This window comes from Neoarius graeffei, chromosome 3 (assembly GCF_027579695.1).
Source record: "Neoarius graeffei isolate fNeoGra1 chromosome 3, fNeoGra1.pri, whole genome shotgun sequence".
NCBI lineage: Eukaryota > Metazoa > Chordata > Actinopteri > Siluriformes > Ariidae > Neoarius > Neoarius graeffei.
Genome location: NC_083571.1, coordinates 14296960 through 14873675, shown reverse-complemented (window position 1 = coordinate 14873675; position 576716 = coordinate 14296960). Strand labels below are relative to the sequence as shown.

The following is a 576716-nucleotide window of genomic DNA, read 5'->3' as shown; positions in this document are numbered from 1 at the left end:
GCTGGTACGCTTTAACTAGGTGTAAAGTTTAACAGTATCAGTAGTCATTTCATCCTTTTATTGATCCTTTGGTCACCATTCTCAATAACTATCAATGATCAACAGCTAAGTGAGGCTCTTTAAGCCTTTGTTTTATGGCGTTAACACATATTGTTAACTTGACTGCGGACCTGATTACTTACTGTTTGTCTCTGGTGGGAAGAGGAGCACATGGCTCAGTGTGTTATATAAGCAGGCAAATGATGGATGTAATTGCAGGAAGAGTGTTTATTTACAAACAGGCAGACAAACAGTTCCAAAATGTCAGACAAAGGCAGGGTCGTGAAATGGACAGTGGTCATGTGAGGCAGAGACTAAAATGAAATGTCCAAATACACAAAACAAAGTCAAAACCAGAAAGGCAATACACAGATACAAGGCTTGGTAATGTAAGACACTAGGTACAGCATGTATACTTCGCCAAGTCTGTGTGTTTAGAGAGTCCTTATAAGCGCGCGCTGTGATTGCGCTCTTATCCGGAACAGGTACATAGTACCATAATTAGTCCTAATGACACTGTGCGCTTTGAGTACCAACGCACATGAACACAGTGATGCACAGTGATGTTTTTTAAAGACTCCAACTCACTGTCACTAAAGGCGGGGGAACAAGCTTAGTTCGTTATATGTGAAAGTTCGTCGTAAAAAAGTTTGTTATAGCAGGGTTGCACTGTATTTAGTAAATCCAAGATTTATTTTCCATTTTTGTTAAAATACAGTGGAGAAACAACTCCATTATTTCATTATTCCATTCCTTCATTAAAGGAAGGACAAAATGGCTAGACTGTTAAAGAGACAAGTTCTTCATGCACAATTCAGACTAAGCAAGAACAGCAATGATTGAATCAGAGCAGTGTTCAAGTGACAGAGATTTAAATAATTCCTTTCATCACACAAGCCTACAGTAATGTCAGCATAGACAAGACAAGTCCTATTAGACATCACTCAAATAGACTGTCTTCTTTTGGTGTCAAGCTGGTCGAGTTCCTCATCAATCTTCATTTGACCAACAGTGAAAGACAGAGGTGACAACGCAGCTCTATCACAAGCTTCGCCCATGCTGCTTAAAATATCTGAAAGTCTAATTCAATTCATTTGTGTAAGCCCTGAGTGTTGGCACATTTCACTCCAAAACTCCAAAAACAACCCATTCCAAGTACATATGATTTATTTCTGCAACTCAGCTTTTATATTCCTGCATTGCTTCAAGACATATTTTTCACCAAGCACTTCTGTTACTGGCTGCAACTCCAACACCTCAGTATTTCATTATCCATTATCCGTAACCGCTTATCCTGTGCAGGGTTGCAGGCAAGCTGGAGCCTATCCCAGCTGACTATAGGTGAGAGGTAGGGTACACCCTGGGCAAGTCGCCAGATCATCACAGGGCTGACACATAGAGACAAACAACCATTCACACTCACATTCACAACTATGGCCAATGTCAAGCCACCAATTAATCTAACCTGCATGTCTTTGGACTGTGGGGGAAACCGGAGCACCCAGAGGAAACCCATGCAGACATGGGGAGAACATGCAAACTCAACACAGAAAGGCCCCCGTAGGCCACTGGGCTTGGACCCAAAACCTTCTTTGCTGTGAGGCGACAGTGCTAACCACTACACCACCGTGCCGCCACCTCAGTATTTATTTTGTGAAAATAATTGTGTCTAAAAGAGCAGCACCAACACCTGGGCTCGAATGTAGCCTAAACAGATTGTCTCAGCCATCCATTAAATTCAAACAGAAAGGTGTTTTGTTCTTTTTTTTTTTTTTTGCACCGAGCACGAGATGAAAATGTGTTCATGTGATCTGAACTTGAGAAACAAATCTCTGATAGCATATATGCACAAATAGTCCACTCTGGAGGTGGAACACAATGACACTTTATTTGTAAAAGCCACAATGGGCATGGCCTATACCATATGTTTTTTTTTCCTCATGTCTACTTCCTGAAAAAAAAACTGGAAAGAAGAAGCACGGTCATCATGGTGTATAAATTCTAGCTCTGAGATTTCCTCAGTCTCACCTACACTCAAGTATACACTTGGTCTCAATTAGAAATGTTCACAGCAACATTCTGTCCTTTTCTAACAAATCTATTTTCCAAAAATATAAATAAATTAATCACTTAATTTAAACCCCCATGAACCTGACTTGGAAGTTACTAAGGATGCTATTGATGAATGTCATTAAAGAGCAGGCTCACCCTTCCCAGAATCCTGTGTGCCCAGTAGCGAGTCAGTATTTTCTATCCCAGAAATAATCCACAACATTTCAGCAACATCAAAAGCCATAGATCTTAAATTGTAACATGAAATTAAAGTTAGTCTGTCAAAGCATATGCATTTTCAATTCTTTTGACTGATCCGTTCCATTTTAGCATGGTTATTCTGTTGTAACGGACCTGAACCGAGCTTGACTGTCTCACACGCAGCCAGGCACAAAAGGAAAAATAAGGTATAGTTTGTTCAAAGCTTCCAGTTATGACATGTACATAAAGAAAAAGTTTGAGATAGGTTTCGAAGGGATCGTCAACAGTGAAATTGCGGAGGTTTTCCTGCACAGAGAGCTAGCACTGTTAACAGTTATTCAACAGAATCAAGTCATACATTAGCTGACAACCAAAGAGGCGCATGGCATCAAGTAGGCTAGAAGCCATGTACGATAAGATTGAGTGGAATAACTGTTTTATTCTATCCACATTCACTGGATTTTGAGAAACAGAGCATTTTTATTTTTATTTTTTGCAAATTTGATAAATAAAAACTTTATACAAAACATCTACTTAGAATGTAAACAAACCAATGAAATGACAGTAGCAATTTGTGAAAAAATGCTACAGTATAATAATAATAATAATTCTTGAAAAATAAAAAAGGTACATTCTCATCTCATTATCTCTAGCCGCTTTATCCTTCTACAGGGTCGCAGGCAAGCTGGAGCCTATCCCAGCTGACTACGGGCGAAAGGCGGGGTACACCCTGGACAAGTCGCCAGCTCATCACAGGGCTGACACATAGACACAGACAACCATTCACACTCACGGTCAATTTAGAGTCACCAGTTAACCTAACCTGCATGTCTTTGGACTGTGGGGGAAACCGGAGCACCCGGAGGAAACCCACGCAGACACGGGGAGAACACGCAAACTCCACACAGAGAGACCCTCGCCGGCCCCGGGGCTCGAACCCAGGCCCTTCTTGCTGTGAGGCGACAGCGCTAACCACTACACCACCGTGCCGCCCAAGGTACATTCTTACCATCAAATACTTTTATTCCATATTTTGTTGCTTTTTTGTATTTTGGGGGGTTTTGTTTCAAGTAGAGTTTTTATTTCATCCTCGGTTGGTTCAGCAACATGCTCCGCCATTTTGTTTTTCTCTATTCAGGAGCTGATACTCTAGCAGTAGAGTAGCCAATCAGAGCACATGATTGCTCATATCCAGTGAATGTGGATAGAATAATAGTGATTATGTGCTTTCAAAACAAAAACAATTAACTGGATTCTGGGAAGAGTGAGGCCCTTTAATGCATATTAATATAAGGTAGTCATTGTTCGTCCCATGAGTTTCATATCTGACTCCTTGCATTTACATGAAAGTAAAAGCCTCTCATTTACACAACTTTTTTGTTGCACCCTGTGGGTTTCCAATCACACTGCACGCATCTAGTCTCAACCAGATTCCCTGTGAATCTTTCCGGCAAAATTTATTTGATAGTTTGATACAACAATGAATAATGTACCTCCTATTCATATCTTTATTTGTACCTCTTTAAACCATATTATCTATTAATTTCAAATAATATATGCAAGAGATTGTGTAAGGGTTTAGACACCAAGCACAGCTGACAGCTGATCTAACTGATCGTTATCAGTATGTTGATATAAATGGTGATATTTCTAGACGTACCGAGGTAAAGTTTGGTGTTCCACAAGGTTCTGTCTTGGGTCCACTGCTTTTTTCTCTATATATGTTACCTCTGGGCGATATTATTCGTAAACATTGTATTAGTTTCCACTGTTATGCTGATGACACACAGTTGTATGTCTCTGCAAAACCTGATGAGAGACACCAGCTTAATAGAATTGAGGAATGTGTTAAGGACATTAGACACTGGATGCTTATTAATTTCCTTCTGCTTAACTCTGACAAGACTGAAGTACTTGTGCTAGGACCACATACAGCTAGAAGTAAGTTTTCTGATTACACAGTGACTCTGGATGGCCTTTCTGTTTCTTCACGTGCAGCAGTAAAAGACCTCGGAGTGATTATTGACCCCAGTCTTTCATTCGAAACTCACATTGATAACATCACCCGGATAGCTTTCTTTCATCTCAGAAATATTGCAAACATAAGAAATTTAATGTCATTGCATGATGCAGAAAAACTAGTCCATGCTTTCGTTACCTCCAGGTTGGATTATTGTAATGCCTTATTGTCTGGATGTTCCAATAAGTGCATAAACAAGCTCCAGTTAGTTCAAAATGCAGCAGCAAGAGTCCTTACTAGAACTAGAAAATATGACCACATCACGCCTGTCTTATCCACACTGCATTGGCTCCCAATCAAATTTCGTATTGATTATAAAATACTACTATTGACCTTTAAAGCACTAAATGGTCTCGCACCACAGTACCTGAGTGAACTTCTGCTACTCTATGACCCGCCATGCCTACTTAGATCAAAAGATGCAGGCTATCTGCTGGTACCTCGTATAGTGAAGGCTACATCAGGGGGCAGAGCCTTTTCTTACAAAGCCCCACAGTTATGGAACAGCCTTCCAAGTAATATTCGGGAATCAGACACAGTCTCAGCATTTAAGTCTAGGCTGAAAACATATCTGTTTAGTCAAGCCTTTTGTTAATGGTGTTTATGAGGTAAAGGAGTAGATCTGGAGGGTCCTCAGACATAGAGTGTTTTGGTAAACTGGGATGTATGGATGCTGTCAGTCCCCACTCGCTTGCTCACTCAAGTTTGTTGACGGTGTAGTGGCTGGCTGCTTTATGTCCCGGGGCTCCCTCATGCCTGTGTTACCTTCTGGCTCTCTCCTTTTAGTTATGCTGTCATAGTTAGTTGCCGGAGTCCCTGCTTGTACTCGGTGCAATATGTATACTGCTCCTACTTATTCAGGTGACATTGGGCATACCTAACAACCTGTGTTTTCTTTCCCTCCCCCCCACCCCAAATCTGTCCCTCTGAGTTACATGGAGTCAACAGGAAATCTTTTGGTGGAGAGAGTGGAGACCTCGACTGGCTATCGTAGCCTGCAGGGAATTGGCCGTCAGACATTCTGTCGCATGTCCCAGACCCGGTGAAATGTAACTGAATTGTCTTGGCCAGCCCTAAGGGTCCCATCTGCATCTCATCATTGCTGAGGAGTGTGCTCCCATCACCCAATCAAGCATCCAGCCAGAGCAGGGTCATGATATTTTTTACCATATTAACATGCCATTGTTGTGTGTTATGCCTGATGTAAAGACTCTAGTCTCTGCGAGCCTACCACACAGATTTAATACTTGTCATTTTTAGGGCATACCTAACAACCTGTGTTTTCTTTCTCTCTCTCTTCCCCCCCCCCAATCTGTCCCTCTGAGTTACATGTTGATCCTGGGATTGAGATGCTGGCCTCTTCTGCCCCTCGGACCTGCTTGATCCATCCTGGTGCCCTGTGTCTGGTCGGAGTTTTATCGCACCGCTCCTGTGAAGGACGGCCCCATGAGGACAGTTGAGGGTTATACCTGTTAAAACTGTTAATATTATAGTCAGGCTGTCTGTTGTTGCCCAAATGAGGATGGGTTCCCTTTTGAGTCTGGTTCCTCTCGAGGTTTCTTCCTCATGTCGTCTGAGGGAGTTTTTCCTTGCCACCGTCGCCACAGGCTTGCTCATTGGGGATAGATTAGGGATAAAATTAGCTCACATTTTAAGTCGTTCAAATTCTGTAAAGCTGCTTTGCGACAATGTTTATTGTTAAAAGCGCTATACAAATCAACTTGATTTGATTTGATTTCTGACAGACCATTTTCATTCTGTCAGTGAATGCTTCATAAATCTTCCATTTTAAACCCAAAAGAGAACTTGTAACTGTCTGCCATGCTATCACTGGTTCTGAAGGAGAACATTTCATTTCTAAGACCAACCATCCACTTACATGTCCCAAGAGATAAAACTATCCACTGTTTGGATTTTATTAAATGTTATATCTTTTGTCAGTGTGAGGCAGAAATGGTGGAAATCAGCATAGATATGAAAAGATAGATGCCACAATGTATGAAGACGCCATTTTCCAGTATCAACTCAAAACATCTTTTTTCTTTTTAAAATCCAGTACTCTGCAGAAATTTGAATGTAAGAATCACTGAGGCGTCAAAATAAGAGAACAAAAATTCATTTTTCCCCCAAGTGAACGATATGACAATATGTTTGTTTTGTTTTTGTTTTTTTTTGCTTAAGCTAAGGCTTAGAATACTTTTAACATCAGTTTGTCACTAATTTTCCGAATATGCCATTGTATGGAAGAAGATTGGTAGCTTGTGATTCTGTGATTGAGTGCTGATTGATCTACATTAATTTATATTATATCCCTCGTCAAAAAATTCCTGTGCAGGGACTGGCCAAGGACGGCTCGCGTAATATAAAATATTTCTACCATTGATTAAGCAATGTATCTCGTGATGTCAAAAAAAAAAAAATGGATGTAGTGTAAGTCAGTCATGGTATATCCTGGATATACCATGAACTGACATCACAATTTTAAGCTATACAGCCAACTCGAGTCCAGAGGTGATTCTAGAGTCTGTTGTGGCCCCAAGCAAAAATTTCCAGGGGGCCCTTCTGACCAGTGTTCATCACCAATATGTTATAAATAATCTGACACCAACGAAAAATGTATGAAACCAAAGTTTTTTAAATTCCAAATGTGAAAATACAATGGTAAAGAACAATAAAAACAATAAAAAACAAAATAAATAAGCCCTCAGGCCCCGACTCTCGGGGGCCTCTGGGCCAGGGGGCCCCAAGCAGTTGCCTGCCTTGCCTGTTCACAAGCTGTGCATCTGCTCGAGTCACAGCTGTAGCTCCGTGAGCATTTCTATGTGTGGAGATCTATGTATCATGATCATGCCTCACGAGGCAGGCGATAGCACAGTAAAATAAATACATTTTTTAAAAAGGTAAAAAAAAAAAGTCATAGGATGGTACATTGCACATGCGTAGGTCGAAGGTCGCTCCAACGTAAACAACAAACATGGCTGCCTCCAATGAGATTCAATCTCATAGATGAAAGTTAAAAGTTAAGACTTTTAAGTTTGGACTTTTTTGATGAGGGGTATAAATCAAATATACCATGTACTGAGAGGCACTGGTAATTATGTATTTTCTTCAGTGACTGGCATAATACTATTTTCTTTGGGGTTGTTCCCCTCACAAAATAGTACCATGCCAGTCACCTCAGAGGATCCATAATTTCAACTGGAGCCTCTCAGTGCAGGGTTTATTTGATTATTATACCACAGCGTTGCTGAATCCTTGAATCTGATTGGTCAGAAGCTGTTGATTAATTTTCTTTAACAGCTCAGACAGTAGTGATGGCAATCATTTATATATAGGTTTATATAGGTTTATAATGCAAAGCGCATGGAACAGACCTGCATACTCAAGAGAATATGATAATGCATCGACCTGATTTTTGATGGCTTTTGTGACCGTATGAACGACATCCATGTACCACCATAGGGAACCTGATCATAAGTACAAGGCAACATCTCATAAACACTTGACCACTGGACAATGAAATTTGTATCTTTATTTACATAAGATAGATGTGTTTTTATCCAGTACTTATTTTTAATTTGCTTTTTAAATAATAAAATGGGATTATTTACTAACACTGTAGCAGCCCTTAGCATTAAGAACAACAGCAGAGAATCTCTGAAGGGTGCAGATGTGTTTTATTCTTCTTGAGCACAAGTGTAGCATTGAACACCGGACAACAAATACCATACACTGTCCACCGAGCACCATGAAACTAAAGAAAAGAAAACAAAAATAATTAGCATAGCATGGTTGCAAACAAAAACATCATTTTGCAGAGTAATGTTTACAGACTATGCTCTGAAATTTACACACCTCATTCCGTTCAACCAAGGACCAACCAAGTGACCTTGGGTGTGAGAAAGGCACTATATAAATTGAACTGAAGAACCAAACCCCTACAAGTTAGCCAACTGTGCACAATTAGCCTCTGCGCTCAAAGTCTCTTGCTAAACCACAGTTCAACCAGTGCACCAAGCACAAACAAACCACACTCAATAAATGGCACACAAACGTTGCATTGCGCATGAATGGCATATCAGGATGACAGACAGCAAATCTTTATAACATCCCCTGTTAAACCTCTGACAGAGGCACGTGGTGAATATAAACACAGCAGTGAGTGTCTGGAGCATAACAAATATAGCTTCCTGAGCTAACAGCTCTGCCAGGGCATGAATAATGAGTGACAGCTCTAGCTGCCACTTACAAACATTTTACACTCATCGGGAGCTCTGCTTTTAGTCAATGTGTTAAGATATACATTATACATTTTATATATATATATATATATATATATATATATATATATATATATATATATATATATATATATATATTATTAATGCACTATCATTACAGTAACAGCTCGTTCAAAGGGACTTGTACAGCAGATGCTCCACAGAAACACATTAAATACGTGTAACTGATATGGCATCTTTAGTGTGGGTGCTTTGTAACAGTTAGGGGTAAAGCTGTAACTACATTTTCAGACATGGAAATCTTTTCAGGACAGAGGATTTTGTGCTTTGTGGTTTTTCAGTAATATGACAATCTGCATTTTTTTTTTTGTTTTATTAACTTTAGGAGAGAGAGAGAGAGAGAGAGAGAGAGAGAGACCTGGTGAGGGAATGACTGTTGATACCTGCAATAACATAACTAATAACAGGAACTAACATGTTTCATGAAGTTCCCTTAACATTAACTGTAGCTAAAGAATAAATGAATTAAAAGTATGATATGTTCTTTATGTCATGTCATTTGGATAAAATGAGGCCACGTCTAGTCCAGAAGGAACGATCTGGGCCACCTTGCGCAATAAATGTTGCAAGCTATATACACTATATACAAGTTATATATAGAAGCGACAGTGTCTTGCAAAAGTATTCATCCCTTTTGTGTCTCTCCTGTTTTCTCACATTACAAGATGGAATTAAAATAGATTTTTGGAGGGTTAGCACCATTTGATTTACACAACAAGCCTACCACTTTAAAGGTGTAATTTTTTTTTTTATTATTGTGACACAAACAATAATTAAGATGAAAAAAACAGAAATCTGGAGTGTGCATAGGCATTCACCCCCTTTCGTATGAAACCCCTAAATAAGAGCTGGTCCAACCAATTCACTCCATAAGTCACATAATTAGTTGATTAAGCACCATTAAATCCATTATAGCAAAATGGAAAGAAGATGTCACCACTACAAGCCTGACAAGAGAAGGCCACCCACCAAAACTCACAGACCGGGCAAGGAGGAAATTAATCAGAGATGCAACAAAGACACCAAAGATAACACTGAAGAAGCTGCAGAGATCCATAGCAGAGATGGGAGTATCTGCCTATAGGACCACTTTAAGCCATACATTCCACAGAGCGGGGCTTTCTGGAAGAGTGGCCAGAAAAAAAAGCCATTGCTGAAGAAAACATGTTTGGAGTTTGCCCAACAGCATGTGGCAGACTCCCCAAACATATGGAAGAAGATTTTCTGGTCAAATGGGACTAAAATTTATATTTTTGGCCATCACGGGAAATGACGTGTGGCACAAACCCAACACTCTGAGAACACCATTCCTACATTGAAGCATGATGGTGGCAGCATCATGCTGTGGGGATGTTTTTCATCTGCAGGGACAGGAAAGCTGGTCAGGACTGAAGGAAAGATGGATGGCACTAAATACAGGGCAATTCTGGAGGAAAACCTGTTTGAGTCAGCCAGAGGTTGAGACTGGGACGAAGGTTCACGTTCCAGCAGGACAATGACCCTAAACATACTGCTAAACATACTGCTAAAGCTACATTGGAGTGGTTTAAAGGAAAATATTTCAATGTGTTAGAATGGCCTAATCAAAGCCCAGACCTCAATCCAATTGAGAATCTGTGGCATAACTTGAAGATTGCTGTACACCAACGCAACCCATCTAACTTGAAGGAGTTGGAGCAGTTTTGCCTTGAGGAATGGGCAAAAATCCCAGTGGCTAGATGTGCTAAGCTAATAGGACACATACCCCAAGAGACTTGCAGCTGTAATTGCAGCAAAAGGCGGCTCTACAAAGTATTGGCTTTTGGGGGGAAATACCTTTGCATACTCCAGATTTCTGTTTTTTCATCTTAATTATTGTTTGTGTCACAATAAAACAAAATTTTCACTTTTAAAGTGGTAGGCATGTTGTGTAAATCAAATGGTGCTAACCCCCCAAAAATCCATTTTAATTCCAGTTTGTAATGCAACAAAACAGGACAAGCACAAAGGGGGATGAATACTTTTATAAGATGCTGTATATATAGAAGCTATATACACCCTAGGAATACCAACCTATTTGCCAGAAGAATCCAAAACGATGAGGAATTGACCAAGAAGAAGTGATTTTTGTTGAACTGCTCATTAAGGCTTAATTAGTTCATAAGTTCATCAATAATTGTAATTAAGCAAATCGGGGTAGAAGTTATATGCACCCTAGGTACCCCTACCTTCATGCCAGAAAGAATCAAAATCAGTGAAGAGCTGAGGGAGAAGAAGCAATTTGTGTGGAAACTGCTCGTTAGGGCTTAACTATTCCATATCTTCATTATTAAGTGGAATTATGCAAATTTGGATCGAAGCTATATGCACCCTAGGCAGACCTACCTTCCTACCAAAAGGAATAAAAGTCAGTGAAGAATTGAGAGAGAAGACACGATTTCCGTGAAATGTGGATGATGCCAGACAGACAACAGACAACACATGATGGCATAAGCTCATCACCTGTCGACCAAATGAGCTAACAATCAATATGCCAAAGCATATTATTGGTTAAAAAAAAAACTTATCTTTGTGTGTGGCACTTTTTATTTCCAGAGTTTACCCAAAGCAATGTCTGGTGGGTTTTCCCAGACCACCACACATACAGTGGTGCTTGAAAGTTTGTGAACCCTTTAGAATTTTCTATATTTCTGCATAAATATGACCTAAAACATCATCTGATTTTCACACAAGTCCTAAAAGTAGATAAAGAGAACCCAGTTAAACAAATGAGACAAAAATATTATACTTGATCATTTATTTATTGAGGAAAATGATCCAATATTACATATCTGTGAGTGGCAAAAGTGTGTGAACCTTTGCTTTCAGTATCTGGTGTGACCCCCTTGTGCAGCAATAACTGCAGCTAAACGTTTCCGGTAACTGTTGATCAGTCCTGCACACTGGCTTGGAGGAATTTTAGCCCGTTCCTCCATACAGAACAGCTTCAACTCTGGGATGTTGGTGGGTTTCCTCACATGAACTGCTCACTTCAGGTCCTTCCACAACATTTCAATTGGATTAAGGTCAGGACTTTGACTTGGCCATTCCAAAACATTAACTTCATTCTTCTTTAACCATTCTTTGGTAGAATGACTTGTGTGCTTAGGGTCGTTGTCTTGCTGCATGACCCACCTTCTCTTGAGATTCAGTTCATGGATAGACGTCCTGACATTTTCCTTTAGAATTCGCTGGTATAATTCAGAATTCATTGTTCCATCAATGATGGCAAGCTGTCCTGGCCCAGATGCAGCAAAACAGGCCCAAACCATGATACTACCACCACCATGTTTCACAGATGGAATAAGGTTCTAATGTTGGAATGCAGCGTTTTCCTTTCTCCAAACATAATGCTTCTCATTTAAACCAAAAAGTTATATTTTGGTTGCATCTGTCCACAAAACATTTTTCCAATAGCCTTCTGGCTTATCCACATGATCTTTAGCAAACTGCAAATGAGCAGCAATGTTCTTTTGGAGAGCAGTGGCTTTCTCCTTGCAACCCTGCCATGCACACCATTGTTGTTCAGTGTTCTGATGGTGGACTCATGAACATTAAAAGTAGCCAATGTGAGAGAGGCCTTCAGTTGCTTAGAAATTACCCTGGGGTCCTTTGTGACCTCACCGACTATTACACACCTTGCTCTTGCAGTGATATTTGTTGGTCGACCACTCCTGGGGAGGGTAACAATGCTCTCAAATTTCCTCCATTTGTACACAATCTGTCTGCTTGTGGATTGGTGGAGTCCAAACTCTTTAGAGAGGGTTTTGTAACCTTTTCCAGCCTCTGGACCAAGTATAATATTCTTGTCTCATTTGTTTAACTGGGTTCTCTTTATCTACTTTTAGGACTTGTGTGAAAATCTGATGATGTTTTAGGTCATATTTATGCAGAAATATAGAAAATTCTAAAGGGTTCACAAACTTTCAAGCACCACTTCCACAAACATGTGTTGTGAAGATCAGACTTTGTGAGATCCCTGTTCTTTAAATAAACAGGGTGCCCACTCACACCTGATTGCCATCCCATAGATTGAAAACACCTGACTCTAATTTCATCTTCAAATTAACTGCTAATTCTAGAGGTTCACATACTTTTGCCACTCACAGATATGTAATATTGGATCATTTTCCTCAATAAATAAATGACCAAGTATAATATTTTTGTCTCATTTGTTTAACTGGGTTCTCTTTATCTACTTTTAGGACTTGTGTGAAAATCTGATAATGTTTTAGGTCATATTTATGCAGAAATATAGAAAATTCTAAAGGGTTCACAAACTTTCAAGCACCACTGTATCTAGCTAGAGTCAATAAATATAAATGTTGGAAATGTAAGATGAATGAACTCGTTCACACTTTGACAACCTTCTATCATAAATTTTATGTTTTAACATGATGGAATTTTCAGTGTTCTTTCCATCTGTTCATTCCTACAGTTCATTCTCCAACCTTCCCGGGAAGTCTAGGTTTATTTTGGCAGACATTGTTTGGTTTCAAGAACAGCAATTTCCCTGCAGTGTCTCCAGTGTGTATGCTCATGATGAATGCTGGCTTGCTGTTCTTTAGTTTCACACTCCCTCCCTCCAGTTTTTGATCTTGATCTCACTATCTCCCTTCCACTCCATCACAGTGGAGGTCAATGCTGTCCCATACGGACTCTCTGAGCTGAATTCAGATTGGGCAAAATGACATTTTGGAACCACATATGGTTCCATTTATAAACACAACGAGCCCTTAACACTGTGTTCAATCTCAGCAATAAAAAATTAATCATCTCAAGTCTGTCCAAGGACAATGAATTCAACATTGAGTTTTGCTACACGCTTTAGGTGATATAAGATGAGGTCAGGGAATATGGAGATCGCATGCAGATGGAGGCTGAGGCACAATTTCCAATTTTTGTGATGGCTTTCCTGTCAAAGTCTCATGCTGAGTGTGAAGGTCAGCTGTATGAAGAGACACCATGCATATTGTATCTCAAAGGCTGAGTGAACAGCGGCTGATGAGGGAGAGGGAGCAGACGGTGTTATCTCCTGCTCCACAATGGGAAAGTGTTTGTGTGTTTGAGTGTGTGTGACACAGCTACAAGAAGCTATCAAGTGAAAAGAAGAAAAACATTCTCATTTTCCTGTCTATCTCTGAGGTAAAGGGAAGCATATGTGAGCTTAATCTCAGCATTAGATGCTCTGCATGAAGATTAGCTGATACTGATACTGTATAAGCATCAGATGTTTTCAGGCTTCAATTGGTTATTTACACTTTATATCAGAGTAATGTCTGGTCAGAAGGTGTTGATTCATTTCCTACAACAGCATCTCTTAATTTCCCTGAGGGAACCCACCCAAAGGGATCAATAAAGTTTTATCTAATCTAATCTAATAGTGCCAATATCATGTCAAATCACAGTTTTATATTAATTTACTCATTCTAATATGTTATCACTTCATAGTGACAACTTACACAGAGACAATGTATTCTGAAGAAAAAAAATGTGTATGGATGTTAATTTGGTAAAGAAGTCTCCAGTGTTGGCATTTTAACATTTAGAGGTTGAGCGGAAAGTTTTCAGACACAGCAGAGTCTTCAAGATGGACAGCTTTATGTTTTGCAGTTTCACAGCAACATGATGCTATTGGAAAATGATCAGTTTTATTTAAGGGTAGTAACTGTAACTCTGCTTTATGTCAAACTGCATAACACCATCCTGTCATTGATTATTTATCTATACCAGCATGCTTGGTCATGTTTTATTCCTTAATCTAGAAGGGCACTCAGTGGAGTCCATACCTCTACCAAGCCACATAGTATCAACATCAAAATCAACTAACTTGAACCTAGGATAATATTAAAGCTGTACACCAAATTTCATCTAAATCCATTCACTACCTTTTGAGTTACGTTAGGAAAAGGCAAAAAAAAAAAATCCTGGATCCACATACATATCTGCATCCTGAATCCACATCCATAAGCAGATTTGCCCCCAAAATCTGACCAGTTGTTCCGTTGCCCATGGCCCACTGTTCCTCCAAATTTCATCAAAATCCGTTCACTATTTTTTGAGTTACATTGGAAACAGTCAAACAAACAAATGGAGTCAAAAACAGAACTTCCTCAAATGCAGTTAGCGGAGGTCCTATTTTAGGACCTGGGTGAAAGACCTCTTAAGGAACGCTGCATAGTTTAATTCTGCTTTATCAATAAATCTGTCATATGATGTTACTTATACAACCCTGATTCCAAAAAAGTTGGGACAAAGTACAAATTGTAAATAAAAACGGAATGCAATAATTTACAAATCTCAAAAACTGATACTGTATTCACAATAGAACATAGACAACATATCAAATGTCGAAAGTGAGACATTTTGAAATTTCATGCCAAATATTGGCTCATTTGACATTTCATGACAGCAACACATCTCAAAAAAGTTGGGACAGGGGCAATAAGAGGCTGGAAAAGTTAAAGGTACAAAAAAGGAACAGCTGGAGGACCAAATTGCAACTCATTAGGTCAATTGGCAATAGGTCATTAACATGACTGGGTATAAAAAGAGCATCTTGGAGTGGCAGCAGCTCTCAGAAATAAAGATGGGAAGAGGATCACCAATCCCCCTAATTCTGCACCGACAAATCGTGGAGCAATATCAGAAAGGAGTTCAACAGTGTAAAATTGCAAAGAGTTTGAACATATCATCTACAGTGCATAATATCATCAAAAGATTCAGAGAATCTGGAAGAATCTCTGTGCGTAAGGGTCAAGGCCGGAAAACCATACTGGGTGCCCGTGATCTTCGGGCCCTTAGATGGCAGTGCATCACATACAGGCATGCTTCTGTATTGGAAATCACAAAATGGGCTCAGGAATATTTCCAGAGAACATTATCTGTGAACACAATTCACCGTGCCATCCGCCGTTGCCAGCTAAAATTCTATAGTTCAAAGAAGAAGCCGTATCTAAACATGATCCAGAAGCGCAGACGTCTTCTCTGGGCCAAGGCTCATTTAAAATGGACTGTGGCAAAGTGGAAAACTGTTCTGTGGTCAGACGAATCAAAATTTGAAGTTCTTTATGGAAATCAGGGACGCTGTGTCATTCGGACTAAAGAGGAGAAGGACGATCCAAGTTGTTATCAGCACTCAGTTCAGAAGCCTGCATCTCTGATGGTATGGGGTTGCATTAGTGCATGTGGCATGGGCAGCTTACACATCTGAAAAGACACCATCAATGCTGAAAGGTATATCCAGGTTCTAGAGCAACATATGCTCCCATCCAGACGACGTCTCTTTCAGGGAAGACCTTGCATTTTCCAACATGACAATGCCAAACCACATACTGCATCAATTACAGCATCATGGCTGCATAGAAGAAGGGTCCAGGTACTGAACTGGCCAGCCTGCAGTCCAGATCTTTCACCCATAGAAAACATTTGGCGCATCATAAAACGGAAGATATGACAAAAAAGACCTAAGACAGTTGAGCAACTAGAATCCTACATTAGACATGAATGGGTTAACATTCCTATCCCTAAACTTGAGCAACTTGTCTCCTCAGTCCCCAGACGTTTACAGACTGTTGTAAAGAGAAAAGGGGATGTCTCACAGTGGTAAACATGGCCTTGTCTCAACTTTTTTGAGATGTGTTGTTGTCATGAAATTTAAAATCACCTAATTTTTCTCTTTAAATGATATATTTTCTCAGTTTTAACATTTGATATGTCATCTATGTTCTATTCTGAATAAAATATGGAATTTTGAAACTTCCACATCATTGCATTCCGTTTTTATTTACAATTTGTACTTTGTCCCAACTTTTTTGGAATTAGGGTTGTATTTTTAAAAAAAAATACAAAGTTGCCTCATCCTAATACACACTTTTATTAACCACTGGGCCTGTTCTGAGACATGGACCTGCCCACACTGATGTGCTGTAAAACAGTGTTTACTTTAATGCAGTGTAAATTCATTGATGGTTCTTCACAGTGCATGAGCGTCCATACAGAGTGCTATTGCCCTTCCATAGAGGATAAGTATGAACAATGATAAGTGAGTGTGTCGGGAACAGACGGATGGTATGCTATCGTTCCTGAAGTGGCAGTGCTGACAGCCTCGCCACTCAGCACCCTGCTGGATGGAACTGTTTCTGTCAGAGCTGAAGACATCACACATTCCCCCACCAACCTCCCCCCCACACACACACACACACACCACCAATCACCACCACTCCATCCAAACCCATCTTTTTGCCATTCCCACCTTCCTGCATCCTGAACAACAGTCAGTACAGACGGAGCAGCCATCTATTCCAATACTGAAACACAATCACTGCTTGTATATTAAGTCTGGGATCATGAATAAGAATATTCTTAATGTGTGTGTGTGTGTGTGTGTGTGTGTGTGTGTGTGTAGTTTTGTTATATTTAGATTGAGTAGCAGTAGATATGTGGGTAAGTAGGCTGTGGGTGTTGTGTATATAGGGAGTGCATTCCATCAGATTACAGCCGTTCATGAGAGTAAAAACATGATGATGATCTTAAACAGCTGTCAAGAAAATTGGCCCTGCTGTCAGAACAGCGTGTGCACTGAAAATGTGTGTGTGTGTGTGTGTGTGTGTGTGTGTGTGTGTGTGTGTGTGTGTGTGTGTGTGTGTAGGAACATTGTGCATGGTTCACCAACTGATGGATGAGGTTATTAAGAGGCTGTTGACAGTGAGGAACAAGCAGAATTTTCGTTTTGTATAATCTCAGAGCTACTGCGCAGTATGCTGTGTTTGCTCAACAATTAAATCCAGTTTAAAATGACTTTCTGCTTTTTCTGTAAAAGCGTTGTGCAACTTTTACATAAATAGCTCACTTGTGCATATTTGCAAAGACATAAATGTGTATGAGTGATTGATTTGTGCACAGTTAGACTTACTTTTGCTTTCATGTTGCTTTTATTTCCTTTGTTTTTGGTCCTGGTTTCATTTCATGAAATTCATTTTTCATGGTTTTATCACAAGCAAATTACACTGTCTTTTATAGATGGTACTTGCTGCAAGCCACAAGTTTTACAGAACGAGACGACAGGCAACTAATAAGATTCAAAAATCAAATTGGGTGAAACAGCAAACGCTGTTTCAGATATAGTATTAGACTGTCATTTTTACCAGCAGTTTTACTTGGAATGCTTGGTTTTTGTTTTTTGTATTTTTTTTCCCCTAAATTAGCATTCTCATTCTCATCTCATTATCTCTAGCCGCTTTATCCTTCTACAGGGTCGCAGGCAAGCTGGAGCCTATCCCAGCTGACTACGGGCGAAAGGCGGGGTACACCCTGGACAAGTCACCAGGTCATCACAGGGCTGACACATAGACACAGACAACCATTCACACTCACACCTACGGTCAATTTAGAGTCACCAGTTAGCCTAACCTGCATGTCTTTGGACTGTGGGGGAAACCGGAGCACCCGGAGGAAACCCACGCGGACACGGGGAGAACATGCAAACTCCACACAGAAAGGCCCTCGCCGGCCCCGGGGCTCGAACCCAGGACCTTCTTGCTGTAAGGTGACAGCGCTAACCACTACACCACCGTGCCGCCCTAAATTAGTATTACTTCTGGTTATTTTCTACACAGATACTGAGCACGGAGGTTTAGCCATCTTCTCAGTTTGGGAATATACAAGACACAATATATACCAAAAATGGTGCTTATGATTAAAAGAAGGGATGAAAATATTTTTAACAATAAGCAGAATCCATTTAGGTGTCACATAATCAAGTTTATTTAAAGAATTGTAAACAGCAACTTTGCATCCTCAGTACATTCCTGATTCATTCTCATGCCCTACTTCTGTGATTCCTGAAACTGACCTTGTGCCAGAAGCAAGATTCACCTTGTTTCAATATATAATCTCACCTGGATACTGTAGATTGGTACCTAAGTACTGCTGCTGCAGTAATCATAAAGACTGTCTTGTGCTCATCCCAGGACTCTTATTCTATATGTTCATACTGAACACCGTGTTTCTTCCTCATATCTTCTCAGGAAGTTTTTCCTTGCCACTATCACCTCTAGCTTATTCATTAAAGATGCAATGCTCCACATGCATTACCACTTTGCGTAATGAGCTTTACAAATCAAATTTAAATGAATTGAATTGAATTCTGCCTGTAGAACTCTTGGGACCATATTTGGTGATTTGGCTTATTTTTGGTTCTTTTGCTTGGTAAATAGGATGGTTTTATGCCTGTGCCACAAGATGGAGGAGGCAGTATGTTTTCAGGTTGTCCATCTGTCTATCAATCTGTACATCTTAAATTCTGGTTGACATAATAGCTGAAGAATGAATGGTTGAAAATTTTTGTAGGATGTACAGTACCAGTCAAATGTTTGTACACCCCACTCTACTTATTAATAGGGTTTTCGACATTGTAGAACAATACTGAAGACACCAAAACTATGAAATAACAAATGGAACATATCTGGAATTATGTGGTAAACAAAAAAGCATTCAAAAAACAAACATATGTTTCATATTTTAGATTCTTCAAAGTATTCAGTGTTTCCCTGGATGACACTTTGCACACTATTGTCATCTTAACCAGCTTCATGAGGGAGTCACCTGGAATGCCTTTCAATTAACAGGTGTGCCTCATCAAAAGTTAATTAGTGGATTAATTTCTTGCCTTCTTAATGCATTTGAGAGCAAACAGCAAAAAGTAAATAATAAAAATACAGTAAATAGCCCTATTCCACACCACAACTGTAGTTGAAATGAGCAGCTGGGATTTTGAATGGACAACCCCGATTCCAAAAAAGTTGGGACAAAGTACAAATTGTAAATAAAAACGGAATGAAATGATGTGGAAGTTTCAAAATTCCATATTTTATTCAGAATAGAACATAGATGACATATCAAATGTTTAAACTGAGAAAATGTATCATTTAAAGAGAAAAATTAGGTGATTTTAAATTTCATGACAACACATCTCAAAAAAGTTGAGACAAGGCCATGTTTACCACTGTGAGACATCTTAACTTCTGAGAGCCACTGCCACTCCAAGATGCTCTTTTTATACCCAGTCATGTTAATGACCTATTGCCAATTGACCTAATGAGTTGCAATTTGGTCCTCCAGCTGTTCCTTTTTTGTACCTTTAACTTTTCCAGCCTCTTATTGCCCCTGTCCCAACTTTTTTTGAGATGTGTTGCTGTCATGAAATTTCAAATGAGCCAATATTTGGCATGAAATTTCAAAATGTCTCACATTCAACATTTGATATGTTGTCTATGTTCTATTGTGAATACAATATCAGTTTTTGAGATTTGTAAATTATTGCATTCCGTTTTTATTTAAAATTTGTACTTTGTCCCAACGTTTTTGGAATCGGGCTTGTAATCCATACATATTATGTCAAGAACTGCTCAACTAAGTAAAGAGAAACAGCATCCATCATTACTTTAAGGCATGAGGAAGTGCCTTTTAATTAGTAAAAATAAAGAAAAAAATGAATTAGAAGGTGGACCTAAACTTTTGACTCGTACTGTATATGAAATCATCATTGGAAGAGGCAGACTCTCAGGTCAACACCAAAGTCAGCAAGAAACTCTATTTCCAAGAACATACCATGGCATACAAATATGGCCACCACTGTCTACACTCCCCAACAACCACAGGCTGTCACATTCACACTCACCTCATTACTAAATCTCACACACACCTGAAAACAATCACAACCACAGAGCAGTGTTGTTTTTGGCAGCCATTTTTGATTTAGTTCTAGTCTTAGTCTTTTGGACAAAATGCTTATTAGTTTTAGTCACATTTTAGTCAATTCTATCCTTGATAGTTTTGGTCTAGTTTTAGTCGACGAAAACTAAAAGGGTTTTAGTCCAATTTTAGTCATTCAATTTAGTCGAAAAAATAATTACTTTAAAACATTAAATTAGGCCAATACAGAGATAGGAAATTGTAATCGAGGTTGACAGGTTGTGGATAACATACTCTCTACATAAACACTGTCTAGTGTGTATGCTTTCTACATAAACGCTGTCTAGTGTGCATGCTCTCTACATAAACGCTGTCTAGTGTGCATGCTCTCTACATAAATGCTGTCTAGTGTGCATACTCTCTACATAAACACTGTCTAGTATGCATGCTCTCTACAGAAATGCTGTCTAGTGTGCATCCTCTACATAAACGCTGTCTAGTGTGTATGCTCTCTACATAAACGCTGTCTAGTGTGCATGCTCTCTACATAAATGCTGTCTAGTGTGCATACTCTACATAAACGCTGTCTAGTGTGCATACTCTACATAAACGCTGTCTAGCGTGCATGCTCTCTACATAAATGCTGTCGTGTGTATGCTCTCTACATAAACGCCGTCTAGTGTGCATGCTCTCTACATAAACGCTGTCTAGTGTGCATGCTCTACATAAACGCTGTCTAGTCAAGTCAAGTCAAATTTATTGTCAAATATGCTATACATGCTTGACATACAGCACAGATGAAATTTCAGTCCTCTCTGACCCACGGTGCAAACAGGCAATGCAATAAATAAAAATAGAATAATTGAAAAAACAAACAATATAAACAGTATAAACACTCTAGATAAGAACTAGACATAGACGAAACACTCAGACAATATAAACAGTGTAAACACTAGATAAGAACTAGACAAAAACTAAACACTCAAACAGACAATATAAACAGTATAAACACTAGATAAGAATTAGACAGACTAAACACTCAAACAATATAAACAGTATAAACACTCTAGATAAGAACTAGACGTAGACTAAACACTCATATATACATACACACACACATATATATATATATATATATATATATAGGGGCAGCAGGGTGGTGTAGTGGTTAGCGCTGTCGCCTCACAGCAAGAAGGTCCAGGTTCGAGCCCCGTGGCCGGTGAAGGCCTTTCTGTGTGGAGTTTTCATGTTCTCCCCGTGTCCGCGTGGGTTTCCTCCGGGTGCTCCGGTTTCCCCCACAGTCCAAAGACATGCACGTTAGGCTAACTGGTGACTCTAAATTGACCGTAGGTGTGAAAGTGAGTGTGAATGGTTGTCTGTGTCTATGTGTCAGCCCTGTGATGACCTGGCGACTTGTCCAGGGTGTACCCTGCTTTTCGCCCGTAGTCAGCTGGGATAGGCTCCAGCTTGCCTGCGACCCTGTAGAAGGATAAAGCGGCTAGAGATAATGAGATGAGATTATGAGATAGTATGTATACTCTCGACATAAACGCTGTCCAGTGTGCATACTCTCAAACGTAAACGCGATCTAGTGTGCATGCTCTCTACATAAACGCTGTCCAGTGTGCATGCTCTCTACATTAACGCTGTCTAGTGTGCATGCTCTCTACATAAACGCTGTCCAGTGTGCATGCTCTCTACATTAACGCTGTCTAGTGTGCATGCTCTCTACATAAACGCTGTCCAGTGTGCATGCTCTCTACATTAACGCTGTCTAGTGTGCATGCTCTCTACATAAACGCTGTCTAGTGTGCATGTTCTCTACATAAACGCTGTCTAGTGTGCATACTCTCTACATAAACGCTGTCTAGTGTGCATGCTCTCTACATAAACACTGTCTAGTGTGCATGCTCTCTACATAAACGCTGTCTAGTGTGCATGCTCTCTACATAAACGCTATCGTGTGCATGCTCTCTACATAAAACGCTGTCTATTGTGCATGCTCTCTACATAAACGCTGTCTATTGTGTATACTCTCTACATAAACGTTGTCTAGTGTGCATGCTCTCTACATAAACACTGTCTAGTGTGCATGCTCTCTACATAAACGCTGTCTAGTGTGCATGCTCTCTACATAAACGCTGTCTAGTATGTATACTCTCGACATAAACGCTGTCTATTGTGTATACTCTACATAAACGCTGTCTAGTGTGTATACTCTCTACATAAACGCTGTCTAGTGTGCATACTCTCAACATAAACGCTGTCCAGTGTGCATAATCTCTACATAAATGCTGTCTAGTGTGCATGCTCTCTAGATAAACGCTGTCAAGTGTGTATACTCTCTACATAAACGCTGTCTAGTATGCATGCTCTCTACATAAACGCTGTCCAGTGTGCATACTCTCTACATAAACGCTGTCTATTGTGTATACTCTCTACATAAACGCTGTCCAGTGTGCATGCTCTCTACATAAACGCTGTCTAGTGTGCATGCTCTCTACATAAACGCTGTCTAGTGTGCATGCTCTCTACATAAACGCTGTCTAGTGTGCATGCTCTCTACATAAACGCTGTCTAGTGTGCATGCTCTTTACATAAACGCTGTCTAGTGTGCATGCTCTCTACATAAACGCTGTCTAGTGTGCATGCTCTCTACATAAACGCTGTCTAGTGTGCATGCTCTCTACATAAACGCTGTCTAGTGTGCATGCTCTCTACATAAACGCTGTCTAGTGTGCATGCTCTCTACATAAACGCTGTCTAGTGTGCATGCTCTCTACATAAACGCTGTCTAGTGTGTATACTCTCCATAAACGCTGTCTAGTGTGCATACTCTCTACATAAACCCTGTCTATTGTGTATACCCTCTACATAAACACTGTCTAGTGTGCATGCTCTCTACATAAACGCTGTCTAGTATGTATACTCTCCATAAACACTGTCTATTGTGCATACTCTACATAAACGCTGTCTATTGTGTATATTCTACATAAACGCTGTCTAGTGTGCATGCTCTCTACATAAACGCTGTCTAGTGTGCATGCTCTCTACATCAACGCTGTCTAGTGTGTATACTCTCCATAAACGCTGTCTAGTGTGCATACTCTCTACATAAACCCTGTCTATTGTGTATACCCTCTACATAAACGCTGTCTAGTGTGCATGCTCTCTACATAAACGCTGTCTAGTGTGCATGCTCTCTACATAAACGGTCTAGTGTGCATGCTCTCTACATAAACGCTGTCTAGTGTGCATGCTCTCTACATAAACGCTGTCTAGTGTGTATACTCTCCATAAACGCTGTCTAGTGTGCATACTCTCTACATAAACCCTGTCTATTGTGTATACCCTCTACATAAACGCTGTCTAGTGTGCATGCTCTCTACATAAACGCTGTCTAGTGTGCATGCTCTCTACATAAACGGTCTAGTGTGCATGCTCTCTACATAAACGCTGTCTAGTGTGCATGCTCTCTACATAAACGCTGTCTAGTGTGTATACTCCTCTGTTCACAGACTCAAGTTTCTGCCTCCATTTAACATGTCGCAATGCGCTGATAGAGCACAAACATGTCATGATGAACACACAACTAGAAAATGACCACGTTATCCGTTCATGTAAATATGATGGCTAAACGTGCTGCTAACGTTAGAGTAGCCAGGTGTGCTGCTGCTCATTTAGACATGTTAAGGCACAGCAACAGGTCTGAAAAGCTACATTTCCCGCCATATGTTTCACAGTAACTAAAATATGGGTCAATATATGACAAAGCATTCAGTTGCTGTCCCACCAATAATCCCTGTAGGACAAGTTTTACTCATGACATGTTAATTGAATTTAAGTTAGCTTAACCAAGCCAACTTTAGCATGAGGCTAGCGGTCCCATTCATTTTCACCAGGTCACGGTGTTTTGGAAAACTTCATAGGAAATTCATCACAGACCGATTGTTGAGTGACATTAACCAAAGCTAGCAAACGTATACACGATCTGGTAAGGACTTCTTGTAACGTTAACTTACCATCGCAGAAATAGCAGCATGGTGAGCCTTTAGATGCCTCTTGAGGTTGTTCGTATTCTTGCCACGTAGTTTATAGCCACAGCATGTACCTCTGTCTCCCACTACAAGGCATTCCGTTTTATTTTCTGCTGGATTATGTATAAAGTATGTCCATAAATCATCACGTCTTTTCCGCCCACCAAGCCCTTGTGCTGGCGTTGCTGCCGCCATGGTCCATGAACTGTGTGTGGCTGCCCCGGTGTGCACTGTGCCCGGACTTGCCTGGTGGTGGGCGTGACCAAACAAGGACAGGATGCAGGTGCATTGCTGATATTTTCAGCATTTGGCAGACAGATTGCACGCACCGTTGGAGGAAACTCCATGCATTGTGATAGTCCTATAGCCAACCCACTCACATTTTCGTCTCGTCTCGTCAACGAAAACAACAGATACATCTCGTCATATTTTCGTGATCAAAGAGTTATGTTTAGCTCATCACTGTCTCATTTTAGTCATGAAAAAAGGTGTCTTAACGAAATAATTTCGTCATTATCATCGTTAACGAAAACAACACTGCCACAGAGTATATAAGAATCCCATTTTCACATCCACCTTGTGAAGTACATTGTGAACTTGCCAATCCTTTAATGCTGTGTGTGGTTATTCTGCTTTGCTCTGCTCATAGATTGTGGTTTTGAAGTTTGACTTGGTATTGATGTTTCAGATTGGCTGACCTTTCTGGGGTTTTTTTTGGATCATGTCTTTTAAAATATGTTATGGAATTGTTTGCCAACATCTTTAATCAAACCTCAAACTGAATTTGCATACATTTGCATTTTTTTTTCAACCAGTGTAAGTTGAAACAGAGCAAAAGTGATAACAATTAAAAATAAATTAATTAACAGATCAATTTTATTTAGCTATTTCAAACAGATTTATGAGTTTATGATCAAACAAATATTAAATAAACAGTTTTAGTTTTCTTTTTTTTCCTTTACAATCTTGAAATTGCCTTGTTTCATTGGCAGGTTCTTTACTCTTCATAATAATAATAATAATAATAATAATAATTTTATTATTATTATGGTTTCACGGTGGTGTAGTGGTTAGCACCATTGCCTCACAGCAAGAAGGTTCTGGGTTCAAGCCCAGTGGCCAATGGGGACCTTCCTGTGTCGAGTTTGCATGTTCTCCCCGTGTCTGCGTGGGTTTCCTACGGGTGCTCCAGTTTCCCCCACAGTCCAAAGACATGCAGGTTAGGCTAATTGGAGGCTCTAAATAGCCCTAACCCATAACTACATCATCACTTGTTTACCGTAATGCATTATGGGCAATACCTGGGGTCAGCTCCACCGTATTGTTTATTTTCACCTTTGTTAAACACTGCATTGTTCTGTCTAACCGGTTTTAACCATGCCTAAAGTGAATTGCTGTGTGTCTTACACACAACAAAGAGAACACCTAATTTGAGTTTTTATTAGCTGCCAGTTGAGGAGAAGAGAAGAAATAAATGGATAAGTTTAATCCGTAATGAAAACCTTCGAACTGAATTGAAATGGAGAAGTGTTTGTAGCTTACATTTCTCTGATGGGAAAAAGACATACTTAAACTGTGACTCATCAATATTTCCATGGTCTGCGGAATGGCCTTCGGTTATAGATGATTATAACAATCAACACTGTTCATCATCTGAAACTAGCGATATTCCAAAGCCTATAAAACAAAGACGCATTCTTCGGCCTTTGCCTCTGAACATGCCAAAGCAGTCGGCAGCCGAACGAGCCTGTCGGACCGATAAAACTCCCAAACCACCAAGGGTTCTCTTTCAGGTGTGTTTAATGTTCAGTGTACCTCACTAGCGGCATTCATTGAAGAAAATGCATTTATACTGAACATGACACGGCAGATCAGCAGGTTTCCAAAGTTTTTTTTTTTAATGTTTCCTAATATCAAGTTTTATTTAACTAATCACTCATTTATCACTCAGACTGTTATTCACCCATGAATCCCCCACGAGAGCGCTGCTCCGTGCCAATTCCCATTGATATTCAGATAGATTTGTTTTTTCCGATAAAATTTAGCTGGTGCAATACACGTCCTCAGAAATAAGACATTCTGAGATTTGATGATGTTGTTGTAGCACAGTGTGGTAGACTCGGTCTAGACTCTTACCTTCTCACCAAGCTTGATTTGGATTCAGATTTTCCTGCTGTAAACCCTCGACATGTTATCCACCTCTTTAAATCACCAATTTATTTAATGGTATTTTGACAGGATGCTTCTTCACCAAAGTGATTTTCAAGAAGGTCCTGTAAAACTAATTACAATTTACATAAGTAAAGTAAATTACTATTCAGTTGGAACAAGTTAATAAAAAGCTAGAATTATAAAGCAAAAAATATGAAAAACTTGAAGAAAATTAGTAAAAATGTAATAATGTAAAATATAATCATATGCAATAACAAAGTTCAGGAAAATTTAGATTTAAAATCAGAAATCTTGGAGCACAATTTGATATCGTCACTTAGATTGTTCCATTCTTTAATGGCTTGATACGATATTCTTTGTTTTCCCCAGTTAGTTTTAACAGTGGGTAGACAAAACTCATGTCCATGTCTTGAATAATGACCATGTTCATTCAACTTAGTCAACTTAAGATCAGATGACAATAAGTTGTTTTTACATTTAAAGACGTATAGACATTGATGGTAGAGTCTTCGTTGTGTGAGCTCCTCCCAGTTGAGTTCCTTCCGTGCATCAAATGCTGAGGACTGTAGAGAGCGATCCAGGATGATCTTGGTGGCTTTGTTATGCAGGGTTTGAAGAGATTGGATCAGTGTGATGTTGTCTTTATCTCCCCATACAATATCACCATAATCAAAGAGCGGTAGAACTAAACTATTGAAGTACAACAGTCTAGCAAGTTGAGGTAAAAGATGTTTAATTCGCTTCAAAAGACCAAGGCGTTTGTTAATTTTGGAAATCTGTTTTTCAATGTGAGTGGACCAAGACATGTTGCTTGAAAAACAACACCAAGGTACAACCCCGATTCCAAAAAAGTTGGGACAAAGTACAAATTGTAAATAAAAATGGAATGCAATAATTTACAAATCTCAAAAACTGATATTGTATTCACAGTAGAACATAGACAACATATCAAATGTCGAAAGTGAGACATTTTGAAATTCCATGCCAAATATTGGCTCATTTGAAATTTCATGACAGCAACACATCTCAAAAAAGTTGGGACAGGGGCAATAAGAGGCTGGAAAAGTTAAAGGTACAAAAAAGGAACAGCTGGAGGACCAAATTGCAACTCATTAGGTCAATTGGCAATAGGTCATTAACATGACTGGGTATAAAAAGAACATCTTGGAGTGGCAGCGGCTCTCAGAAGTAAAGATGGGAAGAGGATCATCAATCCCCCTAATTCTGCACCGACAAATAGTGGAGCAATATCAGAAAGGAGTTCGACAGTGTAAAATTGCAAAGAGTTTGAACATATCATCATCTACAGTGCATAATATCATCAAAAGATTCAGAGAATCTGGAAGAATCTCTGTGTGTAAGGGTCAAGGCCAGAAAACCATACTGGGTGCCCATGATCTTCGGGCCCTTAGACGGGCACATACGGGCATGCTTCTGTATTGGAAATCATAAAATGGGCTCAGGAATATTTCCAGAGAACATTATCTGTGAACACAATTCACCGTGCCATCTGCCGTTGCCAGCTAAAACTCTATAGTTCAAAGAAGAAGCCATATCTAAACATGAACCAGAAGCGCAGACGTCTTCTCTGGGCCAAGGCTCATTTAAAATGGACTGTGGCAAAGTGGAAAACTGTTCTGTGGTCAGACGAATCAAAATTTGAAGTTCTTTATGGAAATCAGGGACGCCGTGTCATTCGGACTAAAGAGGAGAAGGACGACCCAAGTTGTTATTAGCGCTCAGTTCAGAAGCCTGCATCTCTGATGGTATGGGGTTGCATTAGTGCGTGTGGCATGGGCAGCTTACACATCTGGAAAGACACCATCAATGCTGAAAGGTATATCCAGGTTCTAGAGCAACATATGCTCCCATCCAGACGACGTCTCTTTCAGGGAAGACCTTGCATTTTCCAACATGACAATGCCAAACCACATACTGCATCAATTACAGCATCATGGCTGCGTAGAAGAAGGGTCCGGGTACTGAACTGGCCAGCCTGCAGTCCAGATCTTTCACCCACAGAAAACATTTGGCGCATCATAAAACGGAAGATACGACAAAAAAGACCTAAGACAGTTGAGCAACTAGAATCCTACATTAGACAAGAATGGGTTAACATTCCTATCCCTAAACTTGAGCAACTTGTCTCCTCAGTCCCCAGATGTTTCCAGACTGTTGTAAAGAGAAAAGGGGATGTCTCACAGTGGTAAACATGGCCTTGTCCCAACTTTTTTGAGATATATTGTTGTCATGAAATTTAAAATCACCTAATTTTTCTCTTTAAATGATACATTTTTTCAGTTTAAACATTTGATATGTTCTATGTTCTATTCTGAATAAAATATGGAATTTTGAAACTTCTACATCATTGCATTCCGTTTTTATTTACAATTTGTACTTTGTCTCAACTTTTTTGGAATCGGGGTTGTACTTAAATCCCTCCATACATTCGATCTCCTTCAGATGTACTTGTATGGATATGGAGGAGATGTTGTTAGTTTTCCGTTTGCTTCCAAACAGCATGGCTTTAGTTTTGGATGTATTCAGAGTTAAATGATTGCACTTAAACCAATCACCAACCATCTTGAGATCATCATTAAGCTATCTTCAATATCAGCAACTGAAGAAGAGAAATAGCACAGGACTGTATCATCAGCATATAGAGATGCTTGTGCGTGTTTGCCATGGTCTGTCATTGTCTTCCATGACAGACCATGGCAAAATCACTCCTCTCACATTGCTCTCACTTAAAATTAATCTGACATCTGCTTAACTTAAAATTAATCTGACATCTGCTTATCGCTTAACTACTGACCCCGGCTATCCCCCACAATGCATTGCAGTAAACAAGTGATGATGTAGTTATGCTTGGGGGCTATTGACCATAAGTATGAATGTTTGTCTCTATGTTTCAGCCCTGCGATGACCTGGAGACTTGTCCAGGGTGTACCCCACCTCTCGCCCATAGTCAGCTGGGATAAGATCCACCTTGCCCGTGACCCTGCACAGGATAAGCGGTTACAGATAATGGATAGATGGATAATAATAATAATAATAATAATAATAATAATAATTAATGACTCCCACTACAACACCTTTTCTTTTTTTACCATTTTTATTCAGCCACCTGTAATAGCAACACTTAAATTTAGAACTTTTAAGGGTTCTTCTGTTGTCCATTTGGGGAACTCTTGAGACTCTATTTAGAACACTCCAACAATCTTTTTTCTGTCAGCAGGTACTTCAAGTGAAAGGTAAGAACTCTTAATTATCCAGTGAGCCTTTAAAGAAATGTTGAAGAACCCTTCCAGCATAGACTTGGGAGAAGAACATTGAAGAACCCCACTTATACATGCAGACATTAACCTGAGCTGAAAATCGAACCATGTGTTATAAAATCAGCAGAATTAATAAATGCAGTGATGTTGTGGATACGCAACAGGAAATGATGTAAAGTATCAGTGATTGTATGTACTGTATATTTTGTGTGCTTTCATATCATGAGACAGGACAGTTTGGACTGCTGTTTGGGTACAATGCTATCAGTGAGGTAAATAAACACGACAGCAAGCCCAGTCTCATTACAGATTTTGCAGACGAGCTGCAGGCACCTTGAAGATTTATTTATGGAAATGTCATTTTGTTCAAAAGATTTTGACAGATCATGGTGACTCAAAACCTAAAAATGATAAACATTTCAGTTAGACATGGGCGAGTTGCTGAAATTAGAAATTGATGCGTTAAACACATTACAACACTGTTGGATTCTCCATCTGACTGGTGATTGGGCAGCATGGTGGTGCAGTGGTTTGCACAACAAGCAGGATCGAGGTTCGAATCTGATAGTCGTCCAGGTCTTTCTGTATTGAGTTTACATGTTCACCTCGTGCCGACGTGGGTTTCCTTTGGGTGCTCCAGTTTCCTCTCGCAGTGCAAAGACATGTAGATTACATTACAGACATTTAGCAGACGCTCTTAACCAGAGTGACAAACAACATACCCAGAGCAGCAAGAGGAGCAGTTGGGGGTTAGGTGCCTTGCTCAAGCCATTCCTGCTGGTCCAGGGAACTGAACCAGTGACCTTTTGGTCCCAAAGCTACTTCTGTAATGTTTAGGCCATGGCTTCCCCACTAATTAGGTCAAGTTGCTTCTCTAAATTGCTCATAGAGAAGAAGAAGCCAAGCCAAGAAGCCTTTATTTGTCACACGTACACTTAAGCACAGACTTAAGCACACAGGGAAATTTAATCTGTCCATTTAACCCATCTGAAGCAGTGAACACACACATGCACACACAAGTGAGCAATGAGTACACATACATAACCAGAGCAGTGGGCAGCTATGCTAAAGCACCCGGGGAACAGTTGTAGGTTAAGGCCCTGTCCACACGGCAACGGATTCAGGTGACTCCGATACAATTGCTTATCGTTTAGGCCTGGCGTCCACACAGCACCGGCGTTTTGGGTGCCCAAAACGCAATCTTTTTGAGAACGGGTTCCAGAGTGGAAAGATCTGGCAACGTTGCCGTTGTGAAGTCGTCTGGATGAGTAGAACGGATTTGTTTACAATGACGTCACAACCACATGACTGTGAGAGCTTCACGCCGGGTAGAAGTGTAACGAATATCACCAGGATATCACCAGGAAAAAGCCTTACAGAGCACTAGTGAGAGTGAAACACGAGCTTGGATATTATTATTATTATTATTATTATTATTATTATGTTCAGTGTTAGTTCACAGTAGTAATGCAAAAAGCAGAATAGTGACAGTAATAGTGAAGCAAAAACATGCAATTGTACAAACACTGCAGCTCTACAGCAAAATATTCATTTATGAAATGGTCTGATTCTTAACACCAGTAGTGCCAATGATCTCATTGCGATGCGATGCGAGTTGTCAACAAATCCTATAACTTGGTTCATGAAACGCGCTTACAAAATATTTTCACTGTGAATATTTATTGTGTAATGGTGCAAAGTGAGAGAGAGAGAGAGAGAGAGAGAGAGAGAGAGAGAGAGAGAGAGAGAGACTCTGCCCTAAGGGATATCCCGCCAGCAAAAATAGGGAAAAAAAAGGAGCGATCTCACCTCTTCAGATGTTGGTTTTAGTCCTACAATACATTCCTCAAAAAGGGCGTAGAGGAGCAAATTAATCCATCAACGTGTAGCATTCAATTTATTCCGGACCATTAAAGACGCCGCCTTCCGCGTAGAATCATACGGCATCCTCGCCGCCATATTGGATAGGTCAAAGCGGAGAATAAAGATTCATGCGCTGCCTTTAACTGTACCAACAGGTTTACCGTCCAAACGAGATCACATGGGATTACCTTTCACAGGTGAGAAACAACAAATTAATCCATCAACGTGTAGTATTCAATTTATTCCGGACCATTAAAGACGCCGCCTTCCGCGTAGAATCATACGTCATCCTCACCGCCATATTGGATAGGTCAAAGCGGAGAATAAAGATTAGCTGCGTTTAACTGTACCAACAGGTTTGCCGTCCAAACGAGATCACATGGGATTACCTTTCACAGGTGAGACTGGAAAATACTTTTCATTGTATTTGGTCATTATAATGTAATTTTACGAACAGATTTTCCTGACTTTGTGGCTAATATGAAGTCTCGCGCATAATAGTTTATGCGCATGCGTCCTTACTTCTTCTATTGTTCTGGTGTCTCCGAAGGGACCGTCTTACAGCGCCCCTAGAGGTGTGGTATGTGTATTGCATCGTTTTCAGCAAGCGTTGCGTTGCCATATGGACCTGATATTTTACTGATCGTTGCCCATTTGGACGCGATATATTTTTAAATAACATCTCGTTGCCGTTGTCATGTGGATGTAGCCTAAGTGCCTTGCTCAAGGGCACTTCATCCCAACCTCAGGCCATGGCTGCCCCATGTTAACCTAACTGCATGTCTTTGGACCATGGGGAAAACTGGAGCACCCAGAGGAAACCCATGCAGACATGGGGAGAACATGCGAACTCCACACAGAAAGGACCCCATCAGCCACTGGGCTCGAACCCAGAACCTTCTTGCTGCAAGGTGACAGTGCTGTGTAAATGTGAGTGTAAATAGTTGTGTGAAGATATGAAGTTTATCTTCGAATGGTGAACATATTCACAAGTGAGCAAAGAACTGGTGGTATTTTTTCAACACAAGAAGATAAACTTCATATCTTTGCACCACTATGTTCATTATATTATATGCACACATCCACACACAAAAAAAACGCAAGTTAATCAAAAGAATTTTAATTTTGAACCAGTTCACCATTTTGACAATGTGTATCTAGTCAGCAGGAAAACATTGGGAGTGGCATCATCAGAGTGAAATATCAGGAATTATTATACCGTACAGGACACTTTTTCCATGGGAAAAAAAAAACGTATTCTATTCCCTTCTGGTGGGTTTATTGATAGCATGCAATATTGTTATCATATCGCTTATCCTGTACAACTCCTCTCTGGGGGGGAGGAGGGGTAACAGGAGGACAGAGGATGGGAAGGAGCAGTAGCCTAGCCTAACAATAAGCAATACCGGACAATGTGCAATATAATGTGCAATATAAAGTGCAATATCTCTCCTGCCCTTTCCCACCCTCCTTCTCCCCTCCCCCTTCCTCTCTTCCCCATATCTTATTCTTTTTATATTTGTATATGTAAATACTTAATTTATTTTAATTTATCTAGAAGTTTTCTCTATTTCTTTTCTCTGTTTATCTGTCATGATAATGCTGGAATCTTAATTTCCCTGAGAGAACCCGCCCAAAGGGATCAATAAAGTTTCATCTAATCTAATCTAATCTAATCTAAATCCTTGATGTAATACGCCACTCTCCCCAATGGAGAATGAGCATGCAATATTGTTATAAGATTGCACGCTGTCAAGACAACATGACATCACATTTCGTCCTGCAAGGCTACCAAAACTTCATTACATATTCTTTATGCATATTTACAAGAGGAAAAACAGACTAATGGACATAGAAAAACTGGAAAAGAGACACATCGGAGATGTAAAACTTCCACACTAGTGAGAGACTGACAGTTTGTTCACAAAAATGGCCACCAGGTTTGCTTCATTAAAAGCGGAAGATTGAAAGAGAAAGGCGTACTGAACACCCAAAAGGCTACCAAAACTTCACTGGATATTCTTCACGCATTTAATCTTCTGCATTAAAATATATGGAAAACTAGAAAAGACACACATCGAAGATGTAAAATTTCCACACTCATGAGTGACTGTGACAGTTTGTTCATAAAATGGCTGTGAGGTTTGCTTCATTAAAATCTGAAGATTTAAAGAGACAGATGCACTGAACTTCCAGAAGTCTACAAAAACTTCAATGGATATTCTTCATGGATATTCTCATCTCATCTCATTATCTGTAGCCGCTTTATCCTGTTCCACAGGGTCGCAGGCAAGCTAGAGCCTATCCCAGCTGACTACGGGCGAAAGGCGGGGTACACCCTGGACAAGTCGCCAGGTCATCACAGGGCTGACACATAGACACAGACAACCATTCACACTCACATTCATACCTACAGTCAATTTAGAGTCACCAGTTAACCTAACCTGCATGTCTTTGGACTGTGGGGGAAACCGGAGCACCCGGAGGAAACCCATGCGGACACGGGGAGAACATGCAAACTCCGCACAGAAAGGCCCTCGCTGGCCACGGGGCTCAAACCCGGACCTTCTTGCTGTGAGGCGACAGCGCTAACCACTACACCACCGTGCCGCCGGATATTCTTCATGGATATTTACAAGAGAAAAACATATCAACAGACATCAAAAAGCTGGAATAGAGGGCAATAGTAGAAATATAAAGTTTTACTTGGAGGTGAGGAAAAGTGACTGAGACTTTTACAAGAGGACTTCACTCATGGACTTCACTCAGCAAAGCCCTTTTGTTTTGAACAACTGCAATGCAACAATTAACAATTAAAAAAGTAACTATGAACTTGAACTGTCAACCTGGATATAACTTGTACATAAGTTGGGTTGTTGTTCATGCTTTTTGGACTTGTACCATTTTTATTGTTAGAACATTGACTTTGTACATTGGATTGAAAAAACACATTAAATTACATTTGATCAGCATTCAATATTGGTAAGTTACCCCCATGTTCTTAACTTTTTGTAAAATCTACAATTGCTCCATCAAATGTAGAAGAAGAAGAAGAAGAAGAAGAAGAATGGCTTTTTCTCGTGTGTCACGCTTCCGGGCTCACCCTCTGTCTGCCTCAACCCTCAGGATTCCATTTCCCATAATCCCCCTCACACACCAGATACTACCACGTGCACTGTCAGCCAATCCAGAACCACTTCGTAGGAGTGGTTCACCTGAGTTCTGATCACCATCACCTGTACCTCTTTGTCTGTATTTATATCCCTTTGTCTGCCTTATCCTTTGCACAGTATTGTCTTCACTTCTCGTAAGCCTACTGAGCATTATTATATAAATTGTTTCTCTGTGTATGACCCTTTTTGACTTCCGTTTTTTTCCCATTTTCCCTTGTGTTTTGATTGCCCGTATCTCTTGACTCCCGGTTTTCCGACTATTGCCTGTTTTTTGACCATGATTTGTCTAGCCCCTGTTACTGTTTTGGATTTCTCGGTTTTGACCTGGCTGGCATTTGTACATTGATTTTGGATTGTCCTTCTCTCATTAAAGCCTTGTTTTAATTTTACATCCGCGAGTGTCTAGTTTATCATAGCCATGTTACATCATGGTATATCACTGGGCTGCCAACTCTCATGCAATGAGCGTGAGACACACGCATTTGATTGTCTTCACACGCTCACACGCCATACCTCCAATTTCTCACGCTAGAAAAAATCTAGTTTATCTATCTGATCTAGGCTACCCATTGCGTCACGCCAACCACTTGCGATTGATCAATTACACCTTATGCACGGCTAAACAGGCAGAGAGGTGTTCCCTTCTGTACACACTCCCCTATGGTAGGTGGCGCATCTAATGATGCTGCACTCACCGGAAGTTGGATAATTGCCTACCGTCAATTTAGAGGAAGAGGAGAGAGAAGAAGGTATCCAAGTTGAAGACGGGTGTCTCAGACAGGTTTGTACATATGCACGCCAATGTGTGGTGTTACTGGCGTAATTATGAACTTATATAAAGTTTCTTAATCGTTTTAGCCTATAAGTGTTGTGAGAGTATTTAATGCCATTTCGAGAGCTGTGTACTAGGCATGCTAAATCATTATAGGCCTACTGTCGTGCCACAGCCTCTATCTTCCCCAACAAGCAGCACGGGAGAGCACCTCCTTAGCACACATTTATTAAGGTGCATTTTTAGTTTGTTTACTGTATGTTATCATACTTTATGACTTTATTTGAAGCCATACTGGAAATGTAAAATAAAGCAAGAGATAATATTACAAATGCAAGAAGAGCCATTAGCCACCATACCTATTGTTTATTTACAGGGTATTTATTTTTAATTATTTATGATGTATGTAATTGCTCAGTTAAAGTAAATAAAGCATGGTCACCTGTAATATCAAAGAACTTGAACTTGTGAATAATTTAAAAAAAAAGACAGAAAACAATATACTGAGGAGACAGGGTTTCAAAGAGGACAAGACAGGTAGAGAATATTTGTCAGATAACAGGCCCTGACGAATGCTCTATTACTAATAAGAAACATATATAAGAAATAAATTAATAAGAAATATATTAATATAGCTTATTTAAGTTTGACCAAAATTTTTAAGCCCAACTTTGTGTGCACATTCCCACCTATGGCCAAGTTTCAGCTTTTTGTGTTTCAATACTGTTCAAACTTAATCATTTTAATGTTTCTTGTAGCACATGCACATTTTGCTTACTGTTTAAACATTTTATTTGTTCTTTTGCTGTTGATATTTTTCCCCATGCCAATCTTCTGCTCAACCCAGTGGTGGGGAAAGCCCTTAAATGCATAATGAATAGTCAGTGAGGGACAATCTTATTTTTTGCAACAGTTATTAAAAACTTAACATTTAGTTTCAATTCAGAAGGTGTTTAGGCTGAGCTGATGAAATATTTTCAAACATGAACTTGCCTTTAAATCTGAAACACAGGTCTATAGGGCTACAGGCAGGGCCGTTGACAGCTTTGGCTGGGCCCGGGACAAAATAATCTGAGTGGGCCCCCCCCCCAATAATCTGAGTGCCCCCCCACACACACACACACATACGCGCACACGCACATCGCCACACAGCAACCACCCACACCCAACCCCTCTTTTCACAGTCTCCATTCACTCCAACCCTTAAATAACAGGTATTCCAAGCCCATTATAACAGTCAACCATATTATTTCAACATTTCAACATATTTACAGTTTGAACATTTCCTTAGTCTGCAACTATTCAGGTGCGAAATGCAATGCGTCGGACTTTTGCTGTGGCAAAGTTGTCAATAAGGTCATTGAAGTCCAGCTTCTTTGCAAGTTCGCGCTCTATAGAGAGCATAGCCAGCCCATTGAGCCTCTCCTGTGACATGTTTGAGCGCAGGTAGTTGATAAACCAAAATGATTGTTTACGGGATGGAACTGGGCCTCAATGAGAACGGAGTTATGGCTTTCCCAAAATCTGAACATAGAAGCATCACCACTAGTGATGTGTACAGTGAGTTTTTCAGTGTATTTTTTTGTCATGTTTTTCATAAACGTCCTTTCCGTACTCGATTTAGAATGTTACAAAAAAAAAATTGACACCCTCCCAACCACGTAACATTAGCCTATCTGACCTGGGGGCTGACACGTTTATTACGGATAAACCAAAAGGATTACAACGTTCCCTGGATATAGAACTGGACCGAGAAGATTTCAAAATCTTAACGTGTAAGCAACAACAATAAAACAGAGGTTGTTTTATTCATTTAGGGCTTATTAGGCTACTTTCATTAATTGCGCTTTTCATACAGGCCTATCATTTTTCACTTGAGCAAGGGAATTGTTTGAAGAGTATCCAGTCTAAGCGAAAGTTTAATGTTTTGCAACAGACTAACCTCAAAACACCCCATTTATAGCCCATTCGTTACATTAAACTCTATCTAGCTGGCAGTTTCACATGCCGTCGTATCTACACGGGATGATTTCCAACAAAATAAGGTTTAATTAACAAGAGGCAGCGTTCCACGGGCTTTCAGCTAACCGGAGTCCAGCTCAGCGCAGCTCAGCAAGCGTGCCTAAAACATTTGGATATGATTGCGGGCCAATGTGCTATTCTTTGCTTCATTGAGATATATGCAACACAGTGTTATTAAACCGATATGTTTATGAAATAATTCAATGCCCTGTGCATTTCAGTGTTCACTCAGTGTACCCTGCTATCCCCTACTTTATAATTATGAATGGTGCGTCGCGCGTGCTGGGGTTACATTACGGGGCTGGAAAAAAGTTATCTGTGTCTTACCTGGCTCAGCTCTAAAATATCTATGCAGTGAGCCCCTGAGGCTCTTGGCTTCTTCATCTCTTTTTCTCTTTTCTTTTCTTTGCTCCTGACTTGTGCATGTTGGCAAACGGGCTCGCACGCTTATTGTTGAAGCGTTATGATGGAATAGTGCCGTGTTATTTGGCGCCTTAATCAAAGACCAAACCATTTCTGCATTAGGGGTGGTAGGTGGGTTCTTGAATCTATTTTCGAAGACAATAAAGGCAAAAGAACCAGAAATCATTAATTGAATGCAAATATAGCACATTTTTCTCCCCCAAATCAACACATTTTGAAATTAAACAGAATGATTAATGGCATCTTCATGAGGGACCAGTTCTGGGCCCCCCCTCATGCCTGGGCCCGGGACAAAATACCCGGTTGTCCCCCCCTGTCGACGGCCCTGGCTACAGGAACATTGGCAGTCATCTGTAGTTTTCTAGTGTGGGGTCTTTTAAGCCAAAACTTGGTGCTATTGTTGGCCACAAACTGAAGGCCTGGCAAGTCAGGGTGTGTAAGAATGTAGGTATGGCACAGCAGGCCACTCCAAAAATCCACCAGAATGCAGGAACATCTACTAAATCCAAAATCTCAACCCCCCCCACCCCCCATTGTCCATCTCCAGCTGGACGACCCACAAACAAAACACCAGAATGCAGGGGGACAAGTGAATATCAAACTGAATACAAAATTCCCACTTACTGCATGGTGTGCGGAAAAATTTTGCCGTCGACCCCTCCCCAAAAAAAAATCTCACTCCAAGGAATTTCGAAAAGTTGGCAGCCCTGTATCAAATATATTCTAATAGCTGAATGGAATATATCTGATATACCACTCAAATCCGTCCACTATAATCTAAATATGTCACTCAGAGCCGCAATGTATTTTGTATGAAAAATGCAAGTTTTTCCACACAAGAAAACTTCGAAGCTTCAAGCCAGCATGTCATTTTCTTTATTATACAGACAGATTCACAAACAAAAAGTACCCATCCATCATATGTTGCCACTTATCCTGTTCTACAAGGTTGCAGGCAAGCTGGAGCCTATCCCGGCTGACTATGGGTGAGAAGCAGGGTACACCCTGGACAAGTTACAAGGTTATTGCAGGGCTGACACATAGAGACAAACAACCATTCACACTCATAGCTATGGTCAATTTAGAACCACCAATTAACCTAACCTGCATGTCTTTGGACTGTGGGGAAACCAGAGCGCCTGGAGGAAACCCATGCAGACATGGGGAGAGCATGCAAACACCACACAGAAAGGCCCTCGCTGGCCACTGGACTTGAACCCAGGACCTTCTTGCTGTTTGGCGGCAGTGCTAACCACTACACCACCATGCCACATAGAGTGGTGCTTGAAAGTTTGTGAACCCTTTACAATTTTCTATATTTCTGCATAAATATGACCTAAAACATCAAATTTTCACACAAGTCCTAAAAGTAGATAAAGAGAACACAGTTAAACAAATGAGAAAAAATATTATACTTGGTCATTTATTTTTTGAGGAAAATGATCCAAAATTACATATCTGTGAGTGGCAAAAGTATGTGAACCTTTGCTTTCAGTATCTGGTGTGACCCCCTGGTGCAGCAATAAATGCAACTAAACGTTTCCAGGAACTATTGATCAGTCCTGCACACCAGCTTGGAGGAATTTTAGTCCATTCCTCCATACAGAACAGCTTCAACTCTGGGATGTTGGTGGGTTTCCTCACATGAACTGTTCGCTTCAGGTCCTTCCACGACATTTTGATTGGATTAAGATCAGGACTTTGACTTGGCCATTCCAAAACATTAACTTTATTCTTCTTTAACCATTCTCTGGTAGAATGACTTGTGTGGTTAGGGTCATTGTCTTGCTGCATGACCCTCCTTCTCTTGAGATTCAATTCATGGACAGATGTCCTGACATTTTCCTTTAGAATTCGCTGGTATAATTCAGAATTCATTGTTCCATCAATGATGGCAAGCCATCCTGGCCCAGATGCAGCAAAACAGGCCCAAACCATGATACTACCACCACCATGTTTCACAGATGGGATAAGGTTCTTATGCTAGAATGCAGTGTTTTCCTTTCTCCAAACATAATGCTTCTCATTTAAACCAAAAAGTTCTATTTTGGACTCATCCATTCACAAAACATTTTTCCAATAGCCTTCTGGCTTGTCTACTGACTTCTGGCTTGTCTTTAGCAAACTGCAGATGAGCAGCAATGTTCTTTTTGGAGAGCAGTGGCTTTCTCCTTGCAACCCTACCACGCACACCATTGTTGTTCAGTGTTCTCCTGATGGTGGACTCATGAACATTAACATTAGCCAATGTGAGAGAGGCCTTCAGTTGCTTAGAAGTTACCCTGGGGTCCTTTGTGACCTCACCGACTATTACACGCCTTGCTCTTGGAGTGATCTTTGTTGGTCGACCTCTCCTGGGGAGGGTAACAATGGTCTTGAATTTCTTCCATTTGTACACAATCTGTCTGACTGTGGATTGGTGGAATCCAAACTCTTTAGAGATGGTTTTGTAACCTTTGATGATGAGCCTGATGAGCATCAACAACACTTTTTCTGAGGCCCTCAGAAATCTCCTTTGTTCGTGCCATGATACACTTCCACAAATGTGTGTTGTGAAGATCAGATTTTGATAGATCCCTGTTCTTTAAATAAAACAGGATGCCCACTCACACCTGATTGTCATCCCATTGATTGAAAACACCTGACTAATTTCACCTTCAAATTAACTGCAAATCCTAGATGTTCACATATTGGATCATTTTCCTCAATAAATAAATGACCAAGTATAATATTTTTGTCTCATTTATTTAACTAGGTTCTCTTTTTTCTACTTTTAGGACTTGTGTGAAAATCTGATGATGTTTTAGGTCATATTTATGCAGAAATATAGAAAATTCTAAAGGGTCCACAAACTTTCAAGCACCACTATATTATTTATATATATATATATATATACAGTGGGGCAAAAAAGTATTTAGTCAGCCACCAATTGTGCAAGTTCTCCTACTTAAAAAGATGAGAAAGGCCTGTAATTTTCATCATAGGTACACTTCAACTATGAGAGACAGAATGGGGGGAAAGAATCCAGGAAATCACATTGTAGGATTTTTAATGAATTAATTGGTAAATTCCTCGGTAAAATAAGTATTTGGTCACCTACAAACAAGCAAGATTTCTGGCTCTCACAGACCTGTAACAACTTCTTTAAGAGGCTCCTCTGTCCTCCACTCGTTACCTGTATTAATGGCACCTGTTTGAACTCGTTATCAGTATAAAAGACACCTGTCCACAACCTCAGACAGTCACACTCCAAACTCCACTATGGCCAAGACCAAACAGCTGTCAAAGGACACCAGAAACAAAATTGTAGACCTGCACCAGGCTGGGAAGACTGAATCTGCAATAGGTAAGCAGCTTGGTGTGAAGAAATCAACTGTGGGAGCAATTATTAGAAGATGGAAGACATACAAGACCACTGATAATCTCCCTTGATCTGGGGCTCCACACAAGATCTCACCCCGTGGGGTCAAAATGATCACAAGAACAGTGAGCAAAAATCCCAGAACCACACGGGGGGACCTAGTGAATGACCTGCAGAGAGCTGGGACCAAAGTAACAAAGGCTACCATCAGTAATACACTACGCTGCCAGGGACTCAAATCCTGCAGTGCCAGACGTGTCCCCCTGCTTAAGCCAGTACATGTCCAGGCCCGTCTGAAGTTTGCTAGAGAGCATTTGGATGATCCAGAAGAGGATTGGGAGAATGTCATATGGTCAGATGAAACCAAAATAGAACTTTTTGGTAAAAACTCAGCTTGTCGTGTTTCGAGGAGAAAGAATGCTGAGTTGCATCCAAAGAACACCATACCTACTGTGAAGCATGGGGGTGGAAACATCATGCTTTGGGGCTGTTTTTCTGCAAAGGGACCGGGACGACTGATCCATGTAAGGAAATAATGAATGGGGCCATATATCGTGAGATTTTGAGTGAAAACCTCCTTCCATCAGCAAGGGCATTGAAGATGAAACGTGGCTGGGTCTTTCAGCATGACAATGATCCCAAACACACCGCCCGGGCAACGAAGGAGTGGCTTCGTAAGAATCATTTCAAGGTCCTGGAGTGGCCTAGCCAGTCTCCAGATCTCAACCCCATAGAAAATCTTTGGAGGGAGCTGAAAGTCCGTGTTGCCCAGCGACAGCCCCAAAACATCACTGCTCTAGAGGAGATCTGCATGGAGGAATGGGCCAAAATACCAGCAACAGTGTGTGAAAACCTTGTGAAGACTTACAGAAAACGTTTGACCTCTGTCATTGCCAACAAAGGGTATATAACAAAGTATTGAGATGAACTTTTGTTATTGACCAAATACTTATTTTCCACCATAATTTGCAAATAAATTCTTTAAAAATCAGACAATGTGATTTTCTGGATTTTTTTTTTCTCATTTTGTTTCTCATAGTTGAAGTGTACCTATGATGACAATTACAGGCCTCTCTCATCTTTTTAAGTGGGAGAACTTGCACAATTGGTGACTGACTAAATACTTTTTTGCCCCACTGTATATATATATATATATATATATATGGCATGAACAAAGGAGATTTCTGAGGACCTCAGAAAAAGCGTTGTTGATGCTCATCATGCTGGAAAAGGTTACTGTGGCAGCGGGGGCGTGGTCAAGTGCCGGTCTGTGACAGGAGGGCGGAGTTGGGGAAGGTAAGTGGCAGAATCGCTTCACCTGAGTGTAATTAACCTGTGTTTTGTGTGTGTTCTCCCCAGTAAACCGCGCCCTATTTAAGGAGGGAGAGTGAGAGCGGAGGGGAGCTCGCCGAGAGGAGATTAACGAGTGTGCGTGTGTGTGAATCTCGGAGTGTTGTTTGGTGTGTGCCCGACTGAAAAGTGCAGCAATAAAAGCACGATATTTAATCCTGATCTCTGTCCTGCCGTCTTCTGTGCTCCACCCACACATTAAACCCGCTACAGTGGTGCCGGAACCCGGGACGGTGGAGCACCTGTCCTGCAGCCCCATGGAATCCTCCCCGTTCGCGGACTTGGTCCACGCCCTCACCACGGCTCAGCAGAGCCAGCACCAGGCACTCGTCACGCTCCGGAAGGAGCAGGAGCACCACTTTGAAGCCCTGGTGCTGGCTCAACAGGAAGACCGAGAGGCGTTCCGGCGCCTCCTCGCGTCGGCGGGGTCCACCAGCGCCCCGGCCGCGGGCCCATCTCCCCTCACCTTGACCAAGATGGGCCTGCAGGACGACCCCGAGGCTTTCATCGCGTTGTTCGAGCAGGTCGCCGAAGCCTCGGGGTGGCCGATGGAGCAGCACGCGGCACGCCTCCTCCCCCTCCTGACGGGAGAAGCGCAGTTAGCCGCACTACAGCTCCCCGCCGACCGCCGGCTGGCCTACGCCGACCTTCGCCGGGCTGTCCTCCAGCGCGTGGGGCGAACGCCGGAGCAGCAGCGCCAGTGCTTCCGCGCGCTGCGAATGGAGGAAGTCGGCAGCCCATTCGCGTTCGGCCAGCAGCTCTGGGACGCCTGCTGGCGGTGGCTGAGGGCTGAAGATCGCGACGCCGAGGGAATCATCGACCAGGTGGCGGTGGAACAGTTCATCACCCGCCGGAACCGCGGAGTGGGTCCAGTGCCACCACCCAGCGTCGCTGGATCAGGCCGTGGGACTGGCGGAGGATCATCTGGCAGCTGTCCCGGTGGCAGGACAATGGATGACGTCGTCTTCTCTCTCCTCTTCTCTCTCTCTCTCTCTTCCCCCTCCTCCCGTGTCCCGTCCTCACCACATTCCCCCACCACGGAGGCGGGGGCCGGCTCCACCCCAGCCGGCCCGCCGCACCCGTGGTGCCCTCCCGTTTCTCCCTTCTGTGTCTGTCTGTCCCCCCCCTCAGGTGAGTGACCCTCAAACCACAGCTGCAGAGGAGAGGGCCGGGCCGGTTTGCTGGCGCTGCGGGGAACCAGGCCACCTGCAGCATCAGTGTGCAGCGATGGAGGTGGGGGCAGTGGTGCGGATCCCCGATGCGCCAGAGGCTGCCCTCGATCAGGCCGGAGCGTATCGCATACCGGTAAGTGTACAAGGGGTGACATATCAGGCGTTGGTGGATTCGGGTTGCAATCAGACCTCGATCCGCCAAAGCCTGGTACAAGACGAGGCATTGGGGGGAGCACAAGGGGTGAAGGTGTTGTGTGTGCACGGGGATATTCACAGCTACCCGTTGGTGTCGGTCCACATACATTTCAGAGGGGAAAAATCGATAGTGAAGGCGGCGGTTAATCCTCGCCTTACCCACTCTTTGATCTTGGGGACTGATTGGCCGGGATTTCGGGGGTTGATGGCACGCCTAGTAAAGAGTGGGTCCTGCCGGTTGTCAGGGGAGGGTCCCGGTGTCGCTTTGGCTGGAGCTGTGGTCGCAGAGCTGTCTACGTCATCTCCGCGACAGAGTGAGGAGCCCCCGGACCCTCCTCTTTCTATTGGGGAATCCCTTGCAGATTTCCCACTGGAACAATCGCGAGACGAGACTCTGCGACACGCGTTTGACCAAGTGAGAGTAATCAATGGTCAAACGCTCCAGCCGAACGCCACCCCGTCCTTATACCGAGTGACGCAGGACACTCAGACGAAGGAGCGAGTCACCCAGTTGTTAATTCCAAAGAGACGCCGGGAATTGGTATTCCAGGCGGCTCACTTTAATCCCATGGCGGGACACCTCGGGCAGGATAAGACACTCACCCGGATAATGGCCCGATTCTATTGGCCGGGGATTCGCGGCGACGTCCGTAAGTGGTGTACGGCGTGCCGCGAATGCCAATTAGTAAATCCAGCGGCCATTCCAAAAGCGCCCTTGCGCCCTCTACCATTAATCGAGACCCCGTTTGAAAGAATTGGGATGGATCTCGTCGGGCCATTAGATCGGTCAACACGAGGGTACCGCTTTATATTGGTTCTGGTGGACTATGCAACGTGATACCCGGAAGCGGTGCCTCTCCGCAATATCTCCGCACGTAGTATTGCAGAGGCCCTCTTCCACGTCATCTCCCGGGTTGGAATCCCGAAAGAGATTCTGACTGACCAAGGCACCTCGTTTATGTCATGAACACTGAGCAAACTGTATGGGCTATTGGGTATTAAGCCGATCCGCACCAGCGTGTATCACCCACAGACGGACGGTTTAGTTGAACGGTTCAATCGCACCCTCAAGAATATTATCAAAAAATTCGTAAGTGAGGATGCACGTAACTGGGATAAATGGCTCGAACCCTTGTTGTTTGCAGTGCGAGAGGTCCCCCAAGCCTCCATGGGGTTCTCCCTGTTTGAATTATTGTATGGGTGTAAGCCGCGCGGCATCTTAGATGTACTGCGGGAAAATTGGGAGGAGGGACCTTCACAGAGCAAAAATGAAATTCAGTATGTTATGGATCTGCGCGCAAAACTCCACACGCTCACGCACCTAACTCAGGAGAATCTGCGGCAGGCCCAGGAACGGCAAACCCGCCTGTACAACAAGGGCACGCGCCTTAGAGAGTTCACTCCGGGAGATAAGGTACTCGTCCTGTTGCCCACGTCGAGCTCCAAATTAGTCGCCAAGTGGCAAGGGCCCTTTGAGGTCACACAGCGAGTCGGGGACGTCGACTATGAGGTTAGGTGAACAGACAGGGAGGGGGCGCAACAGATCTACCACCTCAATCTGCTGAAACTCTGGAACAAGGCGGTCCCCGTGGCGTTGGTGTCGGTAGTTCCGGAGAAGGCGGAGCTGGGGCCGGAGGTCCAAAAAGGGTCATTGGCATCTCGCACCTCTCCGGTCCCCTGTGGAGACCACCTCTCCCCGACCCAACTCACGGAGGTCGCCCAGTTGCAGACCGAGTTTTCGGATGTGTTCTCGCCCCTGCCCGTTCGCACCAACCTCATAGAACACCACATAGAGACGCCCCCGGGGGTGGTAGTGCGTAGCCGTCCTTATAGATTACCCGAACACAAAAAAAAGGTGGTTCGGGAAGAACTTCAGGCCATGCTCGAAATGGGCATCGTCGAGGAGTCCCACAGTGACTGGAGCAGCCCAGTGGTCTTGGTTCCCAAGGCCGACGGCTCGGTCCGGTTCTGTGTGGACTATAGAAAAGTCAACGCGGTGTCTAAATTCGACGCGTACTCAATGCCTCGTATTGATGAGCTGCTCGATCAACTAGGCACAGCTCGCTTTTACTCGACACTGGATTTGATGAAGGGATATTGGCAGATCCCCTTGACTCCATTATCCTGGGAAAAAACGGCCTTCTCCACACCGTTCGGCTTACACCAGTTCGTCACACTTCCGTTTGGGCTGTTTGGGGCGCCCGCTACGTTTCAGCGGCTGATGGACCGGGTCCTCCGGCCCCACGCCACCTATGCGGCCGCTTACTTAGATGACATCATCATTTATAGTAATGACTGGCAGCAGCACCTGCAACACCTGAGGGCCGTCCTTAGGTCGCTGAGGCGGGCGGGGCTCACTGCCAACCCGAAGAAGTGTGCGATTGGGCGGGTGGAAGTACGGTATCTGGGCTTCCACTTGGGTAACGGGCAGGTGCGTCCCCAAATTAATAAGACAGCAGTGATTGCGGCCTGCCCGAGGCCCAAGACCAAAAAGGGGGTGAGACAGTTCCTGGGGCTGGCTGGCTATTATCGTAGGTTTATACCTAATTATTCGGACATCACCAGCCCGCTGACTGACCTCACTAAAAAGGGGGCGCCAGATCTGGTCCAGTGGACGGAGCAGTGCCAGCGGGCTTTCTCTGAGGTAAAGGCTGCACTGTGTGGGGGGCCACTTTTGCACTCCCCTGACTTCTCTCTCCCTTTTTTGTTACAGACGGATGCGTCGGACAGAGGGCTGGGGGCCGTTTTGTCCCAGCAGGTGGGGGGAGAGGACCGCCCAGTGTTATACATCAGCCGAAAGCTGTCAGTGCGTGAGGGGCGCTACAGCACCATCGAGAAAGAGTGCCTGGCGATCAAGTGGGCGGTCCTCACCCTCCGTTACTACCTGCTGGGGCGCTCTTTCACCATCTGTTCGGACCACGCGCCCCTCCAGTGGCTCCACCGCATGAAGGATGCCAACGCGCGGATCACCCGTTGGTATCTGGCGCTCCAACCTTTCAACATCAAGGTGGTCCACAGGCCGGGGGCGCAGATGGTCGTGGCGGACTTCCTCTCCCGTCAAGGGGGGGGGAGTCGGCTGCGGGCCGGACGGGCGCCCGGCCTGAGTCGGGCAGTGGGGGTATGTGGCAGCGGGGGCGTGGTCAAGCGCCGGTCTGTGACAGGAGGGCGGAGTTGGGGAAGGTAAGTGGCAGAATTGCTTCACCTGAGTGTAATTAACCTGTGTTTTGTGTGTGTTCTCCCCAGTAAACCGCGCCCTATTTAAGGAGGGAGAGTGAGAGCGGAGGGGAGCTCGCCAAGAGGAGATTAACGAGTGTGCGTGTGTGTGAATCTCGGAGTGTTGCTTGGTGTGTGCCCGACTGAAAAGTGCGGCAATTAAAGCATGATATTTAATCCTGATCTCTGTCCTGCCGTCTTCTGTGCTCCACCCACACGTTAAACCCGCTACAGTTACAAAACCATCTGTAAAGAGTTTGGACTCCACCAATCCACAGTCAGACAGATTGTGTACAAATGGAGGAAACTCAAGACCATTGTTACCCTCCCCAGGAGTGGTCGACCAACAAAGATCACTCCAAAAGCAAGGCGTGTAATAGTCGGCGAAGTCATAAAGGACCCCAGGGTAAGTTCTAAGCAACTGAAGGCCTCTCTCACATTGGCTAATGTTAATGTTCATGAGTCCACCATCAGGAGAACACTGAACAACAGTGGTGTGCATGGCAAGGTTGCAAGGAGAAAGCCACTGCTCTCCAAAAAAAACATTGCTGCTCATCTGCAGTTTGGTAAGGATCACGTGGACAAGCCAGAAGGCTATTGGAAAAATATTTTGTGGACGGATGAGACCAAAATAGAACTTTTTGGTTTAAATGAGAAGCATTATGTTTGGAGAAAGGAAAACACTGCATTCTAGCATAAGAACCGTATCCCATCTGTGAAACATGGTGGTGGTAGTATCATGGTTTGGGCCTGTTTAGCTGCATCTGGGCCAGGATGGCTTGCCATCATTGATGGAACAATGAATTCTGAATTATACCAGCAAATTCTAAAGGAAAATGTCAGGACATCTGTCCATGAACTGAATCTCAAGAGAAGGTGGGTCATGCAGCAAGACAATGACCCTAAGCACACAAGTCGTTCTACCAAAGAATGGTTAAAGGAGAATAAAGTTAATGTTTTGGAATGGCCAATCAAAGTCCTGACCTTAATCCAATGGAAATGTTGTGGAAGGACCTGAAGCGAGCAGTTCATGTGAGGAAACCCACCAACATCCCAGAGTTGAAGCTGTTCTGTACGGAGGAACGGGCTAAAATTCCTCCAAGCCGGTGTGCAGGACTGATCAACAGTTACCGCAAATGTTTAGTTGCAGTTATTGCTGCACAAGGGGGTCACACCAGATACTGAAAGCAAAGGTTCACATAATTTTGCCACTCACAGATATGTAATATTGGATCATTTTCCTCAATAAATAAATGACCAAGTATAATATTCTTGTCTCATTTGTTTAACTGGGTTCTCTTTATCTACTTTTAGGACTTGTGTGAAAATCTGACAATGTTTTAGGTCATATTTATGCAGAAATATAGAAAATTCTAAAGGGTTCACAAACTTTCAAGCACCACTGTAAATGGATTTTTGTGAAGTTATCACCATTTGATTTACACAACATGCCTACCTCTTTAAAGGTGCACATTGTTTTTTTTTATTGTGGCACAAACAATAATTAAGATGAAAAACAGAAATCTGCAGTGTGTATAAGTATTGCCCCCCCAAGTCAATATTTTATAGAGCCACCTTTTGCTACAATTACAGCTGCAAGTCTCTTGGGGTATGTCTCTATTAGCTTAGCACATCTAACCTATTTTTGTCCATTCCTCAAGGCGAAACTGCTCCAACTCCTTCAAGTTAGATGGGTTGTGTTGGTGTACAGCAATCTTCAAGTTCTGCCACAGGTTCTCAGTTGGATTGAGGTCTGGGCTTTGATTAGGCCATTCCAAGACATTTAAATGTTTCCCTTTAAACCATTCCAGTGTAGCTTAAGCAGTATGTTTTGGGTCATTGTCCTGCTGGAACGTGAACCTTCATCCCAGTCTCAAACCTCTGGCTGACTCAAACAGGTTTTCCTCCAGAGTTGCCCTGTATTTAGTGCCATCCATTTTCCTTCAGTCCTGACCAGCTTTCCCTAGAGATGAAAAACATCCCCACAGCATGATGCTGCCACCACTGTGCTTCATTGTAGGGATGGTGTTCTTAGGATGTTGGGTTTGCACCACACATGGCATTTCCCATGATGGCCAAAAAGTTCAATTTTTGTCTCATTTGACCAGAGAATCTTCTTCCATGTGTTTGGAGAGTCTGCCACATGCTGTTGGGCAAACTCCCAATGTGATTTTTTAAGCAATGACTTTTCTGGCCACTATTCCATAAAGCCCCACTCTGTGGAGTGTATGGCTTAAAGTGGTCCTATGGACAGATACTCCCATCTCCACTGTGGATCTTTGCAGCTCCCTCAGCATTATCATTGGTGTCTTTGTTGCATCTCTGATTAATGCCCTCCTTGCCCGGTCTGTGAGTTTTGGTGGGTGGCCTTCTCTTGGTTTGTAGTGTGTGCCATATTCTTTCCATTTTGCTATAATGGATTTAATGGTGCTCTGTGGGATATTCAAAGTTTGGGATATTTTTTATGACCCAACCCTGAGCTATGTTTCTTCACAACTTTGTCTCTGACCTGTTTGGAGTGCTCCTTGGTTTTCACTTTGCTTACTTAGTAGTGTCGTAGAGTCAGGGTCCTTCCAGAACAGGTTGATTTATCCAGACATCATGTGACAGATCATGTGACACTTTGATTGCACACAGGTGGATCTTAATCAACTAATTATGTGACTTATGAAGTGAATTGTTTGGACCAGCTCTTATTTAGGGGTTTCATACCAAAGGGGGTGAATACCTACGCACACTTCAGATTTCTGTTTTTCATCTTAATTATTGTTTGTGTCACAATAAAAAAAACAACAATGTGCACCTTTAAAGTGGTAGCCATGTTGTGTAAGTCAAAAGGTGCTAACCCCCCCCCCTCCAAAATACATTTTAATTCCATCTTATAATGCGATGAAACAGGACAAACACCAAGGGGGATGAATACTTTTGCAAGGCACTGTATGTATGTATATTAATTCTTGTAGTAATGTGGTAATAGTTGAGTGTGGTACATAAAGTTTCCAGAGAAGGAGCACAATGTTTGCACAGCTGATGAAAAGTCCTATTAAAGGTACTTTTAAACTTTGTGTACTTATTACATCCATTATCTATCATGAATTACACTGTCATTACTTCTTGGCACACCCGGATCACCGCACAGGCTTCATATGGCTTCAGCCTAGGGGCCCCCACGCCCCCCGCCTCGCAGGGGGGCCCCCAATTGGTCAAAAGAAAAAAACCCTTCATATTCATTGGCTCAAAATGAATATTTAAATAAACAGACGCTGATTGGGTGAGGCAAATCTGCCTTCCATATATAAACGTTAGACGTCACGCACAACGTCACTCCACAGTTGAACAGTGAACATGTGTGACACAAAATATGAGAGCGGTGCTCAAAAGCGCAAGGCGCAACGGCAAAAAGCCCAACGTGACAAAGCTCTATTGAGCAATATACAAAAACTAACAGGGTTTTTTAAACCTAATGAAACCCAGCTGGCAAGTGCAAGTCATCATGACACTAGCGTAGCAAACGTTATGTTAGCTGCAGCTGCAGCCAGTAGTACTACTAGCTCTGGTGAGGGTGAAGGACCATCCCTTTCAGACCCCATCCCATTTGTGGATGAATGTGCCACTGCCACTTGTTTCACAAACGCACACACACACTCCGATGACATTGACATGCATGATAGTTTCCTTCAAGCATCAACATCAAAGATTTCACATCTAGATCCCCCCTCTGTTTCTGGGACCGCAAGCTCATGCAATGTTAGCTTCTCTGACCAGGCGGCTGCCTGTGACGTGTCTCTGGGATATTCTAGCCATGTTGATGCTAACTTAAATTCGGATCCAGGGTTTTGGGGCGAAATAGATGAACCTACTAGGAAATACTGGATAAAAATGGGACCTGATAAGTGCCGTAACAAAGACGCTGATAATGCAGCATCCGAAAGGATCCACAAGCAGCAGAAGAGGTATTTTCGAAGTCTTTATTCATGAGGAAACTTGGCAATGGCGAACTTGTGCAGAGAGAGTGGCTCCTCTACTCTCCTTCAAAGGGTACAATCTTCTGTTTTGCATGCAAATTATTCGGTACAAACTGTCCGTTGACGTGTGGGTACAGTGATTGGAAAAATGCATACTTGCGCTTGTCTGAGCACGAAGGATCAAAGTGCCACAGAGACGCGATGATGGTTTATCTTAAACGGTGTGCTAATGTTGGATGCATTGACCATGAGCTGAGAAGCCAGTTTGATAGTGAGTGTGCGTACTGGAGAGAGGTTTTGAGGAGAGTGGTTGTGGTGGTCAGACATCTAGCAGAGCAAGGGCTGCCTTTCAGGGGGAATAGTGAAATCTTTGGCAGATTGGATAATGGCAACTTTATGGGAACGCTGGAAGTAATTAGGGAATTCAACCCCTTTCTGAAAATGCATATTGAGAAATATGGCAATGCTGGCAAGGGAGAAACTATATTCTGGTGATGTGGAAGCAGATTTTGTGGAAGAGCTTGTGCAGTTTAGACAGTTTGTTAGTGAAATGCAGAACCAGGGCACCTCTGCTAGACCTCTTCTGCAAGTTTTGAGAACGAGGAACTTGCTGCCGGTGTTCCCAAATGTTGACATTGCCCTACGACTCTTTCTGACTTTGCCTGTGACTAATGCCAGTGGAGAGCGGTCTTTTTCTAAACTGGGATTGGTTAAAAGTAGACTGAGATCCACCATGGGCCAATGCAGATTGAATCACCTGTCTCTAATATCTCTTGAAAGTGACATTCTGCGTTCATTGAATTTTTCAAGTCTAATTGATGACTTTTCTACAAGAAAAGCTAGGAGGACAAACTTTTAAGAATGATACTGGTTGTTGATCATTAGTTTGTTTACTTTGTCTTTATTGCCTTTCATTATAGCCTCTTCATCGTGTATTTGAGAGGTTCAGTTGCCTAAAAGGCCTACAGGCACATTCAATTGACAGTTGCATAAGTTGTGATAAGTTGTTGTCAATCTAAACCTTATAGTTTTTAGTGTTCTGTTTTTGCTGGCCCAGCTGTACAAAGTTTAATAATGAAAAAAAAACTTTAAAATGTAGAAAATAGGCGGCACGGTGGTGTAGTGGTTAGCGCTGTCGCCTCACAGCAAGAAGGTCCGGGTTCGAGCCCCGTGGCCGGCGAGGGCCTTTCTGTGCGGAGTTTGCATGTTCTCCCCGTGTCCGCGTGGGTTTCCTCCGGGTGCTCCGGTTTCCCCCACAGTCCAAAGACATGCAGGTTAGGTTAACTGGTGATTCTAAATTGACCGTAGGTGTGAATGTGAGTGTGAATGGTTGTCTGTGTCTATGTGTCAGCCCTGTGATGACCTGGCGACTTGTCCAGGGTGTATCCCGCCTTTCGCCCGTAGTCAGCTGGGATAGGCTCCAGCTTGCCTGCGACCCTGTAGAACAGGATAAAGCGGCTAGAGATAATGAGATGAGATGAGATGAGATGTAGAAAATAGACAGTTCTTTACAGGTAGATGGGATAAGATGGTGGTGGCCGGGGGGGCTACAGCAACTTGTAGCCTAGGGGCCCCTGGCCATGTTAATCCAGCCCTGCCTCTTGGAGTGGATTTTTAAAATGTGTAATTGTTGATATGATGGTGGGGGGTTATATGTGAGATGTTTATTAAGTATTTATGGAAGGAGTCTGCAGGGTCAGTGCTTTGGAACAGTCAGAGGTAAAACTGTAACTTTAACTTTTACATCACACAAAAATCTTCAGGACAGAGAGCTTTGTGGCTTCACTGTAATATAACAATGAACATCTTTTTTTCCATCTTTTTAACTTCAAAAGAGTATCTAGTACCGGAAGTGATACCAGGAACTAAATTGTCTTGTGGATGTTCAACAGAATTAAATGTGATTATAAATAGATAAAATGTAGGACATCATTGTTTAATAAATTAAATAATGTAATCATTGGCAGATTGTTGAGAGAGGAATCTCATCTCATCTCATTATCTCTAGCCGCTTTATCCTGTCCTACAGGGTTGCAGGCAAGCTGGAGCCTATCCCAGCTGACTACGGGCGAAAGGCGGGGTACACCCTGGACAAGTCGCCAGGTCATCACAGGGCTGACACATAGACACAGAAAACCATTCACACTCACATTCACACCTATGGTCAATTTAGAGTCACCAGTTAACCTAACCTGCATGTCTTTGGACTGTGGGGGAAACCGGAGCACCCGGAGGAAACCCACGCGGACACGGGGAGAACATGCAAACTCCGCACAGAAAGGCCCTCGCCGGCCACGGGGCTCGAACCCGGACCTTCTTGCTGTGAGGCGACAGCGCTAACCACTACACCACCGTGCCGCCCTTGAGAGAGGAATAAAACCCTTAAAACAGGACATGCATATACTGGATAATAATCAACTTTGGTGGAGTGACAGTAACTCTGCCTTGTGTCAGGCTATGTCACACCAGACCACACCATGGTTGATCATTTTCCTAAAACAGCACCCAAGTGTTTTATTCTTGTAGGTTTAAAACATTTTGTGACAGAATCATCAATTACATCATTATTAAAGCCCAACATTAAGAAAGTGTGTTACCTAAATTATAGGTGCAGTATCTTTAGACTCTCCTTTAAATTTGTGTTGACTTTACCTCTCTGAGCTGTAAGATTTGCAGTTGATTTATTTCGCTGATATGCTTTCAAAACCTGACAGACTACTATCCAGTGGATGCCCATGAATGTGACCTGTGCCCTCATATGTGGCCTTTAGAAAGATTATCAACCCATCAGTCAGTGTAAATGTCAATGTGTAAACCTAGATAAGTCTCAACTATGACTGTACACAACCCAGGCTGATCAGTGACTGAGTAGAAGTACAGATGTTCATCATTCAGTGGCATGAGTGATGTCCTTTTTCAGCAGACAGATAAAGCAGATATGACATGACTTTATTGATCCTGTGCTGTCCATCACTGCCTTATTGATTCACACAGACGCACATTTTAATGGAAGTCTGTCAAATATTTTTTTTTTGTTATTGTTAAAATCCAATTTCAAATTTTCCTCTGATGCTTCATGTCCCTGATTAGATTCACCAGGAAAAAAAATCACCTCAGAATCTTCCATTCAAAATGCATTCTTTTTTACCTGCCTGTAAATGTATTCAAATTTTCACTCGGGCCAAATAACCATTTTGGACAAAAATAATGTTACTCAATAATTACATCTGTCTCATCCAATCAGTTAAGTTGACAGCCCTTGTTGAAGGTTAAATCAAAGTTGATTTGTGTCTAAAACAGGCTTGAACTGAAAACAGCCTTTGTTTCAACTTTAGAGATAATACGCTTCAATTATGTTTTTGTTCCATTTTTTTTTTTATTAAACTCACTAGAGTTGCTCTTTAACCCTATGGAAGAATAATTCCATTATCATTTTCATTTCAGACTGTGAGCTGATATAAGAGAAACTTTCACACCTTTAGATTATGTGAACAGCTGAGCGCTGCTGCTATAATTTGATGGAAATGGAAATCATATCTAATGCAATCTTTGGGAAATCTGTTTCACTACTTAATGTGATAAATCACACTGACAGAAAACCACTAAACAGCTACAGGAACTATATATATTCTGCATGTGTACCTCAATCTTATTATGTGGTTATTTATCTCAGAACATATAATTCAGTCAATATTATTTATTTATTCAGTACCTAAAATTAAACTAATAGTATGGGTATGTAGCTTTTGTATGTAAAGCAAATTATACCATCTGTAACTGTATCTCTATTTGGATTTAAATGCAAAGTGGGAGTGGCCTAAACCAGAAAGATTTTTTTTAATTAAATATGAAGCCCAGCACTATGACCTCAGAAATACTGGAAAGTACTTGAAAAGACGTAGACATGCACTTTCAACATGATGTGTTAATTCAGGCTCTGACAGTTCCTCAACCACAGCTACATCCTTCTTCTTTAGTATTCTGCCTGATGGCAGGTCCGGCTCTGACATTCGCCACTGGTTTGCTTTTGCCCAACAGCTCTGTTGAAGGTGGCTGCTGGCAGAGGAGCAGGACACTGATGATATCATTGACCAAGTGGTGCTAGAGCAGTTCATCACTTGGCTGCTGCAAGGAATCGCAGAGTTAATCCAGTGCCACTATCTGGCATCGCTGGAAGAGGTAATTTGGTGGGTGGAAGACCATGTGATAGTGTTTTCAAGGCAGACCAGCTCCATGCCCTTTCTCCCTCTCGACCTTCCCCTGCTTCTCCCCCATCCCTGCATCATGGAAAAGGGGGCCAGTTCCACCAAAACCAGTTCACTGAACCTGTGTTCCTCCCTGTTTTCCCTCATTTTTCTCCTGCCATTCCAATGTCCTCACTAACTCCCTCTCTCTCTACACAGATACAATCATCTGTGCCCACCAGGACCATGGCAAAACCCGGGCAGGTTTTCAGGGGTGGAGGGAAAGCCAAAAAGTTCCAGGATCAGCATTCCCTCATGGAAGCGGGAATACTGATCTGGATTCCTGATGCATCTCAGGCCTCCCTCAATCAAGCAGGAACATGATACAGGTCATTGAGTCTGCAAGGGAGTGCAAATCAGGCCTTGGTGGATTCAGGGTATAACCAGACCATGGTCCATCAAAGCCTGATTCAGTGCAGGGTAATGGGAAATGCACAGCGTCAGGTGTGGACAGCATCAGGAGGCAGGTTAAACCAGCAGGTAATATGTGATCTAAGCAGGCCAGAGCTGTGTGTGTGTGTGTGTGTGTGTGTGTGTGTGTGTGTGTGTGTGTGTGTGTGTGTGTGTGTGTGTGTGTGTGTGTGTGTGCGCACGCGTGTGTATGCACTAAGCTTAAAATAAAATTGCTGAAAAGCGCTAAAAGTGAAAATGAGAAAATAAAATGCACCTTTGCATTTTATTTACCTTTGCCTCCCAGCACCTGATTTCCCATAAACCACGAGGGTGTTACAGAGACATACTAGCAAGGGTGGGAATTGTCAACCACCAAATTTGGAAAATTGGATAAGAAATAATAAACTTAAAATAAGCTCCTCAGACATAAAATTAGTCACATCCACCAATAGCTGAATCATATTAAACAATCAATAAGTTGCACATGTACAAATGTAACACAGAATAAAATTGGACGTTCAGTTTGTTATCCAGAATCAGTTGTCATTTTCCTTCATGTCCAAGCAAGACAATGCGGACACTCCCACATTCAAGGTGACAAATGTAGTGGACATGAGACCAAATCAAACAGTGTGCCTTGTTTGATGAGTATCAGAGTGAATAATCTCACCTGGATACTATAGATTTGTACCTCTGCTGTAATCAGAAATATTTGTCTTGTGCTCATCCCAGGACTCTTATTCGAAATTCAATTAAATTCGAAGAACATAATTTTTCTGTTAGGAACTTCATATGTGAAAAGCATCGTTGTGTATCCAATTCATCTACCCCCACACACATCACATACAACATACCCCACAAAACAATTAACAGTGGGAAATAAAGCTTACAAGGCACAATAAATCACACATAATAATGAGACCGTCAATGATGACATAGCTCACTTTGGCCCCATCTAGTCCAGAAGGAATGATCTAAAGTGGGCCACCTTGCCTTAAATGCAGAAAGGAATTTCACTGTGTTTAAGTGTACATGTGATAAATAAAGTTGTTGTTCTTGCACAATAAATGTTGCAAGCTATATATACTATATACAAGCTATATATTGGGTGGTACCATGGTGTAGTGGTTATCATTGTTGCCTCACAGCAAGAAGGTTCTGGGTTTGAGGCCAGTGACTGACAGGGGCCTGTCAAATCAAGTTTAGTTATAGCGCTTTTAACAATAGACATTGTCGCAAAGCAGCTTTACAGAATTTGAATGACTTTAAACATGAGCTAATTTTATCCCTAATCTATCCCCAATGAGCAAGCCTGTGATGACAGTGGCTAGGAAAAACTCCCTCAGATGACATGAGGAAGAAACCTCGAGAGGAACCAGACTCAAAAGGGAACCCACCCTCATTTGGGTGATAACAGACAACATGATTATAACATTTATATTTTTAATACAGTTTTAACATGAAGTCAGTTTCGTTGATGTTATAACTCTTCCTTGATGGAAACTTGAGTGCAAAACTGTTCACAACAACCGCAGTCCTAAAGTTAGCAAGTCAACTGTAGTCCTCAGCCATAAAAGCATTACTGTAAATGTCCAGAGCATCTTCTAAGTGTGACTTTCAACTGTCCATATGAGGCCGTCCTCCACAGGAGCAATGTGATGAGACTCCAACCAGACATAGGGCACCAGGATGGATCAGGCAGGTCCGAGGAGCAGAAGAGGTCAGCATCTCGATCTCAGGATTGACATGTTACTCAGAGGGACAGACGGGGGAGGGGGGGAGGGAGAGAAAGAGAGAGAAAACACAGGTTGTTAGGTATGCCCAATGTCACCTGAATAAGTAGAAACAGTATACATTTTGCGCTGAGTGCAAGCAGGGATTCCGGCAAAACTAACGATGACAGCATAACTAAAAGGGGAGAGCCAGAAGGTAACACAGGCATGAGGGAGCCCCGGGATATAAAGCAGCAGCCACTACACCGTCAACAAACTCGAGTGAGCAAGCGAGTGGGGGACTGACAGCATCCATCCATCCCAGTTTACCAATACACTCTATGTCTGAGGACCCTCCAGATCTACTCCTTTACCTCATAAACACCATTAACAAAAGGCTTGACTAAACAGATATGTTTTCAGCCTAGACTTAAACACTGAGACTGTGTCTGATTCCCGAACACTACTTGGAAGGCTGTTCCATAACTGTGGGGCTTTGTAAAAAAAGGCTCTGCCCCCTGATGTAGCCTTCACTATACGAGGTACCAGCAGATAGCCTGCACCTTTTGATCTAAGTCCGCGTGACGGGTCATAAAGGACTAGAAGTTGCTCAGGTACTGTGGCGCGAGACCATTTAGTGCTTTAAAGGTCAATAGTAGTATTTTATAATCAATACGAAATTTGATTGGGAGCCAATGCAGTGTGGATAAGACAGGGGTGATGTGGTCACATTTTCTCGTTCTAGTGAGGACTCTTGCTGCTGCATTTTGAACTAATTGGAGCTTGTTTATGCACTTATTGGAACATCCAGACAGTAAGGCATTACAATAATCCAACCTGGAGGTAACAAAAGCATGAACTAGTTTTTCTGCGTCGTGTAGTGACATTAAATTTCTTATCTTAGTAATATTTCTGAGATGAAAGAAAGCTATCCAGGTAATGTTATTGATGTGAGTTTCGAATGAAAGACTGGGGTCAATAATCACCCCGAGGTCTTTTACTGCTGCACGTCAAGAAACAGAAAGGCCATCCAGAGTTACTATGTAATCAGAAAACCTACTTCTAGCTGCATGTGGTCCTAGTACAAGTACTTCAGTCTTGTCAGAGTTAAGCAGAAGGAAGTTAATAAGCATCCAGTGTCTAATGTCCTTTACACATTCCTCAATTCTATTAAGCTGGTGTCTCTCATCTGGTTTTGCAGAAACACACAACTGTGTGTCATCAGCGTAACAGTGGAAACTAATACCATGCTTACGAATAATATCACCCAGAGGTAACATATATAAAGAAAAAAGCAGTGGACCCAAGACAGAACCTTGTGGAACACCAAACTTTACCTCAGTATGTCAAGAAAAATCACCATTTACATCAACATACTGATAGCGATCAGTTAAATAAGAGCTGAGCCAGGAGAGGGCCGTTCCCTTAACTCCCACAACGTTTTCTAGTCTATCCAGAAGAATGGAATGATCAATGGTATCAAATGCTGCACTAAGGTCAAGCAACACAAGCAGTGAGACACAGCCCTGATCAGACGCCAACAGTAGGTCATTTACTACTTTCACCAGTGCTGTCTCAGTGCTATGATGAGGTCTAAATCCTGACTGACACATTTCATGGATGTTATTCCTTTGTAAAAATGAGCATAACTGTTGTGCGACAGCTTTTCAAGGATCTTGGAGATAAAGGGGAGGTTTGTTATTGGCCGATAACTGGACAGCTGACAGGGATCAAGGTCAGGTTTTTTAATCAGGTGTTTGATAACTGCTAGTTTAAAGGATTTGGGTACATAGCCAATCCTAAGAGAAAAATTTATTATTTTTAGAAGCGGTTAAATTACTTCAGGCATTATCTGTTTGAATAGTCATGTAGGTAAGGGATCTAGTACACAAATTGAGGATTTTGAGGCCTTTCTGTGTGGAGTTTGCATGTTCTCCCTGTTTCTGCATGGGTTTCCTCCAGGTGCTCTGGTTTCCCCCACAGTCCAAAGACATACAGGTTAGGTTAACATGGGGCAGCCTTGGGCTGAAGTGTCCTTGAGCAAGGCACCTAACCCTCAACTGCTCCCTGGGCACTGGAGCATAGCTGTCCACTGTGTGTGTGCTCATTGCTCACTTGTGTATGTGCATGCATGTATTCACTGCTTCAGATGGGTCAAATGCAGAAGATGAATTTCACTGTGCTTGAGTGTGAATGTGACAAATAAAGGCTTCTTCTTCTAAGCAATATACACCCTAGAAATATTTGCTATAGCTATATACACCTATTTGCCAGAAAGAATCCAAAAAGGTGAGAAATTGACCAAGAAGAAGCAATTTTTGTTGAACTGCTTATTGAGGCTTAATTAGCCTATAACTTCATTAATAATTGTAATTCTCGTTCTGGGTAGAAGTTATATGCACCCTAGGTACCCCTACCTTCATGCCAGGAAGAATGAAAATCAGTGAAGAATTGAGGGAGAAGGGATGTGTGGAAACTGCTCATTAGGGCTTAATTACTCCATATCTTCATTATTAATTAGAATTATGCAAATTTGGATAGAAGCTATATGCACCCCAGGCAGACCTACCTTCCTGCCAAAAAGAATAAAAATCAGTAAAGAATTGAGAGAGAAGAAGCAATTTTTGTGAAACATGGATGACGCCTGACAACATGTGATGGCTTAAGCTCATCACCTGTTGGCCAGATGAGCTAATAATAAAGCAATAAATAAAGGAATATTTTTTAAAAATTTATATTTCTAAAAAAGTGACCATTTCTAAGTCTAATAGATGGAGGCACAAAACTTGACATGGCTCTCTTAGTCCTGAAAGTAAGTGATCTGTATCTCTAACCTGAAGGTAAAAGACAATATTGACTGTGCAGTGTGTGTGTGTGTGTGTGTGTGTGTGTGTGTGTGTGTGTAATGTCCAAGGCTATTTGTGTTCCTTTTAATTTAGTCCTTCTATTGTAAATGCTGATAAGTGGTTCCTGCTCCAGTCCAATTATTTTACTGTTCAATGTTATGATTTTGTTTTGTGGGGTACAATAAACGTTAGGTAGTAACCCAAACCAGGCTGAAATATTGAAAGTAATTACAGATTCGATAAAACATTTTTAAAAAGCCATCAGGATTGATTGGTGAACCTGAAGTCTGTGGCGTTTCCTCAAGAAAAAGAGGCACTGCTGACACTTAGAAAATATGTTTTCAGTGTTTGGTTGAAAGGTAAGTCTGTGATCAATTGTTGTCCCAAGGTATCTATATAACTCAACGCTATACAGTGGGGCAAAAAAGTATTTAGTCAGTCACCAATTGTGCAAGTTCTCCCACTTAAAAAGATGAGAGAGGCCTGTAATTTTCATCATAGGTATACCTCAACTATGAGAGACAAAATGAGAAAAAAAATCCAGAAAATCACATTGTCTGATTTTTAAAGAATTTATTTGCAAATTATGGTGGAAAATAAGTATTTGGTCAATAACAAAAGTTCATCTCAATACTTTGTTATATACCCTTTGTTGGCAATGACAAAGGTCAAACGTTTTCTGTAAGTCTTCACAAGGTTTTCACACACTGTTGCTGGTATTTTGGCCCATTCCTCCATGCAGATCTCCTCTAGAGCAGTGATGTTTTGGGGCTGTCGCTGGGCAACATGGACTTTCAACTCCCTCCAAAGATTTTCTATGAGGTTGAGATCTGGAGACTGGCTAGGCCACTCCAGGACCTTGAAATGCTTCTTACGAAGCCACTCCTTCGTTGCCCAGGCAGTGTGTTTGGGATCATTGTCATGCTGAAAGACCCAGCCACGTTTCATCTTCAATGCCCTTGCTGATGGAAGGAGGTTTTCACTCAAAATCTCACGATACATGGCCCCATTCATTCTTTCCTTTACACGGATCAGTCGTCCTGGTCCCTTTGCAGAAAAACAGCCCCAAAGCATGATGTTTCCACCCCCATGCTTCACAGTAGGTATGGTGTTCTTTGGATGCAACTCAGCATTCTTTCTCCTCCAAACACGACAAGTTGAGTTTTTACCAAAAAGTTCTATTTTGGTTTCATCTGACCATATGACATTCTCCCAATCCTCTTCTGGATCATCCAAATGCTCTCTAGCAAACTTCAGACGGGCCTGGACATGTACTGGCTTAAGCAGGGGGACATGTTTGGCACTGCAGGATTTGACTCCCTGGTGGCGTAGTGTGTTACTTGATGGTAGCCTTTGTTACTTTGGTCCCAGCTCTCTGCAGGTCATTCACTAGGTCCCCCCGTGTGGTTCTGGGATTTTTGCTCACCATTCTTGTGATCATTTTGACCCCACGGGGTGAGATCTTGTGTGGAGCCCCAGATCAAGGGAGATTATCAGTGGTCTTGTATGTCTTCCATTTTCCAATAATTGCTCCCACAGTTGATTTCTTCACACCAAGCTGCTTACCTATTGCAGATTCAGTCTTCCCAGCCTGGTGCAGGTCTACAATTTTGTTTCTGGTGTCCTTTGACAGCTCTTTGGTTTTGGCCATAGTCAGGGGCGTCAGAAGCATTTTTAATGTGGGGGGGACACATTGGCGGGGGGGTCCTCCCCCAGAAAATTTTTAATTAATTAGATGCCATTTCCTGCATTCTGGTGTATTTTTAACAGGTTGTTAAACACCTAATTTTACCTACAAAAGTCACTTAATTCAATGACTATTTTAGAGACTCAACAATAAGTCCTCATTCAACTAGTCCACATATTCATCAGCCTGTTTTTAAACCCACTGCTACGCCTAAGATAATGAGATGAATGTGACACAATTTATCACCAACAATGACTTTATGGGTGCATTTTACTTTTTATTTTGTGTTTTCTATTTAGTTTTAGATGTAACACAACATGCCACTGGGCCAAGCAATAGTGACACTCAACTGTATGTTTAAAAATAAGAATATTCATAATTTCACACAATGACCGGGCATGACATGGCATCATGCAAACTTCATAACACAAAATCACACTGTGTCAAGCAATGGTGACGCGTAAAAAATAACTTCACACAATGAACAGGTGCAATTTTGTTCACCACCAACAGTGACTTTAGTGGGTGCATGTTACTTTTTTCCGATTTAGCGATACTCATAACAAAAATGGCATGGCATCATGCAGTCTTCATAACACAAAATTACACTGGGTCAAGCAATGACACATAAAAGATAACTTCACACAATGAACAAGTGCAGTTTTGTCAACCTACATGCAATGGTGGTACTACAGTAGCATTTACAGATTAGTATAACAAATAGATTTATAGATATAACTCCTTCTTATATTGGTGCCACCACAATTTCTACCACTTCATAACTTTTATCCCCCTTTCCTTCACAATCCACCTGGAATAACATCCATCTCTCTCCATTACTTTTCTACTATTCCTTCCCCATACACTGATTTCCCATCTTACTTTCCAGAAAACTGCCAAAGACCAGACAAAACAAGTTCTTCAAATCAAACAGGGAATCAATAAATATCATCAGAGCAGACTTGACCTCATTCTTGGCATTACAGTAAGGCAGGCCTACTGGGTTTGAATTAAATGATAGCTAAGGTTAAGCTAGCTGATACATCTCCTAACATTGACTAGACATTTCCATTGGGACAAAAAAAAAACCCTGTCCTGTGGGGAAATTTTGACTGACTTTCCGCTTCTTTGTAAAGAATTTCCTTATGTCCATTGTGTCTGGGGGGGAGCAAATACTACAAACAGTTCATCATCAACCAAGAATACCCCATTTCATTGTTTAGTTGAATATTAATTTAACGTGTCCTAGGGTTAATTTTGAGGGCACATAACAAAAGAATACGGTTTTAGCAAAAGCTAGACATTGTGAGGTTGCAATGTGGCTGACGTCACCTCCTCCACTTTCCAGCAGCTGCACCAACATTTCTCTGCTCGCACGGAGATTCACTTCACTCGCGCGCGGTGAGATATTGTAGGGAATGCCCGGAAAACCCGGAGTGGATTTTCAGTGGTCTGTGTATTCTCTTATCGATCAAGTGGAATGGATTCTTTCACGAAGCAATAGAAACGGCGCTGGGTGAACTAATATTTTATGTTAAATGTGGGGGGGGTCCAAACGAAGAATTATGAAATGTGAGGGGGACACGCCCCCTTCACATTCAATGGTGGCGACGCCCATGGCCATAGTGGAGTTTGGAGTGTGACTGTTTGAGGTTGTGGACAGGTGTCTTTTATACTGATAACAAGTTCAAACAGGTGCCATTAATACAGGTAACGAGTGGAGGACAGAGGAGCCTCTTAAAGAAGAAGTTACAGGTCTGTGAGAGCCAGAAATCTTGCTTGTTTGTAGGTGACCAAATACTTATTTTACTGAGGAATTTACCAATTAATTCATTAAAAATCCTACAATGTGATTTCCTGGATTCTTTCCCCCCATTCTGTATCTCATAGTTGAAGTGTACCTATGATGAAATTTACAGGCCTCTCTCATCTTTTTAAGTGGGAGAACTTGCACAATTGGTGGCTGACTAAATACTTTTTTGCCCCACTGTATATTGGCTGGTTGTTGACTGACAGAGTGGGGATACTGGGAGGTTCTTTACAAAAGTCAACAATCTGCTCATACTGGACATCCTTTCAATGCACTTGTGTTCAGTCTTCCATACCTGTATACTGTAAAAAATTATATTCCCTCTATCCAGATTGATTTCCTTTTGAATCTAGTTCCTCTCAAAGTTACTTTACAATTATATTTGTACATAATGTAGATGTATAAATCTGATATATACACACACTGACATTTATATGAGTCATCACATGTAACTCGATGATTCTTGATGATGGCGTCTCAAAGATTTTCTTTCTCTCTCTCTACTGTTGTCTCTGGCTCATTCAATAAAATGTCTATTGCTAAAAGCACTATACAATTAAAAGTGAATTGAAATTAATGAAGGAGCATTTTGACTGGCTGGCAAAATCACCAGATCTCAATCCTATAGAAAACTTGTGATTATTTGGAACAACAGGAGAAACACCAAAATAGGAACCACGAAGTCAAGCTGAATTGTGCAACCAGGCAGGGGAAGAGTGGGCTTAAATTGACAGGAAGACACTGGTGGCATCCTTACCTGACAGGATTGGTGCTGTAATGAAAGTGATGAGAGGCAGGACCAAATATTAGAAATGGAGGGGGGAAAAAAGTGGGATATTTACTGGAAGCCTTGATGGAATAAATCTTTGCTTTCTTCATAGTACAGATGTGGTTCATGTGTTAGTAGCAGCTTAATCGAACTAACTGAAGATTCTTAAAGAAGAAATAAGATATCAGATATAAGAAGTAACATATTTAAATAATATTGGTTGGCACTGAGTGGTATATCAGATATATTCCATTCAGCTAGCATGATCTTGAACTCGTCTACGACTTGTTCAATATCATACTAGCTAAATGGAATATATCCGATATACCATGAAAAAAAGCCAGCCAATATTATTATTATTATTATTATTATTATTATTATTATTCATACACATTCCTTTTGGGTGTTCGATGCCTCTTTCTCTTTCAGAATTCTCTCAAAATCTTCCATATCCAACAAAGCAAACCTGGCGGCCATGTTTGTTTACAAATTCTCAGTGTCACTCACTCGCTTGAAAGTTTTACATCTCCAATGTATCCCTTTTCCAGTTTTTTGATGTCCATTAGTATGTTTTTCTCTTGTAAATATGCATGAAGAATAACTAATAAAGTTTCATTAGCCTTTCAGGTGTTCAACACGTCTTTCTCTTTCCCGGCGAACAAAGAGATGCTTCTGTGCATGCACAGCAGGAAACTTTCATTGAATATTCGCATCAGCCCCAATGTGTGACATCATGTTGTCTTGACAACCATGCAATATCGTTAACCATATTCAATGCTCATTTTCCATTGGGTTGAGTGACGTAATACAAGTAGGATAAGTGATATGCTCACAATATTGCATGCTATCAAACCCAGTGGCGGATTTAGCAAATTGGGGGCCCCAGGCGAAGGTATGTATGGGGCCCCCCTCATCCGATCCGAAACAAAAAAAAATGTACCGAATGCATGGTGGATAGGCAGGTAAAGCTAATCTATAGGGAAGTAAAGGTTGGAGAGGAGAAAAAAAACATTCCCCTTTAAACCCTGCATACACTTCTTTACTCCAAAATGAAGATGGAAAGCAGAGAACACACAAAGTGTAGCACTACACAAACTAATAGTCATGATGGAACCCAACAGAGAATAAGAGTTCAGATAACATCTGTCTTTGCCAAAATGCCAGGAAAACCAGCACTGTTTATTTTTTTAAAGATCAGAACATTTCAAACATTCTATAAATAAAACTATGTACATGATTGTGTGAGTGAGTGAGTGAGTGAGTGAGTGAGTGAGTGAGTGAGTGAGTGAGTGAGTGAGTGTTTGTGTGTGTGTGTGTGTGTGTGTGTGTGTGTGTGTGTGTGTGTGTGAATGTGTGTGTGAGTGAGTGTGTGTGTGTGTGTGTGTGTGAATGTGTGTGTGTGTGTGTGTGTGTGTGTGTGTGTGTGTGTGTGTGAGTGAGTTAGTGTGTGTGTGTGTGTGTGTGTGTGTGTGTGTGTGTGTGTGTGTGTGTGTGTGTGTGTGTGTGTGTGAGAGAGAGAGAAAGAGAGTGGGTGGGTGGGTGAGTGAGTGAGTGAGTGAGTGAGTGAGTGAGTGAGTGAGTGGAGGTAAGAAGTGTGGACTGAGGAGAGATGAGGTGGCATTTGGCTCTAAGCAACTCCATATCCATGTGAATGTACAACCCCGATTCCAAAAAAGTTGGGACAAAGTACAAATTGTAAATAAAAACGGAATGCAATGATGTGGAAGTTTCAAAATTCCATATTTTATTCAGAATAGAACATAGATGACATATCAAACGTTTAAACTGAGAAAATGTATCATTTAAAGAGAAAAATTAGGTGATTTTAAATTTCATGACAACAACACATTTCAAAAAAGTTGGGACAAGGCCATGTTTACCACTGTGAGACATCCCCTTTTCTCTTTACAACAGTCTGTAAACGTCTGGGGACTGAGGAGACAAGTTGCTCAAGTTTAGGGATAGGAATGTTAACCCATTCTTGTCTAATGTAGGATTCTAGTTGCTCAACTGTCTTAGGTCTTCTTTGTCATATCTTTCATTTTATCATGCACTAAATGTTTTCTAGTGGTGAAAGATCTGGACTGCAGGCTGGCCAGTTCAGTACCGGGACCCTTCTTCTACGCAGCCATGATGCTGTAATTGATGCAGTATGTGGTTTGGCATTGTCATGTTGGAAAATGCAAGGTCTTCCCTGAAAGAGACGTTGTCTGGATGGGAGCATATGTTGCTCTAGAACCTGGATATACCTTTCAGCATTGATGGTGTCTTTCCAGATGTGTAAGCTGCCCATGCCACATGCACTAATGCAACCCCATACCATCAGAGATGCAGGCTTCTGAACTGAGCGCTGATAACAACTTGGGTCGTCCTTCTCCTCTTTAGTCCGAATGACATGGCGTCCCTGATTTCCATAAAGAACTTCAAATTTTGATTTGTCTGACCACAGAACAGTTTTCCACTTTGCCACAGTCCATTTTAAATGAGCCTTGGTCCTGAGAAGACGTCTGCGCTTCTGGATCATGTTTAGATACGGCTTCTTCTTTGAACTATAGAATTTTAGCTGGCAACGGCGGATGGCACGGTGAATTGTGTTCACAGATAATGTTCTCTGGAAATATTCCTGAGCCCATTTTGTGATTTCCAATACAGAAGCATGCCTGTATGTGATGCAGTGCCGTCTAAGGGCCCGAAGATCACGGGCACCCAGTATGGTTTTCCGACCTTGACCCTTACGCACAGAGATTCTTCCAGATTCTCTCAATCTTTTGATGATATTATGCACTGTAGATGATGATATGTTCAAACTCTTTGCAAATTTACACCGTTGAACTCCTTTCTGATATTGCTCCACTATTTGTCGGCGCAGAATTAGGGGGATTGGTGATCCTCTTTCCATCTTTACTTCTGAGAGCCGCTGCCACATCAGGATGCTCTTTTTATACCCAGTCATGTTAATGACCTATTGCCAATTGACCTAATGAGTTGCAATTTGGTCCTCCAGCTATTCCTTTTTTGTACCTTTAACTTTTCCAGCCTCTTATTGCCCCTGTCCCAACTTTTTTGAGATGTGTTGCTGTCATGAAATTTCAAATGAGCCAATATTTGGCATGAAATTTCAAAATGTCTCACTTTCGACATTTGATATGTTCTCTATGTTCTATTGTGAATACAATATCAGTTTTTGAGATTTGTAAATTATTGCATTCCGTTTTTATTTACAATTTGTACTTTGTCCCAACTTTTTTGGAATCGGGATTGTATGTGTCAGTGAGTGAGTGAGAGAGAATGAGACAGTGTGTGAGAGAGAGAGAGTGTTCTGTGTGTGTGAGACAGAGAGGGTGAGTGAATGAATGAGAGAGTCTATGAGAGAGAAAAGAGAGATTGTTCTCCACATCACAGAGTCCTACTTGTTGATGTCTTCTCACAGGTCTTCACACGTACATGGTGCACAGCCAGATGTAGGAAAATGTAAAATAATAATAAAAAAAATTGTCACCAACTAACAATATGGTCATCATCATCGGTGTCAAAATGGCCATCACTGGATAACTCTTCCACCTCATTTGTGTCAACGTTGACACTGTCGGTGATGGAAGGTGGCAACAACGTGTCTTGCTTGACGTTATCCTCCTCAGCTAGTGCCACTTCACAGCAGCTAGCTGCTGCTGCTGTACCGGCATCATGTTCAACATTTTGAATGACATTGACATTGTTGTCGCGGTCTCTATTGCTAAGAGTAGTTGTAAAAAAAAGTTTCCCAACTTAGGCAGCATTGTCACATATTTCTCAGCATCTTTTCGCTTTTTTCTTCTTTTTTTTTGATCCGCTTGGGTAACTCCTTTTCATTTTCGCGTTGTTCAGACTCCGGTCACTATGTGTTTACCTTTCGCGCGCTGCGCTGCGCAGCGTTATGGACTAGTCCATTTCATTGTGAAAGTATGGGGTGTATGTGTAGGGACAGATAACCATGAACTGGACATTTTAACTACTACTTCAACGTATTTCTTAGGAATATTAGTAAAATGTACCATACTTTTGAAGTCTTCATGAATCATGATAAGGGGCTTTTTCTTTTTTTGAGGTTGGTTGGGGGCCCCCCTACTACGACCGCTGGTGGGGGGCCCCAAGCAGCCACCTACCTATGCCTCTATGTTAAGACCGCCCCTGATCAAACCAAATGAATGAAACTTGCTAGAAAGGAATAGAATGCATATTTTTATTCCATGGAAAAAAAGTGTTCTGTATGTATAATAGGGTGCATCAGTTGCCCTCACTTTCATAAAATCTGATGCATTTTTGTTTGGGTGTTCCTTTTCACCAATAAAGACATCCTGTAAATTTTTTGACCATATTCAAAAGTCTAATGGTGGCACCATGAGGTTCATTTTTTGCCAAAAAATGCTTATTTTATGTTTTTGCGTAAGGTTTGAATCACAATGTTGGACTCCATTTATTGATTTCTTGTGACCCAGAGATCATGTTAACCCTTTGATGCAAAACATGGGTCAAAAGTGACCCGGCTGAGTTTTTATCTTCTATATCTTTGCAATAAATTAATTCCATCATTCAGTATTCAAGGTATTCCTCAATTAACTTGTTTTTGATCATCATACAGCCTTATTTTATTTTTCCTTTCTTACTTTGTGAATAAAAACCCTTTTTGTATCACTACCCTTCTAATGCACAACATGGGTCAAAAACGACCTGCATTCATTTTCCAGGTTATTTCATGTATGGCTGAGTGTTTCTATGATATACTTTTGAAATAAATTCATTTTGTCATTTACTTTTCCAAATATGCAGTAAATATCTTGTTTTTGTTTAACACAAATCTCATCTCATCTCATCTCATTATCTCTAGCCGCTTTATCCTTCTACAGGGTCGCAGGCAAGCTGGAGCCTATCCCAGCTGACTACGGGCGAAAGGCGGGGTACACCCTGGACAAGTCGCCAGGTCATCACAGGGCTGACACATAGACACAGACAACCATTCACACTCACATTCACACCTACGGTCAATTTAGAGTCACCAGTTAACCTAACCTGCATGTCTTTGGACTGTGGGGGAAACCGGAGCACCCGGAGGAAACCCACGCGGACACGGGGAGAACATGCAAACTCCACACAGAAAGGCCCTCGCCAGCCCCGGGGCTCGAACCCAGGACCTTCTTGCTGTGAGGCGACAGCGCTAACCACTACACCACCATGCCGCCCTTAACACAAATCATCATTTTTATTTTTCCTTTCTTAAGTTATGAACAAGCACAGCTTTTGTAATTCTACATCAAGTTTACACACATGGGTCAGAACCGACCCGCATGCATTTACTACAGCGTTTGGTGGGAACTGTGAATTGTGCTTGTGTCAGACATTTCACAGCTCAGCACAGTGCCCTTTGCCCATCTAATACATGTAAGTAATGTTTTTAAATTGTTCTAACATTACCTTAGAAAAAATTTGATTATGTTTAGGTTACCTTGAGAGTGAGTAGATTACTTGTCAGAAAGTTACAAATAATTACTATTAGCTACCTAGCTGTTGACATATTCTACTTTAGTTAGCTAATTTTATTGTAGTTGGCTTAGCTAACTACATAGTTAATAAATAAATAACTGGCCCCATTCACTGCTAAAGTAATTACTTGAAACAAATTATTATTATAGTATTAAGACATTTAATTTTAAATCACACTTGGATGACCCATGTGTAGTAATATAAAAAGTATTTTTGTTCATAAAGTAGGAAATAAAAATTAAATTAATGATTTGTGATAATTAAAAACAAGATATTTAAAGAATACTTGGAATATTCAATCATAAAATAAATTGATTTCAAAAGATAGAGCAAAGAAAAACTCGGTCAGCATGAAATAACCTGGAAAATGAATGCGGGTCATTTTTGACCCATATTGTGCATCTTCACAGACATTAGAAGGGGTGTGCATATGTTTTGCATCAAAGGGTTAAGAACCTTTGCAAGGGATTGAGAAGCATTAATGTGATTCATGATACATTTGTATTGTTTAAAAGTAATTGAACAATGATTCAATGAACAGCTAAAACTCAAACTGTGCTTGATAATATATTTAGAATATGTACTAAAAATGTGTATCTAAGATATTTGGTATACTCTATAAGGTGCCATAATGTTTCATGAAAAGTGATCGAAATTTTGTCATAAAAGTCATAAAATAGCAGCTTTTTCCATAACTTTGAGCTCCTGGTGCCATCATTAAACTTTTGAATTTTGTCAAAATATTTCACCCAGTGTATTTTCTTACCAAAAGGAACATAAAAACAAAAATGCATCATGATCGGAGGAACTTTTCATTTTTAGGGGGCAACTGATGCACCCTAATGTATAATAATTGAAAATATTTTCTATTCAAATACTAGAATAGAGCCACACACCACAAGTGTTTATTCAGGCACAATATCGTGACAATGATCCTGTTCATGCACAATAATAAAGTCTCCGATTAGATTTGACATGTTGACTGGATCAGACCGTGATGTGTTTGAACTGCTGGACTGACTTCTCCAATAGCTTTCATGATACTCCACACCCTTGCCAAATGTAAGCAAACTTGACAGTAGCTTACCGAACTACCTAAATATGGAGAACAGCATATGATTTCTCACAGCTCCTTTCACCCATACCTGTCAACTTTTCCAATAATGACATCCTAGAGAACAAAATGCCGTGTGTATTGTGCTGTACATGTTTATTTAATGTTGACTGTCATTTGAGCTGAAGGGGAAGGACAGCCATAGGATCATCACCAAGAGACATATAACTCTACATGATAAAATATTACTTACTCTTCCTGATGGAGAAACCCTAACGGTACATAAAGATCCTGTCACATTCTCGATCAACCTCAGGAAGTGACATTGAACAGCCCCAAGTTGGTAAAACACTCAGAAAATTGTCTATCACATAACTGTCAACTCACATAAACAGCATCCCCTTCCAAATAAATAAACTCTAAAAAAAAAAAAGTTTGTCAACCAAGGGATGGTTGGAAAAAGGAATAAAAACGCACAGATGAACCATGTTTGGTGCTAACAAGGTGCTACTGTAGAGTAAGACTCATCCCTAGAGGTGGGACTTATACATTCTAGAGAGCATTTCATTGGCCAAACACAAGACTAGTACAGAAAGAGTCATTGAAAAAAAAGTTTTTATCCTTTTCCAAACTTTGTCAGCCTATTTGTCCAAAAAGGTCTAAAATATTAAATCAATGCCTTACTGAGACATGACACAAAGTCACAGCTCTTTCTGTTTTATAAAAATGTGCATAAGATTTATTGATCTCATTCATGCTGAAATCCATTACTGGAGCATAATGAGATGGATAAAGCTAATTACGCTATGTGATGTGAGCCAACATTCAGCAAGCCAGTCTACTGGAAAACAGTTTGCTTTTGAATTAGCGCAGTGGCTTCTCACATTTATTATCATAATATATAAGCCGTGTCAGAGTGTTCTACACAGAACAAGCGTTGGGCCTCATTCTAGCTAGCTTTCATTTGGGAGTCGATCAACTTTAAGATACACCAATATAAATAATTTTTTATCAACATATGTATCTTGAAATGCTGGATAACAAGTAGTTAAGGGCAGAATCTTGAAGACAACACTCCAAAGACTCTTACGCCTACACGCATAAACAGTATGTCCATAAGAGATCATTCAAGCCTGTAGTTTTTCCATCTTTAGTCCTGGATGACCATAATTACTCTCTCCTGTCTCTACTCTGCATCTTCCACAGCACAGCTTGCTGCAAGGATAATTACTATTAATTACTACCGCAAGCCTGTTTCCCATGCTTTAGGTGGCCAGATTCTCACTCTGTCTCTCTGGTTCTTCTTTTATCCATTCATCTTTCCATGGCCTTACCATATATTGGCACATTGTAAAAGTTAAGCTCATCAGCTACTGTTTGTTTACATAACCCAATATGCCACTCATATTTTTCATACAAACTACATCCAGGACATGAAGTAACATATTTTCCAATATTTTCCATATTTTCCTCACTCATGAGGAAATCGATGAATTGTTTTGATAAATTTGCAGACTTTTTGTTTGTGAAGGCGTTGATATAATAAAAAGAAAATCACACATTGGATTGGAGATCTGAAGTTTATCTTCTCATGTTGAAAAACTCGCATTTTTCATGCAAAATACATCGCGGATCTGAGTCATCATTATCTGTAGCCGCTTTATCCTGTCCTACAGGGTTGCAGGCAAGCTGGAGCCTATCCCAGCTGACTACGGGCGAAAGGCGGGGTACACCCTGGACAAGTCGCCAGGGCGGATCTGAGTGAGATATTTAAATAATATTGGCTGCCGTTGAGTGGTCTCATCTCATCTCATTATCGCTAGCCTCTTTATCCTGTTCTACAGGGTCGCAGGCAAGCTGGAGCCTATCCCAGCTGACTACGGGCGAAAGGCGGGGTATACCCTGGACAAGTCGCCAGGTCATCACAGGGCTGACACATAGACACAGACAACCATTCACACCTACGGTCAATTTAGAGTCACCAGTTAACCTAACCTGCATGTCTTTGGACTGTGGGGGAAACCAGAGCACTTGGAGGAAACCCACGTGGACAACATGCAAACTCCACACAGAAAGGCCCTCGCCGGCCACGGGACTCGAACCCGGACCTTCTTGCTGTGAGGCGATAGCGCTAACCACTACACCACCATGCCGCCCCGCGTTGAGTGGTATATCAGACATATTCCATTCAGCTAGCATGATATTGAACGAGTCGAGGACAAGTAGCTGAATGGACTATATCTGATACACCACGAAGAAAAGCCAGACAATATTATTATTATTATTATTATTATTATTATTATTATTATTATTATTATTATTATACACTCTTCATATCAGCATTCTCAAAGGCCAATGCTAGCTTACCTGCAACTCGGTGCTGTTAGTGTGGCAGTCCGGTTACCTTCCAGCTGATGTAGTGTTAGCGAAGGCCAATGCTAGTGCAGTCAAGCCGAATTATTTTCCCTGTGTAATTTACTTAGTTACTTTTAAAATCAACACTGACAACTACACACAACGGAGTGACCTGGCAGCCCAAATTCTCTCAAAATCTTCTGCTTTTAATGAAGCAAACCTCGTGGCTATGTTTGTATACAAACTCTCACAGTCACTCACTAGTGCAGAAGTTTTACATCTCTGACGTGTCCCTTTTCCAGTTTTTTGATGTTTGTCGGTATGTTTTTCTTTTGTAAACCTGCATGAAGAATATATAATGAGGTTTTGGTAGCCTTTCGGGTGTTCAGTGCGTCTTTAGTTTCAGTTTTCAGTTTATTTATTTAGCGCTTAAACCTAGCACTGGATTCGCCTCGTCTTCTCTCTTTCCCTGCCGACAAAGAAATGATTGTGCGCATGCGCAGCAGGAAAGTTTTGTCATTGAATCTTCACAAGAGCTCTGATGTGTGATGTCGTGTTGTCTTGACAACATGCAATATTATAACAATATTGCATGCTCATTGTCCATTGGGGAGAGTGGCATAATACATGGAGAATAAGTGATATGATAACAATATTGCATGCTATCAATAAACCCACTAGAAGGCAATAGAATACATGTTTTTATTCCATCAAAAAAGTGGTCCGTATGTATAATAATTTCTGATATTTCACTCTGACGTCACTCCCAGTGTTTTCCCACTAACTAAACTTGCGTTGTCAAAATAGCGAACCAGTTCAACATTAAAATTCTTTTGATTAATTTGCAGGGGGGTTTTTTTGTGTGTGTGTGGATGTGTTCATATAATAAAAAGAATATTACACGGTGGTGTGAAGATATGAAGTTTACCTTCTCATCTTCTTGTCTCATTCGCTTCACTCACTCATGAAATATACATTCACCACTCAAAGATAAACTTCATATTTTTGCACCACCATATAATATCCTATACACACACACCAGTTTATTAGGAACACCCATCCACCTGCTGTTTTATGCCATTATCTAATCAGCCAATCTCTTGACAGCAGCACACTGCATAAAATCATGCAGATACAAATCAAGAGCTTCAGTTAATGTTCACATCGAATATCAGAATGGAAAAAATTGTGATCTCATAGTGTGACTTTCACTGTGGCATGGGTGTTGGTGACAGATGGACTGGTTTGAGTATTTCAGAAACTGCTGATCTCCTGGGGTTTTCACACACAACAGTCTTTATAGTTTACACAGAATGATGCAAGAAACAAAAAACATTGATGGAGCGACAGTTCTGTGGGTGGAAACACCTTGTTGGTAAGAGAGGTCAGAGGAAAATGGCCAGATTGGTTCAAGCTGCCAGGAATGATATAATAACTCATAGCAACTCTTTACAACCATGGTGAGCAGAAAAGCATCTCAGCATGCAACAGCAGAAGACCACATTGGGTTCCACTCCTGCCAGTCAAGAACAGGAATCTTAGAATCAAAAACAAGTTCCTATTAAATTGGCCAGTGTGTGTGTATATATATATGTTCAGTTTTGAAGATTAATAGTGGAAGATGTTTGGCAACACTGACAGTGATGGTTGGCTTCATGTGTCTTTCATAACTGTCCCATCATAGAAAGATATAAGATAATCAGATTATCTAAATAGAGAGACAATGAAGAATAGAGAAATGAAGAGGAAAAATAAAGGGATAAAAAGATCCTCAGCTGATTTCAGCAGCAAGCATGAGTGGAATCCAGACATCTTATTGTTAATTTTAATGGATGCCACAGAACAAGCTTGGATGCAGAAAACATCGATCTTTTTTTTATCAGTATGTCCAAGCACTGTTTCTTTCCGTAAAATCTGTTTCTACCTGTCGCTACTTGGACATCAGTTGTTTTTAATGCACCCGCCAGCAGACAGCATAGTATGGGCTTCATGACTGGAAGTCTCTCTGTTCTCTTATTCTTATTCATGTCACGGTTCCTTCAGACCTCAATAAATAAATTTTGCCTGCAATTTAAGCCCATTTGACAAACCCACTCATCACACACAAAGCTCATTTTGTGGTATCGTGAAGAAAAATCTCCAGCTCTCTACTGAACCACTGGAGGCAGAAGCACAGCTGAAGCCCTTGAATAAAGGAAAGTGACAACTCCATGAAACAGGGGTCTAATAAAGAGCAGACACACACCATGTTCCCTGAGGAAAGAAGAAAATCATGGCACACTGGCAGGTTCTACACCTATGAGCAGAAACTGGTGGCCAAGTTCAAAATAAAATACAATGCAAAAAAATATCAGAGGAATTAAATATCCTAAAATAGAAAGTAATGCGGGCGGCACGGTGGTGTAGTCGTTAGTGCTGTCGCCTCACAGCAAGAAGGTCCAGGTTCGAGCCCCGTGGCCGGCGAGGGCCTTTCTGTGTGGAGTTTGCATGTTCTCCCCGCGTCCGCGTGGGTTTCCTCCGGGTGCTCCGGTTTCCCCCACAGTCCAAAGACATGCAGGTTAGGTTAACTGGTGACTCTAAATTGACCGTAGGTGTGAATGTGAGTGTGAATGGTTGTCTGTGTCTATGTGTCAGCCCTGCGATGACCTGGCGACTTGTCCAGGGTGTACCCCGCCTTTCGCCCGTAGTCAGCTGGGATAGGCTCCAGCTTGCCTGTGACCCTGTAGAACATGATAAAGCGGCTAGAGATAATGAGATGAGATGAGAAAGTAATGCATTCTTTTGGGTAATGATCACAGTAAAGGTTGTTATATCAACATACTGTATATAATATATGAGTTTGAAGGTAAGACCATGGGATACATTTCTGCAATCATGGAGATGTTGTATATTTTTGGTACGAATGTGAGTGTGACTGTGTGCATACATAATGCCCTGAAATGCACTGTGTGGTGTGTGTGCGCCTTGCATGTCATGTTTCTGGGATTAGTTCTGGATCCACCAGCACCCTGAGCAAGATAAAGCAGTTACTGAAGATCAATGAATGGATTCATCAATGATTATTCTATCCAAATTCACTGGATATGAGCAATCACGTGCTCTGATTGCCTACTCTACTACTAGGATATCAGCTCATATACCATGAGTAGAGAAAAACAAAATGGTGGAGCATGTTGCTGAACCAATGAAGGACGAAATAAAAACTCTACTCGAAAACAAAACCCCAAAAATTATCAAGTATTTAAGAGAAACAGAAATAGCTAAGGGGTGGCACGGTGGTGTAGTGGTTAGCACTGTCGCCTCACAACAAGAAGGTTCTGGGTTTGAGCCCAGTGGCTGACGAGGGCCTTTCTGTGTGGAGTTTGCATGTTCTGTCTGTGTGGGTTTCCTCTGGGTGCTCTGGTTTTGTCCAAAGTTAGGCTAATTGGTGGCTCTAAATTTACCGTAGGTATGAATGGTTGTTTGTCTTTATATGTCAGCCCTGTGATGATCTGGCAACTTGTCCAGATTGTACCCCGCCTCTCACCCACAGTCAGCTGGGATAGGCTCCAGCTTGCCCAGGACCCTGCACAGGATAAGTAGTTATGGATGGATATAGTTCCCCCCCACCAAAAAAAAAAAAAAATCTCCTGTTCCACACTCCAACCCAGTTGGTGGTGGTAATGCACCTTTAAATTGGTTTGCCAACCACCAAAATATCCTAAAGAAGAAGAAAAAGGAAACCCTAAAAAATACCAAAAAGCAACAAAATACGGAATGAAAGTATTTGATGGTAACCACATTTCTTTTTTATCTTTCAAGAATTATTATTATAGCATTTTTTCACAAATTGCTACTGTCATTTCACTGGTTTGTTTACATTCTAAGCAGAAATTAGTTTGTTGGACGTTTTGTATAAAGTTTTTATTTATTGAATTTGCAAAAAAATAAAAATGCCCTGTTTCTTAAAATCCAGTGAATGTGGATAGAATAAAACAGTTATTCCACTCAATCTCATCGTACATGGATTATAGCCAACTCGGTGCTATGTGCCTCGTCGGCTATCAGCTCACGTACGACTCGATTTCGTGGAATAACTGTAAAATATTGCAACTGTCATAGTAGTATCACAAATGTGTCCATGCTCCACATTCTTTAGAACAACAAGTTAATTTATGACCACAGAAACAGCAACACAGCACAAAGAATTATCCTGCAGCCAATAAAGACAGCAACACACTGACATCAACCACCATGTTAGACCTGTGCTGGCATGAATATAGGGTCTTATATTGGATAAATGTATGAATCCATGTTACACTCACTGGCCACTTTAATAGGAGCTTGTTCCTGATACTAAGATTCCTGTTCTTGGCTGCAGGAGTGAAACCCAGTGAAACCCTTCTGCTGTTGCATGCTGAGACGCTTTTCTGCTCACCACAGTTGTAAAGAGTTGCTATGAGTTACTATAGCCTTCCTGGCAGCTCAAACCAATCTGGCCATTTTCCTCTGACCTCTCTTATCAACAAATCATTTCCACCCACAGAACTGTGGGTCAATCAATGTTTTTTATTTTTCACACCATTCTGTGTAACCTCGAGAGACTGCTGCGTGTATGAAAACCCCAGGAGATCAGCAGTTTCTGAAATACTCAAACCAGCCTATCTGGCTCAAACCAACACCCACACCACAGTGAAAGTCTCACTTTGAGATCACAATTTTTCCCATTCTGATGTTTGAACATTGTGAACATTAACTGAAGCTCTTGATTTGTATCTGCATGATTTTATGCAGTCTGCTGCTGTCAAGGGATTGACTGATTAGAGAACTGCATAAAACAGCAGGTGGATGGGTGTTCCTGATAAAGTGGCCAGTGAGTGCATTTTCTATTATGAAGGCATCCATCTGAAATAGGAATGTGGTGTAAAATATTACAGAATACTTGTATCATACCTCTGTTACATCTGAATCTACCCCCAATCCAGGAACTACCTCAAACCCTCAATCCAATCCAGTCCAGACATTATATTGCTCTCTTGAACTCACCTGTATCCTGTTAATCCTCATTTACTTGTGTGTATTCACCATATACAATATGGGTTGGTTTTGTTTGGGTTTTGTCAGTCCAGTGTCCATTTCTAAGGGTTTATTCTCTCTGTTCATTTTTCTTGTTTCGAATGACAAGTTTGTCTCCTTATTTGGATTGTTAATAAACTCCTCACACTTCAATCATTATTCATTCATCTTTAGTAAATACTTTCTTTATCCTGGTCAGATTCATGGTGGATCAGGGCACGAGGCTGGAGAGATCACCATGGATGGGACACCAGTCCGTTTCAGAGCACTACCCAAACACACACTCACAAGAAGGGGCAATCTAGATTGGCCAATCCACCTACATGGACAGTGAGAGTCACGAATCTCCCATGATGCTCTCCGATTTTGTTGTGTCTGCCATCTTTGTGGTATAGCATCCACGACGAGCTGCAATTTTTCGCAAATATATCACAAATTCAGTAATAGTGACAAGGTCAAATACAGGGAAAAGATAAAAGAATGTTCAGGGGTGGATCCGTACAGCAATGTTGTAGAGTATGAAGACGATGTGCGGATGTGGCCGAGTGTGAATTACACAGACATCGTGAATCACCTGGTGTTAACTAATACTAGTTTCATCACTGGGAAGCAAATGAAAGCATACAAAAGTTTAGCACAAGTTTACTATAAGGATCTAGTAGGTTCCTGATGTGGGCAAATATTACACAAAATACAAACCAAAAAAAACCCCAACCTAATTATTGACATCTTCTAAGGTGGGGTTTACATTAGACCGTATCAGTGGATCATCAGATTAACGTTTTTAAAACGATTAGCATGCACACAGCAACGCCAATACACGATTCGCGTGCACACAGCAACGCCAATACACGGATACGCTTGGCTCCGCAGGCATCCTGCGCTCCAAATCACTCCACCCTGAACAGCGAGTGCCCTCTGGAGGGTGCGCACTCCGGCCCTGCGCAGCTCACAGAGCACGCGAGTGAAGCGCACGAGCAGTGATTCGGGACTGAGCCGCTGTGTGTGTGATCCCAGTCCCGCAAGTCACTTACTACTTGCAAGTGGAAGGATGGCAAGCCTAAAGACAATCATAACTACACAATGGGCAGTATTTGCATCAGTATTTGCAGTATTTTCATACTTTTATACTCTTTAATGAAAGGTGATACAAGGCGGAAGTCCGCGCCGTTTTTCAGCAGTCGCGTCACATGACCAACGCCAGCGAATCAGGAAGGTGGATGTCACAGTGACGTTGTCCAATGACGACACCAGCTAGAGCTCAGCACAGCGTATCCGCGTATTCTCAATGTTTACACAGCACCGGACCAGACATGATCTGGATTGAATACGTGGACCCTGGAGGATTCCCATTTCCCGGCGTTTCCAGGCGTTTTAATGTAAACGGACAGTGCATCCGCGAAGAAAACGAGACAGATACGGTCTAATGTAAACTTGGCCTAAGGCAACATTTTACCGAGCTCAACCACCTACATTTTACTAGGGCTTTGTGCGATGCATTTGTAACTGCAATATAAATTGGAGTAGCGCTTACATGTATATCACTTACAGTATGTCACATCTTTATATACATTTTGTCTATAGTTCACATAAACTGTAGTTTATAATATAAACTTGCCCTTTATGAAATTATCTGCACATACTCGTACATATTTGTAGCTGGTCATTTTTATGTCCGATCTGTTCAGATTTGCAAGCCACTGTCTCTGTTGTCTACGGATTATAGCTTCCATTTGGGGTCTTTCTTGCATTTTAACAGTGCATAAACTAAACAATCTGACTCCAGCTTTAGCAGAATTGTTTGAGCAGCCGATAAATGTGCAAATTTGCAGCATTTTGTATTAAGGTACACTACCGTTCAAAAGTTTGGGGTCACCCAGACAATTTTGTGTTTTCCATGAAAAGTCACACTTTTATTTACCACCATAAGTTGTAAAATGAATAGAAAATATAGTCAAGACATTTTTCTGGCCATTTTGAGCATTTAATCGACCCCACAAATGTGATGCTCCAGAAACTCAATCTGCTCAAAGGAAAGTCAGTTTTATAGCTTCTCTAAAGAGCTAAACTGTTTTCAGCTGTGCTAACATGATTGTACAAGGGTTTTCTAATCATCCATTAGCCTTCTGAGGCAATGAGCAAACACATTGTACCATTAGAACACTGGAGTGATAGTTGCTGGAAATGGGCCTCTATAGACCCTTTTCAGTCACGTGACCTTCGTAAACGCGACCGCCATTTTGGACATGTAGTGGACTTCGGCTCGAATCAGTTTGAATGTGAGGAAGGCGACAAACGAAAAACATAAAAGAAAAAGGAGCGAGATGCAGAAAACACCTTCACTATCCAGTGACGTAGGGCATTTACAGGGCGAGCAGAGGGAGAGGTATTTGCAAAAATTGAGGTTAGCAGGCTTGGAGAACGACGTTTACCTGCTTCCACCAGGATTGTTCACTGATGTACGGAAGTACACGAAGCCCTCGTCTTTACCTGACTTCGGCCCACATGATCTGTATACCTATGTCGTTAAAAACCCATCGCCATACACATACACGCCAACGTCCGAGGTTCCGGAGCGCGCTCCGGCTTGCTCCAGGAGCGCTCCGTCCGAGGTTCCGGAGCGCGCTCCGGCTTGCTCCAGGAGTGCTCCGGCCGAGGTTCCGGAGCGCGCTCCGGCTTGCTCCCCCTCAAATTAAGCAGCGCGCTCTGGCTTGCTCCCCCTCAAATTAAGCAGCGCGCTCCGGCTGGCTCCGGAGCGAGCCGGAGCGCGCTGCTTAATTTGAGGGGGAGCAAGCCGGCGCACACTCCGGAACCTCGGCCGGAGCACTCCGGGAGCAAGCCGGAGCACGCTGCTTAATTTGAGGGGGAGCAAGCCGGAGCGCGCTCCGGAACCTCGGACGTTGGCTCCGGCAGCTATTTACACTGGATCCGGTGTAAATAGCTGCCCGATCATAATTACAGTAAACTAGTAAATACAGTAAAGGAAAAACTTGAGACTGAAAGGTTTTAACAGTCATCCAAATGACTGAACGTAAACATTGCTACAGTAACATACCAGCTACTTGTTGTTGACATTAGCTAGTCAACAATAGCTACTACAGAAGAACAAAGAGGTTACAATGGGTTATTTTAACCTATTTGGTTACACACTCGCCGCCACAGAATGTTAACAGCAATGTAATGCCTTTTCTGGCTAATTTTATTTGTCTTACCTCCAACAAAGTGGTCACTACACAAGCGTTGGTATGCCGAGGGCTGCCAATCTGTTAATGGCCGCTATCCATCTTCTCCGTCGGGATCTGATAAAATGATAAACCTTGCCTTGTTTGTTGATGGTTACTACATCCAGGTGCACAACAATATAGTGGCATGATGGAAGTCTTGCTGAAAGTAAAAACTTTCTTTGCTGCCGTTCCTCAATGTTGGCTGTGGTAAACTACTGGTAGTACATGTCCAAAATGGCGGCCACGTTTGTCGTGACGGCACGTGAAAAGGGTCCATACACCTATGTAGATATTGCACCAAAAACCAGACATTTGCAGCTAGAATAGTCATTTACCACATTAGCAATGTATAGAGTGTATTTCTGATTAGTTTAAAGTGATCTTCATTGAAAAGAACAGTGCTTTTCTTTCAAAAATAAGGAAATTTCAAAGTGACCCCAAACTTTTGAACGGTAGTGTACTTGTTGCTACGCATGTGTTATTCCACAAAGATGGTGGACACAGCTAAATCAGAGACGGTCATGGGACATGTGACGTCATGTGCAAATGGTAAATTTTCTCACCAACTTGGTCGTGCCAATTTATATACAAGCTAGCTTAATCTCTCTTATCATACAACAACCACAGGTTGGGTAAAACACACCTCCTCTTTACATAAAGCCAACACCTTTTCAAACTGCTGCTCATGCTCTGCACAGGGAGTCTACCCTCTTCCGCATACATGAGCTCTCAGACCCCTACAATTGGCTAATGTAACTGTGATTGACAGGGTAGAGGATACCACCATCCTATCCAGAGTGCACATCCAAATTTGCTCAAATGACTCCAGGATTCAAATTCACAATCTCTAGATGACAAGGCCAAGGCAAACATTTTTCAGCTGCATCACTCATTTTAGAATTTTCAAACATGATGGTGTCTTTTCCGTTTTTCTCCTTCACCATCACTCAACACACAGCTCTTATGTTTGAAGGGTTTGACATGCTCATGTGAGTTGTTTCAATTCTTTGGATGGAGATATTTTTGAGAAAGCTGTTTGTGTGGATTTGTTTTGGGTGGATACAGAGAGGTAAATACTACCTTTTCAAAAATATTCATATCTGCAGAATCCAGCAGTTCCACAAGCAGCAGAAATCTTTTTCTTATCATTTGTCAGCCATGGTTGACTGCAGATTTGCTAACTAGCTCAGGAGAGATATGCAGGGTGGATGGCGAAGACATAGAGCAGTTCCAACCCAACCATGGGCAATTTGGAGTAGCCATTTAACCTAACCGCATGTCTTTGGACAGTGGAGGAAACCCACACAGACACAAGGAGAACATGCAGACTCTACGCAGAAAGGCCCCTGTTGGTCATGAGGTTTGAACCCAGAACTTTCTTACTGTGACGCGACAATGCTAACTACTGCACCACCATGCCTCCCAGCAAAAATCTGAATTAACTCAAAGAGACCATTAAACTTGGATACATATTTCTGAACAAATTTTTAAAAGCTGCAGGATCCAAGAGGAATTAGTCAGAAGTTAGCGCTGTGATTGAATTACACAAGCTTTACCCAAGATTAAGACCTGCTATTTCACTTCAAAAGTGGAGGAATTCTGTTAAGTACTTATAGGCATTAAATTAAATTAAATTAACAATTATTTATACTTTACATGTAATATTGTTCCCATAAGACCAACATTAACCTAATTAGAAAGCAATCATTGATTTATGCTCCCTAAGGCTTAAAAAGAAAAAAAAACCACCTTTCTGTTTTGCCATGAAAAACTCTCTCATCATTAGCAACATGTGCACATGGCACTGTTGCTAATTAACAGCTAGTAGGTCTGTTTTAGACATTAACACAGGGAATATTAGCCTTGCCCTCAGTGCAAGCAATTCTTTTGTTGTGACAGTATTACAGATGTAGAGCATACAGAAATTAGCATTAGGACTCTTAAATTCCCTAAACAATTTGGATGATTTGCATGTAGAAAACATTAGATATGTTAGCCAGATAGGTCTGATGGCCAGCTGTTGTCATTTTTAATGTTTGTGTTCTGTTATCATGGGATAAATGTGTATTAGGATGAAAAACAGAGTCCAAAGTTGGCGAGAGAGAAACTCTGATGTACGAATTATGCCTATGGCCTTACAGATAAAAGACTTAAGCAAGTGACCCTACTTTGGTCCTGGTCAGAGTGCCATGACAATCTAAAGCAGTGGTTAGGTTGAACTTTTGTCGCATTAAAGTAGAGCAGTTATGAGGTAATTATGTTGCAAATGTCATCGTGGAGAGAAAGTACAGGTAGTGGTTCAGTCAACAGCTAATGTTATGTAGATTGCCAGTTCTTTTGTTGGTGAAAGCAACCAAATTAGCAAGGGAAAAATCTGGTGTAAGCATTGCATAATAATTAGTGCAGGCATTTTTTAAAAGAGGCAAAACCTACCCTCTTGCTTTCAACTGGCTTCAAAACGTCAAAGTCCTTCCTGTGCCAGCATCTGGTATTCCCTCAGCAGTCTCCCATCCAAGTACTAACCAGGCCATGAAGGCACATCAGCCAGCACCAATCTCTGTTTCTACAGCTCTCAGCCTCTCATCTATTACATAGCTTGGGTTACAGTGGGGGGCTGGTCATCTGGTAACCGCAAGAGTTTGACTTCCTACTCACATCTGTATAGATGACTTGCAACCACATGATCAAAATGTGCTATGTCATGAGCGTCCACCATGATGGTGGATATACAAAGCAACTAGGATGGCAGCTGCTGAAAGCGTGTCTGTAAGCAATGCTGAATTTTCTCAGTATTACCACGATTTGAACGTTCAAGTAAAGATAGATATGTGTGGTTTTGACCCATATTATTTAAAAAAGTCAGGCTTTTCTGAAGACGCTTCTACTGACCATCGAGTACGAATACAGGTCATTTCGTCCCATGACCATTTCATCCAAAGCCTTTATCATACGCACTATCAGTTATTTTATATTTTAAGTATTTGTTTGTTTGAAAAAAAGAAGAATTCTCAATAGAATTTGACCGAAGTAAAACACATTTTTGTAAAGCAAATGAGTGCCATAGTCTGGATCATGTTAAATCTTTAGGCGCCGAGCAGCGGTCTCGTGGGGGCTTCGTTCGCGAATCTTGGGCCGAGGCATAGTCCTACCGACCCCCAAGACTATCCTCTTTCCAAGGGGGAGGTTTAGAGGGAGGTGCCTGTAAAATTTGGCTTCACTGTGAGCTCCGTTGGCCAAGTTATTAATTTTTTTAAGCCGGCTAGATCATGTTAAATCTTTAGGCGCAGAGCAATGCTCTTGCGGGGCTTTCATTTGCGAACACAGGAATACCTGAAATATAAAATAATTGATAGTGTATCTGAAAAAGGCTTTGGACGGAATGTCTTAACTATTGGACGAAATGGTCATTGGACAAAGTATCCTGATCCCCTCATCTCCTCTCCGTACTAAGCCTCAAAGTTTCTTCTTTCCAAATCATAGATGGAATTCTAAAAAATCGGAATGTGTCATGGTCACGAGTACTGTTGTGACCACAACCACATATAGCACAAAGATCTGGCATAGCTAAAAGAACACTTAAAGCAGTGGAAAAACAAAGAGAGTTGTGCACGCATGACTATGTTTTGTATGGAATGTCGCTTGACCCCGCATTTGTATCTCCACCAACATGGCCGACATCTGGGTTTCTATTTTGCTTTGACATCACTTGCAAGTCAAGGATTGCAGCATGCCTCATGAGATGGCAGTAGGCACCATTTTTATGATGATGGCAGCCAATGTTGCCCTACTTTTGCAGCCATGGTCTAAAGGATCGAGAAGCAGCTTTCAGACCAAAAGGTCACCGGTTCAATTCCCTGGACCAACAGGAGTGGCTAAAGTGCCCTTGAGCAAGGCATCTAACCCCCAACTGCTCCAGGTATGTTGTACCTCACTCTGAATAAGAGCATCTGCTAAATGCCTGTAACATAATGGTTTTTGGTATAACCCAACTGTGAATAGAACTCAATCTCCCAGTCAAGAGGTGGACCTGCTAACCACTAGGCCAACTCGCAGTTTTTCTTGGCTTCACAGGGTTGAAATTATTCTAGATTAACTTAGTTCAAAGAAAAAAAAAATGAAGAGCGACCAAAAGCATAATTTTGGACAGAATGTGTCCTGACAGCTAGCATGTTTGATATGTATCACCATAAGACTCAATAAATATCTGATATTTACATCTACAATACAAGCCTATGCTAAATTTAGGACAAGTAACTGTTAAATAAGGAATAACACAGTCTGGAGGTGTGCTGTTCTCTCTCTCTCTCTCATCTCAACATGTTTCATTTCTCTTATACCACAGTCCACATTGACAAATTTGTCAATGATTCCAATTATTTATGAAAAATAAACACATATTTTACATTTTATCCATTATTAAGTTACATGCGGCGGCATGGCGGTGTAGTGGTTAGCGCTGTTGCCTCACAGCAAGAAGGTCCGGGTTCGAGCCCCGTGGCCGGCGAGGGCCTTTCTGTGCGGAGTTTGCATGTTCTCCCCGTGTCCACGTGGGTTTCCTCTGGGTGCTCTGGTTTCCCCCACAGTCCAAAGACATGTAGGTTAGGTTAACTGGTGACTCTAAATTGACCGTAGGTGTGAGTGTGAATGGTTGTCTGTGTCTATGTGTCAGCCCTGTGATGACTTGGCGACTTGTACAGGGTGTACCCCACCTTTCGCCCGTAGTCAGCTGGGATAGGCTCCAGCTTGCCTGCGACCCTGTAGAACAGGATAAAGCGGCTAGAGATAATGAGATGAGATGAGATTAAGTTACATGCAATTAATCACCGCTTTATGACCAATCAGATTCAATTCAATAGCACTGTGTTATAATGTGGAATTATTCTGTTTTTCTGTGGAATTTATACTAAATACGGTATGACCAAAAGTCAGATATTGTCTGGAAAATAATTAATCATTGGAAAACACTAATATGCAGATGCAGGCACGTGCACACATAGGGCTTTAGGGGTGCTTGAGCCCCTGCCCTTTTTGCCTCGAATTAAACGTTGCCCCTTTAAAATAATAATAATAATCCTAATAATAAATAATACAGTCCTGTTAGAAGTTTAAAACAACGGCGGTACAAAAACTCCACGGCAATCTACCAATTTTCTTGTAATACGGGGTCATTGTGTGCGTTGAGCCTGCCGCTTCTCTGTCCATTGCTGCTCCGCTCGAGTGCGGCCAGAGAGAGGGGGCGCGCGGACGGGAGTGAGAGGGAAGAAGCCGCTGCGCTGCCACAATGATAATAGAGGAGACGCGACAGTGAGGCAGCTTGAACATGTGAGTTATGGTCTAACAGTTAGCCCTTTCAAACTGTATGTACATGACATTTGGGCGTTTGTAGGGCTACTGACATTTGTGCGAGTAATTTAAGTCTCTGTAGTTTAATAATCTGCTTGTTACCTGACCTGACCTGACCTGACCTGTTACTGTTCACAATCGATTGCCTCGGCCGTGCTTCGGTGTACATGCAAGTATCATACATCGTCGGGAAGCTTACATTCTCCTCTTGTGTATATATAACTAGTCGTTGACCTCTTCCACAATGTGCTCAAATCAAATGTGGGTTATGTTTCAGAAAAAAACAATGTTATGTGTCAGTTTCTATTTTTGCTGGACATTCCAAGCCTATGATAATGTGAGTGACAATTTTGCTGACACAAAAGAAATGGCAATTGCATATCACTTTCACCAACACAGGACACATAGCTAAGTACTTACCTTCCTATTAGTACGCTAATTTTAATTCTACATTTCCATATTTTGGAAAGGACTGGGAAAAAAATCATGCACTTGCTGCCCTTTTTCTGACTTTGAGCCCCTGCCCCTCTATAATCCTGTGCATGTCCCTGTGCAGATGGCAGTTGAAAATGTTTATAGAGTAAGCCATGCTGATGTTTAATCAACAAGTGTTGCCAGGCAAAACAAACCTCATCTGGAAACATTTATTTTAGTGCTTTTGATGCTGACTCAATTTTACAAGTCTGGCCTATTCACCTTACAAGGTGAATCCATGACCTTCAGTTTGACATTTCAAGATTACTCAAGATCAGTGGTCATGGTGCTAAATGAAAGCCCATATGGGACTACCTATATGTTGATAATGGTAATATTTCTCAATCATCAGCTGTTAGGTTATAGTCCTATGAAAATCCATGACCTTGAGTTTGACCTTTCAAGGTCAAATATCATGGTACCAAATGAAAGGCCATATGGGAGTTCCTATATGCTCATAATAGTAAACATCTGTCTATCGGCAACTGTTTGAGTTATAATGGAAAATGTTATTTTGACCAATGACCTTGACCCCCCCCCGACCTTTAACCCCCAACCGCTATGGAGACTGTCCAAGCTACCCCATCATGCAGCACATGGTTGGAAGCAGAATTGAAAGATGCACATTTTGGTTGGAAATCAAAATGATGAATTTGAAGAAAGTTATCACAAAAAATCAATTTTGACCTTTCCGGTGACCTTGACCCGATTACCCCCAAAATTTAATCAGGTAATCTACAGACCATTGCCCACCTACCCTGAAATTTTGAAGTAAAATCGGTGCAACCGTCTAGATGCTAGATTGTTAACAGACGCACAAACAAACAGACAAACAAATGAAAAGTCGTGCAGAGCATGATACTTGCGAAAATCACAAAGAAACGGAAGTTATGGCCGATTAGATGTTTTTACAAGATTTGACCTTGGTGACCTTGACCTTTGACCTTGACCCACCAAAAACTAATGATGTCTTTGTGTGACCCTAGTGAGTTGTCCTGTGCATTTTGGTGAAGATTGGTCAAGAATTGACGAAGCTAGAGTACCAGCAAACGGACAAATGGACAAATCAGCATACTTGCAAAAATCTCCGATTTTCGCAAGTAACAAACTGCACTGATTACAAGACCTCGCCCTGCTGACTCCATCGTGGGCGAAGTAATAATATAACATAAACCCATACACAGCCATAGACTTCAGTCTTGTGGTATTTGCTTAACTGGAAAATGGTTCTTTCTGGTTTTTCAGTGAGAGATTTTCAAATAGTTTTTATCAAAGTATGATGGATCAAAGGGCAAAAAAGGGTATCTTTTCTCATCGTGAACCCAAAGCTACCCCATGTTCTGTTTATGGACAGATTCTGAAGATATCCCTGTGACCAGATAACAACAAGATTCATGAAATGAAATGAGCAGCTGGGATTTTGAATGGACATTTACAACCCCGATTCCAAAAAAGTTGTGACAAAGTACAAATTGTAAATGAAAACGGAATGCAATGATGTGGAAGTTTCAAAATTCCGTATTTTATTCAGAATAGAACACAGACAACATATCAAATGTTTAAACTGAGAAAATGTATCATTTGAAGAGAAAAATTAGGTGATTTAAAATTTCATGACAACAACACATCTCAAAAAAGTTGGGACAAGGCCATGTTTACCACTGTGAGACATCCCCTTTTCTCTTTACAACAGTCTGTAAATGTCTGGGGACTGAGGAGACAAGTTGCTCAAGTTTAGGGATAGGAATGTTAACCCATTCTTGTCTAATGTAGGATTCTAGTTGCTCAACTGTCTTAGGTCTTTTTTGTCGTATCTTCCGTTTTATGATAAGCCAAATGTTTTCTATGGGTGAAAGATCTAGACTGCAGGCTGGCCAGTTCAGTACCCGGACCCTTCTTCTACGCAGCCATGATGCTGTAATTGATGCAGTATGTGGTTTGGCATTGTCATGTTGGAAAATGCAAGGTCTTCCCTGAAAGAGACATTGTCTGGATGGGAGCATATGTTGCTCTAGAACCTGGATATACCTTTCAGCATTGATGGTGTCTTTCCAGATGTGTAAGCTGCCCATGCCACACGCACTAATGCAACCCCATACCATCAGAGATGCAGGCTTCTGAACTGAGCGCTGATAACAACTTGGGTCGTCCTTCTCCTCCTTAGTCCGAATGACACAGCGTCCCTGATTTCCATAAAGAACTTCAAATTTTGATTCGTCTGACCACAGAACAGTTTTCCACTTTGCCACAGTCCATTTTAAATGAGCCTTGGCCCAGAGAAGACATCTGTGCTTCTGGATCATGTTTAGATACGGCTTCTTCTTTGAACTATAGAGTTTTAGCTGGCAACGGCGGATGGCACGGTGAATTGTGTTCACAGATAATGTTCTCTGGAAATATTCCTGAGCCCATTTTGTGATTTCCAATACAGAAGCATGCCTGTATGTGATGCAGTGCTGTCTAAAGGCCCGAAGATCACGGGCACCCAGTATGGTTTTCCGGCCTTGACCCTTATGCACAGAGATTCTTCCAGATTCTCTGAATCTTTTGATGATATTATGCACTGTAGATGATGATATGTTCAAACTCTTTGCAATTTTACACTGTCGAACTCCTTTCTGATATTGCTCCACTATTTGTCGGCGCAGAATTAGGGGGATTGGTGATCCTCTTCCCATCTTTACTTCTGAGAGCCGCTGCCACTCCAAGATGCTCTTTTTATACCCAGTCATGTTAATGACCTATTGCCAATTGACCTAATGAGTTGCAATTTAGTCCTCCAGCTGTTCCTTTTTTGTACCTTTAATTTTTCCAGCCTCTTATTGCCCCTGTCCCAACTTTTTTGAGATGTGTTGCTGTCATGAAATTTCAAATGAGCCAATATTTGACATGAAATTTCAAAATGTCTCACTTTCGACATGTTGTCTATGTTCTATTGTGAATACAATATCAGTTTTTGAGATTTGTAAATTATTGCATTCCGTTTTTATTTACAATTTGTACTTTGTCCCGACGTTTTTGGAATCGGGGTTGTATATTTCCTGTGCATCCTGTGTCAGTAGATTATATGGTGCTCAAGTCTCCTTCAATTTTACTGCATAGCTGCTCAAGCCTGGAGCTATGAGAGCGGGACTGAATGCATCACGCAAGGAGATCAAGAGAGAAAGCAGAGAGCAACAGAAGCACAACAGTCTAATTTAATATGGAGTCTAATTGAGCTGCAACCTTGCCCATATTAATAATGGAGTTACTCAGAAATCTTTATTACATCTTGACAAACAGACAAACCCCTGTTTATAGTTCATATTGCTTTTTCTTTATTTTCTGATTGCCAATATCTGATGTGGTTCCTGTGGTTGTCTTCTCTTATTTGTGAATTTGGACAAATGGATATTCTCAATTTAAAAAACAAAACAAAAAAAAACATATAAATGTTCAGCAGAATTATTCAATTTTACAAAATAGATAGGAGATGGGGTACAACAAATGTGTGCATGGGGGAGGATTTCACCTGACAGAAAAATTCAATATAAAAAAAAAACTGTGAGATTAAGTGAATCATTTACAGGAAGAAATCATGTATAATCCCATTTCAAAAAAAAAGTAAGAAAGATAGATAGATACTTTAGTAATCCCGAAGGAAATTAAGGCATCCAGTAGCTTATAAGACACACACACACATGCAAAAGCAAAAAAACAAAACAAAACCCAAAACCTCACAGAAGACAATTGTGAGATGATCACAGATTCTAGGCAGTATGCATAGTGGAAGTGGTGCAGTAGGATGCTATGGGAGAATAGAATTTGTACCATGGTGGGAGTGCAAAAAGTGAACAGTGCAGGGATATACCAGTGCAATTACACTCTCATACAAAATACAAACACAATAGATGATCAATGTGCTATGTCATGAGCGTCCGCCATGATGGTGGATATACAAAGCAATTAGGATGACAGCCGCTGAAAGTGTGTCTGTAAATAATGCTGAATTTTCTCAGTATTACCACGATTTGAACGATCAAGTAAAGATAGATATGTGTGGTTTTGACCCATAAAAGTCAGGCTTTTCTGAAGATAAGATGCTTCTACCAACCATCGAGTACGAATACAGGTCATTTCGTCCAAAGCCATTTTCATACGCACCATCAATTATTTTATATTTCAGGTATTTGTTTGTTTGAAAAAAGGAGGAATTCTCAATGGAATTTGAACAAAGCAAAACACATTTTTCAAACGCAAACGAGTACCATGGTACCGGTACGTGCGATGCGACACTAAGGAGCGTACTAAGGGGGGTAACCACGTCGGCCCGTGCCACTTGCTAACCCGGGGATGAGTTAACTCCCTTGTCATTGCAGGCTGTTCACTTACATGTCTGTTTCCAGCTGGATCATATTAAATCTTCAGTCATGGAACAGTACTCTCACAGGGGCTTCATTTGCGAATACTGGGCCAAAGCGCGGTCCTACCAACTCGAGACCATACTCGTTTGAAGGGTGAGGCTTAGAGGGAGGTTTGGCTTTATTGTGAGCTACATTGGCTGAGTTATTAATTTTTAAACCAGGCTGGATCATATTAAATCTTCAGGCGCGGAGCAGCACTCTCGCAGGGGCTTCGTTCGTGAACACAGGAATACCTGAATTATAAAATAATTGATAGTGCGTATGAAAAAGGCTTTGGATGAAATGTCCTGATCCCCTTGTCTCCTCTCTGTACTAAGCCTCAGAGTTTCCTCGCCGTCTTTCCGAATCACGGACAGAGTTCTAAAAAATCAGAAAGTGCCACGGTCACGAGTACTGTTGTGACCACAACCATATACAGCACAAAGAAATGGCATAGCTAAATGTAACGGTTCACGAGGTGTGGGTGGAGCACAGAGGACAGCAGGACAGAGATCAGGTTTTCAAAAGGCTTTATTGCCACACTTTTCAGTGAACAATTTTATATGGGCTAGCCACACACACAGTCAGCGTCTAGTCCGGAGATGAGCTCCTCTGCTCTCACTCTCCCTCCTTAAGTAGGGCACGGTCACTGGGAAGACACACAAACACGTTAATTGCCGTCAGGTGTAGTGATTCTGCCACTTACCTTCCCTGACTCCGCCCTCCTGTCACAGACCGGTGCTTGACCACGCCCCCGCTGCCACATACCCCCACCGCCCGACTCAGGCCAGGCGGCCGTCCGGCCTGCAGCCGACTCCCCCCCCCCCTTGACGGGAGAGGAAGTCCGCCACGACCATCTGCGCCCCCGGCCTGTGGACCACCTTAAAATTGAAGGGTTGGAGTGCCAGATACCAACGGGTGATCCGCGCATTGGCATCCTTCATGCGGTGGAGCCACTGGAGGGGCGCGTGGTCCGAACAGAGGGTGAAAGGGCGCCCCAGCAGGTAGTAGCGGAGGGCGAGGACCGCCCACTTGATCGCCCGACACTCCTTCTCGATAGTGCTGTAGCGCCCCTCACGCACTGACAGCTTCCTGCTAATGTACAGGATGGGGTGGTCCTCCCCCTCCACCTCCTGGGACAAAACCGCCCCCAGCCCTCTGTCTGACGTATCGGTCTGCAACATAAAAGGGAGAGAAAAGTCAGGGGCGTGTAATAGTGGCCCCCCGCACAGTGCAGCCTTTACCTCAGAGAAAGCCCGCTGGCATTGCTCCGTCCACTGGACCGGATCTGGTGCCCCCTTTTTAGTGAGATCAGTCAGCGGGCTGGTGACGTCCGAATAATTAGGTATAAACCTACGATAGTAGCCAGCCAGCCCCAGGAACTGTCTCACCCCCTTTTTGGTCTTGGGCCTCGGGCAGGCCGCAATTGCTGCTGTCTTGTTAATTTGGGGACGCACCTGCCCATTGCCCAAGTGGAAGCCCAGATACCGTACTTCCATCCGCCCAATTGCACACTTCTTTGGGTTGGCTGTGAGACCCGCTCGCCTCAGCGACTTAAGGACGGCCCTCAGGTGTTGTAAGTGCCGCTGCCAGTCATTACTATAAATGATGATATCATTGAGGTATGCGGCCACATAGGTGGCGTGGGGGCAGAGGACCCTGTCCATCAGTCGCTGAAACGTAGCAGGTGCCCCAAACAGCCCAAACGGAAGTGTGACGAATTGGTGCTCACTTAAATTTAGTGAACAAAAAATAATTACAGAACTAGAAGTGAATGGTGTTAGTAGCACAGATTATTCTGCTATTGCAAATGAATTTAATAATTTCTTTATAAGGTCAGTAGAGGAATTAGCAGAGAATTTTGAACCAGCAATTCTTTCGCTGTCTACAATATCAGAGCCTTCAATGCTCTTCCAAATTAAGGAGGTGAGTCAGGAAGATATACTTAAGGTTATTAACAGACTAAATGTGTCAAAAGCAAAGGACGCATTTGGTCTTGATACTGCCTTTATTAAAGCTCACTGTTCTGTACTGGCAAAACCCTTAACACATTTGATAAACCTATCCATCAGAGTAGGCAAATTTCCACAGAGCTGGAAACAAGCCATCATAACACCAATTTTTAAATCTGGTGCTAAAGATCAGGCATGTAACTACAGACCAATCTCTATATTGCCTGATCTTTCTAAAATTCTAGAGAAAATTGTTACAGAGCAGCTAATAGACCATCTTGAGAGTAATGGACTTATTAATAACAAACAGTTTGGTTTTAGATCAGGATACTCAACAGAAATGGCTAACTGTTATCTTACAGAGAATATTAAGAGGAGTTTGGACAGGGGTAATGTTGTGGGGGCTGTATTTATAGACCTCAAAAAAGCTTTTGATACGGTCAACCACAACATACTCCTGAACAAACTCATCAATTTTAATCTCTCTAAACATGCTATAGACTGGTTTGCATCATATCTGGAGCACAGAGAACAAAGGGTCAAGGTAAATACTGAACTTTCACTGCCGTTAACATCAACTATGGGCATTCCGCAGGGCTCAGTTTTGGGGCCTCTGCTTTTCATTTTATATATAAATGACCTACCTACCTGTTGTCAGTCAGCCAATTGCCAAATGTATGCTGACGACACAGTTATTTATGTGTCAGCCAGAACACCAAGTATAGCAGCTGAAATTTTAACTAAGGAGATGGAAGATGTATCCTGCTGGCTTAAAGACAATCATCTCACTCTCAATATTAAAAAGACTGTATCTATGTGCTTTTCTATAAGAGGGAAAGCCACCTGTTCTATCAGAATAGACCAGGACACTATAGATGAAGTTAACGAATTTAAATTTTTAAGTATCATTTTAGATTCTCAGCTTAAATTTAATAAACATATTAAGAAACTCACTTCGACACTCCGAACAAACCTGAACTGTTTTAGAATGATAAGGCATCACATACCCACTAAGGCAGCCTTATTGTTCTTTCATGCCATGATACTTTCTCATCTGTCTTACTGCATTACTGTATGGAGCCAAGCCTCCCAGACAACAATGAAACCTATTCTATCATTATACAAACAGGCACTAAAAATATTGGATCATAAACCAATAATGTGGCATCATTGCTTAATAGTGAAGAAATATAACTTCTTAAGTTTTGAGAATTTTATGAAGTTTTCTTTTCTTAAACTAATTTTTAAATGTGTAAATAACCTTGCTCCTGCTGTACTATGCCCTTTTGTAATAAAAATAAGTACAAGAAGGGTAGCCACCAGGGGAGCAGTGAATGGCAACTGTATAGCAGAGGGGCGTAAAACCAGTTTTGGCCAATCAAGTTTTTCAATACTTGGGACAAATTTCTGGAACGACTTACCATCGGAAATAAAAACACAGACTGAGCCTAAAATATTTAACAAAAAAGTAAAACAATTTCTTAAGGCAAACCAAAAATGCAGCCATCAGGACAGGCAATAGATAATACACACACACACACACACACACACACACACACACACACACACACCATATACTGTCTGTATACACAAGTGGTGTTGTTTATCTTTTTTGTTTATCTGTGTTGTTTATTTTTTGGTATAAGGTTTTTATGCTATAGCAAGCATGTTTTAAAATAGCATATATCTGTATAATTTTTGTTTAATGTGATATTTTATTATAATAGGTAGCCTGATCAGGGACAGGGGTTGCAAACTAGCCATTTGGCTACAAACCTCCTATGTATTCACATCTACAGGTTTTGTCATGGCTTTGCCATGTCATGTTTGTAATAATGTGCACTGCATTGTCCCTGCCAAATAAACTATAAATGAAATGAAATGAACAGTGTGGAAAAGGCCATTTTTTCCCGGGATAATGGAGTCAAGGGGATCTGCCAATAACCCTTTGTTAAATCCAGCGTCGAGTAAAAACGAGCCGTGCCTAGCCGATCGAGCAACTCATCAATACGAGGCATTGGGTACGCATCAAATTTAGACACCGCGTTGACTTTTCTGTAGTCCACACAGAACCGGACCGACCCATCGGCCTTGGGTACCAAGACCACCGGGCTGCTCCAGTCACTGTGGGACTCTTCGACAATGCCATTTCGAGCATGGCCTCGAGTTCTTCCCGAACCACTTTTTTCTTGTGCTCGGGTAACCTGTAAGGGCGGCTACGCACTACCACCCCCGGGGGCATCTCAATGTGGTGCTCTATGAGGTTGGTGCGGCCGGGCAGGGGCGAGAACACGTCCGAAAACTCGGTCTGCAACTGGGCAACCTCCGCAAGTTGGGTCGGAGAGAGGTGGTCTCCACAGGGGACCGGAGAGGTACGCGATGCCAATGTTCCCTTTTGCACCTCTGGCCCCAGCTCCGCCTTCTCCGGAACCACCGACACCAACGCCACGGGGACCTCCTCGTTCCAGAGTTTGAGTAGGTTGAGGTGGTAAATCTGTAGCGCCCCGCCCCATCCGTCCGCCTCACCTCATAGTCAACATCCCTGACTCGCCGTGTGACCTCAAAGGGTCCTTGCCACTTGGCGACTAATTTGGAGCTCGATGTGGGCAACAGTACGAGTACTTTCTCTCCCAGTGCGAACTCCCTAAGGCGCGTACCCTTGTCGTACAGGCGGGCTTGTCGTTCTTGGGCCTGCTGCAAATTCTCCTGAGTTAGGTGCGTGAGCGTGTGGAGTTTTGCGCGCAGGTCAATAACATATTGGATTTCATTTTTACTTGGTGAAGGTCCCTCCTCCCAATTTTCCCGCAGCACGTCTAGAATGCCGCGCGGCTTACGCCCGTATAACAATTCGAACGGGGAGAACCCTGTGGAGGCTTGGGGGACCTCTTGCACTGCAAAGAGCAAGGGTTCGAGCCATCTATCCCAATTACTTGCGTCCTCACTTACAAATTTTTTAATTATGTTCTTGAGGGTGCGGTTGAACCGTTCAACTAAACCGTCCATTTGTGGGTGATGCACGCTGGTGCGGATCGGCTTAATCCCCAATAACCCATACAGTTCGTTCAGTGTACGTGACATAAACGAGGTGCCTTGGTCAGTCAGAATCTCTTTCGGGATTCCAACTCGGGAGATAACGTGGAAGAGTGCCTCCGCAATACTGCGTGCTGAGATATTGCGAAGAGGCACTGCTTCCGGGTATCGCGTTGCATAGTCCACTAGAACTAATATATAGCGGTACCCTCATGCTGACCGATCTAATGGCCCGACGAGATCCATCCCAATTCTTTCGAACAGGGTCTCGATTAACGGTAGAGGGCGCAAAGGCGCTTTTGGAATGGCCGCTGGATTTACTAACTGGCATTCGCGGCACGCCGTACACCACCTACGGACATCGCCGCGAATCCCCGGCCAATAGAATCGGGCCATTATTCGGGCTAGTGTTTTATCCTGCCCTAAGTGTCCAGCCATGGGATTAAAGTGAGCCGCCTGGAATACCAATTCCCGGCGGCTCTTCGGAATTAAAAGTTGCATGACTCGCTCTTTAGTTTGAGTGTCCTGCATCACTCGGTATAACCTATCCTTCATAATCGCGAAGTAAGGGAAGGACGGGGTGGCGTTCGGCAGGAGCGTTTGACCATCGATTACTCTCACTTGGTCAAACGCATGCCTCAGAGTCTCGCCTCGTGACTGCTCTAATGGGAAATCCATGAGGGATTCCCCAATAGAGAGAGGAGGAGCCAGCGGCTCCTCACTCTGACGCGGAGATGACGTAGACGGCTCTGTGACAGCTGCTCCCGCCAAAGCGACACCGGGACCTCCCCCTGTTAAATGGCAGGACCCACTCCTCACTAAATGTGTCATTAAATCCCAAAATCCCGGCCAATCAGTCCCCAAAATTAAAGAGTAGGTAAGGCGAGGATTAACCGCCGCCTTCACTATGGCTTTTTCCCCTCTGAAAAAAATGTGGACTGACACCAAAGGGTAGCGGTGAACATCCCCGTGCACACACAACACCTTCACCCCCTGTGCTCCCCCCAATGCCTCGTTTTGAACCAGGCTTTGGCGAATTGAGGTCTGATTACAACCAGAATCCAACAACGCCTGATATGTAGCCCTTTGGATACTCACCGGTATGCGATACGCTCTGGCCCGATCGAGGGCGGCCTCTGGCGCGTCGGGGATCCAAACCACTGCACCCACTTCCATTGCCGTGCACTGCTGTTGAAGATGGCCTGGCTCCCCGCAGCGCCAGCAAACCGGCCCGGGCTTTCCCTCTGCACCTGTGTTCTGGGGCTCACTCACCTGAGGTGGGGGAGAGACAGACACAGAAGGGAGAAACGGGAGGGCACCACGGGTGCGGCAGGCCGGCTGGGGTGGCGCCGGCCCCCGTCTCCGCGGTGGGGGAATGGGGCGAGGACGGGACACAGAAGGAGGGGGAGAGAGAGAGAGAGAGAGAGAGAGAGAAGAGGAGAGAAGAGAAGATGCCGTCTGCTGTCCTGCCGCTGGAACAGCCGCCAAATGATCCTCCGCCAGCTCGACTGCCTGATCCAGCGACGCCAGGCGGTGGCACTGGACCCACTCTGCGGTTCCTGCTGGTAGGCGAGCGATGAATTGTTCCAGCACCACCTGGTCGATGATCCCCTCGGCGTCGCGGTTGTCGGCCCTCAACCACCGCCAGCAGGCATCCCGGAGCTGCTGGCCAAACGCGAACGGACGGCCGACTTCCTCCAAGCGCAAAGCGCGGAAGCGCTGGCGCTGTTGCTCTGGTGTGCGCCCCACGTGCTAGAGGACGGCCCGGCGGAGGTCTGCGTAGGCCAGCCGGCGGTCGGCGGGGAGCTGTAGCGCGGCCAGCTGCACCTCTCCCGTTAGGAGGGGGAGAAGGTGCGCCATCGGCCACCCCGAGGCTTCTGCGACTTGTTCGAATAACGTGATGAAAGCCTCGGGGTCGTCCTGCGGACCCATCTTGGTAACGGTGAGGGGAGACGGGCCCGCGGCCGGAGCGCTGGTGGACTCCGCCGACGCGAGGAGGTGCCGGAACACCTCGCGGTCTTCCTGCTGGGCCAGCACCAGGGCTTCGAAGCATCGCTCCTGTTCCTTCCGGAGGGTGACGAGCGCCTGGTGCTGGCTTTGCTGGGCCGTGGCGAGGGCGTGGACCAGGTCGGCGAACGGGGAGGACTCCATGGGGCTGATCTGCTGGTGCTCCACTCTGATCCCGGGTTTCGGCACCACTGTAACAGTTCACGAGGTGTGGGTGGAGCACAGAGGATGGCAGGACAGAGATCAGGTTTTCAAAAGGCTTTATTGCCACACTTTTCAGTGAACAATTTTATATGGGCTAGCCACACAGACAGTCAGCGTCTAGTCCGGAGATGAGCTCCTCTGCTCTCGCTTTCCCTCCTTAAGTAGGGCGCGGTCACTGGGAAGACACACAAACACGTTAATTGCCGTCAGGTGTAGTGATTCTGCCACTTACCTTCCCTGACCCCGTCCTCCTGTCACAGACCGGCGCTTGACCACGCCCCCGCTGCCACACTAAAGAACACTTAAAGCAGTGGTAGAACAAAGAGAGTTGCGCACATGTGACTGTTTTGTATGGAATGTCGCTTCACCCTGACTTTGTATCTCACTTGCAAATCAAGGATATACTAATACAAGAACATCCATTCATTATCCGTAACCGCTTATCCTGTGCAGGGTCGCTGGCAAGCTGGAGCCTATCCCAACTGACTATGGGTGGGAGGTGGGGTACACCCTGGACAATTCGCCAGGTAATCACAGGGCTGACACATAGAGACAAACAACCATTCACACTAACATTCACACCTACGGTCAATTTAGAGCCACCAATTAGCCTAACCTGTACCGGTATGTCTTTGGACTGTGGGGGAAACGGAAGCACCCGGAGGAAACCCACATAGACATGGGGAGAACATGCAAACTCCACACAGAATGGCCCCTGTTGGCCACTGGGCTCGAATCCAGGACCTTCTTGCTGTGAGGTGACAGTGCTAACCGCTACACCACTGTGCCGCCCAATACAAGAACAGCAATAGAAATTAACTAGAAGCCTTTGTCACATGTACACTCATGCACAGCAAACTTCCTCCTCTGCATTTACCCCATGTCAAGAACACACACACATCAGTGGGCAGCTATGCTACAGTGCTCAGGGAGCAGTGGGGGGTTCAGTGCCTTACTCAAGGGCAGTTCAGCCATGATACAGAGGGAGGGGAAAGTGCTGTTTGTTCACTCACATATTTCTTGCTGGTCCCAGGAATTGAACTGGTGACCCTTTGGGCCCAAGGCTGCTTCTCTAAACTTCAGGCCATGGCTGCCCCCACTATAGGCAACAGTGCTAACCACTACACCACTGTGCCGCCCAATACAAGAACAGCAATAGAAATGTACTAGAAGTAGAAGCCTTTACATGTACACTCATGCACATCAAACTTCCTCCTCTGCATTTACCCCATTTGAACCAGTGAACACACACATGCTCGCGTACACACTTTAATACTCTGTAAATGCTAGAATTAAAAATAAAAACAGGTTAAAATTTAGGACAATACAGACCATCAAGACTGAAAAATAAGAAAAAAGTTTGTGTGTAGAGGCTAATGTAGCCAGTAAAAGAAAAAGACAGTCTAGCATGATGTGGTGGGGACAGACTTAGGCAGACTCGTGCCCAAAATTCCAATTATGGGCATTTACAATAAAATATAAATAACAACTGAATGCTATGATTTCCAAATCATATTCATTGAAAATAGTACAAAGACAACATATCAAATGTTGAAACTGAATGTGACTGTGCCACAAAGGTGAACATGAAGCTGTCTAAACATGCAATATGTTAATAACATTATGTGCCATCCTTGGCGACACACATTGTGTTAAAAAATAAAAATTAAAAAAAACATGCCACAAACCTTATACAGGACAGTGTTATTTGACACAAAGTTAGTTAATGACAGTCAGACACTATTTATGACTTCAACACATTTATCATGAAGTATTAACAATCTGATTCACAGAAATCAAACAGCAGAACATAACAACACAAATTCATCCAATTACATCAGTACAAAACCAGTCCTTTTTCCAATTTCACTGGGCAAAAGTTGAATGCAACTAGGTAATGAATATTCATGAGGACAGTGTTATCTGATTGCCTAGCTGAAGAGGGGGTGGGGTGAGCAGTGGCTCATTATCATTTAAAGGAACAGGCACACAAATCGGCCATTTTGAACAGAGCTGTTTCGATAGGGTGAGAAGGGAGCTCATCTCATCTCATTATCTCTAGCTGCTTTATCCTGTTCTACAGGGTCGCAGGCAAGCTGGAGCCTATCCCAGCTGACTACAGGCGAAAGGCGGGGTACACCCTGGACAAGTCGCCAGGTCATCACAGGGCTAACACATAGACACAGACAACCATTCACACTCACATTCACACCTACGGTCAATTTAGGCTACATCCACACGACAACGGCAATGAGATTTTTCTTTTAGCGGGTAAAAAAAAATATCGTGTTCACATGGGCAACGGATCAGTAAAATATCAGGTACATATGGCAACGCAAGGCTTGCTGAAAATGATGCAATACACATGCCACACCTCTACGTGTGCTGTAAGATGGTCCCATCGGAGACACCAGAACAATAGAAGAAGTAGGACGCATGCGCATAAACCCCTTCTTCTACCCGGCACTGAACTACTACTACTCTGGGGTCCGCCATTGTTGCTGTTGTTACGAATGATGCGCGCGAGAGTGCTGCTTGTTCTAGTCATGTGGTTGTGACGTCATTGTAAACAAATCCGTTCTACTCATCCAGACGACTTCGCAACGGCGCCGTTGCCAGATTTTTCCACTCTGGAAACCGTTCTCAAAAAATATCTGTGGCAGTGGGGGCGTGGTCAAGCGCTGGTCTGTGACAGGAGGGTGGAGTCAGGGAAGGTAAGTGGCAGAATCACTACACCTGATGTCAATTAACCTGTGTTTGTGTGTCTTCCCAGTGACCGCGCCCTATATAAAGAGAGAGAGCGCAGAGGAAGAGGGCTCTCTCCTGAACCAGATACTTGTGTGTGTGTGTGTGTGTGTGTGTGTGTATGGAAGAGAGTGTTTTTGGATCTGAAAAGAGCCAAATAAAAAGAGTTATGGCACTTTATTTTGGCCTGCCGTCTTTCTGTGCTCCTCCCCCTCCTACAAACTTCTACAGTGGTGCCGAAACCCGGGACGGAGCACAGGAACAGAACAGCCCCATGGAGTCCTCCCCCTTCGCAGACCTAGTCCACGCCCTCGCCACAGCCCAGCAGAGCCAGCACCAGGCGCTAGTCACCCTCCAGAAGGAACAAGAGCGCCGGTTCGAGGCCCTGGTGCTGGCACAGCAGGAAGATCGACGGGCATTCCAGCACCTCCTCGCGTCGGCGGGGTCCACCATCTCCACCGCCGCGGGCCCTTCTTCCCTCACCCTAGCCAAGATGGGCCCGCAGGACGACCCAGAGGCCTTCCTCACGCTCTTCGAGCAGACAGCAGAGACCTCGGGCTGGCCGGTGGAACAGTGAGCGGCGCGCCTCCTCCTCCTGCTAACGGGCGAGGCGCAGCTGGCCGCGCTACAGCTCCCCGCCGACCGCTGGCTGGCCTACGCGGACCTTCGCCGGGCCATCCTCCAGAGGGTGGGGCACACCCCCGAACAACAGTGACAGCGCTTCCGTGCTCTGCAGCTGGAGGAAGTCGGCCGGCCGTTCACGTTTGGCCAGCAACTCCAGGACACCTGCTGGTGGTGGTTGAGGGCCAACAACCGCGATGCCGAGGGAATCCTCGATCAGGTGGTGCTGGAGCAGTTCATCGGCCGCCTGCCAGAGGGAACCGTGGAGTGGATCCAGTGCCACCACCCGGCGTTGCTGGATCAGGCCATCGAGTTGGCGGAGGACCATTTGGCGGCTGTTCCGACGGCAGGACAGCAGACATCCTCTTCTCTCCTCTCCTCTCTCTCTCTCCCCCTCTTTCCTCTTGTGTCTCGTCCTCGCCCCGTTCCCCCACCGCGGAGGCGGGGGCCGGCCCCACCCCAGCTGGCCCGTCGCACCCGCGGTGCCCTCCCGTTTTTCCCTTCTGTGTCTGTCTCTTCCCCCCCTCAGGTGAGTGAGCCCCAGGGCGCCGGTGCAGAGAGGAAGCCCAGGCCGGTTTGCTGGCGCTGCGGGGAGCAGGGCCACCTCCAACAGCAGTGTTCGGCAATGGAAGTGGATGCGTGGTTCGGATCCCCGACGCACCAGGAGCTGCCCTCGATCGGGCCAGAGCGTATCGCATACCGGTGAGTATCCAAGGGGATACATATCAGGCGTTGGTGGATTCTGGTTGTAATCAGACCTCAATTCACCAAAGCCTGGTGCAAGACGAGACATTGGGGGGAGCACAATTGGTGAAGGTGTTGTGTGTGCATGGGGATGTTAACAACTACCCTTTAGTGTCGGTCCACATTCTTTTCCGAGGGTAAAAGTTTATAGTGAAGGCGGCGGTTAATCCTCGCCTTACCCACTCTATAATTTTGGGGACTGATTGGCCGGGATTTCGGGATTTAATGACACACTTAGTGAAGAGTGGGTCCTGCCATTTAACAGGGGGAGGTCCCGGTGTTGCTCTGGCGGGAGCAGCTGTCACAGAGCCATCTACGTCAGCTCCATATCAGAGTGAGGAGCCGCCGGCTCCTCCTCTCTCTGTTGGGGAATCCCTCACGGATTTCCCATTAGAGCAATCGCGAGACGAGACTCTGCGGCATGCATTTGACCAAGTGAGAGTAATCGATGGTCAAACGCTCCAGCCGAACGCCACCCCGTCCTCCCCCTACTTCGCGATTATGAAGGATAGATTATACCGAGTGACGCAGGACACTCAAACTAAAGAGCGAGTCATGCAGCTTTTGATTCCGAAGAGCAACTGGAATACCAATTCCCGGCGGCTCACTTTAATCCCATGGCTGGACACTTAGGGCAGGATAAGACACTAGCCCGAATAATGGCCGGGGATTCGCGGCGATGTCCGTAGGTGGTGTACGGCGTGCCGCGAATGCCAGTTAGTAAATCCAGCGGCCATTCCAAAAGCGCCTTTGCGCCCTCTACCGTTAATCGAGACCCCATTCGAAAGAATTGGGATGGATCTCGTCAGGCCATTAGATTGGTCAACACGAGGGTACCGCTTTATATTAGTTCTAGTGGACTATGCAACGCGATACCCGGAAGCAGTGCCTCTTCGCAATATCTCAGCACGCAGTATTGCGGAGGCACTCTTCCGCATTATCTCCCGAGTTGGAATCCCCAAAGAGATTCTGACTGACCAAGGCACCTCGTTTATGTCACGTACACTGAACGAACTGTATAGGTTGTTGGGTATTAAGCCGATCCACACCAGCGTGTATCACCCACAAATGGGCGGTTTAGTTGAACGGTTCAACTGCACCCTCAAGAACATAATTAAAAAATTCATAAGTGAGGACGCACATAATTGGGATAAATGGCTCGAACCCTTGCTCTTTGCAGTGCAAGAGGTCCCCCAAGCCTCCACGGGGTTCTCCCCGTTTGAATTGTTATACGGGCATAAGCCGCGCGGCATTCTAGATGTGCTGCGTGAAAATTGGGAGGAGGGACCTTCACCAAGTAAAAACGAAATCCAATACGTTATTGACCTGCGCGCAAAACTCCACACACTCACGCACCTAACTCAGGAGAATTTGCGGCAGGCCCAAGAACGACAGACCCGCCTGTATGAAAAGGGTATGCACCTTAGGGAGTTCGCACCGGGAGATAAAGTACTCGTACTGTTGCCCACATCGAGCTCCAAATTGGTCGCCAAGTGGCAAGGACCCTTTGAGGTCACACAGCGAGTCAGGGACGTTGACAATGAGGTGAGGTGAGCGGATAGGGGTGGGGCGCTACAGATTTACCACCTCAACCTGCTCAAACTCTGGAACGAGGAGGTCCCTGTGGCGTTGGTGTCGGTGGTTCCGGAGAAGGTGGAGCTGGGGCCGGAGGTTCAAAAGGGAACATTGGCATCACGTACCTCTCCGGTCCCCTGTGGAGACCACCTCTCCCCAACCCAACTCGCGGAGGTTGCCCAGTTGCAGACCAAGTTTTTGGACGTGTTCTCGCCCCTGCCCGGCCGCACCACCCTCATAGAGCACCACATTGAGACGCCCCCGGGGGTGGTAGTGCGTAACCACCCTTACAGGCTACCCGAACACAAGAAAAAAGTGGTTCAGGAAGAACTCGAGGCCATGCTCGAGATGGGCATCGTCGAGGAGTCCGACAGTGACTGGAGCAGCCCAGTGGTCTTGGTTCCCAAGGCCGACAGGTCGGTCCGGTTCTGTGTGGACTACAGAAAAGTCAACGCAGTGTCTAAATTCAACGCGTACCCAATGCCTCGTATTGACGAGTTGTTCGATTGGCTAGGCACGGCTCGCTTTTACTCGACGCTGGATTTGACAAAGGGTTATTGGCAGATCCCCTTGACTCCATTATCCCGAGAAAAAAACGGCCTTTTCCACACTGTTCGGCTTACACCAGTTTGTCACACTTCCGTTTGGGCTGTTTGGGGCGCCCGCTACGTTTCAGCGGCTGATGGACAGGGTCCTCCGCCCCACGCCACCTATGCGGCCGCATACCTTAACGATATCATTATTTGTAGTAATGACTGGCAGCGGCACTTACAACACCTGACGGCCGTCCTTAGGTCGCTGAGGCGAGCGGGTCTCACAGCCAACCCAAAGAAGTGTGCAATTGGGCGGGTGGAAATACGGTATCTGGGCTTCCACTTGGGCAATGGGCAGGTGTGTCCCCAAATTAACAAGACAGCAGCAATTGCGGCCTGCCCGAGGCCCAAGACCAAAAAGGGGGTGAGACAGTTCCTGGGGCTGGCTGGCTACTATCATAGGTTTATACCTAATTATTCGGAAGTCACCAGCCCGCTGACTGATCTCACTAAAAAGGGGGCACCAGATCCGGTCCAGTGGACGGAGCAATGCCAGTGGGCTTTCTCTGAGGTAAAGGCTGCACTGTGCGGGGGGCCACTGTTACACTCCCCTGACTTTTCTCTCCCTTTTATGTTACAGACGGATGCGTCGGACAGAGGGCTGGGGGCCGTGTTGTCCCAGGAGGTGGAGGGGGAGGCCCGTCCAGTGCTGTATATTAGCAGAAAGCTGTTAGTACGCGAGGGGCATTACAGCACAATTGAAAAGGAGTGCCTCGCGATCAAGTGGGCGGACCTCGCCCTCCGCTACTACCTGCTGGGACGCCCTTTCACCCTCTGTTCGGACCACGCACCCCTCCAGTGGCTCCACCGCATGAAGGATGCCAATGCACAGATCACCCGTTGGTATCTGGCACTCCAACCCTTCAACTTCAAGGTGATCCACAGGCCGGGGGCGCAGATGGTTGTGGCGGACTTTCTCTCCCGTCAAGGGGGGGCAGTCGGCTGCAGGACGGACGGCTGCCCAGCCTGAGTTGGGCAGTGGGGGTATGTGGCAGTGGGGGCATGGTCAAGTGCCGGTCTGTGACAGGAGGGCGGAGTCAGGGAAGGTAAGTGGCAGAATCACTACACCTGATGTCAATTAATCTGTGTTTGTGTGTCTTCCCAGTGACCGCGCCCTATATAAAGAGAGAGAGAGAGCAGAGGAAGAGGGCTCTCTCTTGAACCAGATACTTGGGTGTGTGTGTGTATATGTATGGAAGAGAGTGTTTTTGGATCTGAAAAGAGCCAAATAAAAAGAGTTATGGAACTTTATTCTGGCCTGCCATCTTTTTGTGCTCCTCCCCCTCCTACAAACTTCTACAATATCATTTTGGGGCACCCAAAATGCCGGTGCCGTGTGGACGCCAGGCCAAAACGATAAAAAATTTTATCGGCTTCACCTGAATCCGTTGCCGTGTGGACAGGGCCTTAGAGTCACCAGTTAACCTAACCTGCATGTCTTTGGACTGTGGGGGAAACCGGAGCACCCGGGCAACATGCAAACTCCGCACAGAAAGGCCCTCGCCGGCCATGGGGCTCGAACCCAGACCTTCTTGCTGTGAGGTGACAGCGCTAACCACTACACCACCGTGCCGCCCTGAGAAGGGAGCTGTGGTGCTTTATCCTTGTGCTATTTTGACCAAAGCATGTCACAGAGATTTCATTCTGCCCTGTCAACTCTCATGACTTTGCCATGAGACTCGTGATTTTTTGCACTGAATCATGGTCTCACGCTTCCACTATCAAATTCTCACGTTTTTTCAGGAAAAAAATATATTAATGGAAGACAAAGCATTATCAGTGCACCAGTGCGTGCAATGTCTGCTATGTACACGATATCGTGTTTCCAGAAGCCCAGTGAAAGAGCTTTTGAAAGGACATTTGTGATTGGTTGACTACACAAAGTCGACCAATGAAATCACGTCTTACTTTGTCTTCATCATTTCCACGTTATTGGTGGGAAAGCCGCACGTGGCGAAAATGAGTGACAGCAATTCTAGATCAGCGGGCCCTCCAAGTTCGAAAAAACTGAATTTCCAAGTATCAAGGTGCAGCTGAGGATGATACAAAGTTTAATTCCAACTGGACCAAAATCTATCCGTGCATCATCCCTGATTCAGTGAGAAGCACCATTTCCGATGCACTGTTTGCAACAGGAGTATCAGTTGTAAACACCAAGGCCTTCGAGATGTTGAACTTCACATGCAAAGAAAGTCTCACAAAGATCTTGAAAAAGCAAGATCGTCATCAGGATCACTCTCGACCGTGTTTGCAGCACAGACTTCAGTCAGTGAGAAGGTATATTTTTATATTTTATTGTGTTTGAAAAAAGTTAAATGTGCCTTGTTTCAGTTAATCTAAGCTCAACTTGATCTATTTGCAAAGTTGCTAAGTTAAAGTAACATAATAGCTTATTTTGAAGTGTCCCACAGATATGTTATCATAAATGTATAGCCAATTTTTTTTTTCAACAGGAACTTTGCATGCTGTGTTTGGTATGTTTATTATTGTTACAGTAGTAGCCAAGCTGGTCTGTGTTGGTGATGGGAAATAAAAAATAAGCACATAAATGTATAAATCTATAACTATATAATTGGAAGTTGCGAATATATGTCAGGGTGCAGGGGAGAGCAGGGAGAAGCAAACTGCAGACTGAGCCAAAAGGAAGAGCAGGAATCGTAGCCAGAGTAACGGGCAGGGGTCAGTCAATCGACAAACAGGATAACACAGAGAAAACAACAGAGCGAGGTTTAGATAATGGTCTAAACATGGGAAGTCAGGCAGAAAGTAAAAGGTTTGGTAAAGTTAGGCATAGAAACACTAAACAATACTTCGTGACATGAGTGTGTAAGAGCTGAGCTGAAGTAGATGAGGTGATTTCTGAGGAATGAGGGACAGGTGCAATTAGTAATCAGGTGACAGAGGGTGCTGTGACTCTTGTAGTCCGGAGCAGCCATGTTTGGAGACTGTTCCGAGCTTGTGTTTTCAACGCCGTTAGTGACAATATCTCATCTCATTATCTCATCTCATCTCATTATCTCTAGCCGCTTTATCCTTCTACAGGGTCGCGGGCAAGCTGGAGCCTATCCCAGCTGACTACGGGCAAAAGGCGGGGTACACCCTGGACAAGTCGTCAGGTCATCACAGGGCTGACACATAGACACAGACAACTATTCACACTCACGGTCAATTTAGAGTCACCAGTTAGCCTAACCTGCATGTCTTTGGACTGTGGGGGGAAACCGGAGCACCCGGAGGAAACCCACGCGGACACGGGGAGAACATGCAAACTCCGCACGGAAAGACCCTCGCCGGCCACGGGGCTCGAACCCAGACCTTCTTGCTGTGAGGCGACAGTGCTAACCACTACACCACTGTGCCGCCCCCCTCTTTAATTTAATAAAGGGCAAAATAAAACTCAAACTATGCTGCAATAAATTGCAAACACATGCACATTTACTGAGTTAAAACCTTGATTTAAAAATGACTTGGTGGCAACACAAATTGAAATGACATGCATATGTAGTTTTGTGGCGAAAGCTTATTGACGTGATCTTTGCACATCTTTCATTTTCTTTATTATTTCATTTCATGATCATGTTGAAATGTGTTATTGTTTACCTGGCATCCATCTGTAGCCGCTTATCGTGTTCTACAGGGTCGCAGGCAAGCTGGAGCCTGACTATGGGCAAGAGGCAGGGTACACCCTGAACAAGTCACCAGGTTATCACAGGGCTGACACAAAGACAAACAACCATTCACACTCACACCTACGGTCAATTTAGAGCCACCAGTTAACCTAACCTGTGTGTCTTTGGACTGTGGGGGAAACCCGAACACCTGAAAGAAACCTACGCAGGCACGGGGAAAACATGCAAACTCCACACAGAAAGGCCCTCGCCGGCCGCTGGGCCCAAACCCAGGACATTCTTGCTGTGAGGAGACAGTACTAACCACTATACCGCCATGCCACGCTGTTTACCTGGCATTGTTTTGTTAATACATGTAGTGTCCTCATGAAGCCATTTTTTTTTAATTAATAGTCACAAGAAGGTGAAAACTAAATATTCATCCTAAGGCCATCAATCCCCTCTTAAAGTTGGAAAAATCGTTTTTGGCTGGGGGGCTTTGCCTCCCAAGACCCCCACCACCACCAGGGCTTTGTCCTGCAGCTCTTGAACCCCGGCTTTCTCACTTCTTTTTTCATTTTGGGGTTGACAGCTGTGTTTCATTAAGACCTCAAGGAACTGTGTCAACCTGTGGAAAAGGGGTATAATACAGTGTGGTGCAAAAGTCTTAGACACGTAAAGAAATGCTGTAGACTAGAAACAGCTTAAAAAATAACAAAATGAAATGTTTCAATATTTTAAAAAATACTATAAACAGCAGTAAGCCATGGTTAATGAAACAAAGTCAATATTTGGTGTGAGACGACCCTTTGCTTTTAAAAAAATAGTAGTCTCAGGTACAATGAGTGCAGTTTTATAAGGAGATGAGCTGTAGGTTTTACTGAGCATCTTACAGAACCAGCCACAGTTCTTCTGTACACTTTGACTGTCACACTTGCGTCTTAATTTTGCACCAAAACCCAGTAGCCTTCATTATGTTTTCTTTTTTAATCTGAAAAGTGGGCTCTTATGGAATTTGCTGCTCAGATATGGACATTTTTTTCCTGTAACATTTAATTTTGTGCTGGAAAACAAACGTTTGGCACCCTAAAACGTTTTTGTACTGACTCTATAATGTAGAAGTCATAAAATAGAAATCTATAACAAAGTTTGTATGAAAAGAAAATAGGTTGCCTAAGGGCCCGTTTACACGAGGACGCTGTCGGGTAAAAACGACTAAATATTTTATCAGAAGTGCCTTTCGTCTACACGGGGACGGCGTTTCCGAGGCTTAAAAACGGAAAAATTTGAAAACGCCTTCCAGAGTGGATAAGTTAAAAACGGCCCCCGTTGCGTATCCGTCTAAACTACCCAATACGCGAAACTCTGCTCGGATCTGCTCACGTCGGGTACGCGTTTACGTCATACATATGTCATATACTGTCCATGCCAGCCCGGGAAGTAAGTAAGAGCATGTCTGATTACATCAATCCAACGGACCTTCAAGCTGCTCTGGCAGCTTTAATAAACGTCCAGGAGTCCTTCGAACATCTATACCGAATCTGCACATATGCCGTTAATGAACAGAGGCGGGTATGCAATTACCTTTATGAATTTTTGGATACACCGTTTCGTCGGAGGCGTGCAAGACGGATTTGGACAAGACCCGGGAGAACCAGTCAATGGTGGGACAATTTTGTGAGAGGAGTAACAGATGACAATGCCTGGAGGGAAAACTTTCGCATGTCCAAAGCTGCTCTTGTGGCTTTAAGCGAAGAACTTCGACCCTACATCGAGGGTGTAACAACAAACATGAGAGCACCTGTCGGAGTCTTGAAAAAGGTAGCTTGTACTTTGTACTATTTGAGCGACGAGGGACGGCTAAGGAAAACTGCGAACGCCTTCGGATTATCCCGATCAACGGTGTCAGTCATTATTAGACAAACATGCAAGGCCATAACTGTCCACCTCGGTCCGAAGTATATCCAGTTGCCATTCACTGTGCCCGAAACAGAGCTGCTTGTTTCCGGATTCCTGAAGGATCATGGAATGCCCCAATGTTTGGGAGCAGTGGATGGGACTCATATAGAAATAAAACAGCCAGCCGTCAATGCCACAGACTACATAAACAGGAAGGGAAAGTATTCCCTTAATGTCCAAGCTATCTGCGACCACAAATATAGGTAAGATAAACGTTTTCTGCTTTTTCTGTAGCCCATGTAGGGTTCACTAAATTGCTATTATAGTATGCTATATTATTATTATTATTATTATTATTATTATTATGGTAGAAATATATATTGATATCATTTCACTATATTGTGTAGGAAAATACGAGTGTGGTTGTGAATGACAGGGCCAGAGTGTTAGTTGGGCAGGAGGGAGGAGGCACTGTTGATCGGGGTGGTGTGTGTGTGTGTTTTGGGGGGCATGGGGGGCTTCATTTATTGGAAATTACAATTAAATGCTATTGACTTACAGATTCATGGACGTGGTCATAAAATGGCCTGGAAGTGTGCACGACGCGCGCGTCTTTGCCAATTCAAAAGTGAACACCTACTTGAAGACAGGAAAGATACCTTCGTTGGAAAAGCGAATAGTGGATGAAGAGGATCCCATACCTGTCTTTCTGTTAGGAGACCCTGCCTACCCCCTTCTCCCTTACCTTATGAAGGAATACTCAGGTGGAGGCTCTAACCCATCAGAGCAATACTTTGGACTTTGTCTGTGCAGGGCCCGTATGGTAATTGAATGTGCATTTGGTCGACTCAAGGGCAGGTTTTCAGCTCTCAGACGGCCCATGGACATAAATCTCACCGATCTGCCAAATGTCATTTACACTTGCTTTGTATTACACAATTACTGTGAGGCCTGGGGCACCCCTGTGGATCCCCGTGTTGAACAGGAGGCCATACAATCCGATAGGGATCTGCAACCTCCTACACAAACAAATAACTACCTGACAGACAGCAATGAGGGAAGTGGGAAGAGAGTAAGAAGAATTCTCACTAAATACCTTGACCCCTAATGGCCTTTGTATTAGACTCCACAGGTGGACTGTGATCAAGATGGCTGCCTATTGGCTGTATGTTCTTTACAGCTCCTTGTTACTTACTACATTCATCCTCCACATTGACCGTTTAAGCTCAGGTGTGTTTCAATACTGTATGTATATTAAAGTGCCATATTAACCAAAGCATAGACTGTAAATTCTTTGTTTTTTATTCCAGGACACACTTACAGAAGTGTTTTTCACAGAATATACCCTGGTAAATAGAACAGAAACTACACATGTGAACAATACAATAAAAATGAAATGCTTTTGGGTTTATAAGTTGCCTATATGCTTAAACAGTAGTGCTAGGCAGGTGCTGAGCAAAAGTGTAGCAAAATGTAAACAATTATTTTGTATTACACCAAGTGACCCATATGCTTAAACTGTAGCACTAGGCAGGTATGGAACAAGTGTAATAAAATGTAAACAAGATCTTTATCGTACTGAGTGGCACACATCACTCAGCTGTCCACTAGTGAGCCTCTGGCTGCTGTTTAAGAAAAAAAAAAACTTAAAGTGCTTACTTAAGTACTACCCAGGTACTAAACAAAAATAGTGCAAATTGTTTATGACACCAGATCAACGTCTTCCTCATCTGAGTGTCGCTCCAGTAATCGTCTGTAGGACTGAGGTGCAGGGCCCATCTGCTTAACTGTGTGCAAATGCGGTGTGTATGAATGTGCTGTGGCAATGGTTGGTGCTGTGTATGAATGTGCTGTGGCCATGGGTGGTGGTGCTGTGTATGAATGTGCTGTGGCGATGGATGGTGGTGCTGTGTATGAATTTGCTGGGGCTGTGGATGGTGGTGCTGTGTATGAATGTGCTGTGGCGATGGATGGTGGTGCTGTGTATGAATTTGCTGGGGCTGTGGATGGTGGTGCTGTGTATGAATGTGCTGTGGCGATGGATGGTGGTGCTGTGTATGAATGTGCTGTGGCGATGGATGGTGGTGCTGGGTATGAATTTGCTGGGGCCATGGATGGTGGTGCTGGATATGAATTTGCTGGGGCCATGGATGGTGGTGCTGAGTAAGAATTTGCTGGGGCTGTGGATGGGGTTGTGTGTGAATGTTCTGGCGCTGTGTTGTACTGGAAAGGGGCGGCACAGTTTGCACGAGGTTGACACAAGTGTCTCACAAGAACATCAAAACTGTTGCTCAATCTGACATGAGCCTCTGCAATTGTGTCCAGCCTCTCACTGTTGCTTCTCTCAGCCTTCTCCATAATATCTACAATCTTCCTCTTTATGTCGAGCTCGGTCTGGACTGGATCCACACGAACTTTTTTCTGGAGCCTTTCACTTCTGTAGCTATTTAACTTTGCCTTCAAGAAGAGCAGGGAGAAAAATCATTAGCAGCCGAAATGTTTAGTATTGACAGTGAAAGTAGAAATACATGGTTGAATATTCAGTTAAAATTAAAATAAGTCATATCCACTTATGGAAGTACAAAAGCAGGCCCAATTGCCTTCAGATGAAAGCAGTGCCGTATTAAGCCAATGCGGTGCCCCTGGGCACTATACCTCAAGTGCCCCCACACACACACACCCTGCACGCACGTGTTCAGTAACCTCCTGCACACACTCACAAACCTTGCCTTTTGCTGTCAAAAATAGTAGCATATACATAAACAATAGTACACATAAACAAGGTCATTCTTCCTCATTGAAAATGTATTAAGTAGGCTACATCAGCCCATCAAATTCACTGAAAACAACCAACGATATGCATGTAGGCATATTGAAATGTCTTATTCAAAAATGAGCAGCATATATTTGTATGTCTCCCTCGGCTAACACTGGCTGTGGTTGTAGCATCTCCCCGGCTAGTGCTAGCAGGGCCAGCTCCCTCACTAGCATCGCTGATTTCACTAGCTTCGGCTTCAGCGCTGGTAGTGACAGCAGTTGTCGATGTTTTTATTAAAAAAAAAAAAAACGATCTAACACTGGAACATTTTTAATTGCAGCTACACGCCTGGAGCCTCTCTTTTTTTTAATTTTCTCTTCGCACAACCACTCAATTGATGTCTGTCCATTTTTAATTTCCACCGCGGTTTTAAAAAAATTGATGCATTTCACCGTAGGTGGACTGGCTCAACTGACAGGTTGAGGAAAGGGGGGTTAATGGTCACATAGGCCACTCTTGCTCAGAATTATGATTATTGTTGTTGTTCTTATGAAATTAGTGTTCATAATGAATTATATATGACTATTTAACAATGTCAAGTGTATAACCATTTTAAGTGTACAAACATTCACGAAAAATATTTTTAAAGTTTCTGTCATGTGGTGCCCCCCCACTGGCTGTGAGTGGTTGGTGCCCCTGGGCACTGTGCCGCAGGCCCATATAGTTAATCCGGCCTTGGATGAAAGGTAGTTATTGTAATGTTAATGTTGACTTTTTTGGCTTTTGAAATGAAACGGGAAGACAGCACACCTTGATTACAGTAATTAAGCGTACTCCACAGATCTAATTTCGAACAAAATAAACAAAACATACCTGCAGTAGACCTCTTCGTCTTTGGAGGGGGGTTTCGACACTCTGGGCCTGTTGGCTGTCACTTTCTTCTGTAACACACGCTTGACTCTCGCTTGACTCACTAGAGTCATTCAAGGTATCGTCGTTGATCTCCGCTGTCTCCAATCCGAATTCTAGAGATGAGGTGGATGGCGAACCACCCCATATGTTGTTACACAAGTCAAAAAATAGATATATAACCCGACCATGGCCACTCCGTCGTTGTGTATCGACTGCATCCCTGTATTTACTCCGTATTGATTTCAGCTTTGCAGCGATTTGGGGTTTAGTGATGTCGGTAGGTGTATGAGGGTAATCACCTCTCGTCTCACCGTCTTTGGGAGCCGGGTACTGTTCAATGAATGAGTTCCATATATCTGCATATTTGGTTTGACAGGATTCCCAGTCAATTCCGTTTAGTGTTTTTGCTGTTTTGTAGTCCAACGTGGCTTGAAGTAGGAGTTCCACCTCCTCGTCTGTCCAGACGAAGTTTTTCTTCACCTCACGAGTAGCCATAGCCAGAGTAAAGTTTTCGCGGTGCAGATCAGACAAGACGGAAGACGTTGCGCATGCGTGCAGACATAGTGGAGGTCTTTCACAGCACCACCTAGCCGCCTGGCATGCACATCCAATTGAATTCCACACATTTATGCGTCACCGTATAGACGCAGATTTCCTCCTTGAAAACGGTCGTGTAGACGCGGAAAAAAGTGAGAACAAAAACGGACTTTTGCGTTTTTGTTTTATACCGTCCCCGTGTAAAGTGGGCCTAAGACTTTTGCACAGTACTGTATATCACCTTTAAAGACAAGGCCTGCTGTACACCACACAGCCAGGCTTATTTTAGGTCAGCCTTTATAGTATTTTGTGAACTGTTTTTGAAAAGATTTTCAGGTTCATTTAAAACAGTCACAGATCACACATTGGAGGCTTTTATTCCCTGTGATTCATTATCAAATGCTTTTATCCAGAGTGACGTTCGAATGAGACGGGATACAAGAATAAATCTGAATGGCTGATGCTTTCAAAAACTTTCAATTACATTTGACAACCTTTTCACTCAGTTGTCACTACCTCCTGCTAAGCTAAATCACTGCGGAACATAACTGTTCCCTCTCAGATAGTAATGTGACTCTAAATGAGTGCTTTATTCGAGACAGGCGAACTTAGAAAGTAAAGCAATTAAGCCCATAGATAACAGACTTATATCTGTGCTAATATGAACTGTAAAACATTAATATACGTGGCATGACCATAAATGTGCTAGCAGGGCTTGGTTTTCTTTTTTTTTTTGGCATCCACATCAGATTATTTCTGATTAATGAATGTCGTAAGGCAGATTATTCTGGTTGTTTGGTTATCTATACATTTTCCCCCACCTCTTTGTGGGGTCAATGTGAAGAGTGTTCAGCAGGAAGGGTTAAAGTGCATATCATGGGTAAATTCAGGAACAAGATCAATGTAATTCTCCTATTTTATATTAAACTTTGGTCAAATATCTGTCACATTTTGCATTTTGTGCAATTTTTTTACCTTGCACAATACCAGAAAAATTCAGTTGAAATCAAGCCATTTGAGGCGAATTCATGTCAAGAAATAATTCTGACATCTCATTATATTCTTCATCCAAAGGTGAAGTAACATTGCCCTCAGGTGACAATTCCATATTTCAATGCAAAATCGCTAGCTGCTAAACTTGGTCTACACAGGCTGTGCACTGAAACCGTGCAAGCTCTCGCAGCCTGCTGGCGGTTCCACAGGTGACATCCTGAATCTGGCTCAAGACTCCCTTGGGATTTTTCCAGATGCGTTTTGTTATTTTATTTTTTTCTGCTGTAGACAGATGGCCTTGTGCAAAATTACCCTTCTGGATGAGTGTGTAAAGGGACATACTTTCATAAAAAAAAACAGAAATTGGTCCAGGATATGCACTTTAAGGAACTTTCCCAAGGGCCCAACAGTGGCAGGCCAGCAGAACCACAACTCAAACCCCCAACCTTCAGATCAGCAACCCAGTGCCTTAACCATTAAACCACCACCCTAAAGTGGATTATCTTAGACTTCAAACACAACAGCACCACATCACAATGTAAGAAAAATAAATGGAATGGTATGAAACAACGCTGGGGCTAACACTTCCACACCCAACACAGGCGGGTCACTCAGCCACTCATGTCAGGTGATTACACAGAGTGAAACACTCACTACAGAGTATTTCATCTGAATCGGGGCTTTTTTAAAGATTACATTAGGTCTGGATTGTTCCAATAAAATAAACCGATTTCCAACATTTCTTAATTTAGGAAACATTTAACAAATATTTCACAATTCACTTAAACCTATTATTTCGTTCAATTTTCTCATTTTAGATCATTTCCAATAAGGTCATTGGGACAAAAATGCAATATACAGTCAGTTCAACAACTTTTGGCTGGCAGCATATACACTCACCAGCCACTTTATTAGGTACACCCATACACCTGCTGTTTTGTACTGATCATGCAGATCCAAATCAAGAGCTTCAGTTAATGTTCACTTAAAACATCAAAATGAGGAAAAATGCTATCTCAAAGTGTGACTTCCACTGTGGCATGGGTGTTGGTTTGAGCCAGATGGGCTGGTTTGAGTATTTCAGAAACTGCTGATCTCCTGGGGTTTTCACACACAACAGTCTCTAGAGTTTGCACAGAATGGTGCGAAAAACAAAAAACTTTCAGTGAGCGACAGTTCAGTGGGTGGAAACAAACAACTTGTTGATAAGAGAGGTCAGAGGAAAATGGCCAGATTGGTTTGAGCTGCCAGGAAGGATATAGCAACTCATATAATCAGTCTTTACAACCGTGGTGAGCAGGAAAGCATCTCAGCATGCAACAGCAGAAGAACACATTGGGTTCCACTCCTGCAGCCAAAAACGGGGATGTTAGAATCAAGAACAAGTGCCTATTAAAGTGGCCGGGGAGGGTATCTACAAAGAAACATTCAGTTGAGAAACATCAGCATGCGACTATCTGAAAAGAAAAGGTTTTTATGTGTAAAACTTTGAGTAGACTTGTATTTAGACCTGGGCAAATGAGACAGTTATTGGGTCATTGTGAAAGTCAGCACAGCTGTAATGGCCTCCATTCAGCATCCATTTACTCAGGTCTGTAGTGATTTTCTTATTTCACACCAAATCAGTTTTGTTTCTTTGGGTGTTTTATTTACATGAAGGCTCTTAAAGTGTTCACATTGGAGGAAAGTAATTGGGATTCCTTGACACACTCGTTTCACGGCAAAGCGAAGAGCAATGTGCCAAATGGTGTGTAATCCATTTCACACTGTAATTGACAAAAGACACCACAATTACAATACCACACAGTGAGAACAGAAAGGGGATTTCAATGGGTTAAAGTCAGAGTTATTCGCATTATAAAGAAAAGTGTAACATGCTGTTTGACTCAATATAAAACATACATGAAGAAATTTGAGTTGCTTTCATAGAAGTGAAAGATCACATCTCATATAAACAATGTTAGTATTTTTTAAAAAATTATAATGATGTTCTCTTTGCTTCAAACTGGCTAGTGGCCTAGTGGTTAGCGTGTCTGCCTCTCGATTGGGAGATCGTGAGTTCTATTCATGGTCGGGTCATACCAAAGACCATCATAAAAATGGTACCTACTACCATCTGGCAAGGCATGCTGCAATACAGATGTGAGTGGGGAGTTAAACTCTTGTGCTTACCAGAGGACCAGCCCCCCACTGTAACCCTAGCTACGTGAGAGGCTGAGGGCTACGGAGATTGGCGCTGCCCGATGCGCCACATGGTGCGGGAAGGACTTTGACTTTTTCTCTTTGCTTCATGAAACATTAATGCTTAAGTTAAGCAAACAAAGTGAATGAATGAACGGGTCTAAAGTTCAGATGCGTTCATCATCATGCTGTCATGTGTCCAGCTTGGCAAATAAACACAACTGTAGTTGCACTGTTTATTCACTGAAGCAGATATTTTATACATTTGCCTTATTAAAAATAATACAAACTAACATTATATGGCATATTATTTTTAAATTATGTATAATATGGAAAATTAAATTATTTATAACTCAAAGTAATAAGCATATACCTATAAAAGTTAGAATGTTTGATCACAGTTTTTCCACCAGAAGTTGCAAAGTGCCAATTTAAAGCTCATTAAAATTATTTATGAACTTAAATAAAGAAATAAAATGAAAATAAAATGAATTTGTTGAACTAAGGAAGAATATTTTGAAGCTAATGAAGATGAAGTCGATCTGTTTATAAAAATTTGGATTGGCTTTTTGTTTCTTAATCGCCTTAAACAGATGAATAAATAAATACAATATTTATAATTATATAACAGTTTATACTTTTATAGACAAGTTATAGTGGATTAACGAAGAAAACAAAATTATCATGAGACAAATTAGAGGAAGAAAAATAATATTTCCCCCCAGGAGATTTAAATATAAAAATCTAAACAAACAAACAACCCTCCCAAAAAGTAAAAAAAAAAAAAACCTTGTTAAAATTTGTTGCAACAACATACTCTACAGAAGGTTTTAACTAACTTGGAAAAAAACCCACTGGATTCCATTATCTGAACTGAAATAAAACATCATCATCAAATCAAGTGGTTTTTGTTGTCTTTCCTCTATAAATGTTATTTCCATTGGAGTTACATGTTGTTACCCCAGGACCATGGTGCAACACATACAGTGCTGAGCGTAAATGAGTGCACCCCCTTTGAAAAGTAACATTTTAAACAATATCTCAATGAACACAAACAATTTCCAAAATGTTGACAAGACAAAGTTTAATATAACATCTGTTTAACTTATAACGTGAAAGTAAGGTTAATAATATAACTTAGATTACACATTTTTCAGTTTTACTCAAATTAGGGTGGTGCAAAAATGAGTACACCCCACAACAAAAACTACTATATCTAGTACTTTGTATGGCCTCCATGATTTTTAATGACAGCACCAAGTCTTCTAGGCATGGAATGAACAAGTTGGCGACATTTTGCAACATCAATCTTTTTCCATTCTTCAACAATGACCTCTTTTAGTGACTGAATGCTGGATGGAGAGCGATGCTCAACTTGTCTCTTCAGAATTCCCCAAAGAAAATAATTTCTTTACACCACAAAGGTGAAGGCTACAAGAATCGGTCAGAATACTGTAGCAAAAGTGGTACAAAAATTTAAGAAAGATGGAACTGCAACCATCTCACAGAGACGTCCAGGTCGTCCACGGAAGTTAACACCTCGACAGGACTGTCTTCTGATGAGAAGGGTTGAAGAAAATCGGCATGCAAGTTCACTGCAGTTATCTAAAGAAGTAGAAAGCCAAACTGGAGTGACTATTTCCCGTGACACAGTACGGCATACACTGCAAAGGAATGGCATGCATGGATGCCGTCCACGAAAGAAGCCTCTCTTAAAGCCCAGGCACAAAAAAGCCCGCCTAGAGTTTGCCAGGGCCCATGCTGACAAAGATGAAGACTACTGGGACTCTATACTCTGGAGTGATGAGACCAAGATAAATGTTTTTGGAACTGATGGCTTCAAAACTGTATGGCGTCGCAAAGGTGAGGAATACAAAGAAAAATGCATGGTGCCTACTGTGAAACATGGTGGTGGCAGTGTCCTTATGTGGGGCTGCGTAAGTGCTGCTGGTGTCGGGGAACTGCATTTCACTGATGGCATCATGAATTCACAGATGTATTGCTCTATACTGAAAGAGAAGATGCTACCATCACTCTGTGCCCTTGGTCGCTGTGCACTTTTCCAACATGACTAAACACACATCTAAGGCCGCTGTTGGATTCCTGAAGAACAACAGGGTGAAAGTGATTCAGTGGCCAAGTATGATCTCCTGATCTGAACCCAATCGAACACCTATGGGGAATTCTGAAGAGACAAGTTGAGCATCACTCTCCATCCAGCATCCAGTCACTAAAAGAGGTCATTGTTGAAGAATGGAAAAAGATTGATGTTGCAAAATGTTGCCAACATGTTCATTCCATGCCTAGAAGACTTGGTGCTGTCATTAAAAATCATGGAGGCCATACAAAGTACTAGATGTCGTACTAGATGTAGTAGATGTAGTAGTTTGCTGTAATCAGGTGAACTAATGTCATAAAGACAGGTGGACGCTTCCCAAAGTGACACAAGTTGTCCTTCCCGGTCTGCAGTCCATGTGTGATCAATCCTGGCACTCCAAGTGGCTGTTTAAAATTATCGTAACCGATGAGATCGTAGTAACAACACACACTACCGACTGTGTTGCGTATGAGGAGATCACGTCTGAAAATATCAAGACCAGTTTGATCTGAACCGAACAACCGAGAACCGATGAAATCGGCTACGAGGTGCCCCCGCACACATTTACAATTCGCAAGTGATTTAATTGGCCTGACAACATTGTAAGCGATTTGGGAAGGTGTGCGGTGGGCTTTATGTTGGGAACAAACAAACAAAGAAACAAACAAAGGCGAATAAATACACAACACAGTGCACATCAACTAGACAGGGGTGGGCTTCCCAAAAGCATCGCAGCACAAAAATAATTGTTAAATACACAATAGAGCGAGCAGCACAACGAACACTCTCTCTTAGCATTAAGAGGCTTTTGGGAAACCCAACCCAGGACAACAGAAGAGAACATAATTAATTAGTTGCTTAATTAGTAATTAAGGGTGACACGGTGGTATAGCGGTTAGCACTGTCACTTCACAGCAAGAAGGTCCTGGGTTCGAGCCCATCGGCCGGCGAGGGCCTTTCTGTGTGGAGTTTATATGTTCTCCCTGTGTCCGCATGGGTTTCCTCCGGGTGCTCCGGTTTCCCCACAGTCCAAAGGCATACAGGTTAGGCTAACTGGTGGCTCTAAATTGACCGTAGGCGTGAATGTGAAAGAAAGAAATAAAGCACAACTTTATTCATCACACACTTGTGAAATTTCCTCTCTGCATTTAAAGGAACAGTCCACCGTACTTCCATAATGAAATATGCTCTTATCTGAATTGAGACGAGCTGCTCCGTACCTGTCCGAGCTTTGCGCGACCTCCCAGTCAGTCAGACGCAGTCAGACGCGCTGTCACTCCTGTTAGCAATGTAGCTAGGCTCAGCATGGCCAATGGTATTTTTTGGGGCTGTAGTTAGATGCGACCAAACTCTTCCACGTTTTTCCTGTTTACATAGGTTTATATGACCAGTGATATGAAACAAGTTCAGTTACACAAATTGAAACGTAGCGATTTTCTATGCTATGGAAAGTCCGCACTATAATGACAGGCGTACTAACACCTTCTGCGCGCTTCGGCAGCGCATTGATACGGAGCTCAGATATCAATGCGCTGCCGAAGCGCGCAGAAGGTGTTAGTACGCCTGTCATTATAGTGCAGACTTTCCATAGCATAGAAAATCGCTATGTTTCAATTTGTGTAACTGAACTTGTTTCATATCACTGGTCATATAAACCTATGTAAACAGGAAAAATGCGGAAGAGTTTGGTCGCATCTAACTACAGCCCCAAAAAATACCATTGGCCATGCTGAGACTAGCTACATTGCTAACAGGAGTGACAGCACGTCTGACTGCGTCTGACTGACTGGGAGGTCGCGCAAAGCTCGGACAGGTACGGAGCAGCTCGTCTCAATTCAGATAAGAGCATATTTCATTATGGAAGTATGTTGGACTGTTCCTTTAACCCATCTGAAGCAGTGAACACACACATGAGCAATGAGCACACACACATACCCAGAGCAGTGGGCAGCCATGCTAACAGCACCCGGGGAGCAGTTGGGAGTTACCGTAGGTGCCTCGCTCAAGGGCACCTCAGCCCAAGGCCGTCCCATATTAACCTAACTGCACGTCTTTGGACTGTGGGGGAAACCAGAGCACCTGGAGGAAACCCACGCAGAGCGTAAATGGTAGTCTGATACCCCTTTTCCACCAAATCAGTTCCAGGGCTGGTTCGGGGCCAGTGCTGGTGCTGGTTCACAACTCGTTCAACTTGTGAACCAGCTGAGAACCAGTTTGCTTTTCCATAGCTCGGGGTGCTAAGCGTCAGTTATGTCGCTGTGTTTGCATAAACCTTGGTGCGAACATCGAAGCAACAACAACACGGAGAAGAAGAATAAGAAGCAGCAACAACAACAATAATGGATGACTGCTGCTTTACTGCATCCATGATATCTCGTCACTTATTTAAAAATGGCACCCTCTCACGGTCTTGCTATTGTTGTTAGTCTTAACAACTCCGCCCCCTCCCCCCCGCTGACATAAGGAGTTCTTTCCTCTAGCTCAGCAAAGAGCTGGTGCTATCCTGGAACCAGTTTTTCTGGCCCAGAGCCAGTTCTTTGTCAGTGGAAACAGAAAACCTGGTTCCAAACTAGGCACTGGCCCCAAACCAGCCCTGGAACTGATTTGGTGGAAAAGGGCTATGTGTCTACACTACCATTCAAAAGTTTGGGGTCACTTTGAAATTTCCTTATTTTTGAAAGAAAAGCACTGTTCTTTTCAATGAAGATCACTTTAAACTAATCAGAAATACACTCTATACATTGCTAATGTGGTAAATGACTATTCTAGCTGCAAATGTCTGTTTTTTGGTGCAATATCTACATAGGTGTATAGAGGCAGGCGGCACGGTGGTGTAGTGGTTAGTGCTGTTGCCTCACAGCAAGAAGGTCCGGGTTCGAGCCCCGTGGCCGGCGAGGGCCTTTCTGTGCGAAGTTTGCATGTTCTCCCCGTGTCCGCGTGGGTTTCCTCCGGGTGCTCCGGTTTCCCCCACAGTCCAAAGACATGCAGGTTAGGTTAACTGGTGACTCTAAATTGACCGTAGGTGTGAATGTGAGTGTGAATGGTTGTCTGTGTCTATGTGTCAGCCCTGTGATGACCTGGCGACTTGTCCAGGGTGTACCCCGCCTTTCGCCCGTAGTCAGCTGGGATAGGCTCCAGCTTGCCTGCGACCCTGTAGAACAGGATAAAGCGGCTACAGATAATGAGATAATGAGATGAGGTGTATAGAGGCCCATTTCCAGCAACTATCACTCCAGTGTTCTAATGCTACAATGTGTTTGCTCATTGCCTCAGAAGGCCAATGGATGATTAGAAAACCCTTGTACAATCATGTTAGCACAGCTGAAAACAGTTTAGCTCTTTAGAGAAGCTATAAAACTGACCTTCCTTTGAGCAGATTGAGTTTCTGGAGCATCACATTTGTGGAGTCGATTAAATGCTCAAAATGGCCAGAAAAATGTCTCGACTATATTTTCTATTCATTTTACAACTTGTGGTGGTAAATAAAAGTGTTACTTTTCATGGAAAACACAAAATTGTCTGGGTGACCCCAAACTTTTGAACGGTAGTGTACGTGTTGGCCCTGCAATGGCCTGGCGACTTGTCCAGGGTGTACCCCGCCTCTCGCCCATAGTCAACTGGGATAGACTCCAGCTTGCCTGCGACCCTGTAGAAAAGGATAAAACGGCTAGAGATAATGAGATGAGATGAGATGAGATGAAGTTTAAACTTATTTAAAAAGAGTACAGTAAAGTAATCCTGTAAACAAACTGGCTGAATGAAAATATTTTAAACTTTCCACATGACCAGTAACATGTGAACAGTGCAACCACGTTTGAACCTCTGATCCATTAACCACGCCCACAATAACGCTGATCAATGATTGGTCAGGAAGATGTGCCAATCATATATCGCGGCCACGCCTCCCGCTCTGTGATCCGCTCGAGCAGCGGAGAGACTTTTCTCTCCACAGATGTTTGGCTGTTCAGTATGGTTAGAGAGGAGGCGCGCTGCAACTTTCCTGAGGAGGATTTACTTTTCCAGGCGTACATGTAGATAAAAGTCTACCAGTTGAAGGGATTTGATTCTTATCAAAGGAAAAGAAGAAGAAAATGCCTGTAGCTATTCTCATGCCTTTTACGGCAACCCCGAGTCGGAAGTCCGTTAGCGCGAGCTCGTTCAGGCTAACGGAGAAATTCATTCTGCTCTTAGTTTTCAGCGCCTTCATCACCTTCTGCTTCGGAGCTATCTTCTTCCTACCGGATTCATCCAAGCTGTTTTTCTTCCGCTCTGACCCGGCCACGGTGGACGGCGACACCCGGACGGGTACAGACGGAGACCCCGGTGGTACCGGCAAGGACGAGAAAATCTTAGCCAAGATTAAGAAGGACCACGAACAGGCTCTGCTCGAAGCCAAGGATACGCTCCAGAAGCGGCCGGATGAAATCAAGCAGGACATCCGAAGCGAGAAGGACCAAGTTGCGAAGAACAGAGGCGGGGAGAATAACGACGGCTCTCTGCCCGTTATCGAGTTCACGCGACCTCCTGGGGCAACAGGGCGCGAGCCTTCCGACCCGGAAACGAGGGAGAAACGAGCGAAAATTAAAGAGGTACACAAACGGGCACGAAATACTTGTTTGAATCAACAAACACCTCAACACTTCCTCGTGGGTATAAATGTCATAAGTACTGTATGCTGAGGTAAGTTGGTTGCCTAGTTACAGTCCAGTCAGAAGTTCATCCTGAGGGGAGGAATATTTCTGAAACTTGCAAAAAAAAAAAAAAAATAGCATTTAGCTTTACCTCAGAAACACCCAGGTGACTGAGAAACATGTTCATAAAACCGGAATAGCGCCGTTACAGCGGTGTAGAGTACGGCATATTCATCTTTTACTATCTAATTAAAAAAAAAAAACTGTTTTCTAAGTCAAACAAACAAACACTTAGGGTTGTGTGTGTTTCTACTGAGGTAAGTAAGTTAGCTTCCTGAGGTGCAGTAATTAGCCGCCGAGTTACAGTTCATCCTGAGGGGAGGAATATTTCTGAAACTTAGCAAAAAAAAAAAATAAATAAAATTAGCATTTAGCTTCATTACCTCAGAAACACCCAGGTGACTGAGAAACACGTTCATAAAACTGGAATAGCGCCGTTATAGCGGTGTAGAGTACAGCATATTCGTCTTTTACTATCTAATAAAAAAAAACAACAACCTGTTTTCTAAGTCAAACAAACACTTAGGGTTGTGTGTGTCTCTACTGCGGTAAGTAAGTTAGCTTCCTGAGGTGCAGTAATTAGCCGCCGAGTTACAGTTCAGTCAGAAGTTCATCCTGAGGGGAGGAATATTTCTGAAACTTACAAAAAAAAAAAAAAGCGTTTAGTTTCATTACCTCAGAAACACCCAGGTGACTGAGAAACACGTTCATAAAACTGGAATAGCGCCGTTATAGCGGTGTAGAGTACGGCATATTCATCTTTTACCATCTTAGTAAAAGATATATAAAACTGTTTTGTGAGTCGAACAAACACTCAGGTTGTTTTTTTGTGTTTCTACTGAGGTAAGTAAGTTAGCTTCCTGAGGTGCAGTAATTAGCCGCCGAGTTACAGTTCAGTCAGAAGTTCAGCGTGAGGGGAGGAATATTTTTCAAACATCATCTTGTTTGTACATCACTTTAGATAGATATGCAACTTTCAGTATTAGGTGACTAGATAATCCATGTGACTGAGAGAGACGTTTACTGCCTTTATAGCAGATTATATAAATATATAGTATGCCATTTTTATTTACTGCCACTTCATAAACATAAAAAAAGGGGAAAAAATCCATGAATATGGGACATTTGACACGTCAGACGTGTTAAATGTCAACAAGGCATCTGGTGGTTTAGCCCCCATTGTTTTAGCCCCGTCTTCATGTGACGTAGCCCCCGTCTTCAAGTGTCGCAGCCCCCGTCTTTGTGTGTCGCAGCCCCGTCTTTGTGTGTCGCAGCCCCCGTCTTTGTGTGTCGCAGCCCCCGTCTTCGTGTGTCGCAGCCCCCGTCTTCGTGTGTCGCAGCCCCCGTCTTCGTGTGTCGCAGCCCCCGTCTTCGTGTGTCGCAGCCCCCGTCTTCGTGTGTCGCAGCCCCCGTCTTCGTGTGTCGCAGCCCCCGTCTTCGTGTGTCGCAGCCCCCGTCTTCGTGTGTCGCAGCCCCCGTCTTCGTGTGTCGCAGCCCCGTCTTCGTGTGTCGCAGCCCCCGTCTTCGTGTGTCGCAGCCCCGTCTTCGTGTGTCGCAGCCCCGTCTTCGTGTGTCGCAGCCCCCGTCTTCGTGTGTCGCAGCCCCCGTCTTCGTGTGTCGCAGCCCCGTCTTCGTGTGTCGCAGCCCCGTCTTCGTGTGTCGCAGCCCCCGTCTTCGTGTGTCGCAGCCCCGTCTTCGTGTGTCGCAGCCCCGTCTTCGTGTGTCGCAGCCCCCGTCTTCGTGTGTCGCAGCCCCCGTCTTCGTGTGTCGCAGCCCCCGTCTTCGTGTGTCGCAGCCCCCGTCTTCGTGTGTCGCAGCCCCCGTCTTCGTGTGTCGCAGCCCCCGTCTTCGTGTGTCGCAGCCCCCGTCTTCGTGTGTCGCAGCCCCCGTCTTCGTGTGTCGCAGCCCCCGTCTTCGTGTGTCGCAGCCCCCGTCTTCATGTGTTATAGCCCTATATTTAAAGTAATACAGACACCTAAATAAATTCCTTAGGACTCCATGAAAATAAAGATAGTTATGATAATTTTCACCCACAATGTGATTGTGAATAATAAGCCTTTGATAATAAAACAGTGAAGAAAAAAACCCCCCAAACAAACACCAAAGTGGCACGATCGAGCAGATGGGAACTGCGATGCCTTGTTGTGATGTCGATTGGGGAATCTCCAGAAACCAGAAGTGCGCACACAGTGTCTGAAGCCAGAACTTTTAAACATCACTTTCCATCACGACCAAAGGAATACAGACAAGCCCAGTCACTAAATAACATTGCAGTTTATTTACAAATATTATGGTATTAATTCAGTATTCCTTTGTGCTACTTTACAATACCGAAAAGGTTTTAAATTAATACTGGCACCTAAATAATTTCACTGTTCTCTATGACTCCGTGAAAATAAAGCAATCTGGCCGACAGATGGCGCACTCTATTGTACACGGACGCCATTACTCCAGATCAGCGTTTCTCAACTTTTTTTCAGTCACGGCACCCTTCAGAAATATGCAAATTCTCAAGGCACCCCCATATAAAATATACGCAGTCACGCTGACCATACGCTGACCCCGGCAGTGATGTTGTGACATGGGAAAGGGGGCCGTGAGACAAATTTTGATGATGCATGAGGCGGTGATGATCTGCATTAGTGTAGCTATCGTTTTTTGGAATTTTAATTCATTTTATTTATTTCAATGTTAGAATATATAATTTTTTGACGGCACCCCTAATGAAGCCAGACGGCACCCCAGGGTGCCACGGCACCCTGGTTGAGAGAGGCTGCTCCAGAGTGTTGAAAATGCTTGAAAACAATGACAAACACAGGCTTGAGCTGTGGGCAGGTACTCTTGGGTAGCTGGGAAAATATTTTATTTTAGCTTTCGGGTAATAAAATAAGTAGAGTCGACTACTTTCCACTACAGTTGTCTACACTATGTCACACCTGCGTGCCGTGGCACGTGCATCAGACTGACTCTTGGGCACACTCCAGACAGCGTAAATGACCCACACCTGCACAGGATTAAGGTGCAATCAGTGCACCTATATAAGGACCTGGAAAACACTCGTAGATAATTAAGTATTGCGTGGCTAACAGATTACTGAGCCTTAGTTCTTCTCTTGGTTTCTGATCCTTGGTTTCCTGTTTCTCGTGTTTGTTTCCTGCCTAGCCTCTTATCGTCTGTTTGTGCCTCGATTGATCTACTGCCTGTTTCACCATTTCTCAGTTTATGTTCGCTGATTCAGATTGTTTGCCTGTTTTCACTTTTCTTAATAATAAACTATCTTCTGCACTTACATCCGTCTCCCACCCATTCCTGACCGAATACTTTGCCCACATGACACACTAAGCGACATATCTCTGTGCCACACTGTGCTTTTGGGAGGTTGGTATTCGGGAGGCGATTGTCAAATTGGAACAAAAACAATTATTTTATCTTGGCCTGAGTTATAACTTATTGACATGAATTACTATTATACTAACAATTACGTCAGTAAAAGATTCTAACAACAGCCTGTACTGGTAATTATTCATGTCAACAAAAACAGGTGGTCTGTTAGAATCATCCCTCCACCATGTCCATTTGTCAGCTTGCTGAGATCTGAGTGGCAGTCACTCACCTCATTGTGGTTGTCAGTGTGATGGTCCTGGTATGGCTCAAACCGGTTGGGCTCTATCCTGAGCTCTACATTCTCCCTCTCCATCTCTCCAACCTCCTCTTCCTCAACTAACTCATCTTCATCCCCATCATACAAGACATGCGCTGTGTCCAAAATCACTCACTACTCACCATATAATGGACTATAGAGTGTGCTTGCCATTTTGTAATGCTGTCTGAATATATAGTGAGAATTATTACACCCTGTATAGTGGACTCATAGGCAACTGCAAAGAAGAAAGTATTCAGCCTTGATTTAAAAGAACTGAAAGATGCAGCAGACACAAAGTACTTTGTATTTATTAATGTGGGAAATATACTCCGTATCTTCTTCTTTTGGCTGCTCCCGATTAGGGGTCGCCACAGCGGATCTTTCGTCTCCATTGCTCCCTGTCTTCCGCATCCTTCTCTACCACACCTGCCACTTTCATATCCTCTCTCACCACATCCATGTATCTCCTCTTTGGCCTTCCTGGTTTTCGTTTGCCTGGCAGCTCCATCCTCAACATTCTCCTTCCAACATGCTCTGCATCTCTTCTCAGGATGTGCTCATACCATCTCAGTCTCATCTCTCTTAGCTTCATTCCCAAGCTCTCCACATGTGCTGTCCCTCTGATGTGCTCGTTCCTTATCCTGTCCAACCTTGTCACTCCCATCGCAAATGTTAACATCCTCAACTCCGCCATTTCCAACTTTTCCTCCTGTCTCTTCGTTAAGGGGGGGAAATATACTCAGTATAATATCACAAAAATGCATGCATGTATTTAATATTTTGAAAACCCACCAGCCGACTGATCTGGCATGTTTTAAGTGTGCGACAGTAATGATGTAAATAATGGTGCGGTTGAATAGTGTCCGAAAGTGTTTTTTCATTTTACCAGTGAACTCACTATATAGTCCTCTGTATAAAATTCCCTGGGTAGGGAGTAGTGAATGAGTGAGTGATTTCGGACACAGCTCATAACTCACAGCTCATGTTCTGTCATGAAAACGTGTTCTATCAGCGTGCTTTCCAGGCAGAGGTTCCCCGATCTACGTCATTTCTGGTTTGGGTCATTCTCAGCGGAAGGGAAGGGAATTCCAGGCATTGTTTCGTGACGGGAGGTTTAAATGTTTTATCTGTTTTATATGCGGAGTTTTCATCTCTACACCTTGCAATTACATTGAAAATTGAAAGTTTGTGTTGAACTCTATAAACTGACACCAAGGAGACCTGTTCGTGTCAGTATCACTTTAAATGTGAATAAAGTCGATCAAATGTGTGTCTATGATTGATCATTCTAGATTTAAAGACAAAGAGAACAGAGCTTTTTTTTCAAGGAAAGTTTGAACTTAAATTTTTTGACTGGATTTTTCATTTGACTTAAAATGAATAAAAGACCTCTATTTCCATGTTTTTTTTTAATTATCCCCTCCTGGCTGAAAGGCCCAAAGGGGGATTATGTCGTGGCGATGTCTGTCCGTCCCAGGAAGGGTACTCACCTTCTGAAATCAACTCCTCTCACAATTTTTGGAGGAATTTCACGAAACTTCGCAGGATTCTTTGTTATATGTTGGTAATACGCATATTGTAATTTCGTTCAATTCAGTCGCATTTTACCAGAGTTATGGCATAGTTGCCAGCGGGGGATATTGTGTTCTTAGAGCACGCTTGTTGTTAGGGCTGGGCGATATGAGAAAAAATTATATCACAATATATTTTTTCAAAATTTTCGATAACGATATATATCACGATATAAATCAAATCACCATTTTTGTATTTTCTTTAATTTTCTGCTCAAAATATGAACATTACAAATTAGTAGTTCCTTCCTAATTAACAAAAATAGCTTAACAAGCCTTCAAGTTTCACAGAACCAAAACAAACTGGATGCACATTCTTTTGTTCAAATGAATAAACTGAAAAATAAAAACTATATACCATTGTTAATCATTTGTGCAAATTCTAGCAGCTTTCAAATAAACATAAAAGACATATTGACGTGTAAACCTTATGCTGCAAGGAGAAAAAAAGTGCAATCCTGTACGTCAGTGTGTTTAAGGTTTTGTGTAACACTTTGTTGTATGTCCGATTTTAAATATCCAAAATACCTCCACACAACCGAAGATCTCTGGCCCTTCTTTTCAACGATGTCCTCCAGGGCAGTGCTCTGACTTTCCTGTTCAGAACTCCGGTCAGTCGGCTTCTCGCTCATTTTTATAATCGCTTTGTTTCACGCTTTGTTGGAGAAATGCCGCGCTCCTGCAAACTTCACCACAGCCATGCTGTGCGTTGCTGCTACACGTGTGTGTGTTTGTGTGTGCACGCAACCTAACTTGACGTGGCTCTCTTCCAACTGATTGGTTACGTGCGGTACTGTTTAGTTATGATTGGCTATTCGCGTGTCTGTCAAAACTTCGGATGAAGTAATTTTATTGAAGGCGTAGGCTTATCGTAGGCATATCGTACGTGTCTAATTTCTAATCGTAGAGATTTTATATTGTGAATAACATCGTAATCGTAAAATCGCCCAGCCCTACTTGTTGTACTTTTTTTTTTTAAAGTGTATTTACTCACAGAAACTCAGCTTGGGCTTCCTTTGGTCATTCATGGTCACGGCAATATGGCCACCATGAATACTTATATAATTTTTTGTGATACTTAATTCTAAAAGCTCTGATAAATAACTCTTATTAGTGTCTTAGAAAGTAAAATTATGATCAGCTTTCAGTGATGGGGCTAAAACAGCTGAAGATGGGGGCGAATACACTGGGGGCTTAATCCTGTAATTCGTCAACCAGTTTCATGTTATTTTATGGAACAGGAAATGGAAAACTGAACAAACTTTCACTTTGAAAGTGAAACGCAACCGAATGGGTTTTCTGTGTGATAAGATAATGAAGCCATGTTACAGAGTTGGGGGAAAGGGTTTGGATTACAAGAGTACTAAAAGTGTACTCCAAAATTCAGCATCACAAGGTCAGTATACTTTCTCAACAAGGATGATATTGTAAAATTCATAGAAATGGAAGCTTAACCTCAAGAGAAAGTCAGTATGTTTTTCTTTCAGTAGAAATCGTGCTATTATGATTCATTTCAATTTGATGGACTTCTTTTCCTTACACAGAGTTGAAGCAAAGCAGTTGAGGGTTAAGGACGTTACCCATGAGTGCGGCATTGACTTCTTGTCTGGCAGCCTGGGATATGTTGGGGGAGAGAGAGATTGAGAGAGAAACATTCCCAGTTAGTATCAAGATGCAACACGGGGAAAATGACATGCTTGGTCATGATGTTTTGGCTAGAGTGAAAGTTTTACACAACTCTTATTTATTATAATGTGTCAGGTTGAATATGGATCAAAAGGTCAGTATACTTTTTTAGCATTACTCTGAAAGGTTCATTTGAGTTAAACTTTAACCTCAGAGGAAGGTCAGTATGTTTTTCTCTCAGTAGAAACAGCACCACTGTATTACTGCGATTGTCACGGATTTGATGGATTTATCTTCCTTACAGCTGGGGCAGAATACAGTTGAAGCAGAACAGTCCAGGGTTAAGGACGTTGCCCATTAGATCAGCACTGACTCTCGTTCTGGCAGCCTGGGACATGTCAGGAGAGAGAAACCTTCCCGGCCAGCATGAAGATATTTAAAACGACGTTGACATTTGTAGGCTGTTATATTTTCCAAAATGTCTTTTCGTTTCGAAGATGGAGAAAAGATGTGTATTTTATGGATCAAATCAACGTAGACCAGGTCCCACAATAAACAGACCAACTGTAACATGTTTTTATTTTTGGAGGCAATTTAAGTCAGTCTACATTGACCCAGTAATAGATTAACCACAGAGTTACGACAACACGTCAGCAGACTGATGGATCAATAGTCCAACTTCATATCAGACAGAAAGAGCATGTACAATCAACTCGGGCTGTGTAACATAACAAATATATCCTGTGATATTTGAAGACATTTATATATGCATTGCTATATACACTCACTGGCCACTTTATTGAGAACACCCATCCGCCTTCTGTTTTATGCAGTTCTCTAATCAGCCAGTCCCTTGACAGTAGCACAATCATGCAGATACAAATCAACAGCTTCAGTTAATGTTCACTTCAAACATCAGAATGGGAAAAATTGTGATCTCAGAGTGAGACTTTCACTGTGGTTTGAGTATTTCAGAAACTGCTGATCTCCTGGGGTTTTCACTAGGGATGTTAACCGATGACCGTTTGACCAATGGTTGACCGAATCAACGTCAACCGGTTAATTTTTTTTGGTTGTCGGTTAAAAAAAATCAGTCGTTTTGAAGCTGCCGATTTTGGAGCGGAGAACCTGGAATTCTGTGTTGTAAACGCTTGGGGCATGCCATACGGTGTAAGGACGACAGCTGACAAATCAGAAACACCCATTCAGTCATGTCCCGCCCTCCCACCCCAGTTGAAGACAGCTGCCACTCTGCGAAAGAAAAGTGTAAACACAGGCTTTTTAGCTTATAAATTACTATTCTGTTTTTTTTTTATTATTATTAGAAGGCACATCGAGTTTAGTCCTGCCTTGGCCAGTGCATTCTGAAAGTATGTTACGGTCTGTAGCCAACAATGTATGTTATTGCAGATCATATCTCTCCACACAAACTAAAGGCGCAGATGCCGACTTTTTCACGGCTGAATCGTGCAGATCCGATTTTTTTTTTAAGGGGGGGCGTTGGAGTGTCTGAATAATTTCATCAGATTAAATTCTGTATTAAAATTACTAAATAAGCAAATGCCGTTACAGTCCATGAAACATAGGAAGTATGAGAAGAAAACAGTAAATCAGAAAGCTGCGCACGTTTTCGCGGAAGCTGCGCAAATGTGCGCAGCTTTCTGATTTACTGTTTTCTTCTCATACTTATACTTCCTATGTTTCATGGACTGTAACGGCATTTGCTTATTTAGTAATTTTAATACAGAATTTACTCTGATGAAATTATTCAGACACTCCAACGCCCCCCCCTAAAAAAAAAATCGGATCTGCACGATTCAGCCGTGAAAAAGGCGGCATCCGCCAAAAGGCGCACCGTTTGCATCCCTGTTTAAACTCATAGGTTAACCGACTTTAACTGGCTAATGAGGCTCGGTGGTCGGTCAAGATTTTTTTTAGTTTTCACACACAACAGTCTCTAGAGTTTGCATAGAATGATGCAAAAAACACTGTTGAGTGAGCGACAGTTCTGTGGGTGGAAATATGTTATTGATAAGAAGGTCAGAGGAAAATGGCCAGATTGGTTCAAGCTGCCAGGAAAGATATAGCAACTTGTAGCAACTCTGTACAACGGTGGTGAGCAGAAAAGCATCTCAGTATGGAATAGCAGAAGACCACATTGGGTTCCACTCCTGCAGCCAAGAACAGGAATCTTAGACTCAAGAACAAGTTCCTATTAAAGTGGCCGGTGAGTGTAATGCATAATCTTTGGGGTATATGCCTCAGTAATAATCCAGAAGGAAATGATATGATGCAGCCTGAACTGAAGCAGTGTTACTGTTACCACTCAAGGTACTGTCGGTTTGGTAACAAGTGTCCATCCAGTAGTGTTTTTTTAATGGAAAAACATAGCTTGATAATAACTTTATGTTTACAAAAATGAGTTGTTTAAGACTGAAAAGTCAGAAAAAAATTAAAAAGTTACAATTTTAAAGAGTCAGTACAAACTGTTGATGTTTAATCAGACTTTGGAGTTGTTATAAAATACTACTGATACCTGCGAAATCTGAGAAAAGCGTATCGTGACCTTAATAATCATTACATGATATCAGTATTATATCATTGTACTGCTCAGGCATGCAGCCAACAGGCGTTCACATTTGTGGCCATGCTTTCCATGTCAGTCTCATTTTGTATGTCTCAGATTAACAATATTGACATTCCCAGATTTTCTAAATCCTCTTGTAAACAGGATATCCTGTCTGTCAAAAATTCTGATGGCTTTCTTGTTTCCAGATATCACCTGGAAAAATCAACGCTGCTGCTTCTCATTGTTTTTAGATCGTCTCCCACATACCAGCAGTTATCTTAGTCATTTAACTTGGGTTACGTTCTTGTGGCATGAGTGCCATTTTTTTTATGCTGATGCCTGCTAGGATCAAACTATGTTTGTGTCAATACATAATTGCCTCTTTTCCACCAAATCAGTTCCAAGGCTGGTTCGGGGCCGGTGCTGGTTCACAACTCGTTCAACTTGCGAGCCAGCTGAGAACCAGTTTGCTTTTCCATCGCTCGCGGTGCTAAGGGAAGCCACGTCATTACGTCGCTGTATACGTCAGTTACGTCGTTGTATACGTCATTACGTCGCTGTATACGTCAGTTACGTCGCTACGTTTGCATAAACCTTGGCGCGAATATCGAAGCAAAAACAACACAGAAGAAGCAGCAGCAGCAACAATAATAATAATAATAATGGATGACTAAGCGTTTGTACAGCTGTGGCTTCTCGTCGCTTAAAAACGGCGATCTTTCGCGGTCTTGTTATTGTTGTTGGTCTTAACAACTCCGCCCCCCCACTGACGTAAGCGGTTCTTTCCTCTGGCCCAGCAGAGAGTTGGTGCTAGCCTGGAACCGTTTTTTCTGGCCCCAGAGCCAGTTCTTTGTCAGTGGAAACAGAAAACCATGGATTAAAGTTTTCCGTCGTGTGTCGGATTTCCGTCAACTGAACTCTCCCAAGGCCAAATGTGAGGTTGGTGCTGATCCGAGGAGAATTAAAATGACGGGTGGTTGGGTAGAGATTGGGTTATAACACTGATGTGTTGCAACACCATCAACTATCAGCAGGGTTTATTTAACTTTTTTGTTTTTGAGCCATGCTTTGTGTCATTCATTTCCTATGTTTGATCATGTTTAAACGTTCGCTGTCTACGGTGCGGCATTAAAAAAACATGCACTGTCAAAATTGGCAAAATACATTCCCATGTGCTTGGCGTGCTTGTGTCTGACCATTTCTGTTTTGTATTAAATTAAATCTTGCCAAAATGACTTAGTTCAAACCTGGACATATAGAAATAGAGCATGTAAAAAAAAAACAAAACGAAAAAATAAACCCCGGAAAGCCCGCTCCTCTGCTTCAGCCAGACTTGAAGACCCCACGGTGCAATGCTTGCAGACTGTCAGAGGTAATTAGACCTAAATTTATAGCTAACAAATCAGCAGATGCCCCAACAATTATTATTTTTGTTAGGCCAATGTGTAAGGTATGTTAGAACCGTGTCTTGTAGCCTACGTTATATCACAATTTAAAGGACGTTTGAGGAGTTGGAGGCTGCGAGCGCAATGATGTTCCGACATGCGCTAAACTTTATTCCCTGAAAATCATACACCAGCGTTCAATGCCCCAAACAGTCAAAATGTCTAGAAGACTACGGTTAAATAATAATCATAGCCTACTAAGTTAAATTACGTCAAAACATCTGTTTCTGGCCGATGAAATGATGGAGGAAAATGAGAACGAACGCAAAGTAGCTAGCAGCCAACTTCACGCGATCTTTTAGGTAACTTAACACTCGTGTTGGCCACAATATTTCTCTTAGTAAAATCTTGAATTGTTTTTGAAGTCGTATTCAACACAAAGTAAGGTCAAATTATAATTTTAATTTTAATGTAAGCGAAGATCCAAACTTTTTTCTATATTGACGTCGAGCATAGAGGAGCATGTCATTCTGCTTTCGGTTTCGGCAGCATGGATGCGCTTTACATGAAAGAAGGCACTGATGTGTCTGCCATCGATAAAGGTATAAAAAAACAAGTGGAGGTGGGCTTGGCTGTACGAAATAGGTGAAAACGGAAAGCCATTTAGTTCATGGTGCAAAAAACTAAACATTCCAGGCGCTTGCATTTGTGTGGTTTGCCACAAAAAAATAATATACGGAAGCAATAGAAAGAAAGTGCAATAAATTGAATATATTAATCCATTAATTAATTGATAATAAAGTTATCAGTTCTAAGTTAATCATTCTCAGAATTTCATCGAAATCCACCCATAACCCCCCCCATAGAATTTCATCGAAATCCACCCATAACCCTCCCCTGTAGAATTTCATCGAAATCCACCCATAACCCCCCCCACACCCCCGTAAATTTTCAGTCAAATAATTTTTTTTTTTGCTTTAATCCATGGAAAACCCGGTTCCAAACTAAGCACTGGCCCCGAACCAGCCCTGGAACTGCTTTGGTGGAAAAGGGGCAAATGAGTAAATACTTTGGGCATGCTGTTATAGGAAAATAATCAATGACTGAAGCATGGTGAGAAGCAAAGTTAATTTTATACCTCTCTGAAGTTTATTACTTTCCTGTAATAGCAACTGTGATGTGTTTTATTCCTCTTAGTCCGTGATTACAGTGAATAAAATTTTTTTAAATTAAAAGAGCAACAAATCATAATTTATTTTAATCATTTACGTTAAAGCAGCTATAACCAGTTGTTCCCTTACAGAGTACTTTGAGAGGATTTTCACTCTCGTGAACTGAAAGCCAAACAAAACCCAAAAATTGAACTCCTTTATAACGACAAATAATATCCATACGAGGCATGTTCGATCATTCATTTGATCATATTTGTACCGATATATACTGTGTACAGATTTATCTTAAAAGAAAAACGAACATCCCTGGCCTTGGGCGCTGCCATCTTATTTTCTTCGTGGTACAAATATTGTGCTCCGAGTACAAATTACGCGAGAAAATTTGAGATTGTGATGTTACTTATACGTACACCACATGACTTACGAAGTGTCAAGCATTTGGATGTAAAAAATAAGCCCAAATGTCACAAAGGGAGATCATTATTTGCCATCCCCAATCCTGTAAAAGATATTACTTTGATGGAGCAAGCTGCGAAATTCTGCCTGCATTTTGTCACTTCCAGTATTGCTGGAATCACCTTCACCATTCGTTTCTTCCTCCTCGGGCTCATATTCTGGTTTAAGCATGTACGATTGAATCACTTTTTGTTCAGGAACATTTTCAATGCTTGTACAGCAAAACTACAAAAAAAAATTACAGAAAATTTCTGAGTTGATGGTTCTGTGTTACTAAGGTAAACGGTGTACTAGTGCACAAGCAACGCCACAAACGGATATCTGGTTTCATTGCAAATGGCCACGCCCACATACTGTAAGGTTTTTTGTTTGTTTGTTTGTTGGTTTTTTTTTAGCAATATTGCAACTTTTAAAATGGATAAATTATTTTTATAAAGTTTTATTTTTAATTAAAATGTGCGAAGGCACATCAGGGCACTTGCTGTGATTTGGCAAAAAAAAGTGGGGCAGCATGGTGGTGTAGTGGTTAGCACTCTCGCCTCACAGCAAGAAGGTCCTGGGTTCGAGCCCAGTGGCCGACGAGGGCCTTTCTGTGTGGAGTTTGCATGCTGTCCGCGTGGGTTTGCTCCGGTTTCCCCTGCAGTCCAAAGGCATGCAGGTTAGGCTCATTGGTGGCTCTAAATTGACTGTAGGCATGATTGTGAATGGTTGTCTGTGTCTATGTGTCAGCCCTGTGATAACCTGGCGACTTGTCCAGGGTGTACCCCGCCTCTCACCCATAGTCAGCGTGCCTGCGACCCTGTAGGACAGGATAAGTGGCTACAGATAATGGATGGATGGAAGACAAAAAGTGGAGCTTGGTATGTTATCGAGAAATTTGCAAAAGGGTCTATCTGGAAAATTTAAAGGAACAGCTTGCTGCTTTTACAAAACGCTGACACTGGAGACTCCATCCATAAATGTTAAACATTTCCTCACAGAAAACGTACAACCAATTAGCACATTTTTTCTATTGTTATTCTGTTTCTGTGGTGTGTTCACCCTACATCCAGTCAAGTCAAGTTTATTTGCATAGCGCTTTTAACAATAAACATTGTCGCAAAGCAGCTTTACAGAATTTGAATGACTTAAAATATGAGCTAATTTTATCCCTAATCTATCCCCAACGAGCAAGCCTGTGGCGACGGTGGCAAGGAAAAACTCCCTCAGACGACACGAGGAAGAAACCTCGAGAGGAATCTGACTCAAAAGGGAACCCATCCCCATCCGGGCAACAACAGACAACATGACTATAACATTAACAGTCCTAACAAAGTCAGCTTCGTTGACACTATAAACCCCCCACCTACGGAAACCCATCCCTGTGTAAGTTGTTACTATAATGATAATTCACCCTATTATCAGCATCATTACCGTCAGCAACAAAACAAAAGTTTGGTAAGGTGCTGCGTACATAATATTTGTTGTTTGTTTCATTTGAAAGGAAACATTATGACTAGCATCTCTTGGAGCTCCAAATCTGAAAACAGTGTGCCAAAGCATGTCTGCTGTTTGCTTCTTTAGTTTTAGAGTTGCAAGGCTTATAAAGCTAGCATGTAAATACAATTTATAGTCAACAGTTTGGTACCTAGGTGCAGTGTTACCGTTACCATGTTACTAGGGGTGTAACAATTCGTTTTAACAACGATTCGATTCGAATCACGATTCGTGGTTGCCGATACGATTCAAGGATGATTTTGGTTCATTTAGAGCGATAGGATCCGAAACGATTCAGTGACTTGAAATCGATTCAGTAACTTTTTAGCCAAAAATTAAATCAGTGTGACTGAAATAAATACCTGGATACTGGACAGTGTAGGTGAAGTTTTCTAGATTCCTGTTGTTTCTTGTAAGGGAATCAGGTATAATTATGGATATAAACAAACAAGTAAACAACAATTAGTGGCAAATGCATTGACATTTTATTTGAATTAAGTGCAACCAACACTTTAGGTTGAAAAAAAAATACTTCTAAAACTTCTTCTTTTGTTTTTCCAACACAAAAATATTACAATATTATCATATATATATATATATATATATATATATATATATATATATATATATATATATTTATTTGATAATATTGTAATATTTTTGTGTTGGAAAAACAAAAGAAGAAGTTTTATATATATATATATATATAAAATCAAAAGTGTGGTCGGCTCGGTATCTTGTACCTTGGCTCCAATGTTTGAATCATTTCACAGAACCCCGGATTTTCAACCACACTGTAGGGTCGCATGTCTTTGCAGATAAACTTGGCAATTGTTGCCGTGATGTTTTTCGCCCGAGCTGAGTTTTGGCCTAGTTTCTGACTAAACATGCTGGCAAGGCCTGAGGCTTCTGCAGAGCTTGCACCTTGCGCTGCTGCTGCAGTGGGAACGCTGCGAGAGGTGCCTGGACTGTTGGTGTTAGTCAGTGAAATCCCATGGCGCCTCAGTGGGTGGTTGGAAAGATTCGTGGTGTTGCTGTGGTACTTAACTTGAGCTTTACGTAGTCTACATACAGCGAGCAACTTATTTAGGACATCTCCGTCCTTGCAAAATCTGAAGTGTTTCCACACACTGGACCGTAATGCTGGTTTGAAAATTTCCCGCTCGCCAGCTTCTCCTCTGCTATCCGCCATCATGCTATATTTTGATTTGTGCTGCTGCTGGCGCGTGACGATGACGTCACAGACAGGCAGACTGAATCGGGTAACGTTTAACACCTTTATCATTAAAAGTGCTAAAAAGCCACATCAGTATAAAGTCTGACATGCTTAAATCCAATGCGTTATTTCCTAGTATCGATACAATCGATTGATTACCTTTTAAAACGATATTAGATCGATGTATGTCATCTGGAAGGCCAACTTGCCGAGCACAGATCATTGTAGTTGGATCGGAGGAAAATAAATTGATTCATCGATGTAGTGGATGAGTCATTACACCCCTACATGTTACTATTTTTAGGAGGGCCATGACGGTTAGCATATTCGCGATTACGGTTAACCGAGTTTGATAACCTATTCGTTTCGGTTTACCCGAAACTTGTTCATTTGTACAACATGTATCCTCACTTATATCATATTAAACACTTACCTTTTCATCATAATAATTGCATTACTTAATTTTTGACATATGTTTCCTTTGCAGGCAATAAAATAAATGACTTATCAACAAAAAATGTGTTGTTTTTCTTATTTTTTTTGTTCAGGAAGTAAAAGTGTTCTTCTTGTTTTTGTTAGAATACATATTTCTCCCTTTCTAGGCGCTTATGAAAACAAGTAAAATATGTAGTCAAACATCAGAGGATGGAAAATTTTTGTTTCGGCAGGAAACGAACTCTCGTTGTCACACCTATCTAGGTGTGCCAACTTTCTTTCATGTGCTTTTGAAGTGACCCGGAAACGAGCATTACCTGCGCAAAACCACGCGAGACTTCGCATTATTATGGGATGGCAAAATGGCCGCCGTAGAAAAAATTCTTGGATTTTATACAAATAAACTCTATTTTCCAGCGTAAAAACCATAGGGTATGTATGTTTTTCATAATCATAAACGAACTACTGTTTCATTAATGATAAGCAATATGTATATTCATTATATCGATTAACCGACTCGTCAGTATTCTAATCGAAAGGCTTAAATGACTGAACCGGATTCGGATACTCGCCTAACCGTCATGGCCCTAATTTTTAGGTGTGCAGTTTCATAAGCTTGCAGAAAGACTTTTAATAAAAATGTAATTAGATGCTAATCTGATTCACATTGAATGTGAAAAGGCTGGGCCATGCCTCCAACCTGAGTCTGATGCACAAGTGGCAAGACATTAAACTAAAATAAGGAGGAAAAAACTATGCACATTGCTACAAGTTTTTTTTTTTTTGTGTGTGTATTTGAATAGCAACTGATAAATTGCTTAACTGTAGAAACACAAGTCATGTGCTTTCTTGTGACTAGGAATTGTTAATAGCAAATCAAATATGGAGGCGTTATAACCGTTTGCACCACTGAGTGTGCTGACATGCACAGAAATGCGTGTGGGAGGGTAGATGTGGCTAGGATTGCGAGGGAGTTCCTGTATACCTTTTGTTTGTACGATTATTAAGGTCTCAATTTAAGTTTGCACTTCGTATTGAAGGTGTTGATGAGACCACATCCAGTGTTAAATGAATTTGAATACAGAATCTTGATTGTTGTGCAACGGTAGTGCAAGGGGTGTTATTTTTTTTTCCAAGGGTTCTTGGGCACGGTGGTATAGTGGTTAGCACAGTCGCCTCACAGCAAGAAGGTTCTGGGTTCGAACCCAGCGGCTGGCAAGGGCCTTTCTGTGCGGAGTTTGCATGTTCTCCTCGTGTCTGCGTGGGTTTTCTCCAGGTGCTCCGGTTTCCCCCACAATCCAAAGACATGCAGGTTAGGTTAATATGGGACGGCCTTGGGCTGAGGTGCCCTTGAGCGAGGCACTTAACTCCCAACTGCTCCCTGGGCGCTGTTAGCATGGCTGCCCACTGCTCTGGGTATGTGTGTGTGCTCATTGCTCATGTGTGTGTTCACTGCTTCAGATGGGTTAAATGCAGAGAGGAAATTTCACAAGTGTGTGTGATGAATAAAGTTGTGCTTTCTGTCTTTCTTTCTATGGATAATTTAAGGGTCTTTAGCTTCCTAAAAGGGTTCTATCAGGAGCCCTTTATGAAAGGACCAGAGGGACAATACGAAGAATCCTTAAGGGTTGTACATGTTCTGAGAGGTTCGAGCTTTGTAAAGCTCTCTAAAGAAATGTTTGAAACTATTTTTAAAACCCACTTGACTTAAGAATCTGGGGTGGGTTTCCCAAAAGCCTCTTAATGCTAAGAACATCTTAACTAGGAGAGAGAGTGTTCATTGTGATGCTCGCACTACCATTTAACGATGATCTTTGTGCTACGATGCTTTTGGGAAACCCACCCCTGTTCAGGATGCATATGAAGAAAAACTATCTTTTAAGGTTTTCCAAGCAGTATCACACAGGTTCAAGGCTCATGCGTCTCTGTGGTGGGAGTCTTGCTTCCATACCTGTGAAGGTCACGCTAAGAATGGACTTTTTTTACGCTTCTTAATGAGATGTAAATCAGTGGGCAGCCTGACCTCGCTGCTCCAGACTCCTTATGCGAATACACTAGGGCTCTGCAAACACCTTCACTTAATATCTTGTAATTGTCTTCTGTCTAACTGGTGCAGCGTCAGTGTCACAATGCATCTACCACTGTGAACATGTTGAAAGATGTCCAGAGACGTGCTGTCAAATAATACTGCTGCCTCAAATTCACATCTCCCATCAGATTTTCATACGAGGAAAATTGCCACACTCAGAATTCATGAAATTGATACTGCGTTTTAAAAAGATTAACGTCATTGTTCTGAATATTGTCATCATTGTGCCACATTTGCCTTTTTCAAATTAAATAGTAAGACACATTTGATCTGAAAACTTGCTTAACGAATTAAAGAAGGCAAAGGACGGTTGGTTTCATGGCATTTAGACTTCAGAGTGCTTCATCATAATCATAAATTGTGCACGTAATATTTTATTTATTCATAATCACTTGTTAGCATATAAACTATAGCTAGGATTTTTCAGTCGGGTTAGCTTTATAGCAGAGACCAAACTTGTGCTTGATTCCAACAACGTGCACCGATACTCTGTGTATGTTGGTCACTTGTTGTTTTGATAAATCCCAATCATTTGCCAAATCAGAAAACATACTGTTTTCTTTCTGAACACTGGAATCTTCAGTCTACTTGTTTTGCTATATGGATCGACGTACTTGACATAACCCTTTGGCTCGATCTACAGGCGAATTGTCTGAAAAGAGTAAAAAGCGAGAGGTTATTTATTTATTTATTTATTTATTTATAATAATGACAGTGCCTGATAATGTTTACCTAGGACAGTGGTTCCTGAAATGGGGACCTTGGAGCATAGACACAGGGTGTCTGTAATTTAAAAATCTATATAATTTATTGTTTTTGTTACAGTGATGGGAAAGCACAACCCACCCTTATCAAAGCTATAACACTGGGGAACAATTTGAAAAAAATTTTTCTGTTGAGTTAGATTTTTATGCTGATTAAAACTAAAATTGGCATGCTGATTCCAAAATTGCAGTCAGTTTTTTTCTAGCACGTCAAGTTTTTTCTCCACAGCTTACCCTCCAGATAAGCAAAATTCCACTGTAGTAAGACTATTTGAAGGTTATGGAAGAATGTTATCAGGGTAGATGGGATGTACATATGTTGGCTGACTATTGTTGGAGCATCAAACGCGATAGTCCTCAAGTTGAACACTCCAGAAAGAGCTATAAACGTACATTTTTACCTTAACTACTTGCACAGGCGGCACGGTGGTGTAGTGGTTAGCACGGTCGCTTCACAGCAAGAAGGTTCCGGGTTCGAACCCAGTGGCCGGCGAGGGCCTTTCTGTGTGGGGTTTGCATGTTCTCCCTGTGTCTGTGTGGGTTTCCTCCGGGTGCTCCGGTTTCCCCCACACTCCAAAGACATGCAGTTAGGTTAACATGGGGTGGCCTTGGGCTGAGGTGCCCTTGAGCAAGGTACCGAACCCCTGACTGCTCCCCGGGTGCTCTGGTGTGGCTGCCCACTGCTCTGGGTGTGTGCGTGTGTTCACTGCTTCAGATGGGTTAAATGCAGAGGATGAATTTCACTTTGCTTGAAGTGTGCATGTGACAAATAAAGGTTTCTTCTTCTTGCACACCATTATAATTACAGTAGCCATATCCTTTGTAAAAACATAATAGTGTTAAATAAACATTGCAGTCATGCCTGTTTCTTTCATATTTCATTGTATGTCAATATTTGTAAATTTTTATAAAACAAGCACATATCTGTTAAGTACAGTGTTTTTCATATTTTTTAAGAAAACGGGGATCCTATAGTTCAAAAACTTGACGTGATAGAGAAAAACTGAGATCAGTTTTGGATTCCGCACCCAAAAATTAGTTAAAAACAGCTGTCAGACCTAACTCAACAAAAATTGTGTTCCCCAGTGTAATATAATATTTTATAATGTATAAATAATAAAACAAAGAAAGTAGATCTATAAATAAGTGCCTTGAAGCTAAATACCCAGACTGTTATTTGATACATTCTAATAATGAGTGCAATATTTGGATAGTTGGCTTATACCATATCAGGCCTAGACATTAAGCATTTACCACTGGTGGCCCATTGGGCCAGTGGAATTGAAAAGTTACTGGCCCAAATGGAAAATGCGGTGGCCCGAATGTGCGCGGTACCCGAACCATGGCTGCCACAGGCAGCCGCTACAAGCACCACAGGTGCTTGCACAAAGAGGGGGGTCCGGGGGCCCTCCCCTGGGAAATTTTGATTCATATTCAATTCATATTCGTGCATTCTGGTGCATTTTAAGTGCATTCTGGTGCATTTTATTCTCAACATTGTAGATATTCTAATAGAAATAGAAGTACAATGAACTTTTTATATACACCTTTATATAACAGCCACAAGACACACACAGGCCAGTCCCAAGTCTGGATGAAAGGTGAGGGTGGCATACTAACCCTCATCATGCTGGATTTAAATGGGCATTTTTATTGCCCATGAAGAAGTTTTATTTCTTAATAAAATATCATGAGAATCACTGACAAACCATGCATTTCCTGAAAGGGTGGACTTTGGGGAATAATCTAGTGAGATTTTTGCAAAGCTTTACCTGCTCGGGTGTGATTTATAACCCTAATTACCTGTTAATTAGCTAATTAACACGTATGCTCAGGTGAGCCAAAAAGGGGTGAAATGTTGTATTTTTTAATAAGACAAGATATAAACACCAAATTTTCAGGATATGTCCTTGGGGGAACTAGTAGTAAATTTTTGCAAATTCAACTCATTTGCATAAACCGTTGCCATGGCAACAGCAGATACCCTAGCAACTGGGGGTATACTGGGTTTAGCATGGTCTGGTTGTACCAGAGAGGGTCAGAATAGTTATTATTTTTGTTGTAATGAACTAATGTAGACCTAGTTTGGCTATTTTGATAGATTTCATCATCTTTGGATATTTGAATAATATAATATATGGGATCAGATCTAATTTACCACATTATTTTATCTGTCCTTCTATTTCAGTCATAGCAACCAACATTTATACTTCATTCTTTAATCACTAAAAATTGATACACGTGTAGCCATATTTCTTGGCAGTGTATCCTGAAATTTTCATATTAATATACAAAGTCTGAACAATTTTACACCATCTGAAGTTAAAGCGCGTGTTGAAATGCTGTTTTACGATTTGGCGAGTTGTAAACCGAGCGTGACATCGTGCGCTCTGATTGGCTGCCGAGTTCAAAATGAAGCCGTTCGTTAACACCCGATAGTTAATTTATGCACGATCGTATTTAAACTGTTTACCTGGCCTTTGGCCAGGTTGGCGGAGCGTGGAGTTTGAACATATTTCTATTTGAATTTCACCGTTCTGATGGTCTCCTTGCCGCAACTGTCTTCGTCTACAAGATGCTATTTTCCCGCCAAAATCATGCTTCCGAACAGCGCCGAACATCTCCGAAGATGCACGAAGACAACACACTCGTGCCGCGGAGCGGAGTGTGACGAAAACAAAGACGGCAGACCTCGTATCGAAAAGGTGCATTTTACGAACAATTTCTTCACAATTCTGGGTAAAATATGAGTAATAAAATTTGTTAATTTGTATCGAAAACGTACTGGCCCGCCCGGGCCACTGTTTGGCCAAATTTAGTGGCCCGAACTGGCCCGAAAGACGTAAAAAACACCGCCGGGCCATCGGGCAAGTGCTAATGTCGAGCCCTGCATATAACCATATTACCACTGTATCTGTCGAGAAGGCCATGAGAAGTTTGAGAACCTGTGACTTAGGTTACGGTCACACTGTAGCTTCCAATGCTTTGCGATGGGTTATCGATGAAGATGAGGTGTTTTGGTGGCGATGCATGGTGATGTGTACTTTGTACAGGCGGCCTAAAAGTTGTGGTCACACAGCAGGCAAACACTTAGCCCTTTTCTTTTAAGCAGACCTGGCATTTTTCCTTGGAGGCATGCGTGAGGGTTTTGTACGTATTGCCATCTGGCAGGAGATTGATCACCAATGCCTTGCTCAACAGATTTAAAAAATGCATGACCTCAGCGCCAACCAATCAGTGATGATCACAAATGTGTCATTTAACTGTTGCCAAACATTTGCTGAATACTGATGAACCCTTCGCCCAACCAGTTATGAACCTCGGTGAAGGATCGCTGAATGAAAATGCACTTTGCAAGTCTTGGCGAATCTTAGGCGATGCTGAACCGCTGTGTTGCCAAGGCCCCATGAGCACTGGGGATATGGATTCAAGACAAAGACATTTCAAGAGGCTCGGCGAATGTTCCACGAGCTTCGGGAAGTATTCCCAAACTCATCTGTGAGCAGGGCTTTGAACCAGAATTTTTTTCCTATTGGTTCGTTCCGAACAGAAACGGAATTTTAATGTTTCCGGTTTTGGGTTCCACCATTAAATAGACGTTCCCGAACCGGTTAGAACAAAAAACTTTCGTTCCCGGAACGGTTAATTACGTTCCCTGTCAGCTGTTTAACAAATGGCTATAAAATTATGTCTCTGTCTCATCCAGCTTAAGCCAAATGTAGGCTAATTCTATTACAACCTTCATTAAATAAGACAAGAAATAATTCAAAACAATTATTATTTCAAATGTTGGCGATTTGGATTCTCAGTATGTCTTCCCATCTACACAAACAGAAAAAGTGCCAAAAATGAAAGAGAATTCGTTTAGTGTGTTACCAAAGGCTAGTCAGGCCCTATAGAGGGCTACCGCATGACGTCACCGCGCCGCGAGAGTTTGTTAGGCGCCATATTGGAAGACCAAGTACACATCTATGCACGTACATACATACATAAAACAAACTACACCTGAAATGTAGCCAGGGCCGGTTCTGCCCTAATCTGCACCCGGGTGCAACATCGCGCAACCCCCCCCCCCCCCAAAAAAAAAAACACACCAGTCTAAATCAGGACAACCATCACATAACTATAACTATAAACATTTTATATCAACTATTTTAACTAAATGGGCTATAATAAATAAGCCTGCAGGCAGCCACGGCGGGCTGCCTCAGAAAAGTAACCATTCAATGACAACTGAAAGCCTGCAGCCACGGCGGGCTGCCTTAAAAAGTAACCATTTGTCCTACCTTAAAACTCGTTTTGCATTTTCTGCCTCCTTTTTTGTATTTTCGACCCTCCGTTTATTTTCTTTCCTTTTCTGAAAACCCGATTTGTGTCCAGACATTTTGTTCTGCTACCAATGAACTAACTCGTCAGGTCTCGTCTCTCGAGCCCGTGATGATTCCCGTGGGAAGGGCAACAATTGATACATTTTTACAAACAGCCAATAGGGAGGTTGCAACGTTCAGGCTCTTCTTTGCTCAGACACTCAGTAATGCAATTACTCACTTTATCACATGGAGACGTGATAGCAGTCCACCTTCCCGCGCTCTCCATTCAGTCAGCGAACGTCACACAGGAAGTGAACCCCAGCGGGTCATAGAAACTTGTGCAGGAGAAGAATGGCTTTTTTATTTGTAGGCTACGGAAACTTTGAGGAACGAAATAAAAACCGGTATTAACCGGTTACCATTATTTTTAATAAGCATTTCTGTTCCGGAACTTAAAAAATAATAAAGTTTCTGGTTTCGTTTCTGTTCCATGTGAAATAGAAAAAGTTCCCGGTTTTCGTTTTCGTTCCTTGAACCGGTTCAAAGCCCTGTCTGTGAGTATTCGCCGCTTAGTTTGCCGACAAAAACATCGCCACCAAATTCCAGTGCATGCACTGAAAATTTCTCGTGACGTTTTTGGCCACTCACGAGGCAGAGACACACCACAAAACAACTCGCAAAGCTCGGAGAACATTCGCTGTGCATCTCACGATTGCTGGTGATGCTACCAATTTTTCATCGCCAAGTATTCATAAACTCATCGTGAGCTGTAGTGTGATCAAGGCCTTAGGAACTAAAAACTGATAAATGAAAATGCACATTGGTCCTTGCATCTCTTTTTGATCAAATGGCAATCCCTTTCAGCTGACTTGTCTAATCTAGATTTTTGGAGCGAGTTCCAGAGCTTTCTGTTTAAGTATTTCATATTTCACCAGTTGAGCTCAAAAGCCAGCAGTAAGAAAGTGCAGGTAAGAGCTCTTCAGGGTTATTGTCACACCTGCAGTCACAGTCTGAATCCTAATGTCCAGATTAAGCCGTGGCACATCGGTAATCATATTAGTGCATACCATCCAACCTTGTGTCCGCCCACTCTTTCTGCCTCGCTGTGATAAGGTCTCTGGGTTCTCTCTAAAGTCTCATACTCTTTAAGGCTGAGAGACTCAAAACCAGATTATGATCTCAGCATCTCAGCAACAGCATCATCTTTGCTTTACAGTTCAGTGATAATTCACCCACGCAAAGCTGAAAAATAATCCCACTGATCAGGAGCTGGATAGAAGCAAATAACCACTGTGGGAGTCAGGCCACCATTCACAGCTTTCCCTGTGAGCTTTGCTGACCTTTTAATGGTAATTGTTCTGTGAAAAGGAAATCAATGTCAGGATCATTTTGGGCACAAACAGTCAGAGGGCACTTTTGTTTACTGTAAATCGATAAACACCAGACTGATGCATTAGATCTGATATCCGTCGCCTTTTAGCCTTTAAATACAACTTCATGGAATAAAACCCAAATTGAGTAAACGTGCACTCAGGGCTAAAGTGGCATTGTTAAGGTAGAACAATCCATTATCTCTGTGCACTCCTTTCCTACATAGCGGCGGTTTAGACTGGGCATTTTTCCACCTGGTAATGCTTTTGGGAGTGGAAGAAAAAGCTTCAGGCATCCACTGCATGCATCTGAATGATCTGTTTTATTTATTCAAATAATAAATTAAGTTTTCCATTCATTCATACAATGTTTCCTTTTTCTTGAATTATGCAGATGTTGGATTAGGCAAAAGAGAAAACCTTGCTTCCCTCTCAGTCCTCGAAAAAAATCTACCAGCCTTACTTGCCCAAAACAGTTCCATTTGCCCAGAGCTTTATTTTATTTTGGAGAGATCAGAATGTAGTTGATTTTTTTTTTTTTAATATATATAGGTGAAGCAGGGCGGCACGGTGGTGTAGTGGTTAGCGCTGTCACCTCACGGCAAGAAGGTCCGGGTTCGAGCCCCGTGGCCGGCGAGGGCCTTTCTGTGTGGAGTTTGCATGTTCTCCCCATGTCTGCGTGGGTTTCCTCCGGGTGCTCCGGTTTCCCCCACAGTCCAAAGACATGCAGGTTAGGTTAACTGGTGACTCTAAATTGACTGTAGGTGTGAATGTGAGTGTGAATGGTTGCCTGTGTCTGTGTGTCAGCCCTGTGATGACCTGGCGACTTGTCCAGGGTGTACCTCGCCTTTCGCCCGTAGTCAGCTGGGATAGGCTCCAGCTTTCCTGCGACCCTGTCGAACAGGATAAAGTGGCTAGAGATAATGGGAATATAGGTGAAGCAGCATAATTATCATAAATCCACAAAACCATCACACCAATATATGCACACACATTCAGAAAGAAAAGTTCTAGTAGAGGAATTAATATTTTAGGGTATATTAAGCTGTAGAGTTTTGAAAGAGTATAATAATAATGCTGGAGCTTTGTTTCTGTTATCAAAGGAACGCAGTCCTGTGCAAAATGTCACTGTGGAACCAGAGTGTAGAAACGAACCTACAGTTCATGAGAGTTCTACACAAACACACTGAATTTTACAACAGCTGCACACATGTGAAATGGAAATAAATCGACTTAAGGCAGGAAAAACTATTTTGGATAAAACTGTAAGTGTCCGTTACACACTGATCAACCTGTGTGACTCAGTTGTGCCTTTGAATCGAGAATTAATGAAAAGGGAACTGAACATTAACTGTTTATTGAAATTATTCTTACAAGAATGATTATAGTTACTATATAACTACAGCTACAACTGGAATGTGCTGATTCTGTAAGTGCAGGGGTGTCCAAACTGATCCATAAAGGGCCGTGTGGCTGCAGGTTTTCATTCCAGCCATATGCAGCAGCACACCTGACTTGGCTCATTCAATCAACTGAACTGCCTTCACACAGTCAAATACTTGCAGCCACACCCACCCTTGATTAAAGGGTGGGTGTGTCAGTTGATTGAATGAGCCAAATCAGGTGTGCTGCTGCATGGCTGGAATGAAAACCTGCAGCCACACGGCCCTTTATGGATCAGTTTGGACACCCCTGTGTTAGTGTTTGTAATAGGGATGGCGAAAACTAAAAAAAATCTTGACCGACCATTAGCCGGTTAAAGTCGGTTAACCTATGAGTTTAAAATTCTAGAATTGGAATTATTAGAATCTATTCTAAACCTAACCGCGAGCATCCGCACATTCAGTCCCAGTCGCTGCCCTCCACTCACATTACCTTTTCTACAGCGCAAAACATTTAGTCAAACGCGGCACTGATGTCGAGGGGTTTGTATTGGAGCGGAGGACAAATGGCTCCAGCTTAGAGACATCGTGAGAAGCGTGAAATCCCCCCTCGACCCCTCCTCCTTGTCCTTCTCCACCCGGGTCTGTGTCTGCGGCCGTGTCAGCAAGGGGCACGCACTTTTGTTAAGTTGCACCTTGGTATTAAAAATATCAGTATGAACATGTTCTCAATAAATTGCCGTCATTTTCTAAGCGGCAAGCTTTAGCTCAGTCACTACAGGTGCTTGCACTGAGTAGCCTATTGAAAACAATCCTATCATACACTTGTCCCATCTTAACTTTTCATTCAAGATAGGACGTTCCGCTCCGCTCCAAAATCGGCAGCTTCAAAACGATTGATTTTTTTTTTTAACCGACAACCAAAAAAAAATTAACCGGTTGACGTTGATTCGGTCAACCATCGGTCAAACGATCATCAGTTAACATCCCTAGTTTATAATTATTGTACCATCCACTATTAGATAAAATTAAAATAAAATCTTACAATATTGTTTGAAAGTCTAGAGCAAGATATTTTGTTATTTTACAAATAATAACGCTTCAGATATTGTTTTAACAATAATAAGCATCACTGTATAAATGACAGAGTGCAAATAGCTGTGTAACTAAATGTCCTTGGGGTTGCAGAGACATGGACGAGTGGGAATAAGATCTAGCCCACAGTTCAAGTCAAAGCCTTTTGAGAGTAAATGCTTTGGCTTTCACAACATTCTGTTCCCAAAAGCTGATGTCGGGGAAAAAGTCTTTACACACAGAAGGTTTTCTTGCTTCTGTAGTTTTTTTAAGCTGTTCTTCCGTGTCGGGACTTTTCGGGAAAAAGAATGTATATTCCAACATTGCGCTAATGCTAACGCTAGGTCACAAATCTGCACCGTTACTCCAGTCGTTTCGAGGAATTTTGTATGGCTCAGAACCGGTAATAAACACTCATTTCCACGTATATCTATCATTCTCTTCTTTCTGACTAAGATTGTCCAAGTAATCTGGTAGTAGAGCTTTTTTAGCTGTAGTTTTCTTCGGACAACAGCACCAGGTGCCGGACATCTCCGCTTGGCTTCAGTATGTGAACGGTCAATCAGCGGGTCCCGTATGTGTTTACGATTTTTATGTCACGATTTACAACCAATGGGAGACACCCTTTGTCGGCTGTCCACCAATCACAGACTCGCGTGCCACAATGGTGGTATGTTGATAAATATTTAGAAAATAAAAATTATATAATTATGAAATATATGAAACCATCAAAAACAATTAAAAAATCATAATATATATACTGGTTAGAGGTAAGGAACATTATTCAGTGATATCATTTATTATTAACTCCAGTCACGATCTAAAAGTTCCAAGTTTGACACTTGACCGCTTCAACCGTGCTGCTGGCACACGATGCCCTTGACCCTTGTTGCCCTTAGCCAGTTGGTATAATTACGTCATTATGTGGATCTCTCTAAGCAGAGCTTTTCCAGTACACTCAAACACACGCATACTTTGACAAATTATAACCAAAAACAAGGACATTTGAATGATTTCCTCAAAATATTTTTGTACTTGTATATATATTGTCGTGTTGATGAATAAAACTTTTTAATGCATTTCCTGTGAAACGAGACGAGCTACTTTAGACTGTTTCCCTGCTCTCTTAGCACCTGTGTTGCTTAGGTTGCCAGGACTAACTTTTGTCGTCCGATTGGGCGAGTTCCAAGTTTACTCGTCCTTGCACAGACTTTAGTTGTCTGGGGTGATCGGACATGAGGTTTTTCGAGTATTGCCTCTGGATGATCACTGGCATTTGCTGAGGTTGTCAGAGTATCAAATTTAGCAGAATGGTGTTTGGATAGCAAGGTGAGGATTTAAAAAAAAAATGGTTGTTTATAGGGTTGTCTTTTGTTTAACTGTTTATTTAAGAACCTGTTAAATCAGAGGAGTTAAATCATATTTGACTTATTATTTGTTTTACTCATTGTACCCACATTTCTACTTGTGTACACAAAGCTCCACCCCTAAAACTTATGGTAGTTCAACTAGAGTTAGTATACCAACAAGAGCTACCATTAGCAAGTACGGTCAAGACATCACTTTCAAGTGTACTCGGACATTCAGCTGCTTGAAAGCTAAGTTACAACTATATAAGTATATCTCCTCTCATCTCATCTCATTATTTCTAGCTGCTTTATCCTGTTCTACAGGGTCGCAGGCAAGCTGGAGCCTATCCCAGCTGACTACAGGCGAAAGGCGGGGTACACCCTGGACAAGTCACCAGGTCATCACAGGGCTGACACATAGACACAGACAACCATTCACACTCACATTCACACCTACAGTCAATTTAGAGTCACCAGTTAACCTAACCTGCATGTCTTTGGACTGTGGGGGAAACCGGAGCACCCGGAGGAAACCCACGCGGACACGGGGAGAACATGCAAACTCCACACGGAAAGGCCCTTGCCGGCCACAGGGCTCGAACCCGGACCTTCTTGCTGTGAGGCGACAGCGCTAACCACTACACCACCGTGCCGCCCTATATAAGTATATAATCATGCAAAATTCCTCATGATGCTTGGTGGATGTGAAGGGGCGCTTGGGGCGTGTCTATAAAATGACTGACAAACATACAGTACTGTGCAAAAGTCTTAGGTACATGTAAAGAAATGCTGTCGACCAAAAATGGCTTAGAAAAATGAGATTAAATGTTTCAACATTAAAAAAAATACTATAAACAGAATTAAGCCATAATAAATGAAACAAAGTCAATATTTGATGTGAGACGACCCTTTACTTAAAAAAAAAATCGTAGTCTCAGGTACAATGAGTGCAGTTTTATAAGGAAATGAGCTGTAGGTTTTACTGAGTATCTTACAGAACCAGCCACAGTTCTTCTGGACACTTTGACTGTCACACTTGCGTCTTAATTTTGCACCAAAACCCAGCAGCCTTCATTATGTTTTCTTTTTTAATCTGAAAAGTGTGAAAAGTGGGCTCTTATGGAATATGCTGCTCAGATACAAACTTTTTTTTTTTTCTGTAACATTTAATTTTGTACCGGAAAACGAACGTTTGGACTCTAAAATGTTTTTGTACTGACTCAATGTAGAAGTCATAAAACAGAAATCTATTGTAGCCCAGGGTTATTTTATAACTCCTGATGCTTACACTGGGTACTGCTTTATGTATTGTTTATGTTAGCTGCAGACCTACACGGTATAGCTATAGTCCCTAAGCTAGCTGTTTTACACACATACACGGCACTGCTAGTTATTTTCCACTGACCGTTAAGTGTTGCTACTTTGTTTCATTTACACGGTTTGTGTGAGAGCACTAAGTGGGCAGACCTAACTCTATAGCTGGTGGAATAAATAATTAGCACAGGTCAAGTTTATGGTCAGTTTCACTGTCCTTCTATCAGAGCACCCGGTGGGTGGGATCTGATGGGGAGAGAGGTGTAACGAACACACACACGGCAGACTGAGTGAGGATTCGCGTGAAGAGAACGGGATCTGCACGAGAGAGAGAGAATCGGACCTAGCTACTTATAACCAGTTGCTAGTAGCCTAGCTACTCTTAACTACACTGGGGTTCAACTCGCGCCTGCTAACACGCTAGTTGCTAGCTGTCCATCTTGCTGTGGTAATTGTAGTATATTATAGTATTAGTATTGGTATTGTTTATTCGCCTTGCGTAGGGGTTGTCTGATAGCGCCTCATGCTACCGGGACGCTCGAGGTTCCTCAGACAGCCGACGTGGGACATATGCGGCCTGATAGCGCCTCAAGCTATCAGGCGGCTTGAGGTTCCTCAGGTTAGCCATTGAGGGAGCAGCATCGAGGGGGAGCGCGCTCTGACTGACTTGACTGACTGACTGACCGTGTGAGTTGAAATGTTGCTGAGCGAGACATCGGAGTGACTGTCACGCGAACTGTGAGTAAGATACCTGCTTTGGCGAGGATCCTCACCAATTTTGCGAGGAGTTTTACGCAGGCCTGCAACGGGGTTTTTTCTTTTCTTTTCCTTGTGTTATGCCGGCTTTTCTGTGATCACATTTATGTGTAGTTTGAGTGACGTCACTACAGTATTTTAAGCATTCTAGTTAACGTTACTGAGTGTTGTATTGTGTGCGCCGTATCCATCCTGTTGGGCTCATATCAGTCGCAAAGAGTTAGACACTGGGAGTTTATCCCTATTTGAATCACTAGTTTTTGACACTTGAAAATATTTGTTTACACTGTCTGAATTTTCACACGGGAGTCTTTTCTATACGGATCGACCATATAGCTGTTCAATCCATTTGTATTATAGTCTTTCATCATATTTAATCATTTGATATACATTTAAAGCATGTAGTAGCCGGATAACTTTATTATATACTGTTCAGCCTTTTATTATTGAGTCAGCATGTTTTTGCCTTTTTATATATTTAAATAGGCTACTTTACTATATTGCCATAGGGCTATTGTTTTACAACCTTTAGTAAGGCCACCTTTTAACACAGGTTTCACACATTTGTACTGATATTCTCACTGTTAATAAGAGTTCTTTGGCTCAGGTCTTGTCAAGTATCCAGGCAAGGGGTACTGTGTCTTGTTATAATACACTTTATTATACTCTCTCTTTTTATACTGCCTCTGTATCCACTCATTGGTTAGCATAGCAAGTTTATGTTGTCGTATCAAGTGTATCGTATGGGTGGTTAAGTCTATAGTTTACTTAAAAGGCTTAACAGGTGAGAACCTAACCCATGGACCCAGGTTACACTTATTACACCCTTCTGAGGGAAAAGAAGGCTACACTGTAATAAAGTCTGTATGAAATAAATAGGGTACCTAAGAATTTTGCACAGTACTGTATATCTCGAACTGGAAAGCAGGCATCCACTTTTGACTAGCCTTAATCTTGGATGTATGTCTCAACTTGTCTGTTGATTTCATCAATGGCAGGGAAATTTGCTTGCCTTTGCTCCTTTAACTCTGCTTGCATTGTTTGGTGCAGTCGTTCTCAGCCATCTTTGCCATGATGTGCTCTCCATGAATCCATGGTGTGGTATTTGGAGCAGTGATGCTGTGTGGACTGTACAGGCATTGGCCAACAGTGTTATCAGCCATGCTATTCAAATTTGATTCTAGCAACAGCTTATGATGGACTTGAACCAGTCTGTTTGCTATTTCATCACTGTTTTGTGTCTGTGTTTCTTTTTGCAAAATTGTAATGTGACCTTGTGTCTGAGAGAGGGACTATATAAATGAAACCTATTATTGAGGTTATTGTTACGCTACAATATGAACTTGTCGCCTTCCAGTTACTAGTGCAGAACCAATACCGCTGAGCCACTTCTACCCAACAATAAGTCCAACAAGTCCGTCTTCAGTGGAAAGAAGGCCGCAGTAGAGGGTAATCATTCATAAGAAAATGGGCCAAGCTCTCAGCTGAATGTCTGTGGCATTGTACAACACAGTGGTATTATAGAGCACTTTCCAAGCATATGCTGGGTCATGATATATAGTGCACTAAGCCTTAGGGGAAAACTCTACGTGGGTGGCATGCTCACGATTAAAAAAAACAAAAAACATTTTAACTGAATAGACTGCTACAGCAAATTTGTAATAGTAATGACCATAGGTTTGTAAGGCCATGGCATCACTCTGGCTTGTTAGAAATCCTGCCTGTTTTGCTTGGGGTTATCTAGCTCTGCTAATCTGAGTTTGAGCAGATTAGATTATGAATGGGTCTAGGTTCCACAGAGGGGATCAGATCATGAAACAAACCAAAGGCAGCTAACCCAGAAAGGGAAGTTACTCAAGATACCCAAGTTACACAAGAATACCCTCTTGTGTAATTAGTGTGTTAAAAAAAATCTTTTAATTTTTTAAAAGTTCATTGGACAGAGAAAAGTTCAAAATCAATGTTTCATCTTCATGTTTACCTTTAAATTTAAATGTACCTTATTTGTTGTCAAAACTCGGTTATTCATAATCTGGACCTTTTTTTGTTCTGATTACACCATCATGGAGCTTGGTTTGTTTGTGGTGTTTTTTTTTTTTTTTCCTCCTTCCATTTCAGTTTTCAGAAGTGAAGTGGAGGTAGAACAAAGTGCAACAAAGTGGTCATGAATCAAACGTGCAATTTTAATCTTTCACAGGAAGGGTCAGTTGTGACCAAAGCAGAACCCAAGCGCGTTTGAATCAGCCTGGATCCAAGCCCCAGGCCACACACACTGCAGTAATAGATGCCCCTGAGCAGCCAGTCTAATTTTCGGTTTCTGGAAAGACTTGTACCTTGGCACATATTGAAAATGGCTATAGTTTATCTTCATACCGGCACATTTTTATTGAAGTTCAAGGCTATACTAAGACTTTAAAGAAGTTAGAAAATTCATGGGTACTTTAGATAAAAAAGTATCAGCGAAAATGAGTCCGTTATCTCAGCTAGCTATGCAAACAAGCGGTGAATGAAAAACGTTTTTTAGTATGGAGGGAAAACAGTGGTGTGCAGGTTTTATGTCCTGTTCAATGTGAAGAGCAGATCAGAGCCAGTCAAAGACTTCATTGAATCAGAATGTACTGTTTTCAGCACTCGGATTTATTGGATGACCAGAGACAACCAGCTCAGAGGTGCGGATTGATTAAAAGGCTTGCAAGCTGTATGTGTACTGCGTACCTGAAGTCTTGCCCCTTGCTGTGGACCTGATCCTGTTTCAGATTCTATTGGAGAGGTGACAGAGTATGAGCATGTCTGTGTGCAAGGCATTGCATGTTCTAATTTGTCATGCTCAGTGAACTCTTTTCTGAAATTGAGGGAAAAATCCATTCCTTGTTTCAAGCAAAGCAATAAGGTGTAATTGTGTAGTTTGTAATGTCTCCTGTACACTGTTTGAAGAGCTCTTTGGCTTTATCGAGGCACAAGGTGACGTTAAGTGGAGGAGTTCTAATATAGTCGCCCTTGTCCAATCTGCCCTTGTCATACTTACCTCAGATGTTTTAGAAGAAGGAAAGACTAAAACGATTTGCCTTCAGCAAAGGGTTTATTGGTTTTCTTTGTGTCAGCATGTTGGTTTCCTTGTTCCCCATTCCTGAGGTACCGAAAAAGGTTGTGTGCCATGCTTGGAAATAACACGCTCTGTGGCCTATTCAGTTCTGTTGAGACTCTAGCGTGCTTTACAATTGCATTTGATATGGAAGGAATAAAACACTTGGGGACATGCTGTGGTTGGAAAATAATCAACAATGTGATTCAGCGGAATTGCTGTCATGACCGTGAAGTCGAATACTACAGCAGCACATCCTGAAGCATTTTGTTTAAAAGGACAGTCATACTACTAATCAATCCATCCATCCATCCATCCATTATCTGTAACTGCTTATCCTGTGCAGGGTCGCAGGCAAGCTGGAGCCTGTTCCAGCTGACTGTGGGTGAGAGGCAGGCTGCACCCTGCCTCTACTACTAATCCATTTACTCCTAATTCCACATATACTGTTGGTGGTTCTTGCTTAGGCCCTTGCCACACAATAGTTCATGACGGGTTTACAAATACTTGGTGATGAAAAGTTGGTAGCATTGCCACCAATCATGCAATGCATAGTGAATGTTCTCTGAGCGTCACGAATTGTTTTTTGGTATGTACCTGGCTCGTGAGTGGCCAGAAACATTGCAAAAAATTTCATTGTATGCATTGAAATTTGGTGGCGATGTTTCTGTTGGCAAACTAAGCGGCGAATTCTCACAGATGGGTTTGGGAATACTTCCCAAAGCTAAGGGAACCTTCTTTGAGCCTCTTGAGATGTATTTATCTCGACTCCATGTCCCTGATGCTCGCGGGAGCCTCATCAACACAGCGGCTGGGCATAGCCTAACCTTTGCCAAAACATAAAGGGGAACTGAAGACATTTTTAAACTTGCTTTATTTCTTAATTAATGTGTCATTCAGGCGGCACGGTGGTGTAGTGGTTAGCGCTGTCACCTCACAGCAAGAAGGTTTGGGTTCGAGCCCCGTGGCCGGCGAGGGCCTTTCTGTGCGGAGTTTGCATGGTGTCCGCGTGGGTTTCCTCCGGGTGCTCTGGTTTCCCCCACAGTCCAAAGACATGCAGGTTAGGTTAACTGGTGACTTTAAATTGACCGTGAGTGTGAATGGTTGTCTGTGTCTATTGGCCCTTTTCCACTACCCTTTTTCAGCTCACTTCAGCCCGACACGGCTCGCGTTTCGACTACCTCAGAACAGCACGACTCAGCTCGCTTCAGCCCTGCTTAGCACCCAAAACTCGCACGGTTTTGGAGTGGGGCTGAAGCGAGCCAAACCCAGCTGAGTGAGGCTGGGGGCGTGAGCAGACACTCCCCTGTGCACTGATTGGTGAGGAGGAGTGTCCTCACATGCCTACACACGCCCCGCAAGCACGCTGGGATCTGTAAACACCGCAAACCCGGAAGAAGAATAATTACGAATTACAAGAATTTCTGAAGCCTTATGCGCCTCGCCTCATCTATACGCTCTTGCCAGTATCTGTTGGCGTTGTCGGTGACAACAAGCCACAGAACCAAGACCAGCAACACTAACGACTCCATGTCCTCCATGTTTATTGTTTACTATCCGGGTCGTGAGACTACCGCTTAAAAGATCACTGATGTCACTGTTTGCGCCGCTTAACGACATCATGTGACGTCCACCCACTTTCGCTAACTCCACCCAATGTGTCCACCCACTTCCAGCCAGCACGGTTCAGCGCAGTTGTAGTCGAAATGCAACTCCAATAGCCCCACTCAGCTCGACTCAGCCCAACTGAGCACGGCACGGCTCAGCCTGACTCAGCCGCGTTTGTAGTGGAAAAGCGGCATATGTGTCAGCCCTGTGATGACCTGGCGACTTGTCCAGGGTGTACCCCGCCTTTCGCCCGTAGTCAGCTGGGATAGGCTCCAGCTTGCCTGCGACCCTGTAGAACAGGATAAAGCGGCTACGGATAATGAGATGAGATGAGAATGTGTTATTCAATTACATTTTCGGTTTTATTAACCTTATATCGTAACTCGTATTGGCATATTATATTACACTTATTGTTATTGTTATATTATTACACTGCCTTTTTGGTTTTTAGCCATGTTGAATGTAGTTCGTTTGGTCCACAGAAGGCGTCGCTTATCCGCACTATCTTCTCGAGACTTGTGCGAGACTTCAAATGTGACGTGTCAGCGCCGCCATTTTGAAAACCGTTTACACAGCGGCCAGATTGCCATATCATTCCAATTTAGATTAATTTTGAGATTTGCCAGCTTCATCAGTGATGGAGATTATTCCATACGACTTCAACTAACGTGGAGTAGAGAAGAGTTGGAAAGACGACAGGATAAGGACGAGTCCATCGCGCTGGTATTTACGTCATTACTGTCGCACAATTAAAATGTGCCAGATCAGGCAGCTGGTGGGTTTTCAAAATAATAAATACATGCATGTATATTTGTGATAAATACATATTATACTGAGCGCATTTCCCACATAATCCTCACTAAGGTTTCAGACAGCACTACAAAATGGCGTCCCCACTGTGTAGTGCCCTATATAGTGAGTAGGGAGCGATTTCGGACACAGGGAAAACTTCTAGCTTGATTACATCAGCATTCGAAGGAGGCCATGCACGTCTTTTGACAACGTTGGCAGATGTTGGTCACTTTGATTTCTGCTGTACGTTTTACTTCCATCCTACGAAGTCTCGCACAGGTCTCAGCGAATCTCGTTTATGGCCATTGCTTTGACATATGGACTGATATATTACATAGTGTATTTCAAACTTGCTATAGCAGTGACAAAATAGCTGTCAGAAATGCATTCCTACATTTTATAAAATGAAAACTTGAATTTTGATAATAACAAAATTGCCTTCAGTTCCCCTTTAAAGTGCATTTACATTCGGGGATCCTTCAGAACGCGTTGTGCATGCTCACAGGATCCAGTCGTTATAGGAAACACCTGATGATGATTTGAGCGCAATCAGCATGCGCATATAAGGGTGCTGTTTTCACAGAGACTTTGCGATATATTCTGTCAGGTATGCAGAGCGGGACACGGACGTAAGTGCAGGAAGAGTGTTTATTAGCAGGTGTGATATTTACAAAAACAAAACGTGACACAAGGTCAGAGTAACAAAACACAAACGAAACCAAAACAGAAAGCAGACTCATAAAGCAGAGTATTTAACCAGAGTCTTAAACATGGCTGGAAACAAACATGACCGTGATAGTGATAATACTTTGCAAAGTCTTTGTGAAAACAGCGTCCTTATATGTGCATACTGATTGCGCTCAAATCTACATCAGGTGTTTCCCATAACTACTGTGTCCCAAGAGCGCTGTGAATGAACTGCGCCAGGCTCGAACACGCAAAGGCATGACAGTCAAGTGTTCGCCTGCTGTGTGATCACAACTTTTAGCTCACTTATATAGCATCAAGCATTGCCACCAAAACGCCTAATTTTCATCGATAACCCATCGCCAAGAATTATGAGCTGTAGTGTGACCGTCGCTTTTGAAGCCCAATGATCAACTGATTAACCAAGATAATAAAGCTTAACATAAAGGTCCAGTGAAGCACTCTGAGATTTACTCATAACGTACTCATATAGCCCAGGGGACCTCCCTGGTTTATGCTTTCTTACTTTTTTTCTAGAATTGGTTTAAGCAGGGGCGGCACGGTGGTGTAGTGGTTAGCGCTGTCGCCTCACAGCAAGAAGGTCCTGGGTTCGAGCCCTGGGGCCGGCGAGGGCCTTTCTGCGCGGAGTTTGCATGTTCTCCCCGTGTCCGCGTGGGTTTTCTCCGGGTGCTCCGGTTTCCCCCACAGTCCAAAGACATGCAGGTTAGGTTAACTGGTGACTCTAAATTGACCGTAGGTGTGAGTGTGAATGGTTGTCTGTGTCTATGTGTCAGCCCTGTGATGACCTGGCGACTTGTCCAGGGTGTACCCCGCCTTTCGCCCATAGTCAGCTGGGATAGGCTCCAGCTTGCCTGCGACCCTGTAGAAGGATAAAGCGGCTAGAGATGATGAGATGGTTTAAGCAGTATGTAAACTTGATTTAAATACATTTATAGAAATATGCATCCTTTAGTTAGTATAGAAGTTCAATTGTGTTTAATTTTTGTTTTTAACAATACAAGACATTGTCACGAAGCAGCTATACAGAAATCCAGATGTAGATTTTAGCTGCAAGTTGTTTGAATCTTTGATACTTTTTCTGCGCTTTGTTGAATATATTTGTTTTAAAGCTGTTATGATGAAGATTTATGGCACTCGATGGCCTGCAGTCACCACTCAACGCTCCTTCAGAGTGCCAGGCAAGTGGCTGTAACTTTACTCTGCTTCCCGTGTTCAGCCACGAGGCCTTGCTCTCTCAGGAGACTCTGTGCTTGGCAGCATATCAATGAAACACTGTCCTAGAGAGATTAAAGAGGGTGTGTGTGTGTATATATATACATAGTACATGGTGTGCCAGGCTGGGTGTGCACCTTGTGCCAGTGTAGCTCATGCTCATCTCTTGAGCTGCACCTGTTCTCCAGGCACTTGTCCATATACAGGATTTTTGAGACTCACTGAGGGTAAGGATCATCTATACTCTCAAAAATGAGGTGCTTTCAGATCGAAGGAATTTCTTTCTAATTCTGAGGAATTTTTAGGTGCCCGCACTGCAGGAACCGAGAATGATCATAGTTCTTTCATAGAATGCTGTTTTGAGGTACTTTTTTTTTTTTTTTTTTAGCTCCTACGTCAGGGTAGGTACTCTCCCCACACAAGAGGAACCAGGAGTGATGTAAGTGTAGGGTGTTTGGTCAAGCACAAGTCAATGTAGCACTGGCAACCATCATTTTTAAAAATCATTTGTAAACAACAGCCATTTCATTGGAAAAGACTAAGTTGGGCAGGATGAGAAATGAGTATATTAGAGGGACAGCACATGTAGGATGGCTTGGAGACAAAGTGAGAGAGATTGAGATGGTTTGGATACATACAGAGGAGAGATCCAGGGTATATTGGGAAAAGAATGCTGGAGATGGAGTTGCCAGGTAGATGGAAAAGAGGAAGAGCAAAGATGAGATTTATGGATGTGGTGAAGGAGGACATGAGGACGGTTGATGCTACAGAAAAAGATATGGAGGACAGGAGGGACAGGCGGCTGAAGGCTGCAGCACTTGGGGACCCTCAATCGTCTTGGTTTTCCTTGCCATTGGATACAAGCCCCCACTTGCCAAGTAATGTGTGGTGGCTGTCGTGCAGCAGTTTCCCCACTTTAATAGATTTCACGCACAGGCGTTCTCCTGCTTCATGGCTGGGGTTGTACCATCAAGTACATCTTTTGTACATTTAGTATGAATTGTTTACTTGTGAAGGTCAGTATGGTGAACCTTGAATTAATCCATCCATTATACAAAACTGCTTACCCTGTGCAGGGTTGTGGGCAAGCTGGAGCCTATCCCAGCTGACTATGGGCAAGAGGTGGGGTACACCCTGGACAAGTCACCAAATCATTGCAGACGCTGAATTAATTTTTTGAGAAAGCTTTAAAAGTAGATCAGTGGTTCTTACATAGCTTAAATTAAGTATTGATGCATACTAAAGGCACAAAAGATGTACAACCTCGACAAGGAAAAGCCCAGTTTGGTATTTGGTACTACCTCATTGACAAGGAAAAGCCCAGTTTGGTATTTTATTTGTGACAGTGTAAGGGTGGGCAATTTGACACAAATCTTTCATTATCAAACTTAAAGATATTTCTGTGATGCATCTGTAGCACGTTCAAACTGTTATTTAATTTCTAGAAAAATAAATGATCATGGGGCGGCACGGTGGTGTAGTGATAAAGTGGCTAGAGATAATGAGATGAGATGAGATAAATGATCACTGAAGAGTAGGAGGCAGCACAGTGGTGTAGTGGTTAGCACTGTCGCCTCACGGCAAGAAGGTTCTGGGTTCGAGCCCTGTGGCCGGCGAGGGCCTTTCTGTACGGAGTTTGCATGTTCTCCGCGTGGGTTTCCTCCGGGTGCTCCGATTTCCCCCACAGTCCAAAGACATGCAGGTTAGGCTAATTGGTGACTCTAAGGCTACGTTTACATTAGACCGTATCTGTCTCGTTTTCTTCGCGGACGCACTGTCCGTTTACATTAAACCCCCTGGAAAAGCCAGGAAACGGGAATCCGCCAGCGTCCACGTATTCAATCCAGATCGTGTCAGCTCCGGTGCTGTGTAAACATTCAGAATACGCGAATACGCTGTGCTGAGCTCTAGCTGGCGTCTCATTGGACAACGTCACTGTGACATCCACCTTCCTGATTCGCTGGCGTTGGTCATGTGACACGACTGCTGAAAAACGGCGCGGACTTCCGCCTTGTATCACCTTTCATTAAAGAGTATAAAAGTATGAAAATACTGCAAATACTGATGCAAATACTGCCCATTGTGTAGTTATGATTGTCTTTAGGCTTGCCATCCTTCCACTTGCAAGTGGTAAGTGATGTGCGCTGGGATCACACACACAGTGGCTCAGTCCCGAATTGTGGCTTGTGCACTTCACTCGCGCGCTGTGTGAGCTGTGCAGGGCCGGAGTGCGCACCCTCCAGAGGGCACTCGCTGTTCAGGGCGGAGTGATTTGGAGCGCAGGATGCCTGCGGAGCCGAGCGTATCCGCGTATTGGTGTTGCTGTGTGCACGGCTAACGGTTTTAGTGTAAACGCGAATCGTTTTAAGAACATTAATCTGATGATCCGCTGATTCGACGTAATGTAAACGTAGCCTAAATTGACCGTAGGTGTGAGTGTGAATGGTTGTCTGTGTCTATGTGTCAGCCCTGTGATGACCTGGCAACTTGTCCAGGGTGTACCCCGCCTCTCGCCCATAGTCAGCTGGGATAGGCCCCAGCTTGCCCACAACCCTGCACAGGATAAGTGGTTATGGATAATGGATGGATGAAGAGTAGGAAGAATTGAAAAATCTATTAAAATATACAGCATAGTACAATTTTAACTATTGAGAAGTAAATTGTGCAATCTAACATCAGGTGTTTAATGAGTTTGCAATAGTTATAAAATTATATTCAGAAGAGTGTATTGTAACAAAATCGATCACACTATTGGTATTACATCATACTGCTTAGTGTTTTAGCCATACCCCTTTTTTTTTGTTGTTATAAGGACCACACAAACACAGCGAACGCACAACCAGCAGGATCTCGCTCGTGGAAAAGGACAGCTGGTTATAGATTATTCAGCAGGGTTTTTAAACTGCTGTGGCTTTGTTCAACAGAAGATAACAGGACACGGGGTGTGTGCGTGCGTGCTTGCATGCTTGCGTGTGTGTGTGTGTGTGTGTGTGTGTGTGTGTGTTGTATAAATTGGAATAGCATTCACCAGACCTCTGTGGGTGCTGCTGTCATCTTATCAGAACTGATTCTGGTTTATTTTACCAGCTGGAAATTTTGCAGTGGATCAGACTAAAGAAAAGTGACCTTTTAAACTCTTCAGCGTTCTATTAGCTGTGTGTGTTTCAGCATGGCCCCTGAGCTGCCACATAGGAGCTCTGTTCATTAAGCATGTGGAGACCTATTCCCTGCTTCTCATTAGGTTCTAACTGCTGTAATGTGATATTAAAGGAGTCCTGTAAAGGATGTAATCTCTCGCACCAGGAGCTCATTCTCCCCTCTCTCAGGTTATTGATTTCCGAAAAGACCACAGGTTCCTGAAATCGACAGCATTACAGCTGTTCTCAGCCCTGATGGTGGTGGCTTAATGGGCTTACAAACAGAAAGTGTAGCTGCCAGCAGAGTCCGTTACACATTTCTCAGTTTAGAGTTAAATATATGGATAACTTACATTTATGATAATACAATGCATGTCTCAAGTGACCTGTCTAATATTTCCGTAGTGGAAATATGTTTTTGTGTTACCGTATGGAGTCGGGTTGTTATTAGTGTTACATGTACAACAGAGGATGATGCTTGAAGTGATGTTGCAAGAATGTTTATGAAGATTTGGACTAAATGAAGAGCTGCAAAACGTGAAGTTTCTTTTCTAACTTCCCTTAAAGTGCTGATGACACATTTTTGACATCTTTGGCGATGTTTTATAACATAAAAAGTAATTCCTGATGATCCATATATTAATTCACGAAGGCGCCTATTTTACAAGTTATGATAAAAAACGCGGCTATTTGGGCAAATTTGACGGGGCTGCAGCACCCAGGAGACGAAGGAGGAGGAGGAGCTATATGACGTCAGCGAAAGAACCTTCCTCCTAACTTACCAGTTTGTTGTTGACGTGTTCAGTTTATCATTATTAGTATTTTTATTATACATTATTATACAGTATTTTTATATTAAAAAAAAAAAATCTCCTTCTCACCCCCGGGGGGGGGGGGTGGTATCCATGTCATCCTCAAGCTCGGGTCCTCTACCAGAGGCCTGGGAGTTTGAGGGTTCTGCGCAGTATCTTCGATGTTCCTAGGACTGCGCTCTTCTGGACTGAGGCTTCAGATGTTGTTCCTGGGATTTGCTGGAGCCACTCTCCCAGTTTGGGGGTTACTGCCCCAAGTGCCCCCACTACCACGGGGACCACGCAACCCTTGACCTTCCACATCCGTTCCAGCTGCTCTTTCAACCCTTGATACTTCTCAAGTTTCTCATGTTCCTTCTTCCTGATGTTGGCGTCAGCTGGGATCGCCACATCTATCACCACCACCCTCTTCTGCTCTCTGTCCACCACCACTATGTCCGGTTGGTTAGCCAGGATCTGTTTGTCAGTCTGGAAGCTGAAGTCCCACAGAATCTTGGCCCTGTTGTTCTCAGCCACCTTCTGTGGTATGGCCCATTGGGACTTGGGTATTTCTATTCCATGCTGGTTGCAGATGTTCCTGTATACTATCCCAGCCACTTGGTTGTGCCTCTCCTCTCTCTCATCCAGCTAGCATCTTACACCCTGCTACTATGTGCTGGACTGTTTCAGGGGCTTCTTTGCACAGTCTGCATCTTGGGTCTGATCTACTCTGGTAGATCCTGGCCTCTATGGCTCTTGTGCTTATGGCCTGTTCTTGTGCTGCCATGATTAGTGCCTCTGTGCTGTCTGTCAGTCCTGCATTATCCAGCCACTGGTAGGATTTCTTGATATCAGCCACTTCCTCTATCTGACGGTGGTACATGCCATGTAGGGGTTTGTTATATATATAGTTATATATATAGTTATATATATATATATATATATATATATATAGTTATTATGCCTTCGCGTTGTGTTGCCGGCTTTTGCTCCAAAACCCACAAGGATGGGGTAAGTTTATTCAAGTTTCCCAGCGATCCCGAGCTGCATGCGAAGTGGGTGAAGCAAGTCAGGCGCACTCGTGACAAGTGGGAGCCCTCACCAACATCCGTCCTGTGCTCTGAACACTTCGATTTGGATTGTTTTGACACCCTTCCCAGCTTAAAGGAATCTCTTGGGTGTTCAGTTCAGCACAAACGTGTGCTGCTACCATCAGCAGTGCCTACAGTATTCCGGAGGGGGTCTACTAGTAGCTATGCCGGATCCAGCAGTCGCCTGGGACAAGGCGACTCCTCCAAAGACAGTCCAACTGTCAGAACATGTGTTGAGAAACGACATAAGATAAAGGTACGTAGAGCTATAGAGTGCTCCGACATGATGCTAAAAATAGTAACCATGCGGTCTGCGCGGCCATCTTGGAAGTGACTCGCTCCAGAGCGCTCATAGAGTACACATCATAGAGTACACAATCATGATAATCATAAATGTAATCATAAAGTCGGCGTGATATCAGTCATGTATTTGCTTGTGAAAGCTTGTTTCTCAAAGCAAACACTGAGGGAAAGCTAACTTAGCCAGACAAGTAGGCTACAGATTGTCATTTGCTTACGCTGATGTAGGTTATCAAATATTTTGCTTCATTCAAGGATAAAACTAAGAAGCCATAAACTAGAAGACGTGCCTACCAATATTATCCTAAATGTATCACGGATCAGGCATAGTCGTAAGCTTATTATGTTAGCCGTTTGCATGCTCCATTAGGAACTATGTATTCAGTGTAGCATACGGCTTACATGATATAAGCAGTGTTTACACATGCAAGACAACAATACACAATATTAAAATATTGATTCCGTAACATTTTGAACAAATACGGGTTGACCTACCAATCCTTGTTATCCAACCTTGTGGTGTTCAATGCTGGGCTGTCTGCCTGTCCGCTGTCCATCTCGGGGTCGGGGTCGCTCTCAGATTGCACAGTAACAGGTTCAAACCTGTATGGTTGGATGCACCCATGTTCGTCATCACTTGATTCTTCCGATCTATCCCACTCACAACACAATTCTAGACTCCCAGAAGAGGAAGACTTAGAGAGTTCACCAGCGTTTTCATGCGCCATTTCCATTGATTAGACAGCCAGTGAACCGCAGCGTGTTCTTCCACTGACGTCACAACATGGCCGCGAGCCACGGACCCAGTTTTCTTGCGCTGTGCAATTAAAAGTTGGATATTCGCATAACAACAGCTTCTTTTCACATAATTATAACAGAAATCTAACGTTTGCCATGTTGTATAGTTTATTTAAGAAATTGCATAGAGTCATGTTCGTGTCATCAGCCCTTTAAAGGTGCTGACTGCAAATTCATCTGAAATTAAAAAATTTTTTTTTTCATGTGCATGGCATTTTCCTACGTCTCGCAAGAACAATATCATGTAGACGAGATGTGGTCATTTTGATGTGCTGAGGGTCGCTTTTCTCTGTTTTGGGACCTTGAGGTAAACAGTACGGCTCTACGGAAATATCTGAACATGAGGAGCTTGAACTAGTTAGCATAACTATGGAACTGCGTCACACCAGGATGGTGATGCGTTGAAAACATCATGACTCTACATCGACTTTGGAGAGTTTTGAATCGCAAGTTTGTGGTTGGCATTTGCAAATAGATCTGTGAAACAAAAGACGAATATATCTTTTATTACTGCTTTTGTGTTATTGTTTCTTTCTCTGTAAGATCAAAACGTTAGGTGTATAACTCCATACTCGCTACCATGGAATCGAGCCCATGTATTCTACAGGGATGAGAATTTTCCGCCGATCGGCGGATTTCCGACTTTTTCAGACCAAAATGATCGTTTTTGAGATCGATGTAAATCCGTTGAGAAATTTTCGGGGGGGGGGGGGGGGGGGGTGTGGGGGGGTGTGTGTATGATTAACGATCTGTGGTCACCTTATAATGCAGACATCCCAAGTCTCCCAGAACTTCCGGGAGTCTCCTGCATATTGATAGAAGCGAGCAAGAGCGTGCGCGCGCAACATTAAGGTCTGCATCACGCATCTTAGAATGTGCGCGCGCGAGGGAGACTGTGTGCAGTGTTGCCAGATATTGCTGACGTTTTCCATCCCAAAATATGTTCAAAACCCACCAAAATGCACTTAAAACCACCCAATGTGGCAACACTGCCTGTGTGCCTGTTCATGTAGCGCATACCAGACAAAGAGCATCCTGATTGGGTTACTCAGCAAAATAAGCCAATCAGCTTTCAGTGTGGGCGGGCTTTTATCCCTTTTCTCGAGGATCGACCGGCATAGCAGAGAGAGAGCGCGCGCCCCAAAAAACGAAAGTACAAAACCCACTTCAGCTCAGATTACACAAAAGGATCTCCCTGTCTAATAAGGGTAGAAAATAATGACAGTTTCGCGCGATGTACTGTTTGCAGCAGTGATTTCAGCATTGCCCATGGTGGCTTAAATGATTGTAAAGGACATGTTGAGGTGAGGAGTGTCATTTCATGTGCATTATAGGTCTACAACAGGCTGTCATGAAAAGACCAAACTTATTGAAGATTTCTGTAAAGTAACAATGTATGAATATACATCATATATATCAAATACACGTCATATATAAGTGTGTATCTTTTTAAAAATGAGGTTAGCTTGTCTAATGTAGCATGTTGGGGAGAATCATAGTATCATATGCTATATTTCTGATAAAATTTTAGGTATGATACCGTGTATAACTCTCCTACTTATTGCTCATTTCATGGGGGGGAATTGCTGGGATGTGCCGCGCGGGAGCGTCTGCCCACATTTTTTTAGGCCGAGATGAACTTATAGTTTTTGATTTAAAAACAATTTTCCAATTTGTAATGCCCGTTGTACATGCCTGTTCTTTAACTCAAAATCACCATCTTGATCTTCAGATTGACCGTATGGTATATGCATTACATTACACAACATCCTGTCCAGATAAAACCTAGTTAGTACACACAACAGTTGAAAGGGGAGTGATGAGTGATGTTGAATGTTGCCTGCTTAATATGCAAGACCTCCTGCTACCATGATAACATCAGAAGAAAGCTTCAGAGAATTATATGACATAACTTTTTTCTGGTTTGCACTTCATTGTAAAGGATTAGAGTATTCAAAGACGTGAATAGCAAAAATGCAGAAATATAATCCTGTAGAGCTCGTTTATATTAAAAGGTGCATTGATTTTTTGAACTCATCAAATGTGAATTGATTAAAAACAAGTCTCTTGTACCATATTAATCATTTTCACCTGGTAGTCCACCAAGAAGGGGAATTTATTTCCAAATACATTGCAACTTTTTGCTGATAAAATTAATGGTTTTGGGGTAAAAAAAAAAAAAAGAAAAAAAATAGCCAAAATTCATTAGTGCCTGGAACCCCTGGGCCCTGCCCCCCGGGCCATGGGCCCCACCCACTTGGGCTATGGGCCCCGCCCTGGTTTTTTCAGACTTTTTAAATATTTTTCATTCTCATCCCTGATTCTAAGGCTAAGATAGCTAAGTACTAGCTAGAATGATTTAGTTATCTGTCCAGAAAAATGACGTCATCTAACCTTGCTCTGTCTTGCAGTTGCACTCACTCGGCAGGATTTCCTTTTCTTTTCTGCTGGCTTTTAGCGGGAGAGCTGAGTCTGCCATGTTTGCCCACGCCAACTTGTTTTGGTTAAAAGTTGGTCAAACACGCCCCACGGTGGTCACGTGATATTGTTGCTCGCTTGCTTCGGCAATCTCCGGAATCGTAAAATGCGGGACACTTTTTATCTCGGCAAAACATTTACACACAGAATGCACGGTGCGTGTGTGCAAAAGCAAAACATCTCGAAACTCCAACAGCAACAGAAATGGAGCATTTTGCCCAGAATTCAACTTTGTAGTCAGAACATTTAAGTTAATGTGGCCAATGAGGCATTCAGGGTTATTTTTTCATTTGTACATTATGCATATAGGATATTGTATGTGCTAAATTGGAATGATAGCCTTCCTACGGTTCACTGAACGTAATTATCTGTAAGTTTAAGAGCATATGGTTTTTGAAATTATTGGATTATGCATTCTGTATTTTGTGTTTGTAATATATTAGTTTAATGATTCTTCTCTATGAAAACGCTTTGATTTTATAAGTAGTGTGTTTTTTTCTTGGTTCTTATCTTACAGCGTTCTCGGTGGCACTGATGTGCATTAAGTGTCCGTAAACAAATAAAGACCTTGTTTTTGTGATTTAACTGCAGAGGAACGATAGAAATCTTACTACAGATTAGTGTGTGTGTTTGGGATAATTGCACAGTTTTTTTGTACTATTAGGGCTGTAGTCCTTTGGATTTGAAATTAAACTGTTACTGTGATACACGTCTGTCAGGCGGCAGAAAGTGTTGCTGTCTCAGCTCCAGGGTTCTAGATTCAGCCCGGAGTTTAGGTTTTGCTTATGTCTACCATCATTTTCCTTCATGTTAGTAGGTGGATTGTTACCCCTAAATTTCCCTAGTGTGAAATACTGAATGAAATGTGTGATGAACTGTGGTCAAATTGTGCTAAAAATAAATAATTAAACCATTTTGTGCATAAATTTTTATCTGCATAACCAGATTGTTTGTTGATATTTTCTGTCTAAATATTGAATATTAAAAAAATTAAATGGATTGTTCAGGAGGAAAGATAAAAAGCCAAAACAGTATGCCTGAAAAAATATAATATATATCATATAAATACCAAATTAATAAATTTAATGCATTTTTTAAAAAAGAAAATATCAATTCTGAACATAATTTACACAGTTTGGTACTGTTCCATGATACAAAGAAATAAAAAATATCATCCTCCCAATTAAAAGGGGGAAAAACTATTTTAAAGGTAAACAAAATAACTAGTGTTTAAAAAGTGTTCAGTGAAGTCTGCCACAGTTTTTTTTTTAAATTCATTTTTAAACCATTTTTTAATGTGGAATGGTAGTAAAGTTTGAGAACAATAAATAATCCAGAGACCTATAGAAGTTCTTAATTGAATTTGAAAGTGATTTACATCTTATTTCATTTAAATTAAAAAATATATATATAAAAATGAGTCTAAAGTGGGGCGGCATGGTGGTGTAGTGGCTAGCACTGTCGCCTCACAGCAAGAAGGTCTGGGTTTGAGCCCCGTGGCCGGCGAGGGCCTTTCTGTGCGGAGTTTGCATGTTCTCCCCGTGTCCGTGTGGGTTTCCTCTGGGTGCTCCGGTTTCCCCCACAGTCCAAAGACATGCAGGTTAGGTTAACTGGTGACTCTAAATTGACCGTAGGTGTGAATGGTTGTCTGTGTCTATTGGCCCTTTTCCACTACCCTTTTTCAGCTCACTTCAGCCCAACACGGCTCGCGTTTCGACTACCTCAGAGCAGCACGACTCAGCTCACTTCAGCCTTACTCAGCACCCAAATCTCGCACCGTTTTGCAGTGGGGCTGAGGCAAGCCAAACCAAGCTGAGTGAGGCTAGGGGCATGAGGAGACACTCCCCTGTGCACTGATTGGTGAGGAGGAGTGTCCTCACATGCCCACACACGCCCCGCGAGCACGCTGGGAACCACCATCTGTAAACACCGTAAACCCGGAAGAAGAAGAATTACGAGAATTTCTGAAGCCTTATGCGCCTCGCCTCATCTATACGCTCTTGCCAGTATCTGTTGGCGTTGTCGGTGACAACAAGCCACAGCACCAAGACCAGCAACACTAACGACTCCATGTCTTCCATGTTTATTGTTTACTATCCGGGTCGTGAGACTACCGCTTAAAAGATCACTGATGTCACTGTTTGCGCCGCCTAACGACATCACGTGATGCCCACCCACTTTCGCTAACTCCACCCAATGTGTCCACCCACTTCCAGCCAGCACGGTTCAGCGCGGTTGTAGTCGAAATGCAACGCCAATAGCCCAACTCAGCTCGACTCAGCCCAACTCAGCACGGCACGGCTCAGCCCAACTCAGCCGCGTTGGTAGTGGAAAAGGGCCATATGTGTCAGCCCTGTGATGACCTGGCGACTTGTCCAGGGTGTACCCCGCCTTTCGCCCGTAGTCAGCTGGGATAGGCTCCAGCTTGCCTGCGACCCTGTAGAACAGGATAAAGCAGCTAGAGATAATGAGATGAGATGAGTCTAAAGTGACTGTCCATTAGGCCTGTCACAATAACAAATTTTGTTGGATGATATATTGTCTCAGAAATTATTGCGATAAATGATATTATTGTTGACATCTTTTCAAGACAATTTTATGCCACTAGTAAAATAATAATGATCATGCAAATACACCCTTTCAAAGAACAGTAAACTTTTTAATTAAGTCAACTTATTCAATTCAACAGTGGAATGTAAAAATATATAAATATAAATAAATAACCTAAAGAAATCAAACAAAATCACTCCCAACAAAAACAATAAATAAAATACAATTTATGGCTCCTAAAAATTGCACTTTAACTGTAAATATTAACTTGGCACAAGGTAATAAAAAGACATTCTTTTCTTCACAGGCAACATTCTGCCAATCCAGTTTCTCAAAGATTAGTGCCCAGATCAACAAAAAGTGCAAAGTAACAATGTATTGCCAGCTGTCATTTGGATAAAAGTAACAACAATTAGAACAAGAACATGTAGGCAAGGGCGTAGGTTTGGTATTAACACTGGTGGGGGCAAAAACCCAATGCCAACCCCCAGTGGCGCCAACTTCAGGTCAACATTAGCGGGTCACAATATTTTGCTCCGTTGTGTTCCACCAAAAGAGTATCCATCAACTCTCCAAAGGCCAGACTTTTAAAATTTGAAGTTCAGAATTGTAGTAATTCATGAATAATAATAATAATATGCAATTCATTTGATTAATTACAAGTCTTTCATGTGATGATTAACTCATTCTATCAGTTTGCAAATGTGTTTTTCAAGCGAATAACGCATTGACTGTCGGGAGGGAGTATGTTCCTTTCCCTCATAAATGGAAGTAAAACACATCCGGAGCCTTAAACACTGCGTTCCATTAGACTGGCAGGGGGAGCAGGCTATCTTCTGTGTGATCTTTAACTAGTTTTAGAATGCTAGTTTAAGCTGATATGTGATCGATCTAACGGTAAAACAGGACGAGGGCTCTAGATCTTTTTTGACATGTTGAAAGGTTACAATTTTACTTGGTAATCAGAATGTATCTGAATTCTGATTGGTTGTTGTTATATTATTGCCCTTTTGTTGTCTTCTTGAGCCCAGAGTGGAGAGCGGAGGGAAGGACAGGGTTCTACAGAGAAAAGTTTTTAGCCTACCGCTTTCAAATGAACCCCCTCGAAAACCAATCGGTTCAGCGTATGTACAGTATGTACTACCGAGTACATACATACTGTATGTGACGTTTTCAAGAGAGGCGGGAGTAACCAAAAAGGAGGCTGTTATGCTTATTACGTGAAAATGTTTTATTTGATTAAAAGGTGTCTGGGCCACGAACAATCTCCACATCACCATCGGGTTGTTGTTTACATGTGTCATGTTACACGAACTCGGTCAGGGCTCTGCAGGTCTTAACTGAAGCACTTCAGATTCAGGGTTAGCAGGCTGCTAAAGTTTGCAGGCACTTCACAAGCAAGACTCGGTGCAATATTAGCCAACATTAGCACAATTTGATATGATTTAATGATGTCTTTGTGACCTTAATGAACACCAGTTGTTGTCGGTATCAAGTCGGATTGATATTTACATGCCACACAAACTTAGAAAACAGTCATATTCGTATGTTGTCATTTTTACACACTGAATACGAACTGTTGTTAACTGATTAATTTTACGAGCTAATCTAATGTTACATTCCTCAAGGACAGCTTGCTAGCTAGCAGCCGGTCACTGCACTGCAACCGCACTTGCTAATTGACATGGTAGCCGAACTTGCTTGCTGTTTTCGCGACCACGTCCCCAGAGCGAATATTCATGAGCAAATTTTGCGTGGTTTCACCCAGTGGAAACCTACAGTAACCATTTGTGTACTGCGCACAGAGTGTGATTTTTTTTTCTTCAATCAGAAATATTGGTAGGGACATATCAGCCGTCATTTGATATTGGTAGGGACTCGTCCATACCTTCCATACCCAATTCTACGCCTATGGTCTGTACAATGGAGCAATGTGTTGTTGTCTTTTCCCCATTCAGTGGATAAACTGGCTGGATAACTGTTGCATGCTTGGAGGCCCCGCCTCTGACAGAGAGCCGCGTGAGACGACAGAAAACAGCGCAGTGTTTTATTCAGTCAATGGGTCAAGCTAATACTCTGGTGACTTCCTTATGTAGATGTACAACGCGTAAATGCCAAAATCGAGGTAAATAAAAATTAGAGTTCATTTTCATTTACCGTACGATAAGTCGGTATATTGAATATCACGACAGGCCTACTGTCCATGAGTGTGGACGTTATGCATGAAAGGAGGTGTTAAAGGTGTTTCACACCATAACTCTTTCCCTAACATCACAAAAGTAGAAACATTAAGTAAAGCCATCAGTGTTACTCAGCACATAGTGGAGAGTCAAAATGGCTTCCATACATTTATTAGACGCCCTTATCCAGAGCAACATACAACATACCCAGAGCAGCCTGGGGAGCAGTTGGGGGTTAGTTTTCTAAGGGCACTTCAGCCATTCCTGCTGGTTGAGGAAATTGAACCAGCAACCTTTATGGTCCTAAAGCAGCTTCTCTAACCATTAGGCCATGGCTTCCCCAACCGCTGTAACCACTGTGTTCAAGAGAATCAAAGATCAGTTCTCTGGGCTTGAAAACAGTGTTCACGTGTCCCCAGTTGTCCCAAATCTGGGGCTCAAACAGCCCAGCATCTGGAAGGGAGAAAAAAAATACTATATCTAGCCTTGGAGCAGGTAGTCTAAGGAAACTTGAAGAAAAATGTAGAATGTTTTTGATTTGCTGAGTTTGCAGCTTTACCTCAACCTCGTTGGGAATGCATTCACTTCCCATAGACAAGACTGAAGGGAAAAGTCTTTGTCCTTAGTTAGGATGTTATCCATTTCCTACTGAAAATGAATAAACAATAAATGATTTGGTGTGAGTAGAAGGTATGAACATGTGGTAAAATGATACGAACGACTATGCTGTACTTACGTTTGAAAAGTTTGGGGTCACTTTGAAATTTCCTTATTTATGAAAGAAAAGCACTGTTCTTTTCAATGAAGATCACTTTAAACTAATCAGAAATCCACTCTATACATTGCTAATGTGGTAAATGACTATTCTAGCTGCAAATGTCTGGTTTTTGGTGCAATATCTCCATAGGTGTATAGAGGCCCATTTCCAGCAACTATCACTCCAGTGTTCTAATGGTACAATGTGTTTGCTCATTGCCTCAGAAGGCTAATGGATGATTAGAAAACCCTTGTACAATCATGTTAGCACAGTTGAAAACAGTTTAGCTCTTTAGAGAAGCTATAAAACTGACCTTCCTTTGAGCAGATTGAGGCTACATCCACACGACAACGGCAACGAGATGTTATTTAAAAATATATCGCGTCCAAATGGGCAACAATCAGTAAAGTATCAGGTCCATATGGCAACGCAACGCTTGCTGAAAACGATGCAATACACATGCCACACCTCTAGGGGCGCTGTAAGACGGTCCCTTCGGAGACACCAGAACAATAGAAGAAGTAAGGACGCATGCGCATAAACTATTATGCGCGAGACTTCATATTAGCCACAAAGTCAGAAAAATCTGTTCGTAAAATTACATTATAATGACCAAATACAATGAAAAGTATTTTTCCAGTCTCACCTGTGAAAGGTAATCCCATGTGATCTCGTTTGGACGGTAAACCTGTTAGTACAGTTAAATGCAGCACATGAATGAGGCATCTTTATTCTCCGCTTTGACCTATCCAATATGGCGGCGAGGATGACGTATGATTCTACGCGGAAGGTGGCGTTTTTAATGGTCCGGAATAAATTGAATGCTACACGTTGATGGATTAATTTGTTGTTCTACGCCCTTTTTGAGGAATGTATTGTAGGACTTAAACCAACATCTGAAGAGGTGAGATCGCTCCTTTTTTTCCCTATTTTTGCTGGCGGGATTGACTCTGCCCTAGGGGCTATTTTCTCTCTCTCTCTCTCTCTCTCTCTCTCTCTCTCTCTCTCACTTTGCACCATTACACAATAAATATTCACAGTGAAAATATTTTGTAAGCGTGTTTCATGAACCAAGTTATAGGATTTGTTGACAACTCGCATCGAGTTCGTTACACTTCTACCCGGCGTGAAGCACTCACAATCATGTGGTTGTGACGTCATCGTAAACAAATCCGTTCTACTCATCCAGACGACTTCACAATGGCAACGTTGCCAGATCTTTCCACTCTGGAACCCGTTCTCAAAAAGATTGCGTTTTGGGCACCCAAAACGCTGGTGCTGTGTGGACGCCAGGCCTAAACGATAAGCAATTGTATCGGAGTCACCTGAATCCGTTGCCGTATGGACAGGGCCTGAGTTTCTGGAGCATCACATTTGTGGGGTCGATTAAATGCTCAAAATGGCCAGAAAAATGTCTTGGCTATATTTTCTATTCATTTTACAACTTATGGTGGTAAATAAAAGTGTGACTTTTCATGGAAAACACAAAATTGTCTGGGTGACCCCAAACTTTTGAACGGTAATGTACTTGATCAGGTTCCTTTTGCTACCTGTCCTCTTTCCAATTTTGTTGTTGCATCTTTGCTGAAGATCAGATGCTCTTATTTTGTTCGTAATCATCTCTAAAGCAAAGTACATTTGCAGGCACAGCAGAATCAGAGCTGTTGGTGTTAATTACAGCAGGATGTCTAGATTTCTTTGGAAATCCCACACTGTTTCATCTACATTTAAGCAGCGCTGCTTAGACAGAGATAATGAGATGTTTCTCACTGCAAAAGCTACTTTTTTTTTATCATCCACTCATGACAGCAAACCAGAATAAATGAAATGAAATCAGCCTTTGCACTGGCCACATCCTGCCACCACAAGATGCTGGTTATATCACTACACCCTTTTTATCTGTTTCACAGATCTTATAAGGTGGCGTGATGTTTTTCTGACTATTGCACCCTCCTGGCATGTGGATTCCTTTACAGCACATGCTGCAGAATGCCATTTTGTGGACGAACATGTTTTTGTTTTGAGCTTTTTTTGTTCTGGTACATAGTGTTGACATTTGTGTATTTGAAAGAAATATTTCCAGTGAATGTTGTAACCATTCCTTCTTGTGTTACATAATTTAAACATGTACGCATGATATATTATTTTAGTATACAGGAAGAAAAAAACCAGCTGTTCTCAGCCCTGATGGTGGTGGCTTAATGGGCTTACAAACAGAAAGTGTAGCTGCCAGCAGAGTCCGTTACACATTTCTCAGTTTAGAGTTAAATATATGGATAACTTACATTTATGATAATACAATGCATGTCTCAAGTGACCTGTCTAATATTTCCGTAGTGGAAATATAATGTTCTTGTGTTACCGTATGGAGTCGGGTTGTTATTAGTGTTACATGTACAACAGAGGATGATGCTTGAAGTGACGTTGCAAGAATGTTTATGAAGATTTGGACTAAATGAAGAGCTGCAAAACGTGAAGTTTCTTTTCTAACTTCCCTTAAAGTGCTGATGACACATTTTTGACATCTTTGGCGATGTTTTATAACATAAAAAGTAATTCCCGATGATCCATATATTAATTCACGAAGGCGCCTATTTTACAAGTTATGATAAAAAACGCGGCTATTTGGGCAAATTTGACGGGGCTGCAGCACCCAGGAGACGAAGGAGGAGGAGGAGCTATATGACGTCAGTGAAAGAACCTTCCTCCTAACTTACCAGTTTGTTGTTGACGTGTTCAGTTTATCATCTCATCTCATTATCTCTAGCCGCTTTATCCTTCTACAGGGTCGCAGGCAAGCTGGAGCCTATCCCAGCTGACCACGGGCGAAAGGCGGGGCACACCCTGGACAAGTCGCCAGGTCATCACAGGGCCGACACACAGACACAGACAACCACTCACACTCACATTCACACCTATGGTCAATTTAGAGTCACCAGTTAACCTAACCTGCATGTCTTTGGACTGTGGGGGAAACCGGAGCACCCGGAGGAAACCCACGCGGACACGGGGAGAACATGCAAACTCCACACAGAAAGGCCCTCGCCGGCCCCGGGGCTCGAACCCAGGACCTTCTTGCTGTGAGGCGACAGCGCTAACCACTACACCACCGTGCCGCCCAGTTTATCATTATTAGTATTTTTATTATACATTATTATACAGTATTTTTATATTAAAAAAAAAAAATCTCCTTCTCACCCCCGGGGGGGGGGGTGGGGGGGGGTGGTGGTATCCATGTCATCCTCAAGCTCGGGTCCTCTACCAGAGGCCTGGGAGTTTGAGGGTTCTGCGCAGTATCTTCGATGTTCCTAGGACTGCGCTCTTCTGGACTGAGGCTTCAGATGTTGTTCCTGGGATTTGCTGGAGCCACTCTCCCAGTTTGGGGGTTACTGCCCCAAGTGCCCCCACTACCACGGGGACCACGCAACCCTTGACCTTCCACATCCGTTCCAGCTGCTCTTTCAACCCTTGATACTTCTCAAGTTTCTCATGTTCCTTCTTCCTGATGTTGGCGTCAGCTGGGATCGCCACATCTATCACCACCACCCTCTTCTGCTCTCTGTCCACCACCACTATGTCCGGTTGGTTAGCCAGGATCTGTTTGTCAGTCTGGAAGCTGAAGTCCCACAGAATCTTGGCCCTGTTGTTCTCAGCCACCTTCTGTGGTATGGCCCATTGGGACTTGGGTATTTCTATTCCATGCTGGTTGCAGATGTTCCTGTATACTATCCCAGCCACTTGGTTGTGCCTCTCCTCTCTCTCATCCAGATAGCATCTTACACCCTGCTACTATGTGCTGGACTGTTTCAGGGGCTTCTTTGCACAGTCTGCATCTTGGGTCTGATCTACTCTGGTAGATCCTGGCCTCTATGGCTCTTGTGCTTATGGCCTGTTCTTGTGCTGCCATGATTAGTGCCTCTGTGCTGTCTGTCAGTCCTGCATTATCCAGCCACTGGTAGGATTTCTTGATATCAGCCACTTCCTCTATCTGACGGTGGTACATGCCATGTAGGGGTTTGTTATATATATAGTTATATATATAGTTTTATATATATATATATATATATATATATATATATATATATATATATATATATATAGTTATTATGCCTTCGCGTTGTGTTGCCGGCTTTTGCTCCAAAACCCACAAGGATGGGGTAAGTTTATTCAAGTTTCCCAGCGATCCCGAGCTGCATGCGAAGTGGGTGAAGCAAGTCAGGCGCACTCGTGACAAGTGGGAGCCCTCACCAACATCCGTCCTGTGCTCTGAACACTTCGATTTGGATTGTTTTGACACCCTTCCCAGCTTAAAGGAATCTCTTGGGTGTTCAGTTCAGCACAAACGTGTGCTGCTACCATCAGCAGTGCCTACAGTATTCCGGAGGGGGTCTACTAGTAGCTATGCCGGATCCAGCAGTCGCCTGGGACAAGGCGACTCCTCCAAAGACAGTCCAACTGTCAGAACATGTGTTGAGAAACGACATAAGATAAAGGTACGTAGAGCTATAGAGTGCTCCGACATGATGCTAAAAATAGTAACCATGCGGTCTGTGCGGCCATCTTGGAAGTGACTCGCTCCAGAGCGCTCATAGAGTACACATCATAGAGTACACAATCATGATAATCATAAATGTAATCATAAAGTCGGCGTGATATCAGTCATGTATTTGCTTGTGAAAGCTTGTTTCTCAAAGCAAACACTGAGGGAAAGCTAACTTAGCCAGACAAGTAGGCTACAGATTGTCATTTGCTTACGCTGATGTAGGTTATCAAATATTTTGCTTCATTCAAGGATAAAACTAAGAAGCCATAAACTAGAAGACGTGCCTACCAATATTATCCTAAATGTATCACGGATCAGGCATAGTCGTAAGCTTATTATGTTAGCCGTTTGCATGCTCCATTAGGAACTATGTATTCAGTGTAGCATACGGCTTACATGATATAAGCAGTGTTTACACATGCAAGACAACAATACACAATATTAAAATATTGATTCCGTAACATTTTGAACAAATACGGGTTGACCTACCAATCCTTGTTATCCAACCTTGTGGTGTTCAATGCTGGGCTGTCTGCCTGTCCGCTGTCCATCTCGGGGTCGGGGTCGCTCTCAGATTGCACAGTAACAGGTTCAAACCTGTATGGTTGGATGCACCCATGTTCGTCATCACTTGATTCTTCCGATCTATCCCACTCACAACACAATTCTAGACTCCCAGAAGAGGAAGACTTAGAGAGTTCACCAGCGTTTTCATGCGCCATTTCCATTGATTAGACAGCCAGTGAACCGCAGCGTGTTCTTCCACTGACGTCACAACATGGCCGCGAGCCACGGACCCAGTTTTCTTGCGCTGTGCAATTAAAAGTTGGATATTCGCATAACAACAGCTTCTTTTCACATAATTATAACAGAAATCTAACGTTTGCCATGTTGTATAGTTTATTTAAGAAATTGCATAGAGTCATGTTCGTGTCATCAGCCCTTTAAAGGTGCTGACTGCAAATTCATCTGAAATTAAAAAATTTTTTTTTTCATGTGCATGGCATTTTCCTACGTCTCGCAAGAACAATATCATGTAGACGAGATGTGGTCATTTTGATGTGCTGAGGGTCGCTTTTCTCTGTTTTGGGACCTTGAGGTAAACAGTACGGCTCTACGGAAATATCTGAACATGAGGAGCTTGAACTAGTTAGCATAACTATGGAACTGCGTCACACCAGGATGGTGATGCGTTGAAAACATCATGACTCTACATCGACTTTGGAGAGTTTTGAATCGCAAGTTTGTGGTTGGCATTTGCAAATAGATCTGTGAAACAAAAGACGAATATATCTTTTATTACTGCTTTTGTGTTATTGTTTCTTTCTCTGTAAGATCAAAACGTTAGGTGTATAACTCCATACTCGCTACCATGGAATCGAGCCCATGTATTCTACAGGGATGAGAATTTTCCGCCGATCGGCGGATTTCCGACTTTTTCAGACCAAAATGATCGTTTTTGAGATCGATGTAAATCCGTTGAGAAATTTTCGGGGGGGGGGAGGTGTATGATTAACGATCTGTGGTCACCTTATAATGCAGACATCCCAAGTCTCCCAGAACTTCCGGGAGTCTCCTGCATATTGATAGAAGCGAGCAAGAGCGTGCGCGCGCAACATTAAGGTCTGCATCACGCATCTTAGAATGTGCGCGCGCGAGGGAGACTGTGTGCAGTGTTGCCAGATATTGCTGACGTTTTCCATCCCAAAATATGTTCAAAACCCACCAAAATGCACTTAAAACCACCCAATGTGGCAACACTGCCTGTGTGCCTGTTCATGTAGCGCATACCAGACAAAGAGCATCCTGATTGGGTTACTCAGCAAAATAAGCCAATCAGCTTTCAGTGTGGGCGGGCTTTTATCCCTTTTCTCGAGGATCGACCGGCATAGCAGAGAGAGAGCGCGCGCCCCAAAAAACGAAAGTACAAAACCCACTTCAGCTCAGATTACACAAAAGGATCTCCCTGTCTAATAAGGGTAGAAAATAATGACAGTTTCGCGCGATGTACTGTTTGCAGCAGTGGTTTCAGCATTGCCCATGGTGGCTTAAATGATTGTAAAGGACATGTTGAGGTGAGGAGTGTCATTTCATGTGCATTATAGGTCAACAACAGGCTGTCATGAAAAGACCAAACTTATTGAAGATTTCTGTAAAGTAACAATGTATGAATATACATCATATATATCAAATACACGTCATATATAAGTGTGTATCTTTTTAAAAATGAGGTTAGCTTGTCTAATGTAGCATGTTGGGGAGAATCATAGTATCATATGCTATATTTCTGATAAAATTTTAGGTATGATACCGTGTATAACTCTCCTACTTATTGCTCATTTCATGGGGGGGAATTGCTGGGATGTGCCGCGCGGGAGCGTCTGCCCACATTTTTTTAGGCCGAGATGAACTTATAGTTTTTGATTTAAAAACAATTTTCCAATTTGTAATGCCCGTTGTACATGCCTGTTCTTTAACTCAAAATCACCATCTTGATCTTCAGATTGACCGTATGGTATATGCATTACATTACACAACATCCTGTCCAGATAAAACCTAGTTAGTACACACAACAGTTGAAAGGGGAGTGATGAGTGATGTTGAATGTTGCCTGCTTAATATGCAAGACCTCCTGCTACCATGATAACATCAGAAGAAAGCTTCAGAGAATTATATGACATAACTTTTTTCTGGTTTGCACTTCATTGTAAAGGATTAGAGTATTCAAAGACGTGAATAGCAAAAATGCAGAAATATAATACTGTAGAGCTCGTTTATATTAAAAGGTGCATTGATTTTTTGAACTCATCAAATGTGAATTGATTAAAAACAAGTCTCTTGTACCATATTAATCATTTTCACCTGGTAGTCCACCAAGAAGGGGAATTTATTTCCAAATACATTGCAACTTTTTGCTGATAAAATTAATGGTTTTGGGGTAAAAAAAAAAAAAGAAAAAAAATAGCCAAAATTCATTAGTGCCTGGAACCCCTGGGCCCTGCCCCCCGGGCCATGGGCCCCACCCACTTGGGCTATGGGCCCCGCCCTGGTTTTTTCAGACTTTTTAAATATTTTTCATTCTCATCCCTGATTCTAAGGCTAAGATAGCTAAGTACTAGCTAGAATGATTTAGTTATCTGTCCAGAAAAATGACGTCATCTAACCTTGCTCTGTCTTGCAGTTGCACTCACTCGGCAGGATTTCCTTTTCTTTTCTGCTGGCTTTTAGCTGGAGAGCTGAGTCTGCCATGTTTGCCCACGCCGACTTGTTTTGGTTAAAAGTTGGTCAAACACGCCCCACGGTGGTCACGTGATATTGTTGCTCGCTTGCTTCGGCAATCTCCGGAATCGTAAAATGCGGGACACTTTTTATCTCGGCAAAACATTTACACACAGAATGCACGGTGCGTGTGTGCAAAAGCAAAACATCTCGAAACTCCAACAGCAACAGAAATGGAGCATTTTGCCCAGAATTCAACTTTGTAGTCAGAACATTTAAGTTAATGTGGCCAATGAGGCATTCAGGGTTATTTTTTCATTTGTACATTATGCATATAGGATATTGTATGTGCTAAATTGGAATGATAGCCTTCCTACGGTTCACTGGACGTAATTATCTGTAAGTTTAAGAGCATATGGTTTTTGAAATTATTGGATTATGCATTCTGTATTTTGTGTTTGTAATATATTAGTTTAATGATTCTTCTCTATGAAAACGCTTTGATTTTATAAGTAGTGTGTTTTTTTCTTGGTTCTTATCTTACAGCGTTCTCGGTGGCACTGATGTGCATTAAGTGTCCGTAAACAAATAAAGACCTTGTTTTTGTGATTTAACTGCAGAGGAACGATAGAAATCTTACTACAGATTAGTGTGTGTGTTTGGGATAATTGCACAGTTTTTTTGTACTATTAGGGCTGTAGTCCTTTGGATTTGAAATTAAACTGTTACTGTGATACACGTCTGTCAGGCGGCAGAAAGTGTTGCTGTCTCAGCTCCAGGGTTCTAGATTCAGCCCGGAGTTTAGGTTTTGCTTATGTCTACCATCATTTTCCTTCATGTTAGTAGGTGGATTGTTACCCCTAAATTTCCCTAGTGTGAAATACTGAATGAAATGTGTGATGAACTGTGGTCAAATTGTGCTAAAAATAAATAATTAAACCATTTTGTGCATAAATTTTTATCTGCATAACCAGATTGTTTGTTGATATTTTCTGTCTAAATATTGAATATTAAAAAAATTAAATGGATTGTTCAGAAGGAAAGATAAAAAGCCAAAACAGTATGCCTGAAAAAATATAATATATATCATATAAATACCAAATTAATAAATTTAATGCATTTTTTAAAAAAGAAAATATCAATTCTGAACATAATTTACACAGTTTGGTACTGTTCCATGATACAAAGAAATAAAAAATATCATCCTCCCAATTAAAAGGGGGAAAAACTATTTTAAAGGTAAACAAAATAACTAGTGTTTAAAAAGTGTTCAGTGAAGTCTGCCACAGTTTTTTTTTTAAATTCATTTTTAAACCATTTTTTAATGTGGAATGGTAGTAAAGTTTGAGAACAATAAATAATCCAGAGACCTATAGAAGTTCTTAATTGAATTTGAAAGTGATTTACATCTTATTTCATTTAAATTAAAAAATATATATATAAAAATGAGTCTAAAGTGGGGCGGCATGGTGGTGTAGTGGCTAGCACTGTCGCCTCACAGCAAGAAGGTCTGGGTTTGAGCCCCGTGGCCGGCGAGGGCCTTTCTGTGCGGAGTTTGCATGTTCTCCCCGTGTCCGTGTGGGTTTCCTCTGGGTGCTCCGGTTTCCCCCACAGTCCAAAGACATGCAGGTTAGGTTAACTGGTGACTCTAAATTGACCGTAGGTGTGAATGGTTGTCTGTGTCTATTGGCCCTTTTCCACTACCCTTTTTCAGCTCACTTCAGCCCAACACGGCTCGCGTTTCGACTACCTCAGAGCAGCACGACTCAGCTCACTTCAGCCTTACTCAGCACCCAAATCTCGCACCGTTTTGCAGTGGGGCTGAGGCAAGCCAAACCAAGCTGAGTGAGGCTAGGGGCATGAGGAGACACTCCCCTGTGCACTGATTGGTGAGGAGGAGTGTCCTCACATGCCCACACACGCCCCGCGAGCACGCTGGGAACCACCATCTGTAAACACCGTAAACCCGGAAGAAGAAGAATTACGAGAATTTCTGAAGCCTTATGCGCCTCGCCTCATCTATACGCTCTTGCCAGTATCTGTTGGCGTTGTCGGTGACAACAAGCCACAGCACCAAGACCAGCAACACTAACGACTCCATGTCTTCCATGTTTATTGTTTACTATCCGGGTCGTGAGACTACCGCTTAAAAGATCACTGATGTCACTGTTTGCGCCGCCTAACGACATCACGTGATGCCCACCCACTTTCGCTAACTCCACCCAATGTGTCCACCCACTTCCAGCCAGCACGGTTCAGCGCGGTTGTAGTCGAAATGCAACGCCAATAGCCCAACTCAGCTCGACTCAGCCCAACTCAGCACGGCACGGCTCAGCCCAACTCAGCCGCGTTGGTAGTGGAAAAGGGCCATATGTGTCAGCCCTGTGATGACCTGGCGACTTGTCCAGGGTGTACCCCGCCTTTCGCCCGTAGTCAGCTGGGATAGGCTCCAGCTTGCCTGCGACCCTGTAGAACAGGATAAAGCAGCTAGAGATAATGAGATGAGATGAGTCTAAAGTGACTGTCCATTAGGCCTGTCACAATAACAAATTTTGTTGGATGATATATTGTCTCAGAAATTATTGCGATAAATGATATTATTGTTGACATCTTTTCAAGACAATTTTATGCCACTAGTAAAATAATAATGATCATGCAAATACACCCTTTCAAAGAACAGTAAACTTTTTAATTAAGTCAACTTATTCAATTCAACAGTGGAATGTAAAAATATATAAATATAAATAAATAACCTAAAGAAATCAAACAAAATCACTCCCAACAAAAACAATAAATAAAATACAATTTATGGCTCCTAAAAATTGCACTTTAACTGTAAATATTAACTTGGCACAAGGTAATAAAAAGACATTCTTTTCTTCACAGGCAACATTCTGCCAATCCAGTTTCTCAAAGATTAGTGCCCAGATCAACAAAAAGTGCAAAGTAACAATGTATTGCCAGCTGTCATTTGGATAAAAGTAACAACAATTAGAACAAGAACATGTAGGCAAGGGCGTAGGTTTGGTATTAACACTGGTGGGGGCAAAAACCCAATGCCAACCCCCAGTGGCGCCAACTTCAGGTCAACATTAGCGGGTCACAATATTTTGCTCCGTTGTGTTCCACCAAAAGAGTATCCATCAACTCTCCAAAGGCCAGACTTTTAAAATTTGAAGTTCAGAATTGTAGTAATTCATGAATAATAATAATAATATGCAATTCATTTGATTAATTACAAGTCTTTCATGTGATGATTAACTCATTCTATCAGTTTGCAAATGTGTTTTTCAAGCGAATAACGCATTGACTGTCGGGAGGGAGTATGTTCCTTTCCCTCATAAATGGAAGTAAAACACATCCGGAGCCTTAAACACTGCGTTCCATTAGACTGGCAGGGGGAGCAGGCTATCTTCTGTGTGATCTTTAACTAGTTTTAGAATGCTAGTTTAAGCTGATATGTGATCGATCTAACGGTAAAACAGGACGAGGGCTCTAGATCTTTTTTGACATGTTGAAAGGTTACAATTTTACTTGGTAATCAGAATGTATCTGAATTCTGATTGGTTGTTGTTATATTATTGCCCTTTTGTTGTCTTCTTGAGCCCAGAGTGGAGAGCGGAGGGAAGGACAGGGTTCTACAGAGAAAAGTTTTTAGCCTACCGCTTTCAAATGAACCCCCTCGAAAACCAATCGGTTCAGCGTATGTACAGTATGTACTACCGAGTACATACATACTGTATGTGACGTTTTCAAGAGAGGCGGGAGTAACCAAAAAGGAGGCTGTTATGCTTATTACGTGAAAATGTTTTATTTGATTAAAAGGTGTCTGGGCCACGAACAATCTCCACATCACCATCGGGTTGTTGTTTACATGTGTCATGTTACACGAACTCGGTCAGGGCTCTGCAGGTCTTAACTGAAGCACTTCAGATTCAGGGTTAGCAGGCTGCTAAAGTTTGCAGGCACTTCACAAGCAAGACTCGGTGCAATATTAGCCAACATTAGCACAATTTGATATGATTTAATGATGTCTTTGTGACCTTAATGAACACCAGTTGTTGTCGGTATCAAGTCGGATTGATATTTACATGCCACACAAACTTAGAAAACAGTCATATTCGTATGTTGTCATTTTTACACACTGAATACGAACTGTTGTTAACTGATTAATTTTACGAGCTAATCTAATGTTACATTCCTCAAGGACAGCTTGCTAGCTAGCAGCCGGTCACTGCACTGCAACCGCACTTGCTAATTGACATGGTAGCCGAACTTGCTTGCTGTTTTCGCGACCACGTCCCCAGAGCGAATATTCATGAGCAAATTTTGCGTGGTTTCACCCAGTGGAAACCTACAGTAACCATTTGTGTACTGCGCACAGAGTGTGATTTTTTTTTCTTCAATCAGAAATATTGGTAGGGACATATCAGCCGTCATTTGATATTGGTAGGGACTCGTCCATACCTTCCATACCCAATTCTACGCCTATGGTCTGTACAATGGAGCAATGTGTTGTTGTCTTTTCCCCATTCAGTGGATAAACTGGCTGGATAACTGTTGCATGCTTGGAGGCCCCGCCTCTGACAGAGAGCCGCGTGAGACGACAGAAAACAGCGCAGTGTTTTATTCAGTCAATGGGTCAAGCTAATACTCTGGTGACTTCCTTATGTAGATGTACAACGCGTAAATGCCAAAATCGAGGTAAATAAAAATTAGAGTTCATTTTCATTTACCGTACGATAAGTCGGTATATTGAATATCACGACAGGCCTACTGTCCATGAGTGTGGACGTTATGCATGAAAGGAGGTGTTAAAGGTGTTTCACACCATAACTCTTTCCCTAACATCACAAAAGTAGAAACATTAAGTAAAGCCATCAGTGTTACTCAGCACATAGTGGAGAGTCAAAATGGCTTCCATACATTTATTAGACGCCCTTATCCAGAGCAACATACAACATACCCAGAGCAGCCTGGGGAGCAGTTGGGGGTTAGTTTTCTAAGGGCACTTCAGCCATTCCTGCTGGTTGAGGAAATTGAACCAGCAACCTTTATGGTCCTAAAGCAGCTTCTCTAACCATTAGGCCATGGCTTCCCCAACCGCTGTAACCACTGTGTTCAAGAGAATCAAAGATCAGTTCTCTGGGCTTGAAAACAGTGTTCACGTGTCCCCAGTTGTCCCAAATCTGGGGCTCAAACAGCCCAGCATCTGGAAGGGAGAAAAAAAATACTATATCTAGCCTTGGAGCAGGTAGTCTAAGGAAACTTGAAGAAAAATGTAGAATGTTTTTGATTTGCTGAGTTTGCAGCTTTACCTCAACCTCGTTGGGAATGCATTCACTTCCCATAGACAAGACTGAAGGGAAAAGTCTTTGTCCTTAGTTAGGATGTTATCCATTTCCTACTGAAAATGAATAAACAATAAATGATTTGGTGTGAGTAGAAGGTATGAACATGTGGTAAAATGATACGAACGACTATGCTGTACTTACGTTTGAAAAGTTTGGGGTCACTTTGAAATTTCCTTATTTATGAAAGAAAAGCACTGTTCTTTTCAATGAAGATCACTTTAAACTAATCAGAAATCCACTCTATACATTGCTAATGTGGTAAATGACTATTCTAGCTGCAAATGTCTGGTTTTTGGTGCAATATCTCCATAGGTGTATAGAGGCCCATTTCCAGCAACTATCACTCCAGTGTTCTAATGGTACAATGTGTTTGCTCATTGCCTCAGAAGGCTAATGGATGATTAGAAAACCCTTGTACAATCATGTTAGCACAGTTGAAAACAGTTTAGCTCTTTAGAGAAGCTATAAAACTGACCTTCCTTTGAGCAGATTGAGGCTACATCCACACGACAACGGCAACGAGATGTTATTTAAAAATATATCGCGTCCAAATGGGCAACAATCAGTAAAGTATCAGGTCCATATGGCAACGCAACGCTTGCTGAAAACGATGCAATACACATGCCACACCTCTAGGGGCGCTGTAAGACGGTCCCTTCGGAGACACCAGAACAATAGAAGAAGTAAGGACGCATGCGCATAAACTATTATGCGCGAGACTTCATATTAGCCACAAAGTCAGAAAAATCTGTTCGTAAAATTACATTATAATGACCAAATACAATGAAAAGTATTTTTCCAGTCTCACCTGTGAAAGGTAATCCCATGTGATCTCGTTTGGACGGTAAACCTGTTAGTACAGTTAAATGCAGCACATGAATGAGGCATCTTTATTCTCCGCTTTGACCTATCCAATATGGCGGCGAGGATGACGTATGATTCTACGCGGAAGGTGGCGTTTTTAATGGTCCGGAATAAATTGAATGCTACACGTTGATGGATTAATTTGTTGTTCTACGCCCTTTTTGAGGAATGTATTGTAGGACTTAAACCAACATCTGAAGAGGTGAGATCGCTCCTTTTTTTCCCTATTTTTGCTGGCGGGATTGACTCTGCCCTAGGGGCTATTTTCTCTCTCTCTCTCTCTCTCTCTCTCTCTCTCTCTCTCTCACTTTGCACCATTACACAATAAATATTCACAGTGAAAATATTTTGTAAGCGTGTTTCATGAACCAAGTTATAGGATTTGTTGACAACTCGCATCGAGTTCGTTACACTTCTACCCGGCGTGAAGCACTCACAATCATGTGGTTGTGACGTCATCGTAAACAAATCCGTTCTACTCATCCAGACGACTTCACAATGGCAACGTTGCCAGATCTTTCCACTCTGGAACCCGTTCTCAAAAAGATTGCGTTTTGGGCACCCAAAACGCTGGTGCTGTGTGGACGCCAGGCCTAAACGATAAGCAATTGTATCGGAGTCACCTGAATCCGTTGCCGTATGGACAGGGCCTGAGTTTCTGGAGCATCACATTTGTGGGGTCGATTAAATGCTCAAAATGGCCAGAAAAATGTCTTGGCTATATTTTCTATTCATTTTACAACTTATGGTGGTAAATAAAAGTGTGACTTTTCATGGAAAACACAAAATTGTCTGGGTGACCCCAAACTTTTGAACGGTAATGTACTTGATCAGGTTCCTTTTGCTACCTGTCCTCTTTCCAATTTTGTTGTTGCATCTTTGCTGAAGATCAGATGCTCTTATTTTGTTCGTAATCATCTCTAAAGCAAAGTACATTTGCAGGCACAGCAGAATCAGAGCTGTTGGTGTTAATTACAGCAGGATGTCTAGATTTCTTTGGAAATCCCACACTGTTTCATCTACATTTAAGCAGCGCTGCTTAGACAGAGATAATGAGATGTTTCTCACTGCAAAAGCTACTTTTTTTTTATCATCCACTCATGACAGCAAACCAGAATAAATGAAATGAAATCAGCCTTTGCACTGGCCACATCCTGCCACCACAAGATGCTGGTTATATCACTACACCCTTTTTATCTGTTTCACAGATCTTATAAGGTGGCGTGATGTTTTTCTGACTATTGCACCCTCCTGGCATGTGGATTCCTTTACAGCACATGCTGCAGAATGCCATTTTGTGGACGAACATGTTTTTGTTTTGAGCTTTTTTTGTTCTGGTACATAGTGTTGACATTTGTGTATTTGAAAGAAATATTTCCAGTGAATGTTGTAACCATTCCTTCTTGTGTTACATAATTTAAACATGTACGCATGATATATTATTTTAGTATACAGGAAGAAAAAAACCACATGCTTTCCATTTATGGATCAATAACCATAACTGATAACTATGCACACAAATCCTGCTATCTTTATTATGTGTATGCCACGTTGGAGACTCTGAGGCCTCCCATGTGCTATAAAACATGAGGAAGGCTGACTGTCCTGATTATGGAAGGACTGGTGACAATGCAGGTGTCTTTTCAATTAAAATCGAGTGTTTTCACGGAATCAGAAAACAAGCGCCTGGCTGTGTGGGAGAAAAGCACGATGTGTGCGTTTTCAGAGTCATTGTTCTGCACTTTAGAAACACTTTAGAGCAAATACTCATTGTTTAAATACCCTTCGATGGACAGAGCTCTTGAGTGACGACTCTGCAGTTGTAATGAGCAGCTGTTCCAACCCACCTGGCATCTCCTAACGAGTATACTCTCCTGGATCCCAGGCTGGAACGGGACCTCACACTGAAATTCATAACCTCCGTTTTCTGTGTAATGACTCTCACCACAATGAGGGCCTTATGCGTGTTTCTTGCATTATCAGTCTGTCCACAATGAACTACTGCATCATTTTAATGGAGGTTTTTTTTTTTTTAAACTGTATCGGGTTTTCCACTCGGCATGCTTTTGCAAATTTTGAATCATAAGCCTGAATGGAAAAGGCTAAAGATCAGCCTTATGTGGCGGCACGGTGGTGTAGTGGTTAGCGCTGTCGCCTCACAGCAAGAAGGTCCGGGTTCGAGCCCCATGGCCGGCGAGGGCCTTTCTGTGCGGAGTTTGCATGTTCTCCCCGTGTCTGCGTGGGTTTCCTCCGGGTGCTCCGGTTTCCCCCACAGTCCAAAGACATGCAGGTTAGGTTAACTGGTGACTCTAAATTGACCGTAGGTGTGAATGGTTGTCTGTGTCTATGTGTCAGCCCTGTGATGACCTTCTTCGCGGATGCACTGTCCGTTTACATTAAAACGCCGGGAAATGGGAATCCGCCAGGGTCCACGTATTCAATCCAGATCGTGTCTGATCCGGTGCTGTGTAAACATTGAGAATACGCGGATACGCTGTGCTGAGCTCTAGCTGGCGTCATCATTGGACAACGTCACTGTGACAGCCACCTTCCTGATTCGCTGGCGTTGGTCATGTGACGCGACTGCTGAAAAACGGCGCGGACTTCCGCCTTGTATCACCTTTCATTAAAGAGTATAAAAGTATGAAAATACTGCAAATACTGATGCAAATACTGCCCATTGTGTAGTTATGATTGTCTTTAGGCTTGCCATCCTTCCACTTGCAAGTGGTAAGTGATATGCACTGGGATCACACACACAGCGGCTCAGTCCCGAATCACTGCTCGTGCGCTATACTCGTGCGCTCTGTGAGCTGCGCAGGGCCGGAGTGCGCACCCTCCAGAGGGCACTCGCTGTTCAGGACGGAGTGATTTGGAGCGCAGGATGCCTGCGGAGCCGAGCGTATCCGTGTATTGGTGTTGCTGTGTGCACGCGAATCGTGTATTGGTGTTGCTGTGTGCACGCTAATCGTTTTAAAAATGTTAATCTGATGATCCGCTGATACGGTCTAATGTAAACCCCACCATAGACACAGACAACCATTCACACTCACATTCACACCTACGGTCAATTTAGAGTCACCAGTTAACCTAACCTGCATGTCTTTGGACTGTGGGGGAAACCGGAGCACCCGGAGGAAACCCACGCGGACACGGGGAGAACATGCAAACTCCGCACAGAAAGGCCCTCGTCGACCACGGGGCTCGAACCCGGATCCTCTTGCTGTGAGGCGACAGCGCTAACCGCTACACCACCATGCCGCCCCAGACTTTTCCAAAATTAGATTTAAAAAAAAAAAAAGATTTGTCAAACATTTGAATGGAAATCTAACTTGTGACATTTACAACCATCCAGCCAGGGCTATAGTGTCAGCTGTACTTACTTGTGCTGTTGCTTTTGGGAATGAAACACTTTTGGTGTCTGATTTGCTTTAAGCTGTTCTCACAAAGGTTCCACAGAAACCTGTAATTACCACCTACGGTCATGTGCAAGTTAGGCCCTTTTTTGTTTAAATGCCCTCCTTCTCATGTTTTTCTGCAAGTGACCCATTCAATAGCCTACGCTTTATTAGCATCAAAAATGTACAACCATGTTCAACAGTGAATACAGCGAATCCATAACGATCCTTTAATATCAGACATGCTATGAATCACCAAATGAAGTCACTCTTTTGAGTGGCTTATACACATTGAAAAGTCCCTCGAATGTTCAATATCGCACGCCAACATAAATGCATTCATTTATCATAGCCAGTACACACAAACACATTACCCAGTCATGGTAGAAGACTTTATGCAATCTTTAAAAAGTTTACATTTGTGATGGGCTCAAGTGCTTGTGTTTGTCTTGGAGTTTTCTCATTATCAACTTTACCAAAAAAAGGTCTCTCAATGTTTCTCTAATAGCTGTAATATCATTTTCTTGTGTTTGTTACACCGCTTCATATTTTCACATCTGCAGCTCTTAGATTTGTGTTTGCATTTGCTTTGCATGGTGCTTAAGTGAAGTCGTAGATATGTATCATCTGCCTGTGTGCCTCTTCTCACCTAATCTAGATGCCAAAAGATGAGGAATACACTGGACACAAAAAGTCTACATAACCCTGTTAAAATGGCAGTTTTTGTGAAGTAAAAAATAAAACCAAGACCAATCAAGTCAGAACTTTTCCCACCTTTTAATGTGAAATTGCAAAGTATAGAAATAAAGTGGGGCGGCACGGTGGTGTAGTGGTTAGCGCTGTCGCCTCACAGCAAGAAGGTCCTGGGTTCGAGCCCCGGGGCCGGCGAGGGCCTTTCTGTGTGGAGTTTGCATGTTCTCCCCGTGTCCGCGTGGGTTTCCTCCGGGTGCTCCGGTTTCCCCCACAGTCCAAAGACATGCAGGTTAGGTTAACTGGTGACTCTAAATTGACCGTAGGTGTGAATGTGAGTGTGAATGGTTGTGTGTCTATGTGTCAGCCCTGTGATGACCTGGCGACTTGTCCAGGGTGTACCCCGCCTTTCGCCCGTAGTCAGCTGGGATAGGCTCCAGCTTGCCTGCGACCCTGTAGAAGGATAAAGCGGCTAGAGATAATGAGATGAGATGAGAAATAAAGTGAAAAAGGATCAGAAACCTTTTTTTAGGGCAAAAGAAAAACTTACAGTAACAGAGTTGCATAAGTCTGTACAGCCCTGAACTAATACTTTGTTGACACACCTAATGAGTTTATTACAGCTCAGGGGTGGGTTTCCTGATAATGTTGCACTTTAGGGATAAAGAGCGAGTTTAAAGAAGCTCTTAGGCTACGTTTACATTACGTCGAATCAGCGGATCATCAGATTAACGTTCTTAAAACGATTCGCGTTTACACTAAAACCGTTAGCCGTGCACACAGCAACACCAATACACGGATACGCTCGGCTCCGCAGGCATCCTGCGCTCCAAATCACTCCGCCCTGAACAGCGAGTGCCCTCTGGAGGGTGCACACTCCGGCCCTGCGCAGCTCTCACAGCGCGTGAGTGAAGCGCACAAGCCACGATTCGGGACTGAGCCGCTGTGTGTGTGATCCCAGCGCATATCACTTACTACTTGCAAGTGGAAGGATGGCAAGCCTAAAGACCATCATAACTACACAATGGGCAGTATTTGCATCAGTATTTGCAGTATTTTCATACTTTTATACTCTTTAATGAAAGGTGATACAAGGCGGAAGTCCGCGCCGTTTTTCAGCAGTCGCGTCACATGACCAACGCCAGCGAATCAGGAAGGTGGATGTCACAGTGACGTTGTCCAATGACGACGCCAGCTAGAGCTCAGCACAGCGTATTCACGTATCTCAATGTTTACACAGCACCGGACCAGATACGATCTAGATTGAATACGTGGACGCTGGCGGATTCCCGTTTCCCGGCTTTTCCAGGTGGTTTAATGTAAACGGACAGTGCATCCGCGAAGAAAACGAGACAGATACGGTCTAATGTAAACGTAGCCTTAAGCAACAAACTTTGTCTCTGTATGTGGTTTTCCTGAAAATACTCGTAAGAAAGCTTTGCTAAGAGCTGCTTTGCAGTGCACGTCCTCGTTAAAGGCATTAGTAGCTGCTAAATCCAGTCGATGAGGTCACGTGGTGTTCATTTTTAACCAAAAACCAATTAAATATAAAGTGCTTAAAATATGTTAATATATTGTATTGCCATTAAGCATTTCATATATAATGTAGTAATTAATAATTGAAATTATTTTACATTTTTGGACAATAACATTTTTATTCCAAACATATTTTTTTGATTAAATGAACAAATATTCACATGAAAGAATGTGCAAATAATAAGCCAAATAATTCAGTAAAATATTTTCCCTGTATCCACTCATTCCATTGTTACACAATCAAGAGCTTAATGTCCCTTATAACTCAGCATGTAGCTGAGTGGTATTTGGCATATGAAGGAGGTACAGTATCTATCCCATCACCTGGACCCTTTCGGCTGACCGCTTCCCAGACTGCAGGAAGCCAGAGTCTAGCCAGCTGAGAGTGTCAGTGCAGCCAGGAGCTGCTCAACACTGAAAAGGAGCCACTCCAGTTGCTCCGAGACCTGCAGGACCAAAGAGAGTGGCACTGTCAGGACCAGATGGACCGTAAACAGGCAAAACTAGACCTGCAGTCCAGACAAGTGGAGCTTCGGAGTGGATTTGCTGGAATGCAGTCATGATTCTTCTTCTTCTCTTCTTCTTCTTCTTCTTGCGGCTGCTTCTGTTAGGGGTCGCCACAGTGGATCCATTCTGCATATTTGACTTGGCATAGGTTTTACACCGGATGCCCTTCCTGACGCAACCCTCCCCAGTCTATCCGGGCTTGGGACCGGCACTAAGTATGCACTGGCTTGTGGAACCCCAGTGGCTGGGTATCTGAATACAGTCATGATTATTTTAACTGTTTTCCACAATGCCAAGTTAGCAGTGTTTTGCCCTTATATACACAATGTTACAGGTGCAGCAATTTGTCTCTATTATGACACTAAATTAGATAATCACTTGCCTACTAATGGAGTTAAATTTGATTAAAATGTAGCGATATCAATGTGACATGACAATATTTGATTTAATACATTTAATTCCATAACATATTGAAATGGAGTCATAATGTTTTGCGTATATTTATTTAATAATTAACTTGTACTTGCAATGAATAAGAAAAAGAGTTGAATACAGGCAGCGTATTCAACAACAGTTTTCATCGATTGATTGTAAGAGTCCCTCGGAGGCATGTGTGCAATCTGTGTATTCGGCTGCGAGTGAGATCTTAGGTGGGGTTTACATTAGACCGTATCAGCGGATCATCAGATTAACGTTTTTAAAACGATTCGCGTGCACACAGCAACACCAATACACGATTCGCGTGCACACAGCAACACCAATACACGGATACGCTCGGCTCCGCAGGCATCCTGCGCTCCAAATCACTCCGCCCTGAACAGCGAGTGCCCTCTGGAGGGTGCGCACTCCGGCCCTGCGCAGCTCACAGAGCGCGCGAGTGAAGCGCACGAGCTGTGATTCGGGACTGAGCCGCTGTGTGTGTGATCTCAGTGCATATCACTTACCACTTGCAAGTGGAAGGATGGCAAGCCTAAAGACAATCATAACTACACAATGGGCAGTATTTGCATCAGTATTTGCAGTATTTTCATACTTTTATACTCTTTAATGAAAGGTGATACAAGGCGGAAGTCCGCGCCGTTTTTCAGCAGTCGCGTCACATGACCAACGCCAGCGAATCAGGAAGGTGGCTGTCACAGTGATGTTGTCCAATGACGACGCCAGCTAGAGCTCAGCACAGCGTATCCGCGTATTCTCAATGTTTACACAGCACCGGACCTGACACGATCTGGATTGAATACGTGGACCCTGGCGGATTCCCGTTTCCCGGCGTTTCCAGGCGGTTTAATGTAAACGGACAGTGCATCCGCGAAGAAAACGAGACAGATACGGTCTAATGTAAACTTGGCCTTAGACTTTCTTTGCTGTGAAAGAGTGATCCAGGTCCATCATAACTTAAGAGCGAACTAAAGTACTACTTTGGTGACGACAGTGATCAGGAAAACCATGTTAGCTTAACGATGGATCCTAAGAGATAGTTAAAGGTGTTCTTATCATTAAGAGGCTTTCTGGAAACCCACGCTGGCTCGTTTCAGGTCACCTGACAGATTTTTAGTTGGATTCAGGTCTGGCCTCTGGCTAGGCCATTCAGAAACACTTTTGGTTAAGCCATTCCTTTGTTGATTTGTATGTATATGCTTTGGGTCATTGTTGTGCTCAAAGGCGAATTTCCTTTTAATCTTCAGCTTTCTAGCAGGTGTCTGAATCTTTTGTACAAAAATCGACGTGTTTGTAGATATTCATGATTCCCTCCACCTTGATAAAAGCCCCAGTTCTGGCTGAAGAAAAGCAGGCATAAAGCATGATGCTGCCACCACCATGCTTCACCTTTGGTATGGTGTTCTATTGGTGATGTGCTTTTTTGTGTCAAATATATCTTTTGGTATTTTGGAATTATTATAACTTTTGGAATGGCTCTCATCAGAGCATAACACATTTTTCCACATTAAACCATCTCATTAAGGTGATTTAGTTGGGCTTGGATGTGGAGAATACGAGAGATTGCCATCACTTGCAGAGAGTAATCAATACTTGCCAGATATTCCTTCAGCTCTTTTAATGTTGTAATAGGTCTCTTGGCAGCCTGCTTCATAAGTTTTTGTCTTGTGCGTTTATAAATTTCGGAGGGATGTTCTTGTGGTGCCCCATTTTCTCCACTTGATGATGACAGCCTTCATGGTGATACGTCTAGTGTTTTGGAAAGTCTTTTACACCCCTCTTCTGGTTGATATCTTTCATCAAGTGAGATAAATGCTCTGTAAGGTCTTTACGGAACATAGCTTCGGCAGTTGTAGGAAACTAAGATGTTAAGAAAATCCTATAGAAGCAGCTGGTCTTTATTTGGGGTTAATCAGAATAATTTCACTGACAGCTGCATGATCTTTGTTTTTGAACATGAGCTTGAACACAGCTACATCCCCAATTATAAAAGGGTGGGTGTGCACACTTATACACCCAGGTTATTGCAACTTTTCCCCCTTATTTTCCCCTGTAATGTTTGATGGTTTTTCACTTAATTTTTATGTGTTGTAATTTCACACTGAGGATGGAAAAAGTTCTAACATGATTTACAGTGTTGTGAAAAAGTATTCTCCCCCGCTGATTTCTTCCATTTTTGCTTATTTATCTCATTTAAATGTTTTAGATCATCCAGCTAAGTCTAATATAAGGTAAAGACGATGTAAGTAAACACAAAAACACAGCTTTTAAATGATCACTCCATTTATTAAAAGTAAAGGGTTAATCAAAACCTGTATCACCCATGTGAAAAAGTAATTGTCCCCTTAAACCTAATAACTGGTTGGGCCACCCTTGGCAGCAACAACTGCAATTTAAACGTTTGCGATAACTTTCAATGAGTCTTTTACATCGATGTGGAGGAATTTTTGCCCGCTGTTCTTTGCATAATTGTTTCAGTTCAGCCACATGCCAGGGTTTTTGAGCATGAACTGCCCGTTTAAGGTCTTGCCACAGCATGTCAATTGGATTCAAGTCAGGACTTTGACTAGGCCACTCCCAAACCTTAATTTTATTTCTTTTGAGCTATTCAGAAGTGGACTTGTGTGCGTCGGATCATTGTCCTGCAGTATAACCCAGCTGTGCTTGAGCTTTGGGTCACAAACTAATGGGCAAACATTCTCCTTCAAGATTTTCTGGTAAAGAGCAGAGTTCATGCTTCCATCAGTTATGGCAAGTCATCCAGGTCCTGAAGCAGAAAAGCAGCCCCAGACCACACGACCACCACTGTGTTTGATTGTTGGTATGATGTTCTTATTTTGGAATGTTGTGTTAGCCTTACGCCATGTGTACTGGGACCCATGTCTTCCAAAAAGTTCTATTTTTGACTCATCAGTCCACAGAATATTATCCCTAAAGTCTTGGGGGTCATCAAAATGCTTTTTGGCAAATGTGAGACAAGCCTTTGTGTTCTTTTTGGTCAGCAGTGGTTTGCGCCTTGCAACTCTCCCATAGATGACTTTTTTTTGCCCAGTGCCTTCCTTATTGTAGAATCATGAATGCTGACCTTAACTGATGCAAGTGAAGCCTGCAGTTCTTTAGATGTTCATCGGGGGGTTTCTGTGACCTCCTGGATCAGTCGTCAAAGCACTCTTGATTGAATTTTGGAAGGCCGGCCACTCCTGGGAAGGTTTGCCACTGTTTCAAATTTTTTCTATTTGTAGATAATGGCCTTCACTGTGGTTCACTGGAGTCCCACAGCCTTGGCAATAGCTTTGTAACCCTTTCCAGATTGATAGATTTAAATTATTTTGTTGCATATCTGTTCTTGAAATTCTTTATTTCACAGCATCTTTTAGCCTACTTCACATTGCCAGCCTGGTTCTATTTATGTGATATTTAGATTGAACAGGTCTAGCAGTAATCATGCCTGGGTGTGGTGAGTGAAATTGAACCTAATTATCAATTAAATTTGGTTAATTGGTTGATTGGTTGAGGTTGATTGGTTGAGGGGGGTATTTAGATCAGTTGCAGGAGCCAGGGGTACAAAGGTGTAATATATGAGAAAAATTAACAATTTCACAAAGTCACTTATCTGTCATCAGAATATTGATTTATTAGATTTAATCATGAGAACAAATATTTTAGTCATTTTGAGAGATTATCTATTAATTTTAATTAATACCCAGAATGCATTGTGGATGTGGTCTTTTTTGATATTTTCACATTTATTGTCTAAGATTTGCCTTCTGGGCGGCACGGTGGTGTAGTGGTTAGCGCTGTCTCCTCACAGCAAGAAGGTCCGGGTTCGAGCCCCGTGGCCAGCGAGGGCCTTTCTGTGTGGAGTTTGCATGTTCTCCCCGTGTCCGCGTGGGTTTCCTCCGGGTGCTCCGGTTTCCCCCACAGTCCAAAGACATGCAGGTTAGGTTAACTGGTGACTCTAAATTGACCGTAGGTGTGAATGTGAGTGTGAATGGTTGTCTGTGTCTATGTGTCAGCCCTGTGATGACCTGGCAACTTGTCCAGGGTGTACCCCGCCTTTCGCCCGTAGTCAGCTGGGATAGGCTCCAGCTTGCCTGCGACCCTGTAGAACAGCATAAAGTGGCTAGAGGAGATGAGATTTGCATTCTTGTGCAGAAATCATACAAGTTCATTTTTATTTCTAAAAAGAAGACATTATTTCCTCATGCTGGCTAGGCATAAGCTTGAATAGCTCATTTTTATGCCTCTTGAGTTTCTTTAGGTCACCATAGATAGCTCTCATTGTGTTCGCATAGACAATGGTCTGTTGTTGTCAAGTTTGTATGTCATGTCTGTAACATTGTCTCTTAACGCTAGGGCAGCATTTCAATTGGTCTTTGTACCTCTGTCCGTGTTTGCATGTGAGGATCCATTTTACTTTGCTTTCCCTTTTCACGGAGCGTTCACATTCTTTCCCTTGCTTTTTCAGCCAGTGCCTCCTGGTTTTTCTCATAATACTCTCTTTTCTTTGAGCTCTTTTTTTCCTTTTGTTTTTTTCTCCAAATAACTATGGAATTCGTAGAATCTTCCAGTGTGATATTGTTATTTTGCAAGCGAAGTGTAAAACGTCACGCTATCTTCGCTAGTCACACAATGTTTAGCAAGGCTGTTCGTCATATCTATTGTTATTAGGGTGTAGCAGTTCCTGATGTGGGTGGAGCACAGAAGCGCAGCAAGCGAGAGTTGATGTTCACATACACACATTCTTTATTTGACTTATTTTAGCTTTTCAGCTTTACTCACTCACACTATCACACACACTACACGCACACATGCATTGTGGTTGGGACAGAGAGCCTCTTCTCTGCTCTCCCCCTCCTTTTATGCTCCATCCCTGCAACACACACACACACACACACACACACACACACACACACACACACACACACACACATTAATTGACAGCAGGTGTAATGACTTAGCCACTTACCTTCCCCGACCCTGCCCTCCATTCACAAACTGCCGTTTGGCCATGCCCCCACTGCCACATACCCCCACCACCCGACTCAGGCCGGGGAACTGTCCGACCTGAAGCTGACTCCCCCCTATGGGACAGGAAGTCGGCCACCACCATCTGTGCCCCCAGCCTGTGGACCACCTCAAACTTAAACAGCTGGAGGGTGAGATACCAACGGGTGATCCGCGCATTGGTATCCTTCATGCGGTGGAGCCACTGGAGGGGCCCGTGGTCCAAACAGAGTGAAAGGGCGCCCCAGCAGGTAGTATTGGAGGGCGAGGACTGCCCACTTGATGGCAAGACACTCTCTTTTTCAGTGGTGCTGTACTTGCTTTCACGCATCGAGAGTTTATGGCTGATGTACAGCAGGGGCGCGCCTCACCCTCCACCTTCTGGGACAAAACGGCCCCCACCCCTTGTCCGATGCGTCAGTCTGCAAAATAAAGGGGAGAGAGAAGTCAGGGGAGTGCAAAAGTGGCCCCCTACACAGTGCAGCTTTTCCCCCTTTTTAGTGAGATCGGTTAGCGGGCTGGTGACATCCAAATAATTAGGTATAAACCTACGATAATAGCTAGCAAGCCCCAGGAACCGTCTCACCTTCTTTTTGGTCTTGGACCTCGGGCAGGCCGCAATCACTACAGTCTTGTTAATTTGGGGACGCACCTGCCCATGACCCAAGTGGAACCCCAAATACCGTACTTCCACCTGCCCAATTGCACACTTTTTCGGGTTAGCTGTGAGCCCTGCATGCCTCAGCGACTTTAGAACGGCCCTCAGATGTTCCAAGTGCCACGGCCAATCACGGCTGTAGATTATTATATCGTCTAGATATGCGGCCACATAGGCAGCGTGAGGGCAGAGGACCTTGTCCATGAGCCGCTGGAACGTAGCGGGCGCCCCAAATAACCCAAAAGGGAGCATGATAAATTGGTGTAATCCAAACGGTGTGGAAAAGGCCATTTTCTCTCGGGATAGAGGAGTCAAGGGGATCTGCCAATATCCCTTTGTTAGATCCAGTGTCGAATAAAAGCGAGCAGCGCCTAACCGATCAAGCAACTCTTCAATGCAAGGCATTGGGTATGCGTCAAATTTAGACACCGCGCTGACTTTTTTATAGTCCACACAGAACCGGACCGACCCGTTGGTCTTGGGCACCAGGACTGCTGGGCTGCTCCAGTCACTGTGGGACTCCTCGATTTATGCCCATTTTGAGCATGGCCTTGAGTTCATCCCGAACCACCTTTTTCTTGTGTTCAGGCAAGCGGTAAAGGTGGCTACGCACCACCACCCCTGGGGGCGTTTCTATGTGGTGTTCTATGAGGTGGGTACGACCGGGAAGGGGTGAGAACACGTCGGAAAATTCCTTTTGCAACTTGGCTATCTCTGTGAGTTGGGCCGGTGAGAGGTGGTCTCCACAAGGGACCGGAGTGGTTCGAGATGTTGTCCTTTTTACCTCCGGCCCCAGCTCCGCCTTCTCCGGGACTACCGATGCCAACACCACGGGTGTTTTAAAAGGTTGAGGTGGTAAATTTGCAATGCTCCGCTCCCTATCCGTTCGCTTCACCTCATAGTCGATGTCCCCGACATGCCATGTGACCTCGAAGGGCCGTTGCCACTTGGCGATTAATTTAGAACTTGACGTGGGCAATAATACGAGCACTTTGTCTCCCGGCGTGAACTCTCTAAGGCGCATGCCCCTGTCATACAGCCGGCTTTGACGTTCTTGAGCCTGCTGCAAATTCTCCTGGGTTGGGTGCGTGAGGGTGTGGAGTTTTGCACGCAAGTCAAGAACATACTGAATTTCGTTTTTGCTAGGCGAAGGTCCCTCCTCTCAATTTTCTCGTAGCACATCCAGAATGACATGCAGCTTACGCTCATATAATAATTCAAATGGAGAAAACCCTGTGGAGGCTTGTGGGACCTCTCGTACTGCAAATAACAGGGGCTCGAGCCACTTATCCTAGTTACGTGCATCTTCACTTAGAAATTTCCGGATTATGTTTTTGAGTGTTTGGTTAAAGCGCTCCACTAAGCCATCCGTTTGTGGGTGATAGACACTGGTGCGGATAGACTTGATCCCTTGTAACTCATACAGTTCATGCAGTGTGCATGACATAAATGTAGTGCCTTGGTCTGTCAGGATTTCTTTCGGAATCCCGACCCGGGAGATAATATGGAAGCTTGCTTCCGCAATACTGCATGCTGAGATATTGCGGAGAGGCACTGTTTCCAATTATCACGTTGCATAGTCCACTAGAACTAAAATAAAGCGATATACCTGTGCTGACTGATCTAATGGCCTGACGAGATCCATCCCAATTCGCTCAAACAGGGTCTTGATTAAAGGGAGAGGGCGCAAAGGCACTTTTGGAGTGGCCACAGGATTTACTAATTGGCATTCACGGCACGCCACAAACCACCAACGGATGTCCCCGTGAATCCCTGGCCAATAGAACCGGGCCATTATTTGGGCCAGTGTTTTGTCCTGCCCCAAGTGTCCAGCCATGGGATTAAAGTGAGCCGCATGGAATATGAGTTCCCTGCAGCTCTTTGGGATCAATAATTGAGTTATCTGTTCTCCAGTTTGAGTGTCCTGCGTCACTCGGTACAACCTATCCTTAATAATAGTGAAATAAGGGAGGGCCGGTGTCGCGCTTGGCTGGAGAGTTTGACCATTGATTACTCTCACTTGGTCAAACGCATGCCACAGAGTCTTGTCTCACGACTGCTCTAACGGGAAATCCCCAAGAGAGGGAGGAGGGGCGGGGTGCTCCTCACTCCTTGTATTGCTCTGGCACTGTGCTGACGTAGACAGCTCTGTGACAGCTTCCCCAGTCAATGCCACACTAGCTTCCGGGGATCCGTCGGGGATCCAGATCACAGCTCCCACCTCCCTTGCGGAGCTCCCACCTCCCTTGCGGAGCTCCGACTCCCCGCCGCGCCAGCACACCGGTCCAGGCTTCCCCTCTGCACCGGTGTTATGGGAGTCACTAACCTGAGGAGGAGACAACACAGAGACGGAAGAGGAAGATGGGAGGATACCACAGGTGCGACGGGCCGGCTGGGGGGGAGCCGGGCCGCCTCCGTTGTAGGGGAACGGGGTGGGGAGGGGAAAAGAGAGACTGAGGGAGGAGAGAGAGAAGAGAAGTGAGGAGAGACGCCTCGTCTGCCTGCCGTCGGAGGCACCTCCAGATGGTCCTCCGCCAGCTCGATGGCTCGTTGCAGCCACGCCGGGTGATGACACTGGACCCATTCCGCCGTTCCTTCCGGAAATTGAGAGATGAACTGTTCCAGTGCCACCAGATCGATGATCTCATTGGCATCGCAATCTTCTGCCCTCAGCCACCGCCAGCAGGCGTCCCGGAGTTGCTGGCCGAATGCAAACGGCCGACCTCCTCCAATGCCAGCGACCGTAAGCGCTGGCAGTGTTATTCCGGGGAGCGGCCGACCCGCTGCAGGATGGCTTTCTTCAGGCCAACATACACCAGTCGGCTGTCAGCAGGGAGCTGCTGTGCTGCGAGCTGCGCCTCGCCAGTCAGGAGTGGGAGGAGGCGCGCCGAGCTCTGCTCCAGCGGCCACCCCCATGCCTCGGCTGCTTGTTCGAAGAGGGCGAGGAACGCTTCCGGATCGTTCTGGGGGCCCATCTTTGTGAGGGTGCTGGATGCGGTGATGGTTGACGCCCCTGCCGACGTGAGCAGATGCCGGAACGCCTGGCGATCTTCCTGCTGGGCCAGCATCAAGGCTTTGAAGCACTGCTCTTGTTCCTTTCAGAGGGCGATCAGTGCTTGATGCTGGTTCTGCTGTGTGGTAGTGAGGGCAAGGATGAGTTCTTCGAATGGGGAGGACTCCATGGGGTGATTCCCTCCTGTGCGTCCCAGGTTTCGGCACCACTGTAGCAGTTCCTGATGTGGGTGGAGCACAGAACCGCGGCAGGCGAGAGTTGATGTTCACATACACACTTCTTTAATTCACTTATATTAGCTTTTCAGCTTTACTCACTCACACTATCACACACACTACACACACACATGCGTTGTGGTCGGGAGAGAGAGCATCTTCTCTGCTCTCTCCCTCCTTTTGTGCTTCATCCCTGCAACACACACACACACACACACATTAATTGACAGCAGGTGTAATGACTTAGCCATTTACCTTCCCCAACCCCGCCCTCCATTCACAAACTGCTGCTTGGCCACGCCCCCACTGCCACAAAGGGGTACTATTATATTAGCCCCCCTCTAACAGTTAATCAAAGACCTTCACACGAAGAAGAAATGGCTGCGAAGTGAGCAGAGAAGAAGTAAATTCGAATCTTTTTGTTTTCCACGCTCGCTTGCTTTGTAAATTGATACTGCCAAAGCAATTCTTAGACATTGTTGATCGAAATGTGTGTTCAGGGTTTCCGAAAATGTGTAATTTTGGGAGTTGTTTACGATGGAATCAAGAAGATTTAGTACCAAAAGGACATTTGGGATATGAGAATGACAGTTCAGGCCTTGCTGTTGTTAAAACGCATTGTACACGATCCCAAGAAAGCATTTTTCAAAGCAAAATGGCTGAGCTTTCCTGTAATTTTTATCTGCATAAAATGTGTTCGGGGCTGAGAATTCAGTGTAATTTTGGAATTGTTATCAGAAGTAGAAAGCTGAAAATTCGCAAACAGTAAATAAATCGTATGAGAACTCCTGCGTATTTTTTTGGAACAGAACTTTAGCTTGTGGGCGGCACGGTGGTGTAGTGGTTAGCGCTGTCGCCTCACAGCAAGAAGGTCCTGGGTTCGAGCCCCGGGGCTGGCGAGGGCCTTTCTGTGTGGAGTTTGCATGTTCTCCCCGTGTCCGCGTGGGTTTCCTCCGGGTGCTCCGGTTTCCCCCACAGTCCAAAGACATGCAGGTTAGGTTAACTGGTGACTCTAAATTGACCGTAGGTGTGAATGTGAGTGTGAATGGTTGTCTGTGTCTATGTGTCAGCCCTGTGATGACCTGGCGACTTGTCCAGGGTGTACCCCGCCTTTCGCCTGTAGTCAGCTGGGATAGGCTCCAGCTTGCCTGCGACCCTGTAGAAGGATAAAGCGGCTAGAGATAATGAGATGAGATGAAAACTTTAGCTTGTATGAAATTAAAACTTCGTGATTTATTTTATATATGAGTATAATTAAAAACAGTGTTACATAATGCATTTTGTTATTTTGCTTGAAATTTTTAATTCTTGAGTTCCATATTCTCCAATTTAGGTCTATATATTGTTAGCATAATAGTCAAAGTGTAAAATTAATTCAAAAATTGAAGAAAATTGATGCATTTTTTAAAAATAGTGAATAAAAGTTCTGTTGGTGAGCGGCTTTTATGTTATGCGTTACATCGGAATTTAGCTCAAATTTCCAAATACTAAACTCGCTAAAAAATTACATGTTGGTTGTTTTCCCTTCTAGTAACCTGTGTGAGCAGTACCGATTTTATTGCCCTCTTTGTTGTTACATATTTTAACAATATATACACAGTATACATCTTGTACCCCTGGATCCTGCAACTGATATTACTTTTTCACATAAGGCCAGGTAGGGTTGGGTAACTTTTTTTTTTTCCATCAATAAATGAAATCATCATTTGAAAACTGCATTTTGTGTTTACTTGGGCTATCTTTATCGAATATTAAAATTAGTTTGATGACATGAAACATTAAAGTGTGACAAATATACAAAAATAGAACAAACCAGTAAGGGGGCAAATACTTTTTCACAGCACTTTATCTTGGCTTCATTTTTTTTTTTACTTGACAAAAACCTGCCAGTTTTACAGGGGGGTTAGACTTTTTATATCTACTGTTTGGAATATGAGCTGAGGCATTTGGGACATCATGGAGTTACAGATGTGATGCTACACTGGAACTTAAGGGTAGAATGAAGGATATGCCCAGTTGGTGTGGGTTTTTATTGTTCCTGCTTTTTCGCATCTCATCTCATCTGTGGTCCTCTACAGCTGTATGTGGGCGATGACTCGGTTCTCTAGGATGTTAAATCCAGTCGGTGTGTTTTCTTGTTTGCTTTCTTGTGCCTTAGTACCATTGAGATCAGTGGTGTAGATCAAGACACATTCATTCAATCGGTTAAGAGTCTTCTTAAAGCGGAAGGGGAGTGCCTGCCCGCTGTGAGCAGCTTGTACATGCTGAGGAATGGGATGAGAGGATTACAGATTTCTACACTGTGGAAAAATATGGTTTGATAAAGTTGCCTGAAGATGAAGGCGCAGAAGACGGACAAATTTCCAACCTTGTTTCTTCTGGAGATAAGTTGAGATTAGGCATGAGACTGAATTTTGCTGTCTTGTGTGTCTCATCTGCATGTCTTGCATCACTCAATCATGAGCATTAAGTTTTAAAAGAAGATTAAAGATGATACAAATGCTCTTAATACTATGCGGTCCCTGTAAAACAAATTTCTTCATTAGTTCCTGTTCACTTATTGCCTCACTAATCACTTATTTTTCTCCCTGTGGGCTATATGAGTCCCTGAGAATGATCTATAGAAACGGTAATGTATTAGAACTATATCTGACTTATTGCCAGGACTATTGCCAAAGTTACAGAAAGTTAATCAACACCTTATGACCAATTAGATTCAAGAATTCATCAGTGCCGTGGCATAAACTCACAATTCCACTGAATTGAATTTGAGATTGACTGCCTGTTTCATACCAGTGCCATAAGTGACCCAGAAAAGGTGATGGAAATCTCCACCTGAGTATTCGTTTTAGCTTGGAGTATGATGTAGGGTTTATGCCTGTTTTTATTACATTACATTACAGGCATTTAGCAGCCACTCTTCTCCAGAGTAACATACAACATATCCAGAGCAGCCTGGGGAGCAGTTGGGGATTAGGTGTCTTGCTCAAGGACACTTCAGCCATTCCTGCTGGTCCAGTGAATCAAACCAACGACCTTCTGGTCCCAAAGCTGCTTCTCTAACCATTAGGCCATGGCTTTAGAGGACTCCTACAATTAGCCTCATATTTAAACAAAGCTTGTTATGAAAATAAGCCAACTCCGCAGCCTTGAACGTAATTTCATTTTTATGGTAAACTCAATCTGCGTAATGTGCTTAGTGATTCTGTATGTTTCTTGATGAAGACAGATGCCCAAATTTTAGATAGCTGAATGAAAGGAAATCCATCTTCCTGCCATCCTGACACAACCTGCCTGCTCTGAACACATTTTTCTGCATCATGTGTGTCGAGCTGAAAATGGGTGTCTTCTCAGTTTTCTGTTTCTGCTCTCACCTATTCTAGAAGTCCCGTTTGTCCCAGGAAGACCACAAGTAAAAGTACTCCAAAGCCTGAAGGACATTAGGCTTGTTTTCGAATTTTAGAAACGTGATCACGTTTCTGTAAATAGACAAATGGTTTTGGCTTGATGCTTCCGTCTATGACTCACCCATGGCACCAGGGAACCACATGGGGTGAGTTGGAGAGCTTAGTCTGAGGCTATAGAATCTAGGATATAGGTGTGTTTGCAGAGAAACTTGTGCAGACAATAAAATGAGACAAATTTGAGACAGCAAATTCATAGTGGAGAAAAGAGAAACACTAATACAGTGCCAAAAAAGCTACAACATCTGGTCATATGCTGCCATTCTGGCTGATAAAATATGCAAAGAATTAAAAGTCTCAAAGGTTATCGTGCAATATGATTTTAGTTTCCCTTATGTGGAACTGCTTGTTTCTACGCATCCAGTTCAAACCACAATGCTGCTTCCCTCCCTCTGCCACGAAAAAACCACAAAGCCTGATTTTCTTGTTTTCAGTTTCTCTTTTTTTTGTCATGAACTCATTCTCTTTCCTTCTTTCTCCCATGAATGCTTTCTCAATTGAACTCTCTACAAAGCACTTCTCTCAGATCTTTTCTTGGACTACAAGCCCATTCACTTTCTTCCCTCACGTCCAAATCCTGTTTGGCAAGCCCACCTTTCTTGACCGAAACAACACAGTCTGTACAAAGTCCCCCTTTTCACACAGAACAGATTGGCCTTAACAACAGAAACTGAAAGAGATAGGAGGCTTCGGCGCAGAGAGAATTTGTCTCTGTGGGCTATGATGTGATTCTCAGACATTTCTGCCCAATATTAACTATCAAGGATGGCGAATTGATTATTTAATTCAAACTTGAATTGTTATCACACAGCGAAAACATGAGGTTTGTTACAGCATGCTTATAAAATTCTGTAAATTACCTCTCCAGGTTTGGAAATTGCTTTAGAGAGTCCTGCTGTCTGTGTACTTGGAAGTGGCTACACAGGAACAAGCAGGTGCTCTGCATCCTCTTATCCCTGCAGAGACTGTATGATCTCTTATTCGTTCTGCACAGCTGATTGCCCACATCATATCGAGACAAACATGAAGAGAATAGTAGAGAGATTAACTCAGCGCTCTCACATCATTGGTTCTAGCAGGTTTTTGCAATAGTGTTGAGCCAGGCTGATGTACTTTCCTTCCAAGCTTGGCACCAGTTAGTCCCAATCCGTCCCAGAGGATTCTTGTCTCTCTCGGCTTGTGTTTGTGTGGCAGCAAATTGTCTCAGAATTTCTTCCAGGACATATGAAATCACTGACACCACGGTAACGACACTTGTCCCATTACCGTGTCACTGTTTGACATCAACTGTGTCTGCTGCTGTTCGAAAGATGAAGGTTACTCAGCTGGCATGGCACAGACAGGCAACAAATGCATACCTAATAAGAATACTTGGTATTTGGCGTATTAATATAGCTAGGTATTAAAATTCTCTGCACCTTGCTTTAATTATTGCAATGAAAAGAAACAGCTATGCTTTATTAAGCCCATGGCCTAATGATTAGAGAAGCAGCTTTGGGACAAAAAGGTCACCATTTCAGTTCCCTGGACGAGAAGGAATGGCTGAAGTGCCCTTGAGAAAGGCACCGAACCCCCAACTGCTTCCCAGGCTGCTCTTTGCATGTTGTGCGTCGCTTTGGATAAGAGTGTCTGCTAAATGCCATTAATGTAATGTAATATGCCATGGATTTTGGTTTGTTCTGATGCCCAAGGTTTCCTCTGAGCGACTGGACACCTTTCTTTCAAGATCTGTGGGGACTGAATGCACATTCAAGCCACCCTGTTGATTTACATTATTCCCCCGCTCGATATTCTCCCTAATTTAGTCAAAGCCAGTTCAAACCCACCAAACAGGTCTCCTCCCATCTCACGACAGCTGCCAACCAGGGAAGGCGAAGGTTACATTACATTATAGGCACTTGGCAGACGCTCAAAGCCAGAGCAACGTACAACATACCTAGTGCAGCCTGGGGTTAGGTGCCTTTCTCAAGGGCACTTCAGACATTCCTTCTCATCCAGGGAATTGAAATGGTGACCTTTTTGTCCCAAAACTGCTTCTCTAATCATTAGGCCATGGCTTCCCCCATTCCCCCATCATTTGCTTCCTCTGAAGCATGTGACCCCAGCCGATCGCATCTTTTCAAACTCCTGCTCATGCAGCGCTATGGGGTAGTGTAACACACTCTGACAAGAGTGCTGTCTGCCCACTTCTGTATGCATGTGTTCACAGACACCCGTGATTGGCTAGCGTTGCGGTAATTGCCAGTGGAGAGAGATTATGCAACCCCTCCCTCTCTGAGAGTACAGGCCGGTTTTGTTCTCTTGAGCTCCCAGCCACTAATTGGTTGGGGAATCATCAGGATTTTAAATAGAAATCTACCGATAATAGGGCAAATGTTTTTCTGGATCTACATGATTTAAAAAAAAAAAATCATGCAGGGATAATGAGCCGTTTTATATTGCTAGCATCCTCCCAGCCCCAAATAAGAAATCAAGAATAGAGTTTACAGTTTTATCTGCTGTCTAAGGGAGATTGGAGGCCTGGAGGAACTTCGCCAGGACTCCTGACTGATCACCAGTGTTTTCAGAGCAGCTCAATTTTGGACCTCGTTTTCTACTTGCTAAGTTAATTCTCAATTTTTCTCTGGTTGGAGTTGAGCAAGGAATGCAGGAAAGCAGAGGCAGCTCCTTGATTAAGCTGCAGTCTGAGTTAAGTTAGCAGTCGATAAACTGATCTAATTTCAGTGGAGCCAGTCGGTTGGTGTTTGAATCACACGCTGTGCTGCAAATGACTTCATGTCGACTGAAACAGCAGGAAAGCATTGAGAAGAGATTTGTGGAGAGTTTGCCTTGACAGCTCTGCTTGTAGACCTCTAGAGAAATTGCAGGATGACCATAAAGAACAAGAAGTTCTGATGTTTTGGCGGGGAAAAATCAATTTCATGTTCTATCAGACTGAGGTTGAGACTTGTGTCTGGTGTATGATAACCTTTTTCTGAAAACTTGGATGGCCAGATAGGGAAATCCCACCTTTTTTGTCAGCCCTACAAGGACCTTCATGACATTTTTCAGTTGTTTTTCTTCTTTCCACTGCTTTATGAAACTCTTAGGCTGTTTTATACATTGGCCTTTTGGTCATTGGTGTAGGTGTTTTGCTTTTTCTTTTTTGAATATTGATTCACCACCTCCGCGTGTATCTCTTTAGGGCCTTAGTTGAAGTCACTGATGTTTTCCTTGAGGCTGCTCAGCAATGTCTTCCTTTAATCGGTGTAGTATGCTGTGCATCTGAATGTCTGGAGACCTTCTTTGATGCTGGGAGCAAAAGACTCCATTATCGTCATCGTCTTTGCTTATTTCTACTCGGTTATGGTTCTATCAACATTTAGTAGAATTAAAAGCTTGAGAAGCTGGGTTGAGAGAAAAATTTGCTAGAGCAATATTTAATAATGGCAGTAAAATTGGAGCTTTTTTGGTCAAGGTCTGGAAAACACGAGTGAAATAAGAAGAAAGGCATTCGATTTTACAAATATGGCATACTGGCATGCTGTAAAGTGCCTAGTTATGGCTTATTTCACGAAGCATTTCTTTTTGCTTTAATTCCAAGGAGATCTTCTAAACCATTCCCTACTTTTCCTTTCCTCCCTCCTCAGATGATGCAGTTTGCTTGGGATAATTACAAGCGCTATGCCTGGGGCTCCAATGAGCTGCGGCCCGTCTCCAAGCAAGGCCACTCCAGTAATCTGTTTGGTGAGTATATATGTGTGCCGTTTCTCTCTTGTCATGAGCATGATTCATTTTCCTACAGTGGCTCGTAGTTGTGCCTCTCAGAGCAGCAGGCAGAGCCGCAAGTCTATATTTCATTGGTGTGTTTTTAGTTTTCATGTTCCAGAACAAACCTCAGCATGACCCTGGTGGAATTTCCAAATGCTGACGGACCCTTTTTGTTTGCTGATTTTTGTATTGATTTGATTTGTCTCAAATGTTTCAAACTTTGGAAAGTTTACTGCCCAAAGATGACCTGTGTGTTGACAGAGAAATAGTTCTCTGCACACTTCGGTAGGTTTCAGCAGAAAATGCTGCCTGGAGCATTTGTTTGATATTTGCAAGTTTCCTCAAGTGTGTCAATCTGGCTGCCATACAATTTATTTTGAATGTGTGCCATATAGCATTTCACACACTTTTGTTGGGGTGAACCTGTTAAAAAGTGTCTCCCTTAAAGGATATTGGACATGGATTTTTTTCTGGGTATAATTATGTATAAAGGACATAAGAAATGCCATCTAAATCACTGCAGGGCATCAAAAATGTGAAAATCATCACATTATTCAACTTTTTTATACATCAGCGTAAAACAAGGATTCGTTAATGAGCTAGGTGGTCACGTGACCCGTGACGTCACAAAAACTTTCCAAGGAGCCAGCGCTTGGGAATCTAATGTAAACAGGTTACCGAAATGGACACCATCGACAGTGATATTCCCGATGTTTCACAGAGATGTGAAGTTAGACCCTATCAATTCGAACCGATAGCTGGAAATTCACATGAACATGGATCTTGTCTTTACTCTGACGGGTCAGATGATTCTGAGAGTGAGAGTTCATTCAATCCCCATGAAACTGAAAGCGGTCGGCTGGATAACACTTCCTGGTAAGTTAAAAACAATTCTGCTCAAAGGCTAATGATCTGTTGAAAGAAGTATTATTTTTGTATCATACATTGAAAGTTCATCATAGATCTAGCTAAAGTCCGTTGCAATCTAGTTTTTTTTTGCTGATATTTTTCGAGATTGATTGAGATACAATGCTTCCAGAGTCCGAGATGAAAACATTCAAAATGGCGAAACGAGTCAGAATTATGATAATCAATAATTGATACACCCAAAATTATAATACTAATCCTTACCGCATGAGGCCCATGGTAAAACCACACTTCCAGGAGGGGCTGCCGTCTGCCTCCCAAGCCGTCCGAGAGCGCTCCTCGTCGGGCACGGCCAGGCAGGCGAATGCCCTGGTCCGTCCGCCCTGTCTAAAAAAATGGTACAACTCCGAGTGAAGGTATCAATGCGCTGTCGAAGCGCGTGTAACCCATGTCATTTTCAGACGCTCCCTTAATTCTTTTATTGTGCTAAGAATTTCCTGATAGTCCCTAGAGCGTGCCATAGAATGTTTTGAATCAAACCAGATGCGGAAAACCAACTACGCTCAATCAGACACGATAGACCAACGAATGACTAAGAAGAAGTAGAAGTAGAAAAACAGAAAAGAAAGAAGAAAGTAGAACAAATAGAAAGAAAATAGATTCCCCCCATTTGATCCTCATCTTCAACGCCTTCCTTTTTTATCGACTTCCTTCCCTTCGATGAGTCTCTAGCTCTAATGATATTCCCATATGTTTTTCTTAATATAACCAATTATTACAAATAGATTAAAACTCCCTGTTTTAATATAGATTTATGTCCTGCAATCAAGTCCCGAGATCGTCGTGAGCTTGATTTTCCTACCCGATATCCTGGTGAGCAAATTATTAACTTTGTAACTTATACTAATATGTTAAGCTAAGCTAGGTTATTGTAAACAGGTCCTGGTGAGCCTTATAAGCTTCCTACATGGTAAATTGGCATGACATAGTCTTAAAACCAGTCAGGATACTCTGAATGGACTTCGACCTTATGGTTTAGTAGGTTTTTGTGTATTTTAGGAATTTTGAGTGTCTTATATTTTCATCAGTATGGGTCAGTGACAGTTACGTTGCTGGACAGTTAGCTCTCTGGCTAGCATGGTTTCTAAGCAACAATGTCGGTCTAGCAAGACAGCAATCTCCGGTAGCTGACTTTACGGAGATGTGCCGTAAGAATGAGTTTATTTGTTGTTTTGTATGTTGCCGTAATGACAACAATAACATGGATAAGGAAAGGTTACTGTAGTGATTAAATGAAATGGAATTTAATAGTAATTGAATAGTCTGTATAATTCTGTGCAGACTGGTTTTTCCGTACCCCTGGAAACGTCCCCCGAATCACCTTCATCTTTACCTGGAACCCCTGGAGCCCTGATCTGCACTCCCCACCTTATCATCATTTTCCCCTTGCACACCCCCCTGTCTTCCTCTGATTGAACTGTCCCCCATCAACGTCCACTGTCCCTGCTACTGTGGTAGGACTGAATCCGACGTCATCATTCCTTTTAATTTAAATTTTTTTTTTTCTTTTGAGTGCACTCGTTTTATTTGGGTTTATTTTTTTTATTCAGTTGATTATTTTGAGATCTCATAGGGTTTTTTTTTCCTATGAATATTTCTATGAATATCTAAGAATATTTTGTTATCATTCCTTGTTGAGCCCTTGTAATTACTACGTGGATAAATAGTGCCGGCACTTAGAAGGTATATTTTTATTGATATTTTTTGTATGATACTCCTGGGTTACACCCCCATGGTACATTGTAGTGGATTTACATTGATATTTTTTGTATGACATTCCTGGGTTACACCCCCGTGGTATATTGATATTGGTATTTTATTGGTGGTACTCTCTGGTTACATACACATACACACACATCAAACACTTGATCACAATCATTAGTTTAGTATTCCATGATAAGATAGTTTAAGTAGGCTTAGATATCAAATAGGACTAAAATATATTAAATATATTGAGTATCTTATCTATTTTTAATATATATATATATAACATATATTTAATAGGATTTCAGTGATTTGCACAAAACTTAGCGTATTATTCTTCTGACTGACACTTTTACTATCCACGTTTCACACTGATAGATCTTACTTGCACCTTATTGCACTAAATATTATTTATTGTAGAAATTTAATGACTTTCCCTTGAATGAACTAATTTATTGTGTGAATAAATATTTATTGTATTATTATTCTGACATCAGTGAGTGCTGTGTGTTGCTTGGGGTGAGTAATTGACTGTGGTCTAGCCATAACCTAAACCAGTCTCCTTAGAACCTAGAGTTGGAGTTAGACTGTTCCCGCACAAGCACAGGTTGTTTCCCTCGTCGTGCGGGTTACAGAAAGTTGGCGAGCCAGCCAGGAGATTGGTTAACTAGTGTTTAAGACCACATACCACACCCCTTGACCACGCCTCATTAGGTTCTATTTACCTACTTGAAATAAGAGCTCACCATAGTCTAATATGGATCTTTGCAACCGTTATGGAGTACATGGGCAATGCTGCTTGGTAGTAGTAGGTGTAGATGAAATAAGCACTGAGGAAATGATAATTAGCTTCTTCGAACAAAATGGCAAGATTTCAAAGTGCATTAGAATTCCTGATGAGCCTGGTCAACCCAATGGTAGGGCACTGATAGTTTATGCTTCAGAAACCTCAATAACTAAGATCAACCCAGATACCCTTGGTCATATACCCAGTCCCAATGATCCAGCCATTTTATGGCATGTGAGAACAATTAGAGACATATGCCAAGAAGATTTAGGCAAAGAGCTAGCCCACCAGTACCTTGAAGAATTGAGTGCCATAGGTGGTAGTGCCACCTCGGGATATGCCAGCATCCTGGAAAGAGAGCTGAGGCGTATTCAGTCACAAGCTTCAGAGAAGACGCTCAGTGGTCCCTCCCCAAGATGTAGCCCAATGCCACACACTGAGAACGGCATGAATGTTGAAGCTGCTCATAGTATGGGCTCCCAATGCAATAGTCGGCCTCCTTCAGTCCTCCCTTCAAGTAATCACTCAACTGTACATAGTCCACTGAGCCTTGGCAGTGATGTTTTAAACCCTCCCAGTGTCCAGAGAGTCATTGTAGAGCATGTCATCAGGAATGATTCAGCACCCTTATACACAGGTCAGAGCAAAGTCCGAACCTTCTCAGGAAGACTTCCAAAGCCCAATGGCGAAGTAGATTATGATGCTTGGAAGAGTCAAGTCGAGCTGCTTCTGAGTGATGCCCATGTCACTGACTCACAGAAAGTGAGAAAGATTTTGGAGAGCTTGGTTGGCCCAGCTGCGGATATGGTCAAGCCACTTGGGATCACTTCAGTCCCCCACGCATATGTGAATCAGCTTGAATCGGCTTTCGGTGTGGTGGAAGATGGAGAAGAGTTGTTTGCCAAGTTCTTGAATGCAAGCCAAAATGCTGGAGAGAAGCCATCAGACTACCTGTTCAGACTTCAGACTCTTCTCACAAAGGTCGTTTCTAGAGGGGGAATCCTTCTTGAAGAGTCAGACAGACAGTTACTCAGGCAGTTTTGCAGAGGGTGCTGGGACCACTCCTTACTTATTGGACTCCAGCTAGAACAGAAAAAGAGCAATCCACCATCTTTTCCTGAGCTGCTTCTTTCGCTTAGGACCGAAGAAGACCGCCGTGCAGCCAAGATGGACAGGATGAAAAAACACATGGGAAGCACAAAAGCTATGGCACACGCTCACACAGTATATGGCCTACCCACCTGTTATAACAGCATTGACACACCTGTTGAAGAAAAGCATGATGATACAAAGAAATTGCTTAATGAGATATCAGAGCTGCGCAACCAGGTTGCCACTCTGTCCACCAGAGATAATGTGAGGCCACAGCCAAGCATGAGCCCAGCTGAAGCCAGCTGCATGATCACAAATGCCTCCATGCCTCGTCATGATACTCCTCGCTTCCCAAAGCCTTGGTTCTGTTTTAAATGTGGTGAAGATGGCCACATTGCTGCTCGCTGTTCGAGTGCCCCCAACCCTGTTCTGGTCCACCAGAAGAATGAGGAGCTGAAAAGAAAACGTGAAGCTCATAGAAGATTGCACACAGTTTCATCCATGCCTTTAAACGAGTCGCAGCTCCTGTTTCGGGACGTTCAGGAGCTCAGTGCCAGAATATGAGTCCCAAACCTCTCGATGCCATTGTAAGGAGGACACACCGAAAGGAAAATCACCATCAGTGTCAGAATGATCAGTTCCTCCCCCATGGACTCGTAGGGCCCCGATGCACTGCCTCTGTTTTTATTGAAGGAATAATGTGTGACTCCATCCTCGACACTGGCTCCCAAGTCACCACCATTTCAGAGACATTCTACATGAACAACTTGTCCTTCATCCCCATCCAGCCCATTCAAGCCTTGTTCCAGATAGAAGGTGCAGGTGGTCAACATGTCCCCTATAAAGGCTACATCCAAGCCCTCATCTCCTTTCCGGGCAACATTACTGGCGTCACTGAGCAGATCTCCTCTTTAGTCCTCATCGTTCCAGACTGTCACTTCAACACCCAGATTCCCCTGTTGGTTGGAACCAATGTCTTAGATAGATTATACAAAGAAGGTATGGAAAAGCATGGGCCAGAGTTCTTGCAAGGACCTGACCTTAATCGTGACTGTGTCCTGCTGTTCCAGCATGTTGCCTTGAGTCATCAGGAAGAGAATTCAGCCTGTAACATCAAGCTGCATGGGCGCCATTCCATCTCCATCCCCGCAGGAGGAAAAGTGTCCGTCTTTGGTGACGTCAGAATGACAAAGAACCCCCCACACTCCCTATGTGTGATTGAGTCCCCAGAATGGTCGTCATTACCAGGTGGTGTGTTTGTTGAGAGTGCCCTTCAAGAGATCCCACACAGATCTTCAAACAAGATTCCCATTGTCCTGAGGAATGTGACTGACCGGGATGTCATGCTGCGTCCAAGGCAAGTCATAGCTCAGTTGATGGCTGCACAGTATGTGATGCCTTCTGAACCACAACAGTTAACACCTGATGCTTCCCATTCTGAGAACAGATTAAAATTTGACCTTGAAGATTCCCCTATTCCAGAGGAGTGGAAGAGACGAGTCACAGAGAAGCTGAACAGCATGCCAGAGGTCTTTGCTGTCGATGACCTGTCCCATGGCCATACCTCTGCTGTCAAGCATCACATCCGCCTTCAAGACGACACTCCCTTCAGAGAAAGACCCAGGCCCATTCACCCCTCCGACAGAGAAGCTGTAAAGCAACACCTCAGAGAACTGCTAGATGCTGGGATCATCAGAGAGTCAGAGAGTCCATATGCATCACCCATTGTTGTTGTCAAGAAGAAAAATGGGAAGATTCGACTTTGCGTAGATTACAGGAAATTGAACATGCGAACAGTGAAAGATGCTTATGCTCTTCCCAACATCGAAGACACCTTCTCTGCACTCAGCGGTGCAAAATGGTTTTCTGTGATGGACCTGAAGTCGGGCTATTACCAAGTCGAGGTTGCAGAGGAAGACAAGCAAAAGACCGCATTTGTCTGCCCTCTAGGTTTCTGGGAGTTCAACCGGATGCCTCAAGGTGTGACAAATGCACCAAGTACCTTCCAGAGACTTATGGAGAAATGTGTCGGAGACTTGCACCTGAACGAAGTTTTAGTCTTTCTGGACGACCTTATTGTCTTTTCAGAGACATTAGAAGAGCATGAGGCCAGACTGATGAAAGTGTTGAATCGCCTTAAAGAATATGGTCTGAAATTGTCCCCAGACAAGTGCCACTTTTTTAAGACCTCTGTCAAATACCTTGGTCACATTGTTGATGCTGAAGGAGTCCATACAGATCCAAGTAAAGTTGCTGCATTAAAAGAATGGCCCCGTCCCACCAACAGAAAAGAGCTCAAATGCTTCTTAGGATTTGCTGGATATTACCGACGATTCGTGGAAGGATACTCTAAAATAGCAAAGCCACTAAATAGCCTAACAGCAGGATATGTGCCACCGAGGAAGAGAGGAAAGATTTACAAAAGAGAAAAGACAAAATCCCTCATTAATCCCACCCTGCCTTTTGGAGATGAATGGACGCGAGAATGTGAAGCTGCCTTCAGAACTCTGATAGATAAATTGACCTCAGCACCTATCCTGGCCTTTGCCAATCCCAACCTTCCCTATGTCCTCCATACTGATGCCAGCCGTGATGGTCTTGGGGCTGCTCTCTACCAAGAACAAGATGGAGAGCTCCGAGTCGTTGCTTATGCCAGCCGAGGGCTGTCCCGAAGTGAACAGAATTATCCTGTCCATAAGCAAGAGTATCTAGCTTTAAAGTGGGCCATCTGTGAGAAATTCCATGATTATCTTTATGGCACTGATTTTCAAGTTCTTACTGACAACAACCCATTAACGTATGTCTTGACATCTGCAAAGCTTGACGCAGCAGGCCATCGCTGGTTGGCTGCTTTGTCCACATACCGCTTCACCATCAAGTATAGAGCGGGGATCAGCAACCAAGATGCTGATGGGTTGTCCAGGAGACCGCAGAGTCCATCTGAAGAGGATGAAGAGTTCAGGGAAGAGAAAGCAAGGATCGAGGAGATGAAGCAACGGATCTTGAACGAAGATAGCAAGTTGATCTCTGGTGAAATGCTCTCTGCAGTATGCCAGCGCCACTCCATGATTGTCCCAGCTGACGGATGTTTGCTGCCAGAATCCCCCATCCTTGCTGAGTCCTTGGCTGTTGATGCGTCTGCCGTTCCAGATTACTTTGAGTCTTCAGGGCAAGGCACTATCCCCGGAATGACTCATAGTGACTGGTACCAGGCCCAAAGGGAAGACCCCTCCATCAGATGTGTGATTAGATTTGTCCAGAGCAAGCGGAAGCCTACCTTCAAAGATTTATCTTCTGAGTCATTGGAAACGAAGCTACTCCTTAGAGAATGGAAAAGGCTTGAGTTTCGAGATGGAGTACTGTTCCGTAGATGTCTGGATAGAGGCACTGAAGTCCATCAACTGGTTTTACCCACTAAACATCGGGCCAGAGCACTGCATGGTCTCCACGATGAACTTGGCCACCTTGGCGCTGAGCGTCTTCTCCACCTTGCCCGTGCTAGGTTTTACTGGCCGAAGATGTTCCAGTCTGTTGAGCTGAAGTGCCAGACGTGTGAGAGGTGTGTGAGACGGAAGGCGCATGCCCAGAATGCTGCTCCCATGGAAAGCATCCGAACTAGTTACCCCCTGGAACTTGTATGCATGGATTTCCTTAGTATTGAACCTGACAACAGAGACATCAGAAACATCCTTGTCATCACAGATCACTTTACAAAGTATGCCATTGCAGTTCCAACAAAAGATCAGAAAGCCAACACAGTTGCGAAAGCGTTATGGGACAACTTCATTGTGAATTATGGATTTCCAAGTCGTTTACTCAGTGACCAGGGAAGGGACTTTGAATCCCGCACCATAAAAGAACTATGCTCGCTCATTGGCACAGAGAAAGTGAGAACGACGCCATATCATCCACGCGGCAACCCCGTCGAAAGATTCAACAGAACGCTCCTAAGCATGCTTGGTACTCTGGAAGAAAAAGACAAATATCACTGGAGGGACTTTGTCAAGCCGTTAGTCCATGCATACAATTGCACCAGGAACGACACCACTGGATACTCACCATATGAGCTGATGTTTGGCAGGCAGCCGAGACTCCCCATTGATCTTCTCCTTGGTCTTCAGCCAAACCAAGATGGGTTCAAGTCGCACTCAGACTATGTGAAGGGCCTTCGTCAACGCCTGCAAGACAGTTATGCCCTCGCTTCGGAGAGCTCAAGGAAGATGGGCGAAAAGAACAAGGCAAGATTTGACAGCAAAGTCAGAGCAGCAGAACTCGTTGCTGGAGACAGAGTCCTTGTGAGGAACGTGAACCTTCGAGGAAAACACAAGCTCGCAGACAGGTGGGAGAGAGAAGTCCATGTTGTGGTGAAGAGAATAGGTGATGGTCCGGTCTATGTCATCAGACAGGAAAGGGGTGACACTCCGCACCGCACCCTCCACAGAGATCTCCTCCTGCCCTGTGGGTTCCTGCCTGTTGATGAGACTGGACCTGAACCTGAAGTCAATCTGCCGACAAGAAGGTTAAGATCCGGGATAAAGACAACTCAGCAGAACAGAAATGATGAATCCGTTGGTGGCAGCAGTGATGAACTCAGCAGTGATGAAGAAGAATGCTACCCATCACAACTCCCTCAGATCTCCACAAGGTCCTTCATCAAAATGGAAGGTGCCAGAGAAACAACACAGAACATCCCAGAACAGTATCCTCCAGAACCCTCCACCTCAGCTGGACTGAACCCGTGTCCAACCAAGGTCCATCAGTTCAAAAGCCCACTCAGCAATGTATTGCCCTTCACTGATCCTGTCATACACTCACCTGCAAGCGAACCTGTTAATGGGCCATCTCCACACACCAATGCCGTGCCACAGACTAGACCTTTTCAGAGAAACTCAGTTGATGAAGAAGAGACAGAGACTGTGCTACCCATGGATGCGATACCCCATGTTGAACCTGTTGACCTGCCAGAGAGAGAAGCCGCTGAAGTTCGAAGATCCACCAGAGAAAGACGTCCACCTGAAAGACTGTGTTACGGAGAACTGGGAAGACCCTTGGTGCTAGCTCTTGCCTCCTTCTTCGAAAGTCTAAGCAGAACTGTCTAAGTCCTCTAGAAGGCGCACTAAATAGTCTTAACACGCATGCAGAGACTCATGCGGTTTAGAGGGGGAGAATGTAACCCATGTCATTTTCAGACGCTCCCTTAATTCTTTTATTGTGCTAAGAATTTCCTGATAGTCCCTAGAGCGTGCCATAGAATGTTTTGAATCAAACCAGATGCGGAAAACCAACTACGCTCAATCAGACACGATAGACCAACGAATGACTAAGAAGAAGTAGAAGTAGAAAAACAGAAAAGAAAGAAGAAAGTAGAACAAATAGAAAGAAAATAGATTCCCCCCATTTGATCCTCATCTTCAACGCCTTCCTTTTTTATCGACTTCCTTCCCTTCGATGAGTCTCTAGCTCTAATGATATTCCCATATGTTTTTCTTAATATAACCAATTATTACAAATAGATTAAAACTCCCTGTTTTAATATAGATTTATGTCCTGCAATCAAGTCCCGAGATCGTCGTGAGCTTGATTTTCCTACCCGATATCCTGGTGAGCAAATTATTAACTTTGTAACTTATACTAATATGTTAAGCTAAGCTAGGTTATTGTAAACAGGTCCTGGTGAGCCTTATAAGCTTCCTACATGGTAAATTGGCATGACATAGTCTTAAAACCAGTCAGGATACTCTGAATGGACTTCGACCTTATGGTTTAGTAGGTTTTTGTGTATTTTAGGAATTTTGAGTGTCTTATATTTTCATCAGTATGGGTCAGTGACAGTTACGTTGCTGGACAGTTAGCTCTCTGGCTAGCATGGTTTCTAAGCAACAATGTCGGTCTAGCAAGACAGCAATCTCCGGTAGCTGACTTTACGGAGATGTGCCGTAAGAATGAGTTTATTTGTTGTTTTGTATGTTGCCGTAATGACAACAATAACATGGATAAGGAAAGGTTACTGTAGTGATTAAATGAAATGGAATTTAATAGTAATTGAATAGTCTGTATAATTCTGTGCAGACTGGTTTTTCCGTACCCCTGGAAACGTCCCCCGAATCACCTTCATCTTTACCTGGAACCCCTGGAGCCCTGATCTGCACTCCCCACCTTATCATCATTTTCCCCTTGCACACCCCCCTGTCTTCCTCTGATTGAACTGTCCCCCATCAACGTCCACTGTCCCTGCTACTGTGGTAGGACTGAATCCGACGTCATCATTCCTTTTAATTTAAATTTTTTTTTTTCTTTTGAGTGCACTCGTTTTATTTGGGTTTATTTTTTTTATTCAGTTGATTATTTTGAGATCTCATAGGGTTTTTTTTTCCTATGAATATTTCTATGAATATCTAAGAATATTTTGTTATCATTCCTTGTTGAGCCCTTGTAATTACTACGTGGATAAATAGTGCCGGCACTTAGAAGGTATATTTTTATTGATATTTTTTGTATGATACTCCTGGGTTACACCCCCATGGTACATTGTAGTGGATTTACATTGATATTTTTTGTATGACATTCCTGGGTTACACCCCCGTGGTATATTGATATTGGTATTTTATTGGTGGTACTCTCTGGTTACATACACATACACACACATCAAACACTTGATCACAATCATTAGTTTAGTATTCCATGATAAGATAGTTTAAGTAGGCTTAGATATCAAATAGGACTAAAATATATTAAATATATTGAGTATCTTATCTATTTTTAATATATATATATATAACATATATTTAATAGGATTTCAGTGATTTGCACAAAACTTAGCGTATTATTCTTCTGACTGACACTTTTACTATCCACGTTTCACACTGATAGATCTTACTTGCACCTTATTGCACTAAATATTATTTATTGTAGAAATTTAATGACTTTCCCTTGAATGAACTAATTTATTGTGTGAATAAATATTTATTGTATTATTATTCTGACATCAGTGAGTGCTGTGTGTTGCTTGGGGTGAGTAATTGACTGTGGTCTAGCCATAACCTAAACCAGTCTCCTTAGAACCTAGAGTTGGAGTTAGACTGTTCCCGCACAAGCACAGGTTGTTTCCCTCGTCGTGCGGGTTACACGCGCAGAAGGTGTTAGTACGCCTGTCATTATAGTGCGGACTTTCCATAGCATAGAAAATCGCCACATTTCAATTTGTGTAACTGAACTTTGTTTCATGTCACTGGTCATATAAACCTATGTAAACAGGAAAAACGTGGAAGAGTTTGGTCGCATCTAACTACAGCCCCAAAAAATACCATTGGCCATACTGAGCCTAGCTACATTGCTAACAGGAGTAACAGCGCGTCTGACTGACTGGGAGGTCGCAATACACCATGATGTTCAATGTACGTTAAACACTCTAAAAACGAAACAATTTTCTTGTCATCCAAGACAAAAACTATTTTGTCGCATTCGTCATCATCACGATTCACACTTCTCCATATTCATCTACCCGCTTGTGCTGTACCCGAAAGTTTTTGTGACGTATGATCACGTGACAGCGGCTCTTCCGGTTGTAAAATATGCGTATCGGAGCTCGAGCAGAAATGCCATATAATCATCACGAATATAACGATTTTGCTGAATTTAATAGATAATTTTGTATTTGTTGATGCAATTATTTCATATTTTTAATGGAAAGAAACTGATATAGCGTGCATTTATGTTTCATGTCCCATGTCCTTTAAAGAAAAGGAATTCACCCTGAATGACTTGCATATTAATCTTTATAATTAACATTGCATTTTCAGTCGTGATCAACATTAGTCTAATGCAATTCGGAGGTCTTTTTAGTTGAATTTCTTTCACGGAAGTGTTTCACTTTAGTTAATGGTTTCATACCGGAGCACTTTTTTTTTTAATACAAGATATCTGTAATGAACAAAGGGAAGAGGTAGATTTTTAAAGTGCAAAATAAATCCTTAATTGATTTATACAGTATCAGTGATTTGTAGTATACCGTACCAGTCAAAAGTTTGTACCAGGGCTTTGAACCAGAATTTTTTTCCTATTGGTTCGTTCCGAACAGAAACGGAATTTTAACGTTTCCGGTTTTGGGTTCCACCATTAAATAGACGTTCCCGAACCGGTTAGAACAAAAAAATTTCGTTCCCGGAACGGTTAATTACGTTCCCTGTCAGCTGTTTAACAAATGGCTATAAAATTATGTCTCTGTCTCATCCAGCTTAAGCCAAATGTAGGCTAATTCTATTACAACCTTCATTAAATAAGACAAGAAATAATTCAAAACAATTATTATTTCAAATGTTGGCGATTTGGATTCTCAGTATGTCTTCCCATCTACACAAACAGAAAAAGTGCCAAAAATGAAAGAGAATTCGTTTAGTGTGTTACCAAAGGCTAGTCAGGCCCTATAGAGGGCTACCGCATGACGTCACCGCGCCGCGAGAGTTTGTTAGGCGCCATATTGGAAGACCAAGTACACATCTATGCAAGTACATACATACATAAAACAAACTACACCTGAAATGTAGCCAGGGCCGGTTCTGCCCTAATCTGCACCCGGGTGCAACATCGCGCAACCCCCCCCCCCCCCCCCCCCCAAAAAAAAAAACACACCAGTCTAAATTAGGACAACCATCACATAACTATAACTATAAACATTTTATATCAACTATTTTAACTAAATGGGCTATAATAAATAAGCCTGCAGGCAGCCACGGCGGGCTGCCTCAGAAAAGTAACCATTCAATGACAACTGAAAGCCTGCAGCCACGGCGGGCTGCCTTAAAAAGTAACCATTTGTCCTACCTTAAAACTCGTTTTGCATTTTCTGCCTCCTTTTTTGTATTTTCAACCCTCCGTTTATTTTCTTTACTTTTCTGAAAACCCAATTTATGTCCAGACATTTTGTTCTGCTACCAACGAACTAACTCGTCAGGTCTCGTCTCTCGAGCCTGCGATGATTCCCGTGGGAAGGGCAACAACTGATACATTTTTACAAACAGCCAATAGGGAGGTTGCATCGTTCAGGCTCTTCTTTGCTCAGACACTCAGTAATGGAGATGTGATAGCAGTCCACCTTCCCGCTCTCTCCATTCAGTCAGCGAACGTCCACACAGGAAGTGAACCCCAGCGGGTCATAGAAACTTGCGCAGGAGGAGAATGGCTTTTTTATTTGTAGGCTACGGAAACTTTGAGGAACGAAATAAAAACCGGTATTAACCGGTTACCATTATTTTTAATAAGCATTTCTGTTCCGGACATAAAAAATAATAAAGTTTCTGGTTTCGTTTCTGTTCCATGTGAAATAGAAAAAGTTCCCGGTTTTCGTTTTCGTTCCTTGAACCGGTTCAAAGCCCTGGTTTGTACACCTCTACTCCATTCATAGGTTTTTCTGTATTTTGACCATTTTCTACATTATAGAACAATACTGAAGACATCAAAACTATGAAACAACACCTGGAACACATATGGAATTATGTGATGAACAGAAAAGTGTTAAAAAAGTTTGATATTTTAGATTCTTCAAAGTAGCCACGGTTTAGTCCCTTTTATCCTCTTCCTCCCCCTCCCTTTATAGGCAACAGGGATGAAAGACAGGACAAGAAATAAAAGGGATATAAAAAAATTAGAGCAACAGATAATAGAAATAAAAGATCAGTGACAAAAAAAGAAAAAGCAGGAAAGATAAACCAAAAACAGATTAAAAAAACACCTTGTAATACTTACACAATGATCGTGATGCAAGAAAGAGCACAAAACCCCATCATCCCCCAGCCACCAGTGAAGCAAGCAAGCGCCCGATGCAACCATTGTGGGCATATACTGTACATACTGTTGCCATACTGGAACACTTGATGGTGTTCGAGGAAAACGAAGAGATGGGAGGCAGGCTTTAACAACTCAAAGGTGCACGAGGCCGATGAGCTGTTGCATGGCGTGGCGTCCGTCATCCGTCCGCCATCCACAATTCAGTTAAATCGTATCTCCTCCGTAAATTCTCCACGGATTTCCGTTCCGATTTGTTTTGTTTGAAAGAATCATCACCTCCACACAAAACATGGTCGTTGTTTTGTCAAATGTTTTACTAATGAGTTAGTAATTCGGCCAATTAATGAATTTTCCAGGCCTCTCACTAGGAATTGTATCTCCTCTCTCATTTCTCACCCCATTCCAGTTCTGATCGATGTTTTGGGTAGATCTTCCTTTGAGGAGCAAAAGCTTGATCGTTTGTTGATTTTCCTGTTGTAAATAAATTGTTTACAACTTTATTTCCAGTTAAATCGTATCTCCTCCTCAATTCTCAATGGATTTCAGTTCTGATTGGTTTATTTGAAAGAACTAGGACCTTCTGCACAAAACTTGGTCCTTGTATGGAGCACTTGCATGTGGACGTCACATCCGCTCCAGATTGTAGACAAACGCCATCTTGGCGGTCAAGCGCCATATTTCCGCCGCCTTTCTGCCGCTGACTTTCTTTTTTTTTTTTGCCGAAATATTCAAAAATTACCGTGCCACAATGCCGGATACTTGCATGGCATATAAATGCCACAACAGGAGAGGTCAGAAAACAGGAAGAAAGTTTCATAGGCAGCCACGGGACCCTGACAGGCGCGCAAAATGGATTGCTGCTATCGGCCGGGCTGATCCAAACAACAAGAACAAGGCATGGGTACCGACTGGAAGGAGCGATCACTGGCGCCTGTGCAGTGACCATTTCATTTCAGGTTCGTCATGTATTTATTTCTGTATATCCATGTGGTTATTTGCAGCATAAGTTTATGACTTGCTCTAATAAAAAAATTCCGGGAAGTGGGAGCCTGAGAAAAGAGGGTTGGGGCGAGGTGGATTGGGTCTTTAGCGGTGTGGTACGAAAAAAAACAGTAAATAACTTATAAGAATTTACCACTGTCTTAGTAGTAAATCCTTATAAATATAAGGATCAATCCTTATAAGGACTTATAAAAAATATATATATGCCATGTATGATTTACTCCTGAAAGTTGGCGCTTTTGCATTATCCTCATACAAATTTATGAAAATCTAGTATGTATGAAGTGAACATTGTGCATGGTTTTACAGATAATGTGTATGATGAATTACACCGTCTTTGTATGCTTCATGTAATGTTTGTAGTTTTAAATTATATTTTACAGTTTAAAATGTATATGCCTTTTATATGTAAATCCACACAAACATATATATATGTTTTTGTTAGAATTTTGGATGTATCGTAAAGGTATTCTATGATGGCTCTCTGTTTTTTTTTTTTTTATGTCGTGGTCGTGAAAACTCCGTCCAGTAAGCCATAAGGGTCACAAATCTGTAGACCGTTTATTTTAGACATATATCTATTATCTGTGCATTAGAAAAATGAGCTGTGTAGTCCGTCGGTTGAAAGTGATCCATTCTGTACAAGAGTGCAGCAGTATTCAGCTGTGTTGTTGCCCGACAAGATGGCGTCTGTGTACTTTCCGGTCACGTGACTGCAAGATCTCTATTGTCAATTTTTTGCTAACGAATTAGTCATTAGGTCAACTTAACAAATTTTCTTCTGACTAGAATTGTATCTCCTCTCTGTTATCATGCGAATTCAGTTCTGATTGATGTTTTGGGTAGATCTTCCCTTGGGGAACAAAATTTAGTCCTTTGTTGGTTTTCCTGTTGTAAACAATTTGGTCCTCTCTCACAGTGTCACATTTCAGTCTGTTTGATGTTTTGGTCATCATGGTTGTTTTGATGGCAGGCCAGATGAGCTACTACGTCCTTGGTGTTCTGGTTTTACTTTCACTTGTGCTTTTCAGTACACACACACACACACGGCTCGGTGTGTCTCAGCTCTCTCTCTGGTTACTGCCATCTCTGAAAGCACAAAGATACATGACTAATTAGACTCCCAGTAATCAGACACAGGTGCGAATTATCATGTGACACAACCCACCTCCAGCCGACCATGCTCACACTACCCCCCACACAGGCACACACATATATTACCTACAATGCGGCTACAATTACCGATAACCTGCTGATAGTGGCCTTGCTGGGATTTAGCCCTTACCTTATATCTCCTTAGAGAGCGATTGCAGCAGTGCTTTAGTCTTTCAAGCTCTCACTTCCTCATCTTTACACTCTGCTCAAACAGCTTTCATGCTAATCCTGCTGTCAGTGTCGTCTTGTCGATTGCGAACTAGCCAAACATAGTCTTTGCCATAACTCAGTCGTGTCATATAATCGCAGTTCACTCTTATTTTAACATTTGTGCTAACATCTCCACTAGTTCTATGTCATATTTCTCATGAATATGATTCTGAATAGAGCTGGAAAATGATGAATGAGAAAAGAAGCTCTTCCACTTTTCTTTTTAGGAGATAACTTCAACATAATGGTCAGGCCGTTATCCTTTGTGTTTAGATTAGAGTAGATAGATTAGGTAAAACTTTATTGATCCCTTCGGGAGGGTTTCCTCAGGGAAATTAAGGGCCCATCCACACGAGTACGTTTTTGTCGAATCCGCATAAATACTTTATCGTTTCGGCCTCGCGTCCAGACGGATCTGGCTTTTTCAAGGTGTGAAATCGGTATTTTTTGAAAACGGGTCTCAGAGTGGGAAAGTCCTAAAACGCCGGATAGCCTGGAGTCATCTGGACGGCGAATGCGGATTTTTTCAGAAACGATGACATATACAGTAAGCCCTGCCTCGCTAACCTTTAACCTCAGCCTCCGCCGCTAGACGCGTCATAACAACAACAATGGCGGACTACAGGCTTCTACCATATAGTTCCACTTCATTGTCGGTCCACACAAAAGACTCTCCTCTTCCTCTCAGAGTTGCGCTGGCCATGATCGTCCTCTCCTCATGTTATGAGCTTGTTTGTAAACAGTGCGTGACCTTTATACACATGCTCCATGACTTCTCTTCCGGTTTTAGTGTATTGGTGTGGCGGCATCACAGCGCCACATACAGGCCTGGCATATGTACTACAGCGTTTTGGGGCGTTTCCAGTGAATCCATGTGGATGCAGATATTTCTGGAAATGACGCCGCGTTTACAGAGATTTTTTCAAAACGACAGCGTATTGGGTGAGGCCGCGTACTCGTGTGGACGGGCCCTAAGATTCCAGCAGCATCATTACAGATAAACAGAGAAAAGAAATAGAGAAAACTTCTAGATAAATTAAAATAAATTAAGTATTTACATATACTAATATAAAAGAATAAGATATGGGGAGGGGGGAGTGGGGGGGGGGGGGGCGCAGCAGGAAAGATATTGCACATTATATTGCACATTGTCCGGTATTGCTTATTGTCAGGCTAGGCTACTGCTCCTTCCCGTCCTCTGTCCTCCTGTTACCCCTCCCCCCCCCCCCCCCCCCCCCCCCAGAGAGGAGTTGTACAGTCTGATGGCGTGAGGGACAAAGGACTTTTTGAGTCTTAGTCCTGCACTTGGGAAGGAGCATTCTGTCACTGAACAGGCTCCTCTGGTTGCTGATGACGGTGTGCAGAGGGTGACTGGCATCGTCCATGATGTTCAATAGTTTGTCCATAGACCTCTTCTCTGCCACTGTCACCAGAGAGTCCAGCTTCATGCCGACCACAGAGCCGGCCCGCCTGATCAGTTTGTCCAGCCTGGATGTGCCCTTCTTGGATGTGCTGCCCCCCCCAGCACACCACGGTGTAAAACAGGACACTGACGACCACAGACTGTTAGAACATCCACAGGAGTTTTCTGCAGATGTTAAAGGACCGCAGCCTCCTCAGGAAGTATAGCCTGCTCTGTCCCTTCCTGTACAAGTGATTGGTGTTGCAAGTCCAGTCCAGCTTGCTGTCCAGCCACAGCCCGAGGTACTTGTAGGAATCCACAGCCTCCACCTCGACTCCCTCGATCAGAACTGGTCGTGACCTTGGTCTGGACCTCCCAAAGTCAATGACCAGCTCATTGGTCTTTGAAGTGTTGAGCTGCAGATGGTTCCTGTTGCACTACATAGCAAAGTCCCTCACCAGGCTCCTGTACTCCTCTCTGTCGTCACTGATACACCCAACGATGGCTGTGTCATCGTCAAACTTCTGAATGTGAGACAGCTCCGAGTTGTAGCAGAAGTCCGCGGTGTACAGGGTGAAGAGAAGAGGGGCCAGCACCGTGCCCTGGGGTGCTGCTATATCACAGTGTCAGATGTGATGTCCTTCAGCCTGACGTACTGCAGCCTGTCAGTGAGGTAGCTGGAGATCCAGGTGACCAGGCAGGGGTCCACTCGCATCCGGTTCAGTTTGTCCTGAAGCAAAAGGGGCTGGATGGTGTTGAAGGCACTCGAGAAGTCCAAGAAGAGGATCCTCACTGTGCCATTTCCCTTATCCAGATACGAGTGGGCTCGGTGTAGCAGGTAGAGGATGGCGTCTTCCACGCCAACACCTGCCCGGTACGCAAACTGCAAACACTGTTTAAGCAACAGTGTGGCAGGGAACTGCTAACTTCTCATGGAAATAACAAAAGTACAGCATAAACTAGCAAATTTGGACCAGAACTGAACACTAAATGCATGAGTAATAAATATTTTTAATGTTTAAGTGCAATTTTTCCTGCTCAAATTGCCTCATGCCAAGTTATACCACAGCGAATTCAGATACTTATTAGAACCCTTTTTATTTTTTTTTTTAACAAGCTTTCTGGTTTAAGGTTCTTGCACCACTTTACACCGTTTTTATGCTCCCACAGTCCTTGAGCTAAATCCAAGAATCACTTTGTCTACACACTCGTCTTGTCAGAAAGCAAGACGTCGGTTTGAGGGGAGGCTAGGAAATGGACTTTTTAAAACATTCATCAGGCTTCGCAAGCTTTCCCTGTGTGTGATAAAAGCTGTGGACCTATTTTCATCGCATGCCTGCAGCCAATCAGAGCTGAGCCAAAAGACAGGCCAGGGATTTACAGCTCCAATTTGATTAACCTTCTTCATTTAGCCTGGGAGTGGGGCCAGTAATGAGGATTGACAATGGCATTCATTCGTGTCAGATGTGTGCGCGCGCACACGCATGCGCGCACACACTTCAGAGAGCGTAGTGAGATTGGTGTAATGCATTAACTGTATCAGTAGATTTATACATATGGTATGGTCTGCCATGACTTGGTCTGTCAGGTGTCCATATGTGTGTGTCTACGGTACCCAGTAAGCTGAGGATAACCTAGCAGAGTCTTCTATCGATAAAGGAAGGTTAGACTTGTATTATTAATTCATGGTGTTGTTTGCTTAATGGGACCTTGTGTTTGAATAAACCATGATGTGATGCTGCTCACGCCTCTGTTGTTTTTTTTGTTTTGTTTTTTTTCTTTCCCGTCTTTGAGTAGAGGCAGGCAGCAGGGATGGTTTGCTCAGGAGTCCGGCTCCCTGAAGATTATAGCCATATAAAACACACACACACACACACACACACACACACACACACACACACACACACACACACACAGCATGTACAGAGCCATAGCAATGAGAGTGGTCGTCTTTGTTCCAGCACAGTAATGCTTTATGCACAGAACACTTTTTATTTATTTCAGCATTTTTTACTTCAGCATCTTAATGTGTAAGAGTAATAAGGCTCCAGCTGAGTTCTATGAGATTACTGTGAAACATGCAGTATTACAGGGATTCATAAACCTTTTGTAAACTTGAACCTCTTCAACCGAAATTATTTGCCTTTTTTTTTTTTCAACTTTAAGAATAAACTTTATTAGGCACAGGGTTTCAAAAGCTGACACTTATTTAAATGGAAGCTGTGCATAACAAATATAAATGAATGACAAATATATAATAACAAATAGAAAAAATATAATGCAGATGGAGGCGGCACGGTGGTGTAGTGGTTAGCGCTGTCGCCTCACAGCAAGAAGGTCCGGGTTCGAGCCCCGTGGCCGACGAGGGCCTTTCTGTGTGGAGTTTGCATGTTCTCCCCGTGTCCACGTGGGTTTCCTCCGGGTGCTCCGGTTTCCCCCACAGTCCAAAGACATGCAGGTTAGGTTAACTGGTGACTCTAAATTGACCGTAGGTGTGAATGTGAGTGTGAATGGTTGTCTGTGTCTATGTGTCAGCCCTGTGATGACCTGGCGACTTGTCCAGGGTGTACCCCGCCTTTTGCCCGTAGTCAGCTGGGATAGGATCCAGCTTGCCTGCGACCCTGTAGAACAGGATAAAGCGGCTACAGATAATGAGAAGAGATAATGCAGATGAAAATATGAAAACATAGCAATTTGTATTGACAATGGAAAGTTTAAGAAATAGTGTGAAAATGCTTTAAACATAGAGGTTTGAGTACAATTGGACAATTTAGAGTTAATTTAAAACATTTTTAGTTATGGACATAACCAATAGTTTGAGCAAAATGATTTAAAGTGCATACTCTGGACCAATTTCGGGTTTTTTTTTATATGAAAGTATGTCCCTTGACACACTCATCCAGAAGGGTAATTTTGCACAAGGCCATCTGTCTACAGCAGAAAAAAATAAAATAGCAAAACGCGTCTGGAAAAATCCCAAGGTATTCTGGAGCCAGATTCGTGACGTCACCTGTGGAAGCGCCGGCAGATTGCGAGAGCTTGCGCAGTTTCAGTGCACAGCCTGTGTAGACCAAGCGCTCCCATTTCTCTCTCATTGTCCGGTCTTTTGGAAAACGATGAGTACTAATCCCATCAAGATTGGTGGTGCTACACCCTCCTACGATACATCTGTTAACCATTTTAATAATTACGTGAAAATGTTGAAGAAATTTGCAGAAAACCACCAGGTCGTTTTCTCATAAATAAACCAGCGCTGACGTAGGATTCAGAGGGAGGGGTCCCGCAGATGACGTCACGAAAATCAGTGTTTCCTGGGAAATTCAAATGCAAATTTTTTTCAGAGGCGGACCAATCCGCCTCAAATGGCTTGATTTCAACTGAATTTTTCTGGTATTGCGCAAGGTACAAAAATTGCAGAGAATGCAGAATGTTACAGATATTTGACCAAAGTTTAATATAAAATAGGAGAATTACATTGATCTTGCTCCTGAATTTACCCGTGATATGCACTTTAACGCACTGTATAACTATAGAATACAGACTGTTGAATAATTTAGCAGCAGAATATTTGAAGGCTCTATAGCCAGACTTGGATGATATTTCGACCGTGTGAATGTTAGATTTGTTTTTACTGTTGTAGTTATGTACTTCAAAATTGCAGGTAAACATGTTCCTGAGGTATGATGGGCAAAGTCCTTTCAAACATTTGAATACAAATAGGCATTTATGGAAAGTTCAATGATCAGTGAAAGGGATGCAACCCAACTCGTAACAAGTTTTCAGATCGTTCTTCTCTGGTCTTCTTTTGTAGAATAACATGGGCACCTCTCTTCTGACTTCCAGACTTTCAGAAGACCATCGTGAAGTAGGATGTTACTTTTGTGGACATCCTTAGTATTTTTGTGTCATCCACTAGGTTATGTTTTCTGGTTGTCCATAAGTCCATCCGCGAGTTGGCCTAGTGGTTAGTGTATCTGCCTCTTGACTAGGAGATTGTGAGTTCTACTCGCGGTCGGGTCATACCAAAGATCATTATCAAAATCTGTCGAGGCACGCCGCAATATAGATACAAGTGTGGAGTCAAACTCTCGTGGTTACCAGAGGACTAGCACCCCATTGTAACACTAGCTGTATAGGTGAGAGGTTGAGGGCTATAGAAGCGGGGATTGGTGCACCCAGTGTGCCTCAAGGGTCTGGTTAGTACTGGGATGGGAGACTGCCTGGGAAGACCAGGTCCTGGCACAGGAAGGACTTTGATTTTGAGCTACTGCCATCTGGCGAGGCACGCTGTAATACAGATGCAAGTAGGGAGTCAAACTCTCTTGGTTACCAGAGGACCAGCTATGTAATAGGCGAGAGGCCAAGGGTTACTGAAATGGAGATCAGCGCCACCCAGTGTGCCTCAAGGGCTTGGATAGTACTGGGACAGGAGACTGGCTGGGACTGCCGAACCCTGTCCTGGCACAAGAAGGGACATAGAATCCCATTGAATCCAAGTTCAATTACACCTTGCTTCTCCTCTCTAACTGAATAACCTGCGATTCAACGGCGCCTTGTTTCTCCTCTCTAAAGCCTAGGTCACAACTGGACGTACGATTTTTTGGCCGTGCGATTTTTGGCGTTTCCTAAATCGCTGTGTTTTTTTTGTTCGTGGAGAAAGACGCACGTTGGCCATAAGTTTGTCTTGCAACCTGAAAAAAACGTAAGCGCCCGTAGAGTTTGTTTGACATGACAAAGAACCTCTGCGGCCGGTCTGTGGCCAGTCGACCGCTCGAAAATCAGCACGTCACACCCGCGTCCTCCGTGCGTTTCTTGCGTTTTTTGCACGTAGACCGGCCGTAGGAGCACGTACGGCCGGTTGTGACCTAGGCTTAACTGAATAACCTGCGATTGATATTCAAATATTAAAATTGTTGATAGTTTATGGTCAGTCTACATAACACATTAAATTACATAGACACGATTGTTTTACTGGGAAATACGCCACTTGTATTTTTCATACGAGCTACATCTGGGACATGGAGAACCAAAACCTTGACATAAATCTCTATGTGTCACTCATGAGGAAATCGATGAATTGTTTTGATAAATTTGGGAACTTTTTGTTTGTGAATGTGTCTATATAATAAAAAGGAAATCACACATTGGCTTGAAGATATGAAGTTTATCTTCTCGTGTTGAAAAACTCACATTTTTCATATGAAATACATCACGGATCTGAGTGACATATTTAAATAACATTGGCCGGCGTTGAGTGGTCTATCAGATATATTGCATTCAGCTAGCATGATACTGAATGAGTCGAAGATGAGTAGCTGAATGGAATATATCTGATATACCACGAAAACAAGCCAGCCAATGTTGTTGTTGTTGTTGTTTATTATTATTATTGTTATTATTATTACACGTTCCTTTCGGGTGTTCAGTGCGTCTTTCTCTTTCAAAATTCTCTCAAAATCTTACGTATTTAACGAAACAAACCTGGCGGCCATGTTTGTTTACAAATTGTCACAGTCACTCACTAGCACGGAAGTTTTACATTTCTGACGTGTGATGTCATGTTATTTTGACAACCATGTAATATCGTAAACCATATTCAACGCTCATTCTCCATTGGGTAGAGTGACGTAATTCATGTAGGATAAGCGACATGCTAACAATGTTACATGCTATCAAGCCAAATGAATGAAACCTGCTAGAAGGGAATAGAATACAGGTTTTTATTCCATGGAAAAAGTGTCCTGTATGTATAATAATTCCCGATATTTCACTCTGATGATGTCGCTCCAGGTGTTTTCCCACTGACTAGACATGTGTTGTCAAAATGGCAAACCGGTTCAAAATTAAAATCCTTTTGATTAACTTGCTAATTTTTTTTTTTGTGGATGTGTCCATATAATATAAAGAACATTATGCAGTAGCACGAAGATATGAAGTTTATCTTCTTGTGTTGAAAATATTTCACTTGTTCACTTCACTCACTCTATATCCACTTATGGCCCTTTTCCACTACCCTTTTTCATCTCACTTCAGCTCACTTCAGCTCACTTCAGCCTAGGGCTGCTCGATATTGGAAAAAAATCAATATCACGATTTTTTCAGTAAATATCGATATCGCGATTTTTAAAACGATATTTATACACCTTTTTTTAAAGCCCTGATCATCAACACCTGAGGCACCGGGCCACATTTTTATAGTACAGGCCTCATAGGCTACCTGTCAACCCTTCCCGTTGTACCCTGAAACGCCTTTTACTTAAACTATTTACTGTGCAAGCGTGTACTTTGCATAGGTCCTATAGCCTGCACAAGGCTCACGTTCTCCTCACTCAACATTTCCGATCACAGAGGATGGAGCCAGCGCTGGTATTACCAGTGATTACTGCGTAACGTCCACACTGGCTCGTAGCCAGCCAAGGATAAAATCTCTCTCTCTCACACACACACACACACACACACACACACACACTACAACGTAAGCTTGTGTGTTGTTAAGACACCAACATTAAACACGCACAATATAGAGACAAGTCCTTAAGAATTAACATACATGAAAATAGGCTTCTCTTCCTTCATCTTCCAAATGTGGACTCCGCTATCTTTTTGGCATGTCAGCATTGAAATACCATTTGCAGAGATATTTCACTCGCCATTAAGAAAAGTAAAAGCAACACATGATTAGGGCTACATGATTAGCAGGGGGACACCGTTTTAAGCGCACGGAATTTTAAAAACAATGTAATTACATCTGAGTCCGTCTAATGCGCAATAAACCCGTCCTTAGCAGAACCTACTTCAAAGCATGATGCTAGCTGCAGATGCACAAGTCAAAATCAAATGAACCCAAGTAAACATGCCGTGGCGGGCAACATTAATAACCAAATTGCCTTACCTTAAAACGCTGCCTTGACCACAGGACGACTCGCAATTATTCCACTTAAATCCACACGGTTTAACACATCTAACACAGCTAGCAAGCTGGATATGTGCTAATATTGTTGTGCTTGTTTTCTTCCGTAGATGCCATTTTTACATTACCCAGTCCCACATCCAAAAATATGACGTAAATATATGTTAATTGTATTATTATAACTATTAGCAAGCAAATCAAACAACATATTAACAAATCAATATATCAAATCACCCGACACGTATGAAAACAGAAGAACTGATTTTTTACTGTTGCGGAGATATCGCGGGAGTAGAATGGATGACGTATGCAAGGCTACGGTGTGCCTTAGGGGACAGAAGGGTTCGTTTTACCTTACTGTCACGTCAATGTTATTGTTGTTTTATTGCCATTGTAGAAATATTGTGCACGTCCCTTTCGACAAATGACAAAAAATCGTTTCATATCGATATTATGAATTTTGATATCGTTTGACACCAATATCGATATCGTGATAAAAATACGATATATTGCACAGCTCTACTTCAGCCCGACACGGCTCGCGTTTCGACTACCTCAGAGCAGCACGACTCAGCTCGCTTCAGCCCTACTCAGCACCCAAAACTCGCACAGTTTTGGAGTGGGGCTGAAGCAAGCCAAACCGAGCCGAGTGGGGCTAGGGGCGTGAGGAGACACTCCCCTGTGCACTGATTGGTGAGGAGGAGTGTCCTCACATGCCCACACACGCCCCGCGAGCACGCTGGGATCTGTAAACACCGTAAACCCGGAAGAAGAAGAATTACGAGAATTTCTGAAGCCTTATGCGCCTCGCCTCATCTATACGCTCTTGCCAGTATCTGTTGGCGTTGTCGGTGACAACAAGCCACAGCACCAAGACCAGCAACACTAATGACTCCATGTCCTCCATGTTTATTGTTTACTATCCAGGTCGTGAGACTACCGCTTAAAAGCTCACTGATGTCACTGTTTGCGCCGCCTAACAACATCACGTGACGTCCACCCACTTTCGCTAACTCCACCCAATGTGTCCACCCACTTCCAGCCAGCACGGTTCAGTGCGGTTGTAGTCGAAATGCAACTCCAACAGCCCCACTCAGCTCGACTCAGCCCGACTCAGCCGCGTTGGTAGTGGAAAAGCGGCATTACACCATAAAATGCATCAATGGATACCAAACACTAGTTAGCAAGTTACATGTGTATGATTGTTAAATAGAATGGCATGAGGTAGCATTTTTTTTTCCTGAAAGCATGGCAGCGTAAAGACAAAAATATGGCTTTCTAAATCAAACAAATATTAGCTCAGAGATTGTTAAGAGCAGGCATTTAACTGACAGTTGAGATTGTTCCTATACCAGGGCATGTTTCTGGCTGATCCACACCAACACACTGGATGAATTTCCCCATTGAAAAGGATTTGAGTATCTGCCAGATTTTTCAGACTTTCATAGAAGTCTTATCTTGTTAACAGAATTATAATTTGCTAAGAAGGAAACTTGCAATGCATAAAATATGACCAAATTAAAGAATGTTAGGAGACAGGTTTCGAATGCTGCAGACCAAGTACTGAGAAAGTAAGCCTCAATATGTCTTTAATAACTGCACCATATTATAGTGTGTCAGCAATTATCATCACATCTCACGTTGTAGCCAAACTCTATCCAGGGTAGCAGTAAGGGGAATGAGTAGGTCTGCAACTGCATCATTCTGTACAGTTAATGAAAAGGCATAATAAACGGGCTTTTTGTTATCTCTCATGATTGTTCATTCGTAGGTTCCTCTGGGACTCCTGGTGCAGTGCACCAAGAATTGCATTGCGATTAAAGTGAACGAGTGTGTGTTTCTAGCTGCTCCTGACCAACACGAGCTGAAGCACTTATAAATGTGTACACATGGTTCCTCAGTAATATGATGTTGAACATTGCTGTTAAATGGGAGATACAGATTTGATCTCCAATTCAACTATTAAATGCCAATGTACCTGTGCTAGTAAAGTCAGTGCAGCAGATAACCATTAATTCTGCGTTGGAGTGACGAAAGTACAGCACTAACCAACAAATAAGCACCAGAATCACTGGTTTTTATTGGTTATTCATTAAAAGGCACTCCATGTCTTAAAGTAATGATGGATGTCGTTTCGCTTTCCTTAGTTGAATGGTTCTTGACATAATATGGATTACTATAGTTGTCGATTAGGGCTATTTACTGTATTTTTATCATTTTGTGTATACTGTTTGATCTCAAACCCATTAAGAAGGCAAGAAATATGTCCACTAATTAACTTTTGACGAGACACACCTGTTAATTGAAAAGCATTCCAGGTGATTACCTCATGAAGCTGGTTAATAGTGTACAAAATGTCATCAAGGTCAACGCTGGATACGTTGAAGAATCTAAAATATCAAACATTTTGTTTTATAACACTTTTTTGTTTATCGCATAATCCCACTTATTCTATCCACATTCACTGGATATAAGCAATCATGTGCTCTGATTGGCTCCTACTAGGATATCAGCTCATATACCATGAGTAAAGAAAAACAAAATGGCAGAGCGTGTTGCTGAACCAACTGAGGACAAACTAAAAACTACTTGAAAACAAAACCGCAAAAAAATATGGAATGAAAGTGGTAAGAGCATTTTTTTTCAAGAATTATTATTATAGCATTTTTCACAAATTGCTCCTGTCATTTTCCCAATTTGTTTACATTCTTCATCTTTAAAGCAGATACGCAGAACCTTTATTTTTAAATAAATTTCTGAGTGGATAGTATCTCCGTCCTTGACTCTTGTATGCTGTATAAATGGGAATAAAAAAATATATTTTTGAGAATTAAAATTGACCGCAAACTTGGCATTGGAGCTGCCCCACTGAGCCAGCCAGCCCTGAGTGCGCGACGTCACAGCAGGAACCGGTTTTAAGGCCGAGGCCTTTGACAGCTATAGACCAAAGTCATATAAATAAAAATTGATGGTGAAAGTAAGAAATACCATTACCGACTTGCTCAACTAAGACTGATTTGACTTCATTGATTGTGGGTTGACTCTCATTAAAACAGGATAGGTGTTATAACTTATGCAACATACATGTACATGCATGCATTTTCACTGATAAAACGTAAAAGGCTAATTAAATAATCAGATGAACTGACAGGCCTCGACATTAGCACTTGCCCGATGGCCCGGCGGTGTTTTTTACGTCTTTCGGGCCAGTTCGGGCCACTAAATTTGGCCAAACAGTGGCCCGGGCGGGCCAGTACGTTTTCGATGCAAATTAACAATTTTATTACTCATATTTTACCCAGACTTGTGAAGAAATTGTTCGTAAAATGCACCTTTTCGATACGAGGTCTGCCATCTTTGTTTTCGTCACCCTCCGCTCCGCGGCAGGAGTGTGTTGTCTTCGTGCATCTTCGGAGATGTTCGGCGCTGTTTGGAAGCGTCATTTTGGCGGGAAAATAGCATCTTGTAGATGAAGACGGTTGCAGCAAGGAGACCATCAGAACGGTGAAATTCAAATAGAAACGTGTTCAAACTCCACGCTCCCCAACCTGGCCAAAGGCCAGGTAAACAGTTTGAGCTAAAAACAAACAAACTTCTCATTGTCCGATCGTTGCCATCTTTATACCACTTTCTGCCTCTTCCGCTAGAGAGTTCAGTGGTGTCATTCATTTATAAATACGATTGTGCATAAATTAACTATCGGGTGTTAACGAACGGCTTCATTTTGAACTCGGCAGCCAATCAGAGCGCGTGACATCACGCTCGGTTTACAACTCGCCAAATATGGCACCGAATCATAAAACAGCATTTCAACACACGCGCTTTAGCTTCAGATGGTGTAAAATCGTTCAGACTTTGTATATTAATATCAAAATTTCAGGATACACTGCCAAGAAATATGGCTACACGTGTATCAACTTTTAGTGATTAAAGAATGAAGTATAAATGTTGGTTGCTATGACTGAAATAGAAGAACAGATAAAATAATGTGGTAAATTAGATCTGATCCCATATATTATATTATTCAAATATCCAAAGATGATGAAATCTATCAAACTAGCCAAACTAGGTCTACATTAGTTCATTACAACAAAAATAATAACTATTCTGACCCTCTCTGGTACAACCAGACCATGCTAAACCCAGTATACCCCCAGTTGCTAGGGTATCTGCTGTTGCCATGGCAACGGTTTATGCAAATGAGCTGAATTTGCAAAAATTTACTACTAGTTCCCCCAAGGGCATATCCTGAAAATTTGGTGTTTATCTTGTCTTATTAAAAAATACAACATTTCACCCCTTTTTGGCTCACCTGAGCATACCTGTTAATTAGCTAATTAATAGGTAATTAGGGTTATAAATCACCCCCGAGCAGGTAAAGCTTTGCAAAAATCTCACTAGATTATTCCCCAAAGTCCACCCTTTCAGGAAATGTATGGTTTGTCAGTGATTCTCATGATATTTTATTAATTAAGAAATAAAACTTCTTCATGGGCAATAAAAATGCCCATTTAAATCCAGCATGATGAGGGTTAGTGTGCCACCCTCACCTTTCATCCAGACTTGGGACTGGCCTGTGTGTGTCTTGTGGCTATTATATAAAGGTGTATATAAAAAGTTCATTGTACCTCTATTTCTATTAGAATATCTACAATGTTGAGAATATATGAGCCAAAGTTGAAACCATGACAAAAAAGGGAAATATGTCGACATCACACAGGGTGGGTTACAGGCAAAGCTTATTCTATAAACAAGTTAGTTGCATGGTGAGGCAAAACTTAGCTTATTCTAAAACTTATACAAACAATTGTTAATGTAAAACAGTAATCAACAGCATGTGTTAAACGAACAGAGAACAAGAACAAAGGAAATTTTTAAATGTAACTAAGAAATTGATAGAACAAGAAATGTAAACAATAAAATATCAATGTGAACAAACAATAAAGATATAGGCTAATAATGTTAGCAAAATATGAATAATCTTATTTTCATTAATTTCACCTTAAAATGCACCAGAATGCACGAATACGAATTGAAAAATCAAAATTTTCCATTTTCCATTTGGGCCAGTAACTTTTCAATTCCACTGGCCCAATGGGCCACCAGTGGTAAATGCTTAATGTCTAGGCCTGACTGAGACAATCACATTCTGAAGCAAATTAAATAATCTTATACCGGTAACTTAAACACACAATACAAATTACATGTATAAATCTAAATGCAGGTAAACATGTTGTTTTTGTTGTTTTATATCCAAATGAGAGTCGGAGCTTACCCATCTGTGTTCTCGCTTCTTGAAGGCTGATCTTGTGGCCGACTGTTTTTAAACAATCTGACTTTCAGTTGTTTGTTCAGTTTTCTGTTCATTTGCTTCTTCCATGTAAGGGTGAGATGGCACGGTGGTGTAGCGGTTAGCATGGTTGCCTCCCAGCAAGAAGGTTCTGGGTTCGAACCCAGCGGCCGGTGAGGGCCTTTCTGTGTGGAGTTTGCATGTTCTCCCTGTGTCTGTGTGGGTTTCCTCTGGGTGCTCCGGTTTCCCCCACAGTCTAAAGACATGCAGGTTAGGCTAATATTTGATGGAATTGGGCTGAGGTGCCCTTGAGCGAGGCCCTGAACTCCCAACTGCTCCCTGGGTGCTGTTAGCATAGCTGCCCACTGCTCTGGGTATGTGTGTGTTCACTGCTTCAGATGGGTTAAATGCAGAGAGGAAATTTCACAAGTGTGTGATGAATAAAGTTGTGCTTTCTTTCTTAAGACGGCTGCTCCACTCATTCCCTGTTTTCTTCATACTGTGTATTCCGCCATTACTGCTCGGCTCAGGTAATTACTAAAACCAAGGATAGAATGGAACGTCACCGGTTTTAGCAACAACTGTGGGGAGGTCACTGCTAGAGCGATATCTCACGTCCTAGTCCATCCCGGGTTTTAGCAACAACCCTCGGCTCACTCTGGGAGAACTGGTGCAACTGAACTTTCCTTTTTAAAAAAATAAATAAATAAAATACTTTCCTTTTCTTGTTTTCTTTTCTTTTAAATTATTGGTGCTGCACCCTCTTTCAAAACGGGCTTATAGCCAACACTCCTCAACAGATCAGAGGTCTCATACGAGTCTTCAGTAAAATGCGCAGAGCAGAGGAGAGGAGAGACCACCTCATAGCCACCCAATGTGCCTGTGAACTTCTCGCAAAACGCGTCCAATTCTTTGCAGTTTGAACATTCTTGGGCCATGAATGCAACATAAATCCAGGAGTGGTCGACCAACAAAGATCACTCCAAGAGCAAGGCGTGTAATAGTCGGCGAGGTCACAAAGGACCCCAGGGTAACTTCTAAGCAACTGAAGGCCTCTCTCACATTGGCTAATGTTAATGTTCATGAGTCCACCATCAGGAGAACACTGAACAACAGTGGTGTGCGTGGCAGGGTTACAAGGAGAAAGCCACTGCTCTCCAAAAATAACATTGCTGCTCATCTGCAGTTTGCTAAAGATCACGGGGACAAGCCAGAAGGCTATTGGAAAAATGTTTTGTGGATGGATGAGACCAAAATAGAACGTTTTGGTTGAAATGAGAAGCATTATGTTTGGAGAAAGGAAAACACTACATTCCAGCATAAGAACCTTATCCCATCTGTGAAACATGGTGGTGGCAGTATCATGGTTTGGGCCTGTTTTGCTGCATCTGGGCCAGAACGGCTTGCCATCATTGATGGAACAATGAATTCTAATTATGCCAGCGAATTCTAAAGGAAAATGTCAGGACATCTGTCCATGAACTGAATCTCAAGAGAAGGTGGGTCATGCAGCAAGACAACGACCCTAAGCACACAAGTCATTCTACCAAAGAATGGTTAAAGAAAAGTAAAGTTAATGTTTTGGAATGGCCAAGTCAAAGTCCTGACCTTAATCCAATCGAAATGCTGTGGAAGGACCTGAAGCGAGCAGTTCATGTGAGGAAACCCACCAACATCCCAGAGTTGAAGCTGTTCTGTATGGAGGAACGGGCTAAAATTCCTCCAAGCCAGTGTGCAGGACTGATCAACAGTTACCGGAAATGTTTAGTTGCAGTTATTGCTGCAGAAGAGGGTCACAGCAGATACTGAAAGCAAAGGTCACATACTTTTGCCACTCACAGATGTGTAATATTGGATCATTTTCCTCAATAAATAAATGACCAAGTATAATATTTTGTCTCATTTGTTTAACTGGGTTCTCTTTACCTACTTTCAGGACTTGTGTAAAAATCTGATGATATTTTAGGTCATATTTATGCAGAAATATAGAAAATTCTAAAGGGTTCAAGCACCACTGTATGAAGTTTTTATTTATTGAATTTGCAAAAAATAAAAATGCTCTGTTTCTCAAAATGCGGTGAATGTGGATAAAATAAAACAATTATTCCACTCATTCTCGTCATATGTGGCTAAAAGCCAACTCTGCTCCGTGCCTCGTCGGTTATCAGCTCATATACAACTCGATTTTGTGGAATAATTGTTCAATGTGTTCCGGATATTATTTCATAGTTTTGATGTCTTCAGTGTTGTTCTACAATGTAGAAAATACAAAATACAGAAAAACCGATGAATTTAGTAGGGGCGTACAAACTTTTTAACTGGTACTGTATATCAATATAAGCATATTTTACTGTTGACTTGAGGGTGGAGGTTTTTTCTTTCACCTACAAGACTGTGTGCGTGAATGTGGATGAAACGGTTTTGCAAGGTTTCGAGTTGCGGCCCAGTAAAAAATTTATCAGGCGTTTGAAAGAGGAGAAGGACACGAGCTGCAAACTCCTGTTGGCCCTTTCAGTAATGGTGCTGTTGAACTGTGCCACAGGTTCTGGTGCAAGTGCTTGCAATAATGAGCCAACACAAGTATGCTGATAGGGGAGCAGTTAGCGAGTGGACTTATCAGGCTTGGCAGGGGGTTAACACATGAACCGTGTTTGTGGAGATGCGCTTGGTTATTCACCTAGAATCACTAAATACTGTCCTCATTTATTTAAAGGGCATTTGCGATTCAGTTTGAGGTCTTCAGGCAGCGGGAGAAGTTCTGTTTGAAGTGAGCCTTCACGAGATAATCCTAATGACTCCTGCATTTGTTTTTTTTTTTCTTCTAGTTGCCTGTAAGCTGATGAAAAAGAACAGCTGTAGTTTACAAAATCATTAAATCCTACCATGCAGGATCCCAGCAATGACGTTCTCTCAATCGGTATCCACTTGTTACCACTAAAAGCCAAACTTATTGTCCACAAAGCCACTTTGGTTCAATTTTCTTTACTAAATGAGTGCAGAGGTGGGTGATTGGACCTCCCATGGGGCCTCATCTATCAGACCTACTCGTAAATCTCGTAAATTATTCACAAGAGCAGTTACACAAGTGTATTAATAATGAAAATCCAGACAGTTCTGAAAAACATTTGTATCCTATTAGAGCTTCTGAGTTTGTGTAAATTTATGAGACATACGAGATGACTCACTAATGTGGACTTCGAGTGATCAGCTTCAAATCGTATAATTGGCGGTGAGTTATTGCAATTTTATACGCAGATTCTGCTGTCAAGTTTAAATCACTTATTAGCTCGTCTGACCATAAGGCCGATGAGCTGTTGCCGTGGCGTGGCGTCCATCGTCTGTCCGTCGCCCACAACCCAGTTAAATCATATCTCCTCCGTCAATTCTCCACAGGTTTCCCTTCCGATTGTTTTTGTTTGAAAGAATCATGACTCCACACACAACTTGGTCGTTGTTTTGTCAATTTTTTTTGCTAACCAGTTAGTAATTCGGCCAAATTAATGAATTTTCCAGGCCTCTCACTAGAATTGTATCTCTTCTCTTATTTCTCATGCAAATTCAGTTCTGATCGATGTTTGTTTTGGGTAGATCTTCCCTTGAGGAACAAGACTTGATCATTTGTTTGCTGATTTACTTGTAAACAATTTGTTTACAACTTTGTTTATTTTCAGTTAAATTGTATCTCCTCCCTCAGTTCTAAATGGGTTTCAGTTCTGATTGTTTTATTTGAAAGAACTAGACCTTCTGCACAAAACTTGGTCATTGTATTGTCAAATTTTTGCGAACGAATTAGTAATTAGGTCAACTTAAATGTTCTTCTGACTAGAACTGTATCTCTTCTCTCATTTATCATGCGAATTCAGTTCTGATTGATGTTTTGGGTCGATCTTTACTTGGCCAACACAGTTTAGTCCTTAGTTGTATTTTCCTGTTGTAAACAAGTTGTCGTGGGGGTTGGTCCTCTCTCACACGGTCACATTTCAGCTCTGTGTGATGTTTTGGTCATCATGGTTGTTTTGATGGCAGGCCAGATGAGCTACTGCGTCCTTGACGTTCTGGTTTGAAATGTAAGACATCTTCAACTTTTTCAAAACCAACTGCAATCCAAAATACATCCATAATTACCTCCAGCAACTTTGTTAGAAGAGGTTATGTTTGTTTTGTTTGACTTTTCCCAATGTAGCTCAAAAAGTAGTCAACAGATTTTGATGAAATTTGGAGGAAAGGTGAGCCATGGGCCAAGGAACAATTGATTTAGATTTTGAAGCAAATCTGGATATGTATGTGGATCCGTGATTTTTTTGCCTCTCCCCAACATAACTCAAAAAGTAGTGGCACAGATTTGGGTGAAATTTGGTGGACAGCTTTAATATTATCCTAGGTTCAAATGCTTTTATGTTGATATGTTTTTTTTTTTGGTGGCGTTATGCACTCTACTGAGTCCCCTTCTAGTTAAAAACAAGACTATTCAATTAGGACAAAAGTAATGGTGGAAGAGTTCCGCAGTGGCTTAGCTGCATTACTGGAAAACGTGGCATAAGATGGAAGATTTCGCAGTACTTAATCATTTCAGAACTTTGAGGATTTGCCGTCACTAAATCAGTTGAGCCATGACTGCATTTAGAACTTTCAGGGATGAGAGTTTTCCGCTTTTCGGCGGATTTCCGCTTTTTCTGAGCAAAAATCGATATTATGCCAAATCCGTTGAGATTTTTTTTTTTTCATTGAGGGGGGGTTGGGGTATGTTCCTTCGTGATACTCAAGCGTACGACGATGTTACATGTTTACATTTTTGCCATCTTTAGTCTCGCTAAGTCTCGCGGTAGAATACGTGTTATCTACAATGTAATTGGCCAAAACATCGCTGGCGAGAGCATGATAGCCAATCATAACAGTTCTTACAAGAGTGTGGGAGAGAACAAAAGCCAATCATAACAGTTCTTACAAAAGTACCCGCATCTGTTCTATTTTATCGAAACTTACACATGTTCATCGTCGCTGCGCTTCAAAAATACGTTTCTCTTTTGTATCGGCTTTTTTACTCAAAATGCCGAATACAATTGACAAGCGAGACGAAGCGAAGGTACGTGAAATCGATGCTGGTATAAAAAACAGAGAGAGGACTGACAAGCGCTTGTCTTTGGCCAAAAGGCTGAAGAAGAAGTCGAAATGATCAAATGAAAATGAGAAGTGACTGTGAACTATAAATAATTGTATAAAGTGTACATAGACATTATCCCATAAACTTAGCATTCGTTTGATTTAATACATTGAACATGTATATGATGGTCAGTAAATCTGAATTAATGCTGACAGTTTTGAAAAAATAAATATTTCAAAAGACTTTGAAATCATATGCAACTAATGAGGACATAGGGTGACTGACCTTTTCTCCCTAAGAAATTTTATTTAATATATGAACATTTTGATAATTAATAAAGCTTACATTTAATGTGAATTTAGTTTGTCATTTTTGTTGATCATAAATTATAACCATACCCTTGAATGTAAAATGTGATTTTATTTTGAATTCAAACAATACTCCTATTGATTTGAAACATATTTTCATGTAAATATATAAAAAAGACAACAGATTTTTTTATCTACTACAGCTCAGATTGCAGGAAAAGTGGTTTGTAAGGCCTTATTTTTCAAAATTTTCCTGGGGGTATCCCTCCCAGACTCCCGGCTTCGGGCGCCATCTTGTTTTCTGCTTTTTTGGTGACCACCCACTCTCATCCCTGACTTTGCCGCTGTTTGGGAGTAGTTCATTTTTAAAGCAGAAACATCACGCAAAGTACAAAATTTCGAATCCTCAAAGAATATGTGTGGTCAGTATTGCTCTATGGTTGTGAAAGCTGGACACTAACTAATGACTTGACAAAGAAACTAGAAGCTTTTGAGATGTGGTTCCTGAGAAGAATTCTGCAAATATCATGGACAGAAAAGAAATCAAATGTGGATGTATTGAGGATGGCACAAATCCAAAGAACACTTATCAAGACAGTTAGGGAGCGACAATTGAAATTCTTCGGCCGTGTCATTAGGAAAGACGGCTTAGAAAAATTGATACTATGGGAAAAGATTGAGGGTGAGAAAAGCCAAGGAAGACAGTGAATAACATTCACCAACAGTCTGAGAGAATACACAAATGAGACCGTCAGTGACGGTGTAGCTCACTCCGGCCCTGTCTAGTCCAGAAGGAACGATCTAAAGTGAGCCACCTTGTACAATAAATGTTGAATACCGACCTATTTGCCAGAAGGAATCCTAAACGACGAGAAATTGACGAAGAAGTGATTTTGTTGGACTGCTCATTAAGGCTTAATTAGTCCATAACTTCATTAATAATTGTAATTCATCAAATCTGGGTAGAAGTTATATGCACCCTAGGTACCCCTACCGTCATGCCAGAAAGAATCAAACTCGGTGAAGAATTGAGGGAGCAGAAGCGATTTGTGTGGAAACTGTTCGTTAGGGCTTAATTACTCCATATGTTCATTATTAATTGCAATTATGCAGGTTTGGGTAGAAGCTATATGCACCCCAGGCAGACCTACCTTCCTGCCAAAAAGAATAAAAATTGGTGAAGAATTGAGACAGAAGAAGTGATTTTTGTGAAATGTGGACGATGCCTGACAGACGACGGACAACACATGATGGCATGAACTCATCACCTGTCGGCCGGATGAGCTAGCAACCACCTCAAGAACACAGATTTCATACGCTTAGCTGACAACAGAGATGACTTGAAGGCCATGATCGTCGATGTCTGCTCCAGACCTGACAAATGAAGAAGATCCCTGTTTGACGTTGACCAACATACGAGAGTGATCGAAGAAAATAGTTCAAAACTTCTGTAACTCTCCAGGGAATTTTTAGTTCAGTTTGAAAAATGGAAGCATGCAAATTTACTTCTGGTGAAATGAGACCCAGTGTCTTCTCTCTCAGCACAACTTTTTGACCTCTGAGTGCTTATACTAGCTGTTTCTGGCAGTTTGAGAACAAGATTGCAGTTTAAATTGCTGACTGAATAATTTTTTGGAGGAAACTGTGCTGTTGGCTTACAGGAAAGAAGAAATAACGAAAAGTAGAGGAGGAACAAGAAGAGGCCAACCAGTGATCGCACACAACATGAGCTGTTTTGGAAAACCTTTTCCCACCTCAGTATCTTGCTGCAAAATAGTGGTTTGCTGCTGGACTGATTTCATCCACATGTTCTGTTAAGACTTGAACACAGATCCAACACCAGATTTGGTAGATGTTTTGGTGGTCATATGGCACGATACACACTGTAAGCCATAACCTTCTTGCAGTGACACCTACAACAAGTATAGCTGATTGTAACTGGCCTTATTTATTTTATATATTTTTTAATCATATATTTCATGGTGGACCTGTCAGTGGAGTAGGTGCAGTACTGCGAGGGATATTTCTCCTCGAATCCACCAAGAATATGTCAGCCTGAAATAAACGCTCGACATGGGAACATCTTGCTGATACAGGCAGCGGCACTTCTTCCAGCCAGATATTTCTGAACTGGCATAGTGATACACCAGCTTCTTGAAGATTCTCTGTATGATGTCTGTCTCTCAAAGTTAAAATGGGCTACCATCTGTCATGCTGCCCTGGCTGAGTTGAGCGCCGTCTGGGATGCAGATTGATCCGTTAGTGCGGTAGGCAAATGGTTTGGTCAGTGAATCAACTATTTAGTTTGTATTTTCCTGGATCTGCTTTACATTTGTATTTTTTGTGAACCTGCGGGTGGCTTCAAGATAGTAGATCAGCATAATCTTTCAGGAAGTATTATCACTGCTTTATTTTTTTCCTCTTTCATTTTCAGCCATCGAGGAAAGTATACAGATATGGCAAGCTAGTTAACTAAAGCAAACTGCAAGGAAGCGTGTTTGCATGGTTGCGTTTTATGATTATTTTTTGTAGAGAAACTGTTCTTGTGGGAGTACCATATGTGATGAAATGAAAAAGAAAAAAGTAAACGTGTAGCAGACTGCAACCATAACACTCCCAGTGCTAGCTACTACTAGCTAATGAAATTATTATTATTATTATTCTCATCTCATTATCTCTAGCCGCTTTATCCTTCTACAGGGTCGCAGGCAAGCTGGAGCCTATCCCAGCTGACTACGGGCGAAAGGCGGGGTACACCCTGGACAAGTTGCCAGGTCATTACAGGGCTGACACAGACACAGACAACCATTCACACTCACATTCACACCTGCGGTCCATTTAGAGTCACCAGTTAACCTAACCTGCATGTCTTTGGACTGTGGGGGAAACCGGAGCACCCGGAGGAAACCCACGCGGACACGGGGAGAACATGCAAACTCCACACAGAAAGGCCCTCGCCGGCCACGGGGCTCGAACCCGGACCTTCTTGCTGTGAGGCGACAGCGCTAACCACTACACCACCGTGCCGCCATTATTATTATTATTTGCCAAAGGTGAAGTGAATATCGGTGAGGTTACTGATATTCACTGAGCCTGAGGCGGATAATTGGTTTAATATAAATACACAGGTGATTTATTTAAAAAAAAAATCATATTAAAAAAATTCACGTATTTCTATCTTCAAAAGCAGCATGCAAATGTAATAACAGTGCGGCGCAGACTTGTCACCTATCTACACCGAGCCACATAAAATACTTTGTTTTGAAATCAGTAAAATAAATCACAATTCAGCCAGAGCAGAGTTACATGTTGGTCCTGGGATTGAGATGCTGGCCTCTTCTGCCCCTCGGACCTGCTTGATCCATCCTGGTGCCCTGTGTCTGGTTGGAGTTTTATCGCATCGCTCCTGTGGAGGACGGCCCCATGAGGACAGTTGAGGGTTACACCTGGAGGACGCTCTGGACTCTTACAGTAATGCTTTTATGGCTGAGGACTACAGTTAACTTGCTAACTTTAGGACTGCGGTTGTCATGAACAGTTTTGCACTCAAGTTTCCATCAATGAAGAGTTACAACATCAACGAAACTGACTTCATGTTAAAACTGTTAATATTATAGTCATGCTGTCTGTTGTTGCCCAAATGAGGATGGGTTCCCTTTTGAGTCTGGTTCCTCTCGAGGTTTCTTCCTCATGTCGTCTGAGGGAGTTTTTCCTTGCCACCGTCGCCACAGGCTTGCTCATTGGGGATAGATTAGGGACAAAATTAGCTCATTTTTTAAGTCGTTCAAATTCTGTAAAGCTGCTTTGCGACAATGTTTATTGTTAAAAGCGCTATACAAATAAACTTGACTTGACTTGACTTGACAATTCCACCTTTCCTTTGAATAGTTTTAGACCAAACCTCGTAGCATCTTTTAGTGCTTTTAGGAACAGCGTTTTCTTTCATCATTTATAATTCTTCATCACTTAACAAGTCAAGTCACTTTATTTATAAAGCACAATTTAAATAATCTACAGGTTCATCAAAGTGCTTTACGGAGTTAACAGATAAAACATAAAAAGTCATCAATAAAAAGAGGACATAAAAGTAAATAGTACATAAATGGATAACAACAATACAGGCAGATAAAACAAGACATAAAAATCACTAAAAAGCCAATGAAAACAAATGGGTTTTTAACCAGGTTTTAAAACATTCAATGGTGGGGTCAGTTGGGATGTAAGGTGGTAGTTTGTTCCACAGCTTAGACAATTAATAAAATTTCCAGAAGTATCAAAATATGCCAAATGAGCTCTGTTTATTATTAATACCCTAAAACATGCGAATTGTCTAAACCTAAAAAAATGAATTTATTCTAAACTTTTATCTTTACAAGCGTACAAATGTTTTCACGGCAGTTTCAGAATCCTGATTTGTATAATATACAACATTTAATATACAAACCATTGATTGGAATTTAAGATCAAGTCTAATTGTACAAACTTTTTATTATCCCCCGCTGGCTGAAAGGCCCAAAGCGGGATTATGTCACGGTGATGTTCGTCTGTCCGTCCGTCCCGGGAAGGGCGCACACATTCTGAAATCAACTTCTCTCACAATTTTTGGAGGAATTTCATGAAACTTGGCAGGATTCTTTGTTATATGTCGGCAATATGCATATTCCAGTTTCATTCAATTCGGTCGCATTTTACCAGAGTTATGGCAGAGTTGCAAGCAGGGGATATTGTGCTCTCAGAGCGCTCTTGTAAACAGTCGGCTTTATTTATTTGATTTGTTTTATTCAGGTTGATCCTGGCTTGATGAAAGAATCCATTGTAATTTATATTAATAGAACCTAAGTTTATACTATATCTGAAGATCTCATTAAGCTGGAGCTTCTCCTTTAGGTTGACACAATGAATTGCTTTGGATTAATTCATTAGGAAACCTTGAAATTAACTGTAACTGAAATTCTTGTCCAAAGCAAAAATTTGGCAAAAAGAGGAATTTTGTTATTCGCTGCCGCCACTGCTATAGTGTGTGTGTGTGTGTGTGTGTGTGTGTGTATACATATGTTACATGGACACGATTGTTTTACTGGGAAATACGCCACTTGTATTTTTCATACGAGCTCCATCCGGTACATGGAGAACCAAAACCATGACATAAATCTCTGTCACTCATGAGGAAATCGATGAATTGTTTTGATAAATTTGAGTACTTTTTGTTTGTGAATTTGTCTATATAATAAAAGGAAAATCACACAGTGGTTTGAAGATATGAAGTTTATCTTCTTGTTTTGAAAAACTCGCATTTTTCATACGAAATATGTCGCGGATCTGAGCAACATAATTAAGTTATTCCACGAAATTGATTCATATATGAGCTGATAGCCAATGAGGCACATAGTGCCGAGTTGGCTATAAGCCATGTACGACAAGATTGAGTGGAATATTTATTTTATTCTATCCACATTCACTGGATTTTTAGAAACAGAGCATTTTTATTTTTTTGCAAATTCGATAAATAAAAACTTTATACAAAACGTCCGACAAAATAATTTCCGCTTAGGCGGACTTCTTAAAAACCTATTGATGGCTGCATGAATGGACTTGAGTGTTGTTGGTTTTTTTTTTTTGTAGAAAGTGCCGTCTTGCTGTCGTGCCGAGGTATAAAATAGCTTTAGACATTTATTTAATTCTTCCTTGGACATTTCAGTAATGTAATGTTCAAACTTCTTTGAGCTTTTGAACCAGTCTCAAAAAAAAATTCAACAAATTTTAATGGTTAAAGATGAAGAATGTAAACAAACCGGCGAAATGACAGTAGCAATTTATGAAAAATGCTATATTAATAATAATTCTTGAAAAATAAACATATGTTCTTACCATCAGATACTTTTATTCGATATTTGGTTGCTTTTTTTTGTATTATTGGGGGTTTTGTTTTCAAGTAGCGTTTTTATTTCATACTCGGTTGATTCAGCAACATGCTCCGCCATTTTGTTTTTCTCTACTCATGGTATATGAGCTGATATCCTAGTAGTAGAGACTCTGTCATCACTCCCAGTGTTTTCCCGCTGACAAGAAGTGCTTTGTCAAAATGGTGAACCGGTTCAAAATTTAAATTCTTTTGATTAACTTGCAAATTTTTTTTGGCTGTATCCATATAATATAAAAAACATTACACAGTGGCACAAAGATACGGCGTTGATGATCTTGTGTTGAAAATATTTTCACTTGTCGCTTCGTTCACTCGTGAATATGTTCACCACTCGAAGATATCTTCACGCAACCATGTAATATCCTATATATATTTTAAACATTATATGGATTGATGTGTCAATTTCTTCCGAAATATTCAGTGGTTTAAAAATGCAGAACGATGTTACTGATACAAATGAGGGAGGAAAATTAAATGAAAACGAACCTCTACATGGTCAGCTGATACCTTCTTGCTTTTGTCCTCTGATTTGTGTATAAACTCTGACTAGCATGTCTTTTTATTGCAGTTAGAGAATGACTTCTGTATTCAGGATGCGTTACACAAAATAAAAATGGTGTTTTTAATCCTTGTTCTTATTTCGCCCTTCATGCCACAGGTGCTAATTGGTCAGTGGCCGAGCTTCTGTTCAACATGTTGCTCAGGAACATTTTGGTTCACTGGACATTTGGCACATTTGCATGCCACTGGCTGGCTTTCATTCACATAGTGTAGTGTGCTGTCACACGGTACACCCAGTTACAAATCACATTTAGTCTAGGGAAATTACTTTTACAAGAATGTAAAACAAGAAGGGTGAAGTTAAACAAGGAAAACACCACTTTACAATAATAAAAAGAATCATCAGGAATGTTTAGAAAAGCCACATTAATTATTCTTGCAAAAGTTTTGTTGGCTTTGATCAGTGTGCTTTAATTTTTCATGTGCTAATTTCACTCAGATAAAAAGAACATATGAGGCAATAATTAAAAAAAAAAAAAAACTCAGCTCCTGCCAGACAAAAACCTTTTCAATTACTTCCTTTGCATCTTTGCTTATCTTACTCAGAGTGAACATCAAATATGGGTCCTTTATTATGGGTAGCTGCATTTATTGTTCCTTTATTTTTGATTCTCATGAAGAATTCATGAATCATATGTTTTTTCTTTAGTAATGTGCACAACCTGTTTGTGGTTTCTGGCTTCTCCTTTCCTTGGAGAGATGAAATACCAGTGATGTGTCAATCTCTTACAGACATCAGCGTTCGTGACTATTTGTTTTATTTGTAGTTACCAAGAGGACAAGTAGGTTCAATAACCAGTACAAGGATCCTAAGTTCTGTTGAATTTTGCAAAACAAACTTGGGTGTTTAGACACACTTGATACTGTTTAGTGGTAGAGTGAATTTTAATAGTTGGATAATTTGCATGCATATACGACGGATTAAGATTTTGATCAATGGCGTAAACATTAAAACCTTCGTCAGGAACTTTACCAGGAAAGACACTGGTTTTGTTTCTCTTATATGGTATTTATCCTCTTAACTAGCTAGCTATACTTTATTACGTTACATTAGCAACCACTTTTTAATCTTTCAGGGCAACCAAAGCATGAAACTGGGCAACACACTGGAGTTTCCACTTGCCTGGTCTGCTAACTAATGAGTTCATGGCCAATCTGTCAGAAGTTTCAGTAGCCAGTCAGAAGCAACTGCCTGTTTCTGAAATCTTCATAAGATGAAAGTTTGATGTATTGCAGACAGAACATCAGGTACTACACTTAATCTTATGAAAGCTGTAACTAGCTTGCTGTTTACAGCTACAGATTTCTGAACATGTTGTATTGTAAGAGAATCTAAATGACATCACAAGATCCAGAATGATGGTTGTGGTGAGAAACAACTCAGTGATAGAACAATTTTAAACATTGAAACAATTGGAAATTGTTATGCTAAATAAAAAACAAACAAACCCCACACAAAATTGGCTTGAAAACAATGAAAAATCAAATGCAACAACATTTAACCCTCTGGGGTCTGAGGGTATCTTCTGGCACTCTAATGATTTTAGCATGCTCTGATTTTCTTGTCACTTTGAACAAATCTAAGCAGTATTTTCAAAGTCATATTACCTTTTTTTGTATTCAGCACAAGTTCAGCTGCAATAATATCTATGTCGTATGTATGTCATGGTTGCACTTTTTAAAAAACAACAGATAAATGAAGATGTAAAAAGCAGCTTTAGAACTGTGTTGAAATGTGTGAAAAAACATGACCTTACCCATTGGGACGAACCGTTTTGGTCACTTGAGGTGATTCTGTTCAGTCTTATGAATGGATCAAGCATAAAAACTTAAGTCTGCTCCATTGATTTGGACAATTAACTGGCCATTAAAAATGTATGTCCTATTGTTTTGGGCTAAAGGGTTGGCAGTGGGAGGGGTATTCAATAAGAAGGGTAAAAATTTCTATTCCATTCAACGAGAAGAGTCAAAATGCCCATCACTGCCAACTCTTAATCCCATCAGGTCAGGTGGTCAAAACAGTTCATCACAATGGGTAAGGTCATGCTTTTTCACACAGTCCAGAACAGCTTCATTTATCTGTTATTTGACTTTGTTTTGGTATTTGACTCTATTCAGTGCGTCTTGAAATGAACTCTGGTACTATTTTATTCAGTTCAGAGCCACAACCAACTCCGTTACACGATTACTCTGTAATTTTGCTCCCACTCCAACTCCAAATTTTACTCTCTAAACTCAAAGTAGAGTAAAATTAACTAGTTTTGAGGAAAATACTTTTAACTCTGGAAAAATTGCTCAGTCATTTGTTCTGTGTATGCACTACAGCGCACGCATATCAACCGATCTGCTCATCAGAAATAGCAGAAATATTTACACTTACTCAACCAGTGTCGCAGTTCCCAAGGCAAGGCAAGGCAAGGCAAGTTTATTTATATAGCACATTTCATACACAATGGCAGTTCAATGTGCTTTATAGAAGCAAAAACAAAAACAGTAAACAATAGAGAAATAAAATTACATAAAATAATTTTATTTTTAATCTAAAACAATTAATTAAAAGAATTAAAAGAAAATAATAAGAATTAAACAATAGTAGAAATAAAATAATAAAATGCCAAAAAGAAAAAAGGAGAAAAAGAAAAAAAAAACAGCGGAATAAAATAGAATAAAATTAAAGTAAATTTAAAACATGCAGAGAAAGTAAAGATTATAAAAAATGTAAAAATATTAATTATTTAACAGAAAGCATCTGAAAACAGCTTGGTCTTTAACCTAGATTTGAAGCTGCCAACAGCAGGAGCATTTTTAATGTCCTCTGGCAGTTGGTTCCATAGCTGTACTGCATAGTAGCTAAAAGCTGCTTCACCACACTTTGTTTTAACAACTGGTTTTAATAGTAAATTTTTCTGTTGCGATCTGGTAGATCTGATTGGGTTAGGCCGCTGCAACATATCAGAGAGGTAATTGGGTCCTGTGCCATTTAGAGATTGAATTGATATTTATCTCAATACATGACCTACTCGTTCTAAACCTGCCAAGCTTCGTCAGCGAAGCTGTCAACCCCAAAGGGTTAAATTCAAAAATATTTCTAATTTTTTTTTAAAAAAACAGTAGCGTGACCATAAAGCAGGATTGATCTTTTCAAAAGGCCTTTGCATTATATTTTGAAAAGAAGTCTTCACTTTTCATACAGAGAACATACAACATTCCCACAAGGAAACTTTACTGAGTAAAGGATAAGCTATATAAACTGTGTTCAGTCTGTATTTCTTCTTTTGTTACATTAAATGTCTCACTGAATTAATTCTATTGGTTGTAATGTTCCAGATGACATTACTGATCAAATCATACCAGGGCTCGAAATTCGTGGTGGTCTGGTCGCCCGATGCGACTTAATTTGTCATTTGGCGGGTAATTCCTGTCACTAGCCAGCCCGGCTGGCTAGTTGAAAATAAAAAATATATATCAGAGCCTAATCTAGGGCGCGTAATACGCGATAATCCGCGTTTTTTTATCTGTCTGTTGCACATCCACTTTTTGGGCGTGAGAGTGATATCGCGTATCTATTCATTTTGTCGCGCATTTATAAGTAGAGAGCGTGTAGTCGTGTTTTACTGAATCTTGTGCGTATCAATTTGTCAGCACCCACTAGCAAGCACTGCGGTAAATATAGCGTTGTTTACACACCATTCGGAAAATATCGGAAAGGACCGAAGTATTCCGAATGGTTTATTTAGCGGGCAAAACAGTTTTGTGAACTATTATATCATTGGTCACTGAACCGGAAGACAGTGTATCTCAACCAATCGTGTGAAGTGTTTTAAAAATACCCAAAAGCACATGGCATATCGTTCTGTCTCATCCAAACATAACATTCAGACCCTCCAGGATTTCGCGATTTGCAACATCAACGCAAATTCAGCCAATCCCCGTGAATTCAGGGCGGTGTTGCAATTCTATCCAATCACCGCAACTTTCCCGCAAATTTGACCAATCGTTGGCGTCGTCTTGCGGCGACGTCGACAAACTGCCTTCCGTCTTACTTCCGTGTATACGTTCAAGAGAAGCAGCATGTGCGCAGTGTTGCCAGATTGGGTGGTTTTAAGTGCCTTTTGGCGGGTTTTGAACATATTTAGGCTGGAAAACATCAGCAGTATCTGGCAACATTGCATGATGTGCGAGTCAGTGTTTATGGGCTTAAATTCTGTTACTGAAAGTGTGTTATGTTTACAGTGAAGGACTGTGTGCACTTTATTTTTTTTTTACTTAATACAAGAAATTAATGGATGCCAACATTTTTGCCAAAATGGTATTTTATTTTCCATTGTTTAGGCAGCTTCAGCATCATACTGTGAGATTCTGTTCAAATTGTTTTTTTTCTTCTATGAAGCCTGAACTATTTATTTTATTAGTTTATAATTATTGTTTAATTTAGTCTTCAGGAGAGACTGCCTGCACACAGTACTAGTATTAATAGGTTTTTTTTTCTTACATGAAAGCTAAGGCATTTATATTATATTTTAAGGTAACTTCATGTTGTGCTGTGAGGTTCTATGCACTTTAACTTTTGAACCAACAGGTGCATTTGGATAAGTAAAGCCTATTTTTTTGCATTTTTGTAGTCCTGGTAATCTTACACATTCTACATGATTGCTAATTTTTTTTTGAGTAATTTGTTTAATTTTTCTTGTTGAAAGTTCAATTTAGTATTATGTTAATGATATTCTAAAAGTAAAGATTAATAAAACTGTTCTGTTTATAGATGTACTCTTGAAAATATCTACCAATGTATTACTTATTTTTCTGTTCCCACTAACTGGAACAAATGAGGGATATTTTTACCCATGTTAATATTTTCTGTCCCCTGTTTCTACAACTAGTGAGGGATCTGTCCCCTATTTTCAAATTCCTAGATTAGGCTCTGTATATGAAGCGAAGATTCAGACTAGGGCTGTGCGATATATCGAATATACAGTGGTGCTTGAAAGTTTGTGAACCCTATAGAATTTTCTATATTTCTGCATAAATATGACCTAAAACATCATCAGATTTTCACACAAGTCCTAAAAGTAGATAAAGAGAACCCAGTTAAACAAATGAGACAAAAATATTATACTTGATCATTTATTTACTGAGGAAAATGATTCAATATTACATATCTGTGAGTGGCAAAAGTACGTGAACCTTTGCTTTCAGTATCTGGTGTGACCCCCTTGTGCAGCAGTAACTGCAAGTAAACGTTTGCGGTAACTGTTGATCAGTCCTGCACACCGGCTTGGAGGAATTTTAGCCCATTCCTCTGTACAGAACAGCTTCAACTCTGGGATGTTGGTGGGTTTCCTTACATGAACTGCTCGCTTCAGGTCCTCCCATAACATTTCCATTGGATTAAAGTCAGGACTTTGACTTGGCCATTCCAAAACATTAACTTTATCCCTCTTTAACCATTCTTTGGTAGAACGACTTGTGTGCTTAGGGTTGTTGTCTTGCTGCATGATCCACCTTCTCTTGAGATTCACTTCATGGACAGATGTCATGACATTTTCCTTTAGAATTCGCTGGTATACTTCAGAATTCATTGTTCCAACAATGATGGCAAGCCGTCCTGGCCCAGATGCAGTAAAACAGGCCCAAACCATGATACTGCCACCACCATGTTTCACAGATGGGATAAGGTTCTGATGCTGGAATGCAGTGCTTTCCTTTCTCCAAACATAACGCTTCTCATTTAAACCAAAAAGTTTTATTTCGGTCTCATCCGTCCACAAAACATTTTTCCAATAACCTTCTGGCTTGTCCACGTGATCTTTTGCAAACTACAGACAAGCAGCAATGTTCTTTTTGGAGAGCAGTGGCTTTCCCCTTGCAACCTTGCTATGCGCACCATTGTTGTTCAGTGTTCTCCTGATGGTGGACTCATGAACCTTAACATTAGCCAATGTGAGAGAGGCCTTTAGTTGCTTAGAAGTTACCCTGGGGTCTTTTGTGACCTCACCAACTATTACACGCCTTGCTCTTGGAGTGATCTTTGCTGGTCGACCACTCCTGGGGAGGGTATTTCCTCCATTTGTACACAATCTGTCTGACTGTGGATTGGTGGAGTCCAAACTCTTTAGAGATGGTTTTGTAACCTTTTCCAGCCTGATGAGCATCAACAACGCTTTTTCTGAGGTCCTCAGAAATCTCCTTTGTTCGTGCCATGATACACTTCCACAAACGTGTTGTGAAGATCAGACTTTGATAGATCCCTGTCCTTTAAATAAAACAGGGTGCCCACTCACACCTGATTGTCATCCCATTGATTGAAAACACCTGACTCTAATTTCACCTTTAAATTTACTGCTAATCCTAGAGGTTCACATACTTTTGCCACTCACAGATATGTAATATTGGATCATTTTCCTCAATAAATAAACGACCAAGTAGAATATTTTTGTCTCATTTGTTTAACTGGGTTCTCTTTATCTACTTTTAGGACTTGTGTGAAAATCTGATGACGTTTTAGGTCATATTTATGCAGAAATATAGAAAATTCTAAAGGGTTCACAAACTTTCAAGCACCACTGTACTTGATATATCTCTGAAAATTCTGTGTGAGATACATAAAATTATTATATTGTAACTATCGAGTATTTTATGGTCATCTGCCGACTTGCGTTTGTTTCGTGTTTGTTGCGTTTGTTTAAAACATTTTCCGGTGGTTTTATCCCTGTCCCTCAGGCTGAGAGGCTGCCTAAGGGTAAAAAAAACAATAACGTCACGCACTCGCCAACCAATCCTGGGCGACATCTCGGTGCTGAAAGGAACTTGCGGGAAGATTTTCTAGTTTCGGTTTACAGCGCTGACTCAGGCCATTATTAAAAAAATGTTCTGTTTCCGCTCCACCGGCCGGGTGAGTGCCGTTTGTGCGGTTGAAAAAATTTTTTTAACGCCGGTTTTTCGACATTTTTTTTCGGGTTCGTAAATCTAAAATTGAACTTGACATTTCCGCATTCCCAGGGCTTTCCACTAAGGCTCATACTAGCCAGCCATGACAAATAAGTAGCCAGCCGGGGGGAGTAAACACAAAATAAACTCCTGTGCGCGCAGTTCCCAGGGTTAAATGTATTTTCCACAGACCATTTATTTATTCACTTTACTCAAATACAAAGTAAAATGGCAGTAAATCTTCTTTCTTTTCTTGCGTATTGCATCATGAGGCGTTCCTGGCTTGTAAATCTCTTATTTTCGGTGCATGACACATTCACGCAGCTGAGCATGCTATGAATTAACAACGACAACGGTCTGCAGTGGGGCTACACAATTAAACACTCAGCGAACATTTCTCCATTTGTGTATGAAAATACACTCCAACCACTCAGTTTGGTTTCATTTACAACCAACGGTGTCTTTTGATGCCAGCACGTAATTGAACGAGAGAAGACTGGTTTACCGGAGACAAAATAAGTGTTATCTCTGAGTCTGTTCCCTCACCGACACACTACTGCCTCCGCCGAGTGCGCGCGCACTCTGAACTGAATCAGCTCTGCGCATCCGCTGTGCGGCACAAAAAAATGGCAGCCACCATGAAGGAAGCAGATCCGGAGTTTTAAATTTTGCTTAAGTGTGAAACCACAAAATGGTATTCTAGCGAACAACAAAATAGTAAAGATTCAGAAAAACAAATCATTCAGTGATCATTTTAATAGTGTAATTTCATCCGAACTCGGCCTAACGCTCGATTTAGAACTACAAAAAGTCCGTGTGTCGGACATTTTAAGTACCTTTGTAAAAGTTTTGCAAATGTTGCAGTCAGCATTTAAAATGCTAACTTAAAGTTTTTGTCCAAGTTTCAGTTGATTAAACTGTCATTTTATTAAATGTGTCTGCTTTTGTAATAAAAAAGTACTGAAAGAAAAAGCAAACACAGCATTGCGATTTCTTATCCATCCATATATATATATATATATATAAAAAAAATCCCTCCCTCCCGACTGAAAATTTTTTTGCTCACCCGGTGGACAGGAAACGGATTTTTTTTAAGGATGGCCTCAGTTCGTGCAATCGCTGGTGTTGCATAGGCTACTGTGTAAGCTCTGTCAATTTCAGCGACAAATTAAAAATGGAAGCGGATGAATTGGTTCCTAAAAGAACTAGTAAGGGGTCAGTCATCTGGCATTTTTTTTGGATTATATTATGGTGCTCTGTGTTGTTCTCATTTATGTATTTAACAACAGTATCAAAATACTCGGGTCTTGAAATAAATGCACATTAGTCATGAACAGTGGTAACGACTCTCTTTTGAGTTATTTTTGACATAAGTAAAATTCATACATGAACAAATTTTGGCTAGTTGATTTTCTGTTTGGCTAGTTACTTTGGAAGGTAACTAGTCCAGCTGGCTGGTGAAAAAATATATGAATTTCGAGCCCTGCATACCATCTGAAATGGATTTAATAAGGAACATTATTCTGTAAATCAGAGAACCATGTAGATCATACAGTATCATGAATCCCTGCAGTGTTTCTGCCGTTACCGTTTACTCCACATTCATTTAGCTTCATTTCATTTCAGTACTAATATGATTAGTCCTTGTATCTGAAGAAGCTGTCATGTTATTTAGCTTTATTTTTTAAGTTTTGTAACCAGAATTAGGGTTTATACAGAATTAGATTATCGTTGATTAACCTGTGCACCAATCACCAATGCTGGTGCCCGATAATGATCAAGCCTGCTATAGATTTGAGCTTGATTTGTACCTTGTTTGCATCAGTAATGGATTAAACAGCCAAAGGGTTTTCCATGTCCTCCGTGCTGAGAAATGGCGGCTATTCCTTTAACAAATCTCCAGGTTGACTCTTTTTAAGAAATCTTGTCTTTTGTCTTACTCTAGGTTTTGGCTCCTCAGATTTGATCTCGCTCTTCAGTTTGGTTTGAACAACTATCCTATTTGAACAGCTAGTTCAGTTTCAGGGATCTGGAAATGAGATGGTGTCCAAATATCCAAACATGAGATCCATGAGCGGATGGACAGTGAGTGACATGAATGGTGACTCTCTCACATCTTGCTGGCCCAAATTGAAAAACAGGAAGAACATTGACAAAAGACTATTCATTTCAAATGTGCAGTATGACCTTTAGTCACCTCAGCGTGCAATCATTTGCACAAATATCCAAAACAGGCAATGTTTTTCACGGTATGCCAGTTTGGACAAACACAGACCAGACTGTCAGATTATCACTGTCAATGCTTCAGAGGTTTGATAATTAAAGCCCAGAAGATCCGAGGCCCACCTGTCAGGGACATAATCAGTACAGATGAATAGTTCTGCTAATTTTGTTTTAATGTAGCTTATAATTGTGTTCTCTCAAACCATCTGTTGAATGCATGTTTTCCCCCTCCACTACATGTTCTCGAACAGCTGTACTTCTATTTGCTCCATTAGATTTTACAGCTGGATGTTTGACACCTCTGTGTGTAGGACAGTTGTGCTGCCAATATCGAGTGTTGAGTTTTTGCTCTTGGGCTCAGGAGGTTTTTTTTGGGTGTGTTGATTGAGTAGAGCTGATGGGTATGATTGATAGATAGTTAGGTGAATTCATGGATATGTAGATTGAAGGTTGGACAGTTTTACTCTTGGGAAATAAGGATTCCTCAAGGGATCTTTGGATAATTCTTAGCTTGTAGAGCATTTAAAAAACAAAACAAAAAAACTTTACTTAGAATGGTCTCTGAACAGGAAGGCATCTGTTGTAGGATTATGTAAAGAACCTTTAAGTAGTCCTTTGGAGGAATAAACCAAACCCTTGAGGACTCTGGATTTAACTTTTTGCCCTGAGAGTGCGCATGGATAGAAGGATGGATAAGTTGTTAGATGTATATTTTGAATATAAGATTGCATGCATATGCAGATGTGTGGTGGAATTATCAGTAGATGGATATATCTATGGATGGATGCATGGATAGGCTGATGAATGAGTGAATTGGTGCATTTATAGATGGATGGATGGATGGATGGATGGATGGATGGATGGATGGAAAGGTAGGTGTACTGATGGATGAATGGATGGATAGGCTGATGCATGGATGGGTAGATGGATGGATGTAGTTATGGATGGATGATGGGTAGGCCTATGTGTGTGTGTGGATAGATATGTAGGTGATTAGGTGGATGGCCGGATAGATAAATTTCTGGATTGACGAATGTATAGATGCGTAGACAGATTGGTGAATGGATAGATTGATGGATAGGTAGTTGGATGGATGGATTGATGCATTGGTTTATTTATGGATGGATGGATATAGGTGAGTGAGTAGGTAAATGGATGGATTGATGTATATGTGGATGGATATATATAAGTGGGTGGATAGGTGAATGGATGGATTGATGGCTGATTTATGGATGGATATAATTGGGTGGGTAGGTGAATGGATGGAATGATGTGTAAGTGGATGGATGGATACGTGGATATAGGGGGTTGGGTAGATGGATGGATGGACATAAGTGGGTTGGTAGGTGAATGGAAGGATTGATGTATAAGTGAATGGATGGGTGGATGGATAGATATAAGTGGGTTGGTAGGTGAAAGGATGGATTGATGTATAAATGGATGGATGGATAGGTAGGTGGATGGATGGATATAAGTGGGTGGGTAGGTGGATGGATGGCTGGATGGATGGATGGAAGTGGGTGGGTAGGTGAATGGATGGGTGGATGGATGGATATAGGTACTATAGGTGAATGGATGGATTGATGCATTGGTTTATTTATGGATGGATAGAGGCGTGGATATAAGTGAGTGGGTAGGTGAATGGATGGATTGATGTATAAATGGATGGATGGATAGGTAGGTGGATGGATGGATATAAGTGGGTGGGTAGGCGGATGGATGGATGGATGGATGGATGGATGAAGTGGGTGAGTAGGTGAATGGATGGGTGGATGGATGGATGGATGGATGGATGGATATAGGTACTGTAGGTAAACGGATGGATTGATGCATTGGTTTATTTATGAATGGATAGATGGATGGAGGCGTGGATATAAGTGAGTGGGTAAGTGAATGGATGGATTGATGGATGGATGGGTGGATGGATGGATTGATGCACTGGGTTATTTCTGGATGGATAGATGGATGGAGGTGTGGATATAAGTGAGTGGGTAGGTGAATGGATGGATTGATTTATAAGTGGATGGATGGATATTAGTGGGTGGGTGGATGGATGGATAAATATAAGTGGGTAGGTAGGTGAATGGATGGATTGATGCATTGGTTTATTTCTGGATGGATAGATGGTTGGAGGCGTGGATATAAGTGGGAGTGGGTAGGTGAATGGATGGATTGGTGGATGGATGGATATAAGTGAGTGGGTAGGTGAATGGATGGATTGATGCATTGGTTTATTTCTGGATGGATAGATGGATGGAGGCGTGGATATAAGTGAGTGGGTAGGTGAATGGATGGATTGGTGGATGGATGGATATAAGTGAGTGGGTAGGTGAATGGATTGATGTATAAGTGGATGGATGGCCTTGTCTTTCTGCACTTCACTACATACTGGTGGGGAAATTTGCAGGGCTGTTTCGTGGCAGCTGAGGCCTCCAGCCAACAAAGCTCCATGTGTTTGTTAAAGGAGGAATTATAACATGGAGTGGAGAAAATCACGCTATGTGACATGAGCTTCCTGAATAAATATTTTAAAAGAAAGAAAGAAAGAAAGAAAGAAATCCATTTGGGTGGTTTATTGCTTTCAGTGTGTATAACTTGCACCATAACTACCTCAATCTCACTTGTACACTCTTTCCTTTTCCTCTTTTAAAACAACACTTGTCTCAGCACTTCCATCCCCCTTTTCCTTTTGTTCTTTTTTGCCGTTTTTGTTCTTTTCTTACAGCTGTGTGTACATTCTAATAAGCCATAAAGTTGAGATATAAATGATGAGTAAAATGTAGTGTTGCTGTTTACTCATGGATGACTTTGATATTGAGTATGCACATGATGAATCCACAGGGGCTGAAGCCAACAAATCCCTAATGGACCTGTGTTAAAAACACAATTTACCCCATGCTTCATTATCATTCTGCCTCCACTTAAAGCCTGAGAGAAAACTTTTAACGTTTAATATCGGATTTTGTCTGTTTATTCACATTTGTTAGGTTGATCAAGCTGAAAAATGAGCTAGAAATCAAATAAGCTTGTTCCCTCTGGTGTTTGTTTATAGCCCTGTAATTTCATTTTAATTATAGTGCTGGTCTTAACCAAGAAGAAGGATGGGTCAACAGTACTACACTGATAGACACAGTCGAAGCACTTGTTATTATTGTTATTATTATGGAAGTAATGCCATGATGGATGGTGTTACTCAAGAGATATTTGTGTTTGGGAATATTGTGAATGATTCTGCTGTTGAATGTAGACTCTGTTCTCGACAGCCTAGTGTTTTTTTTTTCCTCCAGAGTTTTGTCTTTGCTTTGCCCTTTGAACAGGATTTCCAATGAAATGAGTCTCAGCATCTTACAGCTCTTTGGCTCTGAGCTGTTATCACCCAACAGCACCGGTTTAAGCCATGACTTTATGGCATTCGCAGGTTTCTCACTGTTTGTTTTCTTTGTTTGCAGGAAGTCTGAGGGGCGCGACCATCGTGGACGCTCTGGACACTCTGTACATCATGGAGATGTATGATGAGTTCGAAGCTGCCACTGAGTGGGTGGAGAAAAATTTTGATTTTAACATGGTAAGGTGCCACTCGTGTTTTCTAAACCTACAATCACACTGACGAGACACAAAGCAACATTCTGCAGTCATTCATTTTCATATACGTGTGCTGTGATTTTAGCAACAGCGCAGCAATCCACATGGAGCTTGAGACTGAATAGAGAGATTCATATTTATATGCAAATTAAGCATGACACGGTAAATTGATTCAAATGATTCCTCTGACCAATCCTATGGCTCATAAGGTGTAACGTTGCTTCAGTTCCTCCCCACACAACTTTAAGTTCCTAGCCTGTGAATATTATAAATATGTATAATAATAATTCACTATAAATATGTGAATATTTAGTCTGGCCTCGATCCGTAGACATTTCCGACGGGGGTGGGTAGGGACAACCCGCTGTCTTTCAAACTGTCTCTGTGCGTATAGGCCAACGCTCTGACCAATCAGCGCAACAGTGACTGTGACGTAGTCAGAGCGACAGAATGCAGTGGGGGAGACCTTGAAATAAATAATTTTTCAAAATGCGTATTAATTAATTAACAGGTTCTAGATATTAAGAAGTTTGGAGATAATGACCACAAGTTTGGAGTCTGTACCACATACTTAACATACACTCTTATTTTTTCCAAGGGTTTTTCAAGGGTTTGCTTAAACTGTTTTTGAGAGTTTTTATTTTTATTTAGTGGTGTTTGGTGAAATAATTTCCCTTAAATTTAAAATAACGGGAAAATAAGAAACAGTCAAAAAGTAATGTTTCAAAGCTGTTTATTAATTCTTCGTACTGCACAAACTAGCCCCATCCTTTTGGCTACGAGCGGAGCCAGCTGGTAGATCAGACTTTTGCCATAGCCGGTCGGCAAAACAGCGAAAACGTCCTTCTTGAAAAGGAATGAGCGGAGAGCCTCTTCCTGCTCATGTTTCAACGAAAACTCCAAGTCTAATTCTTCTAAAACTGATTCCAAAGCGGAGTCAAACGCGCACTGTTCACTAGCCGTAGCCATCTTTCCTGCTGTGCTTTCTCCAGCGTTGCGCAGCCTTGTCGTCACTCCTGCAAAAGCCCGCCCAAAGAATCCAGACAAAAACCTTGCGTTGTGATTGGCGGGCAAGATTTGATGCCCGGGGTGTTTTTGTTTATATGGTGCGAGGCTAGACCCATTCGCTAGGCAAAAATATTTTTGGCCGCTAGGCGGGTGGGTCTAGTTTACTAGGCTATTAAGTTCCTATTTTCTCTTAGTTCCCACAAAACTGGACAGCAAACTTATAACTATTTCTTCATCTTATCCTCCCATATGCAGTCTCTGGTTATATCTGCGGTACATTACAAAGTACCACCTACAGTGAATTTGTGTAGTACTGTTAACTCGCTTTGCTAAACTGATCAAGAAGCTAGTACAGGCTTTCGTCTAAACCGGGGAACAGGGGCGCTGCGCCCTCTTACCGAAATGCTGATTGAACCCCAAGTCACACTTAGGCCATGCACTTATATGCTACTGCACAACATGCAGTCTTTCTCAAAACGATCTTTTCTCCGTGAAAACATCCCAGCAACACCACGTGACAATGTGTCTGATCATCAAATACGTTATAATTACTCCAAAAATATTCCAGTCATAGTAGATACACCACCAGACGGTGCAAAAACAATCCGAATTGGCGTTTTCCAGACTGAGGCGCCATGTTGTTTAGTTGTTTATTTGTCGCGACTGCTCTCGCGAGATTTGACATGGGTTACATACAAGGTCAGCTGACTTGTAGAGCGAGATTTCTCGAGACTCAATGACCTTTCACCCACCGGCTCGGGAGCTTTTGACAGAAGTAGTTCGCGAGTTGTTTTTGTTGACACTTGGGAATTTAAAGATGTCATCCCACGGCATGAAACGGAAGAAAGCCAAAGACTGTCCGGGGCAGAAGAAGATTACTTCTTTCTTTTTCAATGTTGACAAACAATTTGTTACAATTTCCCTCTCAGATAGCCTCAGAATGTCCCATTGTAGCCTCAAATTTTCAAAGGCTTCGCACAGCGGAGGGGGGGACGGACCCCCCCCCAGTTGCTTCGCTCCCTCGCCATGGTGAGCGCCCTCATACTAAATTTTTCTAGAAAACCCCCTGTAGTATCTAGCACGTAACACATACTAATGAGTACTGTGCAAAAGTCTTAGGCACATGTAAAGGAATGTTGTAGACCAAAAGTGGCTTAAAAATAATGAAATGAAATGTTTGAACATTAAAAAAATCTATAAACAGCAGTAAGCCATAATAAATCAATATAACCAAGTCAGTATTTGGTGTGAGACGACCCTTTGCTTTAAAAAAAAAAAAAAAAAGTAGTCTCAGGTACAACGAGTGCAGTTTTATGTGGAAATGAGCTGTAGGTTTTACTGAGCATCTTACAGAACCAGCCACAGTTCTTCTGGACACTTTGACTGTCACACTCGCTTCTTCATTTCGCACCAAAACCCAGCAGCCTTCATTATGTTTTCTTTTTTAATCTGATAAGTGCTCTCTTATGGAGTATGCTGCTTAGGCCACACCAATTTAATTAGTTGGTTCTCAGATTTTTTCAGGAAATACATGAAGCGAGCGGGCGAAATAAAAATAAAATTTTAAAAAATGCTCTGATGGTAAAATTAGCGGTGGAAATAGACCAAACAATACAGGCAAACCAGTAAACAGAATTTCAACACACCTGTCAAAGATTTTACGCTTCTGTTTGCTGAATATCCTAACAATCACAAACAGGCTTTGTAGGATTCCCCTCCACAGGCATGTTTCTTCCACAAGTCTTTATCTAAAGTGAAAGGGGCGATTTGATTGGTTTTCGGCGTCACGTGACCTCATGTCATGTTTGATTTCGATTTTATTTTATTTTTTCATTTTGCATTTTTTTCAAGCGGTGATTCCGAGAACCAACTCATTAAATTGGTGTGGCCTTATATAAAAACTTTTTTTTTTTTTCTGTAACATTTAATTTTGTGCCGGAAAATGAACGTTTGGGACTCTAAAATGTTTTTGTGTTGTTGACTCAATAATGTAGAAGTCATAAAATAGAAATCTATAACAAAAGTTTGTATGAAAAAAACAGGGTGCCAAAGACTTTTGCACAGTACTGTAAATCATAACACGTTTTAAACAAAACTGTTCGTTTTACTTGGCAGTTTATGTGTTTTATAACTTGAATGCTAGCAAAACAGCCAGTTACGTCACTTCATCAAGTATAAATGAAGACGCGAGTCTGATTCCGGTAACATTTTCACGTACGATAAGGGAAAATGTTAAAGACATTCAGACTTTGCTGTTACAGTTTGCTAAAAATGTAATAAAATAAAATTCACAACATTTTATTTATGTACTTACCTGCAAATTTACTCAGTCACATTCTTTGTTTTTTTTTTTCTCTCATTACACTGCAAAACCCGATAAGGTCACTGAGCTCAAAAATTTTATTGAAACTGATTACGTAAAAATTTTTGAGGTAAGTAACTTACATTTTTTAAGGTAAGATTTCTTAAAAATTACAATAGTGTAATTTTTAAGAAATCTTACCTTAAAAAATTTATCCTTATTGGGTTTTGCAGTGTACCTTTTGTTATCTGTTAGGATTGTCTTTAACAGTTCCTTACTGCATAACTTTTTTTATGTTTCTAACACTGCCCTTATTGTTTACGGAAAAGGGAGGAACTTAACAGGTGAAAATCAGCATCAGCTTTGATGTGTATCAAATATCTTGTTTTGTTCAGATGTTTAAATATAGCCCTCTTCTGCATTCCTGCACTGTTCACTGCTGTGGGTGGGCAGGAACACTTAATGCTGCCTTCCTCCAATCAGTCCTGATGCTTCTGACTCATCAGTCTGAAGGTGAGGTACAAGGAGATGCTCAGGATCCGAGCCAAACAACACCAAGCTTAAGGAGTGCTGTTTCCTTCCACTCTCGAAATCTTAAGAACTGCCATTAAGAATTGCGCTGCTTCTTCAAAAAAATGTTTTTTCTTTCTTTCTTAATACATCCATTTAATTGTTTAGCCTCGATGACTGACTCATGAAGTGTGCTGAGAGCTTTCAGTCAGCGTTAAGAGCTAAACGCAAAAATGGCACTCAGATTTATCAAATATAAAGATTTCCTGGACTGGAATGGTCATCTGTCAGCCACAATTGTGAGGAAGACGGAAAAACCAGATGAGATTTGCTCAAAGTGCAAAAGCCGAGAAGCATTTAATATGATTTTAAATATGGAGCCCAGTGGAGTGATAGAAATGCCCCGAAGTGCACAGGCATTGTGTGGCTGAGATAGGCAGGGCAAGGAAGGAAGGACAGGAAAGCTTTAATGGTCCACTGAAATCTGATGAGTCATGGCAATTGGCAAAATATCCCAGAAATCATATCAGCATGAGCAAAGATTAAAACGAACATTGGGAAGAGTCTAGTGAAAAAAGGCTTGTGCCTGGTGACGGTTAGAGAGTTATCATGGTCAAGCCCCACGTAAAAACCTGTGTACCGCTGGTTTTAAAAAGGAAGTCAATTTATTGATTTATTTCATGCAAATTAATGCAAGGCAATATTATTCCTAGATACAGTTAGGTCCATATATATTTGGACACTGACACAAATTTTTTTTTTTTTTTTTTACCCGTTTATTGAAACATATTCAAGTTATAGTTGTGTAATGGACATGGACATAAAGTCCAGACTTTCAGCTTTCATTTGAGGGTATCCACATTAAAATTGGATGAAGGGTTTAGGAGTTTCAGCTCCTTAACATGTGCCACCCTGTTTTTAAAGGGACCAAAATTGGACAATTGACTCAAAGGCTATTTCATGGGCAGGTGTGGGCAATTCCTTCATTATGTCATTCTCAATTAAGCAGATAAAAGGCCTGGAGGTGATTTGAGGTGTGGTGCTTGCATTTGGAAGATTTTACTGTGAAGAAAACATGCGGTCAAAGGAGCTCTCCATGCAGGTGAAACAAGCCATCCTTAAGCTGCGGAAACAGAAAAAAAAACATCCGAGAAATTGCTACAATATTAGGAGTGGCAAAATCTACAGTTTGGTACATCCTGAGAAAGAAAGATAGCACTGGTGAACTCATCAATGCAAAAAGACCTGGACGCCCACAGAAGACAACAGTGGTGGATGATCGCAGAATAATTTCCATGGTGAAGAGAAACCCCTTCACAACAGCCAACCAAGTGAACAACACTCTCCAGGAGGTCGGCGTATCAATATCCAAATCTACCATAAAGAGAAGACTGCATGAAAGTAAATACAGAGGGTTCACTGCACGGTGCAAGCCACTCATAAGCCTCAAGAATAAAAAGGCTAGATTGGACTTTGCTAAAAAACATCTAAACAAGCCAGCACAGTTCTGGAAGAACATTCTTTGGACAGATGAAACCAAGATCAACCTCTACCAGAATGATGGAAAGAAAAAAGTATGGCGAAGGCGTGGTACAGCTCATGATCCAAAGCATACCACATCATCTGTAAAACACGGCGGAGGCAGTGTGATGGCTTGGGCATGCATGGCTGCCAGTGGCACTGGGTCACTAGTGTTTATTGATGATGTGACACAGGACAGAAACAGCCGGATGAATTCTGAGGTATTCAGAGACATACTGTGTGCTCAAATCCAGCCAAACTGATTGGTCGGCGTTTCATAATACAGATGGACAATGACCCAAAACATAAAGCCAAAGCAACCCAGGAGTTTATTAAAGCAAAGAAGTGGAATATTCTTGAATGGCCAAGTCAGTCACCTGATCTCAACCCAATTGAGCATGCATTTCACTTGTTAAAGACTCAACTTCAGACAGAAAGGCCCACAAACAAACAGCAACTGAAAACCGCTGCAGTAAAGGCCTGGCAGAGCATTAAAAAGGAGGAACCACAGCGTCTGGTGATGTCCATGAGTTCAAGACTTCAGGCAGTCATTGCCAACAAAGGGTTTTCAACCAAGTATTAGAAATGAACATTTTATTTACAATTATTTAATTTGTCCAATTACTTTTGAGCCCCTGAAATGAAGGGATTGTGTTTAAAAAAATGCTTTAGTTCCTCACATTTTTATGCAATCATTTTGTTTAACCCACTGAATTAAAGCTGAAAGTCTGAACTTCAACTGCATCTGAATTGTTTCGTTCAAAATTCATTGTGGTAATGTACAGAACCAAAATTAGAAAAATGTTGCCTTTGTCCAAATATTTATGGACCTAACTGTATAAACATAATTAAACTTTTAAATACATTGTGTGATATCTCGAGATGTCCATTTAAGATTTTTTTCATCACCGATAGTCAACACTCCTTATCAACTACTTAATCAAGTCATACATGAGCTGATAGCCGATGAGGCGTGTAGCACTGAGTTGGCTGTAAGCCATGTATGACGAGATTGAGTATGATAACTGTTTTAAAGATTTTTTTTTGGGCCTTTTTCACCTCTATTGGATAGGACAGTGCAGAGATAGGAAACGAGCGGGAGAGAGAGACAGGGAGGGATCGGGAAATGACCCCAGGCCGGAATCGAACCCGGGTCCCCGGTACGGCGCCTTATCCACCCGAGCCATGACGCCCCGATAACTGTTTTATTCAATCCACATTCACTGGATTTTGAGGAACAGAGCATTTTTATTTTTATTTTTTGCAAATTTGATAAATAAAAACTTTATACAAAATGTCCGACAAAATCATTTCCGCTTAGAATGTAAACAAACCGGTGAAATAACAGGAGCAATTTGTGAAAAAGGCTATAATAATTATTCTTGAAAAATAAAAAAAGATACATTCTTACCATCAAATACTTTTATTACATACTTTGTTGCTTTTTTTTGTGGTATTTTTAGGATTTTGTTTCTGAGTAGAGTTTTTATTTCATTCTCGGTTGGTTCAGCAACACGCTCCACCATTTCCTTCTTCTTTATGGAGTGTGGAACAGGAGATGGGGGGACCTATATTCTTTTAGCTATTTCTGTTTCTTTTAAATACTTAACAAGTGTTAGCCTGGGAAATCCCATGCTGCTTTGACAATCGTTCCGATCTGAAAAGACAGCATGGAAACTATGGTCTAAAGGCTCGCCTGAGTTAGGGAGCCAATCAGAGAATGGGGAGGGGTGGAAAGACGGTGACACGTACTATTCGACAAACGGAAGCTTGTAGTTTATTTGGGACTGTTTACGGATCACATTTAACATGGCGGTGAGCGATACGAACCAAACTTTCGATCAAGCTGGACGGAGGGTCCAGCTTCTCTCATATTTGTCTTGCACAAACAGCAGTAATCGTTCGGTGCCATTGTTTTCCTATTTTTGTTTTGCCTTCTCTTTCTCTTTCCTTCTCTTCTTCGCCTCTTCGTCGCTCTAACTACGTCACCGGGTACAACTGCCATGATTGGCCATGGGCTACGTATACGCCAAATGATAGACATTCGCAACGTCCAATAAACGGCCGTTGACAATCGTAAACCACACCTCCCCTACGAGAAATTCAATAGGCGGATTCCAGACCATATTTCACTTGTGATATGGTCTGGTGTTAACCAGACTAAACAAGGGTTGCCAGGCAAAACAAACCTCGCCTGGTAGCACTTATGATGAATATGAAGGAATATATTGTGAAAAAATGATTTTGACGTTTTTGGTGACCTTGATCTTGATTTTGACCTTGTCTGTGAACATACTTGGTCAGTAAACATGGTTCTGATTCTCTGCTGCTCTCAGCCAATCAGAACACACTGTACTGCTTACTGCTCTCAGCCAATCAGAACACACCGTACTGCTCTCACACCGTACTGCACAATTGTTACACTCTTACATTCTTACAGCACGATGATATAATGGCTACCGCCTCTATATGAAGCAGTGGCCACAAAAACTTTGACCTGGACTGGATGACCCCCAAAATGTTGGCGGTTCTGTTTGAGACCAATGCCCATCTATCCTGAAAGTTTCATGAAGATTGATTTGAGCCGTTTTCCCATAATACATGGTAGCCGCGGGGACTTAAAAGTCTTAAAAAAGTCTTAAATTTAATATTCCAAAATTAAGGCCTTAAAAAGTCTTAAATTGCTTTGCCCAAGTCTTAATTTTTTAAACAAAGGTCTTAAATTTACTCATACTATTCTACAATGTGAAAACGTGGGTTTTGCGTAACATCAGTGAATTTCTTGGAGCATGCGCAAAGAAAGAAACAATATTGATACATTTTCGCGCAATCGTCGGAGTCCGTGGTGGAGAGGAGACTCAGCGAATCGCAGCATGGGGAAGTGTCGTTTTAATCAGCAGTGGCTTTCAGATGAAAGATATCGTGATTGGGTGAGGGAGGTTCCTGGAAGCGACGTTGAAGCAAGATGCTGTGTTTGTCGAAAGACCTTCAAGTTGTCCACTATAGGTCATTTCGCTTTAGAGTCTCACATGAAGAGCTCAAAGCACATTGCATCTGCCCTCCACCACCACCAGCCCATCGCTCAGTTCTGCACGGTTCAATCTCCGAATGCACCTGGAGTTGGCACTAGCACCACTGTCGAACGTCAGCAGCATCAGCCAAGCCAGACATCATCGGCAAGGCTAGCAGCAACACAAGGGCCGAGCAGTGGCATGATGGGTGTCGGTGGAACCCCGACACTTCGGGAAGAGGTGCTCTGGATTTTAAAAACAATTACAGAACACCACTCGTACAGCTCGAATGAGGGCATAAGCGAACTCTTTAAGGCTGTGTTCCCAGACTCGGAAGTCACTACAACATTCTCCTGTGGAAAAAACAAAACGTCTTACATAACAAAATTCGGTCTTGCTGCTTATATAACGAAGGAGTTGGTCAAAGACGTTAACGAGGCAAGTGGTGGATTTCTCTCATTGTGTCTCTTGTCTATCCACCTCCACATCTATGTCTTCCCTCCCTCCCTTGTTTACTAGGAGTATTTACATTTCTTTTTATTCTTCAAAATGTAAAATGGTTGAAGCAAGTTGAATGCTGGGAAACTAAGACAAAGAGTTTGTCTGTTTATCATCTCTGGGTGCATGGTCATAATTAGTTTAGAGACAGTTCTTTAGAGGGCGGCACGGTGGTGTAGTGGTTAGCGCTGTCGCCTCACAGCAAGAAGGTCCTGGGTTCGAGCCCCGTGGCCGGTGAGGGCCCTTCTGTGTGGAGTTTGCATGTTCTCCCCGTGTCTGTGTGGGTTTCCTCCGGGTGCTCCGGTTTCCCCCACAGTCCAAAGACATGCAGGTTAGGTTAACTGGTGACTCTAAATTGACTGTGAGTGTGAATGGTTGTCTGTGTCTATGTGTCAGCCCTGTGATGACCTGGCGACTTGTCCTGGGTGTACCCTGCCTTTCGCCTGTAGAACAGGATAAAGCGGCTAGAGATGATGAGATGAGACTACCTCTTACAGTTTTCGATACTGAAACCTCTGAACCGAGGCTGAGATACACACGCTGTCACCATGACCGAAGCTCTTATTTCCCAGAAAAGGCCTGGCGCTAGAGCTCAGTGGTCTCAATGCTCTTTTCGACAACTTCCCGTAACAATGCGGAAATGCGTCACATTGACATCACGCATGGGACCACTGGCCGAAGGCGAGGAAAGGAGGACAACCTGGAGTATATTTAAAAATAGGAACGCACTTTCTCTCTGTAATAAGCATAAACATGTCTGAAAAATTATTATTATTATTGAAAGCGATTTCTTTAGTCTAGTCCATTTATTTCGAATGGTGAATCAAGTTGTATACACTCACTGGTCATTTTAATAGGAACACCTGTAGGCGCATGCGCAAGTGCGCTGTTGTTACACTCATTCTTACATTTTTACAACATGATGACATAGTGGCTCACAGCCTCTATGCGAGGCGGTAGCCATGAAAATGACGTCTGAATTTCATTTTCGCCTGGTTTATCTGCGGTTTCCAGACAGTTACCTGAATAAGATGATTTTATATCCTAATAAACAGACTCTTGCTGTTCTTTAGGTTTTGTGCTGGCAGTGAGACTCCTGTCCAGACCTCTTCAGTTCTCTTCAATGAGAAAGCAACAAAGATACTGCACTGTATGCGCTTTTACAAAGAGCATTAACAAACTTTTTAATTGAAAGGCTTCTGGCTTCTGCCCTCCAGCAAATCTAACGATGAAAGTGTCTCTGAAGTCCCTGGTGATTCAATCATTAATATTTACAAAGTCTCCAGAATATTAAACAAATGGGGTTTGAGGTGAAAATGTCTGAAGCCCCTTTATTTTTTGGGGGCATATTAATCTTCAGTCACCAGCAGGGTTGTAGTGCTGTATGGGCCGTGCTGCTGAGAGCCCGTGTTCTGTGAGCAGCGTTAATGAAAGACCATGAGAGGAATATAGAACAGACTGTACAAACTCTCACCAAGATGACGAGGCTTCCTAATATCGATTTAATCAAAATAGAATTTAATATAAAAATTAGTTAACTTTGAGGATTGGGAGGCCACACATCCTTCACTGTGACACATGCACAGAAGCCACACCTCCTCCACTGTGACAGACAGACACAAAGGCCACACTTCCTTCGCTGTGACACATTCACAAAGGCCACACCTCCTTCGCTATGACACATTCACAAAAGCCACACCTCCTTCGCTGTGACACATTCACAAAGGCCACACCTCCTTCGCTGTGACGCATTCACAAAGGCCACACCTCCTTCGCTGTGACGCATTCACAAAGGCCACACCTCCTTCGCTGTGACACATGCACAAAGGCCACACCTCCTTCGCTGTGACAGACAGACACAAAGGCCACACCTCCTTCGCTGTGATGCATGCACAAAGGCCACACCTCCTCCACTGTGACAGACAGACACAAAGGCCACATCTCCTTCGCTGTGACGCATTCACAAAGGCCACACCTCCTTCGCTGTGACACATGCACAAAGGCCACACCTCCTTCGCTGTGACACATTCACAAAAGCCACACCTCCTTCGCTGTGACACATGCACAAAGGCCACACCTCCTTCGCTGTGACGCATTCACAAAGGCCACACCTCCTTCGCTGTGACACATGCACAAAGGCCACACCTCCTTCGCTGTGACACATTCACAAAAGCCACACCTCCTTTGCTGTGACACATTCACAAAGGCCACACCTCCTTCGCTGTGACGCATGCACAAAGGCCACACCTCCTTCGCTGTGACGCATGCACAAAGGCCACACCTCCTTCGCTGTGACGCATTCGCAAAAGCCACACCTCCTTCGCTGTGACGCATGCACAAAGGCCACACCTCCTTCGCTGTGACGCATTCGCAAAAGCCACACCTCCTTCGCTGTGACGCATGCACAAAGGCCACACCTCCTTCGCTGTGACGCATGCACAAAGGCCACACCTCCTTCGCTGTGACGCATGCACAAAGGCCACACCTCCTTCGCTGTGACGCATGCACAAAGGCCACACCTCCTTCGCTGTGACGCATGCACAAAGGCCACACCTCCTTCGCTGTGACGCATTCACAAAGGCCGCACCTCCTTCGCTGTGACGCATTCACAAAGGCCACACCTCCTTCGCTGTGACATATGCACAAAGGCCACACCTCCTTCGCTGTGACACATTCACAAAGGCCACACCTCCTTCGCTGTGACACATGCACAAAGGCCACACCTCCTTCAATGTGACACATTCACAAAGGCCACACCTCCTTCATTGTGACACATTTACAAAGGCCACACCTCCTTCGCTGTGACACATTCACAAAGGCCACACCTCCTTCACTGTGACACATTCGCAAAGGCCACACCTCCTTCACTGTGATACATTCACAAAGGCCACACCTCCTTCGCTGTGACACATGCACACAGGCCACACCTCCTTCACTGTGACACATTCACAAAGGCCACACCTCCTTCCTTCACTGTGACACATTCACAAAGGCCACACCTCCTTCGCTGTGACATATGCACAAAGGCCACACCTCCTTCGCTGTGACACATTCACAAAGGCCACACCTCCTTCGCTGTGACACATGCACAAAGGCCACACCTCCTTCGTTGTGACACATTCACAAAGGCCACACCTCCTTCGTTGTGACACATTCACAAAGGCCACACCTCCTTCGCTGTGACACATTCACAAAGGCCACACCTCCTTCGCTGTGACACATTCGCAAAGGCCACACCTCCTTCACTGTGACACATTCACAAAGGCCACACCTCCTTCGCTGTGACACATGCACAAAGGCCACACCTCCTTCACTGTGACACATTCACAAAGGCCACACCTCCTTCCTTCACTGTGACACATTCACAAAGGCCACACGTTCTTCGCTGTGACGCATTCACAAAGGCCACACCTTCTTCGCTGTGACGCATTCACAAAGGCCACACCTCCTTCGCTGTGACGCATGCACAAAGGCCACACCTCCTTCGCTGTGACGCATGCACAAAGGCCACACCTCCTTCGCTGTGACACATGCACAAAGGCCACACCTCCTTCGCTGTGACACATGCACAAAGGCCACACCTCCTTCGCTGTGACACATTCACAAAGGCCACACCTCCTTCGCTGTGACGCATGCACAAAGGCCACACCTCCTTCGCTGTGACACATTCACAAAAGCCATACCTCACTAATTTTAACCAGACTGACCCAAATTGGACTTTCAAAGCAATAAAAAGCAGAGTATTTATTTCAGCATGAGAGTAACCGGTCATTCAGGGCCATGGCTCTGTGTTGTTCCTCTGAAAAGCAAGAGGAGGAACAAAAGCCGCAGCTGAATGGGGGACTGAAATCCGGTGTCGCTGCTGTAATGAGCGACTGGACACACAACTGGAGAGAGAGAACCATTCAGAGCTACAGCACAAACACATGTTCCCCTGCCAGCAGACGAAACCTGATCACAAAAGGATATCAATAGGAATTTTTTTTCAAAGGCTTTGTCATGAGAAATGTTCCAGAATCTGAAGACCTGCATGTACTGGAACATCATCTCTTGAATGAGCCTGATAAATAAAGTGCTCTTCACAGATAAAGTGTACATACAAAGGTCATGTTCTTGCAAAATCAACTTTCATGTGTGTCAGCTTTAAGAATGTTTCTAGCAGCCTCATTTTTCAGACGTGTGTGTGTGTGTGTGTTTACACGGGGAGTTTTGATTAGTTTTTGCATTGCTATTCAGGCACTGCGATGGCGCAGCTGCACACCTAAATAAATAATCACGCCATTGAAGAGTCCACTGGAGCTCCGTCACGCTGTGTTAGCCTCATTTGGATTCTCCACTTCTTTCTTGCTGACCTTGTGCACTCTAATACATCACACACCTTTTCTCTGGGGCGGCACGGTGGTGTAGTGGTTAGCGCTGTCGCCTCACAGCAAGAAGGCCCGGGTTTGAGCCCCGTGGCCGGCGAGGGCCTTTCTGTGCGGAGTTTGCATGTTCTCCCCGTGTCCGCGTGGGTTTCCTCCGGGTGCTCCGGTTTCCCCCACAGTCCAAAGACATGCAGGTTAGGTTAACTGGTGACTCTAAATTGACCGTAGGTGTGAATGTGAGTGTGAATGGTTGTCTGTGTCTATGTGTCGGCCCTGTGATGACCTGGCGACTTGTCCAGGGTGTACCCCGCCTTTCGCCCGTAGTCAGCTGGGATAGGCTCCAGCTTGCCTGCGACCCTGTAGAACAGGATAAAGCAGCTGCAGATAATGAAATGGGAGATGAGACATTTTCTCTGCATTTTGACCACTTGAGAAAGTTGACCATTTTATAACTAAGGAACGAAACACTCGGGGGGTGCTAGCCTCAACATCAGGCATTGCCCGAATACCCGGTTTGCCCGACCAAGACGTTCAGGCAGAAATATTTGTGGCAGATCACAGAATCCAGGGACACATGTCTGCCCGGGGGCATTTTGAGTTATTGACAGATTCAGAAAGTACAGTTTCTAAGCTTTCCAATGATGCCTTCCATGTGGAGATCTGACAATATTTGAAGAATGTGTGGCCTTTTGAAAGTGTATACTTCTTAAAACAGAAAAGGGAGAAAATCGCCCTCAAAGTTTTCCATCTCAGCTACGCTGGGTGTAGGGCGGGCACATAATGGTGCTCATATGCATGACATTAAGGAAAGCCCTACCCCCTACGAGCTAGCACAATACTACTTTCATGTAAACAAATGGCCCTTTTCCACTACCCTTTTTCAGCTCACTTCAGCCCGACACGGTTTGCGTTTCAACTACCAAAAAACAGCACGACTCGGCTCGCTTCAGCCCTGCTTAGCCCCTAAAACTCGCACGGTTTTGGAGTGGGGCTGAAGCGAGCCAAAGCGAGCCGAGTGAGGCTGGGGGCGTGAGCAGACACTCCCCTGTGCACTGATTGGTGAGGAGGAGTGTCCTCACATGCCCACACACGCCCCGCGAGCACGCTGGGATCTGTAAACACCGCAAACCCGGAAGAAGAATAATTACGAATTACAAGAATTTCTGAAGCCTTATGCGCCTCGCCTCATCTATACGCTCTTGCCAGTATCTGTTGGCGTTGTCGGTGACAACAAGCCACAGAACCAAGACCAGCAACACTAACGACTCCATGTCCATGTTTATTGTTTACTATTCGGGTCGTGAGACTACCGCTTAAAAGCTCACTGATGTCACTGTTTGCGCTGCTTAACGACATCACGTGACGTCCACCCACTTTCGCTAACTCCACCCAATGTGTCCATCCACTTCCAGCCAGCACGGTTCAGCGCGGTTGTAGTCGAAATGCAACTCCAACAGCCCCGCTCAGCTCGACTCAGCACGGCACGGCTCAGCCCGACTCAGCCGCGTTTGTAGTGGAAAAGCGGCAAAAGATCACCACGTCAATTTTCCTTCCATGCAAAGTATGCCCAACACAATTATGAAGTACAAAAATAAGTTCTAAAGTATATTTTAACGTTTTGTGGTTGAAAAATTACACACACCGTAAGAAAGAAAGATAGCACGATGATGACACAACTAACAACACTAGTTTCATGTAAAGCCTCGGTCACAACCGGCCGTACAGTACGTGCTCCTACAGCCGGTCTACATGCAAAAAACGCAAGAAACGCACGGAGGGCACGCATGAAACGCACGGAGCGCGCGTGTGAAGCGCACGGAGCGCGCGTGTGATGTGCTGATTTTCGAGCCGCAGACCGGCCGCAGAGGTTCTTTGTCATGTCAAACAAACTCTACGGGCGCTTACGTTTTTTTTCAGGTTCCAAGACAAACTTACGGCCAACGCGCGTGTTTCTCTATGAACAAAAAAAAAAACGCAGCGATTTGGGAAACGCCAAAAATCACATGGCCAAAAAATCGTACGTCCGGTTGTGACCTAGGCTTAACCAAACCACAACACTCTCCGTTACATGCAAAAATAACCACACAGCCTTAGATTAATAAACTTACCCCATCAGAAAGAGAAACGGCGCCTTGCACACACCAATGCCTCCGATGGAATGTAATCCTAGAACGGTCCGTGTATCATCCGATCATTCAAGTATTCCATTCAATCTGGAAAACGAGGTTGTGGTTTTTTTTGCTAGAAATGGTGATCTCCGATGTAAATACCGTGTGTCTGTTTGCTTCGCGGTTTTCAGCTCCTCTGTGCTCTGTTTAGTAACTCATTCCATAGTGAAATCACACGCCTGCATGCAGTTAAGTAGCCATGCGCTCAGCTCGGATCATACAGCTGATTCGCGAAAAAAACAAACAAACAAAAGACTTAAATCATCATGTGAATGGCCCATATGGTAATTTACCCACACCCCCCCAGCAGGCTACAGTCCTGACAAAAACGAGACAATTTGCAACAAAAAATGTATGCTTTTCCAACAAAACAATCTATTATCTGAAATACTGATTGCATTCTTCAAGATCTCAACTTGCACATGATGGAAAAAAACAAAAATCACAAATTTCGAAAAAAAAATGCTTCTTTTGCGATTATCTCAGATTCGTTTCGGCCGACATGTGTCCCTGGATTCGGTGAGGGGTCACATTTTAGTGAGTTAGGCCTGTTCGGGCACACCTGTGGTCACCTTTAAGCACAAAAATGATTTTCGAGTGAATACATTACACAAAACAAGACCTATTAACCAGCTTCTTCACCTCCCCTGTGATCATCATTTTGTTTTTTTTTTCCCAATTTGTAACGATGATTCTGATTGGCTCAATTCAGGCACACGCGTGCATATGTGCATGTTCTTAAAGTGGTGCATATAGTGTTTACCATCCCCCTATCAAGTAGCACGTACAGAGAGAGAGAGAGAGAGATTGATTTATGGGTAATTATATGGATCTGTGATGCCAGCTGGAAGAGAAGAGCAGGGGGGATTGGGAATCGAACGGAAGTTTGTTTACATCCGATGCCAAAACTTGTAGCGTCCTAGAAGCCACTGCAAAGACGCGGACAAAAAAACAGAAACTCTTTATTTACCTGGGCAAAAATAACAGGACTTATCTTGTAGTGTCCTGATCCCCAGATCTTTAACCCAGCCACATATAAAAAGTTGTACGCCTCTGTGCTCTTCCAGGTTTTCTTCTCTGTGTCCATGTAGAACGATGTCTGCAGGAGCAGGTAGTTTGAAATTTCGGGGAACTTGACGGATGGATAATTTTCCAACTCATAATGAATGAATAACTTTTTAAACACAATAAGTTGATCAGCAGAGATGGTGGGGTCGTGCATGTACAGATACAAATGATTACAAGTACAAAAGACTAAAATATACACAATCTTTTGAAAAAAAGAAAAAAACTTAAAATCTGTTGATTGTGTTAATTATCTTCACATTAAGTTAATTAACAGTATGCATAACTATTGCCTTTGTATTTAGTTATGGCTACAATATGATCAAATTTTATTCTACTAACGTCAAATTTAGGTGGTAAATTTTTCTTTCATAGGAAAAATCCTTCTTTGTTAGCGTGTAAGGATCTAATCCCATTGAGTGGTTTCTAGATCCACTTCTTTTGAGTGCACGTCTTGGCTTTAATAACCTGCTTGTTTGCTGGACACAAACATGGCAATAAGTTCCTGTGTGAATGGACCAGACTCCACTTTTGGATCATTAATCCCTTTTGAATGAGAATGCCCTGCATGCAGGGTTTGGCTTCTGGAACATGCATACAGTTTTAAATACAATACCAACAATCTAAAAATTAGTTTTTATTGCATTTATTTAAATTCCCATCTGTACCCGGGAGTGATGTTGCATCCCATTAATACACTTTAAAGTAAATTTTTAGATTCTAATAGAATAGATGAGCCAAAATAATTGGGGATCTTTTTAATGGGCCCCGACTCGGTACAAGTATGAATAGGTGGGCCTTAAAGCAGGAAAGGTTGAGAACCCCTGCTCTACAGGGCCCGGATCTTGATGCATATAAGAGGGCAGTCCACCCATGGTGGAGGAAGGGACAGCGTCACCCACAATTTGCAGAGGCTGCACAGGAAGCTGATGTACGGTAGATGAGGAGGACAGGTTGTTTAATTTCCTCCTAAATGCAATGGCAAACTGAATGATAACAGTACTGCAGTACAGGCTCCTGCTTTATAATGTTTTTAGTTTTATAATTCATCTTTGTAATATTGCTAGTCATTGTTATAGGCAAAACAAAGTGTGTTTTGTGTCCTAAACTCTATATAAAAAGACGTATTATGTACTCGTACCGTACGTAAAACTTAAATATATTATTCATTTGTTTCATGTTTTCAGGACTTGTCTTGTTCTTCTGTTGCAGAAATAAATGTTGTATTTAAAAATAAATGTTTAAAAAAACCCGTACTTTTGTCTAATTAACTCAGTTAAAAACATATTAGTATTGCCTTGAACTGTCTACTTGAAAACTTGCTGAAATACCACAAAATTTAATGGCAAAAGGAAATTCAAGGGAGGCAAACATTTTTGAGGCCATTTGCCCTGCAGGGCAAAAGGTATCAAGAGTTAACGTTGAGGCCTGGGGTGATGGGGTCATGCACTTATTGGAAAATAATCAACGACAGGCCAGTGATGTGACCCGATACAAATCGGGGTTACTCTGTTACTATTCCAAAGATTATTTTCTTATCGCACCGTGCTCTGAAGTGTTTTATTGCTTTTATTCCAATGCAATTCACCAATGCTAATTTTTACATTTGTTAAAAAATGGCCTTCTGACAAATTCCAGCAAAGTTTGAAGTCAGAATTGTAGCAGGAAACGGGAAGTGACAATATGTGGATGATAATATTGTGCTTTAAACCGAAACGTATAAATACCAATCACACTCTTTTGCAAATTTGTTTACTAAAGGATATTTTAACAGTTACGGTATGTATTTAATGCTGGGAACAGACTACACAAATTCAGCATGATTTTGTCGTGGTTGACAAATTTCCAACATCTGGCCTGTATATCATCATCAGGAATGATGAACAGGCCTTGTAGTGTGACATACACTGCCCTGCCAAAAAAAAAAAAAGTAACGCACTCTAATGTCTAGTTGGACCGCCTTTAGCTTTGGTTACAGCATGCATTTGCCATAGCATTGTTTTGATAAACTTATGCAATGCCACAATATTTATTTCAGTCCAGAGTTGTATTAATTTTTCACTGAGATCTTGCGTTGAGGATGGGAGAGTCGAACCACTGCGTCAAGTCTTCTACAGCACATCTCAAAGATTCTCAATGGGGTTAAGGTCGGGACTCTGTGGTGGTTAATTCATGTATAAAAATGATTCCTCATGCTCGCTGAACCACTCTTTCACAATCTGAGCCCTAATTTTATTCCCGTGCAATCAGGGAAGAAAAAAATCAATTGACGTGAACCTGGTCATTCAGTACATTTAGGTCATCAGCTGACTTCATTTTATTGCCCCTTAACGTTGCTGAGTCTCGACCTGACCAACTGAAGCAACCCCAGATCATAACGCTGCCTCCAGAGACGTGTGCAGTGGACACTATGCATGATGGGTGCGTCGCTTCATGAGCTTCCCTTCTTACCCTGACACGCCCATCACTCAGGAATAGGGTCAGTCTGGACTCATCAGAACACATGACCTTTTCCCATTGCTCCAGAGTCCAGTCTTTATGCTCCCGAGCAAATTGAAGCCCTTTCTCGTAATTAGTCTCACGAACAAGTGGTTTTCTGATGGACACACAGCTGTTTAATCCCAATCCTGTGAGTTGCCATAACATTGTGTGTGTGGAAATGCTCTTAATTTCACCATTAAACATAGCCATGAGTTCTGCTGTCAGTTTTCTATCTATCTATCTATCTATCTATCTATCTATCTATCTATCTATCTATCTATCTATCTATCTATCTATCTATCTATCTATCTATCTATCTATCTATCTATCTATCATGATTCAACTTCACCAAGCATTAAGTGATCTCTGATCATGGTCAGTCAGGATCTTTTTCTAACCAGATTTATTCCATGAAGTTGACGGTTCATCACGATTCTTCTAGGTTTTAATAATGTGTTGGACAGTTCGTAACCCAATTCCAGTCATTTCAGTAATCTCCTTAGTTGTTTTCTTTGCTTGATGCAGGGCAATAATTTGATCTTCTGAAACACAGTAACATCTTTTCCATGAGCACGGGATGCGTCTTCCGACATGTTTGTTTAAGAAATGAGAAGCTACTCACTGCATCAGTTAGGGTTAAAAGAATTGTTGTCAGCTGAAACGTATTAATCACTGCAGTAATTATCCAATCAAAGGCGTTTAAGTGTTTGCTTATTTAAATCCAAATGATGACTTTTTCTTTTTTTTTGTGGCCAGGCAATGTACAGGGATGCAAACGGCACACCTTCTGGCGGATGCCGCCTTTTTCATGGCTGAATCACGCAGATCCGATTTTTTTTTTTAGGGGGGGTGTTGGAGTGTCTGATTATAATTTAATCAAAGTAAATTCTGTATATAAGCAAATGCCGTTACAGTCCATGAAACATAGGAAGTATAAGTATGAGAAGAAAACAGTAAATCAGAAAGCTGCGCACGTTTGCACGAAAGCTGCGCAAACGTGCGCAGCTTTCTGATTTACTGTTTTCTTCTCATACTTATACTTCCTATTAGGGTTGGGCGGTATTACGGTAAGAAGGTATCCCGAGGTATCCAAAAGTACCAACGGTATCGGTCTCATTACCGTCATTTTAAAAAAATATATAATATCTAAATAAATATGGAGTACATGAGGTCATAATATAAAATAATAAATTGAAGATCATCCCGAATAACTGTGTGATCGTATTTTCACTAATTCTATCAATTTCCTAAAGAAGTTTTCATCGCGTGCAGGGTTGTTTATGTCGTTACCATGGCAACCCTGCGTGACATTTGGAGTCTGACAGAAAGCTTCGCAAGAGCCTGAGACCGGGGGTGTCATGGCTCAGATGGCTAAGGCACCGTACCATAAATCCGGGGACCCGGGTTCGATTCCGACTCGAGGTTATTTCCCGATCCCGTCTCTCTCTCTCTCTCTCTCTCTCTCCCCCGCTCATTTCCTGTCTCTCTATACTGTCCTATCTAAAAAAAAGAGACTGAGACCGCGGTTGAAAGATGGCAAGTGAAGATAACGAGTTAGTGGCAAAAAAAAAAAACAACAGCGGCAGTGTGGCAGTATTTTGGTTTCAAACCAAACGAAAAATCTAATATGTCCCCTAAGGCACACCATAGCCTGGGGTACTCCACTTCCACGAGATCTCTCCAATGAGTTGTGTTTTGAGTAGGTTACATGAGTAACAACAAGGTAAAATAATATAACGTATGACATTTGGGATGTGGGTAATAAACGTTTGAAATGTCATCTACTGAAGAAACGGAAGAAAACATCATAGCGTAAACTGTTCGGTTTCTGGTGGGAATTAGCAATGCGCTTGCTATCTTTGTTGGGTGTGTTAAACCGTATGGATTTAAGTGGAATAATTGTAAGGAGTTATGTGATCAAGACAACGTTTTAAGCAAGGTAAGGCCATTTGATTATTAATTTCCCCGCCATGGCATGACGTGGGCCCATATGATTTTGCCTTGTGCAGCTACCGCGCATTTGAATTAGGTTCACCTCATTTGCGCTGAAGAATATGGTTTATCACGCAGTCTAAACGGACTTGGGTGTTGGTTGATTCTTTTTCTTTTTTTTATTTCCCATGCTTGAAAGGGTATGATCCTGCTCATCGTGTACTTTTTTTTGATGGAGTGGGTGAAATAGTGCTGCAAATGGCGTTTCAACGCAGACATGTGTAAACGACAGTTGAATGCTATTTTCAAGATGAAGGAAGAGTTGCGTGATGCTTTGAAATATCTCTTAATCCATTCATCAATGCACAAAATTCGCTTTGCTGCTTAATCCATACCACAATGCACACAATTCGCTATGCTGCTTTTAAATAGTACATTTGAGGCATAGGCGCACGTTACACAGTAGGCCGAAACAAAATATTATTTTTTTCTCGGTAATACCGTATACCCCGGGAAAACACAGAGACGGTTTAAAGGTATCAAAATTTGGATACCGCCCAACCCTACTTCCTATCTTTCATGGACTGTAACGCCATTTGCTTATTTAGTAATTTTAATACAGAATTTACTTTGAAATTATAATCAGACACTCCAACGCCCCCCCCCAAAAAAAAATCGGATCTGCGCGATTCAGCCGTGAAAAAGGCAGCATCCGCCAAAAGGCACGCTGTTTGCATCCCTGATGTAATTAAAGAACAGTGATGTGGCATCATGGATGCCCAGGACACCCTGACAAAAAGTCTAGCATGTCAGATTTTTTTTTTTTTTTTTTTGCATTTTCTCACCTAGTTTGACGACTCCTACAACGTGTTCCTTGATAGCCATGATTGACAATTCCTTGACCCTCCTTCCCGATGACACACAATGAAGTGAACGATGATTGGTCGGAGTCAAACTTGTAGAATTGCAGAATTTATGTCAAATTTAGGAAGAATTTACAGCACTAATCTGACACGGTGACCATCATGAAAGATTAAAATGTTGTGTTGTCTGATTCTGGCATAAGGAAAAGTATGTAGGTGAGATTTTATGTCAAACAGATGCAGTTGTTGGACATTTAAATATATTTGGACTGATTGATTGCAGGGGTAAAGTAAATAATTGTGTAAATAATTTTTTTCTTTAGGAATGGTCTAGTTATAGCGTGCAGTATCCTGGCCTGGTACTTCTTTAACCTCATTAAAAATAAATTGCACTCTAACGACTAAGGATGCACTGAAATTTTGGCTGCTGAAGATTTTTGATGGAAAATAATGGCCAGAAATTAAACAATCCTAAAAAAAAAAAGCTGAACGAAGTGTCAAAATGAACACTTTGGTACGGTAATAAACAAAGCCAAGATTATCGATTAATAAAACAACAACTTTTTTTTTTTGGGGGGGGGGAGTGCGTTCTGAATTCTGGTTTTGGATTTGTCCAAGAATCTTCACTTTGATTCATTTTACTACTCTTCTCAAAAAATTGCTAGCAGTCATCCCACAGTTAAAAACATGCTAAAGACACTAGCCGAGCTTGAATAACATGCTTTATTTGTCATGTGAGGAGAAAAAAATAAAATCTAGTAGTTATTAATTTTCCATACTCTGGATTAATTCACTTTAGTGTAGTTAATTAGGCTTCCTGGTGACTAAAGCATAGCACCGGAGCTTTACCTCCACTTACACTTTAGGCTTTTGTGATAAATTAATGCATAAATCTGTAACTGTAAGAAAAAAAGTTAGAAATTTGTAATAATAATAATAATAATAATAATAACAGTAGGAGTAGTAATGATGATGATAATACCTGCTAGATGTTGGTGTTACACTGAGTGCAGAATTATTAGGCAAGTGAGTATTTTGACCACAACATCCTTTTAATGCATGTTGTCCCACTCCAAGCTGTTTAGGCTTGAAAGCCTACTACCAATTAAGTATATCAGGTGCTGTGCATCTGTGTAATGAGAGGGGGTGTGGTCTAATGACATCAACACCCTATATCAGGTGTGCATAATTATTAGGCAACCTCTTTTCCTCTGGCAAAATGGGTCAGAAGAGAGATCTGACAGACTTTGAAAAGTATAAAATTGTGAGATGTCTTGCAGACGGATGCAGCACTCTTGAAATTGCGAAGATGTTGAAACGTGATCACCGAACAATCAAGCGTTTCATTGCAAATAGTCAACAGGGTCAAAAGAAGCGTGTGGAAAAAAAAAGGCGCAAAATAACTGCACATGATCTGCGGAAAATCAAGCGTGAAGCTAACAAGCAGCCATTAGCATCCAGTTCTGCCATATTCCAGAGTTGCAACATTCCTGGAGTGTCAAAGAGTACAAGGTGTGCAATACTGAGGGACATGGCCAAGGTAAGGAAGGCTGAAAAACAACCACCACTGAGTAAGGCACACAAGATAAAACGTCAAGACTGAGCCAAGAAATATCTTAAGACTGATTTTTCTAAGGTGCTGTGGTCTGATGAGATGAGAGTGACTCTTGATGGGCCAGATGGATGGGCCTGTGGCTGGATCAGTAATGGGCACAGAGCTCCACTCCGACTCGGACGCCAGCAAGGTGGAGGTGGAGTACTGCTATGGGCTGGTATCATCAAAGACGAGCTTGTTGGACCTTTTCGAGTTGAGGATGGACTCAAACTCAACTCCCAGACCTACTGCCAGTTCCTGGAAGAAACCTTCAAGCAGTGGTATAGGAAAAAGTCAGCATCTTTCAAGAAGAACATGATTTTCATGCAGGATAACGCTCCATCTCATGCGTCCAAATATTCCACTGCGTGGCTAGCCAGTAAAGGCCTGAAAGGTGAAAAAGTAATGACATGGCCCCCTTGTTCACCTGACCTAAACCCCATAGAGAACCTGTGGTCCATTATAAAACGTGAGGTCTACAAAGAGGGAAAACAGTACACCTCTCTGAACAGCGTCTGGGAGGCCGTGGTTGCTGCTGCACACAATGTTGGTCGTGAACAGATAAAGAAATTGACAGAATCTATGGATGGAAGGCTTTTGAGCGTCCTCATGAAGAAGGGTGGCTATGTTGGTCACTGATTTGTTTTTGTTTTGTGTTTGAATGTCAGATATGTTTATTTGCAAATCTGGAGTTGTCATATCAGTGTACCTGGTGAAAATAAATAAGTGAAATGGCTACATATTTGGTTTTTATTAAGTTGCCTAATAATTCTGCACAGTGAAAGTTACCTGAACACATACATATTCTCCTAAAATGGCCAAAACTAAAAACGCCCCACTCTAACTTCCATACATATTCAGCTTTGATATTTATGAGACTTTTTGGTTGATTGAGAACATAGTTGTTGTTCAATAATAAAACTAATCCTCAAAAATACAACTTGCCTAATAATTCTGCACTCCGTGTAGTCATATCCTACAAACTGGAAGTAGGAGGGATATTTTAAAGTGTTAGCTTCACTTTGCACATCTGAAACATCTGTTCATCCTGGGTTTGTGTGCTTCAGCCACTATTAAGCACCACTCCCCTGTCACCAGGAAATGATCACACCTGCAGGTGGTTTGTTGTTGTAGATCTTCTCTGTCAACACGTAGGAAATGTCAAGAATGTGAGTTGATTAGTATTGAGCCGCAGGTAACAGTTGGCTTATAAAATATCACCTGCAGTACTTCACTACTGCTTACAGTTGTGTCATAAATATCTGCGTAATTATAAACCATCTGTTATCCCTTTTTCCAGCAACAGGGAATGAGTTGAGTTCTGGATTGTGCAACAAATTTTGAACCGTTCACAGCATTTCAGCCAAAAATAAATTGGTTCAGGACTTGAAAAGTTGATTCCCAGCTGGAACCAAAATATCGCTGGTTTTTCCAGTACAAACTGTGATGGCATCAGTGGGCGTCATCAGAAGAAGCCATTATTTTGTCACATGTAAACTCAAGCACAGCGAAATTCCTCCTCTGCGTTTAACCATTCTGAAGCAGTGAACACACACAAGTGAGCAATGAGTACACACACATACCCAGAGCAGTGGGCAGCTATAGCCTCGGTCACAACCGGCCGTACGTGCTCCTACGGCCGGTCTGCGTGCAAAAAACACAAGAAACGCACGGAGGGCGCGCATGTGACGTGCTGATTTTCGAGCCGTAGACTGGCCACAGACCGGCCGCAGAGGTTCTTTGTCATGTCAAACAAACTCTACGGGCGCTTATGTTTTTTTCAGGTTGCAAGACAAACTTACGGCCTTGTGTGTCTTCCGTACGGCCGATGTGCGTCTTTCGTACGATTTGCTGGTGTCAGGTTTGGGCAAAATGTAAATTTTTTTTGTACGTCGCACTTGCGGACTCTGTATGTGTGTCGTGCGCCCCACATACGTAATTAGTGCAGCCAACGGACGTTCAGATATTTCGTACGTCCTCCATGCGTGTCGAGTAAGTCGGCCGTGCATTGGCCGTACGGCGAGAGAGCATCAATCGCACTAAAACTCGGGTATATAAAGCTGCAGGGGTGCGTACGGCCATTTGTACACGTCGTGCTTATTGAGAGAAAATCCAATTTCATTTCATTGCATTGCTTCAATATGCCGAAGGCAAAAGGGAAGAGGAGGATAGAAAAGGTGTCGGAGACAGAGGAGAGAGAGGGGGTGGCAGAGAGGGAGGAGAGAGAGAGGACAAGGAGCAGTGAGGAGGAGGATGAAGACCACGACAGTTGGTACGCACAACGTACAGATCGTGCGCAGTTCTTGCAACCTTCATACGAAGCCTGCATGGAACGCACGGTCAGTACGATTAGTGCACATTTGAAGGACGTTGGTCTTACAACTACGTGCGTTGGCTGTACGAATGAAACGACAGCCGTACGTCCGAGCAGCCTCAGATTTCATGTGTGGTACGCACGGTTGACTTCCAGGTTGTACGTTGGGTGCGTGGTGATCTTACTCCTTCATGGTCACCACAACTACGTTCTCCATGAACAAAAAAAAATGCAGCGATTTGGGAAACGCCAAAAATCGCACGGCCAAAAAATCGTACGTCCGGTTGTGACTGAGGCTTATGCTACAACACCTGGGGAGCAGTTGGGGGTTAGGCGCCTTGCTCAAGGGCACTTCAGCCATAATACACAGGGAGGGGAAAGTGCTTTTCATTCACTTTAGGCCCAAGGCTGCTTCTCTAACCTTCAGGCCACAGCTACTCCCTAGTTGGAGAGGAAACAGAACATAGCAATGGAGAACGCAACAGAAAAGGATACATCTACAGAAAAAAATCGACCAAAACCAAGCATCTGCAAAAACAGAATAAAAGCTCAATGCGCATTGCCACCTTGCGAGTACTGTTTACTCCTGGGGAGGGCTTCGGTAATGGAATTGGGGAGTTCTTCACTGATAGAATTACATTCACAGCAAAATGTGGTAACTTTTTTTTTTAGTTGCAGTACTCAAGATAATGGTATTAAATAAAAATTTCACACTGTATGAGGTATCTTTTGACCCTAAAAAAAGCATAGAACAAGTGTTGCCAGGCAAAACAAACCTCGCCCGGCAGCACTTCTTTTATACCTACGTGTTGATAATGGTAATATTTCTCAATCATCAGCTGTCAGGTTATAGTCCTATGAAAATCCATGACCTTGAGTTTGACATTTCACAGTCATTCAAGGTTAACGTTCATGGCGGCTACTGAAAGCCCATATGGGACTTCTTATATGCTATTAATGGTAAACATCTGGCTATCCACCATTTTAAAAAGTTATAGCCCTTTGAAAACCCATGACCTTGAGTTTGACCTTTCAAGGTCACTGAAGGTCAAAGATCATGGTGCCAAATGAAAGCCCATATGGCACTTCCTAACAGTTGATAATGGTAAACATCTGTCTACCATCAACTCTCTTCAGTTTATAATCCTCTGAAAATCCGTGACCTTGAGTTTGACCTTTCAAGGTCCCTCAAGATCAAAGATCATGGTGCAAATTGAAAAGCCATATGGGAGTTCCTATAGGTTTTTCACCCACGTGACCAAGTCATGTGATGCTGCCATTTTGGACATCACGGCTCGAATCAGTTTGAATGCGAGGAAGGCGACAAACGAAAAACATAAAAGAAAAAGGAGCGAGATGCAGAAAACACCTTCACTATCCAGCGACGTAGGGCATTTACAGGGCGAGCAGAGGGAGAGGTATTTGCAAAAATTGAGGTTAGCAGGCTTAGAGAACGACGTTTACCTGCTTCCACCAGGATTGTTCACTGACGTATGGAATTACACGAAGCCCTCGTCTTTACCTGAGTTCGGCCCACATGATCTGTATACCTATGTCGTTAAAAACCCATCGCCATACACAGGTATTGATCTGAAAGCGTACAAGAGTTTGGATGCCTACAAATATTTTGTGTCAGGCTGGGTAACATGCCTACATCAGCGGGTCGTCCCTGGAGCCGGTGGTCGCCATCTTATTACAGCTAAGGTTTGTTCACATTTTCATTTACTTTCGGTCCTCAGGATAAACAAAATGTTATTAAATGTCATTGAAATAACTTCTTAGTCTTTTGAGACATGGCCCGTTATAAATTTGCTGTTACCAGGCAATGACCAAGAACTGTATTATTAGGGTCGGTGTCTGTGTTGTAGCAGTGTACTAGCAGCTAGCTGTTAGCACTAGCTAATGTCAACAACAGTAGCTAGTATGTTACTGTAGCAATGTTTACGTTCAGTCATTTGGATGACTGTTAAAACCTTTCAGTCTCAAGTTTTTCCTTTACTGTATTTACTAGTTTACTGTAATTATGATCCGGCAGCTATTTACACCGGATCCAGTGTAAATAGCTGCCGGAGCGTGCTACGGCTTGCTCCCCCTCAAATTAAGCAGCGCGCTCCGGGAGCAAGCCGGAGCGCGCTGCTTAATTTGAGGGGGAGCAAGCCGGAGCGCGCTCCGGAACCTCGGCCGGAGCACTCCGGGAGCAAGCCGGAGCACGCTGCTTAATTTGAGGGGGAGCAAGCCGGAGCGCGCTCCGGCAGCTATTTACACTGGATCCGGTGTAAATAGCTGCCGGATCATAATTGCAGTAAACTAGTAAATACAGTAAAGGAAAAACTTGAGACTGAAAGGTTTTAACAGTCATCCAAATGACTGAACGTAAACATTGCTACAGTAACATACTAGCTACTGTTGTTGACATTAGCTAGCTTGACCTTCAAAATGGTGGACACCGGGGCGTCACGTGACCCTGTGACGTCAGGTGAAAAACCTCAATAGGCTCATAATAGTAAACATCTGTCTATCGGCAACCGTTTTTGAGTTATAATGGAAAATATCTTATTTTGACTGATGACCTTGACCCCATGACTTTTAATCCCCAACCGCTACGGAGACTGTCCAAGCTACCCCATCATGCAGCATATGGTTGGAAGCAGAATTGAAAGATGCACATTTTTGTTTTGGTTTGAAGTCAAAGTGATGAATTTGAAGAAAGTTATCGCAAAAGAAAAACGATTTTGACCTTTCCGGTGACCTTGACCTGATTACGCCTAAAATTTTAAGCAGATAAGCTACGGACTATTGCCCACCTAGCCTGAAAATTTGAAGTCAATCTGTGCAACCGTCTAGATGCTAGTTTGTTAACAGACAGACACACAAACAAACAGACAAACAAACCGCACTGATTACAATACCTCGCCCCACTTACTCCGTCGCAGGTGAGGTAAAAATTGGCTATGTTTAACTCTGAACACAAAATCTTTTATGACGAAAGAAAAGTCAGTAACGGAATTACGTCAGAAAAAAACTCCTGAACTTTCATTTCTTAAAATTCAAACCAAGATTTCTCTGAAGCAACATTGCTATAATCGGGGTGTTGATTTTAAATATGGTTTTCAGTACCTTTTGCCTTGGAATCCATCCTTTAGCAGCATCACTGAGCTGATGAGTTAAGGCAGTCTTAATAATTTCATAATTATGGCCCTCCTGTTGTGAATTGTGCAATGGCTTCCATTCATGATGCATCCTTGAGTTACAGTGATTCCACTCAAAACTGGTGAAAACATGGCATGAAGTCACCTGGAAAAACCGCTGTTTAATGTCGTAATGTCTGCAGAACTGCTAACCATGCCATGAAAATGTTTGAATAATGGGTTTATTTGTTTTCACCAGTGAAATTGTTCAGTGGTTTCTTTTTCCATAGACATCTGAGCCGTAGCTCCTTTACAGTACACTCAGGAAAGCTTTTTTTAAGTTTGTAATGCAGATCTAGTGTATGAGGTGGAACTTTGAAACAACTTTTACCTTTGGTGAAACAACGCAGCAGCAGAGAACTATGGAATGCGGAGATTCTCAGTAAAACACTCCTGCTGCAGAGCAATTCACGGAATTCCAGGAATGGAATCTAGGAATGGTCTAGATTTAAGACCAAAGGCACCGATGTCTCCATATTGAGGTTCTGCATGCCCTGAGTGCAATTAGGAGCTTTTAGGAATATGATCGAGTGCTATGGAGTTAGACGTAGCGCGTGTGTGTGGGAGTGAGGTGGAGTAAAAAGTGAGAAATCAATTTCAAGACTTAAAAATGTCCTTTGGGCACTTGTCACATTCTTAGGATTACATATACAGTACTGTGCAAAGGTCTTCAGCACCCTATTTTTTTTCCATACAAACTTTGTTGTAGATTTGAAATCGAACTATTATTTTTTTACATCATCCCATCTGGGACCCCTGTCCTGAACATTTTCAGCATCCAAGGTCAGTGTGCCAGGCCTGTCAAAGCAAAAGGGTAAGTCAACACATGCCCCGTTTCCACCAAAGCAGTTCCAGGGCTGGTTCGGGGCCAGTGCATAGTTTGGAACCGGGTTTTCTGTTTCCACTGACAAAGAACTGGCTCTGGGGCCAGAAAAACCGGTTCCAGGCTAGCACCAGCTCTCTGCTGGGCCAGAGGAAAGAACCACTTACGTCAGCATGGGGGCGGAGTTGTTAAGACCAAGAACAATAACAAGACCGCGAAAGGTCGCCATTTTTAAGCGACGAGAAGCCGCAGCTGTACAAACGCGAAGTCACCCATTATTATTAGGGCCCGAGCCCTATGGGCGAAGGCCCTATTGTTCTTGTAAGAGTTCACTATTCTTCTTCTTCTTCTTCTTCTTCTTCTTCTTCTTCCGTCTTCTTCTTCTTCTTTATTTTTCTCCGCTGTTGGGCCATTTTCGGGGCGCTTGCCATGGACGAAAACGCACGAAATTTGGCACCAGTTCCGAGAATTGCCACCGCTACTCAGAACCAAAAGCCCAAACTTGGCCGGGGCTCAGGGCCTCTACAGCGCCCCCTAAGTCGTTGTGATTTTGGCCTCCCGCTTTAAGGTGCCTGGTTGCCATATAGTTTGTAGTAGTGCCATGCAATTTGGTACGCATATGTATCTCACTAAGCCGGACAAAAATGTAATGCCAGTGCATTAGCCACGCCCAACAGGAAGTGAGGTAATTTCACTTTTGTGCGAAATGCATGGCCACGAAGACGGCGCAACTCCTCCTAGACCGTTCATAGGAATGTCACCAAAATTGATGCACATCATCTACAGACATGGCTGACAAAAGTTACTAAATACGTTTCACGTAGGATAAACCGTTCAGAAGTTATACGTCAATCAATTTTCACTTCAAAATTTTACATGCTTAAAAATTCATAAAAAATCTTCTAATTGCTCAAAACTGCTCATACTTCACACGCAAATCACTCATTGGGCTTCTGACATGTTACCCAATTTCTGTGACATTTCGCCACTGGGGGCGCTATTTTTGGGCAAAAAATCCAATCTTTCCTCAAATTTGGTCAAACTTCACGGCCACCCTCTTACTACCTCCCATGTCATGTATACCACATTTTGGGAATTTTCGTCCATGGGGGGTGCTGTTTTTGGCCGACGCAGTTGCTCCAAAACGGGTTTTTGGTTAATAATTCCATAATGCTTTTCCTTCACACCACTACCTTGTGATAGTACGTTGCTGTTGTAGACACTTATTTTTCCAACTCATAATCGCTCATGTACGGCATAGCGCCACCTACTGACATGGGAAAAACCAGAAAATTTATTCTTCAAAAATCTATATCTCATCTTCTATTTACTCAATTGTCATCAAACTTCATACGCAAACTCTTCATAGCTCACCTGACATATACGCCAAATTTTGTGCACTTTCGCCCCTGGGGGGGCTGGTTATGGCAGACATGATATTGCAGCTTCTGATTTGTCAACCTTGGCAAGCAAACTCTGTTCAAGACCCTTATTGGGGCGCTTGCCATGGTCGACAACGCACGAAATTTGGCTCCTTTTTCTTAGACTGCCACCGCTACTGAGAACCAGAAGCCCAGATCCAGGCGGGCCTCAGGGCCTCTATAGCGCCCCCTAACGTGTTGTGATTTTTGCCTCTCGCATTAAGGTGCCTGCTTGGCATATAGTTTCTAGTTATTATTATTATTATTAGGGCCCGAGCACCGTACAGTGCGAGACCCTATTTTTTTTGGAGGATTATTATTATTGTTATTATTATTAGGCCCCGAGCACCGTACACTGCGAGACCCTATTGTTGCCGTGTGTCCAATTCTGTGCTTTGTCGCCATTGTGGGTGTAATGTCTCTTGCCGAAGAAGCTGTGGAAGGTTTTTCGCGGGGACGCATGCCCCCGCCCCCCTTGGCCGCTGGCGCGAGGGCCCGTCGAGGCCGCTTGCGGCTTTAATTATTATTATTGTTGTTGTTGCTGCTGCTGCTTCTTCCTTGTTTTTGCTTCGGTATTTGCGCCAAGGTTTATGCAAACGTAGAGCCATAACTGACGTATACAGCGACGTAATGACGTGGCTTCCCTTAGCACCGCGAGCTATGGAAAAGCAAACTGGTTCTCAGCTGACTCGCAAGTTGAACGAGTTGTGAACCAGCACCAGCACTGGCCCCGAACCAGCCCTGGAACTGATTTGGTGGAAAAGGGGTAACAGAAAATGATGAGAGAAATAACAAAATTATGGATGGAAATCTATTCTTATTGGATGAAAAAAAGTCAAGATGTGTAAAACAAGTATTGGAGACAATACCTGAGCAGCTTTTATCGGTTAATTTATTTGATAATTAAATAAATGATTAAGAATGAATACAGTGCTATCAAATGACATTGAAATATACAGAATCCATGCATCAGAGAGCTTTTTAAATGGACTTACTGGTGGGTCCAGAAATTTTCGAGGAGGGGCCCAGTGCCACGTTGTGTGCATCGTGGTCCTGTAAAGTTCATTACTGGGCCCCCTCTCAGGTGTCCCAACAGGATAAATACTAGGCATTTTGGGAAATATTCCCAGGGGGCAGGTACAGTACCCTGGGCCCCTTTGAGCCACCATTGTGGGTCAGCATTTGGTAATTCTGGCAGATGTTGAAGATAAAATAAACATTGCAAGAGAGAGGCTTGAATAGTGATGGCCCAAAAAGCAAACAGCTAGAGCAAGAGTTCCAGGTATGAACCAACCCCCCCCCCAAAAAAAAAAACATATACGAGCCTGATACATGTAGTGAGTGTTCAACAGGTTTGGCGAGTGCTTCCTGAGAGGCAAAAAAAAGTTAGCCAATACGCTGGATTTCTATTTTATGACTTCTACATTATTGAGTCAGTACAAAAACATTTTAGATTCCAAACATTTGTTTTCCAGCACAAAATTAGATCTCATCTCATTATCTCTAGCCGCTTTATCCTGTTCTACAGGGTCACAGGCAAGCTGGAGCCTATCCCAGCTGACTATGGGCGAAAGGCGGGGTACACCCTGGACAAGTCGCCAGGTCATCACAGGGCTGACACATAGACACAGACAACCATTCACACTCACATTCACACCTACGGTCAATTTAGAGTCACCAGTTAACCTAACCTGCATGTCTTTGGACTGTGGGGGAAACCGGAGCACCCGGAGGAAACCCACGCGGACACGGGGAGAACATGCAAACTCCGCACAGAAAGGCTCTCGCCGGCCACGGGGCTCGAACCCGGACCTTCTTGCTGTGAGGTGACAGCGCTAACCACTACACCACCGTGCCGCCTACAAAATTAGATGTTACAGAAAAAAAACTTTGTATCTAAGCAGCATATTACATAAGAGCCCACTTTTCAGGTTAAAAAAGAAACCATAATGAAAGCACTCCAGCCACAATGAAATGCAGAAATGCAGGCTGGTTCTGTAAGATGCTCAGTAAAACCTACAGCTCATTTCCGCATAAAACTGCACTCATTGTACCTGAGACTACTATTTTTTTTTAAAGCAAAGGGTCGTCTCACACCAAATATTGTCTTTGTTTAATTTATTATGGCTTAATGTTGTTTATAGTATGCTTATAGAAACGTTGAAACATATCATTTCATTATTTTTAAGCCATTTTTGGTCGACAGCATTTCTTTACATGTGCCTCAGACTTTTGCACAGTACTCTATATAGGGACTTTTCTGCTGAAAGATCAAATATAAGAAATTTTGCAGCAAATGTGTAGCGTAATCAGCCTTGGCTCACAGTGTTCACGTTCATCTAAATCTATATCTGGATTTCTGTAAAGCTGCTTCCATAGTTACGTGCACTGTGGAAATAAAATTGAATGTCTCTGTAGAATCATAATCTATTTAATAATCAGCCTTAAGTGTGCTTAGTTTTGTTCTTCCCAGTGGAGAATCCTTAAAGGTTCTTCAGTTCTTCAAAAGGAAGTTTGGTAAAACACTGACTTTTATCCCCCGCTGGCAAAAAGCCCCGAAGGGGGATTATGTCGTGGTGATGTCCGTCCGTCCGTCCGTCCGTCCATCCATCCATCCTGGGAAGGGTACTCGCCTTATGAAATCAACTCCTCTCACAATTTTTGGAGGAATTTCACGAAACTTGGCAGGATACTTTGTTATACAACCCCGATTCCAAAAAAGTTGGGACAAAGTACAAATTGTAAATGAAAACGGAATGCAATGATGTGGAAGTTTCAAAATTCCATATTTTTTTCAGAATAGAACATAGATGACAGATCAAATGTTTAAACTGAGAAAATGTATCATTTAAAGAGAAAAATTAGGTGATTTTAAATTTCATGACAACAACACATCTCAAAAAAGTTGGAACAAGGCCATGTTTACCACTGTGAAACATCCCCTTTTCTCTTTACAAAAGTCTGTAAACGTCTGGGGACTGAGGAGACAAGTTGCTCAAGTTTAGGGATAGGAATGTTAACCCATTCTTGTCTAATGTAGGATTCTAGTTGTTCAACTGTCTTAGGTCGTTTTTGTCTTTTCTTCTGTTTTATGATGCGCCAAATGTTTTCTATGGGTGAAAGATCTGGACTGCAGGCTGGCCAGTTCAGTACCCGGACCCTTCTTCTACGCAGCCATGATGCTGTAATTGATGCAGTATGTGGTCTGGCATTGTCATGTTGGAAAATGCAAGGGCTTCCCTGAAAGAGACGTCGTCTGGATGGGAGCATATGTTGCTCTAGAACCTGGATATACCTTTCAGCATTGATGGTGTCTTTCCAGATGTGTAAGCTGCCCATGCCACACGCACTAATGCAACCCCATACCATCAGAGATGCAGGCTGCAGAAGTGGGGGGGATGGTGCCGGTTGTCCGTCCGTCCCCTCCGCCGTGCGAAGCCTTTGAAAAATTGAGGCTACAATGGGACATTCTGAGGCTATCTGAGAGGGAAATTGTAACAAATTGTCTGTCAACATTGAAAAAGAAAGAAGTAATCTTCTTCTGCCCCGGACAGTCTTTGGCTTTCTTTCGTTTCGTGCCGCGGGATGACATCTTTAAATGCCCAAGTGTCAACAAAAACAACTCGCGAACTACTTCTGTCAAAAACTCCCACGCCGGTGGGTGAAAGGTCATTCAGTCTCGAGAAATCTCGCTCTACAAGTCAGCTGACCTTGTATGTAACCCATGTCAAATCTCGCGAGAGCAGCCGCGACAAGTAAACAGCATGGCGCCTCAGTCTGGAAAACGCCAATTCGGATTGTTTTTGCACCGTCTGGCGGTGTATCTACTATGATTGAAATATTTTTGGAGTAATTATAACGTATTTGATGATCAGACACTAGGGCTGCACGATATCAGAAAAATATGCGATATTCGATAACATGACTGAATATCTCGATATCGATATGTATCACGATAATTAAATATATAATGTTTTTCTTACCTCTACTCGCCGTTCTGCCCTGTATCTAGCATTTAAAAAAGACACCCAATGCATCGCTTCCATTCCAACATTATTTTTTATTGGAAAAACATGGCTACACCTGCAATGGTGTCCATCAATCATCTTTGAATCTCTTAATTTTTGTGAGCGCAGCAGAAAATGTCTTAAGTTGAAGTAAACAAAAAACTGAAAACTACATTACATTAACATAAAGCATTCAAAATGGCAATTTCAGCGGCTCCCGGGAGATGAAGGTGAGCGACACAGATTCACCATAAACTCAAACACAATCTGTTAATAACACATGCGGGTGAGAGAGCAGTGGTGTGTGTGTGTGTGTGTGTGTGAGAGAGAGTGAGAGCGGTAGTGTGTGAGAGAGAGTGAGAGCGGTAGTGTGTGTGAGTGAGCGAGCGGTAGTGTGTGAGAGTGAGAGGTAGTGTGTGTGTGTGAGAGAGAGCGCGGTTTTATGTTTTTATGCTTCTGTACAGCAGTGTTTGTCCCAGTGAGCCGCCCCACCACTGTTTTACAGGTACATGTCTTGCAAAGTACCTGAGTTTGCAGTACATCACCCCTCCTGAATCCAAAGTACTTCCAAATAGCAGATGTGCTTTTTTTTTTTTTTGGAAACCAGTTCCTCCTCACACAAGTTTGTCTCACCACACTTGCTCCCGCCTTCCGCCTTCACCACGAGGCTTTTACTTGTTTTGAAATAGGGGGCGGAGTTATCCCGCGGCGCTTGTTGACATTCAAATGTGATTGGACGGCACAGAAAAATGTGCCTTTTATCGAAATTGAAGTAATTTTTGCGGTATGTGTATCGCAAACTATGATATCGCGATATCGATACTTTTTCGATATATTGTGCAGCCCTATCAGACACATTGTCACGTGGTGTTGCTGGGATGTTTTCATGGAGAAAAGATCTTTTTGAGAAAGATTGCATGTTGTGCAGTAGCATATAAGTGCATGGCCTGAGTGTGACTTGGGGTTCAATCGGCATTTCGGTAAGAGGGCGCAGCGCCCCTGTTCCCCGGTTTAGACGAAAGCCTGCTTCCGGTTGTGACCTCGGCTTTAGTCAACTAGCTAATGGTGTGCTGATGTTACATGTGACCATAAATGACCGATAAGGTCATTCGAAACGAACGCCCTGAGCAAATGCCTCAAAACTCGAAAGTCCTGCCTTCAGAACCACGAGTCTATTACTGCAACAAAGCAGAAACCTTCTGTTTCGAATGCAGCCAGAGTGCAACGTTTTCGCAAAATGATCAACGACAGGGTCCGAAATTTCTCAGCACTATTTTAAACTTGAGAAACAGCTTTCTGTTTCGCTCATCTGTCCATAAGGCAGATGAGCTGTTGCTGTGGTATGGCGTCCGTCGTCCACAATTCAGTTAAATCGTATCTCCTCCGTCAGTTCTCCACGGCTTTCCGTTCCAATTGTTTTGTTTGAAAGAACTCATCACTCCGCACAAAACTTGGTCATTGTTCTGTCAAATATTTTGCTAATGAGTTACTAATTAGGCCTAATTAACGAATCTTCCAGGCCTCTCACTAGAATTGTATCTCCTCTCTCATTTCTCATCCCATTCCAGTTCTGAGCAATGTTTTGGGTCGAGCTTCCCTCGGGGAACAAAACTTGGTTGTTTGTTTGTTGATTTTCCTGTTGCAAACAATTTGTTTACAAAGTTGTTTATTTTCAGTTAAATCGTATCTCCTCCGCCCCTCAGTTCTCAATGGATTTCAGTTCTGATTGTTTTATTTGAAAGAACTTCTCCTTTTGCACAAAACTCCGGTCATCGTATTGTCAATTTTTCGCTAACGATTTAGTCAGGCCAACTTAACAAATTTTCTTTTGACTAGAATTGTATCTCCTCTTTCATTTAATATGCAAATTCAGTTCTGATCAATGTTTTGGGTCGATCTTCCCTCGGGCAACAAAATTTAGTCCTTTGTTGGTTTTCCTGTTGTAAACAATTTGTCGTGGCGGTTGGCCCTCTCTCACATTGTCACATTTCAGTTCTGTTTTGATGTTTGGTCGTCATGGTCGTTTTGATGGCGGGCCAGATGAGCACAGGATTGCAATTGCAATAATTAAGTGCAAATATGCAGCCAGTTTAGGAAGACAAAAAGAAAACGGAACATCAAGGACGTACAGTAGGAACTGTACGTCCTTGATGTTCCGTTTTCTTTTTGTCTTCCTAAACTGGCTGCATATTTGCGCTTAATTATTGCAATTGCAATCCTGACCATTAATCTTGATTTATTACTGGAACCTCAAAGCTACTGCAGCTTTTTCAGTTGTTAAAAGAAGCTCAGAAGACTTGTGGCTTTTTGTAATGTTTTCACATAAATTTTCTTTAGGGTGTTTTTTTTTTTTTTCCCTCCAGATCATTATTTAGGCTTTGCTCCAAAGGATGGCAATGAGAAAAATGGTCGGTGTAGTGGGAGGAATAATGTTTTTCTCCAGCAGGGCATTTTTCTTCGAATAGCATATTCTCCTGAGTCTTCACTCTGTAACTCTATGCTCACAGTGAGTTTGGCTTTGCTGGTCTTGTTTCTTTCAGCCAGTGATGATGGTTTTACAGGTTCTCAGGAAAGAGCTTGGTTTGGAAACAGCTTTGTGCCGCGAGCTTGTTTGTGTATATGGTCTGTCCCAGCAGAGCTTGGTCTTTTTCTTCTTTGTACTTGAGAAACACCATGTTTAAACCACACACACACACACACACACACCACCTTGTTGTTTCCAGCTATAGTTGGTAGTGACTCAGTGGCTGTTTTTCCATATAAGCGCACATAATAACTTCTGTGTCTTGTTTTGATTCCCTGCAGAACACAGAAATCTCCGTCTTTGAAGTCAACATCCGCTTCGTCGGAGGACTTCTCTCAGCCTACTATCTCTCAGGAAAAGAGGTACGTAGATGTACATCAGATCCAAGTCCACAGCACATGATCAAAACCTGAGTGAAATAAATCACTAAGTAAAATGAAGTTTTTAATCCCCCGCACTGTGGCCATGGAAGGCTGGACGTCGTTTCTCTGCGGCCTGTGTGGTGCTGTCTGTTAATCAGTAGCTGACATTTAAAATTGGCAGGGCACAGTACGCCTCTCAGACGAGGCTCGGAGGCCGGCAGTCCGGCTGCGTGCCCAGACAACGTGCCAAGCTAAACAAGTAGCCACTCATGCATATACACACAAATACACACTTCAGCACTCCGCCCTCTCAGCTTTGGCATGTTTCACAGCCCGTGCACAGACATAGCTCTGTTCCTGAGCTGGTCAATTCAATTTAAAAAACAAAAAGGAAGGCTTGTCTTTGACTTGAGCACTTGGGCAAATACTTGAGTTTGGCACTCAGGAACGAACAGCGGGACTGATTTTACTGAAATCTGTTCAGCACCAGTTAAACAGACTTACTGGGAAAAAATAAAGTGCTTTTAATCCCCTGATTAGAACTTACATTTATATTTATGGCATGCTGACATGAAGCATTGACTGACTTGGGTTGTTTTCCAAAACAGCACATATCCTGAATAGGGATGTTAACCGATGACCGTTTGACCGGTGGTTGACCGAATCAACGTTAACCGGTTAATTTTTTTTTGGTTGTCGGTGAAAAAAAAAAAAAATCAATCGTTTTGAAGCTGCCGATTTTGGAGTGGAGAACCTGGAATTCTGTGTTTGTAAACGCTTGGGGCATGCCATGTGGTGTAAGGACGACAGCTGACAAATCAGAAACACCCATTCAGTCATGTCCCGCCCTCCCGCCCCAGTTAAAGACAGCTGACAAATCAGAAACACCCATTCAGTCATGTCCCGCCCCAGTTAAAGACAGCTGACAAATCAGAAGCACCCATTCAGTCATGTCCTGCCCCAGTTGAACACAGCTGCCAGCAGTGTTGCCAGATTGGGCGGTTTTAAGTGGATTTTGGCGAGTTTTGAACATATTTTGGGCTGGAAAATGTCAGCAATATCTGGCAACATTGGCTGCCACTCGGCGAAAGAAAAAAGCGTTGACACAGGGTTTTTAGCTTACAAATTATTATTGTTTTTTTTTTAATTATTATTAGAAGGCACATGTCTTGCCTTGGCCAGTGCATTCTGAAAGTATGTTTTGGTCTGTAGCCAACAATGCATGTTATTGCAGATCATATCTCTCCACACAAACTAAAGGCGCAGATGCCGACTTTTTCACGGCTTTTTCATGGACTGTAACGGCATTTGCTTATGTAGTAATTTTAATACAGAATTTACTCTGATGAAATTATTCAGACACTCCAACGCCCCCCCCCCCCCCCCCCCCCAAAAAAAAAAAAAATCGGATCTGCACGAGCCGTGAAAAAGGCGCGCCGTTTGCATCCCTGTTTAAACTCATAGGTTAACCGACTTTAACCGGCTAATGAGGCTCGGTGGTCGGTCAAGATTTTTTTTTAGTTTTCGCCATCCCTAATCCTGAATTATTCTACATACAGGACACTTTTTCGATGGAATAAAAACGTGTTCTCTTCCCTTCTAGCGAGTTTCATTCATTTGGTTCGATAGCATGCACTATTGTTAGCGTATCACTTATCCTACATGTATTATGTCACTCTACCCAATGAAGAATGAGCGTTGAATACGGTTTACGATATTACATGGCTGTCAAGACAACATGACGTCACACGTCAGAGATGTAAAACTTCCGCGCTAGCGAGTGACTGCGACAATTTGTAAACAAACATGGCCACCAGGCTTGCGTTGTTAAATACGGAAGATTTTCAGAGAATTTTGAAAGAGAAAGACGCGTTGAACACCCGAAAGGAATGTATAATAATAATGATTGCTTTTTTTTTCATCTTTGACTCGTTTGATATCATGCTAGCTGAATGGAATACATCTGCTCTACCACTCAACACCAGCCAGTATTATTTAAGTCTTTTATTTGTCTTATTTGGTATGTAACGATAGCGTGCGATGCTGTATCTTGACACACATTTATGATGAAATAAAAAAAAATGAATCACAATTATTATCAGGCTGCATAATCTTAGTTTTTGCTCGCTGTAATCGTGTTGTTTAGACAACAGAATGATGTATAATAACAGGAATACAGGTGAGATCACCCTAGACGGAAGTAAGACAGTTCTAATGCTACAAAAACACAATTGGAAAGAGCTGCTGTACAACTGACTGTGCAAATACAGTACTGTGCAAAAGTCTTAGGCACATGTAAAGAAATGCTGTCGACCAAAATGGCTTAAAAATAATGAAATGAAATGTTTCCCCTTTAAAAAAATACTATAAACAGCTGTAAGCCTTAATAAATGAAACAAAGTCAATATTTGGTGTGAGATGACCCTTTACATTTTTTTCCTGTAACATTTAATTTTGTGCTGGAAAACGGACGTTTGGAACTCTAAAATGTTTTTGTACTGACTCAATAATGTAGAAGTCATAAAATAGAAATAACAAAGAAATCTATAAAATAGAAATATATAACAGAGTTTGTATGAAAAAAATAGGGTGCCTAAGACTTTTGCACAGTGCTGTGTATTATAAACAATAAGTAAAAAATTTTTTAAAAAATAAGCAAAAATGAAATGCAGGTATTCCCTCCAACTGTAAAAGGAAATTCTAGTGTACAGTCTTGCACATGACCTGTAGTTTTTTACTGCACAGGACACCAGGACAGAAAAATAGAGGTTTAATATAACTGAACTGCTGCGGAAATCGATGCAGGTCTAATCTCGTACAGTGAGTGCAGTCAGACATTCAGAACGTGTCGGGGGAATAAAAAGAGTGATTCTTCATCTCATTTATATAACCAAATTGCTTTGCCAGGATATTTTAATCTCTGTTGTCTGGCCATGGGCTTTGAATGAACTATTTACATGCAACTGTTTTGTTGTAAAAGAATAATTCCTCTCCAGGTTTGACAGGCCACCTGACAGCAGGAGATTCTGCTTAATATGCAGACTTAGGAAACAAAAGGTTATGTCTAGGTCATTGGTTGTGCTTCGGGAGGATTACTTAAGTTTTTTTTATAGAATTCTGTTAGAATTCCAGGAAGAAAGAAAGGAAAATAGACAGACAGACAATCTTTACTGATTGACTGACTTTATTGATCCCAAGCTGGGAAATTATGTTACAGCAGCAAGTTGTCAGACATGCAAAAAGAAAAAGACACACTGTACAACATAAAATAGAATTTTAAAAAAGTCCCAAGAACAAGCGAACAATATACAGATGAAAATGTAACGATAAAAATGTATATCTGTGTGTGCGCTTTGTCCAGGTAAATGTGCATTAATAGTGCTAAAAACAAGAATTGTAATTAAAACTGTGCAAAAGTGGCAGTATTGAACGGAAGATAAATAAATAAAACCAAATAAACTCTAAGGTGCAAAGTGACTAATGGCAGGAAACAAAAATGCTCTGACAGTGCAAGGAGGACCAGGGTTACAGTGCCTTGCAAAAGTATTCATCCCCCTTGGTGTTTGTCCTGTCTTGTTGCATTACAAGCTGGAATTAAAATGGATTCGGAATTAAAATGGATAAAATGGACGCAAACAATAATTAAGATGAAAAAACAAATCTAGAGTGTGCATAGGTATTCACCCCCCGAAAGTCAATACTTTGTAGAGCCACCTTTTGCTGCAGTTACACCTGCAAGTCTCTTGGGGTATGTCTCTATTAGCTTAGCACATTTAGCCACTGGGATTTTTGCCCATTCCTCAAGGCAAAACTGCTCCAACTCCTTCAAGTTAGATGGGTTGTGTTGGTGTACAGTAATCTTCAAGTTATGCCACAGATTCTCAACTGGATTGAGGTCTGGGCTTTGACTAGGCCATTCCAAGACGTTTAAATGTTTCCCTTTAAACCACCCCAGTGTAGCTTTAGCAGTATGTTTAGGGTCATTGTCCTGCTGGAACGTGAACCTTTGTCCCAGTCTCAAACCTCTGGCTGACTCAAACAGGTTTTCTTCCAGAATTGCCCTGTATTTAGTGCCATCCATCTTTCCTTCAGTCCTGACCAGCGTTCCTGTCCCTGCAGATGAAAAACATCCCCACAGCATGATGCTGCCACCACCATGCTTCACTGTAGGAATGGTGTTCTCAGGGTGTTGGGTTTGCACCACACATGGCATTTCCCATGATGGCCAAAAAGATCAATTTTAGTCTCATTTGACCAGAGAATCTTCTTCCATACGTTTGGGGAGTCTGCCACATGCTGTTGGGCAAACTCCAAACGTGTTTTCTTATTTATTTCTTTAAGCAATGGCTTTTTTCTGGCCACTCTTCCATAAAGCCCAGCTCTGTGGAGTGTACGGCTTAAAGTGGTCCTATGGACAGATACTCCCATCTCCACTGTGGATCTTTGCAGCTCCTTCAGTGTTCTCATTGGTGTCTTTGTTGCATCTCTGATTAATGCCCTCCTTGCCCGGTCTGTGAGTTTTGGTGGGCGGCCTTCTCTTGTCAGGTTTGTAGTGGTGCCATATTCTTTCCATTTTGCTATAATGGATTTAATGGTGCTCCCTGGGATATTCAAAGTTTGGGATATTTTTTTCTTATAACCCAACCCTGGGGCGGCACGGTGGTGTAGTGGTTAGCGCTGTCGCCTCACAGCAAGAAGGTCCTGGGTTCGAGCCCCGGGGCCGGCGAGGGCCTTTCTGTGTGGAGTTTGCATGTTCTCCCCGTGTCTGCGTGGGTTTCCTCTGGGTGCTCCGGTTTCCCCCACAGTCCAAAGACATGCAGGTTAGGTTAACTGGTGACTCTAAATTGACCGTAGGTGTGAATGTGAGTGTGAATGGTTGTCTGTGTCTATGTGTCAGCCCTGTGATGACCTGGCGACTTGTCCAGGGTGTACCCCACCTTTCGCCCGTAGTCAGCTGGGATAGGCTCCAGCTTGCCTGCGACCCTGTAGAAGGATAAAGCGGCTAGAGATAATGAGATGAGATGAGATGAGATGAGATCATGTGACAGATCATGTGACACTTTGATTGCACACAGGTGGATCTTAATCAACTAATTATGTGACTTATGAAGTGAATTAGTTGGACCAGCTCTTATTTAGGGGTTTCATACAAAAGGGAGTGAATACTTATGCACACTCCAGATTTCTGTTTTTTCATCTTAATTATTGTTTGTGTCACAATAAAAAAAAACAAATTGTCCCTTTAAAGTGGTAGGCATGTTGTATAAATCAAATGGTGCTAACCCTCCAAAAATCCATTTAAGAAGAAACCTTTATTCGTCACATGCACACTTCAAGCACAGTGAAATTCATCCTCTGCATTTAACCCATCTGAAGCAGTGAACACACGCACACGCACTCAGAGCAGTGGGCAGCCACACCAGAGCGTCCGGGGAGCAGTCAGGGGTTCGGTACCTTGCTCAAGGGCACCTCAGCCCAAGGCCGCCCCACGTTAACCTAACTGCATGTCTTTGGACTGTGGGGGAAACCGGAGCACCCGGAGGAAACCCACGCAGACACGGGGAGAACATGCAAACCCCACACAGAAAGGCCCTCGCCGGCCGCTGGGTTCGAACCCGGAACCTTCTTCCGGAACCTGAGGTGACCGTGCTCACCACTACACCACCGTGCCGCCCTTAAAGTGCCATTCCACCACTGGATGTATTCTTTGGCATAAAATACAATATATTTTGACAACATATATAAACGGTATCACTAGATAGAGAAATCTTTTAGCTTCAAAGTGATATATCAAACATAATTTTTTGACAACGACAAGTATATTAATTTTGCGACCAAAGTCACCTACCGTATTTTCTGGACTATAAGCCGCTACTTTTTTCCTAGGTTTTGAACCATGCGGCTTATACAAAGGTGCGGCTATTCTGTGGATTTTTCTTCCACCGCTAGGGGCGCTCTAACTGGAAGTAGAATCAAAAATAAGATAGACGGAAAATCAATGCAAAGAAGAATTAGCAGATCTTTAGCAGATAGAACACGCACGACAAATTACTAACTGGTAATTATTTTCAAATCCAGCGAAGATGATTAAAGTGACTTGTGGTTTCAAACACAGGAGAAATGAAGGTAAATAAATACCGGTTATTTTCTCTTGGTTCCGTTCCGTTTTAATCAGCAAAGTTGCTGCCGTGTTAAAAGGCACTGTTCGGAAAGAATCTGTTCAGGTACATACATGTACATTTACAGTACAAAATCATTCTGTACATGCAGTAAATATCAACATAGATATCTGCGGCTTATAGCCCGGTGCGGCTTGTATATCTTTTTTAAAAAATTTTTTTAAAAATAGAGCGGATGCGGCTTATATACAGGTGCGCTCTATAGTCCAGAAAATACGGTACCCTTTTAATTTCCACGCGTGATGTCATCGGCAGGTTCCCCTTCTTGTGTACCACATGACGTGTGACGTGGCACACATTATCAGCAATGGCGGATAGAACGCGATAAAAATAATACCAATAAATCTAGCTAATACCAATAAATCTAGCTAACTGAAAGATTAACTCAAAATTTTTCGCAATTTTTTTGGCCCCCATATACGAGGAGAAATGACTCTCTCACTTTGGGGGTTTCCTGGTCTAAAAATAGACCGACACGTGGTACACAAGAAGGGGAACCTGCCGATGACATCACGTTTCACTACCGCGTGGAAATTAAAAGGGTAGGTGACTTTGGTTGCAAAATTAATATACTTGTCGTTGTCAAAAAATTATGTTTGATATATCGTTTTGAAGCTAAAAGATTTCTCTGTCTAGTCATGTTGTCATAAAATATATTGTATTTTATGCCAAAGAATACATCCAATGGTGGAATGGCACTTTAATTCCATCTTGTAATGTGAGAAAACAGGACAAACACCAGGGGGGATGAATACTTTTGCAAGACACTGTATGAACAGAAGCTAAGAAATATCCAAACTCCTAAAGAGCTTGTGGTTTACTTTATTTATTGCTATGTCAGTTTTATGGAGTAAAATTCTCCTGAAAAGTATATTTTTGTTTTGTTTGTTTTATCCTGTAGGTTGGTTTTTGAATAAACACTGAATGAATTCTTTTCACTTTCAAAATCATAAAAAGCTAAATAATTATCACTGTTTCTCCAACAGTACAAAAAAAGGCTAATTATTACACTTGTAGAGAACTGGAATTGTTTTGCTTCTGGTCTGTGTTTGATTCTTTAATATGCAAAAAGTCCTTTATACATGAAAAGAGTTTGATCCTTAACGTAGATACTGTGGGCTTTTTTGTGTTTTTATTTTTGCAATTACTATACATTTTCCATTATCAGTTAAACTATGTTTTATTTTGGGTGTTCTCATTGTGATATCGATATTGATGTAAAAAAATTTCTGCTGGCGCCAACGTGCGTAGCAGATTCTTTTTTTCCTGAGTGGCTCTTTGGATGGATGACTGCTGTCCCACCACAGTGTCGCAGGAACCGTGCCCATGTGCCCCACGGTCATGGGTTTTTAATTAACTCTTTTAATAATGAGCTAACAGATGAACAGGGCTTAGCAGAGCTATTTGTTGGGGCTTAGCAGGGTGTTGAGTCTGAATTCCTGGATAAGGAAGCTGTTACTGAATCTGCCAAGATGTTGCAAGACCTTTCTGCCAGAAAACACGGGGTAAAAAAGCCTCAGAAGACTTTGAGGATGTTTGTTATGCAACCTGGTAACCTTCAACATTTTGGCTTTTTAAAATGATAGATGAGGAAAAGATCGATTTCTGCCTGGACAGTCGAAGAATTCTGAGCTCATAACTTGAGCCTTAGTTCCATTGGCTATGGACCATCTGATATCTTTTGAACACTTTTCTGGCCTCAACCTTCAGAATCAAATAGAATCTGATTAGCTTGCCTCACTTTTGCATGCTGGAAAGGGCACATTTGCACACTGCAACACAATACGCTTTTTGGAGCAAGACGAAATAAAGTTAACAGACTCTTATCTCACATTTTCTGTTCACACTTGGTGAGTATACAATATAATCTCACGTCTTTGATAATAGGCTGAAGGAAAAGGGACATTTCAAACAGATTCCCTCGTCCTGTGAAAGTAGCCAATTCTTGGCCATGTTTATAGCTGGAAAGTACCAGACTCTTCACAAAACAAGAGGCCAGGCTTGTGAGACCAAGTGTTCAGTCAGCAATGTAGCAGTTCCTGCTTGCTGGAACATTCAAAACTTGATTTATAAGCCTCTTACTAAATGTCAGAATGGTGCTGTCTGCTTCCTGATGATTGACGATTTTCAGCTCCTGCAAGTCTGCTCAAGATGGTTCTTGAATGCGATTCTCACTATGTTTCCAAGGTAGATTTTCAGAAGCCTGGTTTTTCCCATTTAGGGATGGATTGGAGTGTCAGTGCTTAACTCAGTGGTGGAAATACCAGTGGGAAAACTGCCCAGAGTTCATTTGCATGGAAAAGAAGTATTAGGCGCCACTGTCTTGTCATATTGCCCAAGTTGGTTTATGTGCACATGGGCTAAGTTGGTAAAAATTTGGTGCTTCCTTTGATGGATCAAGTTTGTGAAGGAAGTAAGATGTCCTGCTGTTAAGCCTAGGTCACAACCGGACGTACGATTTTTTGGCCGTGCGATTTTTGGCGTTTCCCAAATCGCTGCTTTTTTTGTTCGTGGAGAAAGACGCACGTTGGCCGTAAGTTTGTCTTGCAACCTGAAAAAAAACGTAAGCGCCCGTAGAGTTTGTTTGACATGACAAAGAACCTCTGCGGCCGGTCTGCGGCCAGTCTACGGCTCGAAAATCAGCACGTCACACGCGCGCCCTCCGTGCGTTTCTTGCGTTTTTTGCACGTAGACCGGCCGTAGGAGCACGTACGGCCGGTTGTGACCTAGGCTTTAGGAGTCTTAGTCATTTGGAAAGCCTGGCGGAAGAGCCAATAATGTTTTTACATATCACAAGCATTTGGCGAATGTTTTCTGCTACGATTAGTTGTTTTTTTTCCCCCTAGCATGAAATTTTCACATACGTGTGAAAACATCATTATTTTGGTGAACTCAAGAACTAATGTGCATTTTAAAAAATGTACAGAACTAGTAAAACTCAAAACTGCTTCTAGATGATCATCTGACGATAAACTCTTCCTTTAGTTTCCCAATATAAGGACCCTAGCTACTCTGGGTGACCGATCATTTACTGTCACGACACCCAACTATGGAACAGTTTGCCTGCGTTTATCCGGAGTGCCACTAATGTACGGTAGATGCTTTTAAACGCATCCTGAAAACTTATCTATGCAGGAAGGCATATCACTGCCAGTAGAATAATTTTATTTTAATGCTGTTATTACAGCATATTCAATTTTCATTTTCTTTACTATTATGGCATTAGCTGGATGTAAGTTGTATATAATATATATTTAAGTGAAGTTCATGTAATATTTAAAGTTATTTATATTTATAGATTTAAGGCCCGGGTCGGGTGCCGTGCTTTGCATGGGCCAAGCCGGATGCGGGTTAGCAAAACCTATTGTTTGGGTTCATTTGCGTTGGGTTCAGCCCGTGTGGGGTGTGGCATTTGACTCGGGCATAAGACAGGCTAACTATATTTTATTGTTATTTATTTCCTGTAATGAGTGTGTGAGGATGTTCAATGTAACACGCGCACTATAAGTCAGTAAATTATTATTATTTGACTTTGGATTAGCTTTATGGTGTCTGGTCAAGGTCATAGTGGACCCAGGTCTCGGGAACGCTGGGTGTGAGGTAGGACACACCTGACCCTGAGAAAAAAAACCAAACACATTTATCATAGACAAACACATTTGCATGCTTATTAACACCAGTGAGCAATTTAGAGTAACCAATCTACCAATATGTTTTTTGGGATTTGGGAGGAAACCTGAAAACTTTGAGGAAACCTACACGGGGCAGGGTTGGGTTTCAGGGATGCAAAACTCCACATCGAGAATAACCCAAGTTCAGGATCGAAGCTGGAGCTGTGAGGTGGCAGTGCCACTCATCCCACCACCATGCTGTCCCAGATGAACATTTTGAACCCACCCATTTATAGTGTTGTGATCACTGCAGTTACGTAGTAATACTCGTGTCCTCAAGATCAAGTCGTATCAGATTGAGGTGGCCACGTGAAGTGACCATGTGTAGTGTCTGTTTTTCCATCACGGCATGACCACTATGAACTGGATCTCCTCAGATGACCATTTCTGGACTTTCCATAGCTGCAGTTCACTTCTTATCATCCCTTTCATCCTCTGAGATCCGACATAACTAATGGGGCTTAAGAGCAGAGACGGCATGAAAGTGACTTCAGAGCCCTGCAGAGTGAGCGATCGAGTGGGAGTGTGCCTTAAATTGGCTTCAAAGCCTTACAGAATGAGAGAGTGCAAGCGATGGAGTCTGAGAGTGTGGTTTAGTAAGTGACTTAAAAGCCTTTTGGAGTAAAAGATAGAAATAAAAGTGAGGACTTTTCATACTCGTGCCTCGCTAAGTAATGAGTGCACCATTTGGGAAGATTTGAGGGGGATTGGATTTGGGGGCAGGCGTTAAGAATGGCATGCTGGGTAATTTTCTGAAAATGTGGCTCCACTTGGCTTTCAGCATTGTCACTTGGCTGGAACTCAAAGCTGTCTTGACTCTTTGATGAAAGTTTCATCAGTCAAACTACACAAACACTGTGCCCATGCTCCTCCAAGCTGTGTGTGTGTGTGTGTGTGTGTGTGTTTTGAGACAATGTACTGTCACACTGAACACACAGACCCAAATATTACTGTCTAATCACTTGTAAAAGCACTCCATCTCGTTGGTTATGTGTATTCTCGCACTTCAGAGTATCATATATGTATTTAGAGCTGTATAATAAGATCTGGTTCACGGTTGTTCATCGTGTGTAGGAGATTACAGCCCAGAAAATATGAATACAGAACTTGTGTGTGGTCCTTAACGAATTGTTCAATAACTTGCATCATTTCTGACACTGCATGACATGCAGGGAACTACGTCAAAGACAAAACGAGTTCAAATCCTGACGATGCCACAGCTATCCATGGCCTGGAGTCCAAGAGAGCGTAAATTGTCGTGCTGTCTTGGTGGGAGTGATGGCATATTCTCTCACCTGTTAATTAGAGCAGCACTAGCCAATCACATGTACTGTGATCTCATGTATGCAGAAGAGGGTAGATAGCACTTTCCTATCGGTGGCTGAGCCGAGACTGCAGTGACTGGTTTCAGACTGTATTTAAAAAATAAATAAATAAAAATCTCATCTCATCATCTCTAGCCGCTTTATCCTGTTCTACAGGGTCGCAGGCAAGCTGGAGCCTATCCCAGCCTATCCCACCCTGGACAAGTCGCCAGGTCATCACAGGGCTGACACATAGACACAGACAACCATTCACACTCACATTCACACCTACGGTCAATTTAGAGTCACCAGTTAACCTAACCTGCATGTCTTTGGACTGTGGGGGAAACCGGAGCACCCGGAGGAAACCCACGCGGACACGGGGAGAACATGCAAACTCCGCACAGAAAGGCCCAAGCCGGCCACGGGGCTCGAACCCGGACCTTCTTGCTGTGAGGCGACAGCGCTAACCACTACACCACCGTGCCGCCCTATAAATTAAAAAAAAAGAAAAAAACAGCAAAAAGAAATATTCTTCTTATTCTTAAAATTATTCAACATGTTCATTTCTAAGTCTGGGCACTTATTTATTTTAAATCGATTTATTTAAAGGCGCTGACTGCAAAGTCATCTGAAATGTTTTTATTTTGTTTGATTGTGCATGGCATTGTCCTGTTTCCTGTAAGAACAATATCATGCGGAAGAAATGTGATTGTTGTGATGTGATAGTTTCATCTGTTTTGGGACCTTGAGGTAAACAGTACAGCCCTACGGAAACAGGTGAACGCGAGGAGCTTTAACTAATTAGTATAACTATGGAACTGCGTCACACCAAGATGGCGACACGCAGAAAACATCGTGACTCTGCATCGACCTCTGAGAGTTTTGAGTCGCAGGGATGTAATTTGTGGCTGACATTCGCAAATAGATCCTTGAAACAAAAGACAAATACATTTTTTTCTCTGTTACTGCTTTTGTGTTATTGTTTCTTTCTCTGTAAGATCAAAACGTTAGGTATATAACGCCATACTCGCTACCATGGAGTCGAGCCCATGCATTCTAAGGCTAAGATAGCTAAGTACTAGCTAGAATTATTTAGTTATCTGTCCAGAAAAATGACATCATCTAACCTTGCTCTGTCTTGCAGTTGCACTCGCTAGGCAGGATTTCCTTTTCTTTTCCGCTGGCTTTTAGCTGGAGAGCCGAGTCCGCCATGTTTGCCCACGCCGACTTGTTCTGGTTAAAATTAGGTCAAACACGCCCCACGGTGGTCACGTGATATTGTTGCTCGCTTGCTTCAGCAATCTCCGGAATCATAAAATGCGGGATGCTTTTTATCTCGGCAAAACATTTACACACAGGATGCACGGTGTGTGTGTGTGTGTGTGTGTGTGTGTGTGTGTGTGTGTGTGCAGCAGCACAACATCTCAAAACTCCAACATTTTGCCCAGAATTCAACTTTGCAGTCAAAACCTTTAAAGTGAAATAAAATAATTATAAAAATGCTAAAAACGAAAATAGTGTTGATTATTTTTTGAAAATAGATTTAGTTCCCAATGGGACTCCATGTACTGAAGTGTTTGTTTTCCCTGCTGTAACACACCTGCCTCAGCTCCGAAAGGGTTTAGTAATTATCCTCACCGACTCATAATCTACACCCGCAGTGTGACATTTCCGTCCCCGAGCAGGACGGGTTCATCGCAGTGACCAGACTCCGAAGCAGCCAGTGTGTCAAAGTCCTGTTTGTTTCTGTGTGTGAAGTATGGACCAACCTGCAGCTCATATTACTGTGCTTTAACTTCCCCAGAGGAATCTGGAACGACGCCATCTGTGAGCGCAGCACTTTACTCCTCCATGTATTGATCTCTGCAGCAAAATTCATTTCACATGACCGCTGGCCATCTGCTCCACCCCGCACTCTCATTCTCAGCTTTCGAGCTGTAAGCTTTCACGCTGGCCTTGTGGTGCGTTTCCTCATCCTAATGCTGATGTTGTGGTGTACCTTCACCTGTAATTTTGCTTCCTGCTCTGTCCCGGTCCTTTGTCACATTCTTAAAGTGGCTCGGACATGAAGTAGGTTGAGGTTGGAAAATGAACGTGCTGTAAAGGGGAAATCATGTAGATGTCTAGAGCTTTTCGCCCATGTTTTTCTCCATCGCTATTCCCACTCTGTGTCCTTATTTAGTTTTGTTTCATTTGTTTTCAGACTTAAGGATTTCACATCATCAAAGAATCATGTTTACGCAAGGTCACACAAGCAAGAGTCCGGTTATACTGAATACCAGCATGGCTGTGATTAGGCTACACACAGGAGCCCTCGGGTCGAGGGCCGCAGCTAATCACAGCCATGCTGATATTCAGCACAATTGCAAGTGCGGTATTGCTTTTGTACACCGGTTTTATAAATAAAAAAATTACGATCAATGAAATGAGTGCAGGGAATGGAAATAGATCCTGGAGAAGCCAGACTCACTTTCTCAAGGGCATTCCTGTTAAAGGTGATTGTAGTGAAATTCCTGAAATAATTTTGTTATATCCATTGATGATGTAACTGTTTTGCTGGGACTACTACTAGACTTGGGATGAACGTCCCAGTGCGGTTCGACTAAACCAGGGCTGCGAAAAATCCGCGGATCCGCGGAATTCCGCGAGTTTGGCCGCCAAAAATATAATTTTAGTAAATCATCTAATTTTGCAATAACAAATTGGGGGGGTAGGGGTTGTTGTCTACCGACCGCTAGTAGTCTCATACAGCGAGTGTCACCGAGCCGGCGAGTCTGGGAAAGAGCCTACCGCAAATTCTTTCTGTAACAACATTGTAATTTTTTTGGTATCTTTTGCGACAATGACAGACCAGTTTACGGCATTTGTGCCATGCTTACAAACCATGGCGCGAATCTTGTGTTCTTTTCGTTTTACCATTGTGCTCTTTAAACACGCTTTCGATATCAACGGTTTTGAAAAGGAGAATTTCGCGGTATGTCCGCGTCACGGAGGGACATCGTTCAGAGGGAGGACGGTGAGACCGACGATGTCAAAAACATTGACAAGGAAAACGGCATCAAAAATCCATGGAATTGGCGATGGCTGGAGTTTAAAGCCAGTAGTGAATATCTCCATGAGCACATACGGAAGATAAAAGAACCGGGGAAAGCTTACTGCATCTTGTGCCATCAGGATGTGAAGTACAGTTCTGGTGGAAGAACACGTTTGGTTGACCATGTTAAAAGAAAAAAACATGCGGAATTGGTGAAATTGAAGCTGTTGAACTATAGATTACCAGGTAGACCATCTTGTTCACATTTATTATTTATGTAGTTTTAACTTACGTTATTGTTCATAATGTTCATTGTTATCATGAATATGTAATGAAAGAGAGACCAAAAGAGCAAGGAAAAGCCATATAGAAAGTCAGAAAGAAAAGAGTAGGCTTTCTAAGCTGAAGAAACTGCTAACAAAGAAAAGGAAATAAATATAAATATTGACTTGTAAATAATTGTATATAGTTTTTGACTAGAATCTGTCTAACATGAACAAGAAAGACATTTTGGTATTGAATCAGTTCAAAAACAAGAACATTAGTGACTATTATTTAATAGTCAGTTTAGAATTTCCCCCCTGGAAAAGACATTATGGTACCCAATGAATTGATACAAATCGACACAAGAATATAAGTGAATTTACAATATGAGGTATGTTATTGATATATTTTCATTCTTCAAGTGAACCCTTATCAGTTAAAAGGTAAATCAGTTCAAATTGTATTATTTCAACATAATAAGAACAGTTCAAATTAAATGGCATGGTTGAGAAAATATTTGCTTTCAGGAGATGCTTCAAATCAATCAATATACACAAAATCTGTTCAGCTTCTGGGGCCCTGCGGCCCCCAGGCCCACAGCTCCTGTGGAGCTGTGCCCCCCAGACCCCCTGCTAAAATTGTTTCCTCGGATTTTGTCATTTCTATTTCACAGTCCTGCTAAACATAAGCACTTATAGATCACGGCTCGACCAATCAGATTAATGGGCCTGAACCCGCTGTTGTATAGTACACTGTTTTTGTTGTTTATTCACCTTTTACAGAAGGAGTCTCCAGTTTCAGCGCTTTAACAGTCAAAGGAAAAGATCTTTCGTTCGATTTTCTGACAGACTTTGCGGTAGCATTTTAATTTAGTCTCTGTTAAGTCATTAAAAATTGATTAAAATGTTTATTTATTAATGAACATAAAAAAATGGGGGAAAGGCTGTGGTAGAAGAAGAATAAAACATTTTAGGACATACTGTTACAGTGAATAAAAATCAGCATCAGGGAGGTGACAGTAATCTGGGACGTGGAGAACCAAACCCGTGACATAAATCTCTATATGTCAGGGCTCGACATTAACGGTTGTCCGCTTGTCCGGGACAAGTGATCCTTTATGTTGGACAAGTTCATCGTCTCAGTTACTTGTCCGATCGGACAAGTGCCAAAATATGCCGATATTCGGGTTACATATCAAATTTATCAGTTTATTCACATGATTTCCAAAGCATCTCACTCGACATATTGTTTTGATGAATCGCCGGATGTTTCTCTTTGGAAAGAGCGATGTGCGCATGCGCAATATTCCGCTTGCGAAACCGGCCAATACCGCTTCGTGTATTTGAGCTGAAAAGTAAACGGTCGTTTACCAGACCCTCCACGATTTCGCGATGTTGCGATTTGCAACTTCAACACAAATTCAACCAATCCCCATGAATTCAGGGCGGTGTTGCAATTATATCCAATCACCGCAACTTTCCTGCAAATTTGACCAATCGTTGGTGTCGTCTTGAGGTGACGTCGACAAACTACCTTCCGCCTTACTTCCAGTGTTTCCGTTCAAGAGAAGCAGCATGTGCGAGTCAGTGTTTATGTAGGCTTAAATTCTGTTACTGAAAGTGTGTTTTGTTTACAGTGAAGGACTGTGTGCACTTTATTTTTTTTTTTACTTAATACAAGAAGTTAATGGATGCCAACATTTTTGCCAAAATGGTATTTTATTTTCCATTGTTTAGGCAGCTTCAGCATCATACTGTGAGATTCTGTTCAAATTGTTTTTTTTCTTCTATGAAGCCTGAGCCATTTATTTTATTAGTTTATAATTATTGTTTAATTTAGTCTTCAGGAGAGACTGCCTGCACACAGTACTAGTATTAATAGTTTTTTTTCTTCCATGAAAGCTGAGGCATTTATATTATATTTTAAGGTAACTTCATGTTGTGCTGTGAGGTTCTATGCACTTTAACTTTTGAACCAACAGGTGCATTTGGATAAGTAAAGCCTATTTTTCTGCATTTTTGTAGTCCTGGTAATCTTTTATATTGGTAAAGTTGTTTATAGGGCCATCTCTCAGTGTCTGTTTTTTTAATCAATAGTTTTTCAGTAATAACTTAATATTTAACATATCACTCAATTTTAATCACAAAAAGAGAAAATCGCAACAATTTCTCGCAACTATCACTTCCTCCCGCAATGTAATCGCAACAAAAACCTAAAAAACACCAACTTTCATCGCAACCATTAAATACCATACAGGAGCCACAATGAATAATTAGACAACAACAATTAATCAGTGGAGGATATATATTCAAAGTTAATAATTTAAAAATGAAAATATACTGTATAATTTTAATTTTCTGGTTTTCAATTTCTCATAAATAAATGAATGATTGATGGAGTTCAATTTTTTTCTGCAGTGAATAGATTGTGTTAAAGTAATTCTGGTGAAATTAGTTTATTACAAATAGTTTTTGTGGGTTTTTTTTTCTCAAATTTTTTCTTCGGACAAGTCAACTTCACATTCGGACAAGTAAATTTCCTTTCAACTTGTCCGACAGGACAAGTGGTTTCAAAAGTTAATGTAGAGCCCTGTATGTCACTCGTGAGGAAATCGATGAATTGTTTTGATAAATTTTAGGAACTTTTTGTTTGTGAATGTGTCGATATAATAAAAATAAAAATCACACGCTGGCTTGAAGATCTGAAGTTTATCTTCTCATGTTGAAAAACTCGCATTTTTCATACAAAGTACCTCGCGGATCTGAGTGACATATTTAAATAATATTGGCTGCTGTTGAGTGGTATATCAGGTATATTGCATTCAGCTAGCATGATATTGAACGAGTCGAAGATGAGTGGCTGAATGGAATATATCTGATATACCACGAAGAAAAGCCATCATACACATTCCTTTCGGGTGTTCAACGCATCTTTCTCCTTCAAAATTCTCTCAAAATCTTCCATATTTAATGAAGCAAACCTGGCGGCAGGGCTCTACACTAACTTTTTTTTTTCAGGAGCACACGTGCTCCTAAGTTAAAAATTTTAGGAGCACAGGGGAAAAAAATGGGGGCACAAGCACAAGTAGGTTTTCATTTTAAAGGTTTATTGCAGCGCAAACCTTAGACACACCAACACATAGAACGCAAAATTCAATTGAGAATGAATGAATGAATGAATGAATGAACAAAAAAATGAATAACGAACAACTGAATGAATGAACAAACAGTAGCTAAACAGAGAGCAGAGCTCAGCAGAGCTAATAACATCATCAAGGACAGCTCCCACCCTGGCTCTGAGTTCTTTGACTTGCTGCCCTCAGGCAGGCGTTACAGGTGCATCAAAGCAAGGACCAACAGACTCAAAAACAGTTTTTTCCCACAGGCCATAACCACCTTGAACAATTAGCCTTTTTCACATTACGTCACTTGCAGGGGAACTCGTATCCGTTTTCAGCCTTTTGAATAGAAGAAGAGGTATATGGCGGCAACATATGTTAACAAAACTATGTCATTCACAGATAAGATTGATAATAATATTGCGCATTGTTGTTTATCATTACGTATTGTTAGCGACCATTCCAGTCACCTATCTGCCTTGTTTTGGAAAGGAAGTTTACTGACTTTCTATGGTTGCTACTTGTTAGCCAGCAGATTAGCATGCCGCCTCTTCTTCCATTCAAAAGGCTGAAAACGGATGTGAGGTTCTTCTGCAAGTGACGTAATGTGAAAAAGGCTAATTATATGCACTGACTGATGCCACTTCTGGCAGGTGCAACAATGCACCAACAAGGACCTAAAAGGACAATATTCTCACACTTACCTGATACAGTGCAATACTTATTACAGTGCAACCTCACAGAGCAACTTTTTAGTTTTTATAGCTTTTGTATATTTTATATTTATATTTCTACACTTTTACATCCATACCCAATACAATGCAATACCAAATACAGTGCAATATCCTGAGTTTTGTAGCTGAACTGAGTTTCTATAACTAATGTGCAATTAACATCTGCAACTCAACACGCCCAGTTGTATATATATATATTCTTTGTTTTTCTGCTGTGTTGTGACATGCACCATTTGTATATACTGTATATTATTTGTTATTCTGCTGTGTTGTATGTTCCCATCTAAATGTTTGCACTGGGGTGTGTGCTTTCCATCTCATTATATAATTTTCCCGCACCTTCTCCCGTCGTTCTAGCTTTCTTCACTACACTTTCTTCCTCGTCCGTTCTTTTATTCTTGTTTCCACCATCATTGCTTTTAAAAAATGCCGTTATTCTCTGCATAGCGAATATATTTCTCAGCTCGGTCCGAACCAGCTCACAGTTATCTCTCAGTTGAATGATCTGATGAATCCCTAAAAAGCACTTTTCCCACCTAATGCCACACCCACAACATACAACCGTGGGAAAGAGGGGCAATCACAGAAAGATGAGTAGAAAACGGGAAATGTTACGGGGGATATTTGTGATAGTAGGCTATTGTAGCGTCAGCACAAAAGCACCAGACTCAACTTTAACTGAAAGTGTTATTCAGTAGCCTAAACTTATTCAAGCTACAGACCGAGAAGAATAAAAATGCTGAAATCTCATGTCCCGGTAAAATGCACTAGCATGGCAGAACGGCAAAAAAATGTAACTTTTTCACTCCCCCCCCCCCGGCTACCGTGGGAACCACCGCAGTGCAAGACAGAGGCAATGCACGCAACTACAGACAGGGAGCAAGGCGCAGGCAGAACACACACACGCGCACGCACACAACACTGAACACCCACACACTTACAACAATACAGGTCGTTACTCGTTACACTACATTAGGTAGGCTATCCAGCGCTGGATTTACATACTTTGCAGTTTAACGTTTGATACATTTTAGAATGTTAAACTCGTCCCGTCTGTGCTCAGTGCTTTCCTAAATTGTCGGCCAGAAGAAGCCCTCGCACGAATGCGCGTTTTTTTTTTCGTCGTTCGCATGCCGAAAAATTCGCTCGCAAATGCGAGTGAAATGTGCGCACTGTAGAGCCCTGCCTGGCGGCCATGTTTGTTTACAAATTGTCACATTCGCTCATTAGCGCAGAAGTTTTACATCTCTGACATGTGACCTCATATTGTCTTGACAGCCATGCAATATCGTAAACCATATTCGACGCCCATTCTCCACTACGTAGAGTAACGTAATACGCATCGGCGCATTATTGTAAGCGATATGCTAACAATATTGCATGCTATCAAACTAAATGAATGAAACCCACTAGTAGAACACGTTTTTATTCCATCGAAAAAGTGTCCTGTATGTATAATAATTCCCGATATGTCATGCCGATGACGTCACTCCCGGTGTTTTCCCACTGACTAGACACGCATTGTCAAAATGGTGAACTGGTTCAAAATTAAAATTCCTTTGATTAACTTGCATATTTTTGTGGTTGTGTCCATATAATATGAAGAACATTACAGAGTGGCATGAAAATATAAAGTTTATATCAACTTCATATCTTTGCACCACCGTGTAATATCATATATATATATATATATATATATATATATATATATATATATATATATATATATACACACACAGTTAGGTCCATATATATTTGGACACTGACACAAATTTTGTTATTTTACCTGTTTACTGAAACATATTCAGGTTATAGTTATATAATGGACATGGACATAATGTCCAGACTTTCAGCTTTCATTTGAGGGTAGCCACATTAAAACTGGATGAAGGGTTTAGGAGTTTCAGCTCCTTAACATGTGCCACCCTGTTTTTAAAGGGACCAAAAATAATTGGACAATTGACTCAAAGGCTATTTCATGGGCAGGTGTGGGAAATTCCTTCATTATGTCATTCTCAATTAAGCAGATAAAAGGCCTGGAGTTGATTTGAGGTGTGGTGCTTGCATTTGGATGATTTTGCTGTGAAGAAAACATGCGGTCAAAGGAGCTCTCCATGCAGGTGAAACAAGCCATCCTTAAGCTGCGAAAACAGAAAAAACCCATCCGAGAAATTGCTACAATATTAGGAGTGGCAAAATCTACAGTTTGGTACATCCTGAGAAAGAAAGAAAGCACTGGTGAACTCATCAATGCAAAAAGACCTGGACACTCACAGAAGACAACAGTGGTGGATGATCACAGAATAATTTCCATGGTGAGGAGAAACCTCTTCACAACAGCCAACCAAGTGAACAACACTCTCCAGGAGGTCGGCGTATCAATATCCAAATCTACCATAAAGAGAAGACTGCATGAAAGTAAATACAGAGGGTTCACTGCACGGTGCAAGCCACTCATAAGCCTCAAGAATAAAAAGGCTAGATTGGACTTTGCTAAAAAAACATCTAAACAAGCCAGCACAGTTCTGGAAGAACATTCTTTGGACAGATGAAACCAAGATCAACCTCTACCAGAATGATGGAAAGAAAAAAGTATGGCGAAGGCGTGGTACAGCTCATGATCCAAAGCATACCACATCATCTGTAAAACACGGCGGAGGCAGTGTGATGGCTTGGGCATGCATGGCTGCCAGTGGCACTGGGTCACTAGTGTTTATTGATGATGTGACACAGGACAGAAGCAGCCGGATGAATTCTGAGGTATTCAGAGACATACTGTGTGCTCAAATCCAGCCAAACTGATTGGTCGGCGTTTCATAATACAGATGGACAATGACCCAAAACATAAAGCCAAAGCAACCCAGGAGTTTATTAAAGCAAAGAAGTGGAATATTCTTGAATGGCCAAGTCAGTCACCTGATCTCAACCCAATTGAGCATGCATTTCACTTGTTAAAGACTAAACTTCAGACAGAAAGGCCCACAAACAAACAGCAACTGAAAACCGCTGCAGTAAAGGCCTGGCAGAGCATTAAAAAGGAGGAACCACAGCGTCTGGTGATGTCCATGAGTTCAAGACTTCAGGCAGTCATTGCCAACAAAGGGTTTTCAACCAAGTATTAGAAATTAACATTATATTTACAATTATTTAATTTGTCCAATTACTTTTGAGCCCCTGAAATGAAGGGATTGTGTTTAAAAAATGCTTTAGTTCCTCACATTTTTATGCAATCATTTTGTTCAACCCACTGAATTAAAGCTGAAAGTCTGAACTTCAACTGCATCTGAATTGTTTCGTTCAAAATTCATTGTGGTAATGTACAGAACCAAAATTAGAAAAATGTTGTCTCTGTCCAAATATTTATGGACCTAACTCTATATTATATATATATAATTTTTTTTTTTTTTTTTACTTTACACAGTTTCTACCTTATCTTGCATTGTGTGCATGGAAATGTTTTCATGAACAGTATAACTTTTCAGTTCTTATCGTCTGAAAGTTCTGCAAATCTACTCACATAGTAATTTAAAAAATCTTTAGTGATTTAGCCACTTTTCAGATTTTTTTGTTTGTTTTTGTGCAGCTCATATGTTTGTTTTAATCCATTTCACTTCCTCCCTCATTCAGTTCTCTATTAAAAATCATTAAGCCTTGAAATGATGCATAATAATTGTGTGCTGGAAACCGATTTTTGCCGTACTTTCAGGTATGGCTGTCTGTGTGTGACTGGTGTTCTTTTGCTTTACAATTTAATTATCCTTTTTTTCCCCTCCTCTTCATAATATTCACACAATAGCTAATGGAAGCAAATATACGCATTTTCTTTTTTCAGATTACTTGTTTCTATTAGTTGAAAACGTCCTTCCACTTGCTGCTGTCTGAGGTCATCAGCTGTGGTGTGTCTCCATGAAGCATTATCGATGAGCGAGTGAATTAGTGTTCATTAGGAGCCAGCGAACTGAAAGCTGCTTACTGCTGTTTATTGCCGTCCCTGCTCCTGCAATTAAAAATGCAGGCTATTCTGCTTGTTTGCAGCGACACGGCGAGGAAATTAATCATCATCTCCCAGGGTCCACAATCATTTGTTTCAGTCATAAAGGCGTATTTGCTGTAAACAGGCCCGCTCTCGCATATTTCCAATTCTCAGACATGCAGAATAAACTGGTTGCATTGTTCACAACTGCACACAGAGATGAGGCTCTTGTCATAAACAAAGGCGAGGGTTAAATATGGTCTTTGGGACAAGATTACTCTTGCCCCTTTTCCACTAAAGCAGTTCCAGGGCTGGTTCGGGGCCAGTGCTTAGTTTGGAACCGGGTTTTCTGTTTCCACTGACAAAGAACTGGTTCTGGGGCCAGAAAAACCGGTTCCAGGCTAGCACCAATTCTTTGCTGGGCCAGAGGAAAGAACCGCTTACGTCAGCGGGGGGCGGAATTGTTAAGACCAACAACAATCGCAAGACCGCGAAAGGTCGCCATTTTTAAGCGACGAGAAGCAGCAGCTGTACAAACATGAAGTCATCCATTGTTGTTGTTGTTGCTGCTGCTTCTTCTCCGTGTTGTTGTTGCTTCGATATTTGCGCCAAGGTTTATGCAAACGCAGCGACGTAACTGACGTATACAGTGACGTAATGACGTAATGACCCTTAGCACCACAAGCTATGGAAAAGCAAACTGGTTCTCAGCTGGCTCGCAAGTTGAACGAGTTGTGAACCAGGACCAGCACTGGCCCCGAACCAGCCCTGGAACTGATTTGGTGGAAAAGGGGTATCTGTCTGCTCAGTGCCTGATTCACATCCTGATGTTTATAATGTACTATAGGTGCAAAGCAGATTCAAGTATCCTGCATAAGAGACGTCACCATTCATAAACATGACTGTTTTGCTCAGAAATAAATCATTTCTGGCTGTGGATGCATTCGAGTGGGAAGAAAAGGAAGGAAAAACCTGGGGGATCTGCCACTCATCAGGCACAGAGCTGTAACACATTTTATATATAGAAAGGAGTTTATCTCAGACTTTCTTTCTTTCTTTCTTTTTTTCTCCTTTGTTTCTTCTTCCCTTGATTCTCAGAAGTAGAGCTGTCAGAAAACAGAACTCACCGGGTCACTTTATCCCCTCTTTTATGCACTTCTACACTTTTACGCACAAAAATCCTGTTTCCCTGCAGCTCATCGGGAGATTCATTATGACGCTATCTGTCTTTGCTTATAGACCGAGCCGAAGTTCTGGTTCTGTTACTGGCTTTTGGTTGTAGTCTGTTTCCACACAAAAATTTTTTTACTCTGAACAAGAAATCCCTACACGGCACCTTCCTGGGTAAACCAGTGTCTTTTTTTTTTTATCCATTTATAGCTACATTTAAAGGTGACATATTATACACCTTTTCCACAAGTTGATACTGTTCTCTAAGATCTTAATGAAATGTCTGTGACATGCTTTGGTCAAAATAGCACAAGGATAAAACACCGCAGCTCCTTTCTGACCCTGTCTCAAACAGCCCTGTTCAAAACAGCTGATTTAAATGATGACTAGTAGTTATTGCCCCTGAACCTGATTTCCTCTGAATGGCCCAGTGGAGAGTTGAGTGGACACGTTGGTGTTGTGTCAAAAAATCGCTCCCCGCATCTCCTCAGTGACGTAGACTCGGCCGTAGTGGAAGTCTCCAGCGAGGAGCGCTGATTATAGGGGTGTTCACACGGCAACTTTTACTCCGGTGTAGCACCGGGGCTGCCCCAGTAGAGCGTTCACACGGTACAAAGTTATACCGGTGTAGCCCCTGAAAGCTGCTTAAACCAGTGCAAATCTAACCCTGCTCGGGAGGTGGTTTAAGAAATTTACTCCGGAGTAAATGCTAGTTTGCGGGGAAGCACCGATATAAAATGGGACGTCTGAACGCTACAGGGGTAGACTCGCTACGCGTGAGGAGAGTTGATTACATACGGGCATTGCATAATTTGCATCCTGGTATCTTGCGCTTCCAAAATGGCGAATATCAACAACAACAGAACAACAGTCTTCCAGTGTTGCCAGATTGGGAGGTTTTAAGTGCATTTTGGCGGATTTTAACATATTTTGGGCTGGAAAACGTCAGCAGTATCTGGCAACACTGGTGTCTTCATCCACATTGTTTTCCCGGCGCTTGGTGATGCCATGACAACCGGGAAAAGGAAGTACATTTTCACGCATGCGCATATTTCATTTCCGCATTATTACTATCGTATAGCACGGTCGCAAAAACTGCCGTGTGAACGCAAGTGGGGCTGCACCGGTGCTAACACGCTCCTCTCTAGTAAGCAGGTTTGTGACGTGTGAACACTCCACAAAATTTACACCGGTGTAAGATATATCGCAACAAAATACATCGGTGCAGCATCGATGCAAATATGTGCCATGTGAACACCCCTTTTGAGGCCCCATACAATCGAAACTCTCAGGCGAGTCAGGGAGGGGATTCTCCACCCAGGCTGCACGCAGTGTGTTAGCACATGTAGCTGTTGCAAATCCCTGATGTGGGTGGAATACTGAAGCGCGGCAGGCGGGAAATTATGTTGATAGGCATTTTTATTTTTACTCGCTGCTTGCTTTTCAGCTTCGCTATTATAATTCGCTTACACACACACACACGCGCACGCACACACGTGCTCTGGTTGAGAGAGATCCCCTCTCTTCACTCTCTCCTTCCTTTTCTATCCTCCATCGTCACTGCAACAAACACACGCACCACATCAATCGACAACAGGTGCACTGACTTTGCCACTCACCTTCCCTGGCCCCGACCTCCATTCACAGACTGACGCTTGGCCACGCCCCCACTGCCACAGTAGCCACACTAATCCCATGTTTTGGAAACTCAAAAATGTTGTCTTGGGCCCCTCTGGGGTGTCACCAAGCCACGCGCAAAGTATGGAGTATGTGCGTCTAGCCGTGTCGATTTGCACAGGTGAACAGACAGAGAGCCTTCCTTTAGTAGTATAGAGGTTTCTTAGTCACGTGACCGGAAACTGTTTACACCTAGTCTGGTTAGGAGCAATTCCAGCGTTATGGACGTGACACTTGAACTCAAAATGGCAACAAATGACCCAGTGCATGTTTTATTGTCTCCCAGTATTTAAACAGGTGTTGCATATTTTAAGGCTGTACCATACTGGAGAAGTGATAGAACAAGAACAATTCCCATAGTACATCTAGGGCATGCCAGAAAATGCCAATAAAAGATGCGTTATGGATGTGACAGAAAAAGTATCACTTTTCTTGGGTGACTGTACATTTTTATCAAACTCTGTGAAATCGTAAACCTAATGTCGAAATGGAGATATCCATTTGATAGAGGGGTCCAAGGTGAATATTAAAAAAATCTTTGTTTAAAATATTTTGTATTTCATGCAGAGTTTCGGAAGGAGAAGTCAGCGTTATGGATGTGACGAAATTCCGTTATGGATGTGACGCGTCTGAAATGGACATGGCATATGTTTAGAAAATCAGCAATTTAACCACCATAACCCTTTGAAAAACTCTCTAAATATCAGCTAAAACTATCAAAGTTCTTAAATAATATTTAGGATGGCTATTGTTTTGCTGTTTTGTGGATTTTAGCATACATTTCTGTGGCTTGTGGCAATAATATAGAATTGTACATGATCAAAGTTGATGTTAGCTTGGGTTTTACATTATAAGAAAGAAAGACTGACATTAAGGCGAAGGGAACAATTCTTGTGACAAATTGGTTCAACTTATTCACATCTGTAAAATACAGGCCTAGGTGATATCTCTGGGAGTGGTTTTGATGTATTACATGTTGCTTTATTTTTGCATGGTGAGGTTGACATTTACATGGAATTGCCCTTAACACCAGACCATATCACAAGTGAAATATGGTCTGGAATCCGCCTATTGAATTTCTCGTAGGGGAGGTGTGGTTTACGATTGTCAACGGCCGTTTATTGGACGTTGCGAATGTCTATCATTTGGCGTATACGTAGCCCATGGCCAATCATGGCAGTTGTACCCGGTGACATAGTTAGAGCGACGAAGAGGCGAAGAAAGACTGTAACGCCAAACGCTGTTCTTTTTTTAAAACAAACTTTCGCTCTAAACTATTCAGAACAGTGTCTAAAGCTTGATCGAAAGTTTGGTTCGTATCGCTCGCCGCCATGTTAAATGTGATCCGTAAACATCCCAAATAAACTACAAGCTTCCATTTGTCGAGTAGTACGCGTCACTGTCTTTCCACCCCTCCCCACTCTCTGATTGGCTCCCTAACTCAGGCGAGCCTTTAGACCATAGTTTCCATGCTGTCTTTTCAGATCGGAACGATTGTGCAAAGCAGCATGGGATTTCCCAGGCTAGTTTACACCGCCATGTTGGAGTGAAAACAAACCGGCTCGGTGCTTCACAATGCGTAACAGATCCGTCAGGACTGCAACATTGAACATGGCGCAAAGCGAGACGTCGAGTGGGATCGTTTCCCCAGCACTGTCAGATTTAGCGGAAAGTTATGATCGTACGCATAAGGCAAGATATGTGGAGAAAATGGTGATCGCTGGTCTCACAACCGATCCTTACGTGCTACCGGAGGCGATGTTCACTGCTTGAAGCGATAGAGAACATTCCTGGTTTGGCATATCCAGATATATACCACTAGCTGATAGACCGAACCTCAGACTATACACATGAAAAAATGAAGAGTTATAAGAGTTTGCAAGCTTAGAACTATTATTTTTCCGGATTTGTCACGCATTTAAGAACGCGTGTCGTGGGACGAGGACCTGCACAGCAAGTATCCCCAGGTGCCGAATCCAAAGTGCTTGTTATGGCAAAGGTAATTTAATCTTTTCAATTTTTGTTTCTAATAGAATCGGATTGATAAAAACTACCACTTATAATATTTTGATGTAGCGATTGTGAGTTGACTGAGATCTGATCCTTTCAAACGTAATGTTAAAAGTTGTAACCTAGTTAATCGCCACTTCTTGTGTCTGCATGTTTGATCCTGGACCTTGTTGAATCATGTAGGCCTTTGACTTTGTACGCTACATGCTGCTAAGCATTTCTAGAGCGTACATCCAAATGTGTTTCTTTATTCAACATGTGCTTAATAATTTGATACAATGAATGGATTGATTCTGTTTTCTTTCAATGATATCAAAACTTGTATACTATGTGTTTTTGTGCAGAACTATGGGGGGGGGGGGTCAAAACTATAGATTGCTTCTATAGATGAATTTTACATTTATCCTACATTATCCTCATTATCGAATGAGTAATGATTCATACCTCCGACAAAGTGTTCATTGCATATACGACTGGTCGCAGCAGGTCTCCATTCGCTCCTGGCGTTGGATGAGTCGGCTCTCCGTAATGCAGCAATCCATTTTTCACGGCGGTCGCGATCGGCCGGGAATCTGTGAAAGGATAGTCAGGGTTTCTTTCCCCAATAATTCTGACACCCTACAGCAACACAATTTAGAACCATGGCACAGACTCTGGTTTACAAACGCGATCAAAAACTTGCTGTCTCCAGCACTGCCTTCTGACACGCTGAGTTTTCACTCCAACATGGCAGTTTAAACAAGCGGTAATTTATGCGTGACGTCAGCAAAGAAACCTCTATAGATCAGGGATGAAAGTCTTCCGGATTTACCCGGAAATCCGGATATTTGACAACTCTTGAAAATCTCCGGTTTTCCGAATGAAGAAGTTTATTTTTCGGATTTTTCACGCTCCTAGACACGGCGTAATACTTCGCATCATCCTTGCCTGGGCGCAGTCCTTAAATAGCCCAAACATAGTTCATTGATTAAAGACAGGTGTTCTTTGTTAACGGCGCGCGTGCCGGAGCTCGTTAGGCACGCGCGCCTTCAGGTGTACGTGCTAAGGCACGCAGGACTGACACCGTTCTGTGCAACCGCAACACAATCGCACTAGAAAGCATGTTCAAGCTGCCAGTGTAGCTGCAGTCTTTTTAGTTGCAAATTACAAGTATTTTCTCGTGTTAATAATTCGCCGTGTCAAAACAAGCAAATCTTTCTTCCTTCTTTCGACGTGAAGAGCGGTAAGCAATTTATTGTATATTTTTTTCCATCAAAGTTGCATTTTGTGGTTTCGAAGCCAAGTTTTAGTGCCGTTTCTAGAACACAACATCAAGAAAACGTGGAAGAAACAGCAATAATGGAAGAGCCAGTTTCTAAGCTGCTTAAAACTAGCAATGACATTATATATTTTTTGTTACATAATGCACTCAGGCTGCCAGTCAGTGTGTGACACACACACCCACACACACACACACACACACACACACACACACACCCTACGCCCCGATTTACATGAGAAATTTGGTATTCATTGGTGTGTTAAAATTTACAGACAATACGAACTAATGTAAGCAATTGGCTTCAACTCGCATAAATATGAATTGGAAATGTTTAGTTCACTTTACCTTCTGCAAACGCACAACTCTACTAAAAGATTGATAAACGAGGCTCAATGTCCCCAACATTGAAACCTGAAAGCTTTAGAAACTCTAACAGACCTTTACTTTTTAACAGGACTGTTTTGGGATTTTGCTCAGTTTACCTTCAACTGTCTGATTTTTTTTTTTCAAAGTAATGAACTGTGTAGCAGGAAAATCACCGCGTTTTTTAAATGCACTCCTGAAAATTACTCATTAACTAGGGGAATTAAATTTGATATTTTTGACATGTTAATCATTAATGCACATGAAAGAAAAAGGCTTAAAAGTTATAACTTGTTTTAGTGAAAATAAGTACTAAAATGCACTAGAATGCAGGGTTTTGCATGTTATGTTATTAAAATATTTTCGGGGGACATTGCCCCCCCCATCTTAGTTTGACTTTCAAAAGTTCAGGGGTTTTTTCTTTGCTCCACTTTCATCTCTAATAGATAGTTTTCACATGACGCCACAGAGTCGGGGATTCCCTAGTGGCGGCCATCTTGCGGGTCAAGCTTACCGTACGGGTGACTGAGCACACATTGTAACGCGCGAGTACAAAGTCTTCAAAAGAACCCAAGCAGGCTATTTAAAGCTAGCAATGGTGCACACCTGTTGTATTCACGGCTGTCGTAATAGGTCAGATGATGACGTCAAGCGGAGCTTTTATGGAATTCCCACTGTACGGGAGCACGAAGGTGAGCAAACAAAGAAACTCAGGATACAAAGGAGAAACCTATGGCTTGCGAGAATCAACCGCAAGGATTATCAGCCTTCCAAACACAGCAAAGTCTGCTCCGATCATTTTATAAGTGGTAAGTTGTTTAAATAAACAATCAATTGTGTTTAAGTTTGTTTTTGGAAACCAAAACATCGTGTAAACAATCTCTGGAGAATGCCTAACTGGAACCGCTGAGTGTACGTTTACATTGTAATGTACACTTAATATCGCTCGTTTGTCACGTTTCTATTTGACACTTGTCACTTCATTCATGCAAGGGTCATTTTTGAAAAACATTTTAGGTCTATTCTGTATGATTTGATTTGTGTTTGGGATGCAAACAGCGCGCCTTTTGGCGGATGCCGCCTGAATCGCGCAGATCCGATTTTTTTTGGGGGGGGGCGTTGGAGTGTCTGATTATAATTTCAAAGTAAATTCTGTATTAAAATTACTAAATAAGCAAATCCGTTACAGTCCATGAAACAGGAAGTATAAGGATGAGAAAAAAACAGTTTAAATCGGAAAGCTGCGCACATTTGCGCAGTCCTGCACGCCGCTCGGGCTGTGCACATTTTTTACCGAGCGGCGTGCAGGACTGCGCAAATGTGCGCAGCTTTCCGATTTAAACTGTTTTTTTCTCATCCTTATACTTCCTGTTTCATGGACTGTAACGGATTTGCTTATTTAGTAATTTTAATACAGAATTTACTTTGAAATTATAATCAGACACTCCAACGCCCCCCCTAAAAAAAAAAATCAGATCTGCGCGATTCAGGCGGCATCCGCCAAAAGGCGCACTGTGAATATATAAAGTTGTATATATCAGACTGCCTTTAAAGTTTGATGAAGTCAGTTTCAGGCTTTGGAGCAGGCTTTGGCAGCCCTGCATAGTCACTTGAAAATGCATCTTTGTCCACTTCGTAGGGGTCAATTCCCCCAATCAAGGCCAGTTTGGCTGCATACCGTTGTCGTGAGATGTCGTCTAATGTATCTATATACTTCTGTTTGCTTGATTTTGCCGACATTTTAGAAAACTGACTATATAACTTCATAAATTCGTCCGAGATAACGTAGCCGGTAGTGGCGATGGTCCGTTTTGTTTGTCCCGCAAGATGGCGGCTGGGGGGCATTCCCCGGAATGCCGTGACGTCAGTGAAAACTATCTATAGATGAGCCACTGCTCACGCCCCTTCCCCGCTACTGGGCATTCAGGTAGCACTTTCATTATGATTATTCCTTCACAAAGGCAGTTCTCAAGCCCTAAGTGGAAATACTCAGATGAAGGGGCGGGATCATTCTAATGAGCTCCACTTGTGACGTAGGAAGTGGAGAAGAATCTAAACAGCTTGTTCTGAAATAAACAGAACAAACAAACACGGCTAGGTTTCCCCATAACGCTGCACTTAAGGGCTAAAGAGAAAGTTGAGAGACCTTCTTCAGCAACGAACGTTCTCTCTGTACATGGTTTTCCTGAACTCACTCGTAAGAAGGAGTCTTAATAGCAGCATTACAAAGAGCGTCTTTGCAATGCGCATCCCCGATATAGGCATTAGTAGTTGCTAAATCCAGTCGATGAGGTCACATGGAGTTTGTTTTTTTACCAAAAAACAATGAAATATAAAGTGTTTAAAATATTGTATTGTCATTAAGCATTGCATATACAATATGGTAATTAATAATTGAAACTATTTTACATTTCTGGGCAACATTTTTTTTCTTCCAAGCGTGTTTTTTAAAATTTATTTTTATTAAATGAATAAACATTCACACGAAAGAATGAGCAAATAATAAGCTAAATAATTAAGTAAATGTGTTCCCCGTGCCCGCTTATTTCACTATTACTCAAACATGATTATCAAATTATTTCAACTGTTATCCACAATGCTAAGTGGGCAATGATCTTCCTTATATGTGCACACGCAGAGAGAGAGAGCGAGAGAGAGAAAGGTTTTGCTCCTTATATATATGCCAATTCAACCTCCTTTGGTACACACAGATCAAAACCCCTCACTCTCTCTCTTTTTCTTTCTCTCTTGCACGTGCACACACACACACAATGTTACAAGTACAGAAATGTGTCTCATTTATGACACTAAATTATATAATCACTTGCCTAATGGAGTTAAATTTGATTAAAATGTGGCGATATCAATGTGACATTACGATATCTATACGTAATTTCATCACACATATACTGTGTGTGTGTGTGTGTGTATAAAATTGACCAGCTGGGAGGTCCGTATCGTGAAATGCCATGGCCGAGGTCTTGAAAATACTGACCTCAGCCCAGAGGCCTCGGTCAGTATTTTCAAGGCCGAGGTCAGTATTTCACGATACGGACCGACCTTAAACTGGTAAATAATATATACACTACCGTTCAAAAGTTTGGGGTCACCCAGACAATTTTGTGTTTTCCATGAAAAGTCACACTTTTATTTACCACCATAAGTTGTAAAATGAATAGAAAATATAGTCAAGACATTTTTCTGGCCATTTTGAGCATTTAATCGACCCCACAAATGTGATGCTCCAGAAACTCAATCTGCTCAAAGGAAGGTCAGTTTTATAGCTTCTCTAAAGAGCTCAACTGTTTTCAGCTGTGCTAACATGATTGTACAAGGGTTTTCTAATCATCCATTAGCCTTCTGAGGCAATGAGCAAACACATTGTACCATTAGAACACTGGAGTGATAGTTGCTGGAAATGGGCCTCTATACACCTATGGAGATATTGCACCAAAAACCAGACATTTGCAGCTAGAATAGTCATTTACCACATTAGCAATGTATAGAGTGGATTTCTGATTAGTTTAAAGTGATCTTCATTGAAAAGAACAGTGCTTTTCTTTCAAAAATAAGGACATTTCAAAGTGACCCCAGACTTTTGAACGGTAGTATATATATATATTTTTTTTTCTTTACCAAATTCTAACAGAAAATGAGAGCGCCTGAAAGGGAAACCACATTTAGAATAAACCTGCTACAAGCTCGTCAGAAACACGCTCTGGCTGCTTGTGGACGGTTTCCCTTCGCAAAAACCTCAACCAACTGCCGTTTACGGGCCACAAGGACTTCTTTTGACTTGTTGAACTCAGGGTCTGTGAAGATATTTAGTTTCGAGCCGGACTGATTCAGATAGCGTTGGATACTTCTCTGGAAAGACGTGAGCGAGGACGGCTCATACACATCGCCATTTTTCTTTGTTGCGGACATGAAAAAGTTGCACAGAAACATGTTTAGTTCTCCGCCAGATATGTCTTCCATCTTTCGACTTTCATTTAGGTTTCGGCAAAACTTCCCAAAGACATTGAGGTCGTAGGTCGTCTTTTTTGTTGTATTTTCTGCCCTTTGCTCCTCAGTAAACTGCTGGATTTGCTCGGCGTTAGCAACAGTTACAGGTTTTCAGCTTTCTCCTGAAATGTTTTCTTTTATTTCGTCTTCATCAGGGTAGTAAAACTCGCTTTCGCTGTGAACACTGTCGTTATCGCTATCCATGCTGTAAAATTAATGCTATTATACTGAGAAATGCGAAAATAAATGTTGACAAAAATTTGCTACTATGTTTGTTGTTGTGAACGAGCGAGTCGCCAAAGGTCCGTAACCAGGGTCCGTATCGTAGGATTCCGGACCACTCGCGAGCCAATCAGAGCTCATGATTTGATGGAAACCGGACCACCAAAAAATAATGAAATATATTCATAATGGAGGGCGGCACGGTGGTGTAGTGGTTAGCGCTGTCGCCTCACAGCAAGAAGGTCCGGGTTCGAGCCCCGTGGCCGGCGAGGGCCTTTCTGTGTGGAGTTTGCATGTTCTCCCCGTGTCTGCGTGGGTTTCCTCCGGGTGCTCCGGTTTCCCCCACAGTCCAAAGACATGCAGGTTAGGTTAACTGGTGACTCTAAATTGACCGTAGGTGTGAATGTGAGTGTGAATGGTTGCCTGTGTCTATGTGTCAGCCCTGTGATGACCTGGCGACTTGTCCAGGGTGTACCCCGCCTTTCGCCCGTAGTCAGCTGGGATAGGCTCCAGCTTGCCTGCGACCCTGTAGAACAGGATAAAGTGGCTAGAGATAATGAGATGAGATATTCATAATGGTTTTTTTTTTTTGTATATTTATTTAATAATTAACTCAATGTACTTGCAGTGTCCAAGAAAAATAACTTAAATCCAGCAGCAGATTCAACACCAGTTTCCCCCGTTGACTGTGAGAGTCCCTTGAAGGCGCATGCGCATTCTATATATTTGTTATATGACAGTAATACGCATATTGAAATTTCGTTTAATTTGGGCAAATTTTACCAGAGTTATGCCCTTGATTATTAACAAACTTGTACTTTGGCAATTTCATCAAGGTGTGCTTGCTTTCTGAAATCAACTTCACTCACAATTATTATTATTTTTATTTTTATTTTTTTATCCCCCGCTGGCCGAAAAGCCCGCAGGGGGATTATGTCGTGGCGATGTCCATCTGTCCGCCCCGGAAGGGTGCTCACCTTCTGAAATCAACTCCTCTCACAATTTTTGGAGGAATTTCATGAAACTTGACAGGATTCTATGTCGGTAATACACATCAGGGCTTTGAACCGGTTCAAGGAACGAAAACGAAAACCGGGACCTTTTTCTATTTCACATGGAACAGAAACGAAACCAGAAACTTTATTATTTTTTATGTTCCGGAACAGAAACGCTTATTAAAAATAATGGTAACCGGTTAATACCGGTTTTTATTTCGTTCCTCAAAGTTTCCGTAGCCTACAAATAAAAAAGTCATTCTTCTCCTGCGCAAGTTTCTATGACCCGCTGGGGTTTACTTCCTGTGTGACGTTCGCTGACTGAATGGAGAGAGCGGGAGGGTGGACTACTATCACGTCTCCACATCTTAAATAAGAGGTAAATATTGCAGTCTGTCGTTATTCAAAAACGTCAATTTCAAACACGATATCAATATATTTGTCCACGTTAATGAGAGGCTCGCGAACATTAAATGACGTTAACCTCTGTTAGCCTATCAATGCATAGGGCCTGACTAGCCTTTGGTAACACACTAAACGAATTCTCTTTCATTTTTGGCACTTTTTCTGTTTGTGTAGATGGGAAGACATACTGAGAATCCAAATCGCCAACATTTGAAATAATTGTTTTGAATTATTTCTTGTCTTATTTAATGAAGGTTGTAATAGAATTAGCCTACATTTGGCTTAAGCTGGATGAGACAGAGACATAATTTTATAGCCATTTGTTAAACAGCTGACAGGGAACGTAATTAACCGTTCCGGGAACTAATTTTTTTTGTTCTAACCGGTTCAGGAACGTCTATTTAATGGTGGAACCCAAAACCAGAAACGTTAAAATTCCGTTTCTGTTCGGAACGAACCAATAGGAAAGAAATTCTGGTTCAAAGCCCTGATACGCATATTGCAATTTTGTTCAATTCAGGCGCATTTTACCAGAGTTATGGCAGAGTTGCCAGTGGGGGATATTGTGCTTTCAGAGCACTCTTGTATACCGTGTCGGAGTAGTGCTGGCTGCTTTACCTAAAGATCTAGAAGTGTTGAAATGTAGAGTATTGAACCGTTCGCTGTATTGTAATTGAAAAGAAAAAAACAAGCATTTTCGATGCTTCCTGCAAAACTATTACCAACAGCACAGTAAATGAAATAACTTGCTTTCTAGAGTGCTAATGCATTTCTTGTTTAATGTCAGAGCATGCGTTACTGTGATAGAAAAGGAGAAATATTTATTCGAAATGCATTATCGGTTATTCCAGACAGTACAGATGTGTGCAGAGAAGTGGTTGAATAGAAAATACCAGACATCCTTCTTACAGCAGTCCTGTTATTTACTGCTTTACAGCTTTGGTGTACCTTTTAGTTATATTCCTGGATGTGTTGAATCGAGCCATGTCGGCGCTGGATATGCTCGCTGTGGCTGTGATTACACACCTCAAGCCATATTCGACCAAATCCTCCTCGCACGTGTCTCATCCAGGGACCTGTCACTGGAAATGTCATGCTCTTTGGCCTGCTAACACTCAAGGCCAATTTATGCTGACAACCCAGTCCTCGCAGATAGCGTCGCAGACAGTGTCTGCGTAGCCCCCCCACCTTCGCAGACGCTCTGTGCGCACCTCCCAAAAATTGTGACCACCACAGAAGCCTCGCAGACAGCGTCGCAGACAAGAGGGCTCTGATTGGTCCACTCTACATCCGCTGTACACGCATTTCCGCTTCCCTGCTTTCCCGGTTTGGTTTGTTTTCACGACCGGCATTTTTATAAACACGAGCGAAGATGGAGCAGCACGAAGAGCGGTTGATTGAGGAAGTACGTACATCTATACGACTCCAGTTCTAGTCATTATAAAAAAAAACGTTCTAGTCATTATAAGTAACCGGAGGATAAACACTCCACTAACCACACCCACCAACTACTCCTAGCGACTTCGCACCCCCTTGCGTTGTGCCGGTGAATAACATCGCGCACGCCTATTACTCCCCGCTCAACGATAAATTACAACTGTCTGCGAAAAGCTATCTGCGAAAGCCTTGTCGCAAGAGCATGCAGAGGCCTTCAGTTGGGTTCTCCTGCATCGTTTGGCTGTCAGAAACTTGAGTCCTGCTGCAGTTCTAAAATTATACAGTATAACCCATTTTCACCAAGCAGATGGGAAGTTTATCTCTCCAGCAAGTACTGTATTACTAACATTCACAAAAGTATCACAGCAGACGTGATGAGCGTGCTCTGAAATACTTGGCGGTTCTCCATAATCGATTGAGATATATGAGGTATGAGATGAAGACGAGGGAGCATACAAATTTGGGAAATTTTCAACCACTGGAATCCAAGTGCATAAAAAAATGACAGGACAGTCCAGGTGTATCTACTTTGTTGTAATTGTAGCCAGCACAGTTATGTTTGTGTTGTACAGCATTATCGTCAATTCAACCCCCAATATGGGACAGCCGATAAACAACAAACATCATGACTGGAACTGCTCTTGGATACACGCGAAAAACAAATAATTGAAGAGACAGCTATCTAAATTGTCTGCTGAAGCATATGATTGTGAATGGATCAACCACAATGTGTGTGTGTGTGTGTGTGACTACCTTGCATTCCTTGCAGGTACCTCATGTCTTTATAAAGTCTAAAGCCATTTGGATCACTTCACCCCCCTGTTAAATTCACACAAGCCTGTTTCCAAGTGGCCTGAATTGAGAAAACGCAAATTCACATTTGCTCAATGGTGGCTGCTTGAAACCATGCCAAGGGCGAGGCTCATTTTCTCTTCATGAATTATACAATTACCACCAGAGGCCCAAGCCAGAAGGGAAGTACAAGAGGGACTTTACAATGCATAAGAGAAATGAGAGAAGGATCACGACTCTCCTGCGGGATTTTTCTCTTGGGATTTGTCTTTTTTTTCTCTCTCTCTTTCATTTTCTTTTCTCTTTAACTTTTTTGCTCCATTGCTTATTATCATTGGTATTATTCAGACCGGCGGCACGGTGGTGTAGTGGTTAGCGCTGTCGCCTCACAGCAAGAAGGTCCGGGTTCGAGCCCCGTGGCCGGCGAGGGCCTTTCTGTGCGGAGTTTGCATGTTCTCCCCGTGTCCGCGTGGGTTTCCTCCGGGTGCTCCGGTTTCCCCCACAGTCCAAAGACATGCAGGTTAGGGTAACTGGTGACTCTAACTTGACCATAGGTGTGAATGTGAGTGCAGCCCTGTGATGACCTGGCGACTTGTCCAGGGTGTACCCCGCCTTTCGCCCGTAGTCAGCTGGGATAGGCTCCAACTTGCCTGCGACCCTGTAGAACAGGATAACGCGGCTACAGATAATGAGATGAGATTATTCAGACCTGTCCATAAGCACCGGCGACTGGCGGTTTTCTCCGTTTACACAGATTTCTGCCTGTCCATCTGGATTGGATTTGCCCATAATTTGCTGCAAATCCAATCATTTCACCACAAAATTGTCTTCGACTTGGGTCATGACTGGAAGTGACACCATATTTGTTGATCGATTCTCGCACTCTGATTGGCTGAGCTGGACCACGTGACTACGCCGTAGCAGACGGTAAAGACGCAGTCAGCGGTTGTTGCAGACGATTTCACTCGGTTTTCACAAAATGCCACCATAGAAGAAACTAAAACCTTCCGTGGGCCAAATAAATATGGTTTGTACATATAAATCCTTATTAATATTTTGATATCCAGAAGCTACCCGGAGTGCCTCAGTTCCCACAGAGATGGCTGGTCCTTTAGCTAATGCTTCATACTTATAAAGCGCAAGTGCAAATAACTAATTGCGTGCAGATATTTATGCGGAAATTAAAACTACACAATACCACACCAGAAGCACGTCAAGTACCGTACATTGACACATGCACCAGATAAGCTCACCATGTAGTGATGTTACAGAGCCAAGCAGCGTACTACAGAGGGTAACCGAGGAAGCCAAGCACAGATACATCTGGAGGGAAATTTCATACATATTTTGCAAGTATTTTACAGAGAAATGGTTGGCAATTTATTAGCTGAGAGTGCACCAGAAGGCACATTTCAAAATGTTGCCGCTGCGTACTACTTTTTTTAGCCAGCTACTTCAGATTTTCTGGAGAACCCTGTATTATTGCTTGATGACATTTTATTCATCTTTGCTTGCTATACTTTGCTATCCATTCAATTTGTTACTTGCTATACACCCAAGAACACTTTTTTTAATTCCTCAAGTACATGCTGACCATCTGTTTCACACAAACTTCGACTGATTTTAATCGATGGTAAGAATTATGCAGCGTTAAACATATGACTCCGATTTAATGATGTGCTTGCTGATGTTTGTTTGTTTATCTAATGATTTATTCTGTCATATTGGGGTTGTGTTGCAATTTGCAAGTGGTTAAAACAAAAAAACATTCCTTTTGCTGGCAAGGTAAAATTCAAAATTCGGACATTTAAAATTCAAAGAAGCGCCTCACATTCAAACCTGTGAGGGGCCTGAGAACGAGAGCCATTCCACAAAATGGTGATGACATTTTAGGGATGTAGGTGGTGTTCTCACCAAACGTGCTTTTCCTCCAACTGCCAGGTCATGTTTTGCATGGAAATGCATGGCACCTGACTGCACAGCATTTACAATGTGGCCACTCCTTCAACAACATTGCACCATCTATATTTGGCTAAGTGCCATGCTGGGAAACAGTTCAACTTTTCTGAAAAACTAGACCTAAAACTAACGACCCCAAATTAGGGGGGGAAAAATGGGACGGTATGGAAAATGCAAATTTTTAAAAAAAGAAAGCTGTGATTTCTAAATTGACTTTGATGTTTATTTCATTGCAGACAGAATGAACTCTAGATATTTCATGTTTTTTTTGATCATCTTCATTCTATTTGTTAATATACAGCCATTCCTGCATTTCAGGCCTGCAACACATTCCCAAAAAGGTGGGACTTGGAGGAATTTAGGGCTAGTAATGAAGTAAAACAATTAAATAATGATGTGATTTGAAACAGGTGATGTCAACATTTGACTTAGGATTTGGTGTAAAATCAGTATCCGGGAAAGGCCTAGTCTTTGAAGAGCTGAGATGGGCCGTGGATCTCCAGTTTCTCAACAAATGCATGAGAAAATTATTGAAATGTTTAAAAACAATGTTCCTCAAAGAAAGATAGGAAGGGGTTTGGATATTTCATCCTCTACGGTGCATATCATTAAACGGTTCAAGGAATCTGGAGGAATTTCGGTGTGTCAAGGGCAAGGGCTCAAGCCTAATCTGAACACCCATGATCTCTGATCCCTCAGACAGCACTGGGCTCGGGATTATTTTGATAAACCTTTGTCACTTTTGGTGAAACTCATTGTAAATATTGGAGTTTTTGTGACGTCGTTGTAGAATTTAGTTTGCATCTGTGTGGCTGTGTGTATTGTTACACTAATGTTAAACTTGCATTATGAAAGTGGCATAAATTTGACAAGATTGTACATCACGTTTATATGTGTGAAACTGCATACTTCTTCAGGGTAACTCAACTTTTGACCAGTCAGAAGAAGAGGCTGTTTCGCAGTGCCAGTTTTATTAGGAAGTGAGTTTGGAGGTATATCATGCCCTGTTGGATAGCATGTCAAGTTATAACAGTTTGAACTTGATTAGATAGATAGATAGATAGATAGATAGATAGATAGATAGATAGATAGATAGATAGATAGATAGATAGATAGATAAAACTTTATTGATCCCTTTGGGAGGGTTCCCTCAGGGAAATTAAAGTGTAGTCTTACACCTTGACCCACAGAATGCATACTATATCCTGCATCAAAAAATTCCCGTGCAGGGATTGACCAAGGACGGCTCACTGATTAAGCAATGTATCTCATGATGTCAAAAATAAAAAATGTATATGGTGTGAGTCAGTCGTAGTATATCCTGGCTATACCATGACCTGACGTCACAATTTCAAGCTATACGGCCGATTCGAGTCACAGCTGTGGCTCCGCGAGCATTTCTGTGTGTGTAGATCTACATATCATGATCATGCCTAGTGAGGCAGGCCATAGCATGGTATACTGTACATGCGCAGGTCGAAGGTCACTCTAACGTAAACAACAAACATGGCTGCCTCCACTGAGTTTATGCTGAGATTCGATCCAAACACTTTTAGTTTGTAAATGTTTAATGAGGGATATAAATCAAATATACCATGCACTGAGAGGGTCCGGGAATTATGGATTCACTGTGAGGCTGCACCCCTCACAAAATAATACTATGTCAGTCACCTCAGAGAATCCATAATTTCAACTGGAGCCTCTCAGGGCATGGGATATTTGATTACTATGTTTATGGTGGAGCTTATAAAGCATTTCTCCAAGTTGTTCTGGATCAGGACCATCTGCCAAGTGGTGTAAAAGTAAATGTCACATAAAAAGTATTAAAGCCTGTCGTGCCATGACTAAATGTTCAGAAAGGAATCCAATAGTTGGTCAGATATATGCAGCAAATGAGTGATATATAAATATATTCATTTAGGGTCAGATGGTTGCGTGTTTTTGTGCACTAATAAATTAGTTGTTGGAGTTGATGTGGGCGGCACAGTGGTGTAGTGGTTAGCGCTGTCGCCTCACAGCAAGAAGGTCCAGGTTCGAGCCCCGTGGCCAGTGAGGGCCTTTCTGTGCGGAGTTTGCATGTTCTCCCCGTGTCCACGTGGGTTTCCTCCGGGTGCTCTGGTTTCCCCCACAGTCCAAAGACATGCAGGTTAGGTTAACTGGTGACTCTAAATTGGCCGTAGGTGTGAATGTGAGTGTGAATGGTTGTCTGTGTCTATGTGTCAGCCCTGTGATGACCTGGCGACTTGTCCAGGGTGTACCCCGCCTTTCGCCCGTAGTCAGCTGGGATAGGCTCCAGCTTGCCTGCGACCCTGTAGAACAGGATAAAGCGGCTACAGATAAATAAATAAAAGTATTTTCTCATTTCATTGTTATTTTCTTGGTCTCTTTGTTGGTTAGTTGGTTGGTTCTTTCATTGGTTTCTTTGGTTGTTGGTTGCCTGGCTGGTTTGTTTATTGATTTTGCTGTTTCATTCCTTGGTTTGTTTGTGGGTGGATCTTTTTGTGTGTTTGTTTATTGGTTCATTGGTTTGTTTGGTGGTTTGTTCATTGTTTTATTTGTTGGTATGTTTGTTGGAGCCCTGTGATGACCTGGTGACTTGTCCAGGGTGCACCCCGCCTCTCGCCCAAAGCCAGCTGGGATAGGCTCCAGCTTGCCTGCGACCCTGTAGGACAGGATAATGGATGGATGGATGTTTGTTGGATTAGTTTCTTGGATAGTTTGGTTGGATCTTGGTTCATCTTTTGAGTCGTTCATTGATTGGTTTGGCTGTTTGTTGGTTTATTTTTGCAGTTTGGATCTGATTCATTTGTCAGTTTTTGTACATTGGTTTGTCTGTCTTTCAGTTTTACCTTGTTACCTTATATTGTCTGAAATGTAATCATAGACACTTCCCACCCACAAGCTTTTTCTTCTGCAGCTCTAAAGTGATGCCACTACCTCTTATCTAGCTGCTGTTAATTCTGCTTGGAGGACAATGCCAATACACATGAGTTGTTTCATGGTGCTCTGATCAACAAGAGAGAGGAAAGTTATCCTTTCCTTCCAAACAGTAGGACCGGTTTTGATCTGCTGAATTCTTGACTATGGATTGCTGTGGCATCATTGGGATTTGAACTCATGATGCCCTGACAATAGGATGAATTCATTTCTGGTGTGTTGCTTGGGACATTAATTTACCTCCTAAGCCCAGCTGAGAGCTTTACACTGAGCACACAGGAGGAAACCACGACACTCAGGCTGTACTTATGATCAGCAGAAGTCATCCATCGTAGCAGGTCTGACCTCGGGGGCAGGAGCAGGTGCTTTTGGCATATTTACGACCTCACATTACCTAGTAATTAGAGAAAAAACATATTGACTGATACAAACAGAAGAAAAATGTCCTTATATCTACAAATATTTATCAGGATCATCATGAATAATGTGCATTGCTTTATTGAAAAGAAATAAGCCATTACAGTGACGAATGAAGCCTCTTTTTCAGAGGGGCTATTAAAACACCAGCACTCTGTTTGCACTCCGGTTATCACTTAATGAATCACAGACATCTTTTACTCATCCTTTTCACAAGGAGCTTGTCCATCACGTCAGCTGACCTCCGAGTCCTCACCCTGATAAGGGCAGAATTAGCATGGGTAAATCCACGGTCATGAACCTGGCCTCAGGGCTTACGGGATGATGATGAATAGGAAATGACAGCAAAGCTTCATGATTCATACCAACCTGTTACCTGCCTGCTGAACTGAAAAGCTTCAAATATAACCCGAGTTGAGTGTTTATTGGGTACACCAACCACTTTCTAGGTGGAGAATTGTGGGAAAAAAACAGCAAAAACGTAGAGAGAGGTTTTTTCATCAGAAAGCAATTACTTGTCTTTCTCATTTGGTTGACCTTTCTCATTTGGTTGAAAACCAAATTACCATTTCGAGGCACTCTGCATTTTTGGAGCAGTGTCTATGTTATTATGCGTGTTAGCAGGAAAAGCTTGTAATAATTAAGTATATTGTAAATGGAAATGCTCGGTTTAATAGAAGTGAGCACTTTAGATGGTTAATAGGTGGCTAAAAGACGTCTTTACCAATTTTAAAAGGACTTCTATGCAGTGGCTGGAGTGGAAGATTTCAGTACATAATTTCGAGGATAAAATATAAATACAAGCCATCAGACCTTATGGGCCTTAACAGTCTCTAGAGTTTACAAAGAATGGTGTGAAAAACAAAAAACACTTGAGTGAGAGACAGTTCAGTGGGTGGAAACAAACATCTTGTTGATAAGAGAGGTCAAAGGAAAATGGCCAGATTGGTTCGCGATGCCAGGACGGATATAGTAACTCATATAATCACTCTTTACAATCGTGGTGAGCAGAAAAGCATCTCAGCATGCAACAGCAGAAGAACACATTGGGCTCCAGTCCTGCAGCCAAGAACTGGAGTCAGGGCTCTACAGTGCGCACATTTCACTCGCATTTGCGAGCAAATTTTTCGTCATGCGAACGACGAAAAAAAAACACGCGCATTCATGCGAGGGCTTCTTGCGGCCGACAATTTAGGAAAGCACTGAGCACAGACGCGACGAGTTTAACATTCTAAAATGTATCAAACGTTAAACTGCAAAGTATGTAAATCCAGCGCTGGATAGCCTACCTAATATAGTGTAACGAGTAACGGCCTGTATTGTTGTAAGTGTGTGTGTTCAGTGTTGTGTACGTGCGCGTGTGTGTGTTCTGCCTGCGCCTTGCTCCCTGTCTGTAGTTGCGTGCATTGCCTCTGTCTTGCACTGCGGTGGTTCCCACGGTAGCTGGGGGGGAGTGAAAAAGTTACTGAATAACACTTTCAGTTAAAGTTGAGTCTGGTGCTTTTGTGCTGACGCTACAATAGCCTACTATCACAATAAATATCCCCCGTAATATTTCCCATTTTCTACTCATCTTTCTGTGATTGCCCCTCTTTCCCACAGTTGTATGTTGTGGGTGTGGCATTAGGTGGGAAAAGTGCTTTTTAGGGATTCATCAGATCATTCAACTGAGAGATAACTGTGAGCTGGTTCGGACCGAGCTGAGAAATATATTCGCTATGCAGAGAATAATGGCGTTTTTTAAAAGCAATGATGGTGGAAACAAGAATAAAAGAACGGACGAGGAAGAAAGTGTAGTGAAGAAAGCTAGAACGACGGGAGAAGGTGCGGGAAAATTATATAATGAGATGGAAAGCACACACCCCAGTGCAAACATTTAGATAGGAACATACAACACAGCAGAAAAACAAATAATATACAGTATATACAAATGGTGCATGTCACAACACAGCAGAAAAACAAAGAATATATATACAGCTGGGCGTGTTGAGTTGCAGATGTTAATTGCACATTAATTATAGAAACTCAGTTCAGCTACAAAACTCAGGATATTGCACTGTATTTGGTATTGCATTGTATTGGGCATGGATGTAAAAGTGTAGAAATATAAATATAAAATATACAAAAGCTATAAAAACTAAAAAGTTGCTCTGTGAGGTTGCACTGTAATAAGTATTGCACTGTATCAGGTAAGTGTGAGAATATTGTCCTTTTAGGTCCTTGGTGGTGCATTGTTGCACCTGCCAGAAGTGGCATCAGTCAGTGCATGTAATTAGCCTTTTTCACATTACATCACTTGCAGAAGAACCTCACATCCATTTTCAGCCTTTTGAATGGAAGAAGAGGCGGCATGCTAATCTGCTGGCTAACAAGTAGCAACCATAGAAAGTCAGTAAACTTCCTTTCCAAAACAAGGCAGATAGGTGACTGGAATGGTCGCTAACAATACGTAATGATAAACAACAATGCGCAATATTATTATCAATCTTATCTGTGAATGACACAGTTTTGTTAACATATGTTGCCGCCGTATACCTCTTCTTCCATTCAAAAGGCTGAAAACGGATACGAGTTCCCCTGCAAGTGACGTAATGTGAAAAAGGCTAATTGTTCAAGGTGGTTATGGCCTGTGGGAAAAAACTGTTTTTGAGTCTGTTGGTCCTTGCTTTGATGCACCTGTAACGCCTGCCTGAGGGCAGCAAGTCAAAGAACTCAGAGCCAGGGTGGGAGCTGTCCTTGATGATGTTGTTAGCTCTGCTGAGCTCTGCTCTCTGTTTAGCTACTGTTTGTTCATTCATTCAGTTGTTCATTATTCATTTGTTTGTTCATTCATTCATTCTCAATTGAATTTTACGTTTTATGTGTTGGTGTGTCTAAGGTTTGCGCTGCAATAAACCTTTAAAATGAAAACCTACTTGTGCTTGTGCTCCCGTTTTTTTCCCTGTGCTCCTAAAATTTTTAACTTAGGAGCACGTGTGCTCCTGAAAAAAAAGTTAGTGTAGAGCCCTAACTGGTGTCTTAGTATCAAGAACAAGTTCCTATTAAATTATGGCCGGTGAGTGTATATGACTTTTGGCATTTGAATCTGAATAACAAACACGATGCACAGAAAAGTTGTAGCCCTTTTGTTCAAACCAAAAAACACGAAACTTATGTTTGTCTCATCTGTCCATTTGCGTAATTTGTTCTTTGATTAGACGTGTGCTCTGACTGTCAACTTTCAGTTTCTCTTCCCAACATATTTTAGCAGAAAAAATAATGATAGAGTAAATAATCCGCTTCGTTCACATTCATTGCACCTACAGTTGAGTCCATAACACACCCACTGGTAACATATTACAGATACAGTTGTGGTCAGAAGTTTACATGCAGTGACATGAATGTCATCTTGGATATGAATGTCTTGGCAATATTTGGGCTTTCAGTGATTTCTTTGAACTGTTCTTTTTCTGTGGCAGAATGAAACAGCATACATCTTTAATTAAAAAAAAACACTAGAATTTGGTGCACGAGTTTTAATTTTCTTTGGGTTTTCTGAAATCAACACAGGGTCAAAATTATACATATAGGGTCAAAAATTTACATACGCTCACTTAGATTATTAATTCAGAGGTGCTGAAACTTCCAAAATGTCTCTTATCTTGCCAAGGCCGAGGTCTCTTAACTTCCTGTTAGTGATCATGACTGACTACAGCTGGTAGCTTTTCTGTGCCTTCGTAAAAAGGGTTTATTTACAGCACTCATTGGATTGACCAACACACAGTAAAATGGGAAAGAGGATCGCAGATGTACACAACTCCGGAATGTCTCTTGGAGCCATTTCTAAACAACTGCAAATTCCAAGATCAGTTCAAACACTTGTGTCCAAGTTATTGTGAGATGTACTCACTTTGCCAAGCCACTTTGCTTCAAGAAAACCCAAACTGTCACCCTCAGCTGAAAGGAAATTGATTTGGATGGTCAGGAACAACCCAGGAACCATCATGGCACAGCCCTGCCATGAACTGAAAGCTGATGGATCACTGTCTACAGTTCAGATCACCATGGACTAAGAGGCTGCTATCCAAGAAATAACCCCCTGCTCCAAAATCGACACCTTCAGGCTTAACTTAAGTTTGAAGCTGACCACACAGACAAAGAAAAAGCCTTCTGGAGGAAAGCTGTATGGTCAGATGAGACAAAGATTGACTTGTTGGGCCACAATGACCACCATGTACAGAGGGACACTGTACCAACTGGTCATGGTGATAGCAGCATCATGTTCTGGGGCTGTTTTGCTGCCAGTGGAACTGGTTCATTGCACAAAGTGGATGGAATAATGAAGAAGGATGACTACCTCAGAATTCTTCAGCATAAACCATCAGAAACTTGAAGACGATTTGGGAGTTACAACAGGACAATGAACCCAAACACGCATCAAAGCTGGTTGTGGAGGATAAAGCAGGCTAACATTAAGCTTAAAACAAGTCCTGACTTCATCCCTATTGAAAATATATGGACCGTGCTTATAAGTCGAGTCCATGCCAAGAAAAAACAAAATAAATTTAATTGAACTCTACCAGGGGGCGGCACGGTGGTGTAGTGGTTAGCGCTGTCGCCTCACAGCAAGAAGGTCTGGGTTCGAGCCCCGGGGCCGGCGAGGGCCTTTCTGTGCGGAGTTTGCATGTTCTCCCCGTGTCCGCGTGGGTTTCCTCCGGGTGCTCCGGTTTCCCCCACAGTCCAAAGACATGCAGGTTAGGTTAACTGGTGACTCTAAATTGACCGTAGGTGTGAATGTGAGTGTGAATGGTTGTCTGTGTCTATGTGTCAGCCCTGTGATGACCTGGCGACTTGTCCAGGGTGTACCCCACCTTTCGCCCGTAGTCAGCTGGGATAGGCTCCAGCTTGCCTGCGACCCTGTAGAAGGATAAAGCGGCTAGAGATAATGAGATGAGATGAGATGAACTCTACCAATTCTAACATGAAGAGCCATGAAATATCCAATCAGAATTCTGCCAGAAGCTTGTTCATGGTAAACAAAAATGTTTGGTCAAGGTGAATCTTACGAAGAGACCTCATCTCATCTCATCTCATTATCTCTAGCCGCTTTATCCTGTTCTACAGGGTTGCAGGCAAGCTGGAGCCTATCCCAGCTGACTACGGGTGAAAGGCGGGGTACACCCTGGACAAGTCGCCAGGTCATCACAGGGCCGACACATAGACACAGACAACCATTCACACTCACATTCACACCTATGGTCAATTTAGAGTCACCAGTTAACCTAACCTGCATGTCTTTGGACTGTGGTGGAAACCGGAGCACCCAGAGGAAACCCACGTGGACACGGGGAGAACATGCAAACTCTGCACAGAAAGGCCCTCGCTGACCACGGGGCTCGAACCTGGACCTTCTTGCTTCTTGCGGCACCACCGTGCCGCCCCTTACGAAGAGACATTTTACCCAAATATTAGTTGTGCTGTATGTATATTTTTGACCCTGTGTTGATTTCAGAAAACCCAAAGAAAATTAAAACTTGCGCACCAAATTCTAGTGAGTTTTTTTTTCTTTTTTTTTTTTTAATTAAAGATGTATGCTGCGCCTTCTGCCACATTAGGTCAGTTGGGTCAGTCATAAAACTGTTATTCATCTGTCCAGTATGTGTAAGCGCTCTTCTCTGTTTTGATTTTTGACATATAATTAGAAAATAAATTGATTCGACTTGTTTTCATTTCATGAACAATTAGTGAGAAAAATCACAGAGGTTTCAGATATCTTCAGGCAGGCTGCTGTTTTTAAACTGCTGTTTTTTGTTCAACCGGCTCGCTACACAACTTCATCTTAGCAGGCAGACACCAAGGCAAGGTTCAGGATAGGAAAGGAAGCTGTAAGGAGAAGTCTGTCATCCATGTTATGGTGGTGATGATGATGATGATGATATGCCATGTGCCCGGTTTGAAGCCAGCCGATTGAAACGGATAATGATGGACTCCAAATGCCTTTCAGCTCCAGAGTGCTACTGGATCGCCTTCATTTGTGGCTGCCGTATTGCAGCAATGTCATTCTGTCGCAACCACAACAACACTGGAGTGAATCACACAAGGATTCCTTGAGGCTTAGTTCTTTAAACTCACTGTTTTTGTTGGAAATTAAATAAGCACCATTTTTGAGTCAGTAGAGAAGAAAAAACTGAAATGAAAAGGACCGTGACTCACGTCGATTTGAACACTGCGGCAGCTTTTTGGCGATTGTTTGGCTTTTATTATTATTATTTTGTGTGTGTGAGAGAGATTTTCTTCCAGTTAACATTAAGACACCTGCAGTGTGAGGAAAACACAATAAATTTAACATTTTTCTTCTTTTTTATTATTATTGCATATAATCAGAAAAAGGCAAATTAATAAAGTATAATGATTAATTAAATCAGTCTTATAATTATAAGCCAAAAATGTACCCTGTTGTCAGGACAACCATGCAAATATATGCAGCTTCTAAAGGATGCAGCTGATTTTTTTTTAAATGAATTTCTTTTATGCAAATATACAGATTATTATTGTAAATATTTGTCGTATTATTCTCAGCCTTTCACAAGTCATGTACCGTATTTTCTGGACTATAAGCCGCTACTTTTTTCCTAGGTTTTGAACCATGCGGCTTATACAAAGGTGCGGCTATTCTGTGGATTTTTCTTCCACCGCTAGGGGCGCTCTAACCGGAAGTAGAATCAAAAATAAGATAGACGAAAAATCAATGCAAAGAAGAATTAGCAGATCTTCAGCAGATAGAACACGCACGACAAATTACTAACTGGTAATTATTTTCAAATCCAGCGAAGATGATTAAAGTGACTTGTGGTTTCAAACACAGGAGAAATGAAGGTAAATAAATAGCGGTTATTTTCTCTTGGTTCTGTTCCGTTTTAATCAGCAAAGTTGCTGCCGTGTTAAAAGGCACTGTTCGGAAAGAATCTGTTCAGGTACATACATGTACATTTACAGTACAAAATCGTTCTGTACATGCAGTAAATATCTAATTTTTCAACATAGATATCTGCGGCTTATAGCCCGGTGCGGCTTGTATATCTTTTAAAAAAATTTTTTTTTTTAAATAGAGCGGATGCGGCTTATATACAGGTGCGCTCTATAGTCCAGAAAATACGGTATATATTTTTAATTGTAGTATTTGTTTTATTAATATGGAAACTACAATAATAGCAACATATCATCCCCGTCTCCCCAAGAAACATTTTAAAATGAACAAGTCTTGATTACTCGCAGTCTCCATGAACATGTATCTATTTGCTGCCGTCAGCCTGAGCAGTGCTGTCTAAATGTGTGCAAATGCAAGACGCCCTTTTGCAAGTTAATTACGTACTTCTACTAGAGAAATCCAGAAATCCCTAAATCTCTCAAAGTTACACAACTGCTACTTTAAGAAATTAGTTAATTACTTTACGAAATATTTATTTTCTCATCTTATGATTTAGCCAGCTGTAGTAAAGCCTTTAATATGTTACCTACATTGTGAACATGTGGCTGCTGCAGGCCAGAACTAATTAGTAATTTGGTGGGAAAAGAGTTTGAGCTTATTTCATTAACAGCAGTACTGAATTTGTTCCAGATTGTGCTGAAATAGGATCCGAGTTGTTGCATTCCATCCATCTGAGATTCTTGTTGATGCGAAGTCTAAAGAACGAGTGGTTAGATGTTTGTAGGATTTATATAGAAATATGATTGTCACCAGTAGATGAACGGTTTAGATTTTGGAATTGTTCCAAACAGTATCAAGGTCACAGCAAGGTCAGATGTCTGAAATTCAAAAGCTTCGTTCCTGTTTGAAATAAACGTTCAGGTTATTTCAGGTATATGAATTAGTAACATGACGTACTAGACCTGTTCGCAGTGGATGCATTTTTTAAAATCTGCATCTAAACCCTACAGCTTAAAAATATTGAAGAAATGGATAACTGGCAGAAAAAAGGTTAGAAAAAGAGGTTATTGCTGACAAGATATGTTGTTCGTGACTCATTCAGGTTGATTCAGTCGTTTAATTTACAACCCCGATTCCAAAAAAGTTGGGACAAAGTACAAATTATAAATAAAAATGGAATGTAATGATGTGGAAGTTTCAAAATTCCATATTTTATTCAGAATAGAACATAGATGACATATCAAATGTTTAAACTGAGAAAATGTATCATTTAAAGATAAAAATTAGGCTATTTTAAATTTCATGACAACAACACATCTCAAAAAAGTTGGGACAAGGCCATGTTTACCACTGTGAGACATCCCCTTTTCTCTTTACAACAGTCTGTAAACGTCTGGGGACTGAGGAGACAAGTTGCTCAAGTTTAGGGATAGGAATGTTAACCCATTCTTGTCTAATGTAGGATTCTAGTTGTTCAACTGTCTTAGGTCTTTTTTGTCGTATCTTCCGTTTTATGATGCGCCAAATGTTTTCTATGGGTGAAAGATCTGGACTGCAGGCTGGCCAGTTCAGTACCCGGACCCTTCTTCTACGCAGCCATGATGCTGTAATTGATGCAGTATGTGGTTTGGCATTGTCATGTTGGAAAATGCAAGGTCTTCCCTGAAAGAGACGTCGTCTGGATGGAAGCATATGTTGCTCTAGAATCTGGACATACCTTTCAGCATTGATGATGTCTTTCCAGATGTGTAAGCTGCCCATGCCACACGCACTAATGCAACCCCATACCATCAGAGATGCAGGCTTCTGAACTGAGCGCTGATAACAACTTGGGTTGTCCTTCTCCTCTTTAGTCCGAATGACACGGCGTCCCTGATTTCCATAAAGAACTTCAAATTTTGATTCGTCTGACCACAGAAGAGTTTTCCACTTTGCCACAGTCCATTTTAAATGAGCCTTGGCCCAGAGAAGACGTCTGCGCTTCTGGATCATGTTTAGATACGGCTTCTTCTTTGAACTATAGAGTTTTAGCTGGCAACGGCGGATGGCACGGTGAATTGTGTTCACAGATAATGTTCTCTGGAAATATTCCTGAGCCCATTTTGTGATTTCCAATACAGAAGCATGCCTGTATGTGATGCAGTGCCGTCTAAGGGCCCGAAGATCACGGGCACCCAGTATGGTTTTCCGGCCTTGACCCTTATGCACAGAGATTCTTCCAGATTCTCTGAATCTTTTGATGATATTATGCACTGTAGATGATGATATGTTCAAACTCTTTGCAATTTTACACTGTCGAACTCCTTTCTGATATTGCTCCACTATTTTTCGGCGCAGAATTAGGGGGATTGGTGATCTTCTTCCCATCTTTACTTCTGAGAGCCGCTGCCACTCCAAGATGCTCTTTTTATACCCAGTCATATTAATGACCTATTGCCAATTGACCTAATGAGTTGCAATTTGGTCCATCAGCTGTTCCTTTTTTGTACCTTTAACTTTTCCAGCCTCTTATTGCCCCTGTTCCAACTTTTTTGAGATGTGTTGCTGTCATGAAATTTCAAATGAGCCAATATTTGGCATGAAATTTCAAAATGTCTCACTTTCGACATTTGATATGTTGTCTATGTTCTACTGTGAATACAATATCAGTTTTTGAGATTTGTAAATTATTGCATTCTGTTTTTATTTACAATTTGTACTTTGTCCCAACTTTTTTGGAATCGGGGTTGTATACTACAACCCCAGTTCCAAAAAAAAAACTTGGGATGCTGTGTAAAATGTAAATAAAAACAGAATGCGATGGTTTGCAAATCATGGAAACCCTACACTGTGAAGAGTACAAAGAAGACAACCTATCATATGTTGAAACTGAGAAATTTTATTGTTGTTTGTAAAATATATACTCATTTTGAATTTGATGTCAGCAACACGTTTCAAAAAAGTTGGGACATGGGCATGTTTACCACTATGTTGCATCACCTCTACTTTTAACAACAGTCTGTAAACGTTTGGGAACTGAGGGGGCCAATTGCTGTAGTTTTGAAAGAGAAATGTTGTCCCATTCTTGCCTGATACACAATTTCAGTTGCTCAACAGTTCGGGGTTTTCTTTGTCATATTTTGCACTTTATAATGCACCACATGTTTTCAATGGGAGACAGGTCTGGACTGCAGGCAGGCCAGTTTAGCACCCGGACTCTTTTACTATGGAGCCATGCGGTTTTAATTATGTGCGGAAAGCGGTTTGGCATTGTCTTGCTGAAAGAAGGGAGGCCTTCCCTGAAAAAGATTTTGTCTGGATGGCAGCATTTTGCTCTGAAACGTGTATATATCATTCAGCATTAATGACACCTTCCCAGATGTACAAGCTACCCATGTTGTATGCACAAATGCACCCTTGTACTGTCAAAGATGCTGGCTTTTGAACTATGCACTGATAACAAGCCGGATGGTCCCTCTCCTTTTTAGCCTGGAGGACGTGGTGTCCATGATTTCTAAAAAGAATTTCTACTTTTGATTTGTCAGACCTCGGGACAATTTTCCACTTCACCTCAGTCCATCGTAAAAGAGCTTGGGCCCAAAGAAGGTGGCAGTATTTCTGAATATTGTTGATATCTGGTTTTAACTTGCATTTGTGGATGCAGTAATGAACTATTTTTACAGACGATGGTTTTCTGAAGTGTTCCTGAGCCCATACAGTGATTTCCACTCCAGACACGTGTCGGCTTTTAATGCAGTGTCGCCTGAGGGCCTGAAGATCACAGGCATCCAATGTCAGTTTTCAGCCTTGTCCCTTGCATACAGAGATTTCTCCAGATTCTCTGAATCTTTTAATGATATTATGTACCATAGATGATGTGATCCCCAAATTCTTTGCAATTTTACATTGAGGAACGTTATTCTTAAATTGTTGCACTGTTTGCCCACGCAGTCTTTCACAGAGTGGTGAACCCCTCCCCGTCTTTACTTCTGAGAGACTCCGCCTCTCTGGGATGCTCTTTTTATACACAATCATGTTACTGACCTGTTGCCACGTAAACTAATTAGTTTTATTTTTTTAAACATGATAGAACTTCTCCAGCTTTTTGTTGTCCAGGTCCCAACTATTTTGAAACATGTTGCTAGCACTAAATTCAAAATGAGCATATATTTTTCAACATTTTATATATTGTCTTTGTACTGTTTCCAATGAAATATATGGTTTTCATGATTTGCAAATCATAGCATTCTGTTTTTATTTACAGTTTACACTGCATCCTAACTTTTTTAGAAATGGGGTTGTAATAAAACAATAAGGGTTGCCTGAATGTCCAAAATTTGCCAAAACACCCATCACTGGTTATAGCTAAGACCGCTGTACTTTTAGATGCTCTGCATTTTGGAGATCATAACCCACAGCCCAGACTTTACACACTCATTTTAATCCTTACAATCCCCATCATGCTGAGTGTGCCTCATCTATGCTTAATTGCATTAAGAGAAGATGAACTCCGTGACATAATGTCACTTAACTTTATTCCATAGCTCAGGGCACTTTGACGGAGAGGAAATTGCTTTTGGCATTAATGTTAAAAATTACCATGGGTTGCTGTGAATGAGCTGGACTTTATAGAAATGTGGGCAGAAAAATTCTCTGAAAATAACAGGAAGTTAATAAGCTGTGTCGGCCCAGTGCCATGTTACTACATGATGGCGTCATTCATTCTAGCAAGAATCAGTCATCAGTCTGTCTTATTTAAGTAGGAAAGCTTTAAAAAAAATATCAGGGTTCTGACTGGCGCTCGTCACGCTTGTCATTGATGAACATAATCCATCTGTGACGAAGAGAAAATTACTAGCAGTTGTCACAGTGACAAATGTATTTAGAAATCCCTTTCTAGAAAAGCCAGAGTGTAAACTATGACCAATAAAAATCGACTACACATAATGACCAAATGAGCGCCAAGCTTTTGACCAATTGCAGTGCATCTTAATCGGCCTGGTGTGGTGATCCAAACAATGGCGTAGTCTAAGCTGACAAAGTTTTTGGGCAGGCTTCCTCAAGCACTGAAGATGACAGGGATGAGAATTTTCCGCGGATCTGCAGAATTCCGAGTTTTTCCTGCTGAAAATGTCATTTTTGTGAAACGTGTAAATCCGTTGAGAAAATTTCGGGGGGGGGGGGGGGGGGGGTCGTCGCGAGACGAGGCTTGTGGTGGCACAAGCAGGCAGGACCAACCGCCCGCCCGCCAGCATCTTTCGGCAGCGCTCATCGCAAAATTAGTTGCAGCTGTGATAACGGAAATCGTCATTGCTTTCTTCAATATTTATGCTAACGACAACTCACGACGATTTCCGGCAACATTTTGGCGCTAGTTTCATCTCACTTCTACAATTTGCGGAGAAACAAGCTACACGTACACGGTTTTGATCACTTCTTAAGTTCTAGTTATTTTGGTTAGTTTTCAAAGTTACTTCGCCAATATGGCGAAAGTTTTGGACCGCAAAAATGAGGATCGTGCCAGGGAAATCGATAAATCGAACGGGATAAACAACTGTTTCCGATGAGCATGGCTCGATAGTGGCGTTACCGTGCAGATAGATGCACGATCAGATGCTAGAATCGCCCCTGCCTGATTATAACGTATTTGATGATCAGACACATTGTCACGTAGTGTTGCTGGGATGTTTTCACGGAGTCGGTAAGGGGGCGCACGCCGAGAGTAAGAGGGCGCAGCGCCCCGTTCCCCCTTTAGACGAAAGCCTGATCATTGAATTTGAAAACATTCATATATATATGAATGTTTTCAAATTCAATGATGGTTTAAAACGTTTATAAACTTTAAGATAACAAATCCCTACAGATATATATATATATATATATATATATATATATATATATATATATATATATATGTATGTGTGTGGGAAAGTTGGCAGACATTTCAGAGTTTTTTTTTAAATGTCCCATTCTCATCCCTGAGATGACTTTAAAGGCTGAAACAGCCACGGGGGAGACACACTCAGATCCCCTACCGTCCCCGAGCACATCGGACAGTATCAGTAATACAGGGGTCGGTTTTGAGAAAAAAAAACAGTGAAAGTGCTGTCAGCTGGCAAGCGACTGAAGGGAGCTATGTTTCAGGGGGGCGTGGTGTGTTGAGTCCCTGTGGCTAACTTATGATGTAAGACGCAGTGTCATTCTGTGTTCGGTTTGTAAATTGATGGGAAATTTGGATTTGTTCACTTTTGGTTGGTCTAAGATTCTTCTCAACTCTGTTCAATTGTAAATCAAGTTTAGTGTTGAAGTAAAGGCTAAAGGGAGTCCTCATACCTCTTTAGAATAATTCCCTGCGAAAATAACCTTCAGTAAGCTCAAACTAAAGAGGTTTATTTTAGCCTGATGGTGCACAGGGCGCCCAAAATCAAATACTTCTTGTTAGAGGCTGGAGTGGAGCCCAAATTTTATATGTAACAGAGAGGCCTCGCTGTATCTGTACAAATATTTGAATTGTGCCAGTTTGGTTGGTATAAACCTGTATTAAGTCCACTTTGATATGTCGGTAACTAAAAAAAAATACAAACTGAAAAAGTGAATACTTCTTTGACTTGATTTTTCAAGGAAAAAAGTGAAGAATATTTTTCAGAACCCAGGGGGGATGCTGAAAAATGTTAGATTTTGAGGTTTGGAAGGTGAATAAATAACAAGAGATGGCTTCATATTGAGAGAAATTAATGCTAGACATTATTTCCACTCTGGAATACAAAGGAAAACCGTGACTAAACAGGAAAATACAGTGCGGACAAAAAAAACAACAACAACAACCAAAACTATAACTTTAATGCTTGCATAACACACAGTCCGATGTCTTTTTGTCGAGGACGATGTATTTGATATAACGGTGCACTCGGCTGTTGTCCTTGTTGAATTAATGACTTTCTGGCTGGTGTCAAACAGGTGCACGTCACAGATGTTTGAACATGCATTTCAGGAGCTGTTCAAATCCCTGGTACACACAGATCGGAATACGTACAGTATATGCATAATCAGATTTACAGAACAAAGACCACATGAGAGTCAGCCTGCTCAAACTCGACAACACCTGTAGGGCATTGGCTAATATTTCCACATCTCTCTTGACTATTGACCCGCACTTATAGAAGCCTTGCCTTCCTGTTTCATCACCTGCTGTTATCTTTGTGTCTGCAAAGAGCAGCTGTGCTTCAATCCACATACTCTGGGGCTTTCAGGATTTGCAGAGGTTACTCCCAAAGAGTGGGCTTTGTTCCAATCAAAGCACCGATGCTGAGAAGATCTGAGGTCTGAGGTCTCGTCCTTGACAGCATCCTTCATTTCTCTGCGCATGTTCCGAGTCGAGCATGGCTGCTGACACACTCCTGCTCAACTCCTTCTTTTGAAAGGTCAATGTGGATGTTCGTCAAGCTTTACATAAGTCCCGGATCACTACTGGCGAAAAGGAAGCTGGAAGTGAATTCCAAACGGAAGCATTTCCAAAAGGCTTGCTTTGTTTGTGGTTGAACACAGGTCATGAAAAGCATTTTGAGAGCCAGCCGCGGTGCAGCTACCTGTCTTAGCTGTGGCATCATTTCCATATAAATGAGGTGATCTCATTTTTATATCGGGTATTTTACTGTATCAGCTCGTGGATTCCTGAAAAGAAAATGTTTACACTAATCATGGTTGAAAGCCTGTCTGCAGGTGAGCAGAATGAGGTTGTGTCTACTCATGAAAAGGAATAGTGGAGAAGCTCCGTGAGCTTTAGCTTTAATGATGTCTGAGGTTGCTGTGCTGATAAGTGTGAGGAATCTGGGCACTGATTAGAGCTGAGCTGTAGAAAGGTATAACTCATCACCGGGGGAGGTGGAACGTTTTAGACGGGCCAAGTCAATCACCAGACCTTAACCCAATTGAGCATGTGTTTCACCTCCTGAACAGGAGACTGAAGGGAGAATCAAATAAAAGGAGCCTGGAAAAGCATCAAAAAAGAAGATTGCAGCAGTTTGGTGATGTCACTGTGTCTCCAACTTGTAGGGCTGGGTTCAAAAGATCGGTCCACGATCCGATATCGATTCACGTTCAAAAAATACGAGATTGATTCAAAAATGTGTGGATCGATCTCTTCCAGGTGGCTATAGGCACTATTTTCTCGACCGCGCAAGGACCGCTATAAAAAGCGGGTGCCGGCAAACGAAACCGAAACTTAAGAACGCGAGATGGCTGAAGCTGCACGGCTAAAATCACCGCCTGGCCTGAAAGCTGATGTATGGCATTACTTTGGATTCAAACGTTACGAGGACAGAGACGGAGTCGACAGAACAAAAGCAGTGTGCAAACTGTGCCACATAGAGGTAAAATATAGTGGCAAATAAGCATCATTTCTTACACAATTGCTGTGGTTGCTGAGGCGCTTTTTTTTCTTTGTGGTCAGAAACCCTGCCATGGGTATGTTATTCAACCAAAAGAGGGCCACCGAATGTCATGGTTTTGATTTAGAATTCAAATAAAACCTGGATTTTTTTCATTCCAAAATAAATCCTTTAAATCCTTGACTCTTCTCTCTGTGTGTGTTCCTCTTACACATACACAGATACATGCACAAACACATATGGGGCTGTTCCTGTCAATAGGGACAGTTTTTACTTTAAAGTGACAATCCAGCAACATCTAAGTAGATCGATATCGGATCGAATCGCGGATCGAATCGGATCGTGACCTTATGAATCGGAATCGAATCGATCCAGGAAATCTGGATCGATTCCCAGCCCTACCAACTTGATGCAGTTTTTACAAGCAAGAGATCGCCGATTGAATATTTAAAGGACCCATGGCATGGTGGTTTGTTGATGCTTTAAACGGGCTCGTAGAGGTTTCCGGATGTTATATCCGCAGCCTTTCTCGAAATGAACCCTCGGCACGTAGATATAGCCTCCTGGGAGAAAGCCCCATTTCAGCCCTTTTCCCAGTGCGTCGTTTTGCTAATGAGAAGCAGGAGGCGGGGAAGGGTAGAGGGTGGGGGCGGGCCATGGGGGGAGGGGGAGGGGCTTGACCAAGCTGCGCACACACATACTCGCTGCTATCAGCACCTGTAGCCACGCTGCTAAGACAAAACCCCGTTCTCCCTCGGACTCCTTTCGTAAACTCAACGTGACACAGAGAACAGAGAGTGAGAGTGTTCGGAGTGGTAGTTTACGAACGTATAATACCCTAGGCTTGAACACGCACTCCATAACCAAAGAGGATAGAAGCAGCAACTACAGCAACATATCGCTTATCCAACAGAAGACATGCATTGCGGCGCAATAGTCAAACATAAGCTCATAAGTTACAGTCAATTTCCAGACTAAACTCAGTTTAACAGAGCATGCTGCATGCTTTTTGGTTTTGTAGCGCAGATTACCTGGCTAACTGCAGGAAGCGGTTAGCTGCACAGCTAATGTAGCCATTGCAAGGCTAACGCACCGATTTTAAAACACGGCAAAACGACTTAACAGTTATACACTTACTTGTTCGGTGTTTGTGGCTGATGCGGCAGGGATGCTTGGTACGGACCCAGGCTTCAGTGACAGTTGATGTGCAAAACCTGCCCTGTACTGTCCCAAGTTGTGGAAACATTCATCAGGAAAATGCTTCCGACAAACATACACCGTCTTAGGTAGACTCGACGGCGTATTATTGGAGTAAATAAAATTAAGCCACTGCGTCTTCAGGGTCTCTCCCGTCGGCAGTAAAAACAGACTCCTTTCTGTGTTGTCACATCCATGTACAGCGCAATTTCCATGTTTCGCTCGCTTAGGTGGTGCCATGTTGTTGTGTCCTCTATGGTCTCCTCACTACAAAATTGAAGTGACGTATCTATGGTGGCAACTTTTGAGCTGGGCGTGCAATCCATACAGTGGGTGGGAATCTAGAGGGGGGGTGTGGGGATCATCTCCCTTGCTGACGTAGTAAAGGGAAGAGCCTATCAACGTGCCATTTTGACGCGCCATTCTCAAATGTTGACAAAGGGTGGGCATAGTTTGGTTTACACATTATGACATTTCTAGCCACTGGGGTGACTTAAGAAGGTCAGAGGAACTCATTTTAACGTTAAAAAACCTCAGAAAGTGAAAATTTCATGCCATGGGACCTTTAAGTTATTCCACGAAATCGAGTCATACATGAGCCAATGAAGCGTGTAGTGCCGAGTTGGCTATAACATGGTTTTCCCCAAAGCGTTTTAGCATATCGGGCCCGATATGCTTGCTCTGCCTGCCGATATGCTTAGTCGCTTTAGTTAAAATCCGATACGCTTAGATTTATACTGATACGTTACATTTCCTACCCACAAGTAACTAGATACATAGGAGAACAAATAACAGATCCATTTACATATTGATTGATATTTGTGTTAAACAAGCGGTCTTTTTTTCCAATGTTTGTGTTGATTCTGTCAAAGTAATATGTCCGCGTGGTATGATGTAAACAAACTGTAATCTGTTGGTTATGTCAAGATCACGTGTTCAAACCGTCCAATAAAAATATCGAAAGAAAACGTCAGACATCCCGGAATTTTCCGATTCATTATAAGCGATCTCATTGGCTGCTGATGTTGTCCCCCACCAGACGGACAAAGCCGACTGATTTTAATCACAAAAGTTTGATCTAGTCTATTAGCATTATGGCTTTGATCAAAGACTGGTTGACTAAACGTCAGCAAATCCACGCGAGTGATGGCGCACAAAACCAGACAACTGTCACGACAACGAAAATGTCATCAATTTTGATCACGGCGACTGGCTCAAAAAGCACTCGCTGGACAATTTGATCCACATCAGCGTGGATGACAGCGAGATGGACGACGAGAGGGTTGCCCAACATTGGGCCAAGCAAAAGCCAAGGAGAATTAATCTGCTTTAAAGGAGTAGAAAGCTTCATTCATTAGTTTGGGTTTGCAGAAAGATTATGTACTTATAAACACTCTCACGAAGTGAAGTTGTCCAAATGTGTCAAATACAGCATAATTTCAAATAATAATCATAAGCATATTTGGCAGTGTGATGTCACTGGGATCCATTTAACAAAAGGAGGCTCCGGATTATTCTTTTGTTAAAGGCTCACAGTGACATCACACTGCCAAATACGCTTATCATTATTATTTGAAATTATGCTACATTTGACACTTATTAACAAATTCTCTTCATGAATGTGTTTATAAGTACATAATCTTTCTGCAAACTTAAATGTATGAATTAAGTTTTTTTTTCCTTTAAATATGTTTTAATCGTAATCTAGTCCATTTAATAAAGTGCCAAAATTTAAACTTTATAATATGCAGTCGCCTTACTTTTCTTTTCAGTGTATCTTAGTTCTACATATATTACGGTAACTGCATCAGAAACATTCTAAATCATTACAGTTATAGTAATACAGCAACTTATTTTCAGGTGGCAGGTCTTAGGTTCAGATCCCTTTGTGATCAACAGGAGGTCATGATGATCGATTCTCTTCATTGGATTGCATAAGATGGAGCAAACCACTGTTCATATTTTCATGCACATTTTTGTTACAACACTACGTGATCATAGATAATTAAAGGATCCCCGTAGATTTTCAATCTATCGTATACCTCAGTAATCTATAACAAAACAGTTTAACTTGCATGGTGAACTTTAAGGTGAAATTTCAAATGTGTTTACATTAATACTATTTAGGTCAGAAATCACTGAAACACTGGTAAAATCTGTTCTATAATCATGTATCGAAAACCTCTCAGAGACCCTGAAAATGCACCTGAGAGCATCTATTTTCAAAAAATTTTCCGGGGGGGGGCATTCCTCCGGACACCCCTACAGCACTCGAAACTAACGGTGTCCCGATGTCCCGGGGACCATAAAAAATGTCATCGGGACACAAAATTATCATATCTGGGACAATCCCGGGACAATGGAAAAAAATAGATCTAGAAAAAAAGTTCTACATTAATATTATTTACAGAGCCGTAACACATACGTAGACATTCACCTAATTTGTCAATTTTAATTTTAAAACGTTAACAGCGAAAAATACATAGTAGCTACACTTTCAATGCACCTGCATCCGTAGGCTACAGAGCAGCGCATTCTGTTCTAGAATCTTCGGCCGGAGTCCGCATTATATGGACTTGGAATGGAATTGCTACCGCACACGCTGCGCCGACTCTTGCCAGAACAAAAATGCTGAAGTGGTTGAAGCGGACCGACCGCGGGGAAGAAACTGAAAGCCCAGACATAACGTCTCCGGGACCTTCAGGATCCAAAGTGTCATCGCCTGGTCTGCAGGCAACGCTAGCAACTGAATGAACTTAATGAACACTGTTAGACACGTTATAAAATACAACAGGAATGATGTGGATGATATTGACGGAAGATACCGTTCAACAGAATAAGTGAGTTTTCTTGGTGTCTTTCTAGTTCAGAAAGTTTAGTCAGTCAGCAGCACAACTAGGCTCGGACCTGGCACTATGCTGATGTTGCTAACATTTGCACCCACGTTTCGGCAGCGAAAGTTCATAAAATGGATAACGGAAAGTTCATAAAAATGGATAACGGTAATGGATAACGGAAAGTTCATAAAAATGGATAACGGTAATGGTGAAAATGATAAGTTGGCCTTATAACTGCCAACAGATATTCAAGGTATAAGTAGATGAAATGAACATAAAAGGGGTCTTATTTTCAACTAAAGTGTACTGCAGATGTAGGGAGTTGAAACATTTTCTGAATGAGCTAATTGGCCCCTTTAAAAAACGGGTATCTATTCATACAGTGAGATCGCCAAAGTTTAATAAACTGAAAATGCAATAACTGTAATTCTGAAGTAGATGATGTATAGGACATGTGTCGCTTGTGTCTTGTGACTTATTGTAAAAATGATATAAAGGGTTCAAAATCGCATAGTTACAAATATAATAGTAACTTCATATGATAATATTAACCACTGGTTATTTCAAAGAGGAAAAAAATGGGGACACTATTGCTTCCATTCGGGACAATACAACACAGAATTCGGGACCACTGGGGGACACAAAGAAAAAAAGTTAATTTCGAGCCCGGCACCCCTAGTTTCACTTCGTGTCTTCGGCGCTCACTTTTGCGCCATTGGCGCTCAATTGTCTGTGTATTATCATGCCAGAATTTAGGGCTTTAATTTTTTTTCTGGGGAAAACACTGCTATAAGCCATGTACGATGAGATCGAGTATCCACATTCACTGGATTTTGAGAAACGGAGCATTTTTGTTTTTATTTTTTGCAAATTCAATTAATAAAAACTTCATACAAAACATCCAACAAAATCATTTCTACTTAAGTGGACTTCTTAAAAACCTATCGATGGCTGCACAAATTGACTTTAGTGTTGTTGTTTTTCGTAGAAAGTGCCGTCTTGCTGTCATGCCGAGGTATAGAATAGCTTTAAACATTTATTTAATTCTTCCTTGGACATTTCAGTTCTGTAGTTTTCAAACTTCTTTGAGTTTTTGAACCAGTCTAAAAAAATTCAACAAATTGTAATGCTTAAAGATGAAGAATGTAAACAAACCGGCGAAATGACAAGAGCAATTTGTGGAAAATGCTATAATAGTAATTCTTGAAAAAACAGAAATGATACGTTCTTACCATCAAATACTTTCATTCCATATTTTGTTTTTTGTTTTTTTGTATTTTTGGGGGTTTTGTTTTCAAGTAGTTTTTATTTTGTCCTTGGTTGATTCAGCAAAATGCTCCACCATTTTGTTTTTCTACACTCATGGTATATGAGCCGATATCCTAGTAGTAGAGTAGCCAATCAGAGCAATTGCTCATATCCAGTGAATGTGGATAGAATAATAAGTGTTCTTTACTTGAAGACCATCTGTTCTAGTACTTTTATTCACCTTACTGCTCTGTTCTGTTTGTTAACACAGGAATAACATCCATCCATCCATTATGCATAACTGCTTGTCCTGTACAGGGTCGCAGGCAAGCTGGAGCCTATCCCAGCTGACTACGGGCGAAAGGCGGAGTACACCCTGGACAAGTCGCCAGGTTATCGCAGGGCTGACACATATACCCCTTTTCCACCAAATCAGTTCCAGGGCTGGTTCGGGGCTGGTGCTGGTTCACAACTCGTTCAACTTGCGAGCCAGCTGAGAACCAGTTTGCTTTTCCATAGCTTGTGGTGCTAAGGGGAGCTACGTCAGTTACGTCGCTGTATACGTCAGTTATGTCGCTGCGTTTGCATAAACCTTGGCGCGAATATCGAAGCAACAACAACACGGAGAAGAAGCAGCAGCAACAACAACAATAATGGATGACTTCGCGTTTGTACAGCTGCTGCTTCTCATCGCTTAAAAATGGTGACCTTTCGTGGTCTTGCGATTGTTGTTGGTCTTAACAACTCCACGGTTCTTTCCTCTGGCCCAGCAAAGAGCTGGTGCTAGCCTGGAACCGGGTTTTCTGGCCCCAGAGCCAGTTCTTTGTCAGTGGAAACAGAAAACCCGGTTCCAAACTAAGCACTGGCTCCGAACCAGCCCTGGAACTGCTTTGGTGGAAAAGGGGCTATAGAGACTTTTCATTGCATGGGTCAGAATAGGTGTTGTACTACAGCACTGTTGACTTCTCAAATGGTGTTGTTTAATTTGCCATAACAGCATGATTCAGACAGCACCGCCAGCTTGAATTTGTATTAAAGCACTAAATCTAATACATAATGTCTCATCTCATGATCTCTAGCCACTTTATCCTGTTCTACAGGGTCGCAGGCAAGCTGGAACCTATCCCAGCTGACTGCGGGTGAAAGGCGGGGTACACCCTGGACAAGTCACCAGGTCATCACAGGGCTGACACATAGACACAGACAACCATTCACACTCACATTCACACCTACGGTCAATTTAGAGTCACCAGTTAACCTAACCTGCATGTCTTTGGACTGTGGGGGAAACCGGAGCACCCGGAGGAAACCCACGCGGACACGGGGAGAACATGCAAACTCCACACGGAAAGGCCCCTGTCGGCCCCAGGAATACTCGTTTCCATAAACATTGTTCACTTTTGGCCAAAATATTTCAAGCTTGAAAACAACCCATACCAGTTTGTCAGCATCAGTGGAAATTATTTATTCTGAGTGTCACATGGTGTGCCACAAGCTTCAGCCCACTGTGTGAAGAATTGTACAAATTTGCACTTGATCAAGTGAAATAATGTGAATCTCTAGCTAAGGCTCTTAGTCTTAAAGCTGCTGTTGGGCAGAATTGGTGTTTCAGTGTTTCAGCACTGTTGCTGTGCAGTCTCTACTGTGACAAGATAATTAATGTCCTTTGTGTCCCTGCACCGAGATCTGTCTTCATTAGATCCTTCATCCAGAGAGGAGAAGAGGGCTGGAGGGAGGGAAGGAGGGAGGTAGGTCGTGATGGAGGGTTGGATGAAGAGTTTGTGAGCTGGCATATCCTTTGGCACAACATAATGCGATGTGCAAGACATAGCAGACCCTTTGCATATCTGTCTGTCTGTGGCTCGACAGTGGCTTCACATGGTATTCTGAATTTGACTGCTTAAGTGGAACTGAATCTTGTAATCTTTTGATGAATCATGTTTGATAGATTGGGCAGAGGATTCCAGTCGTGATTGTGTATATCTTTATTAATCAGATGGGGAAAGCATTCGATTTGGGGTGTTTTATATTTACATACAGTATTTGGCAGGCTCTTCAATCCAAAGCCACTTAGAACTGAGCTGAGAAGTTGAAGGTTAAGAGCGTTACTCAATGACCCAACAGTGATACAAAGATTTCTACAACTGATCAGTAACCCAGAGCCTTAACTAGGGATGTCCCGATCCGATCACGTGATCGGAAATCGGGCCCGATCACGTGGTTTCAGACTTGATCAGAATCGGGCATTACCTCCCGATCAGGGATCGGATATATATCTATATAATATATTCTCATTTTTAACACATCAATAGCTATGCGTTGGCACAGAGTGAGACCAGACCTCTTGTCTCAACACAGCAACATCACCACGTGCGGCATGACATCACTTTGTAGCAGAGACACTATTGGTTATTGGCTGCCCGTTGCCGGCAAAGTTGAACACGGAAGCAGTTCGAAGCGCAAAGCAAAGCATGTCTGCGGTGTGGCAGTATGTCAAAGTTGATGACAACATTGCCATAGCAAACTGTGAAATATGTAAAGCTGGAATTTCAAGGGGTAGACAGGAAAGGGCCGCATTTAATACAACAAACCTGATACGGCACCTGAAAAACAAACACCCGACACAATACAGCGAGTTTTTAGTGCTGTTGCAAACGTGTTGGATGACAAAAACAGGCTCAAACCTGAAAGGGTAGAAATGCTTGTTTTCATCAAGAAAAACGTTCATTTCCTTAATTGAAATTACTGTATACCACTGTGAGATGCGTTCTTAAAAGCAAATTACTGGCACTGTGGCAGTTTTTTTTTTTAATTTGTTTACATTCCTGCCAGGTATTTTAAGGTTATGTTTTTAATTTATGTTATTTATTGTTCAAACTACCTCACGTAAGTGCTCTGTTTGCTAACGGAGTTGTTGGATGTTAAAATAAGGTGTTAAATAAAAAAAATGAGGAACATCCTGGATCCGTTTCTTTCCTCGTCTTTATTATTTTTTATGGATTATAAGAAGTATCGGATCGGGACTCGGTATCGGCAGATACTCAAAATCAAATGATCGGTATCGGATCGGAGGGCAAAAAAACCTGATCAGGACATCCCTAGCCTTAACTGCTAAGCCATGTATATTACATGCAGACCTCTTCAGATGGCATAAATAAATAATTCTACATTTAAATAATATTGGATTGCGTTGAGTGGTCTGTCAGATATATTGCATTCAGCTAGCATGATACTGAATGAGTCGAAGACGAGTAGCTGAATGGAATATATCTGATATACCATGAAAAAAAGCCATTATTATCATTATACATACACATTCCTTTTGGGTGTTCAGCGCATCTTTCTCTTTCAAAATTCTCTCAAAATCTTCTGTATTTAACGAAGCAAACCTGGCGGCCATGTTTGTTTGCAAATTGTCACAGTCGCTTGCTAGCACGGAAGTTTTACGTCTCCGACATGCCTCTTTTTCAGTTTTTCGATGTCCGTTGGTATGTTTTTCTCTTGTAAATATGCGTGAAGAATATCTTATGAGCTTTTGGTAGCCTTTCGGATGTTCAGCGCGTCTTTCTCTTTCCCGGTGAACACAGAAATGCTTCTGTGCATGCGCAGCAGAAAACTTTCTCATTGAATATTCGCATCAGCACCAATGTGTGATGTCATGTTGTCTTGACAACCATGCAGTATCGCAAACCATATTTAACACTCATTCTCCATTGGGTAGAGTGACGTAATACACGTAGGATAAGCGATATGCTAACAACATTGCATGCTTTCAAACCAAATGAATGGAACCCGCTAAAAGGGAATAGAACACGTTTTTAGAGTATGGGAAATAAGGAATTTTAAGCAGACTTTCACAGGACAGACAAGTCTGAAATGTTGTCTGTCTGTCCAAATTTCAGCCTGTCTGAATGCTGAGCCAAAGGCCTGGAATGATGTAGCCAGGGATCCGGGGCCCATCTTAGGGCCCTGAAATCTGAAGGGCTTTAGATGCCTGGAGATGGCTTCTCAGCTATTTCCAGGCACATTTTTTGTGATCTTCAAAGGCCCAAAATACACTAGACATTAGTTGCTAATTACACTACAAATTGAATATAAGGCGACTCATTTTAGATTTTTCGGATCACGGATCCGCCGACGGCAGTTAAATGCTACCGCTAGAAAAATAAAAAGTCTGTGCGTATTTTTATTTTTATTTTAACCGCCGAAACGTACAAAAAGAAATGTAAAAAAATATAGTCACATATTTTTCTTGTAACAGCACTGTATCCCTGGTACTAGGTCATATTTCTTTAAGTAAAAAGTATTAGAATCGCAAATACAAACGACAATGTGTGTTGTATATATCCACTTCAGCCGAGTCCGAAAACGAAACTATTTACGACATTGAGTATTCACTTGAATGTTTTTATGGTATTTACGACCGCTTTACGACAGTGTCAACCTCGTGCTGACCATGGCTGACGCTGATGGCATGGATTCCGAGTTATCGCCTCAACTGTACGTAAGCATAAAGTGTGGTATAGAAAAGTCTTTTCACTGTCTCACTAACCAAAACGTGGGCGATTTCGTCTCTGAAGCGTTGAAAGTAAACAATGAAAAGATCAAAACGATCTTTGGTTCTCAGAAAGAAGGTGGTGATGTAACGAGCGCGATGCTGAATATGCCTGCCATAACGTTAGTTCGCGATTTTTGCTGCAAGTATCTGACTGGAATTAGAAGAGGATGGGGCCGCCGAGAGTCCTATCGAATCAGGTAGCACGAACATATCAGCCTTCAATGTGCTCATGAGAGCTCAACGGTCATATGACCACATACCTTCATAGAAGTAAGTACTGGAATGCTAGTCTGTGTTATAAACTTATACACAAGAACACACACACACACACACACACATATGTATGTATGTGTGTGTGTATGTATGTAAATCTTAATCCGACATTGAAATTTTGCCATGCAAAAAAAAAAAAAATTGGACAAGGACACTTATTTTTATTTTTATTTCGACCGACATCATCAAAAATATGTTGAAAACATCCGTGACCCTAAAGATAAAAAAATGGATGGCCTAATTTACAAGAAAATGTCAGAAGATTAAAAACAAAGCCATGCTTAAAGTTCTACCCAAGAAAACAGTAGCACACACAGGTCAGTTCTATGTCTAGAAAAAAAATGGGGGGGCACAAGGATGTTCTAGTTGGTTACAACTTACTGGTACTCATATAGATAGTTTTCACTGACGTCACGGCATTCCGGGGAACGCCCCCCCAGCCGCCATGTTGTGGGGCAAACAAAACGGACCATCGCCACTACCGGCTACGTTATCTCGGACGAATTTATGAAGTTATATAGTCAGTTTTCTAAAATAAAGATCAATGTCGGCAAAATCAAGCAAACGGAAGTATATGGATACATCGGACGACATCTCACGACAACGGTATGCAGCCAAACTGGCCTTGATTGGGGGAATTGACCCCTACGAAGTGGACAAAGATGCATTTTCAAGTGACTATGCAGGGCTGCCATCCATATCGTACCCTGATATTGTGAACTATTTCGTGAATACTAAAAGCGCCTACACACTTGACGACCTCAAAACATACAAGTCGCTGGAGTCATACAACTATTTTGTCTGTGGCTGGGTCCGCAAAGTCCACCATATAAAAACAAGTGAGAGTCGTGTCCTAATTACAGCCAAGGTATGTAAACGTTGGAATTTTAGAGCTCTCAACACTGCATATAAATACATGTGTGTGTATAATATCGAGTTGATTTAAGACAAATTTTACATCCATTAGTGGTATTACAGTACCATGTCAGTGTACAATGTAAACGTACACTCAGCAGTTCCAGTTAGGCATTCTCCAGAGATTGTTTACACGATGTTTTGGTTTCCAAAAACAAACTTAAACACGATTGTTTATTTAAACAACTTACCACTTATAAAATGATCGGAGCAGACTTTGCTGTGTTTGGAAGGCTGATAATCCTTGCGGTTGATTCTCGCAAGCCATAGATTTCTCCTTTGTATACTGAGTTTCTTTGTTTGCTCGCCTTCGTGCTCCCGTACAGTGGGAATTCCATAAAAGCTCCGCTTGACGTCATCATCTGACCTATTACGACAGCCGTGAATACAACAGGTGTGCACCATTGCTAGCTTTAAATAGTAATAATGTAACTATAAATGTAAATAATATATAAATAAATGTAACTCGCGTGTTACAATGTGTGCTCAGTGACCCGTACGGTAAGCTTGCCCCGCAAGATGGCCGCCACCAGGGAATCCCCGACTCTGTGACGTCATGTGAAAACTACCTATAGGTACTATAATAACACTCAAACATTATGTCAACAATGACTATTTTATACTATGTTTATAATAAGTCTATAAGAAATTTAGTAATTAACAATACAACTATTCTTACATCATAGAGTTAAAATTTTGAGTTCGAGATTCCAAGTAACTTTGTCACAAAATTACTTTTAAAATGACTGAAAACTAGACATGGTCATATCATTTGGCATGCAGACTAAAATCTGCTCGACTAGAACTTAGAAAATAGAAGAAAATAAAAACTCTTAAAATATAACTCTACATCCTCCAAAGCATATGACTATGACTGTCATTCTTATTATGAATAAAAAAAAAAAAAATGGACATAATAATAACAACATAACCATTGATTGGCAGTTTGGCACTTAACATAATACTGTACTGCAAAGTTTCATATAAACTGAACTCTTAATCAACCGACTAGCTCAATCAAATACCATCAACCCTAAAACACTCGTTCAGCTGTATCGCGCAATAAAAACAACAGTGAATACTGAGTGGATTATTATTGTCATATTTTGTGTGCCACTTGGGAAGAGGGAGGTGCCTGTAAATTTTGGCGGGGCTAGGACCATCGGTGGCTGAGTTATGAAGTTTTAAATCCCCGTGCACGCAAGCAGCTGGAGCGAGGGCTCATGCTAAAGCTTTACGCGATCTGCGCTCGCTCCTGACATCAGATCGGGCTGTGCCTGGGCTTGTTCAAAAGGTCTCAGGGAGAAGGAGGTGCCTGTACATTTTGGCGGGACCATCAGTGGCCGGGTTATGAATTTTTAAAGTCGCGCTCACGGGGCCACCATTTCACAGACCATGTTACAGCATAATGTATTCGCCCAGTGTAACATTTGGAAGAAAAGTAGAAGTAGATTAGACCCATATCTTTACAATTTTTCATGGGCCATCCAGTTTGATATTTTTGCAATACAGACGGACAAATGTGAAAATTACCGGTAAATGTCCGCCAGTCCGGCCTTATTTCCCACACTGTTTTTATTCCATTGAAAAAGCGTCCTGTATGTATAATGATTATCAATAGTGGACAATGATAGTTATTAGCTAAGCCACCAGGCAAATAAAACCTCCAGTGTGCTGCCCAGTTCCATGTTCTGGTTACCTGGAAATCTATTTGACTAGATTAAAATTGATAGCTAACATAATATTATCTCACATGGTGAGCTAGTTTGCAAGTTAAATGCATTATTACAGATCAAAGGAAACAAACCAGTATGTGTTCATGTCGCCGGCGTTCTCTCATTCCCGAGGATCTTTCCTTCCGTCATCAAGGATGGTGATGGGCTCGCTGGTGGCTTACAAGTCCAATTCTTGCTCTCAAGAGGCGGGGGCACTTATCACATGAAAACGTTGGTGGTAGCGAAGCCTTGTCCTTTTTTCGTTGTCATTTGGCTTTGAGTTGAGATCTTCTTTCCATCTCAAAGCACTCGGTGCCCTCTCTGACGAGGTTTCGCTGCTTCGGTCGCATTTTAGCCGCCTCCTCCCAGGTGTTGATGTCAATGTTGGTGGCCTTCAGGGTTTGTGTTCATGTAGCATATCAAGTTTGCGAACCTCTAGAAAAATTCAGCAGGCCACTGACCAGCATTTCACTGAAGAGTCGTGGCGTTCTGTCTTCCCAGCTCCCGTAAAAGATACAGTGGTGCTTGAAAGTTTGTGAACCCTTTAGAATTTTCTATATTTCTGCATAAATATGACCTAAAACATCATCAGATTTTCACACAAGTCCTAAAAGTAGATAAACAGAACCCAGTTAAACAAATGAGACAAAAATATTATACTTGGTCATTTATTTATTGAGGAAAATGATCCGATATTACATATCTGTGAGTGGCAAAAGTATGTGAACCTCTAGGATTAGCAGTTAATTTGAAGGTGAAATTAGAGTCAGGTGTTTTCAATCAATGGGATGACAATCAGGTGTGAGTGGGCACCCTGTTTTATTTAAAGAACAGGGATCTATCAAAGTCTGATCTTCACAACACAGGTTTGTGGAAGTGTATCATGGCACGAACAAAGGAGATTTCTGAGGACCTCAGAAAAAGCATTGTTGATGCTCATCAGGCTGGAAAAGGTTACAAAACCATCTCTAAAGAGTTTGGACTCCACCAATCCACAGTCAGACAGATTGTGTACAAATGGAGGAAATTCAAGAGCATTGTTACCCTCCCCAGGAGTGGTCGACCAACAAAGATCACTCCAAGAGTAAGGCGTGTAATAGTCTGCAAGGTCACAAAGGACCCCGGGGTAACTTCTAAGCAACTGAAGGCCTCTCTCACATTGACTAATGTTCATGTTCATGAGTCCACCACCAGGAGAACACTGAACAACAATGGTGTGCATGATAGAGTTGCAAGGAGAAAGCCACTGCTCTCCAAAAAGAACATTGCTGCTCATCTGTAGTTTGCTAAAGAGCACGTGGACAAGCCAGAAGGCTATTGGAAAAATGTTTTGTGGACGGAGGAGACCAAAATAGAACTTTTGGTTTAAATGAGAAGCGTTATGTTTGGAGAAAGGAAAACACAGCATTCCAGCATAAGAACCTTATCCCATCTGTGAAACATGGTGGTGGTAGTATCATGGTTTGGGCCTGTTTTGCTGCATCTGGGCCAGGATGGCTTGCCATCATTGATGGAACAATGAATTCTGAATTATACCAGCGAATTCTAAAGGAAAATGTCAGGACATCTGTCCATGAACTGAATCTCAAGAGAAGGTGGGTCATGCAGCAAGACAACGACCCTAAGCACACAAGTCGTTCTACCAAAGAATGGTTAAAGAAGAATAAAGTTAATGTTTTGGAATGGCCAAGTCAAAGTCCTGACCTTAATCCAATGGAAATGTTGTGGAAGGACCTGAAGCGATCAGTTCATATGAGGAAACCCACCAACGTCCCAGAGATGAAGCTGTTCTGTACGGAGGAACGGGCTAAAATTCCTCCAAGCCGGTGTGCAGGACTGATCAACAGTTACCGCAAACGTTTAGCTGCAGTTATTGCTGCACAAGGGGGTCACACCAGATACTGAAAGCAAAGGTTCACATACTTTTGCCACTCACAGATATGTAATATCGGATCATTTTCCTCAATAAATAAATGACCAAGTATAATATTTTTGTCTCATTTGTTTAACTGGGCTCTGTTTATCTACTTTTAGGACTTGTGTGAAAATCTGATGATGTTTTAGGTCATATTTATGCAGAAATATAGAAAATTCTAAAGGGTTCACAAACTTTCAAGCACCACTGTATTATGTATAGCTAGCGTCTTTATTCACCATTTCTTTTTCTAGAAACTTAAACTTCAAAATATAGGAAGGAAAAAACAGGCAGATGTTATGCTAGATGTTTCTATAATGATGTCCAGGACTATAAATTACCCTACATGACATTGTGAATGTTAGTATAATCAAATTAATATCTGTAATTCAGAATTAATGTTATATCTGGAGGAGAAATTGAGACACTGGATTTGTGCTGCATAAATTAAATTTAAAATGATGTACATTTGATTATTTAATTGCAGTGGACTGGCATCCCATCCAAGCGGTAAATATTCCCACCTTGTACCCAGTGTTTCCAGTTTAGTCTCCGGATACACATGAACCTAACTAGGATAAAGCGGTTACTGAATATGAGTGTGTGATTATTTTAAAGCTGACTTTGCTCAAGTTTAAATGTAGTTTCAATCCCAAAATTGATATCCAGTTGATATCTGTTGTAAAAAAAATTACGATGTTACGATGTAAAAGTTATTCCAGACATATCAGCTCCAAACTTTTGAAACAGTCGAGCAGTGCTTAATAAGGCTTGTGCTAAGATTTACTTTAAATCAGTTATCTCTCAGACTCCAGTCCTGTGTGTGTGTAGCAGCAACATTGCTATTAGTGTAGAATGAATTAATTAAATGGAATACACTAAGTACATTTACTTTAGTGAGTCCCAGGTCTACTTCTGCCAGCTTCATTTTCAAGTTCCCTTAAACAAATAAGTGCAGAAGGATAATGAGCTGTTCTTTCCCCATCCTCTGCTTCCTGCTTAGTCTGCTCTGGAGCGCCTTCCTGATTGATGCAGTACACATCCGATCATGGCGTAGCCTGTATTGCATCTGGAAACTTCTGCCAGCTGATATCAACAAACCCCTTTTTTTCTAACAAGTTTTATGTGAACCACTGTTGGAAAGTCGCTTCAAATCAGATCTTCATAGCACTTTTTTTCTCCGAACAGCTGTGTTTAATTTCACAGTGATGTTTTCCTCTCTTATGTTCCACTCTCATGCATGCTGAAGACGTTTTTGCAAACACTAGGCTTTGTTTGTTCACGAGGTCCCGGAAGAATCCATAATGTATCTGCATCTTAAGCAGATTTGAATAGTCTTAAAGGCTATTTCCACAGAATTTAGATTGCATTTACAAGAAAATGGAAGTCAGATTGACTTGTTTCTTATGTGATTTGGGGCTGAATTGTTCTCCTGGAAACACAGAAGTATTGCAACTTTTCATTGTGTTGTAAGTCAGTCTCTGGGACCTCAGATTCCATGAAGAGTCCATTATTTCAAGTTTTTATTCAGGAGTGGTGGTTGGGTTTCGGGTTGCACTTGGGATGGGATGAGGTAGGGGTTGGGTTTGAGGTTGAGAGGGTCTGGTTTGGGTTTGAGGTTAGGGTTGGGTTTGATGTTGAGGGGGTCTGCTTTGGGTTTGAGGTTGGGGTTAAAGTGCATATCATGGGTAAATTCAGGAGCAAGATCAATGTAATTCTCCTATTTTATATTAAACTTTGGTCAAATATCTGTAACATTCTGCATTCTCTGCAATTTTTGTACCTTGTGCAATACCAGAAAAATTCAGTTGAAATCAAGCCATTTGAGGCAAATTGGTCCGCCTCTGAAAAAACTTGGCATTTGGATTTCCCGGCGAACATTGATTTTCGTGACGTCATCTGCGGGACGCCTCCCTCTGAATCCTACGTCAGCGCTGGTTTATTTATGAGAAAACGACCTGGTGGTTTTCTGCAAATTTCTTCAACGTTATCACGTAATTATTAAAATGGTTAACAGATGCATCATAGGAGGGGCGGCACGGTGGTGTAGTGGTTAACGCTCTTGCCTCACAGCAAGAAGGTCCGGGTTCGAGTCCTGTGGCCGGCGAGGGCCTTTCTGTGCGGAGTTTGCATGTTCTCCCCGTGTCCGCGTGGGTTTCCTCCGGGTGCTCCCGTTTCCCCCACAGTCCAAAGACATGCAGGTTAGGTTAACTGGTGACTCTAAATTGACCGTAGGTGTGAATGTGAGTGTGAATGGTTGTCTGTGTCTATGTGTTGGCCCTGTGATGACCTGGCGACTTGTCCAGGGTGTACCCCACCTTTCGCCCGTAGTCAGCTGGGATAGGCTCCAGCTTGCCTGCGACCCTGTAGAACAGGATAAAGCTGCTAGAGATAATGAGATGAGATGTATCATAGGAGGGTGTAGCAACACCAATCTTGATGGGATTAGTACTCATCGTTTTCCAAAAGACCGGACAATGAGAGAGAAATGGGAGCGCTTGGTCTACGCAGACTGTGCACTGAAACCGTGCAAGCTCTTGCAGCCTGCTCGCGCTTCCGCAGATAACGTCATGAATCTGGCTCCAGACTCCCTTGGGATTTTTCCAGACTCGTTTTGTTATTTTATTTTTTTCTGCTGTAGACAGATGACCTTGTGCAAAATTACCCTTCTGGATGAGTGTGTAAAGGGACATACTTTCATATTAAAAAAAAAAAAAAAATTGGTCCAGAATATGCCCTTTAAGGGTTGGGTTTGAGGTTGGAGTTAAGGGTTGGGTTTGAGGTTGAGGGTGTCTGCTTTGGGTTTGAAGTTGAGTGTCTGGTTTGATGTTGGGGTTTGGGTTTGAGTTTGGGGTTAGGAGTTGGGCTTGAGGTTGGGAGAGGGGTTTGAGGGGGTCTGGTTTGGGTTTGTGCTTGTGGTAAATGCTAATTACTATGAAAGTCTCTTGAATGGACTTCCAATTTCCAGGCATTTCTCTTTTCCTTAACGTCAGGGTTTCCTCTGCCATTTTTGTGGACGTTAATACAAAACATTATTAGGAATCCAATAACTCAAACTACTCAAACCAGAGTTTGTCACACATTTAACCAAATAACTTTTTTATAGTGTAATGATGGTGCTTCCTGTTGCATTACAAACAACCACAGTATAATCGCCAAAAACCTCCAGGTTCCAGATCTGTGAAGTCAGAGTTAAGTTGAAAGCCATGCAAAACTGGAGCAGCTCCTTTCACTTTGTGCTTCAAGCACTTAACAGGACTGAATACCTGCCATTGTGTGGATCCCTGCATCTCAAACCCAATCTGTCCTCTATTAGAGCTGTTGGTTTCATGAAAGACTTTGGATAAAGGCTTTGAACATCCCAAGTGACCTTCTCGGACTGTGGAGTTAAAATGAAAGCAGCACAGCTTTTTATGTGAATTAATCCAGACATGCCATCATTTCTTCTATCTTTACTTCACCTGTTCTCTGAATGAGCACTGATTGTGACATCACATGATTATTTGAGGATTTTATTCCTCCCATGCCAGAGCATTTAGATGGGTTTAAGGTGGTGTAGTGGCCAGAATGCTGTTCTGCTCCACTCAGTCCTCTCTCTGGTTTCTGCCTCATCCTGTCTTCTGTAAATGCCCTGGGAAATAAATAGAACAGGCTCTACAGTGGAGACTGTGGTGGTCTAGCTCCGTCGACTTGCAATAAATCCTTGCAAATGAGCAGCGTAATTGCTTTTAAGTGCCCTTTTCAAAATTGTCTGCTGCTAGTTCCAGGGCGTGATCTACTGTGTCAGCCTTTTAAATTCTGAGTAACTCTGATGCTATTAAGGGATCGCTAATGATGCTTACTGCTGGGACGGGGGTGGAAACCGACAGGCAGGTGCAGCGCGTATAATAACAGAGCTTTCCCTAATCGTCTCCTGCAGTTAAGCTTTATCTTTCATTGAAGTAGGGCTTGAGCGGTTGATGTGTTGGAACTGTGGGGAAACTTTTCATTGCATGGGTCAGAATAGGTGTTGTACTACAGCACAGTTGACTTCTCAAATGGTGTTGTTTAATTTGCCATAACGGCATGACTCGGACAGCACCGCCAGCTTGAATTTGTATTAAAGCACTAAATCTAATACATAATGTCTCATCTCATTATCTCTAGCTGCGTTATCCTGTTCTACAGGGTCGCAGGCAAGCTGGAGCCTATCCCAGCTGACTACGGGCGAAAGGCGGGGTACACCCTGGACAAGTCGCCAGGTCATCACAGGACCGACACATAGACACAGACAACCATTCACACTCACATTCACACCTACGGTCAATTTAGAGTCACCAGTTAACATAACCTGCATGTCTTTGGACTGTGGGGGAAACCGGAGCACCCGGAGGAAACCCACACGGACACGGGGAGAACATGCAAACTCCGCACAGAAAGGCCCTCGCCGGCCCCGGGGCTCGAACCCGGACCTTCTTGCTGTGAGACGACAGCGCTAACCACTACACCACCGTGCCACCCCTCCACATAATCGAAGGCTAATAATAAACTTGTGTTAAAACAAAAATTGAACAAAGGAAAAAGGTATATGGTGACATTTTCTGTGAGAAGTTGTTCATTTAATATTTTAGGGAAAAAATTCAGTGTAAACATCTCAGTTTTCTTCAGGGCGGAGATGTTTAGACTGCAATTTTTTCGTCTTTTTTTCGTCTTATTCACGTAAACTTTTCCACAAGTTCATTAATAAATTCAAAATTGCAATAGTTGAAACTGCTGTGGCATAAGAGGAATAAAACTCTTCAGGACACTTCAGGAAAATAATCTTCATGGTGGTAACAGTGACATGCACTTTGCTTCATGTTGGGCTGCATGACAGGTAGCTCTTTGTTAATTATTTTCTGATAACAACAACACCCTGCAAAGTGCTTTATTCCTTACTTAAGCACAATCTTTCTTCATTGTCTCCAGAAAGTGGATAGGTCTTGCTAAGTGCGTTCATGGTATTGATTTATCCTTCGTTTCTGAAGATCCATTTTGGCTGGGATCTCCCTTGAAACCACACAATTGAGTCGCCTGCACTCTCAAGTGAATTGCTGAGCTCAACCAGGCCACAAATTCCTATATTTTTCATTGGGTAATGCAGCCTGACATTGTTCTTATGCATAACGCTCTCTCTTGTTTACTTCAGTTTGATCTGATAATGGCTTCCCTTTTTCTGCAGTTAATCTTTCAGACCCAGATCAGGCCTGCAGGGTTATCTGCACAAACAGCACTCTGTTTGATGAAATTTTGAAGCATCACTTCCATTTAGAACATTGCCATTCATTAGAGATTTTCATCAGGCCAGTGTGAAGTGCAGAGTAATGCTTTCTGTTGGGGTTTAAGCCATGTGACTTCTGGAATTTCTTATTTGGTTGTCTAGCCCTTTAAGGAAGCCAATATGTGAATGGGATCTGAGACCACATGACAGTGGATTTTGATACCAATATTCATACCGCAGTTATGGTAAAAGGTTCAGTGGAAAGTGCCAACAACCAAGAGTATGATTTTTGCCTTTTGTATTGACATCCAGTGTTGGACAACATGATAAATCTAGATTTGATCCTCTAAGGCAGGAGTTCATACAATTTTTGAGGGGACTTGTTTAATCGTTTAAAAAATACTTGGACCCCCTTAGTACACAAGTGACTAGACAGATAAACCAGGTTAATAGATGACTTGCAACCACGTGATCAAAAATGTGCTACGTCATGAGCATCTGCCATGATGTAAAGCAACTAGGATGGCAGCCGCTGAAAGCGTGTCTGTAAACAATGCAGAATTTTCTCAGTATTACCACGATTTGAACGATCGAGCAAAGATAGATACAGTGGTGCTTGAAAGTTTGTGAACCCTTTAGAATTTTCTACATTTCTGCATAAATATGACCTAAAATATCATCACATTTTCACACAAGTCCTAAAAGTAGATAAAATGAACCCAGTTAAACAAATGAGACAAAAATATTATACTTGGTCATTTATTTATTGAGGAAAATGTTCCAATATTACATATCTGTGAGTGGCAAAAGTATGTGAACCTCTAGGGTTAGCAGTTAATTTGAAGGTGAAATTAGAGTCAGGTGTTTTCAACCAATGGGATGACAAATCAGGTGTGAGTGGGCACCCTGTTTTATTTAAAGAACAGGGATCTATCAAAGTCTGATCTTCACAACACATGTTTGTGGAAGTGTGTCATGGCATGAACAAAGGAGATTTCTGAGGACCTCAGAAAAAGCGTTGTTGATGCTCATCAGGCTGGAAAAGGTTACAAAACCATCTCTAAAGAGTTTGGACTCCACCAATCCACAGTCAGACAGATTGTGTACAAATGGAGGAAATTCAAGACCATTGTTACCCTCCCCAGGAGTGGTCGACCAACAAAGATCACTCCAAGACCAAGGTGTGTAATAGTCGGTGAGGTCACAAAGGACACCAGGGTAACTTCTAAGCAACTGAAGGCCTGTCTCACATTGGCTAATGTTAATGTTCATGAGTCCACCATCAGGAGAACACTGAACAACAATGGTGTGCATGGCAGGGTTGCAAGGAGAAAGCCACTGCTCTCCAAAAAGAACATTGCTGCTCATCTGCAGTTTGCTAAACATCATATGGACAAGCCAGAAGGCTGTTGGAAAAAATGTTTTGTGGACAGATGAGACCAAAATAGAACTTTTTGGTTGAAATGAGGAGCGTTATGTTTGGAGAAAGGAAAACGCTGCATTACAGCATAAGAACCTTATCCCATCTGTGAAACATGGTGGTGGTAGTATCATGGTTTGGGCCTGTTTTGCTGCATCTAGGCCAGGACGGCTTGCCATCATTGATGGAACAATGAATTCTGAATTTTACCAGCGAATTCTAAAGGAAAATGTCAGGAGATCTGTCCATGAACTGAATCTCAAGAGAAGGTGGGTCATGCAGCAAGACAACGACACTAAGCACACAAGTCATTCTACCAAAGAATGGTTAAAGAAGAATAAAGTTAATGTTTTGGAAGGACCTGAAGCGAGCAGTTCATGTGAGGAAACCCACCAACATCCCAGAGTTGAAGCTGTTCTGTACAGAGGAATGGGCTAAAATTCCTCCAAGCCGGTGTGCAGGCCTGATCAACAGTTACCGGAAACGTTTAGTTACAGTTATTGCTGCACACGGGGTCACACCAGATACTGAAAGCAAAGGTTCACTTACTTTTGCCACTCACAGATATGTAATATTGGATCATTTTCCTCAATAAATAAATGACCAAGTATAATATTTTTGTTTCATTTGTTTAACTGCGTTCTCTTTATCTACTTTTGGGACTTGCGTGAAAATCTGATGATGTTTTAGGTCATATTTATGCAGAAATATAGAAAATTCTAAAGGGTTCACAAACTTTCAAGCACCACTGTACGTGTGGTTTTGACCCATATTATTTAAAAAAGTCAGACTTTTCTGAAGATAAGACGCTTCTACCGACCATCGAGTACGAATACAGGTCATTTCGTCCAATAGTTAAGACATTTCGTGCAAAGCCTTTTTCATACACTCTAGCAATTATTTTTATATTTTAAGTATTTGTGTTCGAAAAAAGAGGAATTCTCAATGGAATTTGACCGAAGCAAAACACATTTTTGTAAAGCAAATGAGTGCCATAGTACGTGCACTTCAACACTAAAGAGCGTACTAAGGGGGGTAACCACGTTGGCCCGTGCCACTTGCTGACCCTGGGATGAGTTTGTCATTGCAGGCCGCTCGCTTGCATGTCTATGTTTCTGGCTGAATCATGTTAAATCTTCAGGCGCGGAGCAGTGCTCTCACGGGGGCTTCGTTTGCGAATCCCGGACCGAGGCATGGTCCTACCGACCCGAGACCATGCTCTTTCAAAGGGGGAGGCTTAGAGGGAGGTGCCTGTAAAATTTGGCTTCACTGTGAGCTCCATTGGCTGAGTTATTAATTTTTAAAGCTGGCTGGATCATGTTAAATCGTTAGGCGCAGAGCAGCGCTCTCGTGGGGCTTTCATTCGTGAGCACAGGAATACCTAAAATATAAAATAATTGATAGTGTATCTGAAAAAGGCTTTGGACGGAATGGTAATTGGACGAAGTGTCCTGATCCCCTCATCTCCTTTCCGTACTAAGCTTCAGAGTTTCCTTTTTCCGAATCACGGACGGAATTCTAAAAAATTGGAACATGCCACAGTCACTTAGAGGGAGGTGCCTGTAAAATTTGGCTTCACTGTGAGCTCCATTGGCCGAGTTATTAATTTTTAAATCTGGCTGGATCTTTAGCCGTCGGGCAGTGTTCTCGCGGGGCTTTCGTTCGTGAACACTGGAATACCTGAAATATAAAATAACTGATCGTGCATATGAAAAAGGCTTTGGATGAAATGTCTTAACTGTTGGACGAAATGGTCATGGGATGAAGTGTCCTGATCCCCTCGTCTCCTCTCTGTACTAAGCCTCAGAGTTCTCTGGCCCTCTTTCCGAATCACGGACGGAATTCTAAAAAATCAGAATGTGCCACGGTCACGAGTACTGTTGTGACCACAACCATATACAGCACAAAGATATGGCATAGTTAAAAGAACGCTTGAAGCAGTGGAAAAACAAAGAGAGTTGCGCACGCGTTTTTATGTTTTATATGGAGTGTCACTTGACCCCGCAGTTGTATATCCACCAACATGGCCGACATCCGGATTTCTATTTTGCTTTGACGTCACTTGCAAGTCAAGGATTCCTATAAGAACTCCGTAATGAACATAATACCTTTTGATAATGTTGGGTTGGTATTTCCACCACTATAGACTGCTTGGCTGTTCTTCATGGAGAACTTTGGGATCCATTGGAAACCCTCTGGACTCCAAGCATCTTTGCTGGACCTACAGTTGTGTCTGTTCAAGTTCCATGAAGTTAAAATGGTTTAAAGGCTCTCAATATCCTAGGTATTATAAATTGTCTGACTTATACACTCAGCTCTCTGCTTGAAACCCCTAAAGGTTCCCAGTACCGGTTCATGTATATCCTTGTCTCCTTTATTTACAAATTTGCACCTGCTGGGGTTAAAAGTGGAAATGCTTTTTTTGCCACTCCTGATTTAAGGGAATGTTTTTTTGTTTTTTTTCCAATCCATCCAACAAACCAACAGTAGCCTTTTATTGAAATGAAGTTATGGGTCACCATCGAACTAAAATTAAATGTCAGAGAACAGCAGGTTTTAATTTCGCTGGCATTCCAATATGTTTTGACATTTGCACCCTTGAAGAGCTAACCTGAGATTCAAAATAAAAAAAAATAAAAAATAAATCACAATGCACAGGTAGAGACCATTTAGAGTCCAACCCAGTAGCAGATAATTTGTTTCGCCTCATGAATTTGATAGTTTGTTTGTTTGTTTCAAAATAAACAATTGTTCCAATTTTGATTCTTGCAACACATTTAAAAAAAAAAGTTAGGATGGTGAAGAATTTACCGCTTTATAATGTTGCCATTCCTTCTCACAACACTTAAAAGATGTTTAGGGACTGAAGACACCAAGTGATGAAGTGTTTCAGGTGTTATTTTGTCCCATTCTTCCTGCAAACAGGTCTTAAGGTGTGCAACAGTACAGGGTCGTCATTGTCATATCTTTCGTTTCAAAATTCACCCCACATTCTCTACTTGGGACAGAGGGGACACACCCTCTTCTTCCACAGCCACACCTTTGTAATGTGTACAGAATATGGTTTTGCATTACCTTGTTGAAATATCCCTGGAAAAGATGTCGTCTTGAAGGCAGCATATGTCGCTTCAAAATCTCAATGTACTTTTCTGCAGTAATGTTCCATCACAGAAGTGTGTAAGTTACAGAGATGAGAATTTTCCGCGGATCTGTGGAATTCCGAGTTTTTCCCGCTGAAAATGTCATTTTTGTGAAACGTGTAAATCCGTTGAGAAAATTTCGGGGGGGTAGGAGTCGGCGCGAGGCGAGGCTTGTGGTGACACAAGCAGGCAGGACCGACCGCCCGCCCGCCAGCATCTTTCGGCAACGCTCATTGCAAAATTAGTTGCAGCTGTGATAACGGAAATCGTCATTGCTTTCTTCAATATTTATGCTAACGACAACTCACGACGATTTCCGGCAACGTTTTGGCGCTAGTTTCATCTCACTTCTACAATTCACGGAGAAACAAGCTACACGTACACGGTTTTGATCACTTCTTAAGTTCTAGTTATTTTGATTAGTTTTCAAAGTTACTTCGCCAATATGGTGAAAGTTTTGGACCGCAAAAATGAGGATCGTGCCAGGGAAATCGATAAATCGAACGGGATAAAGAACTGTTTCCGATGGGCATGGCTCGATAGTGGCGTTACCGTGCAGATAGGGACACAAACTGTGACGACGTGCCTGACGGAACATATCCGAAAAGTGGACGTGCCGGGAAAGGTTCTGTGTATTCTGTGCTCAGATATGATCAATTATGAAAACAGAGGAGCTAGAAACATCCAGGAGCACATCAAAACAAAAAAGCACAAAGGTACGTTTTACTTAAATTGTCAAAGATAGAGTCAGGAGGAATCTAATATATCGTTACGGTTACCTTTATAGATTGATAGATTGTAAATATATGGTGAGGTTTTTTATATTATTTATAAAATATCTTTCAAATTCCTATGTGAAAGCACTTTTTAAAGCACCAAAGTAAAGGATTTTTATTTGAAATAAAATGTTATATATATATATATATATATATATATATATATATATATATATATATATATATATATATATATATATATAAAATTGTGTTTTAGAAAATTTATATATAACCATTGATTGATATTATCTATGTTTTAGAAAATTTATACACAAACATCAATTACTTATAATTATTTCTTGAATTTGACTTGAAAGTTCAATAGTCTATTTGATATTTATTTCACACAGAATACAATTGTTTGCAAATATTTCAGAAGTTTAGGAAAATGATTAAGATATTGTTGGATATTTCAAGCTTTCAAAGGTAATGATTAACCCCGCCGACAGTAGTCGGAGGGGTTATTATTTTCACCTGCGTCAGTCTGTGTGTGTATCTGTCTGTCTGTCTGTCTGTCTGTGTGTCTGCAAGATATCTCAAGAACCAATGGATCGATTTGGACCAAATTTTGTACGTGTTGCCAATCACCCAGGAAGGAAACTATTAAATTTTGGAGGTCAAAGGTCAAGGTCATGGCAGAACTTCGAAATTTTCGCCCAATGTATTTTAATAGGGAAAAGGCGGGGTTTGCACTCGTTAGAGTGTCCCTGTCTAGTTTCCTTTATTTTCAATGTTAGAAGTCATCAGAGGTCACCATTTCTTAGTGCATTTTATAAAAATTTTCCATGCTCAAAGGGGGGCGCACCCCCCTTTGAAACCCCCCCATGCACGCTTTGCGTGCATTATGTCTGCCCTTGGCAAACATTTCAGAGTTTTTTTAAATGTCCCATTCTCATCCCTGAAGTTACCTTTGGCCAAGGGCACTGACACAATCCCATACCATGACAGACCCTGACTTTTGGAATTGTTCCTGGTATCAGTCTGGATTGTCCTTTTTGTCTTTGGTCCGGAGTACACAGTGTCCATTTCTTTAAAAAAAAAAAAAAACGGACTTGGAATACTGATTCATTTGATCACAATACATGTTTCCGCTGTGTGATGGTCCGTCCCAGATGCCTCAGAGCCCAGAGAAGTTGACAGAACTTCTGGACACGGTTAACATAAGGCTTACTTTTTCCACAGTAAAGATTTAGCTGTGGCGATAACTCCATATTGTAGCGCTTCACAAAGGTTCATCAAAGTAATCCTGAGCCCACGTGGTTATATCAGCTATAGATGAATGACGGTTTTTGAAGACAGTGTAAGGGGAATGAAGCCTCTGCACCTTAGGGATGAGTCTTTGGCTATACGACTTTCAGATAAAAATGTCCTGGTGTATGACGTGTGTTTTTGAAATATCCTGCCAGTTTGAACTTGACAGCTCTAGCTTTTATTTTTATTTATTTTTTCTCTCTCTCCCCTGAATAAAAATATTTTTTATTCAGCGTTTACACTTTAGCATTATCTTTGAACAAAACACACCAGAATCACTGACCACCTTTAATTATGCATTCCTGTTTTCACTTTTTTTTTTTATCATTTTGATTTCTCTATTTTGACGTTGATAATAAACATAACTTATAAGCTTGCTAATCAGTGTTGGTATTTATGACACTTTCATAGAGACTGACTTTCATTTTCTCAGAAGCGTTGAGTCTTTATTATATAGTTTATTAGAAACATGTTGTGGAGCAGCATCTCATCATCCCAAAATATTCATGCGACGCGGCTGCGTAATAATCAGCGCTGACCTTCCATCCATCTGGGAACATGATTTCTCTGGAAGTGTCCGTAATTATGTCGAACAGCACACGTCCGCACTCCGGAGGCGCAGAACAGACGGCTGGAGGGTTCCGAGCTCCAGCCTGGAGGATTCCTGCTCAGAATTTAGCATGACGAGTTAACAGCCGACCTTGCTGATGTGCCAAGGGCAAGCGCACACATTCATGTAGGAGACAGAGAGACGGATCGAGACCAAGACAGGCGGCAGCTTGAAACGCGAGTCTGATGTAGGACGCTCAGTGGGACGCTCTGAGAGGGGAAAAGAAAAGAGCACAAACATGAACAGAATGAGTAATTTGAAAACTTTGAGTCTCTGAGGCAGCTTCTTCACTTCATCATCAGCACTTAATGTTCTTTTGAAGACCCATCAAAATGTCTCAGCGTACTTTCATTTTTTTGTGAACGCAGCTCTTTTACTTTGCTTCTCATCTGGGATTTGGAAAGATTCTTTGCGATTGCGATTCTGCATTTCCAGCCTCTTAATTCTGCTTTTATCTGTTCTTTTTGTGGCAAACCGAACCCTGACGATGTGGGGATGATTGTGGGGTTTTTTTTGTGTTTTGTTTTTTTTTTGTCGATAAGACCTCTGTAGTACAAAGAGACTCTTAGGTTAGTTGAATGTCCTCCTCACTGTATGAGATGACACGAAGACTGAATGGAAGGAGACCTGTGAGAGGAGATGACAGGCAGACAGCAGGTCAAGAGCAGCTTGGAGCCTTAATACACACAGGCAACTTTATCTGATCCATTCTTATCTACCTGCTTCAGGATTCTGGTCTCCACACACACACACACACGTACATACACACACACACACACACACACTGGCAGCGTCTGGGTGACTTTCAGCCTGTCAGTTGTAATCAAGCAGGCCGAGAGGAACTGAATCGGAGTAAAAGGGCAAAATGGGTGCCAGGGCCAGTCATATACCATGTGCCATTGTGTCAGTGGGTAAGGTATACGGTACCTGACAGCAACTTTACTGGATCTCTATCTCTCTCTCTCTCTCTCTCTCGCTCTCTCAGGTGTTCAGGAGGAAAGCTATTGAGCTAGGAGAGAAATTACTGCCTGCATTCAAGACACCCACAGGCATCCCTTGGGCTCTTCTCAACCTAAAAAGGTCAGTCAAATACACACATGCACACCATAACACAGTATATTTCAGTCTGTGTCAAATCTCAGGTTTTTCTGCACATTTTTTCTCTATTTTCCAATTTATACACGTTTTTGGAACAATATCCTTATTGCATTTGTCCTTAGCAATCGTCACGTCTTTTAACGTCCCATGTTGCGTAATGTGAAATCTTACAAATCTCTGATTGATGCGCAAAAGCCAGGGCTGATCATGTGATCATGACTTGGTCCTACTTTCTCTGAGGCTGCACTTTTTACATTGAGAAGTAAAAGGTCCCCAAAGCAATTTATTTAGAAAATATTTCTACATCTGTATATATATATATTTTTTTAACAGATAATGAAATATAATAATACGCCGATAGATTAAGCAGCGAAAACTGCCACCATTTTGCCGTCAGGCTGTTACCTGAGCTATCTATAATATAACACAAAACCGATATCAAAGACATTACTAGTTACAACACTTTTTTAAATATACTACAATGTAATCAAATGTAATGCTATTATATTATACTCAACAAAAATAAAAACTTTACACTCGTTTCAAAGTCAATAATTTGAACATTTTGGAAAATAGGTTTGAAATAACGATTGTATTCAATTATCTTGTCATTAAAGATGCTATAGCATACAGATCATGTTTGTCATGGAATCAGTTCCACCGGAAATGCGACGACAATGTCCATGATCAAACACTGTGAGTCACAACTTAATGAAATCATGTCAATATCGGGTGTGTCCTCCATGGGCGTTCACAACTGCGATACAACGTCTCCTCATGGATTGGATGATGCGTCTGAACACAGCTTGGGGAATGCACCGCCATATTTGCACCAACATGGCACCAAGCTCCTGCAAGTTCTGTGGAGGGTTCCTTACGGTTGGCTGTGGTGCCAGTTTGATGGAGACGTGTCTGGAGATTATGGATGGTCTGTCGACTGCGTCCCATAACCCTCGCAACGTCAGTGACGGATGTTCCCGTATTCAGCATGCCAATGGCACGTTCACGCTGAATGTTTGACAGTCGTGGCATTGCAAATTAACGAATAATTAACCATAAAACCTTGTTTTTCTGAGATGACACTCTACTCTGCTACCGTGAGATCAATTGCACGTGTATCAATAGGTCATGTCACTTGTGTCACGTGGAAACGTGATTTTAGCGTGCAGTGCTCTCGCACGTGCTACGTAGGCCCGACCAGTAGAATGAATGTGTGACGTAATGCCCTTGACAATGCACTTAACCATAATCACAACAAGAACTCTTTCAAGAAAAGTTTCTAAACACTATTTGAAAAATAATGAGTGTCAAGTTTTTATTTTTGCTGAGTATATATGGAGACGAGTGTTTTACTGGGAAATACACCACTCGTATTTTTCATACAAGCTCCATCTGGGACATGGAGATCTATAACTGTGACATAAATCTCTATATGTCACTCGTGAGAAAATCAGCGAATTGTTTTGATAAATGTGGGTACTTTTGTTTGTGACTGTGTCGATATAATAAAAAGAAAATCACATGCTGGCTTGAAGATATGAAGTTTATCCTCTCGTGGTGAAAAACTCACATTTTTCATATGGAATACATCAGGGATATGAGTGACATATTTAAATAATATTGGCTGGCTTAGTTTTGTGGTATATCAAATATATTCCATTCAGCTAGCATGATACTGAATGAGTTAAAGACAAAAAACATAATGAAATGAAATGTTTCATGACTAACTTGGGTTGTTTTCCAAAACAGCACATATTCTGAAGTGTTCTATTCATCTTATTTGGTATGTAACAATATTGTGCGATGTTGAATCTTGACACACATTTATGATGATTGGAACCAATGAAATATAAAAATGAATCACGATTATTATCAGGCTTCATAATCTTAGTTTTTCCTGGCTGTAATTGTGTTGTTTCAACAACAGAAGGCACGGTCATGTACAATAGTGGGAATACACGTTACTTCACCGGAGGAGGAGGTAACACAGCTCTAATGCTGCAAAAACACCATGAGAAAGAGTTGCTGTACAACTGACTGTACAAATACAGTACTGTGCAAAAGACTAAGGCGCATTTAAAGTAATGCTGTAGAGCAAAAATGGCTGAAAAATACATTAAAAAATAATATAAACAGCAATAAACCATAATTAATGAAACAAAGTCAGTATTTGGTGTGAGATGAAATTCCCTTTGCTTTAAAAAAAAATCGTAGTCTCAGGCACAGTGAGTGCAGTTTTATGCGGAAATGAGCTGTAGGTTTTACTGAGCATCTTACAGAACCAGCCACAGTTCTTCTGGACACTTTGACGGTCACACTCGCTTCTTAATTTCGCACCAAAACCCAGCAGCCTTCATTATGTTCTCATCTCATCTCATTATCTCTAGCCGCTTTATCCTTCTACAGGGTCGCAGGCAAGCTGGAGCCTATCCCAGCTGACTACGGGCGAAAGGCGGGGTACACCCTGGACAAGTCGCCAGGTCATCGCAGGGCTGACACATAGACACAGACAACCATTCACACTCACATTCACACCTACGCTCAATTTAGAGTCACCAGTTAACCTAACCTGCATGTCTTTGGACTGTGGGGGAAACCGGAGCACCCGGAGGAAACCCACGCGGACACGGGGAGAACATGCAAACTCCACACAGAAAGGCCCTCGCCGGCCCCGGGGCTCGAACCCAGGACCTTCTTGCTGTGAGGCGACAGCGCTAACCACTACACCACCGTGCCGCCCTTCATTATGTTTTCTTTTTAAATCTGAAAAGTGCTCTCTTATGGAATATGCTGCTCAGATACAAACTTTTTTTTTTCTTTTTTTTGGGTAACATTTAATTTTGTGGGCGGCACGGTGGTGTAGTGGTTAGCGCTGTCGCCTCACAGCAAGAAGGTCCTGGGTTCGAGCCCCGGGGCTGGCGAGGGCCTTTCTGTGTGGAGTTTGCATGTTCTCCCCGTGTCCGCGCGGGTTTCCTCCGGGTGCTCCGGTTTCCCCCACAGTCCAAAGACATGCAGGTTAGGTTAACTGGTGACTCTAAATTGACCGTAGGTGTGAATGTGAGTGTGAATGGTTGTCTGTGTCTATGTGTCAGCCCTGTGATGACCTGGCGACTTGTCCGGGGTGTACCCCGCCTTTCGCACGTAGTCAGCTGGGATAGGCTCCAGCTTGCCTGCGACCCTGTAGAAGGATAAAGCGGCTAGAGATAATGAGATGAGATGAGATTTAATTTTGTGCTGGAAAATGAACATTTGGAACTCTAAAATGTTTTTGTACTGACTCCAGTAATGTAGAAGTCATGAAATAGAAATCTATAACAAAGATTGTATGAAACAGCATTGTGGTTCCCCCTCCCCAATTTGTAGTCTGTATGAAACTTGGCATGTACCGTAATATAATATGAAAATACACTACCGTTCAAAAGTTTGGGGTCACCCAGACAATTTTGTGTTTTCCATGAAAAGTCACACTTTTATTTACCACCATAAGTTGTAAAATGAATAGAAAATATAGTCAAGACATTTTTCTGGCCATTTTGAGCATTTAATCGACCCCACAAATGTGATGCTCCAGAAACTCAATCTGCTCAAAGGAAGGTCAGTTTTATAGCTTCTCTAAAGAGCTCAACTGTTTTCAGCTGTGCTAACATGATTGTACAAGGGTTTTCTAATCATCCATTAGCCTTCTGAGGCAATGAGCAAACACATTGTACCATTAGAACACTGGAGTGAGAGTTGCTGGAAATGGGCCTCTATACACCTATGGAGATATTGCACCAAAAACCAGACATTTGCAGCTAGAATAGTCATTTACCGCATTAGCAATGTATAGAGTGGATTTCTGATTAGTTTAAAGTGATCTTCATTGAAAAGAACAGTGCTTTTCTTTCAAAAATAAGGACATTTCAAAGTGACCCCAAACTTTTGAACAGTAGTGTAGAATAAACCCCCCCCCCCCCCCCCCCCCCCGGTCATCTTTTCCTGGCGAGTAAAATTTGAAGCATTGACTTAAAGCAAGTCATTGTAATGCTTGTGATGTTTTTCATAACTTGGAAAATTAAGCTTCCAGAGACTCGGCTCTGTTACTAACATGGCACTGGTATCAGATCTCGATCAGTTGGTGCTGAGTGAAACTGAAACCAGAAACATGGTATCGACTCTACCTGTCACGCAAATAATCGACTTTCTGCTCTCGAGTCTGAGTTTGTCAACGACAGACATCTCAGTCTTTTTCCATGGGGCGTTTCAATGCTTGTTGTCACGTTGAATTTAAAATTTTAACATTCAGTACACTGAAGGGCAGGAAAAAAAATTGTCTGAACAAGTTCAGGCTTTGCACGTAAACAAGAGCAGTGTTTCTGATGTTATGCCTCACCAAGTTTGGGTCCTGCCTCAGAACTCGGGAGTCTGCGTGTGTGTGTGTGTGTGTGTTTGTGTATATGGCTGCTTTTTGTGTTGAAGGGCACCCTGGTTCCCAGCTGTTTTTCAGCCATTTATGCAAGTGCATGTTTGTGCTGAGTGTTCAGGGTCAGAGGTTTGGCACTGATAAACTCAGACAGACAGTTGATCTGGATTCGGTGCTGCTTGTCTTGTTTGGAGCTGGAAAGCTTTATTCCAGTGGCTTGTAATCTCAGCAGGGAGGGCACAGAGTTGGTGTGTACTCGAGAGAATAGAAACCTGATAGAGGGCTTGATTGACATGGGCAGTGCTGAATGAAACCAAAGTACTTCCTCTTCCATCTGTGCAAGAGAGTGGGCAGCAGTCAGAGAGAGTGATGGTGATTCAGCAGGTAGCTGTTCTTTATCTAAGGCCATGGTGTGGTTTTGTGTGCGCGCGCGTGTGTGTGTGTATGGTGCCTACTGCAACTGAAGAGACTAATGATTAATGGCTGAGATGGAGATAACATTTTGACTGAGACCATTTCCTCTGGCCTCCTCACAGTCTGCACTTATTAATTAAACGAGTGTAATGAACTAATTGGGAGGAAAATGAATGGGGTTTACACCCTCTTTATGCCTGTTCATGCATGCTGTCCCTGAAGCTTCATCAGCCATGCGATTCTCAAAAAAACGCCAGCTGCTCTCAGAGCTTTCAACCAGGTGGCCAAAACCCAACGCGACCTCTTAATCAACACACGGCATCATTCTCATTTGGGATCAAAAGTCCTCAGCGGGATGCGTCTGTCATTTCTGACTGGATGCTAATGTGGCGAATGTTTGCTCAAGTCTATAATCCGTGGAAAAGTCAAACTGGGCCTGTTGCCTAAACTGGTGTAATGATTCATTATATTAATAACTAGCTTCTGAACATGTTCAAAGCAGCTACGTAAGAGATATTGCAGAAGCAAGAAATTCAACCTCAGATGCAATCCATTCACTAAATAATACAAGTTCAGAACTGCATGACTATAAGGACATCAGTCCCATGATTAAAACGATGATAAACAGGCTCATACTACAGAGAGAACTTACAGAAGCATGAGGTAGCTATAAACACTGGCTGTACATCATTAAATTATTGGGTACTTTTTTTATTTATTTATTTATGTTTAATGATTTACGATTCTACTAACCAGTGTCACAAGGGTGCATTCCTGTTTGAGTCTGGTTCCGCTCAAGAGTTTTATTGCCACTTTTAACTGTGTTTTTTCCATTACAAATCTAAATATGATTTGATACTAAATTACTTTTCTCTTCACTTATGTGATCTCTATTAATATTCCAGAAAATAATAAACCTTGTACACTCCAAGAACAAGGATTTCTCAAGAAAAATGGGGAAAATTAACAATAATAATAATAATAATAAGAAGAAGAAGAAGTTAAACTTGTATAGGGCCTTTCTCACACCTAAGGTCGCTTTACATTCATTCATTCATTCATTATCTCTAGCCGCTTTATCCTTCTACAGGGTCGCAGGCAAGCTGGAGCCTATCCCAGCTGACTACGGGCGAAAGGCGGGGTACACCCTGGACAAGTCGCCAGGTCATCACAGGGCTGACACATAGACACAGACAACCATTCACACTCACATTCACACCTACGGTCAATTTAGAGTCACCAGTTAACCTAACCTGCATGTCTTTGGACTGTGGGGGAAACCGGAGCACCCGGAGGAAACCCACGCGGACACGGGGAGAACATGCAAACTCCACACAGAAAGGCCCTCGCCGGACCCGGGGTTCGAACCCAGGACCTTCTTGCTGTGAGGCGACAGCGCTAACCACTACACCACCGTGCCGCCCGGTCGCTTTACAATTCAAAAAAAAAAATAAAGTCCACCAAAAGAGGGTCAGGATGTAATTCCACTCACATAGCCCACAGTCCCACCAAAAGCCCATGACGGCATGTCCCAAACCACCTGCACAGCTGCCTGAATCACCACTCCGTGGATCCAGAAAGCGAGCGCAGAAGCACCGCCGCATGAGTGCTGGCATGTCTCAAACTGCCCACACAGCCAGAACACAGCACCAAGTACAGAAGCACTGCCGTACAAAGGACCGGACAACCACAATGTTAAAGAGAGCAACGAGCTCACTGCAGTCCAAAGCAAGGAGCATAGGCATCACCCATGGCGGACCAAGGCCTGAAGGAAACCAACACTCAAAACTGGGTCTGGAACTACGCCACAACTGGCGAACAAAGCATTCAAACAAAGAACAAATATCAAACCATACAAGCACAAAGAGAAAAACAGGGGGGGACAAAAAGGTCCAGTAAGAAGCGGCAGCCAAAATGTGCACAGCGTACTCTCAACTGGAAACAGAAAATGAAGGACAAATCAAAGATTGGTTATGGGTTCTCATCTCATCTCATTATCTCTAGCCGCTTTATCCTGTTCTACAGGGTCGCAGGCAAGCTGGAGCCTATCCCAGCTGACTACGGGCAAAAGGCAGGGTACACCCTGGACAAGTCACCAGGTCATCACAGGGCTGACACATAGACACAGACAACCATTCACACTCACATTCACACCTACGGTCAATTTAGAGTCACCAGTTAACCTAACCTGCATGTCTTTGGACCGTGGGGGAAACCGGAGCACCCGGAGGAAACCCACGCGGACACAGGGAGAACATGCAAACTCCACACAGAAAGGCCCTCGCCGGCCCCGGGGCTCGAACCCAGACCTTCTTGCTGTGAGGCGACAGCGCTAACCACTACACCACCGTGCCGCCTGGTTATGGGTTCTAGATGTTTAAAAAATGATAGTGGTTTCAACATTGGTGAAAACCTCCATGTATGTATTTTACATCATTTAGCATGTTATTGCTGTCTGAAATGGCCTAGTAACTTGTTTGTTTTATAAGCTCTAACAGCATGCACTTGGCTGATTTTTGGCTCTTGAGCACTGGATTTTCATTATTTTCTAGTTGTATGTATAGAGATGGGGTAATTAACTTGAAGTCCATTCTTTGTTAAACACTGCCATTCAATCAGTTCTCCAGTTATTCACATCCTGACTCATCTGCTTCCTTTGTAGAATCGGGGGAAAAAAATCTCCTGCATTCCAGTGCCAGTCAAATTAACATTCCTGTGCCATCTACAAGCTAGAATAATAAAATAGACTGCTAGACAAAATGGAACACTGTGAATATTGAGAGAGGTATTTTGGACTTCAACTTGACTTCAGTGTCCTATAATTGGTTTTGAAGGTTCTTCAGGGTTTCTTGCTGTTCTAGAGGAGCAATCAACATTTATATAACAGAGTCCCAGTACTCTGCTGAACCCATTTGGATGTCAGTGTCTGACCCACTTTTAACATCAACTCTCTCAATTTGGTCATTTTACACAACCCAGTTTTGAAAGGCCAGAAGCTGCTGCCTTCCTCACACCAGCCATCCTCCTCCTCCTTTTCTTCCTCCTTCTCAGTTCCATTCCCGCGAGTAGCAGCAGCGAAGTGAGTCGTCAATAATTTTACAGCAGCACAACGCAGTACAACCTTGACCCAGATTTCATTTGCTCAAGATGGAGGGGCTCTGTGGGGGCACTGAGCTTGAAAATCGCATACTCACATACACACAGAGGGAAAAAAACATAGAAGACATGACGTTGAGAATTTAACTTGAAGACCATTTATGTAATATTTCAAACAACTCTTCGAGCAAAACTGATGCATTACTGTTCTTTATCAAAACTAATAAAACAGACTAAAAATAGCAGCTATCATCAAACAGCCATACTAAGGATACAAATTATGAACAGCCATACTAAGGATACAAATTACCTTTCCAGCTCCAATGCCTTTTTAGGTTACACACTACACAACAAAAGTAAAGAAATCAGTACAGTAAATGTGTTAAATGATGCATTTGTGTATATTACATTATTTAATGACCGTCACTGAATCGCTCTCTTGGTAGAATCTGTATTAGGGCAGTGGGCATGGGCCATCCTTGACCACCGTCAAGGAGGTGAGCCATCCTCCTCCTCCTTTTCTTCCTCCTTCTCAGTTCCATTCCCGCGAGTAGCAGCAGCGAAGGACTTTTTTTTCTGGACTTTGGTAAGTCCAGTCTTTGGTTGTAACCCTTGGTTGTAAGTAAGTAGCAATGAAGTCTCCTTCCCTCCAGTAGTCTGGGGTGGTGCCTTGAGCAAGCACTAGCAACCCCTTGCTCCCCCTGGTCAGGGTTACGACCAAAGACTGGACTCGGCAGACTGCTGAGAGGAGGAGACCACCACCTGGTGGTTCAGCAGGCTGGAAAGCGGACCCAGCAAAGCGTTTGTGGCGCGCGATCGGAGCACAGTGCAACACGTAGAACACTGTTGGCCATCCACTGCATCCCGACCTAGCTCCAGCCGTCTTGATTCTGTCTTGCTCCTGGACCCAGGTACTGTAGGTCGGGATGAGAGAGTGAGGCTGACGGCTGCACAACTCTCCATCATTCTTCGTCCAAGTCATGACTTCAGATTCAAGTCCTGTGGTGATGGGCAAGTGGTGAACACCTACCCACACGTGCCCGACATATACAGTTGGGGTCAGAAGTTTACATGCAGTGACATGAATGTCATCTTGGATATGAATGTCTTGGCAATATTTGGGCTTTCAGTAATTTCTTTGAACTGTTCTTTTTCTGTGGCAGGATGTACAGCATACATCTTTAATTAAAAAAAGCACTAGAATTTGGTGCACAAGTTTTAATTTTCTTTGGGTTTTCTGAAATCAACACAGGGTCAAAATTATACATACAGGGTCAAAAATTTGCATACACTCACTTAGATTATTAATTCAGAGGTGCTGAAACTTCCAAAATGTCTCTTGTCTTGCAAAGGCCGAGGTCTCTTAACTTCCTGTTAGTGATCATGATTGACTACAGCTGGTATAGCTTCTCTGTGGCTTCATAAAAAGGGTTTGTTTACAGCACTCACTGGTATTGACCAACACTCATTGGAAAAGTCCAAAGACCTCAGTGCAGATCTGAGAAAGAGGATCGCAGATATACACAACTCCGGAATGTCTCTTGGAGCCATTTCTGAACAACTGCAAATTCCAAGGTCAGTTCAAACAATTAAGTTTGAATTAAGATATAATTAATTATATCCAAGTTATTGTGAGGTGTAGTCACTTTGCCAAGCCACTTTGCTTCAAGAAAACCCAACCTGTCACCCTCAGCTGAAAGGAAATTGGTTTGGATGGTCAGGAACAACCCAGGAACCACCATGGCACAGCCCTGCCATGAACTGGAAGCTGATGGATCACTGTCTACAGTTCAGATCACCATGGACTAAGAGGCTTCTATCCAAGAAATAACCCCCTGCTCCAAAATCGACACCTTCAGGCTTAACTTAAGTTTGAAGCTGACCACACGGACAAAGAAAAAAGCCTTCTGGAGGAAAGCTGTATGGTCAGGTGAGACAAAGATTGAGTTGTTTGGCTACAATGACCGCCATGTACAGAAGGACACTGTACCAACTGGTGGTGGGAGGATCATCATGTTCTGGGGCTGTTTTGCTGCCAGTGGAACTGGTTCATTGCACAAAGTAGATGGAATAATGAAGAAGGAGGGCTACCTCAGAATTCTTCAGCATAAACCATCAGAAACTTGAACACGACTTGGGACTTTGGAGTAACAACAGGACAGTGAACCCAAACACGCATCAGAGCTGGTTGTGGAGGATAAAGCAGGCTAACATTAAGCTTAAAACAAGTCCTGACTTCAACTCTATTGAAAATATATGGACCGTGCTTATAAGTCGAGTCCATGCCAAGGGGGAAAAACATTAAGAAAGAAAGCACAACTTTATTCATCACACACTTGTGAAATTCCTCTCTGCATTTAACCCATCTGAAGCAGTGAACACACACATACACACGTGAGCAATGAGCGCACACACATACCTAGAGCAGTGGGCAGCTATGCTAACAGTGCCTGGGGAGCAGTTGGGAGTTCGGTGCCTCGTTCAAGGACACCTCAGCCCAAGGCCGTCCCATATTAACCTAATCGCATGTCTTTGGACTGTGGGGGAAACCGGAGCACCCGGAGGAAACCCACACAGACATAGGGAGAACATGCAAACTCCACATAGAAAGGCCCCCGCCAGCCGCTGAGCTCGAACCCAGAACCTTCTTGCTGTGAAGTGACCGTGTTAACCACTTACACCACCGTGCAGCCCAAATTTAATTGAACTCTACCAATTCTACCATGAAGAGGCATAAAATATACAACCAGAATTCTGCCAGAAGCTTGTTCATGGTAAACAAAAATGTTTGGTCAAGGTGAATCTTGCGAAGAGACCCATCCATCCATCCATCCATCCATCCATCCATTATCTGTAGCCACTTATCCTGTTTTACAGGGTCGCAGGCAAGCTGGAGCCTATCCCAGCTGACTATGGGCGAGAGGCAGGATACACCCTGGACAAGTCGCCAGGTCATCACAGGGCTGACACAGAAACAAACAACCATTCACACTCACATCTACAGTCAATTTAGAGTCACCAGTTAACCTAACCTGCATGTCTTTTGGACTGTGGGAGAAACCAGAGCACCTGGAGGAAACCCACGCAGACACGGGGAGAACATGCAAACTCCACACAGAAAGGCCCTCGCCGGCTGCTGGGCTCGAACCCAGGACCTTCTTGCTGTGAGGCGACAGTGCTAACCACTACACCACCGTGCCACCCTTGCAAAGAGACATTTTACGCAAATATTAGGTGTGCTAATATTTGCGTAATTTTTGACCCTGTATGTATAATTTTGACTCTGTGTTGATTTCAGAAAACCCAAAGAAAATTAAAACTTGTGCACCAAATTCGAGTGATTTTTTTTTTTAGTTAAAGATGTATGCTGTACATTCTGCCACAGAAAGAGAACAGTTCAAATAAATTACTGAAAACCAAAATATTGCCATGACATTCATATCCAAGATGACATTCATGTCACTGTATGTAAACTTCTGACCACAACTGTAGGTCTACCTTCAAAGCTTGGATTGGCCTCATCAGTCACCTCCAGACCCATAACCACCATCCACCAAATTGAAGTCATAGTCATCTTCCACCCCAAAGGATGAACATTATCAGGTAGAGCTAGAGTTGAATCCCACTACACTACTATCAGCAACAGCATCATGGCTAATCTAAACCTTGGGGTAACCATGGAGAATCAACTGTGCATTTCCTCTCACGTTGCTCATCTGACACGTTCCTGCCAGTTTCTCCTTTACACCATCAGAAGGAATAGTCCATTTCTATCCATACCGGCCATGCAGGTGCTTGTTCACTCCCTTGTCATTTTGAGATTGGACTACCGTACCTTACTCTTGACAGATCTGCCCCTGAGTCCCATTCAACCTCTGTAACTGATCAAGAATACAGCTGGGCAATGTATTTTCAGCCTGCCTAAGTTGTCCAATACCACTCTATTGCTACTCTCCCTTCACTGTAGCTACTCGCATCTGATTTAAAACACTGATTCTTGGCTATAAAGCCAAAAACAGACCATCACTCACCTATCTCAAAGCACTTATCACACCTCACACTGCACCAGGCTCCCTCTGATCCTCTAGTACTGCTTGACTGGTCCCACCATCTCTCAGGGTACAAGGAAGGCATGCATCTAAACTCTTCTCTGTTTTGACACCGAGGTGCTGGAATGAACTTCCCCTAGACGTCCAGCCAAGTCTCTGGCTATCTTTGAATGATGTCTAAAGACTTACCTTTCCCTGAAGTACTTAAATGAACACTTTATTTTCATCTCATCTCATTATCTCTAGCCGCTTTATCCTGTTCTACAGGGTCGCAGGCAAGCTGGAGCCTATCCCAGCTGACTACGGGCGAAAGGCGGGGTACACCCTGGACAAGTCGCCAGGTCATCACAGGGCTGACACACAGACAACCATTCACACTCACATTCACACCTACGGTCAATTTAGAGTCACCAGTTAACCTAACCTGCATGTCTTTGGACTGTGGGGGAAACCGGAGCACCCGGAGGAAACCCACGCGGACACGGGGAGAACATGCAAACTCCGCACAGAAAGGCCCTCGCCGGCCACGGGGCTCGAACCCGGACCTTCTTGCTGTGAGGCGACAGCGCTAACTACTACACCACCGTGCCACCCTACACTTTATTTTAAATGAAAAAAATCAATTTAATTGTCACATAGACTGTGACAGGGGAAGAATATAGGTCACAGCCCCAATTGATTTTTAATCACCTTTGGCATAGATTTTTTACACTGGATGTCTTTCTTGACACAACCCTCCCCAGTCTTTCTGAGTTTGGGACCGGCACTAAGTATGCACTGGCTTGTGCAACCTCAGGCTACATCCACACGACAACGGCAACGAGATTTTTTTTTTAGCGAGTAAAAAAAATATCGCGTCCACATGGGCAACGGATCAGTAAAATATCAGGTACATATGGCAACGCAACGCTTGCTGAAAACGATGCAATACACATGCCACACCTCTACGTGCGCTGTAAGACGGTCCCATCGGAGACACCAGAACAATAGAAGAAGTAGGACGCATGCGCATAAACCCCTTCTTCTACCCGGCGTGAAGCACTCACAGGAACAAACACACAACAACAAGAAGAAGATGGCTGCAACTACGCGAGGAAATCGTGCCTTCTGTGTGTACAAATTAGTTTTATTAGTGTGCATAGTTTTATATAACTTAATTTTCTTATTGTGTGTGAACATTTTGAAAAGCATTTTTATATAATTTATATAACTTTTTATATTGTGTGTGAACATTTTGAAAAGCAGTCTTATCCAATAAAAAAAAAAGAAATTCAAGAAATGGTTCAGTTACTTGTTTATTTAAAAGAAAAGCTGTATACAAAAGTGAATGCAATGCAGTGGTTCATACAAAACAGTCTGTTGAAGGGTCTTCTGACCCTTTTCCCCTCTGCCTCCATTATAGTCAGGTAACTGTTGCTTTGTGTGGAAGGCTGTACTTTCTGTTCATCAAAGCAGGTGTAAATTGTCTGTCTGGCAGGTCAGTCAGGTTAATGTGTAAACAATTTCAAAAGATTCTTATCCAATAATAAAGATTCTTATCCATTGTTGCTGGTGTTGTTACGAATTATGCGCGCGAGAGTGCTGCTTGTTCTAGTCATGTGGTTGTGACGTCATCGTAAACAAATCCGTTCTACTCATCCAGACGACTTCGCAACGGCGCCGTTGCCAGATTTTTCCACTCTGGAACCCGTTCTCAAAAAATATCATTTTGGGGCACCCAAAACGCAGGTGCCGTGTGGACACCAGGCCGAAACGATAAACAATTTTATCAGATTCACCTGAATCCATTGCCGTGTGGACAGGGCCTCAGTGGCTGGGTATTTTTACCTAATCTGCATGTCTTTGAACCATTGGGGAAACCAGAGCACCCAGAGGAAACCCACACAGACACAGGGAGAACATGCAAACTCTACACAGAAATGCCCCTGTCCACTGTGAGGGTCGAACCTGGAACCTTCTTGCTGCACTGTAGACAGTGCTAACCACCATGCCACCTTTGAATTGATGTCTGCGTCTGTCTTTTCTTACTATATTATCTCCCCAGCACAGTTATTTTGGGGCTGATGGTATTCTGTGTAGTAAGTCTATGACCTAGTGAACCAGTATCAGGATGTATTTATCGATAGAGATTTCAGAACACTTCTGCAAGTCACTCTGGATAAGGGTATCTGCCAAATATCATAAATGTAAATGCTAATGTAGGAAACCAAACCAAAGTGAGAATAGACCAACAGATCAATTAAAGAAGTTTTGACCAAAAAAGTTCACTGGATGCCACTGAAGATCACTTTTTAATCATAAAGATGAATGCGCAAGTTGTTCAGGATGGATTTGTCCTCATTATATAAAAGAAAATGACTAAATAGTTTTTAATTGCTGTTAAATTAGCTGTGATGCTATAACAGAGCACGTTACGAGCCAGATTTTGCTACGTTGAGCTGTCAAGATGTGAGCGTTCAAGCTCAAGGCATTAAAGCAGGCCAGCATTCAAAAACAGCTCAGTGATAAGAGAGGTGGAAAGCAGCTGACAGGAACAGTACAGAGAAACAGCTGGCCTGCTGACAGTTGAAAAGGAGAAGTGGAACAGCATTCAGAAGGGCAAGTCTATTGTTTTACACACTCAGCACACATTGCGTTTTTCTCTTGCTTGATGTTTCAGAAAACAAACACACATTGTGCTTGAGTGCAGATGTTTGCATACCCTCGGGACAAAATGAAGAAGACAAAAGAATTGTTAAATGGTGGTACATTTTTTCCAAATGGAAACAGGGGGGGGGGGGGGGGGGGGTCCGGTCCACATTTTGCACTCAATTCTAATACAACTTGGTGGTGCAGCAGGTAGCATCATTGCTCACAACTCCCAAGTTCCTGGGCTTGGCACTGAGCTCGGATTTCTGTCAGTGTAGAGTTTCACAATTTCTTTCCATGACCATATGGGTGTCCTGCCCCCCAAAACAAAGTCAGTAGGTGGTTTGGTGACTTGAAATTGCACCTAGGTATGAACGAATATGCTGCATGGTGCCCCCACCCAACCAACTTGCATTCCATCCAGGGTATATTCCTGCCTGACTTCCAATATTCCTGGTACAGGATCACCAAATTATGGGAATGTCTGAGCTCATGTATATGGAAGAGCATTCTTCAAGGTTGTTCATTTTGTGTCATGTGGCAATGGCTACTGTAAAAATAAATAAACAGCAATTACATATTTGTTTTCTGCAAAACCTTGAGTCAACTTGTACCCTGTCCACACTAGGGATTTTGTACCGATACGATACTACTTTCGTACCGCAACACCTGTCCACACTAGCAACTATACCGGTACTGTAGCGGTATAACTGTATCGGTACGAAACCCACAAATGTATAGGTTTCGTACCAGTACAGTATCGGTACTGTAACGCTTCACTGTAGTGTGGACAGGTGAAGCGGTTCTGTATCGATACAAATATAATGCGCATGCACAAAGTCACACACCTCAATCGATGTCTTCGCGGAATAAAATAGTGAAGAACGGAGATTCGTTTTCTTTGTTTCTTTCTCAACTGCCTCGCGCGTTTTATACGATTCGACTGAATAAATGACCACCAGAAATACAGACTGTACATTGACAACAAAAAGCACACACACGTTGTTTCATCCGCCATATTCTCAGAAGGAAGTTACTCGGTAACCACGGAAACATTTCGCGCACGCGCATTTCAACTACCGTGAAAGAAAACCGCAAACATTTCTCGCTAGTGTGGACAGATGCACTAAACTGTACCGGTATACTTTGTATCGATACAGTTATACCACTTTCGTACCGGTATGTATGTGAACACAGCTTTTGAGTTGCTTGTAAATGCATAAAATGAGCTCGCTCTGCTCTTCCTGAAGCAGAGCATTGTGTGAGCTGTTAAATATCCCAAGTGGACATTAGTGTTCTCAGCCATATCCAATAGTCATCAGCAGGAATGGAATTGGCACCAACCACAAACATGTGACTCGTGGTCACATGTTATGGTCAGCCTCACCAATTCCTCTTTACTGTCCCCATGCCACTTTAATTGAGTCGAGGCAGGTTGAGTCGAGTTACGTCAGGCTCTGGCAGGAAGGAAAATCAGATTTTGGAGTTCTTTTATTGATCTTGTGAGGCATAAGAAAAGGCAGCAAGAAGGATTGTGGGATGAAGATAAGCCACTGAAAACAAGCTTCAGAAGATGCTTCTCGAGAACAGAACGTGGGATTCAGCAGTTGTGACTGGATGGTGGAAATGAAGACAACACATCCTGCCTCTTTATAAAACCTCAGTAAGAACGAACTGTACTAAGAGCATTTGTATTTTTAGAATAGAGAAGATTTTCTCCATTGAATAGTTACCAGCATATTCCTTGGTCTTTTTTCAAGGCTTAGATGGTGCTTGGCAATTTTTTCAAAATAGTAGCTTGCAAAAATGTTTCTTCTCCATAGTTAGAGAGATGTTTGTCATATTAATTTTTCACGACTCCTAGTTTGGGAAACCCTGGTACAGTGGGTTATGAAATAATGATAATGAAGTCATCCTGTAATCACAATTAGTTAAACAAGCAAACTAACTAACTAATTAATTAAGGTTACTTCTGGAGCCAAAAAGAGTTTGTTCTAGAGCCCTGCACTCCCGCGGGAGTCGAGACCCGACACAAAGCAGTGCGGTGCGGAACAAATTTTGAAAGCTCATTGCGGGCGGGAGGGGGACTGCACAATGCGGGCGGGAGAGGTGATAAGCTGCAGTCCCGCTAACTAAAAACGTGTTTAAAATAAAATTTATAAATTATTAATTTATGTCTATCATATATCATTTGTGCTGGATATTTTATTTGGCATTAATAAAAACATTTTAAGATGCCTAAATTTGCGGATGTGGTCTAATCTCGCGTACGTTTCCGATTCCTTTCTGCTCTTCCGTGTTTGAGATCTCCGATCATGGCAGAAGACCAGAGCTCCTCTAGTGAAGCTCACAGTGCTTCAGAAGTAAGTGCTGCTTTAAAAAGAGGTACATTTACCGTTAAAAAGTCAAGAGTATTAGTCCTAAGTATTAAAAAGTATTTAAAAAAGTATTAAAAAGTTTTAAAAAGGACTGTGTATCGCACAGATTGAGGAGCTGGTTGTGGTTGCGCAGCACTTCATATGAGAGGAGAATGAAATCGCGGTTGGAATCATAACGCCACAGACTCGGAAGTGGGAGTGCGAGTGCGCAAAGCGAGAGCTGTCAATCAAAGCGAGAGCTGTCAATCATGAGCGCATGCAGCGCTCAACTTGGAATGTGTCAGCAGAATGTCAGAGTCTAAACAATAAATGAAGGATCGGTCAGTGGAGAGCTCAGCTAAGCTCAGCATGTTTAATTCCCCAAGCCAATGACAAGAACTTTCGTGAGAAATAACGCGAATGTCTGCATCATGCGGGATTTGCGGGCAGGAGCGGGACAAAATATGGCAGGCGCGGGCGGGAGCAGGACTGAAAATCATAATTCTTTGCGGGAGCGGGGACTGCACAATGCGGGAGCGGGCGGGAGCGGGACTGAAAATTCTGTCCCGTACAGACCTCTAGTTTGTTCCTCTGGTGAAGCCCTTAAAACCCTAATTCTCATTCAAACAGGGTTCCAAGTAGAGTACCTTTGGGAAACTCAGAGCGCTTAACAAACCAAAGAATCTGTGAAGTACCACTTTTGAAAACTAGAACATTGATGCTCCTGGCTAGCTAGATTGAACACATGAACAACAAGACATATGCACGAATTCACTTCAATTCATCCATCCATCCATTATCTATACGACTTAACCGGAAGGGTTGCAGGGGAAGCTGGAGTCAATCCCAGCTGACTTTGGGTGAGAGGCAGGATACACCCTGGGCAAGTCACCAATCTACTGCAGCGCTAACATAGAGACAGACAAACAACCATTCAGTGGGGGCAGCCATGGCCTAAAGGTTAGGGAAGCAGCCTTGGGCCCAAAGGGTCGCCAGTTCAGTTCCTGGGACCGGCAGGAAAAATGTGAGGAGAGTTGAGTGAATGACCAGCACTTTCCCTTCCCTGTGTATCATGGCTGAAGTGCCCTTGAGCAAGGCACCTAACCCCCAACTGCTCCCTGAGCACTGTAGCATAGCTGCCCACTGCTTTGGGTATGTGTGTGTGCTCACTGTTTCAGATGGGTTAAATACAGAGGAGGAATTTCACTGTGCTTGAGTGTACGTGTGACAAATAAAGGCTTCTTCTTGTTCTTCATTCACACTGTGCCAGGTGACTTTGACCATGTCCAAAGGGACTGTGGGAAGAAACCTGCGCACCCGGAGGAAACCCACACCAGCACATGGAGAACATATAAACTCCACACAGAAAGGCCCCTGTTGACCCAAAACCTTCTTGCTGTGAGGCAATAGCGTTAACCACTGCCCCACTGATTCCGGATGTAAATTTAGATCCCTAATGAGCAACCCAGAGTTGATTAGTGGTGAGGAAAAACTCTGAGGAGAAAAGCATTCAAATAGGAACCTGTTGTCTTTTGGGTAACGCCGGATAGCGGGATCATTATGGAGTCTGGTTGCTCTCATGGTTTCTCCCTCGTGCTGTCTTTGTTGGCTTGTTTATTTGGGCTATAAATCTACATCCAGATTTCTGTAAAGCTGCTTCATGACAGTGTCTGTTGAAGTGAACTGAAGAGTGATCTACGTCAGTCAATAGGGGGGCGTTATGGATTGTATAGCTGATGATGTGAATCATTCTATGATGAGCAGCAGGTGCCCAGGGAAATGATTTCCTAAAAAGCGCTGGCGTTTAGTTTCAATCATCTCATCTCGTTGTGTCATGGCCTTGAGTTAAAGGCCATGTGAATTAAAGGGACTTGTTTATTTTAGGCTTAATTGACAGCTCGAGCAAATTGTAAAACATCCTGCTTGACAAACAGAGATTAAATTAATGTTTCCTCAGCTGTCCAACCATAGCATGACAGTTTTTTTTTTTTTGGGGGGGGTCCCCAATGCAACAAATTGCTTATTAGCCATTCGCTATCTGCATTTGAAAGGGACTTTCATTAAAAGAACCATGTCACGCAAGTTGCTGAAGAGCCATTAAGGGTGTTCTGTCAGAGCAAAGCAACCCATTGCTGTTGGATTTCTGTAGCAGTGGTTTAATGGCTGTTCTATATTAAACACCCCTTTTGTTGGCATGGCTTGATGGATTCACCTAGCTGTGAGGCTTGAGTTTAGTTCAGGAAGTCAGGTTGCTAATGGAGATGTGAATAGGAACCATGCTGGGCTTTTCAAGGAGCAATACCATGTAATAAGCAAGAGACAAAATGTATTCCATCAGTGTGGTGTTGGTTAGATGGAGTATGTGGAGCATTCAAGAGAGTGGTTTAACCTCCCATAATCAGGCATTAGCATTTCTCTCCTGGGAGAAATACAGCTCAGTTTGAGCCATGAATATGAGGACTTGCTCCTGTAAAGGGAAGAAATGGAAAATTAGACATCTACATGTCTCATCTCATCATCTGTAGCCGCTTTATCCTGTTCTACAGGGTCGCAGGCAAGCTGGAGCCTATCCCAGCTGACTACGGGCGAAAGGCGGGGTACACCCTGGACAAGTCGCCAGGTCATCACAGGGCTGACACATAGACACAGACAACCATTCACACTCACATTCACACCTACGGTCGATTTAGAGTCACCAGTTAACCTAACCTGCATGTCTTTGGACTGTGGGGGAAACCGGAGCACCCGGAGGAAACCCACGCGGACAACATGCAAACTCCGCACAGAAAGGCCCTCGTCAGCCACGGGGCTCGAACCCGGACCTTCTTGCTGTGAGGCGACAGCGCTAACCACTACACCACCGTGCCGCCCACATCTACATGTATATGTTAAAAAAAAAGAAAACCTTAAAGGAGATACGCAGAACCTTTATTTTTAAATAAATTTCTGAGTGGATAGTATCTCCATCCTTGACTCTTGTATGCTGCATAAATGGGAATTTAAAAAAATATATATTTTTGAGAGTTAAAATCGACCGCAAAGTTGGCATATGAGCTGCCACGCTGAGCCAGCCAGCCCTGAGTGCGTGATGTCACTGCAGTAACCGGTTTTAAGACCAAGGCCTTTTACAGCTATAGACCAAAGTCATATAAATAAAAATTTATGGTGAAAGTAAGAAATACCGTTACCGACTTGCTCAACTAAGACTGATTTGACTTCACTGATTGTGGGTTGACTCTCATTAAAACAGGATAGGTGTTATAACTTATGCAACATACATGTACGTGCATGCATTTTCACTGATAAAACGTAAAAGGCTAATTAAATAATCAGGCGAATTGAGACAATCACATTCTGAAGCAAATTAAATAATCTGATACCGCTAACTTAAACACACAATATAAGTTACATGTATTAATCTAAATGCAGGTAAACAACGTGTTGTTTTTTTATCCAAATGAGAGTCGGAGCTTACCCGTCTGTGTTCTCGCTTCTTGAAGGCCGATCTTGTGGTCGATTGTTTTGAAACAATCTGACTTTCAGTCGTTCGTTCAGTTCTCCATTCATTCGCTTCTTCTACGTAAGGGCGAGATGGCAGCAATATCCAGTTTAGAAATCAGACGGCTGCTCCACTCATTCACTGTTTTCTTCATACTGTGTATTCCGCCATTACTGCTCGGCTCAGGCAATTACTAAAACCCGGGACGGAACGGGATGTCACCGTTTTAGCAACAACTGTAGGGAGGTCACTGCCCGAGCGATATGTCCCGTCCCGTTCCATTCCAGGTTTTAGCAACAACCCTCGGCTCACTCCGGGAGGACTGGTGCAACTGAACTCACTTTCCTTTTAAAAAAAAAAAAAATAAATAAATAAATAACATACTTTCCTTTTCTTGTAGTTTTCTTTTTCTTTAATTGTTGATACTGCACCCTCTTTCAATACGGGCTTATAGCCAACACTCCTCAACAGATCAGAGGTCTCGTACGAGTCTTCAGTAAAATGTGCAGAGCAGAGGAGAGACCACTTCATAAGCATCCAATGTGCCCATGAACTTCTCGCAAAACGCGTCCAAATCTTTGCAGTTTGAACATTCTTGGGCCATGAATGCAACGTAAATCCACCTTCTGTCATGTTGCTGCACCCGCCAGCAACACATCTACGTGGCATTGCAATAAATTAGCTCAAAATGGAGGATCGGAGTTGCAGTCAGGTCTGTGTTTTAGTATAGCGGAAATGGCGATGAGACCGATAGACTTCCTGCTATGACGTTACGGATGTCAAGGTCATTCACTCAGACCGCTACCTATATGAATCACTTTAATCGTAAAAATTACTATATTAGATTTATTGTTAACGCTTAAAACTATTCCTATTCCATTCTTGAGGTCTCAAGGCATTTATAAACGAACGTGAGGCCATGGCTCTGCGTATATGCTTTAAGTTCAATTAAAGCCGCAAGCGGCCTTGACGGGCCCTCGCGCCAGCGGCCAAGGGGGGCGGGGGCATGCGTCCCCGCGAAATACCTTCCACAGCTTCTTCGGCAAGAGACATCACTCCCACAAGGGCGACAAAGCACAGAATTGGACACATGGCAACAATAGGGTCGCGCACTGTACGGTGCTCGGGGGGCGCTATAGAGGCCCTGAGGCCCGCCTGGATCTGGGCTTCTGGTTCTCAGTAGCGGTGGCAGTCAAAGAAAAAGGAGCCAAATTTCGTGCGTAGTCGACCATGGCAAGCGCCCCAATAAGGGTCTTGTAAAGAGTTTGCTTGCCAAGTTTGACAAATCAGAAGCTGCAATATCATTTTTGCCATAACCAGCACCCCCAGGGGCGAAAGTGCACAAAATTTGGCGTATATGTCAGGTGAGCTATGAAGAGTTTGCGTATGAAGTTTGATGACAATTGAATAAATAGAAGATGAGATATAGATTTTTGAAGAATAAATTTTTTGGTTTTTCCCATGTCAGTAGGTGGCGCTATGCTGTACATGAGCGATTATGAGTTGGAAAAATAAGTGTCTACAACAGCAACGTACTATCACAAGGTAGTGGTGTGAAGGAAAAGCATTATGGAATTATTTACCAAAAACCCGTTTTGGAGCAATTGCGTCGGCCAAAAACAGCGCCCCCCATGGACGAAAATTCCCAAAATGTGGTATACATGACATGGGAGGTAGTAAGAGGGTGGCCGTGAAGTTTGACCAAATTTGAGGAAAGATTGGATTTTTTGCCCAAAAATAGCGCCCCCAGTGGCGAAAGTGCACAAAATTTGGCGTATATGTCAGGTGAGCTATGAAGAGTTTGCGTATGAAGTTTGATGACAATTGAGTAAATAGAAGATGAGATATAGATTTTTAAAGAATACATTTTTTGGTTTTTCCCATGTCAGTAGGTGGCGCTATGCTGTACATGAGCGATTATGAGTTGGAAAAATAAGTGTCTACAACAGCAACGTACTATCACAAGGTAGTGGTGTGAAGGAAAAGCATTATGGAATTATTTACCAAAAACCCGTTTTGGAGCAATTGCGTCGGCCAAAAACAGCGCCCCCCATGGACGAAAATTCCCAAAATGTGGTATACATGACATGGGAGGTAGTAAGAGGGTGGCCGTGAAGTTTGACCAAATTTGAGGAAAGATTGGATTTTTTGCCCCAAAATAGCGCCCCCAGTGGCGAAATATCACAGAAATTGGGTAACATGTCAGAAGCCCAATGAGTGATTTGCGTGTGAAGTATGAGCAGTTTTGAGCAATCAGAAGATTTGTTATGAATTTTTAAGCATGTAAAATTTTGCATCGAAAATTGATTGACGTATAACTTCTGAACGGTTTATCCTACGTGAAACGTATTTAGAAACTTTTGTCAGCCATGTCAGTAGATGATGTGTATCAATTTTGGTGACATTCCTATGAACGGTCTAGGAGGAGTTGCACCGTCTTCGTGGCCATGCATTTCGCACAAAAGTGAAATTACCTCACTTCCTGTTGGGCGTGGCTAATGCATTGGCATTAAATTTTTGTCCGGCTTAGTGAGATACATATGCGTACCAAATGGCATGCCACTACTACAAACTACATGGCACCCAGGCACCTTAATGCGGGAGGCCAAAATCACAACGACTTAGGGGGCGCTATAGAGGCCCTGAGCCCCGGCCAAGTTTGGGCTTCTGGTTCTGAGTAGCGGTGGCAATTCTCGGAACTGGAGCCAAATTTCGTGCGTTTTCGCCCATGGCAAGCGCCCCGAAAATGGCCCAACAGCGGAGAAAAATAAAGAAGAAGAAGAAGAAGACGGAAGAAGAAGAATAGTGAACTCTTACAAGAACAATAGGGCCTTCGCCCATAGGGCTCGGGCCCTAATTAGACATCCAGGCTTAGAATATCCTGGTGTTTCTCCCTCTCCTTCTTTATGAAAAATGGCCACCAGTTCATCACATTTGTGCGCAATCAATCTAACGATCCAGAGAATGGCTCTGAGTAATTTGTTCATGATCTGAGTGGCCTGATTACAAGAGTCATTTGAGTGTTCCACCCCGGTGAGCAGTCCTTTTCCATTTTATCGGGATTTTTCCTGAGGAAGAAAAGCAGCTCAGCCGTGTCGTAGTGAGCATGGCTGCCCCCACTGATGATTTACAGCATCCACACTGGAAGCAGAGTGCCAAGCATGTGACCTTATTGCGTTTCCTTGGGCTGACAAGAGTTCCTGAGAGGAAAATCCATTAACCATTTACTGGATTTCTGAAATGTGCCGTAAGACAGGTTTACTGAGTCTCAGACTTGTGATTCTCCTAGCATGAGAGAGGGCACTCTCTGAGTCCTAATAGCTAAAACAATGTAACGCTGCTGGATTTGACTAGTGATGTGAAAAGTTTTGCTCCAGACCAACGTATTCACAGCAAAATAGCTCCAGCTCATGTTTCGGGAAGCAACACTGAATATTTTTTCAGCTGCTTGTTGTATACTAAACACCAAGCTTCCTATCATGTTCCGCCAACTCTATCATTTATAAATGATGAGATATTTCTGTCATAACTAACGGATCAGCTTCTTCTACGCTTCTTCACTGGAAAATTGATACCAGGCTGCAGTGGGAAAGGCTTGTAATGGAAGAGGAGCTTATCTGAACATGAGCGTTAAAAGCAGGTTTCCTATGAAAACAATGGCCTGTGTCTGTTGAACCACTCTCTCATGCTGCTGATGTGTCAGTGTACAGCAAAATTAAAAGTAAAAAATACTTACAGGGCCTTTAATACATCGAAACTACAGCTCCATGTTTAAAAAAAGAGTGAGAGAAAGAAAGAAACTACTAAATAAATAAAAATAATAAAAATACAACATAGCAGTGACAAATAGGGCTGGGTAAAAAAATCGATTTAATCAATTTTGGATCGATTTCACTTAAATTTCACACTATCGATTCACAGGGCATGAGATCGAGGTTTTGTTTTTTTTCCCCACAACACAATCTCGTGTGTTGTGTGATTTTCCTCCCTCAGCCGACTCGTGCGTGATGACGCAGCTGCGCAGTCGTACGTCGTGACGTTCAAGCACGCACACAAAATGGCTGAGGCCAGAGCCATGGCTGAGGCAGGGAAAACACCGCTCGGCAAGCCGTCTCAAATGAAATCTGACGTGTGGAATCATTTCAAATTTGAAACGACAAAGGACGAAGAGCTTGATAAAACCAAGGTAGTTTGCAAGATATGCCAAGCAGAGCTCAGTTACGTGTGAACTGTCTTGCAACGTATTGTATGGAGATATTTTCTTTATTTAAGAGCAGATTGAATTGATTCAGATTGAATTGAATCGAATCGTGATTAATCAATTTAAAACCCTAAGAATCGAAATCGAATCGATCTAGGAAATTGACTGTGATACCCAGCCCTAGTGACAAAGAAGAAAAAAAAAATTTAAATAAATAATAAATGTGGAGAAATGTATAAAAAATAAAAAAGTGCAATCTAAAAGTAATGTAAAAGTGAGGCACATGGCATTAGGTATTTAATATCTTTATTACATTTTTCATGCTTTAAAAGTGACGTAGTGAGTCTGGTTCCTCTCGAGGTTTCTTCTTCGTGTCGTCTGAGGGAGTTTTTCCTTCCACCGTCGCCACAGGCTTGCTCATTGGGGATAGATTAGGGATAAAATTAGCTCATATTTAAAGTAATTCAAATTCTGTAAAGCTGCTTTGCGACAATGTCTGTTGTTAAAAGCGCGATAGAAATAGACTTGACTTGACTTGGGATATTACCCCTCTTTTCCACAAATACACACAGTTCCCTGAGCTCTTAATGAAATGTCTGTGACATGCTTTAGTGAAAATACCACAAGGATAAAACACCACAGCTCCCTTCTCACCCTGTCCAAACAGCCCGATTTGAGTACCTGTTCCTTTAAATGATAATAAGCCACTGCTCACCCCACCCCCTCTTCTGCCAGCCAATCAGGTAGCACTTTCCTCATCAATATTCATTCACAAACGCAGTTCTCAAGCCTTGAGTGGAGATACTCAGATGATCATTCTAATGAGCTCCACTTGTGATGTAGAAAGAGGAGCTGAATCTGAACGTCATGTTTTCTGAAACAGGTGGAACAAAAGAAACTGGATGACTGGATGTCTTATTTCAGAGTTTATGGGTTGGTAGGCTCCAGATACCCAAATGTATGTGCACAAGTAATGAAAAAGTGAGGATTTTTAAAAGATAATAGAACCTTTTTAAAAACATAATTAATTTTAACTTCGTTTGTTTGTTTTTGTTTTTGGTGAAGTAATTTTGCATATAAAATTATTTAACAAAAAAGGGGGCCAGACCTCCTCCAAGTTCCCTGCAGTTTAGCCTGGGGCCTTGCGGTGCTCAGTTTCCGTCTGTAGCCACGTGGAGGCACTGCATAGGACTTGCTATGGAGAGGCTATACACGGAGTGCAGAATTATTAGGCAAGTTGTATTTTTGAGGATTAGTTTTATTATTGAACAACAACTATGTTCTCAATCAAACAAAAAGACTCATAAATATCAAAGCTGAATATGTATGGAAGTTAGAGTGGGGTGTTTTTAGTTTTGGCCATTTTAGGAGAATATGTATGTGTTCAGGTAACTTTCACTGTGCAGAATTATTAGGCAACTTAATAAAAACCAAATATGTAGCCATTTCACTTATTTATTTTCACCAGGTACACTGATATGACAACTCCAGATTTGCAAATAAACATATCTGACATTCAAACACAAAACAAAAACAAAATCAGTGACCAATATAGCCACCCTTCTTCATGAGGACGCTCAAAAGCCTTCCATCCATAGATTCTGTCAATTTCTTTATCTGTTCACGACCAACATTGTGTGCAGCAGCAACCACGGCCTCCCAGACGCTGTTCAGAGAGGTGTACTGTTTTCCCTCTTTGTAGACCTCACGTTTTATAATGGACCACAGGTTCTCTATGGGGTTTAGGTCAGGTGAACAAGGGGGCCATGTCATTATTTTTTTCACCTTTCAGACCTTTACTGGCTAGCCACGCAGTGGAGTATTTGGACGCATGAGATGGAGCGTTATCCTGCATGAAAATCATGTTCTTCTTGAAAGATGCTGACTTTTTCCTATACCACTGCTTGAAGGTTTCTTCCAGGAACTGGCAGTAGGTCTGGGAGTTGAGTTTGAGTCCATCCTCAACTCGAAAAGGTCCAACAAGCTCGTCTTTGATGATACCAGCCCATAGCAGTACTCCACCTCCACCTTGCTGGCATCTGAGTCGGAGTGGAGCTCTGTGCCCATTACTGATCCAGCCACAGGCCCATCCATCTGGCCCATCAAGAGTCACTCTCATCTCATCAGACCACAGCACCTTAGAAAAATCAGTCTTAAGATATTTCTTGGCTCAGTCTTGACGTTTTATCTTGTGTGCCTTACTCAGTGGTGGTTGTTTTTCAGCCTTCCTTACCTTGGCCATGTCCCTCAGTATTGCACACCTTGTACTCTTTGACACTCCAGGAATGTTGCAACTCTGGAATATGGCAGAACTGGATGCTAATGGCTGCTTGTTAGCTTCACGCTTGATTTTCCGCAGATCATGTGCAGTTATTTTGCGCCTTTTTTCCCCACACGCTTCTTTCAACCCTGTTGACTATTTGCAATGAAACGCTTGATTGTTCGGTGATCACGTTTCAACATCTTCGCAATTTCAAGAGTGCTGCATCCGTCTGCAAGACATCTCACAATTTTATACTTTTCAAAGTCTGTCAGATCTCTCTTCTGACCCATTTTGCCAGAGGAAAAGAGGTTGCCTAATAATTATGCACACCTCATATAGGGTGTTGATGTCATTAGACCACACCCCCTCTCATTACACAGATGCACAGCACCTGATATACTTAATTGGTAGTAGGCTTTCAAGCCTAAACAGCTTGGAGTGGGACAACATGCATTAAAAGGATGTTGTGGTCAAAATACTCACTTGCCTAATAATTCTGCACTCAGTGTATACTGGCAGGAGAGACTTACCCTGTGTCTGAAATCACTCACTCGTTCACTACACCCGACTCCCTACATAGGGACTTACGATATAGAGGACTATATATATTAGACTGGTACCAAAATCCAGAATTGTGACACCCAAAGGCATTTTTGAGACAAAGTCGGCAAACAGTCTTATTTTGTCAATGTGGGTGTGCCGAATTCAAATCTGCAATATGCCGAGCTCTATCTGACCTCTGTTGACCTCTAGAGGTCATTGAACTTTGGGCCTGTAAACGTCTCAACTGAACCCAGTTTCTCAGCTTTCTAAGGAATGAAATGTACTAAAATGATTAATGAAGTTAGCAAATGGCCTTGTTTGTTAAATGTTTGGGTGCTGAATTCATTTTTCATTTGTAAAACGACATATGACCTCTGATAACCTCAAGGTCATTAAACTTGGCCTATAGGCCTATGCATTTAACGTCATTTTTAAACTGACTTTACTCCCCCAAAAAGAATATGAACAGACAAAAAACAAATAGAAAGGAACAAATACAACATTAAATGCCAGTCCATGTACATGTGACTTACTTTTCACAATTAGAATGCCTCGGCGATCACCTTACATAACATTGCATTACATTTAGCGGTTATTGTTTATACAAAGCTACTGAAAAAAGGACAGATTCAGCAGCATACAAAATGTGGGGGCATACAGGGTATACAGGTTAATCAGGGTTAGTATATATGAGAGTTTTTTTTCTTTGTTGTTTGTTTTTTGTAAAGGCTTTACCCCGTTTAAAACAAAACAAAAAACAAACAACAAAGAAAAAAACTCTCATATATACTAACCCTGATTAACCTGTATACCCTGTACGCCCCCACATTTTGTATGCTGCTGAATCTGTCCTTTTTTCAGTAGCTTTGTATAAACAATAACCGCTAAATGTAATGCAATGTTATGTAAGGTGATCGCCGAGGCATTCTCATTGTGAAAAGTAAGTCACATGTACATGGACTGGCATTTAATGTTGTATTTGTTCCTTTCTATTTGTTTTTTGTCTGTTCATATTCTTTTTGGGGGAGTAAAGTCAGTTTAAAAATGACGTTAAATGCATAGGCCTATAGGCCAAGTTTAATGACCTTGAGGTTATCAGAGGTCATATGTCGTTTTACAAATGAAAAATGAATTCAGCACTCAAACATTTAACAAACAAGGCCATTTGCTAACTTCATTAATCATTTTAGTACATTTCATTCCTTAGAAAGCTGAGAAACTGGGTTCAGCTGAGACGTTTACAGGCCCAAAGTTCAATGACCTCTAGAGGTCAACAGAGGTCAGATAGAGCTCAGCATATTGCAGATTTGAATTCGGCACACCCAAATTGACAAAATAAGACTGTTTGCCGACTTTGTCTCAAAAATGCCTTTAACTCCTTAAATAAGCACTTTTTTTAATTTTGGTACCGGTCTATATTGAGCTCATTGGTACAATGAAAAAACTAGTCCGTCGCGCTGGTATTTACGTCATTACTGTCGCACAATTAAAACGTGCCAGATCAGTCGGCTGGTGGGTTTTCAAAATAATAAATACATGCATGTATTTTTGTGATAAATCCATATTATACTGAGCGTATTTCCCACAAGTACCTCAGTTCTTTTTTTTTTTTAATCAAGGCTGAATACTTTCTTCTTTGCCGCTGCCTTTTGTTAAATCAAATTTGAGACGTTTAATTTGATTTCTTTCAGCGTGACCGCAATGCATGATGGGCTATATTGCTTGGTTAGTGACCATCGGTTGTACACTACTTTTCGTGATGCATTCTGGGATACTTTGAGTGCACTATATAGGGTGTAATAATCCTCACTATCGTTTCGGACAGCACGACACGGACACAGGGTTATGCACTCGGCTCTCTTTTCACAGTGCTGTGCAGCAGCTCTGCTAGCCAGTGGTGAGGGCTGAAAGCAAGAGGTAGCAAGCACACAGGCGCTACGCCTACACACTAGACGCATCACACAGCCATTTACATACATATATAGACCCTTTTTCAGCGTCACGTGATCAAACAGTTGCGCACGCACCCTGGCAACAGAAGCAGTAAGCTTCCCAATCGATTCTGGGACGGAGTAGCCTACTTATCAATCATTTAAACGTGGACATATACTGTTCTCAGCATCAGCATTTCTGGTTGTTGCGTATACGGTTGTACGAATCGCGGTTGTACGAATTCCACCGGCGGACTAAAGTTTTATAGGATTTCTAAAGGATCACACCCATTTCAGAGCAACAGATGGCGGCTGTGGCTGCAGGCGATTAAACGTGTGGACTGGAATGAGGACAAAATAAAAAATGCAAAACAGCAGGTGAAGACACCAAAACAATGTAGCACCGACTTTACGAGTTGGAGCAGAAAAGCTAGATCTAACGTTACGTTACCGGTTGACAGGTTTGGCTTATGCAACAGAGGAAAACAAACAAAACAAAAAACGACTGAGAAGAACAACTCTAATCCTACCTGTCCATCTTTCTACCTGGGTTCTGGCTTTGTTTTGTGTATGCAAGGACGCGTTATCCTAATGGGCTTCATGGGCAGCTGCCCAGGGCCTCAGTCACTAGGGGGCCTCGGGGGTAGCGAGATCGGAAAATATGAAACGATATTTTCAGAAGTTTTGATCATATTGATAACATTTTGGATGCATTTCGCCACCCGTAAGGAAGCCCACCTTGTCCCGTCGCATAAATCACCCGTCATTGTCAATATGATCACTGTCCACCATGTCTTCACACGCTACGCCAGCTTGAGTTCAATTATTTAATTAATGACTTCGCTTTCCAGAAAGGTAGGAAAGTGCCCTTGTAAGTTGACCCATGGCTGTCAAACTGAATGCGCAAAGCTGTGTGCCACTAGCCTGGCTAACGCGACTTCAAAGCTCTCCGAGCTATTGGTCTGGCCAAGATATTAAGCCCAACCGTTTCCCAGAGCCCGTGGTTGACCCGCCTCCCTGAAATGCCTCAGTTTGCTACTGGTCGAAGCCAGAAAAGGCTGTGACGAAGCGTAAACCAATCACATCACTCTTTCCTCTGACGTATGCAACGCGACGGGGCTAACTGGTAGATTAAACTCTTACCGAAGCTGGTCGGGAGCAAGGCAAAAATGTCCTTCCTTTCAATAAATACCTCCAGGGCTGCTCTTTGCTCCGTTTTCAATGAGAACTTCCTGTTGAATGCTTTCAATACAGCATCTATGCGTAATAGATGCGGAAGCGTAAATGAAGCGCTTCCAGCATAGATTCTGTAAACAATCTATGGCTTCTGGTCGCAGTTCTACTACGTCAGTGCCTTGAACACGCCTCTACCCAGGGCCGTTGGAGATGCTCAAAGTTGATTGGTTCCCGATTTTTCGGGAGCTTGGAAGAGCTGTAGATAGCTTGCCTTGCCAGACTAAGCTCGCAACAGGCCCTCGTGTTGCGCCACGCTTAGGATGGGCGGGCCCGGGCTAGTGTGCCACTGCTGTTTGGGACATTACGTGTGTGAAAGGATGAAATGTTTCACATAGCCTAACATTTTGAGATTTATTTCTGAGAAGCAAGATATTTTTCTTTCTTTGTTATCGCTCTTTGTTTTCACAAGTTAAAAGTCGCCTGGATTCCAAAATGAAAACGAACGGTTATATACCAAATGAATGTTCTTGTTCTGAATACTAAAGAAACTGTTGTAGGCCTCGGTTATGTTCTTGACATGTTGTTCATTGACTCACTCATTCAAAGGCTTCTTGAGGCTAAACTTTAATTAGCCAGACTTGTTAACCGTGATGTCTGATGGATTTTTTCACCATGCAAGTGCCTATTTCACCATTGCTTTTTCTCAACTAAATAGGTGTTGATGGATATAAAGTTATATCGTTCAATAGTATTTCTAATTGTGCCACTGTCATTATTGAAGTTTCTGTGTCTAGTTAGACAGGCACGTCTGAGGGGGTGAATTTGCTGAGCGCAGTTGACAACAGGCGGGGGTGGGGCCTCGGGGGGGGTGTCTGCCCAGGGCCTCGGCAAGGGTTAACGCGGCCCTGTGTGTATGTAAACACAGATGGCACAAAATCAGGACTACTGGAGTCCAATGACATCTCGCCTGTAAAACGCAAACACATTTGTTTTGCCTAGCAAGCGAATGGGCAAATCTAATAAAACTTTAGCTGCATAGCAAGCTAGCAGCTAGTGCTACTAGCCAAAGCTAACGTCAGTTTATCCAACAACTTCAGCTGCTTTTGATTATTATTCTACACCATGCAGGTAATCACGAATGTAAACAAGGCTTCCAGTAAAATCAGTAGATAAATAACCTTACCTGATATAGCCACAGCCGCCGTCTGTTGCTCTGAAATGGGTGTGATCGTTTAGGAATCCTATAAAACTTTAGTCCGCCGGTGGAATAGCGATTCGTACAACCGTATACGCAACAACCAGACATGTTGATGCTGAGAACAGTATATATCCACGTTTAAATGATTGATAAGTAGGCTAGTCTGTCCCAGAATCAATTGGGAAGCTTACTGGTTCCGTTGCCAGGGTGCGTGCGCAACGGTTTGATCACGTGACGCTGAAAAAGGGTCTATAAATGTATGTTTGTTTTATATATATCTCATCTCATTCATCTCATTATCTCTAGCCGCTTTATCCTGTTCTACAGGGTCGCAGGCAAGCTGGAGCCTATCCCAGCTGACTGCGGGCGAAAGGCGGGGTACACCCTGGACAAGTCGCCAGGTCATCACAGGGCTGACACATAGATACAGACAACCATTCACACCTACGGTCAATTTAGAGTCACCAGTTAACCTAGCCTGCATGTCTTTGGACTGTGGAGGATACTGGAGCACCCGGAGGAAACCCACGCAGACACGGGGAGAACATGCAAACTCCGCACAGAAAGGCCCTCACTGGCCACGTGGCTCGAACCCGGACCTTCTTGCTGTGAGGTGACAGCGCTAACCACTACACCACCGTGCCGCCCCGTGCAGGGTTCTATTTAAAAAAAAAAAAGTTCTATGTAAAACCTCATTGGAAAGCTACATACCTTAACTATTCAAAGTTCCCCTGAGTGCCCTTATTAAGTTTTAGGGATTTACAGTCTTTGAAGGTTTAATCTACAACCCCGATTCCAAAAAAGTTGGGACAAAGTACAAATTGTAAATAAAAATGGAATGCAATAATTTACAAATCTCAAAAACTGATATTGTAATCACAATAGAACATAGACAACATATCTATAAATATCTATAGTTCAAAGAAGAAGCCATATCTAAACATGATCCAGAAGCGCAGACGTCTTCTCTGGGCCAAGGCTCGTTTAAAATGGACTGTGGCAAAGTGGAAAACTGTTCTGTGGTCAGACGAATCAAAATTTGAAGTTCTTTATGGAAATCAGGGACGCCGTGTCATTCGGACTAAAGAGGAGAAGGACGACCCAAGTTGTTATCAGCGCTCAGTTCAGAAGCCTGCATCTCTGATGGTATGGGGTTGCATTAGTGCGTGTGGCATGGGCAGCTTACACATCTGGAAAGACATCATCAATGCTGAAAGGTATATCCAGGTTCTAGAGCAACATATGCTCCCATCCAGACGACGTCTCTTTCAGGGAAGACCTTGCATTTTCCAACATGACAATGCCAAACCACATACTGCATCAATTACAGCATCATGGCTGCGTAGAAGAAGGGTCCGGGTACTGAACTGGCCAGCCTGCAGTCCAGATCTTTCACCCATAGAAAACATTTGGCGCATCATAAAACGGAAGATACGACAAAAAAGACCTAAGACAGTTGAGCAACTAGAATCCTACATTAGACAAGAATGGGTTAACATTCCTATCCCTAAACTTGAGCAACTTGTCTCCTCAGTCCCCAGACGTTTACAGACTGTTGTAAAGAGAAAAGGGGATGTCTCACAGTGGTAAACATGGCCTTGTCCCAACTTTTTTGAGATGTGTTGTTGTCATGAAATTTAAAATCACCTAATTTTTCTCTTTAAATGATACATTTTCTCAGTTTAAACATTTGATATGTCATCTATGTTCTATTCTGAATAAAATATGGAATTTTGAAACTTCCACATCATTGCATAAAACAAAGTGTGGTGAAGCAGCTTTTAGCTACTATGCAGTACAGCTATGGAACCAACTCCCAGAGCACGGGCGCAGATAAAGGGTGGGACGGGTGGGATTCGTCCCACCCAGATTTAAATTCACCTCGTTCGGTCCCCCCCCCACTTATAGGGAGGAAAAAACGTCTATGCTGTCTTTCTTTGCATAAGGCAAACCTCACGGAAAAATCAAAAGACTAATTACCATTCGGTTTATTGAGGTGCACAGCAGTACATACATAGTTGCAACAACTCACATAAAACAAAACAAAGACTGATATTCGGTTGGTTGAGCTGCGCAGACTGCACAGGTTGCAAGCTCGAGCTTGGTTGCTATGGTTACCCACAACAAGTTTGACAGGCATATCGGGGACAGCTCCTAGTTCACGACCCCAACACGGCATGATGAAGGGTGCCAAACCGAAAAGGCAGAAAACGATTGCATCGTTTTTTCAAAAAACGACTGTAAGTAAACTGTGCCTTACTTTATCATATCACCTTGCAATTTTTTGATAGTCTGTTCAAAGTAATGTCGTAGTGAAAGTAAAATCGTACGGCGTAGAGATGCCTTTCTGGTAGCCTCCTTCTTTCGGTGGTAGCCTGTAGATACAGTGCTCAGAAGGCAGTTTTAATGTTTAATCTGGCGTTCCCTGCCATAATTTCAGCGAGCATATTGTTTCATAAGGAAACTTTGCGAAGAGTTGTTGACTGACTGCCGCTCACGCAACACACAGGCATAGTTAGAAAGTCAGGGTGCACTGGTTTACACTTTACACACACACACGTAGCCCAGCCTCTCGCTATGTTTAACAGTTGGAACTTAGCGGTTTTAAAACTAGTTTTCTTAAAGAATCAGTGTGCTGAAAGTCAGTTAATGTTTAAATAAAAGAGTTTTTGCATACAGGGCGGCACGGTGGTGTAGTGGTTAGCGCTGTCGCCTCACAGCAAGAAGGTCCTGGGTTCGAGCCCCGGGGCCGGCGAGGGCCTTTCTGTGCGGAGTTTGCATGTTCTCCCCGTGTCCGCGTGGGTTTCCTCCTGGTGCTCCGGTTTCCCCCACAGTCCAAAGACATGCAGGTTAGGTTAACTGGTGACTCTAAATTGGCCGTAGGTGTGAATGTGAGTGTGAATGGTTGTCTGTGTCTATGTGTCAGCCCTGTGATGACCTGGCGACTTGTCCAGGGTGTACCCTGCCTTTCGCCCATAGTCAGCTGGGATAGGCTCCAGCTTGCCTGTGACCCTGTAGAAGGATAAAGCGGCTAGAGATAATGAGATGAGATGAGTTTTTGCATACGGCATGCTTGGGGAGTGATTGGAATCAGTATCAGAATCAATAAGCTTTATTTCTTTCAATGATGGGTAATTAAGTTTGACAGTCCAAGTCTCAATACATAGGATACACAGACCTAGATGCTGTAGATAAATACAAAGGGTAGACAAAACAGTCAGCAGTCATCCAGAACACACACACACACACACATATTCAACCCACATGACATCCTGTCGTGTCAGTGGTAAATAGCACATGAGAGCACCAGACATCACAGGTGTGCTTTATTCCTACTCTTTATTTATTAGTAGGCCTAAGCTAACGGTTGCAGGGATGAAGAAGTGATGGTTTTTTTGTCTTAGCTGAGTAATGTCGCCGCCCTGAGGGCATCAGAGTATATTCCTCGCACAACACATGGTGGGGTTGGGGTTGGTTTGCTGGCAGCTTTGTCCCCCCCCAGTTCAAAAAACGTATCTGCGCCCCTGTCCCAGAGGACATTAAAAATGCTCCTGCTGTTGGCAGCTTCAAATCTAGATTAAAGACCAAGCTGTTTTCAGATGCTTTCTGCTAATTGATAAATATCATCATCTTTGCATGTTTTAAACTTTACTTAACTTTTATTCTATTTTATTCTGCTGTTTTTTACTGAACTTTTACTTCATTTTATTATTTTATTTCTATTATTGTTTAATTCTTTTTTTTCTCTCTTCTTCCCCATTTATTTTATGTAATTTTATTTTCTATTGTTTACTGTTTTGCCTTTACCTCTGTAAAGCACATTGAACTGCCACTGTGTATGAAATGCGCTATAGAAATAAACTTGCCTCGCCTTGCATTCCATTTTTATTTGCAATTTGTACTTTGTCCCAACTTTGTTGGAATCGGGGTTGTAGCTCTGTAAAAGTTTCTTTAGTTTGTCCTTTTAGGAGAACTTAATAAATGTTCCGTTTTTAAAAAGAAAATTAAAGGTTCTCAGTTGAACTCATTTAAAAGCAAAAACTCTTTACCATTGAAAGAACTCTTGAAGAATCGACTTTTTTAAGTGCCACAAGTTTAATCACTGGAAGAACTTGGTTTGGCTCCAGGCCAAGATAAACATGTTAAAGCAACATAGTCTTAAGGGCATTGTCAGAAAGATTATTCTAATTAATTTAATCTCATTCCAGATCATGGTACACAGTGTGCAGTGTTTGTTTACACTACCGTTCAAAAGTTTGGGGCCACCCAGACAATTTTGTGTTTTCCATGAAAAGTCACACTTTTATTTACCACCATAAGTTGTAAAATAAATAGAAAATATAGTCAAGACATTTTTCTGGCCATTTTGAGCATTTAATCGACCCCACAAATGTGATGCTCCAGAAACTCAATCTGCTCAAAGGAAGGTCAGTTTTATAGCTTCTCTAAAGAGCTCAACTGTTTTCAGCTGCACTAACATGATTGTACAAGGGTTTTCTAATCATCCATTAGCCTTCTGAGGCAATGAGCAAACACATTGTACCATTAGAACCAGGGCTTTGAACCGGTTCAAGGAACGAAAACCGTTTTCTATTTCACATGGAACAGAAACGAAACTAGAAACTTTATTATTTTTTATGTTCCGGAACAGAAACACTTATTAAAAATAATGATAACCGGTTAATACCGGTTTTTATTTCGTTCCTCAAAGTTTCCGTAGCCTACAAATAAAAAAGTCATTCTTCTCCTGCGCAAGTTTCTATGACCCGCTGGGGTTCGCTTCCTGTGTGATGTTCGCTGACTGAATGGAGAGAGCGGGAGGGTGGACTACTATCACGTCTCCACATCTTAAATAAGAGGTAAATATTGCAGTCTATCGTTATTCAAAAACGTTAATTTCAAACACGATATCAATATATTTGTCCACGTTAATGAGAGGCTCGCGAACATTAAATGACGTTAACCTCTGTTAGCCTATCAATGCATAGGGCCTGACTAGCCTTTGGTAACACACTAAATGAATTCTCTTTCATTTTTGGCACTTTTTCTGTTTGTGTAGATGGGAAGACATACTGAGAATCCAAATCGCCAACATTTGAAATAATAATTGTTTTGAATTATTTCTTGTCTTATTTAATGAAGGTTGTAATAGAATTAGCCTACATTTGGCTTAAGCTGGATGAGACAGAGACATAATTTTATAGCCATTTGTTAAACAGCTGACAGGGAACGTAATTAACCGTTCCGGGAACGAAATTTTTTTGTTCTAACCGGTTCGGGAACGTCTATTTAATGGTGGAACCCAAAACCGGAAACGTTAAAATTCCATTTCTGTTCGGAACGAACCAATAGGAAAAAAATTCTGGTTCAAAGCCCTGATTAGAACACTGGAGTGAGAGTTGCTGGAAATGGGCCTCTATACACCTATGGAGATATTGCACCAAAAACCAGACATTTGCAGCTAGAATAGTCATTTACCACATTAGCAATGTATAGAGTGGATGTCTGATTAGTTTAAAGTGATCTTCATTGAAAAGAACAGTGCTTTTCTTTCAAAAATAAGGAAATTTCAAAGTGACCCCAAACTTCTGAACGGTAGTGTATATCATCGCTGTCAGGTCAAAACCTGCTATGTGACATTTTTCCTTTTTGACAGGAAACGTAAAAAACTGAATAAAACTCTGAAATAACAAGCTGATAAGCCAGTAAAAGTTGTTCTATTATTAGCTTGGTCAGTTAAATATCCATCAAAATAGCTAATTGCAGCATAATATTAGTGTAAATTGCAAAAATATCATCCTTGAGAATTGACCTAAATTGTCACATAGCAGGTTTTGAACTGACAGTGACGATATATTCCTTTCTAACAATTACGTACAATATCGTCACACAGCCGTTAATCATCCATCCATTATCCGTAACCGCTTATCCTGTACAGGGTTGTGGGCAAGCTGGAGTCTATCCCAGCTGACTATGGGTGAGAGGCAGGGTACACCCTGGACAAGTCGCTAGGTTATCGCAAGGCTGACACATAGAGACAAACAACCATTCACACACACATCAGTTTAGAGCCACCAATTAGCCTAACCTGCATGTCTTTGGACTGTGGGGGAAACCGGCGCAGCCGGAGGAAACCCACGCGGACACGGGGAGAACATGCAAACTCCACACAGAAAGGGCCCCATCAGCCACTGGGTTCGAACCCAGAACCTTCTTGCTGTGAGGCAACAGTGCTAACCACTACACCACCCGCCATTAAGCATTAAAACTTAAAATATATAAAAACTAAAGCAAAATATCAGTCATAAAAAATGTGCGAAGTCAAAAATGAAAAAAAAAATACACACACACTTTTGCAACACATCACAGCACTTTCTTCTTTTTTTTTCTTCAAATTAACGCCTCAGGCTTTGATCAGCTTTCTAAAGCTAAGGTCTCACGTAGCTGGAATCACTTCACGGTAGACGATTTTGAGCCTTTTGGGGTTCAACTTTCACACATTCTGGGCCCTTCTGTCAGAATACGTGAGAGCCAGGGCGCTACCTTGGTAACCAGGAGGGCATGGGTTCCATCCCCGGAAAGTTTCATCATGTTGAAAATTGTCGTGGGTCAAGCCCTGGATGAATTCATCCATCACAGCTGTGAAGGCATCTGTGAGCATCCTTTAGACATACGTGAGGCTTACGTGGGCTCCCGGGGGTTACCGTAGCGTTCCATCACAACCATCGAGCTCAAATTGCTCACGGAACAACATTCTGCAGAAAGTGAAAAGTTTGCCGAGGGGGCATGGCTTATTTCGTCTTGCTGTGGCTATGCCCGTACTACAGTCGTGAAAACTGTACACACTGCTGTCATTGCCATAAGGCCATACGTCACTATACGTCACTGCAGCCATCGGTTTTACCAGTGTTTTCTGTCACTACCGTTGCGTCTACCGTGGCTTCATTTGCATATTTACTCCACCCAAATTTAAAAGACGGATCACTTCCAAAATCTACCAGAATGGCCACGATAGGTCCCAGCCACAGTTCTCATGGATCAACTGCCAGTCGAGAGGCGGACACACTAACTAATAGGCCAGCATTTTTAAATTGTTTACACGTAGCTACATGCCAAGTTAAAACTGTTTGCTTGTTTGTTTGTTTATTTTGCAACAGTAAATAAGAAGTAGGGTTGAATGTATTTTCCTGGTTGTTGAACCAACTATGAATAAAACAACCGTGGCATAATCTCAAATGCCATTTTTACCGATAGCAGTCTAAAACTTTAGGCTCTTTAATATTCAAATGCGTGCAAGTACGAAATATTTTTATTTTCAACGTTTATAGGTATTTACCCCCCCCCCCGAACCAGTAGCACATGATGCTGTCTCATAAACTCAATCACTCACTCTGCCACGTTCTAATTTCATGATCAAGCCAAACTCTTGCCTCCTAGTATTAATTTGACTGATTTACATTCTGCCTCTGGGTCCTGTCAGACCGTAGCCATGAAAAGTTCAGTGAAAAGCAAAAAACTCTTTCAGGGGGCTTTGATTTTGTGCCATTAGCAAGAGACAAGCCGTAATTTGTCTTAATTGCTGCTGATGCCGAGGTTCCTTCAGAGCAGATCCCTTAATGATGCTGTCATCTTAATCGCATCTGGGTGAGAAGCGGAACGTCCTAGCAGTGTCCATTAAGATTTGGGAGGTCAGCTGAAGTCAGATGCAGATTTATCAGGCACGGGTAACGTCTCAGATGAAGTAGAGCGCACGCTGATTGACGTTGGAATTAATTGTGCTTGGATATTAATCAAATGTCAGATACGGAAATAAAAGGCATGATATGTAAATGCTACTCGAGCTCATTCAGTAGGCACTCAGTGGAGCTAAAAGTGTTTTATGGCCTCTTGTCAAAAAGGGGCATTAAAAACTAACCATGTTGTGCGTGTGTGTGTGTGTGTGTGCGCAGTGGCATAGGCAGGAACTGGCCGTGGGCGTCAGGAGGCAGCAGCATTTTAGCCGAGTACGGCACACTGCATTTGGAGTTCGTCCATCTGAGCAGACTGTCCGGGAAACCTATGTTTGCAGAGAAGGTGAGTCAGAGCCCAGGATTTAACCCTGGCCTTAACAGTAAGCTTGATATTGGCACCGAGTTGCACTTTGATCAATTCCACCTACCTGCTAGGTCACATTGTAGGCGTACAATTATGGACAGTAGTCCATCTGTTGCTATGCACAATTTATCAGCATCCGGAGATCATCAAGTGCATCAGGTACAGCAGGGTTGGTGTTTTAAACACTTAATAAGGAATAAAACACTTATGAATGTGCAGCTATAGGAAACATAATAAACAACTGGCTGGTGCGAAGTATTGCAATGTGAAATGGAGTTTGTGTTATAAGAAAGTATCAATTCTAAAAACAGCACTGATGTTTTTTTGTTTTGTTTTTTTAACTCTGCTTTTCTACCACAGTATGTGAAATGGTTGAATTCTTAATTCTGATTGGTCAGAAGTTGTGCATTGTTTTTTTTGAAGAATATTTATGGAAGGAGTATCCAGTGTTAGAGCTTTGTAACCCTCATGGTGCTTTGTAAAGAAAGTCTTCAGCAGAGAGAACTTTACACTTTCCATTTTCTTGGTAAAATTACAAGTTGCATTTTTATTTCTGAAACCACACAAAACCAACCACTAATCCAGTTGTTTAAAGGTCAGGGTCAGGACTGAAGGAGAAACAAAAATAAAACTGAAAATTGACCACATGGTTCTTGATGTCACTGGAACCACAATTCGAAAGGGGAATCTGTGACATCACGTTTATTTATATATTATATGGACACGAGTGTTTTACTGGGAAATACACCACTCGTATTTTTCATACGAGCGCCATCCGGGACATGGAGATCCAAAATCGTGACATCTCTGTCACTCATGAGGAAATCAGTGAGTTGTTTTGATAAATTTGGGTAGTTTTTGTTTGTGAATGTGTCGATATAATAAAAAGAAAATCACACGTTGGCTTGAAGATCTGAAGTTTATCTTCTCATGTTGAAAAACTCACATTTTTCATGCAAAATACATCGCGAATCTGAGTGACATATATTTAAATAATATTGGCTGGCGTTAAGTGGTATATCAGATATATTCCATTCAGCTAGCATGATACTGAACGAGTTGAAGATGAGTTCAATATTGCCGCTTTTCCACTACAAACGCGGCTGAGTCGGGCTGAGCCGTGCCGTGCTGAGTCGGGCTGAGTGGGGCTGTTGGAGTTGCATTTCGACTACAACCGCGCTGAACCGTGCTGGCTGGAAGTGGGTGGACACATTGGGTGGAGTTAGCGAAAGTGGGTGGACGTCAGGTGATGTCGTTAAGCAGCGCAAACAGTGACATCAGTGAGCTTTTAAGCGGTAGTCTCACGACCCGAATAGTAAACAAGAAACATGGAGGACATGGAGTCGTTAGTGTTGCTGGTCTTGGTGCTGTGGCTTGTTGTCACCGACAACGCGGACAGATACTGGCAAGAGCGTATAGATGAGGCGAAGCGCATAAGGCTTCAGAAATTCTCGTAATTCGTAATTATTCTCCTTCCGGGTTTGCGGTGTTTACAGATCCCAGCGCGCTCGCGGGGCGTGTGTGGGCATGTGAGGACACTCCTCCTCACCAATCAGTGCACAGGGGAGTGTTTGCTCATGCCCCCAGCCTCACTCGGCACGGTTTGGCTCGCTTCAGCCCCACTCCAAAACGGTGCGAGTTTTAGGGGCTAAGCAGGGCTGAAGCGAGCTGAGTCGTGCTGGTTTTTGGAAGTCGAAACGCGAGCCGTGTCGGGCTGAAGTGAGCTGAAGCGAGCTGAAAAAGGGTAGTGGAAAAGGGCCATATGCTACCTGAATGGAATATATCTAATATACCATGAAAAAAGCCGTTATTATTATTATTATTATTATTATTATTATTATTATACATACAGATTCTCTTTTCCAGTTTTTGATTTTCTCTTGTAAATATGTGTGAAGAATATCGAATGAAGTTTTTATAGCCTTTCAGGTGTTCAATGCGTCTTTCTGTTTCCCAGCAAACAAAGAAATGCTTCTACGCATGCGCAGCAGAAAACTCTCTCATTGGATATTCGCATCAGCACCAACATGTGATGTCATGTTGTCTTGACAACCATGCAATATCGTAAACCATATTCAACGCTCATTCCCTATTGGGGAGAGTGACTTAATGCACATAGGATAAGCGATATGCTAACAATATTACATGCTATCAAACCAAATGAATGAAACCCGCTAGAAAGGAATAGAACACGTTTTTAATCCATTGAAAAAGTGTCCTGTATGTAGAATAATTAGCCAGTGTTTTCCCACTGACTAAATGCACGTTGTCAAAATGGCGAACCGGTTCAAAATTAAAATTCGTTTGATTAACTTGTGTATTTTTTACGAATATGTCCCAATCATATAAAGAACATTACGCAGTGGCTTGAAGATATGAAGTTTATCTTTTTGTGTTGGAAAAAATATATACAGTGGTGCTTGAAAGTTTGTGAACCCTTTAGAATTTTCTATATTTCTGCATAAATATGACCTAAAGCATCATCACATTTTCACACAAGTCCTAAAAGTAGATAAAGAGAACCCAGTTAAACAAATGAGACAAAAATATTATACTTGGTCATTTATTTATTGAGGAAAATGATCCAATATTACATATCTGTGAGTGGCAAAAGTATGTGAACCTTTGCTTTCAGTATCTGGTGTGACCCCCTTGTGCAGCAATAACTGTAACTAAACGTTTCCGGTAACTGTTGATCAGTCCTGCACACCGGCTTGGAGGAATTTTAGCCCGTTCCGCCGTACAGAACAGCTTCAACTCTGGGATGTTGGTGGGTTTCCTCACATGAACTGCTCGCTTCAGGTCCTTCCATGACATTTCAATTGGATTAAGGTCAGGACTTTGACTTGGCCATTCCAAAACATTCACTTCATTCTTCTTTAACCATTCTTTGGTAGAACGACTTGTGTGCTTAGGGTCGTTGTCTTGCTGCATGACCCACCTTCTCTTGAGATTCAGTTCATGGACAGATGTCCTGACATTTTCCTTTAGAATTCACTGGTATAATTCAGAATTCATTGTTCCATCAATGATGGCAAGCCGTCCTGGCCCAGATGCAGCAAAACGGGCCCAAACAGGGATGAGAATTTTCCGCCAATCGGCGGATTTCCGACTTTTTCAGACCAAAATGTAAATCCGTTGAGAAATTTTCGGGGGGGTGGGGGGGTATGGTTAACGATCTGTGGTCACCTTATAACGTCTTGATTCTTGGTGGGCTCCGGGTTAACACACTCGAGTCTTTCGATATGTCGTAATTAACATTCACTTTTGCGACAATGTTCGACTTATTTGCGGTAGAATTTTCGGGAAATCCCATCGCATGCAGTGTATGAACACAAGTACGCATGCTCTCCACGCATGGCTTGCAATCACCGTTCAGAACACTGAATGTCAAGATCAACAAGCAGACTGTCACAACGAAGCTCGGTGATCACATAAGGAAAATAGACGTCCCAGGAAAAGTACTTTGCTCATTGTGTTCTGACATGATAAACTACGCTAGTAGAGAGGCAAGGACTATCGAACTTCACATATACACCAAAAAACACAAAGGTAGGTCGAAAATTATTTTGCCTGTTCAATGATTCATTATATTTATAATGTATATCGCACGAATCAATGCCATGGTGTGTGTGTGTGTGTATAATCTATCTCTGTATATCTTAAATACATGTCATATACAAGTGTATCTTTTATAAATGGGGTTAGCTTATCTAATGTAGCATGTTGGGGAGAATCATAGTATCATATCTACAACCCCGATTCCAAAAAAGTTGGGACAAAGTACAAATTGTAAATAAAAACGGAATGCAATGATGTGGAAGTTTCAAAATTCCATATTTTATTCAGAATAGAACATAGATGACATATCAAATGTTTAAACTGAGAAAATGTATCATTTAAAGAGAAAAAATAGGTGATTTTAAATTTCATGACAACAACACATCCCAAAAAAGTTGGGACAAGGCCATGTTTACCACTGTGAGACATCCCCTTTTCTCTTTACAACAGTCTGTAAACGTCTGGGGACTGAGGAGACAAGTTGCTCAAGTTTAGGGATAGGAATGTTAACCCATTCTTGTCTAATGTAGGATTCTAGTTGCTCAACTGTCTTAGGTCTTTTTTGTCGTATCTTCCATTTTATGATGCGCCAAATGTTTTCTATGGGTGAAAGATCTGGACTGCAGGCTGGCCAGTTCAGTACCCGGACCCTTCTTCTACGCAGCCATGATGCTGTAATTGATGCAGTATGTGGTTTGGCATTGTCATGTTAGAAAATGCAAGGTCTTCCCTGAAAGAGACGTCGTCTGGATGGGAGCATATGTTGCTCTAGAACCTGGATATATCTTTCAGCATTGATGGTGTCTTTCCAGATGTGTAAGCTGCCCATGCCACACGCACTAATGCAACCCCATACCATCAGAGATGCAGGCTTCTGAACTGAGCGCTGATAACAACTTGGGTCATCCTTCTCCTCTTTAGTCCGAATGACATGGCATCCCTGATTTCCATAAAAAACTTCAAATTTTGATTCGTCTGACCACAGAACAGTTTTCCACTTTGCCACAATCCATTTTAAATGAGCCTTGGCCCAGAGAAGACGTCTGCGCTTCTGGATCGTGTTTAGATACGGCTTCTTCTTTGAACTATAGAGTTTTAGCTGGCGACGGCGGATGGCACGGTGAATTGTGTTCACAGATAATGTTCTCTGGAAATATTCCTGAGCCCATTTTGTGATTTCCAGTATAGAAGCATGCCTGTATGTGATGCAGTGCCGTCTAAGGGCCTGAAGATCACGGGTACCCAATATGGTTTTCTGGCCTTGACCCTTACGCACAGAGATTCTTCTAGATTCTCTGAATCTTTTGATGATATTATGCACTGTAGATGATGATATGTTCAAACTCTTTGCAATTTTACACTGTCGAACTTGCTCCACTATTTGTCGGCACAGAATTAGGGGGATTGGTGATCCTCTTCCCATCTTTACTTCTGAGAGCCACTGCCACTCCAAGATGCTCTTTTTATACCCAGTCATGTTAATGACCTATTGCCAATTGACCCAACGAGTTGCAATTTGGTCCTCCAGCTGTTCCTTTTTTGTACCTTTAACTTTTCCAGCCTCTTATTGCCCCTGTCCCAACTTTTTTGAGATGTGTTGCTGTCATGAAATTTCAAATGAGCCAATATTTGGCATGAAATTTCAAAATGTCTCACTTTCGACATTTGATATGTTGTCTATGTTCTATTGTGAATACAATATCAGTTTTTGAGATTTGTAAATTATTGCATTCCATTTTTATTTACAATTTGTACTTTGTCCCAACTTTTCTGGAATTGGGGTTGTATATTTCTGATAAAATTTTAGGTATGATACCGTATATAACTCTCCTACTTATTGCTAATTTCATAGGGGGGGAATTGCTGGCATGTGCCACGCAGGAACGTCTGCCGAAATTTTTTAGGCCGAGATGAACTTATAGTTTTTGATTTAAAAAAATTTTTCAATATGTAATGCTAATTGTACATGCCTGTTCTTTAATTCAAAATCACCATCTTGATCTTCAAATTGACCATATGGTATATGCATTACATTACACAACATCCTGTCCAGATAAAACCTAGTTAGTACACACAACAGTTGAAAGGGAAGTGATAAGTGATGTTGAATGTTGCCTGCTTAATATGCAAGACCTCCTGCTACCATGATAACATCAGAAGAAAGCTTAAGAGAATTATATGATAGAACTTTTTTCTGGTTTGCACTTCACTTTAAAGGATTAGAGTATTCAAAGACATGAATAGCAAAAATGCAGAAATATAATACTATTTATATTAAAAAGTGCATTGATTTTTTTGAAATCATTAAATGTGAATTGATTAAAAACAAGTCTGTTGTACCATATTAATCATTTTCACCTGGTAGTCCACCAAGAAGGGGAATTTATTTCCAAATACATTGCAACTTTTTGCTGATAAAATTAATGGTTTTGGGGTTAAAAAAAAAAAAAGCCAAAAATCATTAGCTCCCACTCCCTGGGCCCCCACCAGGGTTCTGCCCCTAGGCCCCGCTGGGTGCCTGCGGCCCCCAAACCCCCGGCTTTTTTTCAGACTTTTTTAATAGTTTTCATTCTCATTCCTGCCCAAACCATGATACTACCACCACCATGTTTCACAGATGGGATAAGGTTCGTATGCTGGAATGCAGTGTTTTCCTTTCTCCAAACATAACGCTTCTCATTTAAACCAAAAAATTCTATTTTGGTCTCATCCATCCACAAAACATTTTTCCAATAGCCTTCTGGCTTGTCCACGTGATTTTTAGGAAACTGCAGACGAGCAGCAATGTTCTTTTTGGAGAGCAGTGACTTTCTCCTTGCAACCCTGCCATGCACACCATTGTTGTTCAGTGTTCTCCTAATGGTGGACTCATGAACATTAACATTAGCCAATGTGAGAGAGGCCTTCAGTTGCTTAGAAGTTACCCTGGGGTCCTTTGTGACCTTGCTCTTGGAGTGATCTTTGTTGGTCGCCCACTCCTGGGGAGGGTAACAATGCTCTTGAATTTCCTCCATTTGTACACAATCTGTCTGACTGTGGATTGGTGGAGTCCAAACTCTTTAGAGATGGTTTTGTAACCTTTTCCAGCCTGATGAGCATCAACAACGCTTTTTCTGAGGTCCTCAGAAATCTCCTTTGTTCGTGCCATGATACACTTCCACAAACATGTGTTGTGAAGCTCAGACTTTGATAGATCCCTGTTCTTTAAATAAAACAGGGTGCCCACTCACACCTGATTGTCATCCCATTGATTGAAAACACCTGACTCTAATTTCACCTTCAAATTAACTGCTAATCCGAGAGGTTCACATACTTTTGCCACTCACAGATATATAATATTGGATCATTTTCCTCAATAAATAAATGAGCAAGTATAATATTTTTGTCTCATTTGTTTAACTGGGTTCTTTAGGACTTGTGTGAAAATCTGATGATGTTTTAGGTCATATTTATGCAGAAATATAGAAAATTCTAAAGGGTTCACAAACTTTCAAGCACCCCTGTATAAACCTGGTATAAGTGCATATAAGGTTGTTGATGATAACGGTGGTAAAATTGTTGACATTAGCGTCAACCTTTTTATAAAATGGCCAGTTCCCAAAAAAAACCAAAAAACAAAGAAAAAAAAGTTTTGATCCAAAACAATACTAATAATGTGAATCATTATTTCACATGTACATCCAGGTCTTCATGATTATTGAAATTTTTCTCTTCGAACACCTCCAGATTGTCCGCATTGCTCCCGTTTTTGCAGCTCCCAGCACAATCTTTATTTTTTCCTGGATATGAAGCTTATCCCAGAGCTACACTGCCACATAAACGCTGATGAAAAGAGCTTTCAGATGAGAGCTCAGTTACACAGTTACAGCCGGTCAGAAAGACACTCCAGCTTCTAGTACAGCGGCCTTTAAACCAGCACTGGGGTCTGAGGGTATCTTCTGGCACTCTAATGATTTTGGCATGCTCCGATTTTCTTGTCAGTTTCAACAAATCTAAGCGGCTTTTTCAAAGTCATATGACTTTTTTTTTTGTATTCAGCACAAGCTCAGCTACAATAATATCCATGTCGTATGTATGTCATGACTGTACTTTTAAAAAAATAACAGATAAATGAAGATGTTGTAAAAGTGCAATTCCAGCGTTATGGACGTGACACTTGAACTCAAAATGGCAACAAATGACCCAGTGCATGTTTTATTGTCTCCCAGTATTTAAACAGGTGTTGCATATTTTAAGGCTGTACCATACTGGAGAAGTGATAGAACAAGAACAATTCCCATAGTACATCTAGGGCATGCCAGAAAATGCCAATAAAAGATGCGTTATGGACGTGACAGAAAAAGTATCACTTTTCTTGGGTGACTGTACATTTTTATCAAACTCTGTGAAATTGTAAACCTAATGTCGAAATGGAGATATCCATTTGATAGAGGGGTCCAAGGTGAATATTAAAAAAATCTTTGTTTAAAATATTTTGTATTTCATGCAGAGTTTCGGAAGGAAAAGTCAGCGTTATGGATGTGACGAAATTCCGTTATGGATGTGACGCGTCTGAAATAGACATGGCATATGTTTAGAAAATCAGCAATTTAACCACCATAACCCTTTGAAAAACTCTCTAAATATCAGCTAAAACTATCAAAGTTCTTAAATAATATTTAGGATGGCTATTGTTTTGCTGTTTTGTGGATTTTAGCAGACATTTCTGTGGCTTGTGGCAATAATATAGAATTGTACATGATCAAAGTTGATTTTAGCTTGGGTTTTACATTATAAGAAAGAAAGACTGACAGTGACACATTAGGTTGGTTACAAATTGGTTCAACTTATTCACATCTGTAAAATACAGGCCTAGGTGATATCTCTGGGAGTGGTTTTGATGTATTACATGTTGCTTTATTTTTGCATGGTGAGGTTGACATTTACATGGAATTGCCCAAAAAGCAGTTTTAGAGCTGTGTTGGAATGTGTGAAAAAAACGTGACCTTTCCCATTGTGTTGAACCGTTTTGGTCACCTGAGGTGATTCTGTTCGGTCTTCGGAATGGATCAAGCACAAAAATTTAAATCTGCTGCATTGATTTGGACAATTAGCTGGCCATCAAAAAAATTCATGTCGTATTGTTTTGGGATAAAGGGTTGGCAGTGGGAGGAGTATGAGTGAAAACCCCTTCCACTGTCATCTCTTAATCCCATCAGGTCAGGCGATCAAAAGAGTTCGTCACAATGGGTACGGTCATGTTTTTCACACATTCCAACACCGTTCTAAAACTGCTTTTTACAACAGCTTCATTTATCTGCTATTTGACTTTATTTTGGTATTTGACTCGATTCAGTGCGTCTTGAAATGAACTCTTGTACTATTTTACTCAGTTCAGAGCCACAACCAACTCCGTTACACAATTACTCTGTAATTTTGCTCCCACTCCAACTCCAAATTTTACTCTCTAAACTCAAAGTAGAGTAAAATTAACTAGTTTTGAGGAAAATACTTTTAACTCTGGAAAAATTGCTCAGTCGTTTTTCCTGTGTATGCACTACAGCGCACAGATCAACCGACCTGCTCATCAGAAATCGCAGAAATATTTACACTTACTCTAGTTCAGAGATTCTCAAACTGTGGTGGTACGCGGGCTCCATTCTAGTGGTACGCCAAAGAATCACTTAATTAAATATAAATTTAAAAAAAAGTGAAATACTATCCATAATATCCAAATGGATGAAAATATCTTATCAACCGATGACAAGGAAATAAAAGGAAATACAAATTAAGTTAATAATTTAAAAAAGTTTGCAAGTGCTTCTGGGTAGCCATACATAGCATACGTACGCATTCCCGCCGGTTCCGCTGACAGACGGTTATCCGACATTGGTAGACTAGGCTGTGATGGGAAAAGGTGGAGGTGGCTTTGCTAATTATGACGAGTACGACAAAATTACTGTCGTGGCTTAAATCCGCGAATGGGAGCGTGGATCAGGAGAGAGGAAGAACTGAAGAGGACGTGTGTGAGCTGAGCGCAGATGCTAATGACAGTGGCAAAAACAGCCCCAAAACTGCTAGCAAACAGCAGAAACCAGTAAGGAGGAAGTATGACGAAAAATACATAAAACTGGGATTCATTTGGAGCGAGACAGAGGCGCTGCCCAGGCTGCAGTGTGTTGTATGTGGGGACGTTCTGAGCAATGAGTCCATGAAACCGTCGCATCTCAAACGGCATCTTACAACCAAACACACAGCACTAAAGGACAAACCAATGGATTTTTTTAACGAAAACATGATGAACTGAAGCAGTCCAAGTCCACCATTCTGTCCTATGGTACACCCGTAGCCAAAGCACAGGAAGCTTCATATCGTGCCAGCCTCCTGATCGCCAGAGCCGGTAAGCCGCACACAATCGGGGAACTGCTGTGTTTGCCATTAGCCAAAGAGATGACACGTATCATGTGTGGAGAGAAAGCTGCCAGAGACTTAAACTTTTATGTGCAATTAATTTTATTTGATTCATTATTTAAGGACAGTGTTTTATTTTCCTATATTTAAACACAGTGTTACTGTTCAAAGTACTGTGCGTAATGTTACAGTGGCCAACAATATTAAATATACTTGTTAAATAAAACCTCCGTCTTGTTTTTAATGAATACTTAGACCTACTGTATTTTAATGTTGGTCATTATGGTGGTACTTGGAGAGCCAAGTATTTTCTGAGGTGGTACTTGGTGAAAAAAGTTTGAGAACCACTGCTCTAGTTGATCTTCGGCCGGATCGAGTCGAAATTAAAAATAAAAATAAATAAATAAATAAAAGGCACAGCTGATCACCAGTGTCGCAGTTCTCAAAATTGAATTGAATTGCTGTCCAGAATCATGAATTGAATCATTGTCCTGAAATGGAATCGCTGTCCTGAATCATCCGAAGCACATAAGTTTTACCTCCAAATAGCTTAAACTATGACTGACAGATTTCATCCTGTTTACGGTGGGCATTCCCACCGCGAAAGAGAAACCAATCGAAACAGAAAGCATGAAAGTGATTATCCTGCTGTTACCATGTGAACAGTCTTTTATGAATGTGTAAATGGGCGCTCCGACTCCGGTGTGACTGAGTAAGGTGACTAGTTTTATGTTTCATCTAATTTAGGTAATTTAAAAACTATAATATTATTTGGCAGCGGGCACATAGGAAAATATAAAGTTTCTGTCAATATGTTTATAATGCTGGTATAATAAAAACTCGCGAAGATATTTATCTAAGTACATGACCTACTCGGGGGCGGCACGGTGGTGTAGTGGTTAGCGCTGTCGCCTCACAGCAAGAAGGTCCGGGTTCGAGCCCCAGGGCCGGCGAGGGCCTTTCTGTGTGGAGTTTGCATGTTCTCCCCGTGTCCGCGTGGGTTTCCTCCGGGTGCTCCGGTTTCCCCCACAGTCCAAAGACATGCAGGTTAGGTTAACTGGTGACTCTAAATTGACCGTAGGTGTGAATGGTTGTCTGTGTCTATGTGTCAGCCCTGTGATGACCTGGCGACTTGTCCAGGGTGTACCCCGCCTTTCGCCCGTAGTCAGCTGGGATAGGCTCCAGCTTGCCTGCGACCCTGTAGAAGGATAAAGCGGCTAGAGATAATGAGATGAGATGACCTACTCGTTCTAAACCTGCCGAGCTTCGTCAGCAAAGCTCTCGACCCCAAAGGGTTAAACCAGTGCCTTTAAACCAGTGTTTATTTTTCTACTGTTTTCCTATCGGATGCCTCTGCCCCAGTGGGAGGCTGATAGATGATTCCATTACACACCCTGAATGAGGCTCTACTTAACTCTGAAAGTGACCTGCACTTTATAGATTGATGAGTGCAATCTACAGTAGAAAGCATGTCTGGCATCTCGAGTGCGTTCTGCGTCCCCTGCGTCTTTCATCAGAGACGATCCACTAAACTATAGTATCTATAAAACGCCCGATTCTGTTCAGTGCTCATGTTTTCGTGCTTTTCATGTTTCATGGACAGTGTGTCATGGCGTCGTCGTGACAAATTACCCATGATCCCATATTTTGTCTCCATCTCCAATGCCAAGCAGGCTGCGCCATACTTAAGTGCCCATGCTAAATTTGATTAACCTTTTTTACGAGTCTGGATGTGTGGGCAGAGCTAAAAATACTGCAGAACATTGACTGGCCAATCACACTCACTTCTCTACCTGCACAAAAATATTCAGTAGTATATTTGAATATATCTACATATGTAGTGTCTACCAAAATTTCTTACTCTTTTCAACGGTAATTAAAACAGTTTTCTTCAGCGTTTGTATTTATTTTTCACAGTATTGTTTTCTTTTCCTAATTTTTCTAGTTCGTGCAAAACCCAGAAGGCTTCCTAGCGACTTTATTTGCACCCTACGCGGTTAGAATATAATAAAGCTATAATTAGGTTAGCAAAATTTTATATCGCAATATTTTTCTTTCTCTGTGCATTTTTCTGGAAATTGTTCTCTTATTGTTCTATGCATTATGGAATTATAATCTCAAGTTAAACATAGTTTCCGTCGATCCTCAATTCGCTTTCCGAACTTCTAATACTGAAGGACTACTTTGGTTTCCTCTCAGAGCTGCATTGAGAAACAGATCAAGCAGATGATTTATCTCATGGCTTCATGACATTAAATAATAATTTTTTATTATTTATTTATTTATTTATTTGTGCTTTGAAGAAACAGAAGATATTGCGAATGTTTCTTGCATCATCGCGGAGGCTCTTTGCTAATGAATATTAACTGACATAGGCAGTCTGTTTTATGATTTTATGAATATTAATGTCGAGGGCTGGACTGTGGGAAAACCACCTGAGGTGGAGAGGCAGACGAAGATTCTAGGACCATTCACTAGCATGATTTTTAAACAAGTTTTATGTTTTTAAATAAACATTTATACATTGAGCATAACGCAAAAATCACAGAACATCATATGAGCACTTTAATACACTTGATATTATATTAAAACCTCAAAATAAATCACTTCACGCCAATTATGTGCTTGACCTAGATCTCGCAGCAGATTTGTAATGAGTAACGTTTTAAGGCAGTAAGTCCACAGAATGGGATAGGCTGACAAGTTTGTATACAGGGATACGGTCCACATTTAAACTGTGAGCTTGTTTTTGTGATGCAGGTTATGAACATCCGGAAGGTTCTGAATCGTCTCGACAAGCCACAAGGACTTTACCCGAATTACCTGAACCCCAACAGTGGACAGTGGGGACAGCGTAAGTCTGTCTTGTCTTTTTCAGCATCTCTCTCTCTCTCTCTCTCTCTCTCTCTCTCTCTGCTGTCAGTACAGGAGTAACAGGAACGGTAAAGGAAAAGTGCATTGTAATTAAATGGCATCTCTCAGGTGTCCAGTGTAGCACCTGGTCTCATTCAGCGTTCAGTTACCAAACTACCTCTGCAACGCTTCCTCGCCTCCCTTTTCCTCCGCTTTCCTTTTTTCAGAACAGTTCAGCCAAATTTAATTATAAACTAGATAGATAGATAGATAGATAGATAGATAGATAGATAGATAGATAGATAGATAGATAGATAGATAGATAGATAGATAGATCAAACTTTATGTGTAGTGTCTGTAGTTTTGCACTGGAGTTAGGAGGCTTGCAAATTAGTCTAAGTCATGGCCTGATGCTTAGAGAAGCAGCTTTGGGACCAAATGGTTGCTGGTTTGATTCCCTGGACTAGCAGAAATGGCTGAAGTGCCCTTAAAGGATATGGGACATGAAACATAAAAGCACGCTATATCAGTTTCTTTCCATTAAAAATATGAATTAATTGCATCAACAAATACAAAATCATCTATTAAATTCAGCAAAATCGTTATATTCGTGATGATTATATGGCATTTCTGCTCGACTTCCGATATGCATTTTTTGCAACCGGAAGAGCCGCTGTCACGTGATCATACGTCACAAAAACTTTCGGGCACAGCACAAGCGGGTAGATGAATGGAGAAGTGGATGACAAGAAAATTGTTTTTATAGTCTTTAAAGTACATTGAACATCATGGTGTATTGTGCTGCTTATGGTTGCAATAATTCCAATGGGAAATGCCCTGGAGTAAGTTTTTTTTGCATTCCCCAAGGACCCGAAGCTGAGGAAAGTGTGGGCTCACCTGCGCATGCGCAGTAGGCTTCGCGCATACGCAGTAGGCTTGGTAGGATAACTTTACAGAACACCCGTTGAAAAAACTTTGCACCTACTGTTTCCCACAAACTGTATTCGGACCATTTCACTGAGGATTCTTTCAACATTAATACTCAGGTACTGAGCGATATTAATACATGAAACAGGAAGTATAAGGATGAGAAAAAAAAACAGTTTAAATCGGGAAGCTGCGCACATTTGCGCCAGGCTGCACAAATGTGCGCAGCTTCCCGATTTAAACTGTTTTTTTCTCATCCTTATACTTCATGTTTCATGAATTAATATCGCTATTTTTTTTTTTTAAATCGGATCTGCGCAATTCAGCCGTGAAAAAGGCGGCATCCGCCGAAAGGCGCGCTGTTTGCATCCCTGCGGAGGCCAGGGGACAGGGCAGGAATATTTTTGTTGATATGAGTGATCCGGTGCGATTTCGCGACCCCCCTGTTGAAGACCTCTGCGCTAAGCGACTGAAAGCCGAGGTAAGGATTAGTATTATAAATTTGGGTGTATCAATTATTGATTATCATAATTCTGACTCGTTTCGCCATTTTGAATGTTTTCATCTCGGACTCTGGAAGCATTGTATCTCAATCAATCTCGAAAAATATCAGCAAAAAAAAAACTAGCTTGCAACGGACTTTAGCTAGATCTATGATGAACTTTCAATCTATGATACAAAAATAATACTTCTTTCAACAGTTCATTAGCCTTTGAGCAGAATTGTTTTTAACTTACCAGGAAGTGTTATCCAGCCGACCGCTTTCAGTTTCATGAGGGCTGAATGAACTCTCACTCTCAGAATCATCTGACCCGTCAGAGTAAAGACAAGATCCATGTTCATGTGAATTTCCAGCTATCGGTTCGAATTGATAGGGTCTAACTTCACATCTCTGTGAAACATCGGGAATGTCACTGTCGATGGTGTCCATTTCGGTAACCTGTTTACATTAGATTCCCAAGCGCTGGCTCCTTGGAAAGTTTTTGTGACGTCACGGGTCACGTGACCACCTAGCTCATTAACGAACCCTTGTTTTACGCTGATGTATAAAAAAACTTGAATAATGTGATGATTTTCACATTTTTGACGCCCTGCAGTGATTTAGATGGCATTTCTTATGTCCTTTATACATAATTATGCCCAGGTAAAAATCCATGTCCCATATCCTTTAAGCAAGGCACTGCTCCCCAGGCTGCTCTGGGTATGTTGGACGTTGCTCAAGCGTGTCTGCTCAATGCCTGTAATGTTATGTATACAAAAGGACAGTGCAGAGCCAAATCAAGCTGTTTTGAATCATTTTGTTCCTCAGCAGATAGTTATACATCACTCAGCACCAGAATCACACTCAGGTAGGAGGTGTGGCCTAAAGTTTAAAGGTTGAATTGTATGTTGTATATGCAAAATGAATAATATTGAACAATTATTCACCTAAGGTGAAGTAAATACCGGTGAATAATAATCAAGACGAAGTCGAGGTTATTATTCACCGATATTCACGTCACCTGAGGCAGATAATTGAGCATAAATATACAGATGATTATTTCAAAAAAATTAAAAATCACATTTTTTAAAAAATGATTTATTTCAAACTTCAAAAGCAGCATGCAAATGTAATAACGGCAGGGTTGTCACTTATCTATGCCGAGTCACATAAAATACTTTGTTTTGAAATAATAATAATAATAATAATAGGTTCAATTTATATAGCGCCTTTCTCAAAACCCAAGGTCGCTTTACAATTATAGGCAAAAAAAGAAAAAAAAAAGTCCACCAAATAGAGGTCAGGATGTCATTCCAGTGGTGTAGCAGCCACAGTCCCACCAAAAGGCACACGAAAACAAGTCCCACACCTCCAGCACAGCCGCTGTGACGCCGCCGGCAATATCACTCGGAACACCACGCCATGGATCCACAAAGTGAGCACAGAAGCACCGCCACGCAGAGCGCTGTATGTCCCAAACCGCCTGCACAGCCGCCACGACACTACTGAGCAACATCGCTCGAAGCATTAAAGCACAGAGTGCTGGACAACCATGATGTTAAAATGAGCAACGAGCTCGCTGCAGTCCATAGCTGGGAGCACAGGCATCACCCACAGCGAGCCAAGGCCTGGAGGGAACCAACGCCCAAAACTGGGTCCGGAGCTACACCACAACTGGCGGACAAAACACTCAAACAAACATCAAACTGCACAAACACACACAAAAAAATAAAAAAAAAATTATTTAAAAAAAGGACAGAAAGTAAAATAAAAAAAGCTCTAGTAATAGATAAAATAAATCACAATTCTGTCAGTAACAGCACTGAAAACCTGAGTTCGGAGCAGCCTCCAAACATGGATGCTCGGGACTATACTTCCCAAGCACCACAGCTCCCCTCGTCACCAGAATTCTAACCTCAACACTTGTCTCTAATTTACCTGCAATCACCTTCCCTATATAAGCTCAGCTCTCACACTCTGACTTTGCAAAGTATTGTTCTGTCCCCCCCATGCCTGACTTTAGTGAGCCGTTTGACTATCTTCCTGACTTCCTGTTACTGAACTCTGTTTACGTTTCTTTCTGACTACGTTCTCTCGCCTGATCTCTGATATTCTGTTCGCCGATCAACCGACCCTTGCCTGTCCCTCACGTCTCCAGTTTCCTGATTTGGCTATGTTTACTGTTTGTGACACACCCGCTCTCCCCTGCATTTGCATCCGTAAGTGCCTGCACCCTGACAAATTTCACCTTACCTTTGAATAGTTTTCGACCAAACTTCATAGCATCTTTAGTGCTTTTAGGAGCAACATTTTCTTTCATCATTTGTAATTCTTCCTCACTTATGGTGATGAAGCGATTGGTCACCATTTTGCCGAGTTGCCCAAGGTGATTATCAAGAAATAGTCTGAATTTCTCGACCAATCAGTGTGCACGATTTCCTATAATCACCTCTGTATTTATACTCAAAATAAATGTTATTCATCAGTAGGCATGTAACGATTCACCCAATTCATGATATGATTTTCCACAAGATATATTTTTTTATTTAATGAAGGAACATTTATTCCAAACAAAAACTTTTGTTTCATTTTCTTAATCACCAACAATAATTATTTATGCACATTTGTAAAGGTATAATAGCCTATTAACTAAAATATTCTTTTGATTAAAAATCAAAACGTTACTAACAGATAGGCCTTTTCTTAATAAACCTTTCTGAACATTTGGATGACCTTCATTTGCTTCTCTTTATCTTTCAGCAGTCTGTAAAAGGAGAGCTCCGATTTCTCATTAAATCTATTTGTACAATTACACAACAGCTCTTTCCTATTTTAGGTCTGTTTTTTGTGTGTTTTCACAGCATTAGAGCTGTGTTACTTCCAAATACGGTGAAGTCACACAGTAGTATTCCTACTACCGTACATTATCACGCCCTCTGCTGTTTAAACAATGCAATTACCACTTGGAAAACTAAGAGATTCCTCAGCCTGATAATAATCATGATTCATTTTTATTTCATTGATATAAATCATAAATTTGTGTTGTGGTTTATTGCTGCACAATATATTGTTCATTATATGTCTGTTCAAAAACATTTTTTAGAGTTCTATCCAGAAAAGGTTGTTGCAACAAACACTCATTGATACTGTAACTATAATGTGTGATGACGCACATCTATAATGCACACTGGCAAGCTTGATCTGGCTTTCAGTAGAACTGCGTGTACATGGTGAATTTTTTTTTTCTTTTTTTTCTTTCTTTTTTTTTTGTACCACAAGACACTACGGCTACAATGGGCACAGACTGAGGGGAAAAAACGTAGCCTGGTCTTTTTCCAATCTCCACCTGTGCAGATTCAGTGATCCTGTGCCCAGTGTAGCCTCAGATCCCTGTTCTTGGCTGACAGGAGTCGAATCCAATGTAATCTTCAGTCCACCTTAAGGTTCAATGTGTTGTGCATTCTGAGATGGTTTTCTGCACACTGCAGTCATAAACAAGTGGTTATTTGAGTAACCATTGCCTTCCTGTCAGCTCTAACCAGTCTCATCATTGTCCTCTGATTCAGAACACCATTCTGTGTAAATGCGAAAGACTGTTGTGCATTAAAAACAAATTCCAGGAGGTCAGATCAGTCGTTTCTAAACTGCTCAAATTTGGCTCCAACAACCAATGGTGGTTTGTCTATGTGTCAGCCCTGCGATGACCTGGCGACTTGTCCAGGGTGTACCCCGCCTCTCGCCCATAGTCAGCTGGGATAGGCTTCAGCTTGCCTGCAACCCTGTAGAACAGGATAAGCGGCGACAGATAATGGATGGATGGGCTCCAACAACCATGCCACAGTCCAAGATCACATTTTTTTCTCTATTCTGACATTTGACGTGAACATTACAACCATGTGCATGGATTAGACGTGATCTTCTAGCACAGACCCATCATGTAACTGCTCATATCACAGAGTAACTCATATCACAGTTAAACACATCAGACTTGAATAGCTTCTGCAGCTTATAGCCAACAACTATGTACTCGTTGTTGGCCAATGACTTTGCTGTCATTTTGTCGACAGCATTTATATGATGTGCTAAATTAGTAACTTTGTTAGAGAAGTTTCCTTTATTCTTTTAACCCCTTCAGACACAAGGAAAAAGGCTATGGAACTTGATGTATACAATTGTACACATTATGTCCAAAGGGGATAAGTATTAGCGCACTTAACTAGCTTGCTATATGTTATTAAATTAAGTTAGCTACCATATTTTAGTTTAGTTTCCAGGCACTAAACTGGAGCTTTTACAACCCCAATTCCAAAAAAGTTGGGATGCTGTGTAAGCTGTACTGTAAATAAAAACAGAATGCGATAATTTGTAAAATCATGGAAACCCTATATTTCATTAAAAATAGTACAAAGACAACATATCAAATTTTGAAACTGAGATTTTATTGTTTTTTGAAAATTCTATGCTCATTTTTAATTTTATGTCAGCAACACGTTTCAAAAAAGCTCGGACAGGGGCCTGTTTACCACTGTGTTGCATCACCACTTTTACCAACACTATGTAAACTTTTGGGAATTGAGGAGACCAATTGCTGTGGTTTTGAAAGAGAAATGTTGTTCCATTTTTGCCTGATATACAATTTCAGTTGCTCAACAGTCCGGGGTCTCCTTTGTCATATTTTACTCTTCATAACACGCCAAATGTTTTAAATGGGAGACAGGTCTGGACTGCAGGCAGGCCAGTTTAGCACCTGGACTCTTTTACTACGGAGCCATGCAGTTTTAATAGATTACTTGCAACCACGTGATCAAAATGTGCTACGTCATGAGCGTCCGCCATGATGGTGGATATACAAACCAGCTAGGATGACAGCCGCTGAAAGCGTGTCTGTAAACAATGCTGAATTTTCTCAGTATTACCACAATTTGAACGATGGAGAGAAGCTAGATATGTAGTTTTGACCCATATTGTTTAAAAAAGTCAGGCTTTTCTGAAGATAAGACGCTTCTACCGACTATCAAGTATGAACACAGGTCATTTTGTCCCATGACCATTTCGTCCAAAACCTTTTTCATACGCACTATCAGTTATTTTATATTTCAGGTATTTGTTTGTTCGAAAAAAAGGAGGAATTCGCAGTGGAAGTTGACCGAAGCAAAACGCATTTTTGTGAAGCAAATGAGTGCCATGGTATGGATCATATTAAATCTTTAGGCGCCGAGCAACGCTCTCGCAGGGGCTTCGTTTGTGAATCCCGGGCCAAGGCACGGTCCTACCAACCCATGCTCTTTCAAAGGGGGAGGCTTAGAGGGAGGTGCCTATAAAATTTGGCTTCGCTCCAAGCTCCGTTGGCCAAGTTATTAATTTTTAAAGCTGGCTGGATCATGTTAAATCTTTAGGCGCAGAGCAGCGCTCTCATGGGGCTTTCATTCGTGAACACAGGAATACCTAAAATATAAAATAATTGATAGTGTATCTGAAAAAGGCTTTGGACGGAATGGTCATTGGACGAAGTGTCCTGATCCCCTCATCTCCTTTCCGTACTAAGCTTCAGAGTTTCCTTTTTCCGAATCACGGACGGAATTCTAAAAAATTGGAACATGCCACAGTCACGAGTACTGTTGTGACCACAACCATATACAGCACAAAGATATGGCATAGCTAAAAGAACACTTAAAGCAGTGGAAAAACAAAGAGAGTTGTGCACACGTGACTGTGTTTTGTATGGAATGTCACTTGACCCCGCATTTGTATCTCCACCAACATAGTCGACATCCGGGTTTCTATTTTGCTTTGACGTCACTTGCAAGTCAAGGATATGTGCAGAAAGCAGTTTGGTATTGTTTTGCTGAAAGAAGGAAGGCCTTCCCTGAAAAAGATTTTGTCTGGATGGCAGCATATTGCTCTGAAACGTGTATATATCGTTCAGCATTAATGATGCCTTCCCAGATGTTCAAGCTACCCATGTCATGTGCACAAATGCACCCTCATACCATCACAGATGCTGGCTTTTGAACTGTGCACTGATAACAACCCGATGGTCCCTCTCCTCTTTAGCCTGGAGGACGTGGTGTCCATGATTTCTAAAAAGAATTTCTACTTTTGATTCTTCAGACCTTGGGACAGTTTTCTACTTTGCCTCAGTCCATCGTAAAAGAGCTCAGGTCCAGAGAAGGTGCCGGTGTTTCTGGATATTGTTTATATCTGGTTTTAACCCTCATCCTACCATGCTATTTTACACCTTAATCTTACCATGTGGGGTCCGTTTGGACCCCAATACTTTTCTTTAAAATTAAAGCTTATAAAGACAAAATCACCAGATAAGTTTTGTTCAGAACATCTTGTATTAATAACAGCAATACACTAAAGGGCCCAAGGCATAAAGAACACACTTAACCTTCATCCTACCAGCCAATTTTACATACACAAACTACCAGGCGGGGTCCGTATGGACCCCAGGAGGGAATACCTTGAAATCAATGCAGTAAGAACCAATTCAATGCAGCAAACAGACATAACTTTATTGAAGAACAAAATCCACTATGGCTGAATATCAATGATGTATTATAAATGCAATAACATTGCAATAATATTGCAATAACTAGCATACATGTAGCAAATTATAGCGCCACAAAAAAAATTGGCATTATATACATGATTTTTGCAGCTCATGCAGCTGTAAAACATTCTGGATTACAACTTAGGTCTTTTCTTACAGAATTTAAAACAAAAAAGTAATTGTAAAATAATTTAGGGCTTTTGTTTTGCAGCCTGTGCTTATTGCAGCAGTGGGGTCCACACGGACCCCAAGAAGGAATGCCTTGGTAGTTTCATTATGGAACATAAAAGAAATAAAAGAAGTTAACTTTCAGTGTGCTATTCAATTATAAAATGTAAGACAGATATAAACTTTACTCTGGGGTCCGGTTGGACCCCAGTAACAAATTAATTATACCTTCACAATGCAAAAAGCTGATCTTCCGGTGCTTTAGTGTTTTAATTAAGACATAAATTTCGACAAATTCATAAAACGGTGAGGCAGTATGTCACTTATTTTTAAAATGGCAAACAAACATATAGGTGCGGGGTCCAGATGGACCCCACTTGGTAGGATGAAGGTTAACTTGCATTTGTGGATGCAGTAATGAACTGTTTTCACAGACGATGGTTTTCTGAAGTGTTCCTGAGCCCATACAGTGATTTCCACTCCAGACACGTGTCGGCTTTTAATGCAGTGTCGCCTGAGGGCCTGAAGATCACAGGCATTCACTGTCAGTTTTCAGCCTTGTCTCTTGCATACAGAGATTTCTCCAGATTCTCTGAATCTTTTAATGGTATTATGTACCATAAATGATGCACTGTAAAAAAAATCCCGTTGTTTTTACGGAAAAAAACTGGCAGCTGGAGTCACCAGAAAAAATCCGTAAAATATACAGCAAAACGGTAATTGCTTTTACAGCACAGCATGTACATTTTACAGTTTAAAGTAGCAAATATAACAGAAGTCCAGTGTTTTATATGCTGGATTTAACTGTAAAATGTACAAGCTGTACCGTAAAAGCAATTACCGTTTTGCTGTATATTTTACGGATTTTTTCTGGTGACTCCAGCTGCCAGTTTTTTTCCGTAAAAACAACGGGATTTTTGTATGCTGGTTTCAATGATCTACTAGACAGATATTTTTTTGGGGGGGCTTTTTTCACCTTTATTGAATAGGACAGTGTAGAGACAGGAAATGAGCTAGAGAGAGACTGGGAAATGACCTTGGGTCAGAATCGAACCCGGGTCCCCAGATTCACGGTATGGCGCCTTAGTCGACTGAGCCACGACAGTGGCCGTTTTTGTATTTTTTTTAACAGGGCAATTATGTAATTTTAACTATCACATTCTGTTTTAGTATTACAGTTTGTCTGTGTTTAAACTACAACAATTTGTAAATTCTACAAAAAAATATGATCAATTCAACATATTCTTACTGTTAAATTAACAGTGGTATTTGGTGAGGAGTTTTACAGTATATTGATGTAAATTACACACTGCTTCATTGTTTTTGTATTTACAGTTTTTTTATGTCATGATTTTACATAAATTCCCTGTTAATTCTACGGACATTTTTTACAGTGTGCAATACCTCAATTTTTTTTGCAATTTTACATTGAGGAATGTTATTCTTAAATTGTGGCACTGTTTCCCCACGCAGTCTTTCACAGAGTGGTGAACCCCTCCCCATCTTTACTTCTGAGAGACTCCACCTCTCTGGGGTGCTCTTTTTATACACAATCATGTTACTGACCTGTTGCCAATTAACCAAGTTAGTTTGTTTTTTTAGCATGGCACAACGTTTTCAGTCTTTTGTTGCCCCGTCCCAACTTTTCTGAAACATGTTACTGACATCAAATTCAAAATGAGCATATATTTTCCAAAAAGCAATAAAAATTTCTCAGTTTCAACATTCGATATGTTGTTTTTGTACAATTTTCAATGAAATATCAGGTTTCCATGATTTGCAAATCTTCACGTTCTGTTTTTATTTACAGTTCTCACAGCGTCCCAACTTTTTTGGAATTGGGCTTGTACTTGCACGGTGGGCCAGTTAATGTGATTGTACCGCTTTTCTGATGAGTGTTTATAAAGATGGTGTTGCAGTGCTAACGCTGTGCTCCTGAGCCGTAAAGCAATCATCACATGCATGCAAGTGCGGCTTTATTACTGTACTTTCATGGCTAATTGCTTACTGATGTAAACAGCTAATTAGAGCAGCAGTTCCACCTCTCCATGACTCACTCGTTAATCCAGTCATATTTTTTTGATTCACTTAAGTGCCTCTATACTGTGCGGCAGTAATTAGCAGGTTAGCGTGCGGTGTGTTGGCTGTGAACGCTCGGAGGGATCTCAAGGCAAGGGTTTTCTGTCTGACTGAAATGCGCTTTCTCTCCTCAATGCCTTTTTTGTCAAGCAGAAGCAAATGAAAATAGTTTGTCATGTCTAGCCGCAGGGAGAGAAAAGCAACCGATGGACCTGCTTTAGAAATAGCCTGCTTTCTTTTCTTTTTGGCTGTGTGCTTCCTGTCCTGAGGGGGCGTCTCATATAGGGCACTAGACATAATGCACGAACAGAATGAGAGCTGCACCCTGTAGGAATGGATTTAATATAGGCTTTTTCCCTTCTTCCGTTCTTTCATGCGTTTATTTAATCATTTCTTTCTTTCTGCTTTCCTGCGCTTCATTCCTCGCCTCTCTTCTGCTTAGTTTCCTTCATTATTCTCTCCATTCTGTTACCCCTTCTTTTATACTACTGTTGTCTTGTTTCCTTCATGTCCTTCTTTCCTCCTTGACTAACATGCTGTTTCCTTCATTTCTTCATTCCTTCCTTCTGTCCCCATGCACTTTAACTAAATGCTGTTTCTATTGCTCCTTTCTTCTTCCTGCTCTCATTTCAGTCTTCTTGCTTTTCTATGCTTGATTGCTTTCCTTCATTCCTTTGTTTCTGCCTTTATTGTGTCCTGATTATATTTAGTCCTTCCTGCTTTCCTTCTACCCAGGCATGCCCTTTTCTCATCCTTGACCTCTCTCTCTCTCTGTTGTTCTGTCTCCTTGTATTTTGCTGAGTAATCGCCAGGGGACATCCTGTGTGTGTGTGTGTGTGTGTGTGTGTGTGTGTGTGTGTGTGTGTGTGTGTGTGTGTGTGTCTCTGGGCTGGTAAGAGGCTGTCAGTGGGAATGTGGCTGCTGCCGTTACATCATTGTGGCAGTTGAGGGATAAAGAGAGCGTCTCTCACACACACACACACACACACGGTAGAAAGATGTGCTATTATGCGTATTCAGATGTAGAGTCTTCCCTTTTTCCATCCGAGCAAAACATGATTACATCATGACATAGTGTCTGTACTATAATGTATACACACACGCCTCACATACACACACAGACCTTTCTGCACTCAGAGCTGTGATCTCACCTTTTACACGCAGCTACGACCCATCACTCCCTAAACGACCATGTCCTTTGTGTGTGTGTGTGTAGTACTGTTCTCACCCTATGCTCTGCTTTTTAACTTCCAGATCATGTGTCTGTGGGTGGCCTTGGTGATAGTTTCTACGAGTACCTGCTCAAAGCCTGGATCATGTCTGACAAGCGAGACGAAGAAGCCAAGAAGCTTTACTACGACGCTCTAAAGGTGAAAACCGCCGACCTGTCTGTGTGAACTTTGTGCAGTGTGCATGTCTCTCTGCTCTAGAACATTGCACAGGAAACATTTCACAACCTCAGTGAGGTGTGTCTCAAATCCCATGCTTGTGTACAAGACACTTTTGGGTGCACATAACTGTCGGCAATGCAGCAAAGTTTTCAGTGGATCAATCCACTCTGCTACGAAAATACTGTACAAGCGTATTTAAAAAGTGGGAGACATTTGAGGCTCCATATGTGACACGTTTATTTGCAGTAATAACATCCAGAATCCAAAATGTCAAAACACGATCGAAGCAAAACACAAACTGCAAATCCAAGAGAGGACTGAAATGCAGGCAAGACTTCGCAATGTGTCCATTGTCCTTAAAAACGCCCACACGGAAAGTTGTGAAGAATGGTTCAACACTCAGCTGCTGGTGTGAAGAAATAATCCAAGTTGATTATCAACTTGTATAGATTTTCCTTTTTGGCTATCATTAGTGAAGTGGCAACGTGCAAAACAAATTTCGTGGTGCTATTCAAAAGTGGTCGAGAAGCAGCTTTGGGACCAAAAGGTCACTGATTGGACCAGCAGGAATGGCTGAAGTGCCCTTGAGCAAGGCACCCAACCCCCAGCTGCTCCCCAGGGTGCTGTGGGTATGTTGTACGTTGCTCTGGATAAGAGCATCTGCTAAATGCCTGTAACGTGAGCCACCAGAGGCTGTTAATCAACTGTTTTTATTCTATCCACAGTCACTGGATATGAGCAATCGCATGCTCTGATTGGCTACTTTACTACTAGGATATCAGCTCATATACCGTGAGTAGAGAAAAACAAAATGGTGGAGCGTGTTGCTGAACCAACCAAGGATGAAATAAAAACTCTACTCGAAAACAAAACCCCTAAAAATACAAAAAAAAGCAACAAAATATGGTATTTGATGGTAAGAACGAATCTTTTTTTTTATTTTTCAAGAATTATTATTATAGCATTTTTCACAAATTGCAACTGTCATTTCGCCAGTTTGTTTACATTCTAAACGGAAATGATTTTGTCGGACGTTTTGTATCAAGTTTTTATTTATCGAATTTGCAAAAAAGTTAAAATAAAAATGCTCTGTTTCTCAAAATCCAGTGAATGTGGAGAGAATAAAACAATTATTCCACTCAATCTCGTCATACATGGCTTATAGAGGGTTCCCGCATGACGTCACCGCGCCGCGAGATTTCAGTAGTCGCCATATTGGAAGACCAAGTACACATCTATGCAAGTACATACATACATAAAACAAACTACACCTGAAATGTAGCCAGGGCCGGTTCTGCCCTAATCTGGACCCGGGTGCAACATCGCGCAAACCCCCCCAAAAAAAAAACAAAAAAAACCCACACCAGTCTAAATCAGGACAACCAGTGTTCGAACTACGGGGGTACTCGGGGGATCCGAGATCCCCTGAAACAGACATGAGATCCCTTGAAAACATGATTTGGGAAATGTTGGGGGGTCTCTAAAATATTGGCAAAATGATGTTTATTAACATAGCAATCATGTGTAATGGGAAGCATTTGCATATCCGAAGTGTTGTGTTTACATCAAAGATAAAATAAACCGATATGACAACGACTGCTGCTGCCAGGTTGGTTGTTGAGTAGCCTGACTGTTTTTTTTGTTCTTGCGTGTGGTATCACTGTTGACACGAGGTTGTTTTTTGAACATGCCAATGCGGACACGATTTCCCCTGATGAGTTATGATTTCAGACGCGATGCGTGTGCGGAGGTGTGGAGTCCGCGTGATATGTGCGTAAGATAGGCTTCTCGTGTTTGGAGATCCGCGCTCCAAGACAAGCGCAAGCACCCCCCCAGGGAAAAAAAGGGACCTCCCCCGAAAATATCGGCATAGTTTGAACACTGAGGACAACCATCACATAACTATAACTATAAACATTTTATATCAACTATTTTAACTAAATGGGCTATAATAAATAAGCCTGCAGGCAGCCACGGCGGGCTGCCTCAGAAAAGTAACCATTCAATGACAACTGAAAGCCTGCAGCCACGGCGGGCTGCCTTAAAAAGTAACCATTTGTCCTACCTTAAAACTCATTTTGCTTTTTCTGCCTCCTTTTTTGTATTTTCGACCCTGCGTTTATTTTCTTTCCTTTTCTGAAAACCCGATTTGTGTCCAGACATTTTGTTCTGCTACCAACAAACTAACTCGTCAGGTCTCGTCTCTCGAGCCCGCGATGATTCCTGTGGGAAGGGCAACAATTGATACATTTTTACAAACAACCAATAAACAGCCAATAGGGAGGTTGCAATGTTCAGGCTCTCCTTTGCTCACAGACACTCAGTAATGCACTTCTCTGTCTCCTGGCAGAAAGCTCCTTGGTTTGCTTGTGTCTCAATCACAGCTGGTATTCTGTAGAAAGACTTCTTTTCACCTTTCCCATCAGCTTTGTTGGAACACCCTAACACAGCACAAAAGTTTACCATCGTAGGTTTATGATGAATCAAGTGCCTCGTGGGTTTAAATTCCGCGCGCTGCCGTTATTTCCCCCTAATCACGAGTTTGTTGGTCTTCCAATATGGCGCAGGGTTTGTTTACTTCCAGTTTCCGGTGACGTCAGTGGGAAGGGTCTATAGCCTATCAGCTCTTGTACGACTTGATTTCGTGGAATAACTGTTAAATGGGTGTTAAAGCGCAAGTGATTACAGGCTCTAACTTCTTTCACAGACATTATATGTAACTTTAAATGGTGATGATGTGTAGTAGTAATAAAAAAAAATGTGGCTCTTGAATGGCATAACAAATTTCGAATCGCAACAACCCATTGCTGATTTGTGAGATCGTGTATGTGGAGGAGGGCAGATAGCGGTTTCTGTCGAGTGTGTGACGCAGCCAGTTTGGTTGGCTGGATTCACACGTCTCAAAGGACACACACAGGATGTGGGTTTTGTTCACTGTACTACACCATCTTTTTGGGCGTGTGCAGTTGTGTGCAAGCAGAGAGGAAGTCAGGTCTGCGCTGATGCACACCATCTGTTCAGTCCACACCTTTATTAGGAAAGAATAAAGCATCTTAATGTCTGTCCTCTCTAGCTCCCTGTCCCCGTTCTTCTGGCCCATCCTCCCATCACCTCTCCTTCACTTGGCCATTTGAGCCATTATAGGCCAAGTTTACATTAGACCGTATCTGTCTCGTTTTCTTCGCGGATGCACTGTCCGTTTACATTAAACCGCCTGGAAACGCCGGGAAACGGGAATCCGCCAGGGTCCACGTATTCAATCCAGATCGTGTCAGCTCCGGTGCTGTGTAAACATTGAGAATACGCGGATACGCTGTGCTGAGCTCTAGCTGGCGTCGTCATTGGACGACGTCACTGTGACATCCACCTTCCTGATTCGCTGGCGTTGGTCATGTGACGCGACTGCTGAAAAACGGCGCGGACTTCCGCCTTGTGTCACCTTTCATTAAAGAGAATAAAAGTATGAAAATACTGCAAATACTGATGCAAATACTGCCCATTGTGTAGTTATGATTGTCTTTAGGCTTGCCATCCTTCCACTTGCAAGTGGTAAGTGATATGCGCTGGGATCACACACACAGCGGCTCAGTCCCGAATCGTGGCTCGTGCGCTTCACTCGCGCGCTCTGTGAGCTGCGCAGGGCCGGAGTGCGCACCCTCCAGAGGGCACTCGCTGTTCAGGGCGGAGTGATTTGGAGCGCAGGATGCCTGCGGAGCCGAGCGTATCCGTGTATTGGTGTTGCTGTGTGCACGCAAATCGTGTATTGGTGTTGCTGTTAATCTGACACGTTAATAACACGTTAATCTGATGATCCGCTGATACGGTCTAATGTAAACATGCGCATAGAAGCCTCCTCATCCAACAGTGAGACATTTTAGTTCTCCATTTCACCACGTTTCATTCAGTCACCTAGAAATGAGTCCTTCACTCCTCTATTTATACCGTAGCAGCAGACTTATGAGCCCCAATAGGGCAAATCATCGTACTGAATTGAGGGCATTTAGAGCTGACATATCTTAAAGGAGTAGTCCAGCGTTATCAAATTTCCCTTCGCTGAGAGAAGAACAGAAAACTGGTTTGCTACAAATTTCACTTATGAAGGTCTAAGGTCGTCAGTATAATCGTTTATAAGAAACGTATTGAAAAACGTTCATGGTAGTTATCCATGTTTGATTGTGTGTGTGTGATAGAAACCACTGAATGACCTCAAGAGCCTGAATAGCCAGATTTTTTTTGTCTTTTAAATCTATTGCTCCAGTGTTGGAGAAAAAAGTTGGATATAACTCCATATATATGGCTATAACTCCATAGCAGCTGCCCCATTTGATTGTGTCTCCACATGTAGTTAAATAGCTGAGTACTCCTTTGATATAAAAGTGTCAATACTGAGAATCCAATCCAGGAAAAAAATAAATATTGAGGTTCTTTCTCGGTTTTCTCACACACCGAAGAAATCAGTTTGACAGCAGATGCACGTAGGTGAGTGGACGAGGCAGTTGTTTATACGGTGGGATTTGTTGCCCTTCCTGCAGGAGGACGTTTCAATCGAAGTGCTCCGTGTGGGTGATTTAGGCAGAGTAGATTGAAATTCGGTGTCTTTCTGATGGAAAAACACAGCGCCGCCACACAGCTGTGACCTCGAATTCGTCACCTCAGGCTCTGTGCTATTCCAAGTGCGACTCTTATCTCTGACATCACACAGCCTCGAGACTGCTTTTTGTGTGCAGAAAGCGAAAGAATGGCAACGCGACATCTACCCACGCAATATGAATGACTCCACAATGTCATCGCGCCACACAAGGATAAAACCGTCTCGTCTCATCTCATCTTGTACTGATTCACTGGTTTTAATTCTGGTTTCATTTCTGTCCTCTCTTTTATTTCCCCAGGCCATTGAGACGGGTTTGATCCGGAGGTCAAGCGGCGGTCTCACCTACATCGCAGAATGGAAAGGAGGCCTCCTCGAGCATAAGATGGGTCACTTGACCTGCTTTGCTGGGGGGATGATCGCTCTCGGGGCTGATGGAGCTCCTGAGGACCAGATGGGTCACCAGATGGAGCTGGCAGCCGAGATCACACGCACGTGCCACGAGTCATACTCCAGAACCAGTGAGCATGACTTCTCCAAACTTCTCAACACCTTCCTTACAGTCACCTCTCAAACTCTCTTAATCTGTCTGTCTGATCTCTCAGTTTGTGTGTCCATAGCCATTTGTACGTCTGTCAGTTGTTATTCATTTATGTCTGTCTGTCCTTTCTTCTATCCATTCACTCATTGTTGCTGTCTAACTATTCGTCTGTCTGTCTGTCCATCCATTCATTACTGCTGTCTAACTATTCATCTGTCTGTCTTTGTCTGTCTTGATCTATCCATTCATTATTGTTGTCTGTCTAACCATTTGCCTGTCTGTCTAACCATTCGCCTGTCTGTCTAAGAATTCACCTGTCTGTCCAACCATTCACCTGTCTGTCTAACCATTCACCTGTCTGTCTGTCTAATAATTTGCATGTCTGTCTAACCATTCACCTGTCTGTCTGTCTGTCTGTCTGTCTAATAATTCGCATGTCTGTCTAACCATTCACCTGTCTGTCTAAGAATTCACCTGTCTGTCCAACCATTCAACTGTCTGTCCGTCTGTCTGTCCAACCATTCACCTGTCTGTCTAACCATTCACCTGTCTGTCTGTCTAATAATTTGCATGTCTGTCTAACCATTCACCTGTCTGTCCAACCATTCACCTGTCTGTCTAACCATTCACCTGTCTGTCTGTCTAATAATTCACACGTCTGTCTAACCATTCATCTGTCTGTCCAACCATTCACCTGTCTGTCTAACCATTCACCTGTCTGTGTGTCTGTCTGTCTAATAATTCGCATGTCTGTCTAACCATTCACCTGTCTGTTTGTCTCTGTCTGTGTCCGTCCATCCATTCATTGTTGCTATCTAACTATTCATCTGTTTGTCTTTGTCTGTCTGTCTCTATCCATCCACCCATCCATTCCTTGTTACTGTCTGTCTGACTATTCATTTATCTGTCTGTCTTTCTAACCATTCACCTGTCTGACTGTCTGCTTCTATCTAGCTATCTGTCTCTACATCCATCCATTGCTGTCTGTCTAGCCAGTCACCTCTGTCTCTATCCATCCATCCATGAGTGCATCTGTCTGCTTCATGTAATCTCTGCAGTGTTAGAGACGAACAGGAAGATGTTAGTCTTCATGCTAACCCTGCATTCATACCGCCAGTCGTTTCTCATCTTGTGATACTCAAACTGCTCCATGTCCACGCTTCCATTACTGTCTGTGTAAACATTCATCTCTCTTAGTCCCTAGTGGGCGTACCTATCTTGAATTCACTTCTGGTTGCCATGGTTTCGCTGATAGTGCCAGGTTAGTAGCATGGCTAGATGATAGCCATACAAGCTAGCAATAGAACATTTATTAAAGCACCCTAAGGTTGTCACCAAGTTACATTTCACTCAACTTTGTTGGGATGCTTGGCAAAATACCAGTCTAATGTTGGTGTTATTGGTGTTCTCGTGAATGTGAGCTGTGCGGTGGAGTGAAACATTAACCACTACCCAATGCAGTGTGACGGATGATTGGTGGTGAGTATGTGAAACTTTGCTGCTGCGGTGTGTGTAGAGCTGCTGGGAGGAAACCGATCAATAGCTGGCTGTGTTTCAGCGCTGAGGGATAAGGAGTTTCCCACAGAGCTTTCTGCCTCATGGCTCAGTTCTAATCCAAAAGGTCAGTCCAAGTGCACACTGTGAGCAGAGTGTAGAGATGTGGCTATCTACCTCATCAACAGAGCAGGGTCCCAGTAATGCCAGATTATCCCCAGATCCACTGCTGTTAACCTGACACACACACACAATCTGATCGCTGAGATGAGTCACGTGATTTACAGTTATCCTCTTTACTTCTCATTTTAGACAGTGCCTTCATTCGAAATGGAAGAAAAGCAAGTCAACGCTCCAAGGATGTTTTAGTGTGTGCCAAAAATACATCTTAAGGTTGATTTAATGAGAACAATGACGTGACGGGGTAACAAAGCATGAAAATTATGCTCTGTTGTTTCACAAGTTCACCAGATAGTCAGGGATGCCCTGAAGCATTTATGTTTAAAATAAATTTCCTGCTCATATAAGAGGAAAAACGACATTCCCGTCTGTAAGCATCACGACTTAAATGATGCGTTTCTTACAGGTACTAAATTTTAATCCTCCCATCGTCTCTGGCATTTTTTATCCCCTTTACAGACAAACATGCCTAAATGTGAGCATAATCTTCTTTTCCCATCTGTCTGTATATTTAGATTTTAACAAAGAACCACAATTAGACTCGAAAAGCATGCCGCATGCTAGTACTCAAAAACATTTTACTCGCATGTGTGTGTGATGTAGAAAGAGGATTGAATGAAGCGGAGAGGAGAGGAGGCCGGTTATGAGATGCTTTAAAAATATATTTATTTGTTTATGTGTTTATTTATTCTAAAAGTAAATTATCATTGATACAATATATCTCTCCAAAGACTTCATCAATAAACAAGCAAATGTATTTAATATTTCTCATTTCGCCACAAAGCTGTTGAATTCTCGATTCTAATTGGTCAAAGTGTCCATTTATTTTAATTAACTAGGCCTTATATTAGACAAGATTTTAAAAGAGTTGTTATTTAAAAAGAGAAAAAGTTTATTTATTTTTGGAAGGAGTCTCCAGTGGGGTGGCACGGTGGTGTAGTGGTTCGCGCTGTTGCCTCACAGCAAGAAGGTCCGGGTTCGAGCCCCGGGGCCGGCGAGGGCCTTTCTGTGCGGAGTTTGCATGCTCTCCCCGTGTCCGTGTGGGTTTCCTCCGGGTGCTCCGGTTTCCCCCACAGTCCAAAGACATGCAGGTTAGGTTAACTGGTGACTCTAAATTGACCGTAGGTGTGAATGTGAGTGTGAATGGTTGTCTGTGTCTATGTGTCAGCCCTGTGATGACCTGGCGACTTGTCCAGGGAGTACCCCGCCTTTCGCCCGTAGTCGGCTGGGATAGGCTCCAGCTTGCCTCCGACCCTGTAGAACAGGATAAAGCGGCTAGAGATAATGAGATGAGATGAGTCTCCAGTGTCAGCTCTTAATAATAATGACATTGACAAATTGCTGTGATGAATAAAACACTTTGGGAAGGGCATTATTGGAAAATAATCACTTTTTGGGTGCTCAGATGACCTCCGCTTCATCACACTACCCTGTTATTGTTTATTTTCCTATAACAGCATGTGCTTTATACGATAAAAACCTCCAAGTGTCTTTATACACTTGTTTGTACAGTATCTTATTTATCAATAAACATCTTTGTAAAATAGCAGGGAGTCTGTATTTCCGATTTAAAGTGCACCTGACAGCAAAATTATGTTCTAAAATAGGTTTCTGTAATAAAACTACAAACACCACTGATCACTTTCATGATAGAACTAACCACCAACAGAACGAAACTCTTTGTGCGCAGCTGCATCAATCTGGCCAAGCACCAAGCCGCTGTCAGTGGCCGCCATATTTGCCGTGACGTCACATGCAGAACGACTGCTCGGCCTTCTATGCAGCTATGGCCGACGAAACAGAGCGATTTTCTGACCAGTCTTCAGAAACTGAGGCCCTTTTTGAGGTCGACACTGGACATGTCGGATTACATGAAGATGAAGCAGTGGGTGGCATTTTTCCTTATCGTTTTGAGCTGTATCTGGACGATTTGCCTTCAGAAGGCGAGATTTCCAACTTGGACACAGACGACGACGACGGGACCAATGCAGAGGACGTCGTGATCCCAGCTAACATTGGGAGGCTCCAAAGCACTGAATGGTAATATAATAATAAAAGATCTAGTCTTCGGGGGGGGCATGAAGGATGAGGGAGGAAAGGGAGGGGGGAAGGCGATTAGGCAGGGAATGACCCCTTGCCTGGTCTACGCCACCCCACATACACACACACACACACACACACACACACTGGGTCTTGACGTGGACTGGTGCATAAATCCAGGCCTCTCCCCTATTACTGTAACCAAGCATCTAAAAACTTACCTAGGATATAGATGTACTGTGTAGTACAGAGTTTATGACTGAGTGATTGAACATTTATTATAATAATAATAAATTTGTAACACAAGTAGCAAGTCAGTATTATTCTGTATTATTCTGCAACAATTTCCTGGTTGCTATGGACAGTGGGATTGGTGAGGTACACATCCCGGCTGCCGCCTGAGCGGGATTTGTTTACCTTACACATCCTGCCATCAGTGGCAACGTGATAATGATTAGGTCATTTCACTTGTTTGTGCTAATCATTTCCTGTTAAACAGAGTTAGTATGTTGAATTCTCTCAAGATTTCTCTCAAGAGACAATACTGTGAAATATCCATGCAAGTAGTAAGATTGCCCATACAGTATCTTATACGACAACATCCTATTTGTATGCATTGGATTGGTTTTCATTGATATCTCATCTCATTATCTCTAGCCGCTTTATCCTTCTACAGGGTCGCAGGCAAGCTGGAGCCTATCCCAGCTGACTACGGGCGAAAGGCGGGGTACACCCTGGACAAGTCGCCAGGTCATCACAGGGCTGACACATAGACACAGACAACCATTCACACTCACATTCACACCTACGGTCAATTTAGAGTCACCAGTTAACCTAACCTGCATGTCTTTGGACTGTGGGGGAAACCGGAGCACCCGGAGGAAACCCACGGGGAGAACATGCAAACTCCACACAGAAAGGCCCTCGCCGGCCCCGGGGCTCGAACCCAGGACCTTCTTGCTGTGAGGCGACAGCGCTAACCACTACACCACCGTGCCGCCCGTTTTCATTGATATAATTACCAAAAATCGCCTTAGGTTTGCATACAAACCCTTCGATTCACGTCAAATTTGAAGATTGAAGATTCAGTATTGTGTTATTATGAATATTCACAATACGAAATGTTATTTTTCATTGAAAAATAGGCCGTATCTTAGGTGGTAAATGATAACAGGATAAAATACTTCTATCATATAAAATTGACAATCATTGACAATATTACCGCACTGATTTCCTTTTAAAAAAAATATGCTCTCTTGAAAGTTCATGATCTTTTAGATTTGGGCCATTTTCTCACATTTGATAAGAATAAAAACTTCTATGAACTGATGAAATTCAATTGCATGTTAGGCCTATAAGGTCCAGCCAACACAGTATTGCAGCGGAACTGTGGCAGAACTTTGAATCATGAACGAATTCACCTATTGCTATTATACAGTAGTAAATATCTCATTACAAGATGGAGATCTACACCGAAAAATCATCAATCAACAGCTAATCAAACAAGTGTCACAAGTCTGTCAGAGGCCCACCTGTCATTGGGAGTCCACATGTCCCGTGTCCGGTGCACTTGTTTTGCCCACTCTTCGCGTCTGATGGGATCCTTGGGAAAGGTATACAGACTATACGGTACCTGGCTTCCCTGGTGTTGGAGCAAAACCCAGCCACACAACGAGCAGGCATCTTCACCAAAATCCACAAGTCAGACGCAAAAATAATCACTTGCAAAAGCACTGGTGAACAACGAGAAGCTGAGAAAATGTCTGTCAGCGGTTCTGCATGTGACGTCATATCCGCCTTCTTCCTCGGCCGTGGGTTGCCTCGCCACGATATCGATTTATCTGCGTGGCGGGCCATTCAAAACGATGTTTCTTACTATCCTGTCGCGCGATGTGTGAAGTAAATCTGTCATTTTATTCAACTCAATATGGCGGAAATTAATAAATTAACATGTTTTTTGGTGTCAGGTGCACTTTAAATTGTACAGTGGTGCTTGAAAGTTTGTGAACCCTTTGGAATTTTCTATATTTCTGCATAAATATGACCTAAAACACCATCAGATTTTCACACAAGTCCTAAAAGTAGATAAAGGGAACCCAGTTAAGCAAATGAGACAAAAATATTATACTTGGTCATTTATTTATTGAGGAAAATGATCCGATATTACATATCTGTGAGTGGCAAAAGTATGTGAACCTTTGCTTTCAGTATCTGGTGTGACCCCCGTGTGCAGCAATAACTGCAACTAAACGTTTGCGGTAACTGTTGATCAGTCCTGCACACCGGCTTGGAGGAATTTTAGCCCATTCCTCCGTACAGAACAGCTTCAACTCTGGGATGTTGGTGGATTTCCTGGAGTGCTGAGTGCCCATTTACACATTCACAAAAGAATATTCACATGGTAACGGCATGATGATCACTTTCACGCTTTAGGTTTCAATTGGTTTCTCTGTCGCAGTGGGAATGCCCACCGTAAACAGGATAAAATCTGTCAGCCATAGTTTAGGTTACCTGTTTGTGTTAAAGGTTCATTTATTATCACTCTCAAAGTAAAACGCACAGGCATGTGTCTTATGTATGTACAGTGTACAGCTGTGTCTCATGCCACTGACTGTCCAAATGGGTCTGTTACATGTGGGAGTGCCAGGAGTCTGAGGCCCTGTCCACACGGCAACGGATTCAGGTGACTCCGATACAATTGCTTATCGTTTAGGCCTGGCGTCCACACGGCACTGGCGTTTTGGGTGCCCAAAACGCAATCTTTTTGAGAACGGGTTCCAGAGTGGAAAGATCTGGCAACGTTGCCGTTGTGAAGTCGTCTGGATGAGTAGAACGGATTTGTTTACGATGACGTCACAACCACATGACTGTGAGTGCTTCACGCCGGGTAGAAGTATAACGAATATCACCAGGAAAAAGCCTTACAGAGCACTAGTGAGAGTGAAACACGAGCTTGGATATTATTATTATTATTATTATTATTATGTTCAGTGTTAGTTCACAGTAGTAATGCAAGAAGCAGAATAGTGACAGTAATAGTGAAGCAAAAACATGCAATTGTACAAACACTGCAGCTCTACAGCAAAATATTCATTTATGAAATGGTCTGATTCTTAACACCAGTAGTGCCAATGATCTTCTCATTGCGATGCGAGTTGTCAACAAATCCTATAACTTGGTTCATGAAACGCGCTTACAAAAAATTTTCACTGTGAATATTTATTGTGTAATGGTGCAATCCCGCCAGCAAAAATAGGGGAAAAAAGGAGCGATCTCACCTCTTCAGATGTTGATTTAAGTCCGACAATACCCTTAAAAAGGGCGTAGAGGAGCAAATTAATCCAATTTATTCCGGACCATTAAAGACGCCGCCTTCCGCGTAGAATCATACGTCATCCTCGCCGCCATATTGGAGAGGTCAAAGCGGAGAATAAAGATTAGCTGCGTTTAACTGTACCAACAGGTTTACCGTCCAAACGAGATCATATGGGATTACCTTTCACATGTGAGAAACAACAAATTAATCCATCAACGTGTATCATTCACTTTATTCCGGACCATTGAAGACGCCGCCTTCCGCGTAGAATCATACGTCATCCTCGCCGCCATTTTGGATAGGTCAAAGCGGAGAATAAAGATTAGCTGCGTTTAACTGTACCAACAGGTTTTCTGTCCAAATGAGATCACATGGGATTACCTTTCACAGGTGAGACTGGAAAAATACTTTTCATTGTATTTGGTCATTATAATGTAATTTTACAAACAGATTTTCCTGACTTTCTGGCTAATATGAAGTCTCGCGCATAATAGTTTATGCGCATGCGTCGTTACTTCTTCTATTGTTCTGGTGTCTCCAAAGGGACCGTCTTACAGCGCCCCTAGAGGTGTGGCATGTGTATTGCATCGTTTTCAGCAAGCGTTGCGTTGCCATATGGACCTGATATTTTACTGATTGTTGCCCATTTGGACGCGATATATTTTTAAATAACATCTCGTTGCCGTTGTCGTGTGGATGTAGCCTGAGGCTACATCCACACGACAACGGCAACGAGATTTTATTTTAAAAAAAATCGCGTCCACATGGGCAGCGGATCAGTAAAATATCAGGTACATACACTGAAAAAAATGGCCTGTTAAATTAACACAAAAAAATCTTGTACATCGGTTGCACTTATTAAAATCATATCCACTAAGACCAATTAAGTCATGTTCTGTTTGACGAACATGACTTAATTGGTCTTAGTGGATCTCATCTCATCTCATTATCTCTAGCCACTTTATCCTTCTACAGGGTCGCAGGCAAGCTGGAGCCTATCCCAGCTGACTACGGGCGAAAGGCGGGGTACACCCTGGACAAGTCGCCAGGTCATCACAGGGCTGACACATAGACACAGACAACCATTCACACTCACACCTACGGTCAATTTAGAGTCACCAGTTAACCTAACCTGCATGTCTTTGGACTGTGGGGGAAACCGGAGCACCCGGAGGAAACCCACGCGGACACGGGGAGAACATGCAAACTCCGCACAGAAAGGCCCTCGCCGGCCACGGGGCTCGAACCCGGACCTTCTTGCTGTGAGGCGACAGCGCTAACCACTACACCACCGTGCCGCCCGTCTTAGTGGATATGATTTTAATAAGTGCAACCGATGTACAAGATTTTTTTGTGTTAATTTGTACAATTAACAGTTTAATTACAGTTAATTTGTTAATTTGTGTTTAGGTGTGAATGTGAGTGTGAATGGTTGTCTGTGTCTATGTGTCAGCCCTGTGATGACCTGGCAGCTTGTCCAGGGTGTACCCTGCCTTTCACCCGTAGTCAGCTGGGATAGGCTCCAGCTTGCCTCCGACCCTGTAGAGCAGGATAAAGCGGCTACAGATAATGAGATGAGAATGAGATGAGGTCTTGTGTCATTTCTCTTCCATGTGGTGCCGTTGCTGACAGCATGAAATGGGGAGGGGTTTTCTTTAAGTAACGCCCTTTTATAGTCAACTGTCTGCTGGGCACCTGTGTAATGACTAATTAGACTCACCTGTGATTGTATTCTTGTTAAATTAGACATTTGTAGTCGACAATTTAGCTCTGCTCCAGAGACTTTCAGTGGGGTGTACTCATTTTTGCACCACCCTAATTTGAATAAAACTGAAAAATGTGTAATCTAAGTTTATATTATTAACCTTACTTTCACGTTATAAGTTAAACAGATGTTATATTAAACTTTGTCTTGTCAACATTTTGGAAATTGTTTGTGTTCATTGAGATATTGTTTAAAATGTTACTTTTCAAAGAGGGCGTACTCATTTACGCTGAGCACTGTATATCGTTTTCAGGTCTGTTGCACATCAGTTTCCTGTTTACCGACTGAATGTATTTACGAAACATAGGGTGGATTTACTAAATTTTCGTAACATTTTTCTCAGCAACTACAAATCACAACTGCTTGATATTTGGTACCGAGCTTCGGCTTGGGGTTCGATACCGCGTCTAATGTTTTCAGGTCTGTTGCATATCAATATCCTGTTTACTGTATTTACAAAACATATAGGGTGGATTTTGACACTATTTCAAGAAGCAAAATGCTGCTTCACAATGCTGTTTACCAGGATGCTATTTGAAATCCCTGGGGAGAGACTCTGCTCTTTACTTACTTGTTTCAGGGTTAATTATTTGTTGAAGTCAACATTCATAATAAGTGTCCTATTCCTTCGAGTGCTTGCTTTCTGATATAAATGAGAGCGGGGTGGGGGATACGCAAGTGAGCAGTAGCTCACAGTTGATCTTATTATTATGACACTTGTGTACCGTCCCCTTGTAGCGTTTGTCGTCTTTTTCAAAAGAATTAGTATCAAGAACACACACCATTGCAGAGAATATTATAGAGTCAGTGTGAACACAAAAGAAGGCAGTGGTGCATATGACGTCACACATGCAGCGCCGCTGACCTATAAATCACTGCGATCTAATGGCAGACAAGCCTTTAATGATTTTTGGAACAGAATTCAGATGCGAAACAATTCTTTTTTGAGCCAAATTTTTTATTTATCAGTGAACTTTACAACCTATTTGAGCATATCACACACAGAAAACCTGGGATGTCATTTTCACTTTAAGCATTATGTTTTGTAAGATCCTGATTTGGTGTTCCATCCTACACACACACACACACACACACACACACAAATATATATAATTTTGCTTATTGTACGTTTTGTGTGTTTCTTTTTTCAGACCTTAAGCTAGGACCCGAGGCGTTCAGGTTCGACGGCGGCGTGGAAGCCATCGCCACACGACAGAATGAGAAATACTTCATCCTGAGGCCAGAAGTCATAGAAACCTACATGTACATGTGGAGGCTCACTCACGACCCCAAATACAGGCAGTGGGGCTGGGAGGCTGTCAAGGTGAGACTGAAATCTGCAACACTGAGATTTAGCTCTCAGGATGTGTGTATCTGCTCAGATTCAGTGTGAGGAGTGTGTGTGTGTGTGAGGTTTGTGTGTGCAGATAAACAGTGCACTGCAGGGAGAGTGTGTTTTCCCTGTGTGAACGTGTACAGGCCTCGAGCTCAGAGCAGCTCTACGGGACGCAGATTGCCCAGTTCTCACATGCGTGTAATTGTGTGGTAACAATGTGAGAGTGGCTCACGGCTCTACAGGCTACCGGCTCGATGTCTCTCCAGCACGTTAACCTCTCTCTTACCCTGTCCACACTAGGGATTTTGTACCGATACAAAACTACTTTCGTACCGCAACACCTGTCCACACTAGCAACTATACCGGTACTGTAGCGGTATAACTGTATCGGTACGAAACCCACAAATGTATGGGTTTCGTACCGGTACAGTATCAGTACTGTAGCGCTTAGCTGTAGTGTGGACAGATGAAGCGGCTCTGTATCAATACAAATATAATGCACATGCGCAAAGTCACACACTTCAATCGATGTCTTCGCTGAATAAAATAGTGAAGAACGGAGATTCGTTTGTTTCTTTCTCAACTGCCTCGCGCGTTTTATACGATTCGACTGAATAAATGACCACCTGAAATACAGACTGTACATTGACAACAAAAAGCACACACACGTTGTTTCATCCGTACGGAAGCCGAGAGAGGCCCTTCATATAATCCTTTTTTTTTTATTCACCTTGTTATCCCGAGATAACGACATAATTAATTCAGGATCTCGAGAAAACAACACAACTAATTCGAGATCTTGAGAAAACAAAACCGTTATTTCAAGATCTCGAGAAAACAAAACAATTACCGTATTTTCTGGACTATAGAGCGCACCTGTATATAAGCCGCATCCGCTCTATTTTTAAAAAAAAATTTAAAAAAAAGATATACAAGCCGCACCGGGCTATAAGCCGCAGATATCTCATTCTCATCATTCTCATTATCTCTAGCCGCTTTATCCTTCTACAGGGTCGCAGGCAAGCTGGATCCTATCCCAGCTGACTACGGGCGAAAGGCGGGGTACACCCTGGACAAGTCGCCAGGTCATCACAGGGCTGACACATAGACACAGACAACCATTCACACTCACAATCACACCTACGGTCAATTTAGAGTCACCAGTTAACCTAACCTGCATGTCTTTGGACTGTGGGGGAAACCGGAGCACCCGGAGGAAACCCACGCGGACACGGAGAGAACATGCAAACTCCACACAGAAGGGCCCTCGCCGGCCCCGGGGCTCGAACCCAGGACCTTCTTGCTGTGAGGCGACAGTGCTAACCACTACACCACCGTGCCGCCCCCGCAGATATCTGTGTTGAAAAATTAGATATTTACTGCATGTACAGAACGATTTTGTACTGTAAATGTACATGTATGTACCTGAACAGATTCTTTCCGAACAGTGCCTTTTAACACGGCAGCAACTTTGCTGATTAAAACGGAACAGAACCAAGAGAAAATAACCGGTATTTATTTACCTTCATTTCTCCTGTGTTTGAAACCACAAGTCACTTTAATCATCTTCGCTGGATTTGAAAATAATTACCAGTTAGTAATTTGTAGTGCGTGTTCTATCTGCTAAAGATCTGCTAATTCTTCTTTGCATTGATTTTTCGTCTATCTTATTTTTGATTCTACTTCCGGTTAGAGCGCCCCTAGCGGTGGAAGAAAAATCCACAGAATAGCCGCACCTTTGTATAAGCCGCATGGTTCAAAACCTAGGAAAAAAGTAGTGGCTTATAGTCCAGAAAATACGGTATTTCATGATCTCGAGTAAACAGCTGAGAAATGGTTCATTCAGGTGCGCCAAGAGACTTGTGATATGCTGACTTTGGGGCTATTTCTCATTCTGTATAGACGCAACTTTGGTCATTAGAATGTCTGGAATAATCGATCACCTAATAAGGGAATATTTTGATCAGGGGTTGACACAGGGAGAGATTGCATTAAGTCTTTTAATAAGGGATCATTTCAAAATTAGTCCGCGGCACCTCCGCAGAAGACTGGCCCGGCTTCGTCTCTACCGACGGAGATACAGTGATCCAGCTGAGATCATGAAATAATTGTTTTGTTTTCTCGAGATCTCGAAATAACGGATGCCATATATTCTCGGAAGGAAGTTACTCGGTAACCACGGAAACATTTCGCGCACGCGCATTTCAACTACCGTGAAAGAAAACCGCAAACATTTCTCGCTAGTGTGGACAGATGCACTAAACTGTACCGGTATACTTTGTATCGATACAGTTATACCACTTTCGTACCGGTATAAGTGTGAACACAGCATCTGTCTCTCTCTCATCCATCTCTTTGTCTTCATTACAGTACCAAGGTTTCATCTCTCAGTCCATTAAAATGCCTGAATTCCTGAAGGTCCTTACTTTAGCATTTCTCTCCTCCATTTTACTCTACGCCATTGTCTCTATGTCTGTGTGGGTTTCCTCCTGGTTTCCTCCCACCTCCTGAATGTATGCCACTACGTTGATTTGTTTAGCTTCGTCAAATTGGCCCATGCTACAGGGAAAAATATCTTGAATTCAGCTAATTTCTAATCGTTTAAACGAATATAAGATTAGTTTGGATTTGTCTTCTACTAGTAACAGGTCTTTTTGTTACCTCTGCCAAGGAGGTTATGTTTTTGGTGTGGTTTGTCTGACTGTAAGCAGGATTGCATGAAACCTACCAACTCAATTTAATAATAATAATAATAATAATATAGCTTTAGAAGCACCACTCTAAGTCTCAGCACGCTTACAAACTTAGAAAATAAAAGAACCTCAAATCATCAGTATTCTACAAACAGAAATGTTTGAGCAGAGATTTAAAGTTGTTTTACTCTCCGCAGTGCGGCTGTTTATTGGAATTGAATTCCAAAGTCTTGAGGCACAAACCATAAATGCTCCGTCTCTGTAAGTTTGATGTTCTGTCTCTTTGAGTTTGATGATGGTACTGTGAGCAGACTTTAGTTAGATGATCTTAAGTTACGTTGAGGCTTGTAACTTGTCAAGAGTTCTTTAATGTATTCTGGTGCTTGATCGTTGAGACATATGTATGCTAAAAGAAGGATCTTGAAATCAGTTCTCGCTCTGATGTGTGGACGTTTTAAGATGGGAGAAATGCGATCGTTCTTCTTAGCTCTAGCCACCATTCTTGCGGGAGAATTTTGCACGCACTGGAGTTTGTCGGACAATGGTAGTCCAGATAGTAGTTTGTTGCAGGAATCGAGTTTTGACATGATGAAAGCATGTACAAGCCTTTCACAGTCATCCTGATCAAGGTGCTTCCTAATCCTGCCTGTATTTCTCAGTGTATGATAAGCCGATTTGCATGTATCCTTGACGTGTTCGGTCATTTGGAGATGAGGATCTACAGTAACTCCAAGATTATGAGCAACCAGTTTAGGGTCAATGGATATTCCTTCCATATTGAGACTAATCTTGGCATGTTGCTTGTACCTGGACATAAGATGGAGAACCTCTGTTTCATCCATTTGCAGTACACCAGATGACGAGATTCTTCATGCACAACTCAGTTGTTGAAGGTGTTGTAGGATGATCATGCTTGGTCTCATCTCGTCTCATTATCTCTAGCCGCTTTATCCTGTTCTACAGGGTCGCAGGCAGGCTGGAGCCTATCCCAGCTGACTACGGGCGAAAGGCGGGGTACACCCTGGACAAGTCGCCAGGTCATCACAGGGCTGACACATAGACACAGACAACCATTCACACTCACATTCACACCTACGGTCAATTTAGAGTCACCAGTTAGCCTAACCTGCATGTCTTTGGACTGTGGGGGAAACCGGAGCACCCGAAGGAAACCCACGCGGACACGGGGAGAACATGCAAACTCCACACAGAAAGGCCCTCGCCGGCCACGGGGCTCGAACCTGGACCTTCTTGCTGTGAGGCGACAGCGCTAACCACTACACCACCATGCCGCCCCCACTGCAAAATCATTAAAGTAATAATGCCATACATCTTAAAATCCAGTAGCTGGCGGTAAAATTCAATCGTGACAAAATATAACCTGTGTAGAAATACGATAACTCAAAATTACAACCCATGTTCACGGGTAATTAAAGGTACACTGCCTTTCGGATTTAGGCCATATAAAGAATTTTCCCTGACACCCAATTATTTTTTAGTGGACCGAAAGCTACTGAATTCGAATCACAGACTTCAAATTTTATTACTTTTTTTTTTCCTAAAAGAACAATTAATGAATTTAGAGCCCTATGGCCCTAAATTCTCCGCCTTTGGAGCACAAGTGTGCGCATGAGACATGGAAGACCGACTACAGTAACGGAAAGTAAGAAGAAAAGGCCCTGTATTGTGAAGGAAAGGAAACGCAGGACCAAACTAATACATATCGGTGATCAATCAAACTTTAGAGATTTTTTTTTTCTCCTCAGGCTCATGTCTGAAACGGGTGGGTTATACAGGAAATTCACGAGGTTATACTAAAGTCGAGTTTAGGAAAGTCTATTAGTGGTATTACAAAAGATAGAGGAGCGTTCGTATTCCCAAAACTGTTACTTCTGATCACTACGTTTACCAAAAACATTAGCAAACACAAAAATCAAAAAGATAAATGTAACAGCTTCCCTGATATAGTGGACACTGAAACAGGCAGGCGGGATCAAGGTCACTTTCGTTTTTATTTTTTAAACTGTCACTTAATACAAAACACGTTTTTCAGCAGTTTCAAGATAAACTGTGTTACACTGTACCGACGTGATTTCAGCCAGGGGAAAAGATCCTCTAACTATACACACACGCACACATATAGAGGATGTGCAGTCACGTGACCCGCACGTGTGTACTCCGCCATATTGGACGGCATCAGGATTGTTTACCTTGCGCGAGCGTGATGGATCCAGGGAGTAATCCCCAAGAAAATTCGGAAAATACCCCATCTACATCGCGCGATTACTTGTCTAAGTTTGTTCAGCATCTTGAAGGTGACGTGAGGCAGCGTTACGTGGAAAAGTGTTCCAGGTTGGCGATTGCAGATCCGTACGACTTGCCGCAATCCTTGTTCAGGGAAATTCGGAGCTGCGGTGCCGGCGATTTGCCCGATCTGGCCTACCACGACATTTACAATTTTCTTGTTAATCGTGAATCGTGTTACACTGGCAAAGCCCTCAAAGCTTACAAGAGCCTGGAAGCTTATAAATATTTTGTTGCGGGATGGGTATCCCAACTATACCTCTGGAAGGTTCCGAAGAAGAATGTCTACTTGATAACCTCACGGGTAAGTGGCATTAAGACGTTTATCATAAAGAGACTATGCAGGACGTTTTATCGTAAGAATGTTCGAAATCTAAACTCTAAAGTATGAGAAGAAAACAGTAAATCAGAAAGCTGTGCACATTTGTGCAGCTTCCGCGAAAACGTGCGCAGCTTTCTGATTTACTGTTTTCTTCTCATACTTCCTATGTTTCATAGACTGTAACGGCATTTGCTTATTTAGTAATTTTAATACAGAATTTACTCTGATGAAATTATTCAGACACTCCAACGCCCCCCCTAAAAAAAAAAATCGGATCTGCACGATTCAGCCGTGAAAAAGGCGGCATCCGCCGTTTGCATCCCTGTTTAAACTCATAGGTTAACCGACTTTAACCGGCTAATGAGGCTCGGTGGTCGGTCAAGATTTTTTTTAGTTTTCGCCATCCCTACTATGGATTGGCCTTTCAAAGGCATATATGAGCCAAAAAGATAAAACATTGTCATAGACTAGGCCAGGGTAGTAGGGCTAGGCATAGCCATTTTAAACGTTAGAGATCAAGCGGACTGACGGCCACAAACGCTGTACTGTCTAGTTTCTAAGTATGCAGTTATCATTCAATCCGAAAATCAACTTAACAGATGTACTAGGAGTATTGAATTAGAAGATTACGCCTACCTGATATGAAGTGTTCACTACAAATTCGGCTGGTAGAACTGGGGTTCCAGTTTTCTCTTCGCACAGCGGACACCCATTTTGCGCGTCTCTCCTCGTCTGCGGGGAATCTATAAAATGACAGGCCCTCCTTTTGGCCCTGTCTATTGGTACAACCAAATGCTGAACAAGATATAACCATTCTCGAAAGATCTACTCCCACACACTTGATAATTAGAACGGGTTCGTCTAAGTTCTATGCGCGGCCTTGCCGTCCAAGATGGCAGATAAACAAATATCACGTGACCTTGTGACGTCACGTGCACGCTGTCTATACACACACAGAGAGACAGCACTGGTCTTGCTCTCCATTCACAAACTGGTGCTTGACCACGCCCCCGCTGCCACAGTGAAAAAGAACCATATACTGTCTTGCTCAACGAAATAAACTGCACAGTATGATAGCAAATCGAGAGGTTGTTTACCAGAAGTTGTGCAATATACTATAGGTGTATAGTCTAATTACACACATTTTCGCTCAGCGGTCTTCACCATCGCAATGATAAAGAACCTTCTACAGTATGTAAACTATCTAATGCACAGGAATAATATTTACAGTGTGAAATCAAGAAATAATTTTCATTATGCCTAACGAATATTGGCTCGAATACGCTCAATGAAAAATGGACTTCAACAAGATGAGTGACCAGGCTCAAGTTTGCCTCAAAAAGATACATATTTGAGCTCATTGCAGCATGTTATTCACTAATTACAATATTTACGATAGGGAGAAACATACTAACCAGTATTTGATGTGTCCCTCGCGTTCTTAATTTTGGTACTTAACTGATTGCTCACTGTCAAAATAGAGTCATATATTTTCAAAATCATATCCCTCTGACTAGGGATATTTGAAAGCAAACATTCCCAAGGCTGTTCTGGGGGTACAGAAGGGAAGTTAGTGAAGAGCTTAAAAATAACATTTCGAATTTGAAAATAGCGAAACGAGTGAGATACAGGGAGGTCATACACTACCGTTCAAAAGTTTGGGGTCACTTTGAAATGTCCTTATTTTTGAAAGAAAAGCACTGTTCTTTTCAATGAAGATCACTTTAAACTAATCAGAAATCCACTCTATACATTGCTAATGTGGTAAATGACTATTCTAGCTGCAAATGTCTGGTTTTTGGTGCAATATCTCCATAGGTGTATAGAGGCCCATTTCCAGCAACTATCACTCCAGTGTTCTAATGGTACAATGTGTTTGCTCATTGCCTCAGAAGGCTAATGGATGATTAGAAAACCCTTGTACAATCATGTTAGCACAGCTGAAAACAGTTTAGCTCTTTAGAGAAGCTATAAAACTGACCTTCCTTTAAGCAGATTGAGGCTACATCCACACGACAACGGCAACGAGATGTTATTTAAAAATATATCGCGTCCAAATGGGCAACGATCAGTAAAATATCAGGTCCATATGGCAACGCAACGCTTGCTGAAAACGATGCAATACACATGCCACACCTCTAGGGGCGCTGTAAGACGGTCCCTTCGGAGACACCAGAACAATAGAAGAAGTAAGGACGCATGCGCATAAACTATTATGCGCGAGACTTCATATTAGCCACAAAGTCAGGAAAATCTGTTTGTAAAATTACATTATAATGACCAAATACAATGAAAAGTATTTTTCCAGTCTCACCTGTGAAAGGTAATCCCATGTGATCTCGTTTGGACGGCAAACCTGTTGGTACAGTTAAACGCAGCTAATCTTTATTCTCCGCTTTGACCTATCCAATATGGCGGCGAGGATGACGTATGATTCTACGCGGAAGGCGGCGTCTTTAATGGTCCGGAATAAATTGAATGCTACACGTTGATGGATTAATTTGTTGTTTCTCACCTGTGAAAGGTAATCCCATGTGATCTCGTTTGGACGGTAAACCTGTTGGTACAGTTAAACGCAGCACATGAATCTTTATTCTCCGCTTTGACCTATCCAATATGGCAGCGAGGATGACATATGATTCTATGCGGAAGGCGGCGTCTTTAATGGTCCGGAATAAATTGAATGCTACACGTTGATGGATTAATTTGCTCTTCTACGCCCTTTTTGAGGAATGTATTGTCGGACTTAAACCAACATCTGAAGAGGTGAGATCGCTCCTTTTTTTCCCTATTTTTGCTGGCGGGATTGACTCTGCCCTAAGGGCAGAGTCTCTCTCTCTCTCTCTCTCTCTCTCTCTCACTTTGCACCATTACACAATAAATATTCACAGTGAAAATATTTTGTAAGCGCGTTTCATGAACCAAGTTATAGGATTTATTGACAACTCGCATCGAGTTCGTTACACTTCTACCCGGCGTGAAGCACTCACAGTCATGTGGTTGTGACGTCATCGTAAACAAATCCGTTCTACTCATCCAGACGACTTCACAACGGCAACGTTGCCAGATCTTTCCACTCTGGAACCCGTTCTCAAAAAGATTGCGTTTTGGGCACCCAAAACGCCGGTGCCATGTGGACGCCAGGCCTAAATGATAAGCAATTGTATCGGAGTCACCTGAATCCGTTGCCGTGTGGACAGGGCCTGAGTTTCTGGAGCATCACAATTGTAGGGTCGATTAAATGCTCAAAATGGCCAGAAAAATGTCTTGACTATATTTTCTATTCATTTTACAACTTATGGTGGTAAATAAAATTGTGACTTTTCATGGAAAACACAAAATTGTCTGGGTGACCCCAAACTTTTGAACGGTAGTGTAAGTGGAGGACAAATTAGCAAAACTCGCAAAGACACCATCTACATATAAATTTTTGAATTGCTTAAAGCCCTTATCGTGCCACACTGAAAATGTAGAATCCAAAAGTGATGGAGGAAATAAGTGATTTTTGCTTACAGGACCCAAAGAAGATGCACCCACACATTTGAAGCACCGTCTAAATTGATACCAGATCTTAAGTGTATTAAGAACCACTTGATTATTGGTATACAAGGAGGGCTTTATAAGTAGCGAGGAATAAAGTAAAGCAGGTATAGAAGATTCCCTACAGGATGAAAGTTCCAATGTACACCAGGGAGATCCAGGAGATTTCACCCAATAGCAAAGTTTATGAATGTGAGCAGCCCAATAATAAAATTGAAAATTGGGCAGTGCAAGTTCTCCACTAAGTCTACATTTCTGCAATAAAGTCTTGCTTATTCTTGGAGACTTCCCACCCCAAATGAAGGAAGTAATCATTTTATCCAGTGAATCAAAAAATTGTTTTGGCAGAAAAAGAGGAATTGAGTGGAATAAGAAGAGAAATTTCGGCACTATATTCATTTTTACAATATTGATCTTCCCAATTAATGAAAGGGGGAGGGTACCCCAATTTTGAATATCAGATTTAACCTTTAAGATGAGAGGAATGAAATTAGCTGATGCAAGCTGAGATAATGAACAAGTCACACGAATACCCAGGTATTTAAACCCTGATCGACTAAGTAGGAATGGCAGATCTGACTGTTGGAGATAACGCGCAGCAGTATTAAAGGGGAAACACTCGCTTTTTCTCAAGTTTAACTTGTAACCTGAAAAGGAACTAAAGGTCTCCAGAATACCTAAAACAGCAGGGATAGAAGCAGTAGGATCAGTTACATACAGTAACAAATCATCCGCAAATAACAGTTTATATTCCACACCATTTCCGACAATTCCTCTAAATAATGGGGAAGATCTCAGAGCGATTGACTGAGGCTCGATAGCAACGGCAAAAAGCAGAGGTGATAAGGGACAGCCTTGGCAACAGCCACACTCAAGAGCAAAATATTCAGAATGAACATCATTAGTATGGACACTGGCTCTAGGGGATGTGTAAAGGAGACGAATCCAAGAAATTCATTTATCACCAAATCCGAATTTATTCAAAACTGCAAACAAGTACCCCTACTCAATCCTATCAAAGGCTTTTTCAGCATCTCATTCATCTCATTATCTCTAGCCGCTTTATCCTTCTACAGGGTCGCAGGCAAGCTGGAGCCTATCCCAGCTGACTACGGGCGAAAGGCGGGGTACACCCTGGACAAGTCGCCAGGTCATCACAGGGCTGACACATAGACACAAACAACCATTCACACTCACATTCACACCTACGGTCAATTTAGAGTCACCAGTTAACCTAACCTGCATGTCTTTGGACTGTGGGGGAAACCGGAGCACCCGGAGGAAACCCACGCGGACACGGGGAGAACATGCAAACTCCACACAGAAAGGCCCTCGCCGGCCCCGGGGCTCGAACCCAGGACCTTCTTGCTGTGAGGCGACAGCGCTAACCACTACACCACCGTGCCGCCCTTTTTTCAGCATCTAATGAAATAATTTTAGGAAGTTCAGCCGAATGTTTAGAATAAACGATATTAAAAAGTGGGCGGCGCAGTGGTGTAGTGGTTAGCGCTGTCGCCTCACAGCAAGAAGGTCCGGGTTCGAGCCCCGTGGCCAGCGAGGGCCTTTCTGTGCGGAGTTTGCATGTTTTCCCCGTGTCCGCGTGGGTTTCCTCCGGGTGCTCCGGTTTCCCCCACAGTCCAAAGACATGCAGGTTAGGTTAACTGGTGACTCTAAATTGACCGTAGGTGTGAATGTGAGTGTGAATGGTTGTGTGTGTCTATGTGTCAGCCCTGTGATGACCTGGCGACTTGTCCAGGGTGTACCCCGCCTTTTGCCCGTAGTCAGCTGGGATAGGCTCCAGCTTGCCTGCGACCCTGTAGAACAGGATAAAGCGGCTAGAGATAATGAGATGAGATGAGATATTAAAAAGTGTACAGATATTAAAGAACAGTTGACATCCCTTAATAAAACCGTTTTGCTCTTTTGATGTGATATAAGGGAGCACGCGCTCTAAGCGGGATGCACTTACCTTTGCCAATACTTTGACATCTGCATTAAGCAGAGACAGTGGTCTGTAAGAACCACAGGAAGATGGATACTTACCCTCCTTAAGAAGGAGTGTAATAGTGGCTTGTGTCAGAGTGGGTGGTAATAAACCACGTTCCAAGGACTCATTGAACATGGGCAAAAGCAGTGGTGCCAATTTATCAATAAAGGTTTTAAAAAATTCCTTCGGAAACCCATGCGGGCCAGGAGCTTTATTGGACTGCATAGCTTTATTAGAAGTTCTTATTTCTTCAAGGGTGAGTGGGAATTCCAACTGCTTGGCAGTGTCGGAATCAGTGACAGGATTACAAAGGCCTTGAAGAAATTCATTCATTTTAGTATTATCTGTAGGAAATTCAGATTTATATAATGAAGAGTAAAATGATTTAAAGAAAGCATTAATTTCCATGGGATTTGTGGTGGTTATGTTATGAATATTTTTAATGCTAGGTATCAGACGGGAAGTTGCCTGTCGTCGTAGCTGGTGCGCCCATAAACGACTAGGTTTCTCTCCATGTTCATAATATGAACTGCGTGTACGTAGTAACAAGCGCTCTGCTTCTGTAGTCGAATTGAGATCAAATTCTGCTTGTACATCCAAACACTGCTTAAGCACTTCTGGGGACAGATTCAGTGTGAGTCTTTGGTCCAGGTTCCTAATTGAAGATGCAAGTTCATCGAGCCTGGTATTACGCCTTTTATTAGAAAGAGCGGAATAAGATATAATTTGCCCTCTAAGGTAAGATTTAAACGTCTCCCCTAACAGTGAATAAGAAACGGAGTCAGTCTGATTGAAAGAAAGGAAGTCATCAATAGAAGTTGAAATGAAGTTGTAAAAATCTTCCTCGGCTAAAAGGAGAGAGTTAAATCTCCAAAGTGGTGGCCTACGTGTATAGGTAGATAAATGAATATCTACGCATAGTGGTGCATGGTCAGATATTAAAATTCCCAAATAGTCAGAGGAAACAACATAAGGATCAGGAGTACTGTCTATAAAGAAATGATCTATCCTTGAATAAGAATGATGCACCTGGAAGAAAAAAGAAAAACTTTTAGAAGAAGGGTTACGAGACCCATGGGTCAACAAGCCCATTCTGGCTCATAAAGTCAGAAAATGTTTTAGACATACCAGATTGAGTGAGATTACGGATTTTAGATCGGTCCAAAATTGGGTCAGAAACACCTGACTTACCCAAGAGCAGTGCAACCTATGATGATCTTTAATCCGAAGGTGAGTCTCCTGTAAAAAATACTCTATCAGAGTTTAACCTTTTCAAGTGTGTAAAAACCTTAGATCGCTTGACAGTGCCTCTGATATTCCAAGTTATAAATCTTAAAGGTGTGCTTATTCTATTTATATTGCATTTAGATAAAACAAGCAACAAAGAAATGGGTAGCCATTGAGAGACCCCCCCCCCCCCCCCCCCCCAAAAAAAAATAACAGAACATATGACCACACACCCAAAGTTTCCATATAACCAGAGAACAAAGGAGACAGCAGTGTTTCCAACAGTACCCAAAAGTCGTCCACAGTAGTGTGAAAACAACTCTGATGCCCCTTTTCCACTAAAGCAGTTCCAGGGCTGGTTCGGGGCCAGTGCTTAGTTTGGAACCGGGTTTTCTGTTTCCACTGACAAAGAACTGGCTCTGGGGCCAGAAAAACCGGTTCCAGGCTAGCACCAACTCTCTGCTGGGCCAGAGGAAAGAACTGCTTACGTCAGTGGGGGGGCGGAGTTGTTAAGACCAACAACAATAACAAGACCGCAAAAGGTCGCCATTTTTAAGCGACGAGAAGCAGCAGCTGTACAAACGCAAAGTCATCCATTATTATTATTGTTGTTGTTGCTGCTGCTGCTGCTTCTTCCGTGTTGTTTTTGCTTTGATATTCGCGCCAAGGTTTAAGTAAACATAGCACCGTAACTGACGTATACAGCGACCTAATAACGTATACAGCGACGTAATGATGTGGCTCCGCTTAGCACCACGAGCTATGGAAAAGCAAACTGGTTCTCAGCTGGCTCGCAAGTTGAACGAGTTGTGAACCAGCACCAGCACTGGCCCCGAACCAGCCCTGGAACTGATTTGGTAGAAAAGGGGTATGAGAGTGAGCAAAACCAACCCCCCCCCCCCAAAAAAAAAAAAAAAAAGTATGAGAAAAGACTCCTACTGATTTCAAATCTGATTAATAATATGCGTGTAATGACAAATACAGTACGTTTGAAAAAAAAAAGTCACATTACAAAGTATTCTTTTGTCTAAAAGAGAATACTACAACAAAAACATTGGCAAAATATCCTAATGGCAAATTGAATTATTAGGAAGAACAGATAGATTAAGTATAGGCACCATAGCAGTATATCACATAAAAAATAGAATATACATGTAACAAATGGCAATATGCCCATCAAGGGTCAATATAGAAAAGCTAAAGTAAGCTAGTGCAAATTGAATATATCTTCCTTGACCTCAACAAAATCAGAAAAGAAAAATACTGAGGAATAAATACAATATTGTAATTTAAACAAACAGAAATAACACCAACCTCGTTAGCGCATCACAGCAGAAAACCGCATATTGGTGCAGTGGTAGATTAAAGTAGCCTGGGCCCGCCCATCCTAAGCGTGACGCAGCACGAGGGCCTGTTGCGAGCTTAGTCTGGCAAGGCAAGCTATCTACAGCTCTTCCAAGCTCCCGAAAAATCGGGAGCCAATCAACTTTGAGCATCTCCAACGGCCCTGGGTAGAGGCGTGTTCAAGGCAGTGACGTAGTAGAACTGCGACCGGAAGCCATAGATTGTTTACAGAATCTATGCCGGATGCGCTTCATTCACTAGAAACATTACGAACATGGAGCAGCGGCAAGCCTTTGACACAGTGGTAGATGCTGTATTGAAAGCATTCAACAGGAAGTTCTCATTGAAAACGGAGCAAAGAGCAGCCCTGGAGGTATTTATCTTCTTCCTGTTACTCAAGCAGTTTCCGTCGCGTCACATACGTCAGAGAAAAGAGTGACGTGATTGGTTTAAGCTTCGTCACAGCCTTTTCTGGCTTCGACCAGTAGCAAACTGAGGCATTTCAGGGAGGCGGGTCAACCACGCCTTTGGGAAACGGTTGGGCTTAATATCTTTGCCGGACCAAATGCTCGTAGAGCTTTGAAGTTGCGTTAGCCAGACTAAGATTAAAGTGGAGTGAGTCCACAATCCACAATAAAATTTAAGTTGCATTTCAGAACCATGGACCTGAGTGAGAAAAACATGGTGTAGTCATAATCATGACAACTCACCCAGAACACAAGGTTTTGACATAGTCCCCAGCTTCCTCCGCCGAAACAAAGTCCTTCTGGATACCGCTGTATGTAATGCGATGTCACGCAGGGTGGAGTAGTCCATAGCGAACCGCCTGACCTCAGTAAATGCAGCCCGAGCCTGGGCTATCTTAGCAGTGTAATCCGGGAAGACTGAGATGGTCAGGTCCCTGACTTTAATCCACTGGCGCTGTTTCGCGCGGCACAAGATGTCAACACACTCACTGTAATAATGAAATCTGTACACGGTGGCTCGCGGTATGTTCACCAGGCTTGGGCTTAGGTTGTAGGGTCCGGTGAGACCGGTCCAGAAGCAGCTGCTTATCCAGATCACCTTTAGCAAGGTGGCTACAGCAACAGTAGTGCAAGTGTCAGGCCCCTCCGGGACTCCTATTATCCTTACGTTGTTGCGTTGCAACAATGTCATCGGTACAACCAGCCAGTGAATGCTCAATCTCCCCAACAGTACCTTTCAGTGATGATACAGTAGCATCGGTAGCAGCTTTATCATTAGCCAGCTGTGTCTTCACAGCTTGTAAGTCGAGCTTGATAGTTGACAGAGCATCCCCGATAGTTGACACCCCACCCCCAGGCACACAATTCTAATAGTTTTGGAAATGTACCCAGATGTATGAAGTGGCTACAGTAGATCATAGAAGAGTCGACGATTGTCCATTTCTAGAAAGAAGCAAAATTATTTGCCAACTGAATTAAACCATTTTCAGCTAGAAGTATGTCTTGAAATAGTCTTCCTGACCTTAGACTTGTTATATAAGAATCTGATAATGAGAAATATTAAATACCTTTTCCTTTATTCATGATATCTTTGCTCGCTAAGATAGTTTAATTTGAAGTGTAGGTGTGAATGGCTTCTTCTACCCTGACCCTGAGCAGGATAAAGCACTTATTGAAGACGGATGAGTGAATTTAGCTCATCAGTCTCTGCCTCTTTCTCTGTCATCTATAAATAAATAAATAAATAAATAAAAGGTATTAGGTTTCCAGACCAACTCTGAGCATCTGAAGTAGTCTAGTGTTTACAAAGTGCTAAAGAGCTAATAAATATGCAATAAATCAGCAACGAGATGAACTCAGTAAAGTACAAGCAGCTTGGAATCGAAGACAGGCATGTAGCCATGGACCTGTGACAAGCCCAAGTGACAGATTTCCTCGACTCAGTCTTGTCTCCAGCATCATGATGCTTCGGAGGGTTTGTTTTATGCTCAGAGAGCTGTGGTATCAATCGTCATGATCAGAGAGCTGATGGACTCGAGGAGTGAAGACTGTTGCTGCGTAGTTGTGTTTGCTCTGGATGATTCTTCAGACGGCTCGTAGCGTTTAAAACCACCAAGATTGACCTAGCTCATGTTTACTTCAAACGCATTTGTGTATTCCAGAACATATGTAATTATAAATGGGTAAAATGTATTTTAATAGCCTGGCAAGCCAGACTAAATGTGAATATTTAGTCTGGCCTCGATCCGTAGACATTTCCGAAGGGGGTAGGAGGAACAACCCGCTGTCTTTCAAACTGTCTCTGTGCGTATAGGCCAACGCTCTGACCAATCAGCGCAACAGTGACTGTGACGTAGTCAGAGCGACAGAAAGCAGTGGGGGAGGCCTTGAAATAAATAATTTTTCAAAATGCGTATTAATTAATAAACAGGTTCTAGATATTAAGAAGTTTGGAGATAATGACCACAAGTTTGGAGTCTGTACCACATACACTCATTTTTTTTCCAAGTGTTTTTCAAGGGTTTGCTTAAACTGTTTTTGAGAGTTTTTATTTAGTGGTGTTTGGTGAAATAATTTCCCTTAAATTTAAAATAACGGGAAAATAAGAAACAATCAAAAAGTAATGTTTCAAAGCTGTTTATTAATTCTTCATACTGCACAAACTAGCCCCATCCTTTTGGCTATGAGCGGAGCTAGCTGGTAGATCAGACTTTTGCCATAGCCGGTCGGCAAAACAGCGAAACGTCCTTCTTGAAAAGGAATGAGCGGAGAGCCTCTTCCTGCTCATGTTTCAACGAAAACTCCAAGTCTAATTCTTCTAAAACTGATTCCAAAGCGGAGTCAAACGCGCACTGTTCACTAGCCGTAGCCATCTTTCCTGCTGTGCTTTCTCCAGCGTCGCGCAGCCTTGTCATCACTCCTGCAAAAGCCCGCCCAAAGAATCCAAACAAAAACCTTGCGTTGTGATTGGCGGGCACAATTTGATGCCCGGGGTGTTTTTGTTTATATGGTGCGAGGCTAGACCCACTCGCTAGGCAAAAATATTTTTGGCCGCTAGGCGGGTGGGTCTAGTTTACTAGGCTAGTATTTTAATGTAGTCATTGCCAAATTGCTGTGGTATAAGAAGAGTTAAACCACCCCATCGTTGATCATTTTCCTCTAACAGCACAATCCTGAGTGTTTTATTCCTTATTTATTATGTTCCTAATGTCGTTTATGAATTAAGAGTCTGCAAAAAGTTGTGTATGTGGAATATTAATGATTCCTGTCTGATTGTGTGTGTGTGTGTGTGTGTGTGTGTGTGTGTGTGTGTGTGTGTGTGTGTGTGTTCAGGCTCTGGAGCAGCACTGCAGGGTGGAAGGAGGCTATAGTGGAGTGAGAGACGTCTACAGCAACAATCCCAACCATGATGACGTCCAGCAGAGCTTCTACCTGGCTGAGACACTGAAGTAGGTGTTCTCCACACACACACACACACACACACACACAAAACAAGCTAGAACACTTGTTGCTTTTTCCACCACTCGTCTGCCCATGTACATGTCTCCATTTTGTTCAGGTTTCTGCTTCACACTGATGTATTTCTGTCTGCATCATTTGTTTAGATGTTTCACATCATGCTTTAAACAAGATAAACAGCCGTTGGTTTCTCCCTACACACACACGCGCACACACACATTCTGACAATCATGGGTAGAAAATAAATAAACAGCTGCCATGACAACCAGAGAAGAGTTATTGCCAAATGCTGATGGAATAAATCTAAGAGCATCCTAAAGCCATTTGCTTAAATTGATACTGGATCATTGGCCGCCTCGCTTCAACACACACACACACAGAGGAAAAACACAGCATGAGTCAAAATATCCGTTTGATCCAGCTCGGTGTAGAGGAGTAGTGTGTGTCGGTGTCCTGCTGCTGGATGTTGAGCTCTGTGAGACGCTCAGGTTATATATATACACACACACACACACGGTGAAAGCTGATAGAGCAAAGGAGAGTGATAAAGAAAGACTGATATAGAGCTACACATGTATGCAAGGTCAGTGCAACGTCGGAGTCGGCCGCCAGCAACAGCAGCTTCAGCTTCTCCCTTTACAGGCTGTAAATTTCACAAAGTGTCACTTGACTCCCCAAACACAGCCCTTACACTCTTCAGCTATTGATATGCGAGCAGCGCTTGTGAAACTCTACACCGTCACTCTCCGAGGCGGCTGTTAACACGTCACACATAAGATGAGAACAAAAGCCAGTCCCTTGGTAAACTCAACACCTGGGTCAACACATCAACGAACTAATGCCAAGCAGGATCAAGGAACACGTTCAGTCAAACTCACCACAAAAGATCACAGTTCACACCTAATACCTCATAATGGGTCACTCACTTATAGGCCAAGTTTACATTAGACCGTATCTGTCTCGTTTTCTTCGCGGATGCACTGTCCGTTTACATTAAAACGCCGGGAAACGGGAATCCGCCAGGGTCCACGTATTCAATCCAGATCGTGTCAGGTCCGGTGCTGTGTAAACATTGAGGATACGCGGATACGCTGTGCTGAGCTCTAGCTGGCGTCGTCATTGGACAACGTCACTGTGACATCCACCTTCCTGATTCGCTGGTGTTGGTCATGTGACGCGACTGCTGAAAAACGGCGCGGACTTCCGCCTTGTATCACCTTTCATTAAAGAGTATAAAAGTATGAAAATACTGCAAATACTGATGCAAATACTGCCCATTGTGTAGTTATGATTGTCTTTAGGCTTGCCATCCTTCCACTTGCAAGTGGTAAGTGACGCGCATGCCCGACATGCACTGAGATCACACGCACAGCGGCTCAGTCCCGAATTACTGCTCGTGCGCTATACTCGCGCGCTCTGTGAGCTGCGCAGGGCCGGAGTGCGCACCCTTCAGAGGGCACTCACTGTTCAGGGCGGAGTGATTTGGAGCGCAGGATGCCTGCGGAGCCGAGCGTATCCGTGTATTGGCGTTGCTATGTGCACGCGAATCGTGTATTGGCGTTGCTGTGTGCACACTAATCGTTTTAAAAACGTTAATCTGATGATCCGCTGATACGGTCTAATGTAAACCCCACCATAGTAAGACTCAAAAATAGACTTGAAGCATTAAAATGGCTGCTGGGTTTTTTTTTTCTTCAGCTATATTAACAGTAACATCATGTACAAAGCAGAAGAGTGAAAATCGTTTCAGCTTCAGTTTGATCACTGCACCAGACTCAAGGAGCGTTCACATTAGATTCGGGTATCACAGTATTACAGTATCCCAGGGTATTTACAAATCCTGACTGTATGATTTCCAAAAATACAGACACTTCTCTTTCTGATAAACTATGCAGAGATGCTGTATCGAGGTGATATAGTGCACAGCACGTGCCACCAGAGGTCAGTCTGCTGGTGAGAAAGGGAGTGTGTGTTCTGCGACAACGAGGAAGTGGAGTGATCCTTTTTCCTCTTCAATAAGATGTCTCGGCATCCACACTAGTGACCCCATTTACTCCGGGACAGTTCTGGAGTTTACAGTGCATGATGGCGAACAGCAACAACGTTTTTTTAGATACCGCACAAGCCAAGTTCACACTAGCACACAACAAAGCGGCAGGCAGCCATTCATTTTCATGGAGCCACCATTTCATCAACAAGCAAAACAGTGACACTCAACATGAGATTTTTTTTCAACTTTATGCAAATGATGTCGTTGTCGTCACCGCCGAACCCGAGCCGGGCTTGAGGCGAACCATGTTTGGTTGACTTGGCCAGAATTGCAGCAGTATGGTGACCACCTCCTTTCTGCGCTCTCACATTCACACCTATGGACAATTTAGGCTACATCCATACGACAACGGCAACGAGATTTTTTTTTAAAAAAAAAATATCGCGTCCACATGGGCAACGGATCAGTAAAATATCAGGTCCATATGGCAACGCAGCGCTTGCTGAAAACGATGCAATACGCATGCCACACCACTACGTGCACTGTAAGACGGTCCCATCGGAGACACCAGAACAATAGAAGAAGAAGTAGGACACATGCGCATGTAATGGGTTTATTTTTTTCCACTTGCCATTGTGTGTAGTGGTGGGGAAATTCTGCACTGGCCCTTTAAGAGCGCAGGTAGTTATGGGAACGAGGCGCTGGCCTCTTTCAGTTCGTTTTGGAAATGTAAGCGCCAATGTGTGTGAACATTTTGAAAAGCAGTCTTATCCAGTAAAAAAAAGAAATTCAAGAATGGTTCGGTTACTTGTTTATTTAAAAGAAAAGCTGTATACAAAAGTGAATGCAATGCAGTGGTTCATACAAAACAGTCTGTTGAAGGGTCTTCTGACCCTTTTCCCCTCTGCCTCCATTATAGTCAGGTAACTGTTGCTTTGTGTGGAAGGCTGTACTTTCTGTTCATCAAAGCAGGTGTAAATTGTCTGTCTGGCAGGTCAGTCAGGTTAATGTGTAAACAATTTCAATTTCTGTTGTTACGAATGATGCGCGCGAGAGTGCTGCTTGTTCTAGTCATGTGGTTGTGACGTCATCGTAAACAAATCCGTTCTACTCATCCAGACGACTTCGCAACGGCTCAGTTGCCAGATTTTTCCACTCTGGAACCCGTTCTCAAAAGATTTCGTTTTGGGGCACCCAAAACGCCGGTGCCGTGTGGACGCCAGGCCGAAACGATAAACAATTTTATCAGATTCACCTGAATCCGTTGCCGTGTGGACAGGGCCTTAGAGTAGCTAGTTAACCGAGCTGCAATGCCTTTGAACTGTGGGGGAAACCGGAGCACCTGGAGAACATGCAAACTCCACACAGAAAGGCCCCCGCCGGCCACTAGGCTCAAACCCAGAACCTTCTTGCTGTGACGCAACAGTGCTATCCACTACACCACTGTGCTGCCCACAAATTATGTCCAACACTGTAAAGCATAAATCTAAACAATTGGCTCAGTCACATGCCACGTGTTGTACAATATTTTGCATTTCACTTGTCACAACTCTACATCTTGACTCAGGAGGAGGGCAGCAGGGGGCGTGTTGGAACAGAATAAAACCCATAATTGTGTTTTCATCTTTTCATCTTATCCTGTTTTATACGACCCGTCATAAAATGTGTATCGAGGCAAAGTCCCAGAATGCAGTACATACATACTAGATGATGCAAAGGCTTGGTTCGGCTACTTAGCGTTTGCCGTGATGGTCTTGACGGTTTACATGAAAGTTGAAGCTTTGGAAGGTGATCTGAGGAAGTGAGAGAACTGGACTGTGTAAAGCAGGGGTCACCAAACTTTTTTCTCTGGGGGCCACATTGTCGTTCCTGACTGTGATGGGGGGCCGGGGTCGGGTCAGTTATATAACATAGAATTGTATGACCCAGACAAATATGACCACCAGCAGGCCTCATTGTGTAGTAGAGATTACTAGCCTGGCACGGCCATCCACACTACTATATCCACACTACTATATCAACACTTGATTCCTGGCACATATTTGTTTATCTTTACTAGTGGTTTGCAAAAGTAGTAATCGAGTCTTCACACTTTGTTTTAATTTGAAATACCACAGATATTCCATTTATTTATTTTCTAATAAAAATAACATCAAAGCTGTCAAGGTAAGAAGCATCTGCCTAGTTGAGGTGATTGACACTGGCAAAGGTGAGTGGAAAATTATAAATTGTAGGTAGGCCTGTTGATATTATTAATAATATTAATAATAATTGTGTGCAGCACTTAATAAAGGCCAAATAAATAGGCCTGTAAAATAAATACATTTTAAAAAACAGTGAAATTATAATAATATGAGCAATAGATCAATAGATCACACCAGTTGTGCTGTGTCCTGCACATCATTGCTCTCATCCATGGCCAAAGCAAAACCTCAAATTCTGATGCTCTCTCATTCAGCTGGTCATACACGTTGTCCCCCAAATCTTCGGTTCACCTGGTCATAGTAGGTGCGGAGAGACTCACCGTGCTGAGCGCATCCTTCTTGTCGGGACACGCCTCCTCGGCCACAGCAAGCATGCATACTTTAACAAAGTCCCCATCAGTAAACAGTTTTCCATGGGTAGCTCGTAGGTGAGCTACGGTACCTTATAGCTAGCTCGGACAGCAGCCTGGTTGATCTGGGTTTGGTGAAGGAATACATTCTGTTGTGCAGCCAATCCGCATTTCATCCTCCGAATCCTGTCTTCTCTTGTTTGCCCTTGCAAACTAGCATACTCTTTGTGGCGGGTTTCATAGCGACGACGCAGATTATATTTTTTGAAAACCGGCACACTTTCTTTACATACAAGACAAACTGCACGGTCCTTACACTGAACGAAAAATAATCAGTGGTCCACTGTTGTTTAAAAACTCTGCACTCTCTGTCAGCTTTTCACTGACCGCTAGCCATTTTGCTGTCCTGAACACTGACAGTTCTCTGCGCGTGCGCTGCCTGTCACTGCTTGATCGCGAGCATATGACGAAAATTCGGAAAATATGAATAGTTCATTTTATAACTAAATATCAATTTTAATTGATAAAATCAACAAAATACAAGATGCAGACATGTTATTATTTGCCAAAAAGCAATTTAAAAAAATAGGCCATGACCACTTTTGGGGATTGCCTCATAGGGCCGGTTCAAGTGGTGGGGGGCAGAGGGGCTGGGGTGGCAGGCCGGAGTCGGCCCGCGGGCCGTAGTTTGATGACCCCTGGTGTAAAGGGGTGTAGCACTGCTGCATCATTCTCTTTAGGTAGATTTTCAGTGAGGGTTAAAAGTAAGCTCAGAATTTCATTGCAGAATAAATTGTTGTGTGTTAATTAATTGGGTGTAGGTTTCCTTTAAGCACTGACTCTCTCTCGTGCTCTCTCTCTCTGTCTGTGTTTGTTTTAGATATCTGTACCTGCTGTTCTCTGATGACGACCACCTGCCGTTTGAGCACTGGGTCTTTAACACCGAAGCTCACCCGCTGCCCATCATAAAGCGAGAGAGCTTGAGCTCAGACAGGAACAACCAGCTGTAGCAGCGCTCACGTTTCCCCACAAAGCCCTGCAGGGACATCTCCAGCTGTGAGAATTGCTCCAAGCCCCAATCTTAAGCAAAGCAGAGCGGTGGAGTTCACCTTTGACCCCGCCGACCCCTACTCCACCCAGACATGTCCTGCAGGTCACCCTGGGTCTGAGCCTCTGAACATCATCTCCACCAACGTTTAAAGATAGCAGTGTGCATGCTGCCCTTCTTCTCCTGTCCCGCCCACTTTTTCTCACCCCAATCCTTAATTCAGTCCTCTTTCTGAGCCTCCGAGGTCCAAACGAGCTTCTCTCCTCTGTGAGGAGACCGGACCACCTCCACTTGAATGTTTATCATATATTTCTCATGTTTTCTCACACACATGACACAGAAACAAAGCCATATTTCGGCCCACAGCTGTCGTGCTGCGCAAGTTTGTGAAACATTTGTTTGACTCATAGCCTCAATCATAACTGCAAGGTAGTGATATGGAGTTAACTAGTGCCTTTTTAGCTCAATGACCAACTCTTCTGTTCTTGTAAGTGATTTCACAAACCGATGAAGATTTAGTTCAGGAAGAGGACAGGGGGCTTTTGTTTTTCTCGTTATTTCCTCTCTCTCTCTCTCTGTCTCTCTCTCGGTGTCCAGGAAAATATATAAGGTCCAGAAGACAGCCACAGCTTGAACGATAACTTGGATGATTTGACGTGATTGGTATGTTGAGTACAAATCTCACATCATCATCATTCCGTTTGATTCTATGACCGCATACGTCAGTGCTTCCTTTTCTACATTCTCCCTCTCGTCACGTTCAATAACGAAGTTTGTTGTTGTTTACTCAATCAAGCGTGACTGAGTTATCGGACATGTAAAAATAGGAGAGTTTGTGTTAATTTATGACTGAAGAAGTGTTTCAGTCTCAGGCGTACAGATGAAGGAACTCTTCTCACTGTAAGGACAGCGATGACGACCAGAGAACTCATCATCCGGTGATAACGAGTCAGATGGGCAACAACAGTATCAATTAGCTAGACTGAATTATTACGTCTGAATGTACCACCAAATGTGAAGTGAATATTATTTTTGCTTATCTTGTGTTATTATTTCTGCTTTTTTTTTTATTGTGAAAGCACAAAAATTGTGGAATGATGTTGTTTTCTTCTTCTTCCTGGTTTTGCCTGGAGAAAGTGGGTGAAACTTACTGGGGTGGAACACAGAAAACACACATAAGGAATTAGCAAATAGATTCAAAGTAAGCAGACACACACACACACACTGATCAGCCATGACATTATGACCATTGACAGGTGAAGAAGTGAATAACATTGATTATCTCATTACAATGGCACCTGTCAAGGGAAGAGATATATTAGGCAGCAAGAGAACAGTCAGTTCTCAAAGTTGATGTGTTGGAAGCAGGAAAAATGGGCAAGTGTAAGGAGCGACTTTGACAAGGGCCAAATCTTGATGGCTAGATGACTGAGTCTGAGCATCTCCAAAATGGCACATGAGGTGTTCCCAGTATGCAGTGGTTAGTACCTACCAAAAGTGGTCCAAGGAAGGATAACCGGTGAACCGACGACAGGGTCATGGGTGTCGAACGTTCATTGGTGCTGGGTCTGAGCATCTCCAAACTGCTGAAAAAGTGAATGCTGGCTAAAACAGAAAGGTGTCAGCATTAACTTTTTCAGCAGTTTGTGCTACAGTAGCTTTTCTGTGGGATCAGACCACATGGGCTAGCCTTCGTGCCCCATGCGAATCAGTGAGCCTTCGACACCCATGACCCTGTCGCCGGTTCACCAGTTGTCCTTCCTTGGACCACTTTTGGTAAGTATTAACCACTGCATACCAGGAACACCCCACAAGATGTGCCATTTTGGAGATGTTCAGACCCAGTCATCTAGCCATCACAATCTGGCTCTTGTCAACGTCACTCAGATCCTCATGCGTGCTCATTTTTCTTGCTTCCAACACATCAACTTCAAGAACTGACTGTTCTCTTGCTGCCTAATATATCCCACCCCTTGACAGGTGCCACTGTAATGAGATAATCAATAATCACTTCACCCCTCAGTGGTTTTAATGTTATGGTTGATCGGTGTATATACAAGGGTAGATTACACTGGATACAACACACACACACACAGAATGACATTAATACTGGGAACTGCCACAGCTGAGAAAACTCGTAGCAAGCAGTTTGTGTTTTTGTGCTTTTCAACATCAGGTCTTGTTGGAAACTGTGCTGTATTGCAATTTACACAACCTCTCTGCAGCTAGGCCTGAGCTGACTGTACAGAATATTCCTACTTGCTAAAATGTCGTCAGCTCGGACATGTTTGCGTCTTTAGTTTAGTTGCGCCTGGAGCTATAAGGCTAATGTAGCTACTAATTAAATGAAATCTGTTTTACCCAAATAATACGATAAAACACTTTGGTGTGGTGTTAATGCGATACGAAATAAAGCGGAGTTACCCTGACCACCCTAAAGTTGATTAGCTTACAACAACAGGACATCTTGAACTGTTTTATAATTTGCCAACGCTAGCATATTTTCTTTATTATTCATTGTTTTTCAGTATTTATCATCATGCTTTCCTGTTTATAGCTACATTTAATGTCGTCATAACGTTACAGCAGCTATGAACAGTCAGTTTCTTGGGTAAGAACCCAAGCTATAAAATCTTACAACATTCCCTTATTTCTATATATTTTATTTTCGCACTAATGCATCCTTGCTAATGCGTCCACATTCCATGTTTTCCATAACCTGGAAAAATATCATAAAAATGGAAACAAGAAATCAGGAAACGGTCTAGTGTAGAGTTTTTCCACATCTGACTAAAGTTTCGAACAGCACCAAAGTGCTTTAAGAGAAGGGGGGGGAAAGGTGCTTCTGGTTTTCCAAGATGGCCACCCCAGTTACTGTACAACACAGTGTTCAGTGCTTTGCACTGAAGTTTTTGTCATGTTCGTAAAGCATAGTACGTCACACTGTGTACTGAACCACATCAGTGGTTCAAGAAGGTGACTTTGCAGATTTTTACACAAATGACACTTTCTCATTTCCTTGCTAGCTACATTAGCATCATAGCTCCAACACAAAACTAGTAAGATGCTAACACTGGACGCCAAACAAGTCTTGACTGGTTAATTGTGTATAGAATTGTGTATGTGTGTATTTTCTTAAAAAAAACAAACAAAAAAAGAAGTACTCTGACTCATTTTAGAGGACATTGTGTGTGTGTGTGTGTGTGAGAGAGAGAGAGAGCACGTGCCCTTCCTGCCTACCATTAGCTTTCTGTCACTGTTGAGGTGTAAAGCAGTAGTACTGAGATCTACGTATAAACACTTGTTTTAATCAACACTTCATTATCCACTTTAGCCTTCTTCACTTTTGTCTATGTCGGAAAAAAAGGAGGTTAATGGTGTAAGAAAGATAAACTGCATGTCATGTCCTGTCATGTTATATCATGTAAGAAATCCAAAGAGCGGCAGACGCGGGTCTGTAACACTAAGACCAAAGGGAAATGTGATCACCTGCTACAACAGCAAACCGTCAGTACATCTCCAAGTGTCTCGCTTATTACAGGAGCGCTAACATCAGCGCTAACAAGCAGCAACAAAACACCTCCATCTTTTCCAGCGTAGTCAAAAGCAAGTCGTTCGTTCAACACTGCAACACTGTTTACGACATTTTATTTTGTATTTTTTGAACATTTGAGACCATTATAGCTGGTATTTATGAACATCGTTCACATAAGGATAGAAATTTCTTTTAAACAACAGTGTTATGTTTCAGCCTTTTCAGCGTAGTGTTTTGCGCGTGTTTTGATTTTTAACGTAATGATGGAAATATTTCACACTACTTGTTAATATACTGTATCTACATGTAAATAATAAATGTAAAGTGTTAAGTGTAGATGTTAAACGGATATGTAAGATTTGAGATCAATGTAAATTCTGATACAAATTGGTTTCTATAGGAATAATACATTTATATTTAACAATTATTCACTGAAGGTGAAGTGAATATCGGTGAATAACCTCGACTTTATGTCAGATATTATTACTCACTGATATTCACTGAACCTGAGGTAGATAATTGTTTTAGTATAAATACACAGGTGACTATTTTAAAAAAAATCACTTATTTCAGTCTTCAAAAGTGGCACTAGGCACTTGTGTGACCTATCTACGCCGAGTCACATAAAATACTTTGTTTTGAAATCAATAAAATAAATCACGATTCCACGTTACATTGGAATAGTTTTAGACCAAACTTCATAGCATCTTTAGTGCTTTTAGGAGCAGCATTTTCTTTCATCATTTGTAATTCTTCCTCGCTCACAGTGACAAAGCAATTGGCCGCCATTTTGCTGAGTCGCTCGAGGTGATTATCGAGAAATAGTCCATATTTCTTGACCAATCAGCATGTGCGATTTTCTATAATCACCTGTGTATTTATACTAAATAGGGATGATGCCTTTATATCTATTACTTACATAATATTTTTAAGGTGTGATAACATTATACAGAACAAAACTTGGCGCTGAAACTAAACACTGTTGTTTGACATGAATTGCTGTCTCTCAATCTACACTGCTGTACAAAAGTCTTAGAAGAAGAAGAAACCTTTATTTGTCACATGCACACTTCAAGCACAGTAAGATTCATCCTCTGCATTTAACCCATCTGAAGCAGTGAACACACACACACACACACAGAGCAGTGGGCAGCCACACCAGAGCGCCCGGGGAGCAGTCAGGGGTTCGGTACCTTGCTCAAGGGCACCTCAGCCCAAGGCCGCCCCACGTTAACCTAACTGCATGTCTTTGGACTGTGGGGGAAACCGGAGCACCCGGAGGAAACCCACGCAGACATGGGGAGAACATGCAAACTCCACACAGAAAGGCCCCCGCCAGCCCCTGGGCTCGAACCCAGAACCTTCTTGCTGTGAGGTGACACCACCGTGCCGCCCAGTCTTAGGCACTGTTTTTTGTTTTGTTTCTTCATACAAACTTTGTTATAGATTTCTATTTTATGACTTCTACATTATTGAGTCAGTACAAAAACATTTTAGAGTCCAAATGTTTATTTTCCAGCACAAAATTAAATCTCATCTCATTATCTCTAGCCGCTTTATCCTGTTCTACAGGGTCGCAGGCAAGCTGGAGCCTATCCCAGCTGACTACGGGCGAAAGGCGGGGTACACCCTGGACAAGTCGCCAGGTCATCACAGGGCTGACACATAGACACAGACAACCATTCACACTCACATTCACACCTACGGTCAATTTAGAGTCACCAGTTAACCTAACCTGCATGTCTTTGGACTGTGGGGGAAACCAGAGCACCCGGAGGAAACCCACGCGGACACGGGGAGAACATGCAAACTCCGCACAGAAAGGCCCTCGCCGGCCACAGGGCTCGAACCCGGACCTTCTTGCTGTGAGGCGACAGCGCTAACCACTACACCACCGTGCCGCCACACAAAATTAAATGTTACCCCCCCAAAAAAAAAAAATTGTATCTGAGCAGCATATTACAAAAGAGAGCACTTTTCAGATTAAAAAAGAAAACATAATGAAGGCTGCTGGGTTTTGGTGCAAAATGAAGAAGCGAGTGTGACAGTCAAAGTGTCCAGAAGAACTGTGGCTGGTTCTGTAAGATGCTCAGTAAAACCTACAGCTCATTTCCGTATAAAACAATTTCCACTGTACCTGAAACTACTATTTTTTTTCTTTAAAGCAAAGGGAATTTCGTCTCACACCAAATACTGACTTTGTTTCATTTATTATGGCTTACCGCTTACAGTTTATAGTAATTTTTTTTTATTTTAAAACATTTAATTTCATTATTTTCAAGTCATTTTGATGAACAGCATTTCTTTACATGTGCACAGACTTTTGTACAGTATTGTATCTATCTATATCCGAATGGTCTCAAGTTTTCAAAATGGAGTACAAAATGTTTGACATTTGGTATCCCCCATGCTCTCAGACTGAATTCTTCGCAACAGCATTGTGAAATACAGCTTGCTAGCATAACCTGACTAGCATGCTAGCTTGCGAAAAAACGCAAATGCAGCCCACGATTTGATATTTCCTCGCATCTCCTTTCAGGCAAAGATGGACTTGTGATTATAATGTTGTGTCGACTATTTTACATCTCGCCTTTCATTGTTTGTGAATTTAATTTTCTGTGCCACAACCTCAGAATTGTGAGTGTACCTTATTACTGATAATCATTCCATTGCACATAGGTGTTTTCTTCTACTCTTTTTTTTTTTAATCATCTGACAATGGATTTTTCTTTTTTTTTGTGGTGGGGGAATGTTTTGGGTCTGTTTACGTGTATTGTTTCCATTGTTCATTATTATAATGTTACAATGTTATTATGTACATATTCCATTCTGGCAACTGCCACTAAACGTTTCTTTATGAAAAAAAAAAAGAAATTATGATCTTATGGAATAAATTATATTAATGATCAGCAGAAATCTTTTTGATAAACTATATTTGTTACACTTCTATTGTGAATAAAATAATCTTTTAATATAAAGTTGTAGTGTAGTTTGGGACTTCTTGGATTGTGTGCAAAGGTATGTACACCCTCATGATGAAATTGAAGCTACACTCACCCATCCACCTGCTGTTTGATGCAGTTATCTAATCAGCCAAATCCCTTGACAGTACCGCAGTGCATAAAATCATGCAGGTACAAATCAAAAGCTTCAGTTAATGTTCACTTCAAACATCAGAATGGGAAAAATTGTGATCTCAGAGTGTGACTTTCACTGTGGCATGGGTGTTTGGTTTGAGCCAGATGGACTGGTTTGAGTATTTCAGAAACTACTGATCTCCTGGGGTTTTCACACACAAGAGTCTAGAGTTTACGCAGACAGGATGGTGTGAAAAACAAAAAACATTGAGTTGAGTGAGCGACAGTTCTGTGGGTGGAAACAAAAGCCTTGTTGATAAGAGAGGTCAGAGGAAAATGGCCAGATTGGGTCAAGCTTTTTGGCCAGGACGAATATAGTAACTCACAGCAACTCTTTACAACCATGGTGAGCAGAAAAGCATCTCAGCATGCAACAGCAGAAGATCACATTGGGTTCCACTCCTTCAGCCAAGAACAGGAATCTTAGAATCAAGAACAAGTTCCGATTAAAGTGACTGGTGAGTATATATCTTCAAAGTATTTTCAACTCCACCGGTTTTCATTAGGATAAAGGTTTGTTTGTTTGTTTGTTTGTTTGTTTGTTTGTTTGTTTGTTTGTTTGTTTTAAAAATCATACATTAGTGTATGTTAACCAGGGGGGATTCTTCAAAAATTTACATTTCTCTTTTGGACCATGGAAGTTCAAGGCAAAATATCAATTTAAAATATTTTTTGTTGTTGAGTTTGCTTTGTTTTTGGATTATTAGGTTTGCAAGATACATCCACATTTAATTTTTAACATGATGTGGGTGTACTTTTACAGGAAAATAATCAGCAGCAGGAGAAAGTGATGAAACAGAGTTACAGTTACCATTACAGAGCTGGTTATTTTCCTATAACAGCATATCCCAAAGTGTTTTATTTCTTTTATACTGCAGTAGTTTTCCAACACGAATGATTTTTTTTTTTTATTCAAGGATGACAAATCATTGGTTCAGTAGTGTATAGTAGGGTATTAATAGTGGAGGGAAAATGGCTCAAAATGTACATCTTTTTACAGTTTTTAATGTGGGTGTTTTGGATAGATACACTGCCCTGCCAAAAAAAAAGTCACGCACTCTAATATCTGGTTGGACCACCTTTAGCTTTGGTTACAGCATGCATTCGCTGTGGCATTGTTTTGATAAACTTATGCAATGTCACAAAATTTATTTCAGTCCAGAGTTGTATTAATTTTTCACTGAGATCTTGTGTTGAGGATGGGAGAGTCAAACCACTGCATAAAGTCTTCTACAGTACATCTCAAAGATTCTCAATGGGGTTAAGGTCGGGACTCCGTGGTGGTTAATCCATGTGTGAAAATGATTCCTCATGCTCGCTGAACCACTCTTTCACAATCTGAGTCCTAATTTTATCCCCGTGCAATCAGGGAAGAAAAAAAAAACCATTGATGTGAACCTGGTCATTCAGTACATTCAGGTCATCAGCTGACTTCATTTTATTGCCCCGTAATGTTGCTGAGTCTCGACCTGACCAACTGAAGCAACCCCAGATCATAACACTGCCTCCAGAGGCTGGAACAGTGGGCACTATGCATGATGGGTGCATCACTTCATGAGCTTCTCTTCTTACTCTGACACGCCCATCACTCAGGGATAGGGTCAATCTGGACTCATCAGACCACATGATCTTTTTCCATTGCTCTAGAGTCCAACCTTTATGCTCCCTAGCAAAGTGAAGCCTTTTCTTTCAATTAGTTTCACTAACAAGTGGTTTTCTGATGGACACACAGCTGTTTAATCCCAATCCTGCGAGTTCTCATCACATTGTGTGTGTGGAAATGTTCTTAATTTCACTATTAAACATAGCCGTGAGTTTTACTGTCAGTATTTTATGATTTGACTTCACCAGGTGTGAAGTGTTAAATGATCTCTGATCATGGTCAGTCGGGATCTTTTTCTGACCACATTTCTTCTGTGAAGTTGACAGTTCATCACTATCCTTCTAGGTTTTAATGTGTTGGACAGTTCGTAACCCAATTCCAGTCATTTCAGTAATCTCCTTAGTTGTTTTCTCCTTAGTTGCTCATTTGGTTATTGTCTGCTTCAATCAGAGCATTGATTTAAAAAAAAAATTAAAAAGTCGTACTGCAGTTTATCACCTGTAATTTATCACCATTGTGCTAACATTAAGGCATACGTGTCAATTCATTCTTGTTAAATACATCATGAGTCATGTTTTTCAACAAATCACCGCGTCAGTAGTATGTGTGTCATGTGTTGAGACTGAAAAGTGATTTTAAAAATACTGTTGGGTTTAGATTATGTCCCAAGTCCATATGAATGAGCTGTTACTATAGAAATGGTCATTTTTCTATTAGAAAATTATAAGCGCTTTACATACATCCAGAACTACAGTATGGTCAGAGCTGCGGTTATAGGAAATGAATCAACCCCTTCATCGCTGTGGTGTAACGATCGTTCATAAGGTAAAGCACCAACTCGACATTTCATCTTGTTTAATATAATATGCATTTGTTTTGCAGATTTCCTTCAGTGCACGTTGTTCTGTGTGAAACTTTGCATTGCAAAATTTGTTTCCAGTCATGTATAACGACAGCCAAGGGATTGCTAAGGGTCCTAAAAGGAATGCAGAGCCATGCATAAATCTCCCCTCTCTGAAATCTAAAGCTATCAGTATGCTAATCTCCTCCGCTAGCAGCCAGCCCGCACCCTGTCTGATGGACTTCTCGTTAATTCCAGCACCTTACCTACAGCTACAGATACATTTCTCTGACACGCTGAATGGTGTATGATACGTCACTCAGTTACTTGTACAGCGAGGTCTCAAAATACAAGGTTCCACAGAATTCTGGGAAGGAATTTAAATATGAAAGATTTCCCATCACTGAACATTTGTCTTCTGAAAGTCATTTGGACATCAGTTATTAGATTTTACTCAAAAAAGGACTTCATGCTCAATCTGTTAATGAGGGTTGAACAAAAAAAGTATTTGCAGTAAAATGAGTGTGTTTATTACTGGAGGTTCAGAAGGGGGGGGCGGCACGGCACGGTGGTGTAGTGGTTAGCGCTGTCGCCTCACAGCAAGAAGGTCCTGGGTTCGAGCCCCGGGGCCGGCGAGGGCCTTTCTGTGTGGAGTTTGCATGTTCTCCCCGTGTCCGCGTGGGTTTCCTCCGGGTGCTCCGGTTTCCCCCACAGTCCAAAGACATGCAGGTTAGGTTAACTGGTGACTCTAAATTGACCGTAGGTGTGAGTGTGAATGGTTGTCTGTGTCTATGTGTCAGCCCTGTGATGACCTGGCGACTTGTCCAGGGTGTACCCCGCCTTTCGCCCATAGTCAGCTGGGATAGGCTCCAGCTTGCCTGCGACCCTGTAGAAGGATAAAGCGGCTAGAGATAATGTGATGTGATGTGATGTGATGTGGTTCAGAAGGGACCAAATAAATGATTGTGGTTGGTTGTGATAGTGATCCTGTGCACAAAATATTTGAAGATTTGTGCACAAGTTGTGGAAATTAACTAGTCCTCTGAAAACCTCTGAACTTCTTATCAGAAAGTGTCACTGGTGATATATATATATATATATATATATATATATAAAACACACACACACAGTGTTGCTTGAAAGTTTGTGAACTCTTTAGAATTTTCTATATTTCTGCATAAATATGACCTAAAACAACATCAGACTTTCACACAAGTCCTAAAAGTAGATAAAGAGAATCCAGTTAAACAAATGAGACAAAAATATTATACTTTATATAAATGGGCTAATTTATTGAGGAAAATGATCCAGTATTACAAATGGAGGAAATTCAAGACCATTGTTACCCTCCCCAAGAGTGGTCGACCAACAAAGATCACGCCAAGATCAAGGCGTGTAATAGTTGGTGAGGTCATAAAGGACCCCAGGGTAACTTCTAAGCAACCGAAGGCCTCTCTCACATTGGCTAATGTTAAAGTTCATGAGTCCACCATCAGGAGAACACTGAACAACAATGGTGTGCATGGCAGGGTTGCAAGGAGAAAGCCACTGCTCTCCAAAAAGAACATTGCTGCTCATCTGCAGTTTGCTAAAGATCATGTGGACAAGCCAGAAGGCTATTGGAAAAATGTTTTGTGGATGAATGAGACCAAAATAGAACTTTTTGGCTGAATTGAGAAGCGTTATGTTTGGAGAAAGGAAAACACTGCATTCCAGCATGAGAACCTTATCCCATCTGTGAAACATGGTGGTGGTAGTGTCATAGTTTGGGCCTGTTTTGCTGCATCTGGGCCAGGACGGCTTGCCATCACTGATGGAACAATGAATACTGAATTATACCAGAGAATTCTAAAGGAAAATGTCAGGACATCTGTCCATGAACTGAATCTCAAGAGAAGGTGGGTCACGCAGTGGGTCAACGACCCTAAGCACACAAGTCGTTCTGCCAAAGAATGGTTAAAGAAGAATAAAGTTAATGTTTTGGAATGGGCAAGTCAAAGTCCTGACCTTAATCCAATGGAAATGTTGTGGAAGGACCTGAAGCGAGCACTTCATGTGAGGAAATCTACCAACATCCCAGAGTTGAAGCTGTTCTGTACGGAGGAACGGGCTAAAATTCCTCCAAGCCGGTGTGCAGGACTGATCAACAGTTACCAGAAATGTTTAGTTGCAGTTATTGCTGCACAAGGGGGTCACACCAGATACTGAAAGCAAAGGTCACATACTTTTGCCACTCACAGATATGTAATATTGGATCATTTTCCTCAATAAATAAATGACCAAATATAATATTTTTGTCTCATTTGTTTAACTGGGTTCTCTTTATCTACTTTTAGGACTTGTGTAAAAATCTGATGATGTTTTATAGGGGGCTGCAGAAGTAGGTATACAGTAAGGATTATTCCAGTATTACTAGTATTATTATAGTGGTGCTAGGTTTCATTTAATACTATAATTCATTAAAAGATAGGGTTTTCGCATGCACGTTCTGCTGGTGCCATGATTCAGTTCATACGGGAGGCTTTCCAGGAAATTGATACTGATAAAGACCTTTGTGCCAGAGTGTGCATGGGTGTCCACACTCGACTAGTGGAGGATGTGAATGCTGGGGGCAAACAGTTTGAACATTTGAGGCATTAATATGTTTCTTATTGATATGCTATTATTGATATGTTTGTATAATCAATAAAATAACGTTTTGTGCAAACATTTTGTTTTTCATTACTGTATACCTACTTTTGCAGCCCTGTGTGTGTATACACACACACACACACACACACACACTTTTAATTTTTTTTAACAAAGTTAAAGGCCTGAGGGTCTGAACTAATACATGAAGAATGAAGTACCTTTCATTATGCATTCATGAAGAGGATGATTTTCTTCTCCTGTATTAAAAAACTTTCTCTGTCTCAGAAATATGAGCAGTGTTGAGCACCAGTACATAGCTAATCTACAATATCATTTTTGTTTATTTTTGTATAAATAAATAAATTTATTAATAATAATAATGGCGGCACGGTGGTGTAGTGGTTAGCGCTGTCGCCTCACAGCAAGAAGGTCCTGGGTTCGAGCCCCGGGGCCGGCGAGGGCCTTTCTGTGTGGAGTTTGCATGTTCTCCCCGTGTCCGCGTGGGTTTCCTCCGGGTGCTCCGGTTTCCCCCACAGTCCAAAGACATGCAGGTTAGGTTAACTGGTGACTCTAAATTGACCGTAGGTGTGAGTGTGAATGGTTGTCTGTGTCTATGTGTCAGCCCTGTGATGACCTGGCGACTTGTCCAGGGTGTACCCCGCCTTTCGCCCGTAGTCAGCTGGGATAGGCTCCAGCTTGCCTGCGACCCTGTAGAAGGATAAAGCGGCTAGAGATAATGAGATGAGATGAATAATAATATAGAAATGTTTTCTATAATGGCATATTAAGGCCAATGTAGGATTTGGTTTGTTTTTTTTTTGTTTTTAAGGAGCTGAGGCAGGTGACAATATCCTGAGGACAAAAAAAATCCTCAGAATTTCAAAGATTCAAGTTGTACATTTATAATAATAATAATAAAGAATAAAGGTGGCACGGTGGTGTAGTGGTTAGCGCTGTCGCCTCACAGCAAGAAGGTCCTGGGTTCGAGCCCCGGGGCCGACGAGGGCCTTTCTGTGTGGAGTTTGCATGTTCTCCCCGTGTCCGCGTGGGTTTCCTCCGGGTGCTCCGGTTTCCCCCACAGTCCAAAGACATGCAGGTTAGGTTAACTGGTGACTCTAAATTGACCGTAGGTGTGAATGTGAGTGTGAATGGTTGTCTGTGTCTATGTGTCAGCCCTGTGATGACCTGGCGACTTGTCCAGGGTGTACCCCGCCTTTCACCCGTAGTCAGCTGGGATAGGCTCCAGCTTGCCTGCGACCCTGTAGAACAGGATAAAGCGGCTAGAGATAATGAGATGAGATGAGATAATAATAACTAACCCTTGGATATTCTCTGAGATAATAAAGTAATACATGTGCTTAAAAAAAATAAATTTAAAAAATCCTCAGAAATTCCGAGATTAAAAATTGCATCTTGGAATTTCTAACTTTTACATCTTTTACTGAGTTTTGTTTTGTTTTGTTTTTTGTTTAATATTAAACATTTTTAAAAAAAATATTAGTCCTAGATTTTGCAGCACATCCATCAAAACAAGGAATTCTGAATTGATTGGTCAGAACTGAAAGACATTTATTTAACATTTCTGGAAGGAGTCTCCAGCTTTGGAACAGTCACATGGAAAACTGTAACTCGAACCTGCGGCCCAGGAGGGCGGTTTGGTGGATTTTTTCAAACACAACTCGTGTGTTTTGGTCTTATTACTTTCAAGAAAGAGAAAAGAGAGGCTGATGTGGGCACAACTCCTTTTAGCTGCGACACCAGGAACTAACCTTTTTCCATAACAGTCAATGTAACAACACTCACCAGCCACTTTATTAGGAATACCCATTCACCTGCTGTTTTATGCAGTTCTCCAATCCCTTAACAGCAGCACAATGCATCAAATCATGCAGATACAAATCAAGAGCTTCAGTTAAAGTTCACGTCGAACATCAGAATGTTTTAATGTTATGGCTGATCAGTGTATGGGGTGTGAGGTTTCTTCCATGACTGTGTTTCTGCCTGGTTTCAAACCAGGAACCCTTCATGTGTGGGGCAAAGTGATAACCACTACACTACAGAAACCCCAAGCTTTCATGTGCCAACATCTAAAGATCAATTACTTTCTTGACACACTGCCTTCGCTTAAATACAGTGTGTTTGTTTAGCATGCTAACTTGCTAATCCACGAGTTTAGCTAGCGTGCTAATCTACAGGAAATGATGGCAACCCAGAAATTTTGAAGAACTCCATCTAAATTGTTGTAGGCCTTGTTTACAAAATTTCCTGTGATGAGTCGTTACTTGACTTTTCTAAACTACAATACAGTGGATTTCAAGCACTAAATCTCTGTCCCTAATTCCAGAAGTGTGTGTTGGTTTATCACTCTCTTTTTGAAATTCACATATTGAATTTACTGATGCAGGTTTCACACGATTTTAATACACCATCAAACCCAACATTTCATTAACAACCATTGTTTAACATTCTGATTTTCAGTCATTTTAAATGTTAACCTCATTTTTTTTACTCAGATCTGAGCTCTATGTGTGTGTGTGTGTGTGTGTGTTATCTCTCATCTTTGTGAGCAACTGAGCAGAGGCTTGTAATTGACACTGAGCAAGACCGAGCCTATAAAATGTCCTCTAGCCTGATTCACAGAGTTGAGCTGCCTCTGTTTGAAAGAGTATACACACTTCTTGAGGGCCATTGTACAGAAAGGACAGTGAGCAAGGGAGTAATGGGTGTGTGTGTATTCATGGAAACAGTTTAAAGCACTCAGACAGGATCATAAACACACTGGGAGCTTCTCTCTGGGACAACAGGATCCACACACTACTGCTGAAACATGACCTGCACCAGCAGGGAGCAGGATAAAATTCATGCTGGTTTAAGCTGCTGTATTTTACCAGGAAAACAGAGATAGAGAGAGATAGAGAGAGAGAGAGAGAGAGAGAGAGAGAGTAAAGACTGATAATTAAAGCTTACTGGTAGTGATTTAGCCAGAAGCTGTTCACAAGAGCTGTTCCTCTTTTGTTCTGTGGAAGTCACACCAACAAGCACAGCAACGTTCTGTCTTCACCCTGGGATGCCTTGTTACACAACTGCTGAAGAAAATTGCGATGAAACAAACAGAAATGGATGAGGAATTCTATGAAAGATTTCTTATTCCTTATTGAGGAGTGTTATCTTTAAACAAAACAAAAAAAAGAAAAGAAAGAGGCAGGTGGTGTAGTGGTTAGCACTGTCACCTCACAGCAAGACGGTTCTGAGTTCGAGCCCAGTGGCTGACAAGGGCCTTTCTGTGTGGAGTTTGCATGTTCTCCCCGTGTCTGTGTGGGTTTCCTCCAGGTGCTCCGGTTTTCCCCACAGTCCAAAGACATGCAGGTTAGGCTAATTGGTGGCTCTAAATTGACTGTAGGTGTGAATGGTTGTTTGTCTCTATGTGTCAGCCCTGCGATGACCTGGCGACTTGTCCAGGGTGTGTTCCGCCTCTTGCCCATCATCAGCTGGGATAGGCTCCAGCTTGCCTGTGACCCTGTAGAAGGACAAGTGGCTACAGATAATATATATATATATATATATATATATATATATATATATATATATATATATCTCATCTCATTATCTCTAGCCGCTTTATCCTTCTACAGGGTCGCAGGCAAGCTGGAGCCTATCCCAGCTGACTACGGGCGAAAGGCGGGGTATACCCTGGACAAGTCGCCAGGTCATCACAGGGCTGACACATAGACACAGACAACCATTCACATATATATATATATATATATATATATATATATATATATATATATACACACACAAGGCATGTCCATAAATATTTGGACAGTGACAATTTTGTAATTTTTGCCTCTGTATACTACCACAATGGATTTAAAATGAAGCTATCAATATATTTTCACAGGCTCAAATATAATTAACAAACTAAAATAATTAGAAATATAAGCATCATTTTTAATTATCTGAGGCAAATTCTCTGCAGTCAGTGACCACCTGAAATCGAGAACCCATGGACATAAACATTGTGTTTCCTTCTTTGAGGTAATTAGCCAAGCCTTTATTGCAGCCAGGCTGCAAACTGGTCTAGTGGTTAGCATGTCTGCCTCTCGACCAGGAGATCATGAGTTCTACTTGTGGTCAGGTCAGGTCATACCAAAGACCATCATAAAAATGGTACCTACTGCCATCTGGCAAGGCACTCTGCAATACAGACGCGAGTCGAAAGTCAAACTCTTGCGGTTACCAGAGGACCAGCCCCCCCACTCTAACTCTAGCTTTATAGGTGAGAGGCAGAGGGCTATGAAAATAGAGATCAGCGCCACACCCATAATTCAGCCACTGGGGGTGCATAAGCGTACTCTTGGTGCCGGTCCCAAGACCGGATAAATGGAGAGGGTTGCATCAAGAAGGGCATCCGGCGTACAACTGTGCCAAATCTAACATGCGGATTGAAAGAGAAATACCATAACTGATTGGTCGGGGCCCGGGTTAACAACGGCTGCCTCTGGTACTGTTGTTCAACAGGGTGTCGGTGGAAAGTATGCTACTGTTGTGCCAAAAAGGAGAAGGAGAAAGAGAGGGTGGAGGTGTGTTAGGAGACAGCATGAAAAATGGAAGGGAAGGAGCTTAGACTTGAGGGTAGGAACACTGAATGTGGGAACACTGACTGGCAGAGCGAGAGAGTTAGCAGGTATGATGGAAAGAAGGAAGTTGGACATTTTATGTGTGCAGGAGACGAGGTGGAAGGGAAGCAAGGCCAAGAACATTGGAGGTGGATGCAAGTTGTTTTATTATGGAGTCAATGGAAAGAGAAAGGGACCTAGTGAATGACCTGCAGAGAGTTGGGACCAAAGTAACAAAGGCTACCATCAGTAACACACTACGCTGCCAGGGACTCAAATCCTGCAGTGCCAGACGTGTCCCCCTGCTTAAGCCAGTACATGTCCAGGCCCGTCTGAAGTTTGCTAGAGAGCATTTGGATGATCCAGAAAAGGATTGGGAGAATGTCATATGGTCAGATGAAACCAAAATAGAACTTTTTGGTAAAAACTCAACTTGTCGTGTTTGGAGGAGAAAGAATGCTGAGTTGCATCCAAAGAACACCATACCTACTGTGAAGCATGGGGGTGGAAACATCATGCTTTGGAGCTGTTTTTCTGCAAAGGGACCAGGAAGACTGATCCGTGTAAAGGAAAGAATGAATGGGGCCATGTATTGTGAGATTTTGAGTGAAAACCTCCTTCCATCAGCAAGGGCATTGAAGATGAAACGTGGCTGGGTCTTTCAGCATGACAATGATCCCAAACACACCACCCGGGCAATGAAGGAGTGGCTTCGTAAGAAGCATTTCAAGGTCCTGGAGTGGCCTAGCCAGTCTCCAGATCTCAACCCCATAGAAAATCTTTGGAGGGAGTTGAAAGTCCCTCCAAAACATCACTGCTCTAGAGGAGATCTGCATGGAGGAATGGGCCAAAATACCAGCAACAGTGTGTGAAAACCTTGTGAAGACTTACAGAAAATGTTTGACTTCTGTCATTGCCAACAAAGGGTATATAACAAAGTATTGAGATGAACTTTTGTTATTGACCAAATACTTATTTTCCACCATAATTTGCAAATAAATTCTTTAAAAATCAGACAATGTGATTTTCTGGATTTTTTTCTCATTTTGTCTCTCATAGTTGAGGTATGCCTATGATGAAAATTACAGGCCTCTCTCATCTTTTTAAGTGGGAGAACTTGCACAATTGGTTGACTGACTAAATACTTTTTTGCCCCACTGTATGGTGTAAGAGAGAAAAATGTGGAAAGGCAAATGGTGGTTGATTTTTCAAAGAGGATGAATTTGGCAATAGTCAATATGTACTTCGAGAAGAAAGAGCAGCACAGGGTGACGTTTAAGAGTGGAGGAAGATCTACACAGGTGGACTACATACTCTGCAGAAGGGGTAACCTGAAGGAGATTGGAGACTGTAAAGTGATGGCAGGGGAGAGTGCAGATAGACAACATCGAGTGGTTGTGTGCAGGATGAGCTTGAAAGTGAAAAAGAAGAAGTGTGAAATAGTGGAGCCGAAGATTAAGTGGTGGAAACTAAAAGAGGTTGAACATCAGAAGGAGTTTAGGGAAGAAATGAGATGAGCATTGAGTGGTAATGGAAGTCTGCCAGAAGATTGGGATACTACTGCTATACTAGTAAGAGAGGCAGCAAGGAAGGTGCTAGGGTGGTCATCGGGAAGGAGGAAGGAAGACAAGGAGACATGGTGGGTGGAACAAAGAAGTGCAGGAAATGATAAAAAAGAAGAAGCTAGCAAAGAAGAATTGGGACGATCAGAGAGATGAGGAAAGCAGGTGGTTATACAAAGAGACAAGACAGAAGGCAAAAAGAGTGGTAGCGAAGGCAAAAGCAGATGCATACCAGGAGTTGTACGAAAGACTGGAGACCAAAGAAGGAGAGAAAGACCTGTACAGACTAGCTAGGCAGTGAAACAGGGAAGTGAGGGATGTACAGCAGGTAAGAGTGATGAAAGCTGTAAATGGAAATGTGCTGACAAACAAAGAGAGTGTATTAAGAAGGTAGAAAGAGTACTTTGAGGATTTATTAAATGAGGAGAATCCAAGAGAGAAAAGGTCAGATTCGTTGGAGACAGCAAATCAGGAAGCAGAGTTGGTTAGTAAGGATGAGGTGAGGGCAGCCATGAAAAGAATGAAAACTGGAAAAGCAGTCGGACCAGATGGTATCCCGATTGAGGCTTGAAGATGTTTGGGCGAGACGGCTGTAGAGTTCCTAACGAGATTGTTTCATAAAATCTTAGAGAATGAGAAAATGCCGAATGAATGGAGAGTGTGCTCGTCCCAATATACAAGAAAAAGGGAGATGTACAGAGTTGCAGTAATTACAGAGGGATAACATTGATGAACCACACCATGAAGTTATGGGAAAGGGTATTGGAGGCGAGATTGAGAAGAGAAGTAGCAGTCTGTGAACAGCAGTAGGGGTTTATGCCAAGGAAGAGCACGTCGGATGCAATTTTTGCTTTAAGAATGTGAATGGAGAAGTACAGGGAAGGCCAAAGAAAGCTACATTGTGTGTTTGTAGACCTGGAGAAGACATACAATAGAGTGCCGAGAGATGAGTTTAGTATTGTATGAGAAAGTGTGGAGTGAATGAGAAGTATATTAGAGTGGTGCAAGACATGCATGAGAACAGTGAAACAGCAGTGAGGTGTGCAGTTGGAACAACTGAATGGTTCAAGGTGAAGGTGGGACTTCATCAAGGATCTGCTTTGAGTCCTTTCTTGTTTGCCATAGTGATGGATAGCTTGACGGATGAAGTGAGGCAAGAGTCACCATGGAACATGATGTTTGCGGATGATATTGTGATATGTGTTGAAAGTAGAAAGGAGGTTGAGTTGGGTTTGGAGAGATGGAGGTATGCATTGGAACGAAGAGAAATGAAGGTGAGCAGTCGCAAAACAGGATACATGTGCATCAATGAGAATGGGGATGAGAGTGTAGTGAAGATGCAAGGAGTAGACATAAAGAAAGTTGGTGAATTCAAGTACCTGGGATCAACTGTGCAGGAAAATGGGGGCTGTGATAGTGAGGTGAGAAAGAGAGTGCAGGCAGGGTGGAGCAGTTGGAGAAGGATTTCGGGAGTCATTTGTGATAGGAAAGTCCCAGCAAAAGTGAAAGGTAAGATGAATAAGACAGTAGTGAGACCAGCTGTGATGTATGGATTAGAGACCATACCCTTAACGAAGAGACAGGAGGCAAAGTTGGAGGTGGCGGAGTTGAGGATATTAATGGTTTGTGATGGGAGTGACAAGGTTGGACAGGATAAGGAACGAGCACATCAGAAGGATACCACATGTGGAGAGCTTGGGAATTAAGCTAAGAGAGATGAGACTGAGATGGTATGGGCACATCCTGAAAAGAGATGCAGAGCATGTTGGAAGGAGAATGTTGAGGATGGAGCTGCCAGACACACGAAAACAAGGAAGGCCAAAGAGGAGATACATGGATGTGGTGAGAGAGGACATGAAAGTGGCAGGTGTGGTAGAGAAGGATGTGGAAGACAGGGAGCAATGGGGATGAAAGATCTGCTGTGGCGACCCCTAATCGAGAGCAGCCAAAAGAAGAAGAAGATGATCAGCGCCACATTCATGTGCCTCAAAGCACTGGTTAGTACTGGGACAGGAGACTGCCTGGGAAGACCAGATCCTGGTGTGGAAGGGACTTTGACTTTTTTTTTTTAATTGCAGCCACCTTCAGTTTTTACTTGTTTGTGGGTCTTTCTGCCTTCAGTTTTGTCTTCAGTCAGTGAAAAGCATGCTCAGTTGGGCTGTCTGACTTGGCTATTTAAGAGCATTCCATTTCTGTGCCTTAAGGAGCTCTTGGGTTACTTTCACAGTATGATTTGGGTCATTATCCATCTGTATTGCGAAGAGCCGTCCTGTCAGTTTTGCAGCATTTGACTGAATCTGAGCAGAAAGTATAGCTCTGTACATGTCAGAATTCATCCTGCCACTTCCATCAGCAGTCACATCATCAATAAACACCAGCAACCCTGTTCCAATAGCAGCCATACATGCCTATGTCCACCATGTTTGACCAATGATCATGAATCTTTCCTTTCCTTCTCCATACTCTTTTCTTTACATCATTCTGTATACAAGTTAATCTTGATTTCTTCTATCCAAAGAATCTTGTTCCAAAACTGGGCAGGCTTTCTTGCAAAGTCTAACCTTGCCTTTCTGTTCTTGAGTGTTATCAGTGGTTTGCATCTTAAAGCATACACGCAGAGCCATGGCCTCACTTTAGTTTATAAATGCCTTGAGACCTCAAGAAAGACACAGGAATAGTTTTAAGCATTAACAATAAATCTAATATCGTAATTTTTACGATTAAAGTGATGCATAGAGGTAGTGGTCTGAGTGAATGACCTTGATGTCCGTAATGTCACAGCAGCGGTCTCATCGCCATTTCCGCTATACTAAAACACAGAGCTGACTGCAACTCCGATCCTCTATTTTGAGCTAATTTATTGCTATGCCACATAGATGTGTTTTTGGCCGGTGCAGCAACATGACAGAAACTGGATTTATGTTGCATTCATGGCCCAAGAATGTTCAAACTGCAAAGATTTGGACGCGTTTTGTGAGAAGTTCACAGGCACATTGGGTGGCTATGAAGTGGTCTCTCCTCTGCTCTGCACATTTTACTGAAGACTCGTACAAGACCTCTGATCTGTTGAGGAGCGTTGGCTATAAGCCTGTATTGAAAGAGGGTGCAGTATCAACAATTAATGAAAAAGAAAACTACAAGAAAAGGAAAGTATTTAATTTATTTAATTAAACCCTCTGTATTTACATTCATGAAGGCATCTCTTGATTGTAGACTTTGACAATGATAGGCCCACTTCCTTTAGTGCGTTCTTAACTTGGTTAGATGTTGCAAAGAGGTTTTTCTTCACCAAGGAAATAATTCATCAATCATCCACTTGAGTTGTCTTCCATAGTCTTCTAGGCCTTTCGGTGCTTGTAAGCTCACCGATGAATTCCTTCTTTTTAAGAATGTACCAAATTGTCCACTCCAAAAGTTTCTGCTATATCTCTGTTGAATCTGTGTATTTTTTAATGTCATATACAGGGTGTTTCAAAAAATTTGATATGATTTCACAATTTAATAACTTTGCCAATTCTTGTTCAATTGACCTCAAATTTTAACAGCATGTGTGGAAACAGGTCAAAATTTTATGTTTAATGTTTTTTGTTTTTATCTTTTTAGGTATAGAAATGCTATTCACTGGAAAAGTAAAGGCATTTTGTGTGTTAGAGTATGCTCAAACACAGTCGAACAAGACTGCAGCTTGTATTTATGAGAGAATTCTCTAAAAATGTGCCAACTGCAATGCAGATTTGGACATGGCACAAAAAGTTCAAAGAGGAAGGCTGCCTGTGCAGGGCAAAAAGATCTGGACAACCACCAGCATCGGAAGAGACGGTCGAACAGGTTCGCGAATATTGAAAATTTGTGAAATTGTTCATGGAATCCACATACCTTTGAATTTCTCATTCAAATTTTGAGAAATAAATCTTATATTACTCAACATTAAGCCTGTTCAGTTTCATTTGGCTAGACTATATAGTGTCTGGGATATTTACATCTCAAATAATATCAAATTTTTTGAAACACCCTGTATAGTTATGACATTTAAAGACATACTGTCACAAAAAAAAAAAATCCCAATATTGCATGACCCCATGACATCATTTTACTATAACAGTATGCCCCCAAGTAGCATATTGCACTTCATACCCAGAGGTTTTAATTAGGAACTCCATAATGACAGCATGTGAAAAATGCATTTATTTAGTATATATAGAAAAGAAAAAAAAAGTTAATAAATTTTTGAAGCCTCCCCGTCGGGGAATCGAACCCCGGTCTTCCGCGTGACAGGCGGAGATACTGTCCACTATACTAACGAGGATAACACGTGAGACAGTTGGTGCTCAACATTTTTAAACTTTATAGCGCTGGCTGTAAGGTTAAAAAATTAACTTATGGCTGAGCATGTCATTCATGAATAAGCAAACATAATTTACTTTCGAACATTCATAGAATTATAACGTTATAATCTAGTAAGTCTCTGGATCCACACAAATGCACTAACTGGAAATGAGTTTTAGGTCAAGTACAAATGTTTCAGGTGGCGCATATGAGGGAACAGCGCCACAAAGCCTTAGTGGCCAAAAATATATTACATCCGTAGTAGCCATCCGTATAGCCCAAGAGCTCGGCCTGGAGATTCCTTTCAAAGCAATCAGGCTCAAAATGGTCCTTGCAAACAACAGAATTTCTCATTTCATCTCATTATCTCTAGCCGCTTTATCCTGTTCTCCAGGGTCGCAGGCAAGCTGGAGCCTATCCCAGCTGACTACGGGCGAAAGGCGGGGTACACCCTGGACAAGTCGCCAGGTCATCACATGGCTGACACATAGACACAGACAACCATTCACACTCACATTCACACCTACGGTCAATTTAGAGTCACCAGTTAACCTAACCTGCATGTCTTTGGACTGTGGGGGAAACCGGAGCACCCGGAGGAAATCCACGCGGACAACATGCAAACTCCGCAAAGAAAGGCCCTCGCCGGCCATGGGGCTCGAACCCGGACCTTCTTGCTGAGGCGACAGCGCTAACCACTACACCACCGTGCCGCCCACAACGGAATTTCTACCAAAGGAAAGTGTTTCTAAAGTGTGACCTGTTTCCGAGTTGTGTAGCCGTTGTTTAGCAAGCTGCTTACGTTACTCGGTTATCAGCAATGGAACATAGAAAAAAAATACTTTCCCTTAACATCACATTTATTATTTTTGCAACCGTACATTTTGCATGCCGTCATTTCTCAGCCATGTTTTGTACATCCGGCTACATCGCAGTGTCAGGAGCAGCAAGCCAATCAAGATACAGGAAACCCATCAACGATACTACGTTACTACTGTGAAGCTGATCTTTGACAACACCCACAAAATGGGAAATATGAGTTTTACTGCCTGATATTTTCATATCAAGAATCATATTCACAATATATCTATAACTTATTAGCTCATCCGGCCGGCAGGTGATGAGTGTATGCCATCATGTGTTGTCCGTCATCCATCTGGTGTCATCTGCATTTCACGAAAATCGCTTCTTCTCTCTCAATTCTTCACCAATTTTTATTCTTTTTGGCAGGAAGGTAGGTTTGCCTGGGGTGCATATAGCTTCTACCCAAATTTGCATAATTGCAATTAATAATGAAGATATGGAGTAATTAAGGCGGCACGATGGTGTAGTGGTTAGCGCTGTCGCCTCACAGCAAGAAGGTCTGGGTTTGAGCCCCATGGCCGACAAGAGCCTTTCTGTGTGGAGTTTGCATGTTCTCCCCGTGTCCGCGTGGGTTTCCTCCGGTTTCCCCCACAGTCCAAAGACATGCAGGTTAGGTTAACTGGTGACTCTAAATTGACCGTGAGTGTGAATGGTTGTCTGTGTCTATGTGTCAGCCCTGTGATGACCTGGCGACTTGTCCAGGGTGTACCCTGCCTTTCGCCTGTAGTCAGCTGGGATAGGCTCCAGCTTGCCTGCGACCCTGTAGAACAGGATAAAGCGGCGAGGGATAATGAGATGAGATGGAGTAATTAAGCCCTAACGAGCAGTTTCCACACAAATTGCTTCTTCTCCCTCAATTCTTCACTGATTTTGATTCTTTCTGGCATGAAGGTAGGGGTACCTAGGGTGCATATAACTTCTATCCAGATTTGCTTAATTACAATTATTAATTAACAAATGGACTAATTAAGCCTTAATGAGCAGTTCAACAAAAATCATTGCTTCTCGATCAATTCCTTGCCATTTTGGATCTTTCTGGCAAATAGATCGGTATTTCTAGGGTGGATATAGCTTATAGCTTCTATATAGTGTATATAGTTTGCAACATTTATTGCGCAAGATGGCCCACTTTAGATCATTCCTTCTGGACTAGATGGGGCCGGAGTGAGCTATGCCATCATTGACGGTCTCATACCTATACATACCTATAGCATAGCAATATATACCTTTATACCAATAACCTAACATTCTGAACATTTTCAACAGTACTTGTCTTTTCTTTGTTTTGTAATAGATGACTGTACTGTATGATCAGGGTTTTTTTTTTTTTAGTCTGGTTCCTCACAAGATTTCTTCCTCATGTCATCCTGGATAGTGTTTTTTTTTTCTTTATTTGCCAATGTTGCCTCTGGTTTGCTTATTACAGACCTACATCTAAAGCTAGATATCTGTAAAGCCACTGTGACAATGCCTATTGTGAAAAATGCTGTTCAAATATAGGCTACCGGAATTTAATTCAGGGTCACCAGATTGGTGTTACAAAGTCAGGTCAAAAACAAGCCCAATACAAATAAAAAGTAAATAAATAAAAATACACATTGTATCAAGTCCATATCATGCTCATAATGGCAAACTATCTCATCTCATTATCTCTAGCCACTTTATCCTGTTCTACAGGGTCGCAGGCAAGCTGGAGCCTATTCCAGCTGACTATGGGTGAAAGGCAGGGTACACCCTGGACAAGTCACCAGATCATCACAGGGCTGACACATAGACACAGACAACCATTCACACCTACGGTCAATTTAGAGTCACCACTTAACCTAACCTGCATGTCTTTGGACTGTGGGGGAAACCGGAGCACCTGGAGGAAACCCATGTGGACACGGGGAGAACATGCAAACTCCGCACAGAAAGGTCCTCATTGGCCACAGGGCTCGAACCCAGACCTTCTTGCTGTGAGGCAACAGTGCTAACCACTACACCACCATGCTGCCCCATGGCAAGCTATATTAAACATTATTTTTTTTCAAGTCATATAATACATTTTAATGAAGCAGTATTAAAAATTACTAAGATGACTAAAAATGACACTCCGAAGGAGGCAACACTTTGAACATTACAGTTCTAAGTAACACCTCCCTGACTAGGTTTTTAGCATGTAAATTATTAGCATAAATTTGACATGTAAACAATGGGAACTAAATCTTGAACGGGATGTTCAACATACACCTATGGGTGTGAGGGTCAGGTGTCCACATCCTTTTGGCCATATTGTGTCTCAGAACAAGTGGATTAATATAAACCTATGATTTGCCTAGCAGCCATAAGTACTCTCATAGCTACTGTTATCGGGAATTAATCAATACGATCTGACCAATCAGATGTGCTGTGATAGAAATCCAATTGAAGAACCTGCACAATTGTTTCTGAGTGCAAGGTAAGCACTAGCTTGGTATTTCTCTAATGTGTGAATGTTTTAGAAAATACTTACCGTAATTAATGAACAGAACAGAAAAAAGGATGGAGGGAGAAATAGATTTAAATTAAACCAAGAAGGATGCATCTGGACTTGCTTGAAGATTCTTGAAGACGTTTCACCTCTCATCCGAAAGGCTTCTTCAGTTCCAGTGAATGTGGATAGAATAAAACAGTTATTCCACTCAATCTCATCATACATGGCTAGACTGAAGAAGCCTTTCGGATGAGAGGTGAAACGTCTTCAAGAATCTTCAAGCAAGTCCAATTGCTCTCTTTTACCACCCACAGTTTACTAGGATGACTGAGAATCTTCACAAACAAGAAGGATGCATGCATGATTGCACTTTTGAGCAAGCATATTTCCTTGCCTCATCCTCAATGTAGGAGATGTGTAGAGAATACAAACTCTCCAAAGCCTGCTCATCCAGCACAAAGCCCATCGGATGCAGTCTGATCTCATTGCTTTATAATTATTTGGCTTCAGGGATTCAGATCTCTGCTTTGAAAAGCCCAAAGTGCTGAGCCGCTGCTACATAATCTGATAGTGACAACATATGCTGAATGACAATCATAAAGCCTTTCACTCATCTTCTTTCTGTCTTGGCACATTAGATGGTACACTGTGATAACTCTGTAATGGTGACATTTGCTGCTGGGATTAAAGACAAGTACTGGAGAATCGGAAAAACTCAGCCAAGCGAGGTTGGTGGTTGATGAAGCAGTGCTCTTAACTCGACACAGCTGCTCACTGTAACAGTGTGCGACTCTGAGAGAAGTCAGTCTATGCCATAACACACACACACAGCACTGCTGGCTATTGATCTTTTCATTCTCACCACTTTTATTCTGGCCTGAGGAGAGCAGTTTCTGAATCCTCATGACCGACCCATCAGTCACGCTAGGCAGAAGATTAGGAGAGGCCCTAATGCATGAAATTACCAAATGAAATTACACTCTTTGGTTCAGACGGTTTCAAATAACTCTAAAATAGGCCAGCTTTGTACGAATAATACCAAATTTTCCTCTCATGACTAAAGCCTGAAGCTGAATGTTAAATGCCTTCCTATTGAGCTTTTAGTCATGAATCCAGGCCAGTTATTGTGATTTGGTGTAACATGAATGGGTTGCAGCCTGGGGTAAGGATGATTTTGCAGGATTTTGGGTCACAGCTGTTGGGAGTGTCAGAAAGACAGGAAATGACAATCTCTGACACTGTATGCTGTGTCACCTGGAGAGATGGAACAGCATTACTGTCCTCTGAGGCAGACCGGAAACATGCAAAAATAATAATAACAATAACTTACACACAGTGGAAGTCTACTTTTGGGATCATCATTAATTGGTAAAATGTTCTTAACCTCTTAAACTCCCAGGAAGCGTCAGTGGGTTGAGACATACTGTACATTTAACAGTTATTCCATGAAATCGACATGAGCTGATAGCCAACAAGGTACACAGCACTGAGTCAACTATAAGCCATGCATGATGAGATTGAGTGGAATAACTGTTTTATTCTATCCACATTCACTGGATTTTGAGAAACAGAGCATTTTTATTTTTTGCAAATTCGATAAATAAAAACTTTATACAAAACTTCTGACAAAATCATTTCCGCTTAGAATGTAAACAAACTGGTGAAATGACAGTAGCAATTTGTGAAAAATGCGATAATAATAATTTGTGAAAAATAAAAAAAGATACATTCTTACCATCAAATACTTTCATTCCATATTTTGTTGCTTTTTTTTGGGGGGGGGGTCTTCTTCTTCTTCTTCTTCTTCTTCAGGGTTGTAAGGGTTCCCCCAGCTGGAACAGTCAACTTCTCGAGATCAGTCCCCCCCACATGCACCCAGAGCTCTGGGGGGTGGGTCGCAAAGAAAGACAGGAACCCCAAAGTAGTTCACATCTTTATTCGCAAGCCCCCCAACACAACGAGAGAATACAGGGGTTTTTATATTCACAGAGTGAAGCCTTGGATCATTTCATATTAGCAGATGTTCTAACAGATATCAACATTTATGCACAACCTTAGGTCAGAGATAGCACAGTTCTGATAGGATGTTCCAAAAGATATCAATATTACATCTCGAGCAATGTGTCTAGCTTAGACAGAAGGTCACACAGTTACACAGGAAACAGAAGGTCACAGAAGAATTCAGTGCCTTCTAGCTGAAATAGAACAGAACATTAAGAATAAACAGAACATTAAGAATAAAACAGAATATTAAGAATAAATCCTTACAATTTTGTCACAAAATAAATTACTGCCTTCTTGGTCAAGAATAAATACTTATAATTATTTATCCTTACAAAGGTTTTTTGGCGGTTGGCAAACCAACTTAAAAGGTGCATTACCGCCACTGACTGGGCTGGAGTGTGGAGCAGGAGATACTGGGGGGGACGACTATATTCTTTTAGCTATTTCTGTTTCTTTTAAATACTTGATAATTTTGGGGGTTTTGTTTTTGAGTAGAGTTTTTATTTTGTCCTTGGTTGGTTCAGCAACATGCACCACCATTTTATTTTTCTCTACTCATGGTTGACAGCCTAGTAGTAGAGTAGCCTATCAGAGCATGCAATTGCTCATATCCAGTGAATGTGGATAGAATAATTCCTATTAATTCTACTTCAATTACTCAATTATGTTAAATAATACACCAGGATATAAACATGGTTTACTGAAATGAAACTCACATGGTGGGTCCAGGCTTATATTACTCTCGCTCAATCTGTAACTTTCCTGTCTAGTTTCACTGAGTGTCATGAATAATTTAGTGTTGGCCAATTTCCACCCATCACCCACCACTCCCCTATCATATAACAGTTACGAACTGGAGAGGGTGATGTCGAGCAAATGCTTCCTCTGAGACATATGAAGCTAGCCAACCACATCTTTCTTGAACTGCTTGCAGGGTAACACACTCAAAAGAAAGCATTATCAGCCCTCTTCCACATGCAAAAGCTCATCAACTCCAACAATTTGCTAGTGTCCCAGTGAGAGAGAGTATGCATGCCTCCCACTTAGGCCAAGTTTACATTAGACCATATCTGTCTCGTTTTCTTCGCGGATGCACTGTCTGTTTACATTAAAACGCCTGGAAACGCCGGGAGATGGGAATCCGCCAGGGTCCACGTATTCAATCTAGATCGTGTCTGGTCCGGTGCTGTGTAAACATTGAGAATACGCGGATACGCTATGCTGAGCTCTAGCTGGCGTCGTCATTGGACAATGTCACTGTGACATCCACCTTTCTGATTCGCTGGCGTTGGTCATGTGACGCAACTGCTGAAAAACGGCACGGACTTCCGCCTTGTATCACCTTTCATTAAAGAGTATAAAAGTATGAAAATACTGCAAATACTGATGCAAATACTGCCCATTGTGTACTTATGATTGTCTTTAGGCTTGCCATCCTTCCACTTGCAAGTGGTAAGTGATATGCACTGGGATCACACACACAGCGGCTCAGTCCCGAATCATTGCTCGTGCGCTATACTCGCGCGCTCTGTGAGCTGCGCAGGGCCGGAGTGCGCACCCTCCAGAGGGCACTCGCTGTTCAGGGCGGAGTGATTTGGAGCGCAGGATGCCTGCGGAGCCGAGCGTATCCGTGTATTGGTGTTGCTGTGTGCACGCGAATCGTGTATTGGTGTTGCTATGTGCACGCTAATCGTTTTAAAAACGTTAATCTGATGATCCGCTGATACGGTCTAATGTAAACTCCACCTTAGGCAGCATGGCCAATATTTAGCTTTCTTTGACTCCTGGCCATGGATGGCTCTGGCGTTACTGGGATTTGAACTCATGATCTTATAACAATAGGGTGAACACACTATGACAATATGGTTGGTGGTTGTCATTTGATTGGGGAAACCTGGCTGGTGGATGGGAATTGGCCAAGACCAAATTAGGGAGAAAATGGGGGAAAAGGTTCTTCAAATAACAACAGATACTTGTATTGAACGTTTGCTACAATAAGATAATGTACACTACCATTCAAAAGTTTGGGGTCACTTTGAAATTTCCTTATTTTTGAAAGAAAAGCACTGTTCTTTTCAATGAAGATCACTTTAAACTAATCAGAAATACACTATATACATTGCTAATGTGGTAAATGACTATTCTAGCTGCAAATGTCTGGTTTTTGGTGCAATATCTCCATAGGTGTAAAGAGGCCCATTTCCAGCAACTATCACTCCAGTGTTCTAATGGTACAATGTGTTTGCTCATTGCCTCAGAAGGCTAATGGATGATTAGAAAACCCTTGTACAATCATGTTAGCACAGCTGAAAACAGTTTAGCTCTTTAGAGAAGCTATAAAACTGACCTTCCTTTGAGCAGATTGAGCTTCTGGAGCATCACATTTGTGGGGTTGATTAAATGCTCAACATGGCCAGAAACACGTCTTGACTATATTTTCTATTCATTTTTACAACTTATGGTGGTAAATAAAAGTGTGACTTTTCATGGAAAACACAAAATTGTCTGGGTGACCCCAAACTTTTGAACGGTAGTGTATGAAGAGTATTATTAGCTAAAACACATGTCCTGTTACAGAGTTTTAAACTTAGGCCACCTTTACTTAAAAGGTCAGAAATATTTTACTTTGCACCTTCTAAAATGGTGTTCATGATATACAATATAGTCGCACCTCCATATCTGCGGGGGATACGTTTCAAGACCTACCACAGGTATTCAAAACTGTGGACAGTTGTGAACACCATATATAACTTGTTTTTCCATGTACATACATTAATATATAATACGGACACAAGTGGTTTACTGGGAAATAGGCCACTTGTATTTTTCATACAAGCTACATCCGGGACATGGAGATTCAAAACCGTGACATAAATCTCTATATGTCACTTATGAGGAAATTGATGAATTGTTTTGATAAATTTGGGGACTTTTTGTTTGTGAATGTGTCGATATAATACAAAGAAAATCACACATTGGCTTGAAGATATGAAGTTTATCTTCTCATGTTGAAAAACTCACATTTTTCATACAAAATATGTCGCAGATCTGAGTGACATTTAAATAATATTGGCTGGTGTTGAATGGTATATCAGATATATGGTGCCTTGCAAAAGTATTCATCCCCTTTAGTGTTTGTCCTGTTTTGTTGCATTACAAGCTGGGATTAAAATGGATTTTTGAGGGGTTAGCACCATTTGATTTACACAACATGCTTTAAAGGCACACTTTTTTTTATTGTGACACAAGCAATAATTAAGATGAAAAAAACGAAATCTAGAATGTGCATAGGCATTCACTCCCTTTCATATAAAACCCCTAAATAAGAGCTGGTCCAACCAATTCACTTCATAAGTCACATAATTAGTTGATTAAGATCCACCTGGGGTGGCATGGTGGTGTAGTGGTTAGCACTTGCCTCACAGCAAGAAAGTCCGGGTTCGAGCCCCGTGGCCAGCGAGGGCCTTTCTGTGTGGAGTTTGCATGTTCTCCCCGTGTCTGCATAGCTTTCCTCTGGGTGCTCCGGTTTCCCCCACAGTCCAAAGACATGCAGGTTAGGTTAACTGGTGACTCTAAATTGACCGTAGGTGTGAGTGTGAATGGTTGTCTGTGTCTATGTGTCAGCCCTGTGATGACCTGGTGACTTGTCCAGGGTGTACCCCGCCTTTCGCCCGTAGTCAGCTGGGATAGGCTGCAGCTTGCCTGCGACCCTGTAGAACAGGATAAAGCGGCTAGAGATGATGAGATGAGATGAGAAGATCCACCTGTGTGCAATCAAAATGTCACATGATCTGTCACATGACATCTGTATAAATCAACCTGTTCTGGAAGGACCCTGACTCTGCAACACTACTAAGCAAGCAACATGAGAACCAAGGAGCACTCCAAACAGGTCAGAGACAAAGTTGTGGAGAAGTATAGATCAGGGTTGTGTCATAAAAAATATCCCAAACTTTGAATATCCAAGGGAGCACCATTAAATCCATTATAGCAAAATGGAAAGAATATGGCACCACTACAAACCTGATAAGAGAAGGTCGCCCATCAAAACTCACAGACTGGGCAAGGAGGGCATTAATCAGAAATGCAACAAAGACACCAACGATAATACTGAGGGAGCTGCAAAGATCCACAGTGGAGATGGGAGTATCTGTCCATAGGACCACTTTAAGCCATACACTCCACAGAGTGGGGCTTTATGGAAGAGTGGCCAGAAAAAAGTCATTGCTTAAAAAGAAAATCACATTTGGAGTTTGCCCAACAGCATGTGGCAGACTCCCCAAACACATGGCAGAAGATTCTCTGGTCAAATGAGACAAAACTGAACTTTTTGGCCATCATGGGAAATGCCATGTGTGGTGCAATCCCAACACCCTGAGAACACCATCCCTACAATGAAGCATGGTGGCGGCAGCATCATGCTGTCGGGATGTTTTTCATCTGCAGGGACAGGAAAGCTGGTCAGGACTGAAGGAAAGATGGATGGCACTAAATACAGGGCAATTCTGGAGGAAAACCTGTTTGAGTCAGCCAGAGGTTTGAGACTGGGACGAAGGTTCACAATCCAGCAGGACAATGACCCTAAACATACTGCTAAAGCTATACTGGAGTGGTTTAAAGGGAAACATTTAAATGTCTTGGAATGACCTAATCAAAGCCCAGACCTCAATCCAATTGAGAATCTGTGTCATAACTTGAAGATTGCTGTACACCAACACAACCCATCTAACTTGAAGGAGTTGGAGCAGTTTTGCCTTGAGGAATGGGCAAAAATCCCAGTGGCTAGATGTGCTAAGCTAATAGAGGCATACCCCAAGAGACTTGCAACTGTAATTGCAGCAAAAGGTGGCTCTAAAAACTATTGACTTGGGGGATGAATATCTATGCACACTCCAGATTTCTGTTTTTTTTCATCTTAATTATTGTTTGTGTCACAATAAAAAACAACGTGCACCTTTAAAGTTGTAGGCATGTTGTGTAAATCAAATGGTACTAACCCCCCCAAAATCCATTTTAATTCCAGCTTGTAATGCAACAAAACAGGACAAACATCAAGGGGGATGAACTGTATTCCATTCAGCTAGCATGATATTGAACGAGCCGAAGATGAGTAGCTGATTGGAATGTATCTGATATACCATGAAAAAAGCCAGCCAATATTATTATTATTATTATTATTATTATTATACATACACAATCTTCATATCAGCATTCTTGAAGGCCAATGCTAGCTTACCCACAAGTTGGTGCTGTTAGCACGGCAGTGAAGTCACCTTCTAGCTGCTGTAGCATTCATCAGTAGCACAGGCTAACAACCGAGAAACTAAGATTTCTGTCCAAAGACTCTTCTTCCACGCACACTCGGCACAGCATTTTTCAGTCAGACTTAAGTATTCATTTCCTGATGTAATTTGCTTAGTTATTTTTTAAAATCAACATCAACGGAGCGACCTGGCAGCCAAAATTCTCTCAAAATCTTCCATTTTTAATGAAGCAAACCTTGTGGCCATGTTTGTGTACAAACTGTCACAGTCACTCCCTAGTGCGGATGTTTTACATCTCCGATGTGTCTCTTTTCCAGTTTTTGATGTCCATTGGTATGTTTTTCTCTTGTAAATATGTGTGAAGAATATATAATGAAGTTTTGGTAGCCTTTCAGGTGTTCACCGTGTCTTTGGTTTCAGTTTTTAGTTTATTTATTAAAGCATAGCTAATCCTAGCAGTAGCACTGGATTAGTCTTGTTTTCTCTCTTTCCCAGCCGACAAAGAAATGATTGTGTGATATTTGCATGAGCTCTGACATGTAACGTCATGTTGTCTTGACAACATGCAATATTGTAACAATATTACATGCTCATTCTCTATTGGGTAGAGTGGCGTAATACATGTTGGATATTACCAAATATTGCCATGACATTCATATCCAAGATGACATTCATGTCACTGTATGTAAACTTCTGACCACAACTGTAATAATGAACATTACATGGTGGCACGAAGATATGAAGTTTATCTTCTCGTGTTGAAAATACAGTACCACCAGTTCGCTTCACTCACTTGTGAATATGTTCACCACTTGAAGATAAACTTCATATCTTTGCGCAACGTGTAACATCCTCTATGTATACACACATTACACACAATAAGACATCAGCAACAATAACGAATAATAAAATAAAACAATTATAACAATATATGGTGATGAAAGTTATGCAAATGTGGTCTCTCTTGTAAGGTCTTGATACAAGAGAGACCACATTTGCTAATCTCTCTCTCTCACACATGAAAAGGATTCTGATGTTTCTGCTTTATATTTTTGAGCCACAGTAAACCATGGATAACTGAAACCACAGTCACCTACTACAGTCACTGTACTACAGTGCAGTCCCAGATTTGGAACCTGCAATTTCATTTATTTCCTTTTTTTTTTTTTTAGTATATTTTTACTCGACTTTTAGCTTCTTTTCATATGTTCTCAGTTCATGCCATTAGTTAAAAGTGGTAAACATGAAGCACCACTACAAACTGGTCTTATTTATAGCTACGAAATTATCATTCATGGTTAAGCATTAAAATGTAACTCCTGTCACCCTTCAGTAATATAAGTTGCTTATTCTTACTAATCCTGACATTGGAGGATTTCATACTATCACTTTTTGTTGATTTAGATGCTATTTTTCTTTGTATAACTGAACAAAACTTACATTTGACAGTAAATGGATGAAAAACTGACACAATGGAATAGGTGACAGACATGAAACGGAACCCATAATGCCAGTTAAACCACTAAAACGTTTGGCCTTCTGGGAAAACCCATATCACATTCCATGAGAGACACATAATGGGAAAGACATAATATTTTACCCACAAGTCACTTACACACACTCATTAGCACAAATTAGCTAAAGCTTGTGCAAGCATTATGACTCAAATTAGTGTCCTGTAGATATATTAAAGGTGACATATTATACCCCTTTTCCAGAAGCTGACACAGTTCCCTGAGGTCTTAAAGAAATGTCTGTGACATCCTTTGGTCAAAATACCACAAGGATAAAACACCACAGCTCTCTTCTCACCCCATCTAAACAGCCCTGATCAAAAATGCTGATTTGAGTGTCTATTCCTTTAAATGATAATGAGCCACTGCTCACCCCACCCTTCTTTTACCAGCCAATCAGGTAGCACTTCCCTCATGAATTTTCATTTGCAAAGGCAGTTCTCAACCCATGAGTGGAGATACACAGATAAGGGGGTGGGATCATTCTAATTAGCTCCTTAACTTGTGATATAGAAAGAGGAGCTGAATGTTACGTTTTCTGAAATAGGAAGAACAAAAGAAACTGGGTGACTGGGTGTCTTATTTCAGAGCTTGTGGGTTGGTAGGCTTCAGATACTCAAATGTATGTGCCGGAGCACTGAACAAGTGAGATTTTCAGAACGTCTCCCCTTAAATTAAACTGTGAATGATTTACTACATTGTGTGCAAGAAAAAAAAAAGCTTCATTATTTAAAATAAAAGCTTTTCTCGGCTTCTTTAACATTCACATTATCCAGTCCTTAACTCACCGATTATGATTTTTTTCAGGCAAAACAATAATTTAATATGCTAAAACAAAGTTCTCAGGTGCATTCAAAGAATCAAATGAACCCATTTGGAGCTATTATGATCAGAAAATCTTGCATCTAATGTTTTTTTTTCTTCTTCTTTGGATGGCTAAGCGATGTATGAAGAACAGGGTCTAGGCTAATAGAACAGAACATGAATCTGTCACGAGTGGCAAGCTGAGGTGAAGTGAGGACCTAAGAGCAGACTCAGAAAACAGGCAGTGTAAAGAGAAAACTTCTTTAATGAAGTCGATGGCAGAAAGGCAAAGGTACAGTCGGGCTCAGGCAAAAATTGGTAGTCAAAAAACACAGGCCAGGAGGTCAAAAACACAGAGGAGCAGGTAGACATGATCAGGGACAAAAAACAGGACAGAAAAATCTTCACAAAAACTGATGAAATCCAGGCAGAGGTAACAAAAGACACAATTCAAAAGAACAGGCAGGCAAAAACAGGGACAAAAACTGGACAGAAAAACTTGACAAACAAGGAAAAATTCAGGCAGGGGGAATCAAGAAGACAAAACCAATGAGCTGTAACAAGGCGAGGAAAGTCTACAAGAGACAGTCTGGCAAATGGAGTAGCTCCAAACAGTTCTTTAAAAGCCCTGGCTGATGGGAGAGGCTTGGTAGCAGGTGTGGGAGTGCCGCTTCAGGAAACGGCCTTCAGCAAGGCAGGACTGAATTCCTGTCCTGGATCCATCCTGGAAGTCCCACTATCTAAGGCATGGATGGACTGGACCGGACAGTGACAGTACCCCCCCCCCCCTTCAATGGGTGCCTCTAGGTGCCTTAGAAAGTGCCTCGGGGTGTTTTTGGTGCAAGTCCGTGATGAGAGTAGGATCCATGATGAACCTGGCAGGAACCCAGCTCCTCTCCTCAGGACCATACCCCTCCCAATCAACCAGGTACTGGAGTCCTCTGCCTCAGTGTCGTACCTTCAGTAACCTCCTGACAGTGAAGACCTCACTACCATCTATGAACCTGGGAGGAGGAGGGGGTTTGGAGGGTGGGGACAGGGAACTGGAGACAAGGGGTTTGACTTAGGAGACATGGAAAGTTGGGTGAATACGGTGCATGGTTACGGGCAGAGACAGTCTTACAGAGCAGGGATTAATTACCTTGGAGATGAGGAAAGGTCCTATGAACCTGGGAGCCAATTTGCAGGAGACCATCTTGAGGGGCAAGTGGCGAGTATTACCCGCTGCCCCACCCAATAGATGGGAGCTGCTGCATGGTGTTTGTCAGCTTGCTCTTTAAACATCTTGACAGAACATAGGAGCTTTTTCCTGGTCAATGCTCACGTTCTCCTGCAGTGGTGCACAAACATCTGGGCAGAGGGCATGGTGACTTCTTCTTCTTGGATGGGGAAGAGTGGCGGCTGGTAATCCAGAGAGCACTGGAAGGGGGAAAGACCTGTAGCAGAGGTGGGTAATGAGTTGTGAGAGTACTCTATCCAAGGAAGGGTCTTGCTCCAGGAAGCAGTATCCTTGGACACCATGCACCTGAGAGCCACTTCCAGCTCCTGGTTGGCCCGTTCCGTCTGTCCATTGGTCTGAGGGTGAAAACCTTGAAGACAGACTGTGAGAAGCACCAATGAGTTTACAGAAAGCCTTCCAGAATCAGGCAGAGAACTGGGGTCCGCGGTCTGATACAATGTCTGAGGGGAGTCCGTGTAGACAGAAAACATGGAGTATCAGCAATTCGGCGGTCTCCTTGGCCGTGGGAAGATTGGGCAGAGGGATAAAATTAACAGCTTTAGAAAAACGGTCGACAACAGTAAGGATACAAGTATTGCCACCTGAATTAGGGAGTCCTGTGACGAAATCCATGGGTATGTGTGACCAGGGCTGGTGGGGAACAGGAAGGGGTCTCAGCAGGCCAGCAGGGGGTCTGTTGCCAGTCTTGTTCCTGGCGCAGATGTCGCAAGCTGCCACAAACCTCTGGACGTCCTCCTTGATGGATGGCCACCAAAAATGTTGTTGGATGAGTGCCAGAGTCCGGGCTGCTCCTGGGTGGCACGCCATTCTAGAACCATGACCCCACTGAAACACCTGTGCCCGCACAAAAACAGGAACAAAAAGATGGTTAGGAGAACTGGGGTCCACGGTCTGATACAATGTCTGAGGGGAGTCCGTGTAGATGGAAAACATGGAGTATCAGCAATTCGGCGTTCTCCTTGGCCGTGGGAAGATTGGGCAGAGGGATAAAATTAACAGCTTTAGAAAAACGGTCGACAACAGTGAGGATACTAGTATTGCCACCTGTATTAGGGGGTCCTGTGACGAAATCCGGGGCTGTGTGTGACCAGGGCTGGGGGGGAACAAGAAGGGGTCTCAGCAGGCCAGTAGGGAGTCTGTTGCCAGTCTTGTTCCTGGCGCAGATGTCGCAAGCTGCCACAAACCTCTGGACGTCCTCCTTGATGGATGGCCACCAAAAATGTTGTTGGATGAGTGCCAGAGTCTGGGCTGCTCCTGGGTGGCATGCCATTCTGGAACCATGACCCCACTGCAACACCTGTGCCCGCACAGAAACAGGAACAAAAAGATGGTTAGGAGGTGCATTACTGGGCCCTGGGTCCTGCTCATGGGCCTTCTGGACCAGGGTTTTCACCTCTAACAGAGCAGCCCCCACCAGGCACCGTGGAGGAAGGATGGTCTCAGGGGAGGTTGATTCCTCCTGGAGGGGAGAAAACATTCTGGACAAGGCATCGGGCTTACCATTCTTAGAGCCTGGGTGGAAGGAAAGTGTGAACTTGAAGTGAGAAAAGAAGAGAGACCATCAGGCCTGACGAGAATTGAGGCACTTGGCAGTCCTGAGGTATTCAAGGTTCTTGTGATCTGTCCATATGATGAAGGGAAGGTCTGACCCCTCCAACCAATGTCTCCATTTTTCAAAGGCCAGTTTAACAGCTAACAGTTCCCTATTGCCAACGTCATAGTTTCTTACAGAGGGGGAAAGCCGACGAGAGAAGGAGCAAGGATGAAGCTTGTTGTCATTAGCTGATCTTTGGGACAATATGGCCCCCACCCCTGACTCCAAAGCATCGACCTCAACCACAAACTGTCGGGACGGATCTGGAATGGTGAGTATAGGTGCTGACGTGAACCTTCATTTGAGCTTGAAGAATGCCTTCTCGGCCCCTTCCTCCCAGCTGAAAGGGACCTTGGTGGAAGTTAGAGCCGTGAGGGGCCCAGCTACCGTACTAAAGTTCCTGATGAATCGCCTGTAGAAATTCGCAAACCCAAGGAACCGCTGGAGTTCTCACCGAGAGGACGGGGTGGGCCAGTCAGCAACTGCCTTGAGTTTCAGGGGTCCATCTGAATCTGTGCGGGGGAGATAATAAAACCCAGAAAGGAGACAGAACTTCTATGGAACTCACATTTCTCAGCCTTTAGAGTTTATTCTCCAGGAGTCGTTGAAGGACCTGCCTGACATGGATGCAGTGTTCATCAAGGGAGGAGGAAAAAAAAAAAATCAATATATTGTCCAGATAAACAAAAACAAAAAGTTTAAGGTAGTCCCTCAGGACATCATTAACAAGGGCCTGGAAAACCGTGGGAGCATTAGTCGGGCCAAACGGAACCACGAGATATTTGTAGTGACCCGTGGGGGTGTTAAACACCATCTTCCATTTGTCCCCTTCCCTGATCCTCATGAGGTGGTAAGCATTATGCAGGTCGAGCTTGGTGAAAATCTGGGCTCCCTGGAGTAACTCAAACGCCATAGACATGAGAGGTAGGGGGTAATGGTTCTTGATGGTGATGTCATTTAGCCCACAGTAATCAATGCAAAGGCACAAGGATTTGTCCTTCTCCACAAAAAAGAATCCTGCCCCTGCAGGAGAAGAGGAGGGACGAATAATTCCAGCTGCTAAGGACTCAGTGATGTATTTATCCATGGCTTGCCTTTCAGAAGGAGGGAGAGAGAGAGAGAGAGAGAGAGAGAGAGAGAGTAAAGTTGCCCCTTAGGTGGTGCAGTTCCAGGGAGAAGGTCAATTCCACAGTCATAGGGCCTATGGGGAGGAAGGGAAACAGCTTGAGACTTGCTGAACACAGGTTTTAAGTCATTATACTCGGGAGGCATGTTAGAGAGGTCAGGATATTTACCAATGGTGGGCTGGAGCAGCTCGGTGTGAGGGAGGGCAGATCTCAGGTATGACGATAAACAGAACTGACTCCATCCTAAAATGGTGTCGTTAGTCCAGTTGACATGGGGGTTATGTAGAGTTAGCCAGGGCAGACTAAGACTTATGGGCACATGGGGATTACTCATGACAAAAAACTGGATTCCAGAGAAGTGGAGAGTCCAGCCCCTCTCGAGGAGCTGGGTTCCAGAGCCCAAGCTGTGCGTGGAGGTGAGCCTGACTATCTCTAGCCGGTACCTCTCAACCTCCCGCACAAGCTCAGGCTCTTTCCCCCCAGCGAAGTGACATTCCATGTCCCAACAGCCAGCCGCTGTGTCTGGGGATCAGGTCGTCGAGGCCCCTGCCTTCGACCACCACCCAATCCACATTGCACCAGTCCCCTACTGCTACCTCTGTGGGTGGTGAACCCACAGGAGGTTGGGCCCACGTCACCTCTTCGGGCTGAGCCCGGCCGGGCCCCATGGGCAAAGGCCCGGCCACCAAGCGCTCGCATACGAGCCCCAACCCCGGGCCTGGCTCCAGGGTGGGGCCCCGGCTGCGTCATCCCGGGCGACGTCACGGTCCTCGGATTTTTCTCCATAGGGGTTTTGGTGAAAAGGGTGGCTTGCCCTCTCCAGGTTGGTGGAGAAGTCCTGCCTCAAGTGCAGGAGTTTAAGTATCTCGGGATCTTGTTCACGAGTGAGGGAAGGATGGAGCGTGAGATCGACAGGCGGATCGGTGCAGCCTCCGCAGTGATGCGGTCGCTTTACCGGTCCGTCATGGTGAAGAAGGAGCTGAGCCAAAAGGCGAAGCTCTCAATTTACCGGTCGATCTACGTTCCAACTCTCACCTATGGTCATGAGCTTTGGGTAATGACTGAAAGAACAAGATCGCGGATACAAGCGGCTGAAATGAGTTTCCTTCGCAGGGTGGCTGGGCGCTCCCTTAGAGATAGGGTGAGAAGCACAGTCACTCGGGAGGAGCTCGGAGTAGAGCCGCTGCTCCTCCACATCGAGAGGAACCAGCTGAGGTGGCTCGGGCATCTTTTTCGGATGCCTCCTGGACGCCTCCCTGGGGAGGTGTTCCAGGCATGTACCCCCGGGAGGAGGCCCCGGGGAAGACCCAGGACACGCTGGAGGGACTATGTCTCTCGGCTGGCCTGGGAACGCCTCGGTGTTCTTCCCGAGGAGCTGGCCGAGGTGTCTGGGGAAAGGGAAGTTTGGGCTTCCCTGCTTAGACTGCTGCATCCACGACCCAGTCCCGGATAAAGCGGAAGAAGACGAGACGAGACAAGACGAGAAAAAACTGGATGGATTCAGAGTGGTTGCCAGAAATTCTTAAGGTGACCGGGGCCGTTCTATGGGTGATGGTGGTCAGACCAGTACCGTTAAGGGTCAGGACAGTGAGGGACAGGTTCAGAGCCAGTAGTGGAATCCCCAGGCACTTGGCGGTGGTCGAGCAGATCAGGTTTCTGTCAGCCCCTGAATCAATGAGTGCCTGGAGTTCGTGGGGCTGATTCCCATGGATAATGACCACTGGGAGTAGTGGTCAATCAGTAGGGGGCTGATTCTGGACATTGCCCACCAGGTCCCCTAAAATCACTGGTAGGCTCTTCCTTTTAAAGGGCAAGATTGGCAGAAATGCCCCAGCTGTCCGCAATAAAAACATGCCCTCATATCCTGACGGGGCTGTCGTTCCTTAGGCGAGATGCAGACTCGGTCTACCTGCATTGGCAAAGTGGAAGGAATGGGAGGCTGAGGGGAGCGAGACTAGTCTGAGTTCTCTCTTTCACCCGCTGTCTGATCCAGGAGTCAATATGACTGGTGAGGTCCATGAGACCGGAGAGATCAGGTGGCAGTTCTTGTGAGACCAGCTCATCCTTAATGGGGTCTGACATCCTGTTGAAAAATGCATTAAACAAGGCACTCGTTCCAGCCACAAGATGCCGCCAAAGTGCAAAACTCAATCGCATAGTCAAAAGTGGACCGGGCACCTTGTCACAGCCCCATGTCTCTTGCTGCCTCTCTGCCAGACAGAGAGCGATCAAAGGTTCGCCTCATCTCCTCTGTGAAATCCTTGAAGCTGGCGCAGCATGGTGCATTGGCATCCCACATAGCTGTTCCCCACTCCCTAGCTTTGCCAGTGAGGAGAGTGATGGTGTAGGCCACTCGGGAACGCTCTGTAGGGAAGGCCAGTGGTTGAAGCTCAAGGGTTAGCGAGCATAGAGATAAAAATGATCTGCAGGTACCTGGTTCTCCATTGTATGGCTGTGGGGTGGGAAGTCTCGGCTCTCTGAAGAGGGCTGGAGCAGGAGCTGGAGGAGCGGTAGGTGGAGGGGGTTGTGTAGGAGCAGACGTTACTTGAAGCTGTTATAGCTGAGTGGCAAGAAGATTGAGAGTGTCAGAGATGGCAACAAGGTTTTGATTCACCTGTTGGATGTCCTGTTGGTGGGTCCCAAGGAAAGCTCCCTGTTTCTGCACCGCTGCTCTGAGCTGGGTGAAATCTGCTGGGTCCATGTTGGCCAGACTGTGCTGTCACGAATGGTGAGCTGAGGTGAAGTGAGGACCCAAGAGCAGACTCAGAAAACAGGCAGTGTAAAGAGAAAACTTTAATGAAGTTGATGGCAGAAAGGCAAAGGTACAGTCAGGCTCAGGCAAAAATCAGAAGTCAAAAAACAGGCCAGGAGTGATCAGGGACACATGATCACATGATCAGGGACAAAAAACAGGACAGAAAAATCTTCACAAAAACTGATGAACACAGGGACAAGGGAAATCCAGGCAGAGGTAGCAAAAGACACAATTCAAAAGAACAGGCAGGCAAAAACAGGGACAAAAACTGGACAGAAAAACTTGACAAAAAACAATGAAAAATTCAGGCAGGGGGAATCAAGAAGACAAAACCAACGAGCTGTAGCAAGGCGAGGAAAGTCTACAAGAGACAGTCTGGCAAATGGAGTAGCTCCAAACAGTTCTTAAAAGCCCTGGCTGATGAGAGAGGAGTGGTAGCAGGTGTGGGAGTGCTGCTTCAGGAAATGGCCTTCAGCAAGGCAGGACTGAATTTCTGTCCTGGATCTGGCCTGGAGCCAGCATGGAAGTCCCACAGTCTTGGCATGGATGGACTGGACCGGACGGTGACAGTATCATAAAGCTTTGGCATATTTTCTTCCCGTCTTGTACTGAATTTAAATTTTTGAATGCCAGCTGCTCAGTGGTTGCTGCCAAACCATTAATGGAAAGGTCATTTCATAATACTGCAGCACCGAAACAAATTAAACAATATTACAATCCATTGCTGTGGACAATATGTCCTTCTTTTTGTGTTTCTCAGTTGGAGGCATGGATGTGCCATGTTTTCTGCACTTACTGAGGCTCGTTATATTGAGCACACCTGCTGGGAATAAGCTCAGATTTAAATGGCTGCTATACACACCTGCTGCTCCTGACAGAGACATGCTGAGAGACAGAGAGCAAAAAAACGAAACAAAAAACAAAACCACAAGCACCCATACTTAATGTGAATCTGAATAGAGGGAAATGAACAACAGGGAAAAACATTTACAATCCGCACATGAATAAATGTGAGGAAAGTGAGGGAGGTGCTCATTTTGTTGTCCTCCTGTTACAAAATGCTGTTATATGTATAAATAAAAGCATTTTGTAGCGTTTTTGCCTCTTTGCTTCTTTTCCCTTGGGTTTTGTTTTCTTTCATCTTCTTTCTTGGTAAATCTCATTTGCTTCGCATTTGGCTTCATAAAACCTGCAGTCCCCAAATTTCCAAATGACTCCAGGTTGTAAATAATTAAGGAGGATAATGTGTGGCTTGGGTCTGTGATTGTAAACAAGCCATTAAATTCCTTGCTCAAGTTGCTGAGCAGTTTGCACTAAAACAATTAAACCATTATCATTCAATAAACAGATGCTTTGTTGCACCCTGGTCGAAGGTCAGACTGTAAGAGAATGATTAAAGAAAAAGAAAGTTTACATGGATGGCATACTATAAGAAAAAACAGCACACAGATGGAGAAGATAAAATAGACAAAATATTGTACAACAGGGTACTGGATAACAAAAAAACCCCTCATTTTTTAATCTCCATTTTAACCTCCAAACAAGATGACCATCACACCAAACAACCAATGAAATAAACGACTCATTCTCTACTATCGATTATTTATCTACTCAATAAAGCTACACTGATCGAACAACCAAAACAAAAAGAGAAGAGCAAATATAAAGGTTCAAAGACAAGTACAGCATTCTTTATGTATTAGATCAATCAGAGTTTTAACAAACATCAACAAGGTAATGTGCATTAAGCAAACAGAGGACTGTTCTTCATACGTTGCTTAGACCCCGGTCACACCGCCCGAACTTTGCTGGAGCGTTCCTGGAGCGGTGAAAAAAATTCATCACCGCTCGTAACCGTTCACCACCGTTAACAAAAGTTGGCCCCCGTTAAAGCAACGCCGTATACGCTCGGCCACCGCTGATGTTTCTCGAGGGGCTCTGCTACCGCTCCGAAAGTTTTGAGCTGCACAAAATATTGCGAGCGGTGAGGAGGGGGCAATTTTCCGCCCCGGCAAAGTTCACTCCCGCTCCACCAACGCCCAGTCAAAGTTTGGCACCGCTAGACGCAAGTTCGTGGACGCTTGGGTCCGCTAGGCCAACGCAGAAATCTTGAACGCTGGACCACCGCTGCTTCGCCAGCGTTGCCCGGGCGGCGATTAAACGTTGCACAAACTTCGGTGGAGCGGTTGTACGCGTTTTACGGGCGGACGGGGTTGCTGGAACGGTGTCGGGCGTTGAAGCAGCTATCCATGGCGGCGATGAACTTTGGTTTGGCGTTGGTATAGAGGTGTCGGAGCGGGACCAGAATTTGGCTATAAATACGGGGAGAAATGGACCAGGAGCTCATTTGGAATCGAGCTGCCGTTGAGTTCAGACCTCATCTATATCGAATTTGCTCAAAGTTACAGTAAAACTGTATCACCATGGATGCTGAGAGACTTGCTATGATTGGTGCACTAGTCCAGCAGCAGAATCAGAACCTCCTCAGATTGCAACAAGCTGTTGACAGATTTTTTGATTTGATTTGATTCGATCATAATGTAAAATGAAGTACAAAATACATTAAAATCAGGATTACACAAGAAAGCGCAAGCACTTATTTCCATTGTGGTCCCATTAAAACACGTAAAACAGCAATGGCAACGTTATGATTTGACTTAATATTGACTCACTGTACTATGTAAATGGTGAAAATAATAATAATAATAATAATAATAATAATAATAACCATAATAATAATAATAATAAATTGACTTAAATTGACTAGACTAGTAGACAATGAAAATGCATTATATAGACTAGACTGGAATTTGATTATAAAATTTGATTTCAAAAAGTATGACTAGTACCTATGGCTAACAATTATAAAGTAAAATGTTGTATATATTAATAGTAAATATTAAATGATGTTTAAATAATGATAAAGATAATATAATAGCAAATAATAATAACATTAAGGAAAAGACAGCAAAAACATAATGAAAATAGAAATAATCTGACTGACAGCAAACAATAAACAAAAAATAAAGTAATATGAATGATAATAAAAAAGTATAAAGTAATATAAATAATAATATAAATAATAATATTAATAAACGTTTTTATAGATAAAATATGATAATAAGATCAACTAAACAACAGTGAAAAAAGGGGAAAAGCTATACAGACAACAGAACAGTAATAAGAATTTTAACTATAGAAAAAAAAGGAGAAGAGAGAGAAGAAGGAGAGACAGAGTTGTGTGGGTCAGACAGTGGATACTGAGAAGGCCTGAACATGGACTGTATGACAAGCTGATGGTGGAGCTTCTATCAAAAATCTATCAGAACTTGTATCAAAACGATCCGTTCAGCTCCGTAGTCACAAGCGGTATGCCGCTAAACCAACTTTATACCCCCGCCGAGCCAAAGCCCGCATGCGCAGAATGCCGCTATACCAACGCTCGCGTCACCGCTAAACCAACGCTCGCTACCGCTAAACCAACGCTAAAGCAACGCCGGCTTCAGCGGTGCACCGCTAAGCCAACGCCCGTGTTTTCGATTTTTTTCCCATTTTGTGCGCGGTGACGAGCGTTGTCGAAATTCGGCCCCCCCTCCCTACCGTTCAAGGAACGCTCCAGCAAAGTTCGGGCGGTGTGACCGGGGCCTTAACAAATCCAAGATAAATTCACATACTTACTAATCATCCTGGGCGGCACGGTGATGTAGTGGTTAGCGCTGTCACCTCACAGCAAGAAGGTCCTGGGTTCGAGCCCCGGGGCCGGTGAGGCCTTTCTGTGTGGAGTTTGCATGTTCTCCCCGTGTCCGCGTGGGTTTCCTCCGGGTGCTCCGGTTTCCCCCACAGTCCAAAGACATGCAGGTTAGGTTAACTGGTGACTCTAAATTGACCATAGGTGTGAATGTGAGTATGAATGGTTGTCTGTGTCTATGTGTCAGGCGACTTGTCCAGGGTGTACCCCGCCTTTCGCCCGTAGTCAGCTGGGATAGGCTCCAGCTTGCCTGCGACCCTGTAGAAGGATAAAGCAGCTAGAGATAATGAGATGAGAATGACACTAATCATCCTTAAGGCTGATTTTCAGCTTTAAGAAAACAAACATCTTGGGCCAGGACACCAAAAGCTCAACAACCATCACCATAAACAACTGGATGTGGTGAAGGAGTTTATATATCTTGGCTCAACAGTAACTGATGACCTCTTCATGGACTCCGAAGTCAGCAGACAGATTGGCCAAACTTCATCAACACTTGCCAGGCTCTCAAAGCAGGTCTGGGACAACACCAAACTGACCCTAAAGACCAAGACAAGCCTGTGTCCTCAGTGCCCTCTTATATGGTAGCAAATCATGGACTCTGTACTCGAGGCAAGAAAGGAGGCTCAATACCATCCAAATGCGCAACCTGAGGCAGATTCTAGGCATCAAATGGTCAGACCACATAATGAGTTCCTTGAGTGTATTGCCACACCCAGCATCTTCATTCTGCTGTGTCAATGTCACCTCCGATGGCTAGGACACGTCCGCAGGATGCAGGACTCCCAAGGACCTGCTGTATGGTGAGCTTGCAACAGGCAAGACAGCTCAGAGCCACCCCCAACTCTGGTTTAAAGATATCTGCAAAAGAGACATGAAGGCCCTCAACATGGACATCGATGGATGGGAAGACCTTGCCCAAGATTGCTCCTGCTGGAGACAGGAACTGAAATTGCAATCTACACATAGGGGAAAAGAAGCTACAGCTTGCGAAAGATGAACAAAGAGCGAGATGCAAGAACAGCCAACAAGTTCTACCGGCAGACACCACCTTCAAGTGCAGCCGCTGCTGCTTCCATGTCTGCCATTCCTGCATTGGCCTACACAGCCACAACAGGTGCTGCTCCAGTGCCAACTGATCGTGACTCTCAAGGTGCAGATCCATGGCCACGCGTGACCGACAGATGCCAAAGAAGACTAATCATCCTAGTTCCACATGGGCTACTTTGGTTGTTCTCAGCTTATAAAATAGCACTTGATGCATCACATACTATTATTTTGCATTTTATCTTTATTAGAACATGCGCTGATACTATAGCTCCTTAATAAAGCAACAAGAAACTAAATTGTGGTTATGAAATAAATGAAAAAATTGCATATTTTTCATGCTTTTAATTCACTATTTTAAGTTGTTGAATGAATAAAATATGAATTATTTTGTTAATTCGATGAGTTCTCTGATAAATAAATTTTTTGAAGGATAAGCTGATCAAGCACCAGTGGTGGCTGGTGGTCTTTGAAACAGGGGAGGCTCAGTTTTAGGTCAGTGTAATAAAATTTTTCAATTATTTGTTATTTATATGTGAATTCTGCCATGTTCTACTCTGACTCTGCCAAGTAAACTTCAGTGTGCACATGAACTTAAGTGTTCTTTGCTTTTCTCATGCCTTTTGTATGTCCCATCAAAGTTAGCCAAATCTCCAAAACCCAGTTTTGACCCAATAATACATCCCTGAGATGGTCTCATTAAGAGTACATTCTTTTGGTCAAAGCCCGCCCAGTTAACCAGTTTACTTTGTCATACCAAGACTGCTGAAATGAGCGATTGTGTCTCGTTGACTTTTGAATTAAATCGATCTTGGGCATTGATCTGCCTTGTTTAATTTTGAGCCTCTCCTCATAAGGAAGAGCATCAAAGTCAGGTCTTCTCCGAAATCAGATCGACAACATTAGCAATGTTTGCCATTTCCCATTTTGCACAGCTAACTAGCTGGTGAGATTTCCCCTTAAAATAAACAGCCTTTACTGAGCCGAAACGTAAGCAAGTAACAAACTCACAAACTCTATATTTACAATTTCATTTACAGTATATACAAATGGATATAGGAACTGCATATTGGTAGGAAAAGAATGAGAATGAGCAGCAGCTAGTCTCATGACTTCACTTGCCAACACACCGCATGATGGACTGAGCTTGAATCCCTCTGATCTACGTGACATATAATTTTAAAATGCTGTCAGTCACATGACATTCAAAAGAGATTTGAGAGTATCTCTAATCATCAGTCATCATACAGAAGCCCAGTGTCTAGTTCCGCCTTAATGTCACCGACTCTCTATAGACTCCTACTGAAGCTGGGTGTCCGGAAATTATATTTTAAAAGCATATTGTCCAATAAATGTCTAACTTTGCTGTACTAAGATCAAAGCCTATCCCATAGTGGCATTAAACTTCAGAGACGCTGAGCATCAGTGGGTTTTCAATGGGTCGTGCTTCCACAGGCTTCTCTGGGGAAAAAATAATCACATTATCAGATTATGACGACCAGCAAGAAATAACTGCTGAACGAACAAGCCGTAAAGCTGAGCACTTTCTAGCACAAAATATTGATTTGGAATAAGAGAGTCAAGTCGTGTCAATACATATTTAACAGACAAACCTTTTCATGACATTTTACAGGAAGCTTCCCTTGTAGTCTTAGAGCAGTCGCCTCTGCCAAGCAATCATCTGCTATGCTTCCAGCTTATTTTAAGTGTTTTTCAGAAAAAATTCCATAAAAAGTTGGTCCTTGGGAAAACAAATGTCTCAGATTAGCATGCTGGTGTCTCTGATTGGCTTTGACTGGTGGCATTTCACAAAAAAAAAAAAAAAAAAAATTACAGCCCAAAACATAAACATCACTGCGACATATACCGTAGTGGTTACATCACTGTCAGATGTTGGACTTAATACTGCTCCTTTCTTGAGGCAATATTACACAAGAAAAACACAAGAATCTTAAGAGTTACACATCACTAAAACAGGCAAACTCCATCCTGTATATATGTGTGTGTGTGTGTGTGTGTGTGTGCAATTTTTGTATAACTTCTGAATAGCACTTAAGTTATTGGTTCCATTGAGGTTTGAATACTGATGTCAGCTATTTCAATACTACATCCTCTCTATGCACACTCAACTCCACTGTGAATATGCATTATGTTTGTATTTATGTTCATTAGTCAAATATTGACAGTCGTGCACAGCTGTAAATGCTGTTACTGAGTTTACGTGAAAGATTCATTTTGGTCATTCCGGTATTCACAATGTTATACTAGAAAGCTATAGTTCGTAAACCCAAAATTGTAACATTCCTCAGTTTGCCAGTTCATTTCTCTGCAATAAACTACATCCTTCAGAGCAGAAACACAAAAGACTGTTTCATTAACCTGGAATGAAACTGTTTTATTTGCATTTTCCCATAAGCTTTTTCAGTATAGGAACATTGTGTTTCCAGTGAAGTTTGTATCTTAATCGTCTATTGAAATGTGACACCAAAGGGGGGGGGGAAGAAGGATTCTCATTATGCAGAAACATTTTAAGCTATGAGTTTGTCCATTGAGAAAACAATAACTCCAAACTCACTTAGTCAAAGGGCACTTGTATCATTTATTTGATTTATTATTTTTTTAACATAAAATCTTCTGCAGTCTAATGTACAGTGTCTTGCAAAAGTATTCATCCCCCTTGGCATTTGTCCTGTTTTGTCACATTACAAGCTGGAATTAAAATGGATTTTGGGGGAGGGTTAGCACAATTTGATTTACACAATATACCTACCACTTTAAAGGTGATTTTTTTTTTTATTGTGGCACAAACAGTATCCATCCATCCATTATCTGTAGCCACTTATCCTGTTCTACAGGTTTGCAGGCAAGCTGGAGCCTGTCCCAGCTGACTATGGGCGAGAGGTGGGGTACACCCTGGACAAGTCGCCAGGTTATCGCAGGGCACAAACAATAATTAAGATTAAAAAAAAAACAAAAAAACAACCAGAAATCTGGAGTGTCCATAGGTATTCACCTCCTTTCCTATGAAACCCCTAAATAAGAGCTGGTCCAACCAGTTCACTTCATAAGTCACATAATTAGTTGATTAAGATCCACCTGTGTGCAATCAAAGTGTCACATGATCTGTCACATGATGTCTGTATAAATCAACCTGATCTGGAAGGACCCTGACTCTGCAACACTACTAAAGGCCCAGTCACACAGCCAAAACTTACGATTTACGCATGAATTGCGCATAAATTTCGAGTCGTGCGCGATTCATCAGTGCTGTGCATAATTCATAAGTTTTTTTGACGTGGAGCATCAGTAGCTGTCAGTGGATGTTCGACGAATCGGGTTTGTGCGCAATTCCAGGTTTTGAGCTGCTCAAAAATATTGATCACGCACAAGTATGCGCGATTGTGCGCCGTTTAACGTAATTCGTGTGTCCTTTGCCGTAGTTCTGACGCGGACAATGCGCGACATATGCGTGGACCGTTAGTGGTTGATCGCAAGAAATTTACCGCTACCGCGCACGTCGATGACTTTTCACTGACGAATAACGCACATATCACGCATGTCTCGCTGTAGTAACACGTACATTTCACTGATATCCACTGACAAAAAAGTATTAACGCATAAAACACTTATATAACACTTACAAAAACGCATAAAAAACTTATGAAAAACTTATGAATCACTTATGTATCACTAACAACTCGCGTATGATTTTTGCCGTATAAAAGCAACCATTTCTTGAACTTTTGCCAGTCTTGTCCTTGCTGCCAAGGGGTACACATCCAGCATGAACCCTCAGAGAAGAGATGTCCCGTAACTGCAGGCTATTTATTGTGCGCAGAGCGGCTGCGATAGTGACGCCCGCTGTTCGCTAGCCATCAGTGAATCATAAGTGATCCATGCGTGATCCATGCGCGCTCTATGCGTCGTTCATCAGTGCTAGTGTGCGGTTCATGCGTGCTTATACATGGTTCATACGCAGTTTATGCGTGGAGTGTTCGTCAATAAAAACCAGAAATTGTCCCTCTTTTGACCCTATGCGCTGATGTGCGTGATTTGTAAGTGATTGTAAGTGATTTGTACATAGTTCATGCGCAATTAATCGGTGATTTTCGACCACGCACACCCCCAAAAAATCAATTTCTCCACTGACAATCATGCACAAGCCAACTTTATACGTGATTTATATGTGATTGGCTGTGTGACTGGGCCTTAAGCAAGCAACATGAGAACCAATGAGCCTCCAAACAGGTCAGAGACAAAGTTGTGGAGAAGTATAGATCAGGGTGGGGTTATAAAAAAAAATATCCCAAACTTTGAATATCCCACGGAGCACCATTAAATCCATTATAGCAAAATGGAAAGAATATAGCATCACTACAAACCTGATAAGAGAAAGCTGATCACCAAAACTCACAGACCAGGCAAGGAGGGCATTAATCAGAAATGCGACAAAGACACCAATGATTACACTGAAGGAGCTGCAAAGATCCACAGCAGAGATGGGCGTATCTGTCCATAGAACCACTTTAAGCCATACACTCCACAGAGCAGGGCTTTATGGAAGGAGTGGCCAGAAAAAAGTGATTGCTTAAAGAAAGCATGTTTGGAGTTTGCCCAACAGCATGTGGCAGACTTCCCAAACACATGGGAGAAGATTCTCTGGTCAAATGAGACTAGAATTAATCTTTTTGGCCATCGTGGGAAATGCCATGTGTAGCGCAAACCCAACACCCTGAGAACACCATTCCTACAGTGAAGCATGGTGGTGGCAGCATCATGCTGCAGGGATGTTTTTCATCTGCAGGGACAGAAAACCTGGTCAGGACTGAAGGAAAGATGGATGGCACTAAATACAGGGCAATTCTGGAGGAAAACCTGTTTGAGTCAGCCAGAGGTTTGAGACTGGGATGAAGGTTCACAATCCAGCAGGACAATGACTCTAAACATACTGCTAAAGCTATACTGGAGTGGTTTAAATGGAAACATTTAAATGTCTTGGAAAGGTGGCTCTACAAAGTATTGACTTTGGGGGGTGAATACCTATGCATGCTCCAGATTTCTGTTCTTTCATCTTAATTATTGTTTTCGTCACAGTAAAAAAAAAAAAAACCCGCACCTTTAAAGTGGTAGGCATGTTGTGTAAATCAAAATGGTGCTAACCCTACAAAAATCCATTTTAATTCCAGCTTTTAATGCAACAATACAGGATAAACACCAAGGGGGATGAATACTTTTGCAAGACACTGTATCTATATGTGTTGGCCTCACTAGAGGGGTTGCTAGCTATCCACACAGCTAAACAACATTCCAGAAACTCCACAGAAGCGTTATTGTCTTTTTATGAAGTTTACCGAAATTCTTTTTTGTAAAACTACAACATAAACACAGAGAAATACAATACATTAAAATGCTGAAATGATGAGTCATGAAATGCTATGCTAAGTCCAATTATGCTAAACATTATACTAACAATGCTAAGATGACTTCGTTTTTACTCTAACATTTTTAACCTAGATGCATCAGTGCAAGAATTACTAACACCAAACATGAAATAAACATGAATTATGCTCAAAAAATACCCACTTACAGACATTGCTTTAGCAAGCATGAAGTGTGTCAAGTGGTGAACAAAGATAGCTGGCTGTCTACTGATAGATCTGCATTTTCTGCCATAAGATTTTGATTGACAGCCTCTCACTACGAGTGAGCTATCAAAATAAAAGTGCTACTATAATTTTCACAATAAAGGTAGGTGCATTTGTTTTACCATTCATGGAAACACTAGCAAATGAAATGAAATGCGAAAACAAAAAGACAAAACATGACACTCCCCGCCTGGGGTCTGAAAGAACCCACATTAACTACTTTCATCACTGGGAGGTTCTTCGGACAGAAGCAGAACTACTTCTGTGACGGGACGAGAGAAAGTCTTCTTGCTGCCATCTTTTAAGGTAGTCACCTCAACCTTCCGGACCAGTCTGTCTTGTCCTGGGAAAGTCTTTGTGACAACTGCGATGGGCCACTGGTTTCTCTTTGATTGGGCGTCTTTGAGTAGTACAACATCACATTTCAAACTAGGCTTCTTGTCCTGCCACTTTCGACGGAACTGCAATGTGTGGAGATACTCGCGCCTCCACTTGCCCCAGAAGATGTCAGCCAGATTATGAATTCTCTTCCATTCTTCTTTGTACATGGCACCACCCTCAAAGTTGCCAGGGGGAGGAGGTGCGGACCCTGTTTTCAAAGTCAGGAGCATGGATGGAGTGTCAAAGTTGATTCTGGATCTGATGATACTGGGATCAGAGTTCGAGCGTTCATCACTGCAGCTACCTCGGCCATAAGTGTAGACAAGACCTCATGTGTCAACTGGGCCCTTTGCTCTTGTAGCATACAGTCAAGAATGCGCCTGGCGATCCCAATCATCCGCTCCCAGGCACCACCCATGTGGGATGAATGGGGCGGATTGAACACCCAGGTGCAATTCTGCTCGCTAAGGTACCTCTCTACACTTCCTGAGGATAAATCAGTGTTGGACATCTGTAATTCCCGAGAAGCACCTACAAAGTTTGTCCTGCAGTCGGACCAGATCTGCCGTGCGGGTCCCCTGATGGCAAAGAGACACCTCAAAGCATTGATGAAGCTACTGGCACTCATCGTTTCCATCATCTCAATGTGGACTGCTCTTGTACACATGCATGAAAACATCACTGCCCATCTCTTGGAGTTGGCATGTCCTCCTCTTGTACGGCGTGAAGTAACGTCCCATGGCCTGAATACATCAACACCAACGTATGTGAAGGGCGGCGCTACTTGTAGCCGCTCAGCTGGTAAGTCTCCCATCTGTTGCTGTTCTGTCTTTCTCCGCAGCTTCTTGCACGTCACACACTTGAACAGAAGGCTGGCAATGCTTTGTTTTGCACCCACTATCCAGAAGCCTGTTGCCCTGATGGCACCTTCTGTAAAATGCCTGCCTTGGTGTTTCACAGCTTCGTGGTAGTGGCGTATAAGAAGCACTGACAGGTGAGGACGGCCGGGGACAATGAGAGGATTGATGTCATCCAAATGTAGGCCTGAGTGCTTTATGTGGCCTCCAACTCTTAACAATCCATCAGAGTCGAGAATCGGGTGCAGTTTCAATAGGCTGCTTGAAGAGGAAATGTTTGAGCCCTCGCATATACATTTGATCTCTTCTTGATAACACTCTCCCTGAACACTCTTTAATATGCACACTTTAGCCTCCGCCATCTCTTCCACCATGGGCTGACAGATGTGCCAACCTCTGCAACTGTTGGTGGGAGCAGAGTGAGAAAAGGTGCGAGCAATGTGGATCAAATGTGCTATTGCTCTGATCAGAGTGCTTAGCTTGGAGAAGCGTTCAAAACGCTTGGGCTGCACAGTATGTGCAGGGATGTACATAAGGTTTGCTGTCACTTGGGAACGTAACTCAGAGTCTGCTGCAGGATCAACGAGGTCATGGGCCTCTTGAGGCTCGGAGAGGTGCAAAGATGGGTTCTTAAGAAAGGCTGGTCCTTTTAGCCACGTTGTGCTACTGAGAAGAGCTGCTGGCACAGAACGAGATCCGTAGTCAGCTGGATTTAACTCCTATGGTACATATCTCCACTGTCCAGAGCATGAAGACTGCCGTATACGTTGTATCCTGTTGTGCACGTAGACATAGAACCTTCTTGTTTGGTTGTAGATGTATCCTAACACTACCTTGCTGTCAGTGTAGTATACTATGTTATCAAACATCACATCCATCTCCGTGGTTACCATTTCTGCCATCTCCACAGCAAGCACCGCTGCGCAGAGCTCTAGCCTCAGGATGGTCAAATCAGGCTGAGGTGCCAACTTCGCTTTCCCATGCACAAAGCCGATTTCTACATGCCCCTCTCGAGATAACACTCATGTGTGCCACTGCAGCCACAGCTTTCACTGATGCATCAACAAACATGCAAAGCTCCCTTCGCTGGGCCTCTGCTGTAGAAACGGGTGAATAGACACGTGGAATCTGAAGTTCTTGTAGGGCTAGCAATGAGTCTCTCCATTTTATCCACTCTGCTTCCAAGTGGTCTGGGAGAGATGAGTCCCAATCCCCTGCCAGGCTGGTGAGCTCTCTCAAGAGCAGTCTGCCCTGAATGGTAACTGGGGCGAGGAACCCTAGTGGGTTGTAGAGACTGTTCACAGTCGAAAGCACTCCCCTTCTTGTAAATGGTCTTTCATCGCAAGTGATTCGGAAAGTAAAGGTATCCATGGCTATGTTCCAGGATAATCCAAGGCTGCGCTGAATAGGCAGGTCATCTGCAAAGAGGTTCAAGTCTTCAATGTTTTGTGCACGGTCATCAGGCGGAAAGGCTTCCAAGACTGCAGGACGATTGGAAGTGATCTTGTGTAACCTGATGTTCAAGGCTGCAAGCATTTGTTGAGTTTGCTTTAGAACACTGATAGCTTCTTCTTCAGTGCTGAATGACTTTAACCCGTCATCCACGTAAAACTCGGGTTCAACAAATCTGCTTGCTGTGGTACCAAACTCTGCTTCTCCTTCTTTAGCAGCCCTCCGTAAGCCGTATATAGCGACGGCGGCTGAGGGGCTGTTGCCAAAGGTGTGGACTCTCATCCGGTACTCTGTGACTTTTGTACCACAGAAAGCGAAGAAAATCTCTGTGGTCCTCCTTCACCACAAAACAATGGAACATGTGCTCAATGTCAGCTGTGATGGCAACTTGTTCTTTCCTGAACCTCATGAGCACGCCTATTAAGTGGTTATTGAGGTCGGGGCCTGTAATAAGGACGTCATTGAGTGACACTCCGTCGTAGGCTGCACTGGAATCGAAGACGATGCGGATCTTGTCTGGCTTCTTCAGATGGTAAACTCCAAACAGGGGCAGGTACCAACACTCCTTGTTTCCCTGGAGTGGCGGTGCAATCTCTGCACGTTGTCGCTTAAGCATGTTCTCCATGAACTCCAAAAATTGTGCCTTCATGCACGGTTTCTTGTCTAATGACCATCGTAGAGACATGAGCCGGTCATAGGCAAGCTGTCTGTTGTTAGGTAGCCGTCGTCTTGGTCAACGGAAAGGTAAGGGACCAACCCAATTGTTGGCATCATCTTGATGGAACTCCTCATCCATGATTCACAGGAACTCCATGTCTTCAACTGATGGTCCGAGTTTGTGGTCTTCTGAGGTGCGATCGAAGATACCCTGACCAAGGCTCTCACCGGTGACTGAGGTCATCGAGCTACACGTTCGCGGAAAAGTTGGCTGATGACGACAGATGGGCTTCTCTGAGTAGGTCTCTTTCACCTTGATTTGACCACTGCAAGGCTGAAAATAGCTTGTGCGACCATTTTCCAAGACTGTGGTCTTGAAGCTATTCACCTGTAGAGGCCTGTGTGTGGATCCAAGACAAACATCTCCGACAATTACCCACCCCAAATCCAACTTCTGTGTAAATGGGGAGTTGCCCACACCGTTGATCTGATCTCTGACCTTGTGCACCCTTAGAATATCCCTGCCTAACAAGAGGAGGATGTCAGCATCAGGATTCAAAGGTGGAATCTTATCCGCAATGCACCTCAGATGTGCATGGTGGCGGGCAGCCTCTGGTGTAGGTATTTCGGAGCAGTTGTTTGGGAGATGATCGCATTCAAGAAGGGTCGGCAAGGAAAGCCTCAGTGTCTTGTCTACTGACTCGATGATGTATCCACAAACCCTTCTTCCTGACATCTCTGTTAGCCCAGCACATGTCTTCAGTGTGTATGTGTACGAAGATCCTTTGATCTGAAAGATGTCAAAGAACTTGGAACGAGCAAGAGAGCGATTGCTCTGATCGTCCAGAATGACGTACATTATCTTGGACTGTTCTTGGCATCCAATGGGGTACACATTGACAAGGCTGATTTTGGAACAGGCTCGTGGGCTTACTCCTTCTCCACACACCTGCGTACACTTTGAAGTCACCTCCTGGCTGTCCGCTTTGTCACCCTCCCCGCCATGGCTTGCTGGGGGAAGAGATGCTTTGGATTCCCAAGGGGCTGGGGTGGAGTGCTGATATGTGTGCATCACTCTCACATTCGGTACATTTAATTTCAGCTGTACAGTTCTTTGCCAGGTGTTGAGTAGAGGAACAACAACGAAAACAGATGGAGTGTTTCTTAAGCAGCTGCTTACGCTCATCCAGTGTCTTCAATCTGAACCCACGACACTTCTTGAGGGGATGAGGCTTTTGGTGGATCGGACAGTGTTTACCTGGGTTCACTGCACTGCTCTCAGTCTCGCTAGGTGACTCTCCTGTAGAAGAGACTTGTGTCTTGTGAACCGCCACAGGTGTTTTAGCTGACCGCTCTGAATAGCCCCTTTTCACATTCACAGGCATAGACGAAAAGGCAAAGAGATTAAAGCTGGGATCTGTACGTGCTTTAGCCTCTGTGAGAATGAACTTCACGAACACAGAGAAGGGAGGAAAACTGACAAGATGGTTACGTTTGTATTTTCAGCCATACGATATCCACTTCTCTTGTATGTTGTGAGGCAATTTCTCCACTATTGGGTGTATGCCTCTGGCCGTGTCTAAATATGACAGGCCTGATAGACTGCCATCTAGTTTCGCATACTCCAGCTCTGATAGTAGATCTGCTAGGTCACGCAGCCTTCGTGGATCATTAGCTGTAATCTTGGGAAACTTTTCTACCTTTGTAAAAAGGGCATGCTCTATTGCCTCAGGTGAGCCGTAAGTCTCCTCAAGTCGTTCCCAGGCCAATGTCAAACCGGCTGGCGGATGTCGTATGTTTACAGCTTTAATTCATTTAATTTGCTCAGCTGAATCCTTGCCTAGGTACTTCACAAAAAGATCTAGCTCTTCTGCTGCAGACAGGTCTAAGCCAACTATAGCGCTCTTGAATGATGCCTTCCATGCCCAGTAGTTTATGGGCTGGTCATCAAAGGAAGTGAGCCCTGACGTTACCATGCGGCTGCGAGCTAGGAATTTAGCAAGATCACTGGTGAGATTGAAAGACTGGTAATCTCCATTATCAGGCGATCTGGGGATAGGACGTTGCGGAGTAGGGACAAGTGGATCACCATAGCTTGGGCGAGGTAATGGTTTGTTATCTCGTGGGATGCTTAAAGGAGGAGGCGGGTCATAATCAGCAGCTGTGTAATTCACTGGCATTTGTAGATCTATAGCAACATGAGGATTTGGTGTGCTAACATCTACATTCCTCATCTGATATGGTGTAGCACTTGTATTTACACTCCTTTGCTCCAGCACATATTTGGAGACAAGTTGCTGTTTAGCTTCATTAGTTCATTTAGCTGAACTAGAGGCTCGGCTCCTTATCTCCTAGCCCATTTCAATTAAGCCAGCTTCTAATGCATTTACTTCAGCTTTTGCTGCTTCTAGCTCTTGCTCTGCTCTGAGAGAATCTAGCAAAGCTTGTAAACGTACTTGCTCCACTTTAATGTCTGCCTCTTTTTTCATGTATGCTGCTCTAGCTTGAGCTGCTTCAGCTTTTGCCTTAGCCTGCAAAAACACCATGCTAGATCTAGAGCAAACTGAAGGTTGGGCACCATGAGATACTGATGATTGAGTCTCAAATCTCACTGATGGCCTGTGCTCCATCATTTGAATAATGCTTTACAGACAGTCCAGTAGATGTAAGCCACTTGCTAGTTCGTTAGCCACTTAGCTTCGAGAAAGCGCTGCTCCATGCTTGCTGTAATGCCGTCTTTTTACTGTGCTGGCTTCACTAGAGGGGTTGCTAGCTATCCACACAGCTAAACAACATTCCAGAAACTCCACAGAAGCGTTATTGTCTTTTTATGAAGTTTACTGAAATTCTTTTTTGTAAAACTACAACATAAACACACAGAGAAATACAATACATTAAAATGCTGAAATGATGAGTCATGAAATGCTATGCTAAGTCCAATTATGCTAAATGCTAAACATTATACTAACAGTGCTAAGATGACTTCGTTTTTACTCTAACATTTTTAACCTAGATGCATCAATGCAAGAATTACTAACACCAAACATGAAATAAACATGAATTATGCTCAAAAAATAACCACTTACAGACGTTGCTTTAGCAAGCATGAAGTGTGTCAAGTGGTGAACAAAGATAGCTGGCTGTCTATCTGCGTTTTCTGCCATAAGATTTTGATTGACAGCCTCTAACTACGAGTGAGCTATCAAAATAAAAGTGCTACTATAATTTTCACAATAAAGGTAGGTGCATTTGTTTTACCATTCATGGAAACACTAGCAAATGAAATGAAATGCGAAAACAAAAGACAAAACATGACACTATACTTGAGGAATACTGTAGGAAACTGTTTATGTGTTCACAAACCCATTTATAATGAAGGTCTAAGGGCAGCTGTTGTTGAACTCTACATGGGTGATTCTCATGAAGACCTTCACATTAACATAAAAAAAGTTTTTCACCTCATTTCAGTATTTTTTAAAGTTGAGAGACTAAAATAGAGTGTGAACTTTACTATGTTGATCTTTTTTTAATGGAAAAATATTTTAATAGAATTTTATTCTTATTTGCAGCTTACATGATCCAGAATATTTCTCATCACTGTTACAGTAAATGATGAAGCTAGATCATGAGTTAAAAACATTTTTTTGACAATTTATTTCATATTTCCACAAAATATCCCATTAAATGAACAGCACAGTCCATGACAATTACTTTATATATATTTTTTTACATTTATTTAAAGTTACGCAACTCTCATTACCGATACACAATATGTAATATATAATTTAATTTTTTAATTGATGGAAATGTTATAAGAATATGTTTGATAAAAAAACTCATGTGGCCAATAGGTGGAGAATATACTACAGAAAAATGAGCCAAAGTTATAATAGGATGAAAAACATTTTTAAAAACTAATCATTTTCCACGCATAACAGTAATGAGGATATAATAAAACGGTAATGAGAATTAATGTAACGGTAATGAAACTTACTAGGTTAAACCAATTGAGTAACAAAACAGGGAACCAGAAACACAAGCAAATTACAATGAAACATTTGACAAGGAAACAAAAAACATCATTGAAGACTACAATGTGTCAATTTGTACTTCTTTGGGTTGAAGCAGTTAATCCAGTCTTTGACCCTCATCCGGCCGGCCTCGTTCACAATGACCTTTGAAGACAAGACAGAAGACAAAGATTGTATTTAGTTGTCTGTCTCTATCTATCTATCTATCTATCTATCTATCTATCTATCTATCTATCTATCTATCTATCTATCTATCTATCTATCTACAACACTTTCACAGTAACCTGGTGCATGGACAGTGTGCCAGGCAGAATGCCTAAAATATGAAATCATTTGGGCTGAAGCAGTCACACCAGTCACTACAGAAGCAAGATATTTCTCTGACCCTTATCTGGCCGGCCTCTTTCACAATAACCTTTGAAGACAAGACAGAAGAAAAAAGGATATTTAGTTATCTATCTATCTATCTATCTATCTATCTATCTATCTATCTATCTATCTATCTATCTATCTATCTATCTATCTATCTATCTTATTATAAATCTATAATCATTGGAAGCACTTTTACTATATTTACCTACTGTATGGACATTGTGCCAGGCACAAATTTGAGGGAAGGAGGAATCATTTCAGCGCCCTTCAAGATCTCTTCCTCCTTTACCTCAAATATCTTCACAGTTGAATGTGCCCTCAGGTTCTTGTGGAGGGATGGCATGTCTGGCAAATCTGTTTTTTAAGTTTGGCTCTCAAGTTTGACACAGCAGGTCTTCTTTTTGCTGGTGTTGATGTCCGTGGAGTTTCATTACTTCCTCCATTTTCTAATGGAAGCAAGACCCTTCTTGATGGTCCAGGTGAATCTTCAGTGAAGGAGGGAGGGGTGAGATCTAACACATTGTCTAAAGTTTTTTTCCTTTTGTAATATCGTGCTGAATTCTGTCTCCATTTTTGTTGTTGTCTTTTTAATGATTTGGTGTCCAGCTCACAGGCAGATTTCAACTTCCCCATCAATTTGCACTTTTGGTACCTATGATAAAAGTTTTCAGATGTCAGAGTCAGATGCTAAAGATCATTACAGAGGTTACAGATGTTACAGATCATTACAGACGTATTCATTCATTGGTGATATAATATCAACCCTCCAAATCTCATATGAGTCTACAACGAAAGATCCTATTGTGACTAATAAACACCGTTTTAATCAATAACAAAACATTTATAACCTTGGCGAGCTTTAATAACAAATAAGTCACATATTGGTATGAAGAAAGTTGCATTAAATAATTAGTGTACAGACATATTCCCTCGCTGACTTATACCTTTCTTTTTCCCTTCTCTGGTATTCCTCAAGCAGAACAGGAACAGCATAAATCCTATCTCTCTGCTTTTTCACCCTAGCTTTGGCTGCTGCTTTCTTGCGCTCAATGTCTGTCAATCTTCAAACAATTTAATATTTAGACTATCAAAACAGAGTAAAAACATCAATGTCATTGTTACATTATGCCTATACAATGTTTTATAATTCCAAGCTGTGAAATAATAAACATTACACACACAAACACACTCACATACAATACCAATTGATATATACAATAAACTATACTGTATACCAGGGGTCACCAAACTACGGCCCGCGGGCCAGATCCGGCCCGCCACCCCCCTTTGACCGGCCCCCCAGCCCCTCTGCCCCCCATCACTTGAACCGGCCCTATGAGGCAATCCCCAAAAGTGGTCATGGCCTATTTTTTTAAATTGCTTTTTGGCAAATAATAACATGTCTGCATCTTGTATTTTGTTGATTTTATCAATTAAAATTGATATTTAGTTATAAAATGAACTATTCATATTTTCCGAATTTTCGTCATACTCTCGCGATCAAGCAGTGACAGGCAGCACATGCGCAGAGAACTGTCAGTGTTCAGGACAGCAAAATGGCGAGCGGTCAGCGAAAAGCTGACAGAGAGTGCAGAGTTTTTAAAGAACAGTGGACCACCGATTATTTTTTCGTTCAGTGTAAGGACCGTGCAGTTTATCTTGTATGTAAAGAAAGTGTGCTGGTTTTCAAAGAATATAATCTGCGTCGTCACTATGAAACCCGCCACAAAGAGTATACTAGTTTGCGAGGGCAAACAAGAGAAGACACGATTCGGAGGATGAAATGCGGACTGGCTGCACAACAGAATGTATTCCTTCACCAAACCCAGATCAACCAGGCTGCTGTCCGAGCTAGCTATAAGGCAGCTCACCTACTAGCTACCCATGGAAAGCCGTTTACTGATGGGGACTTTGTTAAAGTATGCATGCTTGCTGTGGCCGAGGAGGTGTGTCCCGACAAGAAGGATGCGCTCAACGCGGTGAGTCTCTCCGCACCTACTATGACCAGGCGAACCGAAGATTTGGGGGACAACGTGTATGACCAGCTGAATGAGAGAGTGTCAGAATTCGAGTTTTTTGCTTTGGCCATGGATGAGAGCAATGATGTGCAGGACACAGCACAACTGCTATGATCTATTGATCTATTGCTCATATTATTATAATTTCACTGTTTTTTAAAATGTATTTATTTTATAGGCCTATTTATTTGACCTTTATTAAGTGCTGCATACAATTATTATTTATATTATTAATAATATCAACAGGCCTACCTACAATTTATAATTTTCCACTCACCTTTGCCAGTGTCAATCACCTCAAATAGGCAGATGTTTCTTACCTTGACAGCTTTGATATTATTTTTATTAGAAAATAAATAAATGGAATATCAGTGGTATTTCAAATTAAAACAAAGTGTGAAGACTTGATTACTACTTTTGCAAACCACTAGTAAAGATAAACAAATATGTGCCAGGAATCAAGTGTTGATATAGTAGTATGGATATAGTAGTTGGGATGGCCGTGCCAGGCTAGTAATCTCTACTACACAATGAGGCCTGCTGGTGGTCATATTTGTCTGGGTCATACAATTCTATGTGATATAGCTGACCCGACCCCGGCCCCCATCACAGTCAGGAACGACAATGTGGCCCCCAGAGAAAAAAGTTTGGTGACCCCTGCTGTATACATATAATCTATTATAATATATATAATATGTTGTGGCAGCGGGGGCGTGGTCAAGCGCCGGTCTGTGACAGGAGGGCGGAGTCAGAGAAGGTAAGTGGCAGAATCACTACACCTGACGACAATTAACCTGTGTTTGTGTGTGTCTTCCCAGTGACCGCGCCCTATTTAAGGAGGGAGAGAGAGAGCAGAGGAGCTCTCCCGAACCAGACACCTGATGTGTGTGCGCGCATGTCTGGGTGTGTGTGTATGTTTATGAGAGACCACTGAAAAGTGTAGCAATAAAACTACTGTTGAACCTGATCTCTGTCCTGCCGGCCTCTGTGCTCCACCCTTCGTAAAAACTGTTACATATGTATTATATTGTTGTTCATTGTATAATATAATATATATTATATTATATAATGTTATATCTGTATTTATTATATTATATGATATAATATTCATATACATTCATATATATATATATATATATATATATATATATATATATATATATATATATATATATATATGTGTGTGTGTGTGTGTGTGTGTGTGTGTGTGTGTGAATATATATATATGCCCACAACCAGAGATTGGGTACCAAGCCCCAACAGCTAACAGCCTCAACACAAGAGCTGCTGACCTGAGAAGGAAGATCGTGACCCAACTGGAAACCTGGAGCCCCCGACGAATACTGAAACTGAGTTGCCAAGTACCTTCAGAAGATCTACTAGTAGATGTGAATGCTGCTCTGAAGACAATCTCCACAAGAACCATCACTGAGACCAACAAGCTGATACACAGTACAGCAACAGTAATCATGGAGAGCTTGGACACAAGGTGGGCTCGGGACATAACAAACAGTATCCACCATGGAAGAGATGATTAGAGGCCAAGATAAAGGCAGCACGGAGAGAAGTTAGCCAGCTAGCTGAACTACAGAAAGGGAACATGGTGAATAAAGGGGCACCCAGGAAGTACAACTCACTCTCCATACCAGAGGCACTCGAAACTGCCAAACAGCGACTAACAGCTCTGGCCACCTGGTTGAAGAGATACACCAAGGAGGGAGAGGCCAGGAGAATAAACAAGCTGTTCTCCACTGAACCAGCCAAGGTGTACTCTCAGTGGCAGGGGAACAACAACCGGTCAGACCCACCAAGAGCTGAGGTGGAAAAATACTGGAAAGACATATGGGAAAGAAAGGCATCACACAACACCGATGCCCAATGGTTAGTGGACCTAAGAGCTGACCACAGCAACCTCCCAGAACAAGAACCAGTAACCATCTCAATGGCAGACATTCAAGAAAGAGTGTCAAAGATGAAGAGCTAGACAGCACCAGGCCCCGATATGATCCATACGTACTGGCTGAAGAAGCTAACTGCACTCCATGAATGCCTAGCAGCACAGATGAACCAGCTGCTGAGGGATGGGACCCACCCAGAATGGCTAACCCAAGGCAGGACAGTCCTAATCATGAAGGACCCCCAGAAGGGACCCATCCCATCCAACTACTGGCCAATTACCTGTCTCTGCACAACATGGAAGGCCCTGTCAGGCATCACTGCGGCAAAAATGAGTAAGCATGTGGCTCAATACATGAGCGAGGCACAGAAAGGAATTGGCAGTAACATCAGAGGAGCCAAGCACCAGCTACTGGTCGATAGAACAGTTGCCTGAGACTGTACGAAGAGACAGACCAACCTGTGCACTGCCTGGATTGACTACAAGAAAGCCTGCAACTCAATGCCACACACATGGATACTGGAATGTCTGGAACTGTATAAGATCAACAGGAACCTAAGGACCTTCATCCAGAACTCAATGGAAATGTGGAAGACAACCCTAGAGGCCAACTCAAAACCCATTGCCCAAGTCAACATCAAGTGCGGCATATACCAAGGAGATGCGCTATCACCACTGCTGTTCTGCATAGGCCTGAACCCCCTCAGTCGGATCATCACGAAGAGCGGCTACGGGTACCGATTCCGTAGTGGGGCAACAATCAGCCACCTGCTCTACATGGATGACATCAAGCTGTATGCCAGGAACAAGCGAGAAATAGACTCGCTGATCCACACCACCCGGATCTACAGCGATGACATAGGGATGTCATTCGGATTGGACAAGTGTGGCCGGATGGTCTCAAAGAGAGGCAAGATGATCCAGACTGAGGGGATTGACCTACCAGAGGGCAACATAGGTGATATCCAAGACAGCTACAAGTACCTTGGCATCCCACAGGCTAATGGAAACCATGAAGAGGCCACAAGGAAGTCAACCACAGCCAAATACCTCCAGAGAGTAAGGCAGGTCCTGAAAAGTCAGCTGAATGGTAAGAACAAGGTCCGAGCCATCAACATGTATGCACTATCAGTCATCAGATACCCCGCTGGTATCATAAACTGGCCAAAGGAGGAGATAGAAGCCACAGATATCAAGACTAGAAAGCTCCTCACCATGCATGGAGAGTTCCACCCCAAGTCCAGCACCCTGAGACTATACACTAAGTGGAAAGAGGGAGGCCGAGGGCTAGTGATCATCAAGACCACGGTCCAGGATGAAACATCGAAAATCCGAGAATACATCAGAAAGATGGCCCCAAAGGATGAACTGCTAAGTGAATGTCTCTGGCAGCAGAACCCTGATGAGAGTGCAGAGGAGGAGGAACAGACAACCTGGAGGGACAAACCCCTACATGGCATGTACCACCGTCAGATAGAGGAAGTGGCTGATATCAAGAAATCCTACCAGTGGCTGGATAATGCAGGACTGACAGACAGCACAGAGGCACTAATCATGGCAGCATAAGAACAGGCCATAAGCACAAGAGCCATAGAGGCCAGGATCTACCAGAGTAGATCAGACCCAAGATGCAGACTGTGCAAAGAAGCCCCTGAAACAGTCCAGCACATAGTAGCAGGGTGTAAGATGCTAGCTGGATCAGCGTACATGGAGAGGCACAACCAAGTGGCTGGGATAGTATACAGGAACATCTGCAACCAGTATGGAATAGAAGTACCCAAGTCCCAATGGGCCATACCACAGAAGGTGGCTGAGAACAACAGGGCCAAGGTTCTGTGGGACTTCAGCTTCCAGACTGACAAACAGATCCTGGCTAACCAACCGGACATAGTGGTGGTGGACAAAGAGCAGAAGAGGGTGGTGGTGATAGATGTGGCGATCCCAGCTGACGCCAACATCAGGAAGAAGGAACATGAGAAACATGAGAAACTTGAGAAGTATCAAGGGTTGAAAGAGCAGCTGGAACGGATGTGGAAGGTCAAGGGTTGCGTGGTCCCCGTGGTAGTGGGGGCACTTGGGGCAGTAACCCCCAAACTGGGAGAGTGGCTCCAGCAAATCCCAGGAACAACATCTGAAGCCTCAGTCCAGAAGAGCACAGTCCTAGGAACATCGAAGATACTGCGCAGAACCCTCAAACTCCCAGGCCTCTGGTAGAGGACCCGAGCTTGAGGATGACATGGATACCCCCCCCCCCCCCCCCCGCCGGGGGTGAGAAGGAGATTGTAAACTAACTAATAGATAATAACCACTATAATAAAATAACTGTAAATACTAAAATAAAATCGATTAAATACCTATTTTAGTAATCTTACATAAGAATCTCATTACCATCTCAATGGTTCTCATTACCGTTATTGTCCTCACAGTACATGGTAATGAGAATATTGAGTAACGGTAATGAGATTCTTATGTAAGATTACTAAAATAGGTATTTAATCGATTTTATTTTAGTATTTACAGTTATTTAGTATTTATATTTATATATATTTACAGTTATTTAGTATTTATACAGTTATTATATACAGACTCTTGGCTAATTTCACAAATAACCTGAAATGCTAGCATGCTAGCAACCTATAACTTTGCCACATGTTAAAGCCTTATATTGTGATAATAATCATAAAATAATATATATTTTTATTTTTAAAAGCAATGAGCATTAAACCATAACGGTAATGATAATAGACAGTGTAACTGAGGACAGATTTAGCAACATTAACATAAATATCACAAAGTAAGAGAAGAGTGAGCAACTGACCTTGTCTCCATTTTGAATCTTGTATCTGAAGTGATGCATCATGGGATAGCTGATCAATTTAAAGGCACGGTGTACTTTTTATAGGGGGGTGAAATCATGAAACGGTAATGAGAAACATTTGGTGCGGACACAGGTTTTTTTTAAATCAAGTACCTTTTTTTGTTCAACACAAAAAATATTAATATTATGCATAAATATAGATGTTTTAAAATAACTTTACACTGTATTATTTTTTTTATATAATTCGGAATTTTTATATGATTTAAAGTAAACATTAAAAAAAAGGGATGCGGACACATAAACGTAATGAGAATTTCCATTGATTTTTTTGTTTAATTGATATAAAAATTTGTTTATATGATGATGAAAACCATTTGTCCATACAGTGCTCCCTATTTTCTTTACACAAAATATCAGAGTTTATGTGAATTAAGTATTGATTTTGGAAAATGCGTCCTGGACATGTTCACTGCAGCTTCATGAGAATCACCCACATGTTTACAATTAAAAATTATTCATCGAAGGTGAAGTGAATATCGGTGAATAATAACAGACAAAGTTGAGGTTATTATTCACCGATATTCACTGAGCCTGAGGCAGATAATTGGTTTAGTATAAATACACAGGTGATTAAAACACAGAGCTTTATAAATGATCTCCCAGAGCTGTCAACTTTGATTGGGTCACTGTCAGCCCCTGCAGAACTTGATCAGGCAACTGAATGCTTAGAGTCAACATTCCGCCATACTTTAGATAATGTAGCTCCTCTAAAAAGGAAAATGGTCAGAGACAAAAAATTAGCACCCTGGTATAATGATGACACTCGCACATTAAAACAGACCACTCAAAAATTGGAACGTAAATGGCGTCAAACAAAATTGGTAGTGTTCAAATTAGCTTGGAAGGAGAGCTTCCTGAAGTATAGAAAAGCTCTTAGTGCTGCGAGATCAACATATTTCTCCTCCCTAATAGAAGATAACAAAAATAATCCTAGATTCCTATTTAATACTGTAGCAAAATTAACCAGGAATAAGTCCACTATCAACACATGCACACCTGCAGTACGTAGTAGCAACGACTTCATGAATTTTTTTAATGACAAAATTGAGAATATCCGACAAAAAATTCAAACTACTAATTTGAGGTTAGACAATGAAAGTGACCTTGTAGTTAACAATATAACTGTATCAGATCATCAGTTAGAATGTTTTACTCCCCTAAAAGAAACTGAATTACTTTCATTAATCTCTACATCAAAAGCCTCAACTTGCGTACTAGATCCCTTACCGACACATCTATTCAAACAGATAATGCCTGGAGTAATTGAACCGCTTCTAAAAATAATAAATTCTTCTCTTATGATTGGCTATGTACCCAAATCCTTTAAACTAGCAGTTATCAAACCCCTGATTAAAAAACCTGACCTTGATCCCTGTCAGCTGTCCAATTATCAGCCAATATCAAACCTCCCCTTTATCTCCAAGATCCTTGAAAAAGCTGTGGCACAGCAGTTATGCTCATATTTACATAGGAATAACATCCATGAAATGTATCAGTCAGGATTTAGACCTCATCATAGCACAGAGACAGTACTGGTTAAAGTAGTAAACGACCTACTGTTGGCGTCTGATCAGGGCTGTGTCTCGCTACTTGTGTTGCTTGACCTTAGTGCAGCATTTGATACCATTGATCATTCCATTCTTCTGGATAGACTAGAAAATGTTGTGGGGGTTAAGGGAATGGCCCTCTCCTGGCTCAGGTCTTATCTAACTGATCGTTATCAGTATGTTGATATAAATGGTGATATTTCTAGACGTACCGAGGTAAAGTTTGGTGTTCCACAAGGTTCTGTCTTGGGTCCACTGCTTTTTTCTCTATATATGTTACCTCTGGGTGATATTATTCGTAAACATTGTATTAGTTTCCACTGTTATGCTGATGACACACAGTTGTATGTCTCTGCAAAACCTGATGAGAGACACCAGCTTAATAGAATTGAGGAATGTGTTAAGGACATTAGACACTGGATGCTTATTAATTTCCTTCTGCTTAACTCTGACAAGACTGAAGTACTTGTGCTAGGACCACATACAGCTAGAAGTAAGTTTTCTGATTACACAGTGACTCTGGATGGCCTTTCTGTTTCTTCACGTGCAGCAGTAAAAGACCTCGGCGTGATTATTGACCCCAGTCTTTCATTTGAAACTCACATTGATAACATCACCCGGATAGCTTTCTTTCATCTCAGAAATATTGCAAAGATAAGAAATTTAATGTCATTGCATGATGCAGAAAAATTAGTCCATGCTTTCGTTACCTCCAGGTTGGATTATTGTAATGCCTTACTGTCTGGATGTTCCAATAAGTGCATAAACAAGCTCCAGTTAGTTCAAAATGCAGCAGCAAGAATCCTTACTAGAACTAGAAAATATGACCACATCACGCCTGTCTTATCCACACTGCATTGGCTCCCAATCAAATTTCGTATTGATTATAAAATGCTACTATTGACCTTTAAAGCACTAAATGGTCTCGCACCACAGTACCTGAGTGAACTTCTGCTCCTCTATGACCCGCCATGCCTACTTAGATCAAAAGGTGCAGGCTATCTGCTGGTACCTCATATAGTGAAGGCTACATCAGGGGGCAGAGCCTTTTCTTACAAAGCCCCACAGTTATGGAACAGCCTTCCAAGTAGTGTTTAGGAATCAGACACAGTCTCAGCATTTAAGTCTAGGCTGAAAACATATCTGTTTAGTCAAGCCTTTTGTTAATGGTGTTTATGAGGTAAAGGAGTAGATCTGGAGGGTCCTCAGACATAGAGTGTTTTGGTAAACTGGGATGTACGGATGCTGTCAGTCCCCACTCGCTTGCTCACTCGAGTTTGTTGATGGTGTAGTGGCTGGCTGCTTTATGTCCCGGGGCTCCCTCATGCCTGTGTTACCTTCTGGCTCTCTCCTTTTAGTTATGCTGTCATAGTTAGTTGCTGGAGTCCCTGCTTGTACTCGGTGCAATATGTATATTGCTCCTACTTATTCAGGTGACATTGGGCATACCTAACAACCTGTGTTTTCTTTCCCTCCCCCCCACCCCAAATCTGTCCCTCTGAGTTACATGGAGTCAACAGGAAATCTTTTGGTGGAGAGGGTGGAGACCTCGACTGGCTATCGTAGCCTGCAGGGAATCGGCCATCAGACATTCTGTCGCATGTCCCAGACCCGGTGAAATGTAACTGAATTGTCTTGGCCAGCCCTAAGGGTCCCATCTGCATCTCATCATTGCTGAGGAGTGTGCTCCCATCACCCAATCAAGCATCCAGCCAGAGCAGGTCATGATATTTTTTACCATATTAACATGCCATTGTTGTGTGTTATGCCTGATGTAAAGACTCTCGTCTCTGCGAGTCTACCACACAGATTTAATACTTGTCATTTTTAGGGCATACCTAACAACCTGTGTTTTCTTTCTCTCTCTCTCTCTCTCTCTCCCCCCCCCAATCTGTCCCTCTGAGTTACATGTTGATCCTGGGATTGAGATGCTGGCCTCTTCTGCCCCTCGGACGTGCTTGATCCATCCTGGTGCCCTGTGTCTGGTCGGAGTTTTATCACACCGCTCCTGTGAAGGACGGCCCTATGAGGACAGTTGAGGGTTATACCTGTTAAAACTGTTAATATTATAGTCAGGCTGTCTGTTGTTGCCCAAATGAGGATGGGTTCCCTTTTGAGTCTGGTTCCTCTCGAGGTTTTTTCCTCATGTCGTCTGAGGGAGTTTTTCCTTGCCACCGTCGCCACAGGCTTGCTCATTGGGGATAGATTAGGGATAAAATTAGCTCATGTTTTAAGTCGTTCAAATTCTCTAAAGCTGCTTTGTGACAATGTTTATTGTTAAAAGCGCTATACAAATAAACTTGATTTGATTTTGATTAAAACAAAAATCATATTAAAAAAACAAAAACATTTATTTCAAATTTCAAAAGTGGCATGCAAATGTAATATACACAGACTTGTCAATTATCTATGCCAAGTTTGCAGCTTTGGGACTAGTACAAAAGAAATTTTCTTGTACCTTAACAATGAAAATAAAGTACTTGAACATGAACATAAAATACTTTGTTTTGAAATCGATAAAATAAATCACAATTCCACCTTATCTTTGAATAGTTTAAGACTGAACTTTGTAGCATCTTTGGTGCTTTTAGGAACAGCATTTTCTTTCATAATTTGTAATTCTTCCTCACTTACAGTGATGAAGTGATTGGCCGCCATTTTGCTGAGTTGCTTGAGGTCATTATCAAGAAATAGTCTGAATTTCTTGACCAATCAGCGTGCATGATTTCTTATAATCATCTGTTTATTTATGTGCAGTTACATAAAACAAATTAATAACTAATTCATAAATAATAATAAACATTACAGTGAAACAGACATGACAAAGTCTTCCAAAAGCTGTTCTTATGGACTTCCAATATTAGAACAATATAATAAAAGTAAGAATAAAACACGTGGGGACATGCTGTTATAGGAAAACAACCAATGAATCAGTGATAGAATCCATAAAGCCCCACTCTGTGGAGTGTACAGCTTAAAGTGATCCTATGGACAGATACTCCCATCTCCACTGTGGATCTCTGCAGCTCCTTCAGTGTTATCTTTGGTGTCTTTGCTGCATCTCTGATTAATGCCCTCCTTGCCCGGTCTGTGAGTTTTGGTGGGCGGCCTTCTCTTGTCAGGTTTGTAGTGATGCCATATTCTTTCCATTTTGCTATGATGGATTTAATGATGCTCCGTGGGATATTCAAAGTTTGGGGTATTATTTATAACCCAACCCTGATCTATACTTCTCCACAACTTTGTCTCTGACCTGTTTGGAGTGCTCCTTGGTTTTCATGTTGCTTGCTTAGTAGCTTGCTTAGAGTCAGGGTCCTTTCAGATCAGGTTGATGTATACAGACATCATGTGACAGATCATGTGACACTTTGATTGCACACAGGTGGCTCTTAATCAACTAATTATGTGACTTATGAAGTGAACTGGTTGGACCAGCTCTTATTTAGGGGTTTCATACGAAAGGGGGTGAATACCTATGCACACTCCAGATTTCTGTTTTTTCATCTTAATTATTGTTTGTGTCACAATAAAAAACAATTTTCACCTTTAAAGCAATTAGGCATGTTGTGTAAATCAAATGGTGCTACCCCCCCCCCCCCCCCCCCCCCAAAAAAAAAAACCTTTTTAATTCCAGCTTGTAATGTGACAAAACAGGACAAACACCAAGGGGGATGAATACTTTTGCAAGGCAATGTACAACACAAAAACTGGGCAAAAAAAATAAAGAAAATGAAAAATAAAGCAGCATTCCAGGGGAATTAACTGCCCATAAACTTAACTCAGCACTTCAGTCTAAAGTTAAAAAAAGTAGAGGAATTGCAGTCTATCTTTTTGCTGATGTTTCGATGCTCAGTTTGTAGGAGAAGCTGTCAGTCCCGTCACACACTCTTACAGCTGCTCAAAGTCTTTTACAGCAGTCTGAGTGAACACTAGCAAACATGATGTGGCATCATGTAGACAGCAAGACACTGAGAGCCTGCTCACCAAGTCACTCTCACACTGACAGAATACACAGGAGAGCGTCAGTGAAAACCGATGGACAAAAGAGACATTAATCTTCCAGTCACAACTCATTTTCTAGTTTTCACAGAATACAATATAAAACGTTTCAGCCACAGAGGGAGAGACCAAACAACTTGAAATAACATGTGAAATCAGAATTGAGGAACGTGGTAGAAACATGGAAATGTGCTGAATTTGAATTTGAAGATCTCAGATGAACATTTTAAGCAGTTTGTTCTAATACGATGCAAAATGCGATCAGCTAAGCTTGGATTATTTCTGTAAATAAACAGGAACTGTCTCAAATTATTTATTTCACACAAATATCCATGTCTGTAAATTCTCACTGTAGGTATCACAAATTTCCTCTTTGTATATCCTCGAGAAGACTCATCTCATCTCATTATCTCTAGCCGCTTTATCCTTCTACAGGGTCGCAGGCAAGCTGGAGCCTATCCCAGCTGACTACGGGCGAAAGGCGGGGTACACCCTGGACAAGTCGCCAGGTCATCACAGGGCTGACACATAGACACAGACAACCATTCACACTCACATTCACACCTACGGTCAATTTAGAGTCACCAGTTAACCTAACCTGCATGTCTTTGGACTGTGGGGGAAACCGGAGCACCCGGAGGAAACCCACGCGGACACGGGGAGAACATGCAAACTCCGCACAGAAAGGCCCTCGCCGGCCCCGGGGCTCGAACCCAGGACCTTCTTGCTGTGAGGCGACAGCGCTAACCACTACACCACCATGCCGCCCTCGAGAAGACTCTTTATAGACTTTTCATTGAAATGAAAATGAATGGTCTCGCCCATCGCTGCTCTGAGTGGGAATTTTGGGAGTCGGAAATTTGAAAATTTGGCTTTTCAATCTACCTGATTTCTTTACTCAAATGTGATGCAACTTCCCACATGAACAGGCTGTGCATCTAAGGAATTTTAGTTTAGATTTCAGTTGATAATGCTCTAGGCATCTGTCAGTCGTCTTGAGCCTATGGATTTGCACTTTGTTGAGTGAGTCCATGAGTGATGCTACGAGGGCAGTGGCACTAGTAAGGCCAGCAAGGCCGATTCTTGAGAGGCAGTCCCATCTGCAAAGGGTGCAGATTTGGGTTGAAGGAGGATGTCCTCTCTGTTGCTGGTCCTTTTGCCATTTTCTTTTTTCTTCAACCTGCTTCATCAGGGTCTTGTCATCGTTGTTTAGTCCATTCCGGACAGCTAGCTTCCAGGCAGGTCTGTCAACGGCTAGGCTCTCCCAGGAATGTAAGTCAACTGCTCCTCCCCGTGTTGTGTCATCACTAAGTGACTAGTGATGATGGAGTGTCCTTTCCAGTGCAAGGCCTGGGTGAAGTGTAAAGAGGACAGACTATGACCTAAACAGCAAGTTCCCCCCCCCATCCATGTTACTGAAGTGGTCCAATGGAAAAACTGGTGCTAATATTATTGGCTCCAGCACCGCTGCAGAAACTGCCAAAAGAGAAGCAAATTGACTGTCCAACTACCTGCGGGGCTCCGCTCCAGATTTTTCAGGGTTCACTCCCCTAGCCTTTGTATAAAAAAGTGCACAACCTACAAGGCAGCAGGTGGGTTTGGAATCAGGGTTTTACTTCCCCTAGATGAGCTACCAACCAAGGTTGACGAGCCCCATCTGCCCAAAGCTACACTACCGTTCAAAAGTTTGGGGTCACCCAGACAATTTTGTGTTTTCCATGAAAAGTCACACTTTTATTTACCACCATAAGTTGTAAAATGAATAGAAAATATAGTCAAGACATTTTTCTGGCCATTTTGAGCATTTAATCGACTCCACAAATGTGATGCTCCAGAAACTCAATCTGCTCAAAGGAAGGTCAGTTTTATAGCTTCTCTAAAGAGCTAAACTGTTTTCAGCTGTGCTAACATGATTGTACAAGGGTTTTCTAATCATCCATTAGCCTTCTGAGGCAATGAGCAAACACATTGTACCATTAGAACACTGGAGTGATAGTTGCTGGAAATGGGCCTCTATTGAGGTATTTCACTCACGTGACCAAGTCATGTGACGCTGCCATTTTGGACGGCATGGCTCGAATCAGTTTGAATGCGAGGAAGGCGACAAACGAAAAACATAAAAGAAAAAGGAGCAAGATGCAGAAAACACCTTCACTATCCAGCGATGTAGGGCATTTACAGGGTGAGCAGAGGGAGAGGTATTTGCAAAAATTGAGTTTAGCAGGCTTAGAGAATGACGTTTACCTGCTTCCACCAGGATTGTTCACTGACAGCTAAGATTTGTTCACATTTTCATTCGGTCCTCAGGATAAACAAAATGTTATTAAATGTCATTGAAATAACTTCTTAGTCTGTTGAGACATGGCCCGTTATAAGTTTTTCCTTTACTGTATTTACTAGTTTACTGAGCGCGCTCCGGGGCTGGCTGGCTGGCGCTAGCTAGCTAGCGCTCTGGGGCTGGCTGGTTAGCTAGCGCTCCGGGGCTGGCTGGCTAGCGAGCGCTCCGGGGCTGGCTGGCTAGCGAGCGCTCCGGGGCTGGCTGGCTAGCGAGCGCTCCGGGGCTGGCTGGCTAGCGAGTGCTCTGGGGCTGGCTGGCTAGCGAGCGCTCCGGGGCTGGCTGGCTGGCTGGCACTAGCCAGCTAGCACTCCGGGGCTGGCTGGCTAGCGAGTGCTCCGGGGCTGGCTGGCTAGCGAGCGCTCCGGGGCGGGCTGGCTGGCTGGCGCTAGCTGGCTAGTGCTCCGGGGCTGGCTGGCGCGCCGGGGCTGGCTGGCTGGCTAGCACTCCGGGGCTGGCTGGCTGGCTGGCTAGCGCTCCGGGGCGGGCTGGCTGGCTGGCGCTAGCTGGCTAGCGCTCCGGGGCTGGCTGGCTAGCGCTCCGGGGCTGGCTGGCGCTAGCCGGCTAGTGCTCCGGGGCTGGCGCTAGCCGGCTAGCGCTCCGGGGCTGGCGCTAGCCGGCTAGCGCTCCGGGGCTGGCTGGCTAGCGAGCGCTCCGGGGCTGGCTGGCTAGCGAGCGCTCCGGGGCTGGCTGGCTGGCTTGTGCTAGCTGGCTAGCGCTCCGGGGCTGGCTGGCTGGCTGGCTGGCTGGCTAGCGCTCCGGGGCTGGCTGGCTGGCTGGCGCTAGCTGGCTAGCACTCCGGGGCTGGCTGGCTGGCTGGCGCTCCGGGACTGGCGCTAGCTAGCTAGCGCTCCGGGGCTGGCGCTAGCTAGCTAGCGCTCCGGGGCTGGCTGGCTCAGTAAACTAGTAAATTCAGTAAAGGAAAAACTTGAGACTGAAAGGTTTTAACAGTCATCCAAATGACTGAACGTAAACATTGCTACAGTAACATACCAGCTACTGTTGTTGACATTAGCTAGCTTGCCGTCCAAAATGGCGGACACCGGGGCGTCACGTGACCCTGTGACGTCAGGTGAAATACCTCAATACACCTATGTAGATATTGCACCAAAAACCAGACATTTGCAGCTAGAATAGTCATTTACCACATTAGCAATGTATAGAGTGTATTTCTGATTAGTTTAAAGTGATCTTCATTGAAAAGAACAGTGCTTTTCTTTCAAAAATAAGGAAATTTCAAAGTGACCCCAAACTTTTGAACGGTAGTGCATGTGGTTTAAAGGCACCAGAGACTCGCCTTTCACCCCCTCTCCTGGTCAGTAAAAACAGTTTTGCTACAAGAAGGCCAGGAATTGGACTTGGCTATCAGAGGCTATAACACACATGCCATAGGAGCATTTCAAGGAACAGTGAAAGCTTATCCTCACTGCCCACCCCCGGCTTTAACAGCCTTAGGAACCAGTTCATAATGAATTTCACCTGACTGCACCACTCACATTAGTTCGAATAAAGAGTAGGACGAGATGTACAAATGTGAAATACATTTGTATGCTATTGCAACTAATATTAGATATTATTAAATAAAACCATTATTTTAAATTCTGGATGAAAAGATAATTCCAAATCTTAATAATGGGCAGATTTGCCATCCTCTTGAATTAGCCTCCATGGCATAAAAGTGGTATGAATTCACTAAGTGTAAATTCAGTCAGAATTAGGGTTTTGTCAGCTAAACTCAGTCAGTTAGCATCTTAGTCTTTGATACTGTAGCCCAACATATGTAGTTAGCACCATAGCTTTCTCAAAAAATCCTACTATTCTGAGTAAAAGTACACTCCCAAATGGTGCATCAGTAAAGTAGCCTATCTTTAGTCCTTAGTCACATCTTGGTAGATGTGATAGAACTAGAAGGGAACTTGGTAGAGTGCATACCTTCACCAAGCCACATACAGTTGTGGTCAGAAGTTTACATACAGTGACATGAATGTCATGGCAATATTTGGGCTTTCAGTAATTTCTTTGAACTATTCTTTTTCTGTGGCAGAATGATTGTACAACATACATCTTCAATAATATAAAACACTAGAATTTGGTGCACAAGTATTACTTTTCTTTGGGTTTTCTGAAATCAACACAGGGTCAAAATTACATACACTAACTTAGATTATTAATTCAGAGGTGCTGAAACTTCTAAAATGTCTCTTATCTTGCCAAGCCAAAGGTCTCTTAACTTCCTGTTAGTGATCATGATTGACTACAGCTGGTAGCTTCTCTGTGCCTTCATAAAAAGGGTTTGTTTACAGCACTCATTGGACTGACCAACACAGAGTAAAATGGGAAAGTCCAAGGAGCTCAGTGCAGAGCTGAGAAAGAGGATCACAGATATACACAACTCTGGAATGTCTCTCGGAGCCATTTCTAAACAACTGTAAATTCCAAGATCAGTTCAAACAACTGTATCCAAGATATTGTGAGGTGTAGTCACTTTGCTTCAAGAAAACCCAAACTGTCACCCTCAGCTGACAGAAAATTGGTTTGGATGGTCAGGAACAACCTGGGAACCACCATGGCACAGCCCTGCCATGAACTGGAAGCTCATGGATCACTGTCTACAGTTTAGATCACCATGGACTAAGAGGCTGCTATCCAAGAATAACCTCCTGCTCCAAAATTGACACCTTCAAGCTTAACTAAAGTTTGAAGCTGACCACACAGCTTCCAGAGGAAAGCTGTATGGTCAGATGAAAAAAAGATTGAGTTGTTTGGCCACAATAACCACCATGTACAGAGGGACACTGTACCAGCTGGTGGTGGTGGTAGGATCATCATGCTCTGGGGCTGTTTTGCTGCCAGTGGAATTGGTTCATTGCACAAAGTGGATGGAATAATGAAGGAGGACTACCTCAGAATTCTTCAGCATAAAACATCAGAAACTTGAATATGACTTGGGACTTGGGAGTTACAACAGGACAGTGAACCCAAACACGCATCACAGCTGGTTGTGGAGGATAAAGCAGGCTAACATCAAGCTTAAAACAAGTCCTGATTTCAACCCTATTGAAAATAAATGGACCGTGCTTATAAGTCGAGTCCATGCCAAGAAAACAAACAAAAAAAATTAATTAAACTCTACCAATTCTACCATGAAGAGTCGTGAAATATCCAACCAGAATTCTGCCAGAAGCTTGTTCATGGTAAACAAAAATGTTTGGTCAAGGTGAATCTTGTGAAGAGACATTTTACCCAAATATTAGGTGTGCTGTATGTATATTTTAGACCAGGTATGTATAATTTTGACCCTGTGTTGATTTCAGAAACCCAAAGAAAATTAAAACTTGTGCACCAAATTCTAGTGTTTTTTAAATTAAAGATGTATGCTGTACATTCTGCCACAGAAAAAGAACAGTTCAAAGACATTACTGAAATCCCAAATATTGCCATGACATTCATATCCAAGATGACATTCATGTCACTGTATGTAAACTTCTGACTACAACTGTATTATAAACATCAAAATCAAATCACTTGAACCTAGGATAATGCTAAAGCTGTACACCAAATTTCATCCAAATCCGTTCACTACTTTTTGAGTTATGTTGGGAACAGGAAAAAATAAAAATAAAAAAATAAATAAAAAAATAAAAAATCCTGGCTCTGCATGTCTATCCAGATTTGCATCAAAATCTAATCAATTGTTCCTTGGCTCATGGTCCACCTTTCCTCAGAATTTCATCAAAATCTATTCACTATTTTTTGAGTTATATTTGGAACAAACAAACAGAGGCGAAAACATAACCTCCTCCAACAATGTTGATGGAGGTAATAATTGGCTCTTCTCTTTGAGTGGGAATGACACCATTACGCTACAGCTACACCAGCCAGCCAGCTGTGGCCACCCCTCTCTCTCTCTCTCTCTCTCTCTCTCTCTCTCTCTCTATATATATATATATATATATATATATATATACACACACACACACACACAAGAGATGTGGCAAGAGTTATGGCTCTCCTCCAAGCGTGTTCAGCCATCCTGTGATCTTTGAAAAGACGTGGCAGCTTCTGACATCTCAAAGGACGCATAAATGAAGGGATTGTATAAATTTTCTGGTTTTAATGTTCTGCTAAAGTGTGCTAATCAGCTAGACATGTAATTCAGTGCTTATGGCTTAACTGGATGTATTTAAGAAAATTAAGGAAGATAAAAAGTTACCCAGTACTGACTACTGAAACAGTCACTTCTCACTGATTCACTTCTTCCAGCTTGTCCCACTTACGTGTGTGAGATTGCTGCCATGTGGACCTTATTGATTGACATAATTAATTGGGGCATAGTTTTACGTCAGATGCCCTTCCTGCCACAACCCTCCCATTTCCGGGCTTGGGAAACAACAATTCACACACATTCACAATTTAGAGTTCCCAGTTCACCTAGTAACTGCATGCCTTTGGACTGTTGGGGAAACCAGAGCACCCAGAGGAAACCCATGCAGACACAGGGAAAACATGCAAACTCCACACAGAAAGGCGCCTGCCAGCCACTGGGCATGAACTCAGAAGCTTCTTGCTGTGAGGCAACAGTGCCAACCGCTGTGTCACCATGCCACCCCCAGACTACTGAAACAGTACTTTCCCTATAAAGTAAAAAAAGAAAAGAAAAAAAGGCAGTAACAAGTTAGAAACCCAGTTATCGAAATGTTAATCATGCCTGGGTGGGATGTTTTTGTGCAATGTTCAGGCTTTTTTTTTTTAAATAATTATTTATCATAATTCTATTTATTATAATTCAGTTGCACATAAGCATACTAATTTCATAATAGCAGCTCTCATTTCTTCCAGTAGTTGCTCATACACATTACATGTAAATATTCCAATATCAAGAATATTTTGTCTTCAAACTTGATCTATAATAACAATAGCAATGAGCCATGTTTTTCCCTGCAATTACCTTCATTCAATTCCTTCATTTAGTTTCTTTCTTCTGTTGGGGTTTCTGTTTGTACAGTAACCCTTGTTACTAAAATATCCACAGCTTTTGGCAATACAGGAAGGAATCACGCATGAGGCTATTTCATTAAAATGACCAGTACAGCCTGCAGTGGCCTTCATCTTTACAAAGCCATGATGTATGTGACATATATAGTCAGGAAATGGCTTTTGTGGGAAGCCATAAGCTAGTTTGCTCTTCTGTTTTTAATGCAAGACCATCTTATCAGTCCCTCTCCCTATGGCAAAGTTGAAGTTTCACATTAAAGTAATCTCTGCGATCTCAAAAAAGCGGCTCTCAGTATAGAAAAGAATAAAAGAATAAATAATGCATGGGAACACTTCAAAAGACATATACTGTGATCTTTTCTCCAATTCTCAGCAGTGCTTCAGTGATTCCTGAGGAACAACAACAAAAAAAAATGTTGGCTTTACACTTGAGTCTACATCTTGTGCAAAGCTCCATGGTTTGAAAGGAATTCTTCTACATCCAAGCTAACCTGCATTTAATACTTTTGATATATATATTGATTTGTCTTGGAATAACATTTGAGTGCTAAATGGACTACATTCACTTCTGATATGCATTAATTCTTAAAAAAGCAATTTCCTGTTGATCGTTTTTCATTAAAGAGATCAAGCAATGTAAATTAATGAAGTTTTTGCTTTTCAGTGTGGTATGTTTTCTGCATGTTGTGATTTGTGTATTGTACTCCACATTGCGATTACTTTTTGATCTGATTTTTGATCTCTGTGTCTGGTCCAGTAACTCAGTAGCAATTCATGCAGAAGGAGTTTCATCAAAGTGTAAGTATAAATCATGTGAGACAAATCATAATTGGAATCACTTCGATTGGACTTTAGGACCACAACTTCACTCTTGCACTTAGTGATTTTATCCATTTTTGTTTTATCTCTGTCAGGGTCACACAATGTTGGAAACAGTCTATGTTTGTGCCTGTTTGAAATACTAAAAAACCTCAGCATTACTTACTTGTTAACTAAATTAAATGCCTTTTAACTTGCCAAGGCCTCTTAGGGCCCGTTTACACGAGGACGCTGTCGGGTAAAAACGACTAAATATTTTATCAGAAGTGCCTTTCGTTTACACGAGGACAGCGTTTCCGAGGCTGAAAAACGGATAAAATTGAAAACGCCTTTCAAAGTGGATAAGTTAAAAACGGCCCCCGTTGCGTATCCGTCTAAACTACCCAATACGCGAAACTCCGCTCGGATCTGCTCACGTCGGGTACGCGTTTACGTCATACATATGTCATATACTGCACATGCCAGCCCGGGAAGTAAGAAAGTAAGTAAAAAAGTAAGAGCATGTCTGATTACATCGATCCAACGGACCTTCAAGCTGCTCTGTGTTTTAATGCAGTGGATGTGTTTTCCTGCTCACCCGCCCGGCTGGAGCTCTTCAGTTTGGTGTCGCCAAGTTACACACACACGCACGCGCGCGCCGCCTATTCAAGCCGCTCGTGAAACCATAAACCCGAGACTGAAAACAAAACCAGCAGCCGAACGGGTTTATTTTGCTGAGATGGACACTGCCTTTTCTCTTCTTCACCGAAACAAGAGTGAGTGTTACTTAATAAAGGCAGATTAAAAGAGTTTCGGTTTGCTCCTGCTCCTCCCTCGAGCACTACAGTACCTCAGCCGGTGTTCTGAAATTTCTTCCTACCTATAATTTCTTCCTACCCGGTGTTCTGTAAAGTTATCCTAGCAAGTTCTCATACAGACCGTTTTATTATTCAAAACAAGTCATTACAAATTATTTGACTCGGCCAAAGACTCGACCAATATGCACAAAACATAAAAATCGGCAAATGCGTGAAATTCTCACCGATTTTCTATCAGCCCAGCTGATCGGTGGGACAAAACTACTGTTGAATTTTCCTACCCTCCTGGATTTCGCGCATGTGTAGTAGGCTTGGTAGGATAACTTGACAGAACAGCGGTGCAGATGTGCAGATCAGACAAGACGGAAGACGTTGCGCATGCGTGCAGACATAGCGGAGACATTTATGCGTCACCGTATAGACGCAGATTTCCTCCTTGAAAACGGTCGTGTAGACGCGGAAAAAAGTGAGAACAAATACGGACTTTTGCGTTTTTGTTTTATACCGTCCCCGTGTAAAGTGGGCCTTAATTTCCTATTAGTGATCATGATTGATGACAGCTGGTAGCTTCTCTGTGCAAATATAAAAAGGGGTTGTTTGTCAACACTCATTGGATTGACCAACACACAGTACAATGGGAAAGTCCAAGGAACTCAGTGCAGATTTGAGAAAAAGATTCATATAATTATACAACTCAGGAATGTCTCTTGGAGCCATTTCTAAACAACTGCAGATTCCAAGATCATCAGTTCAACAATTCCATGTACAGTGGTGCTTGAAAATTTGTGAACCCTTTAGAATTTTCTATATTTCTGCTAAATATGATCTAAAACATAATCAGATTTTCACACAAGTCTTAAAGTAGATAAAGAGAACCCAGTTAAACAAATGAGACAAAAATATTATACTTGCTCATTTATTTATTGAGGAAAATGATCCAATATTACATATCTGTCAGTGGCAAAAGTATGTAAACCTCTAGGATTAGCAGTTAATTTGAAGATGAAATTAGAGTCAGGTGTTTTCAATCAATGGGATGACAATCAGGTGTGAGTGGGCACCCTGTATTATTTAAAGAACAGGGATCTATCAAAGTCTGATCTTCACAACACATGTTTGTGGAAGTGTAACATGGCACGAACAAAGGAGATTTCTGAGGACCTCAGAAAAAGCATTGTTGATGCTCATCAGGCTGGAAAAGGTTACAAAACCATCTCTAAAGAGTTTGGACTCCACCAATCCACAGTCAGACAGATTGTGTACAAATAGAGGAAATTCAAGACCATTGTTACCCTCCCCAGGAGTGGTTGACTAACAAAGATCACTCCAAGAGCAAGGCATGTAATAGTTGGTGAGGTCACAAAGGACCCCAGGGTAACTTCTATGCAACTCTCACATTGGCTAATGTTAATGTTCATGAGTCCATCATCAGGAGAACACTGAACAACAATGGTGTGCATGGCAGGGTTGCAAGGAGAAAGCCACTGCTCTCCAAAAAGAGCATTGCTGCTCATCTGAAGTTTGCTAAAGATCACGTAGACAAGCTAGAAGGCTATTGGAAAAATGTTTTGTGAACAGATGAGACCAAAATAGAACTTTTTGGTTTAAATGAGAAGTGTTATGTTTGGAAAAAGGAAAATACTGCATTCCAGCATAAGAACCTTATCCCATCTTTGAAACATGGTGGTGGTAGTATCATGGTTTGGGCCTGTTTTGCTGCATCTGGGCCAGGACAGCTTGCCATCA

At 42.2% G+C, this 576716-nt stretch overlaps 1 protein-coding gene and 1 non-coding gene across 2 annotated transcripts; one reads left to right on the top strand and one right to left on the bottom strand.

Annotated features, from left to right (window-relative positions):
- The first annotated feature begins 124555 nt into the window (after positions 1-124555).
- man1a1 (mannosidase, alpha, class 1A, member 1) lies at positions 124556-494926 on the top strand. The gene is made up of 12 exons (XM_060916425.1): positions 124556-125232; positions 213311-213407; positions 268186-268301; positions 306194-306274; positions 391557-391651; positions 431376-431499; positions 444232-444325; positions 455790-455905; positions 460816-461035; positions 471002-471174; positions 487903-488018; positions 493453-494926. The coding sequence occupies exons 1-12, from the start codon at positions 124735-124737 to the stop codon at positions 493580-493582; spliced, it is 1860 nt and encodes a 619-aa protein (XP_060772408.1). The 5' UTR covers positions 124556-124734; the 3' UTR covers positions 493583-494926.
- A 20856-nt stretch (positions 494927-515782) lies between these two features.
- On the bottom strand, positions 515783-515854 carry trnad-guc (transfer RNA aspartic acid (anticodon GUC)). Its single transcript has one exon. It is a non-coding gene; the product is annotated as a tRNA-Asp (tRNA).
- Between the last annotated feature and the right edge of the window lie 60862 nt (positions 515855-576716).

Coding starts and splice junctions, on each gene's coding strand:
- man1a1 (XM_060916425.1), top strand. CDS start 124,735: ATGCCTGTAGCTATTCTCATGCCTTTTACGGCAACCCCGAGTCGGAAG. Junction 268,302..306,193: donor AAAATTTTGATTTTAACATG/GTAAGGTGCCAC, acceptor GATTCCCTGCAG/AACACAGAAATCTCCGTCTT. Junction 488,019..493,452: donor TACCTGGCTGAGACACTGAA/GTAGGTGTTCTC, acceptor TGTTTGTTTTAG/ATATCTGTACCTGCTGTTCT.